The following is a 576716-nucleotide window of genomic DNA, read 5'->3' as shown; positions in this document are numbered from 1 at the left end:
AAACTATAAGTTAGTAGCTTCTGATTAGTTAATCTTGTTTCATTTTTCTTTCATATAGGCATTTATCAGTAATAGCTCAAGTTTCACTTTTATTTACAAATTAAGCACAGTTAAGGCCAACTATGAGGCCTAACTGACTTTGTTTGCTCAGTGACTCTTCAGGCCTGGTTTCCATTTTAATTCACTTTAACATTGTTTATGTACTAGGTTTAAAAAGGTATCTTGGCATGATTTTAATTTGCATTTACCTGATCACTAGGGCAGTTGAACCTCACTCCATGTTTACTGACCAAATATGTTTTCATTATCTGAAATGCCTTTATATCTTTTGTACGTATTTATATTAGATTGTCTCTTTCTTATCTGTAGAAGTTCCTTATATAATTAATAAACATTGATTGAGTTATAGGTGTTCCAATATTTTTTGGTCAGTTTATGGCTTTGTTTTTTTCATTTTTAATGGTATCTATTTATTTAAATATTAAAAGATAAAAATTCTCAATTTTAATGTCATCCAATTGAGCATTTTTTTCTTATGGTAATCACTTTTTTCACAATGTCAAAGTTAGAAATTTAAAAAAAAAATCAAAAGTCTTGTAATTACCTTTGAATCATAAATTTATCTTGGATTGGTAGTATTTATGGTGCAAGTTAGAGATCTGATTTTTCTTCCTTCTTCCTCCTTCCTTCCTTCCGTTTTTTCTTCCCTTCCCTCCCTCCCCATCTGCCCTGCTTCCCTCCCTTCCTCTCTCGCCTCCCTCCCTCCGTCTCTCCCTTCCTTCTTTCCTTCCTTCCTTCCTTCCCTCCTTCCTCACTTCCTTCCTTCCTCACTTCCTTCTTTCTATCCTTTTCTCATTCCTTCCTTCTTTCCTTCCTTTCTTCTTTCCTTTTCTTCTTCCCTCTCTTTCTTCCTTTTTCTTTCTTTTCTTTTTTTTTTGGATTTTTGTTGCTTTAGCATATGATTGTCCATTATTTCTTCATTGATACATAATGCTATATTTATTGTACATTGTTGTTTCTAATTTGCATTAGTGTTTCTGGGTTTTCTACTCATCTTACTATTTTCTCTAACTCTGTGCAATTATCACAATTTTAAATTATTAAAGACTCATAATTAGCCTTGACAGGGGCATCAGAAGGGCAATACCTTCCCTCCAAAATACGACTGCCATTTTTCATTTTAAGAGTCACGGTTATTCTTAGCTCTTTGCTCTCACATATAAAATTCACAATTATTTTGTTAAGTTTTATGAAAACCTCTTTTGGGATATTGAGTCAAATTTGTTTGAATCTAGAGATAAAATCTGAGGAATATTGACATCATCACAATATTACATCTTCTAACCTATAAATATAGGATACATCTTCATTCATGTACATTTCTTCAGATTTTTAAATAGTTTTATAAATTTATTTAACAAGCTCTTCCATATTTTGTTAAGTAAAATAATGTAATAGATTTCTTACAGTTTTTGAGGCTATTGTCAATATCGTCTTTTTAAAAGTTACACTTTATGTTTATTGCTGATTTAAACAAATGCAATTTTTTGGTGTATTGATTTTGTAGACTAAAAGTCTTCTTGCCTCCACTCAATCAAAATGTTAAACTGATATTTAACATTATCAATTGCAATGCAGGCATAGTACTGGGGACTTTAAAGAATGCAAAGATAAGACACATAAACTGACAGAAAATTTATGACATATTTAGAAACAATCTAACCTGGATTTGGAATATTTTGTAACTTTCATAATTCTCCATTATCCAAAGTCACTACTGAAAAATCATAATTATTTACACATTATTTTATCTTATTATTACATAATTTAATCTATTAGTTCTATTTGTGAATTTTTCTGAGTAAAGTCACCTTGTATTTTTTGTAAACCTAGACTTTATTAGAAGAATAATTGAACATAAGCACTTGTTAGGCTAGTAAGAAACTATTAATGGATCAATAAAATGCCACTGACCCAAGAAAAGTTGAGAGGTCCTCAAGTTATTTGTACAGTTATGGGTATTGGTTTTAGCTGAGCCATTCCCATACCAAATATCTGCTAGGCTCACTCATACCTGTGTAATTGCAACAAGGCTGCCTGGGTTGAAGTCTGTGCTTTAGAATTATTGCCAATAACATGAACCAATGACCAAACATGAACCCATAATGTGACCTCATAAAATTACTTCTATATGTTTAAATAGTTTTAGATTTGACTTTTCTCATTATAGTATAGTAATTAAGTGCATAAGGTTTTGATGAGACTTTTGTTCTGATTTCATCTTTGTAAATTCCTACTGGTTTTAAACCTACATTCTTGCAGCTTCATAACTACTTTCTTATGGTCATTATGTTTGAAGGTCAACTTGGCAGGATATAAAATCCTTGATTCATATTTTCTTTTTTTTTTTTGAGATGGGGTCTCGCTTTGTTGCCCAGGCTGAAGTGCACTAGCACAATCTTGGCTTACACCTCCGACTCCCAAGTTCAAGTGATTCTCCTGCCTCAGCCTCCCAAGTAGCTGGGATTACAGATGGCCACCACCACACCCAGCTTTTTTGTATTTTTAGTAGAGAAGGGGTTTCACCATATTGGCCAGCCCATTCTCGAACTCTTGACCTCAGGTGGTCCACCCTCTTTGGCCTCTCAAAGTGCTGGGATTACAGGTGTGAGCCACCATGCCTGGCCGATTTATATTTTCTTCCTTTGAGTATCACAAATATGTTGCACCAACTTGCCAGCCATGTGATCAACCTTAGAAGTAGAAGCTCCAGTCCTATTAAAATTTCAGATGACTGCAATACTAGGCAACATCTTGAATTGCAACCTGGTGAGAGACCTGGACCAGAGTCACCTAATGAAGCCATACCTGAATTCCTGAGCCATAGATATAATATGAGATAATAAACTCTTGTATTTAAGTCACTACATTTTGGGATAATACGTTACCAATAGCAAGTTTTCTAGGGAAAGAGCATACCAGCAAGAGGGATCGTTTTCCACAAAGACCTTGAGGCAAAAGCACGCACAATTTTTCTAGAAACAGCGAGGAAATCAATGTTGTTGAAGTAGAGTGGGCCATGAGGTTAGAGAGATGACTACACAGGTCTTAAAGCCTATGGCCGTAATTTTGGCCCTACTTTTAATGAGATGGGAAGCCTCTGGAGGATTTGGGACATGATTTCATTTGTGCCATTTTATTTATGACACTGGTCACTTTGTGGATAATAGACTATAGAATAGACTACAATGGGGGAATGATGGAAAGTGTGACACTAAAAACAGTAGACTTGTTTCTTGACTTTTCTTGTCCCTAGCTATATCTAGTGAGTTTTAATTCCACTATTTGCTTTTGGATTACATAAAGTAACTTTTATCCTCATTTTTTTCTTAAGTTAGTTTGAGTTAGTTTGGATTTGTAACTATTGCAATCAAACAATTAATCATGAATGAAGTGCAACAAATTTCTGTTTATTTAAATAGATCATTAAAAATGTTAAATAGCCGGCACAGTGGCTCATGCCTGTAATCCCAGAATTTTGGGAGGCCGAAGCAGTGGATCACATGAGGCCAGGAGTTCGTGACTAGCCAGGCCCAACATGGCAAAACCCCGTCTCTACTAAAGATACAAAAATTAGCCAGTGTGGTGGCGGCTGCCTATAATCCCAGATACTTGGGAGGCTGAGGCAGGAGAATCGCTTGAACCCAGGAGGTGGGGGTTGCAGTGAGCCGAGATCTTGCCATTGCACTCCAGCCTGGGCGACGAGTGAAGCTTTTATTATGTGCATAAAATCATTGACTTTTTAGGAGTGTTATTAATGTAGAGTGTTTAAAATACCTTCTTGTACCTTGCTGGCATTTACTTTATGTTCATCTGCATTTACTGATGCTAAAATATTTTAGGAGACAATACAGCAATCGCAAATCTGCAAAGGTCAGAGAAAGCCCAAAGAATTTTTCAGTGGGATTGAAGTCTCACATATCACAGGGAGAAATTTGAATTATACAACTGTTTGCATGATATATATACACACACACACACACACACATATGTCTCTCTTTATGTATATGTGTGTGTATATATATGATTCCACACATACTATATATATAAAATAGATATATTTAAAAAATGACATTTTAAGAAAGAAAGAAAAAAATCTTTACCCATGAAGAAAGACAGAGGAACTTACTTTTTTAAAAATAGTGAGTTACCTTCTCTATAATTTTTGTTGAAATATATTTTAATGAGTATCAAAGTTAAAATAGTTAAAGAAAATAATGAGATAATCAGGCACAGTTCAATGTGGGAAACAAAAACTACTCTAGATATTTCAGCAAGGTATTACTAATACAGGAGTTTAAATACTTTGCAAAATTATTGAATGGGGGTAAATCAGCAGTTTCTAGGCAGGGTTCTTGGAACGACTCTAATAATAATATAAAGCTGACACACTAGGGGAGCTATCATGTTTGTTGTCACTACCCAAGTTGTACCAGTCTACGTCTAAAGTTTTGGTAGCTTTGACACAGTCTGCACACAGGAGAATTAGAGCATGGGCACACCAAGCCGCAAACCAGGTATCAGAGGATATTCCTGAAAATGAATACTGGAACCTATTACAGAGAAACCATGACCTTCCTTACTAGTGGTGACAGCCCAGAATCACAGAAGGATTGCCTCTACCTCATTTCCACTTTCCCATTTTTGCGGAAGTACATTTAATTAGTGAAACAAGCTACTTGAAAGTGCAGACAATGTAACTTTTAGCTTTCCAACCTCTTCAAATACAAGGTGAATGAAATACAGGCTTAGAAAGTCAATGTAAGTATCAACCCCTGAGATTAAAACAATATTTTATTACTAGGACAAATTGCAAAAAAAAAAAAAAAAAAAAAAAACCCACCAAAATACATCCTCAAAGTTATTTTAAATCAAAATCAAGCCAAAAACTGCAGAATTTAGTTGTGACATACGGTAACTTAATGGGCATATAATAGAAGGTTAACACACATTTCTGGAATAATTTAATTCATTTATAAGTTATTAGAGAAATGAGGAGCAAAATGTCATAGATAAAATGATAGCTAATTTTTAACATTAACTTTTAATATTTTCGTGATTTTGGAAAACTCTTAAGGCTTCTTGAAGCAGAGGGTAAGAAATACTTTTAAAGTTTTAAGACAATAGATGCTAAAGACAATTTCAAATGGAAATACAAAAATTTAATGTCAAAATGACATTACAAAACTAAAGCAGAAATTTTGGTCAACATGCTTACATCATAGATGTATTTTTCCCAAGATATTAAGGAAATGGAGAATGGCTGAAAATAAAATTGAGAAAAATCTAAGGATGTATAAAAAATAAAAATAAAACTGATGATTTCTCTGTGATTTTGTTATATTTTCTTACAGTTGTTCTTTTCCACGAGCATTTTTTAAAAATTATACTTTAAGTTCTAGGGTACATGTGCACAACGTGCGGGTTTGTTACATATGTATACATGTGCCATGTTGGTGTGCTGCATCCATTAACTTGTCATTGACATTAGGTATATCTCCTACTGCTATCCCTCCCCTCTACCCCCACCCCATGACAGGCCCTGCTGTGTGATGTTCCCCTTCCTGTGACCAAGTGTTCTCATTGTTCAGTTCCCACCTATGAGTGAGGACATGTGATGTTTAGCTTTTTGTCTTTGCCATAGTTTGCTGAGAATGATGGTTTCCAGCTTCATCCATGTCCTTACAAAGGACATGAATTCATTCTTTTTATGGCTGCATAGTATTCCATGGTGTATATGTGCCATATTTTCTTAATCCAGTCTATCACTGATGGACATTCAGATTGGTTGAAAGTCTTTGCTATTGTGAATAGTGTTGCAATAAACATATGTGTGCATGTGTCTTTATAGCAGCATGATTTATAATCCTTTGGGTATATACCCAGTAATGGGATGGCTGGGTCATATGGTATTTCTAGTTCTAAATCTTTGAGGAATTGCCACACTGTCTTCCACAATGGTTGAACTAGTTTACAGCCCCACCAACAGTGTAAGAGTGTTCCTATTTCTCCACATCCTCTCCAGCACCTATTGTTTCCTGACTTTTTAATGATCGCCATTCTAACTTGTGTGAGATGGTATCTCATTGTGGTTTTGATTTACATTTCTCTGATGGCCAGTGATGATGAGCATTTTTTCATGTGTCTGTTGGCTGCATAAATGTTTTCTTTTGAGAAGTGTCTGTTCATATCCTTTGTCCACTTTTTGATGGGATTGTTTGTTTTATTCTTGTAAATTTGATTGAGTTCTTTGTAGGTTCTGGATATTAGCCCTTTGTCAGATGAGTAGATTGCAAAAATTTTCTCCCATTCTGTAGGTTGCCTGTTCACTCTGATGGTGGTTTCTTTTGCTATGCAGAAACTCTTTAGTTTAATTAGATCCCATTTGTCAATTTTGGCTTTTGTTGGCATTGCTTTTGGTGTTTTAGCCATGAAGTCTGTGCCCATGCCTATGTCCTGAATGGCATAGCCCAGGTTTTCTTCTAGGATTTTTATGGTTTTAGTCCAAACATTTAAGTCTTTAATCCATCTTGAATTAATTTTTGTGTAAGGTGTAAGAAAGGGATCCAGTTTCAGCTTTCTACATACGGCTAGCCAGTTTTCCCAGTACCATTTATTAAATAGGGAATCCTTTCCCCATTTCTTGTTTTTGTCAGGTTTGTCAAAGATCAGATGGTTGTAGATGTGTGGTATTATTTCTAAAGGCTCTGTTCTGTTCCATTGGTCTATATATCTGTTTTGGTACCAGTACCATGCTGTTTTGGTTACTCTAGCCTTAGTATGGTTTGAAGTCAGGTAGTGTGATGCCTCTAGCTTTGTTCTTTTGGCTTAGGATTGTCTTGCCAATGCAGGTGCTTTTTTGTTCCATATGAGCTTTAAAGTAGTTTTTTTTTCCAATTCTGTGAAGAAAGTCGTTGGTAGTTTGATGGGGATGGCAGTGAATCTATAAATTACCTTGGGCAATATGGCCATTTTCATCATATTGATTCTTCCTATCCTTGAGCATGGAATGTTCTTCCATTTGTTTGTGTTCTCTTTTATTTCATTGAGCAGTGGTTTGTAGTTCTCCTTGAAGAGTTCCTTCACATCCCTTGTAAGTTGGATTCCTAGGTATTTTATTTTTTTTGAAGCAATTCTGAATGGGAGTTCACTCATGATTTGGCTCTCTGTTTGTCTGTTATTGGTGTATAAGAATGCTTGTGATTTTTTGCACATTGATTTTGTATCCTGAGATTTTGCTGAAGTTGCTTATCAGCTTAAGGAAATTTGGGGCTGAGAAGATGGGGTTTTATAAATATCCAATCATGTCATCTGCAAACAGGGACAATTTGACTTCCTCTTTTCATATTTAATACCCTTTATTTCTTTCTCCTGTCTGATTGCCCTGGCCAGAACTTCCAACACTATGTTGAATAGGAGTGGTGAGAGAGGGCATCCCTGTCTTGTGCCAGTTTTCAAAAGGAATGTTTCCAGTTTTTGCCCATTCAGTATAATATTGGGTGTGGGTTTGTCATAAATAGCTCTTATTATTTTGTGATACGTTCCAGCAATACCGAATTTATTGAGAATTTTTAGCATGAAGGGCTGTTGAATTTTGTCAAAGGCCTTTTCTGCATCTATTGAGATAATCATGTGGGTTTTGTTTTTGGTTCTGTTTATATGCTGGATTACGTTTATTGATTTGTGTATGTTGAACCAGCCTTGCATCCCAGGGATGAAGCCCACTTGATCATAGTTCCACAAGTATTTTTTTTTACTTTGAAATATCCTGTATTATAGTTTCGTATCCTGCATTTTCACATAGCAAAATGTTTAAGCATTTTTATAGTATTAATATTATACAAAGTCAATAATACAGCAGCTGCATAGCAATTCTATTATATGCACAAAATAGAATTTATTTTGCTATTACTCTTGTCAACCTAAATAACAAGTAGAGAGGGGAGACTCTCTAAAAGGAAATGATATTTACTTGAGAATAAACATCAGAATGGGACTGTACAAGCCATAGTAAATTATGTGTGTATTTAAGAAGGTGAAGGAAGACAAAGATTTTTAAGGAAAAATGAGGAGGACTACATATTGTTTTGAGATAATCTTGGCTTCAAGCATCAATAACAAGCATGGTACATGTTGAAGGTTGGACAAGATGTTGCTGGGCAGATGTCTTTGACACATATATTTTTTTTGTGTGTGTAAAGTTGTGATGGTCTTTGTTCAAGATTGTGGTGTTTGCAGAGTCTTTTGTAATAGTTCTTATCAGGGGTTTGTGCATGAAAACCTTTCTTCATGACCATCTCCAGCTCCATTTTTCAATATTTTAACATGATTCTGTTTTGATTCTGACAATTTTCACACTCTTTGGACATCTATTTAGGTTTGTTGCAATTTTTTACCATTATAAAAATTCTCTCATAGTTTAATAAACTTTTATTTTATCTGAATCTACAATTAGTGTAATATCTTTACAAATTCCCTTTCAAAGATCTCTTCCTAATATTTTTAAAGACTATGTTTTGTAAAACTTCATACCAAAACCAAACAAGGACACAACAACAACAACAACAACAAAAAGTCGGTCCGGGCATGGTGACTCATGCCTGTAATCCCAGCACTTTTGGAGGCTGAGTGGAGGAAGCACTTGAGGCCACAAATTTGATACTAGACTGGGCCATATAGCAAGACCCCATCTCTGCAAAAATAGTTTTTAAACATTAACCGGGTGTGGTGGTGTGCACCCATAGGCCCAGCTACTCAGGAGGCTGAGGCATGTGGATTGCTTGAGCCCAGGAAGTTGAGACTGCAGTTAATCAAGATCATGGCACTGCACTCCAGCCTAGGTGATAGAGAAAAACCCTGTGAAAGAAAGAAAGAAAGAAAGAAAGAAAGAAAGAAAGAAAGAAAGAAAGAAAGAAAGAAAGAAAACCAATACATTAAAAAGATCACCGACCATGATCAAGTAGAATTCATCCAAGCAATGCAAGGATGGTTCAACATATACAAATCAATAAACAAATGTGATACAATTACATTAACAGAATCAAGAACAAAAGTCACATGATTTTTTTTCAATAGATCATTTCATTTTTTAATGAAAAAGTCAACAAAATTAAACATCCCTTTATGATAAGAACTCTCAACAAACTGGGCATAGAAGGAACATACCTCAAAACAAGAAAGGCCACAAACCTCCAGTTAACATCATACTGAATGGAGAAAAAAATTGAAAACCAGATTTCTCTAAGATCTGGAACAACACAAAGATGTCCACTTTTATCATTTTATTCTTCATAATACTGGAAGTTTTAGCCAGAACAATTAGGCAAGAGAAAGAAGTAAATGGTATCCAAATTGGGAAGGAAGAAGTCACATTTTCCTTGTTGCAGACATGATGCTACATTTAGAAAAACCTAAAGACTCTACCAAAAACCAGAACTGATGAACAAATTCAGTAAATTTGCAGGATACAAAACCAACATACAATAATCAATAGCATTTATAAACGCAAACGGTGAACAAACTGGAAAAGGAATCGAGAAAGCAATCCCATTTATGATAGCTGCAAAAAATATAAAATGCCTAGCAATAAATTCAACAGCAGAAGTGAAAGATCTCTACATGTAACAGTATAAAATACTGATGAAAGAAATTGAAGAGGACACAAGTAAATGGAAAGATATGGTCACAGATTGGAATAATTGATATTGTAAGAATGTCAATACCATCTAAAGCAATCTACAGATTCAATGCAATCCGTATCAAAATAACAATGACATTCTTCACAGAAATAGAAAAAAAAAAAAACCCAAAATTTACATAGAGCCACAAACGACCCTGAATACATAAAACAATATTGAGCAAAAAGAACAAATCTGGAGACATCACACTAGCTGGCTTCAAAATATGCTACAAAGCCATAGTAACCAAAGAGCATGGTACTGTTATAAAAACAGACACATAAATCAATGGAACAGAATAAAGAATTCAGAAATGAATATACTCATTTATAGCCAACTAATTTTCAACAAAGGTACCAAGATCATACATTGAAGAAAGGACAATCTCTTTAAAAAATGATGCTGGAAAATCTGGATATGGATAAGCAGACAAATGAAGCTATACCTCTATCTCTATCCATATAAAAAATCAAATAAAAATGGAGTATAGACTTAAATCTAAAACTTATTATGTATTGATCAGATCATCAATATCCCATATCACTAAAAGTTATTTATTTAAATTTGTTGTAAGAAAGGAAAAAAATTGAATATAAAGAGATATGCTGATCCAAGGTCTAAAGTAAAAGAAGTCAGAGATGTTATATTTTGGAACCTGAATATAAAATATATATATTTGAAGAATTGTTAAAGTGTTTTATGAAAACAAGAATACATTTTTCTAAGAGAAGTAGAACTGATATGAAATTATTGGTAGATAGTTTAAAACATTGATTCTAAAGACAAATGCTAAATTCAGTCTTTGATTTTGACTTATGTGAAACTAAATTTCTTATATCAGGTAGTGACTTCAAACTTTCAAATGGTAAATTTACTCTCATTTTTATCTTTGTACTAACATATGGAAATTACTACCTTTTGTAATAATGTTATATCTTTCATATATATTTTGGAAATATGACAAAAACTAGCATTTATGAATATGTATGGGGTGTTATAATGGCATTTCTATCTGCTCAGTTTGTCAAGATTAAATATGACTTTATATGGTTCTACACTTAAATAGTAACCACATAATTATAACCCCTTGAATAACAATTTACAATTGAAGATTTACAAACAGCTTTTCAACCATTACTTTCTTAATCTTTACAACTTACTCTGAGGGCTTAATGTGGTAACTGTTAGCATTTCTGATTTATAGAGGGAGAAAATGAAATAGGCAGGTGAGATTATTTATTTGTAATGGATATTGACTGAGCTGGGAATGAAGCCAGCACTCCTGTTCATTCTCCAGACCTGTAGCTTGGTTATGGAATCTAATGATTCATTATTTTAATTGAGTTACAATAACATAGCAAATTACTTGACACCTGACATTCTGTTAAGTGGAACCACACATCTAAAGTTCTGTAATCAATGAGGTTAACAATAGCATCTTTAGCATAGTTTAAATAGAGGACTTTATGAATCTAAACTAAATCTATTAATGTAAAACACTAAGTGGTAATGATGCCATTATGCATATTTTACTTTATTATAATGGAAATTTGATAATCTTAGAATACCTTATGGAAAGAATCAATCAAATTCATCTTTTCATTATATAGAATATCATGATCTATAGATACCACAAATCTATGTTGAATAATGGCTAGCTAGCTGTACTTGTGTTTTATTCAACATGCAACTTTAATTGTGTTGTAATATAAAAACCAAATAATGGAAGGCTGTTATATGGGGTCTACAAGAGAACACCAGACATAGTGATATTTATTAGGTTATAGCATGGAACAAATATTGGGTTTTGTCCAGTAGACAAGGCCTCTTGTGTCTAAAAGGCAGATAAAGACTTGCAGTATGGAGTAAAACAAAACTGATTCAAAATATAGATTGCAATCAGTCTTTTAAGAGACAGTAAAACCCATCTCTACAAAAAATATAAAAATTAGCCAGGGATGGTGGTGCATGCCTGTAGTCCCAGCTACTTGGGAGGCTGAGGTGGCAGGATGGCTTGAGCCCAGGAGGCAGAGGTTGCAGTGAGCTGAGATTGTGCCACTGCACTTCAGCCTGGGCACAAGAGCCAAGACCTGTCTCAAAAAAAAAAAAAAAAAAAGAGTTCATAACATTTAAGATTTACAGATTTTCTATATATTTATTAGCATATTTATTGAAGATGTGTGGGAAAGATTGAGCATTTCTCTTTGTAACAAATACACATGTGAGAACAGATCCTTGACGGGGATTTAATCCAGGGCCATTTAATCCAGTGAACCAAAGAAATTGTGATGATCTCTGAGCAGTATTTGGACACCAGGAGAGGTTGCTCTGATAAGATTTCTCAACAGCATTCTAAATACAATGAAGGTATCCATGTTACTTTTATAGTAGTTTGTTTCTATGATTGCAGTTCACTTATTTCTTCAGTAATTTTTGTATATATTTGTAAGACTGATATATATGTATTAGAGTTAGTGCCACTGGATATATACACACACACACATACATATATACACACATATATATACACACATCACACTCATTAAAAAAGTGCAAAATAAAGGAAATTTGGTTCTTGTTTGCCTACATTTTCCTCCAGTTTCACACTTAGTCTCCTGTATTGATTTGGTTCCAAAGACTTTCAGGTTGCATTTCCTAAAACTTGATACAGAGTTTCTTCCTCATGTGTTCATTGTGGGAATGCTCTTGGGAGAGAGTGAAGGAAGCAGGATATGGTAGGGGAAGAATAATTTGGTCTTAGGGGTGTCTAGTATCAACCCACAATGAAATTTGGAGGGAAATGTATAAACAATAGATTTAGTAAACTAGAGGCAGGTGGAACATTCAATTCAGTCTTTGGCGAAGTTCAATTCCAGGGGCCTGGAGGGGAGTGGGGTGTAACTACCCAGTCAGATTGGCATTCATCTAGCTGAGGGAAATTATTTAGACAAGGGAGTAGGTGGGAGTTATCCACCAACACTTTAGCTGGGGAATAGGTACTGCTCACTTTAATGAGTATTTGGGCCGATGTCAATAGTACCACTACAATCTTCTCCCTGCTCTACTCAGATCCACCTGCTGGTCACATTATGTTCTCTACATCCAGACACAGCTTCTATAGTATTTTCATTTGTCAAAATTTCTGAGAAAATTGTTAAGAACAGCATTAAATTACAGTTGCCACAGTTTCAGTTGATTTCAATATTACAATTAATACTTAATATATCACTCTTCCATTAGATTCTTCCTCTCTTTGGCTAGCTTTTATACTGGTTTATATGTCTTGCCTGGGAGGCTAAATAAGATCCTTACCCATAAGTTGTTTGGTTCCTGGTTACTATGTCCTATCAAGTCTTAATAGCTGCACTTGTGTTTTTATAGTTATAACTGTGCATGCAAGTTATCAAGAGTCAACCAATTGATTGCGAAATATATTTCTCCCTGTCCCTATTATGTAGCAGCAGCCCTAAATCCTCATGAAGACCAGAATCAATTTCCCCTGTTAGTGTGGGAGCTCATTTCTATACTTATTGCTCTAATTGCATGAGGGGTACAAAATGACCCGGCAGAAGACATATTTTTATACCTAGAGGGACTGTAACTGTGTACCCTGGCATAATAATACATGCTCTGGGAAACAGAAACTCTAGACTGGCAAAGCCTAAACCTGTGGGGACAGGAAACGGAAATTCCCAAGTAAGTCTCTAGGAATAAGTGATGATGACCAGGACCACTCCTACATCCACCTTTGATTACTAAATCCATATTCTCTACCTATTGTGGATCAACACCATAAAATGACAATTAGTATAAAATATATACCACATGGGGAAGGGTAGCACCCTGTGCTTGTAGGGGATAACATCTTCAAGCTGGCACCGCAGCTGTATCTACAAGAGGTTATTTCATTGCTCTCTTAGGCTGGTAGTTTCCAACTGCGCATTATGTGGTAGGACTAATTAATTTGATGGTTGTATTTCTTTTTAAAGGTAAAGTGGGTCCCTTGGTCTGAGGAGATATTATTATGTAGGATATTATATTAGGAGATGAAAACGCTGTGAAACCTTGGTAGCAGTGCTTGCTGAATCACTGTGAGGAAGAAAGGTGAACACATACCCAGAAGGTATATCAATTTTGATCACAAAAAAATATTGCCCTTTTGAGGGTAGAAGAGGTTCAATGTCATCACTTTTCCACCAAATGTCTGATTCGTTTCCTTGTGGGTGGGTACTATACTGGGGACTTAGCATGGTCTCTCTCTGTTCTTGACAGGTTGGACATATTAACAGGAGGAAAAGCAGATCAGCCCTAGTGAGGGGGAGCCTATGCTGATGGGCTCATGCATAGTTTCACTCTGTCACCATGACTATTCGATTCTTGACCCAAATGCCAAAGCTCTGAGGTGGCTACAGTGACTAGATATTTAATTCTCTTGGTACAGGGGCTTCTTTCTGGTGTATATTAATGTGTTATACAAATATCTCATTTTGCAGCTACTCCTGCAGGTTCATCCCCGATCTCCTTAACTTGATCTTGCAGTTTTACGGGAGGAATTTCCTGAAATTCCTTCCAGGATTCTGACTAACTCAGATTAGTCAGAAAAAAAATTTAAAAATAAAAAAAATTAAAAAATTAAAAAAATAAATTACTTGAAAGACACAAACTACCAAAACTTACTCAAGAAGAAAGAGATAACTCAAATAGTCCTACATTTACTAAATAAGTAAATTTTTTAGTTCGAAAACCTGTCAAAAAAAGCTCTAGGCATAGATGTCTTCTCTTGTGAATTAGGCCAAATGTTTAAGAGAGAAAATATACCAATTTTACTAAAAACTCTTCCAGAAAATTGAAGAAGAAGGAATACTTTCCAACTTATTCTATGAAGTCAGTATTTCCCTGAGACCAAAACTGGACAAAAATATTACATAAAATTTCAAATTATTGTCATTCAGGGACATAGATGGAAATATTCTAAACAATACTTTAGAAATATAATTTAACTATGCATAAAATAAAACTTACGATCAAGTGTGTTTATCATAGGAATGTGAGGTGTTTAAAATAAAAAATCAGTGTAATTTGCTACATTTAAAAACTAAAACAAAACAAAACAAAAGCCCAATAGATAGTGACAATTCATTCCTTGGAATTAAACTGTCATTCTAGAGGAAAACCCTCAGCAAACTAAGTGTAGGAGATAATTCCTCAACCTGTTAAGGAAAATTTACAAAAATCTTACAGTGAGCATCACACATAATAGAGAAAGACAGGCCGGGCGCGGTGGCTCACGCCTGTAATCCCAGCACTTTGGGAGGCCGAGGCGGGTGGATCACGAGGTCAGGAGATCGAGACCATCCTGGCTAACATGGTGAAACCCTGTCTCTACTAAACATATAAAAAAAATTAGCTAGGCGCGGTGGCAGGCACCTGTAGTCCCAGCTACTCGGGAGGCTGAGGCAGGAGAATGGTGTGAACCCGGGAGGTGGAGGTTGCAGTGAGCCGAGATCACGCCACTGCACTCCAGCCTGAGCGACAGAGCGAGACTCCGTCTCAAAAAAATAAAATAAAATAAAATAAAATAAAATAAAATAAAATAAAAGAATAAATAGTGAAAGACAGAATGCTTACTCTCAAAATCAGAAAGAAAGACATATAGATCCATACTCAACACTTTGGCTCAATGTTGTACTAGAAGTAATAGCCAATGCAATTAGTTAAAAAAAGAGAAAGAGATAAAAGGCATCCCGTTTGAACAAGAATCTAACAAAAGTCCTTATTTACAAATGACATAATTGAAGCGAGATATTTCCCTGACCTTTCATGGGACTTGTGACAGGGGTGACTTGTTTACCCAGCCTGAAGTTTTCAATTCCTTGCAGGAGGGAGTGTGCAAGTGAATGAGGCAGGAGCTGGAGTGTGGGAATGTCGGAAGCAGCCAGCCACTATGGCAGGGGCGAACTCCACTGCTGCATTTTGGGTGCCAGCAGGAGCAAAACTCCATGCAGACCCACAACTCCTGAAGCCCCAGAGGAAGTGTATAATGCTGTTTTAGCTCTGCCATCTGCAGATGGCTTAAGTGTTAACTTAAGTGTTAAGTGGGCCTCTGTCTTTTGTATTGGCACTTGTGACTTCCAAGCTTTTGTCCAGTGTCCAGGAGAAATGGGTTGCATGAACAAATTGAAGGATGGTAAATGTGGAGGATTTTATTCTGACAAAAGTGGCTAACAGCCAGAAGGAGAGCTGACAAAGACATGGGGCGAGAAGGTAATCTTCTCCCGAATTCTGGCTATCTCCAACTGGGTTCTTATCCGAAGTTACGCCATCAAGCTGGCCCTCTGAAATCAAGCTGTTCTCTCTGACATCTAGCCATAGTCTCTGATGTCAAGCTACTTCTCCTCTCTCTGCCTGCTGAGTCTGGAGTTTTTATAGCCACAGGATGGGGCGAGGTGGGGCCAGGGCCATGGGTAATTTTGGAAAAAGCAGTATTTGGGTGGGAAAACAGGGATTAAGTTCCCATTTTGGGCCATGGTTTCAGGCTTGAGGGTGGGGTTTTGCCAGGGATCCACCCCTATCTGCCTAGAATTTCTCCACTGCCTGTCCTAATCATAATTGTCTATGTGGAAATCTAATGTGTTAAATGCTACTAGAATTAGTAAATGAGTTTAACAAAGTTGTACAATATAGGATCAATATATAAATGTTAAATGTACTCCTATAAACTAACAATAAAAATTGATAATTAAAATTTATAACACAAGACCATTTGTAATACCACCAAATACATAAAATTCTCGGAAATATTTGAAAAGAAATTTGAAACATCTATTCACTGAAAACCACAAAAACTTGAGAAAAATTAAAGGGAACCTATATAAGTGGATAAATAAACTATATTCATGGATTTGAAGGCTCAGTATTACCAACATGTTAATTTCCTTCAATTTAATTTACAGATTCAACATATTTCCTATGAAAATATAAGCAGCCTTTTCCAGGGAAATAAATTGACAAGCTGATCCTAAGATTCATATAGAAATACAAAGGATCTAGACTTTCCAAAAGAAATTTGAAAAAAAAAAAAAAAAGAGTTACAGTATTTATGATAAATGACTTCAAGATGGGTGCTATGTTTTGAATTTTTTTTTCCTTTCAAAACTCATATATTGGAAACTTAATCCCCAATGTGTTATTATTGGGTGGTTGGGCCTTTGGGGAAGTGTTTAGGTCCTGAAGGTTCTCCTTTCAAGAAAGGATGAATATCGCTTTATAAAATGGGCTTGTGGGAGTGGATTCCCCTTTCCTGCTCTTTGGCCATTTGAGGATACAACGTTTCTCCTCTCTGGAAGATGCAGCACAGAGAGCAAATCTGCTAGAACCTTGACTTTGGACTTCACAACCTCCAGAATCATAAAATATTCTGTTACGGCAGCACAAAACAGACTACTGTAAAGCTACAGTATCAAGACAGTGTGAAATTTGCCTAAAGATAGGCAAGTGGGTCAACAAACTGGCTAGAAAGCTTAGAAATAAGTCTGTACACCCATAGTCAATTGATACTTGGCAAAAGTACAAAGACAACTTTGTTGAAAAAGAGACAGCTTTTCAACAAATAATGTTAGATATTCCTACGCAAGAAATTGAATATTGATCCACATCTTGCATAATGTACGAAAATTAACTCAAAATGTATCATAGAACTAAATGGAAAACATAATGACATTAACCTTCAGGAAGAAAGCATAATAGAAAATCTTTCTAATCTTGGGTTTGGCAAATACTTCCTAGATACAATATTAAAAGCATGATCCATACAAGACAATAATTAGACTATCAAACTTAAGAACTTCTGATTTTGAAAGACATTGCTAAAAGAATGAAACAAAACAGCCAGAGACTGAGATAAATGTTTATAGATTACATATCTGATGAAGATTTGTAATCAGGGCATATGAAGAACTTTACTACTAAAATAAAAAAAAATTAAAAAATTAAAGGACCTATTGTCTAACATCCACTTTCTAGGCAACTGAAATCCATAATTTTATAAATTTCTGGTATAGTAATAATTAGCAATCTAGGCAAAATGGGAATATTATGCTAAAAGCTCCATGGATCAGAAATTTAGCTATTTTTCAGATAGTAAATGCTATTAGAATATATACAAGGTGGTCTGTCCAAGGCAAAATTGACTTAAGACCTGATTTCTCAATCTTTTTGTCATTATTACCCATCTACAGAAACTTTTTATACATTTTTTCCTAAATGTAACCCATGAAATTTTTATGCCACAATTTTTTTATGTTGTATACCATTTGTACTTTATACATAAAAAAGTAAGTTTTTTTGCCCTAAGAATTTATCCCTTCCCCAATTGAGAATTCATTGCTTGAATATCTCTGAGAAGATAGTTTCAGACCTCCTGTGAAATCTGTCCTTCCCAGGCCATCCTCTGACCTGCAGCGGTTTCTCCTTGCTTCATGTTTCTCTTTTTAAATTCTTACAAACATTTCTGCGGTTTTTAACACAAAGATGTAAATCTATGACTATCCCAATAATTACCAGAATGTGAACCACCAATAGAGAGTTGAAATTACCTTTATAAAATACGTTAATTATGACCATATCCCCCGTTGATACTCTCTTACTAGTTTTCAGTCATCAAAAGCGATTTGAACTTCCTTATATGTACTTATTAAAGTGTGTGTATAATTTTTTACACACTTATTTGTTTTTCACCAAATCATTTACATAGATATTCTATCAGTGACAGGCTTCAAATCAGTATTTTGTATCCTGGGGATTACCAACTGATTTTCATTTAATTCTATTAATAAAAACAAAAACCACATGACTGCATCAGAGGGATTAACATAATGTTTGACATAATATGAAGCTGTTTGGAGTAAGACTTTCAGGTTGTCCGGAGACAATACAGTATTAGAGTCTTTCATTTGTTGAGTTCTGATGCCAGCGACTCACTTTTGAGCAACAGAATGTGGTAGATGTAAAACTCTGTGACCCCTAAGGCTATTTCATAAGAAGCCTTGCAGCTTTCACCTGAAATGCTCACACTGGGGAAAGTCAGCCTCATGTATAATATCTGACTATCTTGAGACCATCATGCTGTGAGACAGCCTGAGTTAGCTATGTATAGTTATCCTACAGAGAGAGACCCCCAGGTAGCTCCTATCTATTCTATCCATCCCAGCTAAGGTGCTAGCTGTGGTAGTAAACATTTATCTTAAGCATGCAGCCCCATCTAGTCTTCAAAAGACACCAGCCTCAGCCACCAATTGATTATAACCACCTATGAGACCCACGTTAGAACTTCACAGCTGAGCCCTGGCAGCTCTCAGAACCATCGGAGATAAGCACTGATGTTGAAGTGACTGTGTTTTGGGGTGGTTTGTTGTGTAGTAATAGATAACTGAAACACTGGGAGAGATGATAAGTCCTCACTTAGCACTGATAATGGCTATGGTGTTCTGTTAGCTTGATGATACTTCTAGCCCACTCATGAATCACTTCATTTTCTTTCCAAATTTACTATTGGCTTCCTTGAAATGCGTTATGAATTTGGATTAGAAGCTCTTTTTCATCACAATAATGAGCCTTCAGAAAAGATATTTTTGCCGGACCCTGTTATCAGTGACTACTTTCTAATATTCCCATATCATGTCTGGCTAGATGGGGATGCATGCTGATTGGGCCACCATATATTGCTACTCTCAGGCATTTGTAGCGTGGGCTACAAATTAGGTACAATTTAGGTACATAATAAACACCCAAAATATTGGGTGTTTCATAAAACTTCAAATGGGCATGTTCTATGGTATATAACTATGTTATTCCTATTTTTCATTCTCCTCAGGGCTCTCTTGGTTCGATTTCTACTTTCCCAAAAGTTATTCAGTCTACATTCACATTTGGTATTGTCAAAAGGGAAAAGCTAGCTCTGGCACACGAGGCAGCCAAGAGCAATGTGCTTCTTATAATTCCCAGGCAACTCCTTTAGCGGTGTGCTGCCATCTTGATTAACTGACACACAGTGCGCAGATGCTAAACTGTTCATCAACTCATACTTCGTGTAATTCACAGGTAATTTAGTTCTCTGCTTATCTGAAAAAGAACCAAGTAGTAAATACAGTCCATAAATGGTAAAATGGTAGCTACAATTCAGCAGTTCTAATTGGCTATTGGTCAGTTGAGTCACCAGGGGGCACTATATTACATCTTTTTCAAAATTGTTCAGGTGGAGTCCAGGCAAGAGCTAGTAAATAAGCATGAATTTAATTTTTCTTCTCTGCAGAAAACAGATCAGGTGATTTCTCCCAGCATTGGCCATTCATCAAAATATAATCTGACAGAAATGGCTGAGAGTATTATTCTCTTGTTCCGAGATGCTCTTGTGGGAATAATATTATCACATCCTTTCCTGGAGTTTTGATTCATTTGTGCCTCCTTTCTACTTGCCATAATCTTTATTGCTTCCCGTTATTACCCATTTTATCCTAAACCTTCTTCCCTGGTGGGAGAATTTGATTCAACAGTACCACTTACTCAAAAATCAGACTGTAACATTTGCTATGCCAAGGCCTTCTCATGGCACTGTTGAACAAAAGGAGTCGTTTCTCAAAAGGTATATCAGGTAGGGTCCAAAGACTTTGGCCCCTTAAAGCTTTGCTGAGAATTACTCATATGAGGCAGATTGATTAATAGGAGGAAAGGTATACACATTTATATAATGTCTACACACAGAATGATATCTTCAGAATGAAGACACAAAGACACAGGGGAAATTGTCCATTTTAATGCTTAGCTTCAACAAAGTATAGACTGCCATGTAGAAATATGGCTGGACAAAAAGATATGCTCTAATGCTAATAGAGTTAGTGGGGGAAGCCCAGCAAGGCTTGTCAGTCTAGAATCTTCTTGACCTCTCTGAGCATGCATTCCTTCCTTCTGGGTGTGGGGCAGGATTTCTCTGGAATGGGGGTCTTATGACCTACAGTCAAAAAAGACAGGTAAGATCATCTCTTTATGGCCACGTTTTACATAGATAGGACAGAGGGAAAGCTAGAGTAATATTTTTAGGTTTTATGACTGGCTTTGGGGTAAAAGCGGTTCCTGTTTCTATGACCCACCTTCTGGAAGAGGGATTCTAGTTTCTATGGCTAGCCTCAGGGAGAATGGGACTACAAGAGAAGGGAACAGGAGAAGGTCAGAGAAAACCTCTTGTTTCTGAGGCAGCTACTGAGGCCTTCATTTTGGGGTATTGCTTTCTGAGCCCCAATGTAATCTCCCTCTGAAGATGTCAAGTCCTTCTTGAGAACTCCAGTGGTCTGAATTTGGATTCTCCCATTGAGATTTAATATAAATTCCTCATGTTGTACCTTTCCCATTAATATATTCTAATACCTTAGGGCCTTCTGGATATATTGCCCAAGGGCAGGGCTGCTTGTTCTGTAGCCTGGACTTACTGCAGGGACCTTTCCTGCTCTAGGGTAAATTGAAAGCCAACATCTTTTTGTATCATTGGGATATGAGATAGAGTCGTCAGAAATTCAAGACCAGTCTGGCCAAGATGGTGAAACCCCATCTCTACTAAAAACTACAAAAAAATTAGCCAGGCATCGTGGCAGTCACCTGTAATCTCAGCTACTCAGGAGGCTGAGACAGGACAATTGCTTGAACCTGGGCAGCAGAGGTTGCAGTGAGCCGAGATCACACAACTGCACTCCAGCCTGGGTGACAGAGTGAGACTCCATCTAAAAAAAAAAAAAAAATATATATATATATATATACACACACACACACACACACACACGTTACTCCCAGGGTGCAAAGACACCTGTAGGGCATTGTACTATCTTCTTCATTGCTAGTAAGACAAGATTAAATAAGTCAACTTTTACCTTGGATGAGATATCTCTGCTTATTTCTAAACACCAGTCCTTGGAAAGTTTTACTCATATGATGGACCCCTGAATCTTTATGGGATTTATCTCACTCCCCCTGAAGCATGAATGTCTTACCAAGGCCTCTCATATGCTCCTCTGGACCAATTAGCATGATATTATTTATGTGCATCATGGATGTGATGGTTTTTGAAATGTTCTGATGATCCAGATCTCTTTATGCTATGTTTCAACAGAAGGTAGGAGAGTTTACATAGCTATGGGCAACTATAAACATATAATTTTATTCATTCCATATCCATGTGAATTATGTATGATCCTCTTTTATAACAGGAAAGAACGCATTTGCCAAATCAATGGTTGTGTGTCATATATTGGAGACCATATTACTTTGCTCCAATAAGAGCACTCTCTCTCTCAAGGTGGCTGAAATCGGCACTACCATACCTGTGAGTGCGTGGTAGTCTACTGTGATTCTTCGGCATCTGTCTCATTTCAGGAGCCAGGCTGGTGAATTAAATTGAGATATGATGAAGATTACTGCCCTTGTACCCTTTAGAACAGGGTTTGGTAAACTTTTTTTGAAAAGGCACTTATAACAAATAGTTTAAGCATTTCAGTTTATATTATCTCTATTGCAACTATTCATCTCTGCTGTTGTCGTGTGAAAGCAGCTATAACGTATAACATGTAAACAGATGGACTCCAATAAAACTTTACTTACAAAAAACAGATGGTGAGATGGATTTAGCATGTGGGTCATAGTTTGCCAACTCTTGTTTTAGATCCTTAAAGGTGGTACTATTTTCCACTATCCACTCAGGATGCAATATTGTTTTTGTCACTCTCTTGGCTTATTCCTGTAAAGATGTTTCAGTGTTATCTTCTTAGCCTTCTCCATCTGATACCCCATACCCCTCGGGACAAGGACCTAATGTAAAGTTTAAGCTCACAGCCAAATGTATCTAACCAAATTGTATATTAGAAGCTTGGAAAATAACTGATGAGTGAGTCTGTCGGCACAGTGATCTATTTGGGACTGACTCTTTTTCAATTAATGACTTCCAGATCTGACAGTTAGTTCAAGTCAAGGGATCGTGACATGTTTTTGGGTGCCCTCAGCTTTCTGATCACTCATTCCTGGTTTATTCTGATGATACAAATTAAATAGTTTTTTGTTGCCCATGTTTTTAGTTTGTCCCTAAAAACATTGTGTTTATTAATTTTCTGAACAACTGTTTGCAGGTCAGATCTCACCTGCTTTTCCAACATTGCCTCACTGAGAACACTGGATCCACCTTGCCTCTACTGTTTTAGTACCCTACCATCGCCTTTGTTATTAGAGATCCTAGTTCTATGGCAGGATTGCTTCTCCCATTGACAGCCCTGACCTAGGAAAGAGAGCCCACACTAAACTTAGTGATGCTGATCCTTGTCTAGTCTGGATATTTTTAAAATCTTAGTGAATGGCATATCCTCTGGATCTTGCAGTGGAATATAATTATTTGGTGATTCTTCCAGCCTAAGATAGATGATCAACTCCAGCAGGCCCACTTCTGTGTGCCCTTTAATCCTTTCCTACACCATTGCCTCTGCACTTCTGACATCTCAACCTCATTTAGCAAGGGCTATCTCTTTTTCCATAACTGTAGGAACCTTCCTACTAGGGACTTTGCCTATCTCTCATGGGTGTTCTTCCTAGGATGTTGAATTCTGTACTTTAGGAGGTTGCACCCAAATCAATAAGCTATCCTTACTCAATCTTGTTTTCCCTCCTTTGATCAGTAACTCTCAGAATCTGCTGCATTTATATTCTCTTGGGTTCTTGCTGGTACAGGTTAGGGTATGTCTTTCACCTTAAGCTTTTGTTATAAACCTCGTGTTTAGCAGGGGAGATAAGAGGTGACACTAAAAGGAGAAGGGGCTGGGCAAGAAGGAAGTGCTTGTTGTGAAGGTGGAGGAGTTGGCAATTTCTGCAGGCTCAGACAGTCTGGAGATTAGTGGGCCTGGTCCTCAGTTTTCTATTTTATCTTCCTTATTCGTATGCTACCAGGAAGGCTCTCTGGCTTTCACATTTGGCTTTCAATTACATGTTAATCACTCTAAGCCTCTTCACCATGTTTTCTGAAAATGTCAATAGAGCTGGGCAATATCCATATAAATCCTTTAGTTACAATTTCGCTCACATGTGTCAATACCTGATAAATGTCAACTATGAATTTCCTTATTCAAGTATACAATTTCAATTCACTATAGACAAAAAATTTATTGATTAGATTGTCATCAGTCTACTAATTTGTTCTCCACCTACAATTACTGATGAGGACCTCATTACTAACTAGGTTATCATGGTTGACTGATGCTCCTCCGAAGCTCCTCTTCTGATATGATCATAGGTAGCATTATCTGAGAAGCAGATTCTGGATGGATTTTACCACTTATTATACTTATTAGGGAATGTCCTTGGGATCAATATCTATGAAAAGAAGGGGAAGGAAGCAGAATTGGTCATAATGAGAAGTCAAGCTGTGATACAAGACAAGAATACATTTGGCCAACCTCACAGTGACCTTTGGAACTAAACTGGACTGTCAGAGTTTAGTAAATTAGGCCAAAATGACCAGATATTCATAATGCCAGCCTTGATCACTCATTGCTTCTGGGCCTCCCTAGGAAGTGTGACACTATCATTGAAGCAGCTCTTTATAGCTGAGGCAATTCCTGCAGATAACACTTCAGTAGATGTGTGGCACATCCACCACAGGAGTCAATTTCCTTTAACATCAACTTATACACCCCTGGGTTACCTATAAGGGTCTGATATGGTCCACTTGCAAGGTTCGTTTAGACATTTGTCGTCAGGGAACTCTCTTCAGTGAACCAAGCAGTCTTTTTTTACCATGGTTAGGATAGAATCAGAACTCATACTGCAGAGTGATGGGAATAGCTAAATTCTCAGTGAGTTCTATCATCGGCATGAATCAACCTTTTTATTCATATCAGCCCTGTTGCAAGTTCTTAAATATACCATTTGTATTTTAACAATGGGCTCTGTTCTTCTCTTTGTTTCTTTTTTTTTTAATATTCAAAATTTGTTTAACTATTGGGTCTCGCTCTGTTACCCAGGATGCAATGCAATCACAGCTTGCTGCTGTGTAAAACTCAGCCTCCGAAGTAGCTGGGACTACAGATGTGTGCCACCAGGGTGGGCTAATTTATTTTTATTTTTGTAAAGATGGGGGTCTTGCTATATTGCCCAGGTTGGTCTTGAACTCCTGACTCCTCTAACCTTGGCCTCCCAACTGTTGAGATTACAGGTGTGAGCTACCATACCTGGCCTCTCAATTTCTTTACTGTTTCTCTGATGTTATTCAAGACTTGATAGGTCGTTTTAATCTCAGGATTGTCTGATGTTCTTCCGCAGTGGGAGCAATCCAAACAAAACCCAGTTAGCTATGCTCCTTCATAAGGACTATATGAAGAACCTCGATCAGGTTGCTTTTGAATCCAAAACTCCAGCAATTTCCAATGAAGAGCAGTATGCAGATTCTGCCATATGTTCCAAATGTCATGTGATGTATTTGCAGACACTTTAAAAATCAACTGAGCATCGAGTTAAAAGATTTGAGGAATAATGCCTGGGACACAAGCATTTATAAACCTTTTAACATATTTTTCTTCTCAGGGTTTCATCCAAAGGGGATTTCTTCATTTAATCTCTGCTAGCCTACTGTCAGACCCCATGTTGGTCCCAAGACTGCCTTGTTTGTATGTCAAATGGGACTGCTTAAAAAGGAGTTAAAGGAAATTCGTACTCTAGTTTCAACCATTTCCATATTCAAAGCTGTAATTTCTTGCCGCCCTCCTAGAGTTCTATAGTGCTTGATATTTATTACTAAGGAGGGCTCAAGCAATACCAAGTTTCTCCATCGGTTAAATTGGACCAATGCCCAATTTAAACCTAGTAAAGGGCAGACTTGGATGTATCTTGTTTGATAAGGCAGATCTAGCATTCCTATTCTGAATGGAATAAGCAGATCTGAATTTTTCCAAACCAGGATATATAAAGTAAATCTGGCAGGACTTTTTTGATGTATAAGGGTCAAGGATAGATTTGAAGATGCTCTCTTAGCTTCCAAGTGTTGATAATGTGTTATGAATCCTCTAGTACTAGAATTCTTTCAATTTTCCCCTTTTTCTTTCCATTCTTCAACAGCCTTCTAAAAAGCCCACCTGGTTAAGCTTATTTTTATTCTCTTTTTCCTCTTTCACCCCATGCTTAGCATCACCTTTACTTTGGATAGAACAAGTCTTGCCATCACTAATTTCCTTTAGTGAAATCAGGTCTAGTAAATCATATTCTGTCATCTGAATAATTTCCTGGCCTCCAAGAGCATGGCTATGTAAGATACCTGGGACTGGAGAATTTTCTTTCACAGCTAGCATTATAACCAGTTACTAGCATTAAATTAGTATCCATTTTTTATCATCATGCAACCAACCTAAGAAGACCTGTACTCACATATTCCTGTGCTTTGGAAGGAGTGTTCTATGTCTTAATCAGGGAAGAAGTGGGTCTATATGGTGTTATGCTCTCAGAGTAAGTCTTCTCAACTTTACCTACTGCATCAAGTTAGTTGTCAAACCATCATGATGGGGCTGGTCACAAATGTGTGCAGACCATTGCTTATCTGTGGTAAACCCAAGTAATTTATTCCATTCAGCAGAATCTAGAATTATTGGTGTGGTCCCCTAGTCATTTCTTCTGGGAATCTACATAGCCAAGTTTCATTAGTCTTCTGCAGAATTTCTCCATGAAGTAGCCTAGCTACTTATTAAATAGACAGCCTACCCTGTGGATGTCCTGGACATCTGGCCATGGACCTTGACTCCCACTGTAGTCTTTTTTGGTGATAAATGATAATAAGCAAACTACTTTGTAAATGAATATAATATCTAACCAGGTAGCCATAGTAACATGAAAATGTGTTTTGGATAACTAGGGGAAATTTCTTTCTGTTCCACATTTTTAGTTGACCCTTGAGAGATTTCATTATCATCAATCATGCCAGTAGCAGCTTAGAGTTCTCTGTCTAATCCACTTAGCTATTTTCCCTAGGGCTGTCTATTTCCACCAATGCCAGTTGGTAAGACTTGTCCCAAGAATCTTCTACAAGGCTCTTGGCACTTCTTATCAAGGATTTGTTGGGAGCCATCTTGACCCCAAATTCTCATGAAATATTTCTTTCCCTTCTATTTTCATAAATATGTCTTGGGTCTGAAAGATAATGTAGACACTGTTACTAATTTGTGCCATAAATGCTGAATTGACAAAGCAGAGATACGAATCAAAAATCTTGGCCAACACCAAACTTTTCTAATATTTTGCAAATTATACAAGCAAGCTATTAAAGCCATATGGAGAAAATGAGTTACAGAGTTGCTGTTCTATTCTTCTAGCAGGCTCTTGTTCTGTTCCACCTCAGTCTACTTCCCTTAGGTAGCTCTTCAGATCCAGACCTATGACAAAGTCAGTCTTTCCCCAGATCCTATACCAGCAGCTGCCCGACACTCCTCACTGGGTCCTGAGGATTCTCATGTATTTCATGGGGATTGGCTACTTTCCTATTAAGTCACGCATATAAATTATCCATCTGAGATCACTCTTATTTAGTATTGCTATAGGACCTCAGCAACTATTTTCCTGATTCCTGACTTTGGATCTTTTTCATCAGGATTCATGGCAGAGAACAGAAATCACTCAATGTTTTCAAGCAGAAAATAATTCAATACCAGAATTAAAGTGTTTGCAAAATTGTGTTAGAGGAGAAGTCAGAAGGCAAAAAATGCTACTGCCATCCAGTGATCAGGAAAGTTCTGCTGTAATAGTTACCACCACTAACAACTTCATAGCTGCCTCTCACCTACATTTATTTTCAGAGAAGCTGGACCCAGCAGATGGAACAGCTGCTGTGTCCTGCTTGTTTGCTGCTCCAATGAAATAATGAGGAATAACTCCCACCCTTTCTATTTTCCAAACTTGAATGAGTATATCTCAATAGTAGACGCTAATCTCATCCAGACTACTAATCACAAGGGCATCTGGAAAATGAGTTTTTAGCCATATTGTCTCTGTGATACCGAGAATGGGAGCATGAAATATGAAGGGAGTAGAACATTTCATTGAGTGACAGATAACAATACCTAAAACAAATCTGTTAACTTTCGCAGTTAAAAAAGCTCATGTTACAGTGTCACATTCTGAGTCCATACACCTGAAATAATGTGTTCCTTCTGCCTCCTCTCAGCTGCTACTTCTTAAAGGCCATGAATTACTGAAAAGAAATGACAGGGAAATGCTGAGATGTACATGCTTCTTAGACTAGGGTTGCTGCACATGTTTATTCACAGTTACAATGGACCAAAGGAGCAGCAAGAGCTGCCCAGTGGATCACCTGGGTTCTATACATATACTTCTCTGACTCCATTGTGTAAGAGCAGCCCTGCCTCTTCCTAGGGATCAGCATCAATTTTGCATGCTGGTATGGCAGCTCCTCTTCTTACCTGCTGGTCTGTGGGAACAAGGAGTCCAAAGGGCCCTGGCAGCAGCCATAACATGTATGTCAATGGTACCCTCCTAATGGCACAGCATCTCTCTAGTCAGGATCTATTGTTTCTTGCTAGGTGAGGCAACAGTTTCTGATGCAATAACAAGTATTACTTTTGTAATATGTTTTTGACAACTTTTTAATTTGAATGTTAGTGCCATGAAATCACTTTGGAGTGAACTATAACTATTTCCTCCTCCCAATGCACACTCAGTTGTAAGAAGCAAATGAAATAATACATGTAAAAGAGATTAATGGAAAACTTGGAAAAAAGTGGGATCAGATAAATATTGAATCTTTATCCAAACCTTATCCAATGATAAGCAATAAGTTATACATTTAAACACTATTATTGAAGCATCAGTTATTAATTTAACACACAATAATTGGGGACCAGTTTGTGCCATGCATGGCACTAAGCATGGGCATGAATTATATGGGGTTTATTTAACACATTTAGAGTTGACCCTATGTTCTTTTTTTCCTGTTTTAAACTCAGCCCATAAAATATGTCACAGTGGCTCCTTTCTTACACAAATAACTTAAACATTACCACTTAACATTTAAACTTATTGGTACTGAAATGACAGCATTAGTTTTTTTCAGGGGAAATTACAAAAACAGTGCATTATCGCTGTCATTTTAATATATTACTTGTACCTTAGTAAGTAGCAACCTTTTCAACTAGTTCTTAATAGGTGTACATACGTATTGTCATTTTTTGCCTTAAATTTGCATATAGGTGTTACTCATATTTTGATATCTAGTAAAGCAAATAAGTATTCATCTTCCTGACACTTTCTGTACAAATCTGGGGTATTTTTACAGTATTTGGTTTCTATGGCTGATTAAAACTGTTCATGATATAGCCTCTGTGGTTTATACTACCTGACATTCATTAGCATGTATAATTTGTTTTAAAAAATAGTAAACAATACATCTCAATGAAAAATAGGTACCATCAGTAGAAACAGCAAATTTTCCTTTCCTAGAGGCAGGAAAACATTATATTCTGTCTTTGATATCTTCTTTTGTTCGGTCATAATGTCTTGAATTTTTTGCTGTGAGTACTGTTCCTACCATGATGTTCTGTACAATCACAGTCCAGGCTCTATGCTTATCAAAAATATCAGCTTTGTAGCAATGTGTAGTTTACTGAAAAAAATAGACTAGTTGGGCAATGAAAATTTTCCTTTAAACAATGAAATATATGTTGAAGAAAAAAACAGTCAAAATCTTAAATCTTCATAATAAAAAAGTGAGCCAAGTAAAGAGAGTCAGGGGAAGAAATATAAAAGAATGAGCAAAGGAACAAACAATAAGAGAATCAAGAATGTAATTATCACGAGATGTACAATGTTGGGAACATTGTTCAAAGAATTTTGATTCCACATTATAGTTCAAACTTAGCATATAAATAGCAAAATCCAAAAATGGAATTTAAGCCATTTTCTCAATTACCATTTTGGGATTTTGAATGGATGCAATTTTGAGATTGTTTATACTGACTAAAATATAGAAAAGGCCAAGACAAAAGGTTCCTGAAGATCAGCTTCAAAGTATTTGAAATGTTTTTGTCACTTTTGAAATGGATTTTTTAAATAATCATTCTTAAAAATAATATCCACTCTAACCCTCCAGAAATATTGAAAATTTTAATTTATATTATATGGCACATTGTTATTTTTCAGGATAGAAAAATATGGCTCATAATTTGATGATCGTAAAATAAGTTGATTTATACTGCATTATAATAGATTAGGGCCAGCTCTGGGGACGGAGGCAAAAAGGCCAAGCTTTATGGGTGGCCTAAGCTGAGAGGCTCCAAAATTTCCCTAATGAATACATTTCTCATGTCAGCTGGCATGGAACCTGAAACTCCCAATAGAGTCATTGCTAAAGTTAAGCTAATGATTCCAGAAGGCCTCAGTAATAATGCAAATGTTTCACCAGTAGTGAAAATATTAATCTATTATCATTAATTTAAAAAATTATATTATTTCATTTACTTCTAATAACAATCTGAGTGTGCATTGGGAGGAGGAAATAGTTATAGTTCACTCCAAAGTGATTTCATGGCACTAACATTCAAATTAAAAAGTAGTCAAAACGTATTACAAAAGTAATACTTGCTATTGCATCAGAAACTGTTGCCTCATCTAGCAAGAAACAATAGATCCTGACTAGAGAGATGCTGTGCCATTAGGAGGGTACCATTGACGTACATGTTATGGCTGCTGCCAGGGCCCTTTGGACTCCTTGTTCCCACAGACCAGCAGGTAAGAAGAGGAGCTGCCATACCAGCATGCAAAATTGATGCTGATCCCTAGGAAGAGGCAGGGCTGCTCTTACACAATGGAGTCAGAGAGGCATATGTATAGAACCCAGATGATCCACTGGGCAGCTCTTGCTGCTCCCTTGGTCCATTGTAACTGTGAATAAACATGTGCAGCAACCCTAGTCTAAGAAGTGTGTGACTGTCAAGAGTTTAATGCCATTTGCAATGAAGGTTTGGGTCATATCACCATGTAAGCACCATTACCTGCCAATGTGATAGCCAATGACAATGAGGGGGGGCAGATTTGAAACAAATAGTAGAAAAAGGAGAGATAAGAAACAATGGCAACCCCCAAATGAGCTAAAGCAACTGAGACTATATAGTTCATCCTACACCCACTGCCTTGCCTATTTGCAATTTCTCTCAGAAAGAGAGGCCCATGGGATTGATAGAGGGTGTGTCTTATATCAAAACAGAGGAGGTGGATGCTGTGGCCAGGCGGCTGTACCTCTCAGGTCTCGGACCACAAGGAACAGAATTCTCTGAGACCGCAGTTGCTGTGATCAGACATTGTTGCCACATGCTAATTAATGGATGCCACATTCCCCATGGACTACTCTCGCCTCTGAGTGAGTGTGGCAGGGATTCAAGGGCAGGCCTGGTCCTAGGAGAATCATGTCCCCTCTGACAGCAATTTTGTCTTTCCAATGGTCTTGATGAAGTTTCCTCTGAACTTCAGTGAATCCTGCTTCCTTCCTTTCCTTTCTCCTTCGCTCAGGGTCAGATTAAATTGTGATCTGATGGCTCTTCTCACCTAGCTTGGGTCTCCCAATTTTCTCTCATAGCTTGCTTCAAGGAGGACCCTTCCTAGGTGAAACCTGCCTACGTTTTCACTGGGTAGCTTTTTACTTGTGTTGCATAATGAGCTGACAGCACAACAATCTTATCTTACAAGGCTCACATGCCTCATATCTCTCAGAAGTTAATCCCATTTTCAGGCCTGGGGAAGAGACCTTTCCAGTTTTTGCTGTCCCTGCAGATAAGTATCTTAAGATTTTGCTCATTTCTTTTCTTCATTTCAATGTGCTGTTGGGAGGAAGAAGTAGGCAACAGCATATGGTGGGGGAAAAAAGAGATACAAGTTGAATATCCCTTATCTGAAACGCTTGGAAACAGAAGTATTTTGGATTTCCAGTTTTTTGGATTTTGGAATTATTTGCAGATACCTAATAAAATAACCCGGGGACAGGACGCAAATCTAAATCCAAAACTTGTTTACGTTTCATATACATCTAGCCTAAAGGTAATTTTATGGAATATTTTAAGTAATTTTGTGCCTGAAATAAAATTCATGTTAAGTACTTATGTGAGTAATTTTCCACTTGTGGCATCATGTGGGCACTCAAAAAATTTCGGATTTTGGAGCATTTTGGATTTTCACATTAGGGGCGCTCAGCCTGTACTAACATGTTGAAATCGAATACCCCTCCTTGAAATCTTTAACAGTAGTTCTAGTAATAAGCTAAACATTGCTCAGTTTTAATTATCTCCCTTCCTGGCTTACCATGGACATGTTAATACATACTTCTCTTATTTTTTATACTAACTAATATATTTGTGTATTAATTTCAGCATTATTCCTCCTGCAATTTGGAGTCTACCCCTTCTTTCAAATTCTTCCACTATGTGGAAACACAAGCACTTCCTTCAAATGCTTGTGTTTACTACTTATGTCAGTCTCAATGTATGTGTCCCTGCAAAATTCATATGTTGAACTTAAACCCTACTGTCACAGTAGTAAAGAGTAGGGGCTTCAAGAGGTGATTAAATCATGAGGGAAGAACCCTCATGTATGGGATTACGGCCGTTATGAAAGGGCTGGAGGGAAATAGCTAAGCCCTTTTTCTCTTCTACCTTCTACTATGTAGAGACACAGCTTTTGTCCCCTCTAGAGGACTCAGCAACAAGAGGCCATCTTGGAAGCAGAGAGACCAGGCTCTCAATAGACACTAAACTGGCTGGTGCCTTAATCTTGGACTTCCCAGTGTCCAGAATTGAAAAAGTAAGTTTCTATTATTTATGAATTACTCTCTCTCAGGTATTGTGTTATAGTATGAATGGACTAAGACAACCAGTCATTCATTTAACCATGTGTACTGAAAATCAACTCAACTCCAGGCAAAGAACTGGCATGATGATGTAAATATAACATGAATTTATCCCCTGGAAAAATTCATGTTACAATTACTTATAAGTGTATTAAAAATTGTATTAAATCCAAAGTATATTAGAGCTTTTTAATAGCTAGAAGATACTTAAGGGGAATAGATTTGCTCATTTTTAGGCCCAATTCTTATTCCGCCCTTTATTGTCCACGTTGTGAGTTATCCAGGTCCTTCTCTATTTAGACAAGGACTTATAACCAAATAAAAGTGTAGAAAGCTGAAAATTTTGTATATTATGAATAAAAAGTAAAGAAAATTTATGTCACTGCTAGAGTGAGGTTGCTATAGTAAGCATATTTTCCCAATCATAACTTTTTTTTTTGGCAATCATGGAAAACTGCTTATTGTGAGCACTTATTACCCAATTGAAATGATTTCTTTTAAGGATAGAGTGTGATTGAGTCTTTTCCAATTGGAAGCTTATTATGAAGCATGATTGCATGTCTTAATGCATTATATACAATCAGAAAATATATGTTAATTAAGTAAATTCTGTGCAAGTATGTTTATGAAATGCTGGGTTTAAAAGACCTTGCATTCAAAATTGATGAAGACATACTCGCAGGGACAAGGTCTACGAAAGTTTAAAGCCAAAAACCCCCCAAAAGTAATGACAGTAATGAGTATTCCTGTGGACTGTGGACTACTCTTGCCTTATTGGCTTTAAACCCAGACTTCATGCTAGAATCTGAGTTTCACATTAATCTTATGATAACTTCTTTTGCCTACTTAATTACTTGATACCTGAATTCAGTCAGTCATTCAATTTTTTTTTTTTTTTTTTTTTGAGACAAAGTCTCTGTTACCCAGGCTGGAGTGTAGAGGCACAATTGTGGCTCACTGTAGGTTTAACCTCCTGGGCTCCAGTGATCCTCCTGCCTCAACCTCCTAGTAGCTGGGACTACTGGCACATGCCACCATGCCCAGCTATTTATTTATATTTTTTTGTAGAGGTAGAGTCTTGCTATGTTGTCCAGGCTGGTCTTAATCACCTGGGCTCAAGTGATCCTCTGGCCTTGGCCTCCCAAAATGCTGGGATTACAGGCATGAGCCACCACGCCTGCCCAGTATATTATATTTTATTATGCTACATTTTATTATAACTCTCCTTAGCTCCCAACCTTAACAGGGCTGGGTCTTTTTTCCTCACAAAATTTAAGTATAACAAATTTTGAATGTAAATTTCTACCAATAAGATACTAAAATTAATATTTACCGCACTAGATTTGCCACACACGTCTCTCTGTCCATCCAACAATTCGCCTTATCTTTGGATTCATTTCAAAGTTATTTACAGACATAACACCTCAGCATGTATGTCATTAACTGAAGTTTAATATTTCTTTATTGCTCCACTTTCTTCTTTTGAGGTAAAATTTACATACAAGGAAATACTCAGATCATAAGTATTCCATTTCAGGAACATTTTGACAAATACTTGACCTATGTAACACAAATTCCAACCAGGAAATACTTCTTTCTTCATTAAACTTTTAGTAGCTAACAGCCCATAGCTTACAGACTTATTGACATGTGACTGCGTTTAGCTAGGACAAGAAAAACCTTATCAGAAAAGAAACTTGGGCCAGGCGTGGTGGCTCAGGTCTGTAATCCCAGCACTTTGGGAAGTCAAGGTGGGTAAATCACCTAAGGTCGGGAGTTCAAGACCAGCCTGGCCAACACGGTGAAACCCTGTCTCTACTAAAAATGCAAAAATTAGCTGGGCATGGTGGTGCACGCTGGTAGGCCCAGCTACTGGGGAGGCTGAGGCAGGAGAATCGCTTGAACCCGGGAAGCAGAGGTTTCAGTGAGCCGAGATCATGCCATTGCACTCCACCCTGGGGGACAGAGCCAGACTCTATTTAAAAAAAAAAAAAAAAAGAAGAAAAAAAAGAAACTTGGCTCATAATCAAAATCACCTAATGACATCTTGATGGCTAAGATTAACTATATATGTTGCTATTTATATTACTATGTACTTTGCCCTTCAACATGGTAGTCAATTAGTCAACTCCTCTTATCCCAGATTTATCCGTCTTATCCCAGACTATGTGATCAACATTGACAGAAGCAATCTCACTCATCTTTAATTCCTAACACTTAAAAAGATATAAATGAATATTTTACCCTTTAATGAATAAACAAAAATTGCATATTGATCTATACAAGATATATGTCCCCAAACGAAAATGTATACAAGCATGCTTTGCCTTCCAAATAGATTTAGTTACTAAAATCAGATAGCAAGAGTTTGGGCCAATATATATATTTTAATAATTTAAAAATCTATATGCTCCTTAATTCCAGAATACATATTCTGCCATCCAAATACTTATTATTATTATTATTTGCCTATTTTGACCTCAAATATAGATCAGAAAATCAAAGACCCATTCAGGGAAGGGTATCTGCATGATATTAGCTTAGAGTGGCTTGCCAGACTAACAACTACACGTAAGAGAATCTGACATGAGTAAATGATTCGATCTTTTCCCATTGAAGGACATCAAGGTTGTTACAGAATATCTAAAATGCAATTCCAAATTTCTGTGGACTCTCGTTTATTTGACAGAAAAGGACAAAATGATGATAAAAAGATCTGAATCTTGATATGTGCAGGAGTTCCCATTAAAGCTCTTCCTTCATCCCAGAAAAGGTTTCTCTTGGCACATTCTTAGAAGTATCACTGGGAGTAACATTCCCTGGCCATCACTTGTGGACCTTATTGATTGTTGAGATCATGTGCACTAACATAATTATTTCATGTTTATAGAATCACTTATGTCACGAGTACTCAGGTCCTGGATGTGCTCTGTCTCTTTACTAAGTTAAATCCTCACTCTTGCTCTGGTTTGCACCTGTGTCATAGTGCTGTGTAATGTTCCCGAATGGCCCATCCACACCTAGCTTCTGTCTTGGAAGTAAACTTCTCTCAGCCTCCAAATGTTCAGAAAAATAAAATAAGGTCATGCCAAGAGAAGAAAATAAGGGTGAAAGCAGATCTGGGCACTATAAAAGTAAAGATATAAAACAAACCAGGGCCAGGTGCCATGGCTCACGCCTGTGGTCCTAGCGCTTTGGGAGGCCAAGGCAGGGGGATCACCTAAGGTCAGGAGTTTGAGACCAGCCTGACCAATATGGTGAAATCCCATCTCTACTAAAAATACAAAAATTAGCCAGGCGTGGTGGCACACTCCTGTAGTCCCAGCTACTCAGCAGGCTGAGACAGGAGAATTGCTTGAACCTGGGAGGCGGAGGTTGCAGTGAGCCGAGATCATGTCATTGCACTCCAGCCTGGGTGACAGAGCGAGACTCCACTTCAAAACAAACAAACACACAACAACAACAACAAAAAACAGAAAGAGGAAAGCAAGTTGTCAAAGTCTAAGTTAACCAAGTCTAACTTAGACCAAGTTAACAAAGCTAGTAAGTCTAGGAGTCTGAGTTACTCAGCAGGCCTAGGGGAATAGACTCCCACAAGGCCTTTTTGGAGCCTGATTTTGATGTCCTGGATTCTGTTTTGGTGCTTATAGTTGCCTGTTATGGGTCTTTACTTCCACCTGCTGTGACATCTGCCACTTACACAATCATTAATCTATCATTTACCTACCTGGACCACTGGCCACCTGCAGATTCTTACTGCCAAGAGTAGTAAGTCCTATTTTACTGATTGACTTCCACATCCTGGTAGTCCAGACCACCTTTTTATAATGACTCCTTAGTTTTCGTATTTTAATAGTCACCAGCTGTGATGGTTAGTTTTACCCAACTTGACTAGGTAAGGGATACCAAGATAGCTGGCAAAGCATTATTTCTGGGTATGTCTCTGAGAGTGTTTCTGAAAGAGATTGGTATTTGAATCAGTGGACCGTGTAAAAAAGATCTGCCCAAACCTTATGTTGGTGGGCACCATCTAATCCAATGACTGCCTGGATACAACAAAAAGGCAGAAGCAAGGTGAATTTGCTCTCTCTTCCTGAATTGGAGTTCCTATCTTCCCCTATACTTGAACATTAGAACTCTCGGTTCTTCAGCCTTTGAACTCCAGGACTTGCACTGGTCCCTCAAGTTCCTGGGCCTTCAGCTTCAGATTGAGAGTTATATCGTCATCTCCCCTGCTTCTCAGGCCTTCACACTTGCACTGGGTTACAGCCATTAGGATAGTTAAGATGTGCTTTAAATGGAGCCAATATTGGAAGAAGAGGATGTGCTCAACTAAATATGATTGGATTTCACATCAGTGAAGTAAGAGGTGTATTTAAAATAAACCAATGGATTTTTCCAAGCGCAGACAACAGAGGAAAGCCCAAAAAGGAGTATTATACAGGTAGACGAATTCACAACAAGCTCTTCTCTACATGTATTCACCTCTCATTCAATATTATGATGTCTGCAGCAAAAAGATTACATGTGGAAAAATTAAATTATATGGGGTAGTGGTATGTTTCTCCACAATATGTACTAATTTTTAATTTAGTTTCTAATTGTATTTTTAGCTTTATGAAAATTTTTTACAAAGTCAGAAAACAACAATAGCACATGCATTTAGAGAGCTCATTTGATACACTTCCATTTTATCACATTTTAAAGTTACAAATACTCTCTTCAGAAGGTTAGGCTATGTAATACAGGAAAGGGAGATGGTGGGAATCAGAAAAAATGTTTTGAACTAGGGTAAAGGGGTGTGCATGTGTGTGTGGTGTGCACACACGCCATTATTTCATTGTATTAAAGAGTGTTATTAATTTATAATTAAAATTTTGTTCTGGAGAAGTCATCTCAGGTTGACTTGTTTAAAGAAGTTGATTTTTCAGTATTGAGGAGCCGACGTTTGTCCTCAGTGTCCTATGAGTGAATTTAAAATGAGTCTTCTTACCTTCCTACATAAGGAAAATAAGTTGACTTATCTGAATTTACAGCTCCTCTTAACCACATGTTTTTTTCTAAAAATGAGGTTTTCTTATCTTCCAGAGTCTTTTGGTGTGGAAATTCAGTATTACTTGTACATTTGCTGTCATTTTATATTTTATAACCAGCCAATTTATGTACATCCTTATTGTCGAAACAAAAGATAACCTCCACATTTGGGTAACATCCTTCCTGCATGCCCAGACAAAAGTCTCTAAACACTGTTTATTCTGGCAGTGCAAACCTTTCCATTTGTCTTCTTTTGTTTTGTTTCTGATTATGCTTAATATAAACCTCCTATGACCTGCCTAAAGACCTCTGAGGCTTAATACTGTTGACAGTGATTTTTCTTATTAATTTTGCTTTTGACATTGGTCAAGTTGCCCCTATCTATTCTGAGATTCAAGATTATTTCAAAATTTTCATCTGTCTCTCACTTCCCTCTCACTCTTTGTATAGGCATTCATAAAAATAAAAATACCTCTTGTTACACCTTTTGCTCTTTCTCCAGGTCTTACTCAGAAAAGAGGAGCTGACTCTAATCTCTCCCCCGCTTTTTTTTTTTTTTTTTGGAGTACAAAGCATTCAAATGTTCCTTTTACCTCATCTGTTTCTAATTCATCTAAAATATTTACCCTCAATTCAACTTAAACTCCATTTATTTTTTTTTTAGCAGGTATTGGGGAAGACCTGTTTGTTTTCATCAATTTCTTTCCGTCTTTATAATTACCCAATTTCGGGTAGTATTATTTATAGCAGTGTGAGAACAGATTAATAAAGTGTTTTTATTTTTTCTGGCACTAACACACATGGCATTTGCAAATAGTATTGATAATATTCACTCAAATAGGTATGACACTTATTAATTACATCATATTTCCAGTCACTTAAAGAGGGCTAGGTAAGGCAGGGAAAGTGGAGGAGGAAATGAAGCAAAGAAGATAAATAATGGTGTGAGGAGTGGACTACGGCTAAGAGACACAGAGAAATTAAAGAGCGAGGAGGAAATTGTTCCTCAAAGTGATGAAATTACCTAGGGATGCTTGTTTTACATAGGAAGAATCCTGTCTGTTGCTAACCAACTTGATTAGAGATTCTGCAGGGGGAAGGGGCAACGTGGTGCTGGGCACCTCTACTTTAATTATTTTTGAGATAATCCTATGGCTCCTGAAGTTTGAGAACAACAACCCTGGCCAACAAAAGAATTAACGGTCTCACTAGAAGTTATCATTCCTTCTTTTTAAACACTTACAGCTTTGAGTTTATAGTGCTAGAAAACAGTGAACATGGAAAAAGTTTATGAAAGGTGGTTTTTAGTAAAGCATAAATGCTTTGTGTGTAGGTGTGTAGGGGTAGGTGAATGAGTATACTTGTGGTTGCGCATAGTTCCATATTCTGTAGTATTCCCCATATGCGTGATATTACAGAATTACCTGGCTTACTTCTTTAAGATTTTGATTTTCAAGTCCCTCAATGGGTTTACAATGAAGATTTTGATTCAGTAGGTCTGGAGTGGGATTCAGGAATGTGTATGTGTTTGTGTGTGTGTGTGTGTGTGCGTTTCTTCACATGTTCCACAGGTGATTACTATGGTTAAATAAAATTTCTGTGGGGGATCATTGTTTTGAACCAAGATTCAGCACTAGCCCTAACAGACCAGAACAAACCCAAGCTAAGTGCCACATAATTAAACTGAACTTCGAAATGGACCAGTTTTCCAAGAAACAGGAAATTGACAGCAGCCAATCAGAAAGGGCCCAGTTTTCCTGAGCAGGCATAAGGAAGTCCCCCTAAAAGGAAAGTAACTCTGAAACAACCAGTCCTCTTGGTGTTTCCTGTTTCTGCTGTCTTCAGTTATTTTCTGCCTATAAAGCCTACCACCTCCACTCAGCCTATCAGATCACCCATTATCCTTTATAGAACGGGATGTTGCCTTATTCTAGAATCACCAGTATAAGCTGATCAGAACTTTACATTAAATTTGTTTTAATTTTGTCTTTTCACACTGTAGGAAAAATGTAGAAAACACTGATTTTAGAGAAACTAGGAAGATCCTTCCATCAAAAAGCCCATTTTTATTTACAGAATTTATTTTATAAAGGGTCATTTATTGACAGTTAGATATAAAGTATAAGTAACTGGTATCAGATTATTTTATGAATGATTTAGTTTAAACAAACTAAAATAGTGGAGTACAAACATATAAATAATGCAAAGACAATTTTTACTCTCTTTGGACTTTTGCTATGGCTAAATGCAGCTGAAGTAGTCGGAGTGCTGTTCTAGATGAAGAACTGACTGTGGGCTTTGTATAGTTCCATGGAAAATGTGGACCAGCCGACTTCACTTTCAGGAGGCTGAGCCTGTAATAAGTAGAAAAGGCGATGACCTCCCACTTCTTCCGCTTGAAGATCTAAGGTAGTTCCCTCCCTGGACATCCAACCTTCTGCCAAGCTCTTCTCTCCTTCTCTCCCAGCCCCTCACGTCTTCTAAGAAGGCATCCCTAGGCAAGGGCTTCACTTTCTTAGAGTGTGGTTTTAATTTTTTATCCTGGGGATGAATGCAACTCCTAATAGCTAGTGTTCCATGTATGAGGAAAGAGGAAGAACCTTGCTTGGCTTACCAGTTATGCTGTGAGTAATGCAGTTCATTAATTGTCCTAACGATTGTGTTTGGAAGCCAGTTCTCTTCCATTTGTACACTTACGTCTATGAACATCTTTGGAACTGTTCTTCGTCTGAATCTTTCCAGTAGTTCCCTCATGTGCATATTTTAAGCTTATGGGGTTCTCTATTCATGTCAAACCAATGCCATCTGTTTTCTACCTTCTAAGAGTTTCTCCCAAATGCCTTGGATGCTGGATTACATACTTTACTGCATTCTGTAATGTTAAAGAGTTTCGAGGGAGAAAGGGCAGACAAAAATAAAACCAAAATTGATCAAATATTGTGTTAGTAAGAAAAAGGAGGGAACTCTTCTCCTTAACTTAAGATGAAGTGGAATCTGTTGAAAGGATAGTAGCAAGCTCGAGAATTGCTCTAAATCTTGCAGAATCAGCTTTAGAAATCTCCAGTGCACCTATGTTCTGGAATCAAAAGAGTCTGAGAAAATGAAAATCTGATATTTTGAGCTTTGATAGTGGTAGGGAGGCAGCCAGATATTTTCAAACTCTTAGTCGATGAGTCACCTTCTAGCTTCACCTGCCCCTCTGCCAACATGGCCCCACTTTCCAGTGATGTACTCATTACCACCTTTAAAAAACCCTTGCATATTTAACCTTGCATAGTGTCAACTTGCCAATCTTCAACAGTGAATCACTCTACCATCTGTTTTGCAGGTTGTATTCCCAGGTTGCTGGACTTTGCTGGATAAACTCTCAAAATTATGCTGACTGAAAATTCATGCTAACCTAATTCTGAGTCATAAATTTGTCCATGGTTTTTCCTTGACCTTCCTTTCTTTTTTCTCTTTATTCTTTGTTCCAGATGAGCTGTTGCATAAATGAAGGAGCAGGAAACTTGGAATCAGAAAACCCGATCTTAACTCTTGATTCTGTTTCTTGTAATTTAACAAGGGCTTTTCATTTCACTCTGCCCTATTTTTGTCTGTGACATAGGGATAATACTTAAATTAAAGGATACTTGTGACAATTAAGAGAGGAATATAAAATTAGCTTTGGTCTACATTATGCTCACATATGGTAGCTATGTTATATTCTATGTGTGAAGCAATCCAAAATCTTTATTCAAAATATTTCCTTGCTGATTTTTTTTTTTCTAAGGAAGTTCGTTTCCAAATTTCCTCTCTTTCTGAACATACAATTTGAAATCTCCACTGACACTTCAAACTAAAATGTGTATAACAAGCTGCCTCATTTTCCACCAAAACTTCTCTGACTTAGGGCAATTCTGGTTAATTAAGAGAGATCCTTCAGTATTATATGGCATTGTTCGTTTCATCCCCGTCACATGTGTAACGTCACATTTTAAAACATCTTTCTCTCTACCACATTTTGACCAAGGGCATAATGTTCTGTTCTGTCATTTTGGTGCTGCTAACCAGAAGCTAGGAAAACATTGTTTCATATACTAATTCACCGCCTCAAATATGATAAAATCCCTGGGATAAGAAGAAAAATCTAAGCAATCCAGGCTACCTAATCATTTTATTTCCTTTTAATTCTAGTAAATGCCACAAACCAATTTACAAGCCTATTAAATATTGCGTTTGCCTAACAAAAACTGTTTCCATCTGAAAGCAGATCATATATAATTTTCCTTGGATTTTTCTCATATAGTTAATAGAATATCCCTCTCATATTGGTTCATTTGAATAATTGTATCTCAACTTATGGGGTCATTATCATTGAGGGCCTCTCTGCTGCCTGGTCCTGTCATCAGTGCGCATTTGCAGAGGACCCTCTCCAGCCCCTTGGCAACCTTGTTTCTGGGTGCAAAATTATATTGTCTAAGCCTTTCTTCCTGAAACCATCTCATTAAAATCAGAAAGAATGCTGTTTATAAACCAACTACAGAAACAGGATTTGCTTTTTGTGTGTTCACAATTGAGAGGTGAAAAATCTGCTGCGATGTAATGCTTAGACTTCTCTCTTGTGAGAGTGCAGGTGGAAGATACAGCTGCTTTTCTCCAAATCAATTTCCTCCCATTGGTCTTCTGTTATCCTTTTTTCCCAGAGAAATTTCTTGTTTTCTAAGAGTGTACTTTCCCACACAATCTGAATTATTTTTATTCAGTCAACTCTTGAGGTTTAATTTGACTCTTCAGTGATATCTTAACTTGTCTTAGTAAGTAACTGTATTCTTCAACCTCAAACGGAGAGTCTGAGATTTCCTGGGTATATGTTGGTCATTTGGTAGTAATAAGAATGTGGAATATAATTAGTAATTTATAAAAATAATATATCTATTTGTCAGAGATTCAGATATATAAATTTTAAATGAAGGATGCAAATATCTAGTGTCTCTTAATGGGTTAGAAAGACTGTTTTGAGTCAGGCACAATAGTACGCTCCTGTAGTCTACTTGGAAGGTTGAGGTAGGAGGATCCCTTGAGGCCAGGAATTTGAGGCTGTAATGTGCTATGATCATGCCTGTGAATAGCTACTGCACTCCACCCTGGACAGCATGGGAAGACTTCACCTCTTTAAAAACAAGAAAACAAACAAAACAAAACTCCTTTAAATGTTAAGTAACTAAAACTATTTTAATAAGGCTAAGCGCAGTGGCTCATGCCTGTAATCCCAGCACTTTGGGAGGCCGAGGTGGATGAATCGCGAGAGTTCATGAGTTTGAGACCAGCCTGGGAAATATAGTAAAACCCCATTTCTCCCAAAAATAACAAACAAATAAAAAATTAGCCAGGCATGGTGGTGCACACTTGTGATCCCTGTTACTCGGGCAGCTGAGGTGGGAGTATTGCTTGAGTCCAAATCATGCCACTGTATTCCAGCTGGGGCAACAATGAGACTCTGTCTCAAATAAAATGAAAAAAAAAAATTCTATGAAAGAGGATTAACACAATTTTGTCTTTGCATAAGGTTTACTTAAGAAGAATGGCTCAGTAATATAGTCACTAGTTATGTGTTAGTGTATGCAGTAAGTTGAAGTGGAATCTTATAATTTGAATATAGATACCTGTATCTGTGTGTGTGTGTGTGTATGTACTGCCTCAACAGTTTGACAATTTCAAGAGAAAGATACATACACACGTGTGCGCATGCACACACACACACCATATATATGTATATATAATATATGGTGTATATGTATGTATATATCTATAGGCATAAAATGAAAATTTTTTTGTTTTACATATATATGTAAAACTATGTATGTATATGTAAAACTATGTATATATGTACAACTATGTACATATATGTACAAAACTATGTAAAACTATGTATGTATATGTAAAACTATGTATGTATATGTAAAACTATGTATGTGTATGTATATGTAAAACTATGTACATATATGCACTAAAAATAATTTTTTCATTCTATGCTTAGCTTTGCCTGGGTAGATACAGCAAACAGATACAGTTTTTATTGATAAAGAGACAATAAAATATTTTGGGAAAAATTTAATTACTCTGTAAACATTCCCTTTGTAATCTCTGAAAATAGATTTGACTTACAGGTATGTTTCAATGTGATGTTTCATTCCCCTGTCACAAACCTTAGTCAAGAATAGGGGTAACTAGTAGGTCAGGGACACAGAAACATTGGGATCCATCTGATTTGTGTTACAGTTTTTTGTATAACTTTTAAGAGAGCACATACTTTTAAAATTTACCTGCTTACAAGTGACACAAGATTCATTTCAAAAGTAATTATTAGCTTCTAAAATGACGTCTAAGAGTGGAAGAGCTGGTAAAGCCCAGAGGATCCTGGCCAGCAATGATGTAATGGTTCTAAACTTGAGAGGTGGCCAGTCCCAGGCTCCTGGTACCTGGCTATGAGTAAGTCAAGCTACAAATAGCTATTGTTTTCAGGTGTTGGGGTTACAGGACTAAAGCAGACTAGTCCTCTTTCCAAGCAGCTTGACTAGTTGAAGGGGACAGAAGGTGAACCTGAAAATAAATAAGACGATTTCAGGTACAGAGAAGTATTATGAAGAAGATAAAATGGTAGGGAAAGGCACTTTAGGTAGGATGGTTAGAAAAATCCTCTCTGACAAGGTGCATTTCAACAAAGATCTAAATAATGAGACATGTGCAGTTGCATGACAAATCTGGGAGAGACTGTTCCAAGTAAGAAGACCAGCAAGTGCAAAAGCCCTCACTCAAGAAACAGAATTTTACAGTTTAGATTTTTATTCTGTGAGTAACTGGTAGCCACTGGAGCTTTTACAAGGGTGGTTAAGTGATCTAATGTATACTTGAGACAGATCATTCAGGCTGCTGTGTGGCAATACACTCTGGGGTCAAGAATAGACAGGAAGAACAGCTCAGTGGAGCTCCTGAAATCCACAGAAGGATTATAAACAATAGGACCACAGATGCAATTAACAAAGACAATGAGAAGGTGCAAATGTGGAATATATTTGGAGGAAGAGCTGACAGAACATACTGATGGGTAGAAAATAGAGTGTACAAAAGAAGAATCACAACTAGTCGCCTCACTCCTTCCTCACCGTTTACCCCCAGAAATATTGTTTTGTTAAACAGAGAGAGGCAGCTTTTCCCTCCCTTCTCCCCACTTTTCAATTCCTCTCAAACTGGTCCCCATGGCCTTTTCTCTTACTTTATTTCTGAACATCACAAAACTAAAAAACAAGCAAACAAATTATAATAATTTCCACATTATCATGGCAAAAATACTATTTGTGTTCATCAACACGTTTTCCCTTTGAAAGTCTGTTTCTCCTCTTCCCCAATGAATGAGTAATGAAGCTTGAGGGCAGAGAGTTGCACACTTAGTATCCCCTCTCTACATCAATGTTTCTAATATCAAGAATGGAAGCAGGATATTAGATTCCTTTTTCAAGTGAAAGCTAATTGTTGGCTTGAGGCTAAGAAATCTACAAGAGAAATAATAATAGCAATTTTTTTTGAGTACTTGCTTAGTGTCTGGCATTGTTCTTTGTATGTTAACAAATTTAACCCAAAAATAATCTTACATATTTTAGAGATGAGAAACTAAGACACTGAGAAAATCACCCAAGGTCACAGAGTTAATACATGGTATAGCTGGTTTCAGTTCCAGGCGGCCGACTTTAGAGGCTGAGCATTTTACCACCAGAAATATCTGTATATTTCTTATCATCTTGGTGCAGTTTTAGAAATAGCAGAAGAATAGCTATTTCTACCTTTCTAATAATGAAGAGAGAAGCGACATAGCCACTTAATCTCTGAGACAAGAGGAAAGAACACAAATGTTCATTGATGTCTGATGATGAATGATAGAGGTAACCACACATGTTGGTCTTTCTATTGTCTCTAAAAATGAATTTATTCTAATTCTCCAGCATAAAAATTCCTCAACAAATATTTTCAAAACAAAAATCTGAATTCTGGGTGTAGGAGAAGGCAGCACCCAGCATAAATTTTATATGTTATCACTTTAAAACTTCACAAATCTCCTAATACAAGTATTAATATCCCAGTATTGTGAATGGGATTCAAAAAATAATAATGAACTTGCCCAGTGTCACACAGACAATGAAATTTGGAGTTAAAATGATCACTTTTGTATACATCTAAATCCCCATGCACTTTTCAAAACAATGTTCTGTCATTAGTGAATTTGAGTGGCCAACAGCATGTTAGCCCAGTTTTGAAAACCATATTTAAGTGATACTATATTTAACTGATGTAACATAACACTTCAACTATGCTTCAAAGCCAATAGAATTTTAATGTAAACATGACTATGAGAAAAGGATTATTCCTTTGTTTTGTATTTTTATTTATATTAACTTTTGTGATAAGAAACTTCTAATGGTTCTTTCAAAACAAACCCATAGTAACGTAAAACAAAATAAAAGTATGAAATTATTGCTCTGAAGAGGTAAAACCACAGAAAAAGTACATTCTATCTTTATTCAAGGTTTACTAATCAAGACTTCTAATGTTAATTTTTTTCACCCACTGCGATGTGTATATTTTTTTCTGGATGACTGGTGTCTTTTTATATTTCATCCCATCAGTTTGTTCTACAGAACTTCCTTAGGTGGATTTGTGTGTGTGTTTGTATATACATGTGTATGTGTGTTTTCATTGCAAAGGTAGAAACTTTCAGAAATAATAAACTAATAAACATAAGTTAATCCTACTGAAAATAGAATCTTCCAAATTCTTAAACATAACTTTAACCCAGAAGAGTGAGTGCTCTGCTGCTTACCTGGTTAGTCCATTTGGAGCATTGGATTCTTAATTTCAGTTGGCCAGTTGAATAAGTCTGTCTGATCCAGATGTCTGCCTAAATCAGTAGTTTATGAAGATAGCAGAAATAGCAACTAGAAGTAATCAAAGTAACACCGTAGGTGGAAAACCTATACATAGTTTCATTTTCTTTTTTTAACTTTTAAGTCCAGGGTTACAAGTGCAGGTTTGTTATACAGGTAAACTTGTGTTATGCGGGTTTGTTGTACAAATTATTTCATCATCCAAGTATTAAGTTTAGTATCCATTCGTTGTTTTTCCTGATCCTCTCCATCTTCCCACCCTTCACCCTCTGAAAGGCCCCACTGTGAGTTATTTCCCTCTAAGTCCATGTGTTTTCATCATTTAGCTCCCACTTATAAGAGAACATGCAGTGTTTGGTCTTCTGTTCCTGTACTGAAAAACTATTTATAGTTTTATATAATTTATCTAAAATGTATATAGTTTTATATAATTTATTTTAAATATTAATTCAATAGGTGACCCCTCTGTTCTAAGTTTAGAATACTCCTGGATTTTCCCAGTTTGGTCCTAATATACAAGAATTTAAACTTTCTCTTCCACCACCCTGATATCTGCCCAGTAATTCCTAGAGCATTTGTAAGCATCCTGGGATATGTTAGGAATATGACTTCTGGAGGTAGCCCAGCAATTCGACTTGTTGGACCCAGAGAATCAATCGGGTGGTGATCTACTCACACCATAGCAGCGTGAAGTTTTGAGGCTCAGGTGGTGTGATGGTTCTACACAAGAGATGAGCAGTCTGGTCAGACCAGTTGTTCCCTTGCTTTGAGGTTTATGTTGGTTATTTGGGTGTACTCCCAGTCACTTGAATATTGATTCATCCCAAAGTTCACTTGAATGTTGACTCATCCCAGAGTTCTTCTGAGCTAGGAGATCTGGCACTTTTTGGGCCACAGATTGAATTTTGGATGGGGCCAAAGTCTCACAATACACCAACTTTTTTTTCATATTGTCTTTACCTGAATATCTTTTGGATTCCCACTCACTTCTCTTCCTAGTCTTCTCACGATGCACTGTTCCAGTTTTCTCTGCAAAAAATGGACTGTCAGTGCATCCTTAGAGAGCTATTTTAAATCATATAATTCCCTCCTATTCTACTCCAACGCTCTAGCCCTGAACTAGCCTCTTCAAGAGCCATTTTTATATCTTAGAAAAGAAAGGGAAAAACCTCCATCCGGTTTTCTGCTTTATATACATGCACTACCAGTTTTACTAGTTTTATTCTTAACTTCTACTTTACATCAGAAGGAGGCAGTAAAACATGGGCAAAATTTTTCTAAAGATTTTTTTTTTTTTTTTTTACAAATGTATGGAAGTAGAACTGATGTACAGGAAACTTAACATATTTAAGGTATATAATTTCATGAGTTTTGACATAAATATGCAACTATGAATTCATTACTACAATCAATAAGGGAACATTTTGGCCAGACTCCCACCACCAATTTTTCTCTACAACAATTATACTTCTGTCACTATAGATAGTTTACATTTTCTATGTAAATGTTGTCATGCAGTGTGTACTGTTTTTTATCTGGTTACTTTAACTTAACATAATAATTTTGAGATTCATCCACATTGTTACATCCATGAACAGTTATTTCTTTTAGTTTTTAAGCAGTAGTGCATTGAATCAATATATTACAATTTGTTTATCCATATACCTATTGATGGACATTTGAAACATTTTCAGTTTTGGACTATTTCAAATAAAACCACAATGGTCATTATTATACAAGTCTTTGTATAGACAATTATTTATATAGGTTTTTTTTTTTTAACTTTTTAAGAAACTGAAAAACTGTTTTGCAAAGTGCCTAGGCCACTTTACATTCTGCCCAGCAATGCATGAGAGTTCCAGTTTCTTCATATTTTTGCCAGCACTTAGTATGGTCAGTTCTTTTGCCATTGTAATAGTCATGTGGTGATATTTTATTGTAGTTTTAATTTGAATTCCTGTGATGACTAATCGTTTTGAAGATGTTTTTATGTGCTTATTGTACATCTTCTGTTGTAAATTCTGTGCTTAGTTTTTTTGACCATTATTTAGTGATTTTTATTTTTTATTTTTGTAATATTATTGAGTTACAAGGGTTCTTTACATATTCTGCATTCAGGTACTTTGTGTAAGATATGTATTATGAATATTTTCTTCCAGTGTGCATTATTTTCTTGATGGTGTCTTTTGAAGAGCAATATTTTTAAATTTTGATAAAAATTCAATATATTATTATCTTATGGCTTATGCTTTTTTGTTGTTCTAAAAAATATGTTTTCTTCTAGAAAATTGTTTTCAAGTCTAAATATGATGCAAAGTTGGAGTGATATTCTTTCTAAAAATATACATAGACATACAGTTGATCCAGCACCATTTTTTGAAAAGATATTCCTTTTCCCCATTGAATCGCCTGATACTTTGTCATAATATAATTGACCACAGATGTATGAATCTATTTCTGCACTCTATTCTATTTCATTGCGATATAGCTACCTTTTCACCAGTAGAAAATTGTCTTGATTACTCTAGTTTTAAAGTAAGCACTGAATCCAAGAGTAGCTAGTCCTTCTATTTCATTCTCCTTTGGACATATATTTTGCAATAGTTCTTTATTTGCCTTAGGTCTGCATTCCATGTTCTCCTTGCTAGATGGTTAGTACTCCTTGCTAGATGGTGACATACTATAGAGTGATCATTATTCATAATGGCAGAACTCAAAATATTTCAAACCATGTATCTTAGGAGGTTTTTCTCTCTTCTAGTATGATCTGCATTTGGGGAGTAAACAGCTTTTTTGTCTTCCTCGGGTACTCTTAAATTGAGCGTTTACTGTAAGAGATCTTAATCATCCTTGTGTTTTTAAAAACATACTTAAAGCTCTTCTGGTTAGGGGTGGTGAGTGCAATAGATAGAGAGGCTTGTTAAGAATTAGAACACCTGGAAAGTCAGATTGGGGTCTTTGCTATCAGAATTCTTTAAGAGACTTTGGGGGAAAAAATTGGGCAAAAATGTACAACTAGAGTCAATTTTGAAGCCAAGATCAGAAGCTAAATGTGCTGTCCCAGAAGAAGGAAGTAGGATAAGAGAGTCTGAGAACCTAGAAGCAAGATGATCAAGGAGCTGCTGAGGCTGTCTGACTTTGTATTATTTGCTATTGCATCTTCTTTACTGACTAGTATAGACAGGACTACATACAGTAAGCACCAGAAGTGAATTTATCAAAAAGCCAATAACACTTAAGGGTCAGGACCCTTAACTGCATGGACACCTTTCAAAGTTCTAAAATTGTATTTATTTTGTGTTCTTTTTCTTATAAACAACCTCTCATAAACAGTGAGAGGATAAACACAGAACCATCCAAAGCAAATACCTGGAGTGTTGATCATATAACTGCTTTTTATTGTTTATTTTAGGGTAGTTTATGGAAGGAACAATATATTTAAAGTAGCAAAATAGACACTAGAGCTTATAATTATTGAGTGTTCAGCCCTGTGTCAAGTACTGCTCTAAGGACGTCACATGAATTTACTGATTTGACCCTCAGAACAATGAGGTCCATGTGTTAAAAGTTTCATTTTAGAGATTTAAAAACCTGGTCACAAAGAGACATTAAATAATTTCCTCAATTTGCATAACTAGTAAAGAGTGAGGGATCTTGAGAGTGGTGGGGTCAGATTTGAACTCGGATAGTCTCATTCCAAAGCCTTATGCTGCCATCTACCTTTCTATCCCTCTGGAATAAAAGGAAACCGGCCTCATGCTGAGTTTCTCTTTAGATTTACTGGTAGTTCTTTTTATTGACCAATATTCCAATAATTTTGTGATGGAAATCTTTGTATACGAAAATGTAATGAAACTTCAGAAATAAGGTTAATTTGTATACAGAAACAAGTCACATAAATTGGAAAGCTTTAAATCATTTTAACCTATAGATTTCAAGGTGAGTTTGTGATTGTCTGTTATAACAGATACTTATAAGTATCCCAGACTTTGTGAAAGCCTCTATACTTCACAAATCTCACTCTTTCTTTCCTAATAGGTCATATAATCTTACAAGCATATAGGGTATTTACCTTCGGTCTATTTAACAATCAATGTTGAAGTTTGGGAATGCAAAATTCCTTACTGGATTTGAACTGGGCAAGGTATTTTTGTTATACCACAACCAGATACCTTCTCATACTGTCTTTGCATCCATCTCAAGATGGAGAAATCTTAAAATTTTAATATTTTTACAGTTTTAAATATTTTATGCCAATTTTCTAAGCAAGCATATTTAGGACTATAGCTATTTTCCTTAATGGAAAAAAATGTTGAAGAAGTGCCCTGGACCTCACTGAAATTTATAAATACGCAGAGATTCAAGAAGACCTCCTCCGCGGTAGTGCAGTATTTGAATTTTCTCTAAGCATGTCTATACCCGTATATATATATATATTTTTTTTTTTTTTTTTTTTTTTTTTTTTTGTTGGGACGGAGTCTCGCTCTGTCGCCCGGGCTGGAGTGCAGTGGCCGGATCTCAGCTCACTACAAGCTCCGCCTCCCGGGTTTACGCCATTCTCCTGCCTCAGCCTCCCGTGTTGCTGGGACTACAGGCGCCCGCCACGTCGCCCGGCTAATTTTTTGTATTTTTAGTAGAGACGGGGTTTCACCGTGTTAGCCAGGATGGTCTTGATCTCCTGACCTCGTGATCCGCCCGTCTCGGCCTCCCAAAGTGCTAGGATTACAGGCTTGAGCCACCGCGCCCGGCCTATACCCGTATATTTTTTGTACGTGGAATTGGCCTTGGTTCTTGAATGGAGAATGTAAATTATCATTTGCTATACTCTCTAGGGTTTAGTTCTTTTTGGAAACTCTACATCAACAAGAAAGAATGTTAAAATAACCACATAGTTATCATTTCTCTTCAAAGTTTTAGATATTTTCAGAAGATGCACTTCTACTCTGAGTTTGAAGATAGTAGAGTGTTATATAGTAGTTAGGAGCATGCACTTTGCCACCTAACCACTTTGGGATGGAATCTGCTTTTATGCATTTTCTATATCTGATGGCGGCCAAATTACATCATTTATTTCACTTGTTAATAAAATGATGACTAAAAACTATTAATAGGGCTGGACACGGTGGCTCACGCCTGTAATCTCAGCACTTTGGAAGGCTGAGGCAGGCGGATCACCTGAGGTCAGCAGTTCGAGACCAGCCTGGCCAACCAGGGTGAAACCCGATCCCCACTAAAAATACAAAAATCAGCTGGGCGTGGTGGCGGGTGCCTGTAATCTCAGCTACTCGGGAGGCTGAGACAGGAGAATTGCTTGAACCCAGGAGGCAGAGGTGACAGTGAGCCAAGATCGTGGCACTGAACTCCAGCCTAGGCAACAGAGTAAGACCCCATCTCAAAAACAAAACAAAAAAAACCAAAATATATTAATAATAACAGTCACGATGATAAAATTTATGTGTCACTCACTTTATAATTTTTTTCAACCTAACCACAGCATAGTTACCCACAAATCATTATTCTCACTTTGAAATAAGGAAATTAGGCTCAAAGAGGAAAATAAAAGAAAGAATGTAACTTGCCCAAATTGAGATAGCCCCGTGGAACAGAGTCAGGATTTGGACTGGGGCTGTCTTACTTTGTATTATTTGCAATAGCATCTTCTTAACTGACTAACAGAGACGGGACTATACATATAGTAATCACCAGAGTGAATTTACTAAAAAGTTAACAACACTTAAGCATCAGGACCCTCAACTGCATGGACACCTTTCAAAGCTCTAAAATTGTGTTTATATTTTTTTGTGTGTGTGTTTTTTTTTTTCTTGCAAATAGCCCCACAAATCATGTGAATTTTAGGGCTCACTAAACCTGGGTCTGCCTCAGATAGGCCGTCAATAAATGTTATCTCCTATTATTGTTAGCACCCATTTACTATTGCTAATTATCAAATTTATAGTTTGTGCTGAGGTAGCAACTTCCCTGCCACCCTGTCTCGTCTCTGCTTTGTCAGCTCCATGTACCTTTTGTTGATTTTTTGTTGTTGTTTACCCAATCTTCTCAGTAAGGCTAGCCTAGTTATATGCTAACTTAAACAGAGATATGTATACACAAGGCTCCGTCAAGTGTGAGGCACAATATATGTATGAGTTTTTATTACCACTCTGATTAGGCACATACTTTTGAGAAGTGAGGAGACATTCTGGAAAGACAAGCTCTCCAGTTGCTATTCCCATCTCACCCCTCACTCCCACTACAGTTTGCCATTTGTGATACTCAATAATATACTAAGTGCTCTATAAATGTAGCAGGACCTTGAAATCTATCTAAAGGCAATGATAGAAACATTAAAAATTATTAGTATTATGGCAATAATTATAGGAGAACTAATTACTAATGTACTCCTAGGCTAAATGTGTAATCTATATTATGTTATTTAATAATCAGTAAACTTTCTCAGGTTAGAATTTGATCCCTAATTTACAGATAAGGAAAGAAAGTCTTGGAGAGATTAAATGACTTATCCACGGTTACAGAGTAGGTGTGGGGCCAAATTTAAAACTCAGATCTGTAACTCCAAAGCCCTTTATTTAACATCCACACTCTTCAGCCTTCTTCAGCGTCGCTCAGACCACCGCCATCTTGATTTCGCTACCTTAAGTATAGGTATAAATAGTAAATTGATTCTGCGGGGGAGAAAACCTCCCAAAACTAAACTCTTTATGTCTGAAGTGTTCAGAGAAATCACGGTGTTAATTATATATTCTAAAATTATGCAAATGATCTTTTTAGTTGTGAATTAATCAATGTTAATCACTTGAAAAATAGCTTTTAGGTTCTTTTTTTTTTTTTTTTTTCTTAGAGATGTGTCAGGGTGGTTGAAATTCTCCTGGTAAGCTTCCTCTTTAAGAATTCAATTTTTTTTCCCCCTGGCAGATGAAGACTACTTGAGTTATTTTGGTGTTGAGCAACAGTCACAGTAGGTGATTAAATTAGAGGCAGGTGTGTAAAACCCCTAAGTTACCAGGGTTCTGCTCTCTGAGGATTACAGATCAGCGGTGAGTTTCTGACACACGAAAGCCTATCTTTTGTGGCGGGAAAAGAGACACTAATGTGACTTGATATTTAAAAAGAGACGTCAATAAAGAAATAGAGTGACTATCAGATGAGGAAGATACGGTTCACCCGCCTATTCGAATTCGAAAGCAACGTATTCTCAGCTGTGGTTATCTCAAGTCTACCATTAAGAAAAATGCAATTAGAACAAATGAAGTTGCAATCCCCTTTTCTTATTAGCAAACAGTAAGCCTGATAATGCTACTTTCATTTCCAAAAGCACTTACTCTACTGATGTTAATCAAAATTTCTGAAGATCCTCTGATGATTAATGCTGATTCCAGTTTGTTACTGACCTTGATAATTTTGTAAAAACAACAGAACTGTAAAAATATCATTATAACATAAAGAAATGCTCTTAATTATAAAAGGGTAATTTTTCTCCTGAGTTTCTGGACATCTCGAGTTGTTACTATTTATTTTCACATATGGTTAGTGATGTATTTTGAATCTATATTTTGTACCAAGAATATATATATAAATATATACTTCCTCCAAAATAGTGTATCAAAGTACCTGAGAGATTTGAGTACTCCAAACTATTTTTTATCATGAGTATTGTTAAAACTTCCTGACCTTGGGCATATGGTGGTTTTTGGTATGTCTGTGATTTTTCCTCTCAACTTCCAAATACTGCCCCAATGCTTTTCTTTTTGTAAAAGAAAAATACATATATATATATGTGTGTGTGTGTATATATTCTTAAGTGTAAATATTTGTTTACTTTGAAGGTTCATACCTTCTATGGTTCTCAAGTTTACCTTTATGTGGTTTAAAAGGCAGATTACGTGTTAATCAAAAATGGTTTGAATTTTTTTTTCCACTGAGTACTTCTAACTAGGGTATGACTCTTCCTGGAGCTGAGTGAATAGTGCTGATGGACCTGCAAATTAAGTTTTATACCCAGAACCTCACAAACTTACAATATAATAGAATTCTCTTTTTCCAGACCAGTCAAAGACTGAAAGATTAATGGCTCTGGGAAGGATTCTGTAAATGCGTTTGTTTTTCAGAATAAAGTCCTACATAAATCTTTTAAATAATTTATTGGTATATTAATACTTTAGAATATCTTTTACCTTGCAGACGTGTGAATCTGAAAAACCCAGTGCATTTAGGTCACAGACAAATACTTGATAAAATAGAATTCACATTTATAAGGAAAAAACTAATAAAAAGATTAAAAACAAATGGCAAAATATATATTTTTGAGTACTAAAAATAATAGTTTCAAATACTGTTTACAAAATCTTGAAATGTTGGCAGTGTGTTTCATGGTAACCTTTAGAAAAGACAATTATACTTTATTAAATATTTTGTCTTATCAAAATACATTGTAAAATGACATTTAATAACATCCGAGTGTGTTTTAATTAAAAAAGATGTACACATTACAGAAATTACATATAGATGCCCAATAAATTCTTAGTGTCTGAGGCTTGGTGACAAGAGGTTTAGTCAGTAACCTAAGAAATCAAACTTCATCATTTTGAGGGCACAGAGAAGAACCACGCCAATGAGGACGGAGATGGGTTCTTTATTTTTCCAATGCTAGTTAGGATAATTTTTTTTCATAATTCTAAAGGTTTATTGATCATTTAACTTTGTTTCAGATGACTTAAAAAATTATCCTAAAACAAAGAGGAAGAACATGGACTGTTTAAAGTCTTACTTCACTTCTCATTTATTCTTGTCATTTCACTTTTATTATGTATAGATTTAATTCCTGTTTTGTTGACAGCTTATTATAAAGATAAGTGGATGCAAGGAATTGAGAAGCTAGGATTGAGAAAATAAGGTGGTTTGTAACTGCTTTGAAATTACTTAAATAATTGACAAAATAGAAACAAAAGGAACCCAGGAATGGAATCCCTTTGGGTGGAGTTATTTACTGAGATTTCCCTGGCCCTTAGCGAATGAGATTTATGTTTCACAAATGGCTCCATTATTAAACCCTCTGGCTCCATTCCCATGCCTACACAAAACACCTAGCTAGATTCTTTTTCCATCATCCAACAGGCAAAACTCTGCCTTGTTTTTTGCTTCCACTAGGAATCTAGTCATATCAAGGAGGAAGAAGTAAACACTAGCCTAATTTTCTTGGAGTTGATTTGCCCAAAACTATCCCAGTTTTAAAATGGAAAATCCTAGGTCCTGAGGGCAAACCAGACTGGTTGGTCTTACTAGACTTTGTCATTGCCTGACCCTAATTTTGGGACAAGGGAAAGAGATTTCCTCAGAGAAGATGCATATTTCAAGATAGATATTGAGTCAGAAGTCAAAGTTCAGCATAGTGACAGAGACTGTAGGTTGAACACCTGATCATTACCTGTTTTCCTGGGCACACAGATAGTACATACTTTCCAACCTGTCTTGTGGTTAAATATAGTCATGTGACCGAGTGCCAATAGAATGTGAATGAAAGTGATGTTACTTCCACAGTTGGTTCATAATAACATTCGTGTGCCATACTTCTTATTCCTTCCATTCTCTGGCTTGAAAATGAGTATACCCACCTTGAAATCTGAATGCTGAAGACTGCAGAGCCGCAGGATCTAAGAAGCATGGGAAGGAAAGCTGCCTTGAAATGAGAAAACTCATATTACATTTTATATGCGTGAGAAATACATTTATATTACTTGAAGCTAATAAACTTTTGCATTTTGTCTATATAGCACCTAGTGTTACCTTATATAATATACACAATGGTTAAAGGAAGATTCTAGACCTAGAATCTCAGAGCTCAAGTCTTAGCTCTTCTACTTGCTAAGCAAATATGTATGCTTAGCATCCATATGTATGTTCTTAACAAATATCTGTGTGTTCTATATATTCTTAGCAAATATCTTAACCCTTTTGAGCCTTAGTTCTCTCATTATTAAAGTGAAAATAATGATGGTATCTAACTCACAGCATTGCTGTGAAGATTAAATAATTTATTACATATAAAGCATTTAGAATAATCTGGTATAAAATAAGTACTATATGTGTTATTATTATTTCATATGTTTCTATGGCAATTTTTTCCTATGTATTTATCCTACAGCACTTTTTTCTCAATAGCCTTTATTTTTTAATGTTACTACATTTTATTTTCTTTGAAAGTCACTTAATGTACAGTTCAAGGCTTTAAGTCTACACACACTTCTGCCAGATCCTGCAACTTGCTAGTAATGGCCATTGCTTCTTCACTTTTAAAAAATGTATTGAGATACAATTCACATACCTTACAATTTAGTCATTTAAAATGAACAATTCAATGACTTTTAGAGTATTCAGAGTTGTCTGTTGACCACCATAATCATTTCTTTTCTCCTCTTCTGAGAGCTACCCTTTAATATTTTAGGAGTTTGTTACAACTGTGATTCTAAATCCTACATTCTCAGATCTCTGGCACTGAATTCCCTGCTAGAATTCCTATGAGTTTTAGCTCTGAAAAATTGTCCCAGCAGCCAGCTACCCTTTAGCTTTTCAGCCCCAAGGGATCACTGTTTTATCAGGTGAAATGGGACAGAGATCATTATCAGTCCAAAATCCTCATCTGCCACAATGAAGTAATTTTCCCCTTCCAGAAAAAGCTCTAATTTCTTAAGGAAGTTTATGTCAGTGAAGGATGGATTGAAATCCAAACTCCAACCTGAAATTTTCTAGTTGATGTACTCACCTCAGAAGTCATACAGTAAACTTTCTTACTTCTCTGAATCACTTGATCTAAAATATTTCATCTGCCAAAGGCTGTAATTATATAACACTCTCAGAATACTCCAACACCTTTGTTGACTACTAAGTGGTATTCCAAGGACTATACATTAAACAAAGAGGTAGGTGAACTCTTGATATACTTCTAAATTGGTTATTTTAATTCCCAATTCGGATAGTTTTTTAAGAAAATCCTTACACCAAATGTCAGCCAGAGGTAGAATGGTTTCTTCTTGTAGCAGGCCGACAGACTGCTGAGTCAGGGCACATGGCTTCTTGCTGAATTTAGCCCCTAGACATCCCTAGGCCACATGCCATTTCACAGGCGCCAACAGCACAGGGTATGTGAGGGCTCACTTTAAGTTCACCCATTTCATTTACTTTCTCAGCTCCCCAGGCATCTCCGTCCCTGACCTTAAATAGACTGACTGGATTCTGCCTTTTACTGACCTCATCAGAAACTCTGTCTCAGACACATTGTGATTTTCGTGATTTAACTGAATATTTGCAAGATGAGGTAAAAGATGGAGTAACTTACAAAGTGTATTGATTCGCTCCTCTAGTTGACTTCCAACTTTGCTTTTTCTTTTTATTGTGGCTTATCTCTTCATCATATTCATAACCATATAAAAGCCCCACTCCTGGTATGGAAACTTCCTTGCTATACATAATATTAGAATTTGTAGTCAAGCTTGTGTACTGCAATTAATTCCCACTATGGATAACCTTGCAGCCAGAGGAACTTTTCAACTGTCCACACTCTCTACCCACCTCCAGGGAATTCTAAGTGAATAAACTTTTCTCTACAAAATAAATAACCACCAAACATGTTTTCTTAGAAAATCAGAGAGTTTTCAGATATTTTGAATAGACCTTGTATATCATAGATATCTAGCAACAGAGAAACAATGAACAAGATACACACAATGTAATGTGATTTAAAAAACTTAATAGGTATTTTGATTTATGTCAAAATACATTGCATGTCAAAAAACCAGTTTCTGGATTGTGTTACTTTTATCACAATGAAAATGCCATTAGATTTGTCATTGGAAATTAAGTAATGAAATGATTTGACATATGAAAGAAAAATTTTAAAACAGAAGTTTTTCTTGCAGTTGTCACAACTCATTTAGATACCAATTGTCTGCAATTGCAAATCCCTGTATCAAAATGTCAGCATAATGACTGTCTATGGTGGGAAAATATCTCTGAGGTGAATTCAAATATTAATTGCCAGAAAAATGCCATCATGATTTTTTTCTTTCATAAGTATTAAATACATGCACAGACATTGAAGAATTTGGCAGAATTAAAGACCCAAATCCAAAGCATTCTCAAGAACATTCTAAGTCTGATGCTATTCCGAAGTTTGTTCATTTACCCAAGTATTACATCATCTATGCTCCATAAATCTTCCCTACACACTTCTTGAGACATTTGCAATATTTTTGGAAGAAGAGAAAAGATAGGAAAGGAATAATCCCTTGTTCACATTGCTTTCTTTGTCGGTATGTCATAGTCTTGATATGTCACATGCAGGCTATTATGTACTTTGTCATTTTCTTTTCTTTTTGGAATAGTTTTTGTAGAAGAAAACTACTGAAATGTTTGAGAGTCATCCTGATAACTCTTAATAAATTATTTTTTAACTTGCGGCTTACAGAGATACCCACAGGGTATACTTTTGAGACTGGTGTACTTGAATTTATTATAATTTTTGTTTAAAACTACAGCTTTATTAAATAAGGATATGGAGATTATTACATACATATGCAAATAAAGAAAGATATTCATTCATAGGCCACTTAAAAATAATAAAATTGAAAAATATGAGATTGCATAATAGAAACAGATTAAGCTAGTTTAAAAGTTTTAGTATTTTACAATACAAAATAGTTGAATACTTAGACAAAAATAGTTTGCTGCTATTTTCAAGTGTTCCAAAATTGGAAAATATGTATGGCATTGTTGCATTTGATCATGTTTTGTGGGACTTATTTTTGGTTGTGGGCTATGAATTAAAAATTTGCATTTGGTAGAACAAAAACAATAATTGAGGTGAAGATATAGATAATACCAAGATAGGAATCAAATATGATAATTGTAGAAAGATGTCATAAATATACCACACAGTTTAGCTAAGGGCATGAGTCACTAAACATATAGGTGATATGGTTTGGCTCTGTGTCCCCAACCAAATCTCATCTTGAACTGTACTCCCATAATTCCCACGTATTGTGCAAGGGACCCAGTGCAAGATAATTGAATCATGGGAGTGGTTTCTCCCATATTGTTCTTGTGGTAGTGAATTAGTCTCATGAGATCTGATGGTTTGATAAGGAAAAACCCATTTCACTTAGCTCACATTCTCTTCTCTTGTCTGCCACCATGTGAGATGTGCCTTTCACCTTCTGCCATGACTGTGAGGCCTCCCCAGACATGTGGAACTGTAAGTCCAATAAATGTCTTTCTTTTGTAAATTGCCAGTCTTTGATATGTCTTTATCAACAGCATGGAAACAGACGAATACGGTAAATTGGTACTAGCAGAGTAGGGTGCTGCTGAAAAGACCCAAAAATGTGAAAGTGACTTTGGAACTGGGTAACAGGCAGAGGTTGGAACATTTTGGAGGGCTCAGAAGAAGACAGGAAAATGTGGGAAAGTTTGGAACTTCCTAGAGACTTGTTGAATGGCTTTGACCAAAATGCTGATAGTGATATGAACAATAAGGTCCAAGCTGAGGTCATCTCAGATGCAGATGAGGACTTGTGAACTGGAGCAAAGGTGACGCTTGTTACGTTTTAGCAAAGAGACTGGCAGCATTTTACCCTACCCTAGAGATTTGTGGAACTTTGAACTTGAGATGACATAGGGTATCTGTCAAAAAAAAAAAAAAAAAAAAATTCTAAGCAGCAAACCATTTAAGAGATTACCTGGGTGCTGTTAAAGGCAAGGAGTTTAAAATGGAAATGGAGCATAAAAGTTTGGAATATTTGCAGCCTGAAAATGTGACAGAAAAGAAAATTCCATTTTCTGAGGAGAAATTCAAGCCAGCTGCAGAAATTTTCATAAGTAATGAGGAACCAAATGTTAATCACAAAGACAATGAGGAAAATGTCTTCAGGGCATGTCAGAGACCTTTGTGGCAGCCCCTTCCATCACAGGCCTGGAGTTTTAGGAGTAAAAAATGATTTTGTGGGCCATTCCAGGGTCCCTCTGCTGTATGCAGTCTAGTGACGTGGTGCTCTGTGTCGCAGCCACTCCAGCCATGACTATAAGGGGCCAAGGTGTGGCTTGGGCTGTTGCTTCTGAGGGTGGAAGCCCCAAGCCTTGGTAGCTTCCACATGGTGTTGAGCCTATGGGCACAGAAATCAAGAACTGAGGTTTGGAAACCTCCACCTAGATTTCAGAGGATGAATGAAAACGCCTGGATGTTCAGGCAGAAGTTTGCAGCAGGGATGGGCCTCTCACGGAGAACTTCTCTATGAGGGAGTATGGAAGGAAATGTAGGGTTGGAGCCCCAACACAAAGTCCCTACTGGGATACTGCCTAGTAGAGCTGTGAGAAGAGGGCCACTGTCCTCCAGACCCCAGAATGGTAGATCCACTGACAGCTTGCACCGTGTGCCTGGAAAAGCCACAGATACTCAACAGCAGCCCATGAAAGCAGCCAGGAGGGGGGCTATACCCTGCAAAGCCACAGGGGTGGAGCTGCCCAAGGCTGTGGGAGACCACTTTTTCCATCAGTGTGACCTGAATGTGAGATATGGAGTCAAAGGAGATCCTTTCGGAACTTTAAGATTTGACTGCCCTGCTGGATTTTGGACTTGCATGGGGCTTGTAGCTCCTTTGTTTCAGCCAATTTCTCCTATTTGAAATGGCTGTATTTACCCAATACCTATACCCCCATTGTATCTAGGAAGTAATTAACTTGCTTTTGATTTTACAGGCTCATAGGTGGAAGGGACTTGCCTTGTCTCAGATGGGACTTTGGACTATGGACTTTTGAGTTAATGCTGAAATGAGTTAAGACTTTAGGGAACTACTGAGAAGGTATGATTGGTTCTGAAATGTGAGGACATGAGATTTGGGAGTGGTTGGGGTGGAATGATATGGTTTGACTCTGTGTCCCCAACCAAATCTCATCTTGAATTGTACTCCCATAATTCCCATATGTTGTGGGAGGGACCCAGTGGGAGATAACTGAATCATGGGAGCGGTTTCTCCCACACTGTTCTCATGGTAGTGAATAAGTCTCATGAGATCTGATGGTTTGATAAGGGGAAACCTGTTTCGCTTGGCTCCCATTCTCTTCTCTTGTCTGCTGCCATGTGAGGTGTGCCTTTCACCTTCTGCCATGACTATGAGGCCTCCCCTGCCACATGAAACTGTAAGTCCAGTAAACCTCTTTCTTTTGTAAATTGTCCGGTCTTTGGTATGTCTTTATCAACAGTGTGAAAACGGACTAATACAGTAGGTGAAACAACAGCCCTCAAATATGCCTACACTTGAATCCTAAAGTCTGTGAAAATTACCTTTATGGCAAAAGGGATGTTGTAGATGTGATTAAATGAAGGATCTTGAGAGGGAAGATTATTCTGTATTAGGTAGGTTGACCAATATAACCAGAGGGGTCATTATAAGAAAGATGCAAGAGGAGTGAGAGTTAGAGATGAAGGCTATATATGATGACAGAAATAGTAGTTAGAACAATGTCCTTTGAAGATGGAGGAAAGGCCACAAGTCCAGGAACATGGATAGCCACTAGAAGCTGAAAAAAGGAAAGGAAACAATTTTCCCCTCAGACCCTCCAGAAGGAACAAACTCTACCAACATCTTGACTTTAGCGTTATAAAACTGATTTTGGACTTCTGTCCTCTAGAACCTTAAGATAACAAGTTTGTGTTGTTTCAAGCCATCAAGTTTGTAGTAGGTTTCAAAAGACCTGTAGACAGCTGGTCCTTTGCAGAGCAAACATTGTTTCATTCAATGTTGTGTATTATAATGTTGATGAGGAAAAAATATATATAATATAATGTTGATGAGGAAAAAGTCAATTCCTGGCCAGAGCCACTGTCTATGTGGAGTTGACATATTCTCCCCATGTCTGAGGAAGTTTCCTCCAGGTATTCTACTTTCCTCTCATATCACAAAGATGTGCACATTCAGTGATTCTTTGTGTCTATGTGGTCCCAGCCTGAGTGAGTGTGGGTGTGTGCATGAGTGTATCCTGACCCTATGATGAATGGTGTCCTGACCAGGCTGATTTCTGCCTTGACCCCTGAACTTTTCTGAACTGAAATAATTGAGTAAATAATTATCTTATTTGTTTTTACTAATTTTTCTTACATGTATGTATACTTCACATTTACTTCATTGTTTAATATGAGAAGTGTTTTGGTCTTTATTTAGAAGTTTGGTGATGTTTTTGTGACCAGAAATATTCTGCAAGAACTGAACTCTTGTTTATATCAATTAGCCTATGGTGAAATTTGTTTTGTTACACTTGTGTTGCTTAAAGACGCACCTTCCAAGAATCTATGGATGCTGTTAAGTGAGGACTTACTTAATTTGTTATAGAAACAAATAAAAATTAATACAACATATATATGATTTTATATATATATCAAAAATTATATCAGTGAAATCATTAACATGAAGATTTCTACTCTTCTAATCAATTTTTTCCCTCACACAGGAATATCATAGGATGATTGAGTATGCATAAAATTCATATTTCTGCAAGAGATAATATTTAAAAGAGGCAATCAGTGTTGTGATTAAGAAATATATATATATGTATATATACACATATATGATGACTGAGAAGGTCAGGAAGTGGGTAGGATATAGAGAAATCTTGTGTGTGTAAGTGCTTACAAGCATTTGAGAATGTGAACAAGCTAAGTCTTGTAGCTAAAGTGCTCTTTTAGACTTTATGACTTAGGTGTTAAGTAACTATTATAGGTGTATAAATATTTTCTTTCTCTTTTTTTTTTAAAGATGATTGTATTTGCAATCTATTTCCATGATATCTAGCCTGGAAATCTGGGATAACAATTCTTAAATTAGTTTAGTTCAATTATTATTATTTTTTTAGAGACAGGGTCTCAATATGTTGCTCAGGCTAGACTCGAACTTTTGGGCTCAAGGTATCCTACTGCCTCAGCCTCGTGACTAATAAAAATATTTTTATTACTTCCATGACTTCAAACTAGTCATGACAGCCTAGAAAGTGTCTTGGTTTTAAATGGTTCACAATTTGGACTAGTTACCAAGCCACAAAAATATGATTATAAAGTGATTATGTCAATCATTGTTTTATGTTATTAAATCTTTATTTAGCATTGAATGTAAAAGCAAGAGGCAAGTGAAAAAGCAAAATTATTTGTATAAATTATTTCAACTAATTTATAAATATGGATAGATTTAAAGACTAAATAGAAAAGTTAACAGTAATTTCCTCTGAGGGATGAGATTATCAGTGATTTGCTCTGCTACTTAATTATATATTATTTTCTAAATTATCTAAAATTAGTATATATTTTATAGTCAGAAATTATGAAAAGTAAGGCATTTAATTTAGTGATATTTGTGCTGCATATGTTTTCTTTATAATTAATATTTATATCAGATAGCAGTTAATTGCAAAGTTTATATTATTAAACAACTTCATATAATCAAATTTATAGCCACAAACAATTTTAATAGTCCACGTGTAAAGAAACTTGAGGGCTTGGTCATTTGAAAACAAAGCATACAACAAATTTTAATAATTAAAATACATTACATTTCTATATGGCAGATGCTAGTCTAAGCATTTCATACAGCAACTTCTTTAATCCTTGGGACAACCCTGTGCCTATTATTATTCTCATTTAGCAGATGGAGAAATTGAAGGGCAGAGAAATTGGGTGATATCTGGAAAGCTTGTACCTAATAAATGGTCAGGATTCAAACTCAGGCAGTTTAACTCCAGAGCTGTACTTTAATCCCCTTTGTTTCCTATCTCTAAAATTTTTGCAGTACAATTTTAGAGTGAAAATTTGGAAAATCAGTTTTATTTTCTTTAATTACGAATTTTTGGGGTCTGCATTTTTGTTTTGTTTGTATGTAACATACGTAAGTATTATATATGAGTTGGCCTTATTCTTGTCAAGGGTAAGTTATATGAACTGTTATACACACATGCATACATACACATACACATTATACATTTATCGTACCTGCTTTTACCCACTGGTCATCATTTTATAGCATATGGTCATGTTTATGGAAGTATTCCGCATGTCTGCAAGCACTACCCATTTTGTTGAAAAACTACTTTCACACAGGGATATGTCTCTGGGATAGCCTTACTCATGTTACGCAGATCAGTTTCTCAGCACAAGAATTTAGGGCTGGGACTCAGTATACATGAGAATTTAAAATCTACAAATGTGTCAGGCCATTTGAGGCAATTATACTTAGACAAACAGATACCATAAATCAGCTGAAGGAGAAAGAAACAAGAGGTAGATGCACAGCGAGAGCCTGTGAGTAAAGGCTTTCAGGATAGAAATGGGTTGTGGGTTCTACACTTCCATTACCCAACAGTGACCTCTGATTTCTGCTCTAGATTCTCAGAAAGTGGCTTGGAATCCTTGAAATAAACACCTCTTTTTTTGAGCTATGTGGTATTCTTATTGCTTGAATTGAAATAATCCTAGATTGAAACAATTACATTTCAGAGAAGAAATGTTTATTTCAAAGAACTATGAAAAGAATTTTAAAATAATTTCCTCTTGCCAACAATCTTGAGAATTCTACATTCTGCTTTAAACTTTTTAAATAAAAAAACTAAATAATGTGTTTAATGATACCCTGGGAGTTTGTCTGTTGACTAGTTCTCAGTAGGGCAAGTAAGAGGTACATTTTTTTTTTTAAATAAATTCCATCCTTTATACAGATGCTGAATGGAATTCTCACCGAGGTTTTGGGGAGGAAGGGGAAAGAATTATAAGTGCTAATGTTGATATTATTTATAAGTGTAATGAACTGCTTTGTCTCATAAGGAAAGTCTAATTTGATGTAAAAAGTATATCTTTTAAAGACTAAGTTTATTCTTTGGGAGGCCGAGACGGGTGGATCACGAGGTCAGGAGATCGAGACTATCCTGGCTAATACGGTGAAACCCCGTCTCTACTAAAAAATACAAAAAAACTAGCCGGGCAAGGTGGCGGGCGCCTGTAGTCCCAGCTACTTGGGAGGCTGAGGCAGGAGAATGTCGTAAACCCGGGAGGCGGAGCTTGCAGTGAGCTGAGATCCGGCCACTGCACTCCAGCTTGGGCGACAGAGCGAGACTCTGTCTCAAAAAAAAAAAAAAAAAAAAAAAAAAGACTAAGTTTATTTAAAAGGTAATTTTAATATATTTTATTGAACTCTGTGTAAGCCTCAAAATATAGGTAAAACACTTAGGAATCAAAATTGACATGATTTCTTTGCTTTATAATGTTCTCTGTAGTTTTCTTTTCATATCAGCAACATGTAGTCTTTATAGAAAACTAACAAAATAGTAGAAATTAAATGAAAGTCATCTACATCCTTTTCATAGAGAGATACATATTTTAAATCAGTAATGTATTTTCCATCAGTTTTGTCTCTATGTGAAATATTGGCATTGGAGAAATAATTTTAATCATGATTTGAGACAATATATTTCTGAGTATTTTTTTTTTTTTTTTTGGAGACAGAGCCTTGCATTGTCACCCAGGCTGGAGTGCAGCGGCACAATCTTGGCTCACAGCAATTTCCATCTCCAGGTTCAAGCAATTTTTATGTCTCAGCCACCCAAGTAGCTGGGATTAGAGGCGTGCATTACCATGTCTGGCTGATATATATATTTTAATTTTTAGTAGAGATGAGGTTTCACCATGTTGGCCAGGCTGGTCTTGAACTCCTGGTCTCAACTGATCCACCCGCCTTGGCCTCCCAAAGTGCCGGGATTACAGGCGTGAACCACCATGTCTGGCCTTCTATTATTCTTATGTTATTAGTATTATTTCTAAACAGTAGATATTTTAAACATTATGTTCTACAAATGCCACTGATACTGGAATTTATCTAATCTTGAGTGTTAATGTCAGAGGTGTTGGAACCAGAATGATTCCATCTTGAATAGAGGCCAGGTAAAATAAGGCTGAGATCTACTGAGCTGCATTCCCAAGAGGCTAGGCATTCTTAGTCACAGGATGAGATAGGAGGCCAGAGGAACTGGTATCACAAGACACAGGACATGGAGACCCTGTTGATAAAACAGGATGCAGTAAAGAAGCTGGCCAAAACCAAGATGGCAAGAAAAGTGACTGCTGGTGGTCCTCACTGCTCAGTATATGATAATTATAATGGATTAGTATGCTGAAATACACTACCAATAGCACCATGACTGTTTATAGGTTCCATGGCAACGTCCAGCAGTTACCCTATATAGTGTAAAAGGAAGAACTCTCAGTTCCAGGAAATCCCTGCCCCTTTCCTGGAAAACTCATGAATAATCAACCTCATATTTAGGATATAATCAAGAAATAACTTTGAAAGTAGCCATCCAGCAGCCTTGGAGCTGCTATGTCTGTGGAGTAGCCATTGTTTTTGTTTTATTGCTTTACTTTCTTAATAAATGTGCTTTCATTTTACTCTGTGAACTTGCCCAGGATTCTTTCTTGCCTGAAATACAAGAACCCTCTCTTGGGTCTGGATCCAGTCTTCTTTCCTGTAATATTAAGGCTGCAATAAACATCATTGTACGTGAAAAATCTACAAAAGATGTTTTGCTTTTAACTACTTCCACTATCGTTTCATTTTGTTTTAGGAAGGTTTTGTTTTGATAAAAATTGGGAATATGTGTATCAGAATTCTTTGTGGTATATCATCTAATCCTAGCATTAATTTATATCTATTTTAGATCATTATTGTGTTGAATATTTTCTTATAAGCCACACCATGCTGAACATATACAAAATTTGGCATGGGTTTCCATTTTACAATTTGAAAGACCTCAATTAGCTTTATTTTTCAATCTAGAATTAGGTAACACTTCATTCTATAAAATAGAGTAAGTGTTCCAATGAACTACTGAGCAGAAAGAGTTGGCTTTGTATTACTTTATTATTTGTAACTAAGAGTTACTAGTTCTTTAAAGTTATTTTTCTTATAAGGTGGGGACAGAGAGATATATTAATAGAAAAGTGACTAAATAGTTAACATCAGGTTACTTCAGGCTACCTCTTTGCATTAGAATTAAAGCAGGGGAAATCTCATTATCATGCTGATTAAAGATTGAGGCCTGGGTGGTGGCTCATGCCTGTAATCCCAGCACTTTGGGAAGCCAAGGCATTCGGATCACTTGTGGTCAGGAGTTTGAGACCACCATGGCCAACACGGAGAAGCCCTGTATTTACCAAAAATACAAAAATTAGCCGGGCAGTAGGCACCTGTAATCCCAGCCACTCAGGAGGCTTAGAAAAGAGAATTGCTTGAACCCGGGAGGCGGAGGTTGCAGTGAGCCAAAATCGTGCCACTGCACTCCAGTCTGGGTGACAGAGCGAGACTCCGTCTCAAAAAGGAAAAAATAAATAAATAAATAAATAAATAAAATATATATATATATATAGAAACTGGATAGTTTGAGAAATTGGATGTTAGTATCTTTCTCCTAACTTCTCAGAAGATCAGATAACAATTTAGATTGGGTTTGGTGACCTGAAACTTTAGCATGGGAGACTTCATATTGATTTTTAGCTTATTCTGTTGGACCTAGTACAGAAACAGCCCAAAACAATGACCTCCTATAATTTTCATTTGACACTAGTAAGTTTCAAGTGCTGTCATATGCTACAATTTCCCGGTAGGCTCTAAGAGCTTACTGAATAGAAACATTAATATTAGCAAAGTAAAAGAATAAGCTAAACCATGTGCTGTAATTTAAGTGATTTTTTTTGTCAGTATCAGATTCCTTAAAAAGTAGGTTAAAACATATGGCAAATCACACTACAGCTGATTCAGCCAGTTACAATATGTACATGAAACTTTGAGATTGTATATCCGTGATATTGTGATTTAGAATAAGAAATTTATATTTGGTCTTCATTCCGATTCTTGGCACAGATCTTCTAAAATCCTTGAAATTTCCTGAGGGATAAGATCCATAAAGGTGAAAGGAGGGACTTTTGTTAATCTTAACTAACCTTTTTCAGTCACACTTGGGTTTATGTAATGAGATGACTTTTGGAAAGCCCCTAAGGATAGGGGCTGGTTTCCAGGGGAACTAACTATGTGATTAAACGCTTGGAACTGGGCGGACATGGTGGCAAACACCTGTAATCTCAGCACTTTGGGAGGCTGAGGCGGGTGGATCACGAGGTCAAAGAGATTGAGACCATCCTGGCCAACATGGTGAGACCCCATCTCTACTAAAAATACAAAAATTAGCTAGGTGTGGTGGCATGCCCCTGTAATCCCAGCTACTTGGGAGGCTGAGGCAGGAGAATCACTTGAACCCGGGAAGTGGACGTTGCAGTGAGCCGAGATTGCACCACTGCACTCCAGCCTGGGCAACAGACTGAGACTCCATTTCAAAAAAAAAAAAAAAAAGACTTGGAATTTTGAGTGGGATCCCCGACTCTGGGAGAGGGAAGAAAAGCTGAAGGTCAAGTAAATCACCAGTGGCTAATGATTTAATCAATCATGCGTATATAATGAAACCTGCATAAAAACCCAAAAGGAAAAGGTTAGGATAGCTTATGGGTTGGTGAACAAGAAGACATGCATTTGTTAGGAGGGTGGTGCACCCAACTCTATGAGGCAGAAGCTCCTGCACTTGGTACCCTTCCAAACTGTAGCCTATATATAAATATCTGTATCTGGCTGTTTATTTGTATACTTTACAATATCCTTGCAATAAATCAGCAATAGTAACCAAACTGTTTTTCTGGGTTCTATGAAACACTCTTGCAAATTGTTGAACCTGAGAAGGGGATTGTGAGAACCTCAGATTTGTAACCACATGGGACAGAAGTTGTGGTAACCTGGGGACTTAATACTTGTGCTTGACTTCTAAAGTGGGAGGCAGTCTTGTAAAATTGAGGTCTTAATCTGTAGGCTCTGAGGTTATTTCTAGCTAGATAGTATCAGAATTGAGTTAAATTGTAGCACACCCAGTTCTTGTTCACTGAGCATTGGAGAACTGCTTGGTGATAGGGTTTGGCTGTGTCCCCATCCAAATGTCATCTTGAATGGTAGCTCCCATAATCCCTATGTATGATGGGAAAAAAATGGGAAACAATGGTTTTTTTTCCATTTCACACAGGGAAAATATGATAGTGAATAAGTCTCACAAGATCTGATGATTTTATAAAGGGTAGTTCCCCTGCACATGCTCTTGCGTGCTGACACGTACGATATGCCTTTGCTCCTCCTTCGCCTTCACCATGATGTTGAGGCCTCCCAGCCATGTGGAACTGTGTGAGTCCATCAAACCTCTTTCTATTTATAAATTACCCAGTCTTGGGTATTTCTTCATAGCAGTATGAAAATGCACTAATACACTTGGTATGGGTAACATCATCCCATGTTTTGGTGACCAGTGTGAGAATATTGAAAGTGATGTGAGTATAAAAGGAAAAACCATTTCTTTATTTTTTCCAACCCCAAATGATAAAATAAACTTATACTTAGAAAATTAAATTGATTTAGATTTCTAATGCCTAAGTATGTCTTATACCTTACCTTCCTTGCTGTGTCTGAGAAAAAATGATATAATCAAATGTTTTAGCATGTACTTACAAACTGAATATCTTGAATTTAATTGGTATGTAGTTGATTTTGACAGGCTTATTAAGTGTCAAAAGGAATGTTGAAGGACAAAGTTGGAGAGAATCTGAGAAATGCCCAACATATCTTTATATTTTAGTTCATTAAAATAGTATTTGATAATAGACTATTTATAGGACATTCAAAATTGGGAAAGGATTAATTAGCTAATATTACTGGCGAGTACTAGGATCAGGTACTATCATTAGTGCTATAATTAATATTGGTTGAAATTAATTAACCAGCATTACTCGCAAGTACTATTAATGGAATTATTTATTGGAAGTACTATACCATTGCCAAACAAAGCATTTACTTTTAAACCTGGAACTCAAGTGGAAGTGAATAGTCTACTAAAAAAAGAATTTGAAATGCTCTATTCATACTACCCAAGATGAATTGCTGACCATTGGCTGCTCAGGCTAGAGAGAAGGACAGAGCTGTGGCATCACAGCTTCATTCCTCATGGGAAATAAAACAAGTGCCTAGAAATTTATGAGAGAACAGAAAAAAAGAAAAGCTTTTCTTGCACTTCTACTCATAAAGACCCAGTATTTAAAATAAACTAAGTAAAAGACTGTGAACTTAGCAACTGGGCTCAGAGTACAGTGATATCCAATTGCAAAGCAGAAGCAGGGTTGGGGTGGGGTCAATGCTGGGGATTCACTAAACAAGAGCATCAGACCAAGGTAAAGAAAAGAGACAAAAAGCCCAAATTAAATTAGAAAACTCTGATCTGTCTAAGAACTATTAATATTATCCTGTTATCTACGAAGAAGAATTTAACTGTATATCAGAGCTCCATTAAAGAATATTTATACTTGGCCGGTCGCGGTGGCTCATGCCTGTAATCCCAGCACTTTGGGAGGCCGAGGCGGGCGAATCACGAGGTCAGGAGATCGAGACCATCCTGGCTAACACGGTGAAACCCCGTCTCTACTAAAAATACAAAATATATATATATTTTTTTATACTGATTTATAGGATTTATATCAACTTATAGATGAATAATTTCAGAAAAATTTATATATAGAATCATATTTATGCATATGCATGTAATACACCCAACACACACACAGAATGACTTTCCTTTGCTTACAATAAAAGTGTATTAGTCTGTTCTCACATTGCTAATAAAGACATACCCAAGACTGGGTAATTTATAAGGAAAGAGGTTTAATTGACTCACAGGTCTGAAGGCTTGGTAGGCCTCAGGAAACTTACAGTTATGGCGGAAGGAGAAGCAAATACGTCCTTCTTCACATGGCAGCAGCAAGAATTATGAAAGCTGAGCCAAAGGGAAAAGACCCTTACAAAATCATCAGATCTCCTGAGAACTCTCTCACTATAACAAGAACAGCAGCATGGGGGTAACCGCCCCATGATTCAATTACCTTCCACCAGGCCCCTCCCACAACACGTGGGGATTATGAGAATTTACAATTCAAAATGAGATTTGGTTGGGAAAACAGCCAAACCATATCAAAAAGTAAATTGTATAAAGCCAGAGTTTTAATTCACTATTTCTTAAGGAATTTTTTATCTTCGTAAAAACCACAAGTTAAAATATTTTATGCCTCGTTGTGTCTGAGAGTTGAACTGCTTTTACCCACTTTAAAAAGAAAATCAAGATTCTGATGATCAAATAGTAAGTAAAAACTGACAAACTGCATCCCTTAAAGAATGATTGTTACGGATATTTACTCCTTAATCAGGACGGCGAGTTTCATGAGAAAGACAGATATATTCATTGCTTTTGGTCATTCATTGCTTCTTTCAGTAGCAGCATACCCATTGCAATTTGGGGACTTTTCTCTGTTTTATTACGTATAATCTGTGCCTTGTTTTCCCCCAGCATGTTTCAAACCTGACCAAAACTTGGACAGTTAGCACTTCTGTTCTGGTACTTAACTTTTGATGAGAGAGACAGAAATATGAAAAAACGGTGGTCTGATGCTCTTGTTTAGTGAATCCCCAGCATTGACCCCACCCCAACCCTGCTTCTGCTTTGCAATTGGATATCATTGTACTCTGAGCCCAGTTGCTAAGTTCACAGTCTTTTACTTAGTTTATTTTAAATACTGGGTCTTTATGAGTAGAAGTGCAAGAAAAGCTTTTCTTTTTTTCTGTTCTCTCATAAATTTCTAGGCACTTGTTTTATTTCCCATGAGGAATGAAGCTGTGATGCCACAGCTCTGTCCTTCTCTCTAGCCTGAGCAGCCAATGGTCAGCAATTCATTCTAACCACAGCCAGAATTTGAAATTCCTGAGCCCTATATCATTAGAGCTACTCTGGTTCCTGCCCTTTTAAAGACCTTGATCCTTTAGCTAATTTTCTACCCATAGGTAAGTTAACCTAAATCAAGTATATTTCTTTTCTGCCCAACTTAGCCTAGTTTAGTTTAAATTGCTTGCAACAAACTACCTTAAGTTATACATTACATAAATTACTTATTTCTCATAATGTATTTGAAACAAAATTCTAAACATATTTGGAATACTTGTGTTTCATCAACAAAATAAAAGACATCATTTTTTCCCCCGTCACAATATATTGAAAGCAATATATTGAAACTCAGCACAATCAGATTCCTGAGTGCTGAATCTTGGAATAAACACTCTTATCAGCCTCCAATTTATGCAATCTGCTTTCAGTAGTACTGGCATAAAAATGTTAAGGAGTTACTGTCAGGATTAATAGACTTTGCACCACTCCAATGCTAAGCATGTATTCATTGCCTGACCATTAATTAGATAGCCTTCAGGAAATGAAGCATTCTAAGAGGAAAAGAGTGGCATCACAGAAAAATGGAGAAATAATTAACAAATCCCAAGTTTACAGGCATTTAAAAATGTTAAATGTTACTTGCCAATTGACATTTTAGTTCAAGAACACTGGAAGACCATTATGCAAACAGATGTTCTGAGGTACTATCTTTTTAAAAAGTTACTACGTAGGAAGAGGAAGCCATTCTCAACTCGAATTACTTGTTAAATATTAATAGATGAAATCAAATAATTTTAGTACTACACTTAGAGTTTCAAGTGCCCCCTTTCTCTCATAAAAGAATGTCTTTACTCATCTGTTATGTTGCTTTCTACTTGTGGTGACTTTAATAGTTTGACATATTTTCCCTGCCTATTCACATTGCAAAGTTATTATATCCAATTCTCCATACAAGGGACCTAAGAAATGCAGAGTGTGCTTGTTTGACATTTTGATGGTGTCAGGGGTGCGGGGAGGGGAGAGAGATTTATCTGTTTAGGCAGCACAGGCTTCGCTCACACTATTTTTTTCTGTCATATGATCTATGGACCTAGAAGTATTTCACCTCTGAAATATCAAATTCAAAATTGAACTTGCTGACTTCAGCCATGTAACATTCCATTTCATTCATTTGCTTAATTCCAGCAGATTTCTTCCAACTTTATCATGACGTTTAGTATCTGGCTTCCTCTAGCTTCTTATTCATTCGATCACAACTATCTATTGAATGCCTCCTCTGTACTGAACCAGGTTCTAGGCTCTGGGAATAAGGTGCTAAATAAGACATACAGGACATTTTCTCAGAGACATCAATATTTTAGAGAGAGAGAAAAACTGAAGAAGCATATTTTACTGTTGGGTAGAAATGAATGGCATCAAAAATTTAGCTGAAAAAGAATAAAAAGTGATGGAATATATATGACTCTTTTAAAAAGAGTGTAATAATTAGCTCTTGCCACAATATTGCTGCAAAATAAAGTAACTTCAAAATTTCAGTACAACACACCTATCTGCAGGCTGTCTAAAGTTTGATTTAGGCTGGGCTTACCTTGACTTGGCTCCATGCTACAGGTTGAGTTCAGTTCCTTTCCACCTCTTTCTTCAACCCGTTTAAGTCAGTAGCCACTCATGCATGTTCTTTTCATGGCAAAAGATCAGAATAAGAGGCAAAGACAAATTGGGTAATCACATTTTGAGCCTTGGTTTTGTCAGGTTTGCTAATACTTGATTGGTTAAAGCAAGTCACAGGGCTAGGCCCCAAATCAAGGATCAGAGAAATACAGGCCGCCTACATGTGCATAAGGCCATGAAAGGTTGGCGTTATAAAAAATTAATGCAGAGGAGTGAAGAGTTGTGTCCAATTATTCACTCTATCATTTTGAGTGAAAGGGGGAAATTTCATTGACATTTCATTTAATTTTTGAATAAGGGATTAAAGAAGTGATATTAATAACTGAGAACAGAACAGACCAGGTAGTGGAAACAACAAGTGCAAAGACTTAAAAGTAGAGACAAGTTAGAGAAATAACAGTGTATTTAGAATGGTAAACATGGGGTGAATGAAGGAAGACTAACAGTAGAAGATAAAGTCGAAAGTTGTTTAATGATAACATTTCAGTAGATCTTTAAATCAATGAAATTTGGATTTTTAAATAAGTATATCGGAAGCCTTTGGAATACTCTGAGCAGGAAATATACGTAATCAAATTTCTGTTTCTAGAAGATCACAGTGGCCAGTATGGTGGCTCACGCCTGTAATCCTAGCACTTTGGGAAGCTGAGGTGAGTGTATAGCCTGAGCTCAGGAGTTCCAGACCAGCCTGGGCAACATGGTGAAACCCTGTCTCTACTAAAATACAAAAAATTAGCTGGGCGTGGCAGCGTGCACCTATAGTCCCCAGCCACCTGGGAGGCTAAGGCAGGAGAATTGCTTGAACCCAGGACGCAGAGGTTGCAGTGAGCTGAGATTGTGACTCTGCACTCCAGCCTGGGTGACAGAGCAAGACACCGTCTCTAAAAAAAAAGAAAAAAGAAATCACAAGCAGCTAGGTAGAGAAATGACTTTAGAGGGGACAAAAATGAAAGAGAACAATCTCTTACGAGGTTTTTTGGGAAATACTAGGGAGAGAAAGATTATGACTCATAGTAGGATATTAATAGTGGAGGGTAAGAAGTAGAATTCTGGATACAGATCCAGATTATTGGCAAGACTATATTAATATGGGAGGGGGGCAGGGAAGTGCTGGGTAGAGAAGGGTGGGATCCCGGGTGAGGGCTCTACCCTCGGGCCTGTGGCCACAGACCTAAGTCAGAATGGGCACTCCTGCTTTCATACCTAAATGTTGCATTTTCCAAGACCACTCTGGCCCACCACAACCCCCATCTTGTGCCCATAAAAACCTGAGACCTAGTAGGTGCAGACACAAGCAGATGGATGTTGAGAGGAACACATCAGCAGACACTGGCAGAACAGCAATGATGGAATGATGTGGATGCCAAGGGGACTTTGACCAGGAATGGTTGGAGGAGAGTCCAACCGCTGGGTGGCCAGACTCCAGAAGACGACCATCTTCCCACTTCATCCCCCTTCTGGCTCCCCATCCATCCCACTGAGAGCCACCTCCACCACTTAATAAAACCTTGCACTCATCCTCCAAGCCCGTGTGTGATCTGGTTTTTCCAGTATGCTGGACAAGAACTTGGGATACAGAAAGCCCTCTGACCTTGCAATAGGCGGAGTCCAATTGAGCTAACACAAGCAGTGTGCAGACGGCAAAGTCGAAAGAGCACACTGTAACATATGCCCACTCGGCCTTCGGGAGTTGTAAACACTCAGCCCTAGACACCCAAAAGCCATCCCCATGACCTCTGCACCCACCCATCTGCATGCTCCCCGGAGGGATTTGAGCAACAGGCAGCCACACCCCTGTTGAACGTCCTGTGAGGGGGATAAGGGAACTCTCCCATTTCAATATTATATGATGATGGCTTGGATATAAGAAGTAAGAGAAAGAGAAGAATCAAAGGTGACTGCTAAGTTTTTAGTCAAAGTAACTTGGTAATTGGCATGGCATTTATTAAGCGGAAACAACTGAAGGAAGGATGGGGTTGGTGGTAAGAATGGAAAATTTGTTTTACATAATTGAAGTGTGAACTGTTTTTTGGACATCTAAATGGAGATGTTAAGTGGTGGGAGAGTAGGAACAGAAGAGATTGATGCTGAAGCTATCAGAAAATAGGTGATATTTAAAGCCTTGAGGTTGGATGAGATCACTTAGGGAATAAGGAAAACGGCTCAATGATTCAGTGCTAGGTGCTTCCAAAATTATGATTCAGAAAGAGGAGATAGAACAGGAGAGCAAGACAAAGGAGTGACTGGGAAGGTAGGAGTAAATCTGAAGATAAATGGTTGTCAGGAACCTAAGTAAAGAAAAAAATTTCAAGAAAGAGAGTGATCCCCTGTCTCTTTTTGATCTTGCTACCGAGGGTCAAGAAAGATGAAGATTGAGAATTCTTCATGGGTATTTGGCATGATGGAAATTATGAATACTCTTCACAGTTACCATTTCTATGGTGTGTTTGAGACAAAGTCTGATTGGAATCAGTTAAAAAGAGAATGAGAGGAAAATAAGTCAGAATATTCAGCTCTTAGGAATTCTACCAGCTGGGCTGTGAACACCTCTTATCTTTATTTCCTGTTCGTATTAGATCATATGCTCACAGTTTCAAATCAGTTTAACTCTATTGCTACATTACTTTTTAACTTGAATACCCAACGGCCCCCCAAATCTTGACCGATATAACTACCACCTTTTCATTTCTATAATTGAGCAGTTGAGCACTGCTGAAGGAAATCATAGACTCACTGTGCCTTGAAAAATTCATATCATCAATACCATCTGTCATTCTCCCTGCATTTTCCTTGTTATTTGTCTCTCCTATTCCACACATATATAATTTACTTGTTCTACATATATTCTTTCTATTATAATCCTCTCATAGGAAGAAGTGTCCCTTCTTATAATTTGTCTGTCTCAGTCTTATACAATCATTCCTCCTACTTCCTCAGCAATCTTGCTCATTAATTATCTCTTCTTTTTCTTGTAGTTTCATGACCATCCTCCTTATTGGCTCTTTCCCATCTTCATTTATGCATTCTCCATTACTTTCGATCATAACCTCCATATTTCCTCACCTCTCTGCTCCAATCTTTCATTATTCTCCCACCAATGGCTACATTTCTTTAAAATGTGTCTCCAATCATCATGACCATATCTCGCCTTCCATTTCCTGTTTAGATTTCTGCAGTCTGGAACCCACCTTCACCACCACTGCAATAAAACCTTCTTGTGATTGTAATCAGAAACTTCACTAAATCTCATGGGCATGTTAGAAACCTAATCTAATTTGATTTTTTTTTCCCTAGTACTTGACACTGTAGAATTGTTATTCTTACTGAAATGTTCTCTTTTGTTGGTTCTGGTTGCTTTCACACTTAGTTTGTTTTTCTCCTATCTTTCTGGCTGCTCTAAGTAAATGTGATAGCTGGTTTCTCTTTATGTGTTACGTATTGGTGTTTCACAGGGTTGCAGCTGAGGTTTTATTTTCTTCTCCCTTTGTGTTCTATTACTGCCTGACCTCATTCACTCCCATGACTTAATTGTCATCTATATCCTGATGATTCACAAATGTATCCTCCTAGGCATGTATTTCCAACAGCCTCCTGGATATTTCCACCTAGCTGCTCCTCTAATAACTTAAGCTCAGCAAGAACATCATCTTGTCCACTGAAACCTGAAATATCCTCCAAAATCCTCTATGTCATTGACGGGAGCCACCATGCATCCAAATACCTAATAAGGACAATTAGATTTTTTTAAAAAATACACCCTTTGTTTATGCCCCCAACTAATTAGCCAAGTCTTGTTGAGTCTAGATCACATCTAAATCTTTTTATTTATCCAATTCCATTCTTCCCCCTGTGTATCTACTCAAGTTTAAGAACACCATCACTTCTCTCTCCTGGATTTTCCTGGATTTCTTTAGCAGCTCTCTAAATCAGTTCCCTAGTTTTAGTCTCAACTTATTTATTTATCTATAATACAAGTATGCTAGTGTTACTTTCATTTCACACTTTTCAAAGTCTTTCCTTTTTTTTTTTTTGAGATGAAGTCTCGCTCCTGTCACCCAGGCTGGAGTGCAATGGTGCAATTTTGGCTTACTGCAACCTCCGCCTCCCAGGTTCAAGTGATTCTCCAGCCTCAGTCTCCTGAATGACTGGGATTACAGGCGCCTGCCACCACGCCCAGCTAATTTTTGTACTTTTAGTAGAGACGAGGTTTCACCATGTTGGCCAGGCTGGTCTCGTACTCTCCTGACCTCAGGTGATCTGCCCGCCTCAGCCTCCCAAAGTGCTGGGATTACAGGTGTGAACCACTGCACCGGCCTAGTTTTTTTTTTTTTTGTAGAGTTTAAACCTCTTTGGGTTTTGATTTTTTGAACACCCTTGTCCATTCATCTCCCATTCTTCCGGAAACTAGCTATATCCTATTATCCTTGAGATCTCTGCTCAAATATCACTACTTCCTGGGTATTTCTTCCCTCTCAAATTCTGACTTATTTCCTTTATAGCACTTATATTGAAATGTATATATCTTATATGAATAGTTTCTGTAGCCTGTACATGCAAATTAACTTCATATTGACAGTAATGCACATGTTCTGTTTTTGCCCACGACTTGTACCCACAGAAACTCTATTGCCCATTCTCCCATGAATATTTCTGAAAATCTTTGAAACAAGTCAGTGCATCAGTCAGCAAATATTTTTTCAAGGACCTGTTATGATGCCAGGCAACACTTTAGATTCTAGGAGTAGAGAGATGAAAACATTGGAAGGCCTACAGGATTATAAGACATTCAATAAACACACAAACACATACGTAATTTGAGACTGCAAGTAAATGCTAAAAACAGTAAAACTAGAAACTCTGGCAGATTAACAAGGTTGAGGGGCTGAAAGGGAGAAAGGGGCAAGAAGAGGTTACTGTTTTAGGCAATTGTGAATTGACCTGAATGGTGAGAAGACAGTCATGCAATCATCTGCAGGTAGATAATTTCAAGCCAAAGGAACGTACTAATGTCTTGACTTGAGATCAAGCTTGGCACAAGCAGAAACGAGGGTCTTGTCATAGCAGCATTAGTTGTAGAGATAAAAGTAGATCAGATTGGTATTCAGGGCCATGTCATGCAAGGCCTTATAGGCATAGCAGGAGATTGGATTTTATTCTGGCTGCAGTGGGAAGTCATCGAGGGTTTGAGCAGCACAGTGGTCTAGTTTGATCACTGGTTCATTTGCTTCTGTGAGATGAGGGGACTCACATGTTCTCACAAACAGACTTCTCCCATATAGTCAATGCACAGGGTCTTTCAGAACCTTAAAAATGAAATAGCTAAAATACAAAGCTTGCCATTTCTGGTTGCCTTTCAAAAATGGACTCTGCTGCATCATTATGTAACCGACTCCCTGTCTTCTAGGGGCAAACAAGGGTAGTGGCATTGGAAACCTCACTTTGTTTCCCCAGTGTTAGTCTGGTTCGCCTTAACTGTCCACAATGTTTTAGAGCTACAGTGGTAACTTGTTCACCATTACATCCCCAAGTGCACAGTAACTGAATAGGACTCAATTACTGTTTGTTGAAGAAAAGAGAATTTATGGAGGTAGAATGGAGAATTTTAATGTTCTCTCTACACAATTATTAACTCTTCCTAGGGTCTATTTATATTCCCCAGTGTCCGTCATTCATTTCCCTGAGAGAGTGGTGCACAGTTCACTGCAATATTCTGACATTTGGAACAAATAATCAGGTCTCCTTGGAACAATGGAGCTTTCATTCCTCCAACCCCGACTAGATGAAAACTCTGTATTGCTTATGTTTACTTAGATCCCTATGCAGAAAACATACAAACAACAACAAACCCTTTATTAAAGTGAACTTGAAAAAGTTCACTTGGATTGAAAAGGCATATTTTTTTAAATTTACATTTGGAAATTCAAATGACAGTGTCTAGAGTTCTAGGATAGAGTAGTGATTGACAGTAATGAGCAACAATTCAGAAAAGAGAAACATATTGCTAGTCACAAAACCTCTAATGCCCCAAACAATTTCTCTGTTTAAAAAATTGGTCCTTGGTCCTTTTTGAATTATCTTTTTTTTTTGTCAGAAGAGTTATAGCTGCCATTTTAAGCTCAGTTTCTTTCGCATTCATACTCACTAAAAAACAAAACTGCAAAACACAAGAGCTCTAGATTTATGTTCAGATAAAAGGCTGAAATCCCAAACACAGAGAATATTGACAGCTCTGACAGATCCATCTCTGACATTAACAGTCAAAGATGGTTGCATGGAAACACTAACAGTCAAAAATAACTCCTTTTGTTATAAAAAATAATGAGAAGGAGATGAATTGAAAGACTTTGGGACCCAACTGAATATCACAAAGATTATTCTAAAGTTTTGGGCCTGACATTTTGTCTAATACTAATTTTCATTCTAAAATTTTCCAAATGAGCCTCAGAGAAATTTGTTTCACAGGTTGCTAATTTAAGCTTAGAATGGAAAACTGTAACTTTCTCACAATGGCACTTTAAAACATTTAGTTCTAAGTTTTCCTGCTGTGATCCATACCCTGGGTCTTACCTTAACTCACTCACCACCTTCCTCAGGGCACTAGAGTTGTATTTCAGCTTTTCGGTTTCACTTTCTCAGTTCTGTTACTATCACTATTGTCTATAGAGCTTTCCTGAAACAGAATTCTCATTTTTAAAAGGTGATATTTTATGCCACAGTTTGACAAAAAAACAGAAATTAAGAAGGTGAAAAACTTAAAGACAGTTTTTAAGATTCAGGAAATAGACAAAGAGTTACAGTTCTGTAAAACCATTTTGAAACCATCAAAGTAGCTATTTAGGGAAGATTTTGTAAAGTGGTTGTTTAATGGGATTTTTCACCTTCTAGTGAGATATATTGGCAGCCTATAGCAAGCCTTATTTCTGAAAAAATTCGACTTGTTTGAAAAAAATGGACATTTTCATAGTTTAAGAAGGATTGAAATTCAGCTGAACTTATTTCCTGTATCTATAAATAACTGTTTTTTGAAATTTACCTTCTCACAAATTCTATTTCCTTTCTACCTACAAAGCTCTGCCTGAAAAGTGCCTCTCATTAATATTTATTGGAATTATTTAGTTCCCTAATTTTTCCCTCCGTTTCTTTTTCAGTTCTCCAAGCATACTGTTTCACCTTGGGGAAACTAAGAGCCATTCATTTTTGAGCCACCTTTGAAATTTAAGCTGCCTTTTGCATTTTTATCAAACTCATTCTCTGACTTTTTTTTTTTTTTTCTGGCCCAAACTGAGCTTATTTTAACAGAAGACAAGAGACTAATGATGTTGTTTGATTAATAACTTGGTATATCCAAAGGTAGTTTAAGCTGAGGCCACACACTCTCTTCCTAGGTCCTCGTCCTTATTTAAAAAGCCATCAAAGTTTTCAGTTTTCTATGCTGCTCTTAAAATATACCAATACACTGTGGTATAGTTTTCAAATTAATAGCTATACATTTGTACTTTTTGTTCACCTATATTTATCAAATACTACCTTTTCTGAACAACTCTTACAGGAGTCCCAGAGCAGCATGAGTTATGGCAGTGAGATAGAGTCCATGGACTTAAGAGATGCTATTGGCTGCTTGGCATATCTCACACCACGGGAATCAGACTTACTGAAGACAAGGAGGCTTCATAAAGATTTTCTTCAATTTTGTCTCCCCTCCCAACACAATAATCTATTGCAAATATTGGTGTATGATTTGGACGGAATCAGAGCAATATTAAAGGGGACCACTAGCTGTTACAACCTGACTGCATTGGATACTCTTGCAAATGGGTAGGTGGAGTGTCGTGTGTAAGAGCATGGCCTCTGGATTCAATGACTTGGGTCTGCGCTGAGGTTTTGCCATGGACCAGCTGGGTGACCCTGAGACACGAACTGCTTTCCTTTGTGCCACAGGTTCCTTACTAGTAAAATGGAGAATAATGAACCCTACCTCATAGGGTTCTCACAAAGATTAAATCAATTAATACATGTAAATCACTCAAAACATGCCTGGTCCATATTAATCCTGTCTTCATATTTGTGCTTTGTTAATGATTCTTTCGAATTTTGTTTATTATAATAGTTTAAAATATTCCATTAAAATACTATTTTGTTTGATTACTGAGTTTTTTGTCTCTCCCTTAAATTTTACACCAGAGGTAAGTGTCTTGCTCCTTTCATACTAATCCTTGCCCTGTTTATTAAATTATTATTATTACTAGCTTTCTTGATGTTCCTGGTCAAATTTGAAGAAAAAAATTTTTTGTTCTGACAATTTCAATTGTGAAATAGATAGGACATGTAGAAAATAGATTTTAATAAATGTATACATCTTGAAGTCTTAATACAAAGCAAGTAAATGCAGGTGTAACTACCACCTAGATCAAGAAAGAAACATTACCAGCATCTCATGCCCCCTCCCAATAAGGATCCATTTCTCCTTCTGAAAGGTTGACTCGTATCCTAACATTTCTGGTAATTGATCTCATGACTTATTTGATTGCTGTCTAACTAAGTATGCATTCTCAAATATTATCTTACCTGGTCTATTTTTAAAAATGATACAAATAGAAAGATGCACATAAAATACGTATTCTTTTAGGTTGTGAGATTTACATAAGTTGTTATAGCTGTAGTTCATTTAATTTCCTTACTGAATAGTAATCCAGTGTATCAATACACTATAATTTATTCATTCTACCATTAATTAATTTTGGATTTGTTTTCAGTGTTTGGCTATTATTAGCAATACTACTAGGATCACTCTTGAATAAGTCTCTAGGGGAACATGTGGTACATGTGCTTGCATTTATATTACGTATGTGCTTGAGAGTCAAATTAGTATTAGTGCTGGTTTTCTTAACATGTTTTACCAGCTTTTACCTATTAAACTAATTTTTTAAATTTAATAGTGTATCTGGAAATTATTTTGTATTTTTTATGTACATAATCATGTCAACTGTGATTAGTGACATTTGGATTTCTTCCCTTCAAATCTTTCAACATATTATTATTTCCTTATTGCAATAAGACCACCATCTCCACGACATGTTGGTTAGAAAAGTCTGTGTTATGTTCCCAGGTTCACAAGGAAAGCTTTTGACATTTCATGATCAGGTGAGTTCTTTGCTATAACGTTGGTGTAAGGGCCATTTGTCAGATTAAGAAAGGTCGTTAATGTTTTTAAACACACATACATACATATATCAAAAATGTTTTCTACATCTATTGAGATGGTCATATGATTTTTCTCCCTTATTTGGTTAATATGATAAATTACATTCATGATTTTCTAATGTTTAGCCACACATATGCCTGGGGTAAACCCAAATTATACATGTATGCAGCATCTTATTATATATTCTGGAGTAGTCTTCTCTTTTTTTGATTAGGATTTCTGCACCTATACTTATAAAGAGATTGGCTGACTTGCAGCTGTTTTCTTGTAATTTTTATGTCTAGCTTTTTATTGAGGTTTTTATGAACTGTTAAAACATATTTTAGAGTATTCTTTATCTAGTCTCTGGAAGATTTTGTGTTAAAACTTGCATTCATTTTTTCTTGAATATTTAGTAGGATTTACAAGTGAAAGTATCCAGGTCTGGAGTTTTTTGTTTTTTGTTTGTTTGTTTGTTTATTTTTTGAGAAAATTTAAAATTATGGATTTAACTTCATTTTTTCCAGATATCTATAGTTTCTAGATCTTCTTTTGTTAGTTTTTATAATTTGTATGTTTCTAAAGTTTTGTGTACTAATTTGTTCTTGCATTGCTATAAGAAATACCTGAGACTGGGTAATTTATAAAGAAAAGAGGTTTAATTGGCTTATGATCCTGTAGGGTATACAACATGGTACCAGCATCTGCTTGGTTTCTGGGGAGACCTCAGGAGGCTTTTACTCATGGCGGAAGGTGAAGTGGGAGCAGGCACATCACATGGTGAAAGCAGGAACAAGAGAGAAAAAGTTGGGGGTGGGGTTTGCCACACAATTTTAAATGACTAGATCTCATGAGAACTCACTCACTATCATGAACACGGCACCAAAGGGATGGTGCTAAACCATTGAAGGGAAATTCACGCCTATGATCTCACCACCTCCCATCAGGCCCAATTAATATTGGGGATAATAATTCAACATGAGACTTGGTGGGGTCATATATCTAAACTGTATCAGTTTCTAGTTATCGTTTGCTATTGCTAGCTTAATTGTTTAGTGACCAGATAATATATTCTATATTATTTTAGTTCTCCGAAATATTTTGAGATTTGTTTTATATATAGTTTAGCATATAATCAAATTTTAATATTATGTTTCATTTTAAAAAGAATGTTTCTTCTGTAGCTTTGAGTAGACTATAGCGTACATATCCAATTATGGTGTTTATGGTGTTCAAATATTTTATATTGCTGTATCTTTCTGATTCTCTTTTATCCTTTTGTTTGATCAGCTAGTGAGAGATGTGTGGGTTTACCTATTTTTCCCATAAAGTTGTGTAGATTGTGGCTTTGTATTCTTCAAACTATGTTATTAGGTGCATACAAATTTCATATTGTAGCTTCCTGATTCATTTTAACTTTTTCTCCATTTATGGAGTGCCCTTTTTTATTTTTAGCCATGCTTTCTGACTCAGCTGTTTTTGATATTAACATAGTCACACCTGCCTTATTTGGTTGATAGTACAAAGTATAACTTTTTCATCTGTTACCTTTTCATATTTCTGTATCATATTTCAGATGAAGGATTTATAAAGAGTATATAGTTGAGTTTTGATTTTTAATTCAGTTTTTATCTTTAAAACAGAGTAATTCTTTTTACGTTTAATGTAATTTAATGCAATGTAATTACCAATATCTTTTAGCTTTGCCATCTTACTCTGCCCTTTCTATTTGTCCTTCTTGTTTTGGGTTTTCTATCCCATCTGTCCTTCTGTTAGATTGAGTTTTTAAATATTTCTTTTCATCTCCTATTAGCTTGGATGATATGCAGTCTTAAGATTCTTGTACTGGTCTCTAGAGAAAACTTCATTCTTCACTTCCCAAAGTATCATACTAATTGTTATTTTCACCCTGATCCTGAACAACTCAAGGAACTTGGAACACTTTAACTATGCCATTGTTTTATATAATGTAATTATGTTCTATATTTTGAAGGCCACAAGATATCACTGTTATTGTTTTGTATGATCAGTATCACTGAGATATTCACAAATATTTATCTTTTTGTTGCTTCTTAATTTTTTTCAAAGTGTTCTCTTCTTATGCAATTAAACAGTGGCTTTTAGAATTTTTTTTTTCATTATAGGCAGACTCATGATTAAGTCTTCACATTTTATATTCCTGAAAAGGTCTTAATTTTACCTACATTTTTGAAAGATATTCATAGTTGGTAATAGAATTCTAAGTTATCAGTTTTCTTTCAGCATTCTAAAGAAGTAATTTTATTCTTGTCTGGCTTACATTTTCCTGCTTAAAAGTCAGTTTTAAATCTAACTGATGCTCCTTCTAAGATAACCTTTCTTGTTTTCTCTTGCAGTATTTACATTTTTTTTTTTTTGTCCTTGGTGTTCAGTGGTTTTATTGGTATGCCTGTGAGAGGTCTTTTTGTATTCATTCTGTACAGTTTCTCATACTTCATGAATCTATGACTTACTTGATGACCTTCTTCATTGTCAGAAAGTTATTAGTCATTGTATTTTAAAATATCACCTGTCTCCAATTTTATATTTAATACGCATTCTTTCGATCAGCTTTGTCTTGCATCCCATCATCTGTATTTTCCAGGTGATTCTCTCAGCTTTAGTCTGGAGTTATTTATAGTTATTTATCTATGGCAGAGCCTAATCTGCTATTAAAACTATCCAATGAATCCTTTATTTGACTTATTGACTTTTTCAGTTCTAGGATTCCCTTTAATTCTGTGGTTTTAAAATTTCTCCCTCAAAATTCTCCCTCTTGTCTTTTATCTCCTTGAACATAGTAAGTATGATTATTTTAAAATCAATATTTGATAACTCCAATATCAGAAGCTTTTAGAGACTTTTTCCACTGTTATTTCTGCTTCTGTGTGTTCATGTAATCTTGTGTCTTTATTGCCTGAGTATTTTTAAACTGTGTCTTTGAACAGTATTTGCAAGCATTTGGTAAAAATAAACTCTGGCATAGAATATTATCTTCCTCCAGAGAGGATTTATATTTTATTATTATTATTGCTTTGGCCAGGTATCTTAAGGAAACAGCTTTTCAAAATTATCTTAATACAATTTCTGGATTAAATATTACGTGAGTTTGAGCTGCCATCCTTGTGGGAGCCTATTTTCTTTTCTTTTCTTTTCTTTTTTTTTTTTTTTTTTTTGGTTTGGTGATGTTTTTATTGTGTGTGTGTATATATATATATATATGGTGTACAACATGGTATTTTTGTATACTTATCTTGATATACATAGTGAAGTGATTATTAAAGTCAAGTAAATTAACATACCCATCATCTCGTATAATTAGGTTTCCTTTTTTTTCTTGTGTTAAGAGTACTTAACATTTCTTAGCAAATTATCAGTATATTATACAATATTATTAATTGTAGTTCTCATATTATACATTAGAACTCTAGACTTAGCCTACAAAACTGCAGTTTTATACCTTTGGACCTACAACTACTCATCCCTTCCTATCCTCTGCATAACTGCTGTTTTACTGTTTCTCTGTATTCAATATGTATTATTTTTTTAAGATTTCACTTGAAAGTGAGACTATGCATTATTTTCTTTCTTCATCTGGCTTATTTTACTTAACATAATGTCTTTTAAGTTCATCTATGTTGTGGCACATGACAGGCTCTTCTTCTTTTTAGGGATGAATAATATTTTGTTTTATATTTATATAATATATAACAAATCACACACACACACATGCACACACCACAAATTTCTTTATCCATTCATTTATCTATTAAGGGGTGCTTAGATTGTTTCTGGATCTCTGGGGCCTGTTTTTGATTCAACTTTACACCTAGGGTACAGCCTTTCAGTGAGAGAAGTTCAGAAGTTCCATTCTGTTCTGTGAGGACCTGTACTCCAAATCCTCATTCTCATGCATGAACACTGTCAGCAGTCCCACTCATGTTCTCAACTTTCAGCTGTTCCTTCTGAAATAAGAAAAAACCCCAAGAGAAGAGAAGCTCATAACTTGGGCTTCCTTTGTCACTGGATTACTGCCAATTAATCATTGTTTCATTAGTTCTAAAATACAGGTGCTAAAAAATATGTTTTCCTGGTCATCCAAGATTTTCTTGTCTTTGGTGGGAGAATTGGTGCAAATTACCTCATCTGACATTACTAGAAGTGGAATTACTTTTCCCATATAAACCCATTATGCCAGATAAGCAAAAATATCTACACAGTTTAAAGCCACAGAAACTGAATCCAATTTCTTGAGGCCTTGTTTGTTTAACAGAAAAACTCTAACTTAATTAGGAAAGCCTTTTTACAAACACAAAACCATCCCAAACTATCCAGTCTTAAAGGGTTCAGGCAAATATTGGAAAAGAGATGTCAATTGAAGGTTTTTCTCCAAGTTCATTTTCAGTTCTATTTAAATATTTGTATTGTTACTATTATAACTTATACCAAGGGCATGGAACTATGCTAGCTATAGAAATACAATGTGGCTGTGTGAACAAAATAGACAAAGCAGTTGTTCTAAAGAAGTTTAGAGAGACATGATGAAAACATCTAGGATTAAATGAGATAATTGGTAAAAAGTTCTTGGTAATTAAATGGATAATTGGTAAAAAGCACAGTTCCTGGTATATAGTATGTACTCAAACACTGTTTTTATGTATCAGTATACAGAGCCATTTCCAAATAGCTGACAATACCTAGGCCCCTCCTGTGTCCCTACTGAGTAATTTATGGGAATGAGCAACAATGTGCAAACAGATTAGACAATGGGAGGGCTCCATGTAGTCATGTGCCTTAATTGTGGACTTTTATTAACCTTTCTGCTTGGTTCAAAATACATGCTATGATCCGAATGTTTGTGTCTTGCCCAAATTCATGTGTTGAAATCCTGACTCGTCCAAGGTGAGGTCTAGGCCTTTTGGGAGGTGATTGGGTCATAACAAGGCAGAATTCTTCAGTATAGGATTAGTGCCTTGTGAAAGCTGCTTCAGAAAGCTGTCTTGCCCCTTCCACCATGTGAAGACACAGTGAGACAAGATTACCTATGAACAAAAAAAGGGGGATCTTGGACTTCCCACACTCGCTCCAGAACTAGGAGAAATAAATTTCTGTTGTTTATAAGCTACCTACTCTATAGTATTTTGTTATAGCAGCCTGGATAGAGTAAAACAATATGGGAAGATGTTTTTATAAGTACATGGAGGAGAACATTTCAATTTGGCCTCAAGCTCCAGTATGGCTCCGTATAGCACTTACATAACTGTCTGATGAAAACAGAAATGGAGGAGATGTTGATGGGTGCTAACATTTCCAGTGAATGGCTTGCTGGGACATAGACGGCAGTGACAAGATGGAGTATGTGTAGTAAATACATGAATTTTGGAGAAGAGGGAGAAACCTTTCTAAAAAGATAACAAGAATTAAGACAGACCCCACAAAATACCTCTAGGCGTTAAGATACAAGAGAAAATATTGCTTGCTTGACAGACTGCATGATAAATGGTATCCTCAAGGAATGGTCAGTACTTGACGGAAGTGTAATGGTAAAGAGAACACAAAAAGGATGAGACTTTTGTGGAAAAAAGACTATGTGATATGGTTTGGCTATGTCCCCACCCAAATCTCATCTTGAATTTTAACTCCCATAATCTGCACATGTCATGGGAGGGAGCAAGTGGGAGGTAATTAAATCATGTGGGCAGTTTTCTGTGCTGTTCTTGTAATAGTGAATAACTCTCATGAGCTCTGATGGTTTCATAAAGGGCAGTTCTCCTGCACATGCTGCCTTGCCTGCCACCACCTATGTGCCTTTGCTCCTCCTTCGCCTTCTACTATGATTGTGAGGTCTCCCCAGCCATGTGAAACAGTGACTCTATTAAACTCTTTTTCTTTATAAATTACTCAGTCTCAGGTATGTTTTTATTAGCAGTGTGGGAACAAACCAATACACTATGGTTTTAAGATGGTACCGTGGCACCTTTCATGTGTAGTTTTTGTGGAAAATGAAAACAATTAGTCCGTGCTTCTTTTCAAACTATGTATGACATTCTGAACCAGGGACAACTACATGTTACTTTTTTTCTTCATTTTAAAGAGATTATTCTCTCTACCATTGTATATTAAGTGACTATAGATTGATTAAATGTATCATTTAACTCTAGGTTCAGGATTATAAAAATAGAACATCTAGACCAGATCAAGAGCTTTGCCCATTATCCAGAGATGAATTAACTGATATGACTTTGTGTTTCAACCCTTTAGTGAGGAGGTGAAATGTGTCCTACCTGTATGTGGGATATTTGTGTTAGAAAAACAGGACATTTCACATATACATGACTGAAAAATGTACATACGATTGTATGTGTGTGTTTTCTCATATACGCAATAAAGAGGGAACAACTGTTCTGTTGGCTTGGTACAGTTGATCCTTGTACAACATGGGTTTGAACTGTGTGGGTCCATGTATATGTGGACTTTTTTCTACCTCTGTCACCCCTGAGACAGTGAGATCAACCAACCCTTCTTCATCCTTTTCCTCAGCATATTCAACATGAAGATAATGAAGATCTTTTTGATGATCCATTTTTACTTAATAAATAGTAAATATCTTTTCTCTTCTTTTATGATTTTCTTAGTAACTTTTTTTTTTTTTTTTTGAGATAGAGTCTCACTCTGTCGCCCAGGCTGGAGTTCAGTGGTGCGATCTTGGCTCACTGCAAGCTCCACCTCCCAGGTTCAAGCAATTCTCCTGCCACAGCCTCCCAAGTAGCTGAGATTAGTGGTGTCTGCAACCACGCCTGTCTAATTTTTTGTATTTTTAGTAGAGACAGAGTTTCACCATGTTGGCCACCTGATCTTGATCCCCTGACCTTGTGATCCACCCTCTTTGGCCTCCCAAAGCGCTGGGATTACAAGCATAAGCCACCGCGCCCAGCCAATATTTTCTTTTCTCTAGCTTATTTTATTGTAAGAATAGAGGATATAATACACAAAACAGACAAATTATGTGCTAATCAACTGTATGTTATTGGGAGGGCTTCTGGTCAACAGTAAGTTATTAGTAGTTGGGTTTGGGGAAGACAAAGTTACATGCAGATTTTCGACTGTATGGGGGTTGGTGCACCTAAACTTCAGGTTGTTCAAGGGTCAGCTATACTTCTTTTCACTCTCTTCTGGCAATAGCATCTCCTCCTTAGGTCACTGCTCTTCCCTCATTCCCCTATCCTGGATACTTCTGAGAGGCTGTCAATCATTGCACTGAGCCCTGTGGGCCATAAGATTTGATTGGCTTGGGCCTATCAAAGTGTTCCATTCTCCTGGTTAAGATATTGATTGGGAAATGTGCATGTATTTTAAGCCAGACCATCTCTAAGGGCCCACTTTTATAATTTTTATATGCAGAGATTTGGAAAAGATAATCATCTCTTTCTTCTGAGATAATAATCTTGATTGATCTGAATGAACCTGGGGCTATCTGTAGTCATGCCCATAACTTGCCCCCATCACATGGAAAATGTCTTTAAAAAATGTGAATGGAGCAAATATATAGATAGAAACAGAGCTGAAAAATGGAGAAATAACTGGTGATATTATTCCCATCCTTTATTTCAATGATATATAAGACAACCCACCTCTTTTTAGGATTCAGAGTAGACCGAAGGGGATTTATATTTATGATAAATGGGACTCTTGTTCAAATCCAGAAAGGCTGGATAAGGGGGTAAGAAACCCAGCAATGAGCAATGTAAAGGTCACTGGGCTGATTTTCTAGCTTAGGCTCTTTAATAATTTATATACATGTGGGTAAATCACTTAGCCTTTCCAAGAGTTCTTTCCCCTGTAAAATGCCAACATTAGCTTTAACTATATCTGATATCCTTAAAACTGTAAATGTGCACATTCTAAACATCTCTAAAGTAATCACACTTTGAAATAAGTGCCACCTGTGAGTAGGTAGAAACTTAATAATTTTTTGATAATAATATTTTATTTTTTCTTTTCATTTCCTTGCTTTTAAACTTTCTGTTAAAAAAAAAAAAAGTAGGATGCTGCTAGATTAATCTAGTGGAATGTAAATGCAATCAGTGACTAAATCAAACGTGTCTGTAGTCCACAACATTTCCAAAGCAAAAACAAAATTATAGATCTTTCTGATTTGAACCAGCTGAAGTAACTGCTGATTTTTATAGTTGCAATGATATAGTGAATTGTCAGAATTGTCTCTGCAGATTATAATGCTGAGCACTTATGTACGTAAAAACACAGCAGCCCCTACCCTAATTTAGAGGTTTGTGAAGTTTGGCATTGGCAATGCCCCTGTTTGTCCCTTCAGCGAGATCTCAACCTTCTCAATCAGTCTCTCTGACTCCCTTTTCAAGCTCATGGCACTGAGATTCATCATAAGGACCAACCAGGTAAGCTGTAGTGGCTGCATGGACTGTGATGTTGGACAGGGTTTCAAGACTGTATCTAGACTCTTGAGAGAGGATGCTACAATAAATAAGCAATATCTGTAAAGGGCACAAGCCTGAAAACCAGGGATTCTATGGCAGGATATGCCATACAGTTGCTAACTTAATTTTGTATTCCAAATTTTATTCCCCTTTTGATTAAAAGTAGCCTTCAAATTTAATTTTTAAATTATAGGATGGAATCTTTGATTTGTATACAACAGGCTTCCCTACTGGGTGACACATTTTGGGATAAGGGTGCTTTCTACATTATTCTTCATATTCAACCATCTATTCTACTTACTAACCATCCAGGACAGCATGGATTTTTATCCCTGATGTCGTTCACAACTCTGATTTGTTCCCAGTGTGAAATATCACTTATATTGGTTTGAAATTATATTCTAAACTTAAAGCCCACGATTTCTGTGTGGGATGTAAAGTTGACAAAACACGTACATTTTTCCTAATGCAAATCCTACATGCGTTGACTTTGAGGTAGTCAGGCTGACACTGTCGGAGGCGTGTAAGACAGAAAATAACTTCTGTTAAATAAAAGCGTAAGAAGTGAGGAAAGAGAAACAGATCTGTTTTGTTAAATGGAATTTTTAGAGACAGAGTAAATGGTTCTGGTTTGTTTTGAAGGAGATTAAGAATAAAAATAAAGTATTTAAAATGAAAGTGAATGCATGTTAGGAGGTTAAGGAAAGCTGACAATCTGCCAGTTGTGACAACATTTAATAATATTCAAATTAATTATAATATTGAAAATGAAAAATTCTGACTGCAAATGAATAATGAATAACAAAACCAGACACGGCTCTGAGGTGAAATGTGATTTTCATGAGGATGGGAACATTTAACATTTATACAGCAGTTCATATTCTCAAAGTCATGTATCAGTGACAACTGTAAAATACATCTTTAATTTGAATTGATGAAACACTCTGCAGGGGTACATTCAGGTGGTAGTCCGCTCCCCTCTCCAAATAAAATGAGAGAAAGTAGAGATTTGAATATAGAAATACTTAAAAACTACTTATAAAAATGGAAGTCAAATGCCCTGATATCCAATCATAGAAATGATTTCATTCTTGGTAGGTATGTCTTTGTTCTTCACTCACATGAATATTCATAAGCTGCCACAGCTCTTCATGTATTTAGAAGTACAGGGGTAATCCTCATTCTGAATGCAAAAGGATTGATTTATAAATATGCACTGTAATCCTTAGATACTACTTTAAATAAAAGCCCTTCAGATTATGTATTTTCTCCCAAACTCTCATATCTGTACTCTTCTTCCCATTTCCTTGCCTTGGTTGAACTTTAGCTAAAATTTTCTTGAAGGCCAAACTTTCTAAAGGTTTTGTTTCAACCATCTAATGATCTGTTCTCATGCTCAATCTACTATCACAGCTACGGAGAACCCCAAAACAGTGCTGTGGTGGATACTTCATTCCTAGTAACAGTGTTTTAATAGGATGTCACTGCCATCCCACAATTCTACCCACTTACAGTCAAGTATGACCAAGAATCAAATTTTCCCCATGGACTGGAGCAGTAGCAATTCATATCGCTTCTAGGCTTGCTTCATATGCCCTTTCTCATGGCCTTTCTTCTGGCTGGAGTGTTAATGACCAGAGCAATTTGGGAAGTCACATAATTGATTGCAGAAGTGCCAATATCCTGTATCTCTAAATGCCCCTATAGAGAATAGCTGCCCTCGAACCTGGAATACCTCCTTGGACTTCTGTAATGACTATAAAATACATCTTTAATTTGAATTGATGAAACACTCTGCAGGGGTACATTCAGGTGATAGTCCACTCCCCTCTCCAAATAAAATGAAAGAGAGAAGAGAATTGAATTAAGAAATGCTTAAAAAATACTTATAAAAATGGAAGTCAAATGCCCTGATATCCAATCATAGAAATGGTTTCATTCTTGGTAGATTGAGTGTCAACAGGAGATGGAAGTAAGTTTTATTTTGTTTTTGAGGCATATTTAAAGGTCTTCTTGGTTTTTCCACTTTACTTACCCTAATTAATACAAGTCTGGATTTGTTACTACAAATGTATGGCCTCTAAGCCCAGTGGCCTCTCACTAGCATTGTACAGCCATTATGGAGCTCCTTCTTACTTTAACTCTGCAGCTTTTTGAAACCTTCAGAACTCTCTTCAAGGTATCCTTCCACTTTCACCCTTTGTTTCTCAGCAGATTACATTGACTTACAGAGAAAATAATGCCACAAGGCATGAATTCCTTTAATTCTTTCCTTTCACAACTGAAAACTTATCCATGTTTGTGCCAAATCTTACTTCTTTTCTTTTAGATTTAGGAAGAATTTTATTTCTCTTTAAAAGTATTCTCCATATGAGTTCTAAATTTTACCCTTCCATCTGCTTCAAGCTCCTTCTCTATTTCTTATTTTTTCTCTCTCTGATATTATAAATCTCTCCTCCCTCATTCCTGTATTTCTTCCCTTAAAGGATAATCATGATCAAGACTCTTTGATTTTTAAAAATTTAGCCTGTATCCTAAATTATTCCTAATTTAGCCTGTATCCCTATCTAATTCTTAATCCATTTCACTTCCCTGCTTTTCAAAAAAGCTTCCTTAAAGTGTATTTTAGTTTCATTCTTCATTGTGTGATCTCTCATTTGCCCTTCATCCTACAATTTGGCTTATATATCTAAGGCTGCGTTGAAATTGTCTTAAGGAAAGTATGATGAACATTTTGTTGCTGTATCCAGTCTTTCTAAAAGGTAAATGTGAACACTTCACGTTCTTTCTTAAAAACACTTTACTGTCATCCTAAATCAGAGTTAAGACCAAATACCTTAGTATGACTTATGAGATACTTTAGTATCGTCCCTTTTTTATTCTCTTATTTCTTTATCTGTAGTTTCCTTACAAGTACCTCGTGACCAAATGTTACTGAACTATTTAGAGTTCATGATGCTTAGGTCTCTCTAACTTTTCCTGAGTTGTTTCCTCTACTTAGAAAGTACGTCCTCAATCAACCATGTGTTTAAATAGCTTCTTATACTTCAAGACTCAACTCCAGTATTTCCTTTCTCTTATTGTTTTTCCTGGACTGTTACAACTTCTTTTCTGCCCAAATAATGCTTAGAGTTTACTCTAGAATTTAACACGCTGCGTTATAATGTTTAATTCTCTTACTAGACTATAAACTCCTTGAAGAAAAAAAAAATCCTTGTCTTAATTTTTGTATCACTAGAACCTAGCCTAGTGTCCAGAGCAAATAGCTAATATATATTTATTGAGGAAGGGGATTAATAAGTTGCATCATTATTAATAAGTAAGCTCACAAAGATGGTGACTCTTGGAGGTATTTAGTAATGATACACCAGATACAGCAGATAGCATTGTTGGTAATATGAAACAGCACAATGCCAAAAACAAGATGACATTATAATTTTTTTCAAAATTAGAAATAGAAATATCCATTTAAATTATTTAAAAGAAAAAAATTTGTATCTAAGAATTGGTCATCAGATATTTTATCTTTTATAAGAAAAGTGTGTGTGACTTTATAAGAAAATAGAAAAAGTATAAATCACAAATTGCTTCTGAATAGCAACCAGGAACGCAGACTGAAGGTCATATGTGATCGACCGCAGAATAGAAAGCAGTAATCTGAATTATGGACTCCACAGGGACCAACTACTGCAGGATACTGCAGATCCTCTTAAACAGGACAATGGTAGTGGACAGATGCCAGGTCTTCAGAGAATGGAATATCTAAGAAGGAAGGGGCAATCATCGCCTTTGTTAACTAAAAATCAGATTGACACAGAAAAATTTCTAAGAGAATGTTTGACAATGTCAAATGTGTGTGAGGAAAGAAGCCTGATATTGGAGACTCAGCTACTCATGAGTCAGAGTTAAAGAAAGGAAGGTTTTTAATTGCACTGGAATGCCTTCTGTCATTTGAAACGATCTGGATTACACAGTTTCTAAATAATCAGATGGTAAGCCAAACCTATGGAATGACTTTCAACCTTGATTAAAGAAATGAGCACAGGCCATTTAGAGATAGTAATGAGGGCAGAATGATATTTTCCGTGACACAAATAGAAGACAAAACAATTTAAAATGAAGTGAACAGCAGTGCTGAGATGAAGTAAGATTAATGAAATAATAGTTCAATGGAGGCTTGGAGGCTTTTCTTGCGATTCTGAATTCTAAGTTTATTAAATGCAAGGGTCAGAAGAATTTCTAGGTCATTTGATGCTATCTCAAGGTCAAATGAAGGCAAATAGTCTCACATTCACTTCCACTGTTCCTAGTTTCTTCTATATTTCTTCATTTCAATGTTTAAAAAGCCAATGTTTATTCTTTACAAATTTAAATTGTGTTTGCAGTTTTTCTTCACCTGCAAAGCTGAAAGTAAACTTATGTCTATTTTCCCTTGTAAGCTACTTCATCTGAGTCACTAGAACAGTAGCTTATATTTTGTTTGCTCTTAATTCTGGAAGTTTTTTGCATCATGATACTCTGCCCTCTCCTTCTCTTTATTGAAATCATTCCATTTGGTTATTTATTTTTGTCTCCTATTAAAATGAACCTGAAAACTTAGGTTTATGTGGAAGTTATGGCAATTATTATTTTTAAATCCAAGTAAACAGCTTTCTCACCCAATTGTATATCCTACACATTTATTGGCACTCTGTTTAGACATGCTATATTGTACAAAGTGTGTTTCCCATTATTTCCATTTACCACAAATTTATGCGTAGGTTAGCCAAGTATATAAGCCATTTGTGTCTGTAAATTAAGAAACAGAAAACCTTGACAATAAACTCTAAAACTTACTTTCTCTCAAATATCCCCAGTCCTTGAGAAAATAAATGACTAATGGTAAATAGCAATCTACACCCAACTATGTCTCTTCTTGCACACAACAGAAAAAACAAATCAGCACTGAAAGAGGTAATGCAGTGTGGTTTGACAGTTTTTAAAAATTAATTTTATTTTATTTTGGTGGAAACAAAAAAATCAACAAAACTTCTCTGATTGCCTCCCAAATATTTTGCCATTTTGAAACTTGGTGTGGATGACAGTATTTTGCTCATAGCTAAATAGAATGCATGTCTTATTGAGTGTTTATGATAATAGCAGACACAGGAGCAAGGTTTAAACATTTATCTAAGGAAGAATATTTTTATCTACTAATTTGACTATTTAGAATACCTAGTGAATATTTCAAGGGATAATGATCAGTATAATCAGGTAGGAGATGCCCCTTGACCTAAATGCAACATTAATAGGAGAACACATTTTCACAGTTTATCATTTACTTATCTAGACTAGCTCAGTTTTTAATGTCCTAATTTTATAAATATCCCTGTATGCAAAACTATGATAAATCTACCTGTGCTGATGGTACAGAAGTGGAATGTGAGAGTTATTACAGGAGCTATTGCTGAGACGAGAGAACTATCACTTTTGGGTCACGTTGAAAGAGCCCAATGAACTGGTAACACCTCTTTAGAAAGGAAGACCCTTTAAAAATGAACAAGGACAAATGAATTGTTTGTAATGTTTTATTCTTTGAGTTCCCTGAAGAGTGGGTATACACATTTATAAGAATGTCATTTGCTTGGTTTCAGAAAACTTGGCAGGGTTCCATTTGGAATTCAAAGACATACCTCATGAATTGAGTTTCAGATAAATTGAAAGAATCCTAATAACTTTTCAAAATGAGAACCATGCCAATTTCTCACTGTCTAATAACATTCATCAACTCATCTCACAGAGAGGTTTGAAAAAGCTATTATCTTCAAAACATGTTTATTGGCTAGAATGTTTGCTTATTTTTCCTTCCGGTATGTTTACCATGAAAATAGTGATTGGGAACCTAAGAGTAACATCAATACTAGGAATTTAGTATTTCTTTTCTAGAGTCTTATTCAAACTTTTTATTAAGTAAAATGAGTTTGAAAAGTTGAGTTTTTTCCTGTTCCAGAGCCTAATTTTATTTAGGATCTGACCCATGAAAAGTCTTAATGAGTTACATAAGATGTCATTCCTTCAGTGAACTACAATGAAAGATTATGAAAGTAACTGATGAATGGAGACATGAAGTGCTATGTTTTTTTAAACACTTGGAAGTACTGCAGCAGTATTTACTGGAGATTCCTTGGGGGGCAGTGTGAGGAGGGCTTTTCTCCTAGGATACCTCCTTAGACCAACCCAGAACTCTGGGAAGCTGCTCTTGAGGATTTTGTATCTTTTCATCCCACTAGTGGGCCTAATTTGCAGTGACCCCCTTTACCTGTAAGTCATAGTATCTGCAACAAGGCCTCACTTCTTGGGAAAGATAGCAAACTTGTAGTTAAAAGGCTCTAGGCCCAGTCCTAGATGTAGGAATTTGAATAAAATCATGAATGCAATCACGTAATCATTTCCTCCTTGTAAATTAAGATTTGTTACTAATTTATGTATTCAGCTGATATATGAGCAACTTTCTATTGTGCCAGGAATGGGGGCAGCAGATAAAGACAGAACCACTAACAGGGAGGAGGTAATTGCCTACAGAAATAGCTGTTGCAGTACTCTTCTGAGCCTGAATTTTAAAAATAACAAACATGGCTTTGCTTCATGATCTATGAAGTACCATATGAATTCAGGAGGTCTGAAAACAAAAGGTAGCAAGTTCAAGCTAAAAGATTAAACTACAAACATGTAGTAGGTTGAATATGAGAATAAAATAAAAGTGTAGCCCACCCTTGATTATTTACGGATTGGCTAGAGTTTATGATTATCAGTGCCCTTCGATTATCCTTTTCCTTCCAGCTACCAACTATTGAATATTTTTTTGCTCATTAACACCTGTCTAGGAGTGGGAAGGTGAAATGCTAATCAGACAATTTGGTTAATTGTTAGTGGCTGCTATAATCCTTTTTTTTTTTTAAGTTGAGATAAGGAAATATTTTACTAAAATATTGGCTGTGGACCACTAAACTTTATGTCACCTTCGCTTCCTTTTATTGCAAGGATAAATGCAGATATTTAGTTTTTAGTTAGGTATTAAAGAGAATTAAAAACATAGTAATTCATGAATCCATTGGTTTTCAAGTATCACACTATAAATTCACATTACGTAATTCTTATTGGTCAGTGTTCAGAAAATATTACTCTTCTACAGTATGACTACTTTAAAATAAATCTTTAGGATTTAATAGTTGCAATTTTAAGTGTAGCCCTATAAAAATAACTGCACTTGCTAAGTGGATTTGTATCAACAGGAACACAACTTTTAGAAAATTACTTAAGACTGCCCTCCCGTTTGCCTGTGGTAGACATTTGGGACCCTCCCCAAGCCAAATAAGGGAAAGAAGAATGTTCTGACCATTAAAAGCACTAAGAATAAATCTGAGCTCTCATGGATAAGATTACTTTCAACTCTTTACTTCATGTTTTCTGACATAGACCCCAAGATCTGTAATTGTCTTAGAGAAACTGTGTGGGCTTAGATGGTACTTTGTAGTTCATTTGGCTTCTTCTTCTTCTTTTTTTTTTTTTTTTTTTTTTTGCCTGTCTCTCTTTGGGGCTGGAGAGCTGGTGTGTCTCTGTGTGTGTTCCTCTAGAGTGCCAAAAAAAAAAAAAAAAAAAAAAAAACATGCTGAAGAGTCCTAGGGAGATGAGGCTATTTTTGTTTGAAGCTGATACTTCTAGCTGAGCCACAAGTGCTGCTTGGAAAGGGCTTAGGTTGATTCCAGGGGGAGAACTCTGCAGAGGAGAGGCAAAGTTCAACAGGACAACAAAGAAGCAGCAGAAACAGCCAGGAAAAAGAAGAGCCCCCAGGTTTTGACACAGAACCCTCTACCAGAGTTCTCAAATCCCCAAATAGTCTGCAAAGTGCTACTTGACGGGAACTTTTCAACTGACATTTACTTTTGACGACCACCATGACTGAGATCACTGCTGAAGGTATTGCTACCATTTTCCAATAGTATCAAGTAAGGAAAAAAAATATGCAAATTGACAGCCACATGGACTGTTGATGTGTCCATTTAAAACGTTGCTTTAAGGTAATTGTCGTGGTCAATGATTCTATACAGGATCTGAGAAGTGGATTTAGGAGCTGAGAGGCTGCCAGATCTGTATATTGGGGGAGCAAAAAGAGATTTCTCTTAAATTTTGCATGTGGAAACTATTCTCTGCTATACCAAAGGCCCCACTAGATAACAGTTGTTACTCACACCTCTATAAATAGCTATGGTCATGTAACATGATGGATGATATCTTATCCAGCAAAAATTACAAAGTTTTCAAGGATGGAGACCATGATGAACTTGAAATATTACAGTAATGCTTACTTAAACTTAAAAAGTAATTTGAAGCATTTTTACTTTATGATATTTTTAAATGGAGACCTTAAGTTTGTTTTTCCTTTCCTACTAGGGTATGTAAAACACACACACATATATATGATTTATATACAATTTAAGACATAAGTGGTCTCACAAAATTTGTGTTTATTTGACCGTTAATGGAAATTCAGAGATAAAGATTGGAATTCCACAAACTTACTGTGCATCAATATGATTTTTAAAATAAAGTAATTAAGTTTAGAATTCTGGTTCTTTTCATAAATTCATTCTTCATTTTCCTCTAAATGGTAAATTCTATCTTTATGTTACAATAAATATTTTCTGCTTCAATGCTTTACTGAAAGCTACATACTATAATTATAATACATATCTTCTATTTGATGGTTGCTAGTTATATATATTTATATTCCATATATGCTTCATATATATATATATATGTACATATTTCTTAGAATGAAGAAGCCCTTCAAAACTAAATTACTCTGAATACAGTCACAGTCTGGTTCTAGTTGAGGTAAAATTTTGGAGGTGGATCTAAAATTTGCTTCTGACAGCTGTAAGAAACTCAGACAGGTGGTGCTCTTAACAACTTCCAAGTTAAATGCTGTGCTGGTTTGCTTTGAATAATACAACTGAACTATAGAATATGTGTTTTTATTTTGAGGGTAGAAATCAGTATCGACACACAGTAATTTCTGTTGGAGATTTTCAGTCAATATTTGTAAGAATTGCCTTATTTGTACCTTACATTGAGAAATTCAGTCTGACACCCCAAATTAATAACAATTACTGAGAGAATTCTGCGTGTTAGGTATTTTGCTCAGAATGTTATGGGTGTTTACTTATTTAAAACTGACACAATTCAATTAAGGAGGCATTATTATCTCAGTTTGGCAGAAAAAGGAACTGTAGCTAACATGTTCTGTGACTCGCTCAAGACTATAGCATTACTAACATTTAAAGCCAGCCCCTTTAAATCTCATTTGTGTGTGTGTGTGTGTTTTCTTTTCTGTGAGAGGATATCAGGTTTACTCTTTACCAATTTTAGTTCAGAATTTGCTAACTAAATATAAATAGCATTTTTCCTATTCCTTAAATATTCTGTGTCATGTTGCTTTTAGTTTGCCTTAAAGAAAGCTATCTATAAAAACTTATTGCTTAGCTCTGCACAAGTTATTAAGATAGCTATGAGTGTCTTAATCTTCTGTTTCTCTACCTCTGCTCAGTGTTTGGGCTCCCAGGTGATTCAGGAGGTCGGTTGACTAAACCATCTTGGGCTTGTTTGTGGCTTATGTTCTGTAGAACTTGCAGTTGATTCAAAAGACTTTTTACAGGAAAATTCGTGATTATGAAATAGAACTTTTGTTTCTGCCTCCACTCTGCAGGGGTTTAAAAGGGCCTTAGAAGACCTTCTGGAATCACCCATAAAAGTAATTGAATTAGTAATAAAATTAAAAAGTAGAAATACCATCTAATTCCTGGGTGATGGTCATTTTCCACTTCCGGGTCTTAACAGTTCATAGGATCTATATTATCTAAACATCAATTATGTACTTTTTTTCATTTTCTGGAGTGATTTATTAATAATATTTCTCAAATGAAAATTAGACTGTCAACTCAAATGAAGTTATCTTTTAAGGTAGCACAGTCATTCTTTGAGGATATCCAAAGTTTTTTGCACACTGTTTTACTACACAGTTTCATGTTACCTTGGCAATTCTCACTTTCTGTGCCCTAGCTACAATTGCCTTCCTCCAGTCCTTTATAAAAGGTATACCTTTGTACAATGCCTTGGTACAGGCTATTTTCTGAGCCTGGAATAGTCTTATTTTGTCTCATCTGCTATATTTCTTTCTCAACCACTTATTTATTTATTTATTTATTTATTTATATATTTATTTTAGAGCAGAGTTTCTCTGTCACCCATATTAGAATGCAGTGGCATGATCATAGCTCACTGCAGTCTCAAACTCCTGGGCTCCAGCAATCTTTCTACCTCAGCATCAGAAGTAGTTAGGAATACAGGTGTGCACCACCATGCCTGGCTAACTTTTTTTTTGCTTTAATTTTGTAAAGACAGGATCTTGTTATGTTGACCAGGCTGTACTTGAACTACTGGCCTCAAGCCAAGATTCTCTTGTCTCTGCCTCCCAAAACATTGGGAATACAGGCATGAACCACCACGCCTGGGGCTTGCAATCACTTTTGGACATATTACTGAAATGCCAGCACTCTATCAGTAGACCTATGCCACCTATCAATTACAATTTCCATCCATTTATCACACACACAAACAAAACAGTTTGTGGCACTTAAGAATATAAGAGGTAACTCATTACCTTAGAAAGCTCTAGCCAACTGTCCTCATCTCAGGTTTTGGGAAGACGAGGCTCATACATATTATATGACTCTCTGATGGTCATGGGAAATTAGGAGAGACCTGAGGATACATTTCATGCCTCCTGTGCCTCATCCCATAGCTTATTCAACTACAGTGATGCTGTTCCTATAACCTCACCTAGCTGCTCACATCAATTTCCACTGCAGGTTCCAAGCTGGCTTACTTCATCCAGTGGAAGAAAGGAAATAATGTTAATTACAGAATTGTGTTTCAGGTACAGAGCAATAGATAAATTAGAAATAGGACAAAGTTGAACCCTAAAGGATTTTAGAGTAATAACACCTTTGATTCTGGCACAATAAATTAATAAAGATAATTATAACAGCAATGATAACAACTTACATTTATTCTGAAGACATAAGATATCAAGCACTGTATTAAGCTTGATAAATATTCATTTAATCTTCAGGGCCACCTGAAGAAAAAAAAAAATGAGATAAAGGCTAGTATTATTGCTGTTTAGAGAATAGGAAGCTGGCTGGGCGCGGTGGCTCAAGCCTGTAATCCCAGCACTTTGGGAGGCCAAGACGGGCGGATCACGAGGTCAGGAGATCGAGACCATCCTGGCTAACATGGTGAAACCCCGTCTCTACTAAAAAACACAAAGAATTAGCCGGGCGAGGTGGCGGGCGCCTGTAGTCCCAGCTACTCGGGAGGCTGAGGCAGGAGAATGGTGTAAACCCGGGAGGCAGAGCTTGCAGTGAGCTGAGATCCGGCCACTGCACTCCAGCCTGGGCGACAGAGCAAGACTCCATCTCAAAAAAAAAAAAAAAAAAAAAAAAAAAGAGAATAGGAAGCTGAGGTTGAGAGAGTTTAAAGAATGTGCTAGAATTCACACAACTGTATGTGATATAGCCAGGATTCATTATCATGCCTGACCACAGAGTCATATTGGATATGTCTTCTTGCTGTGTGAGACTGTTAGGTTGGTCAATTAGGTTGTTGTTGGAGCCTACACTAGGACCATGTTACATTTAGGAGGTTGAATCAGGCCCAGACTGGATTACACTCAAACAGCACACAGGTTCAGGGCTATAAATAGTCCTTTATCTTCCTTGCAATGTAATGTGTCCAAGTTGCTGGGAATCCTATATATAATTAACTTAGTATTTACTAGAACGCTTAGTTCAAGAAAGCTTTTTATTTAAAATGCTAGAAGAGCTTATGTCAAACTGTCAACTTATAAACCATTATATAACCTCAGGCTTCCGGAGAAAAATTATTGTACTATGCATGGAATTCTTTCCTTACCATTAGCTGAATCACATTTCACTGCTTCTGTAACAATCAAACCTCGGAGAGGATTTGATATTCAAAATTTGAGCAAAAGTGGTCATTTATATTCTACACACCGCATTGCTCCCATAGACTCTGCAGCACAAGATTACTCACGGTTGCTCTCAAAAAAAAAAAAAAAAAATTCAAGAATTCACAGCCAGACTACTTAACAACTAGGCAAACAAGTTATATCATCTAGCGTGACAGATGGTGAAATTATGAGGTGGTCCAACCTATGTTTCTTCATTTACCTCGTCAAAGCAAAGGGCAGCTGCTCTGGCTTAAGTGGGGATGACCTGGGGGTACAAAGGATTGTAGCACTAGTTTCAAGCCGTGGTTACTTCCAGGGGATGTTCTTCATTTTCCTGATAAAACAACATACCACATATAAAATATTATTTTTAGTCTCATAAGTACATTTTAAAACTGACATTAGAAAGATAGCCTATTCAAAAGAGGAGGACCACGACGGTGAAAGTCACAGTTAAATGAAAAGATTTGTGCATGGATTGTTTAAGTAGAAGATTGGATTTTTTCATTACGCAACACTTGAGGGCAATGCACAGACCCGTGGATAAAAGTCTGGAAGCCACAAAAAAGGCACACTGTTGGCAAAATGTAAGGCAAAACCCAACCAACCAGTAAAATGATAGCTAGAACTGACTCTTCTGACTAGAAAGAAAGGAGAAAGCAAGAAAGGAGGGAAGGAAAAGGAAATACACTGCCTCCAATTTTTAAGAAATAGAGGCATGAGGAATATACTAAAATCTACACCATAGTAGGCAGTAGGCTATGGGAACTGCTACAGTACAGACAACCCAGTTACTTCAAATAAGTTCCTGGGAACAAAAACAAGAAAATCTGGAGAATAGATGAAAAGAAATGTAAAAAGTTAGCAACCCATCACAATGTATGTAATGATGGGATCATGATTCAAGCAAACAACCTTAAAAAATTCTAATGAAATAAGTGAACATTTAATACAGTCTGGATGTTAGATAACCTTAATAATTATATTTTTAGTGGGATAACTGTATTGTGGTTGTGTTTTAAAATTACTTAGTATTTGGAGATACACATTCAAAGATTTATGAAAGAGGTGATGGGATGTTTGCAGTAAAGAACAAGAAGTTTCATATTATTGGTGACATTAATTAGAGACAATAATTAGAAACAGTTTGTTTTTGAGATAGGTCATGAGAAAACCTGAGAACAATTCAAAAGCCTAAGGAGTCAACATGATGCAAGAAAAAATAGTTCTAAAAATTGCTATGGCTTGGAACATTGCATTCATTGACAGGGTATTAAGTATGAAGCTTTTGTATGACTATCTCTTTGAAATATCACAGAAATTGTGAAAGGCAGGTATCAAATAAACTCGATTAGTCTGACTCTGAAACTTCTTGTTCTTTACTGCTCAAGTTGACTTTAGGAAAATAGGAAAAAAGGAGAAAAAAAAAGCAATTTTGAAAACCAGGAGAGTATAGTTCACTGAAAATCAGAGAGAAAATATAGTGCAGAGCTAAGAGAAAGAAGCATTAAGAAAAGAGAATGTGATAGAGTAGTAAGTGCATGGAGTTTTACTTGAGTCAGAAATTGGGGTTCAGGCACTATCTCCACTACTCAACCACTCTTGGTCTGGGGAGGATGGAGCCTCACAAGAAGGGTCATGAACTTGGTTAATTAAAAATAGTATGGCCAGAGGAATTTTTTAAAATTTTACAGGATCATGCTATTTGGCAAATTAACTTTACGCTTTTTAAATTGTGCAAGTCATCCATGATGCAAAATTTGCAGTGACAATGAGCAGAAAATATAGCTGTGTAGTGTCAGCCCTTGTTAGGTTCCACTAAGACGCTTTTTCTTATAGTTTTTATTATTATTTGTAATAGGAACTATTTTTCTCCCATCCCATAAGCACATAGTATCCATGAAAATGTTCTGTTTATCAGCTTAAATGTATGTTTTTTTTTTTTTTCCTATTTACTTTTGGTCATCATTGTGACAGTAATTTAAAATTCATGCTACTTTTACAATGCAAAAACGAATTGAGGCTATTCAGTTATTATACTAAAGGCTTAGGAATCCGTAGAGACTTAAAGTCTCCAATACTGTTTGCATTAATTTTTAATCAGTTAACAATATTTAATATGAGAGAAACATAAAACAGTGCAACTAAGCAATTTTAAAATCATCTACATTGACCTTTGTGTTGAATATGTCAATTTGAAAAGAAAATGGTTAAGATTTTCCAGCAAAGCTTTTGGTTTTATACTTATGCTTAGTTGGAGCTCAAAGACAGTATTAAAACATTATTCTTTTCTTCTTTCAAACAAAAAGAAACCCGTTGGGTACATGTTTAATGTATTTTGTAAAAATACATGTTATCTAATGTAACACAGTTAAAAAGAACAAAGTAGGGAAAAAATCTTCATCTCGCAACTATGCATTAACATCATACAATAATGTCAAGTTTATGGAGTTAGGCCCCATTTTACTTAAAGTTCTAGGAAGATTTGTCAAGGTTAAGTTTTTGCTGCCCCCAGTTCCCACCTGCCCTGTATAATATGAATGACAGGCTTGGTTTTTTATAGAGAATACTTATTTGATTGTCACGTAAATATATATTACCCCTAGTGAGAGTTATACAGAGACAGATGAACTTCCTGGTCCAAACAGATAGTAATTTTTATCTTCAAAGGAAACCAAAAAGAGTATCTTTGGCAAATGTGCAATGAATAAAGTCTTGCTCTGCTCTATACAAGTTAATGCTCTCTAAACTTCAAACATCTCCACATCTCCATGCCTGAAGTGAAACTGTCAAAGACACACAGAATTTACAATTTTGAGAGATTCTTTGGTATGTAAATGAGCTGTTTCCTCATAAACTGCAGACTCTATCTCAGTTACAATGTACTTTAAATATTACATTTAAATATATGTGGTTTAGATATTTTCTAATATGTTATCTGTGCCAGAAGCTAGTGCATGTGGTTTTCACCCAAACAAGTAAAAGACATGATATTTTGACCTATAAGAACAAAGATAATTTAAATGGAGCAACCCGTTCTTCATAGGGGAAACTTGGTTTCATTTAGACAGCATGAAGCTGGAACTCACTGTGACAAACCAGTTTTATCTTTGCTACGCATTTGCTGCATCATTCTCCCCTCCCTGACACAGGTTACTAAAGTGTTAAGAAAAACAAAAGAAACAAAAAAAATCTTAGTATTTCAAACTTAGTTTTAATATGGTCTAGGGCATTCGTGAGCTCGTGGATGTGAGAGATTCAGTTTCCATTTATACAGACGTTCAAAATACATATTTAGCAAACTTTCCGTGGAAAATTGTTTGTTGACTTTGAAAATAAAATCATCATGTGATTAGGGAAATTTTCTCTTTGAGGTAGACATTTAATATAATGTCAAGACAAAAATAACAGATATGAAGTGGTACTTCTCTGACATTCACTGCTGGATCTATTATTTTTGCCCATGGTTATTCTTATTTAACCTATATATTATTGCCTAGGGGAAAAAGTGTACTGTAAAATCTGAAAGTTACTATAGTATAGTAAAATGCCAAGTTTGTGAATTTAAATCTGCAGAAATATTAGGCATTGCATTTAGAAAAAGGCAAGTTACCTCCATCTGAAATATAACAAAAGTTTAGACTGTATGGTATTAATTATCAACCTAGACGTAGATTTATAAAGCAGTATGTCATGCCAGAGGTTCAGTTTTATTCAATATTTTAACACCTATTATGCACCAAATTGAATGCCTGACAATGTGGACACAAAAATTAATAATAAAAGGTCCCCGCTACATTGCAAAACAAAAAGGAAAGAGCCAGAAATAATAGTGAGAATAAAGACTGGACAGATTTTAAAATATTTGATTCAAATTTGAAATTGCAGACATGTCTCTTTTTATTGCACTTTGCTTTATTGCATGCCACAGATACTGCATTTTTCAAAGAAAATGAATAAAGTTATCACCACCATTTTTCCAACAGGACGTGCTCACTTCCTGTCTCTGTGTCACATTTTGGTAATTCTCATAGTGTTTCAAATGTTTTCATTATTGTTTTATCTGTTTTGGTGATCTGTGATCGTTGATCTTTGTTATTAATATTATAACTGTTTTAGGTCACCACAAGCTGCCTCTATATAAGATGGTGAATTTTATCAATAAATATGTGTATTCTGACTGCTCCAAAAACTAGACATTCCCGCTATCTCTTCTCTTCAGGCATTTTCTATTCCCTGAGACACAACAATATTGAGATTAGGAAAATTAATAACCCTACAACAGCCTCTAAGTATTAAAGTGAAAGGAAGAGTTGCATATCTTTACTTTCAATCAAAAGCTGAAAATAATTAAGCTTACTGAGGAAGGCATGCCAAAAGCCAAGATAGGCTGAAAGCTAGGCCTCTTGCACCAAATAGCCAAGTTGTGAATGCAAAGGAAAAGTTCTTGAAGGAAATTAAAAGTGCTACTCTGGTGAACACACGAATGTTAAGAAAGTGAGACAAACTTATTACTGATGTGGAGAAAGTTTGAGTGCTCTGGATAGGGATAGAAGATCCAATTAGCCAGAATTCTCTTTCAGCCAAAGCCTAATCCAGACCAAGGCCCTAAATCTCTTCAATTCTATGAAGATGTGGAGAGGTAAGGAAGCTGCAGAAGAAAAGTTGGAAGCTAGCAGAGGTTGGTTCATGTGGTTTAAGAAAAGAAGTCATCCCCATAACAAAAGTGCAAGGTGGAAGCAGCAAGGGTTGATGTACAAGCTGCAGCAAGTTATCCAGAAGATCTAGCTAAGATCATTGATGAAGGTGGCTACATTAAACAAAACATTTTCAGTGTAGACTAAACAGTCCTCTATTGGAAGAGGATGCCATCCAGGACTTTCAGAGTCAGATAGGAGAAGTCAATGCCCGGCTCCAAAGCTTCAAAGTTTAGGCTGACTCCTGTTAGGGAACAATGCAGCTGGTGACTTCAGGTTGAAGCCAATGCTCATTTACCATTATGACAGTTCCAGGGCTCTAAAGAATTATAATAAATTTACTTTGCCTGTGCTCTATCAATGAGATAATAAAGGCCTGGATGACAGCACATCTCTTTACAACATGGTTTACTGAATATTTTAAGCCCACTGTTGAGATTTACTGCTCAAAAAAAAAAAAAAATTCTTTCAAAGTATTTCTGCTTATTGACAATGCACCTGGTCACCCAAGAGCTCTGATGGTGATATACAAAGAGATTAATGTTGTTTTCATGCCTACTAAAAGATCTATTTTGCAGCTCATGCCTCAAGGAGTAATTTTGATTTTCAAAACTTACTTTTTAAGAAATACATTTTGTGGGCCACGCTCGGTGGCTCATGCCGATAATCCCAGCAATTTGGAGGCCAAGGTGGGTGGATCACCTGAGGTCAGGAGTTCAAGACCAGCCTGGTCAACATGGTGAAACCCTGTCTCTACTAAAAATACATAACTTAGCCTGCTGTGGTGGCAGGTGCCTGTAATCCCAGCTACTTGGGAGGCTGAGGCAGGAGAATCGCTTGAACCTGGGTGGTGGAGGTTGCAGTGAGCCGAGATCGTGCCACTGCACTCCAGCCTAGGGAACAAGAGTGAAACTCTGTCTCAAAAAATAAAATAAAATAAATAAAAAAAATTTTAAAAATACATGTTGTAAGGCTATAGCTGACATAGGGAGCAATTCCTCTTATGGATCCAAGCAAAGTATATTGACAACTTTCTCGAGAATTCACCATTCTAGATGCGATTAAAAAATATTTTTGATGCATGAGAAGAGGTCAAAATATCACCATTATCTGGATTCTGTAAAAAGTTGATTCCAACCCTCATGATGACTTTGAGGGGCTCAAGACATCAGTAGAGGCAGTAACTGCAGATGCGGTGGAAATAGCAAGAGATCTAGAATTAGAAGTGGAACCTGAAGATGCTTCAATCTCATGATTAAACTTGAATGGATGAGGAATGACTTCTTTTTTTTTTTTTTGAGCCAGCATCTAGTTCTGTTACCCAGGTTGGCGTGCAGTGGCACAGTCTCAGCTCACTGCAACCTCTGCCTCCTGGGTTCAAGTGATTCTCATGCTTCACCCACCAAGTAGCTGGGATTATAGGTGTGTACCACCCTGCCAGGCTAATTTTTGTATGTTTTTGTAGAAACAGGGTTTCACCATGTTGGCCAAGGTGGTCTTGAACTCTTGGTCTCAAGGGATCCAGCAGCCTTGGCCTCCCAACGTGCTGGGATTACAGTCATGAGCCACCGTGCCTAGGAGTTGCAACTCCTGGCCTAGGAGTTGCTTTTTATGAATGAGCAAGGAGAGTGGTTTATTGAGATGGAATCTACTCTACTCTTTTTTATTATTATTATACTTTAAGTTCTAGGGTACCTGTGCACAACGTGCAGGTTTGTTAGATATGTATACCTGTGCCGTGTTGGTGTGCTGCACCCATTAACTCATCATTTACTTTAGGTATACCTCCTAATGCTATCCCTCCCCCATCCCCCCACCCCACGACAGGCCCTGGTGTGTGATGTTCCCTTTCCTGTGTCTAAGTGTTCTCATTGTTCAATTTCCCCCTATGAGTGAGAACGTGCGGTGTTTGGTTTTTTGTCGTTGCGATAGTTTGCTGAGAATGATGGTTTCCAGCTTCATCCACGTCCCTACAAAGGACATGAACTCATCCTTTTTTTATGGCTGCATAGTATCCCATGGTGTATATGTGCCACATTTTCTTAATCCAGTCTATCATTGATGGACACTTGGGTTGGTTCCAAGTCTTTGTTATTATGAATAGTGCCGCAATAAACATATGTGTGCATATGCCTTTATAGCAGCATGATTTATAATCCTTTGGGTATGGTATTTCTAGGAACCTACTCTACTCTTGATGGAGATGCTGTAAACATTGTTGAAAGGACAACAAAGGATTTGTAATATAACATAATGTAGAAGATAAAGCAATAGCTGGGTTTAAGAGGATTAACTCCAATTTCAAAAGAAGTTCTCCTATAGGTAAAATCCTATTTAACAGTGAATGTCACATACTACAGAGACACCTTTCATGAAAGGCAGAGTCCATCAATGTGGCCAATTTCATTGTTGTCTTATTTTAAGTAATTGCTTCAGCTATCCCAACCTTCAGCAACCACCACCCTGATCAGTCAGCAGCCATCAATATTGGGGCAAGACCTTCAATTAGCAAAAGGATTATGACTCACTGAAGGCTCACATGATTGTCAGTATTTTTCAGCAATGAAGTTTTTTTTAAATTTTCTATTTTTGTTGGCACAGAGTAGGTGTATATATTTATGAAGTGCATGAAATATTTTTATACAGTCATACAATTAGTAATAATCACATCAGGATAAGTGGGGTATCCATCACCTCAAGCATTTATCCTTTCTTTGTGTTACAAACAATCCAAATATACTCTTTTAGTTATTTTTAAATGTACAATAAATTATTGTTGACTGTAGTCACTATTGTGCTATCAAATGCTAGATATTATTCTTTTTAACTGTATTTCTGTGCCCATTAACCATCCCCACCAACAAAGTATTTTTAAGGTCTGTACATTGCTTTTTAAGACACAATGTTATTGCACATTTAACAGACTAGAATGCACTGCATATATAACTTTTATACACACTAGGATACAGAAAAAAAAAGTGTGATTTGCTTTCTTGCAATTATTTGCTTTATTGTATGATATCTCCAAGGTGTGGCTGATGGTGTTTGATATAAAGAATGTCATATTATTGTTCATAAATCTTATGATTAATTATTTCACTTTGAAACTTGCTGAAAATAATTTAGGGTAAGTAAAGAATGTCCTATTCTTAACACTGATAATTCTCAGTGCACATGACATTATTGTGAAGGTGTAATAATTTTTCAAGGAGTAAGGAGATCAAGAGTACATTTGATCAATGCAGAAATGACAAAAAAAAAAAAAAGAGAGAGAGAGAGAGAGAGACAGGAGGTAGGTAAAAATTAGTAGTCTGTGGGATGTAGCCCTGTGAAGACTGGGGTACCAAGTTACCTTACTAAGAAACTGGGTAAAAGTCCTGATTTAAATACTCAATTTTCAGTCAGGCATACTGTTGCTATAATACTATAAAATCTAGATGTTTCATGTTTCTGATTCATTTGTAACTAGTTATTATGTTTCCTAGTTCTCTATCATCCCATCTGAGTGTTCCCCCATTATTTTAACTTCTATTGCTGATTTCCATCCCCACATACGCTACTTTGAGCTTACTGTGTTTGTATAGAGACCATTTCCAGTTCATGAAGAAATAATAAAATAATACGAACTGTCAGGTAATGATTAAACAAGTGTCTTCAGGCTAACAAAGAAGAATCAGTTCCTAAAGTAAAACCAAATCTACCAGCATGGGTTGTTCTAAATAATATGAGAACTAGTGGTTAGGTCAGTGGTCTTGTCAAGAGTTCCTGTAAAAGCAATGACAGGGTCCATAGACCAAGCCTCTGAAAATGTGAGCAGAAAGTACTTAGGGTAGCGGTAATGATTAGATTAAAGCAATAAGACAGCAGAATTCTCTAGGGCCTTTGTTCATAGTGACTGGGAGTTAACATTAGAAATAATAGTTCTGACAGTTTCCAGAAAATTTTGGCTACCTCTTGAATTATGTACACCAGACTTCACTGCTCAGTTTCTGCCCAGTCCCTCAGGATTTGAAGCGTCTTGTTGGTCTGGCTAGAATGATGTGCTATCTCATCGTGCTATGGGTCTCTGTTTTTGAGGGACATGAGCTCTCAATACTCATGTGCTTTGAGACATAGTATTTTATCTTCTTCCTATCACTCCATTATTTACCTGTGGATGGAGAGGAACAAAAAATCTGGCCCCCTGAGTGATAATCATGCACCTAACAAACATTACTTGTATATATTTTTGGTATCTACTTTTGCTAGTTACTCTTTTAATTCTAGGGATGAAATGTAAAATATACATAAATCTAGTCCTCAAGAAATGATGAGATAATTGTATATGTAACTCTCTGATACTGGACTGCCAGTTCAAAGTTTCTTGAAACAAGTATGTATAAAATTATATACAAAAATTGTGAGATATGTTTCTTGGTTTCTCATCAGATTTAAAATAGACAATGTTTACATATATAAAGCTATTAGGGAATAAATCAATATAAAACAAATAAGCAAATCAACTGTTATGAGATATTACTATTGGGAAAATCTGAGAAGCTAGGAGAATGGACGGATTTGTTTGATCAGGGACTGATATAAAGGAGGAGAACTTATGTTAACATTTGAAGAATGTTTCTAAATTAAAGGACAGGGACACAGAAGAAAGAGTAAAGAATTAAGTTTGTAACATCCCTAGGTCCTAAAAATTCATGAAAGGTTAATTCATTTTAGAAACAATTATTTGATTTTTTACACTAAATTAATAAATATGTTGATCTTGGGTTCAATGAACAAAACTGGAGGAGACACACTTCATTGGTATTCGGGGTGGAAAAATTTGTTGTAACGACCTTCCCCAGAGATTGCAGAATAATTAATACCCAGTAGCACCTCTCACTATAATTTAGACTCCATAAACACCCCCAAAATTTTCCTATCAGAGATAATAAACTACACCAGTTAACAAGAACATAAAATAAAGATGTGCATAGATGCTAGTGGTAACTTCAAAGGAGATGGGATTGAAATCCTCAACTATGAGAAACTCTAGGCTTAGTTATCATTCAATTTTATATATAAGATTCTTTTGATGTCAATAGAGGGGATTTGGATTGGTGAGAAGGTCATTTTGCTTCTCTAATCAGTTGTTTGCCTCAATTTGCTACTTATAATTCTACAGTAGAAAGGAATAAGAAAGACAATAACCTCAGGGAAATATAGGGCAAAAAGATTCACAAACTAAATGGAATGACATACTTCCCCCTTGAGAAAAATCAGTGAAAGGTGATGGCTTATTTTCTGTGTCCTTGAGCTAACTAATGAGTTGAAAAGTGACAGCATAATTTGAGGAGAGGCACAGGTGGAAGCAGTTCTGATGGGCAAAGTGAGAGAGTGCTCTGTGAAATTGCCCGATAGTTTTACACAAGCTAAATAACAAACCTCAAGGTGGATTACATTTCTTTTACTTGAGAGTCACCCTATATTGTGTCATGTTGAACTCTACGTGTTTGCTTAGAGTACCTCCAGTGTTTTTTTAATCCTTTACAATACTATCATGATGACAAATGTATTTTCAAATCATATAAAAACTTGCTTAAAATTAAGTTGTTAGGTAATACTGAGCTAGAGGCCAAAATGCACAAGAACTCTACATACAAATGTAAAAAAATTAGGATACTGTTATGATTGCTGAATAATGCTGTCCTGCTTAATTTTCAAGAGACCAGCCGCCTCCTCAGTTCAGTGTTAAAAAAAATGGTATGAGTCATCATAATTTTAAAAATATTTTTCTTAAAAATTCATTTTAGTAAAATACAGACTCTGAAAGGTTCATAATCACATATGCGGCTGACCCTTGAACAACACAAGGGTTAAGGACACCGACTCCCCAGTCGAAAATCCACATATAACTTTGACTCCTCCCAAAACTTTATTAATAGCCTACTGTTGACCAGAAACATTACCAATAACATTGTTGATTAATACATATTTTGTATGTTATATGTGTGTGTGTGTGTATGTGTGGGGTGTGTGTGTGTGTATATATATATATATATATGGAGAGAGAGAGAGAGAATTACAATGAAGTAAGCTGGGGAAAGGAAAATGTTTTTTAAGAAAATCATAAAGAAGATAAAATATATTTAGTATTCATTTAGTGGAATTGGAGCATCATAAATACCTTCATCTTCATCATCTTCACATTAAGTAGACTGAGGAGGAGAAAAAAGAGGAAGGATTGGTTTTGCTGTCCCAGTGGTGGCAGAAGCAGAAGAGGTTAAGAAGTTCGAGGGGGATGCCGGAGAGCCAGGCACTTTTGCTATAACTTTCATTAAAAAAGATCCTCACATAAGTGGAACCACACAGTTAAAACCCATGTTCTTCAAGAGTCAACTGTCTTTATATATCATTTACTAAGGAGCAACGCAGTTGACATCCACCTAACCAACACCTAGATCAGGAAACTATTCCCAGCACCTGGAAAGCACATCTTCATCTAACCACACTTTGACTCTCACTTTGGTGTTGCTTCCCAATAAAGGCTCCTCTTTCTTTGAACTTTCCTCTCCAGTGAACCAACTTTTTTAGTAATGGTTTTCTTCCTTTGCTTTATAGTTTTATGACCTCAATACCGATAAACAATATAGTTCTGCTAAGTTTGTTGTTTATATAAATGGAGCAACATGGCATGTATTGTTGTGTTTTGCTGCATTAATTCCTCATTCTGTTTGTAAGAGTCATTTATGTTGTTGTATGTAGCTAGAGTTTGTTATCCTTCTTTCTGTACAGTGTTCCATTGCATAAAAAAATCACTGTTTATCCATTGGATTTTTGTTTCAATTTTGGGAGGCTATGATGAACAACATTTTTATGGGTTCTTTTTTTAGTTTTAATATTCTATTATCAATGTATATTTATTTCATGGCACTATGTTCTGTGGTGAAAAGGTGCATTCAGCATGAAGCCACTGTGCTCACTCAAATTGGATTGTTTAAATCTAGTTGGAAAATGTGGAGAAAGGATGACCTTGTGGATATCTCCTAGAAATGTCCTGTTTTTTAGAATAAATTGATCTAGTCTCACAAGATATATAAAATGGAGGAGCAGAGAGAAAATGAATAGAATCCTAAGGACTTCTCAGAGTTTTGTCACTGAGATAGTAATCCTCACCATATAGTAACCCCATTTTGAGATTGTATGGGCAGCAATGTAAAAACTGACATATAGAATGAGGCATTCAACTAATATTGATTGAATGTCATGTCTCCTCATTGCCAAGCATTTTACTTGGAGCTGGGCCAATAGCAGTAGACAAAAAAGGTCCCTATTTTCCTGCTGCTATTAGAACACTCTCATCTTTTGACTAGAATCTTCGTTGTCACTAGGTTCTGCACCTTGCTGTACTGGCTGGCACTTGTGAGTGCAACTGAGTTTTTGCTTGTTGAGGCCCCTCCTTCTAGGATCCTTGGTACACTTTTATCCAATGGACATCATGTTTAATTTGACTTACTGGCATTTATTCTAATATTGCTGTTGTTAACATTCAGGCAAAACTTAGGTTTCCACTTCTACTCTTCCTGCTTTGAGATTAAGATTGACCATCCTTAAAAGGTGACAACTTCAGGCAGTTAATTTTATCCACTTTAGTTTGCCAGCTTAAGCTCTCAAAAATTATTCAATATTCAATCTAATGGAAGGAGGTTTTATTGAGGTGGAAAGCCTAACTCTGCCTCAGTGTGTGAGAAAAGAAGGATAAGAGAGACTCTATTTCCATTTTTCTATATTTTATTATCTCCAAAAATGAAAATGAAAACAAAAATTCTATTTGTAAAACTTTATGAAGAGCATGGGTACATCAGACATTCTTTTCTGTTTTTTGATTTGGGTCAAAATGTATGAATACATGTGAGCTTTGTAGACATAACAACTTTGAGAAAATTCCAAATAAGTTTTATTCTCCCAGATCAGAGTTTGTCAATGTGTAGTCCCCAGACCAGCAGCGTCAGCATCACCTGGGCACTTATTGGAAAGGGACGTTATTGGGATACATCTCAGACTTTCAGAATCACGAACTATAAGAGGAGAGAAGGGCGTAGTGATCTGTGTTCTAACAAACCTTTCAGATCATTCTGACACATGTTGAAGTTGAGAGCCACAACCCTAGTTAACTACATATAGACTTTTAAAACAAATTTCCTACTGCTTCCAATTAATTAGGAATGAAGATCCATATCAATCATATAGTATAGTGGCTTAAAACTCACAGTAACAGAGGATTCTTTTCATGATAAATTTATGATCATGCACAAGAAGATTCTTTTAATAGGCAATGGAAATCTGAAGAATGGAGATGAAGGGAAAAAAATCAAAGAAAGAAACTATTTGCCTGGAAGAGAGCAAAAGTGTGTGGAGGCCAAGAGCCCAACAAGTGCCCACTGAAACTCATGAACTTCCCCCATAATCAGCTATTTCTCTGGAACTGCAGAGTTCTATTTTTTATTCATACGCTCAGTCTCTAAATTTTGGAGTCCTCATTTCTTGTATTCACCTTTTCCTATTTCTTCTCATTTAAACTCCAGTTATTTTTTAAATTAGAACTCCTGTTCTAATTTAAACTCCTGTTATTTCATATATGGATGTCTGTACATGGCGGATTGTATTTTTCAAAAGTGGCTGCATCAAGATTTCCCATCTCATGTGTTCTTATACTGTGATCTTGACTCTTCTTCTCTTGGGAGGTGAGGTCTATTTTTCCTCCCCTTAAACACAAACAGACCTGTATAACAGCTTCAACAAAGAACATACAGAGAAAATGACTTCCAAGGTTAGATCATAAAAATGCCAGACATATCCAGGTTGCTAGTTTGGGAGATCTGCTTTTGAAACTATGCTGTGAAAAAATTAAAGCAGCCTGGAAGCATGCCCATAATGAAAGAGACCAAGACCTTGACCTGCAAACCCAGCCAAGCTTCTATCCAACAGCCAGCACCAACTTTCCAGCAATGTGAATGAGTCATCTTGATAATGGATCCTCTAGTCCCCAGTTGAGCCACCACATGTGACAACTGTGGAGAGAGGCAGGCCATACCTGCTGAACTCTAACCAAATTACACATTTCTGAGCAAAGTAAATGATTATAGTTGTTTTAGGCCACTAAGCTTTGGAATCTTTTATTATACAGCTACAGATAATACATCATATTAGCATCTTTGTAATCTCCTGACTTCTAATGTATCTTGCAATCTGGCACACTAAGTTAGGTTCATAATACTACATTACCCAATGAATAATGGTAACTTATTAAGTGTACAGTTGTTTCAGACAAATTCAAAATGACGCTAGGCAACTTTACAATTGTTATACTTCTTCAGTTTCATCATTGATGTTTTTACACATTCATTCCTTGAGTAAAATATATTTAGAAATATTATTATAATAAAATGTTTGAGTTACTGGAGATAAATTCATAAAAAAGAACCAGGAAGAAGAGGAGGAGAGAGGGGAAAATAAGGAAGAGGACGAGGAGGAAGAGGAGGAGGAGGAGAGATAAAAGCAGATTCTTAACTAAGGCTGTCACACAACTTGAAGATTTTGCAAATGTGAATGGGCATTTTTTTAAATTAGAGTGCCCAAAAGATACATGGTTGTGAGCCATGGAATTTGAGCAATACTGAATTTCACTGAGCAGGCCTAAACCCAAACAAACTGAGTGCTCACACAATGTCTACTGATGACGAGTAGTGAGAACATTGGTTGTGGTATACAGAATAATTATCCCCCAAAATATTCATGTCCTAATCCCAAGAACCTGTAAATATGTTATCTTACCTGGAAATGAGAATTTGCAGATGTGATTTTATTAAGCACCTGGAGAAGGAGAGAGGACCCTGAATTATCTAGGTGGACCCAATAAAATCACAGAAGTCCTTAAAATTGGAGAACTTTTTCTGTGGGTGGTCAGTGGGAGATGCAATCAGCCACTACTGGCTTTGAAGATAGAGGAAGAAGCTATGAGCCAAGGAATGTGGTAACCTATAGACAGTAGAAAGTATAAGGAGATGAATTCTCTCTAGAGGCCCCAGAAAAGAATGTGGCACTGATGACACTTTGATTTTAGCCCCTTGAGACCCATGTTGGACTTCCATGTACAGAATTGTAAGATAAATTTGTGTTAAAGTTTGTGGTACTATGTTATGATGGAGTAAAAAACTAATATACCAGTGTGTATCTGGTTACTATAACTCTCTCTTACTCACTAGAAGACAAATTTTTAGAGGGCTCATATAAAATTAGCATAGGAGAATGGCAAATTCATTTTTCACAGGCCCAGTGCAGTGGCTCATGCATGTAATCCTAGCACTTTGGGAGGCCGAGATGGGCAGATCACCTGAGGTCAGGAGTTTGAGACCAGCCTGGCCAACATGGTGAAACCCGGCTCTACTAAAAATACAAAAATTAGCCGGGTGTGGTGGCAGGCAAACTGTTATCTCAGCTACATGGAGGCTGAGGCAGAAGAATCACTTGAACCCAGGAGACAGAGGTTGCAGTGAGCCGACATCGCACCACTGCACTCCAGCCTGGGTGACAAGAGCAGAACTTCGTCCCGAAAAACAAACAAATTTATTTTTCATGAAATATTTTTACATAAATATTTTTAAAAATAAATAGTCTCAGGCCGGGCGCGGTGGCTCAAGCCTGTAATCCCAGCACTTTGGGAGGCCGAGACGGGTGGATCACGAGGTCAGGAGATCGAGACCATCCTGGCTAACACGGTGAAACCCCGTCTCTACTAAAAAATACAAAAAAAAACTAGCCGGGCGAGGTGGCGGGCGCCTGTAGTCCCAGCTACTCGGGAGGCTGAGGCAGGAGAATGGCATGAACCCGGGAGGCGGAGCTTGCAGTGAGCTGAGATCCCGCCACTGCACTCCAGCCTGGGCGACAGAGCAAGACTCCGTCTCAAAAAAATAAATAAATAAATAAATAAATAAATAAATAGTCTCCCTTTTATATTAGCAATCTGAAACTAAAAAGGAGTTCCTTTATTAAGGTCACAGAGCTCATCATTGTGACAACTAATGATACACCGATGAACAAGATTACTCTTTCTGTAGCAACGACTTTCACGTCAAGAAATGAAGTTATCTAGCAAGTAACATTTTCCAGCTAATAATCAGCAAAATTAGAGAGGCACTTTATTTTTTTTTTCCACAAATGGATATTTGAAAAGTTTAGGAGAGAGATTGTAGCTTGTCAATATTTATTTCTTCTTATATTGCTACGTTGAACCTGCTTCCATTCAATTCAACGAGCTTTTCTGAAATACAAGTTGTGACTTGTTATATAATCAATGGTGTTTGTATATATATATTCAGCCACCTACATACAATATATAATACATATCATCTGAATTTTAAACTGATTTTTTAAAAACAACACCTCTGTTCTTAGACCAGGACACCTTGCCCTACTTTGGAATGGGTATCCTTCACCTTCCTGGGCTTGCACACACCAGGAAGCTATGTACATTTTCAGCTGGATAAGAGCCTATTAATAGAAAGCTGACACTGCTGTGGTTAAAAAAAAAATCAGGTCAGAGATTAATTTCATGAAACCCATAGTCATGTCAGCTAAATATGATCTGATGATCTGTTTGAGGTAGGTGAAGGATGTGTGATCACTCTGTTGTTCAAACTCAAATAAATACATATTTGCACCATGAAATATTTTTTCATTTGTCTAGGAATTCTAATCTTTGCATAAAATCATGCAAATTTTAAACTTCTGCAACAATTTTTGTGCTTAAACATCTTCCAGATAAGACAACTTAGAGAAAAAAAAAGGTCATCAGAATGTGGGATACAAGAAGATATGACAAGGTGATTAACTGAATTTGTTGAAATAATAAAAGTTAGAAAGAAAAATGTGAAATAAGCATAAAGTTAGGTTTACAGGAAAGCAAGTTGTATCAAATTGACCTGGAAATACCAGATGTTATTTAAAGGGCAGAATATAGACATACCTTTGATGAGGAGTATTAAAAGAAAATATTCAGGAAGGAAAACAACAATAACAACAGCGCAAAATTGTAAGTGGTAAGAAATCATACATACATATTTATACAGCATTTACACAGTATAAATGCATATGAATAAATATGAAGTATACATATATTTGATTTGTGATGCACAGAAGAAAATGTAAAATTAAAGATTTTAATAAATACTGAGTTCCTACAACATATCAGACACTGCATGAAGCACTAAAAGAAAATATTTGATTTCTTTTTGCAAACCTGCTTTATAAATAAAGTGTAATGTATATTATGGATATAATTTTTGTTTTTAAGATGGGGCTTCACTCTGTTACCCAGGCTGGAGTCCAGTGGCATGATCATAGCTCACTGTATCTCAAACTCCTGGGCTCAAGGGATCCTTCCAAGTCGCTACAAGCACAGGCACATGCCACAACACCCAGCTAATTTTTTTGTAGAGACAGGATCTTACTGTGTTGCCCAGGTTGATCTCAAATTCCTAGCCTCAAGTGATCCTCCTGCCTCAGCATACCAAAGTGCTAGGATTATAGGCTTCAGCCACTGCTCCCAGCCTAATTTTTATAGGTCTTTTTTGCTTTGATTATTATGTATTTTTAACTGACACATATTTATGAGTTACATGTGATATTTCCACACATACATACAACGTATAATGATCAAGTCAGGGTAATTAGCATGTTCATCACATCAAATATTTATCATTTCTTTTTGCTGGAAATATTCAAAATCCATTATTCTAGCTATTTAAAATGTGCAAAAAATTGTTGTTAATTATAGTCACTTTACAATGCTGTAGGACAGTGGAACTTATTCTTCCTATCTAGCTGTAATTTTAAATCCATTAACCAACCTTTGGCTATCCTCACATCCCCACACTTTCTAGCCTCTAGTAACCACTATTCTACTCTCTACCTCTATGAGATCAACTTTTATAGCTTCCACATATGAGTGAGAACAAATAATATTTGTCTTTTTGTGTCTAGCCTATCTCACTTGACATAGCTCATCCATGTTGCTGTGAATGACAGGATTTCATTCTTTTTTAGGGACAAATAGTATTCCTGTGTGTGTGTGTGTGTGTGTGTGTGTGTGTGTGTGTGTATACATATTTTTCAAATGTGAATGGGCATTATATACATACATACACACACATACACACACACATTCCATTATATATATACACACACACAGACGCACACACATTTTCTTTCTTCATCATCTGTTGACGGATAGTTAGGTTGATTATATATCTTGGTTATCATGAATAGTGCCACACTAAACCTGGGAGTGCAGATCTCTCTTCAACATACTGATTTCAATTCGTTTGGATATATACCAAGTAGTGGGATTCCTGGATCAATGGTAGTTATATTTTTAGTTTTTTGAGGAAGCCCCATACTATTTTTCATAATGGCTGCACTAATTTACATTCCCACCAACAGTATGTGGGAGTTCCCTTCTCTACATCCTTGCCATTATTTATTATCTTTTGTCTTTTCGATAATAGATATTTTAACTGGAGTGAAATATCTCGTAATGGTTTTGATTTATATTTCACTGATGATTTGGGATGTTGAGTATTTTTTATCATACACCTGTTGGCCATTTGTATGTTATCTTTTGAGTGATGTTGATTCAGTTCATTTGCCAGGTTTTGAATAACACTATTTGTTTTATTATTTGTTTTTGCTGTTGAGTTTCTTGTATATTCTGGACATTAATATCTTGTAACACAAATACTTTGCAAATCTTTTATTCTATTCCGTTGGTTATTTCTTTACTATGTTGATTGTTTCCTTGACTGTGCAGAAGGTTTTTTAGTTTGATATAATCCCATTTGTCTATTTTTGCTTTTGTTTCCTGTGCTTTTGTGGTCTTCTCCATAAAATCTTTTCACAGACCAATGTCTTAAAGGAATTCCCCTAAATTTTCTTGTAGTTTCATGATTTCGGGTCTTACATTTAAGTGTTTATTCAATTTTGAGTTAATTTTTGTATAAATTTTAATTTAAAATTAAATTTTAATTTAAAATAAGTTTAAATTAAAATTTTAAATACATTTACGTTTTTCAAAAATATTTGACCATTCTGCAGTTATAATATTGATATAAAGAAATATTCTTTAATAAGTGTAATTAAAAATAATTTCTAAAATTGTATTTTTATATATAATAATGTAATAGCATAACAGTAGCTTAAAGTCAGTAGCTAGTTTAAATATTTCTATTTTAGAATAACATTGCAAGTATGTTTTATTTTCTAAATTTACATTTTGTGTATTTTTGAATTTATATTAAAAGGGTCAATTTGAGAGTTTTTTTTTTTTGTTTTTTTTTGTTTTTTTTTTTTTTTTTTTTTTTAATGAAGCATTGTCCCACAGTAACATTCTTACATTCATCGTATGGTGGGGAGTTTGGAGCAGGAAGTGATTTATACATACCTACAGCCATGCCTCCCAAACCTTAACATGCATATGAATCACTTGAGGATCTTGTCAAAAGGCAGATTCTGATTTAGTAGCTCTAGGATGGAGCCTGAGAACCTGCATTCCTAAAAAGCTCCCCAGGTAATGAGGAGGCACTGGTCGTAGACCACAGTTCTGAGTAGCAATATCCTAGAGCATCTTAAAGGGTAACTAGAAAATAACTCTGCTTTGGCTTCCAGTCTCTAGGTTTCAATTGAAATGAATAAAACAATGGATAACCTGTAAGAAAGGACCAGAGGAAGAAGATTTTCTTTTATCATTTATCTTTTATGTGACTGTTGAAAGAATGTATATGAGCCTTTTTAAGAAGGCAAGTTCACAACACTGGTTGTTTGTGTGCCATCCAACTCATATTCATTGTTTATGTGGTATCAAATAGTTTCAATCCTGCCAAATCTAAAAACAATCTTTTTACCCTTAATGATACTTTTATGATTGCTTTGGAAGGCTTAGATTTTTTAAATGGATATTAATTGTAAGACATTTTATTGCGATGCTTTTAACACTTATATAATATCAATTACCATCAATTTATATTTACTGAATATCATCTGGTGTCTTGTATTAGGTTTGACACTTCTGAATACATTTCTCTCTACAATGCACTGCAAACTGTCTCCATGTTTAATTTTAAAAAAAAAGTTTCAACCAAGCTCTGAATAATAGAGTTCATTGAGCAGAATAAAATAGTTGATTAATAGTGTTGACCTTTAATGGATTAGTGTTGAAAAATATTATGCTCATCTCTCTTTCTGTTAAGAGTGATAGATTTTTAATTCCTTGTAATAATTAGGAAACATAAAATATGCAAATATATGTTTAAATGTACTTATTAATTAAACTGATACCAAATCATTACGTTTATTTTAATTGAAATTGGAAATGTTTCCCAGTTTTAATTTAAGTTGGGATTTTACTCATGGAAAGTTTGGCATTAGCTGACCATTCCCAAATCATGAGTCTGTTTACCGTTGGCACACAATATGAGCCTCAGATTTGTTCAATGCATAAAATTTCCCAATGCTTTGGTAAGTGAAGGATGATGCAATTGCTCTTTGTACTTATTTTAGGTCATTAACCAAATGTACCACTTTTCCTTGTTATTTGATACATCTAATTTTACTTTTATGCTGTAATCAGTTATTGATTTTCTTTTTTTCTGTTTTTTGAGACGGAGTCTCGCGCTGTCAACCAGGCTGGAGTGCAGTGGTGCGATCTCGGCTCACTGCAAGCTCCACCTCCTGGGTTCACCCCATTCTCCTGCCTCAGCCTCCCGAGTAGCTGGAACTACAGGCGCCCACCACCTCGCCCGGCTAGTTTTTTGTATTTTTAGTAGAGACGGGGTTTCACAGTGGTCTTGATCTACTGACCTCGTGATCCGCCCGCCTCGGCCTCCCAAAGTGCTGGGATTACAGGCGTGAGCCACCGCGCCCGGCCAATTTTATTTCTATGATGAGAAAGAAATGTCAGGATAATAAGTAGGTGGAATTATAGAAAAATAGAGTTGGAATGAGTTGAATACCACCTCAAACAGTTTCATATTAAGACACAGGTGTTATTCATGTTTAAAAATTATGTTCCCGGAGACTACTTCTAGTCTTTCTACTGTCCCTAGGCAGGAATATGCTTAAACTGTGAGAAAGTCAAAGAAAATGAATATCTACCCTATAGTTAAATATGTCCCTGCACGGGTACTGAATATTTTCCTTAGAAAACTACTTGTGCCTAACCATACTTATATCAACATGTCTTCATCTAAGCCAGGCACAGTGGTGCGTCCCAGCTATATGGGAGCCTGACGCGGAAGGATCCCTTGAGGCCAGGAATTCAAGGCTGTGATACGTGATCATCAGGCATGTGAACAGCAACTACACTTAAAAGATGTCGGCTTCTAATCTCTCCTGTTAAGATTTAACACAATTTCTTCTTCTTCTTCTTCTTTTTTTTTTTTTTTTTTTGTCTTGTTTTTGAGACGGAGTTTCCCTCTTGTTGCCCAGGCTGGAGTGCAATGGCACAATCTCGGCTCACTGCAACCTCTGCCTCCCAGGTTCAAGCGATTCTCCTTCCTCAGCCTCCTGAGTAGCTGGGATTACAGGCGCCTGCCACCATGCAGAGATATATTTTTTTCCCCCTGCATTTTTAGTAGAGATAGGGTTTCACCATGTTGACCAGGCTGGTCTCGAACTCCTCACCTCTCAGGCGATCCACCCGCTTCAGCCTCCCAAAGTGCTGGGATTACAGGTGTGAGCCGCTGCACTCGGCACCCTCTTCTATTTTCAAACTTGAAAATGGCAGATCACCACTATCTTTATAGAGACTGTTTTGTAGAACACTAATCTTAAACATCGTTCTTAGCTTTTGACTTAAGTTGAAAGATTTGAACCAAGAAAAACTTTTCTTCATATACTGTGTATTATTTCCAGACTTTTAGTCATATTAACTTCTTATGCACAAATCTCAATAGTGTGTTTTGGGAATGTGTAGATGTGATATTTCAAACTTTATTATCAGATAAAGCAAAGGTTCTGACTGATCCAAAAATCTCCACCAAACTAATTAGATGGAATGCCAGCCTTGATTCTGTGCTTGTGCTTACTGACTAAATATCAGCTCTGTGTATCAAGAATATTTGGTCAAAAAATTGTGTGAAGAGTCAGACAATCATAGATCTAAAATCCTGCACTCACAATGTGACTTATCCATGTTATCCTTCTGAAATGCAGCTTTTTTGATCTATGATAGAAAGATTACAATGACAGTTCATATCCTATATATACAAAAGTACCAGCACCACCTTATACATAATAGGACATCATAAATATGAATTTATTTCTTTTATCTTATGTTGATCAAACAACATTATGGGAGCTCTAAAGAATTATATATCTACATAGATGTATGCATGAATCAAACATACATACATAAAATGGATAATACATAAACATTATTTCATTTTTATTTATTCATAATAGTAAAGATTATAATGTTCCTCTAACTTAAGCAGACTACAGTGTGGGCAACTGTTACATTGTTCTTTTTTGCCCTCTCATATCTTGTGAATATAGTGTAATTTTTATTCTACTCAATTCAGTTCTCTTGGTTATTCCAAAAGTATTCGCATTTGCATTTATCAGATTTAGAATTTAAAGCAAAACCTTATTTTCATACATTGAGGTTTCACTTTTCAATTTTCATTCACATACTAATCACATTTTAGTATTTTACAGGAATTATGAAGTTCCTAAGTAAATTACTTCTTTCAGCTCTAAGAATGCTCACAAATGACTAAGGCAAATAGAGTCTTCTCAGAGTTGATTTAGCTTATTGGGGCCTTGTGTTATTTTTCTATTGTGCTACAGTGTTATCACAAACTCAGCAGCTTAAAGGCAGTCTTGATTATCCCACAGTTTCTCTGTGTCAGGAGTCTGGGCGTGACTTAACTGGGTCTTCTACTTCGGGGTCTCTCAAATCTGCAGCACATTTTTAGGATCTGATCTGTTCTCCTAGATGTATTTAGACTCCAGGAGTCCCACTTGGGTGCTCAAATAAACTAAATGCAGTTTTTTCCTTTTGTTACATGTTATGAAAGACATGAAGGACCACATACATTTAACTTTGTTTACAGAGAGTCCTCATACTTAAAAAGAGGAGGCACTTGGTGTCTGGTCTTGCATTAAGTTCTACTCACAGTCCAACTGTCGCTGTCTAAGATGAAGGTAACATTATAGGCTCTTATAGCATGGATATGTCTCATTGGTAGCATTTGGCACAGATACAATTGTTCATTTATATGATTATTTAATAGATATCTGTGTCACTTACTCTTGGCCCAGTAAAGATAGAGACTATGAAAAAAATTGCTTACCTTTTGAACGCAAGCACCTGGCAGAGTGCTGGTACATAGTAGGAACTCAGTAAATCATTGCAGAGTGAATGAACACATAGCCACATGGAATGAGAGTCATCAGTAACTCAAAGCTCTTCCTGGGCCACATAAGTGATGTTACCAAGCATCAGGAAGCAATAGAGGCTGCATTGATTTCAAGCTGGGACCTGTTTTAAGGGAAGAAAGAAATTCACAGTGAGAATGGTGCATTACTATGGCTGAGCCATGTTGTTCTTTGGTATATTCATTTTTATCTCTATTTTCTCTAACATTTTTAATACCCTGGCATCTACTGAGGCATCATTAGACATGGCACTTGTTAAACTTCAGTATATTTTGGAGACTCTTAATAGCTATTGCATGCAAGAAATCATTCCGTTCACTTGCAAGGTCAACTGGACAGGTGAAAATTAAACCTATTTTTGAAATCACTTGTGGTTGTTCCTTATAAAATTATTCTCCAGTTGTAACTTTAGTTTATTGAAAAAGCTTATTCCAGGATTTCTAGTATGAATTTACTTCTAATTATTTGGAAAGTTTCTTATATATTGTCCATCTGCTGAACAATCATATACTAAGTGCCTCCTTTTTAAGCTAGATATAGTAGAAAGAACTAGGAATAGAGACTGGTAGGGTGGAAAGACAGGAATTTTAATGTAGTATATCTATAAACTTTATATGAGAATAATTATGATTCATGCACACAATATCATGATAGCACATAAGCAGGATATACTAGTCCATAGGCTAGGGATAAAAGTGGGAACATTCTCAGGAATGAATTCTATTTAGAGGAGATGCGTGAGTGAAGTCTTTAAGAACCAATTCAAGTCAGTTTGGAGAAGAACAAAGAGAGAAGTGATTAATTCCCTAATTTTGCTCCATCTGTGTTTTGCCAACTTATATTTAATTCTCTCATATAATTAAAAAAACAAGTGTTTATCAAGCAGTTTGAGGTTGGCAAGATGGATTTCTTTTTTTATAAATACACAAATAACATATGTTTGAGTTATAAAAGTAAGAAAGTACAGATAACAGAAAAAGAGATACACTCTTGTCATTATAACAATATTATGCTTCTCTAATTTATTTTCACATATATAATTATATATTTTTACAAAAAATGAGGTTATGCTGACTAACGTTTTACAATAAGTTCTCTCATAAAAATTTCTTGAATTTTTCCTATCAGTAAATACAAATTTTACTCAGCATAGATATGCATGGATATATTGTATTTCATTATATTATTTACTTAGCTGATCCTTTTTTGTTGAGTATTGCTTCCATTCTTTTTTTTTTTTTTTGAGATGGAGTCTCCCTCTGTCGCCCAGGCCGGAGTGCAGTGTCACAACCTCGGCTCACTGCAACCTCCGCCTCCTGGGTTCAAGTGATTCTCCTGCCTCAGACTCCCAAGTTGCTGGGATTACAGGCGCCCACCACCACGCCCGCCTAATTTTTGTATTTTTAGTAGAGACAGTGTTTCACTATGTTGGCCAGGCTGGTCTCAACCTCCTGACCTCAAGGGATCTGCCTGCCTTGACCTCCCAAAGTGCTGAGATTCCAGGTGTGAGCCACCCAGCCCAGAATGCTTCCATTTTTTTTTTCATGAATATAAACAATACAGAAATCATCATATTTTTGCTCAGTGTGATTCATTCCTTTGTAAAACTTTAAAATGCTGATTCAAAGGCATGTGATTTTAAGCATTTGACATAATGACAAATTTTCCCCAGAAAACTTATCCCAGTTTTAACAACCATATTCAACATGTTAATCTTCATTTCTTTATACCTTTTCCAATACTGTGTAATGTACTTTTGAATGTTTTCTGATGATATAAGAAAAAATATATCATTTTTAAAGTTGCATAATGAGATTGAGGTTTATCATTTATTGTTCAATTCTGTTTCTTTTGTGAATTGCCTACACATTTCAGGATAAATCTTGTCAAATTCAAATGAGTTATAACCATATATTTGAAATATATAGACCTTTACTAGGTTGCTTCCAATTCTCACTGATGTAGTCATTTTTTCACTAAGATATTTATGATAAACACAACTCTTGTGAAAATGTTTTAAGAAGGCTAAAGTGAAATTGGCAATAAGATAACACTTTTGAAGACTGTGCTGGGATCAGGATAGAATTGCAAGTGATTGACAAGTATTTTTAAAATTAAATTATCATAGCTGCCCTAGAAGATAGATCATAATAATGAAACTTAAAGATAAGGAAATTAAAGTACAGAGATATTAAATAATTTACCCAATCCATTAGTAAGATGTACAGAAAGGAATTAAGCCCATGTTGCCTGAGTTCATATATATGTTTATAAGTTTACACATTGAAGCATCACATTTATCTCAGGCTCCTAAGTTCAATATCATTATTTTCACTTGCAGTTAGTACGTTTTGGAGTATATTTGACACCTTATTGGCACTTCTTCATAGTAAAAGCTATCTTGAAAGTATAAATCTGGGCTGGGCTTGGAGGCTCATGCTGTAATCCAGGCACTTTGGGAGGCCGAGGTGGGAGGATTGCCTGAGACCAAGAGTTCAAGACCAGCCTGGGCAACATATGAGACCCCATCTCTAATTTAAAAAAAAAAAAAATGAAGAAAAGAGAAAGCATAAATCTGAATGTGGCATTAATAAAGTTACATATTTAGAACATAGTAGGCTGTGAAGCCATGGAGTAGCCTAACAGTAAAGGAAAGAGACTTTAATATTTTCCTTACAAATGAAAGTATCTTCAGGTTGTAAATCAGAATTTATGAATATGGCAAATAAACATAATCTGAAAGTTGTGTACTTTCTATATGGAGAGCATCTGACGATTTAAAAAAAAAAAAAAAAAAAAAAAAAACACTCTTCCTGCAGCGAGACAAATGGCATGTTTGTAAATTCAAACACAAACCATGTGTGGAGAGACTGCAATCTTCATCCAAACGCTTGTTTAACATAGCAAAGGGCCATGTGCTGAAAATACAGTCTACACATGTTAAGTCCCAGTAATCTTCTAAATTAATGTAATCTGCATATATAGAGAAAGTATATGATCACAGTTTCTGAACCTTTTTTGAGGTTTTTTCTGAGTTTCTTCATAGGCATATATCAACATGTATAACCTATTTTATTTTTTACCAACAATAGTGAGTTTATATCCTTCCAGCACAATGGTGCTTTTATAAGTCCCATTGAGTTTAGTCTATGAAGCATATTTACTTTCACATTTCCAAATTAGCAGAATTAAAATGTTAAAGACCATGTACTTCATAATGGAAGCAGAAATTCATTAAGAAATAATTTATGAAAATGAATCAATAAAGTAATCCCTAATTAATACAATAATCCAGTACTGTAATTGAATTCAGTTTCTTTTTGAGAACCACTTGTGACTGTGTCTGAAAGCATTGCAGTGTTTTCAAATTGTTTTGTAAAAAGAGAACCCTCCAGATTCTTTCAGTGGAGGCAAAGGCAAAAACTTAGGCTTATCAATGTGTGGGGGTACTCCCAGAGGCAACAAGTTCCCAGGGGACCTCAGTATCTAATCTAGTGCTTGCCAACATGTAACAGGTGCCACTAATGGTAAAGATGATTGTATATAGTGTAAAGATGAGCATTTCTATTTTAATAGTCATACATTTCTTTAAATATTTATTAGAAGCAATATAACTAGCACATCTAACCCACAATTTATAGACTATAGCTGATGAAGTTATATTTTTTGAAAATTGTTACATAATAATTTTAAAAATATTATAGCTTTATACATAACAAAGAATATTTTGCTTATGATTAAAAATGGGTTATTTAATAAATACTGCATGGACACATTTATATATCAGGAAGAAAAATCAGTGACCCTCTGTTTCTACCATATTTGAGTAACTACTGAAGGATTAACATCTTAAATATAAAAACAAAACAATAGGCCGGGCGGGTGGCTCAAGCCTGTAATCCCAGCACTTTGGGAGGCCGAGACAAAATACAAAAAACTAGCCGGGCGAGGTGGCGGGCGCCTGTAGTCCCAGCTACTCGGGAGGCTGAGGCAGGAGAATGGCGTGAATCGGAAGGCGGAGCTTGCAGTGTGAGCTGAGATCCGGCCACTGCACTCCAGCCTGGGTGACAAAGCGAGACTCTGTCTCAAACACAACACAACACAACAAAACAAAACAAAACAATAAAAATGTTGACTAAACTAGAAAACTGTATGTAAAGCCTAATGATGAGGAACTTCCTGAGAATGAAAATTTAGAACATACTTTTTAATAAGATGGACATATTCATACACTCACACAGACACACACAGACACACACAATCTATTGTACAACAAATTATGGCATAAACAAAGCAAATAGGAAACAAAGGGAAAAAAACATGCTTGTTCAATAGAAGTCTATATTGGTCAGATGTATTTATGCACGTATTTAAAATGTATGTATATGTATCTATGGATTAAAACATTATAATAAAATATTTTTCAGATTATATTAAAAATAATATGAGTGATACTTGATTATGTTAGAAATAATAAAGTTGATATTTAAATTACAGAAAAATCTCTTTACGGTCTTTCTCACTCTACTATTTAATTTTGTTCTTTGTAATTTCATTAAATGTCATTTTTGTCTTGCTTGCACAAATTCTTTATTCACGGGAAACTAGGAGATGAACTTCAGCTTGGTAACATCGAATGACCACACATTTGAAAGGATTGATTTTCCAATAATGATCATTGGCCTGGCTTCCTCTTTCACAGAGATAATGAGGCCAGTCTCTGCTCATGCCACGGAAACTTCAACTTGAAAATTTTACTTAGTGATGCTAACCATCAAAAACAAAATAGGAGGCTTAATAGGCATAAAAGTTAATTAAACTGTGGTTATAGTTTTTACAAATATTAATTTCTTCAGGAATGCTTTTGTTTAAAAAGCGTTTTTGTTTTTGAGACACATTCTTGCTTTGTCACCCAGGCTGAAGTACAGTGGGACAATCTCGACTCACCTCCCGGGTTCAAGCAATTCTCCTGCCTCAGTCTTCTGAGTAGCTGGGTTATAGGCACACACAACCACATTTGGCTAATTTTTTTTTTTTTTTTGTAGAGACAGGATTTTGCCACGTTGCCCAGGCTGGTCTTGAACTCTAGGCCTCCCAAAATGTTGGAGTTACAGGCTTGGGCCACTACACCTGGCCCAAAAGACATTTTTATTTGTTGTTGGCTGCCATTACTAAACAGTCTTGAATCATATGAATCCCCGTACATATCTGATGTGTTATGCCAATTATTTCAGGCTTTCTTCCAAAATATCTGCTTATTTCTCTCCAATATGTTCAGAGGAATTTTGCCTAGTCCTAGAAAGAGTTAATGTATATTTTATACATATATGTTTATATATATGTGTATGCATGGCTTTTATGGAAATAATTATTAAAATATTTATTTTGACAAAGTATCATTTAGAATAAAATGAGGATAGAAGGCAGCATACCATCTGGCTACTTTGTTACAAGAGTCATAATGATGACAGCTTACCTCTCAAATTAAAGTCTTATTTTGTAAACAAATATATCTACATGCATCTAATCAACAATGATATGCAAATCACATCTGCTTGTGCACACAATGAGATATGTGTATGTGTTTAAATGTTTGGCATATTCATTAATACTATAAAATATTAAGAACCAATAAATGAACATTATTTTTCCAATCTAGGTACTAATCTATTCTAGTGCCTATAAATTCATAATTTTCCCCAGCAAACTTACTTCTTTTCCTTGATTTTCCATAATGGTGAATGACGTCACTGTCTGTTTATCTACCTACTTTTTAGAAATAGAAGACTAATAATCAAATCATTGACCTTCCCCACCCTCGATTTATCATATCATTACCTCTTCCAACACAAACACTCTCTAATCATCAAATAATTTAAGTCCTGCAGACACTGTTTCCTGGATATTTTTTGAATTCCATCTCTTTCTCTCTATTCTTCGTGTCATTCTGAGAGTTTGGCCTCTTATCACAAAAACCTGGATTTCGGCAAAATCTTATAATTTAGCTTCTGAGTCTTACCCCAACTACTGTCCCCAGCTGTTTAAATAAACTTTCCAAAATACAAATATGATTAAGATCCTTCTGTAATATTTAACTCTGTGTTGTTTGTTATGAAGTCCAGCCTCTTTGTTTCAGCACTCATGGTCATTGTAAATGTATTTTCTGCCTACCTATCTCTTTATCCTCTTCTCTCTCCATTTTGCTGCAAGTGTCTTTGCCTCCAGCAACATGAATAGACCTGCAATGTCATGAAATGTTAGTTGTAGCAATCTTTCAGTAACTCATCAATTTATTCCAGATATGTATAATGTTATTCCTTTGGATAAAAATATTAACTCTAATCACATTTTCTAAACAACATATAAGAGAATATCAATAGGGGTGAGTACATTATTGGAACTGATGCATTTGAGAAAAGTAGACTATTAGATGCATGTGAATTGCTAATTTCAGTTTATGTCCAATTATATCTTCAGAAATGCAAGTTGCAAGGTAAAAATTTCTGGAAAGATCTAACTTTTAAGAAATGATTGCAAAGTAGGTATCCAAAGGAATTTCCAGTTATCATTGTCAGTGAAGCGTTCAGAATCTATGGAAGATAGACAATGGCAGTAAGCAAAGTATAAAGAATCTCAAATCTTTAAAAATTAGGGAATATAAAGTGTAGGTCAATCTTTTTCATTATCATAACATGAAACAATGTGTGAAACATAGTAAGTGCTCAGTAAACATTTGATAAATGAATGTATGAATGAATAAATGCATGAATATTGGAGGGATAATTGAATAAATAAATTGATCCCATTTTATAATATTTAGCTATGAGATAAAAACAAAACAAATATCAAAATAAGATGTCTTGAAAAATCATCACAGACCTCAATACCAAAAAAAAAAAAAAAAGGTATATATGTAAATAAAAGAGGCTTTGAGAGGAAGGGAAATAACTCTGAACACAATTTATAGCACTAAAATTTCAGTAAAGGATAAGATATGCATTGAGTTTGGTTAGAAAGATAAAAATTGAGTGTTGACATTTTCCCTGTGGCCTCTGAGATAAGACTAAGACTAAATCAGGCTGTTCATTTCTAGTTCTAATTGTGTGTCTGTGATCTTAGTTTAGATTATGTGTACAATTCATGAAAAACCAAACTCAGAAACACAAGCATTCTTCTTTTCTTTAACGCCTTTCTAATTTTTTTTTTATTTTTTATTTTTTGGTGCTAATTACTTTAGGAAACTAGCACAGAGAAAAAAGTAAAAATAAATACTATTATGGTTGTGATTGGATTTCAGTAGTTCTTTGATCTATCCATGTGTGATACATTAGTTTTTGGAATAACAAAGGTCTGAGTTCTAAATATCTGAAATTTAAGTGAGAACTAATGCTAGATTAAATAATACATCCAACATTAAAATTCAGTTTAGTGCTGCTGCATAATCTTATAAATCTAAATCACATACTGATTTTTTTTTTTAAATCACTGTCCTTTGGCTGAAGTAATAGCATGAAGTCTTTGATATGTGTGAATAACACAGTAATTAAGTTGTTTTTTTTTAATGCTGGTTTGAGATTTTGTCCTGGGCTATGGGTGTTAGTGCACTGACATATGGAAATAACCAAAGCTTCCTTTCAAAAGGTGCTCTTTCCACCCTAAGTGCAGAGAGAGGGAAGTTTATCTTATGGAGTATGATTTTCATGGAGTCCAGTTTCTCTATGTTGTCAGTGGTACCCTTCACATGGAAGGAAATACACTGAGATAGGGTAACTCCTGGAGTCAGCTGAGTTGGGGAACCCCTCTTTGCTCTTCAAACTCATTGTATTTTTTTAATTTTAATTTTAATTTTATTTCAATAATTGTTGGGATACAGGTGGTTTTTGGGTGCACAGGCAAGTTCTTTAGTGGTTGTTTTTGAGATTTTGGTGAACTCATCACCTGAGCAGTGTACACTGTACCTAATATGTAATCTTTTATCCCTCATTCCCCCACCAACCCTTCCCTCTGTGTCCCCAAATTCCATTATATCATTCTAATGCCTTTGCATTTTCATAGCTTAGCTCTCATTTATAAGTGAGAACATACGATATTTGGTTTTCCATTCCTGTGTTACTTCACTTAGAATAATGCCCCCCAGCTCCATTCAAGTTGCTGCAAAGGCCATTACTTGATTCTGTTTTATGACTGAATGGTATTCCATGCGATATATATAACACATTTTATCATTTGTTGGTTGATGGGCATTTAGGTAGGTTATATATTTTTATTCAAACTTATTTAAAAAAAAAACAGATTCAAATGCAACTTCTCCTCACTAGAATGTACACATCATGAGAGCAGGGACTATATTGCCAGTGTTTAGAAGAGGGCCTGACATATAGTTACCGTTCATTAGGTATTTACAATTATTTTTGATTAGTTCCAGCTAATAGAATTGACAAAGTCTAGTTCTCTAGTCTTGATACCACCGTTTTCCAGTACTTATCACATAATGTTTCTGAGCCTCAGTTTCCTCTTTTCTAAAGTGAGAGTGAGATTAGCTGCTAACCAACCTCAAGAAGATCAGTTGACATGATGTATGTGAATTGTGTAACAAACTGAAGTGTTGCACAAATGTATTAATATAATATTATTAACCTAACAAACAAGTAAAACTTTGGAAGTGGTCTTTTGTTACCTGCCAGTTTATAGTTCCCCAGTTCATATAGATCAAAACTGGGACTGCCACAGGTTGCAGAAAGATGCCTGGACAAAGAAGGGAGAATGAGTGCAAATCTGACACGTTCTCTATGCAACAAACCCTGAGCTCCGGTGTAGCAGCCCTGACTGCTTAGAGGAGGGAACTCCTTTTACCAATTAGCACCAATGGGGCACGTGGAGTAACTGGAGCCGTGGCAAAGACCACCATTGATTCTTCATCATACTCGATTTAGTGTTAAAAAATATAGTCCCTGTTATAATGAAACCTGCTATTCAATGTACAGAAAGAGCTGCAACTTTATCCTTCTTAAATCCTATGGGTGGGCATACCGCAGGGGTGAACAAAAGGTACTGATGACAACTATCACTTTGACTTTCTTTAACCTGTTACAAGGTAAAGCATTATGCTGTTCATAGAAAGTTGATACATTTTGGTCCTCAAAAGTCAGACTTGTCAATGCAGGACATTTTGTTACCTACTTAAATTCTATCTCTGCTGTGCATCCAGAAAAATGCAAAACTTTAATACTGATATCTTTATTAAAAACAGATGTGCACATATTTAATAGTCATCATCACAAAATTGATTATGGTAGGCTTTAAATAGCCTTTCTTGGCCAGCTATGTATACTAACATAGATAAATTGTCTAATTTTGCTGGTGAGAGAGTGGGGAAAAAATAAGGAATTAGGTAGATACAGCATGTATGTTTTTCCAATTTTCATATTTGGAACTCTTCAGTTATGTTCAGTATCTAACTGATAAGTACAATATAAATAACTTTTTTTGTTTTTAAAACAATTTACTAACAGCCATAAGTACATGTAATACTATTCAATAGATGCAACTGTGCTAAACAAAGACAGAATTCTTTACCCTAGGGTTTAAATGTGGGAAACAAAAATTGGACAATAGAATTATCCCTGTACTTATGAATATCTCTCAACAATACTTATAAGTATTTGTGATTTTGAATGGTGAATGTTCTACTGCCTCATCCCTCTTTCTCCAACTGCCGTATTAACCAGAGCTGTTAATATTTTTTGGACACAAAACTGAATGCATTTCCTATCCCTGTGTGTCTCTACCAGGACAAAACTTTAGGATCCAGAAAAACTGAGAACAACTACCACTATTTCTGCTCCCTCAAATTATGTCCTAGCACTTTTGTTTGCCTAGTGCCAGTCATTGTGCTGGGCACCAGAGGTATACAAATGAGTATGAGAAGCTTCTAGGAGCTTATGTTCTAATGGGAGATCTGGAAACATAAACAGGCAATTGCAACGTAATATGCCAATATGTACAAAAAGGGTATTCTGGAAATATCCAGGAAGGACATTTATCTCATCTCAGAGGCATATATCCATGGCTTCCTGAAAGAACTGAAGCTTGAGCTGACTAGCACCTGCTCCACAATAGATAAAATGTAAACATATTTAAAAGTGCGAGGATGTCTAGAGTTTTATTTGTATAACAATTCGGCTGCATAATACTAAAAAGGTTTTGATAGGTTGCATAATATTAAAAAGGTTTTGATACTGAGACCATAACCAACCCTCATACATTCTTTAATTAAAATGGGGAAATACATTTGTGCTCCATATAACCATCTTACAAAAATCTTTCAGGACATAATGCTTGTTTAGAAAAAAAAATTGCACAAAATTGTGGAAGGGATTAATCAAAAAAAAAAAGGCAATAGTGTGCTTTTTTGCAATTGGTAGTGAACACATTAAAAACAGTATGATTTTTACATGAATGAAAATGCATAATTTTACCTATTATGCATTCTGAACATTGGTTGTAGAAATAAATGTCTGAACTGTTTACATCTCGTGGCTTTATTGCAATGGTAGTTATGAATGAGTTTAGCATCAGTTGTGTGCTTTGCAATGTAAAGTCTCTTCAAATAAATGTAACTCTAAGCCTCCAGGGCTTATATTCTCAGTTATATAACCCCAATTATCATATCCATGAAAAAGCAGTTTAATCTCAGTATTTTAGAATTTCATGTACAGAGCAAAGAATAAATGGATAGAGCTGGCGTAATTTCCCCTCTGAGAGACATTGTAAAAAGTCATATTTATATGCAAGAATATTTATCATTGTTATCAAGTAATAGTCAGGGAGTTTGTCAATAGAAGGAAGAGGAGTTAACAGCTATTGTGCTTGACGTCTTGCTAAATACTGCAACTATTTTTTATGATCATCCTATGAGGTAGTTTTAATGATCTGTTTTTGTAGAGAACACAGAGGTGCAGTTGCTAATACAAAGTCAGGATTCAAATCCAGCACTGTCCCATCCTAGCACTTTTATTTCCTGTGCCACATGCCTCCCCTATGCCTGATTCATATTTATGAAATGCCAGCTTAAATTATTAGTACCAAATTTTTAAAACATGTAATATTTTTTAAAGTTTTTACTACGTCAGTTACTTTTCTAGACTAAAAGAGCAGAAATTGGCAAACTCTTTTTGTAAAGGGCCTGTTAGTAAATGTTTTAGGTTTCGTGGACTGTATGGTCTGTATCACTCCTGCTCAACTCTGCCACTGTGGGAGGAATGCATAGACGATAGACAAAATGCAATACGAAAACGAATGGGTGTAGCTGTGTTCCAATAAACTTGAGTCCTAAAAAGGGAGTAGGTAGCAAGGTAGACAATCAGGTGAACTTATTTCAGATTTAAAATTCAGAATACTCAAATTCATGAAGGACCAAGAGATCACTTTGAGTCCCAAGACTCACACAGGTTTCAGGTTTGCTGGAGTATATAACTAGAAGGGATGGGTGATGGGAGCTAGGGTTTCTTAAACGTCGTGTGTGCAATCTTTGATACTCGTCTATGTTTTTTTGTAATTTTGAGGCTATACACAGGGCCTTAAATGTAGAATTGGAAAATATACATACAATATGATCTATTATTTTTGCTTCAACCTCACGATAGCATGTCTATTGTACTTAGGATTTTGCTATAGGGTACATTCCCTTAAGGGCACTTACTGAGTACTGCTGTTTACCTTGAATATTACATACTTTCACTTTCCATTGATCTTGGTCACCATAGTAGGAAAGGTCAGTCCCTAATTTGTATTTGCAGAAAATGACTAGTTTTTAGACAAATGAAGTGATACCTCTAGGGTCCCCCAGCAAACTCTTCTTCCAGCACCCAGTTTACTGTTCCATCTACAACTTTTTGCTATGGAGCCATGGTATATTCTTAATGTCTTATTAAAATAATCTGATAAGACTTTTTCTAATTATTCTTTACTTTCAGAAGAACTAAAGTCATCTTCAAAGGAAAAAATAATACAGGAATACCTTGAAGATACTACAGATTTAGTTCCAGATCACTGCAATAAAGCCATTATCTCACTAAAACAAATCACACTAATTTGGGGGTACCCCAATGCATATAAAAGTTATATCTACACTATGGAGTAGTCTATTATGTATACAATTACATTATGTCTAAAAGTATATACATTCTTTAATTTAAAAATACTTCATTTCTAAAAAATGCTAACAAACATCAAAGCCTTCAGCAAGTCATAATCTTTTTGCTGGTAAAGAGTCTTGCCTTGATGTTGATGTCTGCTGACTGATCATGGTGGTGGTTCCTAAGGGTTGGGGTGGCTGTGGCAATTTCTTAACAAAAGACAACAATGAAGTTTGCTGCATCAATGGACTCTGTCACAAAAGATTTCTCTGTACCATGCAACAATGATAGCATTTTACTCACAAGAGAACTTCTTTCAATATTGGAGATAATCTACAACTAGGCCAGTTTTTTAATCTACTAATTTATAAAATATTCTAAATCCTTTGTTGTCATTTCAACAATGTTCACAGCATCTTTACCAAGAGTAGTTTCCATTTGAAGAAACCACTTTCTTTGCTCATCCATAAGAAGCATCTGCTCACCTTTTCAAGTTTAATCATGAGCTTGCAGCAGTTCAATTCCATCTTCAGGCTCCACTTCTCATTCTAGATCTCTTCCTATTTCTATTCCATCTGCAGTTATTTCCTCTAATGAAGTCTTGAACCCCTCAAAGTAATCATGAGGGTTAGAATCAGCTGTTAAGGAAATCCTGATAATGTTGATATTTTGACGTCCTCCTTTGAATCTCAAATATTTTTCATGGCATGCAGAATGGTGAATCCTCCAGAAGATTGTAAATTTACTTCATTTAGATCTAAGAAAAGAATCACTAGCTATAGCTTTGCAAAAACATATTTCTTAAAAAATAACTCTAGAAATAAAAATTACTCTTTGATCCATGGGCTACAGAAAGGATTTTTGTGTTAAGGGGCATCAAAAACCACATTAATCTCCTTAAACATCTCTAACAGAGCTCTTGAGTGATGAAGTACATTGTCAATAAGCAGAAATATTTTGAAAGATATATATATATATATATATATATATTTTTTTTTTTCTGAGTAATAGGTCTCAACAGTAGGCTTGAACTATTCAGTAAACAATGCTGTAAACAGATGTGTTGTCATGCAGGTTTGTTGTTCCACTGATAGAGCATAGATAAGGTAGATTTAGTATAATTCTTCAGAGCCTTGGGTTTGTCAGAATGGTAAATGAACATTGGTTTCAACTTTAAGTCACCAGCTACATTAGCTCCTAATGACAGCTAGCCTGTCCTTTGAAGCTTTGAAGCCAAGCTTTGAATTCTCTAGCTATGAAAGTCCTAAATGGCATCTTCTTTCAATATAAGGCTGTTTCATCTACTTTGAAAGTTTGTTGTTTAGTGTAGCCATTTTTTCATCAATCATCTTAGCTAGATCTTCTGGACACCTTGCAGCGTATAGCCTCTACATTAGCATTTGCTGCTTCATCTCGCACTTCTATTTTTTTTTTTTTTTTTTTGAGATGGAGTCTTGCTCTGTCGCCCTGGCTGGAGTGCACTGGCGTGATCTCGGCTCACTGCAAACTCCGCCTCCCTGGTTCACGCCATTCTCCTGCCTCAGCCTCCCGAGTAGCTGGGACTACAGGCGCCCGCCACCATGCCCGGCTAATTTTTTGTATTTTTAGTAGAGACGGGGTTTCACCGTGTTAGCCAGGATGGTCTCGATCTCCTGACCTCGTGATCCGCCCACCTTGGCCTCCCAAAGTGCTGGGATTACAGACGTGAACCACCGCGCCTGGCAACCTTGCACTTCTATCTTATGGAGATGGCTTATTTCACTAAATCTCATGAACCAACCTCTGCTAGCTTCCAATTTTTCTTCTGCAGCTTCTTTACCTCTCTAAGCCTTCATAGAATTGAAGAGAGTTATTGCCTTGGTCTGGATTATGCTTTGGCTGAAGGGAGCGTGTTGGTTGGTTTGATCTATTCAGACCACTCAAATTTTCTTCAGATCAGCATTAAGGCTGTTTTGCTTTTTTATCATTTATGTCCTCACCAGAGTAGCACTTTTTAATTTCTTTCAATAACTTTTCCTTTGCACTCACAACTTAGCTGTTTGGTGCAAAAGGTCTAGCTTTTGGCCTATCTCAGCTTTGAACATGGCTTCCTTGCGAAGCTTAATCATTGTAGCTTTTGATTTAAAAGAAGAGATGTGTAACTCTTCCTCTCAGTTGAACATTAAGAGGCCATTGTAGGGTTATTAATTGGCCTAGTTTTGATTGTGTCTCAGGGAATAGGGAAGTCCAAGGAGAGGGAGAGAGAGTAGAGGTGGCCGGTCAATGGAACAGTCAGAAAACACACACAACATTTATCAATGAAGTTCACCTTCTTGAATGGGTGGGATTCATGGAACCTGTAAACAATTAATGGGTGCAAACAAATACAACAGTAACATCAGAAATCACTGATCACAGATCACTGTAACACATGTAATAATAATGGAGTAGTTTGAAATATTGTGAGAATTACCAAAATGTGACACAGAGGCATGAAGCAAGCACAGGCTACGGGAAAAATGATGCCAATGGACTTGCTGGACACAGGGTTGCTACAGCCTTCAATCTGTAAAAGTGCAGGATCTGCAACATGTGATAAAGTGAAGGGCAATGAAAGGTTGTATGCCTTTACTTGTATGCTTTTAATTTCTCACTTCAATTTCCAAATCTCTTTAGGGTAAGTTCACTTAGTAACCAGTCAGTCTTTCATCAGGATCCACTGCAGGGCAAATTGGTTTTGTCCCATTCACCAATAGCTTGCTTTAGGTCATAGAGTCTGAGAAGAATGTGACTACAGAAAGTGTCATATAAAAAATAATAAAATCCTGTTTCATAGGGAACACTACTAGAATAATGAGCTTTATAAAAGACTTTTATTCAAAAGAACTATGAAAAGTACAAATGACCAATGGAATAAATTAATAAGTGATTTCATTAAAATGTTCTGCTTTACATAATTAAGACTTAGATGTTAGAGATTATTCTCAGTTTAAATTTCATGAGAAATAATTTGAAGGGCACCAGGAAATGTTACTATTTAGCTATAACACACATTTTACCATTATTATGAATTCCAAAGACTCAAAAATGGTCATTATTTTCTGTATAAAGAACTGTGAATCTCAAGATGGCACAACTTAATGCTATTTGCATACCAGAGCGGCATATTCTGGGTGGAGTCATGTTCTAGAATTTTTTTTTTCCACTTGTTTGTTTGCTTTTTGTTTCAAGGATCAGGCCTTCTTGCTAGAGAATGGGATTTGTTCATTTCACAACTTAGAATTTCTCAGGATTAATTGATAAATTTAATAAGCTTGATTTTTAAAAACTAAAGTCATGCTAACTAAATAATACTAAAAATATATTAAAACGCAATTTTTGACATTTCACACTATAACTTTTCAGTTGTTTATTAACCCTAAAATGATCCCTATATTTTAGGTTCTGAGAGTAGTGGATTTTGTTGAATAAATTATCATAGAATCATTTAACATATATTATAACCAGGATTTCATTCTGTTTGGTAACATTCATGCTTTAGACATTTTTAAATCATTAGATAAATGTTTTCTTCTTCTGGGATAAGTGAAGAAAGTGGGTTTCCTTTGGAGAAACTTTTTTTTGGTAAATATTTTAATTTAACAATCAATTTTTGCAATGACACGATGTAATTAAATTATGTAAAAGCTACAACCTATACTAAAACTTTCTCTGAAAGCTCTATCCTTCACAGAATTGAAGAGAGTTAGTGCCTTGGTCTGGATTAGGCTGGATTAGGCATCCATAAATATTGATTTTTGATGAAAGAATAAAATATGTAGTCTTTTACAGTTTATAGATTCATAAGGTATAAATAATAGGATTATTTGAATGTTAAAATCTTATTTAAAGAATCTAATATTTCAATTTATTGAAAAAATGAGTAATTTTGCGCAAATAGCTGCATTTAATATCTGGTCGAATTGCAGTTACTTTGAATTCTGACATTCTATCATTTCATTAAAATATGTTGATGGTATGTGCCTCACTGACCTATGGTGTTTGCACGTATGTGCACACACGCGTACATATTTTAAAATATACACTTTTCGACATACAAATATTTTTAATCCAGCCAACCTAATTATGACCAGAAGCCATCCCTTGGATGATTTCTGTTTTTAGCTACATCTGGAATTTGAGAAGGAATCAATTTCCTCTACAATTTAATCAAATTTTATTTTACACAATTCATTAATAGTAATGCCTTAGGTATACATTTAACTTAAACTTTTAAAAGATAATTTTATTGTATGGTGAGGAGACCATATAGCATTTGTCATAGGTTGAATTGTATCTTCCCACATCCTTATGTTGAAGTTCTAATTCCCAGAAACTCAGAGGATGATCTTACTTGGTCATAGTGTCTTTACAGAGGTAATTAAGTTAAAATTAGGTCATTAAGGTGTGATCCAATCCATTATAACTGGTATCCTTACGGAAAGGGGAAATTTGGAGACAGAAACACATAGAGGAAGAATGCCATGTTAACATGAAGCCAGCCATCTACAAGACAAAGAGAGAAGCTTAAATGGATTCTTGCCTCACAGACCTCAGAAGAAACCCTATCAATGCTTTGATTTCAGACTTCCGCTTCCTCCAGAACTGTGCAGCAACACATTTGTGTTGTGTGTAAGTCACTCAGTTTGTGATATGTTGTTATGTCAGCCTTAGCAAACTAATATAGCATTTTTTATTTATTTATTTATTTTTGCCAGATGACAAGTCAGGCTTCATCCACGGTTAAGTTTTGGTAAGCCCTACTCATACGATGGCCTCATTTTATTACTGAAGTGCTCTTACTGAGACATTGTGGCTTCTGAAACGATGGAATATTTCTCAGAAGTCATATATACCTCCAGAAATCTGGCTTGAGTGACGATTATCAGTTTCACTGGTACAGAGATGTTATATAAGCCTATAGCAATGCAATTGTGATCAATTTTGGGGCTAGCATATTTTCCATGATGGTTTTCTTATGAAAACGGCCTTAGCAAAACTCTTTAATGATCTGGCTCTTTTGATGATCTGTAGAGTTTTTGAAAGAAGACATATTTAATTGGAAGTAACATGGGTAAAATAATTGATACTATTTTTGAAGAACTTCCTGTAATACTGAACCAGTGAGTTTAATATTCAAATTTGAATATATAATGTGTATCCCTGTTGTTATCAGATTAAGAAGGAAAGTGATTTTTATGCAAGAAAAAAAAAAAAAAACGATTCCTAAACTGTTTTTCATTTCTCTTACTTTTTTCTAAGGTAGAAGCAGACATTGAATGGCAGACATCTTGCAGAGTGTAACCCTAGATCCATACTATTCAAGGGAGGCTGCTTAGTAGTTTCCAAAAACACAAGCTCTAAAGCAACCACAATTTTATAAAGCCTATTTTACTGAATCAGCTATGGCTTGCTGATACTGATGCAGTTGTAGTGCTTGAACAAGCTTAGTAAAATAAAGCTTATGAAGCTCACTCCACAGAAACTACTGCTTTGAGTGATTTAAATGTCAGAAATGTGGGCTTGTCATTGTTTTTTCCCCAGTAAAATCCTATTCAGATAAGCTATTTGAAATGATTCGATAGGGAATTCACTCTTCCTTGTAATACTGACAGTCCCAATGCCTAGAGTCCACCCTGGACTGACCCCAAGGAAAGTGACTTCCTCCCCGTCTCTAGCAGTAATACAAGGTTGAGTCCCCCGACAGTAAATACCAACTTGGTTCTTAGAGGACAAGGGTCTCATTTTTCATTTATTTTTTAACCTCCTTTAGATGCTGAGGATGTAATTTTATCTTTGGAATACTTAATAAAATGACTGCCCTCCTGCTTAGTAAAAACTGAAATGTTAAGCAGTGTGAAGGGGCTAGATAGAAAAAGTCCATTCATTATTTTATTTATATCTTTGCTTTTAAAATCAGTTTCTATCAGCACTGCAATTGCCCAGAGAAAAAGCCTTTTATTAGTTGCCAATGAGTGGCATTTCTTCCTCACAAAAAATTTAAGACCCCCATCTTAGGTCTATTTGGACGAGCAGGATGAGAATGTTGAAGACTAAGCAACACACAGTACTTTGAAAACTCTGATAATGAGTAGACTTCAGAAAATTGGTTCTTTTTAACTCTTCTTTTTCAGTTTCCTTTCATATCAAAGAGGAAAAGAATACTTGTCCCCACTCTCTAGATGTGTGCAGCTTTATCAGCCTGTTTCTAAAACTGTGTGAGTTCCTTAGAAGAAAGGTGTTGTATAAAGTATTATTTGTGTTTACCTAATTGCTTGCTCTTTTGAAATATGGGCATGAATACCTTAATGTTCTTTTCAGAAGCACATAAAGGAGCTTCAGGCTCATTTAAAAGTCCTTTGAAAGGCACAGGAAGCTGCTGGTTATTTTCTTCATAGATTAAATGATAAAAACAAAACACATAGGAAATCTTATCTCCCTAAATTTTCAGGCTGCATTTTCATCATAAAATATGTGTATTTCCTTCATGAGACATGTATACTCAATCCAGAAAGATAGAGGTTTGGGCAAAACTATCATGATCTGTTCTAAACCTTTTAAATAACTTAATAAAGATTTGGGCTGGGCATGGTTGCTCATGCCTGTATTCTCAGCACTTTGGGAGGCTGAAACAGGTGGATCATCTGAGGTCAGGAGTTCGACACTACTCTAGCCAACATGGTGAAACCCTGTCTCTACTAAAAATATAAAAATTAGCTGGGCGTGGTGGTGCATGCCTGTAATCCCAGCTACTCAGGAGGCTGAGGCAGGAGAATTGTTTGAACCCAGGAGGTGGAGGTTGCAGTGAGCCAAGATAGTGCCACTTTACTCCAGCCTGGGCAACAAGAGTGAAATTCCATCTCAAAGAAAAAAAAAATGGGGTTCAAGTAAAACAAATATAATAATATGTTAATACAATGGTGTCCACATTTAAATATATTTTTGTTCTCACAAAATTCTTAAATATTTTATTATATGAGAGAGAAAAATACTCTGTGGATTTGTTTTCTACACAATTGTGGTAATAGCATTAATTCTGGAGTCACTGAAGAAAGTGTCAATTTATATTACTGACAAATTTATATATATATATATATTTTTTGAGACGGAGTCTCGCTGTGTCACCCAGGCTGGAGTGCAGTGGCCGGATCTCGGCTCACTGCAAGCTCCGCCTCCCGGGTTCACGCCATTCTCCTGCCTCAGCCTCCCGAGTAGCTGGGACTACAGGCGCCCGCCACCACGCCCGGCTAGTTTTTTGCATTTTTAGTAGAGACGGGGTTTCACCGTGTTAGCCAGGATGGTCTCGATCTCCTGACTTCGTGATCCACCCGCCTCGGCCTCCCAAAGTACTGGGATTACAGGCTTGAGCCACCGCGCCTGGCCTCAAATTTATATTACTGATAATTAAAGATGCATGAAAGTAGACATACTTTATTGTACTTTTTTTATATCAAAGCTCTTGGGGTACTCAATAAAATCAGTCATTTCCCTGTTTACTGATTATACACTTTAATACAGTGGTTTCCATTCTTTTTTGGCACCAGACACCGGTTTGTGGAAGACAATTTTTCCACAGGCCAGGGCAGGGGGCATGGTTTCAGGATAAGTCAAGCACATTATATTTATTGTGCACTTTATTTCTATTATTATTACTATTATTATTATTATTTTGAGATAGAGTATCACTCTGTCACCCACGCTGGAGTACAATGGCACAATCTCGGCTCACTGCCACCTCTGCTTCCTGAGTTCAAGCAATTCTCCTGCCTCAGCGTCCCAAGTAGTTGGGACTACAGGCATGAGCCACACACCTGGCTAATTTTTGTATTTTTAGTAGAGACGGGGTTTCACCATGTTGGTCAGGCTGGTCTCAAGCTGCTGACCTCATGATCCACCCGCCTCAGCCTCCCAAAGTGCTGGGATTACAGGCATGAGTCACAGCGCCTGGCCCTATTTCTATTATTATTACACTGTAATATATAATGAAGTAGTTATACAACTCACCATAATGCAGAACTGGTAGAAGCCCTGAAGTGTGTTTCCTGCAACTGGACAGTCCCACCTGGGGGCGACTGGAGATGGTGACAGATCATCAGGCATTAGATTCTCGTAAGGAGCACACAACCTAGGTCCCTCCAATGCACAGTTCACTACAGGGTTCGTGATCCCATGCGAATATAATGCCGCTGCTGATCTGACAGGAGGTGGAGCTCAGGCACTAATGCAAGCCATGAGGAGTGACTGTAAATACAGATAAAGCATTGCCTGCCCACCCACCACTCGCCTCCTGCTGTGTGACCTGGTTCCTAATGGGTCTATGGCCTGGGGGTTCGTGACTCCTGCTGTAACATATCTCTATTCATATACACATGCGTATTAAAAATTGTAATTATTAAATTTTCACTACTTTTCCAATAAATGGATGGAAATTTCCTTATAAGTAGAAAATATGACTACTTTTGTTTATATTTAAATATATTTTGAAAAATAGGTTGCTTCATCACATTTGCCTGATACTGAGAAAAGTAAAATTTAGAAAAGAAACTTAGGTCTTAGTTCTTGCATTTCCATAAATTTCCTGAAAGTAGCTATTGGCAATATGAGAAATCTACCATTTTCTGACTATAGTTTTAAGCAGAAGCTTTATATGAAGTACTTATCATTATTAGTGAATACATCTACATGAACTTATGGTTACCTTGTGTGCCTTTGAAGGAGGGGGGCTGTCATACTCTCTTACAGGTAATAAAATAGAATCTATTGTGACACAATAGTATGATTATGACTCCATATGGGGTAAAGCAGCAGGAAATGATTAATTCTTAAGGAAGAGCTGATTTCCATGAAAATATCTTTAGGAAAGAGAAAGTAAAAAACACACATTAGAGTCAACAAATCACGGAAAGCTCATGATTCTGAAGCATTCAGCTTAGTATTTTTTTCCAAATTGAAATGGCACATCATTACTCAAGGCTTTTGTGTTTCAGTGGGTTTGCGATTCAATGACAATGGAACAATTTAGTAGGAGGACTGCTGGGGCTAGGTAAAGTTTTATTTGTGCAAATTTGGCCCAGGAAGAAAATATGTCAACACAAACATAAAATACTAGAAAATTAATTTCCCAAATGAACCGAATATAGCTCATGTATCTTATGTTTATCTTATTCAAATGATATTTGCTAAGAATCAGAGCCTTGCTACTATTTCCATGAGATTGAATCCACATAATTTGGGAGATTTTCTGCAGATTCTTTTCCAAAACTTCTAACTCACAAAATTGGACAAATCCTGGAATGGCTTATCTTACTGCATGAGACTTCCTGGGTTCATGAGAGGAAGATGAATAATTTTTCTAGAATGAACCTGATTCAACCTGTCAAATTAATTTTCATAAAAGGTCTGTTCATGAGTCATATTAATTTTTATCCCTAACCTGGCCCACTATATATAGTGCCCTCTGACATTTTGATTTAGGTTACTTGGGCATGTAGTGGTAATAAGGAATCCTGGCCACGATTTCTGTTATTTTAACATGAAAGATATTTATTCTATTAAAATGGCTATGCTTATCAAGTTTAACATACACTAATAGTCTTTTAGAGCATTTCTTTAAACATTTCAAGAAAAAGAGACATGCTATGGACTGGTTTGCATCCAGCCCTGCCCCATAAAACTTATATGTTGAAATCCTTACCCTTAATGTAATGGTATTTATAAATAGGGACTTTTGAGAGGTAATTAGACAAAGTCATAAGGGCAGGGCCCTCATAATAAACTTGGTGTTCCTATAAGGAGAAACACCAGCGATTTTGCTCTCTGCCATATGAGAACACAGACAGAATGTAGCCATCTACCAGCCAGGAAGAGAGACCTCACCAGTACCCAACCTTGCTGGCACCCTGACCTCAGAGCAACCTTCAGACGCTGAGAAGTAAATGTCTCCTATTTAAGCACTCTAGGGATAGTATTTTGTTATGGCAGCCCAAGCAGGCTAAGACCATGAATCATCACACATTTGTAAATTGATAATCAGATTTTTATTCCTTTTGTAAAGTAAAAATAAAAATCTAAACCCCCCCAACTTACTGAATGGCTCCTTCCTCTCTGCCAAGGGAATTCCAAAGTAAACCTGAAAAACTAGTTCAGGTCATGATGGGAAGGAGGTGTCAGACATGTCTCCTTATATCCTCTTCCCTTTGGAATTCAGGTGCAACTGGCCAGCATTAACATTAAAACAGAGATTTTAAGAGTTACAAAACAGACTCTTTGTAGCAATAAGATACCAGATCCCAACTTCACTAGTATAGCGTCACATGACAGATAGCAGACCCTAAAAGAAATAAAAATATTTTACCCTAAAATACTTTTGACATATTTTGAAATGGCCTTATTAAGCTGTCTCTTGTAGAAAATCTACATTCTGTAGAGAATTTTCCTCCCTTTCCAGATCTTATCCTGATGCAGGAGAGAGTAACTGAGAGTCTAGCACCTTTTTGGGTTTGGTAAGAGACATTTGCCATCTATTCTCTCTGAAGCCTTCATCTACATAACAAGAACCTTGATCTCCACAACTCCTTATCTTAACCCAGACATGCGTATCTATTGATTCTGGGTTCTTAGATAATAACCTTACTCTTACTTAACTTTTTCAACCAGTTGTCAATCAGAAAATCTTTGAATCTGCCTATGACCTACCCCCTATTTCAAGTTGTCTCACTCTTCTGAACTGAACCAATATATATGGTACATGTATTGATTATTGGCTTTGCCTGTAACTTTTGTCCCCCTAAAATGTGTAAAATCAAGCTGTAACCCATTCACCTTTGGCATATGTTCTTGGGACCTCTTGAGATGTGCCTTGGGCTTTGGTCATTTATATTTGGCTCAGAATAAATCCATTCATTTATGTTACAGAGTTTGATTCTTTTTGATTGGCCATCTACACATTTAATCTCTTCAATCTGGTTTTAGAAACCTCTCCTAGATGTTGCCACTTGGAAATTTAAAAGCTTTAATAACATCTGAAATTGTCTCCCTACAAAAAGTTTTCTCTGCTTAATGATTGACATTATTTAGTTAATATATGCTTTCTTTCAGCCATTTTTCTCTAACCCACTAGTCTTTCCTCTACGGTTTTAGCCTTCTTTGGACCAGCAAAACTTTGCAGTTCTTATGAGATTCTCTTGAACAGATATGTTTTTACTTCTACCATTAGCATACCTCTCATCTCAATGTTTTCTCATATCATGAAAATGTTATCTTTGTTACTTCATTTATTTCTCTGATTAGAGTTCACTATGTACCGCATAACCTTCTATATGCAGAAATATTGAGGTTATTTAACATGACAGTTTTTAAAGCTGATTTCCTGTAGCAACACTTCTAATATTTCTCATATGTAATAAGTATCGGGACCTTATTGTGCAAAATGTGCTATGAAAGTGCTATGAAAGGATAGATGACTTGATCCCTACCTAGTGCCTTGTTGAAGAACAGAGAGCTATAAAACAGTCAGAATAATTTTGTTCACATCACTGTATTCATCAAAAATGCTATAGTATTACAAGTAAGAACAGTAGAGTTCAGGCCAAAAGATTAAGGAAATATTGTCAAGGAGTTGACATCTGAGGTAAATCTTGGAAGAGGAGTTTAGATTTATACAGTGGGAATTTAATAAGATTTAAAAAATAAATAAATACAGATTCATCAGGAACCTTTGGCCACTTTAAATTAGTAAAATGCAATGGGTTTCACCTGTAATGTCTTAGGAATTCAATATCTCTGGTTTCAGAAAATGAATTCTAGCCAAGTATGGTGGCTCTTGCTTGTAGTCTCAGATGCCTGGGAGGCTGTTGGGAAAGGATCATTTGAGGCTTGGGTTTGAGACCAGCCTAGGCAATATAGCGAGACCCTGTCTCTAAAAATAATGAAAAAAAGTAGTTATGAAATGATTTCTAGTTTTCAACCTAAAATAATCAAAAGTATCACCATCTAATAATTTAAAGAGAGTTTCTTCAAGTGCAAACTGTGAGAATGGACCACTTGGAAACACCAACTACAAAGGAATGGAGTCAGTGTTCCAAAGTAGAGATGCTGAGGCTTTATTTACATAGAGAGGAGCTCTAAGCAGTTTTCCAACATTATTTATACAAGGTTGTTGCATAGTTGCAGCTATTTGATTGGTGATAGGCAGGGCTTCTTTTTGTGAGGGTGCATTTAATATTTTTTTATAAAGGGTATAACAATCATGGTTTTCTGTCATCTGTTCTAAGCAAACCAGGACAACAAAGAGGAAGTTAATCTATAACAATGTCATTAGGAGGCAAGAGGTTTTCCCCTGATGTCATTTAATTCTCTCTAGCCATTGCAGAGAACAAGAAAAATATGTAGGTAAGTTAATCTATAATCTGAGAAAAGAAAGTGTAACTCCAGGTAACTCAGATCACAGTCCCATCTTTCTCAAGGCTTAAAGTATTTTTGGGGGGTTCTAAATTTTAAATTTTAGCTTTAAAATTTTACTAGCTTTTAAATGTTACTGATTTTACATAGTTATGCTCTAAGCATTGCTTTTCACCTTTAAATTCAATTTGCTATTTGTAGAAAAACTAGTATTTTGAATGGTGAGGACCTGCTAAATTGAAAATGTAAAGTCAAAGACCAATAACCAGCTCGGAAATGGACTGAAATGGTCAGTAACAAGTACCCTACTGACCAAAAAAAGAAAAACAAAACAAAATGCAGGACCAGATAGATTCACAGGTGAATTCTATTATTAATTGATATACAATGAAGAGCTAGTACCATTTCTTCTAAAATTGTGTATTAGTTCCTTTTCATATGACTATAAAGAACTGCCTGAGACTGTGTAATTTTTAAAGGAAAGAGATTCAACTGACTCACAGTTCAGCATGGCTGAGGAAGCCTCAGGAAACTTACAATCATGGTGGAAGGTGAAGGGAAAGTAAGGCACCTTCTTTTCAGGGCAGCAGGAAGGAGAAGTGCTGAGTGAGGGAGGGGGCAGAGCCCCTTATAAAACCATCAGGTCTTGTGAGAACTCACTCATCACAAGAACAGCATGGGGAAACTGCCCTCATGATTCAATTACTTCCACCTGGTCTCTCCCTTGACACATGGGGATTATACGCATTACAATTTAAGATGAGTTTGAGTAGGCACACAGAGCCTAACCACATCAGAGGCACTCCTCTCCAACTCATTATATGAGGCCAGCATCATCCTCATACCAAAACTTAGCAGAGACAGAACAACGAAAAAGAAAATTTCATGCTGATATTCTTGATAAACATTGATGCAAAAATCCTTAACAAAATCTTGCAAACCAAGTCCAGCAGCGTATCAAAAAGATAACGATTAGATCACTATCAAGTAATCTTCATCCCTGTGATGCCAGGTTGGTTCAATTTGATTCATCAAATAAATGGACCTAAAGACAAAAAACACATGATTATCTCAATAATCATGAAGAAAAGGGTTCTGATAAAATTCAACATTCCTTTATGTTAAAAACTCTCAATAAACGAGGTATTGAAAGAACATACCTCAAAATATTAAGAGCCATCTATGATAAACCCACAGCCGACATCATACTATGGGGTAATAGCTGGAAGCATTTCCCTTGAAAACCAGCACAAGAAAAGGATGCCCTCTTTCACCACTCCTCTTCAACATAGTATTGGAAGTCCTGTCCAGGCAAGAGAAAGAAATAAAGGGCATACAAACAGGAATATAGAAAGTCAAACTATTCCTATTTGCACATGATGTGATTCTATATCTAAAAATCCCAATAGTCTTGGCCTGAAAGCTCCTTCAACTGATAAACAACTTCAGCACAATGTCAGGATACAAAGCAATGTACAAAAATCAGTACCATTCCCATACACCAACAACAGCCAAGCTAACAGCCAAATCAGGAAGTCAATTCCATTCACAATTGCCACATACAGACAAAAACCACCTAGGAATACATCTAACCAGGGAGGTAAAAGATCTCTACAATGAGAATTACAAAACAAATGGAATAACATCCCATGCTCATGGTTAAAAATAATCAATATCATTAAAATGGCCATACTGCCCAAGGCAATTTATAGATTCAATGCTATTTCTATCAAACTACCAATAACATTCTTCGCAGAACTAGAAAAATATTTTTAAATATATATAAAGCCAAAATAAGGGCCCAAATAGCCAAGACAATCCTAAGCAAAAAGGAAAAAGATGGAGGCATTACATTACTCAACTTCAAACTATACTACAGGGCTACAGTGAGCAAAATAGCATGGTACTCATACAAAAACAGTCACATAGAACAATGGAACAGAATATAGGGCCCAGAAATAAAGCCCCACACCTATGACCCTCTGATCTTTGACAAAACTGACAAAAACAAGCAACGGGAAAAGATGCCCCATTCAATAAATGATGCTGGGATAACTGGCTAGCCATATGCAGAAGATTGAAATTGGACAACTTCCATACACCTTACACAAAAATCAACTCAAGATGGATTAAAGACTTAAATGTAAAACCCAAAACTATAAAAACCCTGGAAGGCAACCTAGGCAATACCATTCTGAACATAGGAATGGGCAAAGATTTCATGACAAAGATACAAAAAGCAATAGCCACAAAGGTAAAAATTGATAGATGAGATCTAATTAAACTTAAGAGCTTCTGCACAGCAAAGGAAACTATCAACAGAGTGAAGAGACAACCTACAGAGTGGAAGAAAATTTTTGCAAACTGTGTATCTGACAAAGGTCTAATATCCAGCATCTATAAAGAACTTAAATTTATAAGAGGAAAACAAACAACTCCATTAAGAAGTGGGCAAAGAATATGAACACTTTTCAAAAGAAGATATATATGCAGCCAACAAACCCATGAAAAGAGCTCAATATCACTGATCTTTAGAGAAATGCAAATCAAAACTACAATGAGACACTATGTCACACCAGTCAGAACAGCTATGATTAAAAAGTCAAAAAATAACAGATGTCAGATCGCAAAGAAAAGGGAACACTTATACACTGTTGGTGGGAGTGTAAATTAGTTCAACCATTGTGGAAAGCAGTATGGTGATTCGTCAAAGAACTAAAAACCGAACTCGTTCAACCCAGCAATCCCATTACTGGGTCTATGCCCAGAGAAATAGAAATGATTGTACCATAAAGACACATGCATGCAAATGTTTTGCAGCATTATCACAATAGCAAAGACATGAAATCAGCCTACATGCTCACCAATGACAGATTAAATAAAGAAAATGTGGTACATATACACCATGGAATACTATGCAGCCATAAAAAGAACAAGATCTTATCTTTTGAGGAAACATGGATGGAGCTGCAGGCTATTAGCAAACTAATGCAGGAACAGAAAATGAAATACCGCATGTTCTCATTTACAAGTGGGAACTAAACTATGACAACTCATGAAGGCAAAGAAGGGAATGACAGACAATGGGTCCTACTTGAGGGTAGAGGGTGGCAGGAGGGAAAGGAGCAGGAAAAAAATAACTGTTGGGTAACGAAGCTTACTACTTGGTGATGAAATAATCTGTACAACAAACCCCCGTGAAATGAAATCTCCCTTGACTTGCCATTTCCAAGCCACCAGAACTGTAAGAAATAAATATTTGTTGTTGATAGTTACCTAGTTTATAGTATTTTGTCAAAGCAGCCTGAGCAAATGAAGACACTTGCTGTGATTTGCTAACCTACTTCTCAACAGTGCTAACGGCATATAACAGATGTTCCTTCTTATTTTAATTCCTGTAAATTCACTTTCCCCCTACCTTATGAAGTTTGCATTTTCTTCTTCTTCTTCTTCTTCTTATTATTATTTTAAGTTTGGGAGTACACGTGCAGGTGAGTTATATGTAAACTCATGTCACATGTCGCCTGATACTTTTAACGAAAGCCCTACATTGCCACCCACTCCATCCACTGTTCCATTAAGTGAATTTCTTTTTCTAGTGGTGGGACTAGAAATGGAACCAGTCCTTGTTTCCCAGATCTCCCTTTCCTGGCAGTAGACCTTCACTGCTATGGTCTGAATGTTTATGTCCCTCCAAAACACACACTGAAATCCTCACTCCTAAGGTGATGGCATTAGGAGTTGGGGCCATTGGGGAGTGATTAGGGCAGGAGGGTGGAGCCCATGAATGGAATTAGTGACTTATAAAAGTAGCCTGGGAGAGACTCCTCACCCCTTCCACTTAATGGAACAGTGAATGGAGTCGATGGGTAGGAAGGAGTGCTGGATAATGTTAAAAAATAAATAAATAAATAAAAATAAAAATAAAAATAAATAAAAAAGAAAAACCATATATATATCTCAACCTCAGCAGACATATTAAGTGGCAAAAACATCCTCTCAAATTGCATTATGATGATCATATCCCAAAAACCTGGGAGAAAAGGTGGCAATTTAGGGCTTTCATTAAAAGTGTCAGGAGACTAGTTTACATTTTGTAAACACTAGAATTGGTAAAAAAACATTTTAAGTTAAATAATGAATTTATTACTTTTGAGCTTTATCTGCCCAAGTGTCTTTCCACTCGAATTTCTATGACGTTCTTATTTACATGCATGTATTTTGGAACACAAACAATATAGCAAGGGTCACTCTTACATGTGATTGGGAATTATGTTCTTAATGTAATTTGGGAATAACACATACAATGTCATCAGTAGTATATACTTCCTTTCTCTCATTTGTTCTACACATCTTGAAAGAGAGATATAGTGTAAGAGTACTACACTAAGGGTGAAATGCAAAATTCATAATTAATGCTCTTATGCAATGAGAATGCAATGTTTCATTTATACCATTCTAGAATGTAGGTGTCTTCCTTGAGCATCCTGAAAGAAATTGCATTGTCAGCATCCCATAGGAAAAATAAGGAATAACAATATGGAAGTGCACTTGGCAGTTTCTTCATCTGATCGATAAGGCATCATGCGGTTAAGTAACTTCTATCAGGATGCTTATGGCTTATTCTTCTTTGTATAACCTGACTCTGGCTCCCATTATATAAGGAACCCCTCCTTTTACACTATAGGAAAGAGTCACATGGCCATTAAGTGAGATCCCTACTTCTTTTGAGGCTGATTCTGCCTGACAATCAAAAGTTTGTATGAGATCAAAATGAATAGAATTAAAAAGTAGGCCTGGAAAGTGCTTCACATATCCTAGCTGCTCTGCTCCAATTCTGAGATACCAACTTTCAAGAAGCATAGCGCATGTCAAATTGCTCAGTAATATTTACCTCTCATTTTTCCTGCCATATCAATAACTAGCTCTTGTCATCTTTAAAGTGCTTCTCAAACATTAAATAGTCTCAGATTACACACTCTGTTCTTTGCATTTATCTTGACCAGCTGTCAGAGAAGGCAATTTATTCCCTCTCAATTTTATTCCTCTTGGCTCTGTGTGGCTTTTGCAGTAAATTTGAATGGAAATTGAAAGGTACAACTTAATGTGTTTCATAACAAGGGCAACACATAATTTTCTTTAAGAAGGATGACCTTCAGATTACTTTCAAATTGCTTATAGCTTTGTGGTTGTATATTCAGAACATATTTTCATTACCTTTGAGTCATGATTAATTCTTAAGTGGAAATTTTGAGGGTGTGAAGATTTAAAAAAGGACAATGAAAAACATAACTTAGTATTAATTTATCATTTTCACCTATTTAATAGTTGTACCATAATTGGATTGGAAGGATCATTAAGTGAATAAAAATTTAGAATCCATATTATGTCAGTTGTTTAAAAAACATAAAATTCATTTTCAACTCAGAGCTTGCATTTCTGAATATATTTTCTCAATTTTTTGATCAAAGAAAGGAAAATGTGTGTGTGTGTGTGTGTGTGTGTGTGTGTGTGTATAAATATAAATTCATGTTCTGTTTTAAAGGTTTTGCCTTTTTAAAATGTGACCAGGATTCAACTAATTTGTATCAAATCTCAGTAAAATTACTCCTTGAGTTTCAGTATACAAAGCAGGTGTGTGTGATACTGTTTACAGAAATAGACTCTAATATACAACTCAATAAAGTGAATCTGAAGTGCAAAAGCAATTCTTGTGTTCTCTGCTTAGTGCTAGTAGGAAGGCTTCCAGTGGTTAAAACACTGCAGATTACAACATATCAACTTTCAGGTGGGCCAGTCCTAAACACTCATAATTTGTTTACTTTGCTGCAAATCATTATTCCAAAGGTTTGATTCACTTGTAGCCCCACTTGGGTCTTCAATTGCATTTCAAAGCACTCCTATCATTCATCCATTTTCAGAACTACCATTAGGAGTGATGTGAATTTGGCACAATAATCAATGAGAAGATATTATATGACTCCTTTTACATTTTTCCTTCTTGAGCACCACCTCAAGTGCAGTTTGTAAAATCTGAGTTTTAGAGGTATTTTTTCATCTTGCTATCATTTTCACTAAATTGAGTTCATGAACCTTGAATATGTATTCCACAGTTTTTTTTCAGAAAAGAGATTTGTTGTTGCTATTGTTAATTCCTACCTAAAGTAATTTAAACATCTTAATTAAATTATTTTGCTCCTGATGTTCCTTATCAGCTTTTGAATTTTTTGAAAATATGGGGCTAAATGTATCATTGTTATCTAAAAAATAATTTAAAAACTAATTTTGTTTGGTTACTACTACCTATTAGTATGTACTCTTGAATGCATTTGATTTTCTTTCCTGATTAGTCATAGAATTTCATGTTATTTATCTCATTTTTGTAAAGAGAAGGATAATATTATTTTATGACTAAAGAAACCAGAAGAGTAAAGTATTTAATTTTGCTGGCAGTGTTATTTCTTTCTCCAATACTTAAAAATTATCTTATAAACTGGATTTATATTACAAGCATCCTGTGTACATATCTGTTTGAAAGGTTCACATATTATTTTTCTAATTTAACGAATTCAGTTATAGTGATAATGTTTGCACCGTAATGAAATAACTCTATTTGCTATAGATCATCTTTCTTAATTTTGCTAATAGGGAAAAACAGCTTCTACTTATATGGATAAATTATACTCTATGTTCCTCTTTGCCTGTATTACAAGAAATAAATCAATTGAATGGACAGGATGCCAAGGAAGTCAGAGAATTCTTTTTTGATTCCCTGAAAATATCTTAGCCTAATATATGCGCTTATTAAATGGAAACAAATGCCTGCATCTATTGAAGAGCTGGTGCTTCCACCTTTGTTTCTGAGGTTAATCCTGCCTTTCGGGCCATTTCTTAGAGTGACATTTGTAGTTGTATTAAGAGTCACAGTTGTGCTGATAGCAATGAAGGTGATGATGTAATAAATGAATATAGTGGTGATGATAATAATGATTATGATGTAGTTCAGTAGTTGTTGCATTGTCACTTATTAAATGACTACCATGTACCAGGAAATGTGTCAAACAGTTTGCGTGAGTTATTTCTCCACCATCATACACCTGCAAATTTAGTCTTACCAATCTCACTCATCAGATATAGATGCTTCTCACTCAGAGATGTAGTGTAGAGTGACCTTCTAGCCACGTGGGTAATGCAGAGAGAAGCCAGGAGTTAATTCCAATCTCTTATCTATAATGCCCAAAGCATAACTTTTTTGCTTGACTGTTTCCATGAAAAAGCTAGACATACCTGAAAGGAAGAGTTTTGATGGTAGAGCAAGAGACTGATAGAAAGAAGCACTTTAATTCCACCCTGACTTCAAAGAGCACAAAATCTTCCAATTATTATTGGACACATTCTAAGAGAAACTACAGCAACTCTTTCCAGTTGGGTAAAATTTACTTTATGAAAAATGTTAAAGAAATTTGAAAATTTAGATTTTCTTATGTATCCATCACACAGAAATGTTGCAATTTTGAGATAAATAGTAAAATTGAAAAAATGTAATCATGTATTTTATATTGAATCAAAGTTTTCTTTCTTGGCATGTAATTCTTAAATTATTATAGATAATGTGGTCTACATTTTAATCCCCCCAAAAATATGTTTTTTAACTGTGCTTTTGGCAAAAATATTTGGATTGGTAGAATTTTGTTTTCCCTTAAATATTCAATTACTTACTTCACATCTGTGTAATTTGGGATTTTAAGTGCTATGAACATCACTTTAATTTTCTGCTAGGTCTTCAATTGTTCTTAAATGTAACATGAAATAGTTGTTTCAGATGATCTCTAAGTTACTTCTAGATTTAACTTTCCGTGAGTCAAGAGTGGCCAAGATAATCAGACATGTCTTGTCTCCATCCAGGAGGCTTTCTAGCCATAAGGTAGTATCAATTTTATAGAAGAAGAATGAGCTACAACATTATTAGATGTATGTTCTGTATATAAAAATAGCATTAAAATAAAAGGTAAAGAGTCATCAAAAAAAAGCCACACAAATATTAAAGTGTTACTATCTTATGTATATGTGTACGTATGCAATTTTATAAACCACTAAAAGGAGGTTTACAGAAAAATGGAGGAAAAACCCACAAGAAAAGAAATACCAAGGAAAAATAAATATATAAATAGCTCATTCCTACTAATTGAATAGTTGCAAATAAAACCCAAATCTTCTCTTATGTCATTGCAAAAATTTTGAACATCACTAATAGTATTGTCAAGGATAAGGTAATACAACTACTGGCATACACTATTTTCAAAAGATACTAGCATTCAAATATGTGCGTGTATTCTCAAAGCTATAAAAGCGATTATGTTATTTGTCCCTGGAATTCTATATTTAGGACTTTGTCCTTAAGAAATAAATAACAATATGTGCTGAGAAAATTTCTGCCCTGTCCCACAGAAGAAAGCTTTTTGATTAAATTATGCACAGCCATAAAATTACATGTCATGAAGCCACTTAAATGGTATTTTGAGAAATACATAATGGCAATAAAACACAGTTCTGATATATTGCCTAGTATAAAAGTAAAAGACAATGTGCTAATGACTTGTCAAAACCAGATAAATCATATTTATATATTATATGTATGTACAGAAATATAGGTGCAAAATATTAAAAGTGGTTATTTCCGGGTGGTGAGATTAAAACTGTCTATCTACTTATCTATTTATTTTATTTTTATATTTTTTGAATTTTCTCTCATGAACATGTGGACTCTTAAAATCAGGAATATAAGAGTTACTGGCTATAGTAAGATTTTCTAAGATCATTCTCTTAGATCTTCTGTGCCCCTACAAACAAACAAACAAACAAACACACAAACATGAATGACCTCATTAGATGACCTCACTAGATGGGTCAATTATGCAATTAAGTTAAAATATTCGAGGCCAGGCGCGATGGCTCAAGCCTGTAATCCCAGCACTTTGGGAGGCCAAGACGGGCGGATCACAAGGTCAGGAGATCAAGACCATCCTGGCTAACCCAGTGAAACCCCGTCTCTACTAAAAAATACAAAAACTAGCTGGGCGTGGTGGCGGGCGCCTGTAGTCCCAGCTACTCGGGAGGCTGAGGCAGGAGAATGGCGTAAACCTGGGAGGCGGAGCTTGCAGTGAGCTGAGATCTAGCCACTGCACGCCAGCCTGGGCGACAGAGTGAGACGCTGTCTCAAAAAAATAAAATAAAAGATATTCGGAAGAAGTTTTATCCAGTTGAACCGTTTTATCACTTGTGTTGATTCTCCCTCAGAGGACTTGGGAGATGAGAAATGCTGATTGTATGAGCACAGGAGTTTTAGGGTGAACAGGAAATGCTGAGGAGAAAATAATGCGCTAGTGGGCAGGAAGGCTTTGTCCTGCCACTAAGGAGTTGTGTCTGTTCTAGAAAGTGGTATGAACAGGTTCAACACTCATATAGTCAGTGCTTCTTTTCATCAATATTTAACGTGAATTTCTAAATTATATTTTCCTTTCTGAATGTTTGATTAGGAAATGCATCTACAACCACAACTGTGATAGACAGCAAAAATGGATCTGTGCCCAAATCCCCTGGAAAAGTACTGAAGAGGACAGTCACAGAAGACATAGTGACCACGTTCAGCTCTCCTGCAGCCTGGCTTCTGGTCATTGCCCTGATAATCACGTGGTCAGCAGTTGCCGTGGTTATGTTTGATTTAGTGGATTACAAAAACTTTTCAGGTAAGATCCATGAAATTTGGCTTTAAAATTAAAATTAATTCAAATGGAAAGAAACAGTGTCCCCTCCAGTTCTTGTTTGGTTTCTCTTTCATCTTAGTGTGAGAAAGAAAGCACCTCACAAATGTGCTTAAGGATCACTGAAATCTGTTTCATTCTTCTCCTTTTCCTCCTGTTCTCTTTCTGTGTCTGGGGTACTTACTGATTTCCAATGAAATTGATATCCTTATTTGTAAGAGCTGAACAAAGGCTGAATGTTGCAGTTCATAAAGATAATAGTTAAAAAGCTTGGGTGAAGATTTCATTTGGAACTGGTACTTTATCAAGCATTAATAAGGAATAATTTGTAGGTTTTACACTTGGCAATATAAAACCAAACCAATCAAAAAACTTTTGGACAAATGGAAAATATTTTAAAGCATTTTTAAGCCCCGCTGTCATCTGGTCCTAAGTGTACTTGCCAGACAAACTCTTTGCTTCTCCCAGCAAGCCATCCTATTTCGAGTTCCTGAAAATAAAGAGAGTTTTTCACAAAATTACATGTAATTGTTCATTTTTTGCTCAGTGATATTTTACATATTTTAAACTGTATTTATCTATTTTCACATATGACACCCTCTATTGACTGTGAGCTCCTTAAGGAAAGGAATCAGCCAAGTGCTCAGTAAATGTTAAATGACTATTGATGAGTTAATTTATTCTTATTACTTTTTTTTACCATAAGCAGAAACATTTCATTAATCTTTTAATGTGTTCTCTCGTATGTACTCTCCCCTCCCCTTTTTTCTTTCTCCAACAGGAGGAGAATGGGTAGGACCCAGACACTATATAAACTATTAATACTATAATACTATAAAAACTATATAAATACTATTAATTGTATTCTATATAGTCAGGGTTCTCCTATTTCTCATTATGGAATTTTACTCATTCAACAATTATTTATCAAATGTTTACTCTTTGTGTCAGGAAATGGCTATGCCAGAGATGTCAAGAAGAAATACAATATAAAATCATGAAAATATAGAACTCTTTTATTTGGGTTTATTGGCATAAAGGTGTGTTATAGTTTGGATATGTGTCCCCTCAAATCTCATGATGAATTATAATCCCCAGTGTTGGACATGGGCCTGGCAGGAGGTGACTGGATCATGGGGATGAATTTTTTAGTGAATGGTTTGGTGCTGTCCCCTTGGTGCTGTCCTCACAATAGTGAGTTCTCATGAGATCTGGTTATTTAAGTGTGTGGCACCTTCCCCTTCCACTCTCTGCCTCTTGCTTCTTCTCTGACCATATGACATGCCTGCTCCTCCCTCTTCTCCTTCTACTATTATTGCAAGCTTCCTGAAGTCCTCCCAGAATCCAAGACACCAACATCATTCTTCCTGTACAGCCTGCATAACTGTGAGCCAATTAAACCTCTTTTGTTTATAAATTACCCAGTCTTAAGTATTTCTTTATAGCAATGCAAGAACAGCTTAATACAGAAAATTGGCAACAGTAGTGGGGTATTGCTATAAAGATACCAGAAAATGTGGAGAAACTTTGGAACTGGGTAATGGGCAGAGGTTCAAAGAGTTTGGATTGCTCAGAAGATAGGAAGAGGAAGGAAAGATTGAAACTTCTTAGTGACTGGTTAAATGGTTGAGATCAAAATGCTGATAGTGATATGAACAATGAAGTACACGCTGACGAGGTCTCAGATGAAAATAAGGAATGTACTGGAGACTGGATCAAAGGTGATGCACGTTATGCCTTAGCAAAGATCTTGGCTGCATTCTGTTCATGCCCTAGGGATCTGTAGAAGTATGGACCTGAGAGTAATGACCTAGTGTATCTGCTGGAAGAAATATCTAAGCAGCAAAACATCTAAGATGTAGTCTGGCTGCCTCTAACAACCTATTCAAAGATGTGAGAACAAAAAAAAAATGACTTAAAGTGGAACTTATCTTTAAAGGGGATGTAGACTATAAAAATTTGGAAAATTTGCAGCCTAGTCATGTGACAAAGAAAGAAACAGCGTTTTTTGAGAGGAATTCAAGCAGGCTGTGGAGAAACCACTTGCTAGAGAAATGTGCATAACTAAAAAGAAGCCACGTGCTGATAGCCAAGAAGATGGGAAAAGGGCCTTGAAAGCATTTCAGAGACCTTTGCAGCAGGCTTTCCCACCATAGGTCCAGAGGTCTAGGAGGTAAGAAGGGTTTCCTGGGTCAGGCTTAGGGCCCCACTACCCTGGACAGCCTCAGAAGAGTGCTGCCTATATTCTGGATGCTCTAGGTCCAGCTGTGGCTTAAAAGGCCACAGGTGCAGATCAGGCTCCCGCTCCAGAGGGCACAAGCCATAAGCCTTTGTGGCTTTCATGTGATGTTAAGCCTGCAGCCATGCAGAGTGCAAGAGTTAAAGAGGCTTGGCAGCCTCCATCTAGATTTCAGAGAATGTATGGGAAAGCCTGGGTGCCCAGGCAGACGCTTGTTGCAGTGTCAGAGCCGGAACAGAGAACCTCTACTAGGACAGTGCAGAAGGGAAATGTGTGTTTGGAGGATCCAACCACACAGATTCCTCATTGGGGCATTCCTCTTGCACTCTGCATGTCTGCAGGCTTAACGTAAATAGGCAATATATAGTTTACTGTGTAATAGAGGCTCTTAAAATATACACGGTTGAAATGTCTATAATGTAAAGTATGACCTAGAGTTTTAAGTAAAAGACACTTGGTTACCTTACTCTACAAAATTTCATTTCCCTTGAGCTTGCATTGACTGAAGTATTTCCCTATCAGATGAAATGCTAGTAACATAGGCATTGCCCATAGAATTTAATTGCAGCGCTCCAATGGAAGCTCTACTGTGAACTATAAATATGCCTTATATTTAAGTAATCTAATCTAAAAATCTAATTATAGGTAGTTGTGCATTTCATAAAATAAGAACAAATTCGTTTCAATGATAATTTCTGTAGTACATTTGTACATTGCTAACTTTACAAATATTTGATTTATATGCAATTCTTGAAATATGTGTATTATAAAAATGAAAGAACTATATAAATTATGGTTTCAACAACAGCTTCAAAACGTAAATTATACTATCATATTTAATGTTAATTTTGATAGACACAATTCAAACTTTTGCTAGGGATTAGTATTATCATGATGAATCTTTTGTACTATCTGATAATCTTTGGAATATGTAATTGTTAGTATTTACAAAACAAGGCTAGTGGGAAAAGAAATAAGCTGGAAATGATCTTGAAGGTCAGAAAGTCAGGGCAGCTGTCAGTTACTCTCTGGAAGTTTAGAAAAGTAGGTAAATGCTGTGAAGCCATGAAAAGGTTGTTCACAGAAAAGTGAAAATCTGTTTTCATAAGCACATACTGTACTGGATTGAGAAGAACAATTCTCTTCTGGGCAACATTTACAAATCCCTATTTTCCGAATTCTGTCTGATTTATGCATATGTTTGCTACTAGTGGGGGACATGCAGAATTGGCTTTTATTTGTGCATCATTTAGATGATTTGGGTTCATTGTTCAGCTCTATGAACCCACAAACTAACATGTCTAGGAACTTACATTTTCTTACCCCTGAAATAGGGATAACATCTTGCTTTGTATTCTGCAAAATTTTTGACTTTGATTCTTTTTATCAAATGAGACAAATTTTAGGGCACCAAATAAACAGACTGGGAAAGATATTTCACCTACACCACATTTCTTACTTAGTATAACATCCAAATAATATTCAAACAATACTATGTATATCTGTCAATGTTTGACACAATAGCTGAAAGCTACTCTGAATTACATAGAATAAGGGTTTATTATACCGTTTATGAATCATGGTAGCTGATTAATCTATGTAAGGCTGTTGCAATGCATCTGGTGTTGAGTGGAAAGTAGTCACGGTGGAAACTGGGAAGGGAAGATGAATAGAATGGGAGGGAATTGGGACAAACTGAAACTGACAAGAACAAACTGGAAGACTTGTTTGTCTCTCACCACCACAAATTACAATTATGCGGATGAGCTGCAGGATAAATTGATGCCTTTCCCCCACAGAACTGCACGTGCACCTGGCCAGGATTTGGAGATGCCGTAGGAGCCAGCCCAGTGCGAGCTGGAGATGTGGCGGCTGTTGCCACACAACAAGGGCAGCTAGACTCTTTGGGATCATGAGTGTGAGCTGCAAAAGCACCTGCCCTACACCAACTTCAGACAATAAATAATGGCTTCATTATTGCCACATTTGTGCCTTCCAAAACTTGCAAAAATGTCTTGTCTCCAACTGTTACCTGAAAACATACATATAAGGGAATTCTGGGACGATAGTTCCAGCTTAGCGCTTTGACAGTGTACAAAATCTTCATATAGGACAACAATATCATCTAACAGCTGAAAGAGGATACTTGTGAGAGTGAAATGGAGAGCGATTAAGATTTACCTCAGGACATCAGACACAAACCAAGACGTATGATCGCTCTGTTATCCACATTGACTTTAGTTCTCTCCTCAAAGAAGAATGTCTTTGGAAACCCTAAGTGGGGGGATGGGGGGACAGAGGAACATTGCTCTCTTAGTAATTGAGGCTAGAGAGTTACAAAGGCTGCTGGAGTTCTTCCCTCCAAGCTTCCGCAGACTCAGCCAGAGAGACCACCCTCTCAGAAAATGAAGGGGTGTCTTGATCATGTATTCTGATCTTTTGGGGCCAGAATTTGTAGGCTTTGGTTGAAATTTCTTATACATTTCTTTTGCTTTATTTATGAAGTGACAACTTTCTCTCTAAACAATCAGCAGTGCAAACAAATAGGATTTATAAAGAAATGACTACAAACTAAGGTATTAGTGGATGTTGATGATCTTCCTCAAGGTCAGAATGCACAGCAATAGAGTGTGGTAAATCTCCTCCTTCCTAAGAACAAGGATCATCATTCATTAGCGTCCTCATCCATAAGAGGAAAACACCGTTATATGGTTGTACCAGCATGTCTCAAAGCACATTTGGTAATTTTTGCAAGCATTCCACAAAATATACTTATTTCAAACCAATATTGTAAGAATTAAATACAATAATCTATGTAAAACATACGTGCCTGGCACATAGGAGAGACTCATTAAACGTAACTTGAATTTGAATCTTATTACCAGGAAGTAAGATCCGTAATCTGAGAAGAGAGCCAGCAAGGACATAATGGTAGGAACCATCAATTTCTTATGAAAAGTCTTGCAGACATCTCCTGATGTGCCTTTTAAATAGATTTTCTAATGAGGTGTGCCATTTATCTACTGCTCTTGGAAATTAATTTTCCTGACTTTTTTTCTTTTCTTGGCACTTAGCCCAGTTAAGCAGGTGCACTGTTTGTCAGGCTATGAGTTTAGCAGAGTAAAATCATTTAGGGAAGGCCCAAAGTCAGTCAGAAAGTACAAATTTAACATTTAATTTTTTACACACACACACACACACACACACACACAAATATGTTATTACTTTTTAGGAAACGTGGAAGACTGAAATACTAAATGCAACATTTAGGACTCTATCAACTCTCATGTGTACAGAGTTTTCAAGAAGCACATTTTGTGTGTTTCTTATTCTGATTCAAGTCTTATCTCAAATCCCATATTTTCTGCTCACTGCCCCAGGCCTCTTTGGTTCTCTTGGTCATTACACCTAAAAAGATGCATTTTACTACCCAACTTCAGTCTGTCTATGAGTACCTGAAGGAAACAAAGAGTTCTATAATTCAATATTTCTCAGACTCTAATAGAAAGTGTATTGATTCTTCACGAAATGAGGAAAAAGATAAAGAAAAATGTATTCATTTTTAAGAAGTGTTCTTAATTCTTAGACTATATTGTGCCTACATTTTTAGTCTTAAAATTCTCTTTTGAAATTGTGGTAAAACCAGATATTGTTTTTATTATTGTTTCAATAAAGGCAACAGTCTGAGATGGGAGAATCACTTGAGCCCAGGAGGCGGAGGTTGTACTGAGTTGAGATTGTGCCACTGCACTCAAGCCTAGGTGACAGAGTGAGACCCTATCTCAAAATAAATAAATAAATAAATAAAAATAAATAAAAATAAAATAAAAGCCCACAAAAAACAAAGTTTCCAAAATGAAACCTCAACCTCATTAAACAAATATGTATTAAATAATTAGTCAGAATATGTTAATTGCTGTAGTATCTCCTCTCCACTAATCTTATAAATTTATAATACAGTGATCTAAGTAAATCATCCAACTGGAGTAGTAAAATATTTTGACTTTTATGCTACCAGAAAATTATTTCTGTTGAATCTTAGCTTGGAAACAAATCTATGGAAATCTATAAACCTACAAAAACCATGTGTTCCCATTTCTTATTATATGCATAGATTCAAATCTCATTTACATTTAACATGGATTTTTCTAAGAAGAGAAAAGCAAATTCAATAGTCACACCTTTTATTTATATTTATTAATAAAAGTATAATATGATGCCCTAATTTTCATGTGGATACTTGACAGGGGTAAAAGAAGCCTGAGATATTTCTTAATTTTGCTTTGAAATATAAAGTGCCCGTTATTTGACATAGGTCTAGCCCCAGTTAGCTGGAAATATTCCAGGTTTAAACATCTGTCACACAATTTTGCTGGTAAAAAAGTTGGTTGATTGGGGTCATATTGAGTAAGAGAGGTGAAATATACATCTATTTGCATTCAGTAATGTTCCTTTTGCCTCAAGAAGTAACAGTTGAGTAACAACAAGAGTAATTTAGTTTTACATTACCATAAACTATGATATACTGAGATAACCACATAATTGTAACTGGGGATGCTTGCGTTTAATTTCATTAGGTCCCACACAAGTGCACATTTCTAAACTACTGAAGTAAGTTAATAGTAAAGATGAGTGTGGAAAAATTTCAATTGAGAAAGTTTTTTAAAGCAGAGGGAAAATGCCCATGCCTCAGATATTGAAAAGCAAGGATTGGAGCTACAATATGACTATTCAAATGTAGATTAGCAAAGTGACAGTCATTTCCTTCTGCAGTCAATAAAACAATTAGCTCACCAAAAGTGCTTTTAAATCAGGATCTTAGCTTTTCCTTTGGTTTAAAAGCATCTAAATATTCAACAATACTTGCAGATGCAAGTATTTTATTTTTTCAAAATTGCAAATCAAATGGATTTTATCTTTTAGAATCCAATGTACTTCAGGAGTTTTGCATCCTACCCTTTATTTTATTTTATTTTTTTGCATGTGTCTCACTCTCTTAGTCTCTTTTGCTGATATAACAAAATACCATAAACTGGATAGCTTATAAACAGACATTTATTTCTCACAATTCTAGAGGCTGGGAAATTCCAGATCAAATTGCTAGCAGTTTTGCTATCTGGTGAGAGCCTACTTTCTAGCTCATAGGCTTCTTGCTGTGTCCTCACATCGTGGAAGGGGTGAGCTCTGTTAGGCCTCTTTTATAAGGGCACTAATTCTGTTTGTGAGGGCTCTGCCCTTCAGGACCTAATTGCCTCCAAAGGCCACAACTCCAAAAACTGTCTTGCACAGTTCACTCACATCCCTGTGAAGAGACCACCAAACAGGCTTTGTGTGAGCAACAAGGCTGTTTATTTCACCTGGGTGCAGGCGGGCTGAGTCTGAAAAGAGAGTCAGCGAAGGCAGATGGGGTGGGGGCATTTTATAAGATTTGGGTAGTTAAAGGAAAATTATAGTCAAAGGGCGGTTGTTCTCTGGTGGGCAGGGGTGGGGGTCATGAGGTGCTCAGTGGGGGAGCTTTCAAGCCAGGATGAGCCAGGATGAGCCAGGAGAAGGAATTTCACAAGGTAATGTCATCAGTTAAGGCAGGGACCGGACATTTTCACTTCTTTTGTGGTAGAATGTCATCAGTTAAGGCAGGAACTGGCCATCTGGATGTGTATGTGCAGGCCACAAGGGATATGATGGCTTAGCTCGGGCTCAGAGGCCTGACATTCCTGTCTTCTTATATTAATAAGAAATATAAAGCAAAATAGTGGTAAAGTATTGGGGTGGCGACAATTTTTTGGGGGGTGGTATGGAGAGATAATAGGCGATGTTTCCCAGGGCTGCTTCAAGCAGGATTAGGGGCGGCGTGGGAACCTAGAGTGAGGGAGATTAAGCTGAAGGAAGATTTTGTGGTAAGGGGTGATATTGTGGGGTTGTTAGAAGAAACATTTGTCATATAGAATTATTGGTGATGGCTGGGATACAGTTTTGTATGAATTGAAAAACTAAATGGAATAAGAGAAGGAGAAAAACAGGTATTAAAGGATTAAGAATTGGGAGAACCCAGGACATCCAATTAGAGAGTGCCCAAGGTGGTTCAGCATCATTACTTGCTTGGTTGGTGAGTTTTTAGGCTCTATCCAAGTTTTTGGGGTGCAGTTCAAATTGGGCTGGTGTCTGGAATGAGACTGGGGCCTAATAAAAAGGAATGTCCATACAGGAGCTCAAATGGGCTATACCCTGTAGCATTCTGAGGACAGGCCTGAATTCTGAGAAGGGAAAGCGGTAAAAGTATTGTCCAGTCCTTTTTAAGTTGGTGGCTGAGCTTGGTGAGGTGTGTTTTTAAAAGACCATTAGTTCATTCTGCCTTTCCTGAAGATTGAGGACGGTGAGGTGTATTAACGTTTCACTGAATTCCAAGAGCCTGAAAAACTGCTTGGGTGATTTGACTAATAAACGCTGGTTCACTATTGGACTGTATGGAGGTGGGAAGGCCAAACCAAGGAATTATGTCCGACAGAAGGGAAGAAATGACCACGGTGGCCTTCTCAGACCCTGTGGGAAAGACCTCTGCCCATCCAGTGAAAGTGTCTACCCAGACCAAGAGGTATTTTAGTTTTCTGACTCCGGGGCATGTGAGTAAAGTCAGTTTGCCAGTCCTGGGCAGGGACAAATCCCCAAGTTTGGTGTGTAGGGAAGGGAGAAGGCCTGAGAAGTGATTTCCTTGAGGATAGATTTCCACTATGGAAAGGAAATGAGAGGTTCTAAGAGGCAGACTAGCGGCTTGTAACCTACATGGAAGAGGTTATGAAATGATGACAGAATAGAATGGGCCTCTGAGGCTGGAACGGGATATTTCCCTTGGTCCAAGAACCATTTGCCTTATGTGGGAAGAGATTGATAGGTGGAAGTTTCAGTGGGGGAGTGACCAGATGAGAAGGAGAAAAGTCGCCATGAGGGCTAGTAGTTGAAACGCTAGCTGGTTTTTTAGTTACCTTATCAGCATAAGCATTGTCCTGATGATGGGATCTAATGCCTTTTGATGGCTGCTTTTTTAGCTACCTTATCAGCATAGGCATTGTCCTGAGTGATGGGATCTGAAGCCTTTTGATGGCCTTTGCGCTGAATGACTACAGCTTCCTTTGGAAGTAAATCGGCTTTGAGAAGCATTTTTTATTAAAGAGGCATTAATGATGGAGGACCCTTGCATGGTGAGGAAATTTCTTTCTGCCCATATAACAGCATGGTGGTGCAGGATATGGAAGGCATATTTAGTCAGTATAAATATTGACATGTAGTCCCTTTGCAAGAGTGAAGTCCCTAGTTAAGGCAATGAGTTTGGCTTGCTGAGAGGTAGTTGGTGGGGAGAGCAGAAAGTATATGCGTCAGGTGTGAGGAAGAAAATAGATTTTGGAAGTTATGAGAACTGTAGAGAGTGAGTTGAGCATAGTTGGTGATTTTGAGGTCCTCTAAAAGTATTAAAGCAGTGGCAGCCACTGTACACAGACATGAGGGCTAGGTTAAAACAGTAAGGTCAAATTGTTTGGACAGAAAGGCTACAGGGTGTGGTCCTGGCTCTTTGTGTAAGAATTCTGACTTGATTGAAGTAATGGGGGCTGTCTGTGAAGATTTGCAGCAGTACAGCCCAGGTAATTTGCTGAGCCTGATGGGTGTCAGGGTCAGTCCAAGTGAAAGTGAAGAGAGGTTGGGATGAAGGGTGCAAAGGAATAGTAAAGAAAGCATGTTTGAGATCCAGAACAGAATAATGGGTTGTGGATGCAGGTATTGAGGAGAGTATATGGTTTGGCACCATGAGGTGGACAGGCAAAACAATTTGGTTGATAAGGTGCAGATCCTGAACTAACCTGTAAGACTTGTTCAGTTTTAGGACAGGTAAAATGGGGGAATTGTAAGGGGAATTTATAGGCTTTAAAAGGCCATGCTGTAGCAGGTGAGTGATAACAGGTGTTTATCCTTTTAAAGCATACTGTGGGATGGGATATTGACATTGAGCAGGGTAAGGGTGATTAGGTATTAATGGGATGGTAAGAGGGGCATGATCAGTCACCAAGGAGGGAGTAGAGGTGTCCTATACTTGTGGTTTAAGGTGGGGAGATACAAGGGGAAGATGCCAAGGGGGCTTTGGGTTGGGAAGAAGGGTGGCAATGAGATGTGGCTATAGTCCAAGAATAGTCAGGGAAGCAGATAATTTGGTTAAAATGTCTCGGCCTAATAAAGGAACTGGGCAGGTGGGGATAACTAAAAAAAGAGTGCAGAAAAGAATGTTGTCCAAGTTGGCACCAGAGTAGGAGAGTTTTAAGAGGTTTAGAAGCCTGACCATCCATACCCACAACAGTTATGGAGACAAGGGAAAGAGACCCTTGAAAAGAAGGTAATGTGGAGTGGGTAGCCTCCGTATTGATTAAGAAGGGGACGGACTTACTCTCCACTGTGAGAGTTACTCAAAGCATCTGTGATGGTCCATGGGGCTTCCGAGGCAATCGGGCCGTGTCAATCTTCAGCTGCTAAGCCAAGAAGATCTGGGAAGGAGTCTGAAAGCCTTGGGCCAGAGTTCCAGGGGCTCTGGGAGTGGTTGCCGGGTGAGTTGGACAGTCCGATTTCCAGTGGGGTCCTGCACAGATGGGACATGGCTTAGAAGGAGTCCTGGGCTGCGGGCATTCCTTGGCCCAGTGGCCAGATTTCTGGCACTTATAAGCAAGCTCCTGGGGGAGGAGGTTCTGGAGGAATCCCTGGCAGCTGTGGTTCAGGCATTTGGAGCTCTTGTGTGCTGGAGATGTGGCTGAGGTTTGTCTCACAGTGGAGGCAAGGAATTGCAACTCAGAAACGCATTGCTTGAAGGCAAGGTTAATTAAGTCCTGTTGTGGGGTTTGAGGGCTGGAATTTAATTTTTGGAGTTTTATTTAATTTTGGGAGCAGATTGGGTAATAAAATGTATATTAAGACAGCCCATTGACCTTTTAGGGCCTAGGGCTGTAAAGCATCTCGGAGTTGCTGCCAAACGAGCCATGAACTGGGCTGGGTTTTTCATATTTGATGAAAAAGAGCGTAAACACTAACTGATTTGGGATAAAGAAAAAGGAGCATTAACCTTGATTGTGCCTTTAGCTCCAGCCACCTTTTTAAGAGGAAATTGCTGAGCAGGTGGGGGAGGGCTAGTCATGGAACAAAACTGTAAGCTGGATCAGGTGTGAGGAGGGGAGGTGATAAAAGGATTATAGGGTAGAGGAGCAGAGGCTGAGGAAGAATTGACACCTAGCTTGGCCTGGTGATGAGCAGCCTGGGGAGGAGGGGAGAGGTCAGATGGGTCTGTATAAAAGGAAGATTGGAAAGAGGAAAGACTCAGAGATGCTTGGCGTTGGGACTGAGGGGACAGGCAGGAGGGAAAGAAGGAAGATTTGGGAAGAGTTGCATTGGGAACAGAGACTAGGGAGGGACTGATGTGTAAAAGAATGCCTGTATGTCGGGCACCTCAGACCGCTTGCCCATTTTATGACAAGAATTATTTAGGTCTTGTAGGATGGAAAAACCGAAAGTGCCATTTTCTGGCTAGTTAGAACAACTCTCTAGTTTGTATTGGGGTCAAGTGGCATTGAAGAAGAAAATAAGGCATTTAGGTTTTAGGTCAGATGTGAGCTGAAGAGGTTTTAAGTCTTTGAGAACAAAGGCTAAGGGAGAAGAGGGAGGAATGGAGGGTGGAAAGTTGCCCATAGTGAAGGAGGCAAGTCCAGAGGAAAGAGAGAATAGAGACACGGAGACAAGGGGTGGAGGGTGCTTACCCCCCAGGAAAGTGGAGAAGGGGTAGAGACACAGAGAGAAGGGATTGGGGGTGCTTGCCCCCAGAAAAGCGGTGCTTGACGCTAAGGGTGAAGGACGAAGGCAGGCGTCCCTGCGTGGTCAGACACCTCTGAAACGTGGGTGAATAATCAAGCAGGTGTCCCCTCGTGATTAAACATCAAAGGAAGACTGTCCTCCTGAGTCCGTGACCGGCGCCAGAGTTTTGAGTCCACGGATAAAACGCGTCTCCTTTGTCTCTACCAGAAAAGGAAAGGAACTGAAATTAAGAGAAGGGAGAGATTGGAGTGTGGCGCCAAGATTGAAAGGAGAAAGAGGTTGAGGGATAGTAAGAGAAGTTGGAGAAGAGAGTAAAAAGAGGCTGTTTACCCGATTTAAAATTGGTGAGATGTTCCTTGGGCTGGTTAGTCTGAAGACCAGAGGTCGTAGATGGATCTTACTCACGGAGCAAACAGTAGCAGGATAGGGGATTGATCTCAAGGGAGGTCCCCGATCTGAGTCACAGCACCAAATTTCACATTTCACTCACGTCCATGTGAAGAGACCACCAAACAGGCTTTGTGTGAGCAACAAGGCTGTTTATTTCACCTGGGTGGAGGCGGGCTGAGTCTGAAAAGAGAGTCAGCGAAGGCAGATGGGGTGGGGCCATTTTATAAGATTTGGGTAGTTAAAGGAAAATTATAGTCAAAGGGCGGTTGTTCTCTGGTGGGCAGGGGTGGGGGTCATGAGGTGCTCAGTGGGGGAGCTTTCAAGCCAGGATGAGCCAGGAGAAGGAATTTCACAAGGTAATGTCATCAGTTAAGGCAGGGACCGGACATTTTCACTTCTTTTGTGGTAGAATGTCATCAGTTAAGGCAGGAACTGGCCATCTGGATGTGTATGTGCAGGTCACATGGGATGTGATGGCTTAGCTTGGGCTCAGAGGACTGACACTATCAGTTTGGCATTTGGATGTCAACATATGGATTTTTGTGGGGGCATAGACATTTAGATCATAGAACTCACTAAAGGAGAGGGACAGACTCGTCATTTTAGTCTAATATTGGTATTATCCAGAAGTCATAAGGAGAGAGAGAGAGAGTTAGAGAGAGAGAGAAAAGAAAAAAGAAGAAAGAAGGAAGAAGGAAGAGGAGGAGGATGAAGAGAAAGAGGAGGAAAGAGAGACTGAACAGGAAAAAAGAGGAAAAAATTATATTGCAATTAGAATTTTTGTAAAATCAATCCTCCAAGTGAGGTTAATATTAGAAGCACCATGGGTATTTTATTTACCCACTTTTTTTTATTATACTTTAAGTTCTAGAGTACATGTGCACAACGTTCTCATTGTTCAATTCACACCTATGAGTGAGAACATGTGGTGTTTGTATTAACTCAACTTTTAATGTCATCATGTTTTGAGGAGTGTTCATTGAGAGTAAAGAGACTCCAGATAATTTCAATCTATGTATATGGTCTCTATGTTAAAAATCTCACTGAATGAAAATCTATTCAGACACTTAATTTTGAAGTTAAATCGCTTACATAATTTTGATTTATTGTTCAGATGACTGTATACAACTATTTAAATGTTCTATTTTTAAGATAGAACATTTATTCCTAAGTATGGCAATAGCAAAATATTCACTTATTTTTAAAGTAAGGCATTTAAATATATGAAAATGAGGTTTCCTTGTACTTTTCTCTTTACAAAAGCATCTGAAAGGTGCTGCATTGAAGCATCTCATAACTTACTTCACAATCTGATTACTCATTCTGAAATCAAATTATTCAATATTTCTATATCTTGCTAAATCATAAAGTGTTAAATAAATTCATTTTAATGTACATATTTAGTTTCAAGAAAATTTTACAGCATAGCTTTTATTCTGCATTTTTGTCCATGTGAGGATTGTATATACTGTAAACAAAATTATCAAATGCAAAGAATATAGCACAGTAACTGGATTCAATTTTCATTGGCTTCCACCTGAGTTTCATTATTATTTTTACGTTTGTTCCTCTCAAATTGCTATCAGTTAGCCAGGTCTTCCTGAATTAATCCTTTAGTATAAATAATTTTAAAGAGTCAATATAAGTGAATATAAAAAGAGGATCTCAAAAAATGAGCCTCTCTTAAAATGCTTCTGTGTGGAAAATCTATTTTTAAAACATGGTTTTAGGATCATAAATTATTACTATTTTGGTTACAACAAAAGTGGCTTATCAGATGCCAAATATCAAGTGTTGCTTCTGGAACTGAAGCAATTTATACAAATATAGCCATCCTTCCTGCATTTTTCAAGAAAAAATAATAGGAAAATGTGTAATTCCGGTACTATACATTTAGAAACCTCCACTGGCAGGATATAAACTCATCTTAGGGGTTAAATACAGAGGAATAAAGGTGTTGCAATAAACGTTTTTGTATGTTTTACTTATGTCTCTAATTTTGTCTTTACTTTCAATTTGAAATAAAACAGAAAATAAGAAAGCAATAAATTCATGGGAGAAAAAAAGGCATTTGGCTCTAAGAGGTTGAAACCCCTTCCCCTGTGATGACAGTAATTAAAAATGGCAGTTCTAACATCATCGAAGTCAACCAAACATACCGAGGACAAGTGGCCTAATTTATGAGAAATTGTTTGGACTTAAAAAGCTCTAAAGTACAATGTCTTGAGTAAACATCAAGTCAATGAAGACACCAAATTTCACTGTGAATGTATGGGCACATATTTTTGTTTATTCATAAATACCTGTGCCTAGTATTGTTGATGCTGGAAACTCCAGGACCCAAAGTCTCAGAAGACTATTAAATTCACTATGAATGCTTTTTGTTTCCAATGAATTCTGCTTAGAAATAAATTAAATTAGCATTTCTACCCTACATCCTTAGGAAATAGTTGACTATTACAAAGAATGCCAGACCTTGAGCCCAAACTGTTTCATAAGCCTTTGTATTCTCTGAGCTACATTTCTGAGTCTAAGAAACCTATTAACTTAGTGGAGACAGCATTGTTTTATGCTTATACCGACCCACCACTTCAGATTTTAAAAAAACATTTTTGTTTTGTTTTCCTATCTGTTTTTCCTTTCTTCTCATCTGAGGCTATGGGTTGAGAATGAGGAAACACAGCTGAAGTTTCATTTGGCACTGGGAAAGTTGAGGAAATTTGTTTACCTTCAAGACAAAGACTAAGTAATTTCACAGGAATTTAAGCAAAAAATGACATGTAACTCGGGGCATATTAAATGACACATAATTTACTAAAATTTTTCTTAACTTGATAAAAATTTCACCAACAGAAGCAAAAGTATTCATATACATATTTGCAGAAACGGAGAAAAACTAGTCATTTAAAATTATTTCTTTAGGTCTAGAAAATTATCTCTATGTATTTTGAAATAAGTTTCCTCACATACCAAAATTAGAACCACCTAGATATCAATTATATATTACACTTAGAATATTGTACATAATCAGTGCTCAATAATTGTTGTAAAAGAGAAATCTGTGTTTTGTTTAGCCAACCTCATACTGAGTACTACCATACAGAAGGTACATACAGCAACACATACCAAGTTTACTTGTTCCTGGTTTGGGTAGCATTCATTACATTATAAAAAACCCTTACCTCAATTTAGTTCCAAATATTTGGATCTGAATATTTTCTGGGAGGTGAGGGGCAAGCATTAGTTCTTTCATGAGTTCCAATAAAAACAGTCTTTGGATTTCATGGACCTTACCAAGCTTGGCTATGAGGGCGCAGTGACTAAGTGATCTCATGCTAATATTTACAGCAACCTGCATTTATGGAGTGTTGTTGTATGTTTGAGTTCAATGATCATGAAATTTAAACTGATAATTATCTAACATTTATTAAATCATATGTTCTGCCCTATATGCTGATATCGTTTGGTAGTGCTCCACCCAAATATCATCTTGAATTATAGCTCCCATAATTCCCACATGTTGTGGGAGGGACCCAGTGGGAGATAATTGAATCACAGGGGGCAGTTTCCCCCATACTGTTCTTGTGGTAGTGAATAAGTCTCCCGAGATGTGATGGTTTTATAAGGGCTTTCCCCTTTCACTTGGCTCTCATTTTCTCTTGCTGGCTGCCATATAAGATATGCTTTTCACCTTCCATCATGACTGTGAGGCCTCCTCAGCAACGTGGAACTGTGAGTCCATTATAACTCTTTATCTTTATAAATTACCCAGTCTCGGGTGTCTCTTTATCAGCAGTGTGAAAACGGACAAATACACATGCTTTACACCAAAAAGTTTATGTATACTGTGCTTCAGTGAACACCAATAAGTGCCATCTGGTGCAAGCAGAGTCATGGGCAGAAGGGCAGAAGATTCCTGGGACCCTTGTTTTCTTGCCTTCCTGTGGAGTGGCTCAGACAGATGCAGATGGGCAAATCTAGAGATTTTTCCACCTCTTAGCTGTTCTTTCCTTTGAAGGAAAGCATAAGGGTAGCATTAAGGTTGGGGTTAATCATTTGAGTTTGAGTGCTGTGCAGTCAGAGTTTAGGTGCCAAGTGCATCAGGAAATACTGGAAACACCAGTTGTGTAGCACTTGAAGACTTTGGGAGAAATTGAGATGATACACAGGCCTCCTTGTTGAGGGGAGGGGAAGCTATTAGTTCCGGCTAGCAAGCTCAGAAGAACTTTTGGTCATTCAACAGACAATCTTGCTTATTTCTTCACATTGATGTTTACTAATTACCAGGCATTGTACCATTTGAAGTGTCTATATTATCTCATGTATTACGCATAAGATCCTTATGCAGTCTTATTTTTATTGTCATTTTATGGTTCAGCAAATGGAAGCACGGAGTACTTTATCCTTTTTCCCACTAACTGAATATGTTACAAATTGGAGTACAGAGGTTGAATACAGGAATAACAGGCATTAGAGGGTTGAGGTCTTGATTTAGAATAGTGACTTTGGAAAAGCAAGGCATTGCTAACTTTTATAGATGTGGCAAAAGTTAGTCTTCTCAATATCATAGAGCTAATAGGTTGGGGAAGTACCAGGACTAGAGAAAAGGGAGCAAAGTACCATGGGTGCAAAATTGGAGTCCTCCAAAACACTCAAAAATTGAAATAAATAATATTTTCATGCAGAATTAAAATTTTCAAAATTAATGCAAAAATCTATGATGACGAAAATATCAACATTTTAAATAAAGGAAGAATGATTATTACTGTTTCTTCTTTTGTTTCAGTATAGTTGGCACAGCACTGGGTAGGAAGCTTGAACTTGAATGCTATCAGTCTGAACTCAGAGCCCAAGCTTGTAACCATTGTTTGCTGATGTTTCTCAGGATATGAAAAATAAAGAAGGGTCAAATATTACCTACAGACTCTGAGACTGATGGCCAAAGATAACAGTGAAACTATGGACTTGATTTTTTAGAAGGGAAGCTGAGAAAATGATTATTTTTCTTGTATAGTCCCATTTAGAAACTTAAGTTTATGTGCATAGCTTAGCTTCAAAACCAGAGGACAAACAAAAATCTTATTTAACTTTAAACTTTTCTTGGCCTCTCTTGTCTCTCTTGGCACTCTTTCATCAGTGCCAAGAATCCAATTACTGACCACAAGTAACCTAAAGCAGTTTTCCCGGCATTCAGTGGTATATTTTTCTGTAAGAAAACTTGGATACAATTAAGAATGACTTGAACACTGAGAAACATTTCTTATCTCATATAACAGAAGTGCTGAAGGTAGGGTGATTTCAACATTGGATACTTCAAGGCCTTAGCAATGTCATCGTGGACTCATTTTTTTTTTTTTTCCAGTTTTAGTCCTTGCCTTTCTCAAAGAGCCAGCTACTGTTCTCATGGTTACAAGATGACTGCAGCAGCTGCAAGCTTTTTTGTTCCCATGCAGTAAAGTCTTTGTTCTTCCTTTTAAGAGCAAGAAAACCCCTTCTAAAATCTCCCCATCCCAAACGTGACCCTAGAATCAATTGTGATTTTATGCTTTTTGTTTTGACAGCGTATAGCACAATAGTTAAGAATCTTGTTTTGGTGACCTAAAATGGGTGTAAATGTGGCTCCATCACTTACTAGCTATGTAACCTGAGGCATCTTATTTAAATTATCTGTGCCTTAGTTTTCCTATGTTTTACAAAAAGGTAGAAAATAATATACCTACGTCACTGGGTTATTGAGAAGAAAATGTGAGTTAATACATGTAAAGTTTTTATAATGGTGTCTGACTATTATTTTTAAGATGATCATCACTGTCATGTATGCAATTAAACTTAGGGAAACATGAAAGCTAAGAAAGTAAAATTACCTAAGTATCTCCTTAAAAAAAGACATCAATAAAATTTTTAGTTTGCATTGAATAATTTTTTTTTCCATTGATATGATCTGAATTTGGATGTGAGGTCTGAAAGAGATAATAAGAATCAACTTCAGGACTACTGTCTTATTTAAGTGTGTGTGTGTGTGTGTGTGTGTGTGTGTGTGTGTGTGTGTGTGTATTTAGGTTTCAGAAAAAGTGGTCCACATGGCTGAAAATCAGAAAATCAGAAGCTGATCTCAAGCTAGCAATGATAACTTCATAAAAATAGCCTGCTTTGACTATTTTAGAGCCAGGCAATATATATATGTCTGCAAAGTACATATAGTGCATTTAAGCATAAGCATAATTAAACTGATTTCAATTTTGTTGGATTTTATTGTTAAGCTCTTCAGTTAACACTTAGAAAGAAGGGAAATGGAGAAATAGTCTCAATCTATTCTCATCATAAAAATCTCATTTGCAGATTTTTCCATTAGGTATAAAATATACCAGTGCTAAAAATGCCTTTAATGGTGCCAGAACAATCCAGTTCCTTACATATGATTCTTTTAAAATCCTCAATTGCAATTATAAAATTATATTTCATTTCCTTTGTCTAAGGTTTAATCTCACCATTCAAATGGCCATTTCTTGCTCACATGAAACACTCAGGAATGTAGTAAAATGGGGTGCAAAGAGTGAAAATACGTTATCAATGAATCATGGAGACAGGCTTCCCAGAGAGCAGCATTTTATACCGGGGGTCACTGAATGGTCTGTGTGCTCCACAAATCCCTCAGAATGGAATATAAAATTAAAAATTAAAAAATGTCCCCAGAAATACTCTCTTTCATATAATTTTCCCGTCTCTATGAGATCTTCCCATCAGTATAAACCATGGTACATTCTTCCTATTTGAACAGTGGTAAAAACAGAAAAACTCACTATGATCCTAGTTCCTCTTCTAGTATTACTCAATCTCTGTCATAGACAGAAAAATATACTCACTGCCTCTACTGAATTACACCTTCTTGGTTCCTTCTTCCTCTCTCTCTCTTGCTCACTCCTGCTCTGCCTGTCACTCTCTCCGTCATGTCCCCTCAGAATCCATTGCAGCCTTCTTCCTATCTCTCTGACTTATCTCCCTGACATTTGTTTAAGTGTTTCTGGGTCAACTTCCTTGGTGATCTCACTCATTGTTATGGCTTTTATACCTTCTGTCTTCTGTTGGATTCTTAAGTTTCTGTTTTCATGTAGAACTCCTCTTTTCTACATCACATTGCATTATACAAATGTCTACATCTTGATGTAAGTATCTAATAGGCAACTCAAATTTTGAAAGTCTAAAACTCAGCTACTTTTCTACTCCCAACCCCACTCGCACCCAACAAGAATCTTGTTTCTCTCCAGTCCTCCCCCAGCTCAGGGCATTTCCTTCCTTCCAGTTTCTCACACCAAAAACCTAGAAGTTATCCTGAATTTCTTTCTGTCACATCACAACCACACTGGAAGCATCTACTATTAATTCTTTCTTTGAAATACATTCAGAATCTGATTGCGTCTCACCACACACACTGTTACCACCCTGATAGAAATCACCATCATCTTTCTCTTGGATTATTTCAGTTGGCTTCATATTTGTCTTCCTGATTCCAGCCTGGCACCCTTTCAATCTTCAACACAGCAAAGGAAGTCAAATCACTTCATCTTTCTGCTCAAATCTTCCAATGACTTCCTATGTCAATCAGAGTAAAAGTCTAATTTTATGTACTTAACCTTTAGATAATATCATATATTGATATAATTCTCATCTCTTAAATATGTCAAACAGAGAAGAATCTCTGAAAAGCTAAAATAGTTTTGAAAATTAAGGAAAACATAGCTCTAAAATTTAATTACTGATGGATAAAAAATCAGAGGTAATTTATACCATATTTCTAGATAGATCACCTCTGTAATCACATCCTAAAGGCTATGCTTGCCTCTTCAGAGCAGTTTTCATATGATTGGAAAAACAAAATTTTGGAAATTCCTAATCATTTACTTGCACATTTTATGATTCAATCTTTCATTTCACAAACATTTTATATCTCCTAGGACATAGAAAAGGGAAGACTTATAGATTCTATCCATTGAAGTTACTAGCAGTTTGAATACTTTTTAATTTAATGTACAGGGATGACTAACAGATAAATACAATCTATTCCAACTAGAGCTTGATATGATCACTAACTTGACTACTCCAGATTCTTCCTGTGGTATCACAAATTAGAATAAATGGGCCTATCAGTCTTAATTTTGCCACAACTACCTTAGTCAACTTGCAGAACTTGTTATTTGTCTGAAAACTTACAGAGTCATCTTTTCTATAATGCTGTCCCATACAATATGGGCCGAAATGATTTCTTCCATTCCTGAACATCCGTAACACAGCGTTTATTTGCAATCTGGGTAACATAAATACACATTATTTTAATTCACGCCTAATTTTTTTCCTGTGTTAACTCTTATTTGGATTATAAACTTCCCAAGGGCATTTTCTTTCTTGGCATGCATGTATATTATAGCAAGATAAAGTTTCTATTTCTGAGCAAGAAATTGTAGCCAGGAGATATTTAGAATGTTGAAATTGACATATTCATTGTGTCAAAAGAACAAATCAGTAAAAACAGCTTTTCTTAAGTTCTTTGGAAATGATTGCAATTTTTTTCTTTCTTTCTTTTTTTTTTAAATTACTTTTAGCAAGCTCTATTGCCAAGATTGGCTCGGATCCTTTAAAACTTGTACATGATGCTGTGGAGGAAACCACGGACTGGATCTATGGCTTCTTTTCTTTGTTATCCGACATAATCTCATCTGAAGCTGATGAAGAAGATGATGGTGACGAAGACACTGATAAAGGTACAAAGAACATAGAGATATATCTAACTGCTAGGACCAATATTAGATATGTTTTATAGTGGCTTGCCTCAGTTTACATTCAAATGAGCCCTTGGGTCAAGCTAAAACAAAATGTATACACTTCTTACTGCTAAAAGCGTATCAACAGGCTGCCAAACACAGTAAATTGGTCTTTATTTAATTTTTATCTTATAGCTTATCTGACAGTATGGTAAAGATGTCAACATTAAATGCTGATATTAATGTAGCATTACAGCAAAGAGAGTCTCATTATGCACTACTATAAAACCACAATACAAACTCACATTTATATGATTCTTTGGAAAAAATAGTAGTTATTTTTCAAGTTTATCTCTAGGAAGATTAAAATAAAAACAGTAAAACTAAAAATACATGTAAGTGTTTTATACACATGTGTCATGTTTATAGTCAAATAGCAGAAAGCAATCTTACTAAAAGTACAATCAAAAGAGTAAATTTATTGAACCAAATGGTGGTGTAGAATAGAAGGGCACATTCTAAATGTCCTAACAATTATGCAACTAACCTATGTGCTCTCTTATATATATTAATGAATAAAAGGAAATAGCCAACTCAAACCACATAAAAACTGCCATTGAATGCGTATGAAAAAAACAAAGCATTATGATTCCATCGATTAGATAACATTTTTTAGGGTCAGTCTTAGTCATCAGAAATCATGTATTCAGCCTTGACTACCAGGAATGCTTTTATTATTAGAGTACTTTTATAACTTTGCCTGAATTTATATTTGTTTTGGCCCCAGTAAGAGTACAAGACGAACAATAGAGAATTGAAATTAACATGATTTATAACCTATAATATATAATTTGGATCACTGCCATAATTTTATTGAATTCATAAAAATGAAACAATCTTATATAAATGTATATAAACAAAGTTTATACTTAAAAACTGGAATTTGGGAAGCAAAGTAATGTAAAGACTATGATTGTTAAAACTAATAGTTTTTTTAAATGAACAAAGAAAGGGGGAAATAATGATGTCTTATTCTATGTTAAAATATTTTCTAATTTTTTGTTTCAATCTTGGTCTAGGAGAAGTAGAGGAGCCTCCCTTGAGAAAAAAAGGTTTGTTGTTCTCACCTTTGATAATAATTCTTTTTCTCTTATGGTAATATCAATTTTCAGCATGGTTCAGATATATTTTACTTGAGTTGTAGGCTTAATTTATTTTAATATGAAGGTTTTGTTTAATAATTAGGTCAAGATTTATAGTCAGTAAAAAAATATACTCAATTTCTTTTCCAATGAAGGTGGTCTCACTATTTTTCTGATGATTATTTTTAAAATACCTTCTTCAGTAGATTTGTATGGATTCATTTATATACAGACCAATATGAGCTGGAATTTGAGGAATGAGGGGAGAATTCTGTAGCCTTAGAAATAGCCCAGAAAGCCGAGCGCGGTGGCTCACGCCTGTAATCCCAGCACTTTGGGAGGCCGAGGCGGGTGGATCACGAGGTCAGGAGATCGAGACCATCCTGGCTAACACCGTGAAACCCCCGTCTCCACTAAAAATACAAAAAACTAGCCGGGCGAGGTGGCGGCGCCTGTAGTCCTAGCTACTCGGAGGCTGAGGCAGGAGAATGGCGTGAACCCGGGAGGCGGAGCTTGCAGTGAGCGGAGATCGCGCCACTGCACTCCAGCCTGGGTGACAAAGCGAGACTCCGTCTCAAAAAAAAAAAAAAAAAAAAAAAAAGAAATAGCCCAGAAAATGATGACACCCATGATTTATTCTCACCATGATCAGATGTATTGATTTTAAATTTTTATTCTTATTCTTTTCCTTCTTATTTTCTTGCCATCATTATTTTGCAAGTTAGGTGATGACCGTGGGCCAGGACAACAAGATGGTGAGGGACATAACAGTCTAGGAGGCAAAGGCATATCCAGTCAGTATGTGTGATATGTCACTGTCATGGAGTGGAGTCACCTGGATGTGCCTGGATGTGCTGTGGAGGAATTCCTTGCAGGAATAGATAAGGTGACTGAGTGAGGTGGTCACAACCTGAATGAAGAGAATGATAAACCTCAGACAAAGGAGGACAGCAGTGGGGCAGGAATTTCAGAAGCGCAGGAATTTTGACAGGCAGGGGTAGGAACTTCATGGAAGTTCCACTGGGGAGCAGATAGTACATCCTGAGGTACATTTGTTGTGAGAAAAGAGCCAATATTTAAGCCAGATTTTAAACAATTGCAATGTTTTAGTCACTGCTACACATGGGCAGGCTGTCGAAGGTACTTACCCAGGAAGATAACCCTGGCTTCTGTTGCTCTCTCCTAATACCTACTGTGGATTCAAACAGCGGGATCCAAACTTACAGTTTCAGCCTTCCCCGAGAAAATGATGAGTACCTCACACTATCTGGGGTAAAATCCATTTAGTGTATGTTAAATTAGAAACTTTGGATTTGTAACTCATGCAGCAAAAAAGAGCTAAGCCAGTCAAACTCAACTGTGGCAAAGGCATCCAGAAATGAAAATGTTTATAAAGCTCTGTGAGGAGAAAGGAAGGGTTTCTACACCTAGAAATCCAGAATTAGAACTCGAGCACTCAAGATGGACTTCAGCCATGAAATTCAGGTTTAGAGATTCTAGATTTGTCTATAAACTTCAAGAGATCAGGAGCAGTGTCTTTCTGTAGCTGATTTCCCATAGAGAGTGAACATAGACAAACTTTAAGTGAGCTATCAGTCATTATCTGGAAATAACAGCTTATGCGTGTTTATTTTCATTGGAAATGGAAGAGGGGAAAACAGATAAATGATGTTTGCTCATTTATACTTATAAACTGAATTCCATAAGACTATCATAAAGCCATATTTTTCATAAATTGATATTTACTATTTAAGAAATCTGTTCTTTTGACTTAAATTTTTCTTTGAAATTCTTTAAAAATTAAGCTTCATATAGTAATTAGTATAAACTGCAAATTCATACAAAGCTGTTTTATTATTGTTTCTTAAATTATTTCCTTGATTGAGCATATCAAATTTTTACCAGAAAAATTATTAAATATTTGTTTAGGGTACTTTTAAAAAATGTTAGAAATGCTTATTAGTTAAAAATAGTCTAAGGGATATATGTCCTTCAACACATGTACATTAATGTCTTTAAAGATTACATACTCAAAATTAGGGGAACTGACTTTAAATCACCTGAATATATTTTCTTAATAGTATTATTCACAGTTACATGAAAAAAATTGACATTTAAGTAAAAATCTCAGATGCCCTATCTTGGGTACAGAGGCTATGTAATAATAAACCTTAATTGAAAGTGAACTCAAGAAGATCATTTCACTGTAATTATTATTTTTTATGTGTAAGCTTTTCTTTCATAGAAGTATAGAGGCAATGAGAGCTTTAAAGTAGTAGGTAATATTTTATAAAACATTTATAGTATATATTCTACATTTCAAGTATAGTTTTAACATTATTATCAGGGGAAAAATTCTATAAATTACTCTTGTCTTATAGGTTATTTTATTCATTTTTACATTTACAAATTTTGGTTTAAGAAAGAATTTGGGGGCAATGTAGAATGATAGTCTCTTAAAACATTTGTTTTTCACCCATCTAAATGACTCTTCATTAACACCCTTGTCAATTCATATATATTCAATAATATTTAGTCATTTTATATTGCCTAAATTATCAGGCTGTAGCATTTTTTATTCAACTGTCCTATGTCTACCTAAAACATTTTATTTGAGTATGCTTTATTTGTTGAGTTATTGCTATTCTTAACAAAATAAAGTTTCAGCCAGCTTGTTATTTGTGGTTGAAGTCTGCAGTTCTTAATTTGATATGGAATAATGGTGTAGTCAACTAATCTCAGGGTTGCAGTATTGATTATTAAACGGATTATTAATATGGATGAAATATGTGATTCTGCTAGTCCGTGGAATCAGTTGTTATATATAAATATAGCTTCAGGGTATTACATGTGGTACCTAGTGTCTTTATGTTCTTCATGCATAGTTATTTTTCAACTTGTCAAAATTTTAAAATACTAAGTTCTATTACAAAACACTTCATGATGAGACCCCCAGGCACTGAATCTTTAGAAAATACTATATTTTATTACACAATTATCTAAAAATTACAACTATGAAAACCAAATACTATTATAAATCACATTTTCTGAAAAAATTATATTTTGTATATAGTGGTATACTATCTGGAAGTGTGCTTTTAAGCAATATTTTTGACACCAGGGTATATATCATGGAAATGTTAACACCTCCCTTTCTAAGAGGTAAATAAGAGCAGAGAGATTTAAAGGAATTGAATGCCATTTGAGTGTTTTCCTAAAATTGATCTGCTTGAGAGCATGCCCAGGTTTATAACTGTACTATTTTCACTTCAGATATAAATACATTTGTTGTTGGTTCTTCATGTCGTTTGACATTACTTGGAAGGAGACAAAAAAATTAAGTAACATTGCCCTAATAATATTGTGTGTGTGTCTGTGTGTGTGTGTGTGTGTTTATACAGATGTGCATAAGGCTTCTCAATATTTGTATCTTTAAAAGTAAAATATAAGGTTAGATTTGTTGATGAAGCCTGTCTCATTCTAACTGTAAAATACCTTAATCCACAGATAGGTGAACTACTTTTAAAGCCCCATTCACTAGATGGCATTCTAAAAAAAATTCCACTTTTCAGGCTTAATAATAACTTATGAAGATTTGCAATATATTAACCTTTAGATTCTTAGATTCTTATAGTCTAAAGGTTAATATATTACAGGATATGAAATCACAGAATACGAAGGAAATTTTAAAATTTCAATATACACAATTTTTTTCCTTAGAGAATCATAATGTAGCTCTTGAGTAAAATTTGTATGAGAGAGGTGGAATGAAAATATGAATTCAAAAAGAAAGATAAAAAATTTCCAAATGTTAAGAAATAATTTTTTGATAAATATTTTAAGTTGATAATGACATCTAAAAATATTATAGTGTTTGGATTCCACTAACTCAGTTTTTAAAAGGGATATGGCAACTTTACAATAATCTATAAATTATATCACTTGTAATCCTTTAACTTATGATGAAAAATTTTAGAACTTGTGGAAAGGGATGCAGAGTTTTGCAAAATTTCTAAGAAATGTAAAAGGGAAAAAATTGAACATGATTGTAATAGAAAATAAACATTTTGCTTTCTGGGTAACTCCTAGGTTTGTGAGTGAGAGCAAAGCACAGAGGTCTAAGATTTCATGACGGCACAATGTATATCCTTAGCTAATCACTACAACAGAATACGGACATGTTTTATGCCTTCTGGGATTAAACTCAATCAACAAATGTATTTTTCAATTAATCTTTTTCAAGTGTTTTCTATGAGGCAAGCAATGAGCTGGTAGAACAGAACATGTACTATGTGCTTACCACATTGCCAAAGACTAATGATGAAAATTTATTAAATAAAATAATAAATGACCATAATGGAGTTTTGACGTGGTATTGCTAGCATCAGGATCAATGCAACATGTTATTTTACAGCTTAAGTAATTGCAAAGGTGTAAAAGATCACCTTACTTAGTAAAATGTCCTGCAAATACCACAGTTAAAAGTTTAATGAATACATGATTAAACAAGACAGTAAATAAGATAGAATAGTTGGGGCATTGTATATTTGATAAAGATGAGGGTAAATCTTTATATGATTTTATCATTAATAAATTGAACTGAAAGAATATGAAAATATGAATAATAGCAATGATATCATAAATGGACATACTCTATTTTTTAGAAATATAAATTAATTTTAATTCCCTTAATTATTCATAAAGACCCAAAGTTAAAGTTAAAACCAGGGCCAGACTCAGTGACAGATAGAGATGCACACACACACACACACACACAAACACACACACACTCAGAGAGAAAGAAAAAGGGAGGGAAATAAAGAGAGAATGAAAATCCAAAAGTCTTAATGCAAAGTTAAAAAATATACGTTTTTTTCAGCATAGGTATCTTAATGTTTTTCTCTATTTATGTGCAAAATAAAATACTGGTTTATTACTGGTTTATTTTACTAACAAAATACTGGTACTAACACTTTTAAGTGCAACTTAACAGATACACCTATCTCTATCTCCTTTTTACAGTTTATTCTTACTTAAACCTCCATCTATAATATATCTGTATATAAGAATAATCATTACAGCATTTATATCCTTTGGAATATGTAATTTTAGAGGAGAATAATAGGCTCCTAACAAGAAATTAGGTTTTGTAATGTCTTTTTCCTGACATGTAGCTTTAAAGTTAAGAAAGAATAATTGCAGTCATTCAGAGTTACGCACATTTAGTTTTTTGGACAGGAGAAACTGATCTTTAATTTTAGGAGCATGGTGGCCTTGTGGGCTATAGGTTTACTCTTGCCTTAGAGGAAAGCACCAGAAGCCAATCTACATTGTTTAATTTCCTTTGTTGCGAACTACTTGCTCTTTGAAATAAGAAATTGTCCTTAAGGATAAGCTGGACCCAATATAAAGGCTGATGTTCTATGAGATTGTACTTGATGTATGTCAATGGCAGAGGAAGAGATTCCTCACTTAGAGCAAAACAAATTACATTTCCCCCTATAGTTGTATGTTTAAATTTCCCTAAAACTTTGCGAGTTGAAAAGAGCTGCCTGGTAAATTTTAACTCAATTCTTTCATTGTGTATTTTTCTTACTTTATTACAATCCACAATAGCTCTTGCAGTCAGAGTGAATGAGAAAGAGCCAGAAAATTTAAGCATCATAAATATTCAAGACTTTAGGATTAGGCCATTCAGAAGGTTGTATCGCATCATCGGGAGTAAGATGGATGGACATATGTGTGTGACAGAGCTTTCATTGCATCCATCTTTGCTGGCAGCTTCAGTGGTTTACACCAGGCTGAACATTAAGTGTCTGGAAAATACGGTGCATGAAAAAAGGAAGGAGAATGGAAAGATGACTAAACTTGTTAAAATTCATAGCCTCAGAATATTGGTTACTAGGTAGGCCTTAGTAACATTGTTAAGTATACATTTATCTTTGGATGTCTCCTCTAAATAAATCTAGATCAAAACTCATCTCCATAACTGCACCATTGCATATCGCTCTCAGGCTGCAGGAGGAGCTTAGAGTTTTATCTTCTGCCTGTCTTTTCCAAGCATGGATCAGACTTGTGATGGGGATGGGAGAAGGACAAAGCCCAGAGAGAATAGGCAGTAGGTGTGGAGGTTGGCTCAAAATGAAAAAGGCTGAGGAGGGTGAGGTAAAAGGAGATTTAGGATCCAGTCACTTCTCCAGGTAGTTGCTAAGAAGTAAACTCTAAGCCCAATGACTCAGGCAAATGTAACACTTTGTGCTACTAAAAGAGCTCATCTCTGTCAAGGCACGCAAACTGATGAAACAAATAATGGTGGGTCAAACCAGAGCCTGAATTAACAGGCCAAGAAAAGCAAGAGATCAGGTTTTGGTGCCAACATCAGAAGATATTAAAAGAGTCTCTGAAGCAACTCAACTCAGGCACAATCATTTTATGTAGTTCTTCTTGGAGCAAGAATAATTTCATTGGTGTTATATTTCTACCTGTACCTAAGATGAGTAATAGAGAAAAGGATGTGGGGGGGAAGCTGTTAGGTCTAATGTATTTCAGAATCTTCTCTGCAGTTCTGTGTTTCTTGTTTCAAATTCAAGAGAAACTAATGTGCTAGTTGAGTGCAGATGGCTTAAAGTTTTACCTATTTTATAGATTTTCATTTAGAAAGGGTCTGTTGAAAAATAAAACAACAACCAAAAAAAGCATAATGGAAGCCTTACCAATGGTTCTCAACTCTGTGTGTCAGATTCAAGTGATGTCTTAATTAGAACTATTTTGCCCATGAGAGACCAAAATCCAATTCACACTTGCTTAATGAAAAAAAAAAAAAAAAAAACTTTTTTGGTCGGGTGCGGTGGCTCACGCCTGTAACCCCACTTTGGGAGGCTGAGGCGGGCATATCACAAGGTCAGGAGGTCGAGACCATCCTGGCTAACAAGGTGAAAACCCGTCTCTACTAAAATTACAAAAAATTACCCGGGCATGGTGGTGGACGCCTGTAGTCCCAGCTACTCGGGAGGCTGAGGCAGGAGAATGGCATGAAGCCGGGAGGCAGACCTTGCAGTGAGCTGAGATGGCACCACTACACTCCAGCCTGGGAGACAGAGCGAGAGTTGGCTTCCAAAATGACTTGATACAGTTTTTTTTTAAAATCATGTTATTAATAAATCCTCTTTCTTCACTTCTGGAACCTGCTTTCCTTCCTCCGTTTCATTTGTTTCAGTCTCAGGCAGGCTTTTCTCTCCTAGTGGCTCCTATGGGGATCAGAAAGTTGAGGCCAAAATTATTTTACCTTAGCAACTTAGTAGAAGAGCCTGTTCTCTTCCACAATGTCTCTGCAAAAGCATTTGGTTCATTCCCATTAATCTGGATTTAGTGGCATATCCTTGCTGGAGCCAATCAGTTGGACAGAGAGATGAAATATGCACTTTGTCAAGGCCTATGAAATGGGCACCCGTCCTTGGAACCCAAGGGTGGGCTAGCATGGGGAAAAAAGTGGTTCCTAAAATTAAGAGGAATGTTATCAGAAATAATGGATTCTAGCTGGAAAGCCACAAATGTCTACATCATCTGATTTTTGTTTCTAATTCAGAATTCCAGGTTACCTCCCATCTCCGATTTACTAAATAAGAATCTCTAGGGCTCAAGCCTTAAATAGTTGAATTTTTAAAATCTCCACAATGTTATTCTAACTCATAATCAGGGTGAGAGCCATTGCAACCCAAAAGAGTAATTCTAAAAATATGGAATTGTATGCATCCTGAGGCCAGTGAGGGAAACAGTCGAGGATAAGTGAATAAATGCACAATATTTTTACACACAGTGACTAGTGTATGTATATATAAATCTACTGTTCAAAATCCCAAAACATGAATGATAGAATGCAAACTAAGTTAATATATATATCACTGTCACATTGACCTGAGCCATTGGAATAACTATTGATAGTTGATGCTCATCATCTGAACATATCAAAATTTTAAACATGACTGAGATAAGCTTGAATGAATGCAACAAGGAGGTAATGGTATTTTTTCCCTTTGTGCTGTTAACTGGCTATGGTCAAGTCACTTCAGTGGCTCTCAGTTCTCACACCTGTAAAACAAAACTGCCGGATTTACTGATGTCCAGGTATTTTCTAGCTATGATGTTTTACAATTCTATGATTAAATTGTGATGCCATACATTGATAATTTTTTCGAGAGTTTCATCTGCACTAGAGCTTTGAAATTCAAAGCATGACCCATGGACCAGCAATGTTAGCATTATATGGAACCTATTTAGAATTGCAGCATCTAAGCTCTATCTAGACATAATGAATCAAAATCTGCCTTTTAAGAACCCCAATGACTCATATGCACATTAAAATTTGAGAAACATTGATCAAGACAGTAGTTTCACTTTGGACTGTGGTTCTGAAATTACCTGAGAGTTTATTTAAATTGTAGATCTCTAAAAATTTCCTTGCCATGAGAGACAAGTTAATAACATCTGAGTTGTAGTTCAGGAATATGTTTTAAAATCTTCCCAGATAATTCTGATGTACAGACACATCGGTCTTACCTAGCACTTATCATCAAATATGAAACATGCTAACACAGCCAAAATCTTACTCAGATCTCCAAATCTGCAAACTTCACCACTGGTTATCTATAAAATGTATTATTTGCAATAATTTCTACCTCTGTCTGGTTTATGTACACATGGGAGATGATATATCATTTATAGATGGAGAAAATAAAATTCAAAGAGAAAAATGAATTAACCTAAGATAACAAATTTAATGGCAAAAGTGAGATTAGGTAGATATCATCTTAGTATATTTATTTTTGAAAAATTTTAAGGGTCATTAGTATACAGTGTTGAATCTATTATTTTTTCTTGATAAAGTTCAGCTTACCTTACCAAGTAATCAAACACGATAAAATAAAGATCCAAAATAATTTACATTTATGGGCTTCAACATCTGTGAAGAAACTGTTCTTAATATCTTCCTATCACTGTATCTGGAGTGGTTGCCCATTTAGTCATACACATACTAGGTGCTTCAAGGGGGAAATAATACTCCTTTTTATAGTCTTCATCAATGGTGAGTAGTACACTTTTCCCAGAAATATTTGTTTACCAATCAAACATAAAAAGTATTAGAAAATCAAAGAATATATAGATACCTACAGATAATCTGGAATATTTATTTAAAATATTGATAATTCAGCAAAATAACTGTGTTTGGCATTATTTAATTAGTCACTAAATAGATAACAAGATTTGCTTGTTCATCTCTTACAATTAATCTTTTGTGCCCTAATAACAATTGGCAGATTCTTACAAATAAGGATTCTATGTTTAAGTGAATAATTTGATTTTTTTGATATTAAAATGAGAAATAATGTAAGAAGGCATTTTATTTTATCGTTGCTTGTGAGGTATCTAGAGAAAACATAGTACCATAATATAATGCATTCTTTGAAATACACAACTCTTTTAATAATTTAATAAACAAAACTGTCATCTTAAAAGAATCAGGATGATTGCCTTGGTGACAGAGATTATCCTTTTAACTTCTCAAATCTGTCATTTGAAAATCTTCAATTGATAATATTTTGAATTTATTAACAGCTGACATATTAATAGAGAAAAATTGCATGCTTTAAACTGGCCATGTAAGGTCTTAGACAAAATTACAAACTATCTATCTACTCAACAGCAAACTTTGGTATGATTGTATAAGTAGATCAAAACTATCATAAGCAACATGGCACAAGTATACATATGTAACAAACCTGCACGTTATGCTCATGTACCCTAGAACTTAAAGTATAATAATAAAATAAAAATAAAAATAAAAATAAAAAAGTATTTGATAATAAAATATGAATATAAATAGACAATAAAATAAGTATTTTGTTATTGTCGCTATTGTCAAAAAAAACTACCATAAGCAAAATACATGTAATATAATAAAATAACTTAGAAATATGTCACTGCAAAATCAACTCATTCATAGGAATCACTGACACAATCTGTTTTCACCAATTTTGATTTCATTGGTTGTTACTACTACCAGCCTTCTCATTTCGAATACCTGTAGCCTCTCTTCCCAGTTACATATGGAAGTTGAGCTCAGAGACTCTGGGAAAATGCATTGGCCTGATGATTAGTAACATTGGCACTGTGGCAGACACAGACCTTATGTAAACATTTCGAAAAAATTAAACAGCCTAATGAGGAAGAAGAAAAACCAATGAAGTGACTCTTCACTAGGAATTTGTTGAAATTTTAGAGATTACACCCTTTGAGTAATTGTGTGTTCCTATGGGACATTCAGCACATATCATGAGAACAAGAAAATTCTCCATTATACTTGAAAACTCTTCACTTGGACTACCAAGAGGATCATTAAATCTATCCTTGTCCTCTCAAATGTCCAGCATAAATATATTTAGTAAAGGGCTAAATTTTGCAATTTCTGCATATAGAATACCATAAATATAGAGACAAGTGTTATAAGGCAAAATAAAATATAGATTATCACTGAAAAACCCTAATCAGTAATAACAAATCCTAGAGAAATGTAATAATATTAAACCTGCAGAACAAAGGAAGAGAAATTTTGAGTCCCTTCCTTTAAGCTCAGTTAAGTAATATTTTCCGTTTTTAAATCTTGCTCTCGATTTTTTTCTGTTGAAATAGTTATATTTTGTTAACGTTTTCTTATAGGCATAATATATTCAACTACAGTTTATCTAGTTTTTGTATGAGCATCTATAAGTAAATTTTGAAATAAAGCAATGTTAAAAACATGCTTAATGTCCTTAATTTAACTATAATTTAGCTTTTTAGTGCTCTAGAAAAAACAGTATGAAAAACATTTCTGAAATATAAAAAACTTTGAATTGTTGCAATTGTTTTTCTGTTTTCTCTTTTATTTTTGTATTTATTTTGAGACAGGGTCTTACTCTGTTGCCCAGGCTGAAATGCAGTGTCACCATCATGGCTCACTGCAGCCTCAACCTCCTGGGCTCAAGGGATCCTCCTGTCTCAGCCTCCCAAGCAGCCAGACTACAGGTGTGTACCACCACACCCAGCTCATTTTTATTTTATTTATTTATTGTAGAGATGGGGTTTCACCATGTTGCCCAGGTTGGTCTTCAATTCCTGGATTCAAGCAATCTGGCCACCTCAGCTTTCCAAAGTGCTGGGATTACACGTGTGAATTACGGCACCTGGCCAATTATTGCAGTTTATAAATACTTTTGGCATATTTTATTTCCATAAGTAGTAAAATCTTGCAACTTTCCCCTGTATATCGAATAGAAATTTAAAACGTTTAGAAAAGAAATATTTTTTCAAATTTTCAACTGTAATCATTTTAGTAGTTAAATGGTATTTTGAAAGTTGTATCATAAAAACAAGTAAAATATGATCCATCACCACCTTCTAAAATATGGAAGAACTGATAACTCGTAATCATGGTTGAATATTTTTTCAAGTAGTATGCATTTCTCAAGTGTCTAGTATATTCTAGTCATGTTAGGCATTGAAAATTTAATGTGGAACAAAATAGACATAATTCTTGCCCTCATCAAATTTAGTTATTTAGTGAGAAAGAGAGACAAGTAATAATAATAGCTGGCATTCACATGATGCTTACTTGACACAAATGATGCTCTAAATGTTTTACATTTTAACTTATTTTAATCCCCATTAATCCTATCTGGTAGATACTACTGTTAATCTTATTTTATGGATGAGGAAATGAAGTTCACACAGTTAGTAAGTATGGAAATCAGATTTGAATAGAGTAGATTGACTCCAGTGTTAATTATCTTCAACATTAAGCTGTATTTTAATGGATGTCAGAGATGCAAATATTTTTGTATAGATCTTTTAATAGTTTTATCTATGTCTACATTTTCCTATCAAAATGCATATTTTAATTATGTTGGTATACTATAGATTTATAACATCTTTCAGATGATTATTAAAATAATTAAAATAATTCTTTACAGATCATTGGAATCCTCAAATAAAGAATAGTCTAAAAATACGACTAGTTTTTATTTATTCTCAACAGCATAATAAATTATTATACCTCCTCCTCTGTTTGGCATTGTACTTTGGAAAAACAGTGTATGTGAGGAAGATATATTTCATTGCTATCGCCGTTGAATGATAAACCATGAAAGTCAGAGTTTAAATTCTCTGAGTTCCTTAATGAAATAAAGTTATAAATGCATTTAAGCCTAGTATGATAATGTTTTCTTTGAATTTCAAAAGCTTTTAGTCTTGGAGTGAGAGATGAATAGTGATAAGAATCTAAGAGGAGATACTACCTTTTCCTCCACTTATCTTCTCTCATATCTCCCTACCAGCTGCCGGAAAAGTGTTAGGGCAAAGTCAGGAGTAGTCAAAGAAGTAGAAATACACTTCCTGCATTCTTTGAAATTAATTTGCCCTTCTCTTAAATCCTCCAGTGCCACTGAAACCGTTACTGACACCGGCAACTTTAGTGGAGTACTACTGATTCTTTCTTATTAGGCAAAGCTGCCAGTGACTCAGTAGAACAAAGGGATTTCCCTTGGTTGCCTCCTAACACATTAAGATAATTGTAACTTCTTTTCCCACATCTTTTTCCCTTCTCCCCTTCTCAAAATTCAAATAGAAACTCATATCTTTAAGAATTTATGGACAGACTCACACGTGGATTAAGATACTTTGACCTTTGTGCTTTCTAAGATACAAAACATTTTTCAAGATTTACCGGTTACAAACGTGGCTTATGATTCCAACTAGCATCTGGTGCTGAGACTTAACACCTTTTCAGAGACATTGGACATCCACCTAATTGCAAAGGACATATATGTGGAGGTGAATAACGACTGCCTTGCCTTTCTTCTAAGTCTCTTGTATCCAGGTTTGGTTCAGGTTTAAGTGAACTGGTCCTCAAAAAGTGTCATGATGTTTAAGTAAAGTTTTATGCTATTATACATTATTTCATGTTATATTAAGTGGAGACATTCACCTATCTTTGCAAATTATTAAATAACCAGAAGCTAGTAATAACATAATATAGAAAACTTAATTTTATTTGAAGATTGTGAGACGATAAATTACCACCTTTAATGACTTGAATCTTTTAAATTTGATTTTCCAATTTATACAAATATAGCCTTAGCTGGAAAGAACAATTGAAGGTAACAAATCAGGCATTGCCTCCTTATGAGAAAAATATCTTTCCAAAGTCTACGTTAGTAACATGTTACTGAATTGGACAGGAGTTTGAATGGTCATCATTTCCTGGCTAAAGTGTAAGGCGACAGAACTGGCACACCATGTGGAGGCTTTACTGGATTCTTCTGACATCAGATACCCGTAGTCAGTGACACCAGTGATGGAATCCAGTCCCCAAAGAAAATGCAAAGTTGCAATAAAATATGCAGAGAAACATTTAATTTCCCCTTAAGTCTGAATCATCAGAAATAATTTTTTGTCTTCCTGAGCAAAGAAATGTAGGTGGATGTATGTCTTTACTAGTTCAGCTGTGTTTATCTATGCTTGCCTCTGTAGAAATATTAATATTTCAGCTAAAAAATAGTCAATAATGTACCTGTAAAACAAAAATCTGCCTATGTAAGTTTGTATACTTTGTTGTGAGCTGTAGAGACTTTACTGTGTGTGTATCTCTTTAAGAATGGGTGACCTCTGTTTACAAGAAAACTGCCTGCATCTGCCCAGAGCAGTGAGGTTGTCTTAGTTTGTTCTAAGGCTGAAGTGCAGAATAAGGAAAATAAAGAATGAGGCTTTACCTGTGAGATTGATCTAAGTTGCAGAACTAGGTAGCATCTACTGTACTTACCACAGAGTAAAAAATAACTGTTCTGAAATAAATTACCATTTTTTCAGTCTAATTTTCCTTTATTCATTTTTATTTTTGCTTAAGTAAAGCTTATAATGAAGTGTATCCAACATGCAAGTATTTGCTTTTCACTTTAGCGTTACCTCCCTTTCATGTATTTGGAAAAGGGAGATAATATATTTGCCCCGGCCTTTCCCTTCACCTGAGTGGTGGTGTTGACCCTAGTCTTTTTGAGATTTGTCTTTTTTTGTTGTTGTTGTTCAGGATGGTCCCTAGCTCATTTCAATTACTGCTACTACCTAGCACTCATTCCCTTTGTCAGGATATGACTGAGTACACAAGAGCTAAGAGGAGCAAGGTAGCTCCTGCTAGTACTTCTTTCACCTGTTTTCTGATGTGCAAATTTACACCTACCATGCAGGAAACCCTACTATGATCAACAAGAACTGGCTTTCTAGTCCCCCAAACCACCACCACTCTGGTCCAGTGTTTTCTCCAAAATCTAAGTTATACTGGGAGATTCGACAGGATTTTTCAAAGATGGCCTTCAGTACCAGATTCTGTGTAAGAGTCTAACTCACGTCTTATTCTCCCATGTGAGCTCCAGAATCCCTTCTTTATTCTTTCGAATGGTCAACTGATGTCTACGGAAGACACATGTATATACACACACACATGCACACACCCCTACCTCTACAAAAAATATTATTCTAAATGACAATTTTAAGGCCTCCCCATTACGTGGTGACTGTAGCATTCCATGCATTTTTTCAATTTTAAAAATTTCATGCCATCTCTATATTCCAGTTAATACCTACTAGGAGTAAGGTATGATCTCTTAAAGGCAAACTCCCTTAGTATATCCAAAGATCATTATAAATCTTTGATATTTTGCTTGCTTTATGGACCTGAATTAAACAAAGCACCAGTCTTCTTCATAGCATCTGATGGTTTGGAGAGGAGGGAGCAAGCAAAACAGTATTGACAGGAGAGAATATCAAGTTGGTTTTTGCAGTTCATTTGAAATCAATTTGTCTCTGTGGATGACCTAAAGTTATTTATAAAGGTCCTTTGCTCCCCCTGGGATTAGACCTGCATTAGACCTGTCTAGTAGTAATATAATAGGAGCCACATATGTAATTTAAAATTTTCTAGTAGTAACATTTGAAATAGTAAAAAGAAAAATATAAAATTAACTTTAATAATATATCTTATTTAATTCAATGTATCAGTCAGGGATTAAACAGAGAAGTAGAACCAATAGAATATCTTGGAGACACTTTTATACTTTTAAAAATTATTACAAGGAATTGGCTTACGCAAATGTTGGTAACTGGCTACGCATTTTTTAACCCATATGACAGGAAGTCAGGAAGGGAGGATCACAGGCAAGTTGAGCCTAGAAGCTGTCAACCAAAGTTGTCATTCAGAGGCAGAATTTCTCCTTTTGCCCTGGTCAGTCTCAGGCCTGTTTTTAAGGCTTTCCAAAGAAATCAGAGAAGCCCATCCAAATTATATAAAATCTGCAAAATCATCTTACTTAAAGTCAACTAATTAGTGATTTTAATTGCATCTGCAATATACCTGCAAGCAACTCTAGGTTAGTGTTAAATAAAATAAGTTGGGATAATAACCTAGCCAAATGGAGCCATTAATAAAACCATCACACCCAATATGACCAAAATATCATTTCAAAATGTAGTTCACATAGAAATTATTAATGAGATATTTTACTTATATTTTATTCTAAGTCTTCATAATCTAGTGTATATTTTACACTTATAGCACATCTCAATTTGGATTAACCATATATCATGTCCTTAATATGCACACATGTCTAATGGTTACTGCATTGGATAGTATAGGTCTGGACAGTGATAGTGATTACTCTGGTTATCATGTAAGTTTAGAGCAGTGGTTCTCAACTAGGGTTCATTTTGCCCTATAGGAGACATTTGGCAAAGTCTCTGGAAATGTTTCATGGTCAAGAGTGGGAGGTGGATATGGGGGCTACTGGCATCTAAAAGGTAGAGGCTAGGAATGCTGCTGAATATCCTAAAATGCACAAAATAGCCCCTCCCCCAAATAATGCTTCACCCAATTCAAAAAGTCAATAGTATTAAGGTAAGAAACCCTGCTGCAGAGTAAAATTTGGAGACTAGAGAAGAAATAAACAAAATAGTGAGAGAGGCAGGAAGATGGACATTTCCTATATCGTTTGGAGATATTTCCTTGCATTTTGGAGAATTGTTTTCAGAGATAAGAATGAGTGCCTTACCTGTTCATATCTCCATCACCATATTCAAAGTCAGAGTTGAGATAAGAGTTGATTAGTGACCCTGTAAATAGTAAGATGACTGATTAATGAGGAAAATTAGGAAGAAAATCTTCACAATGGTGGTTACCTCCTTAACAGGTAAATGAAAGCTAGTGACTGTCTTTTCTGAAGATATTTAGGGTGTTTCTATGGTTGATCTTAATTTAGTAGAGTTTTGGAAAAATTACAAAAATGCAAATGCAAATTTACAAATGGAGAATTTAAAATATGTACAGTAATTAACACCATCTCAGACCATCTGTGGAATAAAGTTGTGATAAATAAATAAGTAAACCTCATTAGCATTTTTCTAAGAAAAAACATGATATTTAAAATTAAGTCACTTTTCAAAGGTAGTAATCATATTTGTAAACTCTAATCTCAAATTTACTTCTATCCAAATTAACTGCAAATTCAGAATTAACTCCATTTTCTTAGCCTTGGCAATGTATGTATACTGAAGCTAGCAGAAAATTGAATGTATTTACTAAAACCTGATGTTTAGAAAAAAACGTACAACTAACTTATTATATGAAATGTGTCATATCTGCTTGCAGTAATTATTGGTTAAATGTAATGCCAAATGCTGATTATAAACATAGCTCAGAGTCAATACTTCTGAGATGTATTTCCTATTAGATAGTTGTTACAGTTCATTTCACAAATTCTTAATTTAATATGTAAAAACTAAATCTTCCTAAATCTAAATGACATTCTTATTAAGGAGTCTTAATTTGTATTGAGAGTAATTGAAATAAAACATAATTATAGTTTGTGACCAATTTTAGCACTGAAAATGGTGACAACATAGCTCTGTCTATTAAATGTTTAAGCTTTTCCAAATGACTCTAATTTTGAGATAACTCCATTTTTTCCCTTATTTCTATAAATAAGTGATTTGTTTAGCAATATGTTACAAAGACTCTTTTAGACTCCAATAAACTTGTTAGTGACTGTATAATAATTTAAACTTTGTGGTAGGTTTATAAAGTTTAGGTCATAGCTATGGCTTAGATTTTATACATTTTCAGAGTTTTAAAATTATAAATTCTATTTTTTCTTAGAAATCCACAAAGATAAGACTGAAAAACAAGAGAAACCTGAAAGGAAAATACAAACTAAAGGTAAATGTTTAATTTTATGGTTATTCTTCATTTAAAGATACATTTTTGTGTATTCATATGGGAGAAAGAAAAATTTTCATGTTTAGTGTTCTTTGTAACATTTTTGAAATTAAATAAGTACATTTACTCCTCAGTTAATTTCAGTTATAAATGTATAAATAACATAAATAATACCTTATAATTGGAATCAAAGTAACTTCAAAATATGTAACAATTTTTTAATTATTTACAATTACTAAGAGAGTAGCTCAAATATATGTTGACTTACTGAGGAAATATATTTTTTTCTTTAAGAAGTTACTGTAACAAGTCAGAGTTTATTTTTGTCTTAACCTGAATTCCTTCTGTCATGCAATATCTTTACAATCTTTGGTGCAGAAATGCAGAGTCATTATATGACCTCATGGCAGAGGTCATATAATGCACAGCTTCAAGAGGTAGATGGACAGTGACAACATGATGGTGAATATCACTTTCAACTGAACTAAATCCAGTTACAGCAATCTTGCAGCAGAAGCATATTAAGAAAGGCCAGCATTGTGTTGCTCATCTTATAAGCATAACTTTTCTGTGGGTGACAGAGATAGTCATAAAACTTTAAAGAAACTAATAGGAAGCAAGACATTCGAAAATATATTCTCTAAGCATGCCCAGGTTTTCCCAATGGTTAGTTTCACGTGATTTTGAATGAGCCAGGGCAAAAATAAAGATTTCATAATAACTATATTTGTGTAATCCAGACAGAAAATAAGATAATTTGTTTCTGAGATAAAAATGGAATTTTATCCAGTGTTTGCTGTGTCATAAACCAGCTAATGCAAAATTATCTGTAGTAAATGCTACAGTTGCAGATAGTAAATTTTCAAATAACAAAAGTACCAATTAAATTATACTAGCATGTGAGTTTATATTAATACAATGCCATGTTGTTGCTGTTGTTTTTAAAATATACTTCATGTTCTTCCTTTTTGTGAAGGGCTCAAATCATTCTACAGATATTATGTCTTTAATCCTAATGTTTGAATTCATTCTAGATTGGTCAGCCAATTCTTCAACAATCAGAACATTGAAGCTCACTCAGTTGAAGCCTATTTATATTTGTACTTAGGCAGCTAATGTCTTCTTACTGTTCTCTTTCTTTTTTTTGGTTCTTAATTCCTTTGGTCATAGAAGTTGGACACAGCTCTTGAGTACGGATTGACTAAGCGAACCATGACTGAACTGGCTCTGTGTTTCTATCTGCTGAAGGTTAAACAGAAACTCAACTGGTTCCACATCATTTGGGTCCCTGCTGTTTTTTTCTTGCAGACTGTGCTATTAATTTAATAACAGTGCTGCTGGAGTGGAGGTGGTAATGCAGATGGCACCATTTGCATTTTGGACCTGGCTATATTAGAATTCTGATGTCAAAGACTTTGAGCAGTGGGCTGTAGAGTAGGTTTATTAAACTAGCAAGTCTTCCATAATTAAAACAGTGAATTTGGCTGAAGTTTAAAATAAATTTTTCAAAGACTGAGCTGGAGATTATTAATCTGAATATATTTCTTGAGTAGACCAAATATGTTTTGTAAAAGTAACTATTTCTCAAGAAAGTGAAAGTAGAGCTTCAGTTGTTCCACATTGAGCTGGAAATCAGAGATAGCTTATTTTTTCCACAGTTTTTCTGTGTGAATATGAACAAAAGATTTCACTTTATTGCTTAGTTTCCTATCTGTAAATGAGGTAAACTAATGCTTGCTTTTTATTCTCAAATAGTTCAGTGAAAATAAATGTTTTGTTTTGCAACTGCTCTTGTATATAGATAAATACTGTTTTCTGCATGCCATATTCCATGTCAGTTATGGTTGTATGTGATAGATAGTTAGGAATTTAAATTATTATCACAGCGTTTTCAACCCTTAGAAGAAAAGATATGGTATTTGAAAGGTAGTAGTAGTCTGTGATGATTATAAAGGAGTCAATAAATACTTGAGTGTAAAGATTCATTATGCTCAAAGTGGTGTGTTTGTGGGGAGACAAAAGATTTTCGTTATGGTGGAAGCTAGATCACATTCTATTTCTCTATATATTTTTTTCTCCTTTAAGGGACAATATGATATTCTAAAAGTTTTTAGTAGCATGGAACTCATTGGGAGAGCCTTGGAGTTTACACCTATATAATTTACCCATCAAGTGGGATACAAAAAAAAAAAAAAAAAAAAAAAAAAAACCACAAAAAACAACCCCCACACAGAGTATGTAATCCCACAGATATATATTCCTAAAACAATTCTATATTAATATGCTAACTAATTGATTTCATAGTGTCAAAAAATGAGTTTCAATTCTGACTCCTTTTCTATGAAAATTAGTTACTTTTATAGGCATCCACATTAAGAAATTTTAATTTATCATATCAAGCTAACTTATTTCTACTTTGTCCCTCTGTTTATTTTGTTTGATATTTTCCTCAGGGAAGAATGCAGCAGTGTATGGAGCTAAAGAATATGCCTTTTAAATGATAACCAGGCAATGAGTACTTATTATGGTTTTAGGGCATAAGTTTTGACATGTTAGTTAAGGTTTACCTTGAACTATATTAACCTTGGATTTTTTCCTCATAAAAGAGGTAGAAATTTATTTTATTTTATAAATATAATCAGAATACTGTATGTATGTGTGACCTTGTATTGAACGTATATAGTAATATAGCGGAACATTGCATTTGCTTAGAAGAATTTTTTGGGTTACCAAATATCATTAACTAGATTGTGACTCATATAAATGGTCCTGGGGAACAGGCAGAATGAGTTAACAGCAATGGAATAGTTGTGAGTACCAAGCAGAGCGCTCTAGTACAAGTTACCTACAAGAACGCACAAGATTCCACATTAGGGTGATGGTTTCAAATTAAAGTTTTTGTAGGTCAAAATGATCTTGCAGAATACAATCATATTTAAAGCTATATCCAACAATGGATACCCATGGTTAGATGTAGGTCCACATGTTAAATGATAAGAAATGTTAACCAGTCTTCTCTAGCTGTCAACAGTCTGAGGATCCTTTGTAATCATAAATAACTCTGCCCACAGGTGTTTTAAATAAGAAGATAGATACAGACTAATTGCAGAGAATTAGAGAGACTGCTATTTGTCATACATAAAAGGTTCCAGTCATGATTATTAAAGAACATTTCCTTTACCCATGGTAAATACTCAGATATTCTAATAAATAAATAAACTAAGAGCACAGGGTATGATTTTCATAAAGGGTGATATTACCATAACTTTTCTTACTTTTAGAAGGTCTTTAATTAAATTATCTGGGTTAGAATCCAAATCTGATAACTTCTGGCTATCTGTCTTCGGGCAAGATAATTAATCTTTCTTTGCTTTTATTTCCTCATCTGTAAAATGGGTATAATAGGGTTGTCATAAGGATTAAATAATTATGAAATGTATATATGAAATTCTTGAAAGAATTATTGACTAATTTTAAACAGTAACTATCAGCTAATTAATGAATCATCTTAACCACCTCTAATTGGATAAGTGAGGTCTCTTGTAGGTTTGTTATCTGAATTCCTTTTTTTCTCTATCTTTAGTATCATTTGATATCTGTCTGATCATAGGCTGAACAAATATAAGATATGTCATCCCAAGTTCCTGTAACACAACACTAAACTACTTTTACTGCCCGGTCAGTTCTATATTTGTGGTTCCCTTCTTAAAAAATTAATATTGTATGAGTGTTTATCTACTATGGACCAAATACTGTATATAATTTTTTATGTCTAATATTTCACTTAATCTTCATAGAACAATCTAGCATCGTAGATATAATTCCATTTAAACTAAGAATACGTAGGTTTAGCTGGACTCAATCATTATGTCAAGTTTAGTAATTTGTAGAGCGACATTTTTGCCTGTTATCTCTAACATAAGAACATGTGGTTTTTCCACTACATCCTATATCCGATTTTCTTTTTTCTTTTTGTTCTTTGGTGCCTGCTGAGACTGTAGCACCAGAATTTGTTCATAGCCATAGGATCTAGAATTTGTCTCTGAAACCCTGTGTTTAGGACCTCGCTTCCTGCTGGTTGACCTCACTGATCTGCTTGCATTTGCACATATCTACCAGTTCCTAGATACCATCTCTGTTCCCTTCCCATCAGTCTGTGTGCCATGTAGCCTGGTGTGGGCTTACCTAATTCTAATAGCTTACCTGTAGAGCAGACACCATATAAAAGATGTATAGACTGTATGCACCTTTAAATCTCCTTTCCACTATTTTCAGTCTTAACGCAACTGAGAAATGAGATGTGGCAGTACTTATCTCGGTAGACAGGTCAGATGGCTTGTCATAGGTGTACTAGTTTTCTATGGCTGCTGTAACAAATTACCACAAACTGGGCCCACCTGAATAACCCAAGATAATCTCACCATCTCAAGATCCTTGACTTAATCATGTTGCAAAATCATGTTGCAAATATATATATATATATATATATATATATATATATGGACACACACACACACATATATCTATTATATATATATTATATATTTATGTGTGTGTATATATGTATAAAACATTCACAGATTCCAGAAAGTAGGATGTAGCCATGTTTTAGAGGGCTATAATTTAGCCTATTACACTGTCTTTTCAATAAATAAACTTCAAATCACCAGATCTAATTACTTAAACATCATCCTGGAGTCAAAGGATTAATTAAAGGCACCATTTAGAAAGGAATCTTGACAAGCATGCATGCCAGTCAGAGTTTAGAGGGACTGATAATTAAATACAAAAATACAAGTTTTAAGAAAACGTTTTAAATTCAAGAGATACATGCACATGTTTGTTACTTGGGTATGTTGCATAATGATGGGAATTGAGCTCTTCTAGTACAATCATCACCCAAATATTCAGCATAATACTCAATAGGTAATTTTTCAAGCCTCAGTCCCCATTCTAATCTCCCCCATTTTGGGATCCCTAGTGTCTGTTATTTCTATCTTTATTTCCATGTGTACCCATTGTAAGTGAGAACATGCAATATTTGATTTGATTTTCTATTTCTGAGTTAGTTCACTTAGGATAATGGCCTCCCACTCTATCCATGTTGCTCCAGAGGACATAATTCCATTCCTTTTTTAATGACTGCATAGTATTTCAGTATTCCATGGTGTATATATATATATATATATATATATATATATATATATCATATTTTCTTTACCCAATCATCCACTGATGGATGCTTAGGTTGGTTCCATGACTTTGCTACTGTGAATAGTGCTGTGATCAACATGTGAGTACAGGTGTCTGTTTTATATAACGATTTTTTTTTCCTTTGAGCAGATACCTCATAGTGGCACTGCTGGGTCAAATGGTAGTTTTATATTTAGTTCTTTGAGATAGCCCCGTACTGTTTTCCATAGAAGTTGAACAAATTTACATTGCAACTAACAATGTATAAGTGTTCCCTATTTTATGCATCCATGACATCGTTTTTTTTGACTTTTTAATAGTAATAATTCTGAATGTGTAAGATGATATCTCACTGTGGCTGTGAGTTGCATTTCTCTGATGATTACTGATGTTGAGCAATTTTTATGTTTGTGAATAGAAAGATAAAAGTATTTAAAGACAGAAATCACAAAATGGCAAATATTACCAAGTTTACAGTCATGGTAGAAAAAAGCATTATCACAAAGACTTTTGCATATCTTCAGATATCAACATAGCAAAAGTAAAACGTAAAGTTACTATGCTTATGGATCACAGGTTTATGAAAATTTCTGAAATTTCAAAATTTCATTATTTGGGAGATCAGAACAAGTCAGAATAACTACTATTTTTGCTTTTTCCTTAGGCAGCAAGATGAGTTCTTTTGTTTTTTTGGTGGTTTTAAAATTTTGTTTTGTTTTTGTTTTGCTTTTCTTACTATATGTGAAGAGCTTAGTCACATTGACAATAGGACACAGTTTATGTATGACCAATGTAGTGTCATCATTCCCTTAAGATATTATAAATTCCTCATTAAAAATGCATCTTTAATGTGCACATATCTTAAACAAAATCTTAAGAATGTCTTGAATATCCTGAGTTTTTTCTTAATTGGATAATCCCTTAGTATTTCATTTAAGCCATCAACTAATTTAGGAGCCCATGTGGTTCATTAATTTTGATATTTGAAAAGTCTGAAGGTATAGAATATAAAAAGTCTCTGAGCCTTCTTATAAAATTCCCACCTGACTTTACACAGGTAACTAAAAGACTTCTTTTTTTTTTTTTTTTTTTTTGAGACGGAGTCTTGCTCTGTCACCCAGGCTGGAGTGCAGTGGCCGGATCTCAGCTCACTGCAAGCTCCGCCTCCCGGGTTTACGCCATTCTCCTGCCTCAGCCTCCCGAGTAGCTGGGACTACAGACGCCCGCCACCTCGCCCGGCTAGTTTTTTTGTATTTTTTAGTAGAGACGGGGTTTCACCGTGTTAGCCGGGATCGTCTCTCGATCTCCTGGCCTCGTGATCCGCCCGTCTCGGCCTCCCAAAGTACTGGGATTACAGGCTTGAGCCACCGCGCCCGGCCTAAAAGACTTCTTTCATCTAATATATTCAAGCCCATATTAACATCTATTGCAGACAATGTCTTCACCTGTCTGTATTCTTTGTCGTAATAACTGACATCACTGTCCACCCTAATTATTCAGGCTAAATATCTAGGAGCTGTTGTTGCCAGGGGTGATACTCAACCCCGACTGCAGTTTAGATCACCAGGATAGCTTTTAAAAATATATATCCATGTGCAGACTCCATCCTGGGGCCATTAATGTTTGGGAAGTAATGCCGGGGTTTGAACATAGCTGCCCTAATGATTCAAATGAGTAGCCAGAGTTAGAATCACTGTCTGCTGAACTCATGGCTTAGAGTTCAAGTATATCCCACGGTGGTTTCTTTTGACGAGCCAGTGTTTTCGATAACGAGCAACTGGATGCCTTTAAGTAGAACCTGCACCCTCTGTTTACTACAGTCTCCACCACTCCCTCTTTCACCATTGGGGTACATGTTAATTTACCTGCCTCATCTATGAAGGCATTTGAATTTTAGTTCCTGCCATAGACTTCTTGTTCTCTTTCAACGCCAAAGCTTGTCCCTGTCATAGACCTCTTGGTATCTCAACATTAGAGCTCAATATATTTGGCTCCTCTTTACTATAATTTAGTCTACTTTCTCTCTTCTCAAACTGCTATCTTCTCCACAATCATCTCTCAATTAAATTGTGACAGTGACTTCTTAACTAATTTCCCAGCATTAACCCCTCAGGTCCATGCTAATCCAGTCACTTATGGGCTTAAATCCATTTGTTGGTGCCCCAGTGCTAAGAGATAAAAGTGACATTTTCTAACCTGGCTTATAAAACCTTCCTCATATGATCACTGCTACCCCTACAATGTTCCAGCTTCGTAGTTTATCACGTCTTCCCTGTTCTGCTACCTCCTTACCAGGTTTTCCCACAGATACAACCTCCTCCTCCCTGCCACCCTTAGCACTACAGACCCCACTGATGCCCCCTGTACTGCAGGCAGGCTGAGCTGTTGAGTAGTCCCTAAGCAGGCATCGTCACTGTCTCATAACTGTGCGCTTTTGTATGCTCTCTTCTCTCCAGCCGTCAGGCCCTTCCTGTGTAGTCCCTCGGCAAAAGCCTGCTTATTTCTTTGATTCTTATATGGAATATCAGTTCCTGTAAGAAGTCCTCACTGCTGTTCTTCACTGGGGACATTTAAGCACTTTGTCCATGCTGTTACACCCCAGCTTTTGCTCTTCCAAGTACTTTGACAACATATTTTAATTGTGGGTGTATGTCAATCTAAGTAACTGAGGAAGGGAACTATGTTTGTCTTCATGTATGTTCTAGGTCAGCTTTGCCACTCCCTTTTATGATTCTGTTTCCTTATCCATGAACAAAGGGATACGGGCTCATAGTCTCTCAGGTTTTCCCCAGGTCTGAATGTGTGTGCTTATATCAAATTAAAAATCACTCTAACATCTAACAGAGTACCCAACACACTCAATAAATATGGAAATAATGATTTAATTTGTGAATGAAGTATTCTTCTATTTTGTTAATCTCTACTGGATTCCTACAGAAAACTTTGCATTTGACATTCCAACAGACAACTTTCCACTTAGCTTTAATTAAGCCATTGTAATTTAAGTTGAATTTATAATCTGAAAACACCCACACTGAAACAACAAAAATTATAATAATACAGATAAATATGGATGATTTGGAAAATGAAAAAAAAAAAAAAAAAAAAAAAAAAGGAACCGCACCCCCACAATCCAATTATCTGGAGAAAAACAGTAATGTATTTCTAAGTTTCCTCTAGCTTTCCCCACCCCATGTAGTTGTTTATTGTATATTGCCTTATTTTTTGCAATCGTGAGTTTTATTGGTGATATTAGATAAGATTTGGGCTTCTATTTAACTAATAAACATGTCAATTTACTTGTAGAACAGAACAAATCAGAAAAGGCAGGAACCCGGTGGTAAACATATAACTAAATATGTGAACTTTTTCCGAGAAGGCTCCTAGACCACAGGACGGCCTGCTAGGCAGGCAGAACAGTAGGTTTCTGCTACAACCACCTGTATTGTCAGGTGGTTGGGTGAACAAGTGACCTCAAAAAAGGAAAAGTTTACTTAACAGAAATGTATACTGGACAGACAGCATTTGGTCAGCTTCAGAGTGGGCTAGACAGTGGGAATAGGGTGTATTCTGACAGGCAGATAGTGTGAATGGAAAAAGTGGCCACAGCCACTAGGTGAGAATACACATTCACTTATTCACAGTACCTACTTTGTACCAAACACCATACTGGACACTACAAATTCCATGATGAATAAGATCCAGTTAATGATACATTTGAAAAAGTAAATACACAACTATACCACCGTGTAGTAAGTACTTCACAGAGATGTCCTGGAGGAGAGACGTAGTTTGGGGTTTGGCAACCTCCGTTGTTGAGTAGGTGTGACTGCAGTTCTCTGGAAGGACCTCAGAGGAGTTAGTGGTTTGTGGTTCAGGTGTGGACTATGAAACCTAACAGGGAAGACACAAAAGCTAAGCTGAGGTCAGTCGTCAAGGAACCAGGTGGAAACTTGGTTCAATGGCTGCAACGGAAGTCTAATTATTACTATTATTACCAGCATTAGACTTAATATTACCATATTGAGACTAGAAGTCCAAAGTCAAGGTTTCCACAGGATGAGTTTTTTCTGAGGACTGTGATGGAGAATCTGTTCTATGCCTCTCTCCTGGCCTCTGGATGATTGTGGGCAAGCTTTCGGGCCTTGTAGATGAAGTTCTCCAATTCCTGCCTTCATCTTCAAATGATGCTCTCCCTGTGGCTCTGTCTTTTCACAGGATATGCATTCCCTCTGTGCATATCCTTCTCTGTGCCCAAATTTCCCTTTTTATAACGGCATCAGTCCTATTGGATTAGGGACTAGCCTCATGATTTAAACTTGGATTGTCTCTGTAAAAACCTTATTTCCAAATAAAGTCACATTCTTAGGTTCTGGGGGTAATGACTTCAACATAGATTTTTGGTGATACACAATTCAACCCATAACAATATGACATGCACACACAAAAAAAATCGAAAGGAGTTTTTAAAAAGGGTGATTCAGAATAATAACACTGATTTGTCTAGAACTCCTTCAGTTTTTGGGAAACAAATTGCAAGATTGGAATCATAGGCTGACAAGGGATTTAGCTGATGGTGAGGCTGAAAAGTCAAAATGTAATCAAATACATTAAAATGTGTTTAAATATCCTGAACCCCCTTATAAAAATGCTCTTAAAGCCCACAAATTCATTTAGTCATCCTCTACTGTATAAACTTTTACTTTTGTCTTCTCTTAGCTGCACTTAATGAACTCCTTAGAGTACAAAATATATTTTCTTTCCCTGTCTGGCAATCATGAAAAATAAACCTGGACAAGGAAGCCAGAAGAGTGTGCACAAAGCTACGCATCACAGTGTCCATAGTGAATGTTCACTTATGAGAAAGCGATTGCAGTTCTTACTATGGCTATGTAGCCCCAGGAGAAGGGGAAATTGTCCATACAATTAAATTGAATTTGAAAATAAAACTAATATTTTAGAATTATAAAATATCTTTTGTGATTTAATGCATAAGTATCAGATTAGTTTTACAACTTTGGGTAATTTGCCAAATCTTCACTTTAATAGGTAAATAAAAGTACTTTTATTATGAAAAATAAGTAAGTACACTATTGGAAGGTAGATCACAGACAATGTGCTTGGAGAATTCTATCAGCACAATTTGGCTCATGAGAACGAGTTTACAGTCTGCACAGAACCTGGGACGGACATAACAGTGTAGTTTTGAAGCAAGAGTACTGTTTTAGCAATTAGATAACTACATTCTTTTCCTGGTCTGTCATGGACTGTTATGAGCATGTTTTCTTATCCGTGGACAAAGAAGTTCAGGGTAGTTACCTCTTATATTCCTATCAGCTCCAAAATTACATGCTTGTATTAAAGTTAAAATAATAAATTCTTCCTTTAGGAAAAATGGATAATATAATATTTAAGAAGATTTTTAACTAATATTGCATTTCTATGGAGTTTATGATTGTCTCTTAAAAAGCATCGAGATCATCTTGCCTTACCACGGAACTGAACTTCTACAAATTAGCTACCCAAAATAAAAAAGAAACATACACACAAAGACATAGACACTAACCAAAAGATCTGGCCTTATCATTTACTGGTGGCTAAAACGGAATTTTTTTAAGGGTTTAAGATGAATTTGTATCATGCTCTTTCATAAAACATTACAAATTAGAATATAAATACATATGAATTTTATGAAGCTGTTTGCAATGTTCACCCACTTAAAGTCTGTAGACTATTTTAGCACTAATACCTACCAAAAAAGCACAAGAAATGTGAAAATGAGAGGATCCTCAAAGTATTTTGTTGTTGTTGTTAATAATGAAAAGGTGTAATGCTTACCTGCTTATCCCTCTGATATTTTTTTTTTTTTTTTTTTTTTTTTTTGCGGTTGGGTATTTAAGATTAGTCCTATACAATAGTCTAAAGTTAAGTATGTTCTAGAGTTTGGTTAAATTTATTTGTTAGCCATCAATTGAAGAATGTAGTAGCCTATACTAATCAGTACTTTAAAAATATTGGCATTACAATTTTTGACTTTCAAGCTAAGAACAGGAAGATTAAGTAAAGAACTCTGACAATCTGGCTCTCATTACCTCTCATTATTTGACCCCAAGAGACTGTTTTTCCCTGTGGAAAAACAAACAAAAAAAAAAAACAAAAAAAAAACAGGGTCAGGCAGATTATGAGCTCTGATATACCTGAGAAAAAGACATAGTCTGCCTGGCAACTACCAGGGTCAAAAGCAAAAGCACAGAGCACAGATTGGGGAGGGCTGGAAAAGGGCCAGATGGGAGGGTGAGAGATGTGCTTGGGTCCAGTTGAGCTGAATGTTCTGGTCAGGGAAAGGTCAGAGTCTGGGCAAGGGTAGGAATAGCAGGACCGTGCCAACTCAGATACCAGACATCAGCGCCATTCCAACTGGTGGATTCCATTTGTTTTTAATTATCAGCATACCAAAGGGACTTTTGTTTCTTGTAAATAAGGATGACAAACAAATTAAACTCTAGCAGGTGCAAGAAGCTTATTCCGTCCTGAGCTAAAAACTGTGCTGGCTAAGATATAACTTGCCAAACAGGGCTGGTGACAAGGAGGTACTCTTCTTCCATATGAAATCTCCTGGTTGTGGGCTCTAAGCAAAGAGACGCTCAAACAAATGCAGCTGTTGTATCAGGTGATTTTTATTTTAGAGTGATTACCAGGGCAGTTGCTGATTGTTGCATTGCTGTGTTGAAAGTCGTTTCACAACTTGGTATTTGAGCACAGTCTTGCCAAAGTTTGTAGTTTCTGTCCAAGAAGCTTCGGTGGCCGTCTGCCATTATGAAAAGCTCCCTAGGGCCCAAGGGTCCAGCTGCTTCACTACGAAGTGTTGTGATGCCATTTCTGAGGGGGATAATAAAATGCTAGCATACAGTACAGGGTCTGTAAATCAACACTTCAACTGGGAGGAACTAGATTTCTCCCTAGGGTAACAGGAATGAGGCATGAATATGCTAATTTGAGTCCGAATTCAGTCCCTTTGCTCTTTTGATTTTGCGTTAATTCTCCCGTTTATGCCTATGCACACGTCAATCTGAAAATCCTTTAGTGAAATGGACAACCAGCTGTCCAAGGTGGGTGAGTCCTCATTTCTTACAGAGGCAGAGACAAGAGATTAGGTGTTCCCCTGGGAGGTCTTTCCAATCGGGGCTCTGAAAGCACAGCTTATCTCACACAAACTTGGGTCCCCCCAGAGAAGCTTTAAAAGAAGCTTTGTTTTTGCCAAAATTTTCTGTTGGTTTTCTGCTTAATTAATAGGGATTCAAAGGAACCAAAATAAACCGTTTGTGGTCAGTATGAATAGTGATTTCCTCGCCTTATTTTGTGAGTTATTTATATTGAACTTAGTAGCTCAGAAACAACTAAAAGAACCATTAGATGTGGAAAAAAAAAATCTTAATGTTCTAAGGTGAGTTTTTTCCTCCTTTTTCTCAATAGGTTTTAATTATTTGAGAAATTTTAATGAGTTGTCAAAAATTTCACATAATTGGAAGCAAGCAGTGTCTATTATAGCTCCACCACATCATCCATAAATAGAATTTAACTAGACAATAAAACTAGCTCTTAGAATATTTTAGAATTTCACTTATTCAAAAATATTACAGAGTCCACTATGTGACTGAGATCTTGTGATGACCTGGAAATGTAAAATAATAATAATAATAAATATGGTGTAGCCCCAAAGGATTTCATTTACTGAGTAGTTAGAAATGTTAACAGTATCAATATTATTATTAAATTCCTGAAACATAATTATGTACATGGTGCAATTGGTGTATGGAATAAGTAGAGATCAAAGAAAACGTTCCAGAGGAGACATTTGAACCAAGATGAAAGAGTGCATGGAATAGGGAAAGGAAAATGAATAAATGTGGGTGTGGTAATTCTAGGTGGAAGACACACACAGGCAGAGACAGAGAAACATCATGAGGGCACATGGTGTGCTTGTGGAACTACTAGCATTTAGTTATAACTAGAGTATAAAGTTCAAGGAGAAATTCTTTGCAGATGACATTGGGTTGGTAAACACGGGGTTGGTAAGCAAATGTCAGATCACTAGAGCAGTAAAATATTTTTATTTTGATATAGCACCCACTATGTGACAGATACCATGCTAAGCAGTGAGGAGGCACTAACATTTGTAACAGAGGAGTGAATGATATCGGATTTTCATGTTAGAAAGGTTAATATGGGACATAAAAATCTAAAATCTAAAAGTTCAAAAGAGAAGTCAGGATATTATAATATTATGATAGGTAAAATAATACGCCCAAAAGAGACATCCTGCTTCAACTGCTGAATTGGAAATTGGTCTCTTCCCCTTTGCCCTCCTAATCTCTTACTAGGTTAATTTCTTCTCATTTCTCATACTCTTAAATGTCATTTCTACCAAGGACTCCTCCCCAACAAACAGATTAGATTAGGTCATTTTATACATCAACATTCCACATTGCATTTTTTCTTCATAGCAATTTGACTCCCTGCAATTACCTACCTTTATAATTATTTGCTTAGCATCCACTAATCATTAGTTTATTGACATCATGGCGACAGGAATGAACTCTATCTTGTTGAGGAGAGTCTTTAGCACATAGCAGGTGTTCTTTCTATATTCTTGTGTAAATAAGTGATAGTTAAGGAGAATAATATTGGATAAAAGAAAACAAGTAAGAGGAATATTAAAAAGGCATGATTGAAAGAGCTTGGTGAATGAATGAAAAGGAAAAATAAAAGAGAAAGACAAATTGGGATGAGTCTCATGTTTCTAGCATGGATAATGAATAAGAATTATGACTAAGGTATGGGGTAAGATTATGACTTAAATTTTAGTCGTAATAATTGATGAGATCACTGCTCATATTAAGTTAAATTTTATTTTTGCTGAAAAGATTTGGTATTTTCTAGTCTTATTCCAGTATATATTTTAAAACATCTAGTGTGGAGTATTTCTGTATAAGATTAATACATACTATTTAGGTTGATTGTTCTCTGCTTCAAGATCAGAAAGTTATTTCTCTATATTTCCATCCTCATATTTCTGGCATTCATCCAATATCAAAGCCAGGCTCCTTTGGCATATAGCATGATAATTTTTTTAAATTTTCCAATTATTTCATTTAAGGATTTGGAAAAGCTGACGGGTATTATTATCTTTGCAATCAAACTTGGTTTAGGTACTAGTTTGTGCTTGGAGGATATGAAATAAAAATAGAAATAAGAAATAAATCTATAATTATCTTGAAGTTTAAACTTCTAACTACATAAAATCTCAATCCAGTTAAAGAAAGATTTCTAAAAGTAGCAGGTAAGTTTTTGACATAAAAAACTGCCATGCAAGCATCTCCTCATTTATTCCTGTTATTTAGATGAAAACTATTTATCTGTTTCTTTTTAGTTACACACAAAGAAAAAGAAAAAGTAAGAGAAAAAGAAAAACCTGAAAAGAAAGGTATGAAGTTATTTTTATTACTGTTTTAACACACTGATTCCTTTCCCATTGACTTCCTACTCTTTACATTCAGATATTAGATGACCATGCAGTTTTACAAATTAAATTAGGATTATTTTCTCTGACTAGAATCTGAAAAAAGGAATTTCTGAATTGAGATAAATACTTAAGGCTGTTGAACTCAGTTACCACTTTACTTTCCAGAAATGTTGTGTCAGTTTTTCCTCTGGCAGTTTTCAGACTGCCTTAGACAGCAATGAGGGTACTATATCAGAAGTACTTGTCAGTTTGATAGGTAAGAAAGTAGATGTCATTATTGTAACTTGCATATTTTGATTATCTATTAGATTGCTTTAATTTCTAATTGTTATTTATTTATGTAGAATAGATAATAAGATCTAATTGCTCTACACATAAAGATACTTTGTGAAAACCTTCCTCTTACCTTGCTCCCAGCCTACTGATTCCCATATCATGCCAAACCCACATACTCACAGTAAACCACTCCGTAAATTTTACATGCATCCTTCCAGAGCTTTATTATGTGTTTTCCAGATAGTACATGTTATTTTCCTGCTATTTTTACACAAAATCTAGTATGTCCTATAACCTGACTTTTACAATTTAACAATACATCCTGAAATATTTTCATATCACTAAATATTGTTCTCATTCTCTTTAAAAAGCTGCATAGTGTTTAAATGAGAATGTTCTTCCTCTGTATTTTTTCCTGATAATCTAGTTAATTGTTAAGGTTAATTTTATTTTTTATTTTATTCATTAAGTTCTTCAGTTCTAGGATTTCTGTTTGGGTCTTTCTTATGATATCTATCTGTTTACTGAATTTCATGTTCAGATCGTGAATTATTTTTCTCCTTCCTTTTTATTTTTTTGTGTTCTCTTTATTTCTCTCTGAGTTTCCTCATGATTATTATTTTGGAAGGCATTTCATAGATTTCCCTTTTTTGGAGGCCTGTTACTGGAGTGTTATTGTGTTCCTTTGAAGGTATCATGTTTTCTTAGTTTTTCTTTCTTCTTTTAAAATTTTACTTTAAGTTCTGGGATACATATCCAGGTTTGTTACATAGGTGTACATGTGCCATGATGGTTTGCTGCACCTATCAACCTGTCACCTAGATTTTAAGCCCTGCATGAGTTAGGTATTTGTCCTAATGCTCTCCCTCCCCTTGCCCCCAACCCCCGACAAGCCCCACTGTGTGATGTTACCCCGAGTCCATGTGTTCTCCTTGTTTAACTCCCACTTATGAGTGAGAACATGTAGTGTTTGGTTTTCTATTCCTGTGTTAGTTTGCTGAGAATGATGGCTTCCAGCTTCATCCATGTCTCTGCAAAGTATTTTTAACCTCTTACTATTTATAAGTTGAAAGATTCAAATATGGTTTTTAGCGATGTATATATCATGTGTAACTGTTCATACTCACTGCCCATTTCTCCAAATGATATGTGTGTGTGTGTGTGTGTGTTTTGGATATGTATACCCCTTCATCTATAACTTATTTTCAAATATTTTTCTGACTTTGTTTTACAGTTAATATTTTGCTTTCTGTCTTTGTGAATGGATATGTGTGAGTTCATATATGTGTGTATGCATGTATGCATATGTTTAGATTCTTGAATTTTTAGGTGGTTAGATATGCTGATATTTTCTTGTGGTGTTTCTGGCTTTGAATCTTCATTCAATAATTAATTCAATAGCCACTAATATTTTCCTCAAGTTGAAAAAAGATTTTTGTTTTTGTTTTTGTTTGTTTTGAGACAGAGTCTCACTCTGCCACCCAGACTGGAGTTCAGTGGTGCAATCTCAGCTCACTGGAACCTCTGCCTCCAGGGTTCAAGAGATTCTCATGCCTCAGCAGCTCTGGTAGCTAGAACTACAGACATGTGCCACTACACACTACACCTGGATAATTTTTGTATTTTTAGTAGAAATGGGGTTTTGCCATGTTGGCCAGGCTGGTCTCGAACTCCTGACCTCAAGTGATCTGCTCACCTCAGCCTCCCAAAGTGCTGGGATTACAGGTGTGAACCACAGTGCCCATCCAAAAAAGATTGTTTCCTATTTTAAATGAACGTTAATTTCTCAAAAATCCATCTCAATGTATGATGTGAAGTAAAATTCTAACTTAATTTTTGCTATTGTTTTATGGTGGATTGTGTCTAGGATAACCGGGCCAGATTTCAGCTGATTTATGCATCCAGACTATGCATAGTCTGCTGAAGTTTTTGTTTTGTTAAACACTCCAGTTAGGTAGAACACATTATGACATTTAGGAATCAGATCAGTTGAAATACGTTTCAATATTTTTTATGGTATATTTACACTTAAAAATACCAAAATCCCACAAATCACCGCTAAAAATCTTACTCATGTAACCAAATATCACCTGTACCCCAATAACCTACAGAAAAAAAAAAGAAAATTTCAATTAAATAGTTGTTGTTTTCTTCATGTTTATTTTCTTATTTTCTTATCATATTTTCTTCATGTTCAATTTCCATGAACTTCAATACAACCATCTCCTTTCTCTGTTCTAGAAATAGATGACCTTTTCTTGTCTGCTATTGGGTTAAGCAGAATTATTAGCACTAGGTTCTGTGTATTCTGACTTAATGAAATAATCAGCTATTCCTTGTGATTTTTTTTTTTCAAACTTCACAGTAGCTAAATGTTTTCTATTAAAAAAAAAAGTTAGGAATTTTTGCCCTTAAATTATAAGTGCTGCAGAAAAATGTATTCAAATTGAAAAGCAGAAATAAAATGCTACATTGTAAGTGCTCTTTTATTTACCTTATGCCAATTAAAAGATGTTTACTTTTTAGGAGATATGTTATTATAATGTAATCCTGTGACCTTATGTGACTAGTGCCTTGCTTAGCCTAGCATAATGCTCCTTTTGTTAACATTGTCTAATATATTACGCATAATCCCAAGTGGTAGTGGAGGTGGCTGTGGGCAGGCCTGAGTGGTGGAGAGGCTGAAACTCTGGAGGAGGAGGCACTTGGGCTCTCAGCAACTCTGCATCTGTCAGGGACACTGGTCTTCAACTGAACATTAGGCTTTCTAATGCTTAAATCATCTCTCCAAGATTCTGGAGGACACTATTCAACAACTGTATTTAAAAATAATAGATTTTTGAGTACATATTTTAAACATTTCTTGATGATGTAAGTAAAGCTGATGTACATTCTTACTATTTTTGTTATACGTTAGAGAAATGGAAATCTTTGGAACTAATTTTTTCTCTAGTAATTCAATACATATACTTTATCAACTGTCCAATTTTTTTTTTTTTTTTTTTTTTGAGACGGAGTCTCACGCTGTTGCCCAGGCTGGAGTGCAGTGGCGCGATCTTGGCTCACTGCAAGCTCCGCCTCCTGGGTTCACGCCATTCTCCTGCCTCAGCCTCCTGAGTAGCTAGGACTACAGGCGCCCGCCACCGTGCCCGGCTAATTTTTTTGTATTTTTAGTAGAGACGGGGTTTCACTGTGGTCTCGATCTCCTGACCTTGTGATCCGCCCGCCTCGGCCTCCCAAAGTGCTGGGATTACAGGCTTGAGCCACCGCGCCCGGCCTCAACTGTCCAATTAAATCTCATATTTTACTACTTAATTTTCATAGTTTATTTAATTACCATTGTTATTCTTGAAAAAGTAGTATGTAAATATTGAAAAAATGTATGATTATTTGGTAATCTACCAAATGACACAATTTAATTGAAATTTAAAAATAAACATAATGATATATTTTTTGACAAATTCTTATAAAAAATTTTCCCTCTCAGTTTGTCTTCCCTGAAAGCTTTATCTATTTGTAATAATGACTTGAAAAAGAGTGGATCTGATTTTCAAAAAGCTAAATCTTAATGCCTAGACTTTTACATTGAATTCTATACAACTGTTATTACATTGGTAACTCTTTATTTCTGAATTAGACTTATTAATGTCATAAATTTTCAAAATATTACATATTAGGTTTTAGCACTTATGAAGCTGAGGTCAAAAGAAAGCTTGGTTTTGAAATCTATTAAAACTGTGTACTAATGTAAAATTTTCTGTTTAAGCAACTCACAAGGAAAAAATTGAGAAAAAAGAAAAACCAGAAACAAAGACAGTGGCAAAAGGTAACTTTTCAATTTATTATTTCCATAACTAAATTCTTTTTACTTTGAAAAATTAATTTTTGGGTAATAGTTGGATATTTGTAAACTTTTATCATTTTATTTACATTAAAAAGTTAATTTGGTCTTACATTTAAAATTTAATATCTAAAAGAATAATTAAACTGAACAATTACTAGAGAATCTCAAAATGTGAGAGGAAAATGAAGAGCTTCATCATATGTGGTAGACAGAATTTTGAGCCCCATGACCCTCATTCACCCCTTGGTGTCATCCCTGTGGCTATGTTATATTACATGGAAAAAAAAAATTGCAGAGAAAATGAAGATTGTTCTAAAATAGGGAGGTTATCCTGGATTATCCAGGTGGGTTCAATGTAATACCATGAGTCTTTAAATGTGGAGAGATTCAGCAGACAACAAAGAGATTTGAAGTATGAGGACTTTTGCCCATTGGCTGGCTTGAAAACGTGAGAAGAAAATGAACTCTGCCTCCATGTTGAATAAGCATTAAAGCCAATTCTTTCCTCTAGTCTCCAGTAAAACACAAAGACTAGGTGACAATTTGATTTCAGCTTTGTGGGCCCTAAGCAGAGAATTCAGTAGAGCCATGCTGAGCCAACACTTTGGAATCATAAAAACTGGAAGATAATATAAGTGGGTGTTATTTTAATTGGCTAAGTTTGTTGTAATTTGTTACCACAACAATAAAGAAACTAAAATAACATATTTGGTTCACAATTTTTCACCAGTATTATACCTTGAATTTGATTTTAGAATACTCAAATTCAGAATTTTCTTTTTAAAAAATTATTTTCAATATTTATAGGTACATAGTAGTTGTACATATTTATGGGGTACATGTGATGTTTTGATACAAGCATACAATATATAATGATCAAATCAGGGTAATTGGGATATCCATCACCTCAAACATTTATTATTTCTTTGAGTTGGGAACATTCCAAATTCACTCTCTAGTTATTTTGAAATATACAATAAATTATTGTTAACTATAGTCATTCTATTTTCCCACTGAGCACCAAGAACATATGTTGAGGAAAGGACAGTCTCTTCTATAAATTGTACTAGGAAAACCGATTATGTAGAAGAATGAAACTAGACCCCTATCTCTCACCATATACAAAAATCAAATCAAACTGAATTAAAGACTTAAATGTAAGACCTGAAACTATGAAACTACTTGAAGAAAACATTGGGGAAATGCTTTAGGACGTTGGTGTGGGCAAAGATTTCTTGAGCAAGACCTCAAAAGCATAGGTAACCAAAGCAAAAATGGACATATAGGCAACTTCTGTACAGTAAATTATTTTCTTGTATCAAAAAGAAAGAATTGGCTGGGCACAGTGGCTCACACATGTAATCCCAGCATGTTGGGAGGCTGAGGCAGGTGAATCGCTTGAGGTCAGGAGTTCAAAACCAGCCTGGCCAAAATGGTGAAACCCTGTCTCTAGTAAAAATTTAAAAATTGGCAAAGTGTGGTGGCACACACTTGTAATCCCAGCTACTTGGAAGGCTGAGACAGGAGAATATCTTGAAACCTGGAGGCAGAGGTTGCAGTGAGCTGAGATAGTGCCACTGCACTCCGGCCTGGGCAACAGAGTGAGACTGTCTAAATAAAAAAAGAAAGTGGTCATACATAAATCTTGATCAATATTTTTACTTTAAAAGTTTGAGAACTGAAAGTACCATAATAATATGCCAAATATATTCATTAGTATATCACTTTAATATTATATATTTTGGCATATTGAATAACAAAGTTTTTATGTATTAAATTTATCTGCCAATTACTAGAAAAAAATGGAGTTTATTTGATAATTTAATCCTATTCCCTACATTTAAACTTCTCCCTTTTTTTTTTTAAATATACATTTTCGGCGATCGGCTAGAAGCTTCAATTCAGTAGTTTTAAGAAACTACCCATTTAGGTAAAACTTAGAAGCATTTTTAAGATTTAGTTTGATTATCTACTAAATGTAAAATAATGAGATATTTGAAGCAGATATATTTTCAATAAATCTTCCATTAGATAACCAAATATCATTTTATTAAATTTAATATGGATGAATTGTAAATTGAAACATTTTTAGAAGATAACATGAATTTACTTTCAAGATTAAATTACAGTAAATAAAAGTAATTTTATTTTGTTTCTCCTGTTTCATAAATATAAATGAAAACACATTTTGCATATATATAATTTATTTTCATTACATATACATGGAATCTTATGTGATAGATGTATGAAATCTAGTGGACATTTTAAAGATCACATAAATTAATTGCCTAGTTTAACAGATGAAGAAAGTGACCTCTAGAGAGAGAGAAACAAATTTTTGCCAGGTCATAAAACTACTTTATGATTGGGGTAAGACTAAAAACCCAGGTGCGGTAAGTATAAATTGAGTATTCTTCACAAAAATAATTAAATACATGTCTTCAAGCATCACAGTTTTTCCAAAAATTTGTTGAATACTGCATTAGTTACGCATTGCTTTGTAGAGCATTACCACAACATTTGAGGCTTAAATCAATGCACATTTATTATCTCACAGTTTCTGTGGATCAAAAATCTGGGCATGGCTTAGCTCAGGCCTCTGTTTCGCAATCTTACAAGGCAGCAAACAAAGTGTTAACTAGGACTTCAGTCTCATCTGAAAGTTCAACTGAGGAAGCACTATTTTTAAGTTCATTATACGGTTGTTAGTGAGATTCAGTTCCTCGAGGACTACTAGTCAATCAGTTCCTGGCTGGCTGTTGGCTATGGACCATCTTTAGTTCCTTGACATATGAATCCTATGAACATGACAGCTGGCTTCATTAAACCTAATGAGAGAGAAACAGGAAGACAGAAATTACAATCTTATCTAGACTAATCATGGAAGTCATATTCAATCACCTTTGCCATATGGGTTAGCAGCAAATTCCTAGGCCAACCCATATTGAAGGGAAGATGATTGCACAAGGATATGAATGCCACAAGTTGGGAGTCACTGGGGGCCATCTTGAGTCTGCTTGCCATAAATACTTTCCATTTACATATTTACATCATTCTTCTGGGGGAGGTACACATGCACATACACATACACACACAAACATACATATATATGTGTATATATATGTATGCATAAGTATATATGTGTCTGTTTACAACATGTATATGTATGTGTATGTGTGTACACATGTTTGTATACAGTATATACTTTTTATTTTTATTTTATATGTATATGTATTATGTTATAAGAAATTAATAGAAAGTGTTCTTTATATAATAGGTGGTTTCTGGTGAAACAAAATAAGATAAAAAAGTCATAAGCCTTCTATGTGACATTAAAGATAGAAAAAATTATAAAGTATCTTTGAAAGGTGTGATCAATTAAAGTAGAATCTCCCTTTGAAGAGCTGTGATTTCCAGAGGCACTTGCATAGAACCCAGCATGTTTCTTGCTCTGTTGCATACTGCTTGCTGAAAGGCAGTCACTGGTTAGAACACTTCAGGGATTTCTCCTGGGGAAGAGTGGACCTTTAATGTCTACCTTGATACATATGTAGGACCCCATATCCACTGAGAAAACTAGCCTATTTCTGTAGTTCATTAAAAATAACAAAGACAGGGTAGAAGAAGAAGAAAACAATGATGAAAAGAGAAGTTGAGTGAGGTGAGCTAAGTTTGGGCCAGGCTGTCTATTTGATGTGGATGTCAGTGTGACCTTCAGATGTCTGTGTGTTTGATGAAGAGAGGTTATTGTTTCCTTGGTCACTTTCAGGAAGACATTTTGTCACTTTCACATGGTTCATGTATATTTACATCTGCCCTTATATGTCTTAAAGTACATTTTTTGTATCATCTTTTCAGGTTAATATTAATAAGTGTGAAATTTATTGTGATTAGAAATTGGGTTAGTCATTCTGATTCTACTCTTTCTACTCCTGACTCATTTAGTTGCACCATCTTTGATAAATGGCTTTTTGATACTTAGATTTTTCAAATGTAAAATAATAATGAAATAGTAATTTTTGCTGTACGTTAAACTTTGAGCAAGTTCTAGGGAAACTCCAAGAGCTCTAGACATGCGGATTATGCAGATATAATATTAGAAATGTTTATGTACTTATTTTGCAGAATTCAAATTTGTTTGCTCAGTGTTACTTATCTCCACAGCTTCCATAGAGGAAGAGGCAGCTATAGTGGCGATTCTTTTTTTTTTCAATGCAAAGAAACTGAAGCAAAGATAAGTTAAGCAGTTTGCATTTCTTTATGGAATGAGATATAAAATTTGTTATTTTCTAACTCCCAACATGTGTAGTATGTTTATTGAGGGATATTGTTCTATTTAATACTTTGGCATCAGACATTCTGAATCTGATGCAGTAGCTAATGGATCATGCTAATTCCAAGATCTAATGAAATATGCTGATGTAATTTTTTTGATTTAGCCATTTTATTTTCCATTTGACAAAAGTCATGAATAAAATGCCTTCCTAAATAAAACCGGGTGATTTGAATACCCATGGCAATACTTTTTATTTTTTTCATTCCTTAATAAAGTTCATCACTTAAATTACTTTAGGGAAAAATCAGGAAAAATATTTTGGCACAAAATTGAAGAATATCTACTCAACTTAAAACTAAATAGAAGTTGGGTGTTGCTTTAGTTTCATGATATTTTCTTTATTATAGCCACATCATTGTTTAGTTCTCACTCATTTTTTTCTAGTATAAGGCAAAGTTATCTATTTCCAGGGTGAAGGTGATTGAAAAGTGTCTAAAATAGGTAGAAAATATTTTATTATTTTTATACTTAAAGTCAACGATTATAATGAGTTGGCTATATATGTGGTTCTACCTCTTAGAAAATAATAATTGCCCACTTATAAATTATAATGGCATTAAAAATAAATCTGAATTTCACACATCTATAATTCCATACTACAAGTTAAGGTTAAATCAACTGTAGCTTACAAGGAGTAAATAGCTGTCATTTAGAGTAAGCAAATATAGCAATTTCACACCAATTAGTATAAACAAACAAAAGCTGTCAAATTTAACAGGTTTAGACAAGTTTATTTCTAGACACATATGTACATATGCAGTCTCTATATCACTATATTATACATATGACTGAGTATAGTGGAATATTTACTCTCTCCTTCATCAAAATTCCTAATCAAGTATACCTTTATCCTGTGTTTTCCCTGAAAAAAGCATTGTGCTAGACACTATGGTGATACAAAAATGAATAATAGAATTCCTACCCCCAAGCACTCTCTGTCTGGTAGGGAAGACCGATAGATCAAACTATCTATAATTCAAGATATATAATGAAGAATAAAATGTATACTTTAATAAAAATTCAGGCAAATGGAAGCTCAGGGGAAGACACTATTAATTCAATTGGGAGAGCTATTTTTTTTTGCATATGAATTGACCATGAAGAAATTTAATCCCAGTACTTTGGGAGGCCGAGGTGGGCGGATTGCCTGAGGTCAGGAGTTCAAGACCAGCCTGGCTAACATGGTGAAACCCCATCTCTACTAAAAATACAAAAATTAGCCGATCATGGTGGATCATGGTAGCACATGCCTGTAATCCCAGCTACTCAGGAGGCTGATGCAGGAGAGTGGCTTGAACCCGGGAGGTGGAGGTTGCACTGAGCCGAGATCATGCCATTGCACTCCAGCCTGGCAACAGAGCTGAGAGTCTGTCTAAACAAAAACAAACAAACAAAAAAAAACAAAAAAAAGAAAGAAAGAAATTTAAATATGTGGAAAAATATAGAAAATATAGAGAATTCAATCTGACAATATTTGACACATGGAAAAATACATAAAATATTCAAAAGAAAGAAAGCTGTTCAGTAGAAGAATAAATTTTTGGAAAGATGCTGTAAGATGGGAGATAGGAGGAAGTCAGATACTGCAGGGTTTTAATTTTGCTATGCTAAAATTTATTCAGATAGTTTTATTATTATGCTGATTTTTAGAGCTCCAGCAATTAGCTATGAGTCCTGGTCAACACAAAGTCTCTAGAAGTGTTTTTAGGTGAACATATAATGAGTTGTATGAGATTGAGGTGCTGTTGACCATTCCAGTGAAACTTTCTTCCCAGACAGACACTAATAAACATTCCAGTGTGGAATTCTGGTATGATTTCAATTTAAAGTCCTGTGCAGAAAGTTGCTGGTTTCAGTCACAGAAATGTTTGAGTTTACTGCAGAAAAGAGCAGAAACCAGCAAAGGAGGTTTAGAAATGATTTACAGGAAGAAGAAGAAAATCCCCTGAGTGTAGTCATAGAAGCCACAAAGATGTTGAAAGTTTATGGACATGTGAAACCCCATCTCTACTAACAATACAAAATTAACCAGGCTTGGTGGCGGTAGCCTGTAATCTCAGCTACTTGGGAGGCTGAGGCAGGAGAATTGCTTAAAACTGAGAGGCAGAGGTTGCAGTGAGCCAAGATCATGCGATTGCACTCCAACCTGGATGACAAAGCAAGACTCCATCTCAATTTAAAAAAAATTATGCAGTCATTGGGTAATATTTGTATGATAATTTTATGATTAAACAATATTGAATAATGTATATCATAATTCCCTTTCTTAAAAATTCTCAATACACTTCAGTTTTGAGAAAGTCCAAGTTAAATGACCAGGTTAGCTTATGGTTTCCAAATGAATTTGGTCATGAGAATATTTTCCAGCACCTAATACAGTATCAACATCTTCCTGTAAATATCTGAAGTATCTGAGAAACAGTGTTTTGGGAAGTGCTGGCATAGTCAATTAAGTGCAGTACCACAGATCATTTTTGTTTTGCAAGCTAACCAGCATCTGGCATTATCATTTTCATTATCTCAATGGCACCTTCTGATATTATCTTGGTTTAGCCTGAAATCATCATTTAGGGTACCAAAGTCAATAAACTTGATTACATTTTTTCATCAAATTTTTTTTTTTTTTTTTTTTTTTTTTTGAGACGGAGTTTCGCTTTTGTTACCCTAGCTGGAGTGCAATGACCCAATCTCGGCTCACTGCAACCTCCGCCTTCCGGGTTCAAGTGATTCTCCTGCCTCAGTCTCCTGAGTAGCTGGGATTACAGGCATGCACCACCAAGCCCAGCTAATTTTTGCATTTTTAGTAGAGACAGGGTTTCACCATGTTAGTCAGGATGGTCTCGATCTCCTGACCTCGTGATCTGCCCGCCTTGGCCTCCCAAAGTGCTGGGATTACAGGCATGAGCCACCACACCCGGCCTTCATCAAATTCTTTAACATGGGTGACAATAAAGCCTCCACAGTACATTAGCAAATGACATGGAGGATTCCAACATTGCAGTAGAGCTGCTGTGGCATATAGTGGTTATGTGTAGTCACATATAATAAGGAATGTCCAATACGCAGCATCTATTATGAACAATTTTCCACACATTATGTGCTGCATTATTATTGCTTTTTAAAAGATGCTTGAATGATCCACAGACTAGTTAATTTGCATCCCAGTTCCCTCTTCCAAAATGCAGATAATATCAAATTAAGAATATATGTGTGTAATATATATATATATTCTAATTTATGTATCTATTCATATATATTTTTATTTATAGCCCTTTGAATTTCTCAGGATACATTTAAGGACTTTAAAAACTAGTAGAATTATCGCTGACTTAAGATATATAGGAGCCAATATCTCAATTTCTGCACTTTCAGTTTTTCTAAAGCCAAATCATTAGAGACTATATGTCTCTCAGTTATCCTCTAATGGATTCTATTGTTTTATTTCTATTAGTCAACACCAATGTGGATAATTTTACACTTGCATTCCTAATTGTTGTCTTTAAAAAAGACTGTTGGCATTTCAGTTTCTTGAATGACCCTTAAGATCTTTCAGTTATGGAGCAAAATGATCACGTGCTTATAAAAGGAGACTACTTCACTGGACTCTTTGGTATGGACATTGTCTTTCACTGAACATGCCTGTATATCCATCCACTGCATACTACAAATGCCTCCTTGTTGACATGCTAAGTTACTATTGCCTTAAAAAATAGTGTTTTCATGTACAAATTAGAGCCACAACACTTTTAGTAGTCTATCTAATATTGCACTTTATAAACTATAAAACTCTGGTAAGTCACAAGTGTTTATGTTAAGAACAGTATTTTTCATTGTTTTCCATTCTTCCCTCTTTCTTTTCCAATTTTCCTTAATGACATAGTACAGATGAAACATTACGTTTGTAAATAAACAAAAATATTTCAACATCTCTTAACTTTATACAGAACAGAAGAAAGCTAAGACTGCAGAAAAGAGTGAAGAAAAGACTAAAAAGGAAGTGAAAGGTGGAAAACAGGAGAAAGTGAAGCAAACAGCTGCAAAAGTAAAAGAAGTACAAAAAACACCATCAAAACCCAAAGAAAAGGAGGACAAAGAGAAAACAGCTGCATCAAAGCATGAACAGAAAGGTAAACATTCAGAGCAGGAGGCTGCCAGAGGTTCTAAGAGAATATTGGGCAAGAAGCACATGCAGTGAAATTAAAAGCTGAGAAAGACCAAAACCAGACTTCAAACGGGGGTAAAAGACATTAAAGTAAATATATCAGAAAGGAAATACAGTACATTGGAAATTAATGTTTATTTATAAAAATACTAAAATGTGTTCACATATCTAAAGGGGCATTTTGAAATATTTTTAAAAGGGGTTTGGAGGTAGCATCCAAAATCATATAAAGATTAGGGATAAATGTTGAATTTTTGAGATATAGAATGTCTATTAAGAGGTGGAATAAAGATTGCATATGTCGTACTCTTTGGAGGAAAGTGGTCCCCCAAAATGACAGCAATTCCTAAGGAGTTTGTTAAGGGGCACATGTTGGCATCATATAGAGTAAATATCATAAAAACTATCCATACATTACTGTTGCATTGGCAAGAGCACATCATTTAGAATATACATCAAATTTTTAAATTTATTTAATAGGCAAGATGTTATAGAGAAGACAGCTCTCAAGATTCTTTTTCAGTTTCCATTGACTAAATTTCTAACTTTAGAAAGCTCTGAATGTGACATATTGTGCCACTCTTCAGCAAGAGTGATGTCAAACTTACATCCCCACTTTGCGAAAATATAGCACTTAAATGCAGGTGGAATATAAACCTGAATTTTTTTTTTTTTATGGAAGGTTGCTATGTGAATATACAGAGCTGAAGGTTTAGGAGGGCAACTAAGGGTCTTATTGTACCACATCTCTGGCACTCGTTGACTCTTTCTTTTCCTAAGTCCATTCCTGACTCCAGGTTGCTATATAATCCTGAGACTCCTTTACAGAATACGGGGATCTAATATGTAGGGACTATTTCTATAACTGATGTTTCTTAGAGGCATTGCAAAACCAAATTTTTCTTTACTTTGCAGAACTTTTGGTTAATGTTATCTAAGGACTGTGTCGAAGAATTGGTTTCTATTAGATTTTAGTTTAAGACATCTTACAATTTTGTTACAGAGCAAGCTATTTAGAGGATGAAACTGAAATTAATTTTTCTTCATTATAAGGGACAAGGGATGAAATTTGCAATCCGCTCATACTGTATTTTCATCTTTTTTCTCTTGAATTTGCATTTGTAAACGATTCACATGTAGTATTTGTCAACTCTGATTTATACGACAAAAGATACATATTTTAAAAAGGAAAGAGTTTTTCTTTTTTTAGTTATCTACAAACTTTTTAATTTAGATAATTTTAATTTACTTAATATTTTAAGTTATAAGTCATATTAAAATTTAGGAGCTCTAAAACTTTTTCCAATTTTCAAGGTGATTATATCACCATGAAAAAAATGTAAAAGTTAATTATTACTTCTATCAAAATTTTGTCGTTAATGATGTATTTTGGTAGGAAAAAAGAATGAAGTAAATAAAGAGAAAATACATTGAATACAATATTTTACTGTGGTTTAAAAAAAAAAAAAAAACAGCCGAAATAATCTTTGGATTCACTGGTATGATTACTTAGATCCTAAAATCCTTTACACTTTAGATGGTTGTTCAAAAAGAAAAATAATCACATGAAATCAGTGAAAACCTACAAAGTACATTCTAATTTTTAACCATAAATACAGAATGTAAAAATTGATGCCAGTTATATTTGGAAATGTCAAAATACTTATTTAGCAACTAGGAATGTGAATGTATTTTTTTGATGTTAATTTTTCATATCTTTGGGGATTTTGGAGCCATATTTTATTGATAAAAACTCATCACCAGAACACTTTAAAATAATATTTATTTTCCAGGCCACAAATATTGTATTTCATTTCTATCAGTAATCAGATTTATTAAAGACAGCATTATATTACCATATCCATTTTCAGTCTACTATTTTTATTTCTATGCAAAGAGCTATTTATCTATTAAAAAGACATTCAAATATCTTTTAGAGTTAAAAACAAAAGCACAAATGTGATTTTATCAGCTAAACAATTGCAATTGCTAAAGCAAGTCTCAGTATTGAGAACAGTTGCCATCAATTATATAAATGTGTCATTAGGTAAGTAATCAAAACTTAACCTCTAATGGCAGATCAGACATGTAAATATGTCATTTTACTTTTCATTTATTTTTTACTAAGTAAAGATTTAATTAAGAGCATTTTTAAATTAAAGAAAGCTAATTACATTATGATTTTAACTAAACAAGATAAACAAAGATATAGTTTTTTTTTAAATTTCTGATGCTTTGGTTTTGAAAGTTTTATATGATGACTTAGTATAACTGTTGAGTTAGCTTTTTGGACAAGAGAATACTCATTCACATAGTTAAGTTAGACCTAATATGTTTGAGGCATTCTTTTCATATAGATTTCTAAATACTTCTTTTTAAAGAAACAAAGCTCATAGGTCCTTCACTCACTTGGAAACAGATTTTTTACATGGCACATGTTTATTAGTAATTATTGAATTGCATAGTATACATGTGAATATATTCAATGTAGTTACTCTCAATATGGTATACGGAAATAATACATCTCTTTTTCTGCTTGAAGCATTAGGGATAAGATGCATATGTATATACACACCTACCATAAACACACACACACACACACACACACACACACATACACACACACAAACACATATCAAATAATCTAGTTTTTATGAACCCATCTAAATCTGTTTATATAGAGTAGGAAGAGTTGGCATAATCAGACATTGCTCCCTAGTTTTCTGATGACCTCTGGGAGGTCCGTGGGGAAGGAAAAACAAATTTTTCAGCTGCCACATACTTTGCTCATTCATTCATTCTTTCTTTCTTTTTAAACAACTATTTAAATATTTGTGGCAGGCAGAGAAATTATAGCTAATGTGAATCTGTTATAGAGCACTGGACCACATGTTCCCCATTCTCATTAGAGGTTTCATATTTTTTTAAATTTGTTTTTGTTGACACTCTGCACCCAGAATGTATTTTCCCTTGGTTACCACTCCACAGGGAACACCAACTAGGTGTCCTTTGAATGACATGTATCACTGCTTCCTGAGGATCAAGGAGAAAAATGGAGGACAGCATGTGTTATTCCAAGAAGGGTGTTTATTTGGGAAAAAAGTGCTTACAATGATGAGCAAATTTAACATTATATAAATTATTATCTCAGAACTATGAAAGTTAGAATGGCAGGACAATTTATATTTTCTTTATGAAAAGTTTTCTGCTATGATATTTAAGTTGGGTTTAAAGAAACACTTTTAGAAAACAAATCTTTCAAAATCAGGAAGGCTTGGTTTTTCTGTATTCTTAGATAGGTTAAGCAAATAAACTGGAGACTTCCCAACCCATACCTACCTAGAATTCTTATACATTGTTAAGGTCATTGCCAAGGACAGGTGGAAATGGGCATCCTAACTTAAAATAGTTGAAAATTCCTATCAGCTTTGATAGGAATAAAAACATCTTTCTCATATTCCTATTGATATATTGGTGCCATTAGAATACAAGATCAGAGCACTATTTACATATAACAAAACCTTCTAAGTGTTGTAACAAATAATTTTCTAGGTTAAAAAAAATCCTATGACTTCATGAGAAATTTCATTTTTATAATTAGAAGTTCATTGGGCTGTTGGTGTATTAATTAAATGAATGATTTTTGGATCTAGGAAATATAAGAAATATAAGTAAGGTACAGTTGTCCCACAGTATCTGTGGGGGATAGGTTTCAGGATTCCCTGTGGATACCAAAATCCACAGATGTTCAGAGTCTTTCATATAAAATTGAGTAATATTTGCATATAACCTATGCACATCCTCTTGTATACACTAAATCATCTCTAGATTAGTTATACTACCTAATGTATTTAATAAATGCTTTGTAAATACTTATTATACTGTATTGTTTAGTAAATAATAAGAAAAACGTCTGTATATGTTCAGTACAGATGCAACATGATAGCCATAACCATATATATATATATATATATGTTTGTTTGTTTGTTTTGAGACAGAGTCTTACTATGTCACCCAGGCTGGAGTGTAGTGGCACAATCTCGGCTCACTGCAACCTCTGCCTCCTGGGTTCAAGTGGTTCTCCTGTCTCAGCCTCCCAAGTAGCTGGGATTAGAGGTGCCCGCCACCATGCCCAGATAGTTTTTGTATTTTTAGTAGAGACGAGGTTTCACTATGTTGGCTAGGCTGGCCTTGAACGCCTGACCTACAGTGATCCTCCCACCTTGGCCTCCCAAAGTGCTGGGATTACAGGCGTGTGGTTTGTTGAATGCTCAAATGTGGAACCCAGGGAAATGGAGGGCTGACTGTACTTTGATAATATTTCAGCATACAAGCTGAAAAGTTTCATTACATTGTCAGTGTTCAGCTAAAGAAGAATCTCCGAAGTGTGAAGATTTTAATTAATTCAGTACACTGTTCAACATGTTATGTATATAACCATCCCATCACAACTTGGGGCAGATAATATTTCATTTGGAGGAGATGTTATACTACAAATGGTCCCTGCATTTTAAACTTCCAACGTAAATAAAAACAAACACTCTTATTTGCTGTCATGGGAGTCTATAGTGCCTTTAAGAGTAATTATTTTGGGAAAAATGAATGAAAGATTTTAGATCAGTGATTCTGTAAATGCAGTCTATTTAGATTCATCTAAGGAGTTTGTATAAATTGCATATTCCTAGGGTCCAGATCTATGGTGTTTAAATTTTGTGGATGATGGAGCCCAAAAATATGTATTTTGACAACTCCCCTCTCTTTCTCATGTTTAAGTTACCCTTTGAGTACTACTCCTAGAGTATAAGGAGAACAAATATAAAAATAGTATAGTCACTTAAGGTACTGAAATAAAGGGAACATACTGCCAATTTCAAAAAGTTCATACTGGTCTAACTTCAAACTTTTCATTTAAGCAAAATGTACTTTTTCATTTTGCTTTGTCTTAGGGTCAAGTTGCCATTTCTACAGTTTTGCTCAGGAAAACAGTCTTTTGTCTAGGAAAGAGAAAATACTCTCTACTTTAGCCTTATGTCTTTCCCAATCATAGGGGTCCCAGGTCCTGGGATTAGAAACTCCAGCTATTACTGCCAGTACATCAAAGGGCAAATCAATGCATGGACTGACCTCAGGACTAGCCGCCTTCCCTTTCCCTACCTCTCCTGTGGGAAAATATGCTACAAATTCAACAACTAAAATACATCTAAATTTTTGGAACTTTATGAGTTTTGGCCTGCCCATATTTAGGTATTAATGAAAAATATTATATTTTTATATCTTCTTCAGTAACTATATTTATTTTCAAAGACCTAACAGAATTTCATAATAAAATGGATTCCTCTAAAAATGCTGTTACTACTCCAAAAGAATGAGATTTATAAAAATCCTTATAGGTGTATCTGTTTAGTAACAAGCTTTGTTATTTCATACGTTTGACATGCATAATTTGGAGCAATTAAGATTGTAACATGTTGCTTAAATTCAATAAACTCTCTTGGTCCTGAAGCTACCTTTGGATTTGGTGGATTAATAAAATGCATATTTCAGGAATATTGAAATGTAAATTATTTCATAATATGTATGCTTTAAAGAAGATACGGTAAAGATTCATTGATTGAGCTTTGAGTTGGGTTGACCTCAGGAGAATCTAAAGTTCTGTGAGGATTTAAAGTTAAGTGCAATGTCTTTAATCTAGAGGCAATAGAAAAAACCCAACTCCTGAAGACCAAGTCTGCCCAAAATGATGTTTACATACTATGTTCTTTTTTGTTTGTTTGTTTACTTTCACCATAGGCCATAAATCAGTCAAGATCATAAGATGATCTTAAGAAGATTACTCATTTGATTAGTTTAACAACAATATTATTTGGTTCTGTTACTCTGTTCTTGATTTACTCTCCCAATTAAACAGCATTTTTATTCAGAGGTCACCTAACAGGTGGCAAAGAGGTTAGTTCTCCTGATGGTCTTTTGGAAAAGACATTCTGCAGCTCCATAGAGACAATTAGCAGAAGGGCTGGGACCGAGTATTTGATAAAACACTCCAAGTTGGAAACAATTTCCTCTTGTAACACTTCTGTTTCTTTATTGAAAGTTTATAAAAAGACAAATGGGAAAAAATTGCTTTACTATGATGACTTTTGTAATCAATTATTCTACAAAACAGATTTTTATTTTGAAAACAACCACTATAAGATTACACTGAACTGGTCCTTTTCAGTTTTTAAGGTTATTTTTGTATGGAAGAAATGAAACATTACATTTGTTGTCTTTCTTTCCTTCTGTATTTTCCTATAAGTGCAAATTATTTTTTTTAAAGAAAATATTGTAGTAACCAAAATAGAATTGTGCTATTTTGTTTGTTTTGTTAAATCATTTCTCTGTAGAAAAATGACGTGTTGATGACATTTTTTCATTGCTTTTTTTCTTTCTACTCTGTCAGATCAGTATGCATTCTGTCGATATATGATTGACATGTTTGTCCATGGGGATTTAAAACCAGGTATTCCAAGCAATTCTTGTACTTGTCTGTTTTAATAGTCTTTGTTTCTAAGATTGTTGGCTTTTTATGTACCTAACTGTATTTTCATTTTTTAAGAATTGCATAATGCATGTGTAGATCTAGAATAAAACCAATAAAAAGCAGCGGTAATAACTTGCATTAAAGTCTTAATTTTACTTTCAGTCACTGCATGGCCTATTGCAAATGAAGTCAGCTGAAATGTAAAATATGTGCTAATATCTCTCTATATAAAGAACGCTAAAATCTTTAATAATGTGTTGAAGTGAAGCAGTGAATCATCTTATTTTATTCTTGGTAAACTTAGAAGAAAAGACCCATGACAATGAAAATATCTTTCTTTTCTTAGTAGTGAATACAATTCACATTAAAATCATCACATTTCAAATATTTACGCTTTGTTTTGCAAAACTTTAAAATTTTCTCCCTTATACATGAACTCGGTTTAGCCACTCCAAAGAACTATTGATGGAGATAGATAAACTTGGAATTAATATCAAAACAATGGGGTAGGATTTTGAGTTAAAGGAATATATCTACCTTGTCTTATATCTTTAATTGTTGTCCAGAGTATAAAAAGGTATTTTTTACTAACATCTGAACTAAGTATGAGTAACTTGATTGCTTGTACTATGCCTTTTGCAGATTTATAAAAGGACAGAACTATGTTCATGTTTGGGAAAATGTTTCAAAGAAGACAGTATTGTTAAGAAAGGAGTTCATTTATATGAGAATAAATGAAGCTAATTGCTTAAATCCACTATATTTTTATTTTCTTAACTGTTTTTGTGAAAGCCTTTCTAAAATATATAATTATAATTTATGCGTATGTTGTCAAAGAGACATTTCATTTCTAAAACAAATAGGTAACACATCTAGGCTCTAGAAAACTAGACAATGAGAACCTTTGACTCCAGAAAATGTTGATCCCAGTAATTTATTCTAATTAAATAATTTCCTCCTCCTCCTCCTCTTTTCCTTCTTCTGCATTTTCAGTAAGAAATTTAAATGAGGAGGAAAATCGTGAAATATTACAACTTAATAGGTAAAGCTAATTACTATCGATGTTTGTGTATAGTAACATAGCATAATCGGAAATAAACCTTCAGGAAGGTAGTGTGATATGGTGGAAAGACAAGGCTTTGGATAGAAATACAGTGATAATTCTTAACTCCATCCTTTTCTGGTATTAGGTCTTGAGCAAATAATTGAACTCCACCTCATCTTTAGTGTTCTTACATTTAAAATGAAGACCACAGTCACAACCTTGCATTGTTGACAAACCATCTAGTGACTATAAACAAATGTTATAACTTTAATTCATTCATTTCACTACCGCCTGCCTGGTGAGTTCCCTACATGAAGAGAACCTCTCAATACTTACAAGTTTCAGTCTGTATATATCAAAAATTCAATGTTAGGGCTGGGTGTGGTGGCTTATACCTGTCATCCCAGCACTTTAGGAAGCTGAGGCAGAAGAATCACTTCAGCCCAGGAGTTTGAGACTAGCCTGGACAAACTAGAGAGACCAGATCCCTACAATTTTTTTTTTTGTTTTGGTTTTGTTTTGTTTTTGAGACAGATACTCACTCTCGTCACTCAGGCTGGAGTGCAATGGTGCAATCTCGGCTCACTGCAACCTCTACCTCCTGGGTTCAAGTGATTCTCCCACTTCAGCCTCCTGAGTAGCTGGGATTACAGGCCCCTGCCACCATACTCAGCTAAGTTTTGTATTTTTAGTAGAAACAGGGTTTTACCATGTTAGCCAGGATGGTCTCGAACTCCTGACCTCAGGTTATCTGCACGACTCGGCCTCCCAAAGTGCTGGGATTACAGGCGTGAGCCACTGACTGGCCAAAAAGGTAATAAAAATTATCTGGGCATGGTGGTACGTACCCATTGTCCCAGCTACTTGGTACGGTGAGGTGGGAGGATTGCTTGAGCCCAGGAGGTTGGGGCTGCAGGGGTGTATGAGCTATGATGGCACCATCACATTCCATTCTGGGCTACAGGGTGAGACTCTATCTCAAAATAAATAAATAATTTAAAAGTTCAATTTAGTCGGGCTCGATGGCTCACACCTATAATGCAAGCACTTCGGGAGACTGAGGCGGGTGGATCACCTGAGGTCAGGAGTTTGAGACCAGCCTGGCCAACATGGTGAAACTCTGTCTCTACTAAAAATACAAAAATTAGCCAGATGTGGTGGTGGGTCCCTGTAATCCCAGCCACTTGGGAGGCTGAGGTAGGAGAATTGCTTGAACCTGAGAGGCAGAAGTTGCAGTAAGTTGAGATCTTGCCCCAGAATTCCAACCTGGGTGACAGAGCAAGACTCCGTCTCAAAAGACCAAAAGTTCAATTTTAGGTCAGAGGTGTGCTGACCATTTTGTTCACCTGTGTTGGTTCAAGAAAGTCATACTCTACACATAATTTTTATAAAGTCAACTAGGTGTTTACTTACATATGAGATGAGATGAATCTATGTTGCTGATGATCACGAATTAATAAATGACTAACATGTATTATTTTCTTCACATTCCATTAGTTTTAAAATTTCATTACCTGAAGAGAATAATGTATTTTCTGTCCCACTGAAATAATTCGTAGTAGTTATTTATTGATCATAAAATATAATTCCTAAGAAAGTCTCAGGACACAGAGAACCATGCACTAAGAAATTCAGTGAGGGATGCTAGTAGTTTAACAGTCACAATACCAATCATTTCTTTCTGAAAATCTAACAGAGTAAGGTCAGAAGAAATAATAAAATCATCTATGCATGAAGCAAAGATGATTTTTTATTGACTACACAGAGAACCCTTCTAAAGGCATATGCAAACATACTCTAAAATGTCCTAAGTTCAGATCTACACACTATCGAGTATTCCAACCCCTAAAAATAATTCCCAGTTCTATAGGATTAGATTTCTTTGTATCGTTAATTGACTTACTAATTGACTTCTTAATTTATTTAACCTACCTACATTCATTATTTTGAAGGTTTAAGAAATGAAAGAAATACTTGAAAAGCGAGTATTTCTTGTCCAGGAGTTGGAAAGGAAGAAGGGAGAGAAGGGAAGCCTTTGTAGTATGCCTGTTGTTTCATTTAATAAACGATATGATGTCATGTAAATGTACCTAAACAAAGTTCAGGAATATTCTTTGTCAGTGTGGCAATACAAAACATGGAGTGAAAAAGCCCTAAATATGACTTGCGTTTTCAAAAATAAGGAATGAGAAACACAGATTTAATCTGGGTATATTAATTTAGAGAAAATGTAAGTGATGAGACATTGACTCTGACTGACAATTAAAGAATAAGACAATTCTTGCCAAGTTTATTGCTCTGCATGTATCCACTGTTTATAAAACATTTGTGCTTCCATCTGTTTCTGTTTGGGATTAGTGGAACACCTGTTATTGTTTAGCTAGAGTTCATTATTAATTATTGGTAATGAGTTTTTAAAACTATAATTTGATTTTCCCTCTGGGATTCAGTTTTTCCTTTGTAGAATATTGTCACACCCTACAAAGTAGCCCAAATTGCAGTTCTAATTTGAAAACCCTTGCTGATGAAATGTGCTGACACAATGATATAAGTCACAAGTTTTGCCTTTTATCCCATCAAATAAAATGCTTCTAAGGTATCCTAAAAATTTTTAGCTAAGATTTTGTCTATAACCTGAAGATTAATTGAATTGCTCTTTCTGATTTTCTGTTGTGAATAGTGAATATGCACTATCCTAGGGTCAGTAATAATCCTCAATTCAATTATAGGGACCATCTTAATAAACCAGTATAAATTATAAAGATCTGCTCATTTGGTTGTATTGAATCAAAATTCTCTTGTACTGACTCACTCTATATTAAGTTGAAACATGAAGAAAATTATAAATTATATTTTCTTCACTGAATGCATGCTATCAACACTGGTCCTATGGGCAACTGGCATAGACCTGTATCTACGTTTCGTAATTTTAGGTATATTATGAATACCGAAGATCTCCCGTCTCCAGAAATACTTTCTCCTTTTAATGACCTAACATCTTCATATTGAGATTTTTTGGTTGTGCAGATGGTCAGCATTATATTGGATGTGTTTTAGTAACTCATAACCCACCTTAGGGAAGACAGAGAGAGGAGGGCTGGGGAGAGATTGAGAGAGAAAGAAAAAGATTGATTCCGTCTTATGGTAGCTGTCTTGAAACTGACTAACCTCCACTTTTTTTCCTAGGTTTTACAGTAGTCTACTTGTCACTTACTTATAAGAGAACTATTAAAACTGGTCAAGATAGACATTATTTGCAACATCGAAACACAATTTATGGGTTTTTTTCTTTTTCTTTTTTTGGAAATTGATACTACAGATGGTCAAGGTATATTCCTCCAGATTTATTTATCTTTATCAACCTTCCAGTAATTCCAATTTCCTTTTCAATTTTGTGTGGCTTACCACATTTTTCTTAAGTGACAGCTATACTGATAATTTTATTCATTTAGGTAGACTATTTTTAAGAAAACATATCAGGATCTTGCTTGGCATTTTCATATTCCTTCTTCACCAACTTCTATCTGGGCTTAATAAATTGCATGGGTTTCTGGGCAGAGTCATCCAAGTTAAAGAGACAAATTTCTGTAAGGAAGAAATCACATGGTTCACAGACCTCTTTATATTCACTATAGATAAAGAAACCAATTTAAACGTCCAGTACAAGGACCAGGGCTAGTGTGCTTTTGCTTAGTAATTTTAATAATTTTTTTAGCTTTCATCTCTGTAGCTATTATGATTAAAGTTTAATATAAGTTAAAGTTTATCCCTTAGAAGTTATTCCACTATTAAAATTTCAGCTACTGTCTGACTTTTACTTGAGCCAAGAATTATGTCAAGGTAATTTATTCTGCTTTTTGTGTCATTTATATTCTTTAAATTGAGTGTACTCACCTATCAAAATCTTCTCTGATTGTAATAAGGCATTCTTTGGCAGCCTGTATTCTAATTCAATGGGTTTTAAGTCTGTAGCTAGAAAGAGCCTCAAGGAAGTTAGTACTCTCATTTTATTAAGATCCTTTCCTTGAACTTTAGTGATGCTTAAGTATATTTTTGGTTAAATCCCACTGAGAAGAGGTCAAATGTAATTGCATTATAGTCACTGTTATTTAATGGTTTAATCTAATGTATTTTAGAGTTCACTGGTTGTATTAGACAAGACTAGGTACAATTTAGCTTTGCTTTAGACGTCTAAAAAAATTCCTGCTCCAAGGTAGGCATAGTTCCATTAAAACATATGCACTCTAATTCCAATCATTTAATTATTTTCACACAACAAAAGTTTTGGGAATTTTAATGTTTACTCGGTAAGTAGTTGTTGAATTCTCTCAGCAAGCTGGTAGTCCAGAAAAGAGGTAAGCTAAGACATAAATAATTGTATGATAAAGGATAACTTGATAAGTATACAATGAAGACATAGAAAATATACATTTTAATCTCAGTATACCAGGAATGAGTAGTTTTCTCTATTTATCAACCACTTGGAGTTTTAATTATTTAAAAAATATTTATTTTTTCTAATAGTTTACAGGAGTAGCAATAACGGGAGAGTGAAACTTTTGATAAGAATTTAAATATAGTAAAGCAAAATGTTTCTATCTTATATTCCCTGTTTTCAAAGATATATATACTTCAAATGGGAAATATCTTCAGAAAGAAACTAACTGCTCATCAGCTATCATCTCTGAGCCTTCAGTGTATTCATCTTGCAGATACCAATTTCAAATTTTGAATAGATCTTTAATAGGTTCTATTATATATTATTACTTCTGGTTTTTCTAGAACGTGCATCGTCAAAATGCAGTACTTTAATTTTTGTAATCTTTGATGGTCCATAATTTTGTTGAAAAGAAAATGTCATCTTCATTTCACAATAAAACATTTCCTTCCCTCCCTTCTTTCCTTCCTTCCTTCCTTCCTTCCTTCCTTCCTTCCTTCCTTCCTTCCTTCCTTCCTTCCTTCCTTCCTTCCTTCCTCCCTCCCTCCCTCCCTCCCTCCCTCCCTCTCTCCCTCCCTCCCTCCTTTCCTTCCTTCCTTTTTTTTCTTTTTTTTTTTTTTTTTTTGACATGGTCTTACTCTGTCTCCAGGCTGGAGTGCAGTGGCGCCATCTAAGCTCACTGCGACCTCCGCCTCCCTAATTCAAGCGATTCTCCCGCCTCAGCCTTGCGAGTAGCTGGGACTACAGGTGTGCGCCACCATGCCCAGCTAATTTTTTTGTTTGTTTGTTTTTAGTAGAGACAGGATTTCACCATGTTGGCCAGGATGGCCTTGATCTCTTGACCTTGTGATCCTCCCGCCTTGGCCTCCCAAAGTGCTGGGATTATAGGCATGAGCCACTGTGCCCAGCCAAGTTTTCATTTTTATATTTACAAACATGGATTACAGTAAAACTTTCAATTATTTTTAAATTCACATTGTCCATTTCTTTTGGATGCCTGCCTTTCTCTTTCTTAAGCATTTGTGCACTTAGAAACCACAGATTTTGGCACATGAATTTTATAAAGAGTACCGTGACATGCTCTTTTAGCAAAATGAAATGGCTCAGGTTCTTGTCACAAAATATACCATGATAAAGTCCTTCCTGTTAAAGAGCTAACTAGATGAGAATACAGTAGTGTCCTCTTATCCATGATTTATTGCAGTTTCAGTAACCCATAGTCAACCACAGTCTGAAAATATCAAATGGAAAATTCCTGAAATAAACAACTCACAAGTTTTAAATTGGACACCATTCTGAGTAGCATGTCATGTTATCATGCTCTATTCCACCAAGTATGTGAATCATCCCTTTGTCTGTGTATCCACGCTGTCTAAGCTACCTGCTTGTAAGACACTTATTAGCTATCTCAGATGTCAGATCAAGAAAACACAGTATACATAGAATTCAGCATTATTCATTGTTTCAGGTATCTATTGGATATCTTGGAATACATTTTTTATGGATAAGAGGGAACTACCATAATATATTTCCTTTTTTTCTCTTTGAAATGTATTGTGCACTCATTGATTCTATAGTGTAAGAAAATTCATTGTCTTATGAAGATTCATAGTCTGAGATTTCACTTGTATAATCAATTTCAATTTTACCCTAATCATTAGAGTCTAGCTTACTGCTGTCTGTCTTTTTGCATTCATCTTCTGATTCATCTAATAATTTAGAAATATCTTCCTCTGTCACTTTTCTTCTGTTTGCAGTTATGGATGGAAAAAGTAATTCTGAATTATAAACTGTATTCAGTGAAACAAAGTAGACCATAAAAATGGTGTCTCAAAAAAAAAAAAAAAAAAAAAAGGTGTCTCCAGGCTTCTTTTATATCTTCTTGAATGATGATGTGATATTTCAGTCAACACTATAAACAATCATAGTGATGATGCAGTAATAATGATATATGTTACAGTTGCATCATCTTTCTAGGCAATTTCATTATTATTCCGTTTCCTTATTATTTTAGTTTTAAGCATTGTTAGGAACAATTGATGAGTAATGATGAAACAGTTCCTATGCTGATGAAACAGAAAATACTCAATATAAGAAAAAAAAGATCATGAAGCTTCCATAAAGTGCCTTAAATGTTTAAAATTATCCAATGCTGCCACATGGTAATTACAAGATATAATGGGTTTTATTCTGTTTAATAAATAAGTAAATTTCCTTTTGTTCCTTGGAAGACCTATAAGAAAACAAATAAGTCAAGAAATATTAATTTTTATAAACAGTTAGAGCTGCTTAACAAAAGAAATTAAAAAACTATGATTGGCTCCAGTAGACTCTAATAGTGTAATGAGAACCAAAGGGAAAAGTATAAACATGGTGATCACACAAGCCAAGATTTAAGTCCTTCACTTGTGATTTTTTTGTTTTCTGAATCTCAGTTTATTTATAAGATTTATTACTTAAGGTTGTTTAGATGATTAAATGACATATATGTACATGTTCTCCCAAATCCCTTTTTTGCTTTCTTTTTTATTATGAATATTTATTGCAAAAAATAAAATAGTACTCGTAGTGTGAAAGACCAAAGAAGATGGTATGGAAGACATAAAAATTGAAATAGAATTTGAGATATTGGTAGGATATGTCTATGTGAAATTGAGAATAAAAATATACATGGCTAAGGTGATAATATCAAAGCACGGAATCACAAAATGTTAAGTACTTTCTGTGAATACCAGCTGCTAAATATTTACTCTCCACTAGGCTCTTGAAATCTTATATAATCCTAATAAAACGTTCAAAAGAGTGTATTATCATCCATGTTTTATAGATGAAAGAATTGAGACACAAAGAGCTTAAGTGGTTTGTCCAGGTGGCACACAGTAGCAGACAGGAGATTGAAATCCAAGACTGCCGAATTCCACAATCCTCAGTATTATCTTTATACCAAATCTATCTTTATCCCAGACATAGACAGGGAATTGCAAACGAGGTCACTTTGGTTAGTATTCAGGAAATCTAGAAAAAAATAATAAGAGGATTGGAAATGTTGTACCAGGTGATTTGGAGAGAATGAAATTAAAAATATCAATCAGGGAAGGTCCAAGGAGAGGAAATAAAGTCTGATCCTGGAATATGGGATGGGGAAAATTATGACAATTTTAGAGCTATCACAGAGGTAGAGTCATGGGATTTGTAGAAATAAAAATATAGGAAAGTAAAAGATAATTTAGAAGCTGGTGGTCTGTAAAATATAAAAGGATACCTTAAGTAGGGAGTATAGGAAGAGAGTGGGGTCAGTGCTCACTGGACTGGACAAGGCTGGGAGAAGTGGGAGACTTTGAACTCATCACATGTTCTTCAAGCCACAAATGCTATCTAGTTGCAAAAGGAAAGTATGTGAAGATTCCAATCCAAATATCATTTGTTTAGCATCTGCCAAATACCAAAGGTCATTACCATTTTTTTGCATACTTATCTCATTAATTCTCACAGCCAACTGTGACATCTATATAGTGCAATGATAATTCACAGCACTTCTAAGTGAAGTAAGCAGCTAGATAATCAGGTGTGGAATTTTGGAGAAAGGTCAGAGGTGGAGAAGGGGTCACTAGGAGAGAGAGAGTAAAATAAGTCAGAGTACAAATATTAAATATCTTCTGCATGCTCAGCAGTCCTAGGCTCAGCATAGTAGAGGATATAAGAATACTAAAAGATGATCACTGATTGGAGCAAGTGAAATGAATAACTATTTAAAAGACAAAAAAAATAGAATAAGTTTAGACTTAGGCATTAGATTGTGTAATACAAACTCCAAATGTTTTAAGTTTCAGAGGAGAAACATCTGTGATTCCTGCTGTCAAAAAAAGTTGGAGTGTATCTAGGACTTGAAAGATGGATAATATTTGACTAAGTGCTGAGGAATACATTGGCATTGCTTTGTTTGTATGTGAATGAAAGAGAAAATGAATGCAAACATTACAGTGCATGTGAAGTTGATGTGTTTATAAGACAATGAGTATATCAGATTGAAAGAGGATAAACTAAATTTGGCAAACATCAGACAATAATAAGCGATATATGTTTTGATGACATTATAGAACACTTGGTTAATCAGAAAGAGGTGAGGTTTGGCATAAAGGGAAGTCTTTGAAGTATTTCAGCAGAACAGTGAAGGAAAGCAGCATTTCATGAAGCATGATGAGTAGCAGTCTGTTTATGGGATCAGAAATGAGAAAAAATCTGTAGAATATGGCCAAAACTGGTGTGTCTAAAGCATAGGTTTGAAGGAAGGAAGGGTAACCTTTAGGAAGCCATTATTCATGGGTGGCAATGAGCACTATGTGTGACTTTAGAAATTATTGTTGCAACACAAAATTCTACAAAGTATCTTGACAATTTAAATTCATGTATGTGGTGGATATTTAAATGAGATCTAGACTTAAAGGAGGACCAACAGTGACATGTGCATGACTATCCACTAAAAATATAATGCAGTAAGGAAGCTGCTAGAACTTGACCTGTTTATAACCTGAAATGGAGCAATATATCTTCCTTCCCTCCTTTGGCTGAGTCCTGTTGTTTTGTATTTCTGGTCAAAGTGCATTTACAGCACATGGCTCTCTGAGTGTTGGCTCTTCTTTACTAATTGAGCACATATATAATGACTATTACAAGTAGAATTTTGATAATGAGAGAAAAATATTTTTTCAGAAACACATCAACAAATAACATACCAGACTCATTTTGCCCATAGTAGCCATCTGATATCTCCTAGCCTTTGTTCTATTATCTATTATATAACATGAGCAATAATATTACATAATTTGGAGTGTTACGAGGATCATATGGACAAATTCTGTAGTCCTGATAGAATTTAGACAAATGTTGTTCGTCTTCTGAATTCTAGGAACTGTACTAGATTCTGTAGATACAGCAGCAAACAAACTATGTATGGTACCTGCCCTCATGAAGCCCAGGTAGAATTTATGTAGAACGTATTGCTAGCCATCAAGCATACATACACATCCAGAAAAAAAATGTTATGATTATTAAAGTAGAAGAATGATTAAAATGATTAATGCCTATAGTTGTAGATCTGCTTATATTTTTGATAAGGTTATATAGTTGGCCTTATTAAATATGATAAAAATAAATTGCTCTATTTGGTTTATACAAACTTGAAATGTGATTCTGTGAGACAGAACATTATTCCAAAAGCCTCAGGTAATGTTTACAAACATTAACTCTCTTAGTTGAAGGATCAAGGGGAATACAATAAAAGTGTCTTATTATAATTGAATTAAAATTATCAGCTAAAAGGCAACTTCTATAGTATAATGAATTTATTGAATAAGACTGCAAAAATAGATTGGCATATTTACGCAGAGGAAATATTCTAGATCTCCAAATTGAGAGAAAATACCCAATAAGCCCATCATAAATCTTACTATTCAACAGAGGTTAATAAAAAAAGAAGTTACACCAAGAGAACCCAAGATGTTATAAGACGTTTAGACATACAACATTTTTCTAAGAGTAAAATCTTTCAGAAAATATGTTTGGGTCCATTTCGTTTATTGTAATTGAAGTCATCTTATGCCTCTGTTGGAACTCCACTTGCATGCCCTTTAAATTTAATAATGGAAGAGTTTGACTATTTATCAGACGAACTACAGTCTGGGAAATGGAGCTGCTTCTCAATTTACTGTGAATGAAAGCCCAGGTCCTTGGATTCCTCAGTTACCTGATAACAAAACCACTAGTGATACAACATTCACAGAATGAACTACACAAAGATTTCAGGAGCAAATAAAAGAGAAAATGATCAAAGCCATGGAATAAGTAGGAGAGAAAAGAATTAAATAGAGTAACTAGTGTCATAAAATGAATTAACTATATAAGAAAAAATTCAAGTGAACATGGGCAAGTTACTTAACTTTCTGAGCCTCTTTCCTCATCTATAAAATGAGGTAAGTTTATAGGGTTAATGTACCTTTTAAACAACAAGCATATACATACACATAAAACACTCTTGACTCTAATAACCATAATAAGTATTATTTAAGTGTTTGGTGGGGATGATGTTCCCATATATAGCAGAATTGTGATTTTTTTCCCCATTTCTTATAGCTTTCTGATTTAATTTTCAGGTAGCATTATTATTCTCTCCCTAGAACATCTTTTTTTGCTGCTTATATATACCTTCAATAAATATTTATCTTTAAATCTCCACTGCCTCATACCTTGCCAGAAACCTGATATGTTTGTTGAATTAAATTCAGGGTGTAGAATATTTATTTCAATGAAAAAAATTGCTGATCATCCCAGAGCAGCCCTTTTTATTCATTTGTAGAAATAATCTTGTTATTTTAAAAGATGACAGGTTTGTAAGCATTGCAAATAGACCTGTGTAAAGATTTTTTAAAGGAGTTATTGGTTTTATCTCTAGAGACGGAAGCTCAGAATTAACAAAGACTGGTTTGCTGCATGCATGAGTAAACTACAGGCAGCATACAGAATTTGGCTACAATGAGAGAAAAAATGAGAGCAAGCCTAGGCTTAATTATGGAAGCGCAGAGTTCCTGGACTTGCCATACCCTCATGAGAGTTGCTTTCTGATTATATGAAGTCTATGGAAGCTATTCAACTATTCAAGATAAATGTATCAGATTGTCATATTTGTCGAAATCAATCCATTAAACGTTCTAGTCACTATAAGTAACTGGAATGCACACAGATATAGATCCATGTACTTCTGAGTGGAGGTTTCCTCTGCAGCTGTTACCACTCTCTCTGTCAGTTTCATTGTGATAAAACGCTTCAGTTTTTTGGAGAAGGCTAGTGACTACTTTGCCCTTAATACAGTGTTCATATTAATTTATATCCTCTGTGTCCAGAAAAGAAAACAAAATGAAGGCTTAAGCTTTCATTTTTCTTGCAATTTTAAAATTTTGTCTCCTAGTCGTTTGAAAGAGGAGGCAGGTTCTATAAGTATATCTTTGCTTTGAGAGAACTTTCCTTAAAGTGGCTTTTTTGGTCTAGCCTTGTCACTGTTAATGGCATGGGCTTGCTGTCAGACAAGAATAAATTCCTTCTCAGGTAACCCACTGGACTATTAAAAGCATGTTCTAAAATAGTCTGAAAAGGAAGAAATAATACAGACTAATTTGAATTGCTGCATGAGAAACAAGGAAAATTAAGGTTTAATCAAAGAATCATTGAAATAATTATGTGTTATTTATTAATGCACCATGTATTTTAATAATCATATCTGTTAGTTTATATGCACAAGTGAAGATTGAAAAAGAACTCTAGAAAATTACATGAATATATTCTTCCAGTGCTGTTCTAAGGTTCATTTGTGTGGCCTAGTGGATAAAAAGTAGAGAATAGGACTCTTTCTAACCATTTCTATAAATGCATAGTTCTTATCCCCTTTCTTAAGCAAGACTTATTTTTAAATATGGAAATAATAAATATGCTCATATCAATTTTGATATAAATAATTGGCTATTTTCAGAGAGAGCTATTTGATAAACAAGTATCTATTTTCTATGGTTTTTTTTTTTCTTCTCTGTAGAGGATGCTTTTGTGTTTGCAAAAGATGAAGACAAAAACGAATTTTGCAATATTAACATTAACGTTACTGATTGTAGCATTAATGATTATACTGATTGTACTGATTATAGACTATTCAACCAGTTGCTTAATAGTTTTTAGTCAATTCTATGACTTTTATTCTAGTTCAGTATATTTCATATTTTGGTTTCTAAAGTATCATACATTAAGACGTAATAATACTGTTATTCTTACATAGTTCTAATAATTGTTCCACATTCAAAAGACAGCGTATTTTCCTATTTACATCCTCATCAACATCTGTGTTGCTATGCTCGAAGTTGTTCTATTAATCAATCTCTCAGCAGTTATTGAATCTCTAGTATATACTTAATGCTAGCAGTCATAACAAGAGTTTCAAACCAGAAGGAGATAACAATCCAGTCAGATATTATGAATAAAACAATGAATAATATAAAGCAGCTGTAGGATAAAAAGGGAAGAAGGTGCTAATTAAGCACTAAATCGTATGATGCAGATTATACTCTATAAAATTCCAGAGAGAGGGCCACAGTGGTTAGAAAAGGCTTTATCGAGGCGTGTTTTATCAATGCTTATCTTCAGCTTTATTGTGGTTGTTATTATTAATTGCTTGCAATGAGTTTAGTATTGTTTCCTATTTATTTGTCTGTTTTTTTCATCCCAAATAGGGGAAGAAGTGGTAATAAAATTAGATGTGTTTTTTAAAAATTAATAATACTGGCCAGGCGCTGTGGTTCATGCCTGTAATCCCAGCACTTTGTGAGGCCACGGCGGGTGGATCACGAGGTCAGGAGATTGAGACCATCCTGGCTAACATGGTGAAACCCCGTCTCTACTGAAAATACAAAAAAATTAGCCGGGGGTGGTGGCAGGTGCCTGTAGTCCCAGCTACTCGGGAGACTGAGGCAGGAGAATGGTGTGAACCTGGGAGGTGGAGCTTGTAGTCTGCCAAGATCACACCACTACACTCAAACCTGGGCGACAGGGCGAGACTCTGTCTCAAAAACAAACAAAAAACAAAATTAATAATAGTAAGTGAGAAATCAATCCAGGGTAAAAACTGAACAAAACATTGCACCATATTGATGTGATCTATACCATTGTGTTCTCTTCCAAATTAGACCATTCGTACTTGTGACTGTCCTTAGTTATTCACACTTAATTATTGGTATTCTGTCTTACAAATGCCTACTGCCCTATTTGATTCCATATTTCTGTTTTGTGATTAATATGCTGCTTTCCTGAGGGAAAAGTGTCACCTGTAAACCACTTTCTATTGTAAGCGTCCACAGTGTTTGGGGAAAGAACCCTTGTTTAGTAAATAAGACTCGTTTGCAACAATTCCAATTCCAATTTCTTATAGGAAGTGAGTGAAAATAGATATGAACAAAGTACCAATATTGTCATTGAAACTCCTTGTTAGAAACAAAATGATGATTTAATATTCTCTTATATATTGGTTGCATTAAAATGTAAACATTTTCCATTTTCTATAATTCATGACAATGTTTACATTAATAATGATTTTCTCCCAGAGGAATATTATTTTTATGTGATTATAAATAGCCTCTTGGCAGACACTGGATAAGCACTGTGTGCTGTTTTAAATGACAACATAGTATCAATTATACACAACACAAAGCAGAGAGAGAGATTGGATGACTTCCAAATGTGTCGTTCAAGTGAGAATATATTTGTGAATTTAATTGTCATGTTAAGCCTATTAAATAACAAGTATTAACATGCTTCCATTTTATCCTCTATCTATAAAATATTTCAGTTTATGTTATATGTCTGTGGTTGAAAATGTGTGAAGTTTTATTATCTTTATTAAAGCACCCTGTAGAAAATTTTCTGCTGAAGTAAAACCTCAAGTTCTTTTTTCTCCTTCTGAGGTAAACTCCAAAACTAGATTTCTTTTTAATTGGCTATATGGTTTTACGCTTTTCATGTCTCTTTTAATTTCTTTTGAACATAGAATATTTGCATGTGTAGGAGCCAAAAAATAGAGGGGAATAAAAGGCATTTTCCCACACGTGGAAACAAAGGGGAAAGGAGGTATTACGGTTGCAACATCCCTTCCTTTTGCCAAATATCAAGTAGGATGGAAATAGTTTACTGGGGTGATTAAAGTGCCAAATTGATTTTATTTTATAGGAATTAGATCTCTGTATAACAGAGAAGCAACACTTTTTCATGTGCCATATAATAGCTTTAAAAATCATTCCCTTGCATTTAAGGATAATGAGAAAGGAAATTTACAAAGAGCCTGGCTTAGCATGCTAAGTGGAATTGGAGGAAAACCTAGGTAGTTCTCAAGAGATTATTCTACATCTACTCTTTAAGGATTTTTGAAGTTTTGGAGATTGTTTGTTAGAGATGATCATGATGACAACATGAGGACAGTAAAAGTAGATGTAACACGTGTGGTACTGAGTGCTAATGGTATGCCAGGTACTGTGCTAAGTTCTAGGTATGGATCATCTTATGTATTTCTCACAAAGCCCTGTGAGGTGGGTTATAACCTCTTCAACTCAGAAATTAGGAAATTGAACCAAGGGCAATTATAGAATTTTCTCAAATGGCTGTATATTGTCTCCAGGACTTAGGGAGAATTACAAATATGTTTTCAAAAACAGTGGTTCCCTACCACTTAGGTCTTTTTCTTTTTTTTTTTTTTTTCCTTTTTCTTCACTCTGTTTCCTAAGTGCTATAATTTAAGACAAATGTATAATTGCTATTTCCCTTATATTTTAAATATGACATATACACTTAAACCTTGTCAATATAATTGCCAAATAAAGCAGATACTTGGCTAATAACTTTGAGCTGCCTTTGTTGGTTGGTGAGTGAAAGGAATCTGGCATAGAAACCACAAACAGAGTTGTCTGTGATCTTATACTTGACAGCACAAATGGTTTATCACCAAAATTGTTGAGAGAGTCTTGGATATGGTTTACTTTCAAATTTCATGAGTATCCACTAAGCTGACTGTAAGGCCTGATAAAATATCATCCAGTTCCATGATTAGATTTTTAAATGTAAATTGTATTCTTAATGGTTAGAGTGACAGCAAATTGAGATGAAAGAGAACACAGAGTAAATTTATCTCTGGAGTTGTTGGTGGATCTTAAGGTTGTTTAGAATGAAAACAACAGATTCTAGGAGTCTGGGAATTGATTTAGTAATCAAGTATGCCAGCTGCTCTCTGTCAATAACCTTTTTAGTAGAATCCTAAAGTCAAACAACCAGAAAAGATAGGAGACAGGAGGCATTATTTATTTTCTATGTTTAGGTAGTTTACAAAAATGTCAAGCCTCCTATCTCTTAAGAACAAATTTGTTACTCTGTTTCTAAATTATTTTAATATATTTTGTAAATGTAATGGTTTTACTTCTGGGAACCATTTTTCCTCTTACTTCTCCACCTTTCTGGTTGCCATTCATATTACCAAAAATGAAAAATTAGATGTGACTCAATTTTCAGTCTTTTAGTGAGTCACTAATACATGTTGGATCTCTGAAAAGTAATACTGAATATAAAACCTAAACTATTACATTTCAACTTGAGAGGTTATGACATATTCAATATACCCATATTCAGGAATATGCATTGCGAATACTTGGTTGGTAAACAACAGCCTTATGAGAACTGATAGCTCTTCTGTATTCACAGCAGGGATCAATTAAATTAAATGAATAATGTTATTATTTATTTATTAGTGAGCCAGTATGTTAACATGTGAGAGGGGAAGGGCATGCCGAGGGATATAAATGAAGCCTAGGATTTTAGCTTGAAGTTTTACTTAAAGTTTTGTGTTTTTTCTGGAAAGTCATTCATTTTTTTTTTTTTTTCCGAAAGGGAGTCTCACTCTGTTGTGAAAGTCATTCATTTTTAATTATATTTAAATACGGACCTAAACAATTTATACATAAATCTAATATTTTAAATATTTGCCATGAAGAAAAATGGATTTCTAATGAAATGAATGATATGTGTTCTACAGCCTCTCCTACCATTCAACACCTCGGAGAATAGGTATCACTATTTTGATTAAAAAATGTTAAATATTTTTGAGATTGAAAAAAGATATCCAGAAACTTGAATTCATTATAACTGAATTTTGTCTTATCATAACTGATGGTTGAAAACATGTGTTCTTTGTATTTTAAGGTATCCTCAAATAAAAAAAGTGTTAAAATGCCCATCAATAATATCTTCCTACTGTAATATGGAATATTACATTTTAATCCTGTTTTCTTTATTATTCTAAAATTATATAAACTAGAATTCTAAAACATAATATGGCAATATAATATTTGTCTGTAGTTAATTGAAATTGTTTTGCACCTTTCTAAAATTTTATCTTATGTTTTGTTCATTCCCTGTCCCCTATGCTTTTTTGAAAATACCTGCAAATGCAAGCTCAAAGACAGGATACTGTTGTATAAGAGCATTGCACTGGGACTCTGCATACTTGGGTCCTACTTGTAAATCAGTTGGATGAATTTGGCAAATCATCCATTTTGTTTGGGTTTCAATGGTCTCAGTGAACTCTAAGGCATCTTCAGGCACTAAAACACTCTTCAAGTTTCATATGTGAGTGCGGAATTCGTTAGGCTGAATGATACCACAATAGATAATTGACGTAGTCCTTCCACTTGCAGGGAGTTATAGATATTCAGAATACATTAAAAGTGCTATATGTTAGTAGAGCTGTTTAAATAATGAAGCTATCTTTCTTCATCTTGAAGCTTTAATTCACTTTTTCCCACTAATCATGGAAAAATGTATAACTTTCTTTGAAAGATTAGTGTTCTACTCATAAATTAGTACACTTCCCCCAGAAAGAAAATAAATACTTTGGTATAGAACTATAAATAATTGGGGAAAAAACCCATAAATATATAAGTTAAAGTTTCATTGTATATCTTTGGTATTATTTCATATTTTACCAAGAGCTCTAAAAATACTGTAAGTCAGTCTGTTTACATTAAAACACTCCAGAAGCAGTAAAATAGAGTCTCATTTAGCAATATTCATTTGTTTACTCACTCATTTAAGCAATAATTTTCACTTTTAATAATGCTCTTTCCTTTACTAAATATATATTGCCTAATATGGTCCATATTTTGGCTTCAAGTTGTTTATTGTCTGCTGAGGATTAAGAAAAAAAACTTGTAAATAAACAAATGTATTGAGGACCACGGAAGCAGAGGATAACGCATACATTGGGTCCTCTGAGAGCATAAAGTGTTTTCAGGGGAATGGGTAGAGGGGAGTCCAAGAAGAGCTAAAAGAGCTAAGCTTTGAGGATTGACTGAAATTAGCCAAGTTCTAGGCAGTTTATCACTGAAAATTTGAAATCCCATGTATTGAACATTTCATTGGATGATTCTATGGCAAGTTAGGACATTACATGCTGGGTGTATTAAGCAGATTTATTATTTTTAATTAAGACTTCAATCCATCCACTTGGCCTCATTAATCTCTTTCCCTATCAGCTTTGGTCTTTGTACTAAAATAAAAACACAATTCATATTTACCTATATCTTCTGTCTTCACCATCTCCCCTTTCCCTTACCTATATGCAAATATGATTTTCTGTTGAGTTGAAAGAGATATTGTTCAGATAACTAGAAGAAATTATTTTTAAAAAATGAAGATTTGGTAATTCTGAAAGTTTTAAAAATATCCCAGTTGACAGTCTATCTAGAACTGCAGAAATTGGTCAGCTAATGTGGAGATTGGTCTTAAAGTATTGGGCCTATTCTATGGGATATGTCAAGTCCATTCAATGTCTAACAAAGGTTAAGCAGAAAATGATCATGTAAAATAGTATGTTTTTTTTTTTTTTAAGTCTTAGGAAGTGAATACCTATAGATTTGTCAATGGTTATGAGGAATTTATGGTAACAGGTAAAATGATTGGCATTTATCTTGACTGTCCAAATAGTTGATTAAATAGGAAAATGAAATGGAGTTAAAAATTTTGATCTTATATTAGGTTTGTCCTCAATGCATGACCTTTGTTAGGCTATTTATCCTTCCAGAGACCATTTTTTGTCTATCTTAAAAATTAGAGTGTTAGAATGGTTGATTTCAAATGTCTTTTACATTCTTAAACTCTATGATTCTATGCATCTATTTTTATTATACCCCAAACATCAGGTACTTTGTCATAAACAGGGTACAAGGATAAATGGAACAATGATATGATCTGAATTTATCATATTTCCTTTCTTTAGTTGGCCATTCCATGGAAAATTATTTTTACTTCATAAATTGGAGATGAGAAAGAAAAAACCACTAATATTACCTTTATCATTTTTAATCAAAAGAAAGCATGAAATATGTATTTGGCTGCTATTCTTGCTTTCTATCAAAGTGAATACGCAAATATGTAATAACACATTGAAATATATTAGGGAAGCTTTTAATCAGGAAGCAAAGAAACCGTTCCAGTGGAAACATTTTGGCCTGGAGGATGTCCTTTGATCTAAGAAGTTTAAGCTTTTGGTGTTTTAAACACCTTATAGTAGGGTCACATAGCCAATTTATTTTGAATAATTCATTTGCTTAAAAATTTTCTAAAATTGTGAAAAAAAAAAACCCTTGAGAGTTAATTAACAATAAGATGTATTATTGGGATAACCAAATAAGCCATCTCTGGCTTCCTCACTGGTGATCTTCTATACAGGTACTCCAGCAAGGTGAAAACTATATAATGCAAGAGGCAATAAAGACTAAGCAAATGAGTTCATAAGTAGCTGGGTGAATGGAAAATTTTCTGCCCTTGTTTGGGCACTGCACTTATTTGTTCCCAGATACGCAAGTCAAATTATAAAAGTCATCCTTGATTTACTTTTCTCACTTGCCACATCAAATTCATTAAGTCTTGTTAGATCTACTTTAAAATGTGCTGTGAATTTATCCACTTCTCTACAACTTCTGATTTTCATTGACCATACATGTAAGATCACTACCCATTACTCTGAAAGGCATTCCTTATAACATTTCCCTGATAAATTTTTATAGGGTACTTCATTTCCTTTTTACTTATTTAGTTACTATTTTTCTTTTTTTTGTCTCTGCCCACTGGAGTCTTAGCTGCATGAATTAGGGGATTTTTTCTATATTGTTCACTGCTATAATTCCATGTCCTAGGAAAGGGTCTGGTACTGAGTAGGCACTCAATAAGTATTTCCTGCATGAATGAATGAGTTTACACTGCCCCTGTGTAGTCCAAGCCAGCTTGGGTTATTTCAATAGTTTCCAACTGATCTGATACAGCTCATATCCTTTTCTTTACAACATTATTTTTGTTCACATAGCAGCCAGCGATCTTTTAAAATCCTATCATGCTAATGCCCTTCAAAGGCTTACTATTGCCCTTAGGACAAATCCAAACTCACATGAGCAGCCTAAAATGTTCTATGTGTGTTCATGTGATTTGCACAAAACTCCATATAGTTTAGTGGGGCCCTGCTCTTCCTTTACCGTCCAGTTTAGTTTATCTCTTTCTCCACTCATTCTCTGCCTCACCACTCTATGCTTGCCATTCATTTATGAAATCTGAAATATTGTCTTGCTTTTGTATCTCCCGTCTCCTTCTATCGCTAATGTAAGTTCCCTGATACGGCCCTATCTTCACCATTGTCCCTCAGTAATTTCATTTGTACTATTATCTCCACAAACACTCACAACATCCCAGCTAACACAGATGTTATTATTCTTATTTTACTTTGAAACAACAGACCTAAGTTAGATGACAATTGCCCATTTCCTGTCTGTCCCTCACAAGACCAAGTCTCTTCAAGGCACTTTTACATATCTTTCCCATAATATACATTACTGTGTCCTCAGTGGAAGTCCTATATATGTTGTATGTTAATGACTCAATAAATATATACTAAAAAAAAGAGAAAAAATATTTAATAAATAAAGGAATAAGGGTATGGACTAGACACTTGAAATCCCAGTCCCTAGACCTGTGCAACATACCATATCCAGAACAAAAGGCTTATCATCATAAATTCTAAAAGTGCCTCTCTCGTATTAAAGATAAGCCTTTGTTGTTAAGCCTTTGCCATTAACTGAAAGAGCAAATTATTAGTTGTAGAAAATTGAGAGACTGAAAAAATACTGAGCTCATACTGTTCTGGAACAGAACAAGGCAGAAGTTGTAGTGCTGAGAACGTTTTGGTTTCCTTTCTTTCTTCCTTCCTTATTTCCCCATTGAATCTCTGTCTCTCTATGCATCTGCCTTCTGTGTGTTTTCCATTCTCTGCCTTTCTGCCCGGTTCTCTGGCTCTGGCTCACTGGCTCTGTCTTTGTTTTTCCATCCAGGCCTCTTTCACACTGCTCTATCTTTCTTTGTATAGGACTCTATGGTTGCCCTTGGGATTGAGAAGTCCCTGGAAGGAAGAAAAGAAATGCAAAGTACAGTGGTGACATTTAGCAATACACAAATGAAAGGTATAAGGATGCCTGTGTTTGAAGTAAAAACCTCCTGTGCCTGCCCACCTCACACAAACTCCTGAACTTCTTCAGATTATTCCCAGTTGGAGAGGTCTTTGTTTAACAGGCAAATTTGAACATCTCTGATTATTATATGAGTGGCAATTCAATTATTTTTAATAGATGGGGTTCAGAAAGGGAGGAGTGGTTGCTACTCCATATCTCTAGGGTCCCCTCCTTCCATCTCTAAGTGGTCCAAAAGTACAAGGCAGAAGCAAGTGATAGTAAGGAAGCATGAAGGTCAAGGTGCCCCTATTAACACAGGACCTTAGCACAATCCCATGTCTCAGCCAAAATATAAAATCATCTTTTCATTTAATTTTAGTATTTGTTAAATTCCAAACTTTGAAAATATTCTACATCTTACAAAAGTAGTCTAGGAAGCTTATACCAATACATAAGTAATATTATTGCTTTAATAAACATGACTATCATTTCCTTATTAAACTCACATCTTCTCACTTTACTTTTAGTCATAGATTTATAAATGCCTTCTATGCACCTGAAAGAATAAATTGACACAGGGATTTGTAATGATTTCCTATATCGTGTGTTTTTAATGTAAATAAATTTCAACTCAATGGTTACTTGGAGGTCCTCATAACTTTCCAGTACCAGGATTTATTGCCATTCATTGTTTGCATGATTGGGGTCCTTCCAAAATGTTCAGAGTTCTCTGGATGTAACTCTCCATACTTCCAGGAAAATCCAATGAGGGTCTATGACATAAAATCTCTATTAGGTGTTAGAGAAAAAAATAGCCTCAACATTTGTTACAAGATAGAGGGAGTAGGCTTCAGATGTTCAGAAATGGCTTTCAATCAGGGAATCTCATTCATAAAGAAACTAGATACATTAAACTTTAGTGTAGTAAATTGTTTTTCTTCCTTCATGCAATCAGAATTCAGCTCATAGCCTCCTACCTTGACAAGATTTTGAGTAATCTCATTCATCATTTCTAGCAAAGTAAAGAAAACATCAGTAACTTAGATCATTAGAATGAATGCACACTGTATACTAGCCCCAAAAGAATTTGACTAAATCAAAAACAACCAAATTGATTTGTATGGGAAAGAACTCAGAACAACAAAATATTAGCAATTTGCCAACCTACCATTCAGGTATTATGGAAATAAGCCAGCCCAAATCACTCAAGGAACAGAAATGAAGTCAACTTACTGTGTTTGAATGTCAGAGGGATTTTCAGGTAATAGCTTGTAAAATGAAGGGCACCTTTAGAGTTCGAATGTAAATTTCAACAGGCTAAATCTTTCCTTCAGAGAGTAACAATCTTCAGGAATTCCAAAAGAATATATTCCTAATAAAATTATAAGCCTCTTTTCTGCAAATGAATTCTGCTATTTCTGTCATGTTCAATTTTCTTTGTTTTTGTTTTCTTACTTCAAAAGTCAGCTTCAAATCTTCTTGTGTAATTAGATGGGATTTAAATTGTAAACACATTATCAGGAAAAGAATTAATATTTTGAGTATCTCCCATGCACTGGGTGCTTCATCACTTAATCCTTATAACACCCCTATAACTATCCGCATTTTATAAATATCCTAACTGAAGCTTGGAGATGTTATGATGTTTTCAAATTTACACAGCTTCTAAGTGACGGATCTGAAGCCATCACTTACACCCATGTGACTCCTAAGCATGCAGTCTTTATACTAAACAACTCTGATTTTGCTGTAGGACTGTATTATTAATATAATATTACATTTAATATAATTTATTATGTATTTATTGTATATGTTATATGATGTATTCATTCACCTAGCAAAACAATGTGTGATTTTAGTAAGTTTTCTGACATCACTTATTATACGAGTCAGGATCAAAGTCGTGTGTCATGCTCAAGTATGACCCATTTGATTTGTTTTGGTGCACCCTAACACGACAAAACCTTGTCCTGAGTTAGTAATTCCCTGCCAGGGCTAGTATCACTGTCGCCATGGAGACAGGCAGCCAGCTGGCTTCTCCTTTGTTTTCTTAATTTTTTTTTTTTGCTTGTGTTCCTACTTTCCCATTGTACCCATTGTATCCACCGCCTTACAACCATGCCATCAGCCATGTTAGAGAGCAGAATAAAACGAGATTATAGTTGTGGAGAATTTCTGATATCAACTGCATATTGCATTTTATGCTGCAGAAGCACCAGTTTGTGTGTTTTAATAAATATATCTATTTTGGCATCCAGGCTTTTCTTTGTTCAATTTACCACATACCTTCCACCTAGAATCCCTCCATCTTCCCCATCCTTCCTTACCTGGCAGGCTCCTTTTAGGCTGTTAACTTACTCTCTTTCAAGACTCTTTCTGCAGTATATCCTTTGTATATATGATTTTCCTTCAACACACTATAACGTAATGATCTGTCTAGACGTCTGTTTCAGCCAGTATATTGGGAACTTCTTGAAGACAGGGTTGGGTTTTAATAATTCTTCAGTGTTTGTATATAGTAAGAATGCAATAAAGTTGTTTTAAATAAAATAATAACTTTATAGTTCCTTTAGATAAATCTAAAAATATGGAATAGTGTAAATTACGTGAAATTTCCAGGGAAATGATTTTATATATTGTATAATAAGTTCCTCAATAACTCAACAAGACTATAAAAGACTATAATTATACAGCCACTACTATTCACTGACAGGGTAGTCGACAGGTACTATTCTGACAGGGTAGAAAACAGCTGAGGCTCAACAGGCACCATTCTATGAAGATAGTGATATACCTTCGTATTTAGAAACAACTGATGTATATTTATGGATACTAGTATTTTAAAAGTTTTGTTATTTAACTGACTCCTTCTTTGTCCTTGTAGGCTTATTTTCAAAGCCACAAAATACTACCCCACCTTAGAATTATTTTTTCAAGAATGGCCCTCAAACAAGGTTGGGGAATAGATCTTTCCAAGCATAAATCCCTTTAACCCACCGAGAAAGTAGAAACTTAGGGTAGAGGCTTCACTCCCCTGTCCCTCGTCAGCTATAGTCATGGTCTCCTGATAGATGACCCTTCTGTTAGGCTTAGGCAATCTGAGAGGAGCTTTAAGAACTGCAACTTGGGAACCTGCACTGAAATCCAGTTCCACATATTAGGAGCTGAGTAGCCTAAACTCCGGTTAACCTCAGTTTTAAAAACTACAAAATGAGACTAATACGTACATTCTAAAGAGCTTGTGAAGATTAAATGACTTAATACAGGAAGACCATTTGGATCATTCTTGGCACATAGTAAACACTATATAAATATTAGCTAGGGAAAGATAATGTGGATCAATCTTTTTAGTGTTTCCAGCCTTATTTTTTTCTTTGCTAACTAAAAAATAAACTTCCATGTTATATCATGTTTAAGTCAATCTTTACTTCCATAAGGAAAAAAATTAACAATATTATAAATGGATATTTTTGTAGGCATATGGCCTGTAAGTTATGAAACAGTATGTATGGCTTCTGTACATACTTAAACATGCTCAGTAATTAACCTGTATGGGTGTAACAACTACAAGATCACAATATGATGAACAGAGCTCCATGTGGCAGGAGGGTCTAGGCCTGGAATGTGGTGTTTGTGCAACTCTAATTACTTTGCTTGTCAAACCATTTTACACCATCCAGAACTAATTTTGGTGAATTCTAAGAAAGGAAACCTTTCAGTAAGCAGGCAGGTCTGCTGACATTTGATAATATCTAGTTATCAGTGAGATTTTAGAAGGTATACATGTCCATGTTGCATGTTGATTTCAGGATAAAAAACACACAGCAGAAGTTTATGGAATGAAAAGTAATGATAAAATGTTTTACAAGCAACTTATATGGGATCATATGATAGCTAATGTTGAGAGTTCATGGCCTGGATGGTATTGGTTAATTAAAGAAATCACTTGGGATAAAGAAGTACTTGGAAATGATTGTGGGTTTTCTTTCTTTCTCTCTCTCTCTCTCTCTCTCTCTCTCTTTCAGTTCATAATAAGCTCAGAGACTTGAGAGAAGCTTTCAAGGTTCTATAAAACTGAATATATTTTCTCTTTGGCTCATTGTTTACTTAACTACAGGTCATTTATTATGGCAGGAAAAAAAATGTGTCTTTTCAATATGAAAAGGCCTATGAATTTCAACCTTCTTTTATTGCTCATATTATATCATTTGAGAATTTTTAGTTAAATGGAAAAAACACAGTGATTTCTTTTATATTAAGATTCCCCCTCAGCTTCTGAGATTTTAGTTTCCATAATTTAATGTGCGTGTTAAAAATAAATTGCTTAATTTGAGTACATGTACATTTTCCATTAATGAAGTCCAGTAGATACATTTAACATTGCATATCCATCTGTGGAAAATAATATATTCAGAAATGGCTCTGAAGATAACTGAATCTGCGAAGGTATCTTCTTGAAGATCTCACTTAATAATAGCTTTCTTATTGCATAATAATATGATTTATACTTGGCTTGGTTTTATGAATTATGCATGTAGAGGACAGATCTAGCTTTTTAGTTGTGGATATTAGATTTGTTAATACTTTTTTTTTTTCCAATGCCTACTTCTGCATTGTACGTACAGGACAAAGCCCAGCCATTCCACCTCCATTACCGACAGAACAAGCTTCCAGACCCACCCTGGCATCACCTGCCCTTGAAGGCAAGTACTTTTTTTTCTCTTAAAGATCTCTATTGTAGATAAAATAGAATGTAGAGAAACAAAAACAACAAAAATAGTCACAAAGCAACAGCAAAATCCAATGTTTTCTTACATACTTTTAGTATTTCTAAACTACAATTTGCTTTTCCTAAAATTGCAATTTGCCATTCTTTAGAAAACCAAAAATTTCCCCTTAAGATCCTATATTGGTGACCCTCAGCTTCCAGAAGGATGCCAACTCTAGTACTTTGGGAATCAAGAAAAAAAAAAAATATAGAGACAAACAGATAAGGCTATGCCTTGCAACTCTTGCGGTTTTACCGCAGCTTGATCAATTTAGTCTCTGAAGAGGCTGCGGCCAGAGTTGCTGGGTTTGAATCTGAGCTCCACCTTTTCCTAGCTTTGTGTGTGTGTATATTCATACACACACAAACACACACAAACACACACACTCACACACACAAATACACACTGTTGTATGTACATGTATGTATAGTTTATAAGTACTATACACAATACTGCTACTAATTCTTGAAAAATATGATGTCTCAAGATCAGTATTGTAATAAATTTTGCTGGAATTTTAAAGTCATTTCTTTAAGTCTTCATTCATTTCTTAAACTTTTATTAAAACCCAAACATGGGATCATTTCAGATATTGTCCAAAATACCAGGGATTCAGAGATGAATAGAAAACATTTTCTTCTCTGTCAAGACTCAATTTGCCAATATAAAAACACCAGTAATTAAAGCTAAAGCACCATTAAATTTTTACAAGAGTACAAATGGAGGTCTTCCTCAGATCACAGCCACCCTAGAAAGGGGTAGAAACCCCTAGCTTTGTCCCACATTGGAAAAGATCTTCTGTGTGCAATGTGGACACTCCAACCTGCTTGTTCAAGATCTTCCCACTCAGCTCAACAACTGCCCATTGACTTTGGCCATCCCTTGAGACTAAGTGATGACACTCATGAGGATTCATCCAGGAAGAGGTTACTCTTGTATGTCACTTATCTAGAGAGTAAACAAGTGATTTAGAAACAACCAGTCCAAAAAAAAAAAAAAGAAAATAGAGAGAGAGAAAAAAAATCAGAATTACATTTCTTTTGGCATTTGGACTATAATATGTCATATTACTTAAGAGAATTTGACACAAAACTGACTATCTCACTCAACAAAATGTTCACTGGACAAGACAACACATATAAATAATAGCATTACCTCAATTTTTCATGGGATTCTAATTCTGTTGTTGTTCCAGATGGACATAAAGCAAGGAATTCAGATTTCCCAACTTGAGGGAGAATTTGATAGTCAGATTATTCAAGTGTTTGGTGCCAAGTTATCTCCTAGCAGAGGCTCATAAAACACCAAGTAGCATATATTTTTCCTAGCAATCTGTCCCTTGGAAAAGGATGTGTCATTTGTTAAGTAGGACTCTTAGGTTCTGTTATTGTATTAAAAGAGCAATGTAATTTGACAGTTCATCCCAGAACCTAGTACTGTGTTGTGGTGAATAAAATAACAAGGTTTGAGGACCACAAGCCTTTGTCAGTGTCTTCTCTGAAAGCTCGGAGGCTGCTAACCCTGAGCAGCTCGAGGAGTCTATATTATCAGGCAATGCTGAGATCATGGGCTTTGTCAGGGCTTGCAGATGTGCTGCCTATGACTTCATTAACATAATTGATTAGGAGCTAGGACATATTTAGTATTAATCAAGCTGTTTTTAGTGAGGCTGATTATGCCAGTCCTCTTGATGCACTATTTTAGTCTGGAACTTCCTTAGTACCAAGTTGCAAAAAAAAAAAAAAAAAAAACCACACACAAAAAAACAAAAATAAAACGCTTTATGTAAAAAGGGGGAACTTTCATCTGGCACTAAAGTGTGCTATTATATGTGAGGAATACAATTATAACAGGTCAGAATGTAGGAGCATGTACATATTTCAATTTTAATGTTTTTAAAAAGTAGAGCTCATGTAGAGACTAGATTATTAAATTTGTTCACGGGAGACTAGAAACAAATAAAACTTCATTAGTAGAAATCTAAAAAAAAAAATGTGGCTCTCTTTGTGTGTAAAAGAATACTACAAATCTGTAAAGCCAATACTACACATCTGTAAAGCCCATAAAAGCCTTCTTTGTGCTTTCATAGCACTTAAGAAACAAAATTTCCACAGCACTTACTTTGTTCGGGGAAGTATCTGTGTACTTCTTCTCTCAGTCCACTTATTTAGTGCCTTGAAATTGCTCTTGCTTTTCTTGGATTTCTGTGTTGTCCCCACATTGCATGCTTTGTCTGCCATAATGAAGTTTTTATTACTTTGAATTTTTTGATACAAAAGGATGAATTATATTTTAAATCATTTATTTCCTTTGACTCTTATTTTATGTTTTAGGATTTCTTTGGCCAGGACAAATTGGCTACAATAGGTTTTGAAAAGATCTTATATAATAACCACTTCACATCGTCATTCTGGTCATTGTTGTCAATTTGTATTTAATTATGGATATAACTCAAACTAATTTAAAATGAACCTATTGTAACTATAATGTTAATTCTCATCTTTTTAAACAATTTTGAATTTCCATGTCTATTGAGAGCTCTTAGTAGGGCTGAAATGACTACAAGTTCAAAGGGTTATCCATTTCTTTCACAAATGGAGCTGACTTATGTGAGTTTTTTCCTCCAATCAAATGGTATCTTATAATATTAACGTGATAGGTGATTTTAGCTCTTAGCATGAAGGTCCTTTATCGTCAAATGTTTTTCAGCATTCCTGCTAACCCCTTACCCCAAGAGCTGTATTTCTCAGACTCTTGAGTGGTTAAACAGAACAACTTCAGGCAATGTTGCCCACCCTCTTTCCAATTACCAAGGAAGGCAGAAAAGCTGTTTCATAAAATCCTTATATAAGCAAAATTACCATATATGATTCCATTCATCTTTAATCAACAATACCAGATAATGTCTTTCCCACTACTTTCACCCGCATGTAATTATTGGGCATTTAGTATAAAATTACCAGGGCTCCTCTTTTGTGGCAAAGATGTGGAAGGAAGAAGTTAAGTTATACTTAAATTACTTTTAATATTACATTAAATAGCTGCAATTTACATGAATGAAGTCAAATAGAGAAAGGTAAATTACTATCAAGTACACTATAACTTGTTGAATAAATATATAACTAATAATTAGTCTTGCAATTATAAATAATAGTATAAATGCTATCACTTGTATGTGAACAGGAGAACTCTAGAGAGCCGATCAGAGTCTGCCCAATCTCAGCTTTGGTACTAATGAGTTGTACGGTCTTTGACAGATCAATTGACTTCTTAGGACCTCAATTTCTTCACCTATGAACCAAACTTAAATAGTCTCTGAAGTCCCTCTATGCTTTTATACCCAAATATTTCACAACTTTTTTTTCAGGCTGGTAGATTGGTAATAAACTGCCATAAGAACAGAGTGAACCCTACATAGCTTTGCCTAGTGGTTAAATAGCAACTATAGATATGATAGAGATGTCAAACGTTTTGGGACGATGGATAATACTATGAAGCATTATTTACTGAAACACAAAAATAAGTTACAGAGATCATAAAGGCTGTAAAAGTTAGGAGGAGGATGAGATATAAATGAGGCCGGGTTATGAAGTGAAACCACAAATCTTTCATTGAGCCATAAAGAGTAAGTTAGTTGAATTGCATAGATACAGAGGAGAAAGGAACATTATATAAAATTTATTATAAGATAATTTTTTACCATAGGATACATCTGAAGACAATATTCTACAGGAGCTAGTAAGGTTTTATTTACAATTCTATTAAACCAAGAACTTTATTACCTTAGCTCCTCAGTGAGATATATCCTGAGAAGTAAAAAATAAAATAAAATAATAAAATAGAAATTTGTCCTCAATTTTTATTTCATTAACTCTATGACACAATAGATTTTATTGAACTTCAGGTCAATATAATATTTTTTCTTTGTTTTGTGGAGAAATAAAATCATATCTTTTGGTGGTTTTTAATAGGATTGGCCTTTATTTATAAATTATGATAAAATATATAAACCAAACTACTTTTACCACCTATTTAACTTAGAGAGTTGCTAATAACAATATAGCACATTTTCTAGCACAGTTAGGTACTCAAGCATTGGTTGCTATTAATTTTTTTTTATATCAGGACATTTCTTAAACATATAAAAAACATTAATTTTATGGTAGCTCTTTATTGGTATCCATAGAAGCTGATAAGGTGATTGCTTTCATGACATTGGTCAGTATACATAAAACTCTAATATAATTTTTCAATACAGGACTGGAACCGTATCTTGGAGGGCTTTGTATACACAGCTAAAGCTTTTACATGTCCTTATAGATTGTGTGGTACTGCTTAAGCAATTGAGCATGAGTAGTATGATTAAATTTGTCTTTAAGATTATGTGTCAACTATAGAAAGGATGAATTGGTGAGGGGTGAACTTAAGAGTTGGGAGTATAAGACAAATTTAGGAGAATACTGCCCATGGGAAAACTTACGCTACTTTTCTTTTTAAACAATCACATTTTACTCTCAAAACAACTGCAAGCAGTGAACATGATTTATGTCATTTTACAGAGAAGATCGGAGAAATCAAGTAAATTGCCTAAGATAACACAGCTCTAAATCTGGTATAACTGGAATTGGAAGCTAGGTGTCTCCTACCAAGGCTCAGTCTATTTCCATTATCCTAAAATGGCAATTAAGTGTTAGAGCTGGGTATAATTGTTAAAGTTCTTATCTGATTTGGTTAATTGAATGGCATTAAGAATAAGAACAGGTTTTGAGAGACAATAATGAGTTAGGTTTGGGGCTTGCTGGGTTTATTGAGGTCCCTGGAACACTTACATGAGTGATTAAGAGAGTTTAATGACTATGTTATTTTTAACGGTTTGCAGGGTTTTGGTGGAGCACCCCAGAGCTAGCCAAATCACTCCTATGCCTTAAGAGGCAAGAGAATAGAATGGTTTAGACATCCAGAAGGCCTTATAGCTTTAGGGAAAGATGTCCAATCAGAACATCTGAAGGTCATGTCCTTCAGCAGGTGACCACAACCACCAACCAACACTTTGCAAAATGAAGTATGTAAAATTCTTAGTGAGCCTTGGGGGAAACTAGAGAATAAACGCCCAGATCTCTCTCTTTGTCTTACTCTATTATCTCTTGATGTTGCTCTCATAGGTCAAAACAGCCCACACTCAGAGGACATGGGGCTTGATTAACGTAACCTATAAGGGTCAGGGTAGAGACGGGACCTGGAGAGAACATGGAGACTACCACGTGTCAGGCAGGATGTTGAGCTTGATTCACACAAGTGGTAATCTGCAGTGGACAACTGAATATATAAGTCAGGAGTTTACAAATGAGGGAGATATAGATATTGAAGTCATAAGTTAGCCCTGGCACAGCATTTCTTGGAGTATGTTATGAGAAACTCTAGTTCTATGATATTATTTGTTAAAAAGTGTTTTCATGACAAAATAACTTTTGGGCAGCTTAATATGTTGTAGTTTTTCTTTTGCATTCACAATGCACACACACATATATCAAAGGATCCAAAAATTCTGTATATTAAGGAAATCTGTTTAACTTTTTTAAACCCAGTGTTCCCATGTTTGTTTGTTTAATCACAGAAATATTTCTGTTTCTGATAATACTCATCAATATCCTAAGGAGCAAATGATCTCAAAAACACTGTCGTACAAAGGTTGGCTTCAAATATAACGAAAGAGTAGGTCAACCATGAATCTGAAGCTGTCTAGAACACAGCATAGACCCAAGAAAGGAAATGTAGAACACATTGATTTAGTCAACATTCTCCAGAGAAACAAAACCAATAGGAGATATCTATCTGACTATCTATCTATTGAGAAAATATTGTTTATTTTAAAAGATTGACTGATGCAGCTGCAGGGGCTAGTAAGTCCAAAATCTGAAGGGCATGCAGGCAGGCTGAAGACCCAGGGAATAGTTTATTTTGCAGTCTTGAGTCTGAAGGCAGTCTGAAAGAAGACTTCTTTCCTCCTTGGGGAACTTCAGTCTTTTCTCTTTAAGTCCTTCAGCTGATTAGACAAGGCCCATCCCACATTACAGAGGGTAATCTGCTTTATTCAAAGTCTACGACTTAAATGTGAATTACATCTAAAAACTACCTTCTTAGAAACATCTAGACTTATCTTTGATGAAATAAGTGTTACCAAAGCCTAGCCGAATTGATGCATAAATTTATCACAAATGTCATTAGAATACAAACTGATAAAGCCAAGGATGAGAGAATATGAAAGAGAAAAGGATGTAAGAGGCCCCAGTGCTCCAGAGAGATGGATAACACAAAGATTGGCCAGGAAAAGTTAGATTTGTCAATTAGAAAATTATGCTCATCTACTCTTGACTCTAAATTTTCTCTCTGCTACATATAAATGAGGATGCAGTAGTCATGAGTTTGAACTAAAGGGTTAACTGTAAGATTTTTATTAGTTCCCTTAATCTCTGAAAGACTGGGTTTCCTCATCTGCCAGATGATATTTACTAGTAGGATTTGGTAGTGCTTTTGGAAGAAAAAAGAATTTTGGAGAGAAAGCTGTGATGGGGGAGGCTTGGGGAACTAGATTAAGAATGCAACCTTTAGAATATTTTGTTTAGGGTCATATGATATTGACTATTTGAGAGATTTCAATAAAGATCTAAACATATCTTCAATTTTTTTTCTTCGAATTTTAGACTTTTGTTTTTTATTTTTTTAATTGAAACACTGTACTAGGGCTTGGCCTGAGGTAATATAGGTATATTTGAGTTAATATGTTAGAACAAGTATAATTCAACTTAGTGTCATGGAAAAGTAGGTAAGTATTAATAACTGTTGAGTAAATTTTCTTAAAAGACACAAAAACTAATAGGTGGCAAAGCATCCCCCCCCAAAAAAGGAAAATGAAAAGGGTAAGAAATGATAGTTCCCCATGAATTATGAGCTATAAATACATTTTAGTAGACAAGAAACTTGTATCTCTAAACTTACAACTTTCTTCTTTTGTTATATTGGTTTTGATTTCTTGTTATCGATTATTAAAAAGACCTTTTGTGAAAACAATTAACTTTTTCTCACTGTCGTATCCATAAGAGGAAGTAGTTTTGTTTTTCTTACCCTCTACATCTGCCAAGATAGCTAGGGGCATCTGTCTGTCTTGACTGTTCAGTAGCAACAGATATTTACTCTGAAGACCAAGAATGTTCCCCATGATGTGGGAAACAGGAAAAGGGCCTTCTGTTCAGGTCAGGGCCAGTTTCCTGCCTCAAGCCCTTTCCTAACTGTTAACGCTAGTATAAAAGAAATGTTTTTTCACCTGCATTTTGACCTTTAAAAGACCAAAGAAGAAGTCAAGGATGACACAGTTTGTGAATTTGAGCGAATTTGATCTAATTGCTTTCTTATTATGGAATTCTGAAACTTTTCTGTGTCAGCACATTTTCTCATAAAACATTTTATAGAAAAGAATGTTTCCTCCAATGTTCTTGCTTACAAGTACCAATTTTTCCTTATAAAACATTTGTTTGCTATCTGGTCTGTTCGACATAAATATTTCTTCCTACTGTACCAGTTTGTTACAATTCCAAATGGCATCATCCTTCCCCTCTCTAGAATGAGTGAGAAAAGTGGCTGCATCTTCAAGACCAAGTGTATTTTACATAGATGGAGTAAAGAGTCTTAGAAATTGCTCATTTAATAAAGGATAAGGAATGCCGTAATCCCAACATGTTGGAAGGCCAGGGTGGGTGGATCGCTTCAGCTCTGGAGTTAGAGACCAGCCTGGGCAACATGGTGAAACCCCATCTCTACAAAAAATATAAAAATTAGCTGGGCATGGTGGTGTATGCCTGTAGTCCCAGCTACTCAGTAGGATGAGGTGGGAGGATCACTTGAACCTGGGAAACAGAGGTTGCAGTGAGCCGAGATCCTATGACTGCACTCTAGCCTGGGTAACAAAGTGAGGCCCTGTCTCAAAAAAAAGAAAAAAAAAAAAGGCTGCTTCAATTAAATGAGAATTTTATATTAAAAAGTTTTTAATTTACTAGAATAAATTTTATATTAAGAAGTAGAAGACGTAATGTGTTACTAGTTTGTTTTAATCCATAAAAGATGGTAAAATGTATGTAGTGTATCAGTTCAAATAAGCCTGAATTCAGCATATTCAAATGATTACAACTTAAAAAGTTGTAGTCTTTACATGGGCACTTGCTTCTATTTTAAGAACTGATATCCATTAGGCATAATTTTAAAAATTGAAAGGCTTCATTTGAAAATCAGACTTATACATGTGTTCCATATACTAGTAATTTTTTTATTTTAAAGTCAAATCATATTTTAAAATAGCTATTGGGTCTTACTAATTTATTTAATAAATCAAGTCCAAAACTGTTATAAAAATAGCAGTATCTTTGAAATACTACTTTAAGGAAATGTATGTTTTGCTTTTGAGTTGCAACCAACTTTTTCTTGTACTGATAATTTAGTCATGAAAAGAAAAAGCTCAATTTTCTAATGTTTCTAGGCATCTTTGACATTTTAAATGTAATGAAATATTCTTGCAATCCATTTCCAATTACAGAAAAATGTAGAAAAACATATAGATAAAATATGGAAAAAGTAAATTTATGTAAATAACATGATATTGTCAATGAAAAGTTGTTAGAAAAGAAACTTATATTTATGTTTTCTTTACTATTTCTACAAGACACTTTGGGAAAGCTTACAATAAAACATCTTGAGTAAGCAGTGATTCTGCATAAAAATTTTAAAGAGTTTTCAAGAATTTCCAAATGTCAGCAACACCAAGTAAACAAACAAAAGCAATTGTAATTTATGGAGTTATCTAAATAGACAAGTGCATGTGAATTGAGCTTCTTCTCTGAGTCCAAGTCAATAAACTTTGAGCATTTGCCTTCTGAAATGCAAAAGCACTGAGTGGTAAAATAAAATATAGCATCTCCCTTTCCTTCTCCCATCTTGCTCCTCTTTCCTTCTGTTTCTCTAACACACACACACACACACACACACACACACACACACACACACACACACAGTGGTTGCCTTTTTTGTTTCACAGAAAGTGAGAAAGAACAGATGTGGCACCCCTCAGCTATATAAACACAACCCATTTTAAATAAATGCAATCACTCATGTAAAAAGCTTTACCATTTTCAAAAGGTATGGGAGGAATCTACCTTATCCATTTTAAATGCTAAGTTTAATTAATTTGAAATGTATTAAATAATCTTGCTCATTGCATTTCCTTTTGCATACTAAATTCAGAAACAGGGAAAAAAATCATGAAGTCAAAGAACTTTTGTTGTGAGACAGCTGAAAGGTAAGTTTGGCATTGATGAGATAAAAGGTGGCACTTCTTTTCTGCCCATGACTCAATCAATTTGAAAGTTTTTCAGAGAGTATATCTATCTCAAGTTTCATTATCCGTGTTGCAGGACAGAAACAGGGTTTGTGATCATCTTTAAATTTAAATATTTTTTCTGTCACCTACATCAGCATTCCCCAACCTTTTTGGCACCAGGAACCTGGTTCCTGGAAGACAGTTTTCCCATGGACGGGGTGAGGGGAGGGATGGTTTCAGGATGAAACTGTTCCACTTCAGATCATCAGGCATTAGATTCTCATAAGGAGTGCACAACCTGGATCCCTCGCATGTGCACAAGAAGGTTTACTCTCCTATGAGAATCTAATGCAACTGCTGATCTGACAGGAGGCGAAACTCAGGCAGCAATGCTCATGTGCACTCTGCTCACCTCCTGCTGTGCACCCCAGTTCCTAACATGGCACTGACCAATACTGGCTTGCAGCACAGGGTTTGGGGACCCCTGACTTATATGACCCGTGAAGTTGGCCACGTTAGTCATCTTTCCTGAACCCATTTCCTCATAGGTTATAAGATGTGTAGACTTTTACCTGAGAATGAAGTATATTCTAATGCATATAAGATCATGCGCTTTATTCTATAAATCTTATCATCTTGAAATTACTGCAGTTCCAACCCAAACTAAAACGTATTTTTTTACCTTGTTTGACCGTATAAAATAAAGCGATTATTAAAATCCTTTCATCACACCTTTTTGAAGCTTAAAGGAAAAAATGTAGTAAGACATCTTTTTTTTTTTTTTAACATTTTTCCATCAGTTATTGTGATACAGGTGGTATTTGGTTACATGAGTAAATTCTTTAGTGGTGATTTGTGAGATTTTGGTGTGCCCATCACCCAAGAAGTATACACTGCACCGTATTTGTAGTCTTTAATCCCTCGTCCCCCTCCCACTCTTCCCCCAAGTCTGCAAATTTCATTGTATCATTCTTATGTCTTTGTGTCCTTGTAGCTCAGCTCCCACATATCAGTGAGAACACAGGATGCTTGGTTTTCCATTCCTGAGTTACTTCACTTAGAATAATTGTCTCCAGTCTCATCCAGGTCACTGCAAATGCTGTTAATTCATTCGTTTTTATGGCTGAGTAGTATTCCATTATACACACACACACACACACACACACACACACACACACACACGATACTTTCTTTATCTACTCATTGAGTGATGGGCATTTGGGTTGGTTTCACGATTTTGTAATTGTGAATTGTGCTTCTATAAACATGCGTCTTCAAATACCTTTTTCAAATAATGGCTTCTTTACCTTTGGGTAGATACTCAGTAGTGGGATTGCTGGATCAAATGGTAGTTCTATTTTTGGTTCTTTAAAGAACCTCCACACTATTTTCCATAGTGGTTGTACTAGTTTACATCGCCACCAGCAGTGTAAAAGTGTTCCCCAATCACCAATACATGCCAAAATCTACTGTTTTTTGATTTTTGTTTTTTATTATGGCCATTCTTGAGGGGGGAAGGTAGTATCGCATTGTGGTTTTGATTTGCATTTCCTTGATCATTAGTGATGCTGAGCATTTTTTCATATTTTTGTTGGCCATTTATATATCTTCTTTTGAGAATTGTCTATTCTTGTCCATAGTCCACTTTTTGATGAGATTGTCTGTTTTTTTTTTTTTTTTCTTACTGTCTTGAGTTTCTTGTAGATTCTGGATATTAGTCCTTTGTCAGATGAATCGATTGTGAAGATTTTCCCCGACTCTGTGGGTTGTCTGTTTACTCTGCCAGTTATTCCTTTTGCTGTGTAAAAGCTCTTTAATTTAATTAGGTCCCAGCTATTTATCTTTGTTTTTATTGCATTTACTTTTGTGTTAATGGTCCTGAAAACCTTGCCTAAGTCACTCTCTAGAAGGGTTTTTCCAATGTTTTCTTCTAGAATTTTTATAGTTTCAGGTATTAGGTTTAAGTCCTTTATCCATCTTGAGTTGATTTCTGTATAAGGTGAGAGATGAGGATCCAGTTTCATTCTCCTACATGTGGCTAGCCAATTATCCCAGCATCATTTGTTGAAAAGGGTGTCCTTTCCCCACTTTATGTTTTTGTTTGCTTTGTTGAAGATCGGTTGGCTGTAAGTATTTGGGTTTATTTCTGGGTTCTCTATTTTGTTCCATTAATCTATGTGCCTATTTTTATAACAGTACCATGCTGTTTTGGTGACCATGGCCTCATAGTATAGTTCGAAATCAGGTAGTGTGATGGCTCCAGATTTGTTCTTTTTGCTTAGTCTTGCTTTGGCTATATGGGCTCTTTTATGGTTCCATATGAATTTTAGAATTGTTTTTTCCAACTCTGAAGAATTATGGCGGTATTTTGATGGGGATTGCATTGAATTTGCAGATTGCTTTTGGCAGTATGGTCATTTTCCCAATATTGATTATACCCATCCATGAGTGTGGGATGTGTTTCCATTTGTTTGTGTTGTCTATGATTGCTTTCAGCAGTGTTTTGTAGTTTTCCTTGTATAGGTCTTTTGACTCCTTGTTTAGGCACATTCCTATTTTTTTTTTTTTTTGCAGCTATTGTAAAAGGAATTGAGTGCTTGATTTAATTTCTGCTTGTTTGGCTTGGTTGCTGTTGATGTACAGAAGAACTGTTGATTTGTGTACATTAATCTTGTATCTGGAAACTTTGCTGAATTCTTTTATCAGTTCTAGGAGCTTTCTGGAGGAGTCTTTAGGTTTTTCAAGGTAAATGATCATATTGTCAGCAAATTGTGACAGTTTGACTTCCTCTTTACCTATTTGAATGCCCTTTCTTTCTTTCTCTTGTCTAATTGCTCTGGCTAGGACTTCTAGTACTATGTTGAAGATAAGTGGTGAGAGTGGACATCCTTGTCTTGTTCCAGCTCTCAGAGGAATGCTTACAACTTTTACCCATTCAATATACGTTGGCTGTGGGTTTTTCATGGAAAGCTTTTATTATATTAAGGTATGTCTCTCATATGCTGATTTTGCTGAAAGTTTCAATCACAAAGTGATGCTGGATTTTGTCTAATGCTTTTTCTGCATCAATTGAGATGATCATATGATTTTTGTTTTTAATTCTATTTATGTGGTGTATTGAATTTATTGACTTGTGTATGTTAAACCATACCTTCATCCCTGGTATGAAACCCACTTGATCATGGTGGATTGTCTTTTTGATATGTTGTTGGATTTGGTTAGCTAGTATTTTGTTAAGGATTTTAACATCTATGTTCATCAAGGATATTGGTCTGTAGTTTTCGTTTTTGGTTATGTCCTTTCCTGGTTTTGGTATTCAGGTAATACTGGCTTCCTAAAATGAATTGGGGAGAATTCCATATTTCTCTATCTTTTGGAATAGTGTCAAAAGTATTGGCACCAATTCTTCTTGGAATGTCTGCTAGAATTCTGTGAATCCATCTGGTCCTGAACTTTTTTTGTTGGTAATTTTTAAATTACCATTTCAGTCTTGCTTCTTGTTACTGGTCTGCTCAGGGTATCCAGTTCTTCCTGATTTAAACTAGGAGGGATGTATTTTTCCAGGAATTTATCCATCTCTTCTAGGTTTTTAGTTTATATGGGTAAAGGTGTTCATAATAGCCTTGAGTGATCTTTTTCATTTCAGCGGTGTCAACTGTAATGTCTCCTGTTTCATTTCTTAGTGAAGTTATTTGTATTTTCTGTCTTTTCTTCTTGGTTAATCTTGCTAATTTTATTTACCTTTTCAAAGTACCAGCTTTTTGTTTCTTTTATCTTTTGTATTTTGTTTTGTTGTTGTTTCAATTTTATTCAGTTCTGCTCTGATTTTGGTTATTTCTTTCTTCTGCGGGGTTTGGTTTGGTTTGTTCTTGTTTCTCTAGCTCTGTGAGGTGTGACCTTAGAAGTCAGTTTTTGCTTTTTTAGTCTTTTTGATGTAGGCATTTAGGGCTATGAACTTTCCTCTTAGCACTGCCTTTGCTGTATCCTAGAGGTTTTGGTAGGTTGGTTATTATTGTCATTCAGTTCAAATACTTTTTAAATTTCCTTCTTGATTTTGTTTTTGACCCAGTGCTCATTTGGGAGCAGGTTATTTAATTTCCATGTATTTGCATGGTTTTGAAGATTCCTGTTGGAGTTGATTTCCAGTTTTATTCCACTGTGATCTGAGAGAGTGCTTGATGTAATTTCAATTTTCTTAAATGTATTGGGGCTCATTTTATGGCCTACTATATGATCTATCCTGGTGAAAGTTTCACGTGCTATTGAATATTATGTGTATTCTGTGGTTGTTGGTTGAAATGTTCTGTATATATCTGTTAAGTCCGGTTGTTCCAAGATATAGTTTAAATACATTGTTTCTTTGTTGGCTTTCTGTCTTGATGACCAGTTAGGTGCTGTCAGTGGAGTATTATAGTCCCCCACTATTTTTGTGTTGCTGTCTATCTAATTTCTTAGGTATGTTACTAATTGTTTTACAACTTTGGGAGCTCCAGTATTAGATGCATATATATTTAGGATTGCAATATTTTCCTGTTGGACAAGACCTTTTACCATTATATAATCTCCTTCTTTGTCTCTTTTTACTGCTGTTGGTTTAAGGTTTGTCTTGTCTGATATAAGAATAGCTACCTCTGCTCACTTTTGGTGTCCATTTGCATGAAATGCCTTTTCCTTAAAGTTTATGTGAGTCCTTTGGTCTTAGGTGAGTCTCCTGAAGGCAGCAGACAGTTGGTTGGTGATTTCTTATCCATTCTGTGGTTCTATATCTTTTAAGTGGAGCATTTAGGCCATTTACATTCAATGTTAGTATTGAACTGTGAGGCCCCATTGCATTCACTGTGCTCTTCGTTGCCTATGTACTTTGTTTTTGTTTTTGCTTTTTAACTTCTATTTTGTCTTATAGGGCCTATGTGATTTATGCTTTAAAGAGGTTCTATTTTGATGTGTTCCCAGGATTTGTTTGAATATTTAGAGCTCCTTTTAGCAGTTCTTGTAGTGGTGGCTTGGTATTCACAAATTCTCTCAGTATTTGTTTGTCTGAAAAAGACTATCTTTCCTTCATATATGATGCTTAGTTTCACGGGATACAAAATTCTTGCTGATGATTGTTTTGTTTGAGGAGGCTGAAGATAGGGCCCCAATCCCTTCTGGCTTGTAGGGTTTCTGCTCAGAAATCTGTTGTTAATCTGATAGGTTTTTCTTCAGAGGTTACCTGGTGCTTCTGTCTCATGGCTCTTAATATTGTTTCCTTCATCTTAACTTCTGATAACCTGATGACAATGTGCCTAGGTAATGATCTTTTTGCAATGAAGTTCCCAGTTCTTTGTGCTTCTTGTATTTGGATGTCTAGGTCTCTAGCAAGGCTGGGGTAGTTTTCCTTGATTATTCCCCCAAATATGTTTTACAAGATTTCAGAATTCTCTTATTCCTCAGGAAAACCGATTATTCTTAAGTTTGGTCATTTTACATAATCCCAGACTTCTTGGAGGCTTTGTTCATATTTTCTTATTCACTGTTCTTTGTCTTTGTTGGATTGGGTTAGTTCAAATACCTTGTTTTAGAGCTCTGAATTTCTTTATTTAATTGTTCAGTTCTGTTGCTGAGACGTTCCAGAGCATTTCACATTTCTAAAAGTGTGTCCAAAGTTTCCTGAATTGTTGAATTTTTTTAAAGTGATCTATTTCCTTGAATATTTCTCCCTTCACTTCCTGTATCGTTTGTTGAATTTCCTTGCACTGGGCTTTGCCTTCCTCTAGTGCCTCCCTGATTAGCTTAATAACTAACCTCCTGAATTCTTTTTCAGGTAAATCAGGGATTTCTTCTTGGTTTGGATCTTTGCTGGTGAACTAGTATGATTTTTGGGGGGTGTTGAGAAGCCTTGTTTTGTCATATTACCAGGGTTGGTTTTCTGGTTCCTTCTCATTTGGGTAGGCTCTGTCAGAGTGAAGGTCTAGGGCTGAGGGCTGTTGTTCAGATTCTTTTGTCCCATGTGGTGTTCTCTTGATGTAGTACTCTCCCCCTTTTCCTATGGATGTGGCTTCCTGTCAGCCGAACTACAGTGTTTGTGGTCTGTCTTCTGGGTTTAGCCATCCAGTGAGTCTACCCGGCTCTGGGCTGATACTGGGGTTGTCTGCACAGAATCCTGTTATGTGAACCATCTATGAGTCTCTCAGCCACGAATACCAGTGCCTGTTCTGGTGGAGGTGGCAGGGGAGTGCAATGGACTCTGAGAGTTCTTAGCTTTTGTGGTTTAATGCTCTATTTTTGTGCTGGTTGGCCTCCTGCTGGGAGGTGGCCGTTTCCACAGAGCATCAGCTGCAGTTTTATGGAGAGGGACCAGTAGTGGGTGGGGCCCTAGAACTCCCAAGATAATATGCCCTTTGTCTTCTGCTACCTGGGTGGGTAGGGAAGAACCATCAAGTAGGGGCAGGGCTAGGCATGTCTGGGCTCAGACTCTCCTTGAGTGGGCTTGCTGCAGCTGCTGTGGGGGATGGGGGTGAGATTCCCAGGTCACTGGAGTTGTGTATGTAGGAGTATTATGGCTGCCTCTGCTGAGTCATGCAGATTGACAGGGAAGTTAGGAAAAGCCGGCAGTCGCAGGCCTGACCCAGTTCCCAAGCTAACCAAGGGGCTGGTCTCACTCCCACCGTGTCCCCTGCCAATAGCCCAAGTCTGTTTCCAGGTGGAGGGCGAGATGGGCTTGAAAACTTGCCTCAGGCTACCCAACTCCCAGCTGCAAAAGAAAAGGGCTTGGTTCTCCCTCCACCTGTGGAGTCTGCACACCAGATTTGTAGCCTCCCCTGAGTTCTGGCCAGGAGGCTTCCCACTCCATTCAAATTGTTACGAAGTTCAGCTAGAGATTTTCTCCTCCCTGTGGTTTTACCCCCTGCTCCTCTGGCCACCCTCCTGAGGCATCCATGTGGTACCAGGGAGGAATGGTCTGCTAGGGGACCCAATGAACTCCTAGGGTCTTTCTGCTGCTTCTTCTGCCCCTGTATTTTGCTCAACTCTCTAAATTGGCTCAGCTCCAGATGAAGTCGGAAACTTCTCCCACAAACAGCCCATCAGTTTCTACAGTGGGGGTGTATGTTTGGGAGAGGAGGGTCTCCCTTTCCCCCTTCCACATTTGAGGCACTATTGGTATTTGAGGTGTCTCCCAGGGCCTGCAGAAGCAGTCTGCTTCCTTCAGAGGGTCTGTGGGTCCTCTTAGGATTGCTGGTTTGTTCTTGCAGTTGATCTGGAGCTAACATTCACAACGGCCTTTTTTTTTTTTTTTGAAACTGATCTCACTCTGTGGCCCAGACTAGAGTGCAGTGGCCACAATCTTGGGTCACTGCCTGTAGTATGGTATCTTGAGGAAGTTTGAATTTAAACAGATAAGACCTAGAGTCCTTTACAACATTTACTTCATGAATGATATAGTATCACTGAGTTCTCAACTGTATCTACAAGACATGAGCTATGACTGTACCTCAGTTCCTTTCTGGCATTTATAATAACACATGCTATCCACAGTTCACGCCAGGCCCCACAGGCCCTTTTAGACTCAGTCTGAGGTTACATCCCCAGGAGTAGCTTTCCACTCCACTCAGCTGTGATGAGTTGCATGTCTCTCTTGATTCCCACATGCTTCACGTCCACTGTTTCTCAAAGTCCTTATTGTAATTATGAACTTTCTTACTGCTCTCACACCTAGTATTACTGGAAGGAGGTTTTTAAAACTCCAAACACTAGCAAAGGGTTTTGGCATAAGACTAGATAAGCATTTGTTGATTTATGTGAATAAATTGTATGACTAAAGGTCTCGGGTAGTCGCTGGAAAGTGCTGTAGAATTGCTACTTGTTAGTTGTTTGTTGTTAATAGTTAATAATGAGAAGAGCAGACTTCTGAGAATAATTCAGCTATGACTAAAGAAAAGTCAAGGCAAAAAAAAAAAAAAAAAAAAGGATTCAGAGCCTGAAAGACCAGCTTAGTTATGCCACATCACTCAAGTGAAGTCCTTAATTTAAAAAGCTTTTCTGTTATAGCAACCTAATTACAATGTGAAGGGAGGTACTCTTACCATGTTTCTATAAAGTTGCATGCCTTCCAGAGTCCCAAATAAAATTCCAAGGAAATTTTTGGAAAAAAAAATGAAGAATATTTGTTCTGAAGTATTTTTTCCCTAAGTCTTCTCCCTTTCAATTTGATCACAAAATCCAACGAGACACTTGACACCACCTAGCAACAGCCAAAGATTTTCTTAAACCTTCACTCAGAATTGTGTAACTTCTTTGCTTAAACCTCTCAGTGGCTTCCTATGTTACTCACAGGGAAATGGAAAATTCATACTGGTAACAAGATTCTAGGAGATCTGCCCCACTACATCTCGGCTGAAGCACTCAGCACTCCCCTACTGAGTCCTCAACTCTGGCCTCACTGGCTCTTCTTTGAATTAATCTAGCCTGCTCTGATTTCAGGGTCTCTGCAGACATTTTTCCTCTGCTGAAAAGTCTTCTCGCTAATAGCCCAAAGCTCTTCCACTTGTTTTCAATAATCTTTCCAATTGCCCATTTAGAAAGGTTTACCCCGATCCACCTTTAAAAAAACCAAGCCACCTCCTATGCTCTCAGGTTTTAATTCTCAAAACAAAGTTCTCTTTTTTTTTCTAATCTTTATCATCACCTGTCCAAAAAATTTATATATATAAAATATGTATATGTATATATGTATATAGCATATACATATGTATTCATTTTAAGACTCTAAAATGGACTTTTCTCTTGCTTTAAACAATTTTAAGCCATATCAAAACCAGACAACACACCATAGATATTTGCAACTCTTTTTAGGTTACCTATTCCCAGAAAAATTAGAAAATAAATGCAAAATTATGCATATTTCACTTGGTAAATAAGGAGTAAGCAGGTGAAAGGGGACTCAAACATATTCTACTCATTTCTCTGACTTTTATGGTTGAAGACAGAAGATACAGCATTCGTCTATAGTTGCATAAGATAATGACTACTAATTACAGCAAAATAGAGACTTGAATCCACCTCATTGCAGTACAGTACCCTTCATAACATGTTTCTGTCTTGCTTATGGGTATTTTTTCCCTTTAATTTCTCAATAAAAAATATTCTAGACATACCATCCCTGGATATAGAAAAATAAGAATAAAGTTGTATTTACTCAAAAAGATCAGTAAATGTCACACCTAAAAAAATAACCTAAAAAGATTATATGTGGTCAGATTTTTATTATTTGTAAAATCTAGTAGAACTTGTCATTATTATCGTTATTTTTCTACATCTACTCTGTTTCAGGCATTTTAGCCCAGTTATCTGCATTTCTCACAAGTAAGCAAGGTAGATTTTATTAGCTCCACTTTTCAAATGAGGAAAATGAAATTCGGTGTGCTATAGCACATTTTTCAAGGTCACACAACTAGGAAGAGTCATGGACAGAATTCAGACCATTGTCATCAATGCCAGCACCTGTGCTTTCTGTCGTGCTCCACACCCCTCTGTAGATAACAATGGGACAACTCTAATAATCACTCGTGTAATTGAACTTATCTTAAGCTTATGTAAAATTTTCCACGGTCATATTGTGAGCTGGGTTCCAGGCCAGTCTCTACCACTCTAAGAAAACAAGGTGACAGTGATGAGATATGTTGGAATGTGTTGTTCTTAAAGAAACAAGTTCTTATTTACTTAACTGGAACCAGGAATACATCAATTCTGGCCAGAGTGTTAGAATAAAAGCACGCATCTGACACACAGAATTAGGATAATCTCTACACTAGAAGGGCAAAGAGGGGAGAAACAAGACATAAGACAAAAATAAAACATTTTGCATTTGTTTCCTCGTGAAACCAGCATCTTAGAAAGTTTTACAATTGTAATTAAGTATTGTGTTATTGTCTGGCTTTGAGATGGCATAAAAACATTTAAAAGCAAAAGAAAAGCCCATTGTGAGGGCTTAGAAAGTAAGAAGTAAGTCGTCTAATTTTTCTTTCATCTGATGTTAATTTATGCAGAAGCTAATAACATATTTGTGACTCAGAGCTTCTCATTGTAGGGAAGATTTCTTTCCCAACCACACTCTCTTGTAATCCCTGCCAGAGTACAGCCATCGTTTCAGGGCTTATTATACTTTTGTCAGGGAAAGGTAATATTCTGATACTTTCATATCCTATAGATATATTTAATTTTTAACCTTCTGAACATCAATGGGCTTAAATGCTCTAATTCTTCTCTAGCTGTTACAAACAAAACGGCAAACCAATAAGAAAGAGATGGAAGAGGGAACTTGTTATGTGTGTTCAAAGTCAGATAAACAGAAAGGGAAGAGTACTGTTGGCTGTTGAGGAAGAAAAAGTCAGGGGCAGGGAAGTTTTCATAAAAGAAACATGGGTTATTTTTATATCCAAGTAGGATATAATTAAATTGTTAAGTTTTTATAAATGAAAAATTTAATTCCATTACTGCCAAATCACCTATGGAACAGAGACTATAGTGCTTGAAGAAATGTAGAATCTTCAGAAGTTGACATTTTAAATGAAATTCACCATGAATAAAGTAAGTCTCATAAGGACAGCTTAAAGGTCTAATTCATAAAAATGTTATTAAAGGACATTATTTGTATCTGCTTTTTGTGGACTTCGGCTCTTATTCATGACTCTCACAGTGTATGACTGTAATCACAAGCAGAGTGTATAATGGGAGAATTAATTCAATTTGGACTAAGACAAGAATATTATATCACCACAATAAAATCCCAGGTATATTAATTTGAAGGGTAGAAATTGTTGCACAAGAGCAACAAATAGAAAAAGAAATGAATGCCTTCCATATTCTGGGTTCAAATATCTACTTTATTTGTGAAGTTCAGTGTAAGACTGACTAATTGGCACAAACTTTTTAATGAAATATTTATTCATTAACCTTATGGAATTTGGAGACTTGGATGCTGAGTTCTGATCTTATGGTGATTATGGCATTGGTGTTTAGCATGAACTTAGAAATGTTTACAAGTCATTTGTATTTTAATTAACCCCTTTTCTGATACATGACATCAGAGGTGATGCTTAGCAAATGCCTATTCAATTGTCTGGCATATACAATTATTTAGAGAAAATGTAAAATTCACTGCTACATAAAATTTCTCCCAGAGAAGCTGAAAGTAGTGATACTTGAAAGTATCTTTATTCAGAGTTTTAAATATGATCTGCATGTTTTATATGCATAAATCTTTAGGAAAAGGAAAAGTGGAAATCAACTGGTTTATTTCTATCTGTGGAACTATCAAAATTTGACTTCTTGACTTTCTACTTCTGATGGGATGAGCTGGAATAGTATGCTGTAGACACGTTTAGACAAAGTGTGAATACATTTTTCCCTGCGACATTAGATTATATCTAGAAGTCATGAAAGTGGTTCTTTAAAAATTATGTGTCTAACATTGAAAGAAAGTGTTGTCTTTGATCTTGTAGGTAAAAAAGCTCTATACCTAAGAGAATGTGTTAATTCCCATATTTAATAAGATGCAGTCATTAGTAGACACAATTTAAGGATTCATCGTAGAACTATATATTGAATTTCTTTAGCATAATAATGATCTTATAATAGTTCTGGATAATAGAAGTCTTTGAATGTACCTGTACCTGAGATGAGAGACAACTGACAAAAAGAAAGGCATTTCAAATATACGATAAATAGCACTAATTGAAGATAAAAATCAGTACATTTACAACATTAGCAACAGCTATTATTGCCTCAAATCTAAAACCACTGAACATTCAATTTAAACAACTATGTATTAGTACAGAACTTTGTTATTTGAAATGACTATGCTTACCAGAAAAGTGTCCAGGGATGTCCATCTGCTACGTTGCTATGCCTGGGCAGCACATGAATTCTCTGTCTTTGCCCCCTCAGACCAAGACGGTCTCAGATTTATGAAACAGGGTTCTTCCACGAAGTTTAGAAATACCACAAACGGTTTGATGTGGCATCCAGACTTACTGCAACATCTGGGTGCAAAGATTGAACAACCTTGTTGATACAACCACTCAGAAAGGACAGTGGAAGTTATGTCTTCACCACACTGCCAAACGCTTGTCATCAGGCTTAAATGCCTGTTGACAAGAGCCAGATATGAAACACAGCTATATCAAAATAGATATCTTTTTAATGGCCTAATATATTATTTCTAATGAAATTGAATGTATTTAAAGAAAACAAAAATTAATTCTTTTAGTTTACCTGTAGTTTATTTTCCAAGAAATATATTTTAATTTTATATATCAATACTTTTAAGCACTAGATAAACAATTGTCTAGTTCAGAAAGTTCAAACTATCTTGTTTATTATTTGTAAACAGTATTAGCAGTCTACAATGTTAAGCATTTTCTGTGAGCCAGGCACTTTACAGAGTGTTTTGTAAACATTAACTTTGAGGGAGGTACTATTATTTGATAAATGAGGAAAACAAGGCTTAGTGGGATTAAACTACTTGCTCAGTAACAAAGCTAGCTGGAAGCAGAACTGACTTAACAAAAATCCTTCATTTCAACCTTGGTTTTGCTTTCATACTAAATTTCCCTAAAGCAAATATTTTAAATTTCTTCTCTAGAAAAAGAAGGGGAAAAGAAGAAGGCTGAGAAGAAAGTTACTCCTGAAACAAAAAAGAAAGGTAAGAAATTTAAAAACCGTGTACCACATAAATCAATTAGTGTCCATGCTTAATACTACTGGTAAATCTATTATTCTCTAGGAAAGAAATTCCCTTAATAAATACAGTGTCATTGTTATTAATGAACACTCTTAACATGTCTAAATATTCCAAATAAAATTAAAATTGTCAATTTTTTAAAAAGGAATTCAAGCCTAAACACTTTTTGAAAATTACTACTGTGATTATTTTTTTCTTTCTTAAGAGCAGTTGCTTAATTCTCTCTGATTCACTACTTAACTATATATGTGAATATGACAGTTACTATTTAAATAATTCAGTTTAATTTTAAAAGCCCACCAAAAGATCAAGTCATTTTATGTAGAGGGCAGAAAATATTTGAATACTTGATTGGTTTGTTTTACACACACAAACATACATATATATATATGTGTGTGTACATATACGTTTTTTTTAAATTGTTTTTTTCCAAATAATTCATCTGATGTCCTAAGTGAACTTTAGAGATTTCAGAAATTTTGACATGGTTCTGGTGACCTCATAGTTCAGAGAACATTCGACATATTCTTTTTAATATATGTTATGAAAGCTGTTAAATAATACCATAATTAATAATGCCATTTAATGTTTTTACTGTTATTAAATAATTTTTGCCTTTGGCAAAAAAAAAAAAAAAAAAATCCGTTTCCTGAAGAGAAATTATACCTAAGCCACTAGTGTGTTACGAAAGTGCTACCTTATTCATATTTGACATGACTTATGGCTGATTTAGGATTCCTCTATACAAGATAAATTAGATGCCTCCCTGGCAATCATGCATAGCCTATAATATATGCAAGTTAAACAGGTAAAGGCTTATACTTTTCTTATTTTACCAGCAGAAAAAGATGTCAAAAAGAAAAGTGAGAAGGAAACTGCCGTTGATGTGGAAAAAAAAGGTATTCCACTTTCTTTGTTTCCTTAGATGGATTATATTCAGGATGTTTGCTTCATGAAAGTGGAAAAAAAAGATATTGCACTTTCTTTGTTTCTTTACATGGATTATGTTCAGGATGTTTGCTTCATGAAAGACTCCTCATGCAACATACACAAAGTGTATACAGTTACTTATATCTACCCAAAAAGTGAAGGGGTCAAAGCAAAACTTGCATTAGAGAAAGTTAAACAGGCAAAGAAGACTTTATTCAAGGTTATTGCAATAGGAGAGAGACTGGAACTGAGCCTGAACTCAATTCCACTAAAACAAACAAACAAAACAAAGCAAAACAAAACAAAATCACAGGAGTGTTTGTAATGGTTGGTATGGGGAATCGCAGGACATCTGTTTTTGCATATTAGCCTTTCTCCCTCAAAACATAAACTTTCACTTTTATATCTCCATGACAGGAAGCAGTTTCACAACGTGGAGCAAGGAGTCTAAGGAAGTTAGGCTCCTACTCTTCCACAGAAACTGAGAGATGGGGCACTGTCTTTCTTGGTGATTACATTTCAGAGGGATGGCTCTCAGTTCCTTGAGAAAGGCTTTATGGGTTGCGAAACTGGAAAGTGGCTTGCAAATGTCCCAGCTACTCGAGTGGCCAAGACAGGAACATTGCTTGAGACCAGGAGGTTGAGGCTGTAGTGAGCACCCTAATTGCATTACTGCACTCCAGCCTGGATGACAGAGGGAGACCCTGTCTCCTCATCCCCCTACCAAAAAAAAAAAAAAAAAAAAAAAACAAAAAACAACAAGGTTTATATCTCAACAGAGCCGAGAAAGAGTTTACAATGACAAGTTTTCCAGTTTTCTGAAGTAAATGTTCTAAGAAAAGGGAGATCAGGAGCCACTGAAAGTCAGAAAGAAACCTATTAAGGTTTAATCAAGGTGAAGGCAACATTGGTCAAGATACAATGAACTTGAGAAGAGATACATAGTAATAACAATACCACATTGCAAAGATAAGAAGCTGAGAGAGAATAATGCACCCTATTAAGAAATAAGGTTATTCAACTATTTGACAGTTTCAATTTTTGCTTTAAATTTTGTTCTGTTTCTATTCTTGTTCAAACATGAATATTGGCTTCTAGTCAGGTTAGGCTTAAGTTTATGTGGGAAAGACAATCATCTCAAGTATTATGGTTTGGTGATAAGCATTCTCACCTCAAAGATTTCCTCCACCGATCTCAGTGATGCTTAAAATTCTACCATTAGAACCATTCCATTCCTTTGACTTATGAAGGAATTGTCCCCTATTAAAATGCAAATCTTCTAAGGCTTGTGTATATGGGGTAAAAACCTAATTCCTCTCAGCTATTAAGAACTTAAAGTAAATGAGATTTCCAGATCTTTCCTGTGTAATAGTAAGCTGAAAATTGTACCCTAGAAAATGAGGTGGTAGGTAAGCTTAAACGAAGAAGATTGAAAACTTCAGGGTGGGGAACCGTCTGGGGAGGGCATGCTGGGTTAGATGGCATTTTAGTGAAAATCTTTCCCTTTCTAGGTAGTAATAGTGTATGTGGAAAAAATGATGGTGGTGAGAACCCTAAAAAGAAAAGAATAGGATGTCAACTATATAAAGATTACGATTAGCAAGCAGCAAATAGAAATGCCTAAAAATATCTGGTATCATGCTATAAATGGGGTAGAAAAAAATGTAAAATGTTAAGAATTGTATGATTAAACAGCTCATGAAATGAGCAGGAAGGATCAGCCAGACATTCTGTGTGTGCAAGAGTCAATTGCCCATTCCTTTGCATCCAAGTTTCCATTATTAAGGATGTATTTTTGTAGTCTGTTGTTCTATTAAATATTCACTCATTTTCTTTTAAAGCTTTCTTAGTTTCTGATGAAATATATATTCTATCATAAGAAGGGAAAAACAGTCTCTATGAGGATACTGAGAAACTGCTTGCTTAGAGCAGTGGATCTGTGAAAATTACATGATTGAGGGTTAAAGATAAACCAAGATACTTCTTCCTTGCTATTGATTTTACTAAAAGAGTTGCAGAAGAAAATTTTGAGGTGTAATTTTCAAGCATTCTTCATATGCATGCAAATGCAAAATCTGAAAACATGTTTTTGGCAAAACTCAATGATTGTGTGTGTGTGTGTGTGCGAGCGCGCTCATGCGTGTGTGTGTGTGTGTGTATGTATTTGGCTTGGTTTTAGCTTTTTGAGGGAAATGGTGAAACATGTTTATGTGCAATGGTTCATGGGAAAATCTGATACTCCCCTGCCACTGGGAGACCTGTGTTATCAGCCCAGCAGTCATGTCAAAGTGAGGTTGTGAGCCACTGGCAAGAGAACTGATTATCCCAATATCACTTCCTACAAGGACAGTGCTCAGCTACCCAAGCAGAGACCAAACTGGGGTAATGGCTCAGCACATCTGGGCAGGACTACTCAGTTAGCGTTGCAAAACAAGTTTGTCCTACTTGGAACCAGTTTTCTGTTTGTATGCTTAACATTTTCACTTTTTATTACACAAAATTCCATTGCTTTTTCCAAATCAGTTCAACTTCCTGATAAAAAATATGCACAGTTTATTTGTTTACAATCCCTTAACCCCCAAATACTCAAAATAGTGTGTGCGTGTGTGTGTGTGTGTGTGTGTGTGTGTGTGTGTGTGTGTCAGAAAAAGAGAAACAGAGAGATTGAGTTTCAGTTAGTGCTAGTTTTTAACTCGTTTCTTTTTAGGGTTTAATAATTCTTTACATTTTCATGTGACAGCAATCTGGTTTACAAACAGCAAGTTTTAAGCTTATTATGAAAGTAGTAAAATTTTATGGAGATAATGAGAGAAATTGAGAATAACCTAAAATCTTGAAGAGCTGGGGAAAATATTTCATTTCTTCCTAAAATAGAGGAATATGGCAGAGCATATGATCTCACTACTGTGGCCCCAAATAGTAGCAAATTTATAAGGCATAAGGTATGCCTACATGCTTATTTAATATTTGAGTGTTATTGTGATATTTTATTATATTTATGTTAATGTTAATATTATTTCTATTATAAAATATATGCATTTAGTTATATGCTATTTTATTTTATTCCCCTTATATTTTATTGTTATGCTGACACAACAAACCTAAGGCTTACACTCTGCTCAGTGATAAATGGGCTTCTACTGTATGACACTGGTAAATCACACTTTGTCAGTGATGTCTGGGGAAGATGTGGATGGGTGGGCTTTATATGATATAAAATTGCCAGCCCATTAATTAATAAGGGTTGAAACTGAGCAATTGGCACATTGGGGTTAATTATAACACTCTTTTATTTAGTATTCATTTGAAATCATCCATGGTAAAAAATAAAAAATAAATACCCGCCACTTAAAAACATGATATAAAAAAAATCATCTTGATATTTTTGCAATGTTATAAGGTACATTTTCACTTAAAGAAATACCATGAAAAAAAAATCAATGAAAGAAATAAAGACTTTAAAAACAAACCTCTAGGTTTGCATAGGACTTCAGTGCTAGAAACACTAAACACTGTAGTTAGTTCTACTAGAAGACATTTCATACTGGGAACTGAGTACCTCCAATGTTATTGAAAGACTAAAAGAATTGAAATCAAATAATCAAAATTTGGAGGATGAAGCATCAGGGCAGATCAATAAGTTAGGAGACTGCTTTGTTCACTAGCACTGTCTCTTCACACCCACGAAGACTGGATCCTGGAAATGTGGAGGCAGGCCACAGCAAATTACTAACATCTTCACTTGCCAAATCATTCATCTGCTCTGCCAAACCATTTCTGCTTTTGGTCTGGTGGAACTTGATATGTCTCCAGAACTCTGGCTGCGAGTGAGTCTGTAAGATGCATCCCAAGTCTCCCAAGTGGAAGTGGGGTGAAATGGAAGTTGAAAGAGGCTATCAACAGTATCTATAAAAATGATCTTTTCAGAAATGTCCAAGATGATACAATTCATACAACAAGAGATGATTTTTGAAGGCCTACACTTTATAGTGATGAAACCTATCTTGGAGTTCCCCCAAAAGATGAAAAGGATGATACAACTAAGCAACATGATCAAATTTGGAAATTCCAAGTGTTCACAAGTCACACTTACCTGAAGTTTATGTTGCTCTTCACCTTCATTGTAGATAAAAGAAGCATGGATGTTTTTTCTCTCTTCCACCACAAGGTGATATTTTTGAAGAAATAACGTTTCACCTACTTGATTAGATTATAATATGTGAACAATTAACAAGTCGACTTGTCTCATAACCAAACAATTATAACCTGGGCAAAACATATAGATACACAAGAGAAACAGGCCAAAGCTAAGACTACCCGTTGCTGTTGGGTTGGCCTTTTCATAGTTACAATTGTAAACTTTTTGGAGTTAAATTTGTCATTATCTTATATGTTTATAAACTTATTAACTGTGAAAATAAATTTTGACAAAATAACTGTTGATAATGGTATAAAATCATATTTAATTATCACACTTTACAATAGGATTTTTTTTCCAGGAATTACATGTATAGAACTATAAATTACAAGAAGGACATTAAAAGCCACGTAGCTTTTCTGAAATAAGCTACTAGAAAAGAATGAATTTGTTCATTCATTCATGCATGCATCTTGAAGGAAATATTTAAAAAAATGCCTACTATATGCCAAGTTTGTACTAGGTGCTGAATACACAGAAGTGGATAAACAGACAAGATCTGCCCCAATGGAGCTTACAGTTTGACAAGTGAGGCACACAGTGAATAAAGACAAAATGTCCATAAGTTGAACTCTGAGTAAGGGCTGTGGAAAAAATAAATTTAAGGCAATGATTGAAAATAATGCGTTGGGGTGGGAAGCTATTTAAATAGATAAGGTTATTAGAGCAGGCCTCTCTGAGAGACAACATTTAAATTGAGATCTGATGTATTGAAATGACTCAGCCATTGATTCCTGTATCATTGTGTGATGTGTATATATATATACACCACGTGTCGGGGAAGGAGAGAGTGGTTTGTACTAGGAGTCAGAATATGAAGGAACATGTATGGGTGTTTGGATTTTATTAAAAGTGTAATGGAAGAAATTGAGTTGAAGTTTTAAATACAGCAATCTTTATAGATTACAGTTAGTGCTCTTGGAATAGACGAGATTAAAAAGAGACGTTGTGTCAAAAGAAAAAGGGAATAGAATCCAGGATCAAGACCTGGGGAAGTGCAACACGTACAAATTCAATAGTGGAAAATAAAGCAAGAGAGGCTGAAAGGAATTGCCAGAGAAATGAAAGGAAAAGTTAAGAGCTTGGTATTACAGATGTTTCAGAAATAGATGTTACAAAAAGCAAAAAGTTATCAACTTTGTGAATGTCACTTACAGTTTGTTTTACGAGGGCAGAAGACACAAGGGCAGTCGGTGGGGTGAAAGGATAAAGCCAGGTTGGAATGGGAGGTGCAAAAATGGAGACTGAAGTGGAGATTTTGCGGGGAAGGGGGAAGGATTATGGTTGTATGAGGAGTAAAGTCTTTTGTGTTTTGTCTAGGTTTGCTTTAATAGTTCAATCTAGTGCCCGATGTACATAAACAGAATGTAGGAGATTGATGCTCAGAGGGACAGAATATATAAACAGAAATCGAAAAGATAATTGAGAAATCATAGTTTGATGAGTATGTGGTGAAAAATATTCTTTTATTTTTGGAGATAATACCACAGGTGCTCTGATATTTTAAAAGTTGATGTTTTCAAATCATGACTAGGATTCTATGCAGATTGCCTTAAAAGAGAGGCATGCATTTGTAAGATATACAATATATGATTAGATGGCTCTGGTGATAAAACTAAAACTCCAATAATAAATACATTCTGAGATAAAAGCCTCAATTTTAGAAAAAGATGTATCCAAAATGTCTTTTGTGCTCACTGAGGAAAGTTTGTGAAATGTATTTTAGCAAAGCTCTTTAAGGATCATTCATTTACAATATGCCATTAGAGCTTTACACTGAAACATCTTTGTGGTGATGAATTGATCAGGTAAGATTCGTCTAGTATAGAACTCATAAAGAATTTGTGCTGTTTTGAGAGATACATTCATATCTTTTTCCATAGAATATTTTCAATTACTGTATGGGGCAAATAATATTAAATTCTGCACAAGCTAAAACCTTTGGCTATCTGCTTTCTCTCTACAAAATCTACTTTGTCATTGAGAAATTGCAGAGTCCTTTACAGAAGCTTATTGCTTTGAATATATCATTAAATGTTATTGTCTACCAGGCATTAGAATATCATCTATTTTACTTTTGAATCTTTTGTAACAGTTGTTCTAGCTCAAAATAATATATATGGCAGACTACAGATCACTTAAATTTCTACATTTACATGTAACTAAAAGAAACCTATTTGAAATATGTATGTGTACATTTATAATTGTACAAAATAATATGTAGTATCTTTCATATGTATTCATGTTAAGTTTTAGTTTAAATGAACATCCTTCCATTTTCTAGACTTGTGTATTGAGACGATTATAGTTTCTTTTTTCTGATCACCCACATCTTTCTCCTTATTTGAAAAGCACTTGATATTAGAAAGTTATCTTTTCTCTGGGGTTTTGCAAACATGTGTTTGGGCAAGATTTAACAAATGCGTCCGATTGGTATTGTTAGACACTGAAATCTAGATAAATTTTTTCAGGATATTTGATAGTAATCCAGGAGTTACTATCAAGTTATAACATGTAGATAATTCACAGACTTTTGAGCGATATTGGGACAGTTATATTATTTTATATTCCAGATAAAACTTTTAAAAGTTCATTCAGATAAGTAAAAAATGGGAAGTCTAGTACAAATTAGACCTGGTTTAATCAGTAATCCCCAGCCTTGACTTAGTGAGGCTTCACAATTACAAGTTACAAGAGTCAAGTTAGCTTTTTTTTTTTTTTTTTTTTTTTGACGCGGAGTCTTGCTCTGTGCCCCAGGCTGGAGTGCAGTGGCGCGATCTCGGCTCACTGCAAGCTCCGCTCCCCCGGGTTCACGCCATTCTCCTGCCTCAGCCTCCCGAGTAGCTGGGACTACAGGCGCCCGCCACCTCGCCCGGCTAATTTTCTTGTATTTTTAGTAGAGACGGGGTTTCACCGTGTTAGCCAGGATGGTCTCAATCTCCTGACCTCATGATCCGCCCGTCTCGGCCTCCCAAAGTGCTGGGATTACAGGCTTGAGCCACCGCGCCCGGCCCAAGTTAGCTTTTTGTTCTGCAACAGGTTAGGTTGCAAATCTGAGTTCCGATGATGGAAGCTTGACTGTGTTGAAAACACTGGATATGTTTGAAGGGTTTTGAAGGAAACAGAGTATATTTTCAAGTGTTTTATAATCGTGGAACTTATGTAAGACAATAGTTGTTTACACCTTTGAGAGTAAGAGATTTTCCAACAGTGGAAAGTCTTCTGACTTGTCACTTACTATGATATCTTTGACTACCTCTGATATTAGCTCTGGATTAGGCATATGGAAGCTAATCTGTTTTAGAGAAGGTAAAATGGAGTTACCACCATGACTTATTGTGGGAATATCTGAGATAACTTTTCACGTATTCACTTTTGGTTTGAACAATACAAAAGTGTGCTTGGGCTGAATGCAAAAATGAGGTAAGGGCATTTTAGTTTAAAAAGGGATTTAAAAATAAATATAAAAACTCAGAAAGAGAGAAGGTTCATATTAGAAATATATAGGCCTGGAAAAAATGGACTAGTATATATGTGGCTATTTTTCATCTTTTTAATGTTTACTTTGGGGACTTGGGGTTACCCTCCCTGAGGACATAAACAAGATCACCCCTAAACTTGAGAGTTGTGTTATATTATATTACATTGTATTATATTATATTTATTTTTTTGAGACGGAGTCTTGCTCTATCACCAGGCTGGAATGCAGTGGCATGATCTCGGCACACTGCAACCTCTGCCTCCCGGGTTCAAGCAATTCTCCTGCCTCGGCCTCCCGAGTAGCTGGGACTACAGGCACATGTCACCACACTAGGCTAATTTTTTGTATTTTTAGTAGAGACGGGGTTTCACCATGTCAACCAGGATGGTCTTGATCTTCTGAACTCGTGATCCGTGCTGAGGTTACAGGCGTGAGCCACTGCGCCCAGCCTATTTTATTATTGTTGTTATTATTATTATTGTTATTATTATTATTATATTGTGAGACAGGGTCTCGTTCTGTCTCCCAGGCTTTAATGCAGTAGTGCAATATCATCTCACTGCAGCCTCAACCTCCTGGACCCAAGTGATACTCCCACCTGAGCCTCCTATGTAGCTGGGACCACAGGCATGTGCCACCATGCCTGGTTAATTTTGTTTATTTTTGTAGAGGTGAGGTCTCACTGTGATTTAACAAATGCGTCTGATTGGTACTGTCAAACTCCAGGCTAGTGTCAAACTCCTGGACTAAAGTGATCTTCCTGCCTGCATTTCCCAAAGTGCTGGGATTACAGGCATAAGCCACTGCACCCAGCCTTGTGTTATCTTTTATTAAGTTTTTTCAATAGGGAGAATTGAAATATATATAAAGAAGAATCAATAAATATCAGTAAATAGACCACATATTTCTTCTCTGTATGCATTGATATATCAATATTTTTACCAGGTCTTGCACACATATTAGATAAATTATTTTAAATTCCAGTTTATACTTATTAATAGGATAAATTGTTTTCTGAAAAAAAAAGAAATAAAATATGTAATTACACAGTAGTCTCTCACAAATGTCATAAATTAAATTTTCCTGGGAAAATGGCGCAGAGTGGCACAGGAAGTGGAATGTCAGTTAAACCAAGTTATTTTTAATCTGTTAATCTCAATTTAAAAATATGGAGAGATTTTGATCAATTTGTTAAACAACAATGTGACAGTGTGGCCTGAGTTTTCTCTGTGATTTGAGATACGTATTTAATCTTGCAGATGTGAAATATCCAGGTGAATTTTGTTGTTACATATCCTAGAAGTCTACAGGATTTTCCTTTCAGTGCAAGTAAAGCTTTAAAAACATCAAAGTGATATCTCCCTCAACTTCAGCCTCTCTAGAGATCCCAAAAGTGTATTTTTGAAACAACAGCAAATTCTGCCGGTTAGATTCATTTTATCAGGAACATTTTAAAGTAATCATAAGAACAGTTATTAAATCTGTTTTCTCATTTAATCATAAGAACTCTGTAAGGTAACCATTATAATCCACCTTTTATAGAAAGAGAAATCCAGCATTGGGATAGGTAAATAACTTGCCCATCATCACCAGTAAGTAGAGTAAAGTCAGTATGAAAGTCATCAAATTAAGCTTCACTGTCTTGTGGGACCTGAAAGCATGTGGTCTTCTAATTCTAGGAAACAATGGTGGTAGACTGCTTTAGTGTCTTATTTTTTTCCATCCTCTTTTTTTTTTTTTGCTAATTTCCTTGAGATGATATTGCAGACAGTGGTAAACATGGAGGAAAAAATGCAGAAGAGATCCTGTAGGTCTGACTCTTACTTCTCTTGTAGAAATTATGCTTTCCTTCATTCATTCACTCAACAAATATTTAATAATCCCATAATATATGCAAGGAAATCTGCTTAATGTTGGACATAGATCAGTGTAATAGACATAGAACTTGTCTCCAAGGACTTCAGCAAACAGATAAGTAAAAATTATACCATGAGCACTATCATAGGGTAAATGCAAGGGCTCACACAAAAATCAAGGCATAAGTATAGAAATTATTTCACTTTTATGGTAGGCGGGAGACTATTACAGATCTAGAACAGGGACACCACTGGCCTATATAATTAGGTATTTGACCAAGACACGTATCATATTTATTTTTAATCCGGATAGAGACAAACACTTTTAACAGTGGTATATCACTGAAGATACTCGATCTTGCAAGTGGCACGTCATCTAAAAGAAGGAATTTATTAGTGTATCCAACTACTATTCTGTAGTAAACTGGCTTTGAGTTTAGCTTGATGCAGAGGTCACATGATATCATCAGGATATTTCTCTCTCTCTGTTTTTGGACTCTAGTCCCTTGGGATTGGCCCATGTAGCTGTGAATTGGCCATAGGTGCTGCCCTATGTCTTCTCTTGTTCCTGTCCTGCTAGGGGCTTGGGAAAGCAGGGCGGGGGGCGGGGGGTGGGGGCAGGAGTGGAATAGATCAGTGTCCTGAAAGTTCAAACAAAAACTTGAGTAGTATCAGTCTCCATAGGCCCATTCCTGAACTAACCTTTTTGGTGAGGATGAAAAAATAATCTGATTGTTTTATCTTAGGCCATGGGTCCTATCCCTCCAGCAGAGAAATTACATAAACTTTGTCCAAAACATTTGAGCTGAAATTGGATTGGGTGATGATTCCCTAGGTTAGGTTTAAAAAATGATGAAATGGAGTAGCTACAACATTGAAAAAGAAATATAAAGAATTCTCTTCAAGAAGTCATTTCTAGATGGTGAAAATATTGGTGATATGATTTCTTTATTTTTATTTAGAGAATAACAAGGGAGAAATTTTAGTGTCATCTATGGAGGGAAAACTTAAGTATTTTAGAAAACCAACCCAACATAGAATAATGTAGTGTGATCAGCAAAAGCAAATGAAATTCCAGGTTTCATTCATAAAAATATTATGTCTGGTAAAGATTGAAATCCTTTCCCTCTACTTTGTACTTTTAGAATTACACTTGGATAATAGTCTTTAATTTTAATAAAGATATTTTGAAACAAACCAGATTATATTCAGGAGAGAGTAGTTCAGAAATGTGGATGTGTAATATGGAAATGAGGAAACAGAGAACATCAAAGCCATGTTTCTAACTTTGATCTACTCTCCTATTTAGGTGTAGATTTACTTTTTATTATCCCTAAGAATGAGGACTCCGTGGTGGAAGTTAGAAGTAGACAATGTGGGATGTTCAAGATTATATGGGGAAACTTTTAAGTCAGTGAACGCTGCCATTTGAAGTTTTCAAACAGAGGAAGAGTGGGTACCTTTCTTGAATTTGTGGAGGTAATCCTGTAAGAAGAAGGATTACATTACTTTTGACAAGACTGACAAGATTCTATTTTTTTCAAAATTAAACATCTGGCTAAATGAAACAGATGTCTAGATTATTTAAATTTTGAAGTGAAGTTATTATTATTATTGTTATCATTGTCTTAAATTTAGCCACTTGTCTAACTCTTCTAGAAGGTTAGTTATTAAAAAAAAATAAAAATGGTGTGGTCAAGAGTTTATTCCAGGAAGTGAGGCCATAGTAAATGTTCACTATATATAACCTGTATTTCCACAATCTCTCCTGACTGCCTATTCCAGCAAAATACATCACTGTGAATCTTATCATAGAATGTTTTATTGATGTCTGCATAAACCAAGGGCACTAAAAAATTAAAATTTATTACACATGTGGAATAATGATTAATTGTCCTCAGGGCAAAGAAATATCTTGAGACATCTCAGTAGAAAAACCCCAAAGACAATAAGCCTAAGGTAGGAAAGAAAGTTTAATAATTATTTATAATGCAAAAAATAGGGAAAAATGACTCACACAGACCAGAAAATAAGAATTGTGGTTATTATTTGAAAGTTTGTTTGTTGTAAGTAGTTAACGGAGGCTTGAGGAGCACGTGTAATAAATTGTCTCTGCAATTAAAACAGTATTTTTCAAAAAATAATTTATGGCAGTATAAACAATTAAGTAATTCTGTTAGTCACTTGCACATATCCTGTTAGCTATATTAATTTTGGAATATAAGGTCAAAAATGTTGAAGTAGCTTATGCTAACAGACAAAGTAGCTAATGCTAAAAAACACTAGAAGGAAAGGCACATAAAATAATTGCCTTGAAAGATACCGTGCTGGTGTAGAGGTGAGAATATGTTATACAAATCCGAGGAGAAAGGAGAAAATACACCATGGCTTGGACATGTGATGCAAGCCTATCACTGGAATATGGTAAACCACTTGGACTGTCTTCCCCCTAAAAATATGTATAGACACCAACATTCCCAAGAATTTGTACTACTTACTATTATTGCTCCACTATGCCGCACATGCAGCAGGGGCTCAGTGGACATTTGTGAAATCAATCCTAAGTTAACTTTTGAAAGAATGCCTGGTGATTCCATTATGTTTTAGAAATGGAATCCTAATAGTTCACCCTCTCTTTTCTGAGACTACTGTCTCTGAACTGTTCCTTTTTTAAAACTCTCCTTTACCTTTTCACCCTTCTTCTCAATCAGCCAAATTATTTGCTTCCTATTTTTCTCAGAAAATAAAAATTAGAAGAGATCTCCCACAAGTGCTGACCATCAGATCTCATAACGTACTTCATCTGTCTCCTTACATTCTCTGCCTTCTTGGTGGAATACAATACAATACAATGGTTTCAATGTTCATACTTCTACGAAAAATCCTTCCACTGGTGCACAGTATACGCCTTCCCCACCTGCTAACTAAAGAGCATCACTCCTGGAATTCTCTCCTCTGCAAATTCATTTTGATTTCTATGGTAATTCTCAGTAGCATAAAACGTGTTATGTCATATATGTGCATATGTATCTCTCTGTGTGTGTAGATAGCTAGATGATTGATGATAGATAGATAGATAGATAGATAGATAGATAGATAGATAGATAGATAGATAGACAGACAGACAGACATGTTGTGTGCTATATAAATATCCTGGTATTGACAGCACATCCTTCTCAAATTTCTGCCTGATTTCTCAGATCCCCTTTACAGCTGAACTCCTCATAAGCATTGTCTACACTCTCCTTCCAGTCTCTCATCCCTACTGTACTCAGGCTTTCATCTCCACCACAGTTCTTGTCAACTCTCCATATTACCATGTCCAAAGGTGAACTCCATTCTCAAGAGCATTTCACAGCATCTTTCTTCACTCAGCCTCTTAGACAATATTCTTTCCTTTTAAGTTCTCTGGTCACTTTCTTGTTTTATTTTGCTGGTTTCCTCCCTTTCTTTCTGGAATCTCAAATTGGAAGCACTCTAGGGCTCAATTCTCTCTCTATCCTCACTTCCTTGGTGATCTCATGGTCTTATAAGTTTAAAACCATTCTTATAATAATGACTCTCAAATGTGTATCTCCAACCGTGGCCTCTCACTGAACTCCAAACTCACACCCTCATCTATCCTATTGCCTATTCACCATCTCCAGTAGACTTTAAATATCCAGTAGACTTCTCCAAGTTAATATGTTTTTTTAAACAAAGAACAACAACACCCCTCATCTACACACACACACACACACACAGACACACACCCCTCTACCTCTGAATGTGGCTCTATACTCAGTATTTTCCTCTTATTAGTAAATTACTACAACTTTTTCTTCCCTAGGCTTAAATCTCTCTAGCCACTGTTGACTCCTTTATTTCTCTTCCTGACTTCATTATTAAATCCCCTCATTTTCACCTTTGAAATATGTTTAGTAGCTGAACTTTTCTCACTACCTTTATGAACCACGTCAGCTCTGGTACCATAGCCTGTTTCCTCTAAAGTCAAGTTGATAGTGTAACAACAATATGAAAACCCTTGAGAATTTCAGCAACTTTGAAAAATGAGAAAGCTTTTTCTTATTCATGCATAAGTTGGGAAAGTTGCTGTACTCATCATAGCCGCTTAGGCACCCAGGTTGATGCACCTTTACAGAAGCTACCACTTCACTCAGAGTAAAATCTGAAGTCTCCACAAAGGTGTAAAAGGCTATTCATCAACTGAAGGGTGAAGATAACACCTGAGCAGCCTTTCTCGTGCAGCAAAGCCATTAACTGATGTCCTAATGGCACATGCTTGCCATTTGTAATCATTTGTTACTTGAAGAAATTTCTTCCATTTCCAATAGAACTCACATTTTCAGCATTTAGATTTCAAAAGTACATGTACAATTTAATTTCCTACTGTAACTGAATTTTAGCTTCACTCAAATTTTATCAAAATGACAAGACAAATGAGCGTATGAAATCTTAACTCTCAGTTAAAAAAAAAAAAACGCAGACAGAAAGCTAATTGATGCATGAGTTATTCTTTCTTGTTTATAGAGGGCCTGTGAAAACATAATGCATATAAAAAGAGCCATGACTTCAACTTTGCTGTAAAATGGTCCCTATTGAAAGGATTTAGCCTTGGTGAGAAGGTGTGGATGTGTGAATGTCATTGTGAAAGAAGTAGGGCCGAATAACCAATTAGGGACAGGAAAGGACAATTAGGCAGGAGGGAGTTAAAGGCTGCAGGTTAGAAAACAGTTTTTTTTTGTTTGTTTGTTTGTTTGTTTGTTTGTTTTCAGTTTGATGCCTTGGTAACATGAGACATAAAGTTTCCATATGTGCCTTTGAATGTGGATGGGTAGGGTATATAAATACAATGATTAAAAACTCATATTCTTGCCTAATAAAAGACTGAATCAAGAAAAAATGACAAGGGATAGTTCTAATTTTCCTCTGGCATTTCTCTTTTCTTCTTATTTTGCTCGTTTGGTGAATGACCCTTCCCCTAAACTCCAACCATGTAGGCTCAACTGGGGTTTCAAGTTCCCGTCATCGTTCCACCTGTCACTTTCCCCGTGAGTGTGGACCCATGACCCAGGTTGGGCCAGAGTGCTGTCCATATGCTTTAAATAAAAAGGAAAAAAGGAAGATGATTTCTTTTTATAGATTGTAATTTGAGTGAGGGCAAGAAATGCTAGTGGCCATATTTACATCCTTGATGTGGTAGCATTTTAAAAATAATGCTGCCCCATAAAATAAGACAAAACAACATACTAAGGTAGAAGTTTAAAGGTATTTCAATACTATGGTTAATGTATCCCTGGAAAGCACTATTCCCCTGACCTCCTGACATTACACTACATGATGTAATTAATTCTTCATTTTGTCTAAGTTACTTTATATTTGTATTTTGTAATTTTCAAACTAAATGTTTATTACTCAAATAAACATCCATACAGATTTAAAATAGTTATAGCAATTTTAAAACTCTTGAATAATGAGAGTGAGATAACAAACTAAATAAAACATTTTATGTTTGATAAAACTCACCTTGCTGCACAACTTCTTATAGGAGGAAAATAACTTCTCTGATAATTGTTTAAATATGCCTATTTTGGTAGCTGGTTTAGAGAGTGAACAAATATGTATTTATTTAATGAGACTTAGGAAGAAAAATATATTTGTCAATTCAGTATTTACTTGCCAGAAAACATTATGTTAATGTAAATTTAAAAAATTTTATAACTAACAGCAGGGGTAACTGTCATTGGTTTTATCTTGTGAATAAAATAGGAAACAAAATTCAAATGCTTCTTTTAATTTTATTCTGAGCTTTAACTTCTGTTTTTTTAAATGTTTAATGTGAAAAGATGGCATTTTATAGCTGGAATATAAAATTAACAACATGTTTATTCCTCCAAACTATTAATAAACACAGTGAGACAGCCCAAGACAAATTAGACACAGCTACCCATAACGCTGTTACATTTATTTGCTTTGCTAGTAATTATAGTTAGAAAATATCCACTATCGTTTGTGCCAGATAGTAATCCATAATTTATTCCTGTTATACCTTTTTACTAATTTTTTCCTAATAGCCCCTTGAAGGAAACACACAACCTCTTTATTATAATCTGTATCTACAGCAGATTTAGGAGGTTTTAAAGCCTGTTATAGTTGTCATTGAGGGTAAGTAGAGGGGTTTGCAATCTAGAACTTAACCTTAGGTAATAAGTACTGAAGACTTTCTTTGTTAGGCCTAAGTCTTGTTACATAAACTTGCTTCATTTTATTTAACCATTTTCACCTAAAATAAATTGTGAGCAACAATGATTCCATTCAAAAATTTTTTAAATGTGTGGAATTCCCACTATTTTGTGGGGAACTTTTATATCTTTGACTCATCATTATTAATTTAGTCCAAATTGGTTTTTAAAATATATATTGGATTGCTTTTCTTGGAATTCCAATGGGAGGAATGTTGGATTCAGAGTTATAAAGGATATTATCATGACTCTTTCTCTCTCAATCTCTCTTTTCCCATCTCCCATCAGCTTTCCTGCTTAGTTAAGGCTTTGGATAAAAACTCTATACCTTGTAACAAGATTGCTTCTGTAAATGTCAGGCTTACAAAGTCGTTAAATGCTGAACTCCAAGGAAAAAACACTCTGAACTCAAAATTCTAAGGGAATTTTCTGATTGGCCAAACTTGGGTAACATGTTAGATGTGTGGGCAGAACTAAATACAGTTATGTCCCCGCAATTGGTTCCAAGATCCCTCAAGAATACCAAAATCCAAGGATGTTCAAGTCTCTTATTAAAAATGAGATATTTGCATATAACCTATGCACATCCTCCCATATGCTTTAAATTATCTTTAGATTACTTAAAATATATAATACAAAATATATGTAATGTAAATAGTTGTTGTTCTGTATCAGTTTATAATTTATGTATATATTTTTATATTTGTGTTTTTATTGTTTTTTTGGAAATATTTCAATTTTTTTTTTCTTTTTTTTGAGATGTGACCTTTCTCTATAAGCTGAAGTATAGTGGTGCTATTATGGCTCACTACAACTTCAAACCCCTAGGCTCAAGCAATCCTCCTGCCTCAGTCCCCTGAGTTGCTGGGACTACAGGAGTGGGCCACCACTCTGAGCCAATTTTTTTTTTTTTTTTGGAGAGAAAGGGTCTCACTCTGTTGACCAGGCTGCTATCAAACTCCTAACCTTAAGCAGCTCTCCTGCCTAGGCCTTCCAAAGTTCTAGGATTATAGGTAGGAGCCACTGCACCTGTCCCCAAATATTCCTGATCTGCAAAAACATGGTGGCGCTCACCCATGCAGAGCCTGTTGATGCAGAGTTGGCCATCTGTATATACTTACTTCTATGACTGAGTCCTCCTGAAAAAGTCAAAAGAGATTAGGTGGGAAGAGGATGAAGAAAAGTTCAGGTCAAGTATGAAGAGAGAACAGCAGAGACAGTGGGAAATGAAATTGGGAAGACAGATCCTGATATTCCTATCAGGTAGCTGATGTAATTAAGTTTGTGGGCACAAGTGGATAATTTACACTTCATTTGACAGGTAAATGTGTAAAGGAAAGGGATTGACAAAATCATATCTATGCCTAAAAAGTATTAATCTGCCAATATATTGTCAAGGGCAAGAGACTAAGAGAAATAGTAATTAGAAAGTTATATCAATAAATATTACAGAGCTCAAGTCAATTACAGCAGTACTGGTGACAGGTAAGGAGAGTCTGACCCAACGTGGCAGATTGAGGAGGAGAGAGCCATGGAAAGCATTATAAAGGGAATTCACCCAGTATGTAGCAACTGAGCTTCAAAGGAAGGAAAATAAAACATGTATCATTATTTATTTAAATGCTTTTTAGCGGATATATCTCCTCAGAGAATTTTGTGATCTCTGCTGTTTCCTCTCTTTTAACTGGAAGAAGAATGTTGCTAGGAAAAAAAAAAAAAAAAGAATCAGAGGGAAATAGATACCTTTCTGTCATGATGACTTTTTAAAACACTGTTTTCACATGAGCACTTCAGTTGGCTGGTTCAGTTGTTGTTAAACAATATTTTGGGGAACCCAAAAGCCATTTTCCTTTTGGCATTTAAGGACAATTAAATTTTTTTCAATTAATTTATAATGTGGTTCCTTTGTTAGTTAAGTAATCTTTAGGCTAGAGAAAAAAAGAAGTAAGTGAGTCCATTCTGTTTTTTTTTTGACACTGAGTATCTAGCACCTAGTGTAATGCCAGCATGAAACAGATGCTGAATCCACCCATTGAATAAACAAAGGAAGCATCTTCCATCACATGAGATGTATTTTTAGTTTTATATCCTTCAAAAAGGATTTGCCTCCCATCTGTGAATTGCTACATTCACTTTGTCTTTATTCACTTTTGCTCACTGTGGTCATGTAGAGAAAAACTAAATATTGTATTCCCAGTCTCCTCTGCTGTATGTGGAGTCTTAATTAGCTTTTCAAACACATTGCAGATAAAACTTATTAATCCTCTGACCTTCACTGAATTCAAAAGTTTTCGTGTTAATTGTTTTGAGAGAGTAATAGACAGTTTTGCTGTTTTTTTTTTTTTTTTTTTTTAAATCCTTGCATCTCTGCCAGGAAAACAGTAGAACCAGAAAGAACATTTGAAAGGCTGCTTGTATTTGGGCTGTCATCTTTTACAATTAGTGCGTGTCAGAGGACAGTCATTTCTAAACTTTATGAAAACCATTTGTTTTCGTACAGCTTTATAAAATAAGCTTTTAAAAAATGATTTCTATGCAAGAATATACAATTAGATCATTTAAGATAATTGTAATTTTGTTTATGAAAGCCCTGAGTGGAAAAGGAACTTACATTTATTTTCCACCCATTAAATTACAAGCACTTTGCTTGCATTAACTCCTTAAAACTTCAGGATCCCCCTTTACCTGTGGTTTGACCATTCATGTCAACATTCACTTCTGTTTACAAGATTTCAATCACTCCTTGGGTACTGAAGAAAAACTGATGAAAATTGTCACCCTCATTTCACAGAAAAGCACACATTCATTTGTTCTCAAGAGTAAAAATTTCTAGCGCTGATATAGGAAGGAATTAGGACTTGAAATCTGTTTTCTCTGATTCTAAAATGATTGTAAAAATTTCAATGACCATTAGCACTTGGGAGGCAGGAGGTATTCAGTAGTATCACCCAAGGTTGAGGTGACATACACACCCGTTTTCTCCTGTAGCGTTGACATACTTATTCATCACACTTTCTTTTATTCTCAGAGATGTCCAGTGTGGATGATTATGCTCCATCTCAGAAGCTTTTAAAATTATGCATTTGTGAGTGCTTTGGGAGACCAAAGTGAAAAGATCACTTGAGACTGGGAGTTGGAGACCAGCCTTGGCAACATAGTGAGACCCCCTCTCTCTAAACAATTAAAAAATAAACCTGGGGCTGTGGCACATGCTTGTAGTCCTAGCCACTTTGGAGGCTGAGGCAGGGGGATCATTTGAACCCAGGAAATAAGCGGCTGCCGTGAGTTATCACACTACTGTACTTCAGCCTGGGTGCCAGAGTGAGACCCTATCTCTAAAACAAAAAATAAATTTTAAAAAATTATCCATGTGTAGAGGCTAAAGCAACTCCATCATGGAAACTAATCCACTGTGCTGACTTCTGCTTAACCTCAGTTCCTCCCAGATTTCTACTTTCAAGTACTTACCATAAATCCTGCATAATAGGCAAATTCCTCCTGAAACATCTACACCCTTTCCCTGTGGTATAGAAGCCCTGACTCTGCGGAGGTAACAGTGCGGGGATCCACCACCTCTCAGCCACCCGAGATATGGCTTCTGCTCATAAATCCCCAGGAAATGCTTCTTTCAGAGAAACTGGATCTGTCGGTTTCTTTTTTTAGCCTCTCAGCTCCCATGGCCTCTGGGAGTAGGTTCACATAGACCTGCTCATCTTGAAACAGCATCTCTAGAGGTTTAGAATACCAGAATCTCTCTTCCCATCAGAGGTTATGATTCAGTTGGCCTGGTATAAGGATAAGAAAGACAGCTGTATTTTAAAAATGATCCTTGGGTGATTCTGTGCTGCCAGGTAAGCAAAACACTCATCAAAGCTCATTTAAAAAGCAGCCATGAGCAGTGAAACAGAATGCTCTGCTCGGAGTCGGGAGCTTGGCCCTGAGGTCTAACCCTGACACTGGATGCACAGCCCTCATCCTTTCAGGCTTCTGCTTTGTCTTTATAAACCGAGAAGATGGAATGGAGTCAGTGGCTTTCTGTTGGGGTTGGGGGTTGAGTGTAGGGGAAAGAGTACCTTACAAAGTCTCAAAGTGTGAGACTTTGTCAAACTATACAAGATTCTGAGATTCTTATAGCCATCTGTCTCCAAGGGACTGAGGGTGAGTGAAGAGATACTTGGTCTTTTGGAAAATCACTGCTTTGAGAGTGCTAGTGTTTGGGATGGAAGTGTGTTGTATGACATCATCATTGCCTATGTTGGAGCAGGAAAAAAGAAAGCATGGAAACTGAGGTAGATGATCCTGAATTTTTATTTCTAAATCAAAACATTAAAAAAAAGATTGGATTTAGCCACTACTTGATTCAATAACTTGCTTTTCAGCTGCTTAGTTTAACCACACACACACAGACACACACACACACACACACACACACACACACACACACAGTGTGAAACAACAGCTGAAGACATATTTGATGATGTGAGCACAAATGAATTTTTTTAGTCTTTTTCCTACTGAGTTGCTGGAGGACAATAGTGCGAACATCCACCCTTCCTTGCCAGCTGGCGTGTATTCCTAAACCAGGGAAATAACCGTCACACTTACCCTACCCATTATGACAAGCTACCTCTGGTCGAAATTATTACAGCATGTTCTTATTAGTGTCTGAATCCCACTTTCATTTGTGTGTTATACCTACCCAGTCCCGGATGAGTAATTTTAATTGTGAGAACCAAATAAGCAAAATGTGGAGTTAGCCTTTGACAAAAATAGCCACTGTTACAAACGTGATTTAAGGGCTGAAATGGTTCAGATCATCATCCCTGGTGTCTTTGCTTCACAAAGGCAGCTAGGAGGGGTTATTGGTCTCAGAGGTGGAATATAGCTGTTGCTCTGTTGGAAGGAACGTGCTCCTTTCGCTACTTCTTCTTTGTCCACAGGGCAAATACTGTGATATGAGAAACCGGAGAGGTGGGATGTATCATTGGCAGCTTGGCCCTGAAGGCGTTAGGGCAGTATTTTTCTCTTTCTGCCCCTAGCCAGCTGTCTTTTTGCACAGGTTGAACGCATGTGCTCTGTCTTTGATATTGTGCATTTAAATGCCAGCTTGTGCAATTTACAGTACAAAAGGGCAAGGATACGTAGGGGAATGAGGAAAAAAACCCTCTTTTCTCTTCTCATTGGCTGACCTTTGTGATTTCGCTCTATAAAGGCATGAAAAGAGCCCCTATGACCATATTTCTGATCTTCAAAACAATCACAGAAATAGCCCTTTGTAATGTTATTTATATACATTGCTACCAGTCTTCATGCATTAGAATATAAAGAATAATTTGAATCCCTGGAACTGAATGTGGAAAACCATTCCTATCTCATTTGACTGAAAGTAAAACCAAACTGCATTCTGTGATTTTGGTAATAGGGATCAAAAATGTTTATATTATAGGATGTTAAGCCAAAAATACCTGAATCTGAAAGGTATAGCTAATATGCTTACCTCAAATTAATTTAGAAAATTTCAAATTTGGAGAGATCATAATATAATAATTGTATGAAACAGATATAAAAGGAGATGCAGGACTGAGAGTGACCTTGGTGGTATGCAAATCCACATTCTTAAGAAATGATTTATGTAGACTTAATGATTTTCTTATTCTCCTTAGGTGTTCATTCATTAATCCATTTGTTCACTTATTGAGTCCTTTCATGAGAAAGATGCTTTTCTGGGTACTAAAGAAAAATGGTAGCTGGGCGTGGTGGCTCATGCCTGTGATCACAGCACTTTGGGAGACCGAGGTGGGGGGATCACCTGAGGTCGGGAGTTGAAGTCCAGCCTGGCCAATATGGAGAAGCCCCATCTCTACTAAAAATACAAAAAAATTAGCTAGGCGTGGTGGCAGGTGCCTGTAATCCCAGCTACTTGAGAAACTGAGGCCGGAGAATCGCTTGAACCCCGGAGGTGGAGGTTGCAGCGAGCTAAGATCATGCCGCTGCACTCCAGCCTGAATGCGACAGAGACTCTGTCAAAAACAAACAAACAAAAAAAAAAAAAAAAAAGGAAAAGAATAATGGTGGTGACAAGGAGACAAAATTTTTGCATGTATAGAACTTCATAGTTCAGTGAAGGAAACAAATCATAAAGGGCATGTAGTATGATATCCGAGAATGATACTTGCTATGAAGAATTGAGAGGGCAAGTGGATAGAGAATAAAGAAGGTGCTATGTTTTCACTGGATGGTCTGGGAAGGCCTCTCTAAGGAGATGCTATCTGAGAAGAAACTTGGATGAAGAAAGGATTGAGCTATACAAACATTTGTGAAAATAGTTTCATACCATAAAAATCCAAGTTTCACACAGAAGAAATGCAAAAACTCCAAAGATCAGGGAACAGGAAAAGAAGCAGTGGAATAGAATAGCATGAGTGAGGAGCAGGTGGTAGGAGGTGAAGTTAACAGAGTTGTGGAGATCTGGATCACAAAAGGTATTATCCTAAGTGAGGTCCGATGCTTTCAAAGGGCCTGAGTACAGATCATTTTAAGCAATTATAAAGGTGAAAACAATTAGAAGCAACAACACATTTCTCATCTGTTTTGTTGGCTGGAAAAGTTGTTTAGTTGCCTCTTGCTCTGTCCCCTTAACTTTAGTGACACTGCTGTCACTGAATTTTGCATATGAAATTCTCTTCAGAAAAGGATAAGGCTAGTGCCATCTGGTGGCCGCAGTTGTGAACCTCATACTCCGTCCTGGAGTATTTGCAAAACCAAAAACATTTAGGCCCAACAGTGCTAAAGCTTTCAATGATACTTATACTTTTAGGTAAATATGTCTATTGAGCACATATAAAACTAGAATATGGGAACTCGGCTAAAATATTGGCTGATGTTGTTTTGTGTTTTGAGCAATCTTTTCGTTTAGGCCAATAGTTATTTTTGTCTGTACAGTATATGCAGTGCAGTTCATATAGTATGTAATAAATAAATTAGCCTAATGTCTACCTATCACTGAGGAACCATTGACCTTTATTAGGTCGTCTTTCTTAGGTCTCTACAGCAGTAGTATTCTTGAATTCAGAGAGAGACCACATCATTTTCTTTTTATTGTGATATTTGTGATTATGATTATTTGGCTAATATACTTCCTATTTGTATATAGTGTTTGCCTAATAAATATATATTTACATATGGGATAGAAGGAACTATGTTTTAACATTACATAGATGTTTAGCTCAAGGGCTACCTGCTTAGACTGTCTGGCTTGGAGCCTTGTCTCAGTCACCTGCAAGTTCTATGGATGAGTCTTAGTTTCCTTCTATGGAAAGACACTAATGGCTCTAACTTTACAGCGGTCTTGTGAAGGTTAAATGAGAAAATATAGGTAAGCTGTCTCGCCCAGTACTTGGAATATTACAAGTAGCCAATACATGGTAAATATTTTTATTATTTTTATGTATTTGGTATGTAGCATTTGATAAGCTAAAGGTCAAATCATGTCTCATGGGAAAATTAAACATGAAAAAGTATCTAGCTTGTAAAGATAGTTCAGCCTGATCACTCAATAAGCATTTAGTTGAATTCCTTATCTGTAGTAAACACCGTTCGGGAATATCCATCATACATTTATATTGCCAAGAAGTATGCAAAGCTACAAAAGGACAAGCCTCTGAGGGTTTAATAATTGTGTTTACAGAGCCTAGAGTGGCATCTGGCACAGAGTAGATGCTCAGTAAATATTTGCTGAATGAGAGAATTAGAAAGGACTCCTTAAATATAAATATTACCTAGTTTTACTTCTTATTCATGTAATTATTTAATAAAATTTGAGTTAAAGTTTCTATATATAGATGTATGTAAAACTGAAATGATATTCAAAATTGTATTATCATTAATTTTTTTTTTTTTTTTTGAGACAGAGTCTCGCTTTGTAGTCCAGGCTGGAGTGCAGTGGCGCGATCTCGGCTCACTGCAAGCTCCACCTCCCGGGTTCCCGCCATTCTCCTGCCTCAGCCTCCCGAGTAGCTGGGACTACAGGCACCCGCCACCTCGCCCGGCTAGTTTTTTTGTATTTTTTTAGTAGAGACGGGGTTTCACCGCGTTAGCCAGGATGGTCTCGATCTCCTGACCTCGTGATCCGCCCGTCTCTGCCTCCCAAAGTGCTGGGATTACAGGCTTGAGCCGCCGCGCCCGGCCTATCATTACATTTTTACCTACGAAGATGAGATCAATAATAATCCTAGGGTACTCATTTTCCAGCAATAATCAAAAGATTCTTGCATTACTAATTGTGAGCAGAATAATTAAAGAGAGAAATTTTGGCAAAACTATTAGGCGAATTGCTAAATTTGTATGTAGTGGCTTTTCCCCTAAAATATAATGTGTGTTTTAAGACTTAATGGCAATTCCATTTTCCTGTTTCCAAGTTCTTGATTGGCAACTCTTTATTATTACACATATATTTTCTATTTGACTAAAACCTCCACAACATACAGAACAAAAGATTTGATTTTTCCTGACTTAAAGAAAAGCTGATATTTGTATATACACATTTGCTATTTATCAAATGAACTCTAGGACAATGTCAACTGCTTACTAATACCCCATATATGTCCATGGTCAGCCTCCCTCAAGCAATGCATCTCAGAGTATCATGGCAATGTGAACATTCCTATAACTCACATATTTATATAAATCCTATGGAGTAAGTTCTTGTTAAACATGAGGTAACACTTATCCTGTGTTTTAATGATATTTCAGTGGTTTCTAGAATTTTTTTAAAAATCTCAATAGAAAGGATTTGGTAACCTTAAGGTTAACCTTGATCAATATTTCAGAAAATATTATTAATTGGAACCTAAAAGGAATGCTAAATGCAAAGATGTGGCATAGGTTCATCAAAATTAAAGAAGTCATGTAAAATTAACCTTAATTCTTCATCAGATAGAGAACTTGAAGATCAGAGAAACTGTGTTGACTTAATGCATGTGTAGCAAAGCATTTGAAAAAGTGCATTTCGATGTGTGATTGAAAGGTAAGAAAAGGGCTGAATGCAAGAGACAACTAGTTACCCCTTGAACCTTTACTAACCAACACTTAGTAATGGATAACTCTTAATCTGGTAGAGATGTCTAATGGTGAGTACGGGGCTTCATCCTCTCCTGAGAGTCTCTGGATTTAGTCATTACTGAAAAGATTTTGCATTTGACACTGTTGACTATCTCTTTATCTGTAAGAAGCCTATTCATGATTTGTCAATGGTTTTTTGACATGTTTGTTATCATAATAGGCAAGCACATCTTCAAAGCCAATGATATTTGTTACAATTTTATGTGAAAAAACACCTTCAAGAATGGTTTTTGGGCCGGGCGCGGTGGCTCAAGCCTGTAATCCCAGCACTTTGGGAGGCCGAGGCGGGTGGATCACGAGGTCAGGAGATCGAGACTATCCTGGCTAACATGGTGAAACCCCGTCTCTACTAAAAATACAAAAAACTAGCCGGGCGTGGTGGCGGGCGCCTGTAGTCTCAGCTACTTGGGAGGCTGAGGCGGGAGAATGGCGTGAACCCGGGAGGCGGAGCTTGCAGTGAGCCGAGATCACGCCACTGCACTCCAGCCTGGGAGACACAGCGAGACTCCGTCTCAAAAAAAAAAAAAACTGAACAATGAGATCACTCGGACTCAGGAAGGGGAACATCACACACCGGGGCCTATCATGGGGAGGGGGGAGGGGGGAGGGATTGCATTGGGAGTTATACCTGATGTAAATGACGAGTTGATGGGTGCAGCACAGCAACATGGCACAAGTATACATATGTAACAAACCTGCACGTTATGCACATGTACCCTACAACTTAAAGTATAATAATAATAAATAAATTAAAAAAAAAAAAAAAAAAAAAAAAAAGAATGGTTTTTGGGAAACTATATTCATTTGCCAACTGGCTATATTAAACACCACTCTTTCTCTTCTCAAGTGCTTTTTCTTACAACGCCCTATTTATTCCTGCAGAATTCACTTTGATCACGCTATAAAGTCATCAATTCAAGTTCACCATAAAGAATCAAAGCTTCACCTTAAGTACTTAAAACACTCCTAAGTAATTTTGAGTAATAGTCAATTCTATACCCTTTAGAAAAACTATTTTAATTATTTTTTATAGCCAGTACTTTCTAGTATTTCACCAAGGTGTGATTTCAGATGTAATCCTAATTAAAGTAGCAGTTTGATTATTTGATGCCAGAAAATCCAGACATTTACAAGTCTCTGAAATTGAAGTGTTTTTGATAATTGTTCTGGGAGCAATCACAGGATATTATGTCCAAGATTCAGTTTGAGAGACTGAGATGCTGATGTCATTGACATTACTGCTACTGTTGCCCCTGACACTGGGAATTTGTTGAGAACAGGATGATGAAACCATTAAATGACATTTTCACAGAATCACATTGCATGGATTCCAAACTTTTTAAAGAGTGTTAACTTTTCAAATCAAGAAGTACTATGATATCTTGATTTCTTATTTGCCTTTCCCCCCTTTTCTCCATGCTATTTTCTTTTTAATGTGATTTTTTTCATTGCCCACCACATTCCTCTTTAAGTAATCACGTTTAGTTCTATGTTGGAACACAGAGAATTATTGGACATTTTAGATATTTTTGGGGGGATTCCAATCTGCTGGAAGCTGTCAAGGTCTAAGTTAGCTAGTTACTAATGAACCCAACATAATTTTCTTTATTTTTTTCTTATGATTTTATCACATGATATGAATTATTTTGTTCATTTTAAGATTTACCATTATTATTTAGAAGTTTTTAAAAAATTGATACTGTTTTACTTAATTTGTAAAATGTTTGCCACAAAATATTTATTCATAGAAGTTACTAAAAGCTACATCTCAGGGTTTGGTAGCCAATAGTCTGTTGATAAAGAGATGTAAACAGTGATGATCAGGCATCTTGCTTACAGAACATTAAGAGACACAGAAGAATATTCACAATCTCACCAGGCAGCAAGACCACAATGAAATTCTAAATCTAGGAAGAAAAATAGGACATTTCTTAAAATATGAATGGTCTTCTAGCACTATCCAATTAAACTTTCTGTATTGGTAGAAAATATCTTATGTCTGCACTGTTGCATGTGGCAGCCACTAGCCACAGGTGGCTCTTTAGCTGTTGAAATATGACTAGTTATTGAGAAGTCAGATTTTCAATTCTATTTAATTTTAAATTATTTAATTTTGCATTTAAACAGCCTAATGTGGTTATTGGCTGCCATATTGGACAGCACTGCCTACTCTTTAAATTTACCATGTCCTCCCCAGCTCCCACCCATTTCCCTTGTTTTCCAATAACATAGACTTGGGAAGTAAATTGTGGTTTTAGTTAAGTCAATGGTCAGGTCCTGTGTTCCTCTAATAACTAGATAAGATTCCATGGTGTGCTGGTAAGCTATATTTTGGGGAGATAAAAATAGTACTAAGTTATAGTGTTTGCTGATTTCCAAGGTGTACATAATTCCACCAAGGCCAATTTGAAGCTATCAACATGAAATTAACCAGCCAGGAAGATTTCTGAAAATTTAACTATCTGGTCTCATAAGCTGGTACAAACTGTCTCTAATATACCTACACTCGGTAAAAGTCCCAAATCCTTCCCATGTTCTCTTAAATGTTGCTAAGGTTTACATGCCCTAGATCACTTCTCTCTGTGAGTTCTGCTCTTACTTACTTGGTTCAACTCATGGACTGGCTTCTTAATTCTCTGTATGCTGGCCTTTTGTTTTTTGTTTTTTGTTTTTTTCATAGAAGCACTTTTCTTTAGTTTCCATAAAATCCATTTTCAGAAACCATTTGTACAAAGCATAGAATTGTTTTAAAAAAGAGATCTGTGGATGGCAGAGGGGATGGGGAAAGAGTTCACTATGTGGCAATATTAATAAATATAGATTAAGTATTTGGTATCTTTGCTATTTAATATCCTCAGACTACTCTTCACTTCCCTTTCCCAGGTTCCCTTCCCCTGCATGTCATCTCTCTGACTCCTCTTTGGTGCCTTCCTTCTGCCATAGCTTATCCTCACTCCCTGACTTTTGGATTTCCCCCAGAAACTACAAACTTTCCAACTAGGTCATACAAAGCAATTCAGTTCTCTTCAGCCTCTATTCCCAAACTCTCCTTTTGATATTCACACTCATCTCGTTGCTTGAAGGACCCTTTATTTGCCATAATCAATCTTCCTTAGAAAGTAGTTATTCAGGCTGGGAGCGTTAGCTCAGGCTTGTAATCCCAGAATTTTGGGAGCCCAAGGTGGGCGGATCACGAGATCAGGAGTTCGAGACCAGCCCTGCCAACATGGTGAAACCTCATCTCCACTAAAAATACAAAAATTAACTGGGCATGGGGCATGGTGGCGGGCTCCTGTAACCCCAGCTATTCATGAGGCTGAGGCTGGGATTGAACCCAGGAGGTGGAGGTTGCAGTGAGCCGAGATTCCACCACTGTACTCCAGCCTGGGCAACAGAGCGAGACTCTGACTCAAAAAAAACAAAAAAAGAAAGAAAGTTATTCATACATGTAACAAAACTTATTGAATAACAACTACAGGCACTACAGGCCAGGCACTCTTCTGCTTGTAAATATCAAATTTGGCCCTTCATTATATTAGTATTGGGTGTAATAGTTTTCAAAGTGCCTAGCACACTGCTGACATACGTTGACAATCAATAGGTGTCATTTTTTAATGTATTTTTGAAGCAAAATTTAGAAATATATTAACACACTAAGGGACAGAAATAAAGGCTACAACCTTTGGAAAGATTCAGCCTTTCATCTCTGTCTTCCTCTTAATTACACCTTCTATTTCACCCTCAAAGCTGACTCTTAAATACTAATATTTGTGATGTCTAGATATGTATTAACAATGATGTAATCCACTATCATTTTAGTAAAACTATGTATAAATCACTGTACATTTAATTAATACAGCATGTATTTTCCCTGGCCCTGTGTTTATTTGTTGCTGTTGCTCTCATAAATTCCCTAGTTACTTATTGTGGACACGCAATAAATATACACTTAAAATACTTTTAGTTTCAATAAGTGAAGAGAAAATACAATAAATGTTATAGAAATGATTAACATTATATTTTGGTTCATTTTATTTCTTCGTTGATCACTTTTTGTTTTGCTGTAAAACTGTTTGGTAATTTTTGTGAGTGCAGTGAGTAATATTTTATTGTCCTGATGCTAGGTGCTTGCAAAAGGAGAGGAAATGCATGGTGTTCTGTTTTACTTTATGTGACTGGGCATAGAAATGTCTTACCAATTTGATCTCTTATATCTGCCCACAGCTCTCGGACTCCACTGCCTTTGTCCTAGTTCAGGTCATCATTACTCTAGTCTGGAACATTAGTCTGGAACAGTCTGGATCATTACTCTAGTCTGGAACAGAAAAATTAGCCATGCCCAGCTAATTTTTGTATTTTTGATAGAGACGGGGTTCACCATGTTGGCCAGGCTGGTCCTCCTTGGCTGGTCCTTCACCATGTGTAATTTACACCAAATATTCTGCATCAGTGATTTCACAGAAGGCATATCTGATTATTTCACTCTCCACTTAAATCTGCCAAAGCTTTACTTTGTCCTTAGGATAAAGTCTTAAATGAAGAGTTTCAGTGCCTTTCCTGATCTCTCTCTGGCTTCATCTCTTGATAACTCTCTCCTCACCCTTTGCTCTATCCATATAAAAGTCCATCTAATTGTTTAAAGTCAATCCATTATCTCTCACAATTACGATTCTTTCAGAGGCTTCTTTGTTCAAATCCTTATCCTCATCTCTCCACCTCCCCTTTGTTTGAATACCAGTTGCTATTTTCATAAAATCTCACCCCTTACTGGTCCTCTGGTTGGGCAGGTGTCTTTTTCAATGAATTTTCATAAAATCTCTATCCTACAGAATGGCACATGGCATACAATACTGGGTATTTAATTGTTTCTCACTAAACTCTAAGTTGTGTGTGTGTGTGTGTTTAAATTACATTATCTGTTTTAACTGACAGAGCGAAGCACATTTTGCAAAGTGAATGTCATGCTCGTGTTCAAAATTAAGGTGAATTAATAACTATAATACATAACCAGAATAATCTTTGTCTGCTAGCATTCAAAAGTAGGAAGAAAGAATACCTTTGCAAGTGCCTGTTATGTTCAAAGTACTATGGTTAGTACTTTACATATGTCACCTAGTTTAATCCTCACAGCAATATGAGCCTTTGAAAACTTAAGCATGCTCAAGGAAAATATGAAATGGCAAAGCCAGAATTCAAAGCGTGACCTTTCTGACTGCAATATTTATGTTCTTTTCACTAATCCACATTGCTTTTGAGAATCTGTGAAAGCTGTGTTGCTGACTACTACCCATCGTGTTGGTTAAATTGAAGAATATATGTCAAAGAGGCTTGTAAACTGTAAATATTCTACATAAGTACTGTGAACTTTGTAGGTATTCAAGACACATCTGTTAAATGAGTCACTAAGTGACTATATGATATTATTATTGTAGTTCGTTTGAAAGAGAAGCAAGGAATACTGATTATTTCCATTTCCAGGAGTAACATCACCCAGTCTATGTTCCTTGTTAATGAGTGTTGCATTAAAGAAGAATTCTATCATCAAGTATGTTTAGGAAACAATGCCCTTAGATGGGTTTCTCTACTGTAGAATTTCAGTCTGATAGATGTAAAGTACATTGTAAAGTCTTAGGAGGGTAACATTTTTGATGCAGTGCTCTCTAGTGTTACTTGACCCTGAACTGTTTTTTAGAAGAGCATCTATCTGGACTAGTATTCCATGGATTCCACTTTAAAGTGTTATAAATCACTTGTAAAACGATTTTTCTTGTCAGAGATTATTACTGTTAAACATGTGTTCTGCTATGTAAATTTAAACAAGGAATTTGAAAGAGGACTTCTGGGATGGTAGAGTATGGAAATTAATTTATATACGTACGTTGCAAAACAATTTCTTTTTTTTTTTTTTTTTTTGAGAAAAAGTCTCACTCTTGTCCCCCAGGCTGGAGTGCAATGGCGTGATCCTGGCTCACTGCAACGTCCGTGTCCTGGGTTCAAGCGATTCTCCTGCCTCAGCGTCCTGAGTAGCTGGGATTACAGGTGCCCGCCACCACGCCCGGCTAATTTTTGTATTTTTGGTAGAGATGGGGTTTCATCATGTTGGCCAGGCTGGTCTCAAACTCCTGACCTCAGGTGATCCGCCCGCCTTGGCCTCCCAAAGTGTTGGGATTACAGGCGTGAGTCACTGCGCCTGGCCCAAAACAATTCTTATCAAGTTACTTCTCTAAGACATAGATATGAGAATTTTGTACTTTATATTAGAAAATATAAAATATGACCTTATTCAAGTGCTTAATTAGTACCATGAGTAGTGAGATGCTTCAATGAAATTCAGTGATTTTGATGATGAAATATTGTGAGCACAGTGTTGGTATGAACAAGACAAATAGCACTAAGCACATGGTATTGACTATTTATTATTGGCCAGGTTCTCCTATAAGAATTTTTCAGTGCATTGATTCATTGTATTCCAATGCACCGGTTTGTAGCAGCATAAAACCAGGTACTATTGTTAATACATTTTAAAACCATATTTGGAAAACTGAGGAAGAGAGCTGTTGAATGACTCGCCAGTGCCACGCATTCAGAAATTGGTTGGAGTGGGATTTAAACCCAGACCAGGCACCTCTAGGACTAATGTGTTTACAATATTGCTACTTCCTAGGTGATTTATTGTGGTGAGGTCTTCGTGGAAAAATAATTTCTTATTACAAAAGTGTTTCATGTTTTGTTATCATTTTCAAGGTTTATAGCAATTTTGAATCAAGCAACATAAAAGGCAGAGGCCTTACTTTTACCTTCCTTCCGATTAATTTTCACAAGAAAAAAATTGCCATGCTTTTTTTTCCCTTGCTCTTTAATTCTTCAAAATAATAAACATTTTTTATTCAAGGGGCTTGTTCCTTCAGTTCATTATGTATACAAAAAAAGGGTAAAGATTATGTATTGTCCGTAGCCACAGGGAGGGTGGCATGAGAAAAAAACAAAATGCATATGGGAATTTTATGGGGAGTATGCAGCTTAGGAGGAGAGATAGATACATGTCTGTGAACAGCAAAAGCAAGCATAGAAAGGGACAGATGCCTTAAGTAAGAAAGTACTGGTGAAGCACTACGTCGGCCCCAGGGAGGGAGAAAGAAATACAGGGATCAGAAAAGTTTCCAAGAAATGAGAGTATTTCATTTTGGAGGGTGAGAAGTGGTTGACTGCGAAGTAAAAGAGAAAAGTAGAACAAGACAAATAAGGGCATGGGAAAGAGCCCTGACTCTGTTTCTGTATGTACAGAGTTAATAAAACATGTTCCATTCAGTTTGGTTGGTATAAGCAGAAAGCAACTTTATTCTTTCTGTAAAAATTCAATGCAAACCCACTCTGTAGACTTGCTTCTCTTCACCCCTTGGGTGAAATCAGGAACAGACTCTATAGCTTGCCTGGTCATGCTCAACTCAGATAATAAAACAATAGTGTCTTTTTAAAAGATGTTCAATCCAGTATATTATCAAAGCTCCCAACTTTCATTCAAATAAATTTTCCCCCACCTCACCCCCACCTAAGCTTGGGCCCTCTCAGCAAGCACCCTGAGCTTGGAGCCTGAAAGTGGGAAGGTATTGTGGGTTTCTTGTCTCTTTTTCCTGCTCTACGGAAGCCCCTGAAATTAATTACTCCACCAGCCAAATCACCAGGCTTGGAGCAAGGGGAGAGCACAGAGATAAAGATGACAATTTTGGTTTTTGAATCAGTAAACCTTGAAACCCTTCTATGTTGGACTGCTTGTTATGTGAAATAATACTTTCTCTTCTTAAGTCAAACAATATGGTATTTTCTATAAATTTGCTGTATAGAAATTAGCTGTTATAATTGCCATTGTTGCTATTTTATTTTAAAGGCAGAGCTATTTATGTAAAAGATTTTCCTATGTTTATATATGGCTATCACAATGAGTCGCAGCAAACCTTTGAGAAATTATATTGGCTCCTCATTTTATATACATGCATATAATGTAAAAAAAATTTAATGTATTATATATTACATCATATAAAGTTTTAAGCTTTATACTAAAATTTATAGTTTAAAACTGCAAGGAAAAATGGCATTATTTTGAAGAGAAGTGGTAATTCCTGTTATATTGGCAGCATCTTGGACGAGGGTCAGAATGCTTGCAGTTTAGTCCAGGCCTAGCAGCCTATCTTATAAAGCAATGATACAGATCAAGTGCAGTAATTAATGCAAAGACTTTTGAAATACTGTGTTTAGAATTTAACTTTTTATTCAAATACTAGTGTAGAGTAACTTTTCGGTATATTGGAGATGCTTTCTGAATTTAATGTGTTATATAACCTTGATGTTTGTGAATTTTTTTTTGTTGAATATAACATTCAGAATATTTATAAGTGTTGGTTTTCTTTGGTCCTACATCATTCTATTTCGGGTTTTACTTGGTTTAAAAATGTTTCTGACTAAAATTTTAATCTGTGCATTTGTGCTTATCTGGTTTTCTAGAAAATTCAATAAATGAAGGATGAACAATCAATGTAGTTTTTAGAAATTTGAGTAGACATATTTAGCTATTATTGGGAGTCAAATATGGTCTCAAGATAAATTAAATATGAACTATAAAACATTATAGCACACAATACTGTGGGACTATCATTAAGCTTCCATTTGCTTTTCAATAGATGGGAGATTTTTCTTAGTGTAAGTAATCTAATGAGTGTTCTCTGCTTATAGTACTTGAAGTATTGGGTTAGGTACCCAGGAGGATTACAATTAATATGGGGCCATTGGTGAAAGGTACATTCCTCCTTTGATTAAAAAAAAAATTGCAATTATTTGTTTTTTAAATTAAATTGACTTTTTAAATTGTACATCATATGTGAGCCTGGTTGAAAGATGAGAATTAGTAAACTTTTTGGTCTGAGAATTTATTATGGTAACCTCTACTGCATCCTTCCTTTAGCCATTTTATCATGTAATACAAAAACCAATTGTGTTTGCTTCTGAGATTTCTTGTTGATGCTAAAGTCTTCAAAAATGTACTCCACAGAAGAAAACATTGTAACATTTTATCCTTAAATGAATTTTCCAAACTCTTTAATTTTAAAACTCTGCGTACAGTTCATATTTATAAAATTTCTACTGCCTTCAAATGGGTTAGTTGGAATTCAGACCATCTGTGAGATGATGGAGATGGACTAACTGGGAAGCCTAGTAGCTATAAAAGTAGATTTCAGTTGAGCCATTTGTTAGAAGACAAATGCCTTGCCTTTTACCAAGGTATTTGGGAAATTGTTTTTTGGTACTAGTATTCACTCACTTGCTCTCAAACACTTCTATGCACATTGGTCTAGCAATTGAATATTGATTCATGTATTTGTGCATGTAAGCATAGATTTTGAATATTCAGTGGTTAAAGGTAACCTCCAGGTTGACTGCTAAAGAAACACATTATGCTTCATAGAATAGTTTTCCAAAGAAAGTGGTACATTTGCTGCAATACGTGAAAATGCAGGCTCCAGAAGCAATGTTAATATTCAGTAACCTTAGCTTGTATTAATATTATGAGAACCACTAGGCTGCCAGCTAAATACTAATTTAAGTTTAGATCTGCATGCCTAACACTGGGGACTACTGTTCCTCAGAGCTGTGCATAATTCCTTTTAACACTGATGGAAAGGAAAGAATGAAGTGGTGAAATTCCCTTTCAGGGAAGCCAATATTGAGAAGCCCATTTATTTATCTAGATCATTAGCCTGTGAACTGACAGTTTAAAGCATTTGAACTCTTAGAACCATGACACAAACGTGAACTAAAGAACAGTCCATGGGAGACGCAGTGACTCACATTTGTAATCCCAGCACTTTGGGAAGCTGAGGTGGGTGGATCACCTGAGGTCAAGAGTTCGAAACAAGCCTGACCAACATGGCAGAAACCCCGTCTCTATTAAATATACAACAACTAGCCAGGTGTGGTGGTGCATGCCTGTAATCCTAGCTACTTGGGAGACTGAGGCAGGAGAATTGCTTGTACCTGGGAGATGGAGGTTGCAGTGAGCTGAGATCGCATCACTGCACTCCTGCCTAGGTGACAGAAACTTCTCAAAAAACAAAACAAAACAAAAAGCAAAAAAACAGTTCACCACACATTACAAAAAGTCCACAGTCTCTAAAATTAAAAATGTTAAATATAGATTATAATCTAAATGGCTCAGTAATTCAGTGATATTGCATCTCAAATACTAACTGCATATTTTCCCACACATCTTAGAGATAACAAACAACATATAAAATCATTTCCATGTTTACAGAAATGAATATTTTTATATATTAGGTTGGAAAGGACATCAAGCCTGTGGCATCTATCATAGTACATAGCTTCAACATTAATTGTCCTTTCATCCTAATTTTTGCTTTGCTTTTAATGAATGTTTATAAAGTTCCAAGGAGAAGATTGAGAGTCCAATATCAGAAAGAAGGAAATATTCAAGTGTGACTTGTCTGTCTTTGTTAGGGATTTCTTAACTATTTATTAGGTGGTCCTTTTTGGTTTGAGAAGGAAAAGTTGCCCTATAACCTTAATATTTTAGAATATTCACCAATAATATGTAATATCCTAATTATATATTATAAAACCTGAATCGTTTCAGTAATAATTTGAATATCAAATATCTTGTCCCATTTTCCTCCCTTCAACTGCTGTCTTTTATCTCACTATTTTCTATTTGTATTACTTACATTTTTTCAATTCCTCTTTTCTCCTGTATTTTCTTAATTCTTGATTTTGACTCTCAAAACTTTTCTCTATTTAGTAAAATTCTATTTTCAGTTATGTTGAGTTTTTAAAATTTGGAGCTCTTCCTTATGTTCTGCAATGTGTCATCATTGATCAGAATACTGTCCTTCTAGGAAGCAGCTATATATTCCTGCTATTTTAACCGGGGAATTTTGATTTCTAGACTAAGATGTGCTTTATCTCCGTAGGCAGATACCTGTACCTATGCTTTTTTCTTATTTCTTCCCACACATTCTGGGATCTTGCTACCCTAATTGTCTTCCCACTTCCCAGATTTTTCCATATATTTGTCTCCATTTGGTATTTCTTTACTCTTTTCAAACAAAACAGGAAAAAAAAAAACCTTTGCTTGTTCTTCCTGCCATCTTCAAGCCCCTTTGTAGTTTCTTTTTGTCCTAGTGCCTCTGCCATATTTGTCACAGGAATGGATTCCACGCTCTACTTCCATTTTGTTACTGTCCACCTTAGAGCGCTAAAGGTAGGCTTCCTTCTATCCTCATTTCTATTCCAAAACCATGTCCACAGTGGTTTCCAGAGATTTCTTAGATACAAAATTTTATTTCTTTTATTTAACCCTGAAGTTTATTGCCTTATTTAAAAAAAATGTCTTTTCCCTGGCCTTGTTGAAATCGACATTTGGATTTTTCTTATAGATTATTAACTAATATATTTCTTGATAGGATGGTAGTCTGAGTCCTTCTGTTCATTTGTCTCTGGGAAAAATTGCTCACTCTCTTAATTTCAGTTTATACCTCGACGTATATGACTTTAGAATCTCCATATCTTTTCAAGGACCCTCCTTTCTTCAAATGTCTACTCAATATTTTCATTTGAATTTCTACCATTGTTTCAAACTTAACATGTGTCAAAAGCTTTAAATTATGTTAAAACCTATTCTGTTTATCAGTCTGTCTTATTTGAACAAACAGCCTTCTTTCCTTCTCTGTATATGTCAAACAAATCTCAAAATTGTATTAGGTTCTTCTTTTAAATTTAAACAAACAGCCTTCTTTCCTTCTCTGTATATGTCAAACAAATCTCAAAATTGTATTAGGTTCTTCTTTTAAATATCTAGCTTTTTTATTTTTTCATTTCCATTAACATTTGCTTAGTCTAAGGTATTATCACCTTACATCGAGTATTCCAGCGACATTGTACCTGGCTTCTACGCTACAGGGATAGAAACCCTTTCCCCAGACAATCCTGGACACTTTTATCTCTTCAAACCACTGCCGTGTAACTTTCCTGCCCAAAAATGTGGTAGTGCTCAATGTACTAAGACAAAAGTCTATGTTATTTGCTGAGATTTCAAGGTCAATTATTTTAACCATAATTTACTTTTAAACAAACTTTAACATTTGGTTTATTAAAATAAAATGTTTAAACAAATTAAATTTAACAATTTACTTGAGCAAAAAAATGATTCATAAACCTGGCATGATTCAAAACTAAAGAGCTTCAGAGAGCTCTGCTCAGGTGGGCAGTGAGCTGTTATAGCCCAAACGGGAAGGGAACTACAGAAATAGCTTGATTGGTTAAATCTAGACATTTGCCTTATTTGGGCATGGTCTGGTCAGTTGGCTGCCTATGACTGGCTGAAGCTCAGCTGTTTGTGATTGACTGAGACTCTGTTTTCTGTTACAAAAAATATACTCCTAAGTAAGGTTTCAGCTTGTTTACATACTGAGTTAGGTTACAGTTCATTATGTAGGAACTTGCAATGTGAAGACAGCCTCAGGCTAATGGCCTTCTGCTTATTTCCCATGTTTTACTTCTCCTTAACATCAAACAAGGCTCTTCTGCTCCAGCTGGATTGATTTACAATTCTAGGCGAATACATTATCATTCGCTCTACAGCTTTCTTTCCCTTCGCCCTTTGTGACTCTACACCTTATCTCTCCTTAAATTTTTTTTTTTCTTTTTGAGATGGAGTCTCGCTCTGTTGCCCAGGCTGGAGTGCAGTGGCGTGATCTTGGTTCACTGCAACCTCCACCTCCCAGGTTCAAGCAATTCTCCTGCCTCAGCCTCCCTAGTAGCTGGAATTACAGGTGCGCACTCCTACACCCGGCTAATTTTTGTATTTTTAGTAGAGATGGGGTTTCACCATGTTGGCCAGGAGGCTGTTCTTGAACTCCTGACCTCAGGTGATCTGCCTCCCAAAGTGCTGGGATTATAGGCATGAGCCACTACACCCAACCTCCTTTAAATCTGATCTATATCCTGCCTTCTTAAAAATTGCCAATCTCTAAAACTCAGATTACCATACACTTTATTTAGTTTTTTTCACACAACGTTCCTAACCAAACTGTGGGTGGAACTAGTTCTTATGTTTAGGTAATATAGATGCCTTATTACCAATAAGCAATAAATACAGAAGAGTAAGTGACAAACCTCAGCAATTATTTAGATAAGTATTTTCTCATTTAAAATCAAATTGCACAATGTTCAACCTCTAACCCCCTGTTTAATCTGAGGACTAAATTTACCGGAAAGTGTTTGCTTAGAAATAACCTCTGAATTCTTCTTTGGTCTACTTGATTTAGAATTCTTCATTCAGGATTTGTACCCTTTAGAAATCATGGTAATTTATCAATGTAATCTGCATTTTACAAACTTAGCCACTTTTACAAAAAACTTGAATTCTCTTTGAATCTGATTATAACATCTTTAGATTTTGACATCTATAGAACTGTAGAGGAAAAAAAGGGCTCAAGAAGTCTGCGTCATTCTGTGAGGATAATTGCCACATACTTGGTTTAGAATTGTCAGGCATATAATATTGGCTTTTCAAACACCTTGTCTCCCAATCATTATTCACTTATTCACCGCAATAATGTTTCGGGATGCCTGCTCAGTACCAAGAACTGTGTTAGAGATACAAGATACACAAAAGCCAGTCTTTGGCCTTAGTTTTTCTTTCCACTTTTCTTATTTTGATATATTTTTAGAGGACTACATTCACACAATTCTGTTTGTTTATAACATTTCCAAATTGGGTAAGGAGATAAAAGTGGTGTGTGTGTTTCTTATTTTCTAGGAAAGGAAAAACAGAATGGTGATATTCACATACACTGCTTACTAATGTTAGAAAAACAGGGGCTTTTTATTTAAGTGCTAAACTTAGATTATATTGTTCTAGGACACCCTTTAATGAGGAAAGCACTCTCTACCCTATATGTAAATTGGGCATTAGAGCAGGGGTCCCCGAACCCTGGTACTGGTCTGTGACCTGATAGGAACCAGGTTGCACAGCAGAGGGTGAGCAGCCAGCAAGGGAGCATCCCAGCCTGAGCTCTGCCTCCTGTCAGATCAGCGGGGGCATTAGAGCCTCATAGGAGCGTGAACCCTATTGTGAATTGCTCATGCGAGGGATCTAGATTGTGTACTCCTTATGAGGATCTAACTAATGCCTAACGATCTGAGGTGAAACAGTTTCATCTCGAAACCATCCCCCATTACCCCCATCCTCCACTGTCCCTGGGAGGAAAAATTGTCTTCCACAAAACCGGTCCCTGGTGCCAAAAATGTTGGGGACTGTCAAAATTAGAGGTCCTGTCAACTAGACCTTATTTAACTTTTAAAATAGAAATTCTAACTGGAGAATATGGCTAAATAATCAGAAATTTTGTTTCCTTTATATGTTTGTGTGTGTGTATGTGTGTGTGTGTATACATATTCTTTATGTCAAATAAAATGGCTTATTTTTTAAAATAAACTCTTGACTTTTAAAATCATTACTATATTTTTTTCTTAGAGTTGCATCAATCCTAGCCCAATACATAAATCACTCCTATGGAGAATGCAATAGTCTTTCCAAATCATAATATTTATTTCACTAAAGTGTCAAATTTCTACTTAAAATTGTAAGTAGAATTCACATTTCTGTTTGAGTCCTAACTGTTCTGGAAAGCGTATGCTTCTCCTAAGGAAATCATTCCAATTTGTTGGTCAGGATGCTTGCTTTTAAAATCTTATCAATGCAAAAGGAATGCTTATTTTATGGTAGTGGAGGACTACCAGGATAAGTCTTAATAATACAAATGAATAAATAATCAAGAAATTTGCCATCACAGATAATGTAGGCAAATTCTTCTAATACTTTTATCTGTGTTCATAATCACTGATTTTAGAAAGTTGCTATAGAAGGTAGAAAGGAACCTTGAGTGACCAGCTGGTACTCTCTCTTTGCTTTAGGCAAAAATGTCTAGGACCCTTCTAAGACAGGTATTTCTTTCTCTGGCATCTCAAGAAATGGGACTTCATATCTTCCTATCGTATTGCATTCTGTTGTTTTATTAGATACATGGAATAAACCTTTTCCTTGGTCTAAATGTAATCTGCCCTTAATATGGCAAATATTTTGAAGAGTAAATGGCCAGATGATCTGTTTCTTGCACATAACTTTCCTTTATATTAAAAAAAGTTTCTTCTGCTAATCATTTAAATATATTGATACCTTGGTCTTCAATCCTAAATTGTTGATTACTTAAGAAACTTATCATTCTCACACATTCTATCCAGAAAGCTAGTTAATGCCATGAGGGGGAAATGCTCATTATTCTGATTAATATTTCCCAAACACTTTCTGTTTTCCTATGCTTAATTTTTGGAGAAAGCTGATTTTATGTGTAACATCTATAGGTAGATTTTGACTTACATGTAGTAAAAGCATCCAAATTCTTTCTTTTTCAAGTTAAGAAATCCTTGGAATGATTTAAATGGAAGAGATATTCTTTTTTAAAAATTAAAAAATAGACTATTTTAGTAGCTGTGGAATAATCAATTTTTTTCTGAATTAAATGCTATAATGCTAAGTTATTAAGGTAAAGGCTACTTAGATTCCAAAACAAAATACTTGGCATGATGAGGTGAAGATTTTCTGGGGGGAAAAATATCTAGCAAAATTATGCTACCTATTGTAAATCATTTTGCCAACTTATTTAGATTTTTAACCTCTAGCAATAACAGATTATTTTGATAAATTATTCATATTTCTGCATTGTGCACCTTTTGCAATTTGCATATCTGGCTGCAAATAGGCCCTTCTTTCAGGCTTCAGTCCCCTTGGTCACACAGGATGGCCAAAGGCTGCTTCATGATTAATTTCATCTCAATAGGGTAATTATCATACTGAAATGAAGCAGTGCCCCTGAAATATGCTTTCCTGGAGCTCTAAGTACAAGAGGCTTAGCCTAGAGCTTTCAAGTATGTAGTAACTTTTAGCTTAAATGTTAACCTTTCTCTATTTTGGTATTTTGGTACTATCTATATCTAAAAATAACACTGGATTTTATAAGAATAGGAAACAATAATTTAGAATTTGATCTAGCAACTCATTGGACTGCAAAATAATTTGTCATTAGTTTCCACTGTCTTATGCAAAAAACAAAGGATGTATATATTTTGAGGGGTCAAGGTTTTATATTGCTGGGTCAAATTGTAGCTGCTGAATTAATAAACATGAATTTATCTCCTGGTCTATGGAAAAGCCATTTACCTTTTCTATATTTAGTTTTCTTACCTAAGAAAATAAGAACAGTTGGCCAGGCACGGTGGCTCACGCCTGTAATCCCAGCACTTTGGGAGGCCAAGGCAGGTGAATCACGAGGTCAGGAGTTCGAGAGCAGCCTGACCAACATGGTGAAACCCTGTCTTTACTAAAAATACAAAAAATTAGCTAGGTGCAGGGGTGGATGCCTGTAATCGCAGCTACTCAGGAGGCTGAGGCAGGAGAATCGCTTGAACTTGGGAGGCGGAGGTTGCAGTGAGCCGAGATCGTGCCACTGCATGCCAGCCTGGGCGACAGAGTGAGACACTGTCTCAAAAAAAAAAAAAAAAAAAAAAAAAAAAAGATTCTAAGTTCCTTGTAATGTTGAAGAAATAGCAAGAGACAGCTTTTAAAGCTGTTTTCCTTTCTTTGGAAAATTAATAAAAGAAATTTGATTCATAATTTGAACCCTGAAAAAATGTTTATCTCAAACATGCTCTTAAGTAGAATTCCAATATTTTCATTTTTTGCTATTTGTTTCCCCCCTATTCTTTTATCAAAATCCATTCAAATTAATTAAAAATTTGCAAATTTGTCTAAATTAGTTAATTTTACAAAATTCCCAAATGCAATGTGGGATACCATATATTCTACTAAAAATCTAGTTCTAAAATTTAGAGTTAATACACGTTCTGAATAACACATGTCAGTGATCAAAGAGAAAAAGAGATTTTGCATCATCTTAAAAGTGAAATAGATTCCCGAACTTAATGTTCCATTTCAAAGCAGTCAATTGGATTTTCGTTTTCATTTTTATACTTAGATATTCTGTGCCATTTCTTACATGTTTCATAGAGACAATTTTTCCAGCAGGTTGTTGACTCTGGAGTTATAAAGTTGAACAAGTGACAATCAATCAGTGATCTCAGGGAATTTATAGGGTATTAGGAAGGGAAGTTGTACGAGTAAATAATTGTATTATTTCACACTGAAATGGAAATCCATAGTGTGGAGGTCAGTGGGCTGGGTATTGTCAATAACAAGGACAAAGTCTGTGTGGTAGGAGCCCACTACCTGCTTTACCATCTGCTGCTACTCATTCTCCTGCCCCTGTCAGTTCCTCTCTCTAATGTCCAGTCACTTCACTGCAGCTGGGAGGATCTTTCTTTCTTATTTTGTTGTTACTATAAGTAAGGGACTTACATGTTATTCAGGTATTTGAATAACACTGCTTATTGTCTCTTGTGAGGTAGTAATTGATCTCTACCAACTTATTCTAAAATTAAAACGTAATAAATACACTGATTTTTTTCAGAGATGGGAGAATGCTCAAAAACATGTAAGATGTGGATAGGATTTTCAACAATACTATTATTCTTTATCTGCTGCCCATTAGCCAAAGACCAATTCTGGCAGCTGACAATGTAGCAGTCCATTTGCCACTAAAGTTATATGAAACCTATTTTTGAAAATGTATTGGATTTGCACTTTACATTAAATGAAGTCAAAATGTAAACAGTGTCCTAGAAATGAAAAGTTAATTATATTAAACTAATATTTAAATCTCTGTGCAAAAATTGGCTCTTTAACAAAATGTTTGCAGACTAATGATATCTTTTCAGTTTTGTAAATCAGATTGTTCCATGTCTGTGGAATCAGAAGACATTGAAACATTTGGCCCATCTGATTCATGACAATTTGTTTATATAAGTACTACATGTTTCAGGGATCTACAAATACTAACTTCTCTGATAATTTCCTGCGAAAACACCCCCAAGTGAATTGTGCTGACATTTTAATCTAGGTCCATCCTGTCTCTGATTTAAAAGTCCAAAATACTATTTATCAATTTCAGAATTACTATAATCTTTAGTTGAATATTGTTATGGTCATCTGTTTTTTATTTAAATCATTGTACTTTATTTCCAAAAACATAGCTATAACCAAAACTATGACAAGATAAAATCATTTGATATAATGAAATTCTCATTAGAATATGTATAGTGCAGGCAGTACAGATGAAATACTGTAGTAGGTGTTGGAAACAGTGGGTTCATTATCCTGTCTTCTTTATTTTTGTATAGGTTTAGAATTTTCCCTAACAAAAATGTAGTTTCTTTTGTAGTTGGCAGAAATCAAAAAGAGACAGAAAAATTATTTATAACGAAAATTTGTCTGTCTGGATTAATGTGTTTTCAGTAGTACAATATTTGGTGCAGCTTTCTTGTGTCATACATGTATGGACTCGGGGTCGATTTCCTCCCCTAATGTCATGCAATTTTGAAAATGGAAATGCTGTTCAAAAGCATATGTCAAATCTGATCTTCTTTGCACGTGTCCTCAATAGTTTCAAGGATGATATTGTTGTTGGTTGGATGCAAGCTGGCAGAATTACTGAAAAGGCATTTGGTTTTAAACTGTTAATTTCTATTGAGATGTAGATCATGTAGTAGTTTGTGAACTAATATTTTAGAAGGGTGCAAACACAGTTGAGGTTGGTGCAACTTCAATTGCGTTTGCACCAACCTCATAAATGAACTTTAAAGCTTAAAATCAGAGAAGGAATAGATGGAGTTATGAGGGCCAAACATTATACTGCTACGATCCCGAGATTTTCCTCCATTAAAATCATACTTTTGCAGGTAGACATTGTAGAATGACCTCTTTAAAATACACTTTTACCTGGAAACAGTATCTTCAATGCATCAGTGTGCATTTGTGGACTGTTTTCTTTGGCATGGGTTGGGGATGGGACAATGAGGTGTCGGGAAGACTTAGGGAGGGAACTAAGTCTTAGTAGAAAGAAGAGCCCGTAAGTAAGGAACCCTAAAACACGCCCAATCAATATGCACAATATGAACACAGCCAAACCCAGGACAGGCTAAGGTTATTAAAGAGGTAAATTCCATTGAGAGATGACCAACCTGTTGGGACACTCAAATGGGAAAAGCTCAGCAATCAGGGGCATGTTTCTGAACCTGATCCCTGAGGGAGAAAGCAGCTGACAGAGAAACCCAACGGTCTGTGGGAGAAGTGATAAGGCCCTAGGAAAAGCACTACATAATTTGCAGGTGTGTATGACCTCGGTGGTCTAATATAATCTTAGGTGTGATGGGGTTGTTTAGTATCAGTGATTTAAGAGGATATAAAGAAAAAGGAGAAGATAGAAGGAAAATTGGCTGCAAAGTTTTGCAAATATTTCTACAAATTCTAAGGTACTTTACCTACTGATATTTTAAAATCTTTTTCTTTAACATTTAATTGCAAACTACAGTATAATTTTCTAATATTTTGAGATCTCCAGGAAGTAAAACATCTGAGCAGAATGGTGTTCTTTTGTTGAAAATTTTGGTCATATTATTTTCTTCCTTTCTTCCATTGGTTTTGGTCAACAATAATTTAATACTTGTCCACTAAATGTCAGTCATATATAATTACTAATTGAGACCATCTAGTCTAGGTTTGACAAAGATGGTACTAGCATGCATGCAGTTTTCCTCCAGAAAAAAATTAATTATGAAAATATCAAGGGTAGACTTAATTCAGTTTTGGCAAAAGATATTTTGTCTGAAGAAATAGCAATAGTAATTAGAATTATTTATGGATCAAATAATATGTATTTTATATAACAACAAATAAAAATTAACATTTTTATAATCATGGTTATATATAAATGAATAATTATCTTACCAAGAGGTAAAGCATGAATTAGAAATCAAATCAACATTAAACAAGTTATAATCAACATTTGACAACAATTAAATGAAAGATTGAACATATATGTGAATCAACTACTACATATACACCTAACTTCGTGTCCACACATAATTATTCCTAAACATGTGATGAATGAATGAAAGTGAATATATAAAACAAATGACCCAATCTTACTTTCCATTATTAAATAATAATTAAATTATTGAAAACAGTAAAGACAATCAGGAATCACACTAAGTCAAATGTGAAGTGAGCCACTATATTTTGAAATTTTTATTTACCCATTATTTCCCATTCTGATTAAGTATATTTAAATGTTTATCATATAATCTATTTAAAATAAATCCTGTTTCTTTAAAGGAAAAATTCTGAACAAAGGAGAAAAAAAATAGTAAAAAATGTAGAACAAGAGGTAAGAAAGATCCAAAATGAAGCTTGCTCATTCTCTCGTATATATTTTGCCCCGGGCCACACTAATAGTGATTGGTGCCACTGCAGTTTAGGGAAGGGCATTTTAGAATCAAAGGCTTGAACTTGAGATTGGTTGTTCTAGGCTTTATTCTCACATTAGTCACTAAGGGACCTTCAGTAAGTCATCTTATTTGGTTCTACGTGTACCATTGATTTCGAAGGACTGATAATACAGACATAATTTACATAGAATTCTGAGATTTTCAAATTCGGATGCTCAACAAATGCAAAGTGATATTCCATGGCCAGTTAACAGTGAGGCAAAACAGTTTTTAGAATCTTTATCTTATGCTTTAAATTGCTTCAGTCATGTCTTTCTTTCAGTAAGCTCAATTCTCAGCAATTCCTCTAATAACTGTTTATTTCTTAACAAAAATTCTGCGTGTCAAAGGCAACACTTTCTATGCTCATTTGTGTTTGTGCTCCCCTGCCCCTGTTTTATTTGTATGTTTTTCCAAAATCGTACTTCATGGTAATTTATGGTTTTTTTCATTCTAAGAGCCGGGAAAAGCTCCTGAAACCAAACAAGGGACTGTAAAAATTGCAGCACAAGGTAAGCAATAAGATACTTTAAAAATCATGGCTTTTTTTTTTTTTTTTTAAACATCTATAGCACTTGATTGACAAAAGCAAAAACTGTTTATTGCAGAATAGCACCATCTGCTGGGATATTGCCAAAAAAACATATTGTTGAATGAAAATACACAGTTCAAGTATTTATTTAGTAATTAGCAAACATGACTGAGAGTAATGCCAGATTTGCAGAGGAAATGCCTAAGGACCCAATAACTAGTCTTGGCTCCAAGTTTCAGTATTTGAGCTTTATGTGTATTTTTAAAAATAAGCCATAGATGTGCATAAGGAAATACAGACAGATATAAAATAACGTGCATTTTTCTGTAATTTTCAGTATACCTTGTAATTTATGTCACATGAGAGAATCAGAATGTTATTAAATTAATAGTACTTCATAAACATCAAAACTGTAAAAATTGGGTTCCAGATATGGCTATAAAATAATTATCCTATTTTTATGAGCCATCTAAGAAAATTAGCTTCATCATTTATGAATCTCTTCAGGATATCAAAAGTCCTTTTGTCTCACACCATGAGGATTAATTTGATGAAAGCATAAGGGAAGGGTACAAGTGTTCTGTTTTTGTCATGTGGCAAAACTTTATGCAACGCACTTAGAAAATAAAAGATACAATATTTACTGGAGACGATCTTTACCATCTCTTCTATGCTAGATTATATAATATCAAGCAATAAAGGAGATACACATAGGTGGTGGTACAATTTTCAGGGGGTAGAAGGCTCTCATAGCAGACTCAGCGTATTACATGATGTATGACTGCATGTATTATATCTGAGCAACATTTTTCTCTTGTATTTAATCTCGGACCCAACAACATGCAGAATCACCCCCCCAAATATTGGTAGCATGGGTTTGTTAAATGCCATTTGACTCAAGGATGTTGTCTGTGAGCAAAATAAGCTAGAATTGTTAAAAGCTGTGACACCAGTTTTTAGTTTTCATGTTGAAAAACTTGTTTTTCTTTAGGAAAGTTCTGATAGGGAATATAGTAAATATTATGAATGGTAAAAAGGCAGGACAAATTGTATTACCTTTGATTTTTTCATACATGAAAATGCAGGTCAGGGTGAGTTCCTCAAGCCAATGACTACCAGTTTAAGAAATCATTGCTATTAGTGTATATATGTTCTCATAGAAAACCACAATCACCTTAGACTCCTTCTGTTTAACTGAGACTTCTGAGGACCATAGTGTAGATATGAAACTATGACTTGAGGCAGGAATTTTGTGTTAGTTACTTCAGCCTCATGTTAGAGGCGTTCATGAGGAAGAAAATTAAGAGATATTCGAAAATTTGCTTCATATTTGAGCTTGAGGGTAGGGGCTCTTTAAACTACATTTAACCATTCAAGATTTAAAATACATTGGACAAGGCAACTTCAGAATTTATTGTTTTGGAATAAAATATTTATTTTTGAGTAAATAGTAACATAGAGTTTCAAAGTCTTGTTAGAATTATCCTTGGAAGGAAATTGGATGAAAAGATTGGTGAAGCACAGTGAACAAGGCAAGAGTGAGGTATTCTGTGTATACATTTACTAAAATAAAAATGACACACCAGTGCAGGGACACACCAAAGCAGAATTGCAGATTTTTCACTTCTTTGCAAATCCCGCATAGATCTTTCTTAGATATGTTTATTTTAATGTCATAGGCATATAATTAAATTATGCAGAGAAATAATTAATATTTGCAAGTACTTCACGTGGAGACAAAACTTAAACAAAATTGGCAATAATCCTATAGTAGACTGATGTTTTTGAAGTATAAGTGATAAAACTGATCATGATCTTTGTGGCATGGTAAAACGCTAGATTAGATCTGTTCATTTATTGATTTTGAACTTTTACAACCAAGGACATATTAAAAATCTGGTTTCCATGCATATGTATGTGTATACGTTGATATTTATTTATAACTATTATTAAGATTTAGCATAGATTCTTTGGAATTTTAAAATAATTTAAGGAAAATTATTTTTCCAAACTTTTGAGGCGCTGAGGAGACTACAAAATAAATATCTCACTACTACAGGAAATTCCAATTTGGAGATCTAACAAATTTAGGTAAATATAAGGAAAGGCTTTTGTTTCTATTAAGACATGAGACAATAACCTCAACTAGGACGGTGGCAATGTCAAGAGAAAAACCACAAATGTCATTAACATTTTGAAGAACTAATGTCTGATAGAATATGTGAAAAGAAACAAAGGAAAGAACAAAAATGATACTGAGCTTTGGAACCTGGGTAATGAGGAGATCAACTATCTCCATTGTCACTGTAAACTGTAAACTGAAACTATCAAACATATAAGAATGGGGGAAAAAAGATACATGTGTATGTATGCATGCTTGCATCTCTTCATGCTTATGTACAGATTTCAAGGGAAGAGACTAGCTGAAGGGAAAAGATGATTCACTCTTCAGTGGATGAATGTTGAGCGGAAGGAGAATAATTGTACAATAATTTTTTTGTAGCCAATTAGAATTTAGGTGGGAAATCAATCTAGTTCATAGGTATTACATAAAAAAATTGTTGGAAGAAATCCATATAGATCCAAATTGGAAAGGAAGTAGAGAGATGGGGAATTACTTTTTTAGTCAGGTGCAATGGTGAGGTAGACACCTAGTGATATCAGAATGCCAAAGAGAGAACACATGAAAAATTAAACTCAGCTTAAAAGATGGAGTTATGTGCACTCTGTGTTAGTATATTTCCACTGGCTTTTTTCTTCTGGATTCCTAAAGCAAATATTAAGAATTTCCCGGATACTATAGGAAGAGTATAGAAAGAGAACAACATCAACAAAACTAGAATGTTAGCCATTCCAGTTTTTTTACAATGCAAAACCCAAAACCTCAGTTATTCAGAACCATGTCTACTCAGTAAATTCAAGAGTCATCCAATCCCATAACAGAGTTAAATAGATGAGAACCAGGCAAGCTGAATTTGAGGACCAGAAGTGGGACACATGGAACACAAGCTACAAAACCGTTCTGGAAGCAATTGAATCCCGAGACCCTGGCTTTGATTAGCTTGTGGGCCTGGAATCCAGGTTGGCAGATAACATGGCCTTCCAACTGGCAATAAACAAAAGCTATGCACCTTCAAGGGAACCAGGGCAGCAACAGAAAACAGAGTCAGTTATGATGGAATAGGTCAAACTGCTTCATTCAACTATCTCCATTGTCACTATAAACTGGAAACTGAAACTATCAAATATATAAGGATGGGAATAAAAGAAGATGCATGTACATGCATGCATGCTTGCATCTCTACATGCATATGTGCAGATTGTTTTTCATGTATTATTTTAGAAATCAAAAAATTTGTTGCAATTTAACAAGATTTTGCTAATTCTTGAAGGAATTTAAGTTTCAGAGGCTTTCTTGTCTGTAGAATTGACAAGAAACTATGGTTTTGTCAAATGTATTCACATTCTCAGCCCTTTTTTTTGTCATTGGTCAAGGCCTTTTTCAGGTTGCCCTTTACACATGTGTTTATGGTTAAATTGATGAAGTTTAGAGCTCAGAGCAATTCATTGACCAGAGCTCCTTCAAGGGGGTAATTTTGTGTTGTTTTATTTTGTCTTTCTTTAAAGAGTTCCCCACTCCCATCCATCCATCCAAATCATGATCAGATGATTTTGAAAATTATAAAATTTTTTGAAGGAAATTCTTATTTTCAATGTAAAGAATCAACAATAAACAAGTCTATTGAGTCAAACTCACAGACTTACTGAAATTAAACCTCATGGCTTTGAAATTCATCAGGCCATGAATTTTGTGTATTATTATATAATTATATAATATATAATATAAATTATTTATATATATTATACATATTATATATTATATAATATATATTATACATACTATATAATATATTATATATTATACATATATAAAATAATATATAATACATAAATATATAATATATAATATATATTATATATAAATTAAAAATGTATTAATATATAATATAGTATATAAGATATATGATATAATATGATATATAATATCATATATAATATATAATATACATATGTTATGTAGTATATATTATAATATAATATATAATATCATATATCATATACATATAATATGATATATATTATATATAACATATATTACATATTATATATTATTATGTGATATATATGTTATATAATATATAATATGTAATATATAATATAATATAATATATAATATATAATATAAATATAATATATTACATATAATATAAATAATATATTTATATTATATATTATATATAATATTATATAATATATTACACATTATATAATAAATAAATATATAATATAATAAAAATAAAATAATAAAATATAATAAAGCAACAACATGGATCCAGATTTAGATTCATGGTCCAGCATTAGATAAATATCAGCACAGAGGAAGCCAGAAAAGGTGATTAAAGTGTTCTGTACTTTTTTCTCTATGTAAAAGAAGGCATAAGTTTGCTAAAAGGAGGGTAGGATATTTATTATATATAATATATTCTAGATCATATTATATAGAATATATTATAGTCTATATTATATTATATAATTTGATATATTATATAAATATTATATATTTTATTATATATAATATAATAACATCATAATATATAATATTTATATTATATAATTGTTATATAATACATTTTGTGTATTATTAGCTAAAACTACATTAAAAAGAAACAAATATCCCAAAGTAGAATTATCATATTTGTAAATTAATGTATTTATAAATTCACTTTTCTACTACAAAAGTAACAGCACATCAATAGCATTTAGAAAATAGAGAAAAATAACTTGTCATAAATTAAAATACATTTTCTTCCTGCTGCTTATCCTGTCTTTTATTCCTGATCATTAGAGCCAATTCTGCTGCTTATACTCTGAAAATTATTTTATTGTTTCAGAGGCTTCATTTTCTGCTCTGGGCTGCTTTTTTTAACAAGGTCATGATGAAAACCCAATAAGAGGATGTACCTGAAAGAGCTTTGGCAATTGTATCATAGAGCAAATGTCCATAGCAGTTGTTTCTAAGTGTTTTCTAAGTGTTGTTTCTAAGTGATCCCCAACATTCTATCCCACTTAGGTGGGATTACCATGCTGGATTATGCACAATCTCAAATTCAGCTAATGTGACCTAAGATACCTCTGAATGATTTTAGCTCCTGGGTGAACATAAAACAGAACCAGGGGTCATATTGCTTAGAACAATTCTAAGTCTGTTGAGCGCCTCTCCCTAATATTTCTGGTAATACCCTTAAGCAACAACGTGGATCCAGATTTAGATTCATGGTTCAGAATTAGATAAATATCAGCACAGAGGAAGCCAGAATTCAAAGGTGATTAAAGTGTTCTGTACCTTTTTCTCTATGTAAAAGAAGGCATAAGTTTACTAAAAGGAGGGTAGGATATTTATTTACCCGTCCTAAAATTGGGTATTTTATACACGGCTATTATAAATGCAAATGTAGACTGCAGACTGGTATATAACTCCTCAGTAGCTAAGCATAGATAATTTTTGGAATATCACTTCCACTTATTTTGATTAATCCACTCATAGTCTATATTTTATGACCTTCTAGAAAAGATTGTGGTTTCCTCAGATACAACAATTTAAGATGTAAAATGAATTTACACTAAGCATATACATATAAATTTGACTTCTTGTCTGTGTAACTCCATATATTTTTATTCTTCTTTTGCTAATGCTTATTTCTGAGTTTACAAAAATCTTTATATGAAGTAATATTTTCTGGTTACACTCCTATCACAGATTTGGATGAGTTTATTAGTGTGTAGATGACCACTGAATTTGTGAATATATGGAATACATTCTCATATTCTGGGGAGTATTCTGAGGAATGATCATTTCATATGTCTTTATGCCATTTTCATTATTTCAGCAGCAGCTAGAAAGGATGAAAAGAAGGAAGGTAAGTTTTATGCAAAATCCCACTGAGCCTTTTGTGAGTACAATTTACCAATATCCTGAGTTGGGGTTTGACTGCTATCCTGTCTATATTCCCCTCGGATAACTGTATCTATTATGTGCATACTTTTGCATGAATGTGCTTTTTCTACTTCACCTCACACAAAAGGGTGAGCTACTTTTTGAAAGCAATTTTAATCTAATCTTTCTCAAGATATAAGGAATAAAGCATAACTTCTCAAAATCCTAGGGCTCCTTCTATGTTGACAGTTTTATCAAATTTCAGAACTATGTAACATACAGACCCATTCTCATCGGCATTCAAATCAAAGTCTTCGAACCCTTTGGGTTATATAAAACAGTAGTCAAATTTCAATTTCACCGCTTTAAGCTTTTTATCTGTTTGTTTGTTTGTTTGTTTGTTTGTTTATTTATTTTTCTCTCATTGCTCTGCCTCTGGGATATTTTTGTTCTATTTTTTCTGGCTTATATACCTCTTTTCATTTTTTCTCCTTTTGAAACATTGTCCATAATCAATATGCAATATTGGAGGAGCTTGAGATGAGCTCTGCTTACGTAGATTCAGGAGATCCAGAGTCCATGACCAGCTAAAAAACATATAAAACACTCCTTGTAGACAGCAAGACTGAAATATTGGTATAACCTTCAACACCGATTTTTTTTTTAAATTTTTTCCCTTACATTTAGTTCTCCAGAATTTTCACTTTTACTGAACGATCCTTTTGTTTAATTCTTCCTATAATAATTAGAACAACTAATCTTCATTTGCAGGATCCAGTTCTTTATTTGCGATCTCACATTGCCATTTGTGATCTCATGTTGGTCTTACTAACTTTTCATGTCAACCAGAACAATGATCTACAAAATCAGTGGTCAAGGACTCCTGTAGATCTCTGAGACATTTTCAGTGGTTCTACAAGGTTTCACTTATTTTTATAAGTGATAGGAAGTTTTCATTTGCCTTTCTCACTGTCATTCTCACTTGAGTTTGCAGTAGAGACTTCTAGAGGCTAAATAATGGTAATAATACAACACAGTAAATGCCCAAGCAGATATGCAAATCCTATTGCTTTCTCATTAAACCAGACATTAATAATATTCACAAAAGCAATAAAAAAGTCACTCATGTCACCATTTTTTTTTTGTATTGGGAAGTGTATTGGTCATAAAAACATGTTATTTATGTTAACATTTAACAGGTTTATTATTTTTAACAAATGCAGAAATAATGCCATATTTGAAAAATTTCCTCAGCTTTAATTTTTTAAAATTATAAGTATCAATAGAAGCTACATTAAAAAAGGCTGTTTGGGAGTTTTAATAGTTAAGATTTTAAAGGAGTCCTGAGAGGAACACGAAAAACTTTGACCAAGATAATTAATTTGCCTCTAATATTACCTCTTTCCAAAATATTCAACTGATTTTATTCAACTTTTCATGTCATAACCTATTTAAAATATTGAGTGGCTTTACACTGACCACTGAATGTACTCTACAAGACTTAACCTGCAATTAAAGTTTTTTAAATTCTTTTTCTGAATCGTCTTTCCTGACTGCCTATTAAGAGTACCTCAAGGCGGTCAGCTTGCTCCTTTCTGCCCGTGGAAGCTGCCGAAGAAGCATCCTTAAAGTCTTTCTTCTCCCTGCCGTCATGTCTAAGTCAGAGTCTCCTAAAGAGCCCAAACAGCTGAGGAAGCTCTTCATTGGAGGATTGAGCTTTGAAACAACTGATGAGAGCCTGAGGAGCCATTTTGAGTAATGGGGAATGCTCACGGACTGTGTGGTAATGAGAGATCCAAACACCAAGCGTTCCAGGGGCTTTGGGTTTGTCACATATGCCACTGTGGTGGAGGTGGATGCAGCTATGAATGCAAGGCCACACAAGGTGAACGGAAGAGTTGTAGAACCAAAGAGATCTGTCTCAAGAGAAGATTCTCAAAGACCAGGTGCCCGCTTAACTGTGAAAAATATATTTGTTGGTGGCATTAAAGAAGACACTGAAGAACATTACCTGAGAGATTATTTTGACCAGTATGGGAAAATTGAAGTGATTGAAATCATGACTGACCGAGGCAGTGGCAAGAAAAGGGGCTTTGCCTTTGTAACCTTTGACAACCATGACTCCGTGGATAAGACTGTCATTCAGAAATACCATACTGTGAATGGCCACAACTGTGAAGTTAGGAAAGCCCTGTCAAAGCAAGAGATGGCTAGTGCTTCATCCAGCCAAAGAAGTCGAAGTGGTTCTGGAAACTTTGGTGGTGGTCGTGGAGGTGGTTTCGGTGGGAATGACAACTTCGGTCGTGGAGGAAACTTCAGTGATCGTGGTGGCTTTGGTGGCAGCCATGGTGGTGGTGGATATGGTGGCAGTGGGGATGGCTATAATGGATTTGGTAATGATGGAAGCAATTTTGGAGGTGGTGGAAGCTACAATGATTTTGGCAATTACAACAATCAGTCTTCAAATTTTGGAGCCATGAAGGGAGGAAATTTTGGAGGCAGAAGCTCTGGCCCCTATGGTGGTGGAGGCCAATACTTTGCAAAACCACAAAACCAAGGTGGCTATGGCGGTTCCAACAGCAGCAGTAGCTGTGGCAGTGGCAGAAGATTTTAATTAGGAAACAAAGCTTAACAGGAGAGGAGAGCCAGAGAAGTGACAGGGAAGCTTCAGGTCACAACAGATTTGTGAACTCAGCCAAGCACAGTGGTGGCAGGGCCTAGCTGCTACAAAGAAGACATGTTTTAGACAAATACTCATGTGTATGGGCAAAAAACTCGAGGACTGTATTTGTGACTAATTGTATAACAGGTTATTTTAGTTTCTGTTCTGCGGAAAGTGTAAAGCATTCCAACAAAGGGTTTTAACGTAGATTTTTTTTTTTTTGCACCCATGCTGTTTATTGCTAAATGTAATAGTCTGATTGTGATGCTGAATAAATGTCTTTTTAAAAAAAAAAAAAAAAAGAGTACCTCAAGGTAAGGTCATGATCGAGACCTAAACAATTCCAACAGTAAAGATGCAATAATCCCATTTGAGATTGAGACAATATATTACTTTCATAGCAAAACTCGAGGTTCCAGCTCTCCAAGGTTGTTGCACCACACACCAAAAAGGATGAAGCCCAAACAAAAGGGGCCAGAAAATGCAACACAAGTTGGGGACACGTCATTGCTGAGGAGCTATTCCAGACTACAGCAAAATGATTTTGTGGTCTGCAGCTCTATTCCAGGCAGCTTTAGGCAGAATCAGGAGGTGATGAGAAACTGCCTCTTGACATTTCCTGGGAGAGATAGGGAGCCATGTGGGAGGTGGTCTCACAGCAGGGCTTTGCAAGCCTCCCTTCTTTCTACGTTCTGGGAGAATCGCAAGGCATCCTATCAAAACTTAAATTAACTGTGGTTCAAAACTTTACCTGCATGGCCTGTGCGGACATGTGCAAGGTTGCCAGGACATCATGGTGAGCTGTTATCCGATACTCACCCAGTTTCTTCCTTTATCATCTTCATCTGTACCAAGTCGTTCTCTATTTTACATGTACAATGTGGCATCTTGCCTTTGTTCTTGTTGTTATCCTAACAGAGGTTATCCTTTTTCCTTCTCTGAAAATTCATATATTTTCCTGTCTCTGAGAAGTAGGTCTGATGCTACCAATTAAAAATACTTTCCTGCATGTATAATCTCCCATTTGTATCTCTCTACTATTATTTATTTCTTGCCACCTTGTATTTCATGTTACTTGTGTTTATTTTCCTATTCCTCTAATTGACTTAAACCTTTTTTCTAAAGGGGCTATGTCCAATTAACTTTTATCCCTTATGGAGGATGAGCACATTTCCTTGGTTTGCACATTTCTAAACAAATATATATTCTGTGCATGCACCGGTAGTATTCAGAACTCGAGATAAATATAACACCCAGAAGAAATATGAATAAGTACCTATTTTCTCACACCACAGGCAAGGAATGATTTTTTTTTTAACTACTGGAAGGTATATTCCAGTGAGCTTTTTAGGTTTGGGAAGTTATAATCAGCTATTGACTGTTCTTAGGTGTATGTAATCACTAGTTGCTCCTTGAATTGTACTAGCAGATCCAGGTAGATATTATTCATCCAAACTCAGCTTGATTGATGAATTCCTAGCCACCAGAATTCTAGGAATTCCACGTTATCTTCTGAAAGATAGAAATTCACTGAGAACCAGCCAGATGAGATTTATTTTTGGATACAACTAGAGCAAATAGAGTTGAATACATGTGAGAATTAGTCCCTAGTTCTACGGCTTCTGGATTCAGACCAGAAGATAAATCATGCTGAAAAACAAAGCAAAATTCCTGGTATTCTAATTGACTGAAGTTGTCAATCAAGTAGGTTCCACAAAGGAGATAGGATACTTCAGTACTACCATTAGTAGGCTATCAGAAAGTTAACTTTTCCCTTCAATATAAATTGGTATTTCATTTTCATCTGGCATCACTTACGAACATAAAAGGCCTTACTTGAGACACTGCTACAGATGAGTGAGTGATGGATTTAACAGATTGCAAACACATCACTGATTTTAAATCACAGGTGCTGGGGGCCTCAATGTTCTTAAAAAACTGCTGGCCAGATTATTGGGCAGATGGTCTTCAGGGAAGTATATTCACCAAGTAAGCCTTTGTAATGTTTTAAGCTGTTTGAGCCAAGAATGCTGAAAGGGCATAATGAAGTTTAATAGCATGAATATTACCATCTAGTATTAATAGCTCTTCAGAGTCAGTATGTGATCTTTGGACACAAGCACTATAGTTTTAAGTTGCTCTATCACTTTAGTTCTATATTTCTGTTGCACTGTTGACTCTAAAAGAAAATGTACAACTTTATCATGACATTCTGAGTTTCATTTGCCTGACTCTGGACTTCATATGATGTTTTAATCTTTCATTTTAGTACATTTGATATCTGATAAAATATATTATTGATTTTTATTATTAGGAAATAGAAAGGCAGATTAAAATTACAGATATTCTTTAGTTACATTTGCTATATTGAGCTTTCTATCCATTCCAGTATCTGGTCAGAGAATATAGGGATTGGAAATAATCTTGTTCTAATATGGCATGTTTTATCTTCTCTCTGTTCTCACATTTCCCCCAAACTTTAGGTTGAATTTATTACTGCATGACCATGTTCTCTTCATAATCCTCCTGTGCTTTTCCTATTGGCTATATTCTAGACTCAAGAGATTGGTCAGTGAGGAACACGCAACTGCTTGGGCAGGCAGAAATACTATTTCAGTATACTGGAGTCAAACTAATTGATAACTTACAATGGACATTGAACTATCAAGTTCATACCTTAGGCTATTGTGTTATAAGATTCTCATATTTTAAGTAGAAGTGGCCACTGCATATTGTTAATATAGAACTGTTTCATGTCATATTTTTTTCTGTATATTTGAATTGCTTGCTTATCCAATTAAAATAATTATTCAGGAAGAAAATGAATGAGAAAATATTTGCAAAGCACGTGTTTCAGATAGCAAACTTAGCCTACTAATTGAAATTTCCTGATGACTAATTAGCAAGAATATTTTTTAGATTGGTTTTCAGAGCTGGGATTAATTAAGAAAAATCTATTCTAAAATTACTTTCATTGTAGTGGGTTGGACACAATAGGGTTTAATAAATGTTGAATAAGTAAATGTTTTGTCTCAGGAATCTATTATTTTTTAAGTCAAGGTTTGTTTCTTTCCCTTACAAATAAAACATATTCGTGTTACAGAAAAATTTGAAATTCAGAAAGAGAGGTAATAAAATCTTGCCTAATTATTTAATCTGTCCACAACTAACATTAGTATGCTGGCATATTTTCTTCTAATCTTTGTTCATACACACTCACATCACACAACAAGTTGTTTTATGTTATGCTTTGATTTTCATTTTGCATTATTTAAGTTATCTTATTTAGTTAATATTTTCCAGATTGTGGCATAATCAGCAAAAACATCATTTGAATAATTGTGTATTTTTCTATTGTGTGAATATACCACAAATTCATCAACACTCTCTTATTGTTCAGAGGGTAGTGTTTAATATTCCCGTTACTGAGAGACACAAAGTAATGTCATGAGAAAAGCATTTCCCTACATATATATTTTTATGATAATATTGCTTTTTTTCTCTTTGGACTCCTAGAAATGGAATCACCACATCAAAAAACATGCTCACTTTTATGACTTTCTGGATTCTTTTCCTAGCTTGTTTCCTAAAATGTGTTTCTAGCTGACACATCTACAGAAGTGGGACATTACCTTCACAACAATGTTACTGGCATTGATTATCATTTTTACATAAAACAATTTTGTTGACCATCTAACTGCCTTTTGTGAAGAGACAATGAGTCCGTTATCATATCCAGACATTTTAGTTCCCTTTCTTCATCATGGAAGTGAAGTCGTGATACCACCACACCACTGTAAGGCACAGAAATCCGTAAACTTGCAAACTATTAGTAAATGTCTACCATTCTAGGTTCCAAGCCAGATAATTGTAAGCCAGAAAACAATTTAGCTACCTTTTGCAGGTATCAATTCATAGTTTATTATTATGGTTCTAATTACAGTAATAGAGAATTTAAAAATTCAGAAACAGTAAAACAGAAACTGTAAAAGGACAAAGAAGATTAAAAAAATAAAATATCCGAAGCAAAAATTCAAGCTAAGGTGCTTCCATCTTAAAACAAATGAACTTTAAAACCTCTTGTTTTCATTTTCAAGTGGTAGGAGCAGAAAGTTTCATGGCCTAAATAATAGAAAATAATAAATTTATCAGATCTAGGCTGAACGTTTATCTACTATAAATGAAATAGATGTCTTTCGACCACTAAATAGACATTACTATGTAACAGTTATAAATATAATGATGTATTCATCAGTAACCCATGAGTCAGCACTAATCTATTTCTTTTCTATTACCATAAGAATACCTGAATATCTGTATTGAAAGTGTATTGATTATTCAGAGAGAGTGCAGCACAATTCACCTGGACTGACTTAGATTGAACAAATGAAAAGTTTCTTTTTTTTTTTTTTTTTTTTTTTTGAGATGGAGTCTTGCTCTGTCACCCAGGCTGGAGTGCAGTGGCCGGATCTCAGCTCACTGCAAGCTCCTCCTCTTGGGTTCACGCCATTCTCCTGCCTCAGCCTCCCGAGTAGCTGGGACTACAGGCACCTGCCACTTCACCTGGCTAGTTTTTTGTATTTTTTAGTAGAGACGGGGTTTCACCGTATTAGCCAGGATGGTCTCGATCTCCTGACCTCATGATCCGCCCGTCTCGGCCTCCCAAAGTGCTGGGATTACAGGCTTGAGCCACCGCGCCCGGCCGAACAAATGAAAAGTTTCAAGTTAACTACATGAACTCCTAAGCATCTTTATGGAAATAGACCATATATTTACTCAGTTTGATGTTCCATTAACAGGTTATTAACTTATATAAGGAAAACAAAATTTCTTTATAAATTGTATGTGGATATATTTTTATTTATGTTTTTCAATGTTTTATATTCTTTATAAAATATTAACATAAAATATTTTATAAAGAGTTTCTCACTCCTGCTTCACTCTAATACTCATTCCCACCAAACAGAACAGTTTCTAAGTCTCATATTCTAGAAATATATCATGCAAATGATCAATTTTGTTGAATAATCAATTTTATTTCATTGTTTATAGAAACTTGTTGTGAGCTAATCAGCTGTTGATTTATTATATCTGTTTTATTAATAATTTATCTTTGTGTTTTCAGATTCCAAGAAAACAAAAAAACCTGCAGAAGGTACTGGACATATTTCTTTTTTTCTGCCTTATGTTTGATTAACCCTGAAATAGCATACCTTCTTAAAGGATTGACATAGAAGAAGGAATTATGTGTGGTATAGAGGAGAAGAAAAAATGATTGAGATTAAGGGGGAGAGAGAGAGAGAGAGAGCCAAATCTATTCTGACAGTACTGCTATGAGAGGTATTTGGCAGTAATAGAAGTAAACACTGCATGTATTTACCTTTCGCAGTAGTTGTTTCCAAAGAAATGTTTACTTGACAAGAAATTGAAAAATTTTCAGTATCAAACATTTATTTTACTAGAAAGCACACACTCAATTACTTTTTGACAGACCAGCATCAATTAGGAACTGATTTATCCCTCCTAGACTTGTTCACATAGTGTTTTTATGTGTTTAAGAAACACACATCAGGTGTAAATAATTTAAAATGGTTAAACATTATAATCATGGGTTAATTTATTGTCAAATAATGTTTGCCAATCAAATTATGGAAGCACCTACAGTAATTAACAATACCTCATAACCTCACTGTGAAATTTCACCTCACTGTGAAATTTAAGGAGAGAAAATTGGAAGGAGCGGTGGGAAAAATTAGTCTAATCAATATGTAGGGTAGTAAATTTTATCTTTAAAGTTTTAAGAGCAATGATTTTGTTTGTATTTCTTTCAGTAGAACAGCGCAAGGGAAAAAGTAAGGAAATGCATGCAGTGTATTTGTGTACTTTTTTTTTTTTTACTACTATTATTTGCCTGCTGCTGTATTTAGACCTGGAGTTTTGAATCCGCCTTTCCTACGTTTTATGCATGTGAACTCTGTTGTTTTTTGTCCAACTGAAAAAAATACACAGTCTGGGGGTTATAGTGGACTGAGAAGCATAGTAATCATTTTTAGAACACTTTCTCAAGCTCATGCAATCATCTAACAATACTCTTGACGAGCTTGTAATCAAAAGTAAAACTGTATTCCATTAACCCAAACTGACTTATGTTTTTGTAAATTTAGTCCTAATCTGGTTAGTTCTCAGTCTTTTGAAGATTGACTAGAAGTTCTTTTCCAGGCTAGCTTTACAACTTTTTTCCTATCTTTCTTTTTGTAATCTGTAGCATTTTGGAATGTACATGTGATATATGACATATTTCCCATAACATAATTTCCCCCAACACGCACTATGAGCTCTGTCTAATTGTGTTGCTATTCAGCCTCATCCACTGTTGCTTTAATACACTATTAAGGCTGTTTACTAACAGTTCAGTCAAGCTCAATACCTTAAGGTATGTCTTTCACAAATATATGTTCTCCTCTGAAGAAAATAAGATATATTTAACAAAAGAAAGCAAAAAAAAAAAAAAAAAAAGAAAAAACCACCTAAACTTATTCCATTTACTATTAAAAATTAGCACATTAGCAGCAATATAGAGATTTTAAGAGTCTAGTAGTATAAAAAATATGTTTTAAAATACATACCAATTGAAATATATTTATGTATGTTTTGGCCCTACATAAAGTAAGGATGCTGAGACATTCAACGTCGTAAAAATGCTCTAAAATGCCCTGTGGAGACACTCATGAAATTATACTTCAACTCAGCCAGGGGGAGCAATCCATCTATAGAGAGGTGTGAGTTCTCTCAGTTCAGATTTATGTGTGTGCAGAGCTGCTGATGAGTACTGGCACAGTGATACAGAAGGCACTCTATAAACACTGAACCAGCAGGAAAATGGAGGACAACCGGAGATTCGAAAAATAGTATTAAAGTATATAGAGAGAGAGCCTTAAGACCCTTTATTACAGTTTATATGATTTAAAAGTTCCTGCAGACACTGCAGCTCCTTGGCAATCTTCAGGGCACTGATGCACTTAATAAATAAACATGCCTTCTCACGCATTCATTCACAACTCAGCGGTTTCCCTCCTTGAGAAGGTCCGCAGATTGTGACTTGGGTAGCAATAAGGAGAAGAAATAGTTTTCTTCAAAACACCTATCAATTCTTTTCAAATTCACTCATTTGCTGTGGTTTATCATCTAGACTTGCTTTTATTATTTTTAGTGTTGTATCTTTGAATTTCTTTGATTTGGATTTTTTGTCTTGAGGGTTGCTTTATTCAATGGTACAGCCCAATTTTATATTTTATTTTGCTTCTACTTTTCCAATAATCACAACTTAAAGGTTGTTCACTTTTCAGATATTTTTAATTATGGTTAGGGGAAACAGGATGAAGAGTACGAGACCGTCCTGTACATTTTGTAAATGTTTGTGAGCTATAATTTTTTTCAAAATAAAAAGTAAAAGAGAGAGGCCTCAAAAATCAACCATAGCATGATTTTGTGGTCCCTATAGAGTTAAAGAGTAAATCAATGTATATGTAATATGGTAATTCAATAACTACACCATGAGCTATCCTGTATAATGAACAAATTAGCACAGCTATTTTCCAGCTTGTATAATGGCTTTCTGATAAGATTGAGGGGACTTTGTTTTAACTTTTAATCTTATGTATAGTTGGTATTCAATTTTGATGCATATCGAAATCTGCTTCCAGTACTTTTTTGACTGTCATCACTGATTATTTGTGACTGTCATCACAAATTTCTTAGAAATGTGTTATGATTAGAGCTTCAGTTAAGCAATACCTTAAACAATGCATTTAATTGCTCTTCATTTGCCAGACAACATTTGATAATGTTCTAATTTTGTTTAATTTTAGCTAAATTGTCATAGCTTCTTCCTTTTGACCTGCAACACTTGGTCAAACCATTTGTTTCATTTTTTTGTTTTACTGCTTAAAGGCTTTCTTAAAGGAGGATAAGTTGCTCATACCATACTTGTTTAATTACAAAGCCTGACTAACAAAATTGTATACTTGAGAAATTGACGTGGTGACCATAGCATTCTATGACACTCTATATTTTTAAAATATAGTCTGTAGAATTCTTTCAGCATGCACATATTCTAGTCTTCAAAATCTATGCATTAAATAAAACTTTAAGAATCTTTCCATTCTTTTTCTTTAAAATATCAGATAAAAATGTGTGTATGTTAAAGTATTTCTTGAAAATCTTCTTTTAAATTAATTTGACAAGGTTGTCAAGGCAAAATAAATAAGAATAGAAATGTAGATGATAGCACTTCATATAAAATTAGTACTTGCAATTCTTATAAAATTAGTGCTTATTATAATGTAAATATCAGCTTAATCTTGAGAACAAAATAATGCTTTGTCTCATACAATATTGACAAAAGTAGATTCCTGAAAAGAAATGCCATATAAAGAGGACTCTAAAAGGAGCATTTGTCCGAAAAGCAAGGCAAATGTTTTACCCTGAAACTTCTTTTTCTATATTAGTGTCTTAAATGTATCTCACAAAGCCTTTGTCTTAGCTTAACAGCTATTTCTTCCATGTAAGAAGATTCTTAGAAGAGGCAGTCCACATGAAATGCGCTAATCTTCAACGTTCTGAGAATTATTTTAAAATAACTGCAATAAGGTGGGGTGCTGTGGCTCATGCCTGTAAACCTAGCATTTTGAGAGGCTGAGGTGGGTGGATCTCTTAAGTTCAGAAATTTGAGACCAGCCTGACCAACATGGTGAGACTTTGTCTCCACACACACACATACACACACACATACAACAAATCTGGCTACACATGGTGTGTGCCTGTAGACCCAAGCTATCTGGGAGGCTGAGATTGGTGGATCAATTAAGCCCAGGAAGTGGAGGCTGCAGTGAACTTGAATTGTAACACTGCGCTACAACCTGGCAACAGAACGAGACCCTGTCTCAAAAAACTAAGCAATTTTTTAAAAAGCTGTAGTAATTGTCTTTTGTACTTACTATTTTGACTCAAATTAATTTCATATTGATCTAATATAATAGCAAATTTCATTTTTTTTACCCTTTTTGGATTCTATTTTATTTTTCTGGTTTATCATCTGTAAAAAATTCAAATTCCTCTAATATTCAGAATATTTTGATGCTGCCCCATAAGGCAACTCCTGAGATAAATGGAAGAAATAATTATTTTAAGTATACAATCTTAGTCTTTTTATGTAAGCTATTATTAGTTGCTGCAATCTGGCATCAGCACATGCATGTTTCTTTGTGTTCAAATAATGAAGTTGGGATTCATAAACTTTAGAATAATAATAATAATAACAATAATAATATGTTTCAGAACAGGAAAAGAAAGAAAAACATGTGGAACCAGGTAACTGTTTTTAAATTCCTCTGTTCTCACAATTTCATAATATTATTTGATTTGCAATTGAATACTGAATTGCAATTGAATGACATAAAATGTTGATTTTTTTCTCTCCTTTTTGATACAGCAAAGTCACCAAAGAAAGAACATTCAGGTGAGTAAGACCACTGTTGCTGGACCCCAAATACTGATGTCCAGTGTTTATTAATGCTGTAGCCTCAAACAGGTGGTAAGACAGTGGCAGTAAAAGGCAGGGAATGCTTCCATCTCACAGTGGTTTTTTCCAAGTTCTTGACATGGACATAACATCAATGCAGCTTTAGAAAATGAAAGTCAAATGTTACACCCTTGCTCCTCAATGTGTGTTCTGTGAACTAGCAGCATCAGGATCACCCAAGAGGTTATTAGAAATGCAGAATTTTTGGCCCCATTCAAGACCTACTGAATCAGAGTCTGCAACTTCACAAGATCCTCGGTGAATTCATCTGTGCAGTATTTGTGAAGTGTACTGTTTCACAGTTTAGTGTAAAAGCAAAACAAAACAAGAACAAAACACTTTCTGTAAATGCATTATACATTGCTTTTTTTTATAGTATGGAATAATCACTTCCAGCAAATATTATCTCCCAATTCATAATTTTAATAACATTTCCTGAGTGTTCAAGGGAGTTGCAGTGAGAGTAAAAGTAGATTTTGCCCTAAATATATTTACATTCTGATAAGAAAAACAAATGATTGAGAGTCAAACAACCAGACAAATAAACCTATCAAAACAAACAAACAAAAAAAACCCTAAAAGTGCAGTCGTTATGGAGACCAAATTATTGTTTTGAAGTTTTCTAGCATTTAACCTGCCCAATTAATCATTTCAAATAAAAATGTCTGAAACCATTTATATTTCCCTCGTTTAAAACTATCACCTCTTGATTTTGCCTGGCTAACTCCTACTGAAGGAGCTTCACTGAGTTATTTAGTGTTTTTTTGTGTGTGTGTGTGTGTATAGGTGATCATAACCTCATGTGATACCCATGAGTCATTCTTCCCATTTCATTTTATTTAAATGGAAATAGCATCTGCTCAGTCTTATTTAAATAACCGTGAAAAGGGGCTCAATTGTACTCCCATCCTGCCACAAACCATGGAAAACTACAGGTTTGAATCCACATTTATTATTCATTTTTAAAGATTATAAAACATCCTGGGACAACTCAAATCTGTTGTAAGTGTCTGTCCAATTACTTCCCATAGCATCATTTTCTTACTTTTATAATATTCCATATGCTGTTAAAATCATTATCTTTTCCCTTTTCTACCTTATATAGTCAGAAATAAGAAGAAGCCGACTGTTTTTTCTCTTTATTCCCAGAGCACCTATTGTAATGCCAGGACACACTGGGCACTTGATGATGGCTTATTGGGTGAAGGAAGAAACACCAAATAGAATAATTACATTTTTATAAATTTAAGAAAATGAAACCTCACTTATGTATGTAAGAAGAAACCCAAGGTAGTGCATGCATTATAGAAAGATAGAGAGACATACAGAATGACTGTTGGTGTAGCCAATTTTAAAAGTTTTAATAGTTAAATATTACTGTCTAATATTGAACCTGACAAAATAAGATAAATTTCTTGAAATTATTATATTTTTATTTTGGTGTGTGATTACAATGCAGCAACTTAGCAGTAATTAGCTGTAGTTCAAAAATGAAAACCTTCGATTTGAATAATTTATCAAGCAAACTCATTCTTTTCACACTATTTTATAGACTTTGAGGAAAATGCATTTGCCTGTATATAAAAAAATGAGATCTTTGGATAATTAAAAATGGAGAGCAAGATGAATGAGTTTTGAATGAACATTCTGTGTTGGAAGAAGTTGTATGAATAACAAACAATTAAATTCTATAATTCATAGAATATATTTGGATTATATCAAAAAAATTGCACAGTATTTTATTTTCTGTTTCTCAGATCTTGTATTTGTTTAGCTTCCAATATTATACACACAATCTTTAAACAATTAAAATAACCTTAAAATTATTTTGGAAAGAGATAAGCAGACTTGTTATTACTGTTAACCTTATTATTTCTTGTCATTAACAGTTCCAAGTGAAAAACAAGTAAAAGCAAGTATGTTGAACAAAATTTTTAAAGAAGAGCATATTTTAGCAGCTTACTCATTTGAGTTTTCTGCTATAGACTATGCTAGTGCTAATTTTGAGAATGGCTTACCAGCTTTTTGGAATGATTATTTGTTGTGTTGAATATGCAAAATTACTTATCCCTTCCTTTTCTGTGAATTCATTCTTATTAAAATTTATCTATAGAGCTTTCATTTGTTAATTTGGCCACATCATGACACCTTTGCGAAGTGTTATATTTTTATTTCTCATTTTGCAGTATAATAAGTGAATTCTTCAGTACACATCAGACTGAATTATCCTAATGATTAATCAGTTGATCAAACCAGTAGGCAACCTAATTTGTCTACCATGAATATCCCATCTCTAACGAAAGGAAGCCCCTCAACATTTTCCTAACCATTGCTCTTGGAATGTCACAATTCCCTTTTAAGCTTTCTATTCTTGGATTGTGAAATATTAACTGATAACCATAACATACCTTGGCATTTGCAGCAATGGGAGCTTTGACAATATGCTTAGGGAAAAATACTGAGAAACTTTCTTAGTTTGATGAAGTACCTGACTGTTATTAATAAAAGTTATTTTAAGCATAATGGAAAATATTTTGTTTTAGGAAGAAATATATAAGATTTGTTTATAGGATTTAGGTCAGTCCTCAGTTCTATACATGACATCAATGTGCTTATATATATTTTTGAGAGGTTAGGGGTAAACAAGTACTGGTAATGCTACTAATACATAAAACAAATGCATATTTTATTTAGTGCTGAGGGTTTTTTTGTTTTGTTTTTAAATTTTGTTTTTGTTTTTGATGGAGTCTTGCTCTGTCACCAGGCTGGAGTGCAGTGGCATGATCTTGGCTCACTGCAACCTCTGCCTCCTGGGTTCAAGCGATTCTCCTGCTTCAGCCTCCCAAGTAGTTTTTGAGACATATTACATCAGTAGATACATCAGATAATAATTGAAAAATATATTGAGTAGCTTGGTAGGAATGTCTTCTTTTAAAAAAATTACAGTTGAAAGTATACACATAGATATTGAGAACTTTGCAAGAGAGGTTTAACATGAATCTAAAATTCCATTTATATTTCCATGAAAAATTTTAGTTAAATGTACAGCTGATTGGAACTCTATATTATGGAGTCTTTACTATGCTGATACTTAGTCTGTAGAAATGCATAATCAAGAAAATATATCAAACAAATCTGATAATTTTGTAGCACTGGCAGAGAGCTTTAGATTGAAGATTGCTCTGAAGATGAACATCTTCTTCCTAGAAAAATGTGACATGTAGATAAAAATATTCATTTGCAATAAAAAATTCTGTAAGTTCTGCTATCTATGAAACATATCATCCAATCAGGTTTTGAAGAGATCAGCATATTTTGCAGAAAATTAGCAAATTAGCTTGCCAAATCATCTTAAACCCAATATAAGTTTCGTAAGAGTTAATATTCTACTCCCTATACAGTTGAGAGATTTGCACTTGACACAAACATTATCCTTCAACACAAAAATTAATTAGACATAATTCACAAACTGCTTAAATTACCTGATAACAAGGTGACCACCCATTTTCCCAACTAAAAATGGATTTTGGTATTGAAGTCATACAGCAGGAGAATTTTTATTCAGCTGCTATAAAGGCTACTTATAAAGTTAATGCCTAAAACAAAAATTACATGTCATTACAGATACTCTTGAAAAGCCTTTAAATCATACATATAGTAATAGTTTTCTGTATATAACCTGCACATTTGGGATATGATTTTACAGTCTGTTAAGTTGTGAGAGCAAGTGAAAGTGATAGAGATAGATTATTTAACATAAATTATGTATTTATGTGATGCAATTCCATAGTATTGAATTTAAAGGGATAGATGAGATTGACAGGGTTAAAGCCAGTCAAAGAAAAAGGTAAAAGGGGATTTGTCATTAAGACTGGATTAAAGGAAATAACTGGAAGGTGGATTGAGTTTGTGGTATGGGATTGTTTACTCTAGATCTGGAGGAAACACCTGAAATCACTGTAGGAAAAATACTCGAGGACATGGACAAGCTTGGGAGGTACATCAAATTCGGAGTAGAGTATATATTAGTCCGTTTTCACGCTGCTGATAAAGACATATCCCATACTGGGCAATTTACCAAAGAAAGAGGTTTAATGAACTGACAGCCCCACATAGCTGGGGAGGCCTCACAATAATAATGGAAGGCAAGGAGGAGCAAGTCACATCTTACATGGATGGTTGCAGGCAAAAAGAGAGCTTGTGTGGGGAAACTCCCGTTTTTAAAACCATCAGCTCTCATGAGACTTATTCACTATCACGAGAACAGCATGGGAAAGTTTTACCCCCATGATTCAATTACCTCCCACCGGGTCCCTTCCACAATGTGTGGGACTTGAAGATGAGATTTAGGTGGGGATACAGCCAAACCATATCATAGAGTCTCATGGTAACATGAGCTTCAAGAAAATGAAAACCTTTCAGATTACTGGTGTGACGCTAAACAAGAGCACTTCATGTTTCCACATCAAAAGTTACGTGTTAGGGTGTGGTTTGGATGAAGAAAGGGTACCTTGGACTAGGCAGGGGTGCTGAACCTAGCCTGGCCATTTCTTTAACTCAGCAAAGACTCCTTTATTTATCATAGTGTAAGCAAAAATACGTCAACACACCCAACTGCCCTGCCTGCATTCCCCTTCATGTGCCTCTCCACACATTGGATGGCAACACAGAGGCTGACAATAAAATCAGTAATTTCCAAGCAGGAAGAGGACCCAACAAGTAGATGTGTAGACTGTAGAGCACTTCATGGCTTTAACACTGCATATATGGTGAATCTTCAAGAAGAAATATAGTAGACATTGTTTACCAAATATATGTGACCACATCACCCCTTTCTCTTTCAATGATCACATCAAGGATCACTATTTTTCAGGAACTTGGGTAGCACTGTCCCAGGTCACTTTATTCCACCTCAAGGACCTTGGGACTGGGATGATGTATTCCATATGCATGGTCAGCCAGTCAGTGGTCAGTTTGAATTTTGAGAAAAATAACCACCAAAACGCAGGATAAGGCCAAACTATAGTCATTTTTAACTCTGGTTAACTCGGGCATTTTTCACCCCTTGATTTTAGCATTGCACAGATTGGGTGCTATGTTCAGCCACCAAGCCTGACTATGTTTATCTCCTTAACCACACTTCAGTGTCTAAACGTGTGAGTCAGGTATCTATCATCAAATCTACTAATGTATGTCAGGATCATTTAGGAGATGTCTGTATGCAGAATTTAAAAGTAAAGTCCCATTGAATTTATTCAGTTATGTATGTTAGAAGAATATTTGGAGACAATTGCTCTTAATAAAATTGCGTGTTTTTTTGACTCAGTTTAAGTACTCTAGCATGGGAATGGCAAAAGTCTATGGGAAGATCTATAGGCCTGAAACATAGTGCTTGATATAAAATGAATTGTCTCTAGATCACATGCTGCATGCCAAATATAATCTTGGTTGATCTATGATCTTAGTCAGTTAGAACAGTCTTCATGTACTATATTGTCCTAGAATAATTATTACCTGCACCTATTTTTACTTGCTCAGTTTTGTATTATATATTATATAATTACTAATAGTATCACAGCTGGTGCTGCCAGAATATATTCAAAACATCACTCATACAGCACTAGAGTGATGATTTTATGAGGTTTAAGTATCAGGAAAGGTAAGATGTGAGAGACCTAGGGCTGCCTTAGGTGGTAGGGTAAGGCGTGCTTCTTATTTGAAACTATGTATAAAGATGAGGTTGGTGTTCTGAGTGCCAGCCCCAAGCTGAAAAATGCCATGGTTCAGAGTCAAAGAATGTTCATCGAGATTGACACAAAGAGATCTAAGCTAGACTGATGAGTACTGACAAAAGTAAAATCTAAGTTCAATTAAGACATGAAGAGGTAGGGGAGAAAGGGACAGGATTTCAAATGGGAAACCAGAAATAAATTTTAGTATTATAAAAGTGACATAATGAACACAGCAACATGGCACTATAAAGCATGGCTATTGAGATCAGGACTATGTATCTTAAGTATTAGTAATAAAGTAGTCCCTGGATATTGTATTATAAAGGGTAGAATGGTATTGGTGTAGATATAAATTTTCCAATAAGACAGAAAAAAAGAGACCTAAAATACATCACGCTTGAGTAAAAATCTGACATAAGAAAGAGCAGCCATTTCAGAGAGTCAGAGAGTGGATAGATTATTTTTAATGTTGCTGATATAGCTCATATTCAATACAAAAATATAGTTTATTCTTATTTCATACAATTCTAAAATATCAGTTCCAAATGGTTCAAGAACTTAAATACTAAAGGCAAAATATGGCATTATCGTTTTTTTAACCATAGGAAAATATGTAGTTTCTTGAAATATGGGAGGATTTGAAAAACTAGATGTTCAAAATTCTAGTCATACATTTAATAGCTGACATTTTATTGTATTAGAATTATGAACTTCAATTTATCAATAAATGCCATAAAGAAAGATAACGGACAAGCCACCAACTTGTAAAAGATACTTGTAACATATTTAAATAGCAAGAGATTAATAGCAAAAATAGATGAACACTACAAAAATTTTTTAAAAAGACAAAGACCTTGATAGACAATGGGCAGAAAAGAAAATGGCCGCTAGATATAAGACTGCATTAAAAAAAAGAAAATGCAAATGTTCTATAAACATATCAAAAGATGTTCAACCTCTAAGTAATAATGGAATTGTACTTAAAAGTACAAGATAGTATTTTACATAAGAATAAATATTCAAAATTAGGGAATAGGCTTATTCTGATGATGGTAGTGATATGGAGCAGAAGAAACTTGCACATATGCTGCTGACATGAATGCAGAATTTGGGGAGAAAAATGTGTCATTTATCTAGGGTACATGCCTAGCAAGTTTACTTCTATGAAAGTTATTGCCAATGTGCAAAAGGAGACCCATGTGCGGGAATGTTCATAGCAGAATTATTTAGAAAACATAAAACTGGACGTGACTTAGTGTCCATTGGCAGGAGAATAAATCTGTAGTTTGTAGGCCAAACATTGGAATGCTAGACAGCAGTTAAAGTTAATCAACTACAGCTACTCATATCAACATAGTAACATCTCAAAAAATCACACAAATTAAATAATACAGTTTAATTTATATAATGTTATCTCACTAAATATTATAATCTAATTTAATTCATATAAAATTATCTTACCTTTATTTAGAGACAAATATATGTAATAAAAACCCATATAGAAAAATAAGGACATAATTATTACAAAATATAGGACAACTGTAACTTTGAGATAGAGAGAGAAGCTTGCAGTGCTAGTAGGACAAGTAAGAGGTTTCAAAGGCCTTGGGGCTATTCTATGACTTAGGTGTGCAGGAGGTTCAAAGGTGAACATTCTTTATTGCTGTTCATTAGATTGTGCACAAATGTTATATGCCTTCTATTTATAATATATTTCATAATAAGACAGGTTTAAAAAATAGAGAGTGAGAGGATAGAAGTAGTGACATTGAGTGCAGCAGCTCTATGCAGAGAGATGAGGTTGCTGAAAATGTCATATAGAATTGAAGGATGTGGTTGTCTGTGGCTCTAAAGAGTGACATGAGACATTGTGAAAGAATCAGTGAAGGAGAAAACTGATGAGGGAGCTGATCGAAGCAATATTGGCAAGAACAAAGGCCTTGACTTGGCAAAAGGAGATGGAATCCAGAACAAAATATGGAAGGATTGGTACTCTAAAAGGGCAGGAACTGATGACCTTTTGGAACTGGAAAGAAAAATGCATGAGTATGTGCTGGTGAGGTAGTGAAACAGTGATTGAGTTTAGTCTGCCCCTATTTTCTCTATGAATTTCTCAACAGCAGCTTATTTCTATGTTGTAGGATGTTTATGGAGGGAAAAGAATAATTGAAACATTTGTTAAGAGTGTGAGAAAGCAAGTTTGTTGGGTCTGTGGTAATATTGCTGGCCAGTGCTAAGTGATCTCATAAATGTGATCCACATTTGAAGTGTGGTCTGCTGCAGAGTGGGGGTCTTCCTTCAGCTTCGATGACTGCTCAGGTGATAGGCATAAAGTATATTTGGTGTTTTGGCAGACATAGTGGGTTGATTTGTGCCTCCCACCGAAAGATGTGTTGAAGCTCAACCCTGGTACCTGTGAATGTGACCTGACTTTGAAATAGAGTCTTCACAGATGTACTCAAGTTAAGATGAGGTCATTTTGGATTAGGGTGGGCCACCAATCTGATGCCTGGTATCCTTATAAGAAGAGGAAATTTGGTACACACAGACGTGTATAGAAGACTGCCACATGAACATAAAAGTAGAAATTGCAGTGATGCAGCTTCAAGCCAAGGAATGCCAAGGGTTCCTGGCAACTAGCAGACTCTAGGAGGAGGCAAGGAAGGATTCTTCCCAAGATCCTTTACAGGGAGCTTTCTAGGGTCCTGCCAACACCTGAATTTTGGACTTCTAGCCTCTAGAACTGTGGAAAAATACATTTGTTTTGTATTTATCTACCCAACAGTTTTAAGGCAGTCCTAGGAAATTAATACAGCAGATGAATACAACAACAGAAAATATGTGAGCGATTTAACTATGGCTCATTTATGCATAAGCTTGATAAGAAGTAAAGTAAAGATATGAGGAAAATCTTGAAAAATAAGAAAGTGGCAAGAACAAGGAATGGAAGTATTAATGGGATCAGATACTGTATAATGGGAGTTCTTGAGTAAGTGAGCTCAAGAAAAAAGAAAAAAATGGTTCCTAAGAACAGAATTTTTAAAATCAAAGTTCTGGCAGTAAAAGAAAATTCTGAGAGTACTAATATAGTTGGAAATTACCAGAGAAGTGGGGTTTCTAGTTTTCTGAATTGAGGAGGCCAAGGAGGTCAGAGATCATGTAGTTGTATGAATTATGTATAACAGTGACTCCCAACCCTCGCAAAATGTTAGAGTATCTTGGAAATCTTAAAAATATACTCAGGGGTCACACCAGACTCATTAACTTAGAATCTCAAAGCTCTGTTGTCCACCCTAGATATCTGAAAATCATAGGCTTAGAAAAACTCCCCAGTTTATTCTAAGGTGCAGACAGGGTTAAGAATGATTCTTAATAATATTCATAGTAATAGTAGAGAAGATGGTAACTATGTGCAAAAATAATCATTGAATGTCAGGATAGGCCACAAGACTGGTTGATGACAACAATGAAGAGAAGTAGAGACTGGTGCAACCTGATAGCATGTACCTCAAAAGAACTAGGGTTTGGAGGAAGCAAGGAGATAATCTATGAAGAAAAATGAGAAACAAAGAGGATATAAATAGGCATTACTTCTATACACCTTGGTATGTGGAGGATGGAAAAGCATTCCCCATTTTAGAAGACTACCGCTAGGAGGGGATACAGTGGCCTTAGTGAGCTAGGATTTGGTTAAAGGAAGAAAGTAAAGTGAACATTCTGAGAAGAGGCTGAAGATACAGGAGTGAGTGCTGCTGATGGACAGAGGACACAGAGGAAGGGCTTTGGAGGTAGGTCAGCTTCTAGGAGAAATACAAAGTCATATGGACTCTGTTTTCTGCTAGAAGGCTGAAACTCATGGTAGTAACTGAGGTAAGTAATGAGGGGACTCACAGTAGGATTAGTCTTGACAGATTCACAGGGGAAATTTGGTAATCAGTTTCCAAAGTGTGGTCCAAATCAGGAGCCTAAGCATCCCCTGGGAACTGGTTAGAAATGCATGTTCTCAGAACGTGCCTCTGACATATTGAATCAGACCTTTTGCGCTCAGCATCTGTTTCAATAGCCCTCCAGCGTGAACCTGATGCATGCTTAAGTTTAAGAACCATTGATCTAAAGTCTTTACCTGGAAGGTATAAAACAGCCGGGGGTCTGTTCAGTCTTGAAGATCAGGGTATTGAGATAGCTTGAAGAAGAGGTTATTTATGTCACTTCTTGCCTGGGTTTAAATTGTGACTCTTGGGGCATCTATCATTGTGGAATTAAAACCTGAAAGTGACATGAAGATCTCCTTCTGATGTCTGATGTCTCTCAAAAGCCAGGGTTTTGTTGCACAGAGAGGATGAGGGGTGTAAAGGCTCCCCTTGTTTGATTTGGTTGTTCTCACAGAGTCAGTGCTGAGCATATATGGGTGAAGGCTGATACATATAAATGCCAATAAGAATAAAAATTAGAATATATATAACCAAGGGAAATAACCTCAACTAATCAAAAGTTTATAAAATGAGTAAATTAGACTTCGTGAAAATTCACGAGCTTATTATTATTATTATTATTATTTTGCTGTGGACTAGAGAAAACTTTGACTTTAACTAGTTTTGATTTGTGGTCCAATATTCTGTCCTAGCACCAACATTTCAGATTATGACTTCAGGGCAGCTCTCATATCTTCCACTCTTAGTATTTAGAGAAACCAAAAGACCATTTTTTCTTATTTTTATTCTCTTTGTCTCTCTTGAAGAAATATTCAAACGAAATTTTCTATAATATTACAGCTAATATTTTACAATGTAAAACTAATTCATTGAGGTCAAATATTGTTTGCTTGCAATCGGTATTAAACAACTTTTAATTAAAAGCAGACTCAATCATAATTAAAAGCTAAACAAACAAAGAAGCCCTTTCAAATGCTCTTCCCTATAATTCATATGTAACTTAAAATTTGTAGACTATGGCCAAGAGTGGTGGCTCACGCCTGTAATCCCAGCACTTTGGGAGGCCGAGGCAGGTAGATCACCTGAGGTCAGGAGTTTGAGACCAGCCTGGCCAACATGGTGAAACCCCGTCTCTACTAAAAATACAAAAATTAGCCAGGCATGGTGGCTGGCGGTTGTAGTCCCAGCTACTGGGGAGGCTAGGGCAGGGCAATTGCTTGAACCTGGGAGGGAGAGGTTTCAATGAGTCGAAGTCGTGCCACTGCACTCCAGCCTGGGCAACAAGAGTGAATCTCCATTAAAAAAAAAAAAAAAAAAAGTAGACTAATAAATTAGTATCCCATTGTATTGAATGTGGCCTTAATTTTGAGAACCATTGATCTAAACTCTATGGAATAGGACACTTTCTTTTATGGTCACTACCTACATTTTTAAGATAATAATGTTGCACCTTGGAAGAGAATTTCTTTATTGCTATTTAAGGAAGTTTATTAACTGAAAAAACAAATAAGCACTTTGTATTTTGGCTTTCTCTACAGCTTGCTTTGCTCTCGTGTGCAACATACATTTTATCTTTTGTTTAGTTTTATTCTCAATAGTATAAAATATGAATTTCGCATCACTAATATCCACTTCTCATTCCTTTAATATCTGAACTTGCAGAAACTGAACGAGTCAAAGAGGAGGTTGGTGCTGTTTCAAGTAAAAAAGGTAAATGCAGCTTAAAGATAAAGATGTCATGACTCTAACTTATTTCTGCTAAGGTTTCTAACAATGTATTGTTTTGTGCTTAGAGAAGAGCTCTATTTGTTGATTTTACTAGTTTGTTGATATAGAAACAAACCTATTTTGCACAAGATTTTATCGTTACTGTTCTAAAGCAAAAACGTGTGATTCCTTTAGGACCATAAATTAAAGCTAGTTATGCTAGTCAAATTGCAAGTTAATTTTGAAAAATTATAGAAATGTAACTGTTTAAACTCCATAGGATCCCCATCATCTGGAGAGCATTCGAGTGCAACATACTGCCTTAAGAGATTAGGAATCGAATAAATGAAACTTTAACTGAAAGTACTCACATGAACAAAATTCACTTTGTTCAAGAATGGTATAAAAATATGAAATGTATTATGTGAGATGGTGACTTGGAAACATTTTGCTTTAAGAAATACATTGGGAAGTCTGAAATGAAATCAGTAATGTAGCCAATGTCTTTGGAAGTATAGCAAGAGACAATTTAATAAGCCTATCCTCAAAATACACTTATGCATACACACACAGAAACCTACACACATACCCTTACACACATACCCCATTAAAACCACGTAACAGGTTCTCCTAAAAGACTATTTTATTTCACATGCTTTATAAAGAAAACATATAACAGGATTGTAGGGAGCTATAAAATATATATGACACATATTCACATACTCAATCCCAAACAATGTATACATATGAATATAAATGAATATAGGAATGTAACTCAATATCTAATATAAATTTATGTTTCTTAATAAATACAATATAAATTAATGTTATTATATAAATTAATTTATTGATTATTTTATATATACATATATCTCTATGGGAAAGCAACAAAGATTAGATAGTGAATTCTTTAAGAAAAATATGAACTGTATTTGAAAGTAATAATTAGAAGCAATTAAGTTACTGATATTAATAGATGCTCTCTTTCAAATACAACTCTATTGTTCTGAATTCACAGTAGATAGGGATAAAATCTGTTTCCTAGTCATCTCTTTTTCTTATAATCTAATATTTGTGATGTCAATTTTTAACTAGGTGATCATGATACATCTTTCATTGACATCATTTGTACTGTAAATGGCAGAGTAATTTATTTATCAGCGGTTCTTATTATGTGGTGTCATATTCTGGAATCGACATTGCTCATTGATATTAAGTGAAATGTGGGTTAAACTTGTTTGCTTCAAAAAGAGTAACTGTAGTAACAAGAAAAAAGTGAGTCTTAATATAGAGTCAGAGAAAATCACTAACCTAGACATAGATGCAGAGTTCATGGGCCCAGTAAGTGGACTTAAGGCAACAACACTGATTTATGTTGAAAGAAGAACAGAAGTGTGGCCAACTTATGTTCAAAATTTAGACAAGGCTAAAAGCAACAAATGTCCAAACAGCCGAAGATAGGTTTCTTTTGGAGTAAGATTTTATTTTTATTTTATTATTAGTCTTTTTTAAATTTTTTTGAGACAGAGTCTTGCTCTGTCACCAGGCTGGAGTGCAGTGGCTCACTGCAACCTCTGCCTCCCAGGTTCAAGCAATTCTCCTGCCTCAGCCTCCTGAGTAGCTGGGATCACAGGCACGCACCATCACGCCCAGCTAATATTTGTATTTTTAGTAGAGACAGAGTTTCACCATATTGGCCAGGGTGGTCTCAATCTCTTAATATTGTGATCTGCTCACCTCAGCCTCTCAAAGTGTTGGAATTACAGGAGTGAGCCACCATGCCCAGCTGGAATTAGATTTTATATTCAGAGCCTTAGTGAATCCATGTTGTGGAAGACAGTCTGGAGACACAGTTAAGAAGCAAAGATTGAACTCCTAGTAGCTGATCCGTAGACTCTGCACTCTGTGTCACTGGGAGCCTGGATATTGTTAGAAGAAAACCCTTGGCCAAATTATATTTAACAGTGTTTAATTGAGCAAAAAATGATTCATGAATTGGGCAGCTTCCTGAGCTAGAGTAGTCTCAGAGAAACTTCAGCATAGCCCCATGGTGGAAGGATTTCTGCACAAAACAAGGAACATAACATACAGAAAAAGAAAGTAAGATACAGAAACAGCTAGATTGGTTACAGCTTGACGTTTGCTCTTTTTGGACACAGTTTGAACAACTGGTCCTCTTTGGTTGGCCAAAACTTGGTGATTAGCACAAGAGTAGATTACAGCCTGTTTCTACCTCCATTTGGGTTCACTATGTACAGAGAAACCTCTAGGTCAAACGCAAAATAATGAGGCAACTTCAGGCTAGGCTTGATTGAACAGTATTTAGGGTAGAAATACAAGCTCACATAGTATGGGCTTCAATCAGGACAAATTGGAGTTAGCAGAGAGACAGAATTGAAATTGAGCCATCAATTAGTGAGCTCACCAAGAGTCCTCAACCAAAAGTGCTCACTGAAAGAGTATGGCCAAATATTTTGGTTGGGGTTAAGTAGACTTGCTTGTCAGGCTTGGAGGGAAGTGAAAGGAAATAAATTATCTATCTATTCACTTACATTGTTGACATCAACTACTTTGCTTATAGTTGATTATAGATATTATACCCCAATTCTCAATTTAAATATAATTCTACATACTGAGTTTATTTTCAACTACAGAATGAACAGAAGTAAATGTTCTTTTCAAAGTGACATAACTGTTTTAAAACTCATGAAGGGTTTTTACCAATTTGACAAATTACAAACAAAAATCAAAGGAGACTTTTCTCATTTGTCAAGTAACTTGTTCATCTCCTACCTCTCACTGACAATCAGCCATGCGTGAAAAAAAATATTGTTCTCATCACGTATTTACTACCCAAGCCCCAAATTCCACAATACTTAGCATACTTTACAACTTGTCCACCTCTAGCCTTTCACATGTAAGTAGAAGAAGAAAGTAATTTTTTTGGTTTTTAAGGTATTAAAAAATTGTTCTAAATCGAGGCTTAAACTAGGAACTGTGTGCAATGTTAAGTGGTAATTACTAATTTTGTAATTGTTTTAAAGTTCTTGAAGATGAAGAATAATATTTTAAGGTGTTAACTGTAATGTGTCTATTTATACGTAGCATAAATTGTCTTATCTCAACCCTACTTTTACGTCATATTTTATTTGGAGATATATAGTATTTAATCATTAATATAATATCAGTTTGCTAATTTATTTTGATTTTCACCTTGCAGTTTTCTAATCATTTTCATATTTACTCACCATATATTTATGGGTTATATATTATATGAAAAATCAAGAAAAATTTTAAATGTTAATATTGTTCTTGAGTTATTTAAAATACTAAAAATATGAGAATCTTTATTAAGTCACTAAGTTGGCCTGAAGTTTTACCATCAATGAAAGTTTCTTGTATTACCATATTTCAAGGTTGAAAGCCATCAGGCTAGAGATACAAATACAGATAAAGTTCTACCCAAAGTTTAAAAATTAATTTTACCTGGGGAAAAGACAATGTTTAGGGCATAAGATGACTTTAGAGTTAAGCCTTAAATAAGAGATGGGGTTTTGCTATGTAAATAAGTTAGAAAAAAAATATCCTGGGCATAGATTTCAGAGCAAGGCAAAGTGATACAAATTTGTAGTATGCATATGAGGAACAGCAGTAGTCTCAAGACCATTGTAGGAATTAATATAACCTGGGCTAAGAATGCAGTAAAAGGGCCTTATTTTAAAATTGGACTTGATTCCATGGGCAATTAGGGGGGTGGTGAAAAATTGTAAGTATATAAATAACACTCAAACGTATGCTTTAGGAAGAGTAACTCATAAAGGAAAATTTTGAAATAGGCAGATTAGGAAGATTCTCAACAATGTAGTGACCTGTGTTAGGACCTGGACTAGGGCATTAGTTATGAGATTGGAAGGGAGAGAAATTTCGTTAGCACTAATAAAGAAGTAGATGCAGTGGAATTTCATAACTGATGATAAGCTTTGGCAGGGAAGAAAATAAAAATAATGTAATGACAATAGCCTTCTTCAGACTGGCTGCTAGAAGAATATTGTTAATATTCTTAATAACAATGAAAAAGAAAAGCGAAAGAATTTGTAGAGGAAAGGCAAGATTAATTTTAGATAAATTTAAGTCAAAGTGCTAGTAGCACATGAAGGTAGCATCACATAGGTAGTTCTGGAAGTAAAACTAGAGCTCCAGACAACGATAGGCTGGAGATGGACACATGGGTGCCCTTTGCGTGGAGGTAATTGAGCTTGTCGCAGTGAGATAAAGCAACACTTATATTTGCATTTGTTTGGGGAAAGAACAAGGAGAAATATAAAAGCAGACTAAAATAACTTCAGTAACTGCAGAAAAAAAAAACTTTCAATAGAAAAGTGGTGGTCATGGGATTTGTCAGGTACATAATATATTAATAATGTTCAATACAGAATTCTCAGGGGAGTGACACTCAAAAAACTAAAAGAGTGACAAATCGAATGAGGAAAGAGGGAGTGAAGTGTATGAGAAATGATGATGAAGATAGTTGGCTGGGAATAAAAAATAGGATAGTAGCTGGTGTTTTTATTTAACCTATAGCCATCTCTCTCTCTCTTTTTTCTATTATACTTTAAGTTCTGGGGCACATGTACAGAACGTGCAGTTTTATTACGTGGGTGTACATGTGCCACGATGGTTTGCTGAACCCATCAACCCGTCATCTACATTAGGTGTTTCTCCTAACGCTATCCCTCCCTTTGTCCCCCACCCACCAACAGGCCCTGGCGTGTGGTGTTCCCCTCCCTGTGTCCATATGTTCTCACTGTTAAACTCCCACTTATGAGTGACAACATGAGGTGTTTGGTTTTCTGTTCCTGTGTTAGTTTGCTGAGAATGATGGTTTCCACCTTCATCCATGTCTCTACAAAGGACATGAACTCATCTTTTTTTATGGCTGCATGGTATTCCATGGTGTTCAACCATTGTGGAAGACAGTGTGGCAATTCCTCAAGGATCTAGAATGAGAAATACCATTTGACCCAGCAATCCCATTACTGGGTATATATACCTAAAGGATTATAAACCATTCTACTATAAAGACACATGCACACATATGTTTATTGCGGCACTATTCACAATAGCAAAGACTTGGAACCAAACCAAATGCCCATCAATGATAGACTGGATAAAGAAAATGTGGCACATATCCATCTCTCTTTTAGTCTCAGAGGTAGTGTTTCTCCTTCCCTTCAAGACCAGTTTCTCCAGTTTTTCCTTCCAAATCAGTTATCCATCCCATTTTCTGGCATCCTCCTCTTTCTTGTTACTGGCATTGTTCCTCATCTTGGAAATGTTTTTTCCCTGATTCAAAATTATTTCATTTCCTTGATTTACATCTTTCTCTCTCTCTGTGTCTCTCTCTCTGTCTCTCTACCATTTTATCTCCTTCCCATGTTAGCCAGCTTTCTGAATGCTGGAGTCCTAGTGCTGCCTCTGGCCTTCTACAAAGACTAAGCTCCTGCCCCTGCCATGCCACTGAAGCTCCAGCCAGTGCTGATGACATCATCATTGCTAAGCCAACAGAACCCTTCCATCCTCATGTTACTAGATTTCTCATTGCATTTATTACTTTGTCTCTTCTCCAAACTTCTCTGTTGTTAGGTTACCATGACAGTATAGTCTGCTGGTTCTCTCCATATAGTTGGCCTTTATTTCTGGCTTCTTTGTGTTTTTTCTTTCATTTGTTGCCTGGTAATTGTTGGTGTTCCTCATAATTCATTATTAATCCTCTGAACTTCTCATTCTGTACCATTTTCTTTTGAGATATATCTGCTTTCAAAGTTGAAACTCTGCCCTATATCACGAAGTTTTTTCAATCCTGTGTCCCCATCTCACAGTTTTATATGAATTTCAGGCTCGTATGTTCAACTGCCCAATAAATACCTTCAAATCACCTTCCCAATAGTTAATGCATGCTGGGCTTAATACCTAGGTGATAGGTTGATAGGTGCAGCAAACCACCATGGCACACGTTTACATATGTAACAAACCTGCACTTCCTGCACTTCTACCCCGGAACTTAAAATAAAACTAACACTTAAAAAAAAAAAAAAAAATTCCCCTTCACGGCCAGGTGCAGTGGCTTATGCCTGTAATCCCAGCACTTTGGGAGGCTGAGGCGGGCGGATCACGAGGTCAGGAGATAGAGACCATCCTGGCTAACACGGTGAAACCCCGTCTCTACTAAAAATACAAAAAAAAATTAGCCAGGTGTGGTGACGGGCGCCTGTAGTCCCAGCTACTTGGGAGGCTGAGGCAGGAGAATGGCGTGAACCCAGGAGGTGGAGCTTGCAGTGAGCCGAGATCACACCGCTGCACTCCAGCCTGGGAGACAGAGCGAGACTCCATCTCAAAAAAAAAAAAAAAAAAAAAGAAAAAAATAATGCCCCTTCACATTCAACCTTTCTTAATCTAAACTCCTCATCTTCTCTTTCCAACTTACTGTTTCTGTTTCTTGAGCATATTTTCTCTTATTTGTAGCCATTACTACCATACTAATTCAAGCCTTCAGTGTCTTCTGCCAGAACAACTGAAATAACCTCATGCTGCCCTCATGTTTTTATTTTTATTCCACTAATATTCATGTAGTAGAACATCCCAATTCAGTCAAACCACAAAACTGAATAAACCGCTTAAAATTTAATACTCTGTTCCCCAGTTTTCCATAAACTAAAATCCAAGCTTGTTAAAATGGCATATAGCATGCCTCAAGAACTGGCTCCTATATCCTTTCCAACTTCATCTTTAGACATGCCTTGTTTTCTATGCTACAACAATCCCATAATGCTATGTTCATAATTCCGAGTATGTTAGAAGACTGTAGGAAGATTGCAGCAGGAAGTGATAGCCTTGTGAACAGGTTAAGTAGTTAACATCACCTGAGAATTGATGAGAAACCTCTCTTTCCTCTTTCCACTATAATATGTATCTGGAGACCAAATTGATGCAATATTTTTTCTTTCATAATTAGTGATTTATTCCAATGTTTCAGTCAATGACCGCTCCAGGCAGTACCTGTAAAATCTGAATAGATCCTGGACAGTTCTTATATTTCTGGCAGTTTCTTATATCTTTGGAAATAATAGTTCATCATGCTACAGCTGTAGGTCTACCTCTCGGAAGTAATATGTGTCATATGAGAGACACTTCAAACCACTGCACAATATTTTCTTACCACTTCTCACTTCCGCACCACTATTCTAGCATACTTCTCCTCCAGACAAGTCTCACTTCTCCTTTAAAAGTACCTACTAGGGTGGGCACGGTGGCTCATGCCTGTAATCCCAGTGCTTTGGGAGGCCAAGGCAGGTGGATCACCTGAGGTCAGGAGTTCAAGACCAGCCTGACCAACATGGTGAAACCCTGTCTCTACCAAAATAATGATAGTAATAATAATAATAATAATAATAATAATAATAATAATAATAAAATAAGTAAATACAAAAAATTAGCTGGGCGTGGTGGCGGGCACCTGTAATCCTAGCTACTTGGGACACTGAGGTAGGAGAATCGCTTGAACCCAGGAGGCGGAGGTTGCAGTGAGCCAAGATTGTGCCATTGCACTCCGGCCTGGGCAACAAGAGCAAAACTCTATTAAAAAAAAAAAAAAGTACCTGCTAATACTGCTAATAAAGGGCATACATAAGAGCCTCCATGGGTGATATAGCGAAAAAAAGGAGGGATGTCAACTGTATTGGAGATTTGTGTGCTGAAGGAAAATTGTAGGGAAGAACAGTGAAATAAATGCCTAAAACTAAATAAAACCAATGTCCCAGCTCCCAATTTAGCTCAAGAATAGCCCTAATCTGGGCATTACGTTCCAAGTGTGTTAACTGCTTTGTTTCCTTTTCATTAGTTTTGATTTCTGAAGTGTGAAATACGAATCTATTTTTTCTAAGTAAGCTTCTACAAATGTAGAAAAAAGAGAATTTCTTCACTCAGCACTAAAGGATATTCCAGATATCTTGTGGTATAGAAAGAGAAATTGATGACGGTCTTCTTTTGACTCCAGGCAGTTCAAAAATTCACTTACTTAGATGAGCTGTTTATTTCTAATGTTTGCTCTTCATAGAATTAGAATTGATGAATTTTACATTGGAACCAGAAATGAAAGGATAAACATTTTATGTGAAATGTCATCTTCTCTGTATAGATAATCAGCATTTCCAGTGATCTTTTGTGAGCAACAAAAAACATAGTGCTTTAAAGGACTAGCCTCCTCTATTTAATATGTGTGCCAGGAATTATGAACCTATCATTGGAAAGAAAATTTGGTCTTTATAGGTAAGTCACATTACAGTTGTTTTCTGAGAGACATTTACTCTTCAGGGGATTCAATTAAAATAACTAAAAAACACATATTTCCTAAACACACTTATAATGATTATTCTGAATAAAAGAATTATGAATAGGAATACCTACCTATGTGGCTCTTTTATAGTTACAAATGGTCAATGTTTTATTTCCATGTTGATTTGAGACAGAACATTCATAGAATAGACTCAGGCACCACACATCTTACTAGCCTCTTATAGCGTACATTGTAAAGTGTAGCTCTAATTTGGCTTTCAAAGGTTTCTGCATTTGGTCCTATTCTCTAGTTTTAGACTATCCCTTATCTCCTCTCTGGAAATCCTCTGCTCCAACTACACTTCCTCTAGGAACATCTAAGTCTTTCCCACTCCTTTGCCTTTCCTCATGTATCACTGGCTACACTTAAAATCTCCTTTTCCAGGAAAACCACTAACATTGAAACTGATCTCTTTTCTCTCTCAAATGAAAATATTTATTATCAAGACATATCTTTTGTCAAGTGATACATCCAACCACAAAACAAATCTATATTAATTAATTATGTTAGGAACAATGCTAGGTGCTATGGTAAATGTAAGTAATACGTTTCTAAGTATGCTATAAGTCAAAGAAAAAAAGTGGAATTTTGGAGATCTAATGAACAAATGTGTGATAAAATTTATATGCTTTTAGAAACATTCATCAGAAAAGGAAAAAGGATGAATAACAGATAGCTAAGAAGTCAATATTTTTTAATTCATAAAATTAAACCCAAAGAAAGTAGAAGGAAGAGAAATAAATGAAAGAGCAGAAGCTATTAATTTAGAAATCAAATAGTACAACAGGAAAAGTCAAAATATTATCAATAAAATACAATAAAAATTGTGAATGCTTATGAAAATATATTAAGAAAAAAGAGAAGGTATAAAATATCAATATCAGAAATAAAAAAGATCATCATTATAGATTCTATAGATAATAAGCAAATAAAAAGATTTTCTAATAAACTAAAACATTTTAATAAAATTAAAATTTTAAATTTATAATTGTAATTCTGTTCCCCTCCCTCAATTTTAGCCAGATGGTTTCACTGGTGATTTATTTCAAACATTTAAGAAAAAATTAGCACCAATCTTACATCAAATTTTCCAGAGGATAGAAAAAGAGGTAATATTCTCTCATTATATGGGGTGAGAATTACTTTAATACCAAAACTTAATTAGAGCAACATATATATATATATATATATATATATATATATATATATATATAAAATATGTATTTCTTGTGAACCTAGAGGCATAGGTCTAAACAAAATACTAGCGATTAAGTCTGCTAGTACGTATGAAAGACAAAATGCAGTCAGTTTGGCTTAATCTCAGAAATGCAAGCTCAAAAAAATTAAAATACATGCAAATTGATGTAATTAGCCAGAATAAAAGGAAACTATATTCATCATAGTAGATACATTTGATATAATTCATCACCAGAGTAGAAACTTACTTAATCTGATAAAACATCTGCAAAAACCATTAGCAAGCATCATACCTAATGGAAAAAATTAAAGGTTTTCCCTCTGCTAATCAAAACAAAATAAGGATGTTTGCGATCACCACTTCTATCACACACCATAGTGGGTTTTCCATCCAGTGCAGTAAGATGAGAAAAAGATGTCATAAGTATGCAAATAGAGAAGTAAGAAGTAAAACGCATTATTCACAAATGATATGATTATCCCCTTAAAAAATTCAAAACAATCTATAGAGGAAAATTGCTACAACTGAGTAACTAGCAAGTTTTCTGCATAAACTGTCAAATGAAACATAACTTTGCTTTAGAAATCAAGAGCAAAACTTTGGAAAATAAAGTGAAAGATGACTACGATGCTGTTCTAATATGATAGCATCAAATCCATAAAATACCTCGAGATAAATATAACAAATTATATATAACATTCTTGAAGATCTCTTACATTTTAACGCATTTGTGAAATTAAGGAATACAAAACTCAATAGAAGGATATTTTATTTTCACCAATTAGAAGACTTGATTTTGTAAAGATATCGATTCTCAGATTGATCTATGGATTCATCATAATCCCAGTCAAAATTCTAGCAGATTTCTTGTGGTTGCTATTGTTTTATTTAAATTGATAAGCTGGCTCGATTTTCATATGAAAAAGCAAATGTCTAAGAATAGCCAAGACAATCCTGAACAAGATCAAACTGGAAGGTTTGTAGTAGTAGATATCAAGAATTATCTTAAACCTACAGTAGTAATTAAGACTGAGTGGTATCAGTAAGGAAAACAGTAAACTTTTATCTCACAATGTCATACACAATAATAATTCAGTGGATTGGGTTTCTAAATTTAAATGATTACAAATTATAATGCTACCAGGAAAAAATGTGGAAAATTTAAAATATAACCATGGTGGAGGGAAATCTTTTTAAATAGAATACAAAAAGCATGAGTGACAAAGGAAAGACTGATAAATTGAATTTAATTACCATTAAAACTCCTGTTAATGTAAGCCAGAATGAAAAAATGTAAGTGGAAGAAGACATTTATAGTATATGTATACATATGTGTGTATATATATATATATCTTTAAAAAGACTCATTTAGAATATTACAAATGCATACAAATCAATTTAAAAAACATTAAGAAATTAGGCAATAATCTAAAGAGGCACTCTACAGAAGAAGTTTTCTAAATGCCAATAAGTATATGAGAAGCAGGTGGCATTATTAGGTATCAGGAAAGACTGAAATTAAAGCCAACATGTGATACTACTACATAGAAAGATGATATTTTTCTAAGAGACAATATTAGGACTTGTGCAATTTAAAAGAAAATTATTTTATTTTATTTTATTTTATTTTATTTTATTTTATTGTTACAGTGTAAGGGAAAGATATGAATGAAATTAGCACATCTTTTCCCTACTTAGATTTCTTGTGCTTCCAGAATCCTATTGCTAGTATCTGAAATTCTGGAGAAGTTTTAGCCATTATCTCTTCAAATATCACTTCTTCCTCACATTCTCTAATCTTTTATTTTATAAGTTCAATTGCATGTATGTTAAGATGAATTATATCTTCTCTAGGTCTGTTAACTTCTTGTATATTTTCCATCTTTTTGTTTCTCTAGGGTGAATTCCAGGCTATTTCTTCAGATATTTATTTCTACATTGCACTTTACTCCTTACCTACGTCTAACTCATCTATGAACAATGTTAATGTTATTTTTGTAGAAATTTTCTTTATTTTTAAAATTTAATTTGCCTTTTAAAGAAAACGTATTTTAGCCCTAAAATAAGATTGGATGAATAAATAGGTGTTAGCTTGTAAAAGTGAGATGATTGTGTTTTAGGCAGAAGTACATAAAATAATAACAGCTTCTATTTACTGTGTTATATGGCTGCCACTGGGCTGATTTTCTTCAATTGTTTTCACTTAGACCTTAAAACAGCCCTTGTAGCATGATCTGTGTTTTTAACATAAAGAGTAAGGCTCAAGGTAAAATAATGTGCACTCATTTTTGCAGCAATTCAGTAGTAAAACTGGACTATACACTCTAAAACATTCATTGCTTCTTCTTCTAGGACACATAATCCATTAGAATAACCAGAATTGTGGTTGCCCTTCAAGGGAATTTGATGATTCCAGGCTAAACTGCATAGTTGTTTTCTGGTAATAAATCAGTTCTGGAAAGTCATCTCAGGAGTATCTTGGGACTTGTGCCTTTATTTCAGCATTAAACGCCAACTTGCTTAACCCTTCCCACTATCCTAACCCTAATACTGACTATAATCTAACAAAAACAGGAAAATAAAGAACATAGCATTCATTGGCATTTACCCTATAATACCTTGTGTTATATAAGATTTCTCTACAGGTGTGATTTGTGAGGTTCATACATATCTATTTGCTTTTTAGTTTAACATCTTCCTTGCTTCACAGTCATATGGTTTGCTCTATTTTTGGATCATAATTGGGTAAAATAATAGGTTACTTTCCTGGAAATATAGGGTATATTTTCTAACCAGTGCATATTCAATTTCTTGGACATCTTTTTGTTTCAACAGATATAATTAAAGGTGAAATTCACCTCCTTTTCTCCCTCTCTCCCTCTCTCTCTCCTTCCTTCTTTCCTTCTTAATTACATTGACTTTTTTGAAAGATCAGGACAGTTACCTTATAGACATTTTGGATTGGTCTGATTATTTCTTCACAATATGGTTTAACATGTTCTGAACATCCTGTATTTGATTAAACTGAAAGCTAAATCTGGCTTAGCTAAATTTCAGTTGGATACTTTGGAAATAATACTTTAGAGATGATACTGTATATGTCACACGGCACCTCATCAGGAAGCACAAGAGGTCTGGATGTCCTGATACGAATGAATGTTTCTAAGTTTCATCGATGGGTTAAGTTGGCTACAGACACATTTCTTCATTTTAAAGTTGTGTTTTTTCCTCTTGCAGTTCTATGTGGGATAATACTTGGGTGCAATAGCAGTAATCAGTTCCTCATCAATCTTTCACCTAATGGTTACTAATGAACTCTGAATATTTTCTTGAATTAGTTCTTTCAATGGGGTGCACCAATTCTGAGTGAATAATTTGTACTGTTCTACTCTTCGACTGTCAACTACTGTATATAGGTAAACAGTGAATACTTCACTGAGAGCAAAACATCTTAGAGAAAGGCTACAGCACCCAGATAATCCTTTTTGGGTTACTGATGATTTGGGATAGTTTCATTTAATATTTAAATGAATCTAAAGCATGACTACACTATTCTTTCAGCTGATTAAACCATGTTAAGTGTGAATTTAAAGGAGCATCTAGTTGACATTTACAAGACACTAAGTGACTCCAGCAATAACCTAGAATGTAAGTAGATTAATCATAGTCCTGTCAAGTGGAATTCTATGTAGAGCTTGTTTATCAAAGCGGAGTGTAAAGGAATAAATCAGATACAATTGTAGAAATGTAGGCAGAAGAATGCAAAGGATTGTCACTTTTTTCTCTAATTCTTTAGATATAAAATCTGGTTTCAATTGCATTATTAGAGAAATGAGAAATGTTTAAGAAGCTTCAAAATAACTTGTGTAAAAGAAAAATTTCATATTGAAAGAACTCCAAAATGCTTTTTTTTTTTTTTGAGCAGAAGCAGTATTTCTGTCTGGAACTCTTCTTTAAACCTTATCTTTGTTTTGCAGCTGTACCTGGAAAGAAGGAAGAGAAAACAACCAAGACAGTGGAGCAAGGTAAAAAAAAATGAAGGAGGTTGACATTATCTTCTTTAGAAAGACAACAGCATGCGGAGGAAAGCACTGGATTCAGACAGGCGGAAGACAATAACCTTTAAGTCTGTTGCTCTTTATCACTGTCCTTGCATGTATTTCTGTGCCAGGGAGAATGTGAGACAGCAATCTGGGTTGGTCTTTCTTTTGTGTAACTAAACTTTGAATATCAGTTCTGAACAGGAAAACTCTACAAACTGCTTAATTACATCAGGAGACATGCTGAAGATTGTTGGGAATAAGACAATGATCCAGGGGAACTGGTAGACATATTCCTATTTGATTTGTGGTTTTAACACCACCTTACTGATCATAATTTGAAAAATAAAGATAGCCCAATCTTATATATGCAACAACTATTTCTATTGCTTGAAAAAATAATATGTAAAAGTTAAAATGAAGAAAACAACAGCAAAAGTAAGTGGAGTATATTATATGACATATTATGCCTTCAACTATTCATTCTCCCAAGAGGTCTGAAATTTCAGTGTTATAAACTATAATGATATAAAATAGTTAATGAATTTTCTTTGTATTTATGTAGCTATATCATAAGTAGATCACTCCAGACTCTGCTTGAGAAAAAATGCTATAGTACACTAAACTTAAAACATTTAAAGTGATGTGGTTTCGCTTAGAGCTCAAGTGTGCTAATAATTTTAATTGTTGTTCCCTCATGTCTTTGCTTTTATATAATAATACTATATTTATTATAATAAATTAAATTAGAACTTGCAATAATTTTGTCAAGAACAAAGTCTAAATGATTTCTCCTTCAAATCTGAGATGCAATTAAATTTATGAAATTCTAATATCAGAAGTTAAGAACTTTTGACATAAATATATCAAGAAAATCCTTCAATCCTTCACATGCCAAATAAATAAACTAAAGTTAAGAATTCAGTTAAGTAAAAAGATTGGTTAAGAATTTATTTCCTTGGGCTTTTCAAAATAAAATCCCATTATAATTGCATGGAAAATGTTTTCCAATTTATTTTGGCTTCTGGGGACTCTGAAATTTTACAATTCAGTAGATGTTTCTGTCGGTTTCTTTCTGAAGAAGAGTGGAATTTTAGTTTCTGAAACATAAAGTGGAAACACTGGATCCTAATTTCAGTGTGTTCAGTTACACATGTTTCTGAGTCTAAATTTATGCTTTAAAAAATAAAGATAATTATCCCTGACCTGCCTATCTGACAAGATGTTGTACAGGTCAAACATGAAAACATATGTGAAAGGATATGAACATTTTTAAACTTCTAGATAAGCATGTAACACATACTTAGGCATTTTTTCTTTTCTTATAAAATCAATTTCAACACAGATGACATAAATTACCAAACTACTTTGATTTCATTGAGTTTATAGCTTTCCCGCTCTAGTATAAAAGTGCTGATTACTCATGACATTCATAGGTTGTTTTCATAGCCACAGTATATCAAAAGAAAATTGACTAGAATATGAAACACCCACGCTAATAATAGTACCAAACAGACAACTGATTTGAAAATAGATTGTTTCTTTCTTCTTATCATCACATTGGTGTCAGTTTCATTAATTCTATAATGTCTCCTCTAGTGGACAAGAGACTGGAAATGGTTCATAGAGATATGATCTTACTCCTTCAGATGATTTTATAATTTTGTCTACTAAAATCTTCTTTTTTATCTTATCAAACCGTAGGCTCTTGGATTGTGTGAAAAAGATGAGGTTCTTTCAATGGCTATTTTTATATTGACTTAGTAAATCATTTCAATTTTAAATATTGTATGACAATGGCCTCATAATTTTCAACCATAATCATAGGAAATAATATATTTGGATATTTTGCATATTTTTATGATAGTATATTACTAATAACTGATATGAAAAATAGATATTTTGTGTAGTATGAGAAGTGATAATGACATTCTATAAATTTTCTCATATTATTCTAATAGTTGTGCATAATGCTTTAAGACTTGTATACTTTGCTTTCTTATGTAGTTTTTAGTTATCTTCAGAAGTATAAATAATCTATTACTAGTTTATAATTCATTGAAATACAGTTAAATCCTCCTTAAAGATTTATTTTTATTTATTTGTTTGAACATATACACTTTATTTAGAAAAATTATATGATTTTTGTAACTCTTAATGGAGTTTAAGTACACTTTGTGATCTAAGTATAATTGTGCATATTGAATCTCTGGACTTAGATACTTATGGATATTCCAGTATCTCAAAATTAAGTTGAAAGTTTTATTACACAATAGCGTAGTATTCAATTCTCTTAACAATTAAAAGTCACTTCGAAAGTCAATTAAGTAGAAACAGGAAAAAACATATTTTTGGGAAATTAAATAAAATTTGATTGTCTACTAACCATCAAGAATAAATTTTAACATAATTAGTAAACATTTTATTAAGTGTAAAGTTGGAGCCTGTTGATCATAAATGTATCAGAGTTCACTTCACTATAATAAAAGATTCAACTTTGCCTTAAATTAAGGAATGTTTCAAAATTCATAAATAGGCTAATTTGTGTCCACTTGAAGAGTTTCTTTCTTTGCTTTTGATGCTATTCTGTAAACAATGGTTCCCTATGTAATTGTAATAGTGTTTTACATTGTCACAACACCAGGCAAAACCCAAGTGCTATTGCAAGTTTTGTAAATCTGTCACTGTCCTCATCCACCTTATCAGATTCTTCTCTTCTTTGTGTATGCACTGGTCCTTTTAAAATCTGTGATGTGTACTGATTGTAGGTTTATTCCGTACTTTCAAGTGAATGTTAATAATATCTAAGAGTCATGATTTCCCTGAGAAAATTTTATCCATTTGAATATAATGAATGTTCATATTTCTTGGTGTATCAAAGTTATAACAAAAGAGGGAAACAATTTTTCATTTAAAATCAATGAAGTAAAACAAGATTTAGTTAACACAATTGTATTTAATTATTTGCTTAATATGTATTATAAAATAACTTATTTGCACATGTTGACTAAGTCATGCTGTTGACCCTCAATAAATGTTAAATTATAATAACAATATTATAGATTCCTGTGAATTCTAAACTTTTTGAAAATACTTTGTGCTTTGTTTGTTTAATATTTATTGAGCGCCCACAACTGGCTAGGCGCTGGGGAATGGGTATGAGGGGTATGACATGGGCTTTGGAGAGAAGATGGTCTATCCGAAGGCAATGCATGAAAATGAGCATACTCTCCATGTTCATGTAGTTTATATATTTTCAAGAGAACCATTAGCAACTCAGTTCTCCACTCCACTGTCTCACTTACTCACATAATACATTTTACTTCTTCTTACTCTTATTTTACTTAATATTATGAAAACAATTTATTCTTATAATTATTTTATCTCATTAATGGGAAATTACTTTCTAGTCCCTCCTTTTTTTTTTTTTTTTTTTTTTTTTTTAGAGACAGAGTCTCACTCTATCGCCCAGGCAGCTGGAGTGCAGTGGCACTATCTTGGCTCACTGCAAGCTCCACCTCCCAGGTTCACGCCATTCTCCTGCCTCAGCCTCCCAAGTTAGCTGGGACTGCAGGTTCCCACCACCTTCCTGGCTAATTTTTTGTATTTTTAGTAGAGACGGGCTTTCACCATGTTAGCCAGGATGGTCTCGATCTCCTCACCTCGTGATCCACCCACCTTGGCCTCCCAAAGTGCTGGGATTACAGGCGTGAGCCACTGCGCCCGGCCTAGTCCCTCCTGTCTTAACTCTTTCCTCCCACTCACCTTATTCCTTTAATAAGAGACAGATCTAAATCCTACTTATCACAGCAGAATAATACATATTCAATGGAAGTTTGTATTGTTACATTAATTTCTTATAGAGGTCTACTTGCTGCCATGCAACATTTGAATCATGTGATTCAGACATTGGTAGGATAGCCATTCAACACTAAAGAGAATTTCAGCCCCCCAAAATGGGCAATGTGTGTCAACGATGTTTGTGAGGGAATAATCAACTTTATGTGTCCCTTTGACATTCTAGACAAGATTATATAAAATAAATTAGAAATGCATTATAATGTTCACCATACGGTACAGCAAGAAAACACTTTTTGAGTTTAAGATTATTGAGCTGCTGTTTTCGTTTTTTATCTATTGATATTTACTTTCACTCTTACTATTATGCTGAAGCCGCAGTGGGTTGTATCTCTTTTTCCCTTAAGAATTTTTAATAGAAAGTATATTACAAGCTGCTACATTACAAAGTTGAGTGGTCAGAGCAAAGATTGTTTCCTGAGAAATTTTGTTTCCTTTTTATTTACTTTTTTCTTTTATTCACGGATTGACTGTCCACTAAAGGCCTGTTTATGAAAAGAAAAATGGATTGGTATACACTATCTTAGATAAAGTTCCTTACCATCAATTGCTGTTGCAGATCCTGGAACAAATTAATGAAGTTTAAGTTTCATACTCTAAAATTAAATTGCAGACATAATCTGAAACCATCGGCCCTGTGTAAAAACGCATTGTTACTGTATTCTCATTGTAAATTAAGTCACATATTTCAGGTCAAGTAATTTTAGTAATGAAAATGAACGTTTTATCAATATTTTACACAACATTTACCTGCATCTTAATGACTATTATTACCCCAATTTTTATAGACCGATGATACAGTGCAAGCTAGTTGTGAAGCAATGCTTTAAAAATCAAAATTTAACTCAGATCTTGGAATGGCAAAATAGTAGTTAAAAAGTTTTTTGGCTGGGCGCAGTGGCTCACGCCTGTAATCCCAGCACTTTGGGAGGCCGAGTTGGGCAGATCACGAGGTCGGGAAATCGAGACCATCCTGGCTAACACGGTGAAAGTCCGTCTCTACTAAAAATACAAAAAATTAGCTGGGCGTGGTGGCAGGCACCTGAAGTCCCAGCTAATTGGGAGGCTAAGGCGGGAGAATGGCATGAACCCAGGAGGCAGAGCTTGCAGTGAGCCGAGATCGTGCCACTGCATTCCAGCCTGGGCGACAGAGCGAAACTCCGTCTTAAAAAAAAAAAAAAAAAAAGTTTTTCGTCATTATGACCTGAAAATCTGAGTTTTACTTCACTTGATTTTTACACAGAAAGAAAGGGAAAAATTCTTTCCCAAACAAAACATCTACATCCTCATTTCAAGCCTTTACATTACATTCCATCGTCAAAAATTCTTAACTTGGAGTTAGCACTTACAACTTTGGCCTTCAAGGAAGAAGTAATTGATGATAGCCAGTGGCGATTATAAAATACCTGCTTGAACAATAGAGCACAGAGCTATCTGGAAATAACACTTCGGGCTTAGTTTAGCTCTATCAATAATTAGTTCTGTGACTGGGCTACTTATTTGCTTGCATTGCCTTTTTTTAAATAAGCAAATACTATTGCATTAAGCCATCTCTAAAGGACCTTCTATCTTTAATATTGTGCACTTCTCACTTATAAGACATGTTTTCCATGCTCGAGACATTTCCACATCGCCCCCAATGCTGAAGAACAAGCTGTCTTCCGATTGCAAGCACAATCAATCAACAGGAAAGTCCAATTTAGATTATAAAATGAAAATATCTTAAAATATTATTTAAATTTACTAAGCGGACTGATAATATTTAAAGTTTTGCTGATATGTTGCAAAAATGTCTCAGCAACAAGGCATGCTATCGGATGCCAAATTAGATGACATAAAATCCTTTAAGTACGATTGTAAGCGTGAGAATTAGTAATAATAGCACACAGGATATAGAAATTATGCCCTTGATACATGCACAAAAATACTATAAAAAATGGAACAAAAGAATATACTGTCTCTGGAGATAACAACTGTATATGACTGGTGGTTTCTGATTGTTTTTACAACATGGCAATAATTACTTTGTACTGTAAGTCAGTTTTTCACATATTCTGTTAGCAAAATTTTGCAAATTGATACAATGGCAGGAAAAAAAGTTTGGCTTTAGGATATTTAAATCCTTATCACTGGAAGCATATAAATTTAAATTCCTTAGAGGGTACCACAAGTGCCTTTGCTACCAAGCCTCAGTGTGACTTTGTAGCCAAGGCTCACTGCCTCATTATCCCACTTTCTCCATTCAAGAATCCACATTAACTTTAACACTCCATGGTATTCTTATGCTTTTTTTAATGTTTGAAATGCCTTTTTAATTCTTCTTTCATGGCAAATTTTATCAGTTTTTGAATCCATCACAAATGCCAGTGTTTCTGTGAAGTCTTCTTTCATTTTCTCAGGTCGAGTTTGCCAGTCTTTCTGCCATGCACCCAGAGTTCTGAGCCCTCTATCGTTGTATTTAATCTGTCTATGTGGATGCATTACAACACAGTTCGAACTCCACACAGTCTTCTTTGTTCTTCCAGGTCTCAGTAGAAAAGAGACACTCAATAAATATCTATTAAATATAATACGGTTTATATTTTAAAACACAAACTTGTGTCCTCCTTTTATAATATCATTTTCAAGAGAAAGGACTCGAGGGCTCCTGGACTTCTTTATCCATAGGGGAGGCATGCTGTCACTCTGGTAAGCACAACAAAAAGAACAGTTTCTGGTGTGTTGAGAGGGCATTGGCTTTTATTTTACTCCAACCAAACCCTTTTTGAGAGTCTTGGACCTCAATTTTCTTTCTGTATACATATCCATCACAAAGATTACAACACAGTTAGTGTGGAGATTTTTTTAAAAGATTAATAAACATCTAAAATATAAAAAATCAAATTCAACAATACATAAAAAGAATTATATATGACCAAATGGAATTATTCCAGATATGCAAGTCTGCTTCAACATTTGAAAAGTGTTTAAGTAATCTATAACATCAACAGGCTAAAGAAGGAAAAAACACATGACCTTATGAATAGTAATGGTAAAAGCGTTTGAGGTAATCTAGCACCCATGGTTGAAAACTCTCAGCAAACTAGAAATAGACAGAAAATTCTTAAACTTGATAAATAATTTTTACAAAAATCCTACAGCTAACATTCTATTTAATGGTGCAAAATTAAAAGAGCTCTTGCTGGGGTCAGAAACACGACAAGGATGTTTGCTCTCATACCACTTCATCAACATTATACTGAAAGTTTTAGCGAATGCAACAATATAGGAAAAGGAAATAAATGGTATATAAGTTGGGAGAAAAAATTAAACTGTATTTGTTCAAAGATGACATACTTATTTATGTAGAAAATTCCAAAAACTTCCTGGAACTAATCAGAGAATATGACAAGGTTTCAGAGCACAAAGTTAGTATGCAAAAGTCAATTGCTCTCATATATCAGTAATGAAAAATTTGAATGAACAAGATTAAAAACACAATGATCACTTATATTGTCACCAAAAACATAAACACTTAGGTACATATTTTAAAATTATGTATAAGATCTGTTGGAAGGAAACCACATAAAGAAATAAACAGAAACTAAATAAATTGAGAAATACTCCATATTCATTGATAGAATGACTCAGTACTGTCAAGCTGCCAATTCTTCCTAAATTGAGCTACAGATTTGACACAATTCCAAAAAAATTCTAGCAAGTTATCTTGTGGCTATTGACAAACTAATTCTAAAGTTTATAAGAAAAAGCAAAAGACCCAGAAGAGCCAACACAGCATTGGAAAAGAAGAATTAAGTGGCAAACTGACACTACTGAACTTCACAACTTACTGTAAAAATACAATAATCAAGACAGTATGACATTAATGAAAGAATAGACAAATAAATCAATGAAAGAGAAAACAGAACTCAGAAATGCACTCACAAAAATAGAATCAGCTGATCTTTGACGAAGGAGAAATAACAATTCACTGGAGAAAGGATAGACTTTTGAACAAATGGGTGTCAAAACAACTGGACATCCATAAACAAAAATAAAAAAGACAACAAAAAACCCTCAAAAATAGACTTTACATCCTCCACAAGAAAATTAACTCAAAGTGGATCATAGATCTAAATGTAAAACATGAAACTATAAAACTCCTGGGAAATAACGTAGAAGATTTAGGTGTCCTTGTGTTTGACAATGATATTTTAAATAAAACACCAAAGACACAGTCCATGAAAGAAAAAAATTATAAGTTGGGCTTATAAGATATGCAGATGGCAATAAACATATGAAAAGATGTTCAACATAACATATAATTAGATTAAAACAATGAGATACCAATACACACCTATTAGAACAGCTAAAATGCAAAGCACTGACAATACAAAATGCTGGGGAAGATGTAGAGCAACAGAAACTCTCATTCTTTGCTTGCGGAAATGCAAAAAGACAATTTGATAGTTTCTTAGAAAACTAACCTTACTCTCACAATGCAATCCAGCAATTATGCTCCTTGGTGTCTATCCAAATAAGCTGAAAACTTACATATATGCAAAAACCTGCATACGAATGTTTATATCAGCTTTATTCATATTTCCTAAAACTGGGAAGCAACCAAGATGTCCTTCAACAGGTGAACAGATAAATAAATTCTGGTATATTAATACAATGAGATTTTTATTCAGTGTGGAAAATACATGAGCTCTCAAGCCACAAAACTGCATAGAAGAACCTTAAATTATATTTCTAAGTGAAATATGACAATGTGAAGAGTCAACATGTTGTATAATTACAACTGTATAATATTTTGGAAAAGGCAAAACTGTGGGGAAAGTTAAAAACTCAGTGGTTACTAGGGTTTGGGGAGAAGAGAAGGGTGAATAGGTGGAGCACAGAGAATTTTTAGGATAATGAAATTATTCTGAATGAAACTGCAATGGCAGATATGTGTCATTATACTTTTGTCCAAATCTATAAGAAGTATAAAACTAAGAGTGAACCCTAGTGTAAACTATGGACTTTGGTTGATAATGATGTATCAATATTGCTTCTTGGATCGTAATAAATGTACCACACTCTTGAGGGATACTGATGGTGATAGAGCCTAAGTGTGCTTGAAGAGGGTGTCTTAGTTTGGGCTGCTATAACAAACTGCCATAGACTGGGTGGCTTACAAACAACAAAAATTTATTTCTCACAAATCAGGCTGCTAGAATGGTGATGTGCTGTGAGAGCCCTCTTCTGGATTGCAGACTGCTGTCTTTTTGTATCCTGACATACAAAAAGAGGGCAAGAGAGCTCTCTGGGGTTCCTTTAATTTTTCTAAGGCCACTAATTTTATTAATGAGGGTTCCACGCTGATGACCTAATTATCTCACAGAGGTGCCACCTCCTAATACCATCACTTTGGGAGTAGGATTTCAACATATGAATTTTGAAGGGACACATTCAGATTGTTACAGAAAGAATGTACAGGAACTCTGCACTTTCTGATTAGTTTTGCTGTAATCATAAATCTGCTTCAAAAATTAAGGTCTATTAATTTTTTTAAGTGCATGGAAATCTTGAAGAATTAGTCCAGTTCACTAAGTTAATTTTGAAGTATATTTTGAAATTCTATACAATGAGTAGCAGAAAGATACATTAAAAGTCTCCTTTATTTTGATTATATTAATAATTATTCAGTTAACATTTTTTCTTATATTCAATTATATTTCTTCAACTCTTCAATATATGTCATCTTATAAATTAAGTTTCATTTTGAACAGTTACACTACAATGATAATGATTCTTGAGATCCCACATAAATGTGTTTTAGGACAGGATTTCTATTTTAAAAATTTCAAAAGACAATATAGAATATGTATAATGAATAATATTGTTATAGAAATAAAGAATGTATTATATCTTAAATGAATGGATTATCAGAGGTTATTACAAAAAAATAAATGGTCATAAATGTGTAAATATGTGTATGAGATTACTGAACTTTGGAAAGTCACTCAAAATTTCTTAGACAACAAAAAAATAAAATGTGAGGTAAACATTAGATTTAAATATACATAATTTTCATTTTTTGTCCAGGAAAACTATCAGATATTGGCCATTTCATTGTATTTGACATTTTTGCCAGACTAGGATTACGAATTGGAAAATAGCTAATCATAAAAGATGCTTATAATGATGATCAGGCTACTGTGTAAAGATTTGACGAGAAGTTTCCTGATAAAATGTGATTGGCACAAAATTTAGCAAATTTATTAATTCATTCAACAAATAGTTGTGGAATTTCTAGTATGTGTTAGACTACCTAGTTCCTGCTTCAGATATATTGTTTACAAGACTGTGGCAGGCTGGCAATCATAAAGAACATTGATGTTATCTGGTGATTCAAATGTACACCCTGTTCGCTTTTAGGGACAATTTGTGGTGATATCTACTCTATAATCCAGGAAGCTCCCAGAGGCATAGTGTAGCAGTTTAACACTAACTTTGTCATCTCATAGCCTGGATTCAAATTTTCCATTGGTAATTTACTAGCTGTGACCTTGGGCAAGTTATTTACCTCTTAGCTTCAGGTAAAATATCTATAAAATTATGGATAACACCTACCTCATTGGAGACAAGTGAGAAGTTGAAGCGATCTTATGTTAAAAATGCCTAACTACACAAAATAATGCTTCATCATTATACGTGGATACCAGAATTTCCTTGAGCCCTGCCCTCAAGGAAATTACAATATTGTAATAAAGTTATTATCTTAATTTAAACACGGAAACTTTGACATCTTAAAATGACGAGACTCCACTAGAAAAATTTCATGACTAATAAAGTTTTCTTTGAAAAAGTCTTCTTTAGTGGTTCAGTAGCTAACCCTGTCGCTAAGATATCCTAGTTCATCTCATCTACCCAACATTAAAATAGAAGTTAACAGAATGCATATCTAATTTCTTATCAAATAAAGGAGGGCTAATTTTATGTTTTTGTATCTTTACATACTGCTGATCTTTCTGAAAGAGCTGGATAGAGATGAACTAAAGTGCACCCTACCAATTTTGATTAGTAGTCAGATTATTAAGGCGCATAAGGATCAGAATATCAAAGTGTGTATATATGAATATTCAATGCTTGCAGCCAAGCTACACAGCCTCAAAACCAAGTAATTATGAAATTGAACCAGAATTTAGTCAAAGGAAAAGGATATTCAGATTGTTTCAAGAGAAGTCACTCAGCTAAGGTAATTTGAAGAACTATACTAATATAAGGAAGGGCTTATCAAAAAGACTAGAATACTGAGACTACTGCATAAGACTGTTATTTTGCCTTCTTATGCCATTGTATATGTCACCATTTTAACATGCCGATACAGCCCAGCTTGTCTAGAGTATACAAGTGTAATTGAAGGAAGCTCTTCAAAGAAGTATTTACAAAGTGTTATATAGTATTTTCTAGTTGATGCTTTTGGAATTCATTTATTCTCCATCCCCCCAATCTGTTAAATATATAACTTAAATTTGAGAGAATAGTCTAATTTCCCTTATTTACAATTTCTTGAGGAAGATCTTCCCATAGTCTTCACGTACTGACAACACTGTTCAGATGTCATTCAAGAAAATTTTATATTATGCTTTTGAATTGGTTTGTCCAGTTAGAGATAGAGGATTACATAGGTTGCAAAATTTTATTCTTTTTAAATAAAACACAAAGACTATGAAATAAATAAAATGAAGTTTCCAAGTTTAAAAACATAGCCATGTATAGATATAATTCAACTGGAAATGCTGTAAGGATTTTAAAACACATATTCAGGAAAAATAAGTAAAATGTTAAAAAAATAGATGTACCAAGTTCTTTAGCCCATAGAATACAGAACAGTTAAATGTATCATTATACAAAGTTAAAGATGGTGTCCTGACCAAGTTATCTCTAATTACAAAGTTAATGAACAGTGTCTCCAGTAAAATTAGTCTGTTATATGTTTCAGAAGAATTCAAAATTACTGTTACATAAAGCATCAATATATTATTATTTCCTTCATGATAATTATAAACACAGTATTTTAAACCATTTAGGCGACTTGAAAATTATGTCTCTGTATTTACTTATAAATTTTATATGTTGGAGTTTGTAGTAGATTGAAAATATTATAAAATATCTTCCCTAAAATATCCTGGCTTATCAAAATTGCATTCGAATTAAAATAAAACAAAGAGACATTCATGTAAGGGATTCACATATTAACTATGGAAACAATCATGCAATTAATCACTATTAGATAACTTTAGGAACAGTGCAGTATCATGTTAGGAAGCAACCAAAAGATGTTATGAGACAATTTTACTTTTTTAATGCTGTGTGATGATGTACATTATAAGTTACACTCTGGGAAATTATCAGATATCGTTGCACTTTCAGATAAAGCTTGTCAGGTGGTTCTTTATAATTATTCTTTCCATCAGAAGAAAAGCCCAAAAAGTTTGGTACGTTGGTTTTATTCATTATGTTTGTGAAAAAAAGTATCTCAGATCAGCAAGCATCTTACATCTACAAAAGAGAAAGAGAGAGACAGTTTTTAAGTTATGTTTCTGAGCACTTCAGTAGAGCAAGCTGGGTAAGAAAGATTAAGAATTTTGGATTTGATTCTTTATAGAACCAGGGGATCTTAATTGCATGGTAATTTTGTTTACACTTTCCAAATTCACTTTCTTTATTTGGTCTAGCTATGTTAGAAAGCACCAACAAAATATTTTTATTAACATCCTCATTAAATGTCACTAATGATAAAACTGAATTTATACTTGGTCATTCAGAGCAATCAATAATAAATAATAGGCAGATCCATGGTATTAATAATTACTACTGTTTCCTTTAAACAGATGAACACTTGTAGTTTGGATTCAAAATGTTTATGCTTGTGTCAGGAAAGAACTCTAGGGCTGAGGATACAGAGGATACTCTGTTATGAGACTTTCCATTATTTCAGCCTTTTGTCTTGTCTTTTTCATGAGCCTCTTTTTTTTTTTTTTTTTAAGAATTCTTGCAGAAGGAAAAGGAAACACATATATACCTTTTATATTCTACAATACAATTAAAAGTAAAAGCTCTTTGCTATTTATTTTTGGTTAAATATACTCAGGCCTATAACTTAAATTGAAAAATTCCTGGATGCATTGTTATTGAGTATTATTTTCAAAATGAATACTTTTTATCTCAGATTATTTAAAGCTTGATGTCTATAGCTATTTTGATCATAATCTGTATTTTAAATTTTTAAAGGTCTGACAATAGCACATCAAAATGTATAAAATTAAGGCTATCACTACCAATACATAAATGATATATCAATATAGACAAATTATATGAGATTGGATTTAAAACATGTTGGTAAAAAAACAAAAACAAAAACAAACAAACAAAAAAAACAGCTGAGAACACTAGTCTTTGTATGTGAGTGTGTTTTCACCTGTCACATATTATTAAGAAAATAATTGTTCACTTTCTGGTTTATTTTGCTTTTATATAATTAGTTTGCTTAATAAGTCAAGTCAATCTGTGTGAACAAAGCAAATAAGATTAATTTGGGGCCTTTAAAAAAATGCTACTAGTTATATTGATAGTTTTCATTCATAAACAATACTGTAGGTTGCCCTGTAGTACCTGTAAATGATCTGCATTTCACCTGTTCTTTCCAACTGCTGGCTGGATGTTTCCTTTTTGGGTGTCTTGTCAACATATGAGACACAATACATTCAAAACAGAAATAATATCTTCCTCCAAAGACCTCTCCTTTTACATTTTGTATCTCAGGTGAGGGAAAATTATCCTATTGTAAACCAAGTAAGAACTCTAGGAATCATTCTCAGTTTAAAAAACAAAATAAAAAACCCTAGTACATGGCTCGACATGGTGGTTCACGCCCGTAATCCCAGCACTTTAGGAGACCGAGGCAGGCAGATCACTTGAGGTCAGGAGTTTGGGACCAGCCTTGCCAACATGGTGAAAACCTGTCTCTACTAAAAATACAAAAATTAGCCAGGAGTGCTGGTGGGTGCCTGTAATCCCAGCTACTCGGGAGGCTGAGGCAGGAGAATCACTTGAACCTGGGATTTCAATGAGCCGAGATCACACCACTGCACTCCAGCCTGGCGACAAAGGAAGACAAAAACAAACAAACAAACGAACAACAACAACAAAAAACCCCAAAAAACTGAATACACCTACTTACAGTTATGCAATTAAAATGGCATTTCCTGGCCAATGAAATTCTACCCAATTTATAAGCCTAAACCTAAAAGGCATATTCTCAGTGAAAACCTTCCCCAATTTAAAAATTAGAATTAATAATTTTTTTCCCTATTATCTGTATAACTTTACTGGAGTACTTATCACAGATTCAAATTTTTGCTGTTTGTTGGTTAACTACTTTTTCACAACTATTTCTAGATATAAGTCATTTCAAAACTTAGTGATGTAAAACAACAGCTGATTTCATTTTGTTCATCATTTAGTAGGTCAGGACTTCAGGAGGATACAGTAGGCCATTTTCACTTGATTATCTCATATGATTGCAGTCAGATGTCCAGCTGGGCTGCAGTCACGTAAAATCACTGACTCCTGGATGTGAAGGATGGCTCTCTCAGAGGGTTGGCAGTTGATACTAGCTGTTGGCTGGGAGCTCAGCTGGGGCCGTGAGTTGGACTGCCTAGATGTAGCCTCTCTAGCATGGTAGTGTTAATTAGATTACTCACACGGCAGCTGCATTTCCCAAAGCAAGTGTCACTAGGTTCGCAGATGAATACTGCATGACGTTTTGTGATTTAGCCTTGGAAGTCACACAGCATCACCTCCACTTCTGTTGGTTGTAAATGGCCTGCACAGAAAACTGATAGATCTGTCCTGTCCAGGTCTCCTATTCTCTGTCTGTTTCTCTAAAATGTGTATTACTTTCCATTTCATGTTTGCAGGTCTAATTTATTTCCCTTGTCAAGTTCTGCCTCAGCACTACATGCTTTTTTACATCCTTTACTGAGTCCATTATGCAACTACTGGAGCCAGCACTTATGTTCTTGAGAGCATCAATATAGTGGTTCAAATCCCAGGTCTCCTATTTAAAGATCTTGGAAAGTTAGTCAATTTATGTGAAAAGCAGGAATAATAACAGAACCTACCTACCTCATGGAGTTGAGAGAACTGAATGAGAAATTGGTAGAGAACATTGCGTGACACATAGTAAGTACACAACATTAGCTATCATTTTTACCATATCTTTCTTCTTCAAAGTCCAGGTCAGTTTACTTGTACCTTTTTAAATATATATGGCATAGTCTGTACTTGTGGATAGTAGTTCATGGGCTTATTTTCTATTGTTTTCATATTTAGTCCAATGTCTTATAGACAAAATATGCCTGGAGATATCTGCATTGTGAATATCAACTCAGATGCCCTGTGATCTTTAAGCCTCAGTACACAAAACACATGAAGAAACTTGCATTTTTTTCTCTATTATTCTTTGTAACCTTTTCTTCCCATGATCTCTCTTGCAGAAATTAGAAAAGAAAAATCTGGGAAAACTTCTTCAGTTCTGAAAGATAAAGGTAACAGAGTTAATTTGATATGATAGTACAAATGTATTAGGAAATATATATTATTGAGAACATAGTACATTAACAGCATCCCCTTTGCAAATATGTTAACAGAACTGCAGAGGTCACCCACATATTTTTAAAAACTTGTATTTATGTATTTGTCCCTAAAATTATTTCTTCTCACTGTTACCCAGGAATTGCTCTGATTACAGTTCCCAAAAAGAAAAGAAAGAAAAATTTAAAAAGGATTTTTTTAGTGAAAAAGGTAAAAAATATAGAAGGGAAGTGAAGAATATTAAGAAGCACTTGTCCTCAAATTCTCTGATTCTCTCCTTTCTAGTCCTAAAATATATATTTAGTGCATAATATATCCCAAGTGCTTGGTAAACACTGGAGATGATGATGACAGCAAAAATGGTAAAGCTACAAACAGGAAGTAAGATTTGGTAATTAGACCTCTGCATTCTGATATTTTCAAATGCTCTGAGGCATATTCTGCCTGCTTTAGTCTTGTCACACTCTGTATTTCTATGAAAAAGCATGAAATTCTTAATTAAAATTTGAAACTTCTATCTCCTGAGTGGACTAACTGCTTTCCTCTTTGCCTATGTAAATATTTAACCTGATCCTAAGAATAATGTCCACATAAAGCATCAAGTCTTCTCTACCTATTTCAGCCTTCAATGACTCCCCTCTCTTCTGAATTAACACACTTGTAATATTTATAATGTATTCTATAGTACATATATGTGTTATATATGTACTATAATATATAATTTATTATATATGTGTGTTATATATGTATATATAATAAATTAACTAAAATTCATCTATTTAAACATCAAGATCTGATATCATTCACCTTAATTTTTTGTGTGGACTGATCAGTGCTATATTCAATAAGTATTATGCATCTAATATGCAGTAATTAAATCAGATACTCACTAGACACGAAGGGTGAAGAAAAGCATAGACTATATTCTCTGAGAAGTTACAGTATTAATAACATAATTAAAATTATAACAATTATGTTATTATTAATTAGGAGGTATCCTAATTAATTGGACCATGAATTAATTCGGAGGTATCCAGGATGCTATGAGAGGGTGTAATAGGAGATTCTGATCAATTTTATGTGACCAGGAATTTTTTTCCTGAAGAAATAAAATGAAATGTAAATGAGGAGATGAAGAGTTAGCCTGGTAAAGGTGTGGGAATTGTTTGGAGGAAGGCCAAAAGTGGTGCATCTACTCTTTGCCAGGCACCTTGATACCTAATTAACATATTTGTTTCAGCAAAATGTACTGGCTACCTCAATTTTTATGAACAAGGAATGTGAGGTCTAGCAATATAAGTTACTCAGTGTCACACTGTGGGTAATAGGGAAAGGTAAGAGTCAAAGTCATCTCTGCCCCACTTTAAATTCTATTTTTTCTTTTTAACACAGACACTACTTGCACCTTAGAATAGGGGTCTTATATTTGTATTCACAAAAGCACTTTTGCTTTGAGTGTAGATCTTATAAAAACACACAAAAAATCTATTTGGCATGGATGCATTGGACATAAACTATGAAAAATAGTCTTAGTTCTTCTGCTATTGGAGTAACTACACTTAATTCTCACAGATGGGCTTAATCTATTTTTCTTTAGTGATTACCTGTATTTTGGGACAGTTCCCTTCCCAGACTCCACTCTCATGTAATACGAAAATCAATAAAAACAGCGTCCTTGATTATGTGAAAACCAAAAGTGTCATGAAAACATACTACCAGGAAAAGATATACATATATAATTTGCAATTAACATTTGTAAAATCTAAGTATTTTCTTCTTCCATTGTCATGTGGAAGAGATTTGGGGGGCATTAATGTCTTTATTTTAGTCTGCATTTATATCACAGGAATATTTGAAACACATGTTATTGTTCACTATGAAAGCAGCTCAAAAGAAAAGTTGGGGGCTTAACTCCAACGCTTCACTTTGGGCAATGATAATTATCAAAACTTTTAACTATTACTTAACATCTTCACATGTGCCAAAGTTTAAACTAGTTGGAAGAATGATTGTTAAAATCTTTCCTGGAAAGCATTACCTGGAGGAAATAAATCCACACTGACCACTTCATTAAGTAGGCTCTTGTAACTTCTAATATTGTTGCAATTGTGTATTTTATATCATCCTAAATCAATAATCATATGCTGCAAAACTTATATACATAATTTTCTAGTGATTTCAAATTTTAGAGAACATAGTAGATAATTTTACAATTGAAATTCCTTACTGAAAATTTTTTGTTCAATGTAAAATTATCTACTATTTTCTCTAAAATTTTCAATCACTAGAAAATAATGTATATGAAGGTTTATAGCATATGATTATTGATTTAGGATGATATAAAATATATCTACTTTTTAATTCAAACTGCATTAATGTCCCCAAAATGCCTTTGTTATATATAAGTTGAATACTGTTTTAGAAGAATTTTATTTTTTTCTGAATATAATTTATCATTACTAAGAATCAAAGAGAAAATTTTAATATTTCCTATAAGATTTTAGGGACTTTAAAAGCATCTGCCATGTTATTGTTTTTGGAGAGTCTCTTTGAAGCCTGCTGCTAAGCTGTGGCAGAATCAGAATACAGAAATTTCACTTGCTAAAAATTCACTTATTTTATTAGAGTTGTATTTTGTCAGCTACTTCTATTAAACCACTAAGAGGTTGTCCACATTTGCCTGTTACTCATACATTCCACTTGCATGTGTACATCCAAATTCATTTTAAAATGATATTTCAAGTTTAAAACCAGCATTATTACAAGGAAATAATTTGGAGCCACATTGATCAGAGCTGTGACAACCATGAGTCAATTAGGCATTCAGAGATACATTATTAGGCTTTTGTCTTTATGTAAGGAAATATTGAGAGTTCTAGGGATGACTGTTTCAAAGGAAAAAAAAAAAAAAACAGGAGAATGATATGTCTTGCTACTTTTGTTGCTGGTTCAGTCATTGACTTTCCTGGACCAGTGGACTCACTTAAGCCTTTTCAACACACCCACAGGGGCATAGTCTTGCATATGAGGTCTTGACCATCCAAAACACAGAAAATCCTGTTAGTGACCAATGATATTGGTTATCCTCCTTGTGGCATTCAACCTTATCCCAGATAACTTGTTTCTAACTCCTGGCCTAACATATCTGAGTACGGCAGATTCACCTACAGACTGAGAAAGAGCAAACTGAATCCAAACAGGCAACACAGTAGTTAAGTAATTTCTCCTCCTCTGAGAACACGATGATAGCACCTTTAGGTTTCTCTGTTGTTGGAGTAATGCAATTGGGCCTCAGAATTATTGACTAGTTTTGTGTCCCACGTCTGTGTATGTTTGGATATAATGGGAGAGGAATCTCGACAGAACTGATCTTTAACTATGCTCAGGACTATGCAACTTACGATCCCCCAACTTCAATTTGTCCTCAACATGTTTTTTGTAGACATTTCCACCCAACAATTCCAAGCTAGAATTAAGGTTGGGGTAAGTGTCTGAGGACTTTGAAACTGCTCCCCAACCATGCTGTACGTCATCATGGATACTCACCCAATTCCTCCTTACTGCCTTTGTCTCTGGGGGCAGTGTAAGGCAGTGGCAAATCTGAAACGATTTTCCTATTCCTTAGGGAATTGTTTTTCCATCACAATCTTCTTACCTCAATAATTTTGAGCGAGTTCCACTTTATATCCTAGCACCATTAAACACTTTATAGGCCCTGATCACCAAGAACCATAAATCATCCTATAGGCTCTTGGACACACACGAAGAAACTACCATATTTTAAAAAATGTTTTCCAATATTCTGCTTTTGACAAACAAGATAGATAAGTTGAAAAGTGGCTTAAGAGTTGACTCAAACCACTGACGTATCTCTCCTTCCTAGTGAAGAAGTACAGGGTTTCCATGTAATACTCTCTTCATTTTTTGTCGGATTTAATATCCTACTCACTTCCTTGAGTAGTTAGAGATTGCTCAGAGAAGTCTGTGGACTTCCTAAATTGGGACAAAAGCCCCTGAGGACAAAACAGATGCTGAGAATAAATGATCTGTAGGAAAGTCAGTGCAAGTGATGACTCAGCCTAGGAACAGAAGGCATCTTGCCAGTAGCAAACTTGGAAATAGAAATCACTTTTGTTTTCTGAGATCATTCTCCAAAGCTTAAGGTAATGGGTTTACAATCTTTGAATGTCCTATAAAAGTGTATCTGTTACTCCACCCTTTCCTTCTCTCTCCACCAAAATCAATGTAGTTCTGTGGGCTGTCACTCTAGGTCCTATATTTTATAACTACTAAACCCTCACACAAACATACACACTCACCCATTTAGATCAACATGCTGAATCTTGAATTCTGAGACTCAAAGCATTGCACTCTCCCGCCCCACTGGGAGTCTGTTTCCACCACCACTTCTCATTTCACAACACATTAATCCTTTTGGCTTAGCCAGGAAGTACAAGAGCAGCAAATTACCACCATCAGCTTGAAAAACAGTTAATGAAGCTTCCCAGTGTGTTTGTTCAATTCATGGCTCTTGATTTCATCTTCATATGCTGAAGTATGTGAAAAAAATAGCCCTATTTATACATAGCACCATAAATAGCAACATGAACATTTATTTGCCACAAAATACATTTTTAAAAAAGTTCTACTTGCTTATGGATATCTAAAGCTACAGCTTACCCAACAAGAAAATTTTGCTGTGAAAGATACAGTTCTTTTAATGAAACCTCAAAATCAATTCTTAATACATCCAAAACTATCTGGACAGAGTTAATTCTAAGTGACTACTACAGTGGCATCTCCATTTACAAGCACCACCATCATAGTCTCTGTATTTTCACCCAAATCATATGGTGGGAATAGAAAAAGGGACTGAAAGGATAGATCTCTTTCTTTCCCTTATAATTGTATTAAAACTCATTTTCGTCCATAAAATGTATATTGAGCGTTAATGTTGCAGAGGAAGAATAAAATGTGTTTATGTTTTACCTTTTATTAGACTGTTAATTATAATGATATTCAAGGCATTGCTCATATATATGTCTGGAGCCCATGATATGGTCTGAATCACACTGAAGATATGTTTGGAAGGTGGTAGAATAAGTAAAGTTTTATTTGCGTTACTTCAACCAAGGCCTTCATTTTGAAGACTTTAAAAGTTTATAGATAAAATTGTCTGCTAGGTGAAATTGTCTCTCAAATTTTGTTTTAGTCTCATTCTTGAAGTTTAACTTGAGTCTGAAGACTGAAACACCACTACATACATGATATGTGCAGGATTTTCTATTTGGTTGTTTATTTTTTTGACATAATGTGGGCTAAAAGAAATAAACTGGTTCTGTGCCGATTAAACAGTTTTGGAAGACTTCTGGATGCTGAAGTCATGTGATTTTTTAAAAATTACAGATAAATAAGGTCCTATCCATCCAAATACTCATTCTCTTAAATCAACAAGTAGATTATAACTTGTTGAACAACATGTTTGTGCTAAGGAAAAATGATCAGTTTATGGCTTATTGTAGTCTATACTGATGTTTATTTGTTTCTATATGAGTAAAATCATTTTTAAAGTGCATTATAAAATTTCTACTTACTTTCAGCTTACTGATATTTTCAGCTTACTGACTTCATTATATAGATATCTGAAAATCTCTTTGTCTTGGCTTCAAATAAATGTTCGATGTTTCTTTTCAGAACCTATTAAAGGGAAAGAAGAGAAAGTTCCAGCTTCCCTAAAGGAAAAAGGTAATATTATACAAAGAAATGCGAAGCCACATTGATCTGCCTTTTGCATATTAAGTTATTTGCAACAAAGTAATAAATCACTTCATTTTCAGGGTCTCAAAACCATAGCTTTAGTTTGCCTTCATATGTTTTTAAGCAAAAGAAAAAATATTTATATGCCATCATTAAATTCTAAATTGTTCTATGGAATAAAAAAGAAAGTGTAGCTGCGTCAGAAATACTGCAAAAATTTTAAAAAGTCTCACGCTATTCTGACTCCATGGGTCTGTAGTGAAATGGAGGAATCTACATTGTATAAATATCCAAAGGGGGATCTTAGGAATAGCCATGGAAACCAAAGATTTAAGATAAAATGAAATAGTAAAAAATTCTCAGTGAAATCCTTTGATTCTGTAAGTTCATGTATAATAGAATCCTAAACATATCATATAGCTAGGAGGAACTTAGAAACTGTAGTCCCATCCTCTTGTCTTACAGACAAATGAAACCTGAATAGTCAAGACCTTTTTCAAAGTTATAGTTTGTAGTGGAGACAGCATTAGAACTTCAATCTCCTAAATCAAGCACTGTGCTTTTTCTAATGTGCCGTGGTGCATCTCTAGCCTTTCCATTGTGATAGGCTTGAAGTAAGATAGATTCTGATATGCCGTACATCAAATTATGTCCCCTAAAGCACAAACAAACTTGCCAAATTCAATGTAAAACATTAAATTTCTAACTAATCCAAGTATATTCTGTGGACATGGCATTGTGCTCAGAGTTGTCTAATATTTCTTGGTGTCAAAGTAAACATTAAAAATTTTCCATTGCGCCCATATTAATGAGTCACTGAAATTATAAAAACCATGTAATATACTTACTATTGTGAATGTTAGAAGAAGAGCCCGTTTCCCTGTAAAATATTGACCACACTTAGTAGAGAGGCTTAGCGGTAACATTTTCATCTTACTGAGATTATTTTATTGATAAGAGAAGGATTTCTGGTGAGTTTACATAGGCATGGATTGGGGTTGGAAGTGGTATGGAGATCAGCGGGAGAGGAAACCTGACAGATCAGTAAGAGGAATGAAGGATGCATGGAGACCCCCCATTAGTGAGTGTAGCAATGTATAAAACTATAGCCTTAAGTCATACTTTCCTAATTTTTCAATTAATGTTAAAATAAACATAACTGTTATTTAATGAAATGTAAGAACACAACATTATCTTTTTCTCAACTTCATATGTACCTAATTAAAAAATAATAATTAAGGCAACATGACTTCAAACCTATTAAGGCACTTATGCCTTCTTTTAGAAATGTGTTATTATAACTAAAACTTTTTTTTTTATCAGCTTTTATGGTAGTTACTTTATTGCTATACACTATTGTGTTAATTTGGCATAAGATGTAAACTAGTATATTTTGCTTTGCAAGAGGATTCAACAGGCAGAAAAATAGTGCTATATTTTAGTATTCAAAGTTTAAATTAATTGAGAAAGGTAAGAAAAATATCCTGAACTTACTGAAACATTAATTCATCTTAAATAAATTCTAGGTTTCTTTAACATTATCTTACTGTTGGTTGACTTGGATATTATATAGCAATGTAAGTTGAAATGGTTAGATATCATTAAGTAATTTAATCACACAATGATGCTATATTTCTTTTGCCAATACAAGGTGGAAATATTTTTAAAAGGTGCAGACAGGAATATTATTTATCTATCTATATTTTTATTTTAAAAGTTTAGTTTTTGTTTATTTTAGTATCTGATGTCTGGAAATATATTCTCAAGAATCTTCTTCTACTCTTCCAAATATCTTCTTTTCATAATCCCATACCAGGTGGTCAGATCTAGCACCAGCCGGTTCATGGTTAGAGATATTAGTGATGGGGACAGGGGCAACGTATAACATATTGAAGAAGATACATTAGCTAAATCCTCAGTTTTACTTCAATGTACCATTTTCTTCCTAATTTTTAGTGAGGACTATGACTAGACAATGTTTTCTACAAAAAGATAATTAAATGTAATCACCAGAATAATTATTTTAAATCTCATTTTATTATTATTATTATTATTATTATTTTAGAAATTGAGCCCTTAAATTACTGTCAGGATTTTAATTAGTCATTTTAATTTTTCCCATTTAGAGTGACAATGATCTCTCCCAGATAATTTGCCAGAATATTAATGATGCTCTAAAGTTTTGTGCATTGAATTTCTTATTATTTTTTTGTTCCAAATGAGCAGCCAAAATTCAGACCTGTGATGCTGAATGTGAACGACAACTCCTGGAGATTTTATCAGCAAAGTGTAATCATATCATGCAAAGCGACTTTAACTTTCACCTGTAGGAGGTGTTATCTCATTAGGCTTTCTTTCATTAAAGGGGATGAGTACCATCTCACACATATTGGAACAGTCACATCTCAAATAAATCTTTAGTAACAGGAATTAACTTTAAAAGAAAGTTTTTTTGGTTAAAGGTTTAACACTTCTTCTTTTAGCAATTAGAGAGCTCCTTAAAACGTTTCATTAAAAGAGCATCAGACATAATATGACAATATCATGCACAATTAAATGAGAAATTAATCTATTATATGTTAATCCTATAATACTTAAATAGCCACAGCATATTCTTCTTTGAGTAAAGGTAGAACCATGTTCTAATTTATGCTCTTAAATCTGCTTATGCACTAAACTCTCCTATTGAATTAAAATAAAAATGTTCAGGACTCATGACCAGAGATTCTGATTCAGTAATCATGTAGTGGAGACAAGGACTCTGGCCTTTTAACTGTCATTTTCCAGGAAAATGGAAGTGCATGTTCAAGATTTGAAGGCTCTTTTCATCTTCAGTCTTTAAAATGAAAGATAAAATATAGATGGATAAATTTTAAAAGCCATAACCATATGCAAACAAGAGGGAAACATTTAATTGGTTGAAAAACAGAGTGAAAACAAGGTAGTAAGCTGGAAAGAAGCTGTAGGGGTGCTGGGCTCTGGATCTTTAAACAGAATTGCTGACCAGGATCACATAAGGCAATAATGTTCATTGGAATAAGCAGGGATGTTGCACAAGTCTCATTGCAGTTAACCCCGGTACTGAAGTGGAACCCCCATTCAAGAAAAGAAGGTGAAAAACATTTGCTGTGAATAGTTCTCTGGTGCTACAGTTAATAGGAAAGTGCAGACTCAGGAAAGTGGAGAAAATAAACTCAGCCCCTCATCTAGGACCTGAAGCAAGTCACGTATTGGAAGAGAGACTTACTTGTTCAGTAATATCCCTACTGACACTATGAGCCAAGTTTTGGAGCCATTAAAGTATACTTGGGACTAGAGGCCCAGTGAAAGATTGGGGTCAAAGGAAGGACACACAATCACAATCCATAGGAAAAAAAAAGAAACAGAAACGGCAACGACCACAATAATGCAGTACTCAGGCTGACATACAACCCGAAATTCCAAATCATATGAAAAAAGTTAATAATAAGATAGGTTTTCAGGTGGATGTTGGTGTTGGTTGGGGGTGTGTGGTCATTTGAGGCTGCCTCTGCCATCTTCAGCACGTGGTTCCAAGTTCTGCCTATGCATCGGCATTGCAGCCAGCAATAAGGAGGAGGGAGTGTGAGGGCATGTGTGCCAGGTGGCATGCATCAGTCCCATCCCCTTGCCACCAGGGAAGATTTAGGCTCCTGATACATTTAACTGCAAGGGATTCTGGGTGAGAGAAGGAATGAAGAACAAGTTGTGTTGGCTAGTCAGGGTTTTCTGCCATTATATGCCTTTCTATATGTCTGAAGATTATTATAATAGTATGGAGAAAATATGGACAATATGGAGTGATTTAAACTAGGTTGATTTAGACTAGGTTGATACAAGAATTTTAAAATGATTTTGACTAAACGAAACAACGCAAAAATCAATGTGCATGAATATGTGTAATATGATCACATATATGCATTTATATAACATAGCAAATTATACATATGTACTTATGTTTAAATATTAAATATAAAACACACTAAAAATGTCATCTTGATTTCAACATTGTATCAAATATAGTATCAATGGAGAAAAGGTATAAGAATTGAAAAAGGATAATCAAAGTTGTTGTATTTGCAGAAAAGTTATCTTCATAAATATTCCAAGTTTACTCACAAACAAAATATTAGTATGAATAAGAGAAATTAGCAAAACATCTGAATACAAGATCATCTTATGAAAATTAATATTTAGCATTCCTAAACATAAGTGATGAATAATTCAAAAATTTATTAGTTCAGGGTACCCTATTCACAAACAAATTCAGAAACAAATTCTGTTACAAAGAATAAATGTAGGTAAATATTGATGACATTTTCATGTAAAAAACAGTGAAAAAAGTTTGAAATCCATTTTTAAAGGCTTGAGTAAGTGAAGCAATATTTCCTTTCCCTATCTGGAAGTGACCATTTCCCTCTAAAGTAATGTATAAATTCATATGATTCATATAAAAAATATCAACAGTATTTTTAGAGTGGAAAAAAATGTTTTCTTAGATGTCTTTAAATTTGAAAGGACAAAAATAAGAAAATACTTTTTTGAAAAATAATAAGGTGGAATTGCCTGACCAAATATAGTTATTTTTTATAGAATTGCTTTAATTAAAATGATATGGAAATAGTACTGGTATAGTAAAGCACACTGAGAGAATATAACAGTGAGCCCAGAAATGAAGCCCTAAATGTAAGACAATACATTAGATGACAAATGTATCATTGAGAAAATAAATGGAAAACCACACTTGCTTCTCATGTAGGAAAAATTTTAAATTCCGCTTTCATATTTGGGCAAAAAGAAATTTAAGACATCTTCAAGACTTGATGGTAGAAGACAAACTTCAAACATTCAGAAAAATAGAGGAGAAAATATATATAGCTTTTGGTTACAGTAGAATTTCTTAAGACACAAAGAGAGCAAATCCAGAAGAGTAAGATTAGCCACACATTGGAAAAATATATTGCAATGCATATAATGAACAAAGAAAAATAACTGATATTTTAAAAATCTGCAGATTTTATTTTTAAAAGGAAAGCAAGCACTTGAAATTTAAAGTTTGCCAGTTTCTATTTATTTTAAAAATAGCTAATTGAACAAATGACCAAATAATAAATTTATGATCACTGAAAAATGTGGGTGATATTTGTAATCAGTACTTCTTAGTTAATTTATAGTGAGGACTAACAATTTATTTCTATGACACAGTTCAGTTCAAACAGATGATAGAGAAACAATAGCTGAAATCTCTCTAAACTACATAAAGTTTTTACAAGACATTTACGTAAACCAAACATTAATAATAGGTGTATGTCTATAAGAAAATTTGGGTGACATTAAGAAAAATATTAATATACTCAGAATTCAATGTCATGGACTTGATAATATTTTAAAAAGTTGAAATACATTTCAAAATTGCTTCAACATATTAGAAGCCAGATTCAATCAAAATAAGATGCTACACTGAGGTGAGATAGAACTTTGAGATGGGATACTAGAAAAGAACATGCTTAGAATATAAGATTATACATCTGGTTTACTCCATGCTGAATTTGAGGTATTGTTAGGACACTCTAATAGAAATTTAGAACTGGAAGCTGGCTATCTGGGTGTATCAGAAAAAATATTGGGGTTGGAGATACACTTATGAGCCTGTATTCTGAATTTGAAGATGTGGGCATGCCATGCATGGGTGAGATTTCTTATGGAAAGAGCCAAGGGTAAGAGAAATAAAGTTAGTAGAGAGTAAAGTTAAGTCTCAAAATTGAGGAACCCTAAACCTTCTTCTTAACATGAGTATAACCAACAAACTTGAATTCCAATACTAGTAATCACTCTCTCTGCTATTTATTTTACAGAAACTGGTAATTTTGCATGTTCAGTTGTCACTAGTTTTTATGACTCATTGCAAAGGTCCAATGTTGGTTCTATAAGCACTATTTTAATATTGATTAATGCAGACACAAACCTGCAGGGGAAAACTCAATGATTTATCGAAGGAGTATGTGTTGTGTCATCTGCTTTTTTGAGAAAGTATCAAGACAGTTGGTCTCAGAGACTTACCCCAAAAGGCACCTTTCAAAATAAGTTGATTCAACATATGCCATAGCAAACTTAACCAATGTTTTTGTCTTGCTACATCTAGAGATCACAGATATTCCAGTGTCCAGTGATTAACATAAAAAGCTTGAGTTTTGTCCCAAAAATTCCAGTTTCAAAGTCTTCAGTGTTCTGATTCTGTTTAAACTGATATAACAGGGATGTATTTTGTCTTTTGAAAATGATAACTCTAAGAAGATTAAATTAATCTATATATATTTTATTCACCACTCTAAATGTTTAAAATGTTCCAGTAGTATTGCAATTCACATGTCATCTTCACTCATGTCATTGTCGTCCTCTACAAAATATTAGAACTTACGGTAAAACATTTCCATAGTCTAATACTGAGTCTAGAATATTTGGTTTAGTATTTTAATTTTTCTTTCCTTTTTCTGAGTTTTTTGGTGCCTAGTCTCTAATACAAATTCTTAGTGCGATTTAATTCTGCCCTGAAGTATTTTAGGGAGAAATATTACGACTATCATGTTAACAGTGAAGAAACTGATGCCCAAAGACCAAATGATTGTCCAAGATTTTTATGCTGAATTAGCTACTTAGCTATCAGATTTAATAACCACTAAAAATAATCTTATTTTTCTTTTTTTTCAATATTGGAATATATTAGCAAAACTTATCCTAACTCATAGTCAAAATTTTTGTCTTTGTAATAATTTTATTGTGTTTGCTAGGAATGGAGGAAGGTTACAGATAATCTGTTGATTAATAATAAAAAGACCCATCAAGATTCTAAAGAATAAAATCTTAGAAGATGCCTTTAAAAACCATGATTAGCCATTTTCTGAAGAATTGTGAAAGTGAAAAGTGGACCCATAACAGTAGCACTTTCACTTTAGGCAGGAATTTCCACCCTGACACATTTCTCGTTATGTCCCTTATGCCAAAATGTCAAGTTGATAGGATGGAAAGAGGTCATGTATTATTTTCAAAAGTAGTTGAGGGGGCCAGGATTTTCTCTGCAAGCACTGGCTTTACAAAAGTACTGTATCCAAGCACTGAGAATTTTTATTTTCTTCATCCTAAATGTTAATATACAACAACAATATGTGTACAGCTGTGTGTATGTGAAATACACGTGCAAGTCTAAGCATAGAGCTCCAATATTCCTTCCTGGGTATTTTTTAAATGTCAGCCCTCATTAAAAAGGCAGAATTGAATGAAAGAATGGGTTACTATCGCACTGCAACCCTTCTTATCACTCCAAGCTATTTTATGCATATGTTCTAATATGCTTCTCTCCTTGAAGGGATTTTTTTTTTTTTAAGAGATGAGGTCTTGCTCTGTTGCTCAGGCTGGCATCAAACTCCTGGGCTCAAGAGATCCTCCTCCCTCAGCCTCCTGAGTACCTGTAATTGTAAGCATGCACCACACACCTGACTTCTGTCTATTAACATTTTAAAAAATATATTATTTCTACTGTAAGTCATCTATTATTTTTACATTTTTGAACAAGATATAAGATGATTCATACTTAAACCTATGACCTTCTATCTACTTAATTTATTATTCTTACTTCAAATTCAAGAAAATCAATACTGGTACCCAGAAAAACAAGCAAGAGTCTAGTGACTTCCCCTCAGTAAAGGAGAACTAAGGAATGCCTGCCTATTTACCTTGATAAGAGGCTTTTGCACAACTTTCCGAACCCATTGAATGGTTTAAAGTCAGCAGGTTCATTAGTTGAAATATTTCCAACCTGCCATCTGCCATCTTCAAATAACAACACAGGGCCTGGTTCTGACAGTTTCTGCAGGACCTACAAATGCATGCAGCCACCTCCAATTATATCTTACCTATTTAAATGCCCACTCTTCACATTGGGAAGCTTCAGGGAAGGAAAGAATAATGAGGCACATATAAGTAGGCATAAAAGAAAGAACAGATAAAAGCAGAGTGACACTATCAGAAGCGTGGTACATTGCATTTAGCATATACAAAAGACAAAAGACAATGAAAATGAAATGATGACAGAATAAGGCAGGGACAATGTATACATTTATTCTGTGCTGCAAAGAGAGAATACCCTGTGGCCCATTTTTTTTTTTAATATCCACTCAGCAACGCTTTTCTGTGAGCATCAAACTCCTATGGGAATGTTGCCAAGGAAGGATTGCAGAATCAGGACTCAGGCATAAAGCATTGAGTCATGACTTAAGCACCTGCATTACAAACTGGAGTCATTTTAAAACTACACCTACAGAAACTTATCAAGCATAATTGCTTTTGTTTTGTTTCTGTTGTTGACTTAATGGGTCTGAGAGGTGTGTGAGAGAGACAGAGACAGACAGAGAGAGACAGAGAACATGCGTGTGTGGAGGTGTGCTTCTGTGTGTGCCTATGTGTTATGGAAAAAGCACTGATGTCAGTAGTTTGAGGCTTTTGCTTCCTGAAATAACTAGCAATAAATAAATTAGTTCATGTAGCCACTCTGAATAGTTTTATCAGACAGACAAATTAAATATAAATATCTGAAGATAATGTGCACCAGGGTTCAGTGTCTGGTGGGTCAGTTCTAATGTGTTTTTCCACACATGTAAGTGTTTTGGATTGTGAGACAGGGATTCTGCTTCATATTTTGATTTAAACACCCTAAAAATGAAGTTAGCATTTTGATTTCCCTGTCATTTTGAAACAGCATTTTAATTTAGTTACATATCCATAACAATTTTTGAGTGTTCACATAATGTTCTGTGGCTGTTCTAGGCAGCGAGGCTCCAAAGACGAAAAGACAAATTTCCTGTCTTCAAAGATCTCACAAGACAGTGAAAAAAGAGCTGGGACAGGGGAAAAGTGAAATGTTGGCCAATGCTCCCTTCAGTAAGGCAGGCCAAATTTTCATCCAATCAATGGAGATCTGTTATTTCAATATTAGTACTTGAATGCTCAGGAAATATTTGTTAAATTATTCAGTCTAATTCTAGCCACAAATTCCTGAGATAATTATAATGTTCCCATTTCAAAAGGTAAGAAAATGGAAATTTGGAGAGTTTCAGAGACCACATATTAGATTACTTGGTTGAAAAGGAAATAAATTTCAAACTGAGGAATTGTTTGCTTGGTTAGCTTTTGCCTGTTTGTTTGTTTTCCTTCAACTGCAGTGGCAAAAATGATCTCTGCAACTCCTTGACATGAATGAGGTTGAACTATCACTTGAGAATATCATCACCTTGCTTCTTTATTATGCATGGAAGGATTCCTCAATTCATGAGCAAAGATGATACTAATTTAGAAAGATAATCAGGAAAAATGGGAGCATAGAGAATGCATGAAGTGTCAAGACCATATGGATGTGGCTAAATAAGAGAAAGGAAAATGTTAAGCAGTCAGTAGAATATTGAAGTAAAGAAATGTACAGCCAGATAAGATGAAAAGCTATGTAGCAGTAGATGTTGGGTGTTGGTTCGCTGTGTGACCTCACCCAAAGTTAGAACAATTTCTTCTTTTGACAATCTATGAACTGAAGAAGTTCAAAATCAAACTCAAAGGCAGTCAAATCTTGTCTTTTTCACAGTTATATTTATCTGGACCACAAAGCAATGTGTCTGCAGCAGAAGAAATCAGATACCATCCAGAACAGCAGACTGAATATTTGCAAAATAAGCATTCCTCTTAAGACTTATTTAGGGAGGGTTATCCCATATCTGAAATATTGAAGTCAAGCTATTTGGAGTGACAGTATTTCTATATTCCATGAAATACTTCCTCGTGCAGAAAACAGAATGTAGAAGAGCGTGAGTGTGTGTGTGTACAGGCACACGGACATTGCATCACATTTTCTTTTAAATAATATAGTTAGGACAACAACAAAGTTGTGAAATTGTGTGTCTTTGTGTGTAGTAGTTGTGTAGTTGTAGTAGTAATAGTAGTAATAGCAGGTAGTAGTAGTAATAGTAGCAGGTTTTCATCAAAGTCAAAATATTCAGTAGATCCTGAATAAAAAATGGTTCAAATGATGGAAAATCCATGGATTTGGAATAAATGTATGAATGTTGCTTGTAACAAATAAAACTCTTTTTATTTTAAAATCCATATTGTATTTAAAATTGTGTTATAAAAGTGTGAGAAAAGTAGTTTAACATATTAATGAAATGGTTGACATCCACCATTTGCTTTGTACCTGGCACCATTCTAAGTACTTCACGTGTAGTGTTTAATTTTCACAGCAATCCTGTTTTCATTAACGTGAAAATGGAAGCACTGAGAGTTACTTGCCCAGGTCACACAGTTGCCATCCAGAACTGGTGTCTGGCAGTCTGATTTTAGACCTATGTCCTCAGCCACCATGTTTTCCAAACCCCCTCATACTAAAACTCACCTATGGTTGACCAGCGATAACACTGCTAATGTTCCTTTATATATTTTACAGAAGTAGGTTTTGTGAACTGCTTTTAAATATAACATCTTCCCATGTCATTAAACATTGAATACTACTCCAGGAGTGTGTGAGAGAGTTATTCATTTTCTATCAGTGCTCAGACTGCTTAGTTTTACCAGCTCAACATAGGAAACTATATAATATGATTTATGATTTAAAGACTGGCTTGAAAAAAGTAGAAACCTCTGTGACTATATTGTATATGTTAATTATAATCCTAATGACTATTAGTAATTTGTGTAGATAACACAACATAGATAATATAGACGGACAACTTATAAGAAGTAGAATGTGGTGTGCCATATAGTTTTCATGTATTCAGTGCTTCAAAGCTTTCAATTCTATCTGTAGCAACTTTAGTTTTAGAAGTGTGTTTAAGAGCTTAAAACTTTGAAAACAGAATTTGAATCCCAGTTTTGGCACTTACTAGGGATATTTAAACATATTATTAAGTATATTTACATATTATTAAACATATTATTAAGTCTCAGTATTGCTATCTGTAAATTGAGTCTAATAATAACATTTACCACATAGGAGTGGTATGTAAGGATTGTGAAATTTGTCCATTTTTTCAACAAATATTTGTTGATCTCTCTTCTGTGCAAAGAACAGTCTAAACACTGTCATGTATTAGGGAAAATAAAAATTCATCCCATGACTCATTAAGTTTATATGCTATTGGGGTTAGAGAGCTAATAAACAAATGAATGATTAATATTATATAAATAAAATATAGATGACATATATAATATACTTACCTTAGAGATTACCATGTGGCAAATGCAAAGTGTCATTGGTGCAAAATAATAATAATTATTATTTTATTTTATTGCACATGTAAGATACCTATGTGCTAAAGAAGCAACTGTGATAATAAAAAAAAATGAGAAAAAAATCAATGATATTTAGCTTTTGCCTTGCAAAGTACTTAAAATAGAGGCATTCTGAAAAGAATGCAGATTCTTGGGATTTATATATTGAATAAATGTGTTTCTTTTCATTTTATGAAGACAAAGCAGAGACTCCTAAACAGAGTTGGTCTCCACTGCTGCCCTTCTGACTTAAGCACTTGCATGCTGAAGTTTTGGTTTGCTTATTCTACTTAAAAATACTATTGATAACATTGAAAAATCACTAATGAAGCTCCCTTCCCCAGGCCCATTAGCAATTTACATTTCACAAATGAAATCAACAGCCTGGAAAAGTCTGCACAGGAAATGGCAGGCTGCCTGCCTCAACAACTTAGCATGGGGCCTTCTTGGTTCCATATTTCCGCAATGCTTGTACGTGTAGCCCAAAATGAAAGGCTTCAGTGGCAAATGTTTACAGAAATTAGATATGTTATTATTCTACAATAGTAATTAGTGGTAGAAAAAAATTAAACAGTGAAGATGGAATGAAAAATAAATGCTTGCCTGCCGCCTCTCTGAACTCACGGTCCCAATGGCCAGTATTAACTAACAACTGTCCTTAGTTTCCAGAAGCATCTCATTATAACTTTTTATTGAGCTTCATATATAGACAAAGTTTATATATATATACACACATATGTAAATATATATATAGTTGTTTTTATATGGCTTGAAATAAATCCTGGTTAGAAACTGCAATCTCATATGGCTCAAAAAATACTTTACTGTCAGTAGAAATACCATCTACAAAATAAGTGCACTGAGTTCTTAAAAATCGAGTAGCCTAATAAAAGAGTTGTTCAACTTAGAAAATCCGTTGCCTATTTCTCACATATCAATTCCTGCCTCGAATATTCAAGGGCAAAGTCCCAATTCTGTTTAAAAAAAAGAAGAAAATTACTTTGAAAGATCATGCAATTTGAGTTTATGAGCATAATTTAAAAATAGCTAAGCTCTTTATACACATCACTCCAAACTCTCACATCAATTTTACAACATTATTTTCTCCATTTTAGCAATGGCAGAATAAAGACTTGAGGTTTTACGTAATGCCCAAGGTCACAGAACTTAGGAAATGGGCTTGCTTTTAAAGTCAGATTATAGAACCCAAAAACTGACTCTTCATACACCAAAAAAACTTATCCTAGGTCATCTTTAGCATTACTGTTCACATAACACTAAAGCCAGTAATTCTATTCTAGAAAGAGGGCCCATAGCTACACATTAGATAGCATCTTTTCATAAGAATGCATACAAAATTCTGTGTACAAGACCGAAGTTGGTTCTGGTTGTATTGTATCCATAGTTGATAAAAATATACTCCACAATTTTTCCAAAAGATCGTTAGACACACATTAAGTCCGAGAAGATTTCATTTCAAGATTGCAATAACAATGTGATTGACAGGAGTGAGAGCTGTGTGCAGAGTGGGAAGCAAAACTGTTTCAAATAGATACCTATTCTTGATGAGCAAAATGCTAATGAACTGTGTCCTTGGAAAAAAAGATTTAAATTTGCAGTAATTTGTTTCTAAGAAATCCAAATATTCAAAATTAGCCATACTTCAGAAACAGAACTAAGAAGGAGACCAAGATCATTCTATCCAGACCTTGGGATATGACCCGGGTGAAGGGAAATAGGTAGGGAAAATGGAATCATAATTCTGCCACTTAGCAGCTGAATGAACCGTAAGCTTCAGTCACTTCATCTACCAAATGGGGATTAAAATAGCATGTACTTCATAAAATAACGGAATAACACAAGTTAACAATTGACCAGCACTTGAGCCATAATAAGTACCCCAGAAAAAATAATTCTTATTACTAGAATTGTGCTAATTTGCTTGAAAGTTTAAACTGTACTGTTGACCTAGCGTAGATTCAATAAAGACAGAACTGTTGGAGAAAAAAAAAAGTTGTTTCCTTTCCAAAGAAGCCAAAATCTCATCAGAACTCACCATCAAAAGAGAGAATTGTGTTATTGTAGACTAAGTAGGAATTAACTTTAGCCTAAACTGACTGAGACAAAACATAGCATCAGGAAACCCAACAATTGAAGGTATCATTGAATTATTGGAGGCCATATTTGCTATCATTGGAAACATAAAGACATCACTTATTTTTTTAAGTTTCTGAAATAAAATGTAAATGCAACAGCTATGCGACATTGAACTTTTATCTCTAGTTCTAGAGGCACAAGATGAATCAATTTCTTCTAGGACTATGGATACCCAACAGGGACCTTTAGTCTTTCTATATATTCCATTTATTTCACTCATTCATTCCTTCAACAATATTCGTTGATCATATACCACATGTCAGATATTTCACCCAGTGCTGATATTTGAGTAATAAAACACAGTTCTTGCACTAATGGAGCTTAAAATCTAAAGAGTGGTTACAGACAATAACAAAATTTTCTATAATACTGTGGCACATAGAAAACATTAAAATAGGGTATATCTACAAGCTAAGTGAATGTGTCAAAAAAAGGGGAGAAATATGTGCCAAAGAGTGTCAGAGTGCATTAATAGCACCAATACTACTTGCATTCCATACTTGCATACTGAGTGCTTTCAAGTATTATAGGGAGTAGGATGTACAAGCCTATGACATTCTTTATTATATACAATTCTGCAGTTAAACAACTTAGCTTTTTAAATTATAACTACAGAAAATGAGACATGGCTAGGCTAAAACCCAAATAAAACTGGTAGCATTATCCCTTATACATAGTTTATGCTCACTAGGTATTCCAACTATGATGTCAGTTTTTCTGCTGTTTGAAGGGAGGAAAAGTATAAAGTACCAGAACTCTTCCATTAATCAAAAGAAGACTCTATACCAAGAACAGATAACTATAAAGCCTAAGCAAAGTTGGTTAAATAAGAGGATAGGCTGGCAACATGAAAATATAGGCAAGTATCTATTCATTAGGGTGGGGCTATAAATATTACTTGAATAGTTTAAAGAAGCTATCAATTTATTTTATACTGGTGTTTTTAGAATGCAGAATTTCTGGACAAAAGACACTGTCCCAGGACAATAAGAGAACAAGATACTTCATTTCACTGATTGTTTATATTATTATATTAAATTTAAGTAAAATTGATTTATTTTATAAAATTAATACTAATAGAAATACTGGGAAAACAATAATTATATTAACCACCAGGTGGAGCCCCATGAATTAAATGTATAGTAGTCCAAAAAAATTACTTAAGTTGATCAAATTAGGAAAATTTATGACATTTTTCTTCTGAGCAATTTTTATTAATTTTTAAATTTGCAATATTTGGAGAAAGCATAAATTATAAGTCCTGGCTTTTATTAAAGACAAGAAGCCAAATTACTTGATTAGCATGAAACTTTTTTGCAAACTGGATATTAAAATCAAAGTATTTTTGCTTAAGTTACTTTATGATTTACCAAAGATACATATTCTATTAATATTTTGATAACAGTATATAACTATAATTGAAATTGAGAACAGACAAGAAAAATCAGTGAAGCCTACCTATTAATCCACTTTGTACTGATTATTTTTCAAATTTTTTTTCCCCTTTTGTTTGTACGTGTTTATGTGTATGTTTTACCACAGAACCTGAAACTAAAAAAGATGAAAAGATGTCCAAAGCAGGTAAGGGTATTTTGTAAGATTTACATACAAGGAGATGTTCTGTTTGATTGGAACAAAGCTAGTTTTACAGTTTTACAATCATGGCTGGATAAAACATTTAGACATCCAAAACATTAAAAAAAAAACTGATGCTACGTGCTGTATATTTTACAAGTAATAAGCAATAAAATTAAATGTATGCTAAAGTTAACAAAAATTCCTTGCTTTCTGGTAGCAGATTTTGGGTAAGTTTATCAAAGCGCTAGAACCATTTTCTTTATTTACTGGGCAATTGAACACTGTTTATGAAATGCTAAGAGGGCACCTTAAATGTCAGAGGCTCCATACAGAGCGAGACAAATGCCCACAATTTATTATTATCATGCATTGATTTTTATGAACCTGTATTTACCTGCTTTCAACCATTTTTGATCTCTAAAAAAGGAGTCCCACGCGATCCAACCTAACAGATTAAACATTTTTCTTTCCCACAATTAAATGTGCAAATATTTTATGGAGACGTAATCCATTGACCTATTGGCTATTAATTTGAAAGTTGAAATATTTTTAAAATAGACTTTCTAAAAACAGGTTTGGCAAGGGAAGAATTCAAGAGATTAGCAGGGCACTCAAGGCAAGTGATGAAGGTTGAGTGGATGAGTAGCATAGAATAGGGGAAAATGTAAAAAAGGAAGACAATAAATCCTAAGGAAAATTTCCATTATAGTCTTTCCATTTGTTAATCCTAATTCAAGTATTTTATATCTATATAAGGAGATTTATATATTTATATCTATCTATATCTGTATCTCTCTGTATAGTGAAAGTGATACTACATGAAAGCAGACATTCATGCTGTTGGTCTAAAAATTTTTGCATGTATTCATTTGCACACATCGTAGTCTATATTTAAGCAATTATTGTAATTAACCCTTCTATGTGTATGTTAAATATTAAATTATTAAAGTCACTTATCTTAAGAGCACTGCCATTAGACCAAAATAAATTGTGTAAGTTATTTTCTTATTTTTAGTGATTTTTAGTGAGTGAGCATGCCCATTTGAAGTAATTTTGTGTAATTTTAAAATATGCATTCTTTGGAAGATCAGTGAAAAGTTGAACAATTTTGAGGCCGGGCATGGTGGCTCACACCTATAATCCCAGCACTTTGGGAGGCCGAGGCTGGTGGATCACGAGGTCAGGAGATTGAGACCATCCTGGCTAACTTGGTGAAACCCCGTCACTATTAAAAATACAAAAAAATTAGCCGGGCGTGGTGGTGGGCACCTGTTGTCCCAGCTACTTGGGAAGCTGAGACAGGAGAATGGCGTGAATCCGGGAGGCGGAGCTTGCAGTGAGCCGAGATTGCGTCACTGCACTCCAGTCTGGGCAACTGAGCAAGACTCCGTCTCAAAAAAAAAAAAAAAAAAAAAAGGAGAAGAAAAGTTGAACAATTTTAAACTGCAGAAAGAAAGCATAATAGAGATAAAATGGTATATTGAGTGTTTACATCAAAAGTTACAACTGAACTTTAGATTTATCTTCAGAAAAGGAAAAACTGTGTACAAAATAGGTGCATTATGTTGTCCTTTCCTGTTTGCATAACATTGTATTTATGCTTTATTTTACTGATGATATATAATAGAAAAAGTAACATGCACTAACAATTTCCTATTATTAGTTTACATTAAGTATTTATGTCTATTTTATTATTATTACTTAAATTGTATTTTAAGTTCAGGTGTACATGTGCAGGATGTGCAGGTTTTTTACATAGGCAAAAGTGTGTAATGGGGATTTGTTGTACCAATTATTTCATCACCCAGGCATTAAGCCTAATATCCATTCGTTATTTTTTCTGATCCTCTTCCTCCTCCCACCCTCCACCCTCCAATTGACCCCAGTTTGTGTTATTCTCCTCTATGTGTTCATATGTGCCCATCAATTAGTTCCCACTTATAAGTTTATCCTTAGTTTCCTAAGGATAATGGCCCCCCATTCCATCCATGTCACTGCAAAGGATCTTATTCTTTTTCATGACTGCATAGTATTCTATGGTGTATGTGTACCAGATTTTATTTATCCAGTCTATCATTGATGGGCATTTGACTTGATTCTATATCTTTGCTGTTGTAGATAGTGTTGCAATGAACACATGTGTACATGTGTCTTTGTAACAGAAGGATTTATATTCCTCTGTTTATATACCCAGTAATGAGATTGCTGTGTTAAATGGTATGCCACGCTGGTCTTTGATGAATCAACACACTGTTTTCCACAATGGTTGAACTAATTTACAGTCCCATTAACTTTGTATACACGTTCCTTTTTCTCCACAACCTCACCAGCATCTGTTATTTTTAGACTTTAATAATAGCTATTTTGGTTAGTGTGAGATGGTCTCACTGGAGTTTTGATTTGCATTTCTCTAATAATCACTGATATTAAGCCTTTTTTCATATGTTTATTGGCTGCATCTATGTCTTCTATTGAAAAGTGTATTTTCATGTCATTTGCCAACTTTTTAATGAGGTTGCTTGTTGTTTCTTGTAAATTTGTTTGAGTTCCTTATAAATGCTGGATGTTAGACCTGTGTCAGACACATGGTTTGCAAAAATTTTCTTCCATTCTGTAGGTTGTCTGTTTACTCTGTTGATAGCTTCTTTTGCTGTGCAGAAGCTTGTTGGTTTAATTAGATCCCATTTGTCAATTTTTGCTTTTGTTGCAATTGCTTTTGGCGTCCTCATCATGAAATCTTTGCCAATACCTATGTCCTGAATGGTATTGCCTATGTTGTCTTCCAGGCTTTTTATAGTTTTAAGTTTTACATTTAAGTATTTAATCCATCTTGAGTTAACTTGCATAGTATATGGTCTAAGGAAGGGGTTCAGTTTCAATTTTCTACGTATGGCTAGCCAGTTATCCCAGCACCATCTATTGAATAGGGAATCCTGTCAGTTTTGTCGATCAGATAGTTGTAGGTGTGAGTCTTATTTTTGGGTTCTCTAACTTATTGGCTTATGTGTCTGTTCTTGTACTCTGGGATGCAGCTCCCAGAGGAAGGGGCAGGCAGTCGTCTTTGTCATTTTGCGGTCTTCACTGGTGATACCTCCAGGTACTGGAAAATTTGAGGTGACTAGGGATTGGAGTGGACACCCAACAAACTACAGAAACACTATGGCAAGGAAACCAGGCTATTAAAAGGAAAACAAAAAACAAACAAACAAATAAACAATCTCCATTCAAAGGGCAGCAACCTCAAGGTTGAAGGTAGATAAGCCCACAAAGATGAGAAAGAATCAGTGCAAGAATGCTGAGAACTCAAAAAGTCAGAGTACCATCTTCCTTTAATATGACTATATCACCTCTCCAGCAAGTGTTCAGAACCGATCAGGGTCTGAGATGGCTGAAATGACAGAAGTAAACTTCAGAATGTGGATACAATTGATCTTCACTAATCTAAAGGAGCACATTCTAATGCAATGCAAGGAAGCTAAAAATTATGACAAAACATTGTAGGAGCTGACAGACAAAATAGCTAGTAGAGAGAATAACATAAGTGACCTGATAGAACTGAAAAACACAACACAAGAATCTAAATGCAATCATAAGTATTAATAGCAGAATAGACTAAGCGGAGGAAAGAATATGTCTACTTTTATGTGGTATTTGTTTTTAATTTACTATTATGAAAGATAAATCAGCATTAAGGCATCTTTTATTATAAAATATGATCAATCAACTTATTGAAAACATGTATCATGCTAATGTCACTACCATATGCCCGAAGTTGTGCTCAGTGATGCGAAGTTTACAAACAAGTGGTAAGATATTATTTCCATTCTCAAAGAGTGTCATCAGGGACATAGACATGAGCTATTGAAAGATGGCTACAAGGAAATGATGTTAGTGAAAAGTTCCCTAGGAAGTTAGAGAGAGGAGCCATTCCTATATCCATTCCTAAGTAGCAGTAAGTGAAAAGTTAATGGAGATTATATATTTAAGCTAGAAATTCAGGAATATACAGTTGACTCTTAAACAATGTGGTAGCTAGGTGCATTAACTCCCCATGCAGTTGAAAAATCCACATGTAACTTTTGACTTCTCCAAAACTCAACTACTAATAGCCTCCTGTTGACCAGAAGCCTTCCTGGTAATATAAACTTGATGCACAACTATTTTGTAGGTTATATGTATTATGTGCTATATTCCTACAATAAAGTGAACTACAGAAGAGAAAATATTATTTAAAATATCATAAGGAAGATAAAATACATTTACTATTCATCAAGTGGAAGTGTATCATCATAAAGGTCTTCATCCATGTCTTCATGTTGAGTAGGCTGAAGAGGAGGAGGAAAAGGACGGTTTGCTCTTGCTGTCTCAGGGGTGGCAGAGGTCGAAGAGGTGGAATAAATGCAAATGGGTCAGGAGAAGTGTAACTTTACATAAATGGATTGTAATTTCTATCTAACTGTTTTGCTTTTTCATTTCCACAAAATGTTTCTAGATAGTACCAATCTTTCTTCCAGCATTTACTTGACTGAAGCAATGCTTCGTGTAAGGGTCCATGTTGTAAAATAAGTTAAAGCAGTCTTGAGTAACTGGAACCCCTCTGCCAGATTCTCTAATGTCAATGTGTTTCTGGTACTGTTTCTTCCAAATCTTCTACCTCTTTGTCTGGTACTAATTCAGAAGTAATCATCTTCATTAAATTATCTTCTATTAATTCCTCTGGCATGCTGTGTATTAGTGCTTTAATTTGTCCAAGACCTGAATGTTGAAATCCTTTACCTCCCACCTTTTTTGTCATACCTATTGTCTATTTCATGATTTTTTTGATTGACTCTGTCATAAATCCTGTGAAGTCATGCACAACATCTAGATACAGTTTCCTCCAACAGAAACATTCTGATTCAAGCTTGATGACTTTCATAGCTTTTTCCTCTTACAAAGATGACATCTTCAATAATACAATTCTCCCAGACTTTCATGATGTTCTCTCTGTCAAGTTTCTCTTCTATAGCAGAAAATCCTTTCCATAAGGAACCATGTATAATGAGCCTTAAAAATTCTTAAGACCTCCTGATCTAGAGACTGAATTAGAGACATTCTGTTTGGGGGCAAGTAGACCACTTCAACACCTTTGGTGCAGAACTCAGAGAGTTGTGGGTGGCCAATGGCATTATTCAATTATCAAGAGAATGTTAAAAGGCAGTCTTTTACTGGAAAGGTACTTCCTGACTTCAGGGACAAAGAATTGATGGATCCACTCCAGAAAAAATGTTTCTGATATGACTTGGCTCTGTATCACCAACCGAATCTCATCTCAAATTGTAATCCCCATAATCCTCATGTGTTGAGGGAGGGACTGTAAGGGAGGTGATTGGATCATGGGGACAATTTCCCCCATGCTACTCTAATGATAGTAAGTAAGTTCTCATGATATCTGATGGTTTTATAAGTGTCTGGCAGTTCCTTTTTCACACTTGCTCTCTCTTGTCTGCTGTCATGTAAAATGTTCCTGCTTTCCTTTCTGCCACGATTGTAAGTTTCCTGAGGTCTCCCCAGCCATGCAAACTATGAGTCAATTAAACCTCTTTTCTTTATAAAATTACCCAGTCTCAGGTATTTATTTTAGCAGTATGAAAACAGACTAAAACAGGTTCTCATTGTCCAGGTCTTCTTCTTGTACAATCAAAAGATTTGAAACTGGTGTTTATGTTTTCCCTTCAGGACTTGGGAGTTAGCATCTTTCTAGATAAGGTCAGTCCTGGTCATAAACCCAACTACATTTGCACAGAATAGTAGAGTTAACTTGTCCTTTTCTGCTTAAATTCTGGGGCTCAATTCTCTTTCTTACTAATGAATGTCCTTTGTAGTATTATTATTTTTCCAAAATGGGTCACTTTCCTTCGTATTAAAAACCTGTTCAGGCAGATATGCTTTCTTCTCAATGATTTTCTTAATGGTGTCTGAGAACTTGTCTGCTGCCTTCTCTTGGTTGGCTGAACCTTCTTCTCCTATTGTTGTGACATTTTAAAAGCCAAATCTCTTTCTAAAATTATCAAACCATCCATTGCTGGTATTAAATTCTCCAACTCTACATTCTTCACCTTTCTTTTTCTTTAAGTTGTCATATAATGACTTAATTTTTTCTTCAAATATGTTAGAGTCTATAGGAACAACTTTCTTATAACAATCCTGCACTCACATAAAAGCTGCATTTTTGAAATGAGATGAAAAAGTATTTTGCAATAAGTACAATGTTTTCACTCCTGCTGGTGTAGTTGCAATGATGATTTCACAAATTTCCTTTTCTTTTTGAATAATTACCCTTATGCTGGATTTATGTACCTTGAAATGTTGGACAACCACAGCTGCAGACCTCAATCTACAGTACCTATCAAGCAATTCAAATTTTTCCAGTAATGTTATGACTTTTTATGCTTCTTTGGAGCATTTCCAGCGTCACTAGTGGCACTTCATATCATATTGGTCCCATCATTTTAGTCAAGGTTTATGGTATTGCACTGAAAATGATAAATAAGAATTACAAAAAAATCACCTTTTACTGAAATATGCAATTTACTGGACAGACGAACTGCTCATGCAGAGATTAATGTCACACAACATTTTAAGCAGATACTCACAAAACCTCAGTTCATCACAATAGTAACAAGAGAGGCTACAAAATCACTACAGTAGTACAGTATGTACTATAGTTAATTTTATGCAGTTATCATTTAATACTGCATCTTTATATTTGTTTACCTTTCTCTTGACTGTGCATGGCACCTAGTATGATCTGGAAGTGTTTATAGTGGAAGTTTAGACAAATTTTATCTTTTTATAATTGATTTATATATTTGTATATTTTATGGTAATAAATGACAAAACAGACTAGTACCTACATGTATTTTATGCAGTTATGACATACCTCTTTTTTATGTATTTTTATATGACACAGTTCATGTGTGTTTTTTTCAAATTGTTGCAAACCTCCCCCAAAACTTTTCAATGTCTTTATTGAGGAAAAAAAAAAAAAAACCCTAGGTATAAGTGACCCTGCCCAGTTCAAACTCGTGTTGTTCAAGAGTCAACCGTGTAAGAGCAGCTGATACAAGGAGATTACATTACTATAAAGTATGATGGAAACAGTGTTGTCTTTATACTAGTGATACATGAATTTGACTCCCTTTGCACTTTGTTTAGGGGTATCACTTTACTTAAATTACTTAATTTTTCTGAACATTAATTTTCTTATCTATTGAGTGAAGCTCATCATACTCACCTAGGATATGTGTTACATGAAACAGAAGTGATGCTTTCTATTTAGTCCAGTTTCAGTATGATAGCTATATTTATGAGCTAGCCCAGAGACAGGAATGAGCACAGCATTGGTGGGAAAGGTGAGGACATTCCAGGAGTCACATGGCTAGCAGAAGGGGGTAAAGCTGCAGTAGTAGGATACAGCCAAAAGAAGGTGACTCTTTAAATTCAGGAATGGGGGCTTAGAAGACTAAAGTGAAATTTGGATTCCTGAGGCCATAATTGAGAAGAAGGTGGAATTGTTAGTCTTATAATGGCATGCAGAGTGAAATTACACTGAAATAAATTAGAATCAGGAGTTAGAACCAAAATCTTTTATAACAATCTATGTATTATAAAATAAAAGTAGGAGCAACATAAAGGTGGCATAAAGAGAAAGTAATGACCTTGTGATATTTACATTACATTTATTAACATTGATTACTTTCAAAAGTATTTAGAGCCATGACTAATGTTCAGTAAATTATTTTTTAAGTTTTAAAAAATCACTCAGTTTTGAAATCTATTGAAAACTACTAATGACATTTTGTTACATATTCCTTCAGGCCTCTGAGTACTTATGCTTTAAAAAGACAATCATTCTCCCTGTACTGTATTATAAAGGCTTTTGTAATCATAAAACTGTTTCATATGAAAATAGTAGATATTGATGACATTAGTTCTGTATAACTACAAGGTCTGAAGCGTGAGAGGATGGAGGTGATTAACTGGAAGTTGCAAAGGGAATTCATGTGGGGTGATGCTTGTGGAGTCTCTACATAGGGATTTTCTATAGACACTTGTAAGTTGAGAACATTCACTTTGAATCTCAGGCTGGGTTTTGTATTTATGAAGTGAGAGGTTTAGAGTAGAAGACAAAGGAAAGAAAGAGCTCTTCAAAGCTGAGAAAAAGTAAAACTTACACACTGTCGATGGGAATGTAAACTAGCTCAGCCACTGTGGAAACTAGTTTAGAGATTTCTCAAAGAACTTGAAACAGAACTACCATTCAACCCAGCAATCCCATTACTGGGTATTTATCCAAAAGAAAATAAATCATTCTAAAAAAACAACACACATGCACTCATATGTTCATCACAGCACTATTCACAATAGCAAAGACATGGAAGCAAGCTAGGTGCCCATCCGTGGTGGATTGGATAAAGAAAATACGGTACAGCTACATGATGAAATACTATGCAACCATAAAAATAATAAAATTATGTCCTTTGAAGCAACATTGATGCAGCTGGAGGTCGTTATCCTAAGCGAATCAGTGCAGGAACAGAAAAGCCAATACTGCAAGTTCTCAGTTATAAGTGGGAGCTAAACATTAGATACTCATGGACATAAAGATGGCAAAAATACACACTTGCGACTACTAGAGAGGGGAGAGAGAGGGGGGATAAAGGGTTGAGAAACGAACTATTGGCTGCTATGCTCACTACCTTGGTGATGGGATCGTTTGTACCCCAAACCTCAGTATCCCACGATATACCCAGATAACAACCCTGCACATGTACCCTTTAAATCTAAAATAAAAGTTGAAATTACTTTTAAAAAATAAGCATAAGAAAAGAGAAAATAACTGATTACAACTTCTTGGAAAAGCAAAAGAGCTAGTGAAGAGAAGAAAGGTGTTACCAGAAAGATCAGGCAATACAGTGTGCCAGCCTTCCAAAGCGTAGACACTTTCAGGCAAAAGTGGGAATGTCAGAAGTCAGCATCAATGTCTCAGAAAGGTCATGAGGGTATGATGAGTGAGACAAAGCCAATACATATGACCCAAAACCCTGTCATCCTGTGAATGTTTGGAGAGCATTTGCAGTAGAGTGGTGGAAACAGAAATTAGTTTATAGGAATTTTTAAAAAGTATAAATCATAAGTGAAGAAAATGCACAAACTACTTTTGTGAGGAGTTTGTTGTCAAATGGAGGCCAAAAATGACATTCTTGTATGTAGAATCAAAGAAATATTTTTACTGTCTTCATGTTTATGATAGGGTGAAGTATTCCATGAAGAGGAGGAGCAAGGAACCAACAGAGAGAGATATTAATTAAGAAAGAACTGTCCCAGATATAAGAAGTGTTGGAATACATACTCTAGGTGGAGGACATTTTTTTTAATTAAGAGGAAGAAAAAATTTCCCCAGAGTTTTGTAGGAATGATGAAAAGATAAATTAAATTAAAGCTGAGTATTTATGAAGAAGTACTGCTTAGTAATCTTTTCTTCTAAATCCTCTCCTGTAAAGGTGACCAATAACATATTTGCTGCCAAATCCGGAGGATGATTTTCTTGCTTTTTGTGATCCCTCAGCGATATTAGACAATGGTTATCACCTCTTATTTCTCAGAAAAAGAAAAAAATCCTTTCTTTGGCAAAGCTAAATCATTTAACCTATAACTGTTAAAAATAAAACAACAAGAAATGACTATGCTTTTAAATACTGGAGCAACAGTATAACAATTATTTATTTTTAGTATAGCATATTATTGGACACCAAATTTCTTTTTTTCTTTACCCCTTTATAAAAATGATGGCAAACATGAAATGCATTTGAAGTAAAAATAAAGATCTAAAGACAAATTTCTAAATTTCATGTTTTATTTGGGAAGAAAGAATTGCAATTCATGGCATACCTGCAGATTCAGTGGTCTTTGATTATGTCCAAAGAACAAAGACAAGATTAGAGGATTTATTAAGAAAAGAGAAATTTTATGTATTGCTTTTTGAGAAAGTTTTGCTAGCTCCCATGGGTGAGTGACACATGTGGACAAAATTCATTCTAGAGTTGCAGCAAGTTGTCTCAGAAGCTATAGATAAAACTGGTTTCAGGTTACAACAAGCAATTCCAGTAGTCAAGTATGTGCAGAGAATTACATTCTTGGAGCCCCGTTTTGTGCCCTAAGTGTTTTCTCCCCTTGGCTTCTCTAGACTTTGTTCCAGTTGATTATGACAAGAATGTCCCAATTTAGAATATCAGCTTTCACATTTCCCCCCTTTGATCAACATCCTTAGCTGAAAGCATCACTAATCAATCATTTTACAGTTAGGCTTAATTGTCCATTGGTGCCAAGATGAACCCGTCCCACTTGTCTCTGTCCCATGTCTGGGGAAATGTTTGGGGTCATCAGAGACTCAGACCACATTAAAGTAACAAATGGGCCAGAAAGAAAATTGTTCTCAGGGCAGATTTGGCTGGAGCCCAGCATCAAATTCCATTTTATCTGTCCATAGGCAGACGTCAACAATCATCTTGAGATCTTGCACTAATATTATACTGTTGGAAGAGTGGCTTTACAAAGATTTGACAGGCAATAGGAACAAAACTGAAAAATCATCACAGAAATAAACAATCAGCAAACATATAATAAATCCGGCTTGAATAATAGTTTGAAAGCTTAAACCTAATTCTGAACCAGCAAAACATCTAAAAGTCTAACATATTCTGGTCAGACTTGTTGTAGCCACTGAATAATAGTTTATGACTGGGTTGAATTAAAACAGAGAATACCAACTTTGCCAAAAAGATTGCCGGTACAATTTGAACAAAAAGTTGTGAAAGGGATATTGTCAGAGCTGCTCACAATACAGATTAAAAGGATTTTTAGGTCAAGATATATCAAGTTACCAACAGAATCTACTGACTGAAATTTTAATTATGCCATTATCTAGTCAAATGAAAAAGGCAGTCTTGAGCGGTGTAAGAGTCTCATAAGAATATGGAATCTTGTTGCAAAATCTCAAGGAAAGTTGTTTCATGTGGAAAACAGCAACGTTTTGTCCTAGTGTGTAGTTGGAATGTCTTTGGTCATGGCGTCAGGTGGTTTTGTGAACTTTCTGGGTTTCATATACCAGACATGAGAGTTGTTCTTTAAAACTTGCCTAGCATTACCTTGTAGGGCTTTAAGGACAGAGCAGTTCTCATTTTGCCACTTTTATGGAAGAATGTTGAATTGGAGGAACCTAGAACAATTTAAGACCTAGTCTAGCCTATAGATAGATAACAATAGCTCAAAAATGATATATATAGTTATAATCTAATAACAGGTGTACTGTAGCTTTTCTTTATAAATATATTTTTAATTGATCATATAGAAACCCTGGATTTAAAAATCTCTTGAAGCTAGGAAGCCAAATCAAGGCCGACCTTAGAGTTTACTTACTGTCTTCAGGTTCCTGGGCCTTCCAGGAAGTGGCAGTTTTTACTTACTCATTGTAAGAATGAGAACTCTTGAGGTCAGGAATTTTAGGCATATTTTCAAATGTGACATTTTAATCGAAGCCTTGGCACCTTGGTAGTATAAGCAATGTTTTCAATTGTATTTTGCTGTAAAGAGAGAGCAGATTTTATTGGACTTTTGTAAATAACCATATTGCCATAAAAATATCTGCAAATAGTTTTTAAATTTTTGGAGAAATTAAATAAGAGGAAATATATTTTTATCTTTGTTTACATAACTCTATTTTACCAAATTGCTTAAGAAAGACTTTTTTTGAAACCTGGAAAACAAAGCATTTAAGTCAAGGACCAATAATATTTTAAATAACAGTCATAAAACTTTATCTTTACCAGTTATTTAAACTTATAGAATCAGCTTATTTTCAGCTTGATCCCTATTAGCAGTTTCATGGATCCATCAGTTTCTTCATGGACAATTTTATTTGGTCCATTGATTTAAAATTATCAGAAACCTGTGTTTAATGCTGTGCACCGAAAACACAGTTTTTTGGTCAAACAATCTTCAAATAAACTAAAAAAGTTAACACAAGAGAAAAAATATGTTTATAAAAAAGACTTACACAAGTAATATGCAATCATTTATCTAACTTATATATTAAGAAAATTAGGCCTGGCGCAGTGGCTCACACCTTTAATCCCAGCATTTTGGGAGGTCGAGGCTGGCGGATCAGGAGATCAGGAGATCGAGACCATACTGGTCAACATGGTGAAACCCTGTCTCTACTAAAATACAAAAAAAATTAGCCGGGCTTGGTGGAGCATGCCTGTAGTCCCAGCTACTCAGGAGGCTGAGGCAGGGGAATCCCTTGAACTCAGGAGGTGGAGATTGCAGTGAGCCGAGATCGCGCCACTGCACTCCAGTCTGACAACCTGACAATAAAGCAAGACTACATCTCAAAAAAAAAAAAAAAAAACAAACAGAAAAGAAAATTAATATTCATAATATTCATATACAAAATTTTCACAGTTCTGTAACTGCATTTCTAACTTCTTAATCAACTTCTTTATATCGTTATTCTGTCTGCAAAACACTTTCCTTAAAATTGAACTCAACATCTGTTCCATTGTCTTTTTCTTTTACTCCTTATCTCATGGAAGTCATGACTTGCCATTCAGTTACATTGGCTTAAACTTCTGAATCATTTACACCTTCTCTTTCTGTTTCGGAACCCAGGATCCAAATAGGCACGAAGTTATGTGTCTCCCAGATTTGGTTCTCTCCATTTTTTTCCTCTTCTGGTTAAAACCTGTTTTTTCTGATTATTATTTATCTCTTCCCTGAATAAATATAAAAACTCATTAACTTATCTTGTTTCCATTTTCTCTTTAAAGATCCACCACAAGCCTATGCTACTTATCTTTACAAAATGGACATCTGTAGGGAACGGTGCTAGGTTACTGTCATTCATTGTCGTTATATTATACTGCCCTCACATATTTATTTTCATGGTTTCTACTTGTCTAATCCACCATAACCATCACCAGAAGCCCACACAGACATTTAAAAACCATTACCTGTTCTGTGAATTTTTCTCTTCTCAATGTCTTTTGAATCTTCCCTTTTCACTTAATCGCTCACTAAAAACATCCTGTTTATTCATCTTACCTCCAATCTCATCAACAAACTATCCCGTCTACCCGTGACTCTCTAGCGGTAAACATGTCTTTATCCTTGGTTTGTTTGCGCGTGTTTTCTTCTAATGTATCATGTGGCATTCATGTCGTTTGCTGCATAGATTAGATTTCTTCCAACGTTGTGTCTTAGCTCCTATATTATCTCTTCTATGGGTTATATCTTTGATATCTAAGGCAGAAAAAATCTTTCAAAATCCACTATAGCCACAGCAGGTCCAACATTATCTTTATGGAAAGGAAATGATTGGTTAACAATTTTTTAAAATCTATTTTTGACATGTTTCTTGACTTTATGATATATATCACATGCAAAAGCAGTTTTCTGTATGTAAAAGATCAATGAAGGCAGAATGGTATAGAGAGAGGAGCTCTAGGACAATTGATATGGAGTGGTTTACATCATCATTTAACTTCTAAGTGATTTGACATCATCATTTAACTTCTAAGTCTCAGCTTCTTTAAAATGGAATTACTGGCAGTACATTCCATGCCAGTCTATCAAGTTTATTGTAAGAATTTAGTGAGGTAATGCATATCTAAATGTGACATAACGAAAATGCCTAAAAGAACTATAAACATATATAAATAAAATATATCAGTAAAGCAAGTGAAAAATATTAAAGGTTATAATCTATACAGTTACTATTCAAAGTGTGGTCCACAGAATAACATCAGCATCGCCTGGCTACTTGATAGAAATATAGAAATTTATTATCTCAAATTTATATATAAAATCAAGTTTCTCTCTTGCCACAAACTTGGCTAATTCAAAATGGACGTGTTTGGTCCTATTTTTGTTGATCTTTCCATGTTTTATTCACTTATTCCATTATCCCTATCTGTTAAAATGATCATGCACCAAGCTACTGTATGGTTGCTTGCTAACTAAGTGAGGTCCTCGCCTGTCCTAAGCACGGGTTAGCATCATTCACCCACTCACTTGATGGGTGATTTCTGGACTTTGGTCATCCTAAAAACGACTGAAGAAGACAACTGTTCCTTTATTCTGACACTGCATATGCAAAGGATCACTGGCTTACCTGTGTGTTTATGTGAGCTTAAAATAAATAAATAAACCCATATTGAGCTAGAACATGTATATCAAGGGTAAACTGTCTTTATATTTTACCAATTGGCTGAAAATTTTACATAATGGGTGAATGACTTAGTCAAAGCAAAACAGTATGCATTGATACTTATCAGTCACCAGAGTCTCTTTGGCTCATATCACTTTAGAAACTTCTAATTGATTACTCTATTTAGTTTATATCTGTCATCCATAGGTTAAATATATTATAATATCTATTTAAAAGTTACCATAGTGATCCTGCAAGAGAAATATATATATATTTATAACAATATGTAGAATCATATATTTACATATTATATGTAAAATTAAATTTTTATCATGTATTAGGCTTTGCTAACCTTTAAGGATGCATAGGTGAATAACTTAAACACTCAAGAAATGTATCAATGCAAAGATTACTAAACAGTTAATATCTGTGATGACTGATAATAAATACTACATAAATATACACGGAGACCTGCATGTGAATTTTTCATTTATGAGTCGGCAGTAAATCAGCATTTCTATCATTAACAAAATGGTTTATTGAATAACCACCAGATATTTGCCATTATTATATATATGTGTGTGTATATATATATATACGTATGTATGTATATATGTGTATATATGTATATGTGTATATATACATATATGTACATATATGTATTGAGGTTGGTTTATTACAAGAAAACTTACAATGGATGTACAATAAACTGGGAAAGCTGTAATGGTTTTAACCACGTTAGTTCAAGGACATTTATTGAGTGCCTACTAAGCCAGATCCTGGAAAATTTAAAAATAACTAATGTTAGTGGAGCAATCAATCAATTAATTAAGAGGATTCATTTACATACATGTATAAATTGATTTTATAATGTAAAATCATAAATTGACAGTTAGGTTTCATTATTTTGCCCAAGTTACAGACAGGGAAGCAGACTCACAAAGATCAATTGGATACCCGGGTTACAAAATTGGTAGATGACCTGGCTTCTTTCAGCTTATCAATGACCTTACTCACATGGCCTTACTCACTTCAAGGACATGAGAGAAAGATTTACAATATCACAGGTAGTTATCTTTTACTTCAATTTAACCTTTAAAGCAGTGTATATTCCTCTTGTCAACATGTCCTCCATATTATTTTGCTACAAAAGATAGAACTTGAAAAATACCACTACAATTTTGTTCTCAATATAAACAGAGATGAGTGGGATAGGGGGAAAGGAGAAAAATTTGGAATTGTGGGCTATTTTGAATTGGATACCTAAAGTAAAGCTTAGATAACAAATGTAGATGCTATCAGGACAGTATGCTACATATTCCTTGGAGCAGAAACGCTTGCGGTTCATTTCATGTATTTCCTGTGCTGGAAACAGTCGCTGGCACATAGTAAGAGCCCAGTTAATGTCTTTGAATGATGAAGGGCAATAAGATATGTACGTTATGTAGTAAAATAGACCTGGAAGCCTCTTTCTTAATTCATTAAATAGGGAAAGTGACTTCGTGGAGATTACTATAAGTGGTAAGATATTTCTTTTAAAATGCTTACAGTGGTTCTGGACACAAAATAAGCATCTAATATTTTAGTTATATATTATACTAATAAGTACATGAGACAACAACTTTCTAGAATTAAACATTGCTATATCTTTCAAAATCTGAATAGAACACAATCATTGGCCATTTTGCTTACAAAACTAAAATCAATTTTTATTTCATGTCACTTGAGTGCTACAGTCTTGAATATTCTTTTGATTGAATTTATCTTCAGACTCTTAGAAGAACTATTTCTTAGCCAATTCAGTCAATCAAGTATAATCTCATTAATAGCTTCTGAACCAGTCTATGACAGATGTAGTTTTCTCAACTGATTTAAAATCTCAGAGAAATTCATTCTCTGTGGATCCTCCAGAAATATACACATCCTCTCTTTCAAGAGAAAAAAGACAGAACGATGATAACTTCATTAAAATTACTAAAGATTACTTATGCATATACTGTAAATAAAGTGTTATTGGCCACCATTCAGATAGTTAATCTTATTAATCTTCAATTGTCTGTATTTTAGACTCCTCCAAAAGCCATAATTTGAATTTTTCGAGCTTTCTTCAGACTGATTTTCTTGCTTATGTACTTTATGGGAATTAAAAAAATAATGCTCTGTTCTTTTCTTTTAAAAATAAATTGCTGAAAATCTTCCTTCCCAATTTCAACCCAAACTAAACTTTAACTCAGGAAGGTGGTAGTAATGAAATTTAAACTGCATCTTTCAGAGTGGTAAAAGCCATTCATTGGAGAAGTCCTTATTACTTACCACATAGGAAGCAGATGCTGTGGTTCTTCTAAATTAAAAGAAAAACTTGGAAGCTTTTTACACACTTGACTATTAAGAAGTCAGCTCTCTTAGAAAGCATTCTGTTTCTAGGCTAATTTGTAAGTTCCTCTGATAGAACGTTCAGAAATTTAAAAGAAACAAGTTTTCTCCATGTGAACATATTGCTTAGTTTATAGCTTCTTTGCTATTCTAAAATATATTGGTTTCATTAATTATTTTAACCTATTCTCAATCTCCTTTTTTCATTCTCTCATCCAACCATGCTTATATACTATTTTTAATGCTCAATTATATTATCTAGTTTTTAAAACAAAGCTCTTAGCTCATTCTTTTTCTATTTTCCCGTTTAGTGGATTAATATAATAGAATTTATGTATGGAAAATTTTCTCATGTCTGTGATGAAGTACTTCACATTGGTGAGATGCTTAAAGAGGCCTGATGTTTAATAATTAAATAATATTCCAGAGGAAACTGTGTCAGATGCCTCTTATGGGCACCTGTGTGACGTCTTTCCTTTTCTTTTACTTGCTGCTCAAATTTGACACTTAATAACCCAAAACATCTTAAGAAAGAAAAATAGGAGTATTTATTTGAGTGCAGTGGACAAGTAAAGACATAATAACTACCTATCTCTTCTAGTCTCATTTCCTTCGTCTCAGAACAAGACATTCTCAAGCCCAGGTGCTGATACTGAAGTGACAAATAGCAAACCTGAGAGAAATAATGGTTCCTTTAAGGGCCATGCTTGACTACTTTAGCCATGTCCATCAAGATTCAGACATTTTACTGTGCTCTCCTTCTCACAAACCGTTCACCCCCTTCCCATGCCCTAACCAATGTCCTGACATTCCAAACAAGAATAGGATCTCCCAGGTCATATATCATAGTAGGAGCCCATTTCTTATTGTCTAACTTTTTTTTTCCCAAGACCCACTTAAAGGATTAGGGTATGATGGGGAGGTAATTAGGGTGACAGAGTTTAGTAAATCTTAACAAATAAAACATGTTGTGCCAGAGAGTACTCATCAATAGAAAATTATCTCCAATGCATTTTCTATTCCAGACCAAAGCTATCCAATAGTCACACCTAAACATGGCATAATTATCTCCATTTGTTAGGCGAAGTAATTATAATCAACATTAATGAGAAATCTCATATATAAACTTATACACGTTTTATTTTCACATATCCCAAAGCAAGATGGCCATGATATAATTTTGAAAAATCTCCTATGCAGAGAGAAAAAGTAGTATTTCCTTTAATGGTATGTTTTAGTAAAGGGTTACAGAGTAATTCTCTTTTTCTGCAACTCCTTCCCTAATATTTTAGCAACATTTTGATGAATTGTTAGCAGAAGTGTATTTGGAGTGTAAATTTCTCAGCAAAGAAATTCTCCATTTTATATGGTGTTGTCACTTGTTTATTAAAGACAATTACAGTTTATTATGTGTGACAATGCACAAGTGCTAAGAATACAAAGATGATAGCTGCAGTCCCCTGCCTAGTGAATTTCATACCTTATTTGGGGGACACAAATGAGTAAATGAGTGAAAACTATTGCAATTACAATGTAAAGGGATGGCGACTTACATAAGATGTTGAGAGTACAAATTTTCTCTAACCCTCGGTGGAAGGAGGTCAGGAAAGGCTTCCAGAGAAAGATGAAGAGTGAGCTGAGTCTTAGTAAATGGGCATGGTTTAGTGAAAAGTAGCAAAAAAGAGAAAGGACATTTGAATAGGAAAAATGATATATTTGAGGCCATAATGAAGGCAGAAATGGAGGAAGAAATAACCAGGTGGGGTCATACTCAAGATATCTTTACAAAATAGAATCAACAGGACTCTATGGACAATAGAGATGGCTAGTTTCATTAATTATTAGAACCTAATAATCCCCTGTTTTTCTTTTTTTTTTTTAACTAACCATGCTTATGTACTATCTGTAATGCTCAATATATTATCTAGTGTTTAAAACAATGCTCTTAGCTCAAATTTGTTTTTTTTTTTTCAATTTCATGGATTAATGTAATGTTTATATATAAAAATATTTCTCAAGTCTGTGATGAAGTTATTCACACTTGTGAGTATGGAGAGGAATCTTAGAAGACTTCCAACCTTCTGGTTGGAAGAGTAGGGGAAGTATGGTATCATTTACTAATATAGGAAACATGTGTGGATGAAGAAATAGTACATCATGAAGTCAATTTTGGACTTGTTTGAATTACTGAGGTATATCCACTTTGTTTCAGAAGGTTGGATATGTGATTCAATAGTGGAAAAGGTTCGTTTACCCCTTGATATTCTATTCTTCTCCATATTTTCAAGGGAAATGTGTGATGTCTGGAATGCACATGCCCTTTGCATGGCCTTTGAAGGAAATATACCTAGCATGACCTTTCAACCAAATCTTATTTCTGTGGCTATGCTCAGAATTAAACTCATCCATAAGAATTCAGTTTCAATTGATAGGTAAGCCTGATTGGCAAAAAATTCTTGGGAGACTGAAGGGCTTAGCACATACTAAATGTTTACTGAATGAATGATTGGATGATTAAATAATCATTGCATAATATCAGTGTTATACTAAGATCCATATTTTAAAAAAAGCTTCAAAGTAGTGTTTCTGATTAATCACATCTACTTCTCTGTTAACTTCCTCTAATCTTTCATGCTTGATCATGGTGCGAACAAAAATTTGCTGCTTGACAGTCTCTTTAACATCACTTTAATCACCTTTGAACATCAAGAGGCAGGACCCAAAGGGTTTCTCACTAGTCATTTGAGGCAAAATATGAGATAACTGTCTGAGATGAAAAGTGAGAACAGAATGGTCAACAGTAAGATGCTTAAATAACAAGTAAAAATATTTCATAGAAATTATTGTAGTGCAGCCTCAAAAAAAAAACTTCAAAAATAATGGGTGCTTAGAAAACTTAGCATAATGCATAGCCAATGCATACCAACTAGGATGAAAAAGTCATATCAACCACAGACCTTGCTACAGATGACCTAGGTTAAAGAACTTTCCAAACACTATCTTATCTTGCCCAGTATTGCTGCTTTTAAAAATAAAAAACACCACACATATTATTTTTACTTCTTATCTATCAGGCCACTTTTCTATCTATCCTAACGTGAAGCAAATTTTTTCCAGAAATTTATTCTAATTGTCAGAGACAATTCTTGCTTACCAAATGACTTCTAGAAGACTAAAGGGAAATTTTCAAAGCGTTTACCATTTCTTTCCCTGATGTTCAGCAATGTGTAAATAATATTAACATACATCATTATCCATGAAATCCCTAAAAACATATTTCCAAAATTAGATACATTAAACTATATTATTTTATTCAAGTAACTTTTTACAGCACATTTGATAAACAAGACTGCCTTTATATGAGAATACCTCTATAAGTAAGGAAGAAAAAAGAATATTTGTTTACTCTAATTCATATACAGATCAGAAGGTGTTTTCTATTATAGTTTTATATTATATTTTATGTATTTAACATTTATATTTCCATTTTAATCTTGAGAACTAAAAGTTTTGTGAATCTCAGAAAACGTGTCTCTGAGTAATAATGGGATATTAGTAATGGGATACTTCTAGTAAAATGGGATAAAATTTCTAAACTGATTGAAGCATCCCATTAAAGTCCTTATGATATTTCATTGCATCCCCCTAATGGTTTTCATATTGAATATATGTGGTTAAAAGTTTAGATATTAATCTTCAAGTCAATTTAAATGGTAAAATGCCTGTCAGATGGCTCTTTCTAGCTAAGATGGAAATCTACAGCAGAGTCAACCTGTGCTCTGTTCTAAGTAGTGGTAGGCATAGATATATCTGCATCAGAATCACTGGCCTTAAAAAAGAGATTTGTTAATATGCCCTTAAATTTAAACATGCTCCCACAGCAGAAAATCTATCAGGAGTCGAGTAAATAGATTTCTTAAAGAGCAATAAACCCAGGAGAAAATAGTGCTACAACATTTCAGATTGATTTTTATCTGAACTGCATCTCCCCATTAAACAATTTACTCTTGAGATTTAAATTAATAACATTTTTAAAGTTTTAATTTGTCATTCATTCATTTTTTTTTTCTGTTTGAGACACAGTCTTACTCCATCACCCGGGCTGGAATGCAGTGGCGCGATCTCATTTCACTGCAACCTCCACCTCCTGGTTCAAGCTATTCTAGTGTCTCAGTCTCCAGAGTAGCTGAGATTATAGGGGTGTGTCACTACACCCGGCTAATATTTTGTATTTTTAGTATAGATGGGGTTTAACTAGGTTGGCCAGGTTGGTCTCAAACTCTTGGTCTTGAGTGATCCACCTACCTCGGTCTTCCAAAGCGCTGGGATTACAGGCGTGAGTTGCCACATTAATTGATAAATAATAATTGTGTATATATATATGAGGTACAATGTGATGTTCTGATTTATGGATGCATTGTAGAAAGAATCAATCAACTTAATTGAGATATCTGTCACCTCACCAATTTTTCATTGTTTTGTAATTAGAATATAAAATAATATTTTCTTTTGGCAATTTAAAAATATATAATATATTATAGATGCAGGGCAGGCGAGCCCCAAAGTGAAACTTAGCCTGCAAGTGTTCTTGACTTTGCTCAGGCAAGAATTCAAGGGCAAGCCAGAGGTACATAAAAATAGCCTTATTGAAGAGGCAGCTTTACAGCTCTGGGGGTGTTAAGCTCTGTGACTGCTCCTGCCGAGCAGGGCTAGTCCATAGGCAGAGAGTAGCATCTCAGGGAAGTTTTGTAGTCAGATTTATACCCACTTTTAATTGCATGCAGATTAAGGAGCAGTTTATGCAGAAATTTCTAGGGGAGGGGTAGTCATCGTTGAGTCATATGGAAAGGGGCAGTAACTCCTGAGTGTTGTCATGGCAAGGGTTAATTTACATGGCACACTGGTGGGCATGTCTGATTGAAAGCTGCTTTTGCCCTGGCCCTGTTTTAGCTAGTCCTTAATCTCGTCCAGTGTCTGAACTCTGCCTCTGGAGTCAAAGTCCTGCCTCCTTCCTCATTTCCTGCCCCCTCAAAGATTAGATACTCCTCGTTAATCTTAAGCGGACTGCAGAAGGGCGAGGTTCATTTTCTGTAACTGCTTCTTGCTGAGTTTATGGGAGTAGGCCCTGCCTAGCACTAGAGGAGTAAAAATCTCCAGATACCTGCTGTAAGGGGCCCCGAAGCAGGACACTTTCATTCTCCAGGTCAGTAGATGGGATTGGCTGGAAGTCTTGTGCCAGCACTGTTTTTACTTGGAATCATGGTAATCTAAAACAGGGGTCCCCAAAACAGGGCTTCTCAATCCCTGGGATTTGCTTCCAAGTTTATCCTTTGCTTCCAAGTTACTACTCAATTCCAAGTTACTAGACTGTTACTAGTCTGTGGCCTGTTAGGCCTGCACAGAAGGATGTGAGTGGTGGGCAAGCCAGTGAGCATTATTGTCTGATCTACACTTCCTGTTACATTAACAGCAGCATTAAATCTCATAAGAGTGCAAACCCTATTGTGAACTGCATGTGCAAGGGATCTAGGTTACATGCTCCTTATGAGAATCTAATGCCTGATGATCTGAGGTCGGAATAGTTTCATCCTGAAACCATTCCCCCTATCCATACCCCCCACCCCAGGCTGTGGAAAAACTGTCTTCCATGAAACTAGTCCCTGGTGTCAAAAAGGTTGGGGTCCACTGATGTTGAAGACACAAACTTTACTAGGAAATTAAATAAGCAAGGGCCAAAATTAGTAACAAGTTAGCAATCAAGTTCCTAGGAGAGGTAAAAACCAGGTAAGACTTGGGAAGGCACTTTTGATAGTTGGCCAGATATAGCTGGGGTCAGTGCCCTGGTCATATCTATGTAACCAGGTAGCTTTCTCTTAGACCTTTTGAATGTTAATCTCAACTTGTCCACAGTTGTTAATATATGTGCAGCAGGTTTTATTATTAACTGTGCAGAATCCACTGTGTTCAGCAGGTAAATAATCCAACACTAGTCTATTATCAAAAACTACATTTGCCAAAGGGTCTAAGGACACTTGAATTCCCTTTAATGCCTGACCTGTGTTGGTGGCTAAGGTTTCTAGGGTTTGAGTCAAGCTCCTTAGGATCGACTTATGGTAGACAAAGCCTCCCCAGGGTGCTGCTAGTCCTATCACTGCCTTGATTCCTGCCAGAATCAACCCTATTGCTGGCTGGCTTCTGGTATTCTTGGGTCTTATGAAATAATACACAGTGACCGCTGGGGGGAAAAACACTGGCCAATGTACATTCACGTCTGTTCCAAGTTTTTGATGTACAAGGGAAAGCTACTCCTAAGACAACAGGTGATTCCCTAGGGAGTTCCTAAAGGTGACAGTGTTTTACTTCTTCCCATTCATGACCTGAAACAAAAATGAGCCCGCAGGGGGCACAAACTGAAGCCCTACAGGGTGTGATGTTTATCCTTTGCTTCCAAGTTGGGTCTATAGAGATATTTTTTCCATGTTCCAATGGGGGCAGCAGGACAATCTTTATTTTTCAGAAGGGGGGTACTCCTACCTTTCCAGACTAGGCAGTGATTTTTCCCTTGTATGTCGTGATCTGGAAGAATGCACCATATATGGTCTCCTAACTTAGAAGTGGAATACCATTTACCTTACTGCAGCCTTGGGAACTTGCCAACTGTAGTTGAATCAAAGAATCACAAGGAAGCTTCTGCTGTTGCGTCATTAACACAACAGTGGGTGCAAATGATAGACTCATTTGTGCACTGTAGATATAGATACACAATTTTTCGGTCCAAGTAATGGTGGCTGGAGGATTCCGGTACAATCCATGAATTGAGGAGAGTTCTATTTACCAAGTAGGGATTTAAATATTTCAGCATCACTGTGGTTAGTTAGGTCTGAGGTAAAAACCAGGTGAGACGTGGAAGTGAGACTTGTAGTGAGTGATTTTCCAGATAAGCCATAAGATAGACCTCTCTATCCTGGGAATGTTGATGACAAATCCAGCAACTGTGAAGATGATTTCCTGATGCAATAATTATTGAAATATTTACTATAGAGTTATGTTCCCACATACTGGATCATAGTAACTAGAAGAGCAAACAGTATAAACAGTGACACCATGATTCAGCGGGGCCTTAACATGGCCTCTATACCCAACAAAGACAAAAGAGATGTTTCCCAAGAGATTGGTTAAAGTGATACAAAAGAAGTATTCGAATCAGGAATAAGAGAAAAATTAAAGCTCTCATTCTCACCCACAGCATCATGTTACCACTTCTGGCTGAGATGTTGATTCTTCAAATAGCAGAGGTCCCCCAAAAGTTCACAGATATAGGTGTTGGTGTCCCCATTTTATACCTGTGACTCATAAGACATAGGTTAATCCTGGACAGATGTACTCAGCTAGGTATTCCCTGAAGCTTAACAGCAGTGAGGGGACTCAGTGACACCTGATAAGGGCCCTTCCATTTTGGTTGTAGTTGATCTTCAGGGGATTCTTCTTTCTAAGCTTTAGCAAAAGTAAGTCTCCTGGTTAAACAGGGGAGCTATTTTTCCTTTCTGAAGAAGGGTAATATTTTATTTTTATAGTGGAGAGCCTTTTGAACCTGACCTAAATTCCAGAAGGGAGAATGGAAGTTTGTGTAGCTAATTACTATAAGCTAAGACCACAGCAGCTAAACTTGTCCATAGACAAGTCATTTTTATAAACTCATTTCCTGGCTCCTAGTCTCTGGCTCCCACACTGCTTAAAAGGGGTTCAAGGGCCAATAAGTCCCCACCCACTTCCACTCTGATCCAGGCCAGAACATCCAACTGGCTACAAGTCCCCTGACTCCAAATACCTCAGTCACGGGGGTCCCACTGAGGGACATGATGGACCCAGGGCAGGCAGCACATGACTTTGTCATCAGCAAAGGACAAAACGAAATTTGGCCATTGATGCTGCCTCTAGCGGACCATTACAAAAAGGGATAATACAAAACAAAAATCAAGATCCATGGGCCAAAGGGAATGGAATTGAGCAGGTACCTACTAGCCCTAAAACTTTTCTAAGCAACTTAAGAGTTAAAAACCAAAAGCCAAAATGAGATTATACATTGAGGAAAACCAACAGCATAGAATTAGCTATATTTGGAGAAAACACTCCTCCCACAGATATCTAGGACAAAACACTTTACCGTCAGACCACAACAGCAGTCATAAACAGAGGAGAAAAAATAAGAGGAGCTCACAAAAAAGCTGAAGGAGAGAGTTACATGAATCTGCATAGCTTTCAAAAGAAATACATTGCAGAATTGAAAATAAAAATGTCTAGTAATTTAGCAAATTAATACCTTTAGAAAATTTGGTTTTAATATATAGGCCATTTTTGGAAAGGTTTTTACAAATAATTTTCTTTAATCGTAGCAAGTTTTTAATTATACACAAAGTTCCCTTTATAAATTCCCCTTTATGAATCTTACCAAAAATTACACAGACTATCTACAACATGCTTGAACTTTCTGACTTGTCCTATATTACCTCTATCTTAAATAGCCAGTCATTTTGCACTAGGATAAAAATTGACTATACAAGATCCCTCTTCATATAAAATTACTCTTTTATTATATACTTTCTTGCAAAAGAAAATACATTTTTTTTTTGATAGAGTCTCACTGCACCACCCAGACAGGAGTGCAATTGTGCAATCTTGGCTCAGTGAAACCTCTGCCTCTTGGGTTCAAATGATTATCCTGCCTCAGCCCCCCAAGTAGCTGGAATTACAGATGTGTGCCACCATGTCTGGCTAATTTTTGTACTATTAGTAGAAACAGAGTTTCACCATGTTGGCCAGGCTGGTCTCCAACTCCTGACCTTAAGTGATCTGCCTACCTCAGCCTACCAAAGTGCTGAGATTGTAGTTGTGATCCACTGCACCAAACCAGAAAGTACATTTTCTATCCATAACATTCTTTACATCTCTCTTTTTTACTCACTGGTTCCCTCATATTTTGAACCTCCCTTTTAATAACTTCCAAATTAGACAAAATTTTTTTTTTCCAAATAAAGGATATATTTCTTTGGCACATTTTATATAAACCTAGACAGGAAGAAATCCTGAACTGCCAAGCAGACATTGACATCCTATAGATGAGGATTATTCTATCATTTTAAGACTTTAAACCACACAATAAGCTCATTATTTAAACATCGATTCCATTCTTCCACTTTTAACAATTTTATCTAGACCACTTCTAAGAAACAAGATACCATGCAAAACTCATGACCATTTAAAGCCATTTTAACCATTTTAAAGCCTATGAACATCAGAGATTTACTTAGATAAAAATTCTAATGTTAAATTTTAGAAGGCATAATATTCTCTTCAAACTAATTAGCTTTGACTAGTCTTATTTAATTTATGAGTGCTCTTTTATTTATAAGCCAATTTCAAAGCGTGCTAGACACAACAAATATCACGGTGCCTGTAGACAGAGTTAAAGAAGCACACTAGATAAAATGACCTATACAAGACAACTGGATTCAAATTATTTACAAAATTGGGACCCATCTGCCTGACTAAATTTTGTTTGCCTCAATAGGTGTGGAAAACAGAAAGAAACAGGGAAGGGGATTCCATAGCATCAAATAATCAAATAAAGAAGGGAAGGTGTGAACTGCATTACTCAAGGGAATATCCTGGAGTCCCTAAGCCACCAGAGAGCTCACCCAGTAGTGGAGACACTAAAGAAAAATGTTCAGGCAACTGTTTATCTGCCACTGTGGGAAACTCTCCACTGGGCCTAGGGTTCAAGACTCCCAGTAAACTTACCTGAGCAAGACAGCTTGCAGCTTACTGGGGACAGTGAGAGAGTTTGCTCTAGAGTTGATGGAGAACTTTTTTTCTTTTTTTCTCTCACCAGGGATAGTAAAAATATTCTTATTGTCAATGGATCCCTTGCTCGTAGCAGGCACATTGATTCTGGCTCTGGGGCCCCCAAGTTGATAGCTCTTGTCTGGGTGTTGTAGACACTGACTTCACTACCTTTACTCAAGATGGGTAACTCTGAGGGAAAAGGGGCTACCCCATAGGCAGAGAGTAGCAGCTCAGGGCAGTTTTGCAGTCATATTTATACCCACTTTCAATTGCATAAAGATTAAGGGGCAGATTATGCAGACATTTCTATGAAAGGAGTAGTAATCACTGGAACATTATCATGGTAAGGGACAGTAACTCCTGAGTGTTGTCGTGGCAATGGTAAATTGACATGGTCTGCTAGTGGAAGTATCTGATTGAATGTTGCTTTCGCTGAGGCCCTGTTTTAGCTAGGCCTCAATCTGAGCGCCACCTCCAGAGTTGAGTTCTGCCTCCCACCTCATTGTTATTGACTGTGATCACCATGAGTACAATAGATTACTAAAAGTTATTCCTCCAGTTTAACTGAAACTTTGTACCCTTCTATCAACATCACCTCTTTTCCCATCTCTCCCTCTCGTCTCTACCCTCTGATAACCACCTTCGTATTCTCTGTTTCTATGAGATTGACTTATTTAGATTCCACATATAATCATGCAGTATTTGTCTTTCTGTGCCTGGCTTATTTCACTTAACAGAATATTCTTCATTTCCACTGATATTGCAAATGACAGAATTTTCTTTTTTTTTTTTTTAAGGCTGTGTAGTATCCTATTTTGTGTATGTCTGTGTATATATATTATATATAATATATAACATATAGTTTATATATACACACTATATGTGTATATATATACACACACACACACACGCACACACCACATTTTAAAATACATATATTTGTTGATGGACACTTAGTATCTTGCCTACTGTGAATAATGCTGAAATGAACATGGGAGTTCATATATCTCTCCAACATCCTGATTTCAATTCCTTTGGATATAACAGAAGTGAAATTGCTGAAAACTAGCTGAAAATTGCTGAATATGGTAATTCTAGTTTTTTGAGGAGCCTTCATGCTATTTTCCTAAGTGCCTGTACTAATTTATGTTTTCACCAACAGTGTACAAGATTCCTTTTCTCCTCATTCTCATCAACACTTATCATTCATCTTTTTGATAATACTCATTCAAACAGGTGTGAGGTGTTATCTTATTGTAGTTTAATTTACATTTCCTACATGATTAGAAATGTCAAGCATCTTTTCACATATCTGTTGGCCATTCGTATATTTGCTTTTGAGAAATGTCTGTTCACATGCTTTGCCCATTTTAAAATAAGGTTGTTTTCTGTTATTGAGATGTTCGAGTTCCTCAAATCTCTTTGCTTTTAGTCCTTTATCAGAAGTATGATTTGTCAATGTTACCTACCATTCCATAGGTTGTCTCTTCATTTTTATTGTTCCATTTGCTGAGCAGAAGCTTTCTAGTTTCACACAATCCCATTAGTCTATTTTTTATTTTGTTCCCTGTACTTTTGGAGTCCTATCCGAGAAATAACTCCTTTGACCAGTGGAGTTCTTCCTCTGTGTTTTATTTCAGTAGCTTTATAATTTCAGGTCTTATCTTAAGTCTTCTATAATTTTGAGTTGATTTTATGTATACACTGTGAAATAAGAGCCCAGTTTCATTGCCTGCATGTGAATATCCAGTTTTCCTGACACCACTTATTAAAGAGATAGTTCTTTTCCTATTGTGTGTTTTTGGAACCTTTGTCAAAAATCAATTAACTAAATACATGGGCTTATTTTTGGTCTTTCTATCTTGTTTCATTTCTTGATGTATCTGGTTTATGCCAGTACCATGCTGTATTAATTACAATAGCTTAACAGTATATTTTGAAAGCAGGGAGAGTAATGTCTCTAGCTTTGTTCTTTTATCTCAAGATTGCTTTGGCTATTTGGAAACTTTTCTGGTTCTATAAAAATTTTAGCATTCTTTTTTCTATTTTGTAGAAAATTACATTGAAACTTTGATAGAAATTGCATTGAATATTTAAATTAAAATTTAACATAAATATATCAGTTTAGATCTAGATGAGATTTTTGATATCATCTAATTCAACTTTCTTCATTTCTTTTTTTCTTTTTTTTTTTTGGAAACAGAAGAACCAAGCAGGTTAAATGGCCATGACAAGGTTTTATAGCGAATGAGTGTCCAAGTGAGAACCAGAATCCAAGACTTAAGAACCCTTATCTCTTCCTTGTCCCAGTGTACTACACAATAAATAACTTCTGATTATAATGGTTCAAAATTTTATTACTTTGAATAAATGTTACTTTCAAAATTTAATTAATACAGTGCAGATAAGCTATTTTTATAGCCATAATTTTAAACTGCTATGACTGTTATTATTCATGCGTATGATATTTAAGGATAGTTTTGACTCTCAATTTTTCCCTTTTAATTCTTTGCTAATTCATTGAATATGGCCTTTATATTTTTATTTTTAAAATTAATCTATGCATAATAGGGGTAAAAATGGGAAACATGTCATTGACATTTTATTTGCTTTTAATGCAATTAAAGAAATTTGGAAAATACAGAAAATATAATAACTATAATAAAAAAGGCTAAAATTCCTATCATTACAATAAACATATATGGGTGTATGTGTATACTTTTATGCTGCTACTTACTATTTGAAACATATTCTATCATATAGAGCCCATTACTACCTCCATGAGAACATCAAGGCTACTGTTTGATTTTATTTGTTAAAATATTTTTTTCTTACATAAATTTGATTTCATACCATATCTTTTATAGACCTCAATCACAAATGTCTAATTTGAATATTACTGTCATTGAGATTGAAAAGTTGACACACCATGATCAACACAAACATGCTCTGCTTTTAGGTTTACCTACTGATGTCTCAGTAGACCGAAAGCTTTCTTTTTGACTCTAATTAAGCCTTATTTGCTGAAACATAATATATACAATTAGATGGGACTCAGAATTGTGACAAACAGCCATAGCTTTATGTGACATGAATGCTGTTTTTAAAAAAAGCAACTATGGTTATCAAATAGTGGTTCTCAAACTTCAACATGCATCAGGTACACCTGGAAGATTAAATTTACATTTCTAATAAGTTCTTAGGTGATATTGTTGTTTGAGAACCACTGCCTTACAGAATTATCCCCCAGTAATCTACTTTTGGGCTTACTATTGCCACCTAAATATAGACCTTAGAGAGGACATAGACTTAGACCATGGGTAGACAGACATATACACACACTGTATTCATTAATATGATATGTGCTTAACTGCAAAGTGTCTTCAGATTTGAAATGGGTCCAGTATCTTCTTAACTGAATATATAAATTCATGAAACTGGACATGTAAAACAATTAAAAGATGTTTATATTTTAATGGTGAGATTTCATTATTAGGACCTCTTTGCACTCTTCTTTCTGTGCTTCTTATCCGTTGATTAACAAATCCTAATAAATTATCCTTGTATGCACTATATGGGGTGAATGATGATTTTATCTCTTCAGGGGAATAATTTGTACAGCTAAGTGGTCATCAGAATCCTTTGAGGATATTAAATGACAAATTGCTGGGCCCCACCCCCAGAGTTTCTGATTTGGTAGGTCTGGAATGGAGTCTTAGGAGCTACATTTCTAGCAACTCTCCAGGTGCTGCTGCTGCTGCTGCTCTGGAAAGTACACTTTGAGGACCATTGCACTAGAACTTAGACTGACAGGGACTTCTTTTTTTTTTTTTTTTTTTTTTGAGACGGAGTCTCGCTCTGTCGCCCAGGCTGGAGTGCAGTGGCGAGATCTCGGCTCACTGCAAGCTCCGCCCCCTGGGTTCACGCCATTCTCCTGCCTCAGCCTCCCGAGTAGCTGGGACTACAGGCGCCCACAACCGCGCCCGGCTAATTTTTTGTATTTTTAGTAGAGACGGGGTTTCACCGTGGTCTCGATCTCCTGACCTTGTGATCCGCCCGCCTCGGCCTCCCAAAGTGCTGGGATTACAGGCGTGAGCCACCGCGCCCGGCCCTGACAGGGACTTCTTAGTGAGAAAACACAGACACACAACACTGCCTCACATGCTGAAGAGTTTGTGAAACCTGATGCTTGTGGTTTTTTTTTTTTTTTAATTCCTACGTATTTTATTTTACTTTTTCATAGGTTTTTGGGGAACAGGTGGTATTTGGTTACATGAATAAGTTCTTCAGTTGTGATTTGTGAGATTTGGGCGCACTTATCACCTGAGCAGTATACATTGAATCCAGTTTGTAGTCTTTTATCCCTCACCCCACTCCCACCTTTTCAACTGGGTCCCCAAAATGCATTGTGTCATTCTTATGCCATTGCATCTTCATAGCTTAGCTCTCACTTATGAGTGAGAACATACAATGTTTGGCTTTCCAATCCTGAGTTACTTCATTTAGAATAATAGTCTCCAGTTCCATCCAGGTTGCCATGAATGTCCTTAATTCGTTCCTTTTTATGTCTGAGTAGTATTCCACTATGCCCAGCCTATACCACAATTTCTTCATCAACTCATTGACTGATGGGCATTTGGGGTGATTCCATGGTTTTGCAATTGTGAATTGCACTGCTATAAACATTTCTGTGGAATTATCCTTTAAGTATAATGATTTCTTTTCCTCTGGACAGACACCCAGTGGTGCAATTAAAGGATCAAATGGTAGTCCTACTTTTAGTTCTTAAAAAAATCTCCACACTGTTTTCCAAAGTGGTTATAAAGCTTACATTCCCACCAGCAGTGTAGAAGTGTTCCCTTTTCACTGCAGCCATGACAACATCTATTATTTTTTAATTTTTTGATTAAGGCCATTCTTGCAGGAGTAAGGGGGTATCACATTGTGGTTTTCATTTGCATTTTCCTGATCATTAGTGATGTTGAGCATGTTTTCACATTTTCGCTGGCCATTTATAAATCTTCTTTTGAGAGTTATTTGTTCATGTCCTTAACCCACTTTTTGATGGGATTTATTTTTCTTGCTAATTTGTTTGGGTTCGTCGTAGATTCTGGATGTTATTTCTTTGTCAGATGTACAGATTGTGAAGATTTTCTCCCACTCTGTAGGTTGTCTGCTTACTCTGCTGACTGTTCCTTTTGCTCTGCAGAATTTCTTCGGTTTAATTAAGTCCCATCAATTTATCTTAGTTTTTGTTGCATTTGCTTTTGGATTCTTGGTCATGAATTTTCCTAAACCAATGTCTAGAAGAGTTTTTCTAATATTATCTTCTAGTTTCAGGTCTTAGATTTAAGTCATTGATGCATCTTGAGTTGATTTCTGTAGAAGGTAAGAAATGAGGATCCAGTTTCATTCTCCTACATGTGGTTTGCCAATTATCCCAGCACCATTTGTTGAATAGGGTGTCCTTTCCCCACTTTATGTTTTTCTTTGCTTTGTCAAAAGCAAAACTGTAAGTATATGGCTTTAGTTTGGAGTTCTCTGTTCTTTTCCATTGGTCTTTGTGCCCATTTTTATACCAGTACAACACTGTTTTGGTGATTATGGTCTTATAATATAGCTTGAAATCATGTAATGTGATGCCTCCAGATTTTTTTTTTTTTTTTTTTTTTTTTGCTTAGTCTTGCTTTGGCTATGTGGCTCTGTTATGGTTCCATATGAATTTTAGGATTTTTTTCTAGTTCTGTAAAAACTAACGATGGTATTTTGATGGGAATTGAATTGAATTTGTGGATTGCTTTTGGCAGTGTCGTCATTTTCACATGTTGATTCGACCCTGGTCATTTTCACAATACTCATTCTATCCATCCATGAGGATGTGTTTCCATTCGTTTGTGTCATCTATGATTGCTTTCAGCAGTGTTTTGTAGTTTTCCTTGTAGAGGTCTTTCACTTCTTTGGTTAGGTGTATTTCTAAGTATATTAACTTTTTTGCAGCTGTTGTAAAAGAGGTTAAGTTCTTGATTTCATTCTCAGCTTGATCACTGTTGGTATATAGCAGAGCTACTGATTTGTGTACATTAATTTTGTTTCCTCAAACTTTGCTGAATTCATTTATCAGTTCTAGGGGCTTTTGGGAGAAGTCTTTAGGGTTTTCTGGGTGTACAATTTTATCATCTGCAAACAGCGACAGTTTGACTTCCTCTTTACCAATTTGAATGTCCTTTATTTCTTTATCTTGTTTGATGGATCTGGCTAGAATTTCCAGTACTATGTCGAAAAGAAGTGGTGAGAGTGGGCATCCTTGTCCTATTCCAGTTCTCAGAGGGAATGCTTTCAACATTTTCCCATTCAGTGTTGCGTTGGCTGTGGGTTTGTGGTAGATGGCTTTTGTTACATTTAGGATTGTATGCCAGTTTTGCTGAGGGTTTTAATCAGAAAGTGATGCTGCTTTTTGTCAAATGCTTTTTCTGTGTCCATTCAGATGATCATGTGATTTTTGCTTTTAATTCGGTTTATTTGGTATATCATATTTATTAACTTGCGTATGTTAAACCATCCCTGCATCCCTGGTATGAAACACACGTGATCATGGTGGATTATCTTTTTGATATGCTGTTGGATTTGGTTAGCTAGCATTTTAGTAAGGATTTTTTGCATCTATGTTCATCAGGAATATTGATCTGTAGTATTCTTTTTTTGTTATGTCCCTTTCTTGTTTGTATTGGGGTGATGCTGGCTTCATACAATGATTTAGGGTGGCTTTCCTCTTTATCTTGTGGAATTATGTCAACAGAATCAGTACCAAGTCTCCTTTAAATGCCTGATAGAATTCTGCTGTGAATCTTTCTGGTCCTGTAATTTTTTTTTCATTGGTAATTTTTTTATTACCATTTCAATCTCGCTGCTGCTTGTTATTGATCTGTTGGAGGTTTCTAATTCTTCCTGATTTAAGCTAGGAGGGTTGCATATTTCCAGGAATTTATTCATCTCATCTAGGTTTTCTAGCTTATGTGTTTAAAGGTGTTCATAGTAGTCTTGAATAATCTTTCATATTTTTGTGGTGTCAGTTGTAATATCTCCCATTTTGTATCTAATTGAGCTTATTTGGATCTTCTCTCTTCTTTCCTTGGTTAATCTTATTTATCTTTTCAAAGAACCATCTTTTTGTTTCATTTATCTTTTATATGTTTTTTGTTTGTTTCAATTTCGCTTAGTTCTGTTCTGATGTTGGTTATTTATTTTCTTCTGCTGGGTTTGGGTTTGGGTTTGGTTTGTTCTTGTTTCTATAGTTCCTTGAAGTGTGACCTTAGATTGTCTATTTGTGCTCTTTCAGACTTTCTGATGTAGGCATTTAAGGCTATGAGCTTTCCTCTTATCACCGCCTTCGCTGTTTCACAGAGTTTTTAATAGCTGGTTTCACTATTATCATTGAGTTCAAAGAATTTTTAAATGTCCATCTTGATTTCATTGTTGACCCAATGATCATTCAGAAGCATGTTATTTAATTTCCATGTATTTTCATGGTTTTGAAGGTTCCTTTTAGAAGTGAATTCCAATTTTATTCCACTGTGGTCTGAAAGAGTACTTGTTATCATTTCGGTTTTCTGAAATTTTTAAAGACTTGTTTTGTGGCTTATCAAAAAAGCGATTCCAGATGATTTCTAGGATCTTTTAAGTTTTAAAATGCTTTCATTTTGCATTATAAAATTTATAAGGTCCTGCTGCTCTTACATCAAATTATTATCTTGTATTAAACTTTAATGGACTTATTTAATGAGTCTTTATAAGATTATCTAAGTAAAAATTTTTCCAGTGAAGACCTGTATGTGTGTTGTATGCCCCAAATAATATTACACTTATAAATTTTACAAAAGTCAAATTTTATGATAATGACCTACATTGTCTTGACAAAATTAAAATATAATAAATCTCTGTTGAGGAACAGGACTAATTTCCTCATTTGATCTAATAATAAAGCAGTTTCTGTGATATAATTAACCAAATTATGTATTTGGAAAGTTTACTTTTTTCTACTTTTACAATGAAAATTCTAAACCACATAATATGTAGGCTTTAGGGCACTTTTGATTGGTTTTTGATATATTTCTCTTACATTGTAGAGGTAGTTATAAAGTTTAATGTAAATATAAGACAGAAAATTTATGAATGAATTAATATAGTAATTTGACAAATATCTGTTAAAATATGTTAAATCTATTTACAGACATGTGGATCAGAAAGATTATAAAATTATTTCACCGTTGATCACTGTTAAACAATCATCTTAGGAAGAAATTTGGTATAAAACAGATTATGTAAAAGCCTTTATTGACATTATTCAATAATGACTGCAGAGCTAGAATTGTTAACACGCTAAACTATATAGACCTAGGTTCATTGTAGACCTCTGACTATTGATACATATATAAATTCTGGAACTGAGCCTGTAGATGCATCACTCTCATGCTCCAGTCTCTGCCTCTGTTGTCACGCGGTGTTCTCTCTGTGTGTCTTCATATTACATTCCCTCTATGTTTGTCCGTCTCTGTATCTCTTTTCCTCTTTTGATCAGAACACTAGTCATATTGGATTAGGGCCCAGCCTAATGATCTCATCCTAGTTTAATTATAACTGCGAATACTCTATTTCCACACAAGGTCACATTCATAAGGTACTGGGCGTCTGGACTTTCACATATATTTTGGGAGACAGAAGTCAGCTTCTAACAGATAGTATAAAGAGAAAGAATAACTAGAAAGATGTTATGTGAATGCTGATGAGGCTGATATAGGACATGGCATGTGGACAACTAACTTGAAACCCAAATTTGATAATTAGACAGCTTTGTGGGAATAGGCAGTTGTCCTGTATTTATCACAACTTGGTTTTATAAATAGCAGAACTATTAAGTCAACGTTATCTTAATCTAGTTGGGCTTTAAGAGCACAACTGAACATATATATTTTCACACAATTGTACGTGTGTTTTAGGGTTTTTTGGTGTTTCCATTCATGTTTCTTAGAGGCTTGTGTCAATACACGTGTTAGATTCTCAGAAAGAAATATGACTATTTGTCCTTTCCAATACCACTGGAGAGAATCTCTGTAACCTTGATTTTATCCTTACATTTAGCCAGAACACATAGCTGTGTCCCTAAATCCCATTTATTGGGCTCAAAGTGACTTTTTTCTTATTGAACTGTGTTTTGTATAGCATCTCTGGTGCATGTTGAGAACAATAGGTGGAGTTCTATAAAAACCATTACATATTAAGGTAAAAATATTACTGAGGCTGGTATTTACATTATACAGCCTTTTGTTCTGAGAACCCAGGAAACAAATTTATCTCAGTTATCATTGCCAGTGATTACTCTGCTTCTCTTAAACAAAGTAAGTATTTATATCTTAAGAACATCGTAAATTAACATTTGTGCTTTTTGTTTTCGCCTGAATATCAGAAAGATGAGAGGTAAATTTGCAACCCAAGTCAAAGAAACTATGCAGTAACTGTCACACGTATTTTGTGTTCTAATACTCTACCTTACACTGACCTGTGATCACTAACTGTCTTGGCTTTTCCAGACTCCCAACTCCATCTTATAAGTTCAGCAATTTGCCTAGGCTGAGTTGCTAGGCAACTCATTGCTGCACTAAGGCCTTGTAACTTTCTCCAAGCACTAAACAGAAGCAATCACAGGGTACATCTGATTTGTTTCCCATCACTAAATTATCACTGTTCTTTGTTGTCTGATGTTCAATATCTTTAAAATCATTGTTTTATATATTTTGTCTGTTTTTCTTAGTTTCCAGTATGAGGACTAATTAGACCTCTGTTATGTTATCTTTGCTAAAAGAAAAAGTCACTAGGATAGGTTTGAAATTAAAAGAAGGCAGTATTAATATTTATCCCATTACAGTAGAGCATACATATTATGTTTACCTTTCCCAAAAGTCAAGTGAACAAGAATTTAAAAGCAAAGGGAAAGTGATCAATATGGTCAAATGTGTTCATTAGTCTTGGAAAGTAACAGAAAATTGGTGACCAGAAAGACTAATACATAGAATGGTGGAGCTAGAAACTAGATTATAGTCAATTAATGATGAATTGGGAGTGAGAAGTAGAAAAAACAAGTAAAGATTATATACCTTAAAAAGCTGAGTTGAACAGTGATGGACAGGTACTAGATGGCATTTGCAAGAAAACAGAATCAGAGAAAATTGTTGACTATTCAAATATTTGTTGATGTAAAAAAGACAGAAAATTAAAACTGACCATGAATAGAGCAGAGGCTAACAAAATGGCCCACAGACTGGCCACTAATTTTTATAAAGTTTTATTGGAACACAGTCACTCATATTTATTTACATTATTATCTATAGCTACTTCTATATCCACACAAATAAAGAATTGTGAGAGACCATATGGCCTAAAACCTGAAAATATATACTATCTAACTGTTACAGAAAAAGTTTGTCAATCTTGCACTGAAGAATTTAGCCATAAGTTACACATTCTATAGAATTTTGACAAAAAAGGATAGGTGGAGTCTATATTGTTTGATTTTTATTTTCAAATATATAATATTATATCATATTCAATAAAGTCAATTTAATAAGAATGATATGACTCAGCCTTTAATAATTTTTAAAATTTTTTTCTAGGCAAAGAAGTCAAGCCTAAACCTCCACGTATGTTATATGCATGCTCAAAAAACAAATACATACATATGTAGACACATACATAAAACAGATCTTAAATGCATGCTGTTATTTATCTTGATTTCATGTTGAATATTTTGCTTATAGTCAAAGGCTTGTTTTGTGCAGACAATGTACTCATTCTCTTCCGTGTATTTCTGAGAAAATGCTATGCTGAAATTTTCCTTCATCCTTTATTCACTAGAAGTATCTTTCCTCACCTTGTCCTTAAAAATCTCAGCTCACATCTCCATTATTTTCTCCAAAAAAATTATTATTATTTATTTATTTTTTTTTTTTGAGACAGACTCTCACTCTGTTGCCCAGGCAGTGGGCAGTGGTGCGATCTCCGCTTACTGCAACCTCTTCCTCCCAGGCTCAAGTGATTCTTGTGCCTCAGCCTCCCCAGTAGCTGGGATTACAGGCACCCACCAACAAACCTGGCTGACCTCCCAAAGTACTAAAATTATAGGCATGAGTCACCATGCCTGGCCCTCGAAATTTTTCTTATTGGGATCAATAGTGAGGAATTTGTTGTTATGTACTAGTTTGCCACAATCATAAGAAAGCAGTTAATATGACATTAACTTTTCAAAGTTAATATGAGATTGAAACCAATGAATAACATAGAAAATAATTATATAAAAATAAATATACATGAATACAGGAAATGAATATCTTTCTATAATCATTTTTACTAATGTTCATCTATATTTTTAGAACTACAAGGAAAAAAAGAAGAGAAGCCAGGTATGTATATTTTATTTATAGACATATATGCTTTCTATGTTTATAATAAATAGCACAATATCTCTTTGCAAATGTCATGTCCTAGCACAAATATTATATCAAATTTTATCCTTGATCAACTTAAAAAAACTAATAAAATATATATTTCTCTATGCTACCCACTTCTAGAAAAATCTCTATTTGCGTAGGTGAAATCTCTGAGAAATTTATATGGTTCAGAAGAAGTAACTGGCTAATTGAATTGACTCCCACAAAACCAAAATTTTCTCTGAATATTGTAGGACACAGACATTCAATCAGCAAAACATCTGTTCTCATCCTTCTCTCTTTTGAGGCTTTTCAGTCAGATGCACATTTCTGAAGGCTACAGTAGGCAGTAGAAACTTTTTCAAAAGAACACTCAACTGTCTGGCTCTGAACACAGTTAAAATTTTGTTTAATGTTTCATAATTGTATTATTGTTGTAGGGCTACTGTAGTAAAATTCCACAAACTGGGTGGCTTAAAACAACAGAAATTTATTCTCTCATAGTTCTGGAGGGTAGCAGTCCAAAATAAAGGTGTCACAAGGGACCTGCTTTCCATGAAATCTGTAGAGAAGAATTCTTCCTTGCATCTTCTGGTGTTTTCCAGCAACCCTTGATGTTCCTTGGCTTGTAGAAGAATCACTTTTAATCTCTGCCTCCATCATCACTTGGAAACCTTCTCCCTTTGTGTCTCTATCTCTGCAAACCCTTTTCCTCTAATAAGTACACCAGCCATATTGGATTAAGTATCCACCCTACTGCCCTATGACAACATCTTAACTAATTACATCTGCAATAACCCTATTTACAAACGAGGTCATATTTTAAGGTACTGGAGGTTAGGATGTAAGCATACCTTTTCGAAAGACGCAATTAAATCCCTAACAGTCCATTCTCTGGCTGGCCCAAAATTTATGTCCTCTACAGGTGCAAAATACGTTCACACCATCCCAACATTTCTAAAAGTCGTAACCATTCTAGCATGGTTCTAAGTCCAAAATTTTTTCTAAATATCAATCAAGAGTTCCAAATCTCATTATCTAAAATATCTAAATCAGTATATATGAAACTTGTAGTATGATTCTTCTTTCAGCAAAATTCCTCTTCTCTATAAACCTGTGAAAACATGAAACAAATTATTTATTCCCAAAATAAAATGATGAGACAGGTATAGGATGGACATTCCTATTTTAAAGGGAAGAAATTACAATAAAATAAAAAGAGGTCCTGAGTCCTAGAGCAAATCCAAAACCTAGCATATTTCAAAGCCTGAGAATATTCTCTCTGCCTCAGTGCTCTGTACTCTGAGCCTGGTGGAACAGTGGCCCTGCCCTCTTAGCTCAGCAAGCCGAGAGCCCTGCCTTGTCTGCCACAGGAGGTCCCATCAATCCAGGCGTTTGAATTCATGGCTCTTCTCTTAGAGTCATTATCCCTTCATTTTATCATGCCTCTTTCCCTTTTGTCCAGGCTGGCATTGTTTTTGCTTCTTTAAAATTCTCGAAAACCTGACTAGTATCACAATTAATTCATGGGGCATCTAAACTATTAGATAAGAGGGTCCTCCACAGATCTTTCCTGGATAACCACATCTCTATTTCTGTCTTCTGCCAAAGTGGCTCCATGAGTCATACATCTAATCTCTTTAGCAAAAGTTTGTCCAGCCATCTTTGGCCCTATCTCCATGGCACACTGTCTAGATACGCTGAGAATTTTTCAAATCAGTAAGTGCCAGTTCTTACTTGATTAACACTTTCTTCTTCAATTTATGTGTATCTTTCTTTTCACATTTTATTATAAACAACAAGGAGAAATGAGTCTGCACCTTCCATACTTTGCTTGAAAATGTTCTTAGCTAAATTTTTAAGTATTCACTTACGATCTCCACCTTCCACCTAACAGAAGAACACAATTTATCCAAGTTTTCTGCTACTTTATAACAAATATTACCTTTCCTTCAGTGGCCAATAATATATTCCTCATTTTCTTGAGACCTCATCTTTAAAATTCATTTATCTAGCGACATTCTACTTCTACTTATAATAATATACATCTATATGATTTGAATGTGTTTTCTCAAAATTTAAGTGTTATCTGTGTAATAAATAGAATAAATAGTATTGAGAGCTGGAGCCTTGAAGAGGTGATTAGGCCATGAGAGCTCCTCCTTTGTGAATGGGAACAAGGCCCCTGTAAAAGAGGTTTCATGCGGTGTTCAACTAGCCTGCTGTCTTCCCCTTTTGCCTTTGCCCTGTAAGGATACAGCATTCCTTCTCTCTGGGGGACACAGTAGCAAGGCACCATCTTCGAACCAGAGACCAAACCTGCTAATACCTTAATCCCAAACTTCACAGTCTCTAGAAGTATAAGAAATATATTTCTGTTCCATGTAAATTACCCAGTCTGTGATGTTCTATTATAGCAGCACAAAATGGACTAAGTCAGAAATGCATCATTTAAAATGACAAGAGCTTTTTCTATGGCTGTCTTGAATTCTTTCTGAGCCCTCATCAGAATAACCTTTAATGTCAATATTTCTGCCAATAGTCTCTTAAAAACAACCTGGGCTTTCTATATTAAGTGTCTCAAAATTCTTCGAGCCTCTACCCATTACCCAATTTCAAAACCACTTTTACATGTGTAGGTATTTGTTTCAGCAGCACCTATGTTCCTAAGCCAAACTTGACTAGTTTCCTCAGATGGCTACAATAAAATATCACAAATTGTGTTGCTTAAAACTATAGAAATTTTTCTCTTTTACAATTTTGGAGGTTAGAAGTCAAAAATCAAGGTGTTGACAAAGCAACACTTCCTTTTAAACCGTAGAGGAGAATATTTCTTTGCTTCTCCTAGCTTCTGGTGTTTTCTAGCAATCCTCGGTGTTTCTTGGTGTGAAGATATATGACTTCAATCTCTGCCTCTATTATTGCATGGTCATCTTCTCTCTTTGTGTCTCTCTCTTTGTGTCTCTTCTCCTCTTCTTATAAGGACAATAGTCATATTGGATTAAGAACCTACCCTTCTCTAGCATGACCTCATCTTATCTTAACTAATTACGTAGGTAGCAACTCTATCCAAATAAGGTTACATGCTGAGGTACTGGGGGTCAGGACTCAACAGATTGCTTGGGAGAACACATTTGAGCCATAACACTATATGTCTAAATTGCTAAATCACCTAAGTACCCAATTAGAGCTATTTCAAAGAGTCTCTTCCAACTCTTGTTGTTAAAATAATTTGTCTTATGTTGACTTTGGAACCATTTCCTGCAACAATCATCTTAGAAAAAAGTAGAAAATTTAGATTTAAAAGAATTAGCTATACCAACAACTTGACAGACAAGTGCAAAGCATGTTTCTCTTTTGTGTTTAATAGTCCATCATTGACAAACCAGTGTAAAACTGGAATAAATTTTAGTTAATATATATATATTTTTTTGAGATGGAGTCTCACTCTGTCACCTAAACTGGAGTGCAGTGGCATGATCTCAGCTCACTGAAACCTCTGCCTCCTGGGTTCAAGCAATTCTCCTGCCTATTATGATAACCAAAAAAGTTATTTCTAAAAATTAATTTGTATTCTAGTTTATGTTTTCAGGTTTTAAATTTTCTGCCTTTTCTCTCCCTCAGAGCCCCAAATTAAAAAAGAAGCAAAACCAGGTAACACGAGCTTTATTTTATGTAGATTCAGAGTTGACATTACCTTTATTTTATTAAGTACTAAAAGAGGCTTACATCTCACTAGGGAGACATGCACAGAGCCTCTAAGTTCCTCATTATTTTGTCCACTCCGTTGCTCAACATGATTTTATAGTACTGGATTAGGTGAGAATGGAAATATTCCCTAGACAAAAGCATCTAGAAAATGGCCTTAAATAAATCTCAACCGAGACTCCAGGTTTCTTTAGACATTTCTAAGGTTTTTATGAAATTAATAATAATCATGTTTAACTTATGGCTTTATTCCCATAATTCTGGTGGCTTTGTTTTCATAATTCTGAATTATTTCCAGTAATATACCAGAATCATAAAATCACAAAGTTATAGACTATTGTGGTTTGAAGGGAACGAGAGCAAGAATTTATTAAGCATCTATTGTGAGCTAAGGACTAGCATAGGATTTTTACTTACATCATATCATTATGAGAAACAGACAGCATGGCAATTATTATCTATACTCAATATCTGAAGAAGCAGTTCAATAGATCAAGTTCAGAAAATAAGTTATTATTCCAGGATTTTCAAGTTAATCAATTTTGAAACTAGGGGTGTGCCCCACGTCTGATTTGCACCAAACCCTGGGTGCTCCCATTAAGAGATTGTCCCTAAAATGTTATCATTTTATTAGAAGGTTGATCTAAAAAAAAGGGTGACCTTTCCAAGTCTGTATTGTTATTCAGCGTTTAAGTTGTACCTCTGGTACCAACTAGCTATTGACCTGAGGCAAGTTCAAAAAAACCCTCAGGCTCTATAGTAGCTATTTCTTCATTATAAAAGGTTACTTAGCAAGATTCTTCAATATCAACAAATCAAGAATCAAAATCTAGATATATATTCAATAGTACCTCAGCCCCTGAATTCTCACCAGAACTTACCTGGCAGCCGATTATAAGCTTGGATAGAGTTGCTCTTGTGATATATTTATAATATATCAAGGCTCATAGCAACCTTGTTACATTACAAATATTATTATGATTTATTATATTTTATTATTTTCCTGATTATATTTATTTGCTGTAGGTAGGTATGTTTTACCAGATAAAAGCATTTTGTATGTTTGCCAGTTTTACTTTAACCAGAAACCCAATGCTATTTAAAACTAGTTATGCCTAGTTCTATTTACAATAACCAATTATATTTGTTGTTGTTAAATACTCCATTTTGCAGGTAATTTAATCTAATATGTTATTTATTTATTCTTTTTAGCTGTATCTGAAAAAGTTCAAATACACAGTATGTATATTAATTTTATCTTTTATGCTTATATAGAGTTTTTTACAAAAAATTTTGAAATGTTTTCAAAATCATGTATTTTTAATCTGTACTTTTATATTCGTGCTTTATTACAGCCTATGCCTTGAAAACTATAGTTTCAAAAATTTTGTAAATAAGAATTCTTGGCATATTGTTTTCATGAAGTAAAACCTTCAAGTTTTACATAGAAACAAGGATGATATGAAGGTTTCAGAATATTTTTCTCTGTGGGCACATTTGCTAACATCTGCTAGTTATTTTCCCAGCTTCCAAATACCTAAAAAGATTTTCTTTTTATTATTTTCAGAACAAGACATAGTGAAACCAGAAAAGACTGTTTCTCATGGTAAACCAGGTATTTTGCAGGTGGTATTTGTAGTCTCAAATTATCTCTCAATGGTTTAATTTTAGCAGAAGTAAGAGTTTAGAGGCAAGTTTAAAGTTATTTGGGACAATTCATGTCTTAAGTCATCAGCTTCTAGACCATCTCCAATTTTAGTCATCTTCAGAATTTTTTTTTTTTTTTGTACGAAGAACTTAACCAGTGAGATGTAACTGGACCACTACTCTTCCCTTCCCACCAGAGAGTTAGCTTTGTACAAAAACCATAGTCACCCAGCACTTAGATGAATGGGCTCTATACTTGCTGTTTTATTCTGATTTGGGCACGGCATTCTGACCAAACTTGTAATTCAGATTGGCTTATTCAAATACGATCATTTTAGACTCTCCAAGTCCCAAAAATGCTGAAGAAATCAACATTTCTCCCTGCTTCTTCTCCTGACTCTTTCTTTTCTTCACCCTTCCTTCCCTTTCTTCTTTTCTTTTTATTCCTGGTCTTGCATTTTGTAGAAAGTAGAAGTAAGCTAATTTGTTCTGCTTGTAAAAAAAAGATACATAATTTATCAAAACAAGGTTATGAATTAATTTTTATTTAAGAATAGAAACAAGTTTTTATTTCAGCTAATTAAATATGAATTTAATTTTGAGGCCACCCAAGCCCCAATTATTCTGTAGAATATTATTTTTCATTCCAGGCTGAATTATGTACCCAATGTTGTGAATATAGTTAGGCCAGAATCTTTGAAAAGTGAAAAACATACTTTCTCTAAGCAAATCTTAGGAAATCCTTTGCTTACTTTTATAAATTGTACTTTAAAAAATCTGTACACAATGGGTTTTAGTCTGTTTGATTTGTTTTCCATATGCTATGAAAAAAAACTATTAGACATCAACGACAGAATATATAGGAATAAAGAAAGCAGGGCTGGAGTGTGGAGAGGTGAGAAGAGCTGTCTGTATTGACAAAAGCAGAATGTTAGAAACAACTTTTAGAAGCTTATCATTAAATGAAACACTGTTATTTTCTTATGTCCCAAATATTAGTCAATTTGAGGTGAAATAAAGAGAAGTGACAGACTTTAGTCTCGGAGCATACATCAAACGCATTGTCTCATAGGAACGACTCTTTTACTTCAGTTACACCATCATGGTCTTTAAATTCTGTTATCCAGTGAAAATTTCTTCTTAGGATATTTGATCAGTCAATTCATACCCAGTGCGAAATGCTTGAGAAGTTTAATTTCATGTAGTATCAGGGCAATAATTTCTTCACTTTGACGCAAACATCTTTGACTATGAAAAATCACTGAGAACAGAGGACATCCAGCAAATGTATCAACTTTGTTCTTCCCCAGCTTCACACTGTAAGAAATTTGGGTTCTCCACCTATTCCTGGGTTCCCAGGGAAGTATAGGCACAAGAAGATCAAAAATTGCTTCTTCCTATTCTAATTTAATAATAGAAAGGGAACATGTATTTTATAAAGCAGTACCTATGGGCAGATAAACACACTGAAATACAGTGAAGGCGAAAAATAGGGTTCATATTGGCACGTTAGGGAACAATTTAAGTTAGGAAAACTTCTATAGCAAGATAGCTGCAAAGGACATTTCAGCTGGACAGATTTTCTTTGTGCTTTCATCCAATTTGAATAGAAGATATTATTTGCTTGTTTTATTGAGGCAACAAGTTTTCCTTGGCATTGGCACTATTTCAAAAAGAATACAAAAATCATGGTTGAAATATGTCACTGATGTATTCAAATTCCCTACTTGTGTTAATGTTTTTTCCTATCACAGAAGAAAAACTTCTCAAGCAGGTAAAAGCTGTCACAATAGAAAAAACAGGTAAATAAGGTATTTTATATCTTTTTTTACATCTTATTATATGCTATGTGGTGCACGCATATGTGTGCATGCAGACACACACACACACACCCCTTCAATGAAGTGTGCAGGCTTTTAGTACCATAATTTCTAACATTCTGAATTCTTGTGAATGACTAAAAATGTGTTCAATATAATTTTTATTAAAAAATAATAACTAGAGTAGCATAACTTTAAGTGTGATTGACCTAAGCTTATGTGTAATTCATGGGAAAATCTATATAATGCATTGATTATCATGTATACTTAGATGTTTAATCTTATTTTTAAACCACATTTCCTCAAATCTTAACAGAAGTCTGGAACTTTCTGCTATTTATAAATTAGCTGGAATAATTTACTTTCATGAAAGCTCCATAGAGAGGGATATGGTTATATAACTTTAAAATCTGCCTTAAAGAATGATCAACAGAACATAAAATGTTAAACTGAAAACACTCCGTGTCTCATTAGTTCGTATGAAAAAGAAAAGATACATACTCTTGCATTTCAGAAGTTTTTCCTGTAAGGAAAAAGAGAACTTATGAGTCTTGAAATCAATTCACATTTGAGTGACTAAACTTCCTCTATTTGATTCCAAGACAGAAATCCTACCCACCTCAGCCATGAAGAGAACCTCATCTCTTACTAATAATCATTCCAAAAGAAAAACTCTGTGAAACATTTTTTTTCTCCTGAGATAATCACATAATAAGGATTTAAATAGTTTCTTGGAGGAAAAAAATATAATAGAATTCAGGAGATATCTAATTATTTATAGAAATTATAGACTAGTTTATCAGCAGAAAGAAAGAATCTCATGAGGCCGTTTTCACATTACTTTATATGACCATTGTACTTTATTCCAACCACTGCCTAAGTTTATAATTTTAGTAAATGTTCCCTTAATTTGTACCCTGAGGTATTAATATGACCACCTGAGTATCTTATTCAGTTGTATGGATGTTTGGGAATTAAGAAGAAGCTAGCTCAATGTATTTGTGACTCAAATATATAGATTGTTTTAAATTTTATGTGTATACCATGTGTCTTACTAGTTTTTTGCAGTTGAATTAATGTATTTGCTGACAGTAAAATATTAGTGGTCAAAGAAAACAGGTTAAGCTTAAGCTAAGAAGGGGACCTAAAGCTAAGAATAAGTAAATACAAACACTAAAGTTAGTTTTTCCATGGTTTGTACTCATCAATATGCCATGTGCTTCCCTCCATTCTCCACAGCCAAGCCCAAGCCAGCAAGTAAGAGATGAATAGAATAACACCTGAGAAATATTGCTTGACCATTTCAGCTTTAGCAATTTGCTTAGTTTTTTTTTTTAAAGAAAAATGTTATTTTCAGTGTTGCCTGTGGCTAAATAACTATTAATGATAAATTAATGTGATTGCTATGTAATTGTTATTCGTGATGAATTAATGTTATTGCTATGGCATTGATTTAACATTCTTGTGTTTCACTACTAATTAATGACTATAACTATATAAAAGAAAAAGTGTGTCACTATTGTTTATTAAAAGAGGTAATCCATATGGGCTATGAAATACCACTCACAGTAAGTTAAGGTAGGTGGGAAATCTTTTAATCACACGTTAATGAATAACAAAAGAAAATGAAATGTTATACAGTTGTCAGTGTTGTGAACTATATACTGTTTTTAATTTGTTTGCTTTAAGCTACATTAATTAAACTGTAGGTAAACTTTGGCATTTAGAAATCCATTTAATTTATAAACATTTTGCCATTTGTCCATTATAATTATGGACATGTGGACTTTGAAGATCCTTCGTTTCACTGTACAAGTGTGACACAGAGAGTATAGTGATGGAGAGTTTAAAGATGACTTTTGGACTCAGAAAGACATAAATATTTACCCACTGTGGTAGTAAATATATTCAATATTGTGTCAAAATTGTGATGTTAATCGTTGAATGGTGTACATTTGTGGAACATAAGCTTAGACAAATGCATGAATGGCTTTTGATCAAATATATTCTGGCTCTTGCATGCAAAATAACTTCACAAGGCCCAAAGGTAAATGTGTGACACAGCTTAGGAATACATAAACATGGTTTAGGATATATAGCACAAATGCATGGCTGTAATCAGAATATATTCACATCCTAGAACCTGTGAATTGTATTTTGAATATATATTTTATATTATTATTGTTCCCTTGATTTATTTTTAATGTTGTTATAACAGTTTAATACCTTGAATTTTGGCTTCTGCATTTTCTTTTATTTTGAATGCTTATTTACTATAACATTTATGCAAATTCAGTTCATGGAAGTTTATTCTTGAATGGTATCAGTTCCTAATTTACAAATATCTGTTTAATCTGATGACACCTGGGGTCCCACATCTTCCCACCTACTTCACTATTGGTGCATGATTTGGGGGAAAAATTGTAATTTTAGAGAAACTCCAAATTCAGGAGTGAGGGAAAGAAAGGACAAGTAAACATCAAGAACAGCTCAGAAGAACTGATCCTAGAGGTCATTAGAGTTAATACTTGGTCTGTTCCGGAGTCCTACTCAATTGACAGATATTCTCAATCGCATTCAAGATATTCCACCTGTATGGTTGACTTTAAATTCTACTTTTGATGAAAGAGAATGATCTCTTTAAAATTTTCAATTCAAATATTTTTCAGAGAACTAAGAGGGATGTCTATTATTCATACATTTTTATTTCATTTTGTCGTATCCTAGAATAGTTGAGATTCAGCTATGGGAGTTTTAAGAAAACCTGGAAAGGGAGGGTGGTACAGGTCAATAAAAATACAAAATGTGTTACTCTCTGGAATGCAACGGATATAGTTTAAATTTTCAATAAGAAACTACTGTTCAGCAGTGCATTGCTTCTTACTGGCAAGAAGGTAGCTAGGATTCAGAGAGGAAAAAAGAGGAATTGGTAAAATGCCAAAGACAAATACCATCCACTAAAAATGTCCCCAAAGAATGACTCAACTTTCAGCAAATGAAACAGTATTCTTATTCTCCTCTTTGCCATATTCTATCCTCTTATTCAACACAGCCCCCAAAGAGATAAAACCCTAATACTGTCTTTCAGCCAAATGTAGAAAAATGTCTTTTCCTGGGTGTCCAGAGAATGAACCTAACCTAACCCTGTTTATAATGTGTTTTTATGGCAATATGCTTTCTTTGTTTCAAATTACATGAAAACGACTTTGGGGCATGCCTCTTGGGTAAACTGCGACTTAGGGGCATGCCTCTTGGGTAAACTGCGGATCACTTGCAAATATGTAAATAAGAAATATTTGCTGAAGAATCCACAGATTGCCAGTGAAATTTGATTTCTTTCTCTAGAAAAAGCTGAACATCAAGAAAGAGAACCTCCGTCTATAAAAACAGGTGTTTTACCATTTTTGGTTTATATTCTGTCTTAGGTTCACTGATTTTATTATATTCAAAAATTAAAGTAATGCATACAAGTGATTTTCACTGTGTTTCCTGGTAATGTGTGGTCCTGTGGTTTTGTAGTATAATCTAGTTTATCTGACCTAAGGGCAATATTGTTGTCAATCAAACATGGATTGCCAAATATGCAATTATGATAAGTAAAATTAACAAATTAGATTTGCTTTCATGATTCACAAGGTCCTTCCAAAATATTCAATATTTCACTGTTGTCAATATTAATATAATTTATCATACTAATGAAGTTGATTAACTGTTGATAATTTTAAAATATCCTATCAAATTACATAGGTTAAATTTCACAAATTGTGAATTTCAGCTTGATATATCCTCTTAAAAGAGAAGTTACCCTATTCTAAAAGTTAGCTTAATTCTTTTAAAATGTCATTCAGTTTTTATAATATGTAACACTTCATATGGTTCAAACACTGAGGCACATAGGAAGTTAACTGCAAAAATCTCTCTCTCTTTTTTTAAATTCTACCAGTTCTCATTTCAAAAATATCTGATAATTTCCATAGGTAATCACTGTTATTTCTTAATGTATCCTTCTAGCATTATCTATCTACCTGTACAAATATATATATATATATGCCTCTTTTGTTTTTCTTACACAAATATTGACATGTTATAAATTATCCTGTCACTAGCTTTTTCTATATCAGAATATATCTTGAAGCTTTTTTTTATATCAGCACATAAAATATTTTATAAAAACACTATTTTATTGTGTATTTGTACATAGTTTACTTAATTAGACTCTAACTGACATATGTTAAAGTTGTTTTAAAGATCTCCCTTAATTTAATTAACAATATGTCTAGTTTTTTTATTTTTATGGGAAAAATTCTTTAAAGTAGAATTTTTTTTTTAGTAATAGGGTATATTAAATGTAATTTGTATAGATATTCCTAATTGCTTTCTACAAAAATGTATCAATTTGTATTCCCTCCATTAACAGTTAACATACTAGTTATTTGACTTAATTTTAGATGATTCAAAACTGCAATCATAGCTAAATCTTTTCTACTTTTTATGAAGAAATAGAACTTTAGATATAAGATGACACAGTTAATGCTTTTAGTTAATATATTTTAGGCCAGGCGCGGTGGCTCAAGCCTGTAATCCCAGCACTTTGGGAGGCCGAGACGGGCGGATCACGAGGTCAGGAGATCAAGACCATCCTGGCTAACACGGTGAAACCCCGCCTCTACTAAAAAATACAAAAAACTAGCCGGGCGAGGTTGCGGGCGCCTGTAGTCCCAGCTACTCGGGAGGCTGAGGCAGGAGAATGGCGTGAACCCGGGAGGCGGAGCTTGCAGTGAGCCGAGATGGTGCCACTGAACTCCAGCCTGGGTGACAGAGCGAGACTCCGTCTCAAAAAAAAAAAAAAAAAAAAATATATATATATATATATACACACACACACACACACATATATATATATATATATATATTAGAACACGTGTTATATTGGAAAAAAATAGAATGTCTTTATGATTTTTTTTACCTACCACCGATTCATTCTTGAGATTTTATAAAAGAGCCTTATTGTTCAACATACTGGATTGGGAGAGTTGGTATAAATTAACATTAATAATTAATATTGTGAGTATAAATTAATATTAATATGTATTCTAAAAGGACTGTGGTAGAATATGTATTTTATGTCATTTCAGAAACAGTAAGAAGTTGAGATTTTTGTGAGCATTCATTAATATTGTATCAAATCAAATATGAGATTTACAGGAATAAAAAAAGAGACCAAGAAAGATTCCACACTTTCAGGCTTTACTGTTCTGTGGGAAACTCATTGGGAGAATGATTTAAAAATTACTAAAAATGCATTCCCTACTGTTCATTGTTGTTATATTTAGTCTTATTTTTACTGTAAAAAGCAAAAATAGGAAATATAAAGGGCTGATATATCGCCCATAGATAGAAAATTATCACTGATTTTCTTTTGTTATTTTTTCCTTTTTAGACAAACCAAAACCAACTCCAAGTAAGTGTACCATTTTAGAATTTTAAGAATGTCCTATTTCATTGTCTTAATTTCACAATTTCTTTGAGTTATGTATGAAGTTTAAAATGTATGGTGTGTTTGTTAATGTAATAGCCATTATACTATTATCATATAAGTGAGTCTGGTTGACAAAGGATATTGTGTGTACAGGCATACCTTGGAGACAAAAAGCACAACCAAAGGAAAATGGGGAGAGCAAGAAGCCATAGACCAATAAGCACATGAAGAGATGTTTAGTTACTCAAAAAATGCAATTCAAGGAAAATTAGATGTCATTGTACTGGCATAACTCAGGGATATTGCAGGTTTCATTCAGACCACCACAATAAATCACACAATTTTTAGTTTTCTCAGTGCACAGAAAAGTTATGTTTACACTATAGTCCATTAAGTGTGCAAGAGGATTATGACTAAAAAATGTACATAGCTTAATTTAAAAGTATTTTGCTGCTTATAATGTTAGTGATCATCTGAACCTTCAGCAAGTTGTAATACTTTTAGTGGTGAAAGGTATTGTCTCGATGTTGATGGGTGCTGACTGATGAAGGTGGTGGCTTCTGAAGGTTAGGGTAGTTGTGGTAATTTCTGAAAATAAGACAACAATAAAGTTTGGCACATTGACTCTTTCACAAAAGATTTCTCTGTAGTTCGTATGGGTATTTGACAGTATTTTACTCACAGTAGAACTTCTTTCAAAATTGGAGTCAATTATCTCAACCTTGGCTTCTGCTTTATCAGCTAAGTTTATGGAATATTCTAAATCCTTTGTTGTGATTTTGACGATGTTCACAACATCTTCACCAGGAGTAGTTTCCATCCCAAGTATCAACTTTCTTTTCTCATCCATGAGAAATAACTCCTCATCTGTTCAAGTTTGATCATGAAATTGAAGCAATTCAGTCACCACTTGTAATTCTTTTGTTGCTTCCACCACATCTGCAGTTACTTCTACTGAATCCTTGAACCTCTCAAAGTCATTCATAAGAGTTGGAATCAATTTCTTTCAAACTGCTATTGGTACTGACATTTGGACTCCCTCACATGAGTCAAAAATGTTCTTAATGGCATCTAGAGAGGTGATTCCTTTCCAGAAGACTTTCAATTTACTTTGCACAGATTCATTAGATGACTCACTATATATGACACCTACAGCCATATGAAATGTATTTATTAAGTAATAAGACTTGAATGTCAAAATTACTCCTTGGTCCCATGGGCTACAGAACGGATGTTGTGTTCACAGGCATGAAAACAATATTAATCTCCTTGTACAGCTCCATTAGAGCTCTTGATTGACCAGGTGAATTGTCAATGAGCCATAATATTTGAAAGGAATCTTTTTTCTTAGCATTAGGTCTCAACAATGGGCTTAAAACTGTCCATAAATCATTCTGTAAACGGATGTGCTGTCATCTAGATTTTGTTATTCCAGTGATAGACCATAGGCAGAGTAGATTTAGCATAATTCTTAAAGGACCTAGAATTTTCAGAATGGTCAATCAGCATTGGCTTCAACTTCAAGTCACCAGCTTCATTAACCTCCAACAAGAGAGTCAGTCTGTCTTTTGAAGATTTGAAGTCAGATACTGACTTTTCTCTCTAGCTGTGAAAATTCTAGGTGACATTTTCTTTCAATAAAAGGCTATTTGTTAAGTTGTTTTTGTTCTTTTAAAGAGAGGGTCTCACTCTGTCACCAGGTTGGAGTACAGTGGGGGATCATAGCTCACTACAGCCTCAAATTCCTGGGCTCAAGTGATCTTCCCTAGAAGGCTATTTTGTCTACCTTGAAAGCTTATTGTTTATTGTAGCCACCTTGGTCAATTATCTTAGCTAGATCTGGATAACTTTCTGCAGCTTCTAAATCAGCATTTGCTGTTTCACCTTGCACTTTTACGTTATGCAGGTGGCTTCATTCCTTAAATTTCATGAACCAACCTCTGCTAGCTTCCAACTTACCTTCTGCAGCTTCCTCACGTCTCTCAGCCTTCATAGAATTGAAGAGAGTTAGGGCCTTGCTATAGATTAGGTTTTGGCTTAAGGGAAGGTTGTAGCTGCTTTGATCTTCTATTCAGCCCACTAAAACTTTCTTTGTCTCAGCAATAAGGCTGTTTCCCTGTATTAGCATTTATGTCTTCACTGGAGTAACATTTAATTTCCTTCAGGAACATTTTCTTTGCATTCACAACTTGGCTAACTCTTTGGTACGTGAGGCCTCACTTTTAGCCTATCCCAGCTTTCAACATGCCTTTCTCACTAAACTTAATCATTTCTAGTTTTCGGTTTAAAGTGAGTGATGTGCAAGTCTTTCTTTCTTGTCAATACTTAAGAGGCCATTTTAGGTTCCTAACTGGTCTAATTTCAAAGCTATTGACTCTCAGGAAACAGAGAGGACTAAAGGAAAGTGAGAGGGACTGGTGAATGGCAGTCTGAATACACACATTCATTAAGTTTTACCACCTTATATGGGTGTGGTGTGTGGCACACCAAAACAATTACAATAGTAACATCAAAAATCACTGATCACAGACAACCATAACAGATATAATAATAATGAAAAATTTGAAATATTGTGAGAATCACCAAAATGAGACACGGAAATGAGAAGGAAGCAAACACCATTGGAAAAATTACACCAATAGGCTTAATCATATGGGGTTGCCACAAACTTTTAACTTGTAAAAAATGTGATACCTGAGAATTGCAATTAAGTGAAGCACAATAAAATGAGTATGCTTGTATTCCACTCATTAATCCTTGAACATGTATTTATTGAGCACATATTAGGTATATGACACTGGACCAGGACGTATGAGGGAATGCTTATCTTGTTTTCTGTTGATGTACCTGGTTTGCTAACACATTCACCATGATAATTAATACCTGTGCAAAAAAAACAAAACAAAACAACAATAAAAAAACCCCAGTAATTGTATCTCTCTCTTGTCTACTTTCAATTGTTTGTTTAGACGTATTGAATAAACACAGTATGAAGAACCCTTTAACAGTTATTATGTGGGTTAAGAAAAATTAAGAGCACATATGTCCTCAATTTATTTAATTTTAACACATTAGCTTTTTATTTTCTAATTTTTTTAAAGCCCTGAGGTACATTTTATTTTGTAATTCAAAATCACTGGGGTTTCCTGGACGTTTTAATCAATAATAAAAATGCCATAGTAAACAATAAAACTGTTTATTTAATCCTATTAGAATACTCAGACTGTAACCTGGATTAAAAATTGAGTACTTCAATCCAAAGTGTATCTGGATGTTGTATTTATATGTTTTGATACCCAGAACTAACCTGTCTTCTGGACAACACATGACAGATTCCTTAATAATGCAGCTACAGTTTACTTCATAATGGATTCAATGCCAATTTTAAACATTAAGTACAGCCTTGAGGCTGGAGAAATTCTCTAGTATAGTTTGTATTATTGCTACTAATGTGAATACTGGTACCAAAATTAAGGGTTGAAAACCAAAACTAGAATGCTAATATGAAACATCATTATAAAGCCATTTAAAAATACTATATTTTTATGTAATATTATGTATTGTATACCTTCACTGTTTAAAAATATTTTTTTTTTGAATTTTGAAAATAGCTACCCAAAATAGTTATGTAAGACTGATAAAACTGATATCACATTTATAGAAAACATTGACATTTTACGAGAGATATTTCTTAAACTATCAGAGAATTTTTATTTTCTGGAAATGTTATTATTTGAAATTATTTGTGATACAAAGTTTTTAAAAAAACACTTGCCAGGTTATACTTAGAAATATTAATCTGTAAATTTACTGAAGGAACAAGAAGAAAGCATGGTTCTGTATGAGCATAGGCAAAAGGCAAATATAATTTTATGTCTTCTATCACTTATCAGACTGTAATCAACATGAACTGAGTTTGTTTTTGTTATACTTTTAATCTCATCCCATGACCACACTCAACTGCATTTCTAACAGCATCTTATAAATGAAGCTGCTTTAATAAATATTACATGAATGAATATTTGCATACATCAATGAAGATTAAAAATTTATGTAACAGATTTATAATTTGTAATTAAGAAAACGAGCCATAGAATTTAGAATTCATTAATTATATCATGTATGTTTTTCAATTTTTTATATTTCATTTTATTTTATTTTTAACTTGATAGGTACTTAGAAGTTGATGTATTTATGGGTACATGAAATATTTTTATATAGGCAAGTAAATGGGGTATCCATCACATTAGCATTTATCATATTTTTTGTGTTACAAACATTCTAATATTTTAGTTATTTTAAAATGCACACTAAATTATTGTCGACTCTAATCATCCTGTTGTTCTATCAAGTACTAGATTTTATTTATTCTATCTAACCAATTCTATAATATTTAAATATACCATTTTAGATTAATTGAATATTTGTTCTATTTTTAAAATAGATGTCTAGTTACAGTTATCAGAAATATTAAGCATTAGTACATTTTCTTGCCATTTTGAGTATATGTGCCTATTGTAATTTGGGAGGAAATATCAGAAGATAAGTTTCAATTGTCTGCTACTGAATAAAAACCTATACTTTTTCTTTTATTTTTTTTCCTTTATTTCTACATTTTTTTTTTAAAGGAGCAACATCAGAAGTCACAGAATCAGGTAAATATTTACTTTTTCAGAGGAGATAAGATAGAGTTGTTGAAACGGTATGTAAATTTAAGTTTCTAGCTGTGCAACATTTAGAAAATCCCTTAGCTCCTCAAATTCCAGATATTCTGTTCTACAGAACAGCATAATGACTTCCCTACAGGCTTGTTATAAGGAGTAAATGATGCAATATGTCCATTTTTACCACATACAAACTTATAAGTCACCGATTAAATAGTGTTTTTCTTCTCACTTTTGTCTAAAAGGTGTAGCAAGAAAATTATCAATTTACCAAGACTGCTTTGAAAACTGGATCCATATTTTGCTTAGAAATATTATGTTACATTTTTATTGCTTTAATTCATTAGTTTACTTATGAATCCATCATGCCAGGCAAATTCTTATTTCCTAAAGGTAAAAATTTAACATGTAGTTGTTTTTCCTGTTGTTTCTAGTTTAAACTTTTAACAAAGGCATGGCTTATTCTAGCTTCTCCCTTCAAAGCATAAAAGAAAAGGGGAGGAGGTGGGCAAGAGGGTCATACCTGTAAGTAAACCGAGCTACTCAGGAGGGTGAGGAGGGAGGATCCCTTGAGCCCAGGAATTTGAGGGTATATAGAAAGACTCTGTCTCAAAAAATGAAGAAGAGGAATAGGAGGAGGAAAAAAAGAAATAGGAGGAGGAAAAGGAGGAGGAAGAAAGTCATGTTTTTTAAAATGATGATTTCTTGTTTTTTTTTTTTTTTCTTTCCCCCCTAGGGAAGAAGAAAACTGAAATATCTGAAAAAGAAAGTAAAGGTAAAGATGACATTTTAAGATATATGCATCAAAGTAGCCACATAAACAGGAACAAAAATACAAAATTATACAGATTACATGATTTAAAAACAGTTGATGAAAATGAAGACACTGATTTTATAGCACATATCATAATTATAGTTCATCATGCAAAACATATAGGGATTGCATTTTTATTAAATATCTAAAAGGATCAGGAATGTAAAGCCGAAAGCAGGCTCTACCTGTTACTACTAAATTAAAGCTACAGACTTCTTTTCATATTACTACTGAACTGTGAAAACTGCCTACACAAAATTCAATTCCTCACCTTAAGAAGACTTGTTAATAAATATATTACTCTGATACAGAGAAAGTGGGAAAGATATAAAATCAATACCCTAACATCACAATGAAAAGAACTACAGAAGCAAGAGCAAACAAATTCAAAAGCTAGCAGAAGACAATAAATAACTAAGATTAGAGCAGAACTGAAGGAGTGAGAGACACAAAAAACCCTTAAAAAATCAGTGAATCCAAGAGCTGTTTTTTCTAAAAAGATTAACAAAATAGATAAACCATTAACCAGACTAATGAAGAATAAAAGAGAGAAGAATCAAATAGACACAATAAAAAATGATAAAGCAGATATCACCACTGATTCCACAGAAATACAAACTACCATCAGAGAATACTATAAACACCTCTACGTAAATAAACTAGAAAATCTAGAAGAAATGGAAAAATTTCTGGATACAAACACCCTCCCAGAACTGAACCAGAAGACGTCAAATCCCTGAATAGAACAATAACAAGTTCTGAAATTGAGGCAGTAATTAATAGCCTACCAACCAACCAAAAAAAAAATCCCAGGACCAGACAGATTTACAGACAAATTCTACGTTCCACTAGAGGTACAAAGAGGAGCAGGTACCATTCCTTCTAAAATGATTTCAAACAATACAAAAAGAGGGACTCCTCTCTAACTCATTTTATGAGGCCAGCACCATCCTGATACCAAAACCTGGCAAAGACATAAAAAAAAAAAAGAAAATATCAGGCCAATATTCCTGATGACCATTGATGCGAAAATCCTCAATAAAATACTGACAATACGAATCTAGCAGCACATTAAACAGTTTATCCACCACAATCAAGTCAGCTTCATCCCTGGGATGCAAGGCTGGTTCAACATACACATATCAATAAATGTAATCAATTACATAAACAGAACCAATGACAAAAAACACATGATTATTTCAATAGTACAGAAAAGGCCTTTGCCAAAATCCAACATCTCTTCATGCTAAAAACACTCAATAAACTAGGTATTGATGGAATTTTTATCAAAATAATAAGAGCTTCTTGTGACAAACCCACATCCAATAGCATACTGAATGGGAAAAAGCTGGAAGCATTCCCTTTGAAACCCTACAAAAGACAAGGCTGCCCTCTCTCACCACTCCTATTTGACATAGTATTGGAAGCTCCGGCCAGAGCAATCAGGCAAGAGAAAGAAATAAAAGTATTGAAATAGGAAGAGAGGAAGTCAAATTGTCACTGTTTGCAGATGACATGATTGTATATTTAGAAAATCCCATCGTCACAGCCCCAAAACTCCTTGAGCTGATAAGCAACTTCAGCAAAGTCTCAGGATACAAACTCAATGTGCAAAATTCACAAGCAATGCTATACACCAATAATAGACAAACAGAGAGCCAAATCATGAGTGAACTCCCATTCACAATTGCCACAAAGAGGATAAAATACCTAGCAATACAACTTACAAGGGATGCGAAGGACCTTTTCAATGAAAACTACAAAACACTGCTCAAGGAAATGAGAGAGGACACAAACAAATGGAAAAACATTCCATGCTCATGGATAGGTAGAATCAATATCGTGAAGATGGCCATACTGCTTAAAGTAATTTACAGATTCAATGCTATTGCCATACAGCTACCATTTACTTTCTTCACAGAATTAGAAAAAAAAAATACTTTAAATTTCATATGGAACCAAAAAAGAGTCTACATACCCAAGACAATCCTAAGCAAAAACAACAAAGCTGGAGGCATCACACTATCTGACTTCAAACCATATTATAAGGCTACAGGAACCAAAACAGCATGGTTCTGGTACCAAAACAGAAATATAGACCAATGAGAACAGAGGCCTCAGAAATAACAGCACACATCTACAACCATCTGATCTTTGACAAACTTGACAAAAACAAGCAATGGGGAAAGTGAGAATTCACTGTTTAATAAATGGTGTTGGGAAAATTGGTTTGCCATATGCAGAAAACAGAAACTGGACACCTTCCTTATGCCTTATACAAAAATTAACTCAAGATGCATTAAAGATTTAAATGTGCTGCACGTGGTTGCTCATGCTTGTAATCCCAGCACTTTGGGAGGCTGAGGTGGGCGGATCATGAGGTCAAGAGATCGAGACCATTCTGGCCAACGTGGTGAAACTCTGTCTCTACTAAAAATACAAAAAGTAGCCTGGTGTGGTGGCACATGCCAGTGGTCCAGCTACTTGGGAGGCTGAGGCAGGAGAATCGCTTGAACCTGAGAGGCGGAGGTTACAGTGAGCCAAGATCGTGCCACTGCACTCTAGCTTGGTGCCAGAGTGAGACTTTGTCAAAAATAAATAAATAAATAAAAATAAAATAAAACGGAAAACAAAGAAAAAGATTTAAATGTAAGACCTAAAACCATAAAAACCCTAGAAGAAAACCTAGGGAATACCATTCAGGACATAGGCATGGGCAAAGACTTCATGACTAAAACACCTAAAGCATTTGCAACAAAAGCCAAAATTGACAAATGGTATCTAATTAAATTAAAGAGCTTCTGCACAGCAAAAGGAACTATCATTAGAGTGAACAGGCAACCTACAGAATGGGTGAAAAATTTTGCAATCTATTTATATGACAAAGGAATAATATCTGGAATCTAAAAGGAACTTGAAGAAATTGACAAGAAAAAAATACAGAACCCCATCAAAAAGTGGACGAAGGATATGAACAGACACTTCTCAAAAGAAGGCAAACATATTAAAAAAAGTTCATCATCACCAGTCATTAGAGAAATGCAAATCAAAACCACAATGACATACCATCTCACACCAGTTAGAATGGTAATCATTAGAAAGCCAGAAAACAACAGATGCTGGAGATGATGTGGAGAAATAGGAATACTTTTACAATGTTGGTGGGAGTGTAAATTAGTTCAACCATTGCGGAAGACAGTATGGCAATTCCTCAAAGATCTAGAACCAGAAATAGCATGTGACCGATACTTGGAAGCAACCCACACGTCCATCAGTGATAGGCTGAATAAAGAAAATTGGCACATATACACCATGGAATACTATGCAGCCATAAAAAAGAATGAGTTCATGTCCTTTGTAGGGACATGGGTGAAGCTGGAAACCATCATTCTCAGCAAACTAACACCGGAACTGAAAACCAAACACCGCATGTTCTCACTCATAAGTGGGAGTTGAGCAATGAGAACATATGGGCACAGGGAGGGGAACATCACACCCTGGGGCCTCTCTGGGAGTGGGGGTTAAGGGAAGGAATAGCATTAGGAGAAATACTTAATGTAGATGACGATTGATAGGTGCAGCAAACCACCATGACACATGTATACCTATGTAACAAACCTGCAAGTTCTGCACATGTATCCCAGAACTTAAAGTATAATTAAAAATAAATAAGTAAATAAATTACCATTACTATTTCTTCTACACAGAAAAAGCAGACATGAAGCATCTCAAAGAAGAAAAAGGTAATTTTTTAAAAGAATAAAAAAATAGAATGCAAAGCCCAGAAGCTAAAATATTTTAAGTCAAAATGTATTTATACCATATGAAAAAAAAAAAAAACTTTTAAAAATGTATGTGATGAGTGCTAGCATGAGTAAGAGAAGAAATGTGGTAAGTAATTGGTGGATATCTAGTAACAGCAGTGTCAAAGAAGCAATGGATGTAAGTCAACCCACGCAAATAAGCATTGATTTGTTCTGCCACTGATGAGCAAGGTATAAAACGAATTATAGTGCTGCCATTTTTCTTAGCATTGGGTTTATTTATTTAGAAAACTACACCATATAATATGACAATTACTGATTTGAGTGTAATTATCATAAAGCTTACAAAGGTCTTAATTACCAAAGAGATAGTTTGTTAGATCAGTAGGAAAGCATTCTTAGGCATATCAGAATTATTGTCAATGACAAAATAACTCATTTTGTTTATCTCCAAATCCAGTTAATCAGAATGACCCATTGTTCATAGATTCTAGTTAATTTTGTTCCTACATTCATGTTATACCTCTGTTTATAAAACAATGTCTAGTACTAACATTTATTTTTGTTAGGTACCAGTTAGATAGAAAAAATTTTTGAAAACCACCTTGAGAAAATGTTTATAACACTTAAATTATCTTCATTCTTTAAAGCTCAGCATTGATGTGAGACAATTTTTATGGAAATTTACTTTAAAAATTTAATTTTAATTTACATTTTCCTTATTAACAGTCTCAACAAGAAAAGAAAGTCTTCAGTTACACAATGTGACAAAAGGTAATCTTGAATTACATAAGTACTATGTTGGTATGAAAATATCTGAATTATTTTGTTGCTTAATATTAATATTAAATTATTTTGAAACAAAGAAATCTAAAAGATACAAACTTCTCTTAACAGCAGAGTAAGTGGACAGGTAGAAAATCTAGCAGAAGGCTTACATTTCAATAGAAAATAAGAAAATGTGAAGAAATCAGAACTATCAGCAACATTAACGTGAACAAAATATTCTGTTACACACCAGAAGAAAAAGTTCTCAATTACAAAAGACTTTTTTAGCATGAACAATGTCAAAAGTAATATGGTAGTAAAAATAAATATTACTGGGATTTATTTTCATCTATGATTAAATAACATACAGTTAAGATTATGAATTTTTTTTATTACTTATAAATTAGACCTTTAAATTAATTCAACCTAGACACAAAATAGGAAATGCCAGCATGCATAATGGAGACATGTGTTTCTTAAAAAGAGAATGATCTATTTTGCTGATATTATTATCATAAAACTATAAGGTTTATTCTAAATTATGTAGCCTTGGCAACATAATTTTAGGCAAATTCAATTACTTTAAAAAAGTGCTGTAAATTCTAAGTTGCTAGGTAAACATAGCATAACTAAGACAACTATTTCCATTCATAGCAAATACATAGATCTCTAGTAGGCGGAGAAAAAGCTTTGTTTTTCACTGACTCCCTTTTACTGCTCACTGTGGTACATATCCCTGAAATGACTAGATATATCTAGACATACCACTTACACATAAAATTATTAATGTATTCATAATTATCACTAATATTAAGAGGTAAAACTTTCAATACAAAGGAAAATTACATCTGTAGAATAATATAGGGGCACAATTTTTATATTGAAACATTCTTTTAAATATTGTTTAATATCCTTTGAGATAATCAGCCAGAATGATGAGAAAAGTAAATTAATTAGAAAAAGTATGGTTATACATTTTCCTATTATTAGTTTACTTAATCCTTAGGAAAGCCCAATTATCATGTCCAGTTTGAAGATGAGATAAGTGCAATGAAAGAAAATCTGACATATCAAGAGCATTTATATGGTACAGACAAGATTTGACTCCAAGTTTGTTATGTTTCCAAACACTATAATGGTTAAGGCCATCTATTGACACTTCAGTATTCTATTATGCTGCTGCAAATACAAGAGAAAGTTTTCTGCCAATCAGAGCAGCCCAAGGATAGAGTCTATCCCACTTTGCCCCCAAGGGAGTGATCTATTGGAGAGATGATTTGAGGAAACCTCTGTAACTCAGCTGTACAAGGGATTCAGACTTCTGATTCAGATTTCTTACTCTGTTCTGTGAATCTATCATTTTAAAGTCTTCATATTGTGATTACATACGAAAGCACAAGTCCAATGCAGAGATAATTGAGAGCAGGAATATTCTTATTCATTCCTTCATTTAACAGTTCATTATGTATCAGTGAAAGTCTATTTTTTCCCTAAATTTCTACCTTTCTAACCAATGCTAGTATTTTTAAAGAAAAAAATAATAACGTGTTAGTCTTAGTGAAATAGTTTTCCAAATTATTTACTTTATAATTTTATGCATGAACCATAGTACTCTAGTGATACAGAAAATATCTATCCAAGCTGAAAATGTTTTTAATAGGAATAATCTAATTTTAATAAAATTTTAATCCTGAGGTTTATGTTAGAAACTCTACAAATCTCACAATAAACCATGTAATACAGATTGCTTAAAAGTTATATATTCTAGCCTGGCTCTTTAAATGAGACTAATGTTAGAATGGACATGTTACTAGTCTTTTTCAAGAAGTTAGAATGTCTGCTCTAGTGTTTGGGATAATAATTTCACCTTAGTTATTTTGTCCTACATGCAGCTTAATAAGAAAGCACATTTCTTCGAAAAATAATAACCTCTCATTGAAATAAATAAATTATTATGAAAAAGTAAACTGACTTACTTTGCATGTTGTTTTTTAAGATTTATTTTATAGTCTGGTAATTATTTATCTTACTTGTTTTTTGAAAGAAAAATAATTCTAAATGATATATTTCATGAAGTCTGGGAATTTTAAAGAAAATATTTAGCTGTTACAAAATACAAAGTAATTTTATTCAAGTTAGGCATAATAATAGTTGAGCCAAAACTCTTAATTTTACAAAGATCCTGATTTTAGTAAGAGTATTTAAAAAGCATAAATATTTTGTGACACTTTGATGAATAGCTTTTGTGATAGCTGACATATTTTCTTAGATAAAATAGATTAACCAAGATATTCAAAGAATCAGCCAGGCATGGTAGCTCATACTTGTAATACCAGCTACTTGGGAGGCAGAGGGGGGAGGATTGCTTGAGCACAGAAATTTGAGGCTGCAGTGAGCTATGATTGTACTACTTCATTTCCCTTGGGCAACTGAGACCTCATCTCTAAATAAAAATTTTTTAAAATTAAAAATTATGATAAAACAAAGACTCATGTTGACAGGCAATAGAGGACTGTATTTCTTCATTCATTCTTAAATAATAAGCAAGAAACAAAATAATTAGATATTTTTATAAAGTCTACTGATTTATAATTTCCTTGCATTTTATCTCAGTTAAACAAAACTTATTTATATTCTCTTTTTAGCAGAAAAATCTGCAAGAGTATCAAGTAAGTACAGTTTGTATTAATGCCAAGTTCTCTTTGATATATGGTATCAATTTCAAGATGAAATTCATAAAATATTTCTATTTTTGATGTGTTCAGTTTTAGTTTATTCTAAACTAAATCCTCTGACAGGAATTTATTAGCTTTTATTGCTACTTATGTTGAAACTTAAAAAAAAGAACTATGCTATTTGAAATTACAACTTGTAACAGAAATGCCTTATTATTTTCTCCAGCCTGAAAATAAAAGTGATTTGCATTTAAATAAATAAATACTTTCAGTGATTAAAGTCAAGTGAAATAAAATAATTCTGTATCTGCCTTAAACTGTCAATCACTAGAAATTTGTTAAAGACCACATATGGTCGAAAAGTGATGCTTTTGCTGCTGTTTTCTAATGTTCATTAACCTAAATAAAATTGTATATCTGAGAAACTTAAATTGTAATTTAATTGTATAGTTATAATTTAACTGTAAACATAAATTGTAATATAATTGTATATCTAAGAAACCTAAATATAATTGTATATCTAAGAAAAACATCATAGTTAGGAATGGATGTATCTTCTATAGTATAAACCACAGCTCCCAGAATAGATTCTCTAGAATAGCAGGATCCAGGTACAGATAGAAATTCTCTGTATATAGGATATAACTGTAAATATTCTTACAAGCTCTTAAAATTCAAGGAAATAACAATTTATCCTTTTTTATTTCCATATTTATAAAAAAGTTATTCTAAATAAGTGCCACCCAACACAAATATAAAATGTGACATATATGTAATATTAATTTTCTAGTTGACACATTAAAAGACAAAAATAAATAAGTGAAAATAATTTTAGTAATATTTTATTTTATGTAACTTATTTTTTACACATATTATTTCAATATATAATCAATATAGAAATGTATTTATCCTCTACATTCATTTTTTGTATTGAGATTTTGAAATCTTATGTGTATTTTATACTTACAGCACATTTTATCTTGTGCTAGTCACATTTCAATTTCCCAAAGCCCCAGGTAGTCAGTGGCTACAGAATTGGATAGAGAAGGTCCAACTGAGTGCTTATACTGTACCTAATGCTAATATTGAAGACAATAAAAATGAATCATTAAAATATGATACTTACCACATATGTCATTCAAAGGTCTTTGATTTCAGGTGATCGTAGACTTGCCTCAGGAATTTAAAAAAGGAAATATATTGTAAGGACCCAAAATTGTCTCACTGATGGCAAGGGCAAAATGTGTAGATAAAAGCAAAGGCCCTTGGAAGCTACCCTATTCCACACCATTCCCCTACAGCCAAAGGTAATGAGAGCAGACTTCATAAATGAGGTAATGCCAAGATTTTTGCCTTGAAGAATGGTTAGGATTTGGTTAGCTGGAGAAAAGGATAGAAATGGCTAACAAAGAAAGACAGCATCAGAAGTATTGGTTGAAGTTGAGGGGTAGTGTTAGAAAGAAGTGGGAAGTAAGCACATTTAAGGTAAAACTGTCAGGTGGAGAACATGTAAGGCCAAAAGATTTTAGAATGTGCCGCCGAAAGCTATGGTTTACTTCCTCCCAGAGGGAAGTAAAAAGTCAAGGAATTATTGGGACACCTAACTTCATAGTAATAGCAGTTGTAGTAATAAGAGTAAGATTATGAGCAGTAACTGAAAAGGGAAAGATTTGAGAAAGAAAAATATATCATTTAAAATATATCATTTATAGGGACCATATTAAAATAAATGATCAGAGACATCATGGAATGATTCTGTTTAAAAGGTGGTTTTCTGAGTATGTGAAGCTTGTTTTCTCTATAGCACACATCACTGTTTTTATCATGCTTTTTAGGAGCCAGCATCAAAAAACTGCCTTAGGTATTTATAAAGAAGAGCATACTATATATATTTGAAACTAAACAAGTATCATTCTTTGTCTGAATCCTTTTACAGCATTATGTATATGTGTATTTTGTTAGCGTTGGTGGTAGGAGTGGGTTTTGGGGCTCAGAACTTTTTTTCAGTCATTTGTTTCTGTTTAACTAAAGGAGTTTCATGAAATAGCTGTGCTTTGTGGCCATCACTCTCTTCCCCTTGCATGTTCTAACTCCACTCTAGTGCCTGCACATCTTGTCTAGCAGGGACCAGGTCCTCTAACTTTTACAGCCATGAGCATGTCATGTCTTTTGTTTGTGTTCTTTTCAATTTTTTTAATCAGTGTTTGTAGTTTTCCTCACAGAGATCTTTCTCTTTCTTGATTGTATTTATTCCTGGGTATTTTTCTTATAGCTGTTATAAATGGGATTACCTTCTTGATTTCTTCTTCAGCTAGTTCATTATTGGTGTATGGAAATGCTACTCATTTTTATGTTGATTTTGTATTCTGCTATTTTACTGAATTTATTTATCAAATCTAGAAGTTATTTGGTGGAGTCTTTGGGGTTTTCTAAATGTAAGATCATATCATCAGCAAAGTGGAACAGTTTGAATTCTTTTCCAATGTGGATGCCTTTTATTTCTTTCTCTTGTTTGATTGTTCACTCGAACATTCTATTTATTTCTTTCTCTTGTCTTGATTATCTGGCTAGGACAGTCTATTCTTCCCCCTTTTGAAATCATCACGTCTATTATTTCTATCTTTACGTCCATGTGTACACATTGTTTAGCTCCCACTTATAAGTGAGAACACGTGATAAATTTGATTTTCTGTTTCAGAGTTATTTCACGTATTATGATGGGTTTCAACTCTATCCATGTTGCTGCAAAATACATGATTTTACTCTTTTTTATGGCTTTATAGTATTCTGTGGTATATAAATACTACATGTTCTTTATCTAATTATCCCTTAATGGGCACTTAGGTTGATTCCATGACTTTGCGATTGTGAATAGTGCTGCAATAAACATAGAAGTGCAGGTATCTTTTTAATTTAATTATTACTTTTCCTTTGGGTAGATATGCAGTAGTGGGATTGCTGGGTCAAATGTTAATTCTAATTTAGGTCTGTGAGAAATCTCCATAACGTTTACATAGGAACTGAACCAATTTACATTCCAACCAACAGTGTATAAGCCTTCCTTTTCTCCACATCTTCATCAATATCTTTTTTGTTGTTGTTGTTTTTTGGGTTTTTTTGTTTGTTTGTTTTTTTGTTTTTTTTTTACTTTTTCATAATAGACTTTCTGACTGGTGTAAGATGGTATCTTATTATGGTTTTAATTTCTGTCATAATTACTAATGCTCAGTATGTTTTCATATGTTTGTTGGATGCTTGTATGTATTCTTTTGTGAGATGTCTGTTCATTTGCCCTCTTTTCAAAGGGGTTGTCCTTTATTCTGTTGATGAGATGTATCAGGTTTATTGATTTTCACATGTTGAGCCATCGTTGCATCACTGGGATGAATCCTTCTTGGTCATGGTATATTATCTTTTCAATATGATATTAGATTCATTATGCTAGTATTTTGTTGAGGAATTTTGCATCTATATTCAACAGAGATACTCGCTGGGAGTTTTATTTTTTTGTATGTCCTTGTCTGGTTTGGGTATCAGGGTAATACTGACTTTGTGGATTGAGTTAGGGAGAGTTCTCTCCTCATTAATTTCTTGGAATAGTTTTAAAACTGGTATGAAGTTTTTCTTTTTATGTTTCATAGAATTTGACTGGAATTTTTTGGAATGACTGACTAAATTTTGCTACAGTTGATCTGTTCAGGTCTTATTTCTTCCTGATTCGATCTTGGTGAGTTTTATGTTTTCAGGAGTTTATCAGTATCCAATAGGTTTTCCAGTTACCTAGCATATAGTTGTGCATATAATTCTCTGATGATCTTTTGTATTTCTGTGGTATCTGTTGTACTGTCTCCTTTTTCCTCTGAGTTTATTTGGGTCTTATTTCTTTTTTTTTCTTTTTTTTCTTTTTATTATACTTTAAGTTCTCTTATATTTCTGCTCAGGCTAGCTAGCTGTTTTAATTTTATTATTTCAGTACACAATTTTATTGATCTTTTGTTTATTTTTATTTCAGTCTTTAATCTATCTTGAGTTAATTTTTGTATAAGCTGTAAGGAAGGGGTCCAGTTTCAGTTTTCTGCATATGGCTAGCCAGTTTTCCCAATACCATTTATTAAATAGGGAATCCTTTCCCTATTGTTTGTTTCTGTCAGATTTTTCAAAGAGCAGATGGTTGTAGATGTGTGGTGTTATTTCTGTGGCCTTTGTTCTGTTTCATTGGTCTATATATCTGTTTTGGTACCAGTATCATGCTGTTTTGTTTACTGTGGCTTTGTAATATAGTTTGAGGTCAGGTAACATGATGCCTCCTGCTTTGTTCCTTGTGCTGAGGATTGTCTTGACTATACAGGCTGTTTTCTGGTTCCATATGAAGTCTAAAGTAGTTTTTTTCTAATTCTGTGAAGAGAGTCAAAGGTAGCTTGACAGGAATAGCATTGAATCTATAAATTACTTACTTTGGGTAGCAGGGTCATTTTAATAATATTGATTCTTCCCCTCTGTGATCATGGAATGTTTTTCCATTGGTTTATTCCTCTCTTATTTTCTTAAGCAATGGTCTGTAGTTCTCCTTGAAGAGGTCCTTCACATTCCTTGTTAGTTGTATTCCTAGGTATTTTATTATCTTTGTTGCAGTTGTGAATGGGAGTTCACTCATGATGTCTCTCTGTCTATTATTGGTGTATAGGAATGCTTGTGATTTTTGCACATTGATTTTGTATACTGAGACTTTGCTGAAGTTGCTTATTAACTAATGGAGTTTTTGGGCTGAGACAATGGGGTTTTCTAAATATGTAATCATATCATCTGCAAATAGAGACAATTTGATTTCCTTTCTTCCTATTTCAATACCCTTTATTTCTTTCTTTTGCCTAATTGTCCTGGTCAGAACTTCCAATACTATGTCAAATAGGAGTGGTGAGAGAGGGCATCCTTGCTTCCAGCTGTTGCCCATTCGGTGTGCTATTGACTGTGGGTTTGTCATAAATAGCTCTTATTATTCTGAGATACATTCCATCAATACCTAGTTTATTGAGTGTTTTTAGCATGAGGGGGTGTTGAATTTAATCGAAGGACTTTTCTGCATTTATTGAGATAATCATGTGGTTTTTGTCATTGGTTCTGTTTATGTGATGGATTACGTTTATTGATTTGCACACATTGAACCAGCCTTGTACCCCAGGGATGAAGTCAACTTGATTGTGGTGGATAAGCTTTTTGATGTGCTGCTGGATTCGGTATGTCAGTATTTTGTTGAGAATTTGGCATCAATGTTCATCAGGAATATTGGCCTGAAATTTTCTTTTTTTGTTATGTCTCTGCCAGTTTTGATATCAGGATGATGCTGTCCTCATAAAATGAGTTAGGGGAGAGTCCTTCTTATTCTATTGTTTGGAATAGTTTCAGAAGGTATGGTACCAGCTCCTCTTTGTACCTCTGGTAGAATTTGGCTGTGAATCCATCTGCTCCTGGGTTTTTTTTTTTTTTTTTGGTTGATAGGCTATTAATTAGTGCCTACATTTCAGAAGATTTTATTGGTCTATTCAGGGATTTGACTTCTTCCTGGTTTGGTTTTGGGAGGGTGTATGTGTCCTGGAATGTATCCATTTCTTCTAGATTTTCTAGTTTATTTGCATAGAAGTGTTTATAGTATTCTCTGATGGTAGTTTGTATTTCTGTGGGATCAGAGGTGATATCCCCTTTATCATTTTTTATTGTGTCTATTTGATTCTTCTTTCTTTTCCTCTCTATTAGCCTGGCTAGTGGTCTATTTTGTTAATCATTAAAAAAAAAAAAAAAAGCCTTAGATTCATTGATGTTTTGAAGGGATTTTCATGTCTCTATCTCCTCGAGTTCTCCTCAGATCCTGGTTATTTTTTGTCTTCTGCTAGATTTTGAATTTGTTTGCACTGTTCCTCTGGGTCTTTTAATCGTGATGTTAGCGTGTCAATTTTGAATTTTTCCTGCTTTCTCATGTGGGCATTTAGTGCTATAAATTTCCCTCTAAACACTGCTTTATCTGTGTTCCAGAGATTCTGGTACATTGTGTCTTTGTTCTCACTGGTGTCAAAGAACTCATTTATTTCTGCCTTAATTTCGTTACGTTTCCAGTAGTCATTTAGGAGCAGGTTGTTCAGTTTCCATGTAGTTTTGTGGTTTTGAGTGAGTTTCTTAATCCTGAGTTACAATTTGATTGCACTGTGATCTGAGTGACTGTTACAATTTCCATTACTTTGCATTTGCTGAGGAGTGTTTTACTTCCAATTATGTGGTCAATTTTAGAGTAAGTACTATGTGGTGCTGAGAAGAATGTATATCTATTTGATTTGGGTGGAGAGTTCTGTAGATGTCTGTTAGGTCCTCTTGGGTCAGAGCTGAGTTCAAGTCCTGAATATCCTTGTTAATTTTCTGTCTTCTTGTCCTGTCTAGTATTGAAAGTGGGATGTTAAAGTCTCCCACTATTACTGTGTGGGAGACTAAGCCTCTTTGTAGGTCTCTAAGAACTTGCTTTCTCAATCTGGGTGCTCTTGTATTGGGTGCGTATGTATTTAAGGTAGTGCTTCTTATTGCATTGATCCCTTTACCATTACGTAATGCCCTCCTTTGTCTCTTTTCATCTTTGTTGGTTTAAAGTCTGTTTTATCAGAGACTAGGATTGCTACCTCTGCTTTTTTTTTTTTCCCTTCCATTTGCTTGATGAATGTTCCTGCATCCCTTTATTTTGAGCCTATGTATGTCTTTGCACGTGTGATGTGTCTCCTGAATATAGCACACTGATGGGTCTTGACTCTTTATCCAATTACCAGTCTTTGTTTTTTAATTGGGGCATTTAGCCCATTTACATTTAAGGTTAACATTGTTCCCTGTGGATTTGATCCTGTCATTATGATGCTAGCTGGCTATTTTGCACATTAGTTGATGCAGTTTCTTCACAGTGTTGATAGTCTTCACATTTTGGTATGTTTTTGCAGTGGTTGGTACCAGGTTTTGCTTTTCATTTTTAGTGCTTCCTTCAGGAGGTCTTGTAAGGCAGGCCTGGTGGTGACAAAAATCCCTCAGCATTTGCTTGTCTGTAAAGGATTTTGCTTCTCCTTCACTTATGAAGCTTAGTTTGGCTGGATATGAAATTCTGGTTGAAAATTGTTTTCTTCAAGAAAGTTAAATATTGGCCCCCTCTCTCTTATGTCTTATAGGATTTCTGCAGAGAGATCTGCTGTTAGTCTGATGGACTTCCCTTTGTTGGTGACCTGACGTTTCTCTCTGGCTGTCCTTAACATTTTTTCCTTCATTTCAACCTTGGTGAATCTGCTGGCTACGTGTCCTGGAGTTGCTCTTCTTAAGGAATATCTTTGTGGTGTTCTCTGTATTTCCTGAATTTTAATGTTTGCCTACTTGCTAGATTCGGGAAATTCTCCTGGATAATATCACGAAGTGTGTTTTCCAACTTGGTTCCATTCTCCCCATCCCTTTCAGGTACTCCAATTAAACATAAGTTTGGTCTTTTCACATAGTCCTATATTTCTTGGAGGCTTTGTTCATTCTTTTTTATTCTTTTTTCTCTAATCTTGAATTCACACTTTATTTCATTAAGTTGATCTTTAATCTCTGATATCTTTTCTTCCTCTTGATCAGTTCAGCTATTGATACTTGTGTATGCTTCAGGAAATTCTTGTGCTGTGTTTTTCAGCTCCATCAGTCACTTATGTTCTTCTCTAAACTGGTTATTCTACTTAGCAGTTACTGTAATCTTTTCTCAAGGCTTTTAGCTTCCTTGCATTTGGTCAGAACATGCTCGTTTAGCTTGGAAGAGTTTGTTATTACCCACCTTCTGAAGCCGACTTCTGTCAATTCGTCAAACTCATTTTCCATCCAGTTTTGTTCCCTTGTTGCCAAGGAGTTGTTATCCTTTGGAGGAGAAGAGGCATTTGGTTTGTAATTTTCAGCATTTTTGCACTGGCTTTTTCTCATCTTTGTGGATTTATCTAACTTTGATCTTTGATGCTGGTAACTTTTGGATAGGGTTTTTTGCATGGGCATCCCTTTTGTTGATGTTGATGTTGCTTTCTGTTAGTCAGTTTTCTCTCTAACTGGAGAAACTTGAATATTCTGTAGTTGTTGACAAAATGTTCTATAAATTCCTGCTAGTTTTTTCCTGTGACTGGATGTCCAAGTGTCTTGCTAGACTTGAGATGTTTTCATCTATTATTTCATTAAACAGGTTTTCTAACCCTTTCCAACCCTCTTTGATCTTGGGGACGTTGATAATTTGAATATTCTGTCACTTTATGTCATCCTAATTGTAACAAAAAAAATTGCTCATCATTAAGTTATTTTTCTTTATTTTTGGCTTACTGGATTATTTCCAAAGACCTGTTTTCAAGTTCTGAGATTCTTTCTTTTACTTGATTTAGCCTATTGAAAAAGGTTTCCAGTGTGTTTTGTATTTTATCAATGAATTCCTCAGTTTCAGAATTTCAATTTGGTTCCATTTTAAAATAGCTATCTCTTTTTTAAATTTCCAATTCATACCCTAATTTGTTTTTCTGACTTCTCTGTATTGTTTTTCAGATTTCTCTTGTATCTAACTGAACTTCTTTAAAATCAGTATTTTGGTATTTTTATGTGGGATTTTGTGATTTTCTTTTCCATTGGTATCTATTGCTAGATAATTATTGTATTCCTTTGTAGGTGTCGTATTTTCTTGTTTTGTTTTCTGTATCCTTATGTTGCTATCTGTGTATCTGGTGTAACAGTTGTTTCCTCCAATTTTATGGATTTGCTTTAATAGGAGAGGACTTTTTCCTAAAGATGTGTATGTGTTGTTGGTTTGGATAGGGTACTTTAGCTTTGACTTTGGGTGTCTGAAAATGGCCTGCCTTCCCTCTCTCTCGTTAGTGGCCATGGTGATGTTAGCCCCAGAGCAGAACACAGTTCTCTCTGGGGCTGTGCTCTGAGACTGGGGACAGCTGTGGACCTGCCACTAAGGATGATGGGGCCACTCTCAATAGAGTGGCACAGGCAGGCAACGAGGGGCATGTAGTTTTCTTGCACCTTGGTCCTGCAGCAACCTGCAGCAGCAACAGTGGAATTTGTCTTCAGGGCACATGAAAGTGTCAGGCCTTCCTTTTCCCTCCTTGACCTTATGGTGGCAATGGCAGCATTGACTCCAGGGCAGGACATAGTCCTTTTGGAGCTGAGCTCTCAGAATGATGTCAAGCTGTAGCTGCTCAGGGCTTGGAAGCCTGTGGGACTCAATATGAGTTCCTTCTTTGGAGCAATGCCTTTGCATAATTTTCAGGCAGCTCTCCATGTTAGTCTTCAGGCCTGCAAGAGTTGAGGAACTCTACCATATCCAGTACTGTTAGTCTGTGGTTGAAATGTGGAGCCCTTGGAAACACTTACTTACACTTTCCCCATGTTCCAGAGCTTCTCCTGGCTCCCAGCCAATCATAGCCAGACAGACTGCTACACTTTGTTTTCCTTCTCTGCTTTTGGTGCTTCCTATCACTTCTCTGTTGAATTCCAGTGTAATCTCTTGGACCATCTATTCAAAGTCTGACTATCTACTTGATATTTTTGTTTCTTTCCATGGAAGAGGCTCGTATTAGCTGAATCTAGACAGCCATCTTGCTCCCAGCCTCTGGCTTTCTAATTTCTAAATAGTCATTTGATTTTCATTCTGTATCTTTATTTTTGTAGATATGGTAAATATATGATAAATAGTGTGCTTTTCATGGAGTTTGGAGGAAGACATTGGGAGGAGGATGTGTGAGATTGTGTTATATTTAGTACTTTTTTTTTTTTTTTTTTTTTTTTTTGAGGTGGAGTCTTCACTCTGTCGCCCAGGCTGGAGTGCAGTGGCACCATCTCGGCTCACTGCAAGCTCCGCCTCCCGGGTTCGCGCCATTCTCCTGCCTCAGCCTCCTGAGTAGCTGGGACTACAGGCGCCCGCCACCGCGCCCGGCTAATTTTTTTTTTTTTTTTTTTTTTTTTTTTTTTTTTTTTTTTGTATTTTAGTAGAGACGGGGTTTCACCGTGTTAGCCAGGATGGTCTCGATCTCCTGACCTCGTGATCCGCCCATCTCGGCCTCCAGTACTTATTATCTTAAAAATTAAAAGCAAAAAAACCTACATTCTTAAAATTTAAATAACACCACTATCTATTCCTGATATTAACATTTTAAATTTTTTGAAAACTTTTTCTCTAAAAAAGCAAAAATACATCCTAAAATATTATTTTCCAGGAACTTACCCAATGGCAAAATGTGAAATAAAACCAAGGGATGATAAAATACATTCTTAAAAGGCAAACAATACTGAGGGAAGGTTTTTCAACTAGATGAGTCGTAAGGCTACAGGGGGTCTATTTTTGATATACCCAAAATAGATTTGGGTATATCAAAGAAAAAGATTTTATAGGTGTGCATAGTTATTTTCTTGCTATTGTCCGGTAGTCAACATTTAAATAAAGCTAGGTTGATTAGATCCTCAAAATGAGTAATTCAAATGAAATAATGTAGTAGGAACATTTCTTGAGATTATTGTGTGTAGAGGTTTAACTTTGCCGTCTTTCCTGTAATTTTTTTTTTTTCTTGAATAGGGGAGCATTTTTGCCATTAGTACTTCATCAAAATTACGTGAATGCACCAAGTTTTGAGATCATTATAATCTTTGACATACAATTTTGATATTAGTCCAAGATAATAAATTTAACTTTGACATTGCTATAATAATAAATTTAGTGTTTTCAAGAAGTCTATTACTTTACAATGAAGTTTCAACCAAGCCTTCTAGAAAAGTACTTAGGATTTCCATGTTTTAAACAACTTTCTTTCTGTCTTACTTTTGTGGTATAAGCTTTATAACTTTTAATATTCTGATCTAGATTTTTGGCTCTGCATTTTTTCCTTCCTTTATAAATATGCTAAGTAAATAAGGTAGTTGTTTCAATATTAGAGTATAATAGATATTTTAGATGTCAGAATTAAGCACTTTGAAAATTCATCTGAAATTTAAGCATAAGGTAAAATTAAATACAGATTTCATAGATATAAAAGTTAATAGTCTTTTTCTGAATTTACATGTTTAGTGTATCTTATGTCTCTAAAGAAAACTCTGAAATTAATATCTAGTATGGATTCTTTTAATGACTATAATTAACCATAACTAAGGCATGCTATTTGTTATAATATATATATAATGATGAATAAATAAAAGTGTAAGCTATTTATTGATTATATTTTCCCAAATTGAAAATGTTCAATAATTTCAGAAAACTAGAATTTCCCAATGTCATTCCCATTTGAAGGAATATTTCAATTTGTCAAATAATAATGTTACTATTAATGAGTAAGTAAATTATAAAATGATAATTCAGTGGCAGAAAACAACTAATTTTCTTAAACACAGAAATTCTTAAACACAAACAGAATATGCTTCATTTTATGTTGATAGGATCTTTAGTTTCCTTTTTTACATAATTAAATTAATGATATTTTCTAAAATAATCAAATTCAACCTAAAAGCTACTTCAGAGTAAATTCACCTCAAAAATCAAGTAATTTATGTTATCTCAGACTAATTAAATTGTCTAAGATAAAATGACATATCAACATTTTAACTTTTAAATAAATGAATCAATTTTATTGCTTTACAACATATTCCAGTCCCATATCTAGCACTGCACAAGAAAATTTCATAGTCTAATTCGGATGTAGTTACAGAAGAAGTCTTTAAACATTGTTTACTTAACTTTACAAAATAAGTGTGAATAATGTTATTCATGCCCGATTATGTTTTGAATTCATTTGTCTAAAATTAGATCTAAATGTTTCCAAAAAGTAAACTGAATCGTTGAAACTAAAATTACTATTAAGTCTCTTTTCCTACTTTGTTAATATTGATTGTGGAAAAAAAAATCCATTGCTATAAATATATAACTGTATGTATGGCTTTTTTTCTTACATTGTTTCAGCAAGTAAGATTGATTATATATTGCAATCAAAAACAGAAAGAGAAAAAAAGACCTTCCCATTTCTAAAATAATTCATTGGAAAATAAAGTTTTGGGAGAGAGATCATCATTTTTTTTCATAACTTTCATTTATATACAAATTAATATCAAAAATTTGAATTTCCTATCCTTCTTACAAATGTAAATTATTCCAGTGTATTTTATTCTTTAAAAATACTTTATTATGTAGTTTCTGGTATATACAAAGTAACATATAGTTGAAAACTGGATACTACAAATACTGGGACTTCACTATTCCAACCCTCCATTCCTATCAGAAGTAACTACTACAATGAGTTTCATTTTTATGATTCCCTTGATTACTTTTTCCTAATTTTATGACATGTGTTGGTCTGTCATCTCTGTGTGTGTATAGCACATTGTAGAACATACTCTGAAATTTTTTACTTAATGTTATGCTTCTCGGGTTTATCAGTATTTTTAGGTAGTTACATTTTACTTATTTTCACTGCCATATAGTATATTACTTTGTGAACATACATATTTAATCAGTTCTACTCTTGATGGATATTTGCATTGCTTCCCATTTATTTGAGGTTTTTCTGTTTCTTTTATAAATATCAAATATGTATGCTTAGTTTATTAATCTATTTCCTTTCTACTTTTACATATGTACGTAACAGCTATAAATTTTCCTTTAAGCACTACTTCAGCAGCATCCCACAAAATTTTATAGGTAGTATTTTCATTACAATTCAATGTTAAGCATATTTAATTTCCACTATAATTAATTTTAACTAGTTTATTATATCGATTTTATTTATTGAATATATTTTTAAATTTCCAAAACTATGAGAATTACTGAAGTTATTCTTGTTTAACCAAACTCCAATTTAATTGTGTAGTAATCACAGGAAGAGTCTTTTCTTTGAAATGTGTTCAGTGTTTATCTTGTGTACTAACCTATTAGTTTCAGTGAATACTGTATATATTATTGAGAAGATTGTGTCTTTCCTAATGGTTGAAAGCACAATTCTGTAGCCATTAAATCAAGCTTAATTGTACTTTCAATTACGCTGCATATTCTTTGACTTTTTGTATATTTGAAGTATCAATAACTGAAGAAACTATATTGACATCTCCTTCTATGATGAGAAATTATCAGTTTATCCCTGTAGTTCAATCAATTTTTATATCAGGTGCTATTTCATGTTATACATAACTTTATATCAATTTTGTGTCTTTCTGATATATTGAACATTTAGCTTTATATGATGACTTCTATATCCCTTACAATGCACTTTTTAAAAAGAGTGTATGGCTGGGCGTTGTGGCTCACGCCTGTAATCCCAGCCCTTTGGGAGGCCGAGGTGGGCAGATCACCAGGTCAGGAGATAGAGACCATCCTGGCCAACATGGTGAAATCCTGTATCTACTAAAATACAAAGAATTAGCCAGGCATGGTGGTGCATGCCTGTAGTCTCAGCTACTTGGGAGGCTGAGGCAGGAGAATTGCTTGAACCCACGAGGTGGAGTGAGCTGGGATCGTGCCACTGCACTCTAGCCTGGCCACAGAGCGAGACTCCGTGTCAAACAAAACAAAACAAGAGTATTATGCAGTATGTCTGATATTAATATAATTATTCTTTCTTTCTTTTCTTTTCTTTCTTTTTTTTTTTTTTTTTTTTTTTTTTTGAGACGGAGTCTTGCTCTGTCGCCCAGGCTAGAGTGCAGTGGCGTGATCTCGGCTCACTGCAGACTCCGCCTCCCGGGTTCAAGAGATTCTCCTGCCTCAGCTTCCTGAGTAGCTGGGATTACAGGTGCTCGCCACTGGTCCCGGCTAATTTTTTTGTATTTTTTAGTAGAGACAGGGTTTCACCATCTTGGCCAGGCTGGTCTCGTACTCCTGACCTCATGATCCACCCGCCTCGGACTCCCAAAGTGCTGGGATTACAGGCATAAGCCACCTCTCCCAGTCTAATTATTCTAGCTTTCTTTTGGTTAATATTTTATCTAAATGTATTTTCAATTAAACCTTTATGTCCTTTCGTGACATTATGTTTTACATACGTGTCTATCCAAAAATATTGAGCTAAATTTTATTTTACATTATGTACTACAATGATCTTTAGTTTTAATCTGATGAATGTAGACTATTTACATTTATCGTGATTATTAATATCGTAGGTCTGGTTCTCACTGTCTTACTTGTTGCTTTCTCTTTCTCATGCTCTCTCAATGCTTCTTTATCATCTTTCTCGACTTTCATAAATTGAGGGTTTTTTCCTTTTATATGTTTGCATTATTACATTTTGCAGACACTATACCTTATTTCTATTACTTTAGTGATTATCCTTACATTTTTACCATACCCACCTAACAAAGTATAAAATTGCTATTTGAAAACCCCTTCTAAACAAGAGAGGAATATGAAAACATTTAAATTCTAACACATCTAATTTTGATTTACATGGTAATCTTGTTCAAAATCCTGAATATGTGAATTTTATTAGTATTATTTATTTAATCAGTATGTGCCTATATGTAGTTAAATGTTTACCAGTTTGTTCACCATTTCTTTTGCCTTTTTGACTTTCTTTTGATAGCATACTTTTCCTAGTAGTGCCTTCTGTGAAATTGCCTTGGGTAGAGTTCTATTAGTAGAAAACATTCTCAGTTTTTACTTATTTGGCAGCTTTTCTACATCATTTCATTCCTGAAAACCTTTCTTTTTTCTTTCACATCATCCAGGGCACAGGAATTTATCCTTTTCTTGTACCTACTTGAGGAATCCATAACCATCGTTTCTTCAAAATATTGTCTCTTTTCCATTTTCTCCTTTATGCTACTGCAAAAAAGCAAGAAAAAAAATTAATACATTTGGAAAGGAAAAAACAAAACCATCCCTATTCACATGATTCTCTGTGTAGCAAATCTAAAACCTGTATAAACACAAAAACTGGAATTAGTAAGGGAGTTTAAAAAGGTAGTAGGGTGTCCGGGCACAGTGGCTCACGCCTGTAATCCCAGCACTTTGGGAGGCTGAGACGGGCGGATCACGAGATCAGGAGATTGAGACTATCCAGGCTAACGCGGTGAAACCCTGTCTCTATTAAAAATACAAAAAATTAGCCAGGCGTGGTGGTGGGCGCCTGTAGTCCCAGCTACTCGGGAGGTTGAGGCCGGAGAATGGCGCAAACCCAGGAGGCGGAGCTTACAGTGAGCCAAGATCACGCCACTGCACTCCAGCCTGGGTGACAGGGCCAGACTCCATCTCAAAAAAAAAAAAAAAAAAAAAAAAAGTAATAGGGTATAAAGTTAATACGGAGAACTCATTATTTTCCACATGCAACATGCGATTGGAAACAAAATTTTAAAAAATTAGTACAGGTTACCCAATATGAAATACTTATGTATAAATCAAAATGTATACATGATCTATATGTTGAAAATCACAAGATGGTATAAATTATTAAAGAAAATCTAAAATAAGTAGAGATATACCATATTCATAAATTGGAAGATTCAACACAGCAAAGAGGTCAGTTCTCCCCAAATTGATCTATAATTTAATGCAATTACAATCAAAATCTCAGACAGAATTTCTTAATATATAAAATCTCTTTTACAATAGCAAAAACATTTTTTAAAAAGAACAAATTTGGAATAATCATATTACCTAATTTTAAATGTTACTGTACACTTACAGTAATCACAAGATGTAGCATTAAAAATCCAAGAAATAGAACCACATAACATAAGCATTTGATTTGTAATAAAAGTTCCGAAGCAATTTAGTGGAGAATAAGTAGCCTTTTTAACCAATGACACTAAAACAATTGGACATCTATGTATTTTTTGAAAATAAACTGTTATCTTAACCTCACATAGTATGCAAAAATTAATCAGAAAGATATATCTCTAAATGTAAAACATGAAATTATCAAACTTTTAGGAGAAAATATCTTTGAGACGTAACATTAGACAAAGAGTTATAAGATATGGCACCAAAAGGACTATTTGTAAAAGAAAAAATAATAAATTGTATACCATCTGAAAATCAAAAATATATGCTCTGTGGAAGAATAAAGACTGCATATCCAACAAAGGCCTTGTGTTTTTTACAAATTGGGTGAAATAAAATGTTAGTTAAAATTAATTTTAAAAAATAAACAAAAGATTTTACCATATACTTCACCAAAAGGATGTATGAGTGGCAAAGAAGAACCAGAAAAGATATTTGACATTATTAGCTATCAGAGAATTGCAAACTAAGCCACCATTGTATAACAGCACACATTTATTAGAATAAGTCAACTTTTTAAAAACATGGAAAACCAAAAACAAGTGCTGGCAAGCATTTGAAACAACCAGAACTTTCATACATTGCTGTTGGGAAGGCAAAATGGTGCTGGCACTATAGAAAACTGAGCGTTTCTTATAAAGAGAAACACGTGCTTATGTTATGACCCAACCATCTCACTCCTGAAGGATGAGAGAAATAAAAATTTATGTTCGCACAAAAACGTGAACATAAATGTTTATTGCAGCTATACTCACAATCGCCAAATCTGAAAATAACCCAATGTCCTTCAACAGGCAAATGGATATAGAAGCTGTAGTACATCCACACAACAGAATATTTCTCAGGAATAAAAATTCATATGTGCAATAGTTATATGAATTCAAATGCATTATTTCGTCTGAAGCTAAGCTCCAAAAGTTACATGCTGGAAGTTTTCATGCATGTGAGATTCTTCCATTGGGTTACAGCTCAGTAGTTGCCCAAGGTTAGGGACAGAGGGAGAGTGTCACTGTAAAGGAGGAGAACAAAGGTGTTTTTTGGAGGTGATTGTGGTTGTAGTCACACATCTATATGTGTCTTAAAATTCATAGAAGTTTGCACCAAAAAAACTCAATTTACTGTGTGATTATTTTAAAAAATAAACCTTAAAAAATAAAATAAATAATGTACAAAACTTGTGACAGATAGCTTTTTGAGATTTCCTAGCTGGGTTACTTTTTCTCACTTAACTGACCTTATCGTTTTCTTTGTCTTTACTGACCCTGTCCTGCTCACCTTTTATTCCACTCCCAGCAGTTCCTTACCATTTGTGGGACTCCATTCTGAAAGTGAGCCCTGGCTTCTCAGTTTCCCAAGGTCACAGGGTATCCGATGGTTCCAGCACTTTCAGCTCTCAATGCTTACCTGCTGTTGGACTTGACAAAGTCCCTCACAACTTTAGCTGATGATCTCATCAGTCTGATTTCCTTTGGGAAATACCTATTGGCTATCTGAGAGACTGATCCCCATCTCTCAGACTCCCCATGGTTTCCCTCTGCTTCCTCTTCCACAGACTTTGATTCCTTGTAGATTTTTGACTAATTTGTCTGAATACATAGGTATCTTAGGGTTCATCTAATTTGTTATAAATATTGTTCATGGTTTTTGCTGTCTACCTATTCTATCCATTTTGGGGGAAGAAATATGAAGGAAATTTAAGTTCTATAGTGCTATTATGTTCTCACAGTCCCCTAGGACAATTTTATCATTGTCCCACTCTCCCTGGCTTAATAAAGGATCTCAGCGTCTACACCCCCATTTTGCTCCTTGCACACTTAATTACTGAGTTTCAGTTTCAATATAAGCACTTATCCTAATGTGGCTCCACTTTTCATGCATCAGCAGGGTTAGTTTTTTGTTTTGTTTTGTTTTGTTTTTAATTTCCCTGGGACAGAAGGGACAATTCTATTTGAAGATTTCCTTTACCTCCTCTAAAGCCAGTCCTTCAACAAAACGTATTAATTTTTGTTGCTGTGAGTGAACACTTTAGTGTATTGTCTATCATATCTTCAGAAGTATTAGTGTCTGTTTTTAAGATTTTATCCACAAATCTTATTTTAACCAAGATTATTGTCTTTCTTTTTCTAAATTAAAAAACAAGTTATCTTACATCCCAGTTCTAGACAATTGTGTAAAACTAATTATGTCATTAAAAATTTAGCAAGTACTTCATCGTAGAATCCTAAATTTAATCTTTATTAAAGCAAAACAGATATATACAAACTGAAAAAAAAAGTCTTCTTGTAATGAACGGATTAAAGCTTATTTCAGGCTACACATGGGTGTATATATATTTGATATATGTGTGTTTATAAACGTATATATACATCCTATACATATATGCACACACACATATATGATTTAAAAGTGATTGTTTTTATAAAATGACTTCTATTTTGTTAGAGGTCACATGCTGAAATGGAATGGCAACACTACTGTAGTTTTTGCTAAACAAATTAGCACTAAATTCATAATAGACATACATATACAAATAGTATCATAGGGTAGTAGCTGATACCAGGGAAACTAGCTTCAGAAGTACCAGTTACCATCATGACTTAAAAGCTGAATAACTTGAAAAAAATTCTAGAACATTTTTGTGCTTCAATACCTTTATTTTAAAATTCTGAATAACAATATTCATCTCATAAATTTTGGGTAGATTAAGATAAAATAATAGAGTGCATAAATAGGGATTGGTATATAATAAGTGAATATTAATTGGTAACTATAAGAATGAGGATGATGATGATTATTATGTAATGACAATGGGTTACTCCCCTAACTAGGGACAGATTTCAGTTATTAAACTTTTGTGTCAAAATGCATGCAATTATTACATGAAAAAAATAAAAAGAAAGCATATATCTCTTATTTTTGCTTGGATTTAAAACAATATCACTTTTTAGAGCAAGGGTGATTAAGTTCATGATGATTTTGTTTTAGGAGAAAAAATGGAACTATTAACTTTGGCTGAAGCCTCCTTAATAGGTACCAGTGATCATACTCAGCACTCTGATCACCCTTTTTGCTAGACTCCAGAGAAAGGTTGTGTATAAGGCACATTTGGTGAAACATTTGTCACTGTTCATTATTAGACTTTGGGTCCCAGCACTGTGGCCTCATTCATTTAAAGGTGATGTTAAGTTGTTCTGACATTGCCCTCAAGAGAGCCGTGTTTATCCTGGGAGTGATGGGACAGACACTAACAAAGGGTAGCATACATTTATTGAACACTCCTGGCTTCACTGTGTGCTGCCTACAAAATCCCAAATATGAACTTTCCCTGCACAGTGTATTATTCCCTAGACTCAATTTTCATAATCTTCAGTGAGTTATCAGTGTAGCAGTTCATTTCCTTTAAAACTCATGATTATTTTAAGTAATAGCACATATAGAAGGAGCATCTCACACCTGAGGACTAAAATAAACTGGCTGTCTAATGTTGCTTTGAACGACCGTGGGTTATTAATATTTCTTAGAAAAATGTAAACTCTTAGAATGTAATATTCTGTTAAACTGGTTACACACAATTCGGCCAGTTAGTTGAGAAAATAATTTGGAGCTTTGGGTATCTCTGCAGAAACAGAGAAAGGCAGTGAATTTTATAAAGGAAGAGGGCTGAGGAAGAATACAAAAATTCATGCTAAGCTTTTTTTTTTTTTGCATCTATGACTAAGGATCCCACATGTTTACTTACGAGGATTTCTTGTAACTGCAGAAGTCAAAATAGACTGCTGGTAGAGATGAACATAGAGTAACTGCGCTGGTACATATACATGCATTATTTAGGTGGCTTTGATTTATTTATAGTGTTTGCTAAGAGCATGCAGAGCAGACTGGACACTACACAGAAAAATTTTATGTTTAAAACTGAGAAAGACAAAATTAATCTATGCCATAAATGTGGGTTCTTCAAAATTTGCCTTCTCCCCAAATTAAAATCTCTTTTTACTCTTTTGCATATTCCCTATCACCAGCCTCCCATTCTCATATCAAGAAGCATTGCTTCTCCGAAGATTTACCATTCTCTATTCCTTTTTGATTCCATCCTCTCTTGCTTTCTCCCTCAATCATGTCTCTGTAGTTCTCACTGTAAGAGTTTCTCCTACCTCTGCCTATGAATATTCCTTTGTACAAAATTTTCCTTGCCCTTTCTGCTTCTCAGAGCTGTTGTCCTTTTGCTCCACTTGCATGTGCAGCCATTTCTGAACTAGATCTCCCAGTGATTTCTCTCCACTCCTCCAGCTTTAATTCCATGCAACCTGGATATCTGCCCCCATTTCTGCCCCAACACGCTCCCCAAATAGCTAACCTCAAGTTCAACACTGAGCTCCAAATTGTAAAGGTGAATTACCTTTTGCTCACTTCTCCCCTATTGTTAACCTTTCTGATGCCTTCCACATTGTAGGTCACCTGCCCTTTTTGAAATGTTTTCCTCTCTTGGCTTTCATAATATAGGATTCCTTTTATTTTTCTGTCTATTTGCTCAGTACTGGGCTTCTGCTGTTTTTCCTCAGAGGCTGAATTCTTCCAACCTCAGCTCTCTTTCCTGCTCTTTTGCACTATTCCTCATTGGGGCCATCCAGTTTTGTTATCTACATTATCTACCTCTTTGTGGATAAGACCCAAAATTCTTCTGACGCTTAACCTATTTTTTAGTTCTGGTCACATATTCAATTCCTAACTTCACCCTTTGTCTGCACAAGTTTACAACTAATCTTCCTATCATAAACTTCTTCTTTCCCTTATCCCTCCACCCTCTCCATATCCCAAGAGAAGATTCTTCTCTTGCTATCTGACTTCTACTCTTTAGTCACTTAGACATAAAACTATGAATTCTACTTTGACTAATCGGTATTTCTTGTCCCTGACCCTAATTTTGTTTTAAGTCATGTAGGCTTTTACTGTTTCTCCTCTAAACCATTACATTCACTCCCCAACAGCCCCTTTTCTGACTTGTCATTCTTCCTTTTTATGTCCACTGACATTAAATTTTCCAAACTTTAAAATGATTGGGCCATGTATGTGAGAAACACTGACTATTTCTTCATAGCAGATTTGGAATAAATTCTACATTTCTAAGCCCAGGAGTCTAGGGACTCTAGAATCCAGGTATAAACTACATTTAAAAAGTTTTTTGGTGTCATCATTTTCTATACATATTGTAGGTATTAGCCCAATTGAACATTTCATGTTCCTAATACTGCTGCCTCCTAAATTTGATCCCATCATTCTCTTTTCCTGAACAATTCTTCATACCTCTAACTATATAATTCATTAAAATTGTTCAAAGTCCATCACCAGTGGAAGAGAGTCCATAAAAAACTCCTTTGATCTAAGTAAGAGGAAGTTACCATTTCACTCTTGAAACTACCTTGCAGTTATACTATCAATTGTCACATACTATACTATCTCGTACTTCAGAATCCCTTCTATTTGGTTGGATACTTTTTCATTTTCTCTACATGTGACTGTAAATTACTTCTAAGTAGCATCCTGTTACCTTTTGGTTCCTTCAGGGCACTGAGCAAAGTGCTTTGCAAGTAAAGATAGTACAGTTTAGTGGAAAGAGTGAGGGTCTTGATGTTGAGAAAAGTTAGCTTCATGCCTTCTTTCAACACTTTTTAAAATGTGTTGCTTTAGGGAAGTTCTTTTCAAAACTTTGGGTCGCAAAGTTCTCTTGTAAAATCAGATATTTTCCCCCATAATTCATAGGGGTATTGATGAGACTTAGGTTAAAACACATATGTAAAATCTTGTACCTAGTAGAGTATCTGGCACAGAAAAGTATCTCATTATAGTTCTTATAGTTGTTGCTGGAAAAGTAACTTTATCTTAAATGAATAAATCATAGGAAACCTTCAAGGTAATATTCACTTTGACTGTAAAGCTAGACTGAAATTTAAAAAAATCTGTTTAAGATTCTACTTTTTATATTATAAACACACAGCCTACATCACAAAATATACATTATGAATTAATCTTTTATATGAAGAAGAAACTGAGATTCCAACTATCTATGAAAAATGCTGTGAATATGCTTCTAGTAAAATGTTTTGCAAATATATAAGGGTGTTGATTGTATTCCAGTTATCCAAATTTAGAAGTGGTGGTTTTCATAACTAATACCTATCCCTCTTTCCCTAATATCCATTTTTTTTTTTTTTTTTTGAGATGGAGTCTTGCTCTGTCACCTAGGCAAGAGTGCAGTGGAGAGATTATAACTCACTTGCAGCCTCAAACTCTGCAGCCCCAGTGATCCTCTTGCCTAAGCCTCACAAAGTGTTGAGATTAGAGGAGTGAGCCACTGCATCCAGTCTCACAACTTTTATTGTTATTGTATATTTCAACTCAATTCAAAATGTTTCTTCAAATGCAAAATTAGCATTTTCAATTGGCAGGCAATTGACATTGTATATTCATTTTCCACAAAATATGTAAAGTAAGGTGGAAATACAACCAGGCTTTTTCTCTGTAATAATTCTTACTTTGAGGAGTCCCATTTTGCCCTGTTTGTGCTCTTGCTTATATTTTGCATTATTTTATATGTATTTCTGTGCCAGAGAAACAACATATCTTTCTTCTCAAGAAGTAACCTTTACTTTTCTCTTTTTTAAAAAATAGTTTGACATGACACTGGTTTAAATGCCTAGCAAACTTATTTTTTAATAAACATCTCTTCCTTTTGACAAGTTTATTTTTAATTATTTCCATGTGTAGTATGCTGGCTAGTTATTTATTTAGAATAGCCTTTTTTTCAGAGGTTTCTCTAAAACCTTACATGACTTGAAACCAAATTTGGGTCAAGGACAAAGAATAGTGATTAGGCAAAGTAGAATTCAAAGTTTTATGTCTAACTGACTAAAATCAGGTGGATTGCTGTAGATTACTGAAGTCCCTGACATCCTTTCAAGCATTCCATGAAGTCAAAACATGTTACATATTGAACCTAAGTCGCTATTTATGTTTGCCTGCTCCTATACCTTCTCCAGAACCTAAATAACTTATGAGTATATCATTGCTCTAAGAGAATATGTGTTTCAGATTGTTGTGTTTAGAAAATGCTGCTTTAATTTCTATTGTGGCAACTATCAATATATATAATTCATAAAAAAATGTTTTGGAGTCCTTAATATTTTAAGATTATAAAGGAATTCTGTGAAGAAAAAAGTGAAAGCCACTGCTCTAGAGAATAAAACGTAGAACCAAGATACGATTGCTTGCTAAGAATAAGAAATCTGCATTTTAGTATAAAATTTGCAAATTCACTATCAAGCCCACGTAATTAAAAATATATGTAATTATATACTATACCTACCATTTGGTACTGAGGCTAGCCTCTACGTTTTCTAATATACTTGGAATATTTATCAGCCAATTTTAATTAGAGTCCATATTTATTAGAGTCCATACACACACTCTCCTAAATATCAACACATTAAGTCTTTAAATCATCTCTGTCTTCAACCTTATAGAACCAAGGCCACCCTTGACTCCAAAGAGATGAAGACTTAACACCTGAACCCTGTTAAAAATCCCATTGGCCATGAAAATTTTGACCCATGGCTGCAGAGCAGTATTGGAGATAAGTAAAAACTTTCAGGCAGAAAAGAGAGGTAATTTCTTAATTTTTCAGGCATTCCACTTGATCACAGAATAACATTTTTCTTAAGTATTGAAACAGACAGTTATATGAGATGAGGCAAATCATGGATTTTGGACAAAGGAGAAATTCCTTCAGTAAACCAAAAGATGCAAGGACTGCCTGACCAAACAAAATCCAGGACTTTCTATTGTAATCATTCTAATTTTAATAGCTATTTAAGAAACCTTGTGTCAGTAGGCCACTTCAATAAGTATTAAAGAGTTCTACAAAACCTAGTCCCTGATTAAAATGACAGCCAAACAGACAAGATGGCCCATTTTTTCATGACTCTTTTATAGTGCAGACAACTGCTTGGATGGGAGGATGGATTCACTGCTATCTCTGATTCCTCTGGAATCTGTTTCTATGTAAGTGAAGAATGAAATCTACAATTTGAAAGTCAAGATAGTACATTTTTATTCTTCAATGTTAGAAATAACAGTAGCTTACAGTACTTATAATGTTTAGGCAAGCAGAAATAAAATATTATGCTTATCTCTTCATTGTCTTTATCATTTTCAAAGAAAATTAAGTAACTTTTCATTGCCACTGAGGGAGAATAGATTGTTGGAAGTGCAGAGGGACACACTTAGCACCCCTTCTCATTCTAAGGGGGTTAGTGGAATGCCTCCTCCTTCATTTCTGTTCTGCACAAGTGTGTGGCTCATGCATGACTTGACTCTGTCAGAGTCTGCCAGCAGGTGTGTTAGGCAACGTAATGCACGGGTACTAGAATCAGAGAGAAGTGGGTTTAGAATGTCATCCTCCAGAGGCAGTGATATGGTTTGGCTGTGTCCCCACCGAGATTTCATCTTGAATTATATCTCCATATCCCCACGTGTTGTGGGAGGGACCTGGTGGAAGGTAATTGAATCAAAGGGGCAGTCGCTCCATGCTATTCTCACGATAGTGAGTACGTTCTCAGGAGATCTGAGGGCTTTATAAGGGGTTATCCCCTTTGCTCAGTTCTCATTCTTCTTCTCCCTGTCACCATATGAAGAAGGACATGTTGACTTCCATTTCTGCCGTGATTGTAAGTTTCCTGAGGCCTCTTCAGCCAGGCTGAAATGCGAGTCAATTAAATCTCTTTCCTTGATAAATTGCCCATCTTTATGGTGTACGAAAACAGACTAATACAGGCAGAATGGCTTAGTGATTAGCAGCACCATCTCTGGAACCAGAATGCCATAGTCTTAAAAACCAGTTCCTTCACTTCTTATAGCTCTGAGACATTGAATCTCTCTGATTTTTAATTATCCCACCTATAAAATAGAAACAATAAGAGTATATTCCTCACAGATTCTCTGAGGAGGTGAAAAGTGTTAACATTTATAAAGTGCTTAGAACAGTGGCTGGCACATAGCAAGTGTAGTATTTGTGGGATAAATTTCAATCCTCTTTCAAGAGGCCCTGATGTAGGCAGATTTGGATTATGTTCTTGTTCTGGCTCTGCCACTCATGAGTTTTGTGACCTTGGGCAGCATTTAACCCCTCTCTCCTCCATTTGTACAGTAGATTCAATATAAGAGTCCTCACCTAGGCCGGGCGCGGTGGCTCAAGCCTGTAATCCCAGCACTTTGGGAGGCCGAGGTGGGCGGATCACGAGGTCAGGAGATCGAGACCATCCTGGCTAACACGGTGAAACCCCGTCTCTACTAAAAAAATACAAAAAACTAGCCGGGCGAGGTGGCGGGCGCCTGTAGTCCCAGCTATTCGGGAGGCTGAGACAGGAGAATGGCCTAAACCCGGGAGGCGGAGCTTGCAGTGAGCTTAGATCCGGCCACTGCACTCCAGCCTGGGTGATAGAGCGAGACTCCGTCTCAAAAATAAAACAAAACAAAACAAAAACAAAACAAAACAAACAAACAAAAAAAAGAGTCCTCACCTCGGAGGTTCCAGTGAGCCAAGATCGTGCCATTGCACTCCACCTTGGGTGACAGAGTGAGATCCTATCTCAAAAAAAAAAAAAAAAGTCCTTGCCTCATATGGTGGTTGTCAGGATCAAACGTGTTAACACATATGAAATAACTTAATAGGGCCCAGCACGTAGAAAGTCTTAAGAAATATTGACTATTTTGCCAGAATTAGAAATGATGATGTCGCAATTTACCCAGTTTTGCCCGTTAACTTGATGCATATCACTTCTAACCTTTTCAGACATCTTGCCAACTCTGTCTTGTTTCCTACTAAGCATTTGCAACTTCGTGACTGGCCTAGCACCACGGTTCAACCCATAGAAAATTGAACTTTTCATTATACCCAGCAAATATCAATGTCCCCTAGGGATTTCATTGTAGTTGGGAGTGGCACCACTGTCTTTCTCCAGACTCAGATAACATATCCTAATATTCCTTATAGTACTAATCTCTTGTGCTTACTTGTATTTAATTCTATTTCATTCTTTTGGCAAAGCCTTTTTTGTATTTAACTCCTTCATTGACTCTTACTTGGAGAATGTATTGTTTCTGTGCTATTAGAATACTTTCCAAATCATTCTCTGCATTCACTTTCTCATGCTCTGGTCTTATTTATTTCTACCAATTACATCTCTAAAACATTATTTATCTCTTGAGCAACTTTTACTAGCTGTGAAATTCAGTTGAGGGTACTTAGCCTGATGTATAAGATGTTCCACATGATAATCTTATCCAACTTTTCCAAAACATTCCCTCTACTCTCTGAATATCTCTGTCTTTTGCTGTCTGTAGCCTTTTTTCTTATTGTTGCCCTCACTTTAATTTTGGCATCTCCTTATTCAAAATATTACAAGTCCCATTTCAAATTTTATTTCCTTCATTAACCATTTTCCTGACTGTCTGTCCCACAAAAGTAGGTCACTCTTTAAAATTTCATTGGCACATTTGACATTCCTTTCACTGCCATGATTCTACCTTTTCAGAGTCAAATATTTGTTTTGTAAAAACTACCACTCACTCAATGTGCAAGTTGTAAGAATACGCGGACAGTAAGTGCCTTATTCCTTTCTTGAATTTTATTCCTAGTTCAGTAAACTTTTGCTGCTAAGTCACTTCCACAGAAATTGCATCTCTGTAGCAACTGTCCTAGCTTGACTTTCTTGTGCTTCTGTCTCCTGAGCGATTGACATGTGACTCAACTCTTGCCAGATTTTATCACTTATAGCCAGTTGATGCTGGATCAGAATACAGAATTTGAAGACACGGAGGTCTTCATTCCTTCCACTTGTATTTATTTTTCTAGTGGTAATAAACGGACCCAAAGAATAAGTTTCAAGTGTGCTATAATCTACAAAAATAAAATATATGTTCCTTGTGGACACGGATTTTGCCTCATTTTATTTTTTTACAGATCTTTCATAGAAATTAGTAGGCTCTTATTACACAATTAAGATATTACTTGATTTGTTTAGGAACTGAAATCATTTTTAAAATATACACATTAAGTTATTTCACAACATCATGTAACAGTTTGTACTGTTCTATTATTTATAGCTGTTGATTAAGCAGTTCAAGACCATGGTCATTTTATCCGGTATTTAATCTAATTAAACATATGTTTAAATATTATTTAAAACTGATCAGAACTAAACTTTAATAATATATATTAAAAATATTCTAGTAATTTTCATTCTTTTTCTGTTATGTTCTTCTACATAATAACATTTTTCTATAAAGGTCACATTGCCTTCCTATTAGAGGAAATTTGCATGCTGACCCTATCTTACCCGTTTTTCATTTATTAGTGAACAGTTGGTATGCAAAATCTAAATAAAAAATACAAAACTGACCTTCTTTCAGATAATTTCAAATGTTAAAAATTAAAGCATAATTCCATTATATTGCATTAGAATTACCTGACTTAAAACTACTTCCACATTATTCCAATATGTGCTTGTAAGTTGAATGCAGAAAAGACCAAGTGATTTACACAATACAACTTAAGAGTCATTGTATACGTATTTGAGCTTTAGTTCAAATGTAGTATCTTCCTTTCCCCACTAATTTATTGAGGTATAAGTGACAAATAAAAATTATATATATATATTTTATATACAATATGATATTTTGATCTACATATACATTATGAAATAATTACCAACATCAAGCTAATCAACATAGCCATCACCTCACATAGTTACCACCATTCTGTGTGTGTGTGTATGTGTGTGTGTGTATGTGTATGTGTGTGTGTGTATGTGTGTGTATGTATGTGTGTGTGTATGTGTGTGTGTGTGTGTGTGTGTGGTGAGAACATTTAAGATGTACTCTCTTAGAAAGTTTCAAGCATACAATATACTTGATATATATTTGGATATATACCCAGAGGTGAAATTGCTGGATCATATGGTAACTACTTCTTAAATATGTTGAGGATGACTATTGTCTAGTGGCGAAATAAATAAATAAATAAACAAATTTTTGAGGAACCTCCATACTACTTTCCATAATGGCAATATCAATTTACATTCTCATCAACAGTGTACAGGAGTTCCCTTTTCTCTTAAATCCTCACCAACACATCTTATTTGACTTTTTGATAATCACTATTCTAACAGATATGAGGTGGTATCTCATTGTGGTTTTATTTCATTTCATGATAATTAATAACATAAGGCATCTTTTCACGTGCCTGTTGGTCATTTGTATAGTCTTTAGAAAAGTGTCTGTTCAGGTCCTTTGCTCATTTATTTGTTTTTTTTGCTATTGAGTTGTATCAATGTCTTGTATATTTTAGGTATTAATCTCCTTTTGATAAATAGCTTGCAAATATTTTCTCCCATTTCATAATTTGCCTTTTCATTTTGTTCATTTTTTCTTTTGCTGTACATAAACGTTTTAGTGTGATGTAGTTCCAATGTTTATTTTTGCTTTTGTTGCCTATACTTTTAGTGTCAGATTCATAAAATCATTGCGAAGACCAATGTTAAGAAGCTCTTCCCCGACGTTTACTTTTAAAAGTGTTTCAGATTTTACATTTAAGTCTTTAAATCCATTTTGAATTGATTTTGGGGTGGTGAAAGATAAAGGTCCACTTTCATTGTTTTGCATATAGATATCCAGTTTTCCCAACAGCGTATATTGAAGAGACTATATTCCCCCCATTGTTTATTCTTGGTACATTTTTCAAAGATTAGTTGACCCATGTATATGCATGGGTTTGTTTCTGGGCTTTTTAGAATTGTCGAAGAGGCTCAAATCTAATCAATCTGCTAATAAATTGTGTGGGTAGACACCGATCTCTTTATCTAGCCTGTATGTGTGAATCCATTTACCTTAACTTCCTAAATTCTATAAGTGATTATGATTTTTGCAAGGAGCTTTAGGAGTCAGAGGAGGAGGGAAACCTGGGGGTGGGTGTTGGAGGTCACCACAGGCCTTTTCTCTAAGTAACCTTTGCCAGCCTGATTATCATAGTGCAGCACTCATCATTTTCTCCACATCCTCTCTCCATGTCAGAGAAGTGCCTGTTTTGGTCATAAAGCTTTTATTTATGGAGACTGTAGGTGCTGAGTTTGTAGATTCAGGGATCTTGTGACTCTTAAAAACCTTTAAATACAATACTTCCTCTTTGTGAAAACTGAAAAATTGACTGTGATTCTATGTGCCTTTTTTCTGTACTCTAGAAGATGTTGAAGATGTACCCGCTTCAAAGAAAGCTAAAGGTGAGTTTGCTGTCTTTGGATCATTTACAAGTTTTCTCTCAAATCTATAAGGTTTTTATCTGTCTTTATTTTTTTCCTAGCTATTCTTGATCTAGTCCTCAGCTTTTCTAGGCAACGTTTACATGGTAGGCTTATTTTTAAAACAAACAGCTTTTTAACTTTATTTAGAATATATACATCTTTTCACATATTAAAGACTCTAGTTGGGTATTGATTTATTTTCAATTATCAGATGCATTTATTGGCCAATCTACGGGAATAATACTTCAAAATCACTATTCCATCAAGAATTACAAGAATACCATGATTTTATCAAGAAGACTTGACACGAGTCACCTATATTAGCATCACCATCAGGAAGGAAGGAAGGAAGGAAGGAAGGAAGGAAGGAGGGAAGGAAGGAAGGAAGGAAGGAAGGAAGGAAGGAAGGAAGGAAGGAAGGAAGGAAGGAAGGAAGGAAGGAAGAAAGGAAGGAAAGGAGGGAGGGAGGGAGGGAAGGAAGAAGGGAGGGAGGGAGGGAGAAATGGAAGGTAGGACTCAACCCCTGCACTCTTCCAGCCCAAGCCAGAGGACAGGCAATCAGAAAAACCTGCAGTCTCCAGATATATGACCTTCATAAAGATTTTCCAGGACAAAATTTCTCCATCTGTAGAGTGAGGACTTCAGCTGACTTGATTTTTGTTCTGAAAGGTTCTTGGCTTCTTCATTATGGTCTGGTATTAAAAAAGGTATTATCTTAAAAAAAAAAAAGAACTTTTATTTTAGGTTTAGGGGTACATGTGTAGGTTTGTTATATAGGTAAACTCGTGTCATGGGGGTTGGTTGTACAGATCAATAGTACTCTCCATTAGTTATGTTTTCGGATCCTCTTTCTCCTTCCTCTCTCAGCCCTTGCATAGGCCTCAGTGTCTGTTGCTCCACTCTTTTTGTTCATGTTTTCTCATTATTTAGCTCCCACTTATAAGTAAGAATATGCAATATATGGATTTCTGTTCCTGCATTAGTTTGCTAAGGATAATGACCTCCAGCTCTATCCATGTTCCTACAGAGGACACAATCTTGTTCTTTTTTATGGTAGCACAGTATTCCATGGTATATATGTACCACATTTTCTTTATCCAGTCTACCATGGATTGGCATTTAGGTTGATTCCATGTCTTTGCTATTGGGAATAGTGCCACAATGAATGTATGTATGCATGTGTCTTTATGATAGAATGATTTATATTCCTCTGTGTATCTACCCAGCAATGGAATTGCTGATTTGAGTGATAGTTCTGTTTTTAGCTCTTTGAGGAATCACCACACTGTCATCAATGTGGATATTCAGCTATCCACAATAGTTGAACTAATACACACACCCACCAACAGTCTGTAAGTGTTCCCTTCTCTCTGCAAGCTCACCAACATATGTTTTTGACTTTTTCATAATAGTCATGCTTACTGGTGTGAGATGTTATCTTATTGTAGTTTTGATTTGCATTTCTCTAATGAGTAGTGATGTTGAGCTTTTCTTCATACACTTGTTGATTGAATGTATGTCTTCATTTGAAAAGTATCTGTTCATGTCCTTTGACCACTTTGTAATGGGGTGGTTTGCTTTTTTCTTGTAAATTTGTTTAAGTGCTTTATAGATCCTGGGTATTAGACCTTTGTCAGGTATATAGTTGGCATATAAAAAACAAGTATTTTCTCTTCCACTTCTAAATTTGTCTGCAGGCAATAAGAATTTGCCTAAGCATTGTTCTAGCCAACAAAGTATAAATTCTTTGCCATTGCCCAAAATTAACTACAATGTGGAAAACAGTGCTTTGAGAAAGACACACAGGACGGGTACCTTATGAAATAAAAGTTAAGATTTACACTTGAATTAAGATACTTTTCTGAATACTATATATATATAATATGTATAATATAATATATATATGTAAATTGAATTAAGAATAGCCACCCTAATAGGTTTTCTACTCATAGACCAGTGCTTCTAAAACTTTAATGTTCGTACAGATCAACTGTAGGTCTCCTTAGAATTAAATGTCTGAGTTAAAACCTAAAAATCTGAATTTATATGAATGAATCAAGTGATGCTGAAACTACTGGTACATAGATCACACTCTGAGGGGAACAGCTCTAGAACCAATTGAAAAATTGATAAGATCTATAAACCTAACTTTCTATGAAACACACACACTAACATACATATACACACAAACACACACACACACACACACACACTCTCTCTCTCTCTCTCTCTCACAACTTACTATTTCAATGTTTTATAGAAAACCCCCCAAAACCCCATTCATGGATACCAGTTAAGAACTTCTAATCAGAAGAAAGGGATTCAAAGGAATAGTTCCAAGTTATCCAACACTACATAAACTTGTGATGTATATTGCTACAGCAAAAATAAATAGTCAGTGAATCAGATGTAAAAAGGGAAGAATGCAGGATAGTGGGCTGCTGCTCTACTTTCATGGCAAGGATGATCATGAAAAACATATGTCCCTCCAAATTTGGAATTATTTTGACTAAAATGGTCATCTTTAGCCAGATTTTACCCTTACCAAATTGTAACTCTGAGCATCAAAGATCTCTTCTCAGGAAAGGGATGCATGTCAACTATCCTCATTAGTTAATATGTGACACATCAGGGCCAGTTTTCCTATTTAAACAATTGTTTGCAGCATGCCATTTTTTTTTCATGGGCTCCCTTTCTATCTCTGGCTCTTGCCTGTCAAATTTTATAGTGAAAATATTAATAGAATCTGTGTACAAATCTGGGGTATACTATAAAAAGAGTAACTCCTGTTTCTTTCACAGTGTGCTCCTGTTTAGACATTCTCAGTCCCATACATATTTATATAATAGCTGTAAATGTACAAGTTATTTACTTTCATTTTTTTTTATCCAGTAGAAGAAACTGAAGACGTGTCTTCAACAAAGAAGCAGAAAAGTAAGTTTGTAATGAGATTAAAAGTAATAAATCATTCTATATTAAAGATGCTACATCTATGTAAAAATGTTAAACTCTTTTAAGACCAGTATTCGAAGAAGAAAATTTTTAGCATAGACATGAAGAATAACATTAAAGTAGGTCATTTATATTTTAAAGAGAAGCGTAGCACTTTTGTGTTAGGCAAGAGGCACATAGTTGGAAGAGTTACAAGTAATGATTGAAGTGGCATTTATCGCAAATCCTTCTGCATATTTTTGATCCTTAGTACTATGGCTGAATCTATGCTTAAATGTGTGTTACCGTCTGCTTTATAATAGGACAGCTGAAGTAATATGCCAAATTTTTTTATATCAGGTAGAAAAAAAATGAAGAAATAGGTTTTAGCAATTCGATTGCTTGGAAACTCACTTCTAAGATTCAAGATTCTTTTTGATTTTTCTAGATATATGGTAGATTCTAAATATTCAATCTTTGGGATCATTTATTTTGGAATCCAATCAATATTCATATGCAGTTACAAAATTCAATGCCCAAGTTTCTCATTATTTTGGTTCTTCCAAATTAGACATTTTTGTTCATATGGTAAAGCAATAAATTTTGAATCTACATATGCATTAACGTCATTGCAGAACAGCGTAAAGGAAGCAATTTTGAAATAGGTATAACTGAAGTTTCTTTCACAGAATGCTTTTAAAGTAAAGAGCTAGATATTTGTCTGAAGAAATGATGTTTCTTGATTCTCCAGTGCTTCTTGGATGTATTTGTGCAGGAAATTACTAAAATGCCCTTAAAATAGCAAATGCCTCCTGCTCGGTACTAATAGGTGATTCATTAGACAGATACTGAACGCCTACTGTGTTCCAAGTACTTCTTTGGATGCTGGAACTAGTGCAGTAGATAAGACACTTATTATAATCCTTCATATAATAAGGTTGTGAGAAATATAGGGAAATAAGCAGAGTCTTATGAAACTTTTGAGTAATATTACAAAATCCATAAGAAAAAGAATTATAGGTCAATCTGGACATATTTTCACTTTATATGGCAACACTTTCCCAATTATTAACCTACTGGTAATAATTTGTGGCTATGTCACATAAACATTTGAAATCTCATATTTATAAATAACTATTAAAATATAATTCAATGAGATAGGTGAATTGTGTCAATGCCAGTTTCCTGGTTGGAATATTGTTCTATGGTTTTACAATATGTTACTACTGAGGGAAACTAGGTGAAGACATGTGGGATCTTTCTGTATTAATTCTTACAATTACATGTGAATCTACAATTATTTTGAAGTAAAAATTTTAATTAAAAACAAAACACAAATACTTTTAGTAAAATGGTGTCAAATATTCTAACTTCATTGGGGGGATCTATTGCATCAAAATGATATTTGCTATCTTCAACTTACAATAAGGCAGTTCTATAGCCTGATACTCATGAACCTTTAATGTAAGCTCTGATATTTGCAGTCATAATAATATTTTATCAGCTTATTCAACATCAACTAAATAAATGTGTCAGAACAGTGTCCACTTCTGATAAGCAGCTGGAAGGCAGCCTGTCATCGATGGGCCCTTCTACTTTTAGCACTGGGTTGCCATTCCTCCTCGTGCAGGGCTGGCTTTACTACTGTCCCTCTTGTAGCCTGCCTAACTCCCAAGCCCCCATAACCTCCACAAACTTGAAGAGAGGGGAGTTGTATTATTGCTTCGGTTTGAAGATAGAAGAAAAGAGAAATCATTCCAGATGAGATGCATTGGAAAAGAGAACTAAATTCAAGATTCTTCAAACTATTATCATCCCTGAAAACTCAGTGACCCATGGAAATGGAATCAGAATACTGCCTGGTTGCATCTCCAGCTTCCTTTTTCCTATCCTTTGCTTTATTCTACTTCATAAACCCCTAGTCTCGTATAGATTGGGCCATCTTCCTTATCTCCCGCACACCACTAGCCTTAATTATCATTTTTCTTTCCTGGCCTTCTGCAAAAATCTATGGTTGGGTGACAGAATGCCAATGGGTAGGATAGAAAACACTGGAAATCTGGCACCCAAAATTGTGAGGAGATGCTAAACCTGCCTTCTTTTACCAAAGCTGCTACCTGAGAGTACCGGCTTACTGAGTCCAGAATCCTTACTTGCACCACATTCCATTAACTTTCCTGTTTTGCTTTCTGCTCAGAGCTGCTACCTGGCTGCTACCTTGGTTGCTTAAAGAGCAATCAAACCACCTTAGGAAAGTTCTTGCCTCTAAAGTAAGGGCAAACAAAACTTCTAGATGTTGGCAGCCACCTCTCTGTGACATCATAAAACATGCACACACACACACACACACACACACACACACACACACAGAGTCTGTTGTTTTGCATATTGATAAGCTCATGTTTTGAAACCTGTGACTATGTCTCTGTGATTGCTATGTATATCAACAGATGTCTATATGATCAGAACTTTGACTTTCTCTGCCAGGCCATTTTTATTATCACTTATTAAAGGCTTATTGTGTACCAGGAGGAATTTTAAGAGCACAAGTAACTCGTTTAACTGTCATAATATTTCTGTGAGGTTTTCGTTGTTTTGATTTTATACATGAAGACTCCAAGACACAACGAGGTTTAGTAACTTGCCAACAGCTACAGAGGCTGATGGCAGAATCTGTGACCTTATCTGCCGCACTGTACTGCCTCACTGTGCTTTTTCACTCATGTTCTGCATGTTTTAACAAATTGTCATACTCTGTTCCTCAGGTCCCATCAGTTTCTTCCAGTGTGTCTACTTGGATGGGTACAATGGCTATGGATTTCAGTTTCCTTTCACTCCTGCACCCCGCCCTGGAGAGAGCTCTGGCCAAGCAAATTCTCCGGGACAGAAGCAACAAGGACAGTAAACACACAGTATGACCCTTACAAGTGCTTTAAGATTTTTAAAATGAGATATTTTGTCCACAATGGTTCAGGCAATTAAGATTATGCAACCCAGAGAGTTTCTGTGAAAACATATTGCTCTTTGGCCTGGTGTGGACAGAAAAGGTGGCCAAATGGATTGAGTGATGAGCAGACATGTTTAAGGGTCTAAGTCTCCAGAATCTGTTATGTGTGTTTGCTGTGGTGCTTGTATTTATCTTATCTCCAATCACTATAAGGTTGTACACAAGCTAATTCAAAGTTTACTTAATAATGGTGTCTTTAAAATAATTGACACAATTACAAAATGGAATTCCTGGCTTCAGTTAGCTATTATTTTTTTAATGACAACACAGACTGTGCTCTAAGTTTAAAAGATGGGAAAGCTTATATAAAAGTGACTTTTTTGCATCATATGGGTATCTAAACTTAATTTACCCAATAAGTTGATGCTTAATGATTTTATTTTATTTATGTCTATTTCTATTTTAGTTGTGGCTTTGCTCTAAGAATGGGTAGCAGTTGTACTACAGACTGCTATTAATTTCTTGTGATACTCTTTTAGAGCTCAAAATATCTCTGAGCTTTAGACATGGTAAGATGGAGAATAAATGCTTGATAAATCTTTAAGATATGTCTTGAATGATAATTAGGACATTCAGTCCAGTGGAAATACACCATTCAGTTAGGCAGGTCTGGTGAATCATTTGTTTAAAATATTAGCAAATGAGATGTAGAATTCTGAAATTTCTCCAGACTGTGTCCTAATAAAAATGTCACCTGGGTGAAATTTTAGATCAATCACTAAATTTGGGTGACAGATGTAAAGGTATTTTCATTTCACTTTAATATATTCTTTCTGTGAAATAAAATGTTTTCTTTCTCATAATGGCAAAATGTGAATGCCATTAAAGTTTAAGGAATTCATTTTAGCCTTAAATGTCTTCATGAGATGTCTTACTTGTATTTTAGGTAACTGGTCATCAGTGCCAATGACATGGATAACAATTTTTAATCTACATGACAGTGCTTCACTGGGAATGACTGTTACGTTTTTGTCATATTCCTAGTAATATAAATACTCGTGTTCTTTACCACATTGTTTTTATCAACTCTAAAAGTCATGTCTCTGTGACTTTTATCATGTTTACAGTTGCGGCTGAACTTATGACAAATTAACTCAGGAAATAAATTGAGTTATCCTTTCTAGCGTTGTAATTATCATCAGCAAGGCCTGAGAAAGACAGAGCCAATACTAGCCGAATGATTTATTTTCAAGGATTGCCACTAACTATGGTTCTTTAGGACCAAGATATAAAACGGTTTCACTAAAAATCATTAGGCTAGGTATCAGTAATATGTTCATTACTAATAATGGATATTTGGCCTCCGCCAGAAGCTGGTGGACCTCATTCACACCACAAAAGCCAGTGTTACATGAACCAGATCAATGACTCTATGGGGAATGTGGGACATCCTGGAAGTGCATAATTTCAGGAAAGACCAGGCAGTACCATCTTGCAAAGCCCCTTCAGGTGACAATCTAAACTTGTGGGTAGGAGAGTGGATAAAGTTGATTGCTCAACTGCTCCTCCAGCCTGCTCAATTTACTGAGTAAAGAAATAGCAAATGCGATAGATGTTTTAGATTTCATAGAGCAGAATGGTTTGCCCATTCTTTCATTCAATGACTGTTTATTGAATACTTACTCTTTTAGGGCACTGTGTTAGGTGCTGGATTGTATAAGAAAAATATAATAAATTATATTCCCAGTGCTATTCTGACATAGTGAGTGACCTGAAAAATTTACTAAACATACTATGTTTGTTTCTCCATGAGTAAAATAGGGATATAGCGACAAACAGTCTAATATCTCATAGAAATATCATGGAGACAAATGAAATATTTTAATATAAATATGATATTAAAGTAAATTTCTGAAGTAATGCTTTTGAATATGGCACTAATTTTTCCTCTGTTTTACTGTTTCCTTCACTCTCAATATAAAAACTATTTGATGAGATAAAACATGACATATTTTATTGTGATTAGAATTTAGACAAATCAGCTATAATGTAAACGATGTTAATACTAATTACGTTTTATCTGATTAAAGTTACAATGATCATAGCACTTTTAAAATATTATCTAAACTGTCATTTGTTTGTATGTTACCATCAAATAAAATAGTTATAACTCTTTCAAGTTTGATGCCTTGCATTTTAAAAGGAAAAGATAAAAGGTTGATTAAGAATCTTTGTCTTTAATGGTTCATTCATAATTCAAGTTATACTGGCCAGGAATATGTAAGTATTTCATAATTGTTTTAGTTATTTTGCACAATTGGTATACACTACTCCCATTACATCCCTGCTTTTACCCACTCTTCATCCCCTCTTAATAAATAAAGATCTGAAAATAAGAATTGATTTTTCCCAAGGTTTTTGATTTATGTTTAGATTTCTTAAAGCCTGATAAATCATTATTCAAATAGGGCAAGTTTTTTTTTTCTTTAATGAACCCTAGCAAAAGCACCTGTATGATGGCTCATTCTGGCATATCTTTTCAAAACTTCTCAACTTCTTGCAGAAATATTTTAGAAACTGGTATTGAGATACTGTATATTTTAGAGATTTAACTTGCACCCTTGAGTAATTTTTCTGGAGAAAAAAGCAAAGAGATAACAAATATTGCTGATAGAAAACTCAATGTCCATATATGTCAAGTGGCACATACAGAAAATGAAACTAATCCTTAGAGAAACGTGAAAATTTGCCCAAAGTAACTGACTACTTCAAAACCAGGCCTAGAACCTTGATGAAGTAACTCCCAATTGTTCTTCAGTTTTCAGGGTATTATTACAAATATTGGCTTATTTTTCCAGTATCCCCAAATCCATCTTGCAAATTATAATCGGTGATAGAGATGTAACACCCTATGGAAAGACTTGTCTTTTTTCCTACTTGAAAGCTGAAAAGTGCCTTAAGAGTGTGTTGCATTCACTTGCTTTAGAGTAAAGAAAATAAATGTCAGAGAGTTTAGGTGGCAGGCCCAGAGGCACATTGTTAGTTAGCAGCAGAACCAATGGAATTGAGAGCTCAAATCTTTTTCTAATCCTATTCATATCCTTCCTGCCCTTTGTGACTCCATATGATATCGTCACCATCATAAAAGCTTCCCTTTGTTATTTGCAAACTAATTAAGAAATGGAAGCTCAGCACGACTTCCCAGGAGCTGGCCTCCTTGCAACATTCTTTGCTCTATTCATTTCAGGATTATATCAGCACTACCCTTTACCTTTCCTTTCCCCCTTATTAATCATATATGCCCATAAAACATTTAGTTATTACTGTAGATGCTTTCCTTTGTGTATAAAATAGAGACCTTTATTTTCCCAAACTATCCAACTATTGAAAATCATTAGTCATTTAAAAAAAAAAAATGTGCCCCAAATAAGAAGAAAGCAAAAGCAACTTCTTTAAATTCAGGTTTCCGAAGATTCAGGTTAATAAAATAAGAAGACAAATAATTGTAAAACATACTTGAACTCTAAAGAAGAGCTCAGAATAATTGATGAAGTGAATTATTACATATTAGTATTTGAGTCATACAAGTTCCAGTAAGAAACACATGTTAGCAAAGCAGTGATAGCAAAAAGAAGGAAATTCTTCGTTTCTCATATAGCCACATCCAGCTCCAGGCCGTTTGCCCTCTACAATGTCATCATTTCACTTATCTATGCTTCTTATTGAACTATTAGCATGAGTTTAGTACTTGTGTTAAGTCATTAGTACTATTTTTTTTACCCACCCCATCCCAAATTCTCTTAAATAACAATGGTAGGTCAGTAGAATACTCCATGCCTCTGAGTAGCTCTGCCAGGCCAGATGTCTTTTCAGAAAACCCGTGCCGTGGTGGAGAGCCCACCGGATGAGGGGTCCACAAACCCAAGGTCAGGCTTTAACTCTAGGAGTAACTCTGGTCATTTATCTTCTCTGTCCTTCAATGCTTCATCTCCAAATGAAAATAGAAGTGCTACAGCAGCAAAAGGACTTTCATCTTTGGCGAGGAATATTATGGAAAAGTACCTTGTAAAGTGGTATTATTGCTAAGATCTTTCAAATTTCCTTCCAGTTTTGTTATTAAATGATCCAAATGCAACCTGCATTGAAGACCTAGTGTTGCCAAGTGGCATCAGCCAAAGCAGCAAATAAAAATCAGAGCTACACGAACCAAATATAAAAATGGGAACATTACCACTGACAAAAACAATTTTGCATTTAAAAAATTTAGTTTTGTGTCATTTTCACAATTACTATAAATCAATGACAGCAGAATGTCCTTCAAGTGACTGAATCAGAATACATGGAACATATAAGAGGCCTGTGGAAAAGTGATACTCTGAATGACAGCTGAGATGGAAAAGTGACTCATGTACCCCAAGACAACACCAAGGGTTGAGCACTCAGTAAAATATCTGAAGGTATTCCGGCAATCTAAGTTAGCAAAGGTAGTGTTAAAATAAACACTAAAGGAAGCATCTCAAAACATTAAAACATTTAGTGTATGGTGTTTGCCTAGGAAAGAAGCATCTCTCTTTCTCTCTCTCTCTCCCTCTGTGTCTCTGTGCACTCACACACACAACTCAGTGAGAAACTATTTAATATATTTGATGTAATCATGGGCACAGTTGAACTTATCTAAATGGATGATCTGAATGAAAGGTACGTTCCTCACAAAGGAAGCAATGCTTTATAGAAAAGGGAAACATAACTGCATTCTAGCAATTTTGAGGAACAATGTAGCAAGCAAACAAATTATTTTCATCTTTGGAACGTATATGTATCAAAGAATATTTTTAAAATTAGGAATGTTAACTTCATTCAAAATCAAAATGGTATTATAAATGGACACGGAAAGTGTCCTTTAACTTCATCTCTGTTGCCTCGGTTTCCCATTCACTCCTACACTTTCTAAGGCTAAGCATGTTTATAGGGTCTCATGAAAATACAAATGGAAACAAAAATATATTTTTATTGTTTATTTTTCTTACACAAGTGTTACATATTACAAGCATTATTCAGTGCCTTCTTTTCTTAACAATGTATCCTAGATTATCTGTATACAGGTATATACAAAGTTTCCTCATTTATACCAACAGATGTAGATACAGATATAGATAGATCTCATACCCACAGTACAGTGCACACATCTCAAGTGTAGAGCTAGATGCATCTATGAAGTCACAACTGAAATAAAAATATGGAACATTAACACCACCCCAGAAGCCTCATTCATGCTTCACCTGGTCGATACCCTCTGGGCAACCACTGTTATGATTTCTGTCATTGAAGAACTGTTTCAATTGTTTTGACTTTCATATGAATGAAATAGTAAATAACATCTTTTTTGTACCCAGTTTCTTTCCTCAACATTACACCTTTGAGACTCATTCATTTTGTTTCACGCAGAAGTATTTTTTTCATTGTCTTGTATTATCCATGTATGCATATACCAACAAATTTATTTACACATTCTACTATGTGTGGTAATTCACAGTGTCTCAAGTTTTTGTCTATTAAAAATAGCACTGCTTTAAACAGTCTGGTTAGTGACTTTTACTGCGTTTATATGTGTGCAGAGTAGGGGAGCACATTATACATATAAGTAGAATTGCTGGCTTATCAAGTATGAGAATGTTCGTCTTTAGTAGATAGTATCAGTTTTCTAACTGCTTGATATGGTTTGGATGTTTTGTTCCCTCCAAATCTCGTGTTGAAATGTGACCTCCAGTGTCGGAGATGGGCTTAGTGGGAGGTGTTTGGGTCTTGGGGGCGGATCCCTTATGAATGTCTTGGTGCTGTCCTCACAATAATGAGTAACTTCTCACTCTTAGTTCACACTAGATCTGGTTGTTTAAAAGATCCTGGTGCCTCCTCCCTCCCTCTCTTGCTCACTTTGTCACCATGTGACACACCTGTTCCCCCTTTGCCTTCCACCATGATTGGAAGTTTCCTGGGTCTCACCAGAAGCTAAGCAGATGCTGGTGCCATGGTTGTACAGCCCACAGAACTGTGAGCCAAATAAACCTATTTTCCTTATAAATTACTCAGTGTCAGGTATTCCTTTATAGCAATGCAAATGGATTAATACATTGGTTGTACCGATGTACACTCTATTAACTGAGTATAAGTGTTCCAGCTGCTCCAGATCCTTGCCAACACTTGCTATTGTAAGTTTTGTTAATTTTAACTTCTGGTGGGTATGAAGTGGAACATCATTGATCTTATAAATTGGATTTTCCTGATGACTAGTGATATTGAGACACTTGTGTTATGTTTATTGATTATTTGGATATCCTCTTTTATGTAGACTCTGATTAAGCTTTTTGGACTTTTCTTAATTAGATTTTTGTCTTTTTAAAAATACAGTCATGGACCCTTAATGATGAGAATACATTCTAAGAAATGAATCATTAGGTGATTGTGTCATTGTGTAAACATCATAGAATGTGCTACTTACAGGAATCCAGATGGTAAGGCCTACTATACACCTAGGCTATATGATATGGCCTATTTTTCCTAGGCTACAAACCTAAACAGCATATTACTGTACTGAATACTGTAGGCAATTGTAACACAATGGAAAGTATGTGATAGAGTTTGACTGTGTCCCCACCCAAATCTCATCTCGAATTGTAGCTCCCATAATTCCCTCGTATTGTGGGAAGGACCCAGTGGGAGATAATTGAATCATGGGGGCGGTTCCCCCCATACTATTCTCATGGTACTGAATAAGTCTCATGAGAACTGATGGTTTTATAAGGGGAAACCCCTTTCCCTTGGCGCTTATTCTCTTCTCTTGTCTGCTGCCATGTGAGACGTGTCTTTTCCTTTCCACCATGATTGTGAGGCCTCCCCAGGCATGTGGAACTCTGAGTTCATTAAACCTCTCTCTTTTGTCAATTGCCCAGTCCTTGAGTATGTCTTTATCAGCAGTGTGAAAACAAACACACACAGTATGTATGTATCTAAACATATCTGAGCATAGATAAGATATAGTAAAATACACTATTATAATCTTATGGGACCACTATTGTATATGAAGTCTGTCATTGACTAAAATATTGTTATGTGATGCATAACTGCATAGGAATTTTTAATATATTTTCATTACAAATCTTTAATTAGCTATATCTGTTATAAATGTGTTCTCTTACTCTGTGGCTTGCAACTTTACTCTCTTAAACTCATCTTTATCAGAAACTTAAATTGTAAAGTAGCCCAATTTTTAATTCCTTTATAAATAGTGCTTATTACGCCCAACTTAAGAAATTTGTACTTATCTTAATGCCATAAAGATATTTTCCTCTATGAACTTATAGAAGTTTTGTTTTACCTTTCACATTTAGGTCTGCAATCTGGGTAGGATTCATTTTATGTATATAATGTGAAGTAGGAGTCAAAGTTGACTTTTCCTATATGGATATAGAGATAATTCAGCACCATTTACTAAAAAGACATTTTTTTTCCACTATGTTGTAAGGGTTCCTTCATTGTAAAAGAGAAAAATGTTATATGTGTGAGTCTGCTTCTCAATTTTCTTTTCAGTTTCAATGTGCCAATACCACATGGATTAACTGTGGTAACATTATAGTAAACGTTAACAACAGTAGTGTTACTCATCCCAATTTGTCTTCTTCATAATGGTTTTCACTGTCCATTATTTCTAATATTCTCTCTTGTGCATTGTTTTTACTTCATTGATATTTGCATTTACACCTATAAAAATAAACTTCAGTTTGTCATTTTCCTTGGCTTCCTAAAGCAGATGATTAGATTATTCATTCTTATTTTTGATTCTTTTCCAACATCTGCATTGAAGTGTATATGGTGTGTGTGTATATATAATATTTTACTCTTAAGTCTGCCTTAGCATTTAACACATTTTGTGTCATGTTTTGTTATCATAAAATTTAAAATATTTTCTTATTTTCATTGTTTTTTATTTTTTGGTTCCATGGGTTACTTAAAGCATATTGCTGAACTACAAACAATTATAAATTTGCTGGCTATTTTTTCTGTTTGACTTCTAGCTTAATTCCACTATGTGTTTTCAATTATTTGAGATATGCTGATGTATTCTTCATGGCCCAGAATATGATTAATTTAAAAATAAGTGTTGCATACTCCTTGGCTGATTATTACAATATCTGCATTGCAAGGAATCTATTTCTATTGTTTGGTTTTGATCCTTTTTCTTTCCTGCATTTGGTCCTATTTCATACATGACTTTTTAAAATCCTGAAACACTGTAGAGGCCCTGGTTTCAGAATATTTAATGTTTCACTGGCAGACCATGAGCAGATTGCTTTGATAGAGTTGAGTTTGAGATTCTAGCTGTATTAGGGCTAGTTTATTTCCCAGCCTTAGAGCAGTTACTCCTAGGGTATCGCCTTTCTGTGTTCTCAATGAAAGCTGGGTTGTTGACAAGGTCATCTCCACTCTAATGGGACCTGAACTTCATTCTGTATTACTACAGATTGCTGAATGCTGTGCTCCAATCTCTAGCCTCCTAGATTGTCCATTTTATTTGATTTCTTGTGTCTTACCCTACATATGGAAGATTAGGAGTAAGCAAATGCCTTTGAGGAAAAATTGCATGGTAAATATGTTCTCCAGGAATTGCATTCTCTGTAGTCTTGAACCCCTCAAGTGTCAACCACCTTCGCTGCCAGAACTCCAACTTCTGTCTTGCCAGCTCATAGAGGCCACTGAAAGATTTATCTTGGCCTCCATTCCTTATTATGTAACTTGTCAAATCCCTCCAATGTACAAAACAGATGAATATGGAACTCACCACAGTATGTTTCCTTTCTTCTCTAGAATTTTGGACCCTTGATTCTTGGCTACTATACTTGATTTTTTGACTCTTTGAAATGGATTTTTTTTTTTCCAACTAGCTTTAGTAATTGTTTTCAGCAAGAGGATTAGTTTGATGAAATTACTACATCATGCTTGTAAGTAAAACTAGTGCTCATATGTTGTTTACAATTGTACAGGATGTTAATGTATGGATATACCATCATTTATTGAACTAGTCCTCAATTATACACTTAGATCATTTTCATTATTTTGCTATTATTAACAATGTTGCAATGAATAATCTTGGATACTATCACATGTATACACACACACACACACACACACACACAAGGCCAAACTCATTGAAGGGGCATTTTCAATTCAAAAATATATGCATTTGTAATTTTACAAGCTGTGATTGTTTGCCAATAGCATCCCCAGTTATTGCTCCCTTTAAGGTCCCAGAGTTGCTCACAACAGTTAGCATTCTGATGAGGTTTTCTCCCTCTGTGAATGAATGTTCACTGTTGGATTTTGAGATCTTCCAATTTAGGGTCCTGCCACATTCTGTAGTTCTGAGCACTGTTTGCGACTGCCCATGTAGGTTTCATTGGTCTCGTTTATTTTGGCTGCGTATATATATATATATATATAGTTTTGACTCTATGTTTTGCTTCCAAGTTTTGGTGAAGATATATGCTTTTGGATCATTTTGTTTTGTTTTGTCTTGTTTTCTTTGTTGTTTCATGTAGTTTCCAGAAAGTGTCAACATTTAGAATTCAGCAGCTGGCATATTTCCATTAATATGAGAAATACTTTCCTTTAAAAAATTAAATTGAATATTTTAATAATTGAAAATTTGACAACTATAAATGGCAGTACTACCAGTCTAGTGATAAGTTTTTGCATGACTGAAACAAAATATATTGCACAAGCTTTTATAAATGTAAATGTTTGTTTCTTTTAAAATAAAGTTTTGATGTGGTTGAGGAAATTACCCATATTTTTTTGAAGAATATGGAAGAATTTTAATGTGTAATATTTACTTACAGAAATGTAAGACTACTAGGCAAAGATTTTCTAGTAGGTCATTTTGAATAACAGGAAATCTGATGTCTGCTTTCAGAACTCTGGAAATAACGCAAATTTTTAATCTCATCATGAGCCCCATAAAACGTACTTTAAAGAAATCAAAAGGTCATGATTCACACCATTAACACCCTCAGCTTTACAATTGTACCTTTGATGTGAAAGAGTCTTTAGTACTTCTTAGTTCAAAAGAATCTTTGCCTAAAGTCTATAAAAATTTTCCTTCACATCTCATTTTATTTAGTTTTGTTAGAGTTTGCAAGTCCTTGTCTAGGGAGGAGGAAATTTATCATATGCGTATCTAAAGTGACTTAGCTAGGGCCTAGGACAAGATGGCTGCATGCCTTTAATCTCAGCTCTTTAACAGGCCAGGGCAGGAGGATTGTTTGAGCCAACGAGTTGAAGACAAGCCTGGGCAACGAAGGGGAAATCTGTCTCTACAATAAATAAATAAATAAATAAATAAATAAATAACCAGGCATCGTGGCCCACATTTGTGATCGAATCTTCTCAGAAAGCTGTGGTGGGAGGATTGCTTGAGCCCAGGAGTTCGAGTCTGTAGTGAGCCATGATGGTACCACTGAACTCCAGCCTGAGCAAAGAACAAGAGTCTCAAAATAATGATAAATAAAATAAAATAAAATAAAATAAAATAAAATAAAATAAATGACTTAGCTAGACTGCTTAGCTCTGCTAAAAGCTGTTAAATACAAAAAGACTTAAAATAACTTCAGTTTATGGTGTTGATATCCATTTTACTGAAATTTGCTTTTGGAAGCCCAGTTACAGATTATTTTTTTTCATCATTGACTACAAATTATTAGGTGGCTGAGGAGGAATTAGTGATTTCTGTTTGCCTCACTAGTGATTTTCTATCACTTTTTACTATAGCATAATGCTAAAACTGAGTAAAAATAAAACATATGTAATGTTATAATTGTTCAGAGCTCATTTTGAGGAGTGGTATAGAAATTGTACTTTATGTCTTGTGTAAAGTGGTCACAAATAACATATTTAATGTGAAATGAGCTATCTACTACAGAAAATAGGACTGCAACACAGTATGTTTTCTGTAATTTCAGTGGCACTACTTTTAGTCAAGAATTGGGCAGTTTGGGGAAATAGAGAAAATAATCTTGAGACATACTGAAAGATTTTTATTGTTCGGTTAACAGAACAATTCCTAGATGTACAAAGATGTTTTTAAAATAAAACTCTAACCAGATTAGAGTAAAGATGTCAGGATCTTTTGGTAGATTAACAGCTAGAATACAGACAGCCCTCAATTCGTGACTTTTCAACTTTACAGGGTATGAAAGCATCACAGTCGTATTCAATACATTACAATAATTCAGCACATTACATGCTGGGTTTGGCCAATGAGATTAATTTTTAAATGTAAAAAATTAAAGAAATTACATGAGAGATTCAATACATTACTCTAAAATAGACTTTGTGTTAGATGGTTTTGCCCACTGTAGGCTAATACGTCATGACCACATTTTAGGTAAGGTAAGTCATGATGTTCCATAGGTCAAGTGTATGAAACACATTTTTGACTTATGATATTTACTGGGTTTATCAGCGTGCAAACCCATTGTAAATTGAGGAGTATCTGTGTATTAGCAATCAAATTGATAATTAAAGCTCCTGACTGAGAGTTAACAAGAAGATAGATGCTGGTATTTATGGAACATCAATTTAATAAATGGCAACAATTAGTACTTTTTGTTTTCTTTCAGAAACAGTTGGCCACCTATTTTTTAAAAAGAATATTTAAAAATTCTTTACATTGGGGGGCGGAGCAAGATGGCCAAATAGGAACAGCTCCAGTCTCCAACTCCCAGCGCGAGCGACACAGAAGACCGGTGATTTCTGCATTTTCAACTGAGGTACTGGGTTCATCTCACTGGGGAGTGCCGGACGATCGGTGCTGGTCAGCTGCTGCAGGCCGACCAGCCAGAGCTGAAGCAGGGCGAGGCATCGCCTCACCTGGGAAGCACAAGGGGGAAGGGAATCCCTTTTCCGAGCCAGGGGAACTGAGACACACAACACCTGGAAAATCGGGTAACTCCCACCCCAATACTGCGCTTTAAGCAAACAGGCACACCAGGAGATCATATCCCACACCTGGCCGGGAGGGTCCCACACCCACGGAGCCTCCCTCATTGCTAGCACAGCAGTCTGTGATCTACCGGCAAGGCAGCAGCGAGGCTGGGGGAGGGGCGCCCACCATTGCTGAGGCTTAAGTAGGTAAACAAAGACGCTGGGAAGCTCGAACTGGGTGGAGCTCACAGCAGCTCAAGGAAACCTGCCTGTCTCTGTAGACTCCACATCTGGGGACAGGACACAGTAAACAATAACAAACACAGCAGAAGCCTCTGCAGACGCAAACGACTCTGTCTGACAGCTTTGAAGAGAGCAGTGGATCTCCCAACATGGAGGTTGAGATCTGAGAAGGGACAGACTCCCTGCTCAAGTGGGTCCCTGACCCCTGAGTAGCCTAACTGGGAGACATCCCCCACTAGGGGCAGTCTGACACCCCACACCTCACAGGGTGGAGTACACCCCTGAGAGGAAGCTTCCAAAGCAAGAATCTGACAGGTACACTCGCTGTTCAGAAATATTCTATCTTCTGCAGCCTCTGCTGCTGATACCCAGGCAAACAGGGTCTGGAGTGGACCTCAAGCAATCTCCAACAGACCTACAGCTGAGGGTCCTGACTGTTAGAAGGAAAACTATCAAACAGGAAGGACACCTACATCAAAACCCCATCAGTACATCACCATCATCAAAGACCAGAGGCAGATAAAACCACAAAGATGGGGAAAAGGCAGGGCAGAAAAGCTGGAAATTCAAAAAATAAGAGTGCATCTCCCCCGGCAAAGGAGCGCAGCTCATCGCCAGCAACGGATCAAAGCTGGACGGAGAATGACTTTGGTGAGATGAGAGAAGAAGGCTTCAGTCCATCAAATTTCTCAGAGCTAAAGGAGGAATTACGTACCCAGCATAAAGAAACTAAAAATCTTGAAAAAAAAGTGGAAGAATTGATGGCTAGAGTAATTAATGCAGAGAAGGTCATAAACGGAATGAAAGAGATGAAAACCATGACACGAGAAATACGTGACAAATGCACAAGTTTCAGTAACCGACTCGATCAACTGGAAGAAAGAGTATCAGCGATTGAGGATCAAATGAATGAAATGAAGTGAGAAGAGAAACCAAAAGAATAAAGAAGAAAAAGAAATGAACAAAGCCTGCAAGAAGTATGGGATTATGTAAAAAGACCAAATCTACATCTGATTGGGGTGCCTGAAAGTGAGGGGGAAAATGGAACCAAGTTGGAAAACACTCTTCAGGATATCATCCAGGAGAACTTCCCCAACCTAGTAGGGCAGGCCAACATTCAAATCCAGGAAATACAGAGAACGCCACAAAGATACTCCTCGAGAAGAGCAACTCCAAGAAACATAATTGCCAGATTCACCAAAGTTGAAATGAAGGAAAAAATCTTAAGGGCAGCCAGAGAGAAAGGTCGGGTTACCCACAAAGGGAAGCCCATCAGACTAACAGCAGATCTCTTGGCAGAAACTCTCCAAGCCAGAAGAGAGTGGGGGCCAATATTCAACATTCTTAAAGAAAAGAATTTTAAACCCAGAATTTCATATCCAGCCAAACTAAGTTTCATAAGTGAAGGAGAAATAAAATCCTTTACAGATAAGCAAATGCTTAGAGATTTTGTTACCACTAGGCCTGCCTTACAAGAGACCCTGAAGGAAGCACTAAACATGGAAAGGAACAACCAGTACCAGCCATTGCAAAAACATGCCAAAATGTAAAGACCATCGAGGCTAGGAAGAAACTGCATCAACTAACAAGCAAAATAACCAGTTAATATCATAATGGCAGGATCAAGTTCACACACAACAATCTTAACCTTAAATGTAAATGGACTAAATGCTCCAATTAAAAGACACAGACTGGCAAACTGGATAAAGAGTCAAGACCCATCAGTCTGCTGTATTCAGGAGACCCATCTCACACGCAGAGACATACATAGGCTCAAAATAAAGGGATGGAGGAAGATTTACCAAGCAAATGGAGAACAAAAAAAAGCGGGGGTTGCAATACTAGTCTCTGATAAAACAGACTTTAAACCATTAAAGATCAAAAGAGACAAAGAAGGCCATTACATAATGGTAAAGGGATCAATTCAACAGGAAGAGCTAACTATCCTAAATATATATGCACCCAATACAGGAGCACCCAGATTCATAAAGCAAGTCCTTAGAGACTTACAAAGAGACTTAGACTCCCATACAATAATAATGGGAGACTTCAACACTCCACTGTCAACATTAGACAGATCAACGAGACAGAAAGTTAACAAGGATATCCAGGAATTGAACTCATCTCTGCAGCAAGCAGACCTAATAGACATCTATAGAACTCTCCACCCCAAATCAACAGAATATACATTCTTCTCAGCACCACATCGTACTTACTCCAAAATTGACCACGTAATTGGAAGTAAAGCACTCCTCAGCAAACATACAAGAACAGAAATTATAACAAACTGTCTCTCAGACCACAGTGCAATCAAACTAGAACTCAGGACTAAGAAACTCAATCAAAACCGCTCAACTACATGGAAACTGAACAACCTGCTCCTGAATGACTACTGGGTACATAACGAAATGAAGGCAGAAATAAAGATGTTCTTTGAAACCAATGAGAACAAAGATACAACATACCAGAATCTCTGGGACACATTTAAAGCAGTGTGTAGAGGGAAATTTATAGCACTAAATGCCCACAAGAGAAAGCAGGAAAGATCTAAAATTGACACTCTAACATCGCAATTAAAAGAACTAGAGAAGCAAGAGCAAACACATCGAAAGCTAGCAGAAGGCAAGAAATAACTAAGATCAGAGCAGAACTGAAGGAGATAGAGACACAAAAAACCCTCTAAAAAATCAATGAATCCAGGAGTTGGTTTTTTGAAAAGATCAACAAAATTGACAGACCACTAGCAAGACTAATAAAGAAGAAAAGAGAGAAGAATCAAATCAACGCAATTAAAAATGATAAAGGGGATATCACCACCAACCCCACAGAAATACAAACTACCATCAGAGAATACTATAAACACCTCTATGCAAATAAACTGGAAAATCTAGAAGAAATGGATAATTTCCTGGACACTTACACTCTTCCAAGACTAAACCAGGAAGAAGTTGAATCCCTGAATAGACCAATAGCAGGCTCTGAAATTGAGGCAATAATTAATAGCCTACCAACCAAAAAAAGTCCAGGACCAGATGGATTCACAGCTGAATTCTACCAGAGGTACAAGGAGGAGTTGGTACCATTCCTTCTGAAACTATTCCAATCAATAGAAAAAGAGGGAATCCTCCCTAACTCATTTTATGAGGCCAACATCATCCTGATACCAAAGCCTGGCAGAGACACAACAAAAAAAGAGAATTTTAGACCAATATCCCTGATGAACATCGATGCAAAAATCCTCAATAAAATACTGGCAAACCGGATTCAGCAACACATCAAAAAGCTTATCCACCATGATCAAGTGGGCTTCATCCCTGGGATGCAAGGCTGGTTCAACATTCGCAAATCAATAAACATAATCCAGCATATAAACAGAACCAAAGACAAGAACCACATGATTATCTCAATCGATGCAGAAAAGGCTTTTGACAAAATTCAACAGCCCTTCATGCTAAAAACGCTCAATAAATTCGATATTGATGGAACGTACCTCAAAATAATAAGAGCTATTTATGACAAACCCACAGCCAATATCATACTGAATGGGCAAAAACTGGAAAAATTCCCTTTGAAAACTGGCACAAGACAGGGATGCCCTCTCTCACCACTCCTATTCAACATAGTGTTGGAAGTTCTGGCTAGGGCAATCAGGCAAGAGAAAGAAATCAAGGGTATTCAGTTAGGAAAAGAAGAAGTCAAATTGTTCCTCTTTGCAGATGACATGATTGTATATTTAGAAAACCCCATTGTCTCAGCCCAAAATCTCCTTAAGCTGATAAGCAACTTCAGCAAAGTCTCAGGATACAAAATTAATGTGCAAAAATCACAAGCATTCTTATACACCAGTAACAGACAAACAGAGAGCCAAATCAGGAATGAACTTCCATTCACAATTGCTTCAAAGAGAATAAAATACCTAGGAATCCAACTTACAAGGGATGTAAAGGACCTCTTCAAGGAGAACTACAAACCACTGCTCAGTGAAATAAAAGAGGACACAAACAAATGGAAGAACATACCATGCTCATGGATAGGAAGAATCAATATCGTGAAAATGGCCATACTGCCCAAGGTAATTTATAGATTCAATGCCATCCCCATCAAGCTACCAATGAGTTTCTTCACAGAATTGGAAAAAACTGCTTTAAAGTTCATATGGAACCAAAAAAGAGCCCGCATCTCCAAGACAATCCTAAGTCAAAAGAACAAAGCTGGAGGCATCACGCTACCTGACTTCAAACTATACTACAAGGCTACAGTAACCAAAACAGCATGGTACTGGTACCAAAACAGAAATATAGACCAATGGAACAGAACAGAGTCCTCAGAAATAATACCACACTTCTACAGCCATCTGATCTTTGACAAACCTGAGAGAAACAAGAAATGGGGAAAGGATTCCCTATTTAATAAATGGTGCTGGGAAAATTGGCTAGCCATAAGTAGAAAGCTGAAACTGGATCCTTTCCTTACTCCTTATACGAAAATTAATTCAAGATGGATTAGAGACTTAAATGTTAGACCTAATACCATAAAAACCCTAGAGGAAAACCTAGGTAGTACCATTCAGGACATAGGCATGGGCAAAGACTTCATGTCTAAAACACCAAAAGCAACAGCAGCAAAAGCCAAAATTGACAAATGGGATCTAATTAAACTAAAGACCTTGTGTACAGCAAAAGAAACTACCATCAGAGTGAACAGGCAACCTACAGAATGGGAGAAAATTTTTGCAATCTACTCATCTGACAAAGGGCTAATATCCAGAATCTACAAAGAACTCAAACAAATTTACAAGAAAAAAACAAACAACCCCATCAAAAAGTGGGCAAAGGATATGAACAGACATTTCTCAAAAGAAGACATTCATACAGCCAACAGACACATGAAAAAATGCTCATCATCACTGGCCATCAGAGAAAGGCAAATCAAAACCACAATGAGATACCATCTCACACCAGTTAGAATGGCGATCATTAAAAAGTCAGGAAACAACAGGTGCTGGAGAGGATGTGGAGAAATAGGAATGCTTTTACACTGTTGGTGGGATTGTAAACTAGTTCAACCATTATGGAAAACAGTATGGCGATTCCTCAAGGATCTAGAACTAGATGTACCATATGACCCAGCCATCCCATTACTGGGTATATACCCAAAGGATTATAAATTATGCTGCTATAAAGACACATGCACATGTATGTTTATTGCAGCACTATTCACAATAGCAAAGACTTGGAATCAACCCAAATGTCCATCAGTGACAGATTGGATTAAGAAAATGTGGCACATATACACCATGGAATACTATGCAGCCATAAAGAAGGATGAGTTTGTGTCCTTTGTAGGGACATGGATGCAGCTGGAAACCATCATTCTTCACAAACTATCACAAGAACAGAAAACCAAACACCTCATGTTCTCACTCATAGGTGGGAACTGAACAATGAGATCACTTGGACTCAGGAAGGGGAACATCACACACCGGGGCCTATCATGGGGAGGGGGGAGGGGGGAGGGATTGCATTGGGAGGTATACCTGATGTAAATGACGAGTTGATGGGTGCAGCACACCAACATGGCACAAGTATACATATGTAACAAACCTGCACGTTATGCACATGTACCCTACAACTTAAAGTATAATAATAATAAATAAATTAAAAAAAAAGAAAAAAAAATTCTTTACATTTAGTATTTTATTATAAAATAATACAAATTTTTAAAAAATAGTTACTAGTGTAATATGAATAGTCTTAAATGTCTAGAGAAAAGCCTACACATGGAAGTAGAAAGCTTGCATATGTAATCATAGAAATTTTGAACTTGAAGAGACAATCCTGCAATTTGACAAATACGATAACTAAAGACTAGAGCACCTCACTGACTTACCCAAATCACAAACTTGTTAAAAGCAGAACTTATATATTATTTAGATAATATATAGACAGCAAAATAAAAAAAAGTCATGTCTAGTTTTACTCTATGATGATACTGGTTGAATAACATGGTAATGGGGAAGGGCCATTTACTACATGTTATGAATTAGTTCATTAAAGCTATATATTTATGCCATAGTTAACATGTCCACTGCCTTCTAATTTTTTTCGATTTCTTTTAATTTTTCTAGTCCATTTTATTCAATAATTTTCAATGGTGTGTTCTTTATTTTAATCTTTAAGACAGCAATTCCTTGATGTGTAGTGTTTTTCTATTGACCTGAAGTTGTGCATTTTTGTAGAGGACTACGTGCTCGCAAACAGGGTGTTCCCGATAAGTCCTGCTCTTGCAAACGAAGCAGGGCGTTCCCAATAAGTCCTGCTCTTGCAAACGAAGCAGGGCGTTCCCCATAAGTCCTGCTCTTGCAAACGAAGTCAGGGAAAGGTCAGAAAAACAACAATGTGTCTTGTGACTTGGTAACATTCCACAAACGACTGTATAAAATAAAGCAGAGCGCGCGATTCCAGGCGGCCGCCATGTTTGTCTTGTCTTGTGTTGTCTTGTGTGTTCATTCCTTTGTTTAGGAAATACGCGGACCCCAACATCTGGTGCAGCAAGCAGGGTCTGTGGCTCCATGAGAGCAAGGAACCGGAGGGGGAACACCCTGGGCAGGTAAATAAAGAAAGGGGGACCCATGGGAAAATTATGGGGAATTCCACCTCTCTGGCCTCTGAATATTTGTGGGTACTGCAGGGACTGTTGATGTCTATAGGAGTAGAAGTTAGTTAAGGAACATAAGACTTTGAAGTGATTGTTTGCCCATGTTGAACAACATTGTTATTGGTTTCAATATCAAACCAAAGTGCAGTTAAATCGAAAGGAATGGTTACAAGTGGTTAAAGTACTGCGTCGAGCTCATCAGTGAGGGCAAATGATGCCTCTGACTTTGTGGACTTTGTGTGTAGTTCCATTACTCAGGCATTAGAGTTACTTGAAACTGACTCAGAGCATGGGGATACTGCCACAGGAGGTGAGGCATCTGAAGCTTTAGAGAGGAATGATCTTAGAGAGGAACATGTTTATGCCCCGGTTGTTGAGGACAAGGAATTGGAAAAAGAGGTAATGCCTCCTTCATCTGAAGGAAATTCTGATTTGCAGCACATTTTAGAGATGTTACAACAGTTGTTAAAATTGCAAGATACCGCTGCTCCTGTTTCTTCTATCTCTCCACCATGAGCCTTCCCTGTTACCTTCCCTTCTGCTAAAAGGATTTCCCTTTGCCTCCACCTCCAACCTCTTTGCCTATGTCAGGTCAGATTTTCTCTGTGCCTCTTCCTCCTGTAGGAGAAAAGAAGGAATCGAAGGAAAAGGATGATTTTGAGGAATTAGATTTATTCCCAATAACACGGGCTGCTTTTGGCCCCAATGCTCAGTTCCCAAACGGTGGCCAGAATGTGACTTTTACAGCCTTACAATTTAAATTTTTGAAAGAAATGAAAGCTGCAATTTCTAATTATGAACCTCAATCACTGTTTGTCCTTGGCCTTCTCGATTCCTTCTCTGCAGAATATATGATGATTCCAATGCCAGAAAAAATTAGGCTCTTCTGCTCTAAAAGAAAAAAGGTTACCATCTGATATGTGTAAACTATGTGGCAAGGGTCGACATTGGACCAATGAATGCTGTTCAAAAACTGATAAAAGTGGGAATGTACTGTCACCCCTCTCGGGAAACGGGAGCCGGGGCCCGCAGGCTTGGGGCCCCAACAACTACAATGCAGGCCTACCCCAGTACCCAGTGAGCAGTGGCTTACAACATCAAGGAATGACCTCAAGTCCTCCTTAAAGACATCTTACCCTACCCCAGTTTCTCAGCTTTATGCTGCCACTAAGCAGAGTGCCGCTGCTGACCTAGCTATTGTCCAACCTTATACTTTATCTCCTAATAGAGGAATATATAAGCTGGCTACCGGAGTGTGTGGTCCTTTGCCAAAGGGACATGTAGGACTTTTACTAGGTTAAAGCAGCAATGCTATGTGGGGGTTAATGGTGGTCCCAGGAATTATTGATCCTGATTTTACTGATGAAATCCTTATTATGGTACAAGTCTCACAACTTATGCGCCTAGAGGCAGGGGAATGTATTGCATAATTGCTTTTATTGCCTTTTTTTCCTTTCTTATCTAGAGATGTGTCTCGTCAAGGAGGTTTCGGTAGTACTGGGAAAACTGTTTTCTGGGAAACTTTAGTTTCTGATCAAAAATCTTTATGTTCATTGCAAATTAATGGGATACTTTTTGAGGGCTTAGTCGACACAGCAGCGGATGTATATAATAATGTTTGGCTCAATGGCCTGATCATTGGAAAAAGAAACAAGTATCGGTTACTCTATCCGGCCTAGGTACTGCTTCTATAGTCTACCAAACTGTCGAGCCCCTGAGCTGTGTAGGACCTGAAGGACAACAAGGAAAAGTGTTCTTTTATATTGTTCCCATTAATATTAACCTTTGGGGCCGTGATCTTTTACAACAATTTGGTGCCTTTTTAAGCATTCCTCATATTTCTTCAGCTGCCAAAAATATGATGTTCAAAATGGGCTACAATCCTTTAAACTCTTAGCCACTGCCCACAAGCCTCAAACTTTACAATTGAAGTGGAAAACTACAACTCCTGTTAGGGTGGAACAGTGGCCATTATCTAAAGAAAGACTTAAGGCTTTAAAGAATTTAGTTAAGGAATAATTGGCTGAGGGGCATATTGAACCAAGTACTTCTGCATGGAATTCCCCTGTGTTTGTCTTGTCAAAAAAAAAAAAAAAAAAAAAAAGGAAAATGGCACTTATAAACTGATCTTAGAGCTGTAAATACTTGTATTCAACCTATGGGGACTTTATCCCCTGTAGCAGAAGAAGAATTGTCATTTGTAGAAAATAGAATTAGTGAAGCTCACCTTGATTATATTGCACCCAATCTTCCACTTTTGTTGTGTCTTTTTCATACTCCCCATTCGCCAAGGGCCGTTTTACACCAAGATAATAATATTCTGGAGTGGCTGTTTTTGGCTAATAAAGCCATTAAGAAAATTCACCCATATATTGATAAATTGGCTGAATTAATTATTAAAGGATGACATCGAGCTCATCAGTTGCTTGGTGCTGACCCTGTAAAAATTATTACCCGATTATCTAATCAATACATTGAATCTCTGCTGGAAACTCATGAGGGTTGGCAAGTGGCTTGCACTGAGTATACTGGTTCTTTTTCTCAGCATTATCCTAGTTATCAATTGTTTACTTTTCTGCAACAATATTCTTTACTGCCATATAATCCTATCTCTTACACTCCAGTTAAAGGTCCCACCTTTTTTACTGATGCTTCAAGCAATGGAAAGGCTGGATACTGGACTTCAGACAATTCAAAAATTTCTCACTATCCATTTGAATTAGTACAACAAGGAGAACTTTTTGCCATTCTTATGGTTCTACAAGACTGGCCTCAAACCCCTTGTAATATAGTTAGTGATTCCCAATATGCTGTATATGTAACTAAATATATTTCTCAGACTTCTTTACCATTATTTCCTCAAACTCCTTTACAAAAATTATTTTCTTTATTATTTGTAACTCTTACTTCCCGCACTGCCCTCCTTTTTATCACTCATATTCGTTCTCATTCAGCTTTGCCAGGACCTTTATCTTTTGGCAATAGTCAGATTGATTCTTTACTTATTGGCAGTGTCCAATGGGCTCAGGATGAGCACCAACTACATCATACTAATAGTTTAGGATTACAACGGCGATTTTCTATAACACGCCGTCAAGCCCGAGCTATTGTCAGAGCCTGCCCATCTTGTGCTCCTATTATTGCACCTTTTTTAAGTCCAGGTATTAATCCTCGAGGCATTCAACAAAGTACATTTGGCAAATGGATGTAACTTATGTTCCTTCCTTTGGTCGTTTAAAATATGTTCATCATACTATTGATATGTGGTCACATTTCCAGTGGGCTACGCCATACCCTCTGAAAAGGCTGACTCTGTTATTACTCATTTACTTACTTGCTTTGCTGTTGTGGGAGTCCCTGCTGAATTAAAAACTGATAATGCCCCTGCTTATTGCTCTCGCAAATTGGCTGCCTTCCTCTCTTTATACAATACTCATCATTCCACTGGTATTCCATTTAACAGTCAAGGTCAAGCAATTATTGAAAGAGCCAATGCTACCTTAAAATTACAACTTTTAAAGCAAAAAGGGGGAGATGGGCGAGATTCCCCAAAACATCAAATTCTGAAAGCCCTTTTTACTTTAAATTTTCTCAACCATTGGCGCCAATTACAGCAGTCTGCAGCGGTGAAATATTTTCAACAGCCTTTAGAAAAGCCACAAAACAGAAATCTGTGGGTGTATTATCCTTCATTACAAGGGAAATATTTAAAAGGAAACGTTTTACAATGGGCCCAAGGCTATGCTCTTGTCCGTACAGGTGCCGGAGACGATTGGTTTCCATCTCGACGGTTGAAACAGTGCCATGGCGAAGAGAAGCCGATCCAAAGAGTTCCTGAAGGAATTCCAGGAGCCAAATCTGAGTGCTCAGAGAACATTCACCTTCAGAACTCGACGTGCAGAGCCCCCAACATGGGGACAACTGAAACAGTTAAGAAGCTGAAGGGGTTGTTCAACAAGCTGGGCAGCCCAAAACTCCACTGACTTTATTCCTGGCTATGCTGGCCGTAGTAAATTGTCAGGTAACAGCTGGAGAATTTACATACTGGGCTTATATTCCTTTTCCACCCTTATATCAAGGTGTGGCCTGGGGAGACAGAGAAGTCCCAGTATTTGCTAATGATACTGCTTGGATGCCATCGCCTTTTTTAAACCAGGATCCTGAATTAGACACTGGCACAGTAAATAGTTCATATCAATTTGGGGTTGAAGCGTTACCTATATGTCTTGGGGGTAGTCCGCATTGTCTGCATCTTTCTCATGAGGCTTGGGCTGTTTGCTATAACCATAGTCATATCTCTGCCTTTACTATGATTGTTGTAGCTCAAAGTTTCAAGTATAATCATACTGCAGTACTTGATGAAACTCTGCCAAGTACATTATCTTTATGCCCTATCCCTGATGTGTCCGGAGGTGTTTCCCAACTAGAGTGGACTAGATGTAGAAGTAGTGGGCCACGATTGTTGTTAGAAGTAAAAGGGAAGAGTCGTAAATACCTTGTTACAGATTGGAGTGTACATGATTTTCAGACTAAATTCAACCATGTCAACCTGCGTTGGCATATAGGTAATCACAACATCGCTGCAGATGGCAATGAAACTATTATTTGGCATGATGGTGGTCTATCACCCCCTATGCCACATTTGGCTAATACCTCACAAATACAAGGTCATATTTGGAAGTTGCTAGCTGCTGGTAAACCAGTGTTCACTTTCGTGGGAAACATGTCCTTAAATCTTACTAATATTGCTAACCCTTTCCATATATCTTTGCATTGAAATAGTTCTAGATATGTTATTGCATGTGTAAGAAAGCCTTACTTGTTGTTAACAGGAATTTTTAAATGGGATAATAATACAGGGGTAGTTAACTGTACAAACAATTGTACATTCTTAAGTTGTATAAATACTACTTGGTGGAATAATAATTGGAATGAGTCTCATTCCGATTTATATATACTAAGAGCCAGAAAAGAAACCTGGCTACCTGTAAACTTAACACGTACTTGGAGTGAATCTGCTGGGGTTACTCAAATTTACAAGGTTATGCAAGATCTTGTCCACCGCAGTCGGAGGATGGTTGGAATCGTCGTGACCGCGGTGATAGGACTTGTAGCAATTGCTTCCACCGCCGCTGTTGCTGGATTAGCTCTACACCAGAGTATACAAAATGCAGAATTTGTGCAACAATGGCATGAACAATCACATTTGTTGTGGCAGCAGCAATGAGACATAGATGCTCATTTGACTGAACGAGTAGATAATCTGGAACAAGTGGTTTCTTGGTTGGGATATCAGCTAACAGTGTTGAATACCCGAGTTTTGTTGAAATGTGATTGGAACACTACCCAATTTTGTATTACTCCTGTTCCTTTTAACAGCACTGTACATAATTGGACTGAGATAAAGAGACTTTTAATTGGTCATAATAATCTTTCCCTAGAAATACAAGAATTAACACAGAACATTTCTGAAACATTTTGTAATCAGTTGCCGTTGCTGACTTGTGCAGATTTGATGACTGGTATTGAACAAAGTTTGACACCTTTGAACCCTATGAGTCCTGTAAAAACTTTGCTGACCTCTGTTTGTAGTAATGTATTGATTGTTGTTCTTGCCTTTGTCATTTTCACAGTCTGCTGGAGACGGTGCCAAAGGGCAAACACCGAATCCCAGCGAGCCCAACATGTAATGATGGTTTTAAAAGAAATTCAAACTTGTAAATAAGGAAAGGGGAAATGTAGAGGACTACGTTCACAAACAGGGTGTTCCCGATAAGTCCTGCTCTTGCAAACGAAGCAGGGCGTTCCCAATAAGTCCTGCTCTTGCAAATGAAGCAGGGCATTCCCCATTAGTCCTGCTCTTGCAAAAGAAGTCAGGGAAAGGTCAGAAAAACAACAATGTGTCTTGTGACTTGGTAACATTCCACAAACGACTGTATAAAATAAAGCAGAGTGCGCGATTCGAGGCGGCCGCCATGTTTGTCTTGTCTTGTGTTGTCTTGTGTGTTCATTCCTTTGTTTAGGAAACACGCGGACCCCAACACATTTTTCTTTAATAATCTTCCAAACGGAACCTCAATCAAATGGTGTTTGCAATAGAGGGAGTATGAGGACAATAGGGATGTTATAAATAAATACTGTCATGGATTTTATTTTATTTTGTTTTGGTTATTTTAGTCATTCTAATAGGTCTGTAGTGATATCTTATTGTGGTTTTGATCTGAATTTCTTTAATAATTAATGATGTTGAACATCTTTTCATATGCTTATTTGTTATTTATATATCTTCTTTAGGGAAACGTCTATTCAAATATGTTGCACATTTTAAAATGGTTTTCTTCTTATTGATTCTTAAACATTATGTACACATTATGTATTTAAGTCCTTTACCAGATAAGTGTTTGCAAATATTTTCTCCTTGTCTGTGGCTTGTTGTTTATCTTCTTGATGTTGCTTTTCAGAGAGCAAATACTTTGATGAAGTCCAATTTATCAATAATTTTTATAGATTGTGATTTTGTGGTCTTATCTAAAACATTCTTGCCTGACTCAAGATCATAAGGTTATTCCATTATGTTGTTCTCTAGAAGTTTACAGGTTTGAGTTTTACATTTAAGATTGTGATCTATTTTGAATTAATTCTTCATATGGTGCAAGGTATGGGTCAGAGTTCATTTTTTTTTTGTAAATAAATACCAATTATTCTATTCCATTTGTTAAAAACTAAATTTTCCACATAGAATTGGTTGGTATAACATTTTCCATAATCAGTTGGTCATATATATACATATATTCATATATATGTATGTATATGTGTCTATTTCAGAAACATTTTCTCTCTTCCACTGATATCTATATTTCATTAACACAATGCTGGATTTGATTTGCAAATGTTGCCAAGAAACTTTTTTTGGCTGGGTGCAGTGGCTCACGCCTGTAATACCAGCACTTTGGGAGGCCAAGGCGGACGGATCATGAGGTCAGGAGACCAAGACCATCCTGGCTAACGTGGCGAAACCCCGTCTCTACTAAAAATACAAAAAAATTAGCCAGGCGTGGTGGCCGCAGTCTGTAGTCCCAGCTACTCTGGAGGCTGAGGCAGGAGAATGAACCCGGGAGGCGGAGCTTGCAGTGAGTGGAGATAGCGCCACTGCACTCCAGCCTGGGTGACAGAGCCAGACTCCATCTCGGAAAAAAAAAAAAAAAAAAAAAAAAAGAAAAAGAAATTTTTCTTGTAAATTAATGACAGATATTGATTTTTAGTTTTCTTTTCCTGTAATGTTCTTGCTTGATTTTGGTCTTGGGGTAATGCTGGCTTCATAATGTCAGTAGAAAGGTGAGTCCTTCTATTTTCTGGAAGACATACAGAATTGGTAATATTTCTTCCTTCAATGTCTTGTAGAACTCAAAAATAAAGTCACTTAGGCTGGGAGTTTTTGTTATTATTGTCGGAAGGCTTTTAACTACAAATTCATGTTTCAGCGATATAGAACTATTTAGGTTATCGATTTCCTCTTGCATGACTTTAGTAATTTGTATCTTCTAAGCATTTATCCATTGTATCTGAGTCATTAAATTTATGGACATAAAATTGTGACATTATTTCCTTGTCCTTTTAATGACTGTATGATTAGTAGTGATGATCCATCTTTTATTCCTAAAATTGATAATTTGTATCCTGTCTCTGTTTCTCTCTTTCAGTCTGGCTAAAATTTTATCTTTTTTTTTTTCTTTTCCAAAAACAGCTTTGGGGCTTATTGATTTACTCTATTGTTTTCAGTAATCATTTCTACTGTCACCTTGTCTTGGTCTATTCAGGCTGTTAACAAATTTTTTTCTTCACAGTTCTTGAGGCTGGGAATTCCAAGATCAAGGTGCCAAGGTGAGACTTTCTTAACTATCTTGCCCCTCAGTCTGAAGTGGAAATTTTTTCTTTTACATTTACCCCAACACAGCCTGTCTTCATCTTTGGCTTGGGAAAGGCAGCTTTCTGCCCTGCCTTCATTGTCTTAAAGTTTTTCCTCAGTGACAAAAAGACGTGGTGGAGCTCTATGCCTGTCCTGATTTCCCTGATCCAGGGCTGCCTTTTTGAGAAAAGCTTTGTTTACTCTCCTGCTGTGCCTCAATCTTTTTCAAAAGCACCAAGTGAGGTCCATAAATAAGAACTCTGGGGAGGAAGGTGAACTCTCTTTGTGTTTGTGTTTGTGACTTTTAGGTTTTAAATACTTTCATCTAGCTCATATTTATTTTTAAGGCATTAATGGAAATTTTTTTCTTTCTTTCTGGTATTGAAACAATTTTTTCTCCTGCTGTTCTAGTAAGCCAAGAATTACATCTGGTCTTTACTTGGAGGTACCCATCTTTCCTGAGGTTGCACGCTAGTTTTCACAGGTTAGCTACAGCTCTTTGATGAGTATGAGAAAAGTTATAATTCTGTAGATGTTCTGATCTTTATCTTATTTTTATCTTCAGAGTAACATTCTCCTAGCTTTGTACATCTTACCAGAAGACAAAATTCTTCATACTTCATTTACATAATTGCTAATCCAAGTTATATATTAGAAGAAAGTAAATTAATTTTTCTGGAAAAAGATTCTGAAGTATTTAACTTGATAATGGAGTACAGTTGGAATTGTTATTGCCCTTAGATCATGTTGACAAAACTATTAAGGGTTAAATAATCCTGAAGTTCTATTTTTCAAATAAATGCATTTATAACAAATATCCCTGAAATACAAAGAAATTCTTATAAGTATTCTTCTGTAAGTGTAAACCTTTCTCTAGTCTGTGAAATTGTTCATATGCATTCATATGAAGATGAAGATTATAGATAATGGATTTGGATTTTGATGTGGTTTGACTGTGTCCCCACCCAAATTTCTTGAATTATAGCTCCCATAATTCCCAAGTGTTGTGCAAGGGACCCAGTGGGGGATAATTAAATCATGGGGGTGGTTTCTCCCATACTGTTCTCATGGTAGTAAATAAGTCTCATGAGATCTGATCGTTTTTTTATGGGGAAACATCTTTTACCTTGTTCTCATTCTCTATTGTCTGCCACCATGTAAGATATGCCTTTTGCCTTCTACCATGATTGTGAGGCCTTCCCAGTCACATGGAACTGTGATACCATTAAACCTCTTTTTCTTTATAAATTACCCAGTCTCAGGTATATCTTTATCAGCCGTGTGAAAACAGACTAATACAGACTCCCTTTAAAACCCCCTTATTCTCACGTCTAAACTCTGCATGTCTGACCTCTATCTGTGTTGCCTGCTGAGGTATTTCCTGTTTTTTTGTTTGTTTGTTTCATTTTCTTCCTACTTGCCTTTATTTAGTAATGTTTCTAATCTAGGAAAATCTTTGCTTTCTCAATACATTGTTAGCATAAAACTTGGTCCTTTATTGCCTCTTGAGTCTTGACTTTGGCATTGATTTTCTGCCCTCTGTTGTCTCTTATTTTTTGAATGCAGTCACATACCCCAATTTTTTTATTTGTCCAAATGATCTTTGAAAATATGTCTTAATAATTTTACATGTAGAGGTCACTTGAAGTACACATCCAACGCTTTGGTAAAGAACAATGCTATGCTCTTAAGAAGCATTATAAAGACATTATGCTGCTATGCATTTCATGTTAACATTATGTCCCTTGACAAGCTTATACAACCAAGGCAGAGCCCTAAGCAATATTGTGCAAGGAAAAAGTCTTTGTTTCTGTCTCTATCTTTAAAAATGAAGATCCCAGTTGCTTCATATTATCTGCTGTTAGATATGAGGTTCATACCTCAGTGGTACAGTTTATAATTAAAATTAATAAAGACATCCGCCTATGTCTCACCCTTTTCTCCACTCACTCAAGCTACTCTAGAAAAACACCTTTCTCCTATTTGGTCTAATGCAATTGGAAACATAACTGATTAGAAATACATCGCTAATTGAATGCTATAAATTAACTATGACACTGAGGACATAGCTATTGCAGATGAAGTTTTATGGCCATTATCATTTTAAGCACAGTTTTGAATTCACAAATTTCTCTCTATTACTGTAGTTCATTTTGTCTTTTCAAGAAATTTATATACATAGAGTTATATGATGCATAGTTTTTTGGCTATTTTTTTTCACTCAGAGTAATGTTTTTGATCATTGTTCCAAAACTCTGCAGGGACACGGTAGAGAAATTCACAAGGACACCACATATTTTAGATTTTTGAGGGAAACATAGTCATATCTGCCAAATGCTGTGTGGACTCATAGCTTAAAGCAATATGCAATTTCAACATTAAATTATGTTCCATTCCTTTTGATAACATGAATTCTTTATGAAGCTGCATTTTCAGTAATTGCTTCAATAAAAAATAGGCAATACGTGAAAATTACTGTGAAATAGGAAAGGATGGTGGTGGTAGTTTCCAGTCTAATTCCTGTGTAGAAAGTTATATGATGCTCAACTGATACACAAATCCAAATGGGAAATAATTGCTGTTTTTAAAAAATAAAATAAAAACTATATATAATATAAATATGTAATATCATTTTTCTTTCTATTAATGTATGTTACTTTTAAACAGCTATTGAAATGTTAATACATAAATAATTATAAATTGTTTGGATTTAAATACTTAATCAAATTAAGTAGCGTAATATATTTCTTTTGGTCTAAGGCCTACAACAATATGACAAACACTTCAGGCTCTATGAACCAAGAAAATTTGGGAAGCTTTGGTTTTTAAGATTCCTCCATAATAACAGAAAATCAAGCATTGCATGTTCTCACTCATAAGGGGGAGTTGAACAACGAGAACACATGAACACAGGGAGGGGAACATCACATACCAAGGCCTGTCAGGGGGTGAGGGGCAAGGGGAGGGAAAGCCTTAGGACAAATACCTAATGCATGCAGGGGCTTAAAACTTAGATGACAGGTTGATAAGTGTAGCAAACCACCGTGGCACATGTGTATCTGTGTAACCTCCACGTTCTGCACATGTATCCCAGAATTTAAAGTTAAAAAAAAAGGTTCATCCATAATATTGTATCAGCAGTTCATTCCTTTCTATTGCTGAGTAATATTTCATTCCATAGTTTGGTTATACTGCAATTTGTTTGTCTAATCATCTTTGAGGTACAATTGGCATGTATAAAGTTTTTGGTTATTATGAATTAAGATGTTAGAAACATTCATGTTCAAGGCTTTGGTGGGTATGTTTTCATTTCTCTTGGGTTAACTCCTAGGGGTAGAATTCTTGGGTTACAAGTGAAGTGTGTGTTTATCTTTATAAAAAATAGCCAATGAGTTTCCATCTCTTTTTATTTATTTTTCCTCTGAATAAGTGCAGTTTGGCTGGTGATACTGTTAGGTTTTGTGTCCCCACCCATATCTCATCTTGAATTGTAATCCCCAGGTCTTGAGAGAGAGAGAGAGACCTAGTGGGAGGTGATTGGATCATGGGGGCAGTTTTCCCTATCCTGCTCTCATAATAGTGAAGGAGTTTATGTTAGCCTGTTCTCACACTGCTAATAAAGACATTCCCAAGACTGGGTAATTTATAAGTAAAAAGAGGTTCAATGGACTCAGAATTCCATGTGGCTGGGGAGGCCTCACCATCATGGCAGAAGGCAAAGGAGGAGCAAAGTCACATCTTACATGATCACAGGCAAAGAGAGCTTGTGCAGGGAACTCCCATTTATAAATCCATTAGATATCATGAGACTTATTCACTATCAGTAGAACAGTATGGGGGAAACCACCCCCATGATTCAATTATCTCCACCTGGCACTGCCCCTGACACGTGGGGATTACTACAGTTCAAAGTGAGACACAGCCAAACCATATCAGAGTTCTCACAAGACCTGATGGTTTTATAAACGGCAGTTTCCCCTGACCTATACACACACTTCTCTCTCCTGCTGCCATGTGAAGAAGGTCCTTGCTTCCCCTTCACCTTTCACCACAATTGTAAGTTTCATGAGGCCTTCAAAGCCACCTGGAACTGTGAGTCAGTTAAACCTCATTCCTTTGTAAATTATCCAATCTTATGTAATATCTTTATAGCAGTGTGAAAATAGACTAATATAGCTGGCAACAAATTATTTCAGCTTATTTATGTCTCAAATATTTTCTCTGCTTTGATTTATAAAGGATTTATTCACTGAATATAAAATTCCATTTGTATTTTTCTTTAAGTATTTTACATATGTCATTTCATTGTCTTTTGACTTGTATTATTTCTAATGAGAAATTTTCAGACTTTCTAGTCTTTGGTTTTTGTATGTGATGTGACTTTCCATTTTTAAGATTTTCTTGCTAACATTTGTTTCAGCAATATGATTTTTATGTATCTTGGTGTGACTTTCTTTGTTTTTCTCTTGCTTCAGTTTTGTTGAGGATATTTATCTGTGGGTTTATAATTTTGATTAATTTTTAAAACGTAGTCACTTGTTCAAATATTTAATTGCCCTTCATCCTTTTTGGGCGTCAATTGCATGTATATTAGACTGCTGAATTCACTATGGCTCTGCTCATATCTTTTAAGCCTTTTTTCTTACTATACTTCAGTTTGAAAATTTTTGCCATTGTTATGCTTACAAGCTCACTGACCATTTCTTCTATACTAGGTAATCTGCTGATATGCAGACCCAGTTAAATTTTTATTTCTAATATTTCTTTTGATTTTATTTTATCTATTTTTACCTCATTATGTTCATAATTTTTTTAAAAAATAATTTAACATATTTATAATAGCTATTTTAAGGTTTTTCCTGCTAATTTCTTCATCACTGTCATTTCTGGATTTGTTTCTATTGACTGATATTCCTGATATGGGACACAGTTTTATGTTTCTTTGCATGTTTAGTAATATTTAATTAATGCTGAACATTTTTTATTATGCGGTGGAATGTTGGAATTTTTGTTTTCCTTTAGAGAGTGTTCAACTTCTTCTGGTAATAATCAAGCCAAATATGAATCAGCTTTTTTCTTTAAGCCTTATTTTTCACCTTCATTATCCATTACTTTAATATTTTATTCTCTGTGGTCTCCACTGAATTATCTGTTTTCAGTGAGAAGTCTCCACTTTGGTTGGTTAGAATTAACTGTGAGAACTCAGGGAATTATTCAGGTGAAAATGCCCCAGTCATTATTTACTTTGCATCATAGATTTTCACCCTAGGTAAGCATGGATTAGTATTCAGCGTCTGACTTCATGTGTATTTCTGAAACCCTCTTTGTATCAGTCTCCTCTCCAGTACTCTGCTGTACAAATTCCTGACATATCGGCCTGTCTGAGTCTTCTCTTTTCCTACCTAATGCACCGTGCCTGCCGTGTCCTGCCTTGGTTTCCCCTCTGTGCACCACAACTTGAAAAGTTTCTTCAGACAGAATTATGTGGCAATCATTGCTCCTATAGTTTTGTTTTCTTTCTTTCAATGAATCCATATTCTACTCTGCTTCTCATTCAGTTTGTACAGGCAATTTGTGCTATTTATATTCATCAGGTTTCTAATCGTTTATGGTGCAAGAACAAGTACTATATCAGTTATTCTATCATGGTCGGAAGTAAAAATCTCCACTCCCTTTCACATTTTTATAGACAGTGTCAGCATCACCAGCTTTTTGGGGCTTAAATTTGTATTGTCATAGCCATATAAAGCCATATCAGGAGAGAACTGACCAAGTGAACAGGGTCACACAAAAAAAGTGGTATGAGTGTTGGGTGTAAGAAGACATAAGGTTTAGGGAAGTGGCCAAGGTACCCTGTAGTTTTAGGCTGAACCTTTGTAAACCCTTAAAGCATGAGAGTGAAATGAGAAGTATTAATGGATTCTCATTCACACTATTCCCTAAAGTACTAATGCTCTGTAGAACTGAGGCTGAAAGCAAAAATTGAAGAAAACATATTAAAATATGTTTCACAGGAAACAAATCTAAATTTAGGAATAAAGTCATTTGTGGGTAGCTATTTGTGTCCTTAAATAAATTTATTCTTCATTATAAGTATATTCACTTAATGAGAAAAGCCTAATTATGAAGCGTGTATAGCTAGTAGAAGGTGAAAGAAAAGTAAAATGGCTTTTGTTATAATTTGATATATAATAAAAATTAAAATTCATTGGTTTGAATATAAAATTTTGTAGAAATACTTTCTAATTGGTTATTTTTTTCAGTGCATTACTGCAATTTTAACTCAGAGATAATACATTAAGCAATGAGACATTTTTATGGTTGCTCACTAAACAGAAGTTGCCCAGGGGGAAAATGATTTGATTAACTATTCAGAAGTGTGTGTTGGATAGGATCCAAACATGACCATAGGTCAACAGTTCCAGGATGAAGAAGGCTGTGAATCTCAAAAAACAGGCTCTCCTGGAGTATATTCAGTGAAGGCAACAGTTAACATAATGCTGGCTTATGGCGAAGCACCAGCCGGAGCTCTCTGAGGAAAAATGCAGAGGGCAGGTCCTTACTCAGCCAATAAGACAGCAAATAAATGTCTTTATATTAGGACCCCTCCAGGTCCCACCACGGTTTCATTTGTTTGAGTTCTAACTTTCAACTGCATTAACACTGAGCAAAGTCCTTCCTTATAAGACCTCTCTTCCAGAATATTCCTAAATGTATTCCCCATTAGAATCATTAGCAATGCTTTTATTAAATATAAAAGTGAAGAATTTCCCATATTTATATTTTGATATAAATATCTCTGGATCCATATCTGGGACAAGCCTATATTTAAGTCTAATTTGGAGTCACTTTTGGGGAAAAATGGTCAGTTTTTTTTAAGTAGGTCATTTATGTTTCTTTTATACCTCCCCCCATCTCACTTGGTAAATGTCTTCATGCTGTTTATTTGCTGCCACCACCTGATCTGATGTATCATTGTTCATAGACCATAACTGGAAAATCCACTTTACTCCTTTCTTTTCCGCTAGTGAAATGTACCCATTTGTACTTGCAGGCCTGAAATGGGTTAAGCCCCATTATTGGCTTTTTTCCCACTTAGAAATTTGTAGTCCGATTACTTCAGAAAACTTTGTAATATAAATCACTTGGCTTTAAAGTCAGTCCGATTTAGGTTTGCATCCTGGTTCTGAATCTTATTTGCCTTTTGCCTTGGGGAAATTTACTTAACCTCTTTAAAAAACAGTTTCCTTATATAAAACACGTATATTAATAACAGTTATGCCTCACTGGGCAGTTGGGAAGATTAATTTATAAAATACATGGATGAGTTATTCTATGGACTCAATAAAGGATAGTTTCTTTTATTCCTACCCTCTATTTCTTCTTTTCTGTCTTAATTTCCTAGCAACCACCCTGCCTTGTTTTTCAGTGTCTAGGTCAATCAATTGTTACTTGATCCATTGATATTCTTTGGCCATATGATTCTTGAGGAGCGCTCTGACTTTAGCCAGTCAATATCCAGTATGACCTTGCAGATTCCTATGTCTGCTGATTCCTCTGCTTTCACCGTCCCATCTTTATATTCTCAAGCCCATCTTGCTTTCCCGCCTGTGCCCTCCACAATTATTTTCTTCATTTTGAGGGACTTGGAAAAAAAAAAATGTTAAGGACATTTTCTCTCTTGGGGATTATTTATTATTTTTGTTTTGTTTTTGTCCCCAGAGGTAAGATATAAGAACGCCACCAAAAATCAACCTCAGGAAGAATAAATTGTTTTGATGAAGATAGCTTGCCCATGTCCCAGAAATCATGCTTCCAAGGCTATGCCTGTGCTGCTTCTTCCCAAAGTGGCCTTGTCTAGAGGAAACAGATCATAGAATCTAGCAACCACTTCCAACACAGTGCTCAGGAGAGTTTAAGCTTTGGCATAAGGGAGAGCCTCCTGATGTGAAAAAACAAGGCGATGTGGAAAGGGAGCAGCAAACACATATCCATACTAGACCACATAGATATTTTCCAAAAAAAATATGTAGTCCAAAATGTCTTCCTATAATGCTTTCTTACCTGGACTTTAACTTTCACAGCAGCATGTAGTAATCAACTTTTACTTAAGTTGGAGAACAATACTCTCAGTCTGCTCAAAATGTCTCTGAGAATCAATTCATTCTCACCCATCTGTCTTTCAGTCTTAGAGTTGCTGCACTTCTTCTTAACGTTCCCTTTCATTTAATTTCTAGAGATACTACATTCTCTTGTCTCTGCTGCCTTTCTAACAGGCAGTTGCCACCACAAAGCATTTTGCCTACTGATGTTTTTAAGAGAAGATAATTTAATCAGCATGTGTAATTTTCTGCTCCCTTACAATCCATTGCCCCTGATGCCATCTTCTAGGAACACCTTTCTCCCTATTTAGTTCAATTTCTTCAGAGCTATGGGGAAACTCTATTATGCTAATGATGATTCAGATAAGTGGTTTACTTAAATTAAATTAGCAAATAATTACATCCAATTACTCTGCAACCATTCTGAACTTAACAAGAAAAAAATCATTATCGGTACAGAAAAGATAAGGCCTGCTCTTGCCCTTCTTGGGAGAATACATCATCTGTGCTAAAATTTCCCATCAAAAGGATTAATGGTTGACTGGTTAATGTTAACTTCCCTAAATTGAAAACTGGTATAATAAGAGAGCTAGTGACTAAGCCTGTCTCTCAATTAGAAGGCTCTAAAGTTATAGCCCTAGCTGGGCAGCTTTAACTATGAGAGTGATGTCCTAAAATAGCTACTCTGTCACATTTACTTGTAAAAGTAAAGCTTTGTCATTATTTTTAAAGATATCATTACACATTCTGAGTATTATTTTTAAATTGCCAGGGAATAAATTGCACAGATTATACAACATAATGTTGGTCTTTCTATAAGAATTCTAGACAACAATCTCACACTAATTCATTTACAAACATTTGGTGATCATTAATTGCACGCCAGACCCATAGCACAGCCACTAGGGGTTAAGATACCACAATGAATAAGTTATGGGTTTTGGCTCAAGCATGTCAGGTCAAGAAGAAGAGACAGATCTGTAAGCAAATAGGAAACAATGATATCATGCTTATAAAATGGTCACACACCACACACACCCTGTTTTTGGGAGCCCAGAGGATGATGTGCTTCATTCTGACCTGTGTGACACAAAAGGACAAAGTGGGGATATTTAAGGGCAGACCCAATGGCAGTAAGGTGGGAGACATGGCAGTAGAAGGCAATTCAGGAGAAGGGGAGAATTACCAGAAAAGGCCTAAGGTTGTGAAAATCATAATGTGATGGTGTTTTGAAGGAGCAGTCTTACTGTTGTGTGAGAGGGCCATGTGAAAGGACAGGTAGAGTAGTGAGGAAATGAGGAACATGAAGTAGTTAACCAAAGATGCTTCTAAGCAGTCAGTTTTGTTGCCTGAGTGTGAAATTCATGATAAAGAAAATATTGATTGCCATTAAATTTCAGAAAAAGGCTACATAATATCACTCAGAATGTTTAACCAAGGAATCAATGACACGAAACGAGAGCTAAACTAACTCTTTTATCTACTGAAGCATACATAAATCAGTTGCTTTTGATTCTACGTGATGTTTCCTTACATATTACATATTTCCTGACACAGTTCCTGACATAGTTGGAGACAACTATGTCATCATTTATTTCTTTCAAATGATATCTCATGGAAATTGCTTCTGGGCATTCAAACATTCTCCTATCCCCACACTCAGAGCTGAATTGACTTGGAAGAATGAATAAAAGCAACCTAACTAAGGTGTAATTTATGTAAGTGCTATCTTCGCAAGCATATTTGTGGGCAATACTAATTTATCAGTGCCATTATTTTACACTGTTGGGCCATTTACTGTTTTCAGCTAAATACATCAAAGACTTGAGTTTTCTATCGTCAGTCTTCATAGTTTTCAATTAAGTCTTAAGAAGAAAATTGTGTCCACAGATATTGATTCTGAAGCCAGAAATCTGTCTGTGTCTGTGTGTTTTCCCTTATCATCTCCCTTTCCTTTTGAGCCACTACTTTTCAAACCAAGTTCTGACAATTCTGTCTTCTCAATGTCCATCCATTTCTCTCCATCTCCACTTCTATTTCCTTAGTTCAGATCACCAGCATCCATCACTGAGTAACTATAGCAATGTTCTAAGTGATCCCTGTGCCTCTAGTCTTGTCCTTTCAGTCCATTTCCTACACTGTCATCAAAGGTTCATGTGAAAATCTAATTATGTTATTCTACTGCTATTCTTCTTGGTGTCTACCCATAGAAGAGAGTCTAAACTCATCATAGCATTGCTACAGTTCACTGTCTGTGTTCAGCTTTTCTCTGTAGACTCATCTGTCACAGCTAACTCTCTGTAGCCATTCCCTCTCACTCCACATTTTTGCAGTGCTAGAATACGTATAGTTCCCCTTACACTCCTACCAACGTAGAGTAACTTCTCAAACTGTAAAGCCTTCCCATAGATTTCCTGCCTTAGCTTCCAATTATCCTTTAGGAATCAGTTTTATGTTAAATTTTCATGGAAACTTTGCTTTACCACCCAAGAATGAGTAAATGAATTCTGCAGTGCAGTCCTATAGCAACCTATGGCACTTAGTTCCCTGGATATGCCATTCTCACTGGATTCTGAATTTCTGAGAACTGAGGCCAAATTTTATTCATAGAAGTATGTAAAGCTTAGGGTTAAGGTTAGGGTTAGGCAAACAAATCCAATTTGTTGGCAAAGGGTGGTTTATTGGAGGAACTTACAGACAGGAGTGTGGTCTTGGGTGGCCACAGGATAACTAGAGTTATACACTATTACTCTCCAGACTCAGAAGAAATCATCTGCTTCAGTTCACTTTTCAACTGATGCAGACCCGGTGGAACTACAGAGGAAAAGCTGATGTACCAGTATGTATGTGCTCTACAGAGACAATTAAAGGCAACCCTTCAGAACAGGCAAGAAAGCTATGTGCGTCATCTCCTGTAATTTGTACAGTAACATCAAGGTTGACATGTTCTCACACTAAGGACAGTACATAAAATAAGAATCAGGAGGCATTCATGGGACTGGGGCTAATCAGATGTCAATATGGCAGATTATCATCCAAGATGGAATCACCTTTGTCTCCACAAACAGGAATTTCTCACAGTTTTGGAGGCTGGAAATGTGAGATCAAAGTGCCAGCAGGGTTGGTGTCTCCTTAGCCCTCTTTTGGCCTGCAGATGGCGGCCTTCTCGCTGTGTTGTCTCATGACTTTTTCTCTGAGCATACACACACACCTGGTGTACCTGTCTCTTCTTAGAAGGTCAACACAGATATTGGGTTTGAGCTTCACCCTTATGACTTTATTTAACTTTAATTATATTTTTAAAAGCACTATCTACAAATGCAGTTACATTCTAAGGCACTGGGGCTCAAGCCTCTGACATATGAATTTTGTACAGAAGGCACAATTCAGCCTATAATAGTGATATGAAATGAAATGAGAAAACATAGGCTATAAAATCTTATTTCCAGAAAATCTTGAGATAAGATACCTTAAGTATAAAAACTAAACAACAGATAAATATATAACTTCACATATGAGGAATATTATACTTTCTCCAGTGCAGATGGAGGAAAAAATCAGAATATCTTGGGCATTTCCCCACACCTAAGAGGACATTCTAGCCCTGTTTGAACTTTTAGATAAGATTGGATCATATTAGGTAGTTTTCCTTCTTAAACATCATTTTTGTTTCCTCCATATTGAGTATAATTATTATTGCACACAAACAGAATCTTTAGATATTTCTAAGCTTTGTATATCTACAAATCAACTATTTTTTCCATATTGGATTTTAAAAGTTATTAAAAATCAATATTATCTAGAATCTCTATGTAGCTTTTACATTGCATTCTATCACATACATGGACTCAGACCTAAGGTACTCATGAATCTCAACTTCCTGAGCTATTTGGGAGTGAGGATGGCATGAAGGCCAAGTAAGGATGGAAGAACAGTACTGATAATATCCATGGCCAAAGCTGGTTAGTGATTTTGAGCGCCAGTATCTGAAATGATCCAGTCTGCTGGGAGGGTTGTAGCCTTGTGACCAGAGGTAATTATCATTAGGCTGTCAATAGCAACACAGAGATCTGCATTTCCTCACTGTACAACTCTAGTTTGCATCTCTAATACAGGAAATGAGACCCACATCCATAAGAGAGGGCTGCTAAGTTCCAGGAGCAGCACAGGATTCTACCTTGATGGGCTGGTTCTCCTGAACATCCCACATCACAGGAAGTATGTGGAATGCACTGGCAGGGACCAACTATTACAGGGCAGATGTTAGAGAAACCCTGAGATTTCCTAGGCCTAGAGAAATGTCAATAATTCCAGATTTGACCCCTTAAGAGACCTAAGATGCTATCATGAGTTAAATTGTTTCCTCTCCAAAAAACAGACGCATTGGAGTCCTTACCCCCAGTATCTCAGAGTGTAACCTTATTTGGAGATAGGGACTTTACAGAGCTAACCAACGGAAATAAAATCACTGGGCATACCCTAATTTAATATGACTGGTGTCCTTATGAAATGGAGAATTTGGACACAAAAACAGAAATATACCGAGAGAAGATAATGTGAGGACATGCACACACAGAATGTCACTATCCAAAGGTCAAGGAGAGAAGGCTGGGAGAGATCTTCTCCTCATGGCCCCCAGAAGGAACCAGCTATGAAGGCACTTCGATTTCAAACTTCCAGCCTCCAAAATCGTGAGAAATAAATTTATGTTGCTTAAGCTATACAGCCTATGATAGTTTGTTATGGCAGCCCTCGTAAACTAACACAGATGGGGAAAAAGTTTCTCACCTTGAAAAGTTCATCTTATATTTGCAAATCATGTATTATAAAGAAAACACTTACCTGCCAAATCTCATTTTGAGACACTGTATACATTTATATAAACACATGATTATTTTGATGATCAATGATCACTTATCAGGCTGTGTATGTTTGCTTTACTCAGTGTAATTTGATAATCAATATCCTGCATTTTTTGGTTTATCTTTATCCTGCGTTTTCTCTTCATGGCAGTTATCAGCATTCAACTTAGGCTTATAGTTTGCTTTTTCTTCACGGGAATACAAGCTTCTTGAGAACAAGATTTTTTTTTTTTTTCCTAACTAATATCTAGAACAGGGACCAGCACTCAGTATATGTTAAATGAATAAGTATATTTAAGATTGAACCACTAGTCTCCGAATATTGGTCCATTACTATTAAATCAGAATCACATCAAAGCTCATCAATATACTGCAAATTTCTTTTAGTGTTGCTACAGACATGATCAGGCTGACTGTAAAATCAATAAACAAAAATAGAATTCTCTTGAAAAGAACATAATGCTTATGATAACAATAATGACAAATCTAAGTCACAGCAAGGATTTTTAATTGCTCATGTTTTAATTTTTGGTAATAGAATTTGCAAGCATTGCCATCCCCTCAGATATTTCTCCTTTACTCTAACAATGAGTGTGTTTGTGTTAAGTATTATTCAATGTCTACAGTGTTTTTAAAAATATTTTTAAATTTTACATTAAGTTCTGGGATACATGTGCTGAACATGCAAGTTTGTTACATAAGTGTACATGTGGCGTGGTGGTTTGCTGCATCTATCAAGCCATCATCCAGGTTTTAAGTTCCGCATGCTCTAGGTATTCATCCTAATGCTCTTCCTCTCCTTGCCCCATAACCCCCGACAGGCTCCAGTGTCTGATGTTCCCCTCCCTGTGTCCAGGTGCTCTCATTGTTCAGCTCCCACCATGAGGGAGAATATGTGGTGTTTGGTTTTCTGTTCCTGTGATATTTTGTGGAGAATGATGGTTTCCAGCTCCATCCATATCCTGTCAAAGGACATGAACTCATTCTTTTTTATGGCTGCATAGTAGTCCACGGTGTATATGTGCCACATTTTCTTTATTCAGCCAATTGTTCATGGGCAATTGGGTTGGTTCCAAGTCTTTGCTGTTGTAAATAGTGCTGCAATAAACATATGTATGCATGTGTCTTTATAGTAGAATGATTTATAATCCTTTGCGTATATACCCGGTAATTGGATTGCTGGGTTAAATAGTATTTCTGGTTCTAGATCCTTGAGGAACCACCACACTGTCTTCCACAATGGTTGAACTAATTTACACTCCCACTAACAGTTTAAAACTGTTCTTGTTTCTTCATATCCTCTCCAGCATCTGCAGTTTCCAGACCTTTTAATGATCGCCATTCTAACTGCTGTGAGATGGTATCTCACTGTGGTTATGGTTCGCATTTCTCTAATGATCAGTGACGATGAGCTTTTTTCATGTTTGTTACCCACATAAATGTCTTTTTTTAAGAAGTGTCTGTTCCATCTCCTTTGCCCAGTTTTTGATTTTTTTTTTTTTTTTGGGGGGAAAGTTATTTAAGTTCCTTGTAGATTCTGCATATCACCGTTTTGTCAGATGGATAGATTGCAAACATTTTCTCCTGTTCTGTGGGTTGCCTGTTCACTCTGATGATAGTTTCTTTTGCTGAGCAGAAGCTCTTTAGTTTAATTAGATCCCATTTGTCAATTTTGGCTTTTTTTTAAATTGCTTTTGGTATTTTAGTCATGAAGTCTTCACTAATGCCTGTGTCTTGAATGGTATTGCTTAGGTTTTATTCTAGGGTTTTTATGATTTTACGTTTTATGTTTAAGTCTTTAATCCATCTTGAGTTAATTTTTGTACAAGGTGTAAGGAACGGGTCCAGTTTCTGTTTTCTGCATATGGCTAGCCAGTTTTCCCAGCATCATTTATTAAACAGGGAATCATTTTTCCATTGCTTTTGTCAGGTTTGTCAATAATCAGGTGGTTGTAGATACGTGATCTTATTTCTGAGGCCTCTGCTCTGATCCATTGGTCTATATATTTGTTTTGGTACCAGTACCATGCTGTTTTGGTTACTGTAATCTTGTATATAAATTGAAATCAGGTAGCATGCTGCCTCCAGTTTTATTCTTTTTGCTTAGAATTGTCTTAGCTATACAGGCTCTTTTTTGGTTCCATATGAAATTTAAAGTAGTTTTTTCTAATTCTATGAAGAAAGTCAATGGTAACTTGATGGGAATAGCATTGAATATATAAATTACTTTGGGCAATATGGCCATTTTCATGATATTGATTCTTTCTATCCATGAGCATGGAATGTTTTCCATTTGTTTGTGTCCTCTCTTATATTTCCTTCAGCAGTGGTTTGTAGTTCTCCTTGAAGAAGTCCTTCACATCCATTGTAAGTTGTATTCCTAGGTATTTTATTTTCTTTGTAGCAATTGTGAATGGGAGTTCACTCATGATTTGGCTCTCTGCTTGTCTATTATTGGTGTATAGGAATGCTTGTGATTTTGCACATTGATTTTGTATCCTGAGGCTTTGTTGAAGTTGTTTATCAGTATAAGGAGTTTTGGGGTTGAGATGGTGGGGTTTTCTGAATATACAATCTTGTCGTCTGCAAAGAGAGAACTTGACTTCCTCTCTTTCTATTTTAATATTGTTTTTGTCTTTCTCTTGCCTGATTGCCCTGACCAGAACTTCCAATACTTTGTTGAACAGGAGTGGTGAGAGAGGGCACCCTTGTCTTGTGCCAGTTTTCAAAGGGAATGCTTCCAGTTTTTTTCCCTTTTGCAAAGGGAATGCTTCCAGTATGATATTCGCTATGGGTTTGTCATAAATAGCTCTCATTGTTTTGAGATATGTTCCATCAATACCTAGTTTATTAAGCGTTTTTAGCATGAAGGGGAGTTGAATTTTATTCAAGGCCTTTTCTGCATCTATTGAGATAATAATGTGGATTTTATCATTGGTCTGTTTATGTGATGGATTACATTTATTGATATGTGTATGTTGAACCAAACTTGCATCCCAGGGTTGAAGCCAACTTGGTCATTTTGGATATAATTTTTGATGTGCCAATGAATTTGTTTTGCCGGTATTTTATTGAAGATTTTTGCATCAATGTTCATCAGGGATATTGGCCTGAATTTTTTTTTTTTTTTTTTGCTTATGTGTCTGCCAGGTTTTGGTATCAGGATGATGTTGGCCTTATAAGATGAGTTAGGGTGGAGTCTGTCTTTTTTTTGTTGTTGTTTGAAATAGTTTCAGAAGAAATGGTACCAGCTCCTATGTGGACCACTGGTAGAATTTCACTGTGAATCTGTCTGGTCCGGAGCTTTTTTTGGTTGGTAGGCTATTAATTACTGCCTCAATTTCAGAACTTGTTTTGGTCTGTTCAGGGACTCGACTTCTTCCTTGTTTAGTCTTGGGAGGGTGGATGTGTCCCGCAATTTATTCATTTCTTCTAGATTTTATTTGTTTACAGGTATTTATAGTATTCTCTGGTGATAGTTTGTATTTCTGTGGGATCAGTGGTGATATCCCCTTTATACTTTTTTTATTGTGTCTATTTGATTCTTCTCTCTTTTATTTTCTTTCTTTTCTTTTTCTTTTCTTTTTTTTTTTTTTTTTTTGAGATGGAGTCTCACTCTCTCACCCAGGCTGGTGTGCAGCGGCCTGATCTCAGCTCACTGCAAGCTCCGCCTCCCAGGTTTACACCATTCTCCTGCCTCAGCCTCCCGAGTAGCTGGGAGCCCACCACCATGCCTGGCTAATTTTTTGTATTTTTAGTGGACATGGGGTTTCACCGTCTTAGCCAGGACAGTCTTGATCTCCTGACCTCATGATCCACCCACGTTGGCCTCCCAAAGTGCTGGGATTACAGGCGTGAGCCACCACATCTGGCCCTCTCTTTTCATCTTTCTTTGTTTAGCTAGCGGTCAATCTATTTTGTTAATCTTTAAAAAAAAAATGCTTCCAGATTTTTTTTTTTTTTTAAGAGTTTTTCATGCCTCTCTCTCCTTTGGTTCCACTCTGGGGTTAGTTATTTCTTGTCTTCTGCTAGTTTTGAATTTGTTTGCTCTTTTTTCTCTAGTTCTTTTAATTGTGATGTTAGAGTGTCAATTTTATCTTTCCCGCTTTCTAATGTGGACACTTAGTGCTATAAACTTCCCTCCTAACACTGCTTTAGCTGTGCCACAGAGATTCTGGTACGTTGTCTCTTTATTCTCGTTTGGTTTCAAAGAACTTCATTATTTCTGCCTTTATTTTGTAATTCAATCAGTAATCCATTTAGGAGCAGGTTGTTCAGTTTCCATGTAGTTAGGTGGTGTTGAGTGAGTTTCTTAATCCCGAGTTTTAATTTGATTGCTTTGTGTCAGAAAGACTGTTATGATTTCTGTTCTTTTGCATTTGCTGAGGAGTGTTTTGCTTCCAGTTATGTGGTCAATTTTGGAATAACTCATATGTGGTACTGAGAAGAATATGTATTTTGTTGATTTGGGGTGGAGAGTTCTGTAACTATTAGGTCTACTTGGTCCAGAGCTGAGTTCATGTCCTGAATATCCTTGTTAATTTTCTGTCTCGTTGATCTGTTAATATTGGCAGTGGGATGTTAAAGTCGCCTACTATTATTGTGTGGGAGTCTAAGTCTCTTTGTAGGTCTCTAAGAACTTGCTTTATAAATCTGGGTGCTCCTGTATTGGGTGCATATATATTTAGGATCGTTAGTTCTTCTTGTTGCATTGATCCCTTTACCATTATGTAATGCCCTTCTTTGTCTTATTTGATCTTTGTTCATTTCAAGTCTGTTTTATCAGAGTCTAGGATTACAACCCCTGCTTTTTCTTTTCTTTTCTTTTCTTTTTTTTTTTTTTGCTTTCAATTTGCTTGGTAAATATTCCTCCATCCCTTTATTTTGAGTCTATGTGTGTCATTGCATGTAAGATGAGTCTCCTGAATATAGCACACTGATGGGTCTTGAGTCTTTTTGCCAGTCTGTGTCTTTTAATTGGGGCATTTAGCCCACTTACATTTAAGGTTAATATTGTTATATGTGAATTTGATCCTGTCATTATGATGCTAGCTGGTTATTTTTCACATTAGTTGATGAAGTTTCTTCATCGTGTCGATGGTCTTTACATTTTGGTATGTTTTTGCAGTGGCTGGTACTGGTTTGTCCTTTCCATATTTAGTGCTTCCTTCAGGAGGTCTTGTAAGGCAGGCCTAGTGGTGACAAAGTCCCTCAGCATTTGCTTGTCTGTAAAGGATTTTATTTCTCCACTTACAAAGCTTAGTTTGGCTGGATATGTAATTCGGGGTTGAATATTGTTTTCTTTAAGAATGTTGAATATTGGCTCTCGCTCTCTTCTGGCTTGTACGGTTTTTTCAGAGAGATCCACTGTTAGTCTGTTAGTCTGATGGGCTTCCTTTTGTGGGTAACCAGACCTTTCTCTCCTGTTGTGCTTACCACTTTTTCCTTCACTTCAACCTTAGTGAATCAGATGATTATGTGTCTTGGGGTTGCTCTTCTTAAGGAGTATCTTTGTGGTGTTCTCTGTATTTCCTGAATTTGAATATTGACCTGTCTTGCTAAATTGGGGAAATTCTCCTGGATAATATCCTGAATTGTGTTTGCCAACTTGGTCCCATTCGCCCCATCACCTTCAGGTACCCCAGTCAAATGTAAGTTTGATTTCTTCACATAGTCCTATATTTCTTGTAGGCTTTGTTCATTCATTTTCATTCTTTTTTCTCTTGTCTTCACACCTTATTTCAGTAAGTTAACCTTCAATCTCTGATATCCTTTCTTCTGCTTGGTCAATTCCGGCTATTGATAATTGTGTATGCTTCACGAAGTTCTTGTGCTGTGTTTTTCAACTCCATCACGTCATTTATTTTCTTCTCTAAACTAGTTATTCTAGTTAGCAGTTTCTGTAATTTTTTGTCAAGGTTCTTAGCTTCTTTGCATTGGTTTAGATCATTCTCCTTTAGCTCAGAGGAGCTTGTTATTATCTACCTTCTGAAGCCTACTTCTGTCAATTTGTCAAATTTATTCCCTGTCCAGTTTTGTGCATTTGCTAGAGAGGAGTTGCGATCATTTGGAGAAGAGACATTCTGTTTTTTGGAATTTTTAGCATTTTTGTGCTTTTTTTTTCCTTATCTTCGTGGATTTATCTACCTTGGATTTTTGTGGCTGAAGACCTTTGGATGGAGTTTCTGTGTGGGGGTACTTTTTGTTGATATTGATGTTATTGCTTTCTGTTTGTCAGTTTTTCTTCTAACAGTCAGGCCTCTCTTCTGCAGATCGGCTTCAGTTTGCTGGAGGTCCACTCCAGACCCTATTTACCTGGTTATCACCAGTGGAGACCACAGAACTTAGCCTGCTTATTTCTCTGGAAGATCCGTCCCAGATGGGCACTGGCCTGTTGCAGCTCTCCTGTATGAGGCATCTGTCAACCCCTGTTGGGAGGTCTCTCCCAGTCAGGAGGCACGGGGGTCAGGGACCCAATTGAGGAGGCAGTCTGTCCTTTAGCGGAGCTCAAGCTCTGTGGTGGGAGAACCCTCCTTGTCAGGATCTGCTGCTGTCTTCAGAGGAGGCTGGTAGTAACCTTTAAGTCCGCTGAAGCTGCGCCCACAGCTGCCCCTTTCCTGAGGTGCACTGTCTCAGAGATATGGGAGTTTTATTTATAAGCCCCTAACTGGGGCTGCTGCCTTTCTTTCAGGGATGCTCTGCCCAGTGAAGAGGAATCTAGAGAGGCATTCTGGCCACAGTTGCTTTGCCGGACTGTGTTGAGTTCTGCCCAGTCTGAACTTCCAGGCCTCCTTAGCGCTGTCAGGGAAATACCGCCTACTGAAGCCTCAGTAATGGCAGACGCCCCGCTCCCCACCAAGCTCAGCAGCTCAGCCTTTCCAGTTCGACTTCAGACTTCTGTGCTGGCAGCAAGAATTTAAAGTCAGTGGTTCTTAGCTCACTGGGCTCTAGGGGAGTGGGACCTGCTGAGCGAGACCACTTGGCTCCCTAGCTTCAGCCCCCTTTCCTGGGGAGTGAACAGTTTTGTCTTGCTAGGGTTCTAGGCCACTGGGGTACACAAAATAATTTCTTCAGAAAGCTCGGTGTCTGCCCAAATAGCCACCCAGTTTTGTGCTTGAAACCAGGGCCCTGGTGGTGTAAACTCACGAAGGAATCTCCTGGTCTGTGGATTGCAAAGACCCTGGGAAAAGCATAGTACCTGGGCGAGATAACACAATCCCTCACTGCTTCCCTTAACTGGGAAAGGGAGGCCCTTCCCTCCTTGCACTTTCAGGGTGAGGCGACGCCCACCCTGCTTCTGCTCGCCATCCATGGGCTGCACCCAATGCCTAACCAGTCCCAATGAGAAGAAAAGGATACTTCAGTTGGAAATGCAGAAATCACCAGCCTTCTGTGTTGGTCTCGCTGGGAGCTACAGACTGGAGCTGTTCCTATTCAGCCATCTTGCTGGATCCCCTACCCGTGTCTACATTGTTCTATCCATGAAAATGTTATTCATAATTGAATGTTGTATTTTACTATAATAGTATAATATCACCCAATTTTTTCCGGCTTTGTTTTATTTGTATCTGTTGCTAATTCTTCCCCTATCTTCCAGCAGCCTCTCAGTACAATTTTCAACAATGTCAGTCACACTAGGCCATCCATATGTTGCCATTTTTTCTTGGACATAACCTACCTGGAGACATCTACTCTCCTATCTGCTGCCCAGTTGCCATCTTGGGACATCCTTAGCTTTATCTTGGAATTCTCTCTGCTTTTCCTCTAGGTTGGATTCCCTGGATTATTTCTCTCTTTTTTTTTTTTTTTTTTTTTTTCCTTTCTTCATTTATTTTCCAATTTTGCTGAAATATATGCCCTAATAATTATTTCAGATCATAAAATACTATCACAGAAAAAGGTCTGCTGATGGTAGCCTCAGTGCGCACGTCCTTTGAGTCAGACTGCCCCAAGCTGAACTGTTTGCCCTCCTTGTCTGATACGCAGGTTATCACCCTGAGCTTTCCTTTTGTGTTATTCCAGGGATTCGATTTGCCACTCTGCTTTTTCAGTTCTCTGATTCTTGTATTTTGGGGCCCACTTTCTCTTAGTGTATTAGCTTATTTTGTTGGAGTATATCTCTTGGTACCTCTATTGGCAAAGGGTTCATGAGAGATATTCCTTGAAACTTGTATGTCTGAAAATATTTTGAGGAGAAAGTGCTCAACACCAGTATCTTTAAGTATTTCCTCCAGAGATAAAAATTTTTCCTGAGATTTATCCCTTGTGTGAAGTATACAGTTTTGGCTGCCAGCATTCTGGGAGTTGAGAAGAGGAAAGAGAATCACGATGCAGCAATGAGTATGTATGAGGTCATTTGATGGCCCTATTTTCAATAAGAAACCGATGGCTTTTACTGTTTCTATAGATCTCCAGGACGAAGACTTTATCCTCTGTTTAAGAAATAACATTTCATAACTGTGCTAGTGTAGGAGGGAAACACTCATCTGGAGGCAAAAACTCTGGGAAGGATTCAGGGCTCTTACACAAATATCCTTTACCTACATCATCTTTATGTGAGTGTCCTGCCTGCCCCAATTTTCAGAGATATTTGGGGCTGGTATTTTCTGACCTTTTTGACAATTATTCAGGAAAAAAATATATATATATTGGTTTGCGCTTTCCCCTCGGCTTACCTAGGAACCGTCTTCTCCATTTCGTTAATTCAGCTTTTCCTCTTTTACTTGCTTTCTAGCTTCTAAGATTGTGTTGTTTGTCCTCTTCTCTTTCTATTTGTGGTTTAACATATTCCACAAAATTTCTTTAAAAGATTTGTTATAATTTAGTGGGGATGTGGGACCCAAATTAGATGTGTGTGATCAGTGTGCTCATAACTTACAATATCAATTTGCTCTTAATTTCTATATTTTAAAAACTTGAATTAATGACATTGACATATTCTAACTACCTTTGGTAAAAATTATGTTTATGGCTGTGATTATACACTGAGAAACATCTAGCAGAAAAGTAATACTCATTTTTTCATAATGTTATATGGCCTGTGTAATGTCAAAACAACTGGATGACTAACAACATTTTATTTTCTGTCTAGATATTTTGATGTAAACTAAATGGCAGGCTTTGTCTGAGAGCTCTTTAACCTTCATGAAATACACGTAATATTATCAGCTCCTAATACTTCTTTCTTCCCATCCCCCAGAACCCTCGTGTTTTCATCTCTTTACCATTACATTTTTAATCCTTTATTTATATGAATAAATTACTGATAAGAGATTAATGTGCTACTTTAGCCACTTACATTTCCATTTAAAATAAACTTATCACAAAAGCGTAAAAAAATCTTATCAAGGATTAATGGCAGGTAGTTGTAGGTATTGAAAATTTTCTTTCTGCCTCTTTAATCATGTCATATAGATCAGTCTTAATGACTGAAAATGTCTCTGTAAATATTATAGAACGTTTATATTATGAGGGATAACTCTATCTTGAAGTGATATGCTGCTCTTCGGATCTTTGAAGAATGTAAACAGTTTTGAGGAACTCCCAATACGAAAATTTCCAGAAAGCTTAGAAGAAGGGTTTGAGGTCAGATACTATGGCTTTCTTTAGTGAAGAGCTGAGCTTGATATATAGCAAGGCTCTATTTTTCACCCATTTAACTAAAAAAAAAAATCCATGGAAACTTATGTATGAATTAGACAGTTTTTCTTTGAATGATCCAGAAAACATTGCCTGTAAGTTGAAAATAATTCAAGACAATTTGAAATCATTAGTATTATCTTTTACTTTCACTAAACATACCAAGATTGTTGGGAATGCCAACATTCTACCAACAACCAAGTTGACTCTTTTTCTGTCAGCCATCTATAACCCTTTTAAGTTGTCACCCTCCCACTAGGCTAATATGTAAAATCTAAGCTGAAATTGTATTGATTTGGCCCAGCTTTCACCTTCTGCTTATAATCATGTTTGTCCTTTAATCTAATTATAGTCATTTTTGTCTTGTATTCCTTATTTCAATTATTAACTTCCTTTGAAGTTACTTGGAGCTTACTGAAATACGTTGTTTTTACATTATCTAGCAAACTGCCTCATGTATCTTAATGTATATACCAAAAATGTGGTCAAAAGAAATGAGATTGCAGTTGCAAATTTTCAAAAATTTTCAAAATTCAGGGCAAACATTGTATGCTCTCGCTCTCTCTTATTGTTTAATTATAGAATTCCACCCACAATAATTCTGAATAGGTCATACCATTTATTTTTCCTGTTCTCATTCATTTTAGAGAAAGATGGTTCTATTAACATTGACCTGTGCCCCATTTGTCATCTGTTTTGCAATCTATTCAACTCCAGCTACATCAAAAGGATTTGCAGGCTTAATAAAGAAGACTCAGAGAGCATTTCATCTCTCAAAAGAAGAAGCCATAACCTCAGTACAGTAGAAATGTTCACACATCACAAAACAATATATCCATTGAAAAATATGGTCTCCAAGAAATATAAAAGGGTGTAGAGGTGAGCAAAATGCAGATATCTCATTTGTACTCTTTCTTCTTTTTCTTCAGAAGAAAAAGGTTTAACAGTCTTTTATGTGGGAGAAAGTTATCACGATTCTTAAAGAGATTAGAAACATCAATTCATAAACAGCACCTGATAATATAATAGAAACTGTCAAAGTAGATTTATCTACACATCCTGCAAGTAAGCCAAACACATAAACAAGGAGAACAAATTAAATAAGCTTAATCTTCACATAGGGAATAACCAGAAGACAAAGGCCCAAAGTAACATTTTGCATAATTTAAGAAATAGATACCAGAAAGTAGTAGAGCCAATTTCATGACCACATCAGAGTAGAGTGAGACTAATATTATGGAGGAAAAAAAAAGGGGAGAGGGTCAGAGAGGTGATGGAACATAAACCAGTCACCCCAGAGAGAGAAGGTTCCACCCTAGAAGCTGATATACTGAGAACACACATGATAGAGCGAAGTGTCAGGTACTGGAGAGTTGAAAGGAAGTGATTAAAATTGTTTGGGACTAGATATGGCACCACTTAAGAAGGCACTGCCTCTGGGGGAAAGTGGTGTGAGTTAAAAAAGGAAGGCATCACTTAGAGATTGGCAGTGAAAAGCAAGAAGGAAACAGGACTGGAAGTTAAAAGACAAAAACAGAATCACAGTATCAGAAAACACACCAAACTTTTGCTGTGCATTGACACAAAGGAAATAAAAATAAAAGTCTCCAGAGACTATATTATTTATGTATGAATACATTAGAAAACCTGTGTAAAATAGAAAATTTCCTAGAAAAAATACAATTTACTATTATTAAAAACAGTTATCCAAAGAAGAAATAGAGAAAAATGTCAAAGATTATCCAATAGAAAGCACAAAGATCAGATGGTTTCACAGATAAATTCATGAATACTTTCAATGATCATGAAATCCCAATGCTGCATAAATCGTTTAAAATGTTTCAAATCAGGCTGGGCACGGTGGCTCATGCCTGTAATCCCAACACTTTGGGAGGCCGAGGCGAGTGCATCACTGGAGGTCAGGAGTTCAAGACTAGCCTGACCAACATGGTGAAATCCCATCTCTACTAAAGATACAAAAAATTAACTGGGTGTGATGGCAGGCGCCTGTAATTCCAGCACTGGAATGGAGAGGGAAATAAGCAATAAAAGGGGACAAGCCCCACCAGACACTGAAACACCTAAAGCCTCTGTAATATATCTTGTAATATTGGCACATGGAAAAACAGACCAGTGGAATAGAATAAATATTCCAGAAGCACATAAACCAAGTACATAATGATAGAATATGATAAAGGTAGCACTTTAACATCGCTGAGTAAAAGATAAACATTTTTAATTAAATTGAGACAACTGGACAGCCATTTGTAAATGATAAAACAAGTCTCATATCTCACACTACACATAAGAAAAACTTAAAAGTAGCAGTGATCTAAATGCAAAAAAAATAGAAAAATAGTAAACTAGAAAACATATTAGTGAATTCTTTCTTAACCCAGCATTAAGAACATTTAAAGAATACTCAAAACCTTGATGCACTAAAAAGATCAATAAATTCAGCCATATAATAGTAAAAAATACAATATTTTGCAAAGAAAATTATCAAAAGCAAACTCAAAAAATCAAATGTACAGAAAATACTGGTAACACATATCACAAATGTAGTACTCTCTCACTAGCATGTAAAAACTCTTATAAAAATTATTTTCAAAATATGAAAGCTGATAGAAAATGAGCAAATGGTACGAACAGAAGTTTAAAGTAAAATATAGACCAATGACCTTTAAACATATGAAAGCTTGCTCAAGTTCTCTCATAATAATGGCAAATGTCTGCACAATCTGATATATTGTATTTCTGATATTGGTAATTTTTTACTTCTGCTACCTTTTTTTCTCTTTTTTCTAGTATTTTAAGGTTGAAACTTAGATTATTGATTTGAATAATTTTTCCTTTTTAATGTAGGCATTTGATGTTCTACATTTGCCTTGAATAACTCTTTTTTCTGTATCTTGTATTTTTTGATATGGTGTTTTTATTTTTCATCAGTTGCAAATATTTTATCATTTCCTCATAAACTTCCTTTTTGACCAAGATTATTTAAAAGTTAAACTTCTAAACGTTTAGTGAATTTTACAGACATCTTTTTCTTTTTGATTTCTATTTTAATGTGATTACAGTAAGATAACACAGTTTGTATATTTTCAGGTCTTTTACAGTTGTTAAGATTTGTTTTATGTCACAGATTATGGTTTATCTTGAATTCTCGGTGTTATCTAGAAAAGAATATGTATCCTGCTTTTTTTAGCAGTGTTAAATAAGCATCAGTTAGGTCAAATAGATCTATAGCATTGTTCATGACTTATATACCTTTGTTATTTTCTGGTCTGCTTGTTCTGTCAATTACTAAGAGTAGAGAGTTGAATTTTTCAACTACAGTTGCAGATTTGTATATTTTTCCTATTAGTTTGATCATGTTTCACTTCATCTGTTTTGTATCTTTGTTGTTAGGTGCATACACATTGAGGATTGCTACATCTTGGTGAATTTACCCTCTTATCATTATTTAATATCTTACTTTCTCTGGAAATTTTTCTTGTTCAGAAGTCTATTTTGCATAATATCAATATAGCTACCCCATCTTTAGTTTGATTAGTATTTGTATGATATATCCTCTCCTAACCTGTAACTTTTAATCTATTCATATTATTATATTTAAAATGGGTTTCTTGTATACAGGATTTAATTGTGTTTTTTAAAATCAAATCTAACAGTCTCTATATTTAAATTAATGTTTAGACTATTTATATTTTAAGTAATTATAAAGAATATTTCATTATTTTTCTGTTTGTTTCTTCTGTTTCTGATCCTCCTTTCCTGCCTTCTTTTTAATTACTTGAGCATGTTTGGTATTACACTTTAATTTCCCTACTGTCATTTAGGCTATAATGTTTTGTATCAATTTATTAGTGGCTTCTATAGAGGATATAATCTAATACTTACCTTTCCACAGTCTCCTTAGAATAAATATTTATTTATTTATGAATACACTTAAAATAAATATTTACTTGTTTATGGATGTACAGGAGCCTTACAACCATATGAGTGTATTTTACACTTCTTTATTTTTGTTATGTTTGTCATATGTATTACACCTGTATACTTTAAAGTAATCCCAATGTTGTGAGTTTTGCTTTTAACAGTCATAAATGGTTTAAATAATTCATGAGTGAAAAAAAAATCCTACTACAATTTTCCTATTACCAATTCTGTTTTTAATTCTTCATTTCTAAACTTCCAAGGTTTCCTCTGGGACCATATCTCTCCATCATAAAAATTTCCTTTTGTATTTGTTTTAAAGCAAATATACTGATGACAGAGTCTCTTAGTTTTTCTTAAGTCTAATAATATGTTTATTTCTCCATTATTCCTGACAGATATATTTACTGGATATACAATACAGATTGAACATCCTTTTTCCCCCAACACTCTAACTGTATTTTTTCACAATCTTCTGGCTCAATAGCTTTAGGAGAGAAATTCACATTAGTTCTAGCTATTGTTTCCTGATACATAATGTGTCATTTTCCTCCAGCTTCTTTAAGAATTTTTTCTAACTTTGGTTTTCAAAAATGTGATTATATAAAATGTATCTGAACTTTTTTTCATTGAGTTTTTCCTATTTTGTGTTCACTAAGCTTCTTGAATTTGTAAATGTATTTATTTTATCAAATTTGGGGTATTTCTAGTCATTGTTTATTTTTTCTTCATCCATGCCTTCATCCCATCCTTCAGAGAATCAAATAACACAAATGTTAAACATTTTAATATTTTCCACATATACCCGAGGCTTTGTCCATTATTTTTTTCTTTCTAGTCTTCAAATGTGATAAATTATATTGTTCTATATTTATGGTTAATGACTTTTTCTTCATTTATTTTTATTCTGCTATTGAGCTTATCCAATAAAATTTTTTTTTGTTCTGATTTTTCAGTTCTAATATTTCCATTTGGTCTTTTTTATAGTTTTTTTTATTTCTCAACTAAGAATTATTGTCTTCCTATTCATCTAAAAACTTTGTATTTCTACCTAATAGAACGTGGTTCTAATAACTGCTTTAAAATGTTTATCTGATCATTTCAATACCTGGATTTTCTTGAGGTTACTATGTTGATTGTCTTTTCCCTGATAATTTGTCATAGTTTCATACTTTTGAGTATGTTGAGTAACTTTGGATTTTATTCTACATATTTTGAGTATTATATTTTTAAAGCAACTTTGGGTAGAATGCTGATTATTTGTTTCTTTTAGCAGGCAATCAACCCAGTTGGGTATAAACTCCAAATTCTGTTGCACTTCCCAAGGGGAGTGGTTCTAACTTCAGATCAGTTTTTAAAGCCTTTGCTATGCTATTTGGATGAACCTGACACATGTGCAACTCAGATTCTGTCTGGAACTTGGACAGTAGTTTACACTTTAAATTAATTCCAAAATTGCTGTCATGAATCTTTGGATGTGTTCCATGTATGCACAGCTTAGCAGTGAGCCCAGAACTGGTATCGGTTCATACACAATCTCTCCCACACTCTCCCACTCTCAGTGAGAGAGAAACCCCCTTTTCTAGTTTTGCTGCCCAGAAATGCAGGTCTTTATCAGAGGTTTAGCTTCCCACTCAGTTAAGCAGTTGTTTACAATTGAATCTACCTTTTGGAGTGAAGCAATGAGTGAGAGAGAGAGAAATATTAATGCGAGGTCTCTTCACACTCTGTACAACAAAGGATACATTTTCTAGTTTCTCTATCCAGGGGAAAAATCCTTCTCTATAGGATTTTAAATACCCAAGGCCATCACCGCAGCAATATAGCATTGTTGTCCCATGACTCAGGTTGGCCTCAGGGTAGGGCTTTAAGGAAAATACAGAAAAAAACAAATAAGGATTTACCCTCTTCACACTTCCTGGTTCACAGCTTCCTTTTTCCCCAGACCTCTGACCAGAAAGATAAATTTTTCTTGGAGTTCGCTGTGTGTTACATAGTTTCTCAATTTGGACTACCATTGTGTCAAAGCTGAGAGATAAAGATGGAGAAAAAAATGCAAGGAACTCTTAACTGCCATGTTGTTATTCAGTGTTTTGCCTTCCTGCCCCAATCTACCTGCTATTAATCATCGATCACTTTTCAGAAGTCTCAGGTACGTTGCTTTCTGTATTTTTCCCAGGGTTTTAAATTGTGGTCAGTGGAAGAGATAGGCTGCAGAGGGTTTCTTCCATCTTGATTGGAAGTGGAAGTCCAGATCTTTTGTGTTTTAACAATAGTTACTCCTTACTGAATAGACAGATGAGATAAACAATTGCAGAACCATTGGGGGCATAACTACAAATTCTACATTTTTTTTCTAAATTATAAATTATAAAACCTATTCTATCCAAATCACATGAATATCTTAATTTACATTAAAAAAATCACACTGTCCAGTTCAATAGCAGATGAGCATTTTGGAAATAGATTTAACAGATTATTTTCATACAACATTAAGTAATTGAAGAATACATTTTTTTCCCTCCTGATTATGTTTCTTTGCTCACTAAGGAGCTTTCTGGTTTAACTTATCTTCCCTTGTGTAACTTCAATATGTATATTACTGAGTTTTTAAAGATGTGTTATATTCAAGAGGTAATTATGGTTCTAGCAAGAATGCAAAGATCTTCAAGTATCTTATAATATAAAAAGGCTAAACTCTACGATTGCGTTTTCTACAAATTTATATTCTTTATACTAAGTGGAAATCAATACATTGATTTTTATTCATCAAATTGATATTTTTATCTAAGAGGAATGCTAACATATTTTCCAAATGGAATCATTAAAAAAAAAAATTCTGCCAAAAGGATATTGCCTGACTGGACTATAAAATTACATAGTATATTGAAAACAACAGCAGGATTCTAAGACATTCAAGATGCTGAGAGCCACTTGAACATAGCTGAACAATTGAACTAAAGAAGATAAAACATTTAAAATACTTAATTTCTGAAGTGCCATATCAACCTCAGTTACTACTGTTATCTGCCGGGATTTATACCATGGTTTCTGTTTTAAAACCCATGTTCCTTTCACTTCATCATACTCCTTTTCTATGTTTCCATGTTAACTGAATTTCCTCCTTCAGACTTGACCTCTCTACTTCCCCTCCAACTTGCCACTATTTAAAACACAAATATACTCATGTCAATATCCTGCTTTAAACATTTCAATCACTCTCAATTATCAACAAACTAAATTTGAGGGTCAGTAGTATGTAAATAATGGTTTATCTTTTGCAGTCACACATATGCCTCTTATTCTCCAGACACTGAAAATACTTGCAGTTTCCAGAACATAATATGCTCTTTCAAAGCTCTGTAGTTATCAAAGCCTGTTTCTTCTTCCATCTGATTCTTCTGGTGAACCGTTATTTATCCTCAAAGATGCATCTGACATGTCTTTCTTGATGGCCCCAGAAAAAGCTAGAAAATTCCTTTTTTTTTTTCATCTTTTCTCAAAACATAATTGCATTTTTAGCTCATAAAACATAACACATGCTTTCCTAACTGCTTACTTTCTAAAGATTTCCCTGGCACAAACTACATATTCAACACATGTTAAATCAGTGGTGTGTAAAGGAAGGAAGAAAAGAAAAAATTAAGGAAGGAAAGGAGCGAGGGAGGGAGAGAGTACAACTAATAAGCAACAGTACATGGAACCAGGTAGGCTGTATGCTTCAAATACGCGATAGTCTGCTGCCTCATTGCATTCTACTATAAAGCAAGAAAATGGTGAGCCCTGTTCTGTTCCAAAAATTCTGTTGGGTCTCTAAATTTGACACACTGGGTATGTCACCACTGAGAAGGACGAAAAAAGGGCATTCTTGTCAGCAGTGATTGTCATCGTTATGAGATTTTATTTTTGTAATATAATCAAGGACCTGTGCTGGCACTGCTGTAGTTGTCACAGAGCTGTGACATGTCTCAACAGTCAAATTTCAAGGCTTTAAGGTCACTTGTTTCACAATCACCTTCTATTTGCTCTCATGATGAATGTTCTAAGTAGTTTCTAGTACACCAAGTGTCTTTAAGCCAAAAAAAGGTCTTGTTTGATAAGATTTCTATATTTCTTGACTTGAAATGTGAAGAGATTTTCTAATATAAATGTCATTTATGAAGAGATTTAAGGTGTTTTCTCAGCATATACATCATATTTTCTATGATGATTCCTATGAGAAATATCTCAGGACATTGCATTGCATAAGTGGCAGCTGTGCTTCTCTAAAGCAACAGGACAGCTTTTATCTTTGGTCACAATGCATTGTATAATCGGCAATATTTCTCTTCTCACTTTTACTGGTACAAGCCTTGGATTTAAATTTGAGAGCCATCCTAGCAAGAATATAGACTTAATAACTTGCATTTTCTACATAATCTTATTTCTGTTTACATAATTTAATCCTACTTTTGCTTTTTCTTTCTCACTACTTTTCAATTGACTTTCGTCCTTTTGGAAACTCAGAAAATCTTTACCAATCAGGTCAGTAGAACACAGGGCATGCAGACTCTATACTTTTAAAAACCACTCCCACTTTTCATGTTGAATAAATGTACTAGGATGCAGTTACTGCATGGAAAGAAAGTAATTCAAAGGACTAAAGTACTCAGAATGCTTCAGCATGAAACCCAGCATCTGCTATGGTCATTTTTAGTAAATGGCCTTCTGTTTTCTGGATTATTCCTGTATCATACTCATAAGCCCAGGACAAATTCCAAGATAAATACATCAGAATTTTAAAGAGTTCCTGCTGGGTGACAGTTTCACTGGAGTTCCTTTCATTTGCAAACCAGAAATGGTTAATAAATACATTCTTCCACCATAATTTTTTCTAAGACATTTTGGTGTATTTAAAAAAAAATTGTGGGTTCATAGTAGGTGTATATATTTATGTGGTACAAGAGATATTTGGATACAGTTATGCAATGAGAAATAAGCACATCATGGCCAATGGGATATCTATCCCCTCAAGCATTCACCCTTTGAGTTACAAACAATCCAATTACATTATTTATTTAAAAATATACACTTAGATTATTATTGACTATAGTCAACCTATTGTGCTATCAAAGAGTAGGCCTTATTTATACTTTCTATATTTTGTACCATTAACTACCCCCACCACCCCCACCTCCTCCCTAATGCCACACTACCCTTCCAAGCCTCTGGTGACCATCCTTTTGGTCTCTATGTCCATGAGTTCAATTGTTTTGATTTTTAGATCCCATAAATAAATGAGACTATGTGATGTATGTCTTTCTGTGCCTGGCTTATTTCACTTAACATAATGATCTCCAGTTCCATCCATTCTGCCAATGACAGAATCTCATTCATTTTTATAGCTGAATAGTACTCCATTGTGTATGTGCACCACATTTTCTTTATCATTTCATTTGCTGATGGACACGTAGATTGCTTCCAAATCTTAGCTGTTGTAAACAGTGCTGCAACAAACATAGGAGTGCGTATCTTCGATATACTGATTTCCTTTTTTTTTTTTTTTTTGGTTACATACCCAGCAGTGGGATTGGTGGATCATATGGTAGCTCAATTTTTAGGTTTTTGAGAAATCTCCAAACTATTCTTCATAGTTCTTGGATTAATTTACATTCCCACCAACAGTATACAAGGGTTGCCTTTTCTTAACATCCTTGTCAGTATTTGTTATTACCTGTCTTTTTGATACAAGCCGTTTAAAAATGGGATGAGATGATTTCTTATTGTACTTTTGATCATCATTTCACTGATGATCAGTGATGTAGGGCATCATTTCAGTTGCCTGTTTGCCATTTATAAGTCTTCTTTTGAGAAATGGCTATTCAAATCATTTGCCCATGTTTTGATCAAGTTATTTGATATTTTTCCTATAAAGTTGTTTGAGCTCCTTATGTATTCTATTAATCCTTTGTCAAAGGGGTAGTTTGCAAATATTTTTCTCCCATTCTGTGGGTTTTCTCTGCACTTTGCTGTCCAGAAGCTTTTTAACTTGATGTGATCCCATTTGTCCATATTTGCTTTCATTGCCTGTGCTTGTGGGGTATTACTCAGAAAATCTTTGTCCAGATCAATGTCCTGGAAATTTTCTTCAATGTTCTCTTGTAGTAGTTTCATAGTTTTCGGTCTCAGATTTAAGTCTTTCATCGATTTTTATTTTATTTTCTAATATGGCAAGAGATAGGAGTCTAGTTTTATCCTTTGGCATTTGGTCATCCAGTTTTCCCAGCATCATTTATTGAAGAGACTGTCTTTTCCCTAGTATATGTTCTTGGAACCTTTGTCAAAAATAAGTTCACAGTAGGTGTATGGATTTGTTTCTGGGTTCTGTATTCTGTTAAATTGGTTCATGTGTCTGTTTTTATGCTAGTACCAGGCTGTTTTGGTTACTGTAGCTCTGTAGTATAATTTGAAATCAGGTAACATGATTCCTCCAGTATTGTTCTTTCTGCTTAAGATAGCTTTGGCTATTATGGTTTTTTCGTGGTTCTATATACATTTTAGAATTGTTTTTTCTATTTCTGTGAAGAATGTCATTGGTATTTTGATCGGGATTGCATTAAATCTGTAAATTGCTTTAGTATGAACCCTTCAACTATATTGATTCTTCCAATCCATGAACATGAAATATTTTTCCATTTTTTGGGTTCTCTTCAATTTCCTTTATCATCATTTTATAGTTTTCATTATAGAGATCTTTCACTTATTTGGATAAGTTAATTTCTAGGTATCTAACTTTATGTATGACTGTTGTGAATGAGATTACTTTTAAAATTTCTTTTACACATTGTTCACTGTTGGCATATAGATATTCTACTGATTTTGTAAGTTAATTTTTGTATCCTGAAAATTTACCAAATTTGTTTATCATTTCTAATAGTTTCCTTGCAGGGTCTAGGTTTTTCAAAATATAAGATCATACTATCAGCAAATAAGAATACCTTGACTCCTTCCTTTCAATTCCAATGTCCTGTATATCTTTCTCTTGTCTAATTGCTCTAGCTAGTACTTCCAGTTCAATCCCTGTCATGTTACAGATCTTAGAGGAAAGAGTTTCTATTTTTCCCCATTAAGTATGATACTAGCTGTGGGTCTGTCATACATGACTTTTATTATGTTGGAGTATGTTCCTTCTATACCCAGTTTTTGAGGGTTTTCATCATGAATGGATGTTGAATTTCACCAAATTCTTTTTCAACATCAATTGAAATGATCATGTGGTTTTTAACCTTCACTCTGTTGATACAATGTATCATGTTGATTAATTTGTGTCCTTACATCCTTACATCCCAAGGATAAATTGCACTTGGTCATGATGAATGATCTTTCTAATGTACTGTTGAATTCAGTTTGCTAGCATTTTTTTGAGGATTTTTGCAGCAATATTTACCCGAGATATTGGCCTGTAATTTTCTTTTTTATATGTGTCTTTGTCTGGTTTTAGTATTAGGGTAATATTGGCCTTGTAGAATGAGTTTGGAAGTATTCCCTTCTCCTCTATTGTTTTTGAAATAGTTTGAGTAGAATTGGTATTAGTTCTATAAGTGGCAGAATTCACCAGTGAAACCATTGAGTGTTGGACTTTTTTTTACTGGAAGACTTTTTATAATGGTTTTAATCTCATTACTTGTTATTGGTCTGTTCAGATTTGGCATTTCTTCCTGGTTAAATCTTGGAAGGTTGTATGTATGTAGGAATTTGTTCATTTATTCTATATTTTCCAATTCCTTGGCATATACTTGCCCATAGTAGCCACTAATGAGCCTTTGAATTTCTATAGTAAGTGTTGTAAGGTCTCCTTTTTCATTTCTGATTTTATTTATTTGGATATTCTCTCTTTTTTTTCTTATTCTGGCTAAAGATTGGTCAATTTTGATTAACTTTTGTTGCTTTTGTTAAACAAAACCAACTATTTGTTTCATTGAACTTTTGTATTTTTTTATTTCAATTTCATTTATTTCTAATCTGATCTTTATTATTTCTTTTCTTCTACTAATTTGGGGTTTGGTTTGCTCTTGTCTTTCTAGTTCTTTAAGATGCATCATTAAATTGCATTTAAAGTTTTTCTTCTTTTTTGCAGTGGGCATTCATAGCTACAAATTTCTTTTTTAATACTGCTTTTCTGCATCTCATAGGTTTTTGTATCTTGTGTTTCCATTATCATTTGTTTCAATAAAATTTTCACTTTTCTTCTTAATTTTTCATTTTCTCACTGGCCATTCAGAAGCATATTATTTAGTTTCCATGTATTTGTGTAGTTTCCAATATTCCTCTTGTTATTAGTTTCTGATTTTAGTCACTTGTTGTCAGAGAAGATGTTTGGTATTATTTCAATGTTTTTGAGTGTTATAAGACTTGTTTTGTAACCTAGCATATGTTTTATCCTTGAGAATAATCCATGTGTTTGGGAAAAGAATCTGTATTCTGCAGTTCTTGAATGAAATATTATGTAAATATCTCTTAGATATGCTTGGTCTATAGTACAGATTAATTCCAATGTTTCTTTATTGATTTCCTGTCTGGAAGATCTGGCCAATGCTGAAAGTGGGGTGTTGAAGTCTCCAGCTATTATTGTATCAGGGACTATCTCTCCCTTTAGCTCTAATAATATTTATTATATATATCTGGTTGCTCCAGTATTGGGTGCATATGTATTTAAAATTGTTATATTCTCTTGCCAAATTGACCATTTTATTATTATATAGTGACCTTCTTTGTCTCTTCTTATAGTTTTTGTGTTAAAATCTATTTTGTCTGATATAAGTGTAATGACTCTTGCCCTTTTTCTGGTTTCCATTGGCATAGAATATTTTATTTCATCCTTTTATTTTCAGTCTATATTTGTCTTTATAGGTGAAGTACATTTCTTGTAGGCAACAGATCAATGGGTCTTGTTTTTTCTTTCATCCTGCCAGTCTATGCCTTTTGATTGGGGAGTTTAGTCCATGTACATTCAATGTTATTATTGATAAGCGAGGAATTACTGCTGACATTTTATTATTTGTTTATTTTCTTATTGTTTGTGGTCTTCTCTTCCTTCTTTCTTTCCTTTCTGTCTTTCTCTATTGAAAGTGATTTTCTCTGGTGATATAATTTCATTTCTTACTTTTTATTTTTTGTGTTTCCATTGTATGTTTTTTCATTTGAGGTTACCATGAGGCTTGTAAATACTATCTTTCTTTTTGGCGGAGGGGGATGGAGTCTCACTGTGTCACCCAGGCTGGAGTGCAGTGGTGCGATCTCAACTCACTGCAAGCTCTCCCTCCTGGGTCCACGCCATTCTCCTGCCTCAGCCTCCCGAGTAGCTGGGACTACAGGTGCCCACCACCATGCCTGGCTAATTTTTTGTATTTTTTGTAGAGACGGGATTTCACCATGTTAGCCAGGATGGTTTCTATCTCCTGACCTCATGATCCTCTCGCTTTGGCCTCCCAAAGTGCTGGGATTATGGGCGTGAGCCACATGCCCAGTCACAAATACCATCTTATAACCAACTAGGTTAACCTGATAGCAACTTAACACTATTTGCATAAACAAACAAGCAAAAAGAAAACTAATAAAAATATCTATGCCTAAACATCATTCCTCCACTTTTTAACTTTTTGCTGTTTCTGGTAATAGCTTATTGTGTTAAATATGTCTTGAAAAATTTTTGTGGTTATTTTTGATTGGTTCATTGTTTAGTCTTTCTACTTAGGATAAAAATAGTTTACACACCACAGTTACATTGTTATAATATTCTGCATTTTTTGTGTACTTTCTATTACCAGTGAGTTTTGTACCTTCAGGTGACTGTTTGTTTTCATTAATTTCCTTTTCTTTCTGATTGGAGTACTCCCTTTAGCATTTCCTGTAGGATGTGTCTGGTATTGATGAAATTCCTCAGGTTTTGCCTGTGTGGAAAAGTCTTTATTTCTCCTTCATGTTTGAAGGATATTTTTGCCAGACATGCTATCTTAGCGTAAAAGTTATTTTCCTTCAGCACTTTAAATGTGTCATTCCACTCTCTCCTGACTCATAAGGTTTCCATTGAAAAGTCTGCTGACAGCTGTATTGAAGCATCAATGGATGTTATTATTTTATTTTCTCTTGCTACTTTTAGGATTATTTCTTTATTCTTGACCTTTCAGAGTTTGATTATTAAATGCCTTGAGATAATCTTTAAGAAATCTGCCTGGTGTTTTATAACTTTCTTGTATTTGAATATTGATATCTTTCTATACATTTGGGAAGTTCTCGTTATTATCCCATTAATAAATTTTCTACCCCTATCTCTTTCTCTACCTTCTCTTTAAGGCCAATAACTCTTAGATTTGCCCTTTTAGTTTATTTTCTAGATCCTGTAGGTGTGCTATATTTTATTTTCTTTTGTCTCTTCTGTGTACTTTCAAGTAGTGTGTCTTCAAGCTCACTAATTGTTTCTTCTGCTTCATCCATTCTGCTATTAAAAATCTCTGTTGCATTCTTCTGTATGCCAATTGCATTTTTAAGCTCCAGAATTTCTTCTTGATTCTTTTTAATTATTTCAATCTATTTGTTAAATTTACCTGATACAATTCTGAATTCCTGCTCTGTGTTATCTCGAACTTCTTTGAGTTTCCTCAACACAGCTATTTTGAATTCTCTATCTGAAAGGTCACATCACATATCTCTGTTTCTCCAGGATTGGTCCCTGGTGTTTCGTTTAATTCATTTGGTGCAGTCATGTTTTCATGAATGGTGTTGATGCTAGTAGATGTTCTTCAGTGTCTGGGCATTGAAGAGTTAGGTATTTAATGTAGCCTTCACTGCCTGGGCTTATCTGTAGCTCTCCTTCTTAGAAAGGCCCTACTGGATATTTGAAAGGACTTGGGAGTTGTGATCTAAGCTGTATTTGTTTAGGGACACCCCTAGCCCTGTGACTGTGGTACTTGCAGACTTGTAGGGGTACCAACTTGATGGTCTTAGGCAAGATCCAGGAGAATTCTCTGCTTTTTCAAGCAGAGAGTCTTGTTCTCTTTTTTTACCTTTTCCCAAACATACAGTCTCTCTCTCTTTTCTGAGACACCTAAAGCTGAGGGTGGAGTGACACAAGCACTCCTGGGGCCACAACCACTATGACTACATTGGGTCAGACTTGAAACCAGCACAACACTGCATCTCACCCAAGACCTGCTGTAACTGGTCTCTGGCTACTGCAAGAGAGTAGTTCATTCAAGGCCCTGAGCCTCTACAGTTAGTAGGTGGCAAAGCCAGCCAAGCCTATATTCTTTTCTTCAGGGCGGCAAGGTCCTCTAAGACCCATGTGGGTCCAGAAGTGCCATCCAGGAGTCAGGTACTAGTCAGAAACCTTAGAAATTTACCTGATATTCTATTGTATTGCAGCTGAGCTGGCACTCAAACAACATGATGCCCCCTTTCCCCTTCCAAAGGCAGGGGTCCTCACTCCATTGCCACTGCCATCCCATGCCACAAGAAATACTTCCAGACTACTACCAATGTTCCCTTAAGGCCCAAGGTCTTTTAAGTCAGCCTGTCATGAATAGTGCTTGGCCTGGGACTTTTCTTTCAGGGCAGTGGGTTCCCCTCTGGCCCAGAGCAGGTCCAGAAATGCCATCATAGTTGACTAAAACCTGACTGTTTTAGAATTGGGACCCCAAGAGCTCACTTGGAGCTCTACTCCCCATGGCAGAGACCCCTTCATTCTGCTTGAGGACATGAGAGGGAAGACTGAGGAAGACTAATTTACACGTAGCCACAGCAGTGGTCTAACGAGGGAGGCCCTCATTTTAGGCCCTGGCTTCCAGACTACACTTCTAGACACACCCTATTTCAATAGGAAAACCACTGCCTTGAAGGAAAGGACTCGGTCCTGCCAGCATTAATCACTTGATAACTGAAGAGCCCTTGGGCCCTTAAAAACTAGCAGCCATACCGAGGTACTAAATAAAGGGCCTTGGTGAGTCTCTCAGTCTTGCTGGCTTCAAGTGAGACTCAGTATATAAACCAGCTGTGGTGTCTATGGGGCAAAACTTTTTCTGCTTGAGGAAAGCAGAGGGAAAAGTAAAGGGAGTCTTTGTTTTGCACCTTAGGTACCAACACTGCCATGGGGTCTCTTTTGGAGGCTGTGCAGCCTGAGGTTAGAGGAGGGATGACATCAGCACTCTCTTGGCTGATGAGAATGAAGAGTTGCTGAAGTGGGCACTAGAGTCACAGGTGGCGACAAATCTCAGTGCGGGTTTGAAGGTGGGATACCTAAAACTACAAGTTTGGATGTAGTACAGCAGTTATTGGTAAAAAGCGTAACAGAAAGAAGCTGAAATGGGATGCCAGGGTATGTGTATATACATACACATATGTACACATTCACACTTACACATACGTACACAATTATGCAATATTTTATATATTATACATGTAATATATATGATATGAAATATTCTTCATATTTTAAAAATTCATCAAGAATTATGAAGGAATGAATGTAAAGACAGTGACTGACCCAGGTGACCAAATTTTCCATTAAGAGCGAACGTCAGGAACATGGGTTGAGGGGCAGTAACAGATAATGTCTCCCAGTGGCCTATACATGAAAACATATAAGGATTTTGGGAGAGGAAGGAAAATTTAAGCAGGACATTTATTCCACTCTTCAGATAAGTGATTAACATACACGAGAGGCTGCTGGGCAACCAGCGTGGTTAGTGGACAAGCATTAGATGGAACTCAGGGCAAGACTTTTCAGGGCAGGAAAAGGGAGTAAAGATACAAAGGAATCCTTGAAGGGTTCATGAACATTCTAGAAAGTCACAAAGCTCTATTCTCATTAAAAATGCCTCCTAGCTCTTCCCTGATTCTCACATCTTCTAATAAGTGACAAAATCTGCCACGTTTCCCTTTAAAATATCTCTCGGCCAAGTATTTGCTTCCTTCCAAAAATAAAGTAGTTCATTCCTTGACTATATTTCATCCAGATAGGAAAATTATCCCTTGTTTGGGTCCTCCCCTTTTTGATCCAAAGCATACATTGCATCAAGATAATTTATTTCAAGTGTAAGCTCTGATTTTGTCACCTTTTTCATCAAACATTTTCACTGCCTCCTTGTTATTTCATAAAGAAATCCAAATCCCTTACTCAGCCTTTCAACATTCTCTATCCTCCATCATCTGAGAGGCAGCCAATTCTTGTGGCTAAGAGCCCAAATTCTAATGCTAAACCTCTGGGTTTGAATTCTGGCTCTGAGTCCCTGGGAAACTTACTTTCTGTATAGCTCAGATTTCTCCTCTAGAAGTGGGATTAATCATAATAGTACTTACTTCATAGAGTCGTTATGAGTACTAAGTGAAGAAAGAGTCACAACAATCCTCGGCGTATAAAAATGTGCTACTTTTTTCAGGACCCAATTTAACTTCTCATGTTGTTGTTGTTGTTGTTGTTGTTGTTGTTGTTTCATCAGTCCCCTTCAACTATTTGTCCACAATAAGGGATACTGCTTTTTTGTAGTTTGTTAAAACCTGTGTCATATGGTAACCCAATCAGATTTGGGTTGGAATTTAAACTAATACTGAGAAGCTGCTCCCATGAAGAAATCTTTAAAGCTCCCTGCACTCCAATTTCCACATCTGTAATATCTATCTTACAAGGTTACTGTGGATTTGAAAGGAAGGTATGCCAAGTGCACACTACAGTCTATGTCATATAGATACTCACTGAGCGGTGACTATTTTCAACATTGTTATACCCACAGAAGAGTCACACTTTCCAGCCCCCAATTTTTTGCCTATGCTACCATTACAAAGAAAGGTTTCCCATCTTTGTTTCTCTAAACTTTGTCCATTATTTAGCTTGAACACCAATGCCCTCTCATTCCCTATCAAATGGTCTCTAAATTTCTTCCCATAAGAGCAATATCTTCCTCTTCTAAGTCCTATGACATTTTATTTGTACTTCCCTTTTATACCTATTTTCTAAATTGTTTTAAATTCATGCTATCTCCCTTATTGGACTGAAAGATTCTGCAGGAATGATTTACACTAGTTCAGCTTTTTACCACATATTTCCCTACACACCATAAGCACTCAATAATGTCTTCTTGAATGGATCACAGTGGAGGCATTCATTCTAAATGTAAGAAAAAGAATTTCCACAAAATATCTCTCTTGGATGCTGCTCTTCAGTCTCATTAGCTACAGACAAGTGGACATACATTGGAGACAGGACATAAATCAGGTTCAGATTTCACTTTTGAAAGTAACGTCTAACATTTTAGAAAGTATAATGGGATTAAATACATGTAATAAATTGCCTACTATTTGAAGTGATCAACGTGCTAACTGATATGGCAATTTGGTAGTTGTTAGGGCATAATTCAAAAGCCATGTAGGTTAGTTACACTACTTACCAGCTGTGTGACTAAAGGTAAGATACTTAAACTCACTCCCAATTTCCTCATTTGGACATGTGGATAATCATAAATATTATCTAATGAGGTTGATGTTGGAATTAAGTCAGAAAATGCTGTTCAGTTTTATTTTTACTATTACCACCAAGGTTATTTCAGCCAAAAGGTTGTAGTTTTTCTTGTTACTGAGATATTGTCATAGTATACTTGAATCACCATCACCTAAACACCAGACAAGAATCAAAGCCATCTGCTCAGCATATTTTTATCATGGCTCAGTGGGTTAACTATACACTGTCATGTAAACATGTAGCATGTTACTACAAAATGATATTAGACAGCTTTTTAGGTCTTATTGCATATTTTGGGTGCTTCTTGAATGATATTTTTTATTTTGATACTGAGTGCACGCAGGCATTAATATTGTTAAAATTTGAAATGTGCATGTGTGTGTATGTGTGTGTATTTTGCAAGAGACAGCCTTGAACAGTATTATGATAGATCCAGGGAGCCTAGCTAGAGTATAAGTTTATAGGTTCTGGCCACTGTAACTGAAATTATAGGGGCTGGATCATACACACTAGGCCAAGAAAACAGATGGATTTATGAAATCTCAGTAACAGCCTCCCTCAAAAGCATTTCTCCTTGACTTTCTCCTTGGGACAATTCAATGATTAAGAACATTTCTGCTAAGAGCCATCTGATGCTGACTTATTTTTATTTTTATTTTTTATTTATTTATTTTTTTTCGGTCTGCTTCCTAGGTGCTTACCAGGGCCAGGGCCACAAAGCAAAGGAAGTATTAATTCCTCTTTGGCTGTCTCTGCTGTAGCAATAGAGTCAGTCTAATTTTCTGTATTTACCAGTACAGCACAGAGGCAGCTCAGAAAACATAGTACAATTAGAGGGAAGGCTTATCACATGTCTCAGTGTTCCTGTAATTCAAAAATTGAGTTTATTTTTTTCCCTTTACATTTCTAAAGTGATTTTATTTTATTCTAACTGGAGATCTGTTTAT

At 35.3% G+C, this 576716-nt stretch overlaps 1 protein-coding gene, 1 long non-coding RNA gene and 1 pseudogene across 36 annotated transcripts; 2 read left to right on the top strand and 1 right to left on the bottom strand.

Moving 5' to 3' along the window:
- Nucleotides 1-99219: 99219 nt before the first annotated feature.
- TRDN (triadin) lies at nucleotides 99220-510139 on the top strand. Of its 35 annotated transcripts, none has more exons than XM_077999343.1 (41): nucleotides 99220-99767; nucleotides 161137-161346; nucleotides 182425-182583; nucleotides 183663-183695; nucleotides 200959-201018; nucleotides 215642-215695; nucleotides 219777-219836; nucleotides 228135-228317; nucleotides 234792-234851; nucleotides 261045-261122; nucleotides 283175-283234; nucleotides 284116-284172; nucleotides 330064-330117; nucleotides 336089-336115; nucleotides 343920-343949; nucleotides 344629-344646; nucleotides 348131-348163; nucleotides 348285-348311; nucleotides 350264-350290; nucleotides 359701-359748; nucleotides 373313-373360; nucleotides 388765-388815; nucleotides 394556-394606; nucleotides 409643-409681; nucleotides 446807-446833; nucleotides 447563-447592; nucleotides 451244-451273; nucleotides 452540-452566; nucleotides 452895-452942; nucleotides 454729-454776; nucleotides 456034-456051; nucleotides 458140-458184; nucleotides 460235-460255; nucleotides 464902-464928; nucleotides 465674-465712; nucleotides 469459-469494; nucleotides 470245-470289; nucleotides 472929-472952; nucleotides 502023-502061; nucleotides 504975-505016; nucleotides 507779-510139. In XM_077999343.1, exons 1-41 carry the CDS (start codon nucleotides 99746-99748, stop codon nucleotides 507916-507918), a joined length of 2175 nt encoding a protein of 724 aa, XP_077855469.1. In that variant the 5' UTR covers nucleotides 99220-99745; the 3' UTR covers nucleotides 507919-510139. The 35 variants fall into 35 exon arrangements, 29 of the variants coding, with proteins under 29 accessions (XP_077855469.1, XP_077855466.1, XP_077855460.1 ...); XM_077999340.1 differs by having other exon boundaries at nucleotides 344626-344646; XM_077999334.1 differs by having other exon boundaries at nucleotides 336086-336115.
- Nucleotides 222041-282575, bottom strand: LOC114677476 (uncharacterized). The gene is made up of 3 exons (XR_013416185.1): nucleotides 282398-282575; nucleotides 225441-225562; nucleotides 222041-222682 (listed from the first exon to the last, which is right to left on the bottom strand). It is a non-coding gene; the product is annotated as an uncharacterized LOC114677476 (long non-coding RNA).
- On the top strand, nucleotides 337712-338983 carry LOC713437 (heterogeneous nuclear ribonucleoprotein A1-like; annotated as a pseudogene).
- Nucleotides 510140-576716: the final 66577 nt, after the last annotated feature.

Source organism: Macaca mulatta, chromosome 4 (genome assembly GCF_049350105.2).
Source record: "Macaca mulatta isolate MMU2019108-1 chromosome 4, T2T-MMU8v2.0, whole genome shotgun sequence".
Taxonomy (NCBI): Eukaryota; Metazoa; Chordata; class Mammalia; order Primates; family Cercopithecidae; genus Macaca; species Macaca mulatta.
The sequence above is the reverse complement of the archived record's forward strand: the minus strand, read 5'-3'. Positions and strand labels throughout refer to the sequence as shown.

Coding starts and splice junctions, on each gene's coding strand:
- TRDN (XM_077999326.1), top strand. CDS start 99,746: ATGACTGAGATCACTGCTGAAG. Junction 336,116..343,919: donor AAAGGATGAAAAGAAGGAAG/GTAAGTTTTATG, acceptor TTGTGTTTTCAG/ATTCCAAGAAAACAAAAAAA. Junction 469,495..470,244: donor GCATCTCAAAGAAGAAAAAG/GTAATTTTTTAA, acceptor CCTTATTAACAG/TCTCAACAAGAAAAGAAAGT.